The sequence below is a fragment of the Orcinus orca genome, chromosome 1, assembly GCF_937001465.1.
Source record: "Orcinus orca chromosome 1, mOrcOrc1.1, whole genome shotgun sequence".
Taxonomy (NCBI): Eukaryota; Metazoa; Chordata; class Mammalia; order Artiodactyla; family Delphinidae; genus Orcinus; species Orcinus orca.
Window position 1 is genome coordinate 50,753,420 of NC_064559.1, and position 544,680 is coordinate 51,298,099.

Below are 544,680 nucleotides of genomic sequence, written 5' to 3' on the forward strand. Positions count from 1 at the left end.
CTCCTATTACAGATTGGTTATTGACTATTTTCTTTGACACTATCACAATCACGTTATAGTTGCTGCAGTTTTCTGAGTTCGTCCAGGGCAGAACTATGTAGTACATTTTTGTTTTCACTTTTCAAGGTCTGCCAAAGCACAGTGGCAAAGGCTGAGCTGGGAAGAAGCACCGCGCTAAGGGCCCTGGGGTGTGGGTGGGGTCCCATAAAGTTCAGCGAGATGGGGGTCACGGACGCATGCAAAGCAAGACACGGATTGGACCAATCACACAATTTGGGCGCTGAAGGCCCCATCTCCCAAATTTCCATTCACTATTCAAGTTAGAACCAAACTCTCCAGCAACGGATGCAGGTATCCGAGGCCTATTTGGGGCGCTCGGGACACCTAACCTTGGAAGGCGGGCGCAGGCGGAACCTTCGTCCTCAGCTCCAAGTTTCCCACAACTCCGCTTCTATCGCTACACTACCAAATAGACGGCCTCCTTCCCCCACCCACGATGGCCCAGTATTTTCAACGAAACGATTAACAGACACCTCAACAACTGAGGACTGTTTCTCCAAGCAGCGTTCCCCCAGCGCGGTCGCATGCATCCCGCAACATAGCGGCGGTTCTCAAAGAAGGGCCACCCACGCTTCCCCCGCCCAGTGAGAAAGAGGCCGCCGGCCGTAGCTCCGGGCGCGTGCTCTGCCGCTGACACCGCCCCGCGCCCACGCCGCCCCGCCTCCTTCTCTCCAGGACATCCTGCTGTGCTGCTCGCAGAACCCCGCCGCGCTGCTGCAGGGACCTGACCTATTCGGAGCGCGCTGTTAGCCAGGGGTACCGGAAGAGGCCGGGCAGCGGGGGAGAGCTGCAGAGGGAGGCGGAGCCCGTCACGCACGCCCAGGGAGGGCAGGGGGAGAGAAGGAGGCACAGTTAAGCGAGGAGCGCGAGGAAGTGAGCTTGGGTCCGACTTGAGCTCTGGCTCAAGACCGAGACTGGTGGGCCAGGACCCCAAGCCGGCGTCACACCCCGTCTGAAGAAGACAGGCGGTCACATGGCTTCGCCATTCCTGCTTGCGGGAGCCACTACGGGCGACAGCGGCGGAGAGCTGAGCTCGGGGGACGACTCCGTGGATATGGAATCCCTCCAGAGCCCGGAGACCGAGGCGTCCAGGAGGCTGACAGAGCTGTTTGAGAAGGCTGCCGCGCACTTCCGAGGCCTGGTTCAAGGGGCCAGCAGGGAGCAGCTCTTGTACCTGTATGCCCGGTACAAGCAGGTAAAGTCGCAGGGAAGGGGTGGATGCGGGAGAGCGACCACAGGCCTTCTCTTTCCTCCAAAAAACAGATAGTAAACGTGCTTGATTAATGGTTAGGTGTAATGAAGTTTGTATGTGTATGTGTGTTGTTTTTCAATCATCTGCTAAGGATTAGCATCATTCTGGACATGGAAAGGACCTGTCTGCTATCCGAGGAGTGATATTTAGCTGACCCTGAATGACAGTTTTTCTGTGTCTTCTCTGACTTGCTTAGTGGCCTTGCACTTACGCTTTCACCAGCTTCAGAACATTTACAAAACAAGATTTATCGTTCACTCTTGCCAGAGGGTCGTTTGGAAGTAAACGTAGTAATGTTAAGAAAACATTTCTGAGAATAATATGATTGTAATAAAGAGGGTGATGCAATGCAAAGTAAAGTATTACTACTTTTATTATTGTGATTTTTTTTTTAACCCTAAATATCTTAGACTTATGTTTTGGCTGAATATGCTTGTGTTAGATACAGTTATGAAAATTTTAGAGCTAGAAAACACCAGATGAAATAATGCCCTTCTCTTAGGAATAAGGAAACCCGGAGAGAGTAGATAACTTGCCTAGGGTCATAGAGAACTAGAACGAGATTGTAGCTCCTGACTCTAAGGCTTCAAAGATTACCTGGAAGTATGGAAATAATAATAATAATGTCATATGAGACATCTTTAATTTATCCTCAAAGAGTAATTGGGTTAGAAAAATAATTGCTTTATCATAATCGACAAATACTTGTTCAGCATCTTTTATGGCAAAACACTTGGGTGTTATGCCTGTGGGGGATGCAGAGAAGCAAAAGCATCATGACACTTGCCATCAAGAGACTTATAAAGTTACTTGAGGTGTTTAGATTTAAACATGTGAAAAATCGCTCACGAGAGTTAAATAACAGTTCAGGAAAACTCCAGCTCTTTGGAACACTGGAAGGAATGAAGTTCTGGATAACAGCCCATTTTATGCCTCTTGGTATCTGTTTCCCCCTGTATTCTTTAAAAAAAAAAAGTTGTGGGGACCCTCTGTATTCTTAAACTGAATATACTAAGTAGAGATGAACCTTCTTTTGAAGATTCATGAATATCTGTTAAAGTGACCTGAGAGATATAGCTGGTAGGAACAAATGGTATAAATTATAGTGTTGAATGAAAATATGCTTGAATTGGCCTCAGAATTTGTTTTCATGCAGAAGTCCTGGATATCTGTTTTCTCTTTGGTCATTTATCCTGTCCTAATAACATTAAAATGAGACTTTCAGTTATTTAACAAGAATTTATTGAGCATTGCGCTTGGACCAGTGACATGGCTGACTGATGATTCTCTGAGCAGTATAAGACTAATTTTCTCCAAATTTCCTAAAAACATTGTTTTTCTTTCTATGACATATATTTATTGATATTAGCATCATCATTATTAAATATCTGATATTCGAGTCATCAGTGAACTATAGTCACCTGTCAGCTGGCAACCATCTGTCTCAAATATACTTCATCCAGATAGTCTGGAAGAGGCATGTGTTCCTCACCCTCTTGACATTAGTGTGGTTAGAGATATTCTGTTTCTGGAAATAAAATTCCTCGTTATTGGAGAATGATTATTAGAGAATTAGAGAATAAGATTATGCTTACTTAGATATGTTAGGGCACACAGTGTTTATCAATCTCTTCTAAATATCTTGTTTTTATCAGAATTCTGTGGCAGTATTAAAAATAGCATCTTTGATAGAATAACAAAGTTGAAAGTCCAGTATAATTCCTGTATGGTGGATCAGAATTTCTCATAAAATAATTACATTTCTCATAAAATCAACCTTTATCATAAAATAATTACATTTTCTTTTCCAAATAGCACTCTATTTTGTCAGCAGGAAGAGGCTGAAAATAAGCTGAGATGTGAACCTTACTTAATAGAAGGCACCTGCCTTCTATTAAGGCAGACAGTAAAGAGATTTGCAAATTGTAAAACACTGTCACTTTTCTCACTAAATTTTTTTTGCTTTAAAATATATCAGGCAGAGCCCTAACATAACATAATAGCTCTTTTAGTCTTGGATAAGCCTATGACTGCACAATTATCTTTTAGTGAAGTTTCAGAAAGATCACACCAATTAACAGGGTTTTTTTGGTCCTCCATGCATTAGCCTGCACTCTCCCAGCAAAAGATAACTAATTGACACCTGTGAAACTAGAGGACAATGAAAATTTGAAGCTCCTGTTGAGGAACCTTCAGCATTAGCACAGGTGGGGATACTCAGCATGTCCTCCTACTTTAACCTGGGTACACTTGATTCACTGGCATTTACCATTGTCAAACTTTGTTGAAATACTCTGTTTCAGGGGCACTGATATATCATACATATATCAGAGAGAACAGAGTTTAGATGATGCTCTGTTAAAGTGCTGCATTTCATAACTGTTTCATAGCTTAGGATTCATCATCCCTGATTTGGAAACTGTTACTTACGATGTCCTAAAATCCTGTAGTTTTATTTTCCCAGTCTTTGTGGATCCAGAACTATTCTTTGAATTTGGGAATACAAAAGCTTCTGTATCAGTGAGGATACTGGGTCAGCTGCTGAACTTTTATTTTCATCTCACATAATGGTCTGGAGGTAGGTGATCTAGGGCTGATAGGGTGCTTCTGTTTCATGTGATCATCCAGGGGCTTAGTCTTTGTCTGTCTTGTAGTTCAGCCATCCCTCAAGGCAGCAGTTCTCAAACTATGGTCCCCTGATAATCCCTCAGACTTTCACAGAATATAAAGTCAAAACTATTTTCATAATAATACCAAGACACTACAGGCATACCTCAGAGATATCAAGGGTTCAGTTGTAGACCACTGCAATAAAGCAAATAGCACAATAAAGTGAGTCACGCGAATGTTTTGATTTCCCAATGCATATAAAAGTTATGTTTATACTATACTGTAGTCCATTAAGTGTGCAAAAGTGTTATGTCTAAAAAATGTATATACCTCAATTAAAAAATACTTTATTGCTAAAAAATGCTAACCATCATCTGAGCCTTCAGTGACTCATAATCTTTTCGCTAGTGGAGGGTTTGAAATACTGGGAGAATTAGCAAAATGTAACCCAGGGACATGAAGTGAGCAAATGCTATTGGAAGAATGGTGCCGATAGACTTGCTTGATACAGGGTGTCCACAAACCTTTAATTTGTGAAAAACGCAGTGTCTGCAAAGCACAATGAAGCAAAGTGCAGTAAAACGAGATATGCTTGTATTTGCCTTTTTTCTGTGCTGTCATGGCAGATAAAACTGCTGATGTGTTAGCATGAATCAAGGCAGTGGCAGCAGACTGTACTGGTAGTTATTTTTTTTAACCACTATGTACTCTGAGTTAAAAAAAAAAAAAGGCCAGTTTCACTTTAAAATGTCTTTGATGAAGCAGTGAAAATTATTGATTTTTATTCAGTATTAACTCTTGAGTACACATCTTTTTACTATTGTGTGTGATGAAATGGGGGTACACACAAAATACTTCTCCTGCATACTGAATTATGTTGGTTGTTTTGAGGAAAAACACCTGTGTAATTTTTGGTTGCAAGTTGAGGTACCCACATGAAACATGATTTTTACTTAGCAGAGCAACTCACTGATAAACTATGCTTATTCAGATTTGAGCATTTGGCATACAATTCCTTGAAAATGAGTGAAGTCAGCCTGTCACTTCAAGGAAAACAACTGACAGTATTTGTTGCCAGTGACAACATTTGAGCCTTCAAGTGAAAATTAAGTTTGGAAAATCTGTATCTGCCACCCGATCTTGACAGCTTCCTAATACTGAAAAACGTTTTTGATAAGATTAGTGGAGGTTTTAATGATTGTGAACTTCCGGTATTGTATGTATAATAAATTGTGTCATTTGGAAGATCTGCGGAACTCAGTGAACTGTTTTTTCAAATATTTCAGGGAATGAGGTTACAAATTATGTGTGGATAAAAGATACATTGAAAGTGCAGGTCAGACCAATGGATTTTAATGTAACAGTGTGAAAAATTTGTTGGTATCACTTCAGATTCCACATTGCAATTAACCTTAAAGAAACTGCCACTTGTTTAGTTTTGGTGTGATATCAAAGACGAGTAGCCACAATTATCTGAAAATGCTACTAAAGTACTTTTCTTTTCTAACAACATATCTCTGTGAAGTTGAATTTTCTTCATTTACTTCAACCAAAACAGCATATACTGCAATAGATTGAATGCAGAAGTAGAATACACCTGCCTTCTATTAAGGCAGACAGTAAAGAGATTTGCAAATTGTAAAACACTGTCACTTTTCTCACTAAATTTTTTTTGCTTTAAAATGTATATTTTTCATAAAATTTTGTTATTTATGTTAACATGTAATGAGTTTATTATTTTTAAATTAATACATATTTTAAAATTTCATTTCTAATCTGGTAAATATTGATAGATATAACCCACGTAAACAAAAGCTCTTTGGGGGGATCAGTTTCTAAGAGTGTAAAGGGATTATGAGACCAAAAGGTTTGTGAACTGCTGCCCTAAGATTCTCTTCCCATGGCCAGAGATAGCTCACCATACGCATGTTCTAGCCAGGGCAGAGGGAAGGGGAAGAACAAGCCCCCTTTCTTCCCCCCCCCCTCCCACGCCGGTATGCAGGCCTCTCACTGTTGTGGCCTTTCCCGTTGCGGAGCACAGGCTCCGGACACGCAGGCTCAGCGGCCATGGCTCACGGCCTCAGCCGCTCTGCGGCATGTGGGATCTTCCCGGACGGGGGCACGAGCCCGTGTCCCCTGCATCGGCAGGCAGACTCTCAACCACTGCACCACCAGGGAAGCCCCAAGCCCCCCTTTCTTTTTTTTTTTTTTTTTTGCGGTACGCGGGCCTCTCACTGTTGTGGCCTCTCCCGTTGCGGAGCACAGGCTCCGGACGCGCAGGCTCAGCGGCCATGGCTCACGGCCTCAGCCGCTCTGCGGCATGTGGGATCTTCCCGGACCGGGGCACGAACCCGTGTCCCCTGCATCGGCAGGCGGACTCTCAACCACTGCGCCACCAGGGAAGCCCCCTCCTTTCTTTTTAAGGAAGATATTTATATCACTTTCACATACATCCTGCCCCCCGAACCTGGGCAGAAGTTGCATGGCCACATGTAATGTTCAGCTCAATGACCATGTGTCCGGCTGAGACTTCTATTACCATAAGAGAGAGGAAGGATAGATCCTGGTATTTGTTTCTGCCACTGGCTGTTGTCTGAATAAAAAAACCACAAATAGTAATAACTGCTATTTTTATGATGCCTAGTAGTTTATCTCATTTCATATTTCTAACACAGTAGTTCAAGTGATTTTAGAGATGCCAGAACTGAAGCCTAGATTCTATGTGGCATATAAAAGAGTGTTGTATAGTAGAGTAATATTGGACTTTGGTGTCTAACAGTCCTGGAGTCAAGTCTTGACTCCTAATTCAAGATTTACTCATGTGTGAGCTCCTCTGTACTCATTTATAGAATGAATTTGTAATGGCAAGCCTAACAGGATTGTTGTGTGGCTCATTTGACATACATATGTGAAACTTTTGGTTTATGGTGATTGTTCAAGAAAAGCAGCTCCTGATCTTTCATCATTTCTTCCCCCGTCCCATCATGACCGGGCTGCCCCTGTGTAAATGTACATTTTAATAACAGCCAGAGGGCCATGTGATTAATGGCTAAGCAAATGATAGAGATGATGGTTGTTAGGAGCTCAGAGATGGATGAGATCATTGTAGATGGAAAGGGTTCTTAGAATTTGAACCTTGAGTGGGACTGCAAGGAGATTTAGCTTTTTGAAAAGCTGAGAGAAGAGAAGTCTTTTTAGGTGAGGGAAATAACATGAGCAAAATAGAATAAAAATTCTAAATGCAGTGAGTAGATCAGTCTGGTTAGTGAGTAGACCATCAGTTTGATTTTAGCAAAATGCAAGTGTGTAAGAGTAGAAGGAGGTAGTGGGAAGGTCTTTGAGAAGTAGATGGGGTCCAGATTGTGGTATTTAGCTTTAGGGAAAATAGGTATTTTGTTGAACACATGCCTAATGTATTCATTTTATATGCAACAAACATTTTTTTACTGCCTTAAGTTAGACACTATGTTATGTGCAATGAGCGACTTAAGAATGGTTTCTTAGAGGCTATATTCTAATAGCAAGATGAGACTACACAAACCTTGCTAACACAAGGTAAAAGTGAAAAGTGCCATCAGAGAGGTATAGAGTAAGTGCTGTGAGGGTTCATCAGAAAGGGAGATTACTGCTGGCGGTGGGAATCGAGCTGTGTAGTGAATTCTACAGTTGTGTGAATTTCACTTATGCTTATTCACAATGAAAATAATTACTGTGTAGTTTAACTACAAGTGTTTGAGGATTAAAAATAAGTATTGAGCACAAACAAGAGAAGACTATTGTGGAATAACTAGAATTTATATTATTGAGAAACCTTGAAAATTTTTTTGTGTGGCTTTTAGCATCTAAATTTATGTTGACTAGTTTCATAATAGGGCACGTTAAAAATAGTGTGCTTTATCCTGGAATTTGAGAGAGATAAAATGCTGATAGTGTTATGAGAATCAACACAGACAGACGGTATGATGAATTCTGATAAACTGTACTTTAAAGCTTGTTTTATTGCATGTTTAAAAATTCTTCTACATTACAAATGGTAATAAGGATTGCATAATCTATATTTATAATTTGTTTCATATATATAATTTGTCTACGAATTTAGGAATGCACTGTCACCCTTTTTTTTAAATGTATTACACTGTTAGATAACAGTTTTTTTACGCAGTAAGCCAAAGCAGCCTGTATTTAAAGTTTGTTTTTTGGTTTGCTTTTGCAAAGCATGTTAAATTTTGTTATTTTATATGATGCAGATATTTTCTAACCTATAGTTATGAAGTATACATAATAGATTTAAAAATTAGAAGTTTCTCTGACATTTCTTTGAAAAATAAGTTCTTGATTTTACCCCCCTCCCGCTTGATTTAGGTCAAAGTTGGAAATTGCAATACTCCTAAACCAAGCTTCTTTGACTTTGAAGGAAAGCAAAAATGGTAAGAAATTCTTGGGATCTAATGGGGTTGTTGTAAATGGCTTAGGTGTTTAGGAATTAGAAAGTAGTGAGCAGATTAAAGAATTAGTTTTCTATTAATCTCTTTCTGCTGTAGACTGTGCTAATGATAGGCAGTTGGGAGAGAGATTAAAAGAATCCGATTTTAGTTAAATCTCCTAAAGGATTCTTATGCCATGATGTTGGTATATAAGTAGTTCACAACAGACACACATTCCTTACATATGAATTGCTTCTTAGAGAGTGACCCAAAGAGCTATTGGTTGGAATTTTCCTTCCCTGTCATACAGCGCCTAATGGGACACCACTTCTCCCCTCTGGAGGGATCTTTGGAGGAAGGCCAGGAGGTTGGGAAGGTAGAAGAGCAGGGTAAATCCCAATTTTTTTACTCTTCTCCCCTTCGCAATTTTATCTGCTCATTTCTAGTGCCCTTCTGTTTCTTGCCCACCCATACCATGGTGAAGAAGTGCGTATAATACCCTGTTGGGCAGAAGGGGAAAAAATAGTGAGTCTACTTCTTTCCTGAATACATAAAAAGATTATGCCCTCCTAGATTTTTTTACTTATAATTCAGAGATTACCTCTTATCATTTGAGGCCTTATTTCCTCTTACCTTGCCGAAGTGAAAAGAGAGAAATTGCATACAATAGGGAACCTTAGTTATTGAAGGAAGGACTTTGGAGCATCAGCCCTAGAATTAAAAGTAGAGAGAGTAGGGTTTAAAAAGAAAAGATGAAATATGGTTATAGAGAGAAGAAGCATATTTCACAATGTGGTCCCCTGGACAAGTTGCCTGTCTAGGAAATGTTTGTTCCTCAGCTCTGAGGAGATGTAGAGCTTGAACCCGAATGCAAATATTAATGTCATTAAGCACAACTGTTTAGTTCAGCTGACTTTTTTTTGTGTAAGAATTCTCAGTGAAGGAAGCAGTGCTTTGATTTTCAGTCTGGCGCAGGTTTTCTTTGCTGATGATAACAAAAAGTTCTCTGACTGGCATTTTATTACTGTTGTAGAGAATACCTGATGTAAATTTTATTGTGAGTTTTTTGTTTTAGTTTAAGAATTATAATTCACCATTATTTTTTTCCCCAAGTTTGCCTGTTATCTCACTGTTTTTAATAATTTTTGAAAGTTTAGACTTTACAACCGCTATAATTATAATCCAGTCAAGAATCATCAATGAAAAAAAAAAAAGAATCATCAATGGATGTTAAAATCATTAGATGAAAAACTACTAGGGAACAATATTCACACAATCTGATCCACAGTTTACTTATTAATTACAAAGAGGAAACCGGGAGATACTGCTTTTACTAAGTCCTGACTCCTATCACGATGGGACAAACTGCTGTCATGTGATGAATTGTAAACGACATGTCACCTATATGTTGCTCTTGCCAAATATTTAACCTGATTCTAGTCATGATTAATCATTTTTGGCAAGAACACTCTGTAGGTGAGGAAACAATCAGACGAATGCAAATTGAAAGATATTTTATAAAACAGCTGGTTCAGACTCTTAGAAAATAGCAATATCGTGGAAGACAAAAAGTCTAAAGATACATGAAACTCAGTGCTGTGTGTAAATCTTGATTGGCTCCTCATCTGGGAGAAGAAAGCTATAAAGAACCTTTTGGGGAAGTCAGGGAAATCTGAATATGGTCTATATACGTTTATTTAATAGTACTGATATTAAGTTTCTTCACTTTGAAGAATATATATTTGGGGTAAAGTGTTATGATGTATACAAGTAACTTTCAAGAGATTCAGCAAAAATAAATTTAGGAAACCTCAGAAAGATGTTCTGTTCATCATAGGAGCAGGCAGGTAGTGAGAAAACTGTGGGACTGAGTTCTGTTTTACAGTAGATCAGTGGCTGTACTTCCCGGTTGGAGGTAGAAAGAATTGTCAGGGAAAAGCCAAGAAGGAGGCCTGTCCTAGCAGCTGGCAAAAAAGAAGAAAAGGAAAACACAGAAGGGGGCTCAGGACTAAAATATTGCCCTTGGTATTAAACTGCAGGAAGTCCCTACCTTCTTACTCACTGTATTCTTATCTCTGTCTTCACTTCCCCTCGCTTTTTTTTTTTTTGAATTTTATTTTATTTATTTTTTTATACCACAGGTTCTTATTAGTTATCCATTTTATATATATTAGTATATATATGTCAATCCCAATCTCCCAATTCCTCACACCACCACCACCCCTCCCCCACCACTTTCCCCCCTTGGTGTCCATACGTTTGTTCTCTACATCTGTGTCTCAATTTCTGCCCTGCAAACCGGTTTGTTTGTACCATTTTTCTAGGTTCTACATATATGCATTAATATACGTTATTTGTTTTTCTCTTTCTGACTTACCTCACTCTGTATGACAGTCTCTAGATCCATCCACGTCTCTACAAATGATCCAATTTCGTTCCTTTTTATGGCTGAGTAATATTCCATTGTATATATGTACCACATCTTCTTTATCCATTCGTCTGTCGATGGGCATTTAGGTTGCTTCCATGTCCTGGCTATTGTAAATAGTGCTGCAGTGAACATTGGGGTACATGTGTCTTTTTGAACTATGGTTTTCTCTGGGTATATGCCCAGTAGTGGGATTGCTGGGTCATACGGTAATTCTATTTTTAGTTTTTTAAGGAACCTCTATACTGTTTTCCATAGTGGCTGTATCAATTTATATTCCCACCAACAGTGCAAGAGGGTTCCCTTTTCTCCACACTTTCTCCAGCATTTGTTGTTTGTAGATTTTCTGATGATGCCCGTTCTAACTGGTGTGAGGTGATACCTCATTGTAGTTTTGATTTACATTTCTCTAATAATTAGTGATGTTGAGCAGCTTTTCATGTGCTTCTTGGCCATCTGTATGTCTTCTTTGGAGAAATGTCTATTTAGGTCTTCTGCCCATTTTTGGATTGGGTTGTTTGTTTCTTTAATATTGAGCTGCATGAGCTGTTCATACATTTTGTAGATTAATCCTTTGTCCGTTGATTCATTTGCAAATATTTTCTCCCATTCTAAGTGTTCTCTTTTCGTCTTGTTTGTAGTTCCCTTGGCTGTGCAAAAGTTTTTAAGTTTCATTAGGTCCCATTTGTTTATTTTTATTTCCATTACTCTAGGAGGTGGATCAAAAAAGATGTTGCTGTGATTTATGTCAAAGAGTGTTCTGTGTTTTCCTCTAAGAGTGTTATAGTGTCTGGTCTTACATTTAGGTCTCTGGTCCATTTTGAGTTTATTTTTGTGTGTGATGTTAGGGAGTGTTCTAATTTCATTCTTTTACATGTAGCTGTCCAGTTTTCCCAGCACCACTTATTGAAGAGACTGTCTTTTCTCCATTGTATATCCTTGCCTCCTTTGTCATAGATTAGTTGGCCATAGGTGCATGGGTTTATCTCTGGGCTTTCTATCCTGTTCCATTGATCTGTGTTTCTGTTTTTGTGCCAGTACCATATTGTCTTGATTACTGTAGCTTTGTAGTATAGTCTGAAGTCAGGGAGTCAGATTCCTCCAGCTCCGTTTTTTTTCCCTCAAGACCGCTTTGGCTCTTCGGGGTCTTTTGTGTCTCCATACAAATTTTAAGATATTTTGTTCTAGTTCTGTGAAAAATGCCATTGGTAGTTTGATAGGGATTGCTTTGAATCTGTAGATTGCTTTGGGTGGTATAGTCATTTTCACAATATTGATTCTTCCAATCCAAGAACATGGTATATCTCTCCATCTGTTTGTATCATCTTTAATTTCTTTCATCAGTGTCTTATAGTTTTCTTCCTACAGGTCTTTTGTCTCCCTAGGTAGGTTTATTTCTAGGTATTTTATTCTTTTTGTTGCAATGGTAAATGGAAGTGTTTCCTTAATTTTCTGATCTTTCATTGTTAGCGTATAGGAATGCAAGAGATTTCTGTGCATTAATTTTGTATCCTGCAACTTTACCAAATTCATTGATTAGCTCTATAGTAGTTTTCTGGTGGCATTTTTAGGATTCTCTATGTATAGTATCATGTCATCTGCAAACAGTGACAGTTTTACTTCTTCTTTTCCAATTTGTATTCCTTTTATTCCTTTTTCTTCTCTGATTGCCGTGGCTAGGACTTCCAAAACTGTGTTGAATAATAGTGGTGAGAGTGGACATCCTTGTCTTGTTCCTGATCTTAGAGGAAATGCTTTCAGTTTTTCACCATTGAGAATGATGTTTGCTGTAGATTGTCATATATGGTCTTTATTATGTTGAGGTAGGTTCCCTCTATGCCCACTTTCTGGAGAGTTTTTATCATAAATGGGTGTTGAATTCTGTCAAAAGCTTTTTCTGCAGCTATTGAGATGATCATATGGTTTTTCTTCAGTTTGTTAATATGGTGTATCACATTGATTCATTTGCATATATTGAGGAATCCTTGCATTCCTGGGATAAATCCCACTTGATCATGGTGTATGATCCTTTTAATGTGTTGTTGGATTCTGTTTGCTAGTATTTTGTTGAGGATTTTTGCATCTATATTCATCAGTGATATTGGTCTGTAATTTTCTTTTTTTGTAGTATCTTTGTCTGGTTTTGGTATCAGGGTGATGGTGGCCTCATAGAATGAGTTTGGGAGTTTTCCTTCCTCTGCAGATTTTTGGAAGAGTTTGAGAAGGATGGGTGTTAGCTCTTCTCTAAATGTTTGATAGAATTCACCATCTGGTCCTGGACTTTTGTTTGTTGGAAGATTTTTAATCACAGTTTCAATTTCATTACTTGTGATTGGTCTGTTCATATTATCTATTTCTTCTTGCTTCAGTCTTGGAAGGTTATTCTTTTCTAAGAATTTGTCTATTTCCTCCAGGTTGTCCATTTTATTGGCATAGAGTTGCTTGTAGTAGTCTCTTAGGATGCTTTGCATTTCTGCGGTGTCTGTTGTAACTTCTCCTTTTTTCATTTCTAATTTTATTGATTTGAGTCCTCTCATGCTTTTTCTTGGTGAGTCTGGCTAATGGTTTATCAATTTTGTTTCTCTTCTCAAAGAACCAGCTTTTAGTTTTATTGATCTTTGCTGTTGTTTTCTTTGTTTCTATTTTATTTATTTCTGCTCTGATCATTATGATTTCTTTCCTTCTACTAACTTTGGGTTTTGTTTGTTCTTCTTTCTCTAGTTGTTTTAAGTGTAGAGTTAGATTGTTTATTTGAGATGTTTGTTGTTTCTTGAGGTAGGATTGTATTGCTATAAACTTCCCTCTTAGAACTGCTTTTGCTGCATCCCATAGGTTTTGGATCATCGTGTTTTCATTGTCATTTGTCTTTAGGTAGTTTTTTATTTCCTGTTTGATTTCTTCAGTGATCTGTTGGTTATTTAGTAATGTATTGTTTAGCCTCCATGTGTGTGTTTTTTACGTTTTTTTCCCTGTAATTGATTTCTAATCTCATAGTGTTGTGGTCAGAAAAGATGCTTGATATGATTTCAATTTTCTTAAATTACTGAGGCTTGATTTGTGACCCAAGATATGATCTATCCTGGAGAATGTTCTGTGTGCACTGGAGAAGAAAGTGTAATCTGCTGTTTTGGATGGAATGTCCTATAAATATCAATTAAATCTTTCTGGTCTATTGTGTCATTTAAAGCTTGTGTTTCCTTATTAATTCTCTGTTTGGATGATCTGTCTATTGGTGTAAGTGAGGTGTTAATGTCTCCCACTGTTATTGTGTTACTGTCGATTTCCTCTTTTATAGCTGTTAGCCGTTGCCTTGTGTATTGAGGTGCTCCTATGTTGGGTGCATATATATTTATAATTGTTTCATCTTCTTCTTGGATTGATCCCTTGATCATTATGTAGTGTCCTTCCTTGTCTCTTGTAACATTCTTTATTTTAAAGTCTATTTTATCTCATATGAGAATTGCTACTCCAGCTTTCTTTTGATTTCCATTTGCATGGAATATCTTTTTCCATCCCCTCACTTTCAGTATGTATGTGTCCCTAGGTCTGAAGTGGGTCTCTTGTAGACAGCATATATATGGGTCTTGTTTTTGTATCCATTCAGCCAGTCTATGTCTTTTGGTTGGAACATATAATCCATTTACATTTAAGGTAGTTATCGATATGTATGTTCCTGTGACCATTTTCTTAATTGCTTTGGTTTTTTTTTTTTTTTTTTTTTTTTTTTTGCAGTACATGGGCCTCTCACTGTTGTGGCCTCTCCCGTTGCGGAGCACAGGCTCCGGACACGCAGGCTCAGCAGCCATGGCTCACGGGCCCAGCTGCTCCGCGGCATGTGGGATCTTCCCGGACTGGGGCACGAACCCGTGTCCCCTGCATCGGCAGGCAGACAGTCAACCACTGCACCACCAGGGAAGCCCTTGGGTTTGTTTTTGTAGGTCCTTTTCTTCTCTTGTGTTTCCCCGCGTAGAGAAGTTCCTTTACCATTTGTTGTAGAGCTGGTTTGGTGGTGCTGAATTCTCTTAGCTTTTGTTTGTATGCAAAGCTTTTGATTTCTCCATTGACTCTGAATGAAATCCTTGCCGGGTAGAGTAATCTTGGTTGTAGGTTCTTCCCTTTCATCACTTGAAATATGTCATGCCACTCCCTTCTGGCTTGTAGAGTTTCTGCTGAGAAATCAGATGTTAACCTTATGGGAGTTCCCTTGTATGTTATTTGCCATTTTTCCCTTGCTGCTTTCAGTAGTTTTTCCTTGTCTTTAATTTTTGCCAGTTTGATTACTATGTGTCTCCACGTGTTTCTCCTTGGGTTTATCCTGTATGGGACTCTGTGTGCTTCCTGGACTTGGGTGGCTCTTTCCTTTCCCATGTTAGGGAAGTTTTCGACTATAATCTCTTCACATATTTTCCTTTCACTCTCTCTTCTCCTTCTGGGACCTCTATAATGCGAATCTTGTCGCGTTTAATGTTGTCTCAGAGGTCTCTTAGGCTGTCTTCATTTCTTTTCATTCTTTTTCTTTAGTCTGTTCCGCAGCAGTGAATTCCACCATTCTGTCTTCCAGGTCACTTATCCGTTCTTCTGCCTCAGTTATTCTGCTATGGATTCCTTCTAGTGTAGTTTTCATTTCAGTTATTGTATTGTTCATCTCTGTTTGTTTGTTCTTTAATTCTTCTAGGTCTTTGTTAAACATTTCTTGCATCTTCTCGATCTTTGCCTCCATTCTTTTTCTGAGGTCCTGGATCATCTTCACTATCATTATTCTGAATTCTTTTTCTGGAAGGTTGCCTATCTCCACTTCATTTAGTTGTTTTTGTAGGATTTTATCTTTTTCCTTCATCTGGTACGTAGCCTTCTGCCTTTCATGTCTATCTTTCTGTGAATGTGGTTTTTGTTCCACAGGCTGCAGGATTGTAGTTCCTGCTTCTGCTGTCTGCCCTCTGGTGCATGAGGCTATCTGAGTGGCTTATGCATGTCTCCTGATGGGAGGGAAGGGTGGTGGGTAGAGCTGGCTGTTGCTCTGGTGGGCAGAGCTCAGTAAAACTTTAATGTGCTTGTCTGCTGATGGGTGGGGCTGGATTCCCTCCCTGTTGGTTGTTTGGCCTCAGGCTACCCAACACTGGAGCCTACCCAGGCTCTTTGGTGGGGCTAATGGCAGACTCTGGGAGGGCTCATGTCAAGGAGTACTTCCCAGAACTTCTGCTGCCAGTGTCCTTGTCCTCACGGTGAGACACAGTCACCCCCCGCCTCTGCAGGAGACCCTCCAACACTAGCAGGTAGGTCTGGTTCAGTCTCCTGTGGGGTCACTGCTTCTTCCCCTGGGTCCTGCTGTGCACACTACTTTGTGTGTGCCCTCCAAGAGTGGAGTCTCTGTTTCCCCCAGTCCTGTTGAAGTCCTGAAGTCAAATCCTGCTAGCCTTCAAAGTCTGATTCTCTGGGAATTCCTCCTCCTGTTGCCGGACCCCCAGGTTGGGAAGCCTGAGGTGGGGCTCAGAACCTTCACTCCAGTGGGTGGACTTCTGTGGTATAATTGTTTTCCAGTTTGCGAGTCAGCCACCCAGCACTTATGGGATTTGATTGTATTGTGATTGCGTCCTTCCTACAGTCTCATTGTGGCTTCTCCTCTGTCTTTGGATGTGGGGTGTCTTTTTTGGTGAGTTCCATTGTCTTCCTCTTGATGATTGTTCAGCAGTTGGTTGTGAGTCTGGTGCTCTCGCAAGAGGGAGTGAGAGCACGTCCTTCTACTCTGCCATCTAGAACCAAGAATCCCTCCCCTTGCTTTTGATGTCCCTGCCCAAAGCCTCAGGATCTACTACTAGCAGCTTAGAGATGAGATAACAGCAGAAGGGGAGGTATATTTCTCACATCTTAAAATGAGACGTTTGAAGCATTTCCCACAGAATATTGTTTTGTGTGACGGTTAACATATTACTGAAATGCCACAAACACAGTTAATTCGTAAGATGGGAACTACTCCTATTGTTTGTAGACCATACATTCTCAACAGGGGTTTGAAATTTGGGTTTGGGGGAGTTTTAAAATCTTAGATAGTAAAAAAACTAAAAAATAAAAAAAATCTTAGATGGTACAATAGTGTGTCATCTTCCAAAATTCAGCAGATGTGCAATATATGTGTAATTTTAAAATTTAACGGGGGAGGGTGATTAGGGAAAAAAATGTCTAAAAGGGCTCCTTAGGTTGGGTGATAAGGTGTATATTGCTGTGGACCAATGAAATGCAAAAAGAGAAGGCTACTCATATATGGCTTGTTATATCTGTATCTCCTGACCCTTAAAATGTGTGTGCCTTTTTTTAATAATAAAAAGAAGAAATATACTGTTTGTGTTCCTTACATAGTTAATGATAGGTCATTTTGGATATTCTCTACTTTAGGGAAGCATGGAAAGCACTTGGTGATTCAAGCCCCAGCCGAGCAATGCAGGAGTATATTGCTGTAGTGAAAAAATTAGATCCAAGTTGGAATCCTCAGGTAAGACCGAATGATTGTAAATAATATTTTCCAATAACATATTATCTTTCTCTCAAATAAATGTTTAAAACTAAGCTTTAGGCTTAAATAACATCCTTAAAGTTTTATTTTCTCAAATCAAAAGATTATAAAGTTATTGCAGTATTTATCTAAAAATATTATTGCTTATATGTTAATCAGCTACTGATACTGAGAACTTCTCTGAATTGTAGAGCATTTTTAAAAGCATAATTGTAATTTCAGTCGTGTAAAAATTCAATTCATTTCAGAATTTGAAAGAGTTTAACTTGAGATCATATTATTATCTTGAGAAATGGAAGGTTTTTTTTTTAATGAGCACTTTCTATGAAAGTACAAAATGCTTGTTGATAGGGATAAAATATGAATGACATGCTTTCTGCCATTATGTAAAGTACCTTATAGAATAGAAAACTTATCAAAAATAGAGTAACAGTATAAAACAATAATAATGCGAATGCTAGGGTATCCAGTGGAAGAACAGATTACTTTGGACTTTGGCGGCAGTTATTAATGTTGTTACATATTTATTACCAATATGAAGGAATTTTGTTCCACCAGTGATGGAATCTTAAAATGTCAGAGTTGTAAGGAATCTTAAAGATTTATATGTTATGACATATAAAAGTATATCTTAATTATGAGTACAAAGGGGGAGAGATAACCAAGTTAGGATAGCTCTAATGACACGACTGCCTTTTGGAAATCATTGAAACATTTCCTGATGTTTTTGATGTGCATGAGTATTCATTCTCAGAAACATTCCTTTTTATTAATATCTTTTATAAAATGTCAAGTTTGCATACAGATATATACCATAAAGGTCGTAAGGACTTAAACTCTGAAATTCAGTGGTAAAAGCAGGTGCATCTCTGAGCTGAACTCAGCCTGAACACAAATGGCATGATATTTATTTATTTATTTATTTATTTATTTATTTATTTATTTATTAACATCTTTATTGGAGTATAATTGCTTTACAATGATGTGTTAGTTTCTGCTGTATAACAAAGTGAATCAGCTATACACATACATACATCCCCATGTCCCCTCTCTCTTGCGTCCCCCTCCCACCCTCCCTATCCCACCCCTCTAGGTGGTCACAAAGCACCGAGCTGATCTCCCTGTGGCACGATATTTAAAAAAAAACAAAAACAAGACTTGAAATTGCATGCCTTAAGTGAGTCCTTACTCTTCAGGTCCAGCCGCTGTGGTCTCAGTTCTTCCCTATTGACTTATACTTGACTGTTTCTGATGCCTGGCTTATGTAGGTGTTTGAGTTGATAACTTCTGATAAATGACAGAATTTATGATTTCTTACCTTCAATAATTTAATTACTAAGTAAAATTCCGTTAACTATGACTCTTACAAATTCACAGTCCATGTAGTTAGGTAGTTCTTCCTTAGGGAAACCCAAACAGGCATTAAGGATGTTTTTAAAAATATCTGAATCTTACCTATTGAACTTATAAAACTTGAGTAGACTAAGCAGAACCAAAGATACTTTCTTTTTTTTTTCTTTTCTTTCTTTTTTTTCAACATCTTCATTGGACAAAGATACTTTCAAGTAAAAATGATTCTTTAATACATTGTTCTAAAAATATGTTAACATGATAATCTAGTTGTAAACAGGAATTTTATGTTTCATTTACGTTTTAATTTTTAGTTTAAACATTCTGAGCTGGTCCCTTTGACTCAGCTTTTTTTTCGCCTTCTTTTTGATTGCTATGGGGCAGATCATAATCTCAATCTCAAGAGATTTGGTATTTGGTTCATTATCTTTTAGGTTAAAAGAACCATTTTCTTTTGATATTTGTTTCTAAAAATGATGAAATAATAACGACTCTTACGCTGAGTGTGTTAAGTTCTTTTCAGGTATTGCCCTTTGAAATCTTCATAAGAATTTTAAGAATTAGGAACTATTATTGTCTGTATTTTAAAAAAGAGAAAATTCGGGCACAGAGAGGCTTAGTAACTTTTCTAAGATTAGCCAGCTAATGAATGGTGTTGCCAGGATTTGGACCTATGCTTATATGAGTCCAGATCCCCACCCCTAATCACTCTGCTATCTGTTCTATAGCTGACATTATGTGTATTAAAAAAAGCATGTAAACTTAAGTGTATGGAAAATTCAAGTAAAGATATTTATTTTAAATTTATTATTTAAAAATTTTATTTTATTTTTGGCTGTGTTGGGTCCTTGCTGCTGAGCGTGGGCTTTCTCTAGTTGTGGCGAGCAGGGCTACTCTTTGTTGCTGTGCGCGGGCTTCTCATTGCAGTGGCTTCTCTTGTTGAGGAACATGGTCTCTAGGTGTGCGGGCTTCAGCAGTTGTGGTGGGTGGGCTCAGTAGTTGTGTCTCACGGGCTCTAGAACGCAGGCTCAGTAGTTGTGGCACATGCGCATAGTTGCTCTATGGCATGTGGGATCTTCCTGGACCAGGGCTCGAACCCGTGTCCCCTACATTGGCAGATGATTCTTAACCACTCCGCCACCTGGGAAGCCCAAGATAGTTACTTTTTTTTTTTTTTGGCGGTACGCAGGCCTCTCACTGCTGTGGCCTCTCCTGCCGGGGAGCACAGCCTCCGGACGCGCAGGCCCAGCGGCCACAGCTCACGGGCCCAGCCACTCCACAGCATGCGGGATCCTCCCGGACCGGGGCACGAACTCGTGTCCCCTGCATCGGCAGGTGGACTCCCAACCACTGCGCCACCAGGAAAGCCCCCAAGATAGTTACTTTTTAAATCAAAGCTACATGGTACCTTGAAGTATAAAATGAATAGTGCTTTAAAATGTAACCCTTTGCCTGTTTTCTGTTTTGTTTCGTCTTTCTCAGGAATGTACTGTGAATGTCTAATATAATCAAGGCAATTCTTCTGCTTTTACTTACATAGTTTTTTGGGAGGGAGGCAGAGAGGGTGAGTTTTTGTTTGTTTTTTAATAAATTTATTTATTTTTATTTTTGGCTGCATTGGGTCTCTGCTGGAGCACACGGGCTTTCTCTAGCTGCGGCGAGTGGGGGCTATTTGTTGCAGTGCGCAGGCTTCTCATTGCAGTGGTTTCTCTTGCTGCACAGCAGGGGCTTCAATAGTTGTGGCTTGCGGGCTCTAGAGTGCAGGCTCAGTAGTTGTGGCGCACGGGCTTAGTTGCTCCGTGGCACGCGGGATCCTCCCGGACCAGGGCTCGAACCCATGTCCCCAGCACTGGCAGGCAGATTCTTAACCACTGCGCCACTAGGGAAGTCCCAAGGGTGAGTTTTTAATTTTGGTATAATTTTTATTTCTTTTTTTTTTTTTTTTTTTGCGGTATGCAGGCCTCTCACTGTTGTGGCCTCTCCCGTTGTGGAGCACAGGCTCCGGACGCGCAGGCTCAGCGGCCATGGCTCACGGGCCCAGCCGCTCTGTGGCATGTGGGATCTTCCTGGACCGGGGCACAAACCCGCGTTGCCTGCATTGGCAGGCGGACTCTCAACCACTGCGCCACCAGGGAAGCCCTATTTCTATTATTTTTGACAAATAAAAATTATATATATTTAAGGTATACAATGTGATGTTTTGGTGTTTGGTATATATCTTGTGAAATGATTGTCACAGTAAAACTAATTAATATATCCCTCACCTCCCATATTTATCATGGTTTTATGTGTGTGTGTGACGTGTAAAGTTTCAAGAATAGTACAAGACACTTCTGGATGGCCTTTGTCTAGTTACACCAGTGTTTTTTTTTTACATTTGTTTTAGCATTCTTTCTCTATTTACTCATAAATACATATATACTACATATAAATAAGTTTTTTCGGAATTATTTTATTATTATTTTTGAACTAAAAGTTATAGACATCATGTCCCTTTACTACTTAATACTTCAATATGTTACTATACTGCAGTTATCAAAATTGGTAAATTTTTTTTTTTTTTGGTGTCATGAATTCTTTTGAAATTCTTTTTTTTTCAGAACCCTGGGCTCAAGAGTTCCTACAGGGCATGCATGTGTGTGTGTATGTGTGTAGATATGTGTGTGTATACATATTTCTTTTAATATAAAAATTGTAAATGTATATTTAAGGTATATAATATGACGATTTGATGTATATATACATAGTGAAATGATTAGTCAAGCTAACTAATATAACATCTCCTCTCATAGTCACCTTTTCTCTATGTGTGTGTGATGAAAACACCTGAGGTTTACTCTCTTAGCATACTTCCAGCATTCAATACAGTGTTATTAACTGTAGTCATCATGCCTGTACATTAGATCCCTAGACTTATTCATCCTACATAACTGCAACTTTGTACCCTTTGACCAATATCTTGCTATTTCCCCTAGCCATTGGTAAACAACATTCTATTCTCTGCTTCTATGAGTTTCACTTTTTAATTTTTTTAGATTCTATATATGAGACCATATAATACTTGTCTTTCTCTCTCTGGCTTATTTCACTTGGCATGATGTCCTCCAGGTTCATCCACGTTGTCATAAGTGGTAAGATTTCCTTCGTTCTCATGGCTGAATAATGTTCTGGTGTGTGTGTGTGTGTATACACACACACACACACACACACACTGTATCTTGTTTATGCATTCATCCATACATGGACACTTAGGTTGTTTCCGTATATTGGCTATTGTGAATAATGCTAAAAACATGAGAGGGCAAGATATCTCTTTGAGATCCTGATTTCATTTCCTTTAGATGTATACCCAGAGGTGAGATTGCTGGATCATACAGGAGTTCTATTTTTAATTTTTTGAAGAACCTCCATACTGTTTCTCATAATGGCTATAGCAATTCACATTCCTACCAATAATATACGATTCTCTTTTCTCAAAATCAGGAATTTTAACATTGATTCAATATTACTGTAAAATCCATAATTCATATTCAAGTTTATCATTTATCTAAAATATGTCTTTCATAGTTATTTTTAAAAATTCTGATCCATCATCCAGTCCAGGATCATGCATTGCATCTAGTTGTCATGTCTCTTTAGTCTCCTTTAATCTGGAATGGTTTCTCAGCCTTTCTTTTTCTCTCTTGACTGGGATATTTTTGAAGAGTATAGGCCACTTATTTTGTAGAGTGCCCCTCAATTTGTTTGTCTGTTTTCTCATGAGTAGCTTTAGATCATACGTTTTTAAGAGGAATACCACAGAATTCTTCTCAATGCATTATACCAGGACATACATGATGTCTGTTTGCCCCCAAATTGGTTGTTAACATTGATCACTTGCTTAAGGTGGTGTCTGCCAGATTTCTCTACTGTAACTTTCCTTTTTCTCCCTTTGTAATTAATGAGTAATTTGTGGGGAGATACTTTGAGACTATGTAAATATCCTTTTCCTAATCAGATTTCACTGACTAGTTTTAACATCCATTAATGATTTTCTAACTCCATCATTTCTTCTACATTTATTATTTGGCACTCCACTGTAAGGGTGGGCTTTCTCTTCTCCCCTATTTATTTATTCATTTTCAAGAACTGTGAAAGGTGTAGGATTGTACCCTACTTGCAAGCTAATAAGTTAGCCTGTTACTGTTTCTTAGGTGCTGGCCGAGGCTCCTGGGTCTGAGCCAAAGGGCTTTATTATTCACGGCATGGCAAACTGCATGAGCTTCATTTGATTTGCATCTGTTTCTTGTATCCCCTAAGTCCCACAGGTATGATGCAGGTGGGCCTAGATGGATTCCTGCATATGCAGTGGGTTGTGCTATAGGGAAGGAGCACTGAGCTTTGGGGATTCACCACTTTTATAGCAGGTAGAAGCAAGCCTGCTATTTGTGAGGGGTTGGGAAGACGTGACGTCATCCCTGAAGGTGGCTTACTGTACGTACAACCCTGAGAAAAGGCCTAGATAAAGAGTGGTCAGAGGGCTTCCTTGGTGGTGCAGTGGTTAAGAATCTGCCTGCCAATGCAGGGGACACGGGTTAGAGCCCTGGTCTGGGAAGATCCCACGTGCCGTGGAGCAACTAAGCCCGTGTGCCACAACTACTGAGCCTGTGCTCTAGAGCCTGCAAACCACAACTACTGAGCCCGTGAGCCACAACTACTGAAGTCTGCACACCTAGAGCCCGTGCTCCACAACAAGAGAAGCCACCGCAATGAGAAGCCTGCACACCGCAATGACGAGTAGCCCCCGCTTGCTGCAACTAGAGAAAGCCTGTGCACAGCAACGAAGACCCAACACAGCCAAAACTAAATAAAATAAAATAAATTAACTAAAAAAATAATAAAGCTTAAAAAAAAAGAAAAAGAGTGGTTAGAGCCTGGCATACTGAACATGAATGTATAGGGATGCTCAGGGCCCATGGTTGATTGCCTCACCCAATATATACCAGTATATACTCATAGATTTCTATTTTATTCAATGGGTAATAGTCAGTTACCATCATTATTTGGCCACTGAGAGCTCATTCAAGATGGCTCCCCTGTCCTTTTGATATGTCTCCATCATTCTTTGAGCGCTTTCTTACTTTCTGGCACAAGATGTTTCAGGCTGTATTAGTCCCCTAGGGTTGCCATAACAAAGTACCACAAACTAGTACTTTGTAGTTTAAAACAAGAGAAATTTATTCTCTCGTAGTACTGGAGACCAGAAGTCTGAAAATAACGTGTTAGCAGAGCCATGCTGTCTTTGGAAGCTTCAGGGAGGAATCCGTCCTTGCCTCGGCCAGCTTCTGATGGCCTCAGATAGTCCTTAGTTTGTGGCAGCATAACTCCAGTTGCTGTCTGTGTCTTCACATGGCCTTCTTCTCTGTCTCCAGATCTCCCTTACTTTCTCTTATATGGACAACCAGTCATTGGATTTAGGGCTCACCTTAAACCTCATCTTAACTTTTTCCCCTAGCTTTATTGAGACGTAACTGACACATAACATTGTGTAAGTTTAAGGTGTACAGTATGTTGATTTGACACATATGTATTGCAAAATGATTACCACCATAGCTAATACCTCCATCATGTCACATAATTACTATTTCTGTTTTGTGATGAGAACATTAAAGATCTACTCCTTTAGTAACTTTCAAGTATATAATACAGTATTATTAACTATAATCACCATGCTGTACATTAGATCCCCAGAACTTATTCATCTTATAGCTTGAAGTTTGTACCTTTGACCAACATTTTCCCCATTTCTCCCCCACCCCCGAAGCCCCTGGTAAAAACCATTCTACTCTTTGTTTCTATGAGTTTGGCTTTTATAGGTTCCACATGTAAGTGATGTTATGTAGTAGTTGTCTTTCTCTGACTTTTTTCATTTAGAATAATACCTTCAGGGCCCATTCATGTTGTTGCAAATGGTAGGATTTCCTTCTTTCTCATGGCTGAATAATATATATATTTCATACTTCCTTTATTCATCTGTTGATAGACACTTAGGTTGTTTCCATATCTTGGCTATTGTAAATAATGCTGCAATGAACATGGGAGTAAAGATATTTCTTCAAGATCCAGTTTTCATTTCTTTTGGATATAAACACAGATGTGAGATTGCTGGATCATATGGTAGTTTTTGAGAAACCTCCATACTGTTTTCCGTAGTGGTTGTACCAGTTTACATTTCTTTCTTTCTTTTTTTAAAATTAATTAATTTATTTTTGGCTGCATTGGGTCTTCATTGCCGTGCATGGGCTTTTTCTAGTTGCGGCGAGCGGGGGCTACTCTTTGTTGGGGTGTGCAGGCTGCTCATTGCAGTGGCTTCTCTTGTTGCGGAGCACGGCCTCTAGGTGCGCAGGCCTCAGTAGTTGCGGCTCGTGGGCTCTAGAGCGCAGGCTCAGTAGTTGAGGTGCATGGGCTTAGTTGCTCTGTGGCATGTGGGATCTTCCCGGACCAGGGCTCAAACCCGTGTCCCCTGCCTTGGCAGGCAGATTCTTAACCACTGCGACACCAGGGAAGTCCCCAATTTACATTTCTGCTAGCATCGCACAAGGGTTTTTTTTTTGCCACCTCCTCACCAACACTTGTTATCTCTTGTCTTTTTGATGATAGCCATTCTAACAGGTGTGATGTTTCACTGTGGTTTTGATTTGCATTTCCTTGATGGTTAGTGATGTCAAGCACCTTTTCATGTATTTGTTGGCTATTTGAATGTCTTCTTCAGAAAAATGTCTATTCATTTCTGCCCATTTTTAAATCAGATTTTTTTCTTTTTTTGCTGTTGAGTTATATGAGTTCTTTATATGTTTTGAATATTAATCCTTTATTACATATGTGATTTGCAAATATTTTCTCCCATTCAGTAGGTTATCTTTTCATTTTGTTGATGGTTTCCATTGCTGTTTGAAAGTTTTTAGTTTGATGTAGTCCCATTTATTAATTTTTGCTTTTGTTGCTTTTGCTTTTCGTGTCAAATCCAAAAAATCATTGCCAAGACCAATGTCAAGGAACTTTTCCCCTATGTTTTCTTCTAGGAGCTTTATGATTTTTTTTTTAATGCTTATTTATTTATTTTTTTTTGCCATACGTGGGCCTCTCACTGTTGTGGCCTCTCCCGTTGCGGAGCACAGGCTCCAGACGCGCAGGCTCAGCGGCCATAGCTCACGGGCCCAGCTGCTCCGTGGCATGTGGGATCTTCCCAGACGAGGGCACGAACCCGTGTCCCCTGCATCGGCAGGCGGACTCTCAACCACTGCGCCACCAGGGAAGCCCTATGCTTACGTTCTTAACCCATTTCAGGTTAATGTTTGTAGGTAGTATAAGATAAGGGTCCAATTTCATTCTTCTACATGTGCTTATCCAGTTTTCCCAACACCATTTATTGAAGAGACTACACTTTCCATTGAGTATTCTGGGCTCTCTTTGTCAAATATTAGTTGACTATATACCTCATCTTGATGACACCTGCAAAGACCCGTTTCCAAATAAAGTCTCATTCTCACATACCTGGGGTTAGGACTTGGACATGTCTTTGGGGGTGGCAGGGGGACAATTCAACTCACTACACAGACTCATCTTATACTTTCCCTGTCCTTATCCTAGAATTGGTTGTTTCCCTTTGGTTCCTTTCAGTAGAGAATGATATTTAGAAACCAAAGTCTGGGTGTTGGTTATGTTCATTGCTACCGCTGTCATTACTTCTAGGCCCTCTCAGCAGACATACCTGAAAAATACATATGCTCAAATGCATGTATATATTAACATACATACACACATATATGTGTATACACATACATATGTATGCATACAGATATGTACATACACACAGATATATAGTCATTGTAGACACAGACGTATGTATATACACAGACACACCTACATAACCCTCTCTAACATATGTATCCTATGTCTGTATTTTTATATTTATTTACTTACATATTAAAAACCACAAGTTCATATTGGTACCTCTGATTCCAACCCAACACTATAGAGTACATTGTAGTCGTCCCTCTTTCCATATTTGTAACTCCTTTCTACAACAGAACCCTGGCTGCTAATATTCTCATTATATGACCTAGAATACACAGGAAGCAGTTTCAGAATTGCTAATCTATACTGCTGTGAAAGAAAAGCAAGTTTACTAACTCAAGTTGACTATTTGTTTACAGGTTGTTTATGTTTTTTATTTTTTAAAGTAAAATTTATATAAGGTGAAATGCTCAAATTTTAAGTGTATAATTTGACGTTTTAACAAATATTCAAAGTACTTTTGTAAAAACTTTGATAAAATTGGAAAATAACTGCATCTCAGTCACCTTGTTTTTCCTGACCACTTCCTAATTGACTATGGTCATTTGGAAGATTAAGATTCTTTCTAATGTGAATGCCCTGTCCCATGAAGTAACTCTGTTCTGAAGTGGCTGCCTTGCTTCTAAATAGATAACATGGACACAAAGATGTGTTTTTATAGCCTGATAAATATATTAGTTCTAGAAGAGGACATTTTCAAAATTAAAGAATTAAGTGTTTTTCTGTATTTCCTAGTTAATACTTGATGTATTTCCATAGCTCTTTCGAGAAGATTCTTATTCCAAGGTGCATAGTATGATGAATAGCATTTCTTTTGAGTCCTCTGTAAAGGCTTTTGAGTATGAATAGCAAGATGATTTAATATGAGTTTATTTGGTATCTGCTGGTCCTACACGTTAGGCCAAAAAAGAAAAAAAAGCATTTAATGACCTCTTTGTAGATCTTATTAAAAGACCAATATCATGTATTTTGCATATATAATTAAAGTTTATCTGTCATAGATTACTGTTTCATGTTGAACCAAATATAAAATGAGGACTTTTGTCCTTTTTTTGGACATCTGTTAAAGTAGTATTGATATTAGTCATTCATTCATTCTACTCATTTCATTGTACACTTATTGTGTATAGGTTATAGCCCTAGGGGCTGGGGATGTATCAGTGAACAAAGGAGAACCGTCTCTGTTCTTAGGGAGTTTACAGTTTGGCAGGCATAAGTAATAAAATAAGTAAATATTATAATGTGTGAGAAGGTGATCAATGCTATGGAGAGAAAGCAGTGGAGAAGGATACATATATGGGAGGTGGGCTTACAATTTTTTTTAATTTTTAAAAATAAATTTACTTATTCATTTTTGGCTGTGTTGGGTCTTCGTTGTTGCACGCGGGCTTTCTCTAGTTGCGACGAGTGTGGGCTACTCTTCGTTGTGGTGCGCGGGCTTCTCGTTGCAGTGGCTTCTCTTGTAGCGGAGCATGGGCTCTAGGTGTGCAGGCTTCAGTAGTTGTGGCATGCGGGCTCAGTAGTTGTGGCACATAGGCTTAGTTGCTCCGTGGCATGTGGGATCTTCCTGGGCCAGGGCTCAAACCCGTGTCACCTGCCTTGGCAGGTGGATTCTTAACCACTGTGCCACCAGGGAAGTCCGGGGGTTACAATTTTAAATGATATGGTCAAGGAAGGCTCACTGAAGAGGTGACATTGAGCATAGATATGAAGGAGTGAAAGAGTGAACCGTACAGGTATCTGGGGAAGAGCATTCTGTATGGAGGAAATGGCCAGTGCAAGTCCCTAAGGCAGGATCATGCCTGGTGTGCTCTAGAAACTGCTAGGAGGACTGAATAGGTATATGGGAATGGGGGCAGGGTAGAGAAATAGGAGATGAGGTAGGGTGGAGCACATGGGATAGTCTGTTATAAGGATTATGGCTTTTATTCTAATGAGAAGAGAAATACACTTTGATTGTAAACTTGTAAAAAGATATAGATATTCTATATTGCCCAGTAAATAGTATTTTAATGAAGGTAATACACGCATATGGAAATAGAAATTCAAACAGTATGAAGGGGTATAAAGTAAAACTTTATAAAGTTCTTTGTCCCATACATCATATACCATTCAGTCCTATTTCCTAGTAGACCTATCCACTTGTAACTGTTTCTGTAATTCTGCACTGCTACCTCCATAGCACTAACATCTAAGTTTTTTTCTTTTAAAAAAGTGTTCTTTGTAAATTGAACATTTATTTGTCTGACAGACACGTGAAGGTTAATCAGGGTAGTTCCTGCAGTTTCATTCCTCTTTGCCATGTACCTCCGTTTCTACTCACACGTAGTAAAGCCTCTTGTGACCACCAGAGGGAGCAAAGTTCATTATAAATGAGAATTTTGTTCTCAGGAATTTCTAGGGCTTTCTGTGTGTTTCAGTAGTATTGTTAAAACCTTGCTTCTCATTGGCCATTTACTCTTTTGCCTTTTTTTAAAAACTCCTTAGATCTTTAAAATTTTTATATGTACTTGAGATCTTACTAGTGACTTTATTTTTCTTCACCTTACTGGTCTGATGACTCTTAGGTTAGCATCCACTGTATTATTTTTGTGTATTGTCCATAAAGATAAATAGCGTAGATGGGAGAACTGACACTTTCTTTTGTTCTTAGTGGTTATATAGCTGTGTAGTAGCCTTTTGTAAATTTTGCTGCTATTCATCTGTGGTTTTTGCAGCATCATCTACTTATCTTTTACCTATAAATATTGATTGAATATTAGAATAGATAAATTCATACATATAGTATACTTACCTAAAAGATAGTCATCATTTTTGAAATTTATATTTAATAGTTAGGCAGATATGTATATTTTGACCAGGAAGTTATCTTCTTTGATTTTTTTCCTTGTCATTCATATTTAATTTTTGTAGACTATCAGGTATTGGTATTGAAATGTTTCTTTTCTCTAGCTGCCTGATGCTGGAGGATAATTCTATAAGTTACCTTTTTTCATGTATGAAAACTCTCATCTCAGAACTTCATCTAACCTTTATATAGTACTACATTTAGTCTATAAGCGCTTCAAAGCCTAGGACCATGTTGGATTCATCTTTTTTTTTTTTTTTTTTTTTTAATTGCGGTACGCGGGCCTCTCACTGTTGTGGCCTCTCCCGTTGCGGAGCACAGGCTCCAGACGCGCAGGCTCAGCGGCCATGGCTCACGGGCCCAGCCGCTCCGCGGCATGTGGGATCTTCCCGGACCGGGGCATGAACCCGCGTCCCCTGCATCGGCAGGCGGACTCTCAACCACTGCGCCACCAGGGAAGCCCCTCATCTTTGTATTTTGACCATACTGCCTACAATGTTTAGCACAGGGCAATGCCACAGAAGGTACCTACCAAGTAGTTCTTAGATTATTCTAATTTCCTTTTCAAATGACACTACTTCCTTTACATTTCTCTCTTAGGACAGGACCCTGTTCTGGCTCCTCTCTTGTTTCTTCAAGTTCCAGGGCATAACTTATACTCTGGAAATTAAGTATTAAGGAGATTATTTAATTCAGAAAACATTTATAAAGCATGAGATACGCAGGATGCTATTTTAATTCCTGAAAAAACTACTTGGAAATAGAAAATTTAGCATTTATTGTTGAGGACTAACAATGGTGCCAAAGAGATTAAAATATACAGACATGGAGAAAGTAAATTCTGAATTAAGATTTGAATGTGAGGGACTTCCCTAGTGGTCCAGTGGTTAAGATTCTATGCTTCCACTGCAGGAGGCATGGGTTGGATCCCTGCTCGGGGAACTAAGGTCCCGTATGCTGCGCAGCGCAGCCAAAAAAAAAAAATTTGAATGTGAATGTGGTAAAGGCCACTTTTAAGGTGATAGGAATATCATAAAGCGCAAACTCTGCATGATTAAATATTGTTTTGCCCAAGCCTGTGTTGATGTTTCTCCCTACTATTCTTGCAGTTTTAACTACTGCCTATGTTGATTCTAAATTTATTTTTTAGCCCTAACCTTTTCTGTGATCCTGATCAGGGCTCAGAGTTTTTAGAGCAGGATCATAAAAAATATTTTTTAAAAAGTGAAATGCCTGCAGAGGCCAGGCCATTAATATAAATGAATGAAGTGGGTTGGAATCTATATATAGTCATGAGAATTGTGGTTTACAGGGGAGTGCATGCCTATATAAACAAGGGAAATGGACCTTTGCTCTAGCCGGTTATTGCTATGAGTGCCCAGTAGTGCCAGTTCAGATATGAAATCTTGGTGTTATTGTGCTATGTCTTGATTTTTGAATGAGGCTTTAAAAGAAGAAAGTTGAAGTTGGCTAGGCTGTTGCAATACAGTGTGAGCCAAATCAGATACACCTACAGGTACATTCAATCTTAAGGGCTCTACCTTTTGACTTTGTTTTAGGTTCACGTGTCAGAATACTCACTGAGTATTTCTATTTTAGTGTTGCAGTGGCACTTCTACCTGTTCTCCCTATTTTGAATCTGGTCCCATTCAATCTTGTCCTCTACATTGCTTCTAAAATGACTTATCTATAATACATATTTGACCATGTTTTCCCAGTTTAAATGTGATTCCCTTTTACTTACAGGCTAAATTAGTATGGTATACAAACTCCACTATAATCTGTTTCATATTTATATTACAATCCCACCTCCTACCCCTCTTCAACCTTTATTTTAAGTTCCGGTGCTATCAGACTTAAAATATTGTTTCACCATCCTGACTGTGTGTCAGAATCCCTTTAGGGAGCTTTAAAAATAGAGATGCATAATCGTCACTCCAGATTTACTTAAAATTTACTGGTAGGGTCCTGACATCTCTTTTTGTTTATTTGTTTTGGTTTTGTTTTAATGGCTCACCAATCACTTTGAAGCAGCCTGAGGTTGTCAGTGTCTACTGCCCTACATCTTGCTGTTTTACGTCTTCTGATTTTAGTTCAAGTTTTTTTCTCTATTTGGAGAACTCTCTCTGTTTACTAGATTAATTTATGCTCGTCCTTGAAGACTAAGTTCAGTGTATTTTCACCTCTAGGAATCTTTTCCCCATTCCTTGAACCATACAGAGATAGGCAAAGTGACTGTTCTTTGTGGTCCCCTGCTTTCATTGTTCTTACCATTTTGAATTGAGATTATTTTTCTCTTCCACTATACTTTAAACTTTTCCAGAATTAAGATTATGTCTTATTAATATTTATATTTGCTGTACCAGCACAGTATCTGAAACAGAAGATGATCAGTAAATGTTGGACTGGACTGATCAGGCAGTTGTGTTGTGTGTGGTGCAGGGGAGGGGTTGAAGAAGAGTTTGAGTCCATATAGCTAAAAATGCAGTTTGCCTGGATTACCTTAGTACTTGTGTGTGCTATACCTCTGCTTGTTTTTGCTGTGTATAGCTTTCTCAGTTATTAAATGCCAAGTTAATGGAAAATCAGGTTAAGGCCTTGTGTAAATTGAATTCTGAATTCAGTATCTTTATTCCTTTTTTATATGTGTTGTGTTCTTTCCTTTTTTTTTTCTTTTTTCTTTGGTTGTGTTGGGTCTTAGTTGTGGCAGGTGGGCTCCTTAGTTGTGGCATGTGAACTCTTAGTTGCGGCATGCATGTGGGATCTAGTTCCCGGACCAGGGATCGAACCCGGACCCCCTGCATTGGGAGTGCAGAATCTTAACCACTGCACCACCAGGGAAGTCCCGTGTCTGTGTTTTCTTAGGTTTGCTTTGTCTGGATTAATTGGGTAACATTAATTGGGTTAAATACTGTATTCCTTATGCAGGAACATGAAAGTTAATGCCATATTTAACTGCAAATTGAAATTTGGGTGAGTCAGAGGGGAGGAGAGACATTAAAAGAAGTTGAAGGATATTTGAAATAGACATTTCTCTAGAATAAACCTGTTTTTTTAAAAGAGCTTTTAAAAAAGAGCAGAAGAATTTTGCTTCAGTAACAAGGCAGGAAAATCCAAAATTCCTTGGCTGGATTATATTGTGATTTAGGTAAATTGAATTGTCTTTTAGATCAGTGGACTATAGAGGGCAGTGTTTTACAGCTTAAAGTGACTGTGATTTTCAAATACACTTGCCTATATTGTGCTTATTTTGCGTTTTTGTTTCCCTTATAGACACAAACTACAATAACTGCAAGGTTAGAAGAATTTTCTTGTTGTATTTAATAAATCAAAATATACTGGGTTTTTTTGGGGGGGGTTTACAGTAAATTTTATTTATTTTATTTTTTAAATTAATTTTGTTTTTGGCTGCATTGGGTCTTCGTTGCTGTGCTTGGGCTTTCTCTAGTTGCGGAGAGCAGGGACTACTCTTCGTTGAGGTGCGCGGGCTCCTCATTGCAGTGGCTTCTTTTGTTACGGAGCACAGGCTCTAGGCTCACAGGCTTCAGTAGTTGTGGCTCGCGGGCTCTCAGGGTCAGTAGTTGTGGCTCACGGGCTTAGTTGCTCCGTGGCATGTGAGATCTTCCCAGACCAGGGCTCAAACCCGTGTCCCCTGCTTTGGCAGGCGGAGTCTTAACCACTGTGCCACCAGGGAAGCCCCAAATATACTGTTTCAATGAAAGATTTAAGATGTGCTTTAAATAAAGAACATATTATTTTTGCATCTAAAAATGTTGGTGCCTTGGAATAATAGATGAGAACTAAAAATGGGAAAAGATTTTGTTGTCCAGTTCAATTCATATAAATTAAGAAAAATAAGCAACATAAATTTTATTTGGTAATCTAAATTTATTAGACAGTTTGGAGAAATTAGTATCCTGTGTAACTAAAATTTTCTTTTACAAAAGAATGCTTAAGACTTCCTTATTTGTGCAATAGAATAGGATATATTTCTTTGTAAGTAAAGCAGTTACACATTTGAGTAGACTAACTGAATTATGATATTAAAGCCATAGGCAGAAGAAATAGGGAGGAGTAGGTCTTTTGGGATGGATTGTTTTTCAGATTTGTTTTGATTCAAAAAACGACTTAAATTTATTAATTAGGAATTACTAATTGAAACTGCCTTTTAATCTAGTTTCAAAATTACAAGATTATTTTTTTCTACTGAAAAACTGTTCTAATAGCAGAATTCTGTTATAACATGTTTTGTTATTGGGAACAAAGAGTGAATATATTTTGGGTCAAATTTGTTAGCTTCCATGAACAGCTAATTTCTGATACAGAAAAGCATGGTGTATTAGTAAAAAATAAAATGGACTGTGCTACTGACTTCACAAAGGGTTGCACAATATTTAGGAACTATTGAATGCTTAATGCTTGTATGTGTTTGTGTGTGTTTGCCAGTTGAATCCAGTGGTCCCTATTTGTGGTTAAAAAATATATGTTTTGGTTAGTTTTAGAGGAGAATTAACAAATAGATATTCATCTGGTACATTCATTGGGTATTTTCACATTCATTCCATGCACTTACTTGTCTTTGAGTTTTTTTAGTTTTCTCCTGTTACATTTGCCAGTTGAAGAAAGGAAGCAGTATGTAAACCTGTGCACATACCTGTGTGTATGCAAAAACTTTGAGTGACAGCTTCATTCTTTATTAAAAACATAATTTAGTGGTATAACTTAAACGAAACTTGTGAATACTTTTAGGACTCGTGTTCCATCTTTAAATAACACCATAGTTTTGCATTAGTGAAGTCATATAAAATTACCTTGGGATAGATAAACATCTAGAGTTTCATTGATATTGGTGGGATAGGGTTGCATTGGAACCAGATTCTGATTTTAATATATGATGGGTGTTAGTTTTGATATTTCTTCTGATAGCACCTAGTCATAATAAATAAGTGTAGTCATGTCACAGTTTTCCAGTTTCTTCTTAGGTTGAATATTCTATATATTTGAAAAAAATTTAGTGAAACTCTTAGTAACGTATAATTTTAATTGAAGTAAAACGGAAATATACTTAGGAAAGATAAGTTGTTTTTCTTTTTTAAATGTCCCAGTTACTCTTTTTAATATATAATTAGGTCTTATCATAGTGTTTTCCCACCCTCTAGTAGTCATGACACTGGGTCATTTTTTAAATTGTCATTTATTTCTTTATGGCTGCACCGGGTAGTTGCAGCACGCGGGATCTTCATTTCGACGTGCGGGCTCTTAGTTGTGGCATGCGGACTCTTAGTTGTGGTATGTGAACTCTTAGTTGGTGGCATGCATGTGGGATCTAGTTCTCTGACCAGGGATTGAGCCCCAGCCCCCTGCATTGGGAGCCCGGAGTCTTACCCACTGGACCACCAGGGAAGTCCCAACTCTGGGCCATTTTAAATGTAGGGCCTCAAAATTTGTTAATTGGATTTGAAATCCAGTGAAGGGAGATAGTTTTTTATTCCCCATTTACTTAAGAAAAAACTGCTTGGACAATTCAGTGTATCTCCTTTTTGAAAGTTTTAAAAATTCTTAACATTTTGGGATATTAAAATTTAGTATTATAAACCTAAATGGGTAAGTTTTGAGGTTGATTTCCCTTCCCATCTCCCCAAATTTGGATCGTGTGAGAAAGTTTTATATATCGAGAGACTGAATGTTTAAATGTCTAATATTTTTGTACTATAGCTGACTAAATGATTTTTATTACTATTTTAATCTTTAATTTTTATAGCCCATGGGTCATTTCTCTTGTATATGTTTTATTCCATGAAATTATTCTATATTCTTGTTCATTACTCTAGTACTGTACTAGATTTCTGTACTTCCAGTCTTTGTTTTCTTTTCAGATCTATTTGTGTTGTAAAACTAGGGGTGAATGTGTTAATTTGTCCTTTGAGATTCAGTTCAGCTAAGATTTATTGAGCTTTTTCAGGCTGCATTACTTAGCATAAACTAATGCTGTAATCCTGCTGAAATCTTACAATAATAATGATTAATTATATGTCATCTTCTGAAATTTTTAAGGAATTGATGTACTTTGGAATATGATTTTCCCAGTAAACTCAAGATGCCAAATCACTTAGTTTTTACCTCTTTCCTCTAGCATTTCTGCTGATCATTGTAAAATCCTGAAATCATCCATCCTCTAGCATTTCTGCTGATCATTGTAAAATCCTGAAATCATCCAATTAAATTACTGTGTCATTGGGCTGTGACTTAAAAAAAAAACTGAATTAGAAGATTTTATGATTTTTTTTGCAATTATTGGTGATATATATATTATATGCCTTTGTGTTTGTGGTATCTTTCTAGGAAATTTAAATTGGAGACATTTCCCTTTTGACCAATAGCTAACCTCCTTTGGCTTTATCCAGAGTTTCTAGGGGTGCTTCAACTGAGTCTGCCCTGAGTCATGATACTGTCATCTTCTGATAATCTGAGTCATTCTTGCCTATCAGTAAGGTGTGTAGCAGTTCTTTCATAGTCTAGCTTTTTGCCAGGTGTCACCTCATCATACAAATCAACTCTGAGTAATGAAGTAATGGAAGAGTAAACATATTTGGTACCCAAATGACCCCAGAGGGTTTGACACTGTAGTTGGAACCCTCAGATCAGGCCTGCCATGTATATATAAAAGTTCCTAAAATTTCAGCACATCAGAAATAATATCATTCAATGTATAACTTTAGTAATTAGAGATGTAAGCGTTGTCCAGTGTTTACAACTTTGTATGTATCTCTGTGTGTATGTGCATGTGTGAGAGAGGTTTTTGAGGAAACACATTGGTATAAACCTCTGCTGAGGCTGAAAACCATGCATCTTGAATAATTTGTTATACGAACCACACTTGTTTTTTGTTTGATCATTTTTATGCTTAGATAAAACCTGCAGTCTTTGACTGCCTTATGCCTGTTGGAAAAGAGTGAAGTGTCAGTTATATCTTTTCTTCCAAGATGACAGATTAACTTTCAATTATTTGTATCATTTAGGAACAAGAAAATACCAGTTGCAAACAACAGGACAACAGTTCTTAAGTTGCAACTTTCTATTTAAGTTGTTTTCACAGGTTAATTCAAAAAGCTCTGAAATTTCGGAAAACTTAGAATATACTTTTGTTCAAATAACACTTTTAAGAAATGGGTTCATTTTAACAAAAAGCTTAACAGTTAAGTATTTTTACCCATCTTCAAGCAATAATATTTGGTTTTAAATGCTACTTCAGTCTTGTGCTTTTAAAATCAGTTCACTTAACTTTATTCTTTTAAAGTGTCTTTTATAGGGAGCAAAAGCAAAGTGCCCTCTTAATGCCTAGATAATAAGATGTAGTATTTGTATGAAAATGTTAAAATCTGTGTTGCTATCTTTTCTAGGCCCTTAAAAAATTTTTTTCTATATATTGGAGTTTCTCATCAGCTGTGTAAATATAGAATCATGGGAGGCTTGGGATCTTCAGGCATTTGAAATGTTGTAATATATACGCTAGTTTAAGTGTGTGCCCTTTTATAGATAGCCCTCATTTCATGCACAGTCCTGTATTTAAATAACTCATATCATTGCTATTCTAAGTAGTGCTTTTGCAGATTGACTTTTTTCCATAGATCCATAATTTATAAGAAAACATAAAATGAAAAGACTAGACCAAAATGATTTTGGTGCATGGTTATAATCTTAATATCAGTACTGAGAATAAAGACTAAGTCTGTTCAGAATAGACTGGTAACTAGCTGATCAACTTAAATTTCATATAGTAATTCCTTTTCATTGTTTAGTTTGTGTTTTTTTGCATTTAATTTGTAGGTTTAGGGTGTCTTTGATTTTATGTCTTTTGAGAAATTTATGATCCGGTGCTTTATTTATGACATAGTCATCTCAGCTTCGGCAACTGATTGAAATACAATATAGGGAAATTTAGTATGTAGTTTTTAAAAGCTTAAATTGGGAAAATGAACCAACAGTGCTCATGTGGAACAAAGTAAGAAGGGACTGGCAGGTTAATTTCTCTATACTTCTATTGGTGTTTTATTGTTATAATCTTATTCACAATATTTGATGTGATTTGCTTTTGGAGATTTGTAGTATATTGTCATGTTTTAAAGTTGTGAAGGAAGATTATAATTCATTGAGATTGTATATGTAGAAGAGAGTTTGCAAACTGTAGAGTGTAATGCAAATATAAATTATTTTTATTGTTATACCAACTATTATATTGAACAGAGGCAAGAATTTTATTAATATGCTACCAAAAAATAAATGGGATGCAGTGTTAGTGTTGCTGGGGATATTAGCAAGTGATAACATAGCACATGGTAGCTTATGTAGAATAAATAACTAGGTTGAAATTATAGAGGAATTATTCAGAGGGAAAAGTTAATACATTTCCTTTGTGGCTGTACCATATCATGCCTAAAATTATATAGGACTGATTTAGTTAAGTCTAAGTCATATTCCTGTAATTTAGAGTTGGAAAATAGTTTTTTTCTATATATATCGAATCTGTCAGCTGCAGGAATTAGATTTTGTTAGCTAAGTTGAAAATAAATACATTTGTTTTAAAAAAAAATTATTACAAAGACTTGGGTTTAAAACACTATCTGAATACTACATTGTTTTCAGTCTCACTGTAGAGTAACTCCCTTCTGGAGGCAGTATAGTTTTATTCATATTACAGTGCATGTGAAGTAAGACTTCCAGCTATTTGACACAGTTTCTAATTTGAGACCAAATATATTACTAACTATAGCTTTAGAGTCAATAGCTACCATATGTTTGTTGGTCTTTCAATTTTTAGAGTATGACAAAGATGAAAAGGGTGAGAGAGAGGGGTGATGGATTGACCCTTGGGTACAATGCAGAAATCAAATAAAAAAAACCAATCAGGATAATTCTTAAAAGGAAAGCATAAGAGGAAAGAGAGATGTCAGAAATTTGAGTCTGAATTTCTTGGTGCCTGTCCTTGTATGAAGAAAAGGTTCTGTATTGAAGGAGGTTATGTTACGGTCAACACCCGACAGTGATAAAAGAAAATTCCAACTGGACATTGGCAATGAGCTTGATTGGCTTAGAGACAGAGATGATGGCAAGCAGGGGTCATTGTTCTGACTGATACTGAGGCATTCTGGCTAGAGCTTGAGGTAACATGGAAGCTGATTGGAAATGTAAACTTGTCTTCTATGCGGAAGTTTCCCTGATAGAGTGAGAAGTAATTATGGAACCTGGGATAAGGAAGTTGTCATGTTCTTGCCTTGTCCTCTTCTGTTATTTCCATGGTCAGGATAACCAGCAAAGATTTTATGGTACTCTAAGCTGATAGCCTTAAGTGTCTGATTCATAGGTAACCCAAAATAATTTTAGGAAACAGCGCAGAGCTGAGAGTAACAGAATTCAGTAGTTTAATTATAGACTCCTAACGGAAGGGTGAGAAAGTACACCTGAAATGTATAAGAATAAGCCATCCCCAGAAGGAATATGAATGCCAGTTGATAGTGAAAGATGCTCTATCTCACTAATGACGAGGAAATGTAAGCTTAAGCAACGTATACTACTTCTCATTTGACAGATTGAATTAAAAGGCTTGTTGGCAGAGCACAAGGAAGTCAGCACAGGCATGCACTTTTAGTGGAGCATGGATTGGCAGCAATCTTCTAGGAGATGATTTCTTCACCTCCTAAAACCACCTGCCCACTTAGCTTTTGCTGTGAGGCTTAGCTTCAGCAGGACCTCCTACCTGACCAGTGTCGTGGAAACTTTGACTCCTTCTCTTCCTTCTGGGCTCAGGGTGTGTGGCAGAAGCTCTGTCCCCAACAGCTGCTTAGAGGGGTTAGGTGGCAAGCCCAGAAGTTCAGGGGACAGACTTTGACCAAGAAGAGGCAAGAGATGGGAAGAAACTGGCAGTTAAATTGCTTTTCCTTTCTTGCCTTTCTTCATTTCCCATTCTGAGACATGGTGGTCCATTTAGCCTAACTAGAAGACATCCTGTGTGACCTCGGTCAGTGAAGCCAGCTTGGTAACAGTACCATCTTTTGTTTGCTTTTCCTCCTTACCTGTGTCATCTCTCTTTCTCTCTCTTTCTTCATATGCTGGGATTTTACCTCTCAAGAATTTCTTAACTTGGAAGGTTTGCCTCAGGTTCTGTTCTTTAGGAAATGTAGGCTGAGAAGCTAACAATTTCACTTCAGAGACTCTATAAAAATATTTGCAGGTTCTGGAAGATTTGTGTATGTGGATGTACATTGCAGCGTTGTTTGCTTTACTGAGAAGTTGGAAACAATCTAAATGGTCATCAAATAGGGAAATGGTTAAATAATGATATATTATACTGTGGAATACTGTCCAGCAATAAAAAGAATGATATGGAAAATTTTCCATGATATACTGTGTGAGACAGAGTGCAGATCAGTATGTTTAGTTTGATCCCAATTGGGGAAATTAAGCCACCAAACAAATCAGGTATAGGCACAGGTACAATATTGAAAGGAATAATGTAGAATTGGGAATGTTGTTAAGTTAGGAAAGAGAGGGATTTCTACTTTCACCTTACACACTTTTATAAAATTGAATTTTTCTACATTGAATATGTAATGAAACAATGGGAAAAACTTGCTACATAAATCATATAGATAATGGGATAATTACTAAAAATGGAGAATAAATATGCTTAGGAGATAGAAAGCATATCAGAGTGCTTAGTTCATCCAATATTAATCTTGGGGGATCATGAAGAAACTAACTTTTTAACTTTGTTTATTAAATATATACATACATATATATAGAGAGAGAGAGGGAGAGAGAGGGAGAGAGAGGGAGAGAGAGAGTGTGTGTGTGTGTGTGTGTGTGTGTGTGTGTGTGTGTGTATGTATATAGATATAGATATGTTTGATATAAGCTGGGGCATTATTCAAAGTGCTTTATGGATATTATTTACTGGTCACAATAGCTCTGTGAGGTAGGTGTTGTTATTATTCCTGTTTTACAGATTAGGGACCCAAGGCTAGAAAACGTTTAAAAAACACAAAAAGCAAAACCTTTGACGTCTTATAGGTTTAACAGTGGTGGTTAGGAAATTAAACTAATATTGCCTGACTCCTGAGGCTCTAACCTCTGCCTGAGGTTCTAACCATACTGTTTCTAAGTCAGTCCTATAGTATTAGTCATCACAACCTATATATGATCTGATTGTAAAGCTGCTTGCATACTACTTGACATAGATAGCCAAGTTTTATTGTCTTTGCTGGGTGGAAATGGATTTTTTATTTTTTTATTTTATTTTTTTGCGGTACGCGGGCCTCTCACTGTTGTGGCCTCTCCCGCTTCGGAGCACAGGCTCCGGACACACAGGCTCAGCGGTCATGGCTCACGGGCCTATCCGCTCCGTGGCATGTGGGATCTTCCCGGACCGGGGCACAAACCTGTGTCCCCCGCATCGGCAGGCGGACTCTCAACCACTGCGCCACCAGGGAAACCCGAAATGGATTTTTTAAAAAATCAAAGTGGAAATTGTTTTTTTCCCCAAATGTAAAAAATTTTATAGAAACTTTCAGAAAACACAGACAAGTTTTTAGATGAAAATAAGGATTGTCTTAAAAATAACCATTGTTGACATTTTGGTGTTTATTTTGAAAATTTTCTGTGTATAGTCACTTACACTTATAGTTAGAATTAAAAAAATTTTTTTTCTCCAAATGGAATTATGCTACTCAGACTATTTTTTAAAATCTGCTTTACTTGCCAGTTATCACAGTCATCTTTCTCTGTGTGTGTGTGTGTGTGTGTGTGTGTGTGTGTGTGTGTAAATTTCTAATGGCTGCATAGTATGCTATTGTATGGATAAACCCCATTTAATTTAGCCAATATTCTGTGTTTGGATGTTCAGCTGTTTTCTTTTTATTATTACTATTTTTTTAATTGAAGTATAGTTGATTTACAATATTATTTTAGTTTCAGGTGTACAACATAATGATTCAATATTTTTATAGATTATACTTCATTTAAAATTATTATAAAATATTGTCTGTATTCTTTGCGCTGTAGGTATATCCTTGTAGTTTATTTATTTTATACATAGTAGTTTGTACCTCTTAATCCCCTACCCCTATCTTGCCCCTCTCCCATACCCTCTCCCCTCTGGTAACCACTAGCTGATCTCTCTATTTGTCAAGACTGTTTCTGTTTTGTTATATTCATTCGTTTTATCTTTTTTTTTTTTTTTTTTTTTTTGCGGTATGCGGGTCTCTCACTGTTGTGGCCTCTCCCTTTGCGGAGCACAGCCTCTGGACATGCAGGCCCAGCGGCCATGGCTCACGGGCCCAGCCGCTCCGCGGCATGTGGGATCTTCCCGGACCGGGGCATGAACCCGTGTCCCCTGCATCGGCAGGCGGACTCTCAACCACTGCACCACCAGGGAAGCCCATTTGTTTTATCTTTTAGATACCACATATGAGTGATAACATACAGTATTTTTCTTTCTCTGTCTGACGTGTTTCACTAGGCGTAATAACTTCCAGGTCCATCCCTGTTGTTGCAAATGGCAAAATTTCATTCTCTTTTTTAATGGCTGAGTAATATTCCATTATATATGTACCACCTTTAATCATTTATATGTTGATGGATACTTAGGTTGCTTCCATATCTTGGCTGTTGTAAAAATGCTACTATGAACATTGGGGTGCATGTATCTTTTTGAACTAGTGTTTTCATTTTCTTCCGATGTATGCCCAGGAGTGAAATTGCTGGATCATATGGTAGTTTTATTTTTAGTTTTTTGAGGAACCTCCATACTGTTTTCCATAGTGGCTACACCGATTTACATTCCCACCAACAGTGTATTAGGGTTCTCTTTTCTCCACATCCTCCTCAGCATTTATTATTTGTAGACTTTTTGATGAGAGCCATTCTGACAGGTATGAGGTGGTATCTCCTTGTGTTTTTGATTTGCATTTCTCTGATGATTAGCAATATTGAGCGTCTTTTCGTTGCCCTTTGACTGTCTTTATGTCTTCTTTGGAAAAATGTTTATTTGGGTCTTCTGCCCATGTTTTAATTGGGTTGTTTGTTTGTTTGTTGATATTGAGTTGTATGAGCTGTTTATATATATTGGATATTAACCCCTTATCAGTCATATCATTTTCAAATATTTTTACAATCCAGTAGGCTGTCTTTTCATTTTGTTGATGGTTTCTTTTGCTGTGCAAAAGCTTTTAAGTTTAATTAGGTCCCATGTGTTTATTTTTGCTTTTGTTTCTTTTGCCTTAGGCGACACATCCAAAAAGAAAAAATTCCTATGATTTATGTCAAAGAGTGTTCTATGTTCTCTTCTAGGAGTTTTATGGTTTCAGGTCTTACATTTGGTCTTTAATCCATTTTGAGCTTATTTTTGTATATGGTGTGAGAAAATGTTCTAATTTCATTGTTTTACATGTAGCTGTCCGGTTTTCCCAGCACACTTATTGAAGAGACTGTCTTTTCCTCATTGTATATTCTTGACTCCTTTGTCATAGATTAATTGATCATAAGTGTATGGGTTTATTTCTGGGCTCGTTGTTCTGTTCTGTTGATCTATGTGTCTGTTTTTGTGCCAGTACCATACTGTTTTGATTATTGTAGCTTTGTAGCATAGTCTGAAGTTAGGGAGCACAATAGCTCCAGCTTTATTCTTTTTCCTCAAGATTGCTTTGGATATTCGGGGTCTTTTATGGTTCCATATAAGTGTTAGGGTTATTTGTTCTAGTTCTGTGAAAAACTTCATGGGTATTTTGATAGGGATTGCATTAAATCTGTAGATTGCTTTGGGTAGTATGGACATTTAACAGTATTAATTCTTCAGTCCATGAACATGGGATATCTTTCCATTTCTTTGTATCATCTTCAATTTCCTTCATCAGTGCTTTAAAGTTTTCAGAGTATAGGTCTTTTACGTTCTTGGTTAAGTTTATTTCTAGGTATTTTATTCTTTTTGAGGTCTTTTTTTTTTTTTTTTTACCCTTGCAGATAATGCGGCAATAAACATTTTTCTACTTATGTTTTTACACACTTACCTAATTATTTCTTCAGAATGAATTCCTAGAGGTCAGTAGCCAAGTTTTTTAGTTTCAGTTTTTTATTGATGATTTAGACTCACCAAGCAATGCATTGTTTGTCTAGGAAGAAATAATACTGTCTTGTGTTTTCTCTTAGTCACTTGCAACCTTTCATTAATGGTTAATAATTATTATTAACAAATGGGACCTAATTAAACTTAAAGGCTTTTGCACAGCAAAGAAAAACATAAACAACACAAAAATACAACCCACAGAATGGGAGAAAATATTTGCAAACGATGTGACTGACAAGGGTTTAGTCTCCAAAATACACAAACAGCTCACACAGCTCAATATCAAAAAAACAGACAACCCAATCAGAAAATGGGCAGAAGATCTAAATAGACATTTCTCCAAAGAAGACATACAGATAGCCAAAAAGCACATGAAAAAATGCTCAATGTCTCTAATTACTAGAGAAATGCAAACTAAAACTACAATAAGGTATCACCTCACACTGGTCAGAATGGCCATCGTCAAAAAGTCTACAAACAATAAATGCTGGAGAGGGTATGGAGAAAAAGGAACCCTTCTACGCTGTTGGTGGGAATGTAAATTGGTGCAGCCACCATGGAGAACAGTATGGAGGTTCCTTAAAAAACTAAAAATAGAGCTAACATATGATCCTGTAAGCTCACTCCTGGGCATATATATGGAGAAAACCATAATTCAAAAAGATACATGGGGCTTCCCTGGTGGCGCAGTGGTTGAGAGTCTGCCTGCCGATGTGGGGGACATGGGTTCGTGCCCTGGTCCGGGAGGATCCCACGTGCCGCGGAGCGGCTGGGCCCGTGAACCATGGCCGCTGGGCCTGCGCGTCTGGAGCCTGTGCGCCACAGTGGGAGAGGCCACAGCAGTGAGAGGCCTGCATACCGCAAAAAAAAAAAAAAAAAAAAAAGATACATGCACCCCAGTGTTCATTGCAGCACTCTTTACAACAGCCAAGACATGGAAGCAACCTAAATGTCCATTGACAGATGAATGGATAAAGAAGATGTGGTACCTACATACAGTGGAATACTATTCAGCCATAAAAAAGAATGAAATAATGCCATCTTGCAGCAACATGGAAGGACCTAGAGATTATCATATTAGGTGAAGTAAGTCAGACAGAGAAAGACAAATATCATATGACATCACTTAATCTAAAAAAAATGATACAAATGAACTTATTTACAAAACAGAAACAGACTCACAGACTCAGAAAACAATTTATGGTTACCAAAGGGGAAAGGTGGTGGGGAGGGATAAATTAGGAGGTTGGGATTAACATATACACACTACTATCTATAAAATAGATAATCAACAGGAACTGTACTCAATATTCTTTAATAACCTATATGGGAAAAGAATCTGAAAAAGAATAGATATATGTATATGTATAACTGAATCACTTTGCTGTATACCTGAAACTAACATAACGTTGCAAATCAGCTATACTCCAAGATAAAATTTAAAATAAGGACAAAAGAAAAAGAAAAAAAATATTGAATTCTCTCAGAGACTATTGAGCACTCACTGTGAACATGGCAACACCTTACTAGGTGTTATTTTTAGAATTTTTCTCTGGTTAAATCTGTGACTACCATCTGTGAGCTGGAGTTGCTTCATGGTAAAGGATGGAAACCATATAGGAGAATAGTATTCCATAGGATTTGGAGGGAAAAGAATGAAATATAACTTTAAAAATATGTAGATTATACTTTTCCTTATGTGGTATTTGTCTACTTCATTGTAAGTGACTTAATACTCTTCTCTTCCCTCCTATAAACTTTTAGCTCCAGGAGGTTAAGAGAACATATCTGTCTCAGTCACCATTGTACTCCCAGTTAGGAGGCAGTAACTATAAGTTGAATTAATGAATAGATGAGAAATAATATTTATACAGTGAAGTATGACGTCTGTTTCCTAGGTTGTTCATAGAACCGTAGCTACTGAGTCTTTTGGACATATGTTATGATGTTGCTAAAAATAAAGTTCTAAAGCTATATAGATGAGGACTTCCCTGGTGATGCAGTGGTTAAGAATCTGCCTGCCAGCTCTGTTTACAATAGCCAGGACATGCAAGCAACCTAAGTGTCCATCGACAGATGAATGGATAAAGAAGATGTGGCACATATATACAATGGAATGTTACTCAGCCATAAAAAGAAAGGAAACTGAGTCATTTGTAGTGAGGTGGATGGACCTAGAGTCTGTCATACAGAGTGAAATAAGTCAGAAAGAAAACAAATACCGTATGCTAACACATACATATGGAACCTAAAAAAAAAAAAGGTTCTGAAGAACCTAGGCGCAGGACAGGAATAAAGACTCAGACGCAGAGAATGGACTTGAGGACACGGGGAGGGGCAAGGGTAATCTGGGACAAAGTGAGAGAGTGGCATGGACATATACACACTACCAAATGTAAAATAGATAGCTAGTGGGAAGCAGCCGCATAGCACAGGGAGATCAGCTCAGTGCTTTGTGTCTACCTAGAGGGGTGGGATAGGGAGGGTTGGGAGGGAGACGCAAGAGGGAGGAGATATGGGGATATATGTATATGTATAGCTGATTCACTTTGTTATAAAGCAGAAACTAACACACCATTGTAAAGCAATTATACTCCAATAAAGATGTTAAAAAAAAAAAAAAAGAATCTGCCTGCCAGTGCAGGGGACACGGGTTCGAGCCCTGGTCCAGGAAGATCCCACATGCCATGGAGCCCTGTGTGCCACAACTACTGAGCCTGCGCTCTAGAGCCCTCGAGCCACAACTACTGAAGCCCATGAGCCTAGAGCCCGTGCTCTACAACAAGAGAAGCCACCGCAATGAGAAGCCCGCGCACCGCAACGAAGAGTATCCCCCACTTGCTGCAACTAGAGAAAGCCTGCACGGAGCAACGAAGACCAAACGCAGCCAAAACAAAAAACTATATAGATGAAACCAACATTCTCTGTTCATTTAATTAAGCCGTACCATTTTATATGTCCATACCATTTCATAAAGCGAGATAGTGAACTATCATTCTGTTTCCACATTATGCAGCCTAATTATAAACTCAGGGTCAGACCTATACTGGGAGATGGCAGACCGATAAATCAGTATTACAAATGATATGCCCCAAAGGAGTGTTTACCAGTTACTTTAGCCAGATTACAAATGAATAGCTTAAGACCACAAGTAGTTAGATAGGATTGAGAGTAAAGAATACCTATAAAATTGATGGCAAGTTTCTTGGTATTTGAGGGTTGTTACCTCTTTTATGTTGATTGTTGTTCTGAGTTATCACTGGTAATCTCTGTATAGATGTTTCATCTTTCACTTTTCAATAGTAAATGTTAAATAATCTTGGTTATAGCTATGAGAAAATAGGAAAAAATCACAAGCAGCAGGTTTTCTGGATCAATTGGAAAGTATTTTGGCAACCATGGTCTGTTACTTTTTTGCATAAGCAAACTATTAATTAAAGGTAAATTTTAATGAAGATTCATCATAATTGTTTTAATAATAAAACAAAGTGTTTTTATTTGAAATTTAAATATACCCAATAATACATCATTAATTTCTTTCTCCAGCAAGTCAAGGAAACCAGCAAGTGCTGGGAAAGTATAAGGCTCTTAGTAAATAAGCATTATAACCAAACTGCCAAACTGCCTACAGATGACCCGATTCATTGCCAGTGACCACCAGAAACCTATGAACTTTAAAAAATTTTGATTTAGAATATTTAAAATACCGTTTATGTTAAAGGATACTTAGAATAATTAGTTTGATCTACTTGATACTTTTGTTATTGTACAAAGTATGATGATCCCTCACCTTTGAAAATGTTTGAAAATGGTTAGATTTCAAAGACCTGGTTTAAACTTTTATATTGATCATTGTTTCATTATTATTATTGTTTTTATTCATTATGTTAATAGTTTATTTCCTTTCTAAATGTTCTTTAATGTTCTTCCCAATCATGAGATTCTCTATTTCAGTAGGTGTTTGGGTAGCGTACAAAATATTAAATTCCTGTAATTTGCATTGTAGTACTATGCTATAGCCACTCAGTTACAAGGAAAGATTTAATAATATGCTTGTTTGTTTATTCATTTACTTATCATTCAATCAGCTTGCCTGGCCTTTGTGCTAGATTTGGGGATACAAAAGTAAAAAAGGTATAATCTTTTTTCTCAGATCAAAATCAGGTGAAAAAAAAAATTTAAACTGATCATTGTGGTGGAGTTTGAAGAATACTAATAGCATTATGAACAAAGGGCTGTGGAATCACAGGAATGACTATCTGCTTGTTGACAGTTAGAAAGCCATGAAGGTCATTTTTAAGCAGGGTCTTAGGGTTTGAGTAGGTTTATTAGAGGAAGAAGAGGATGGAACAGCATTTTGGGTAGAGGCAGCAGGTACAAAGGAGTAGATGCATAAGAGCGTTTGGCATATTTAGAAAATGGAGAGAAGTTTAATGTGTATGGGTCATTGGTTAGGAAAATATGGATGGATAGATTAGCACTGCTAGATCATTTTTTATCAGCATTGTGAAATTCCTTCTGTAGTGAGGAGAGACTACCTTTTACTGTTCTTTAAAAGAAAAATTTTGTTTTTAAATTTTATAATTCATTCATATATTAAAGATATTTAAATGCTCACTACTTGGTAGACCTCGTATTACTGCTGGAGAATTATTAATGTAATAATTGAACCTGATTGAGTAAGATGTTTAGATAGTGATCTAGAAAAATGCATATGTGGAAGAACTAGATTTTATGACTTGATTTGAAAGGATATAAAGAGGTACGTTAGAGTAGTACAAATGTATCTTGGATGCTTAAATTTTCAATTTTCAGTGCTTTAGATTGCTATAGGAAAATTACACAGTGATATGTAGGTCTAATATTCTTAAAGAAAACTTATTTTTTTTTCAAATTCTGAATGTGATATTTTAATAACATAATATACACTCTCACAATAACAGTATAAATTAAAATGCATTCTTATATAATCAAAGTATTTTAAATGTTCATTTTTTCCATTGATTTTAGTATACTTATCAAGATATAAAAATAGAAACAGTCTGTCAATGATGTTTTCTTTTTTAAACTTTTAATTTCAATTGTGTTATGTCCGTTTTACCAATTTCTGAAGGTTTCTCTTTCATAAACCTTTGGTGTCCAATACAGTCTGCTCCTTCAATTCTGTTGTGAGATAGGCCATATTTACTATTACTAGATTCTGTCAGAACTCATTAGCCAGGATGGGATGTCAGAAGGAACAGCTATCACTCTAGTCTGTAAGGGAACAGTTGTCAGCACATTCAGGGAAAGGGAACAAATGCCCAATTAGGTGAAGATATATTCTGGAGAGGCTGGCAGTTTAGGTTACCAGTTTTATCTCATGTGTTGAGTATTGACTACGATGGATAAAATTCTTTCAGATTAGTGTGTTTTTATTTTTTTAAGGATTGTAAAACTCCTAGATTTTTTTTTTTTTTTTTTGCGGTACGCAGGCCTCCCACTGTTGTAGCCCCTCCTGTTGCGGAGCACAGGCTCTGGACGTGCAGGCCCAGCTGCCATGGCTCACGGGCCCAGCCGCTCTGCAGCATGTGGGATCCTCCCTGACCGGGGCACGAACCCATGTCCCCTGCATTAGCAGGCGGACTCTCAACCACTGCGCCACCAGGGAAACCCCCTAGACGTTCTTTGACATAGCCTGGAAGTATCCTTCCTTCTGACAGTTTTGGAAGTGATAAAACCAGACCCAGATTAGGCTGCACGTTAAGGATAACTTGAAAATAACCTTAAGAGTTTCCTTTTGGAATTGTGATGTTTTGGCCAACGTAGTTTAAAAATAACTGTCTTAAAAAAAAAAAAAACTGTCTTAGACTATAATGCTTATCATTTATGTTTAACTACATCATCTATGAAAGTTTCTTTTAAATCACAAAATATGGGTACTTTGAAAATAAATGACTCCAAATTTGTTAATTGTTGTAGAGATTACAACCCCACTGCAGAGAAACTGCTTTCAAAGCACATGTGTAGTAAATATTTTTATAGAAATATGGTCATAAATAGTCCCAGGAAATCCCTCTTGAATATACTATATTTACATTTCAATTTTATGTTGTTGGTTTGTTGCTTTAAAATTGAATATAATTAGAATAAATAACACGCTAATGGCTTCGTTTTACATTTTGAGTCAAAGCTTACTAAATTAAACCTTTACCCCCAGAATAGCATCTTGAGTAAACACATGTGGTTTACCAGGTTTAAATATTTTCTTGAGATCATGTGTGTTTGATTTTTCCTTTTGTAAAATTTGTGTGTCATATAAATACAACTAGATACGTAACAGTCCTTTCCTGTACAAGCATTCCTCACTTAATAGAATTCTGAATAAGAGGAATTTATGAATTAAATTAAAAATTGACTTAAGTTTTTTCCTCTTCCCCTTGGAACTTGAGGATCTTAGCACTGCACATATATATTACCAGGTGGAGTGCCAAAGTCCTCTTACTGTGTGTGTTACAGTTAAACTGAAATGAATGTGTGAGAACATTTTTTAACATGTACTAACAGCTATTAGTGAGATCCCTAGTCCCTAGTAAACAGACCTTTATATTGGGAATAGAATAGTCATCAAGGACCAGTTTTCTCATTTGCCTGTCATCATCAGAATTTGTTAGCTGTTTGTCAGTTCTACCTAATTTGACCTGGATGTCCTTAGCAAAACTAGGATTGAACATTTCAGTCTCTGGCTTTATGAATGATTTCCCCACATCCAAGGATACTCTTAACAAACTGTACAGATAAAATTGGGGGAAATGTTAGGAAATAGAACAGTAAATTATAGTTATGGAGAAAGTGCAAAAAAAGTTAAGATTATTGACAGTAGTTTCAAAATTAGAAATATTAAGGTGAACTGGAGCCAAATTACTAAAATATTAGAAATTTCTCTTAAATAACTATAATATCTTAAGCTCTCTATTATACTACTAGATTGCCTGGTGAGCTTTCACTCTTAGTGTCTTAATGTTATGAATAATTTTTTAGTTTTATAATATGAATTACTTTTAGTGGTTATACTACGGAGATCCTGAAAACTATAATTACTTTTACTAGAATGATTGAAGCTATATGTTTTAAAATTTGGTACCTTAGAAAGTGATTGTGTTACATATGGAGAACAGTTTTATACTGGAATGTATGTTTCTCTTTATGATGAAGGTTAACAGGAAAATGACAAAAATTAGTTTTATACCAAAATCCTTAGGAACTCTTAGCTCAAATCTAAGATTTTAATTCTTACTTTCAAGTCCTCTGTAATTTGTATCTCCGTCCCCAGCTTCTCCAGATTTATCTCTAACTTTACCCACTGTAAACTTGACTTCCATCTGACATGCTTCCTCATCGTCCCTCAAATACAGTGAAGTTATTATGCCTTTCTTTCCTTGTGCTCTTTCCTGACATGTTTTTTTTTAACCGTTTCTACCTCTGTGTATTTGTTTTTTTTTTAATCTCTGATCAATTCCTGTTTACTCCATGAAGTCCAGTCCGTACTAACTTCCCCCTTTCTATAAATTTATCACACTTATTGTTTATAGTGTACATTTTAATATTTGATCTTATTTGATTTATATTGTTTCTTACCTTGTTTTATGTGACAGCATAGCCTAAATCCGTGGTAATACTCAGTGTCTTGACAGCAGCTACCTCAATTAGTATACCTTTCAGTGATAAGAGAGTAAGTGCTTAAGAGTGCTTACAGTGTTGAATTGAGTTGAACTGAAAAAAGTTGGGGATATTTATTAACATAAATTATGCCTCATAATATGGCATGTGTGCTTTTTGAGGGTGGTTATAACGATTAGGTGTCTTTTTTCATTGTCTTTTTGAAAACCTTTTAGTTGTGGAATCATGCTTATTCATTGAAGGGCTATTTTGGGCCATGCTATGGGAGAGATATATTAAACTGTCATGTACATTATCAACATAGATAAAAAGTTAATATTTGTAGTACAGGACACTTTTATGGAATAATACCTTTAGTGTTCACGTATGTCTGTGTCCTTGTATTTTACTGTATGAAATCTCTCTTCTGTTCCTTCGATTAATTTTGCCTACCTCAAAAGAAGCCACTCATTCTGATTCATCTTAGCTTCTCCCCCTCCTTAAATGATTATAATTTTTCTCTGACTACTGATATTAGGTTTCCTTAGCACTGATCTGATCGTCGAGGTCTTTTGAGCAATAACAAACAAAGGAGACGTAAATTTTTTTTCTAGTCTAATAGACGTATGAGCTCTGATTTCTCTACTGAGACAAAGTGAGATGATGTAAAAGAGACCTTTCTTTTCTTAGGAGAATGCTGAGAAATGGTAGGTCCCTCTCAAACGAAGAGATTTAGTCTACCAGGCTGGGTTAGGACTGCCAAAGTAAACAGGATTCACCATGTATAAGACCATACAGCATGTGGTGGGTGTGATCCCTCTCTGCTTGCTAAGGGAATCTTTCTTTTATCTTTATCAGGTGGTTGGGCCCTTGAAGTTTAGTTTTACTGCCATGGTAAATTTTTTTTTTTTCCTTTTTATTTTTTATTTTTTTTTTAACATCTTTATTGGGGTATAATTGTTTTACAATGGTGTGTTGGTTTCTGCTTTATAACAAAGTGAATCAGCTATACATATACATATGTTCCCATATCTCTTCCCTCTTGCGTCTCCCTCCCTCCCACCCTCCCTATCCCACCCCCCCAGGCGGTCACATAGCACTGAGCCGATATCCCTGTGCCATGCGGCTGCTTCCCACTAGCTATCTACCTTACGTTTGTTAGTGTGTATATGTCCATGACCCTCTCTCGCCCTGTCACAGCTCACCCTTCCCCCTCCCCATATCCTCAAGTCCGTTCTCCAGTAGGTCTGTGTCTTTATTCCTGTCTTACCCCTAGGTTCTTCATGACATTTTTTTTTTCTTCTTAAATTCCATATATATGTGTTAGCATACGGTATTTGTCTTTTTCTTTCTGACTTACTTCACTCTGTATGACAGACTCTAGGTCTATCCACCTCATTCCAAATAGCTCAATTTCGTTTCTTTTTATGCCGTGGTAAATTTCTATCCTAACCTTTGGGCCTATGGATCTCTTGTCCTGCACCCTCTTCTTTTAGGTATACCATAATTTCTTCCAGATTTGTTTTAGTTGCGTTGCTTCAGTACGTTATATGGAGGGCAGGGGAACCAAGGCTATGTGTTTAGTCTACCAGCTTCCTATTATTGTTTTTAGGTTAAGTGTGCTGTTTCTGCTGTTTTTCTGATGTTTCCAGAGTTTCCAGGTTTTCAAGGCTCTCTGTTCAATATAGTTTCCAAATATGGAAAGCTTTTGTTATAGTGTGATGTTATGAAAGGTAATTTATTTGGACTCTTGCTAAAGATCAACATTTAGTCATAGTCACTGTGTGAGTCTTTCTGATATTCTTCATAGTTAGTTGGAAGGTATAGGTATAAAAGATACAGGAATATCTTTTAGAATTACATATTAGTTGTTCCTGTATCATTCTTATCAAAAGAATGTTGTGCATGCCTGCTGTGACTGTAACCACTGTGCTCACTCTTCACCTGCTTTCTTAGGGCAGAATTTCTGGATCAGATGCATCCAAGGTAAAGTTTACCATGTCTCTTCAGGCTGACCCTCAGTAGTAACAGAAAATACCAGAGCAATTATTGCACACACATTAATGATCTTCTAATCTCCAACCTTGCATGTAATTGCTGCTGTCAAATACAATTACTGTCTGCCCAGGTTTCTTGCCCTGGGGGCAGTCGTGCCATGCCTTGGTATAGAGTTAGAAAATGCAAAGAGAGTTTCTGAAACTTTTTGAAGGTTTTGCTTATATCTACTTTGAAAATTTTAAACTATAAAACTACATTGCCTTTTTTATTTTTTAGAAGACTGACCTGATTAGGTCTGACAGTAATAAGAGAAGAATAACAAAAAAGATTTGAAGGTTTATTGATTGTAACTGTATTTCTGAACAATTAATTATGAATACATTTCCTTTATGCATTGGCACCACATTGGCCACAGTTCAGGAAATATAATGCTAAACTGGTGTTCCTTTTTTAAAAGTATGTATACTAGTTAAAGCTCTATACAATCTTGAATTAATTAGATTTTTGTGATTGCAGTAATAGGATAAGACCATAATCTAGTGGTTCTAGATTGGATATTGCCTATTGTGTAGTAATGCCTCCTTGATTTCAGATCTGGGGATGAACTGTTCCACATGGGTGAATTTTTCAGCTAACCGGATGTATTCTTTAAAATAGCTAAACTTTTAAAATTTTTAGGTAAAACCTTTTCTAATATAATCATGTTTTCTAGCTTCTTTAAACATAATTTACTAAGCACATTTTATCGTTTTCCTCACAGGATTATCATTACATTTACTAATCATTGTGAAGCTAGTGGGAAGCAGCCACATAGCATAGGGAGATCAGCTAGGTGCTTTGTGACCACCTAGAGGGGTGGAATAGGGAAGGTGGGAGGGAGATGCAAGAGGGAGGAGATATGGGGATATATATATGTATATGTTTATGTATAGCTGATTCACTTTGTTATAAAGCAGAAACTAATGCACCATTGTAAAGCAATTATACTCCAATAAAGATGTTAAAAAAAAAGAAAAGAAAATTAATGTGATGAGCTTAAAGGTTAATTAGGGTATGGATTTTTTTTTTTTTTTTTTTTGCGGTACGCGGGCCTCGCACTGCTGTGGCCTCTCCCGTTGCGGAGCACAGGCTCCGGACGTGCAGGCTCAGCGACCATGGCTCACGGGCCCAGCCACTCCGCGGCATATGGGATCGTCCCAGACTGGGGCACGAACCTGTGTCCCCTGCATCGGCAGGTGGACTCTCAACCACTGTGCCACCAGGGAAACCCAGGGTATGGATTTTTTATGTCTTCACCTACTATCTTGAAACTTTGTGCTCTTTTGGGTGCCTTTCTTTTAATTGAGACACACCATAATTCATACATTATACAGTTCACCCATTTGAAGTGTTCAATTCAGTGGTTTTTAGCATATTCACAAAGTTGTACAACCATCACCATGATCAATTTTAGAACATTTTCATCGTCTCAAAAAGAAACTCCATATCCTTTAGCCATCAGTTTCAACCTCGCAATTTCCTTCGGCCCTAAGCAACCAGTAATCTACTTTATGTCTCTATAGATTTGCCTATTCTGGACATTTCAGATAAATAGAATCATATGTGATCTTTTGTGATTGGCTTCTTTCATTTAGTTTAGTATGGAAGAACAAAGATTCTTCCAAGTTGCAGCATGTATCAGCACTTCATTCCTTTTTATGGCCAAATAATATTCCATTGCAGCATGTATCAGCACTTCATTCCTTTTTATGGCCAAATAATATTCCATTGTATGGATATACCACATTTTGTCTATATTCCATTGTATGGACATACCACATTTTGTCTATCTGTTCTTTTGTTGATGGACATCTGGGTTGTTTCCACTTTTTGGCTATTATGAATAACACTGTAAGAACATTTGTGTGCAAATTTTTGTGTGGACGTATGTCTTCATTTCTCATGGGTATGAGGAATTGCCAGACTTTTCTCCAAAGTGGCTGCAACATGTTGCATTCCCATCAACAGTATATGAGGGTTCTGATTGCTCTACATCCTTGTCAGTACTCATTATTTTTTATCTTTTTGATTATAGGCATCCTAATAAGTGTGAAGTTGTATCTCATTGTGGTTTTGATTTGCATTTCCCTGATGGCTAATGATGTTGAGCATCCTTTCATGTGCTTATTGGCCATTTGTGTATTATCTTTTTTATTATATTTATCTTCTCCTATTTTAGGGCTGTACTCTTATTGTTAGAAAGAATGTTAGTGGCTGTCTAGACTAGTTTTCTGTCTCCAAGTTATTCCAACATACAGTTTTTTAGATTCTATTAGAAGACTACTAATGATGGAAATACACTGTTTCTGAAGAAGTTCCCCCAATTTTTTTTAACAACTCTAATTATTAGAAGCTTCTTTCTATAGTAGGCCAAAATCTGGTACACTGTTTTTTTTTGTTGTTGTTGTTGCTGTTACTGTTATTGTTGTTTTTAAATTTGTTCTATTTTTGCTTTCTAGGCCTACGTATAAGTCCAGTTCTTCATCTTCATAAGAGTCCTTCATTGTTTTAAGACAGCTTTTAAATCTCCTCTTCGTCAGGCTAGATATTCCTAATTTCTAAAATTGTTCTTTATCCCATCACCATCAAGTCCCACCACCATCCCAATCATTCTTTGTGAACAAGTTTCAGTTTCTAATAACTTTCCTTATAGTCTGGCTTTGGAATTGAACAGACTGTTTGAGATATAGTGTGACCACTATAGAATAAAACTTTTCTCTCATTTGAATACTGTACTTTTAGGGATGTAGCTTAAAACTACTTTAACATTTTTGGTAGCCACATTACAATGTTAATTCTTTAACTTTCAGGAAACTAAAATCTCAAATCTTTTTCACACATTCTGTTATGTAATGTTTGTTCTGTACTAAGTTCATTACCTTATGTGTACTCAATATTAAATTCCGTTTACTTGATTCATCATATTATTCCAACATTAAGATATTCTTTTGGATCATGAATGTGTCATCTAGGTTTGATGACCCTGTCATCAGGAAATTTGATTAGCATGCTTTTTGGGTCTTCGTTGCTGTATGCAGGCTTTCTCTAGTCGTGGCGAGTGGGGGCTACTCTTCGTTGCGGTACGCAGGCTTCTCATTATGGCAGCTTCTCTTGTTGCGGAGCACAGGCTCTAGGCTCATGGGCTTCAGTAGTTGCAGCACACAGGCTCGGTAGTTGCGGTGTGCAGGCCCTAGAGTGCACGGGCTTCAGTAGTTGGGGCGCATGGGCTCAGTAGTTGTGGCACTCAGGCTCTAGGGCATGTGGGTTTCAGTAGTTGTGGTGCATGGGCTTAGTTGCTCCGCGGCATGTGGGATCTTCCTGGACCAGGGATTGAACCCGTGTTCCCTGCATTGGCATGCGGATTCTTTACCACTGCGCCACCAGGCAAGTCCTTAAGTCAGCTATTGATGAAGGTGGTATATAATATGGATAGGGTCAGAGACTGACTTTGCTGCTAGAAACTTAACTGGAGATTTTTGATCCATTTATACATGACTTTTGGTTAGATACTCAATAATAATAAAAATAATTATTAGCATAAATGCTGGAGAGGGTGTGGAGAAAAGGGTGGGTATGAAAATTGGTGTAGCCACTATGGAGAACAGTATGGAGGTTCCTTAAATAACTAAAAATAGAGCTACCATATGATCCAGCAATCCCACGACTGGGCATATATTCAGAAAAGATGAAAACTCTAATTCGAAAAGATATGTGCACCCCAGTGTTCATAACAGCACTATTTACAATAGCCAAGACTTGGAAGCAACCTAAGTGTTCATCAACAGGTTAATGGATAAAGAAGATGTGGTACATATGTACAATGGAATATTACTCATCCATGAAAAAGAATGAAATAATGCCATTTGCAGCAACATGGATGGACCTAGAGAATATCATACTAAGTGAAGTAAATCAGAGAGAGAAAGCAGATATTATATATTACTTATATGTGGAATCTGACAAGTTAATACAAATGAATTTATTTACAAAACAGACTCCCAGACATAGAAAACAAACTTATGGTTACCAAAGCAGAAAGGAGGGGAGGGATAAATTTGGAGTATGGAATTATCAGATACACACTACTATGTTTAAAATAGATAAACAACAAGGATTTTCTTTATAGCACAGGGAGCTATATTCAGTATCTCGTAATAACCTATAATGGAGAAGGATCTGAAAAAATATATACATATATATAACTGAATCACTTTGCTGTACACCTGAAACTAACATAATATTGTAAATTAACTTTATTTATTTCATTGAAGCAAGCTTAAGACAGGAAAGAAAAATTATTAGCTGTATTTACTGAGCTCTTACTATGAGCCATGCACTATGCTAAGTGCTTTAGATATGTTATTCTATTTTGTCCTCACCACAATCCTATAAAGCAGACACTATTATTATTATTATTATTATTATTTTTTTTTTGTGGTACGCGGGCCTCTCAGTGTTGTGGCCTCTCCCGTTGTGGAGCACAGGCTCCAGACGCGCAGGCTCAGCGGCCATGGCCCAGCCGCTCCGCGCCATGTGAGATCTTCCCGGACTGGGGCACGAACCCGTGTCCCCTGCATCGGCAGGCGGACTCTCAACCACTGCGCCACCAGGGAAGCCCCAGACGCTATTATTATCTGTATTTTCTCGACAAGAAAACTGAAGCTTAGGGAAGTTAATAATTCATCCTGAAGTTACACAGCTAATAACTGGTAGAGTAGGATTTGAATAGTCTCTGTCATTCTAAAATTTATACTTAACTAAAATTCACTCTCATGTGAAAATCAACCTTATTTGAAATTATGCCTTATTTTTCTTAACCATTTATTCATGCATTCAGCAAATATTTATTAAGTGCCTTCTATGTGCCAGGCACTGTTCTAAGTTCCTAGGATATATCACTGAGCAGAAATGAACAAAAACCTTTCCCCTTGTGGAGCTTAAATTCTACCACAGGAAGACAAGGATAGGAGTGTAGAATGAAGGGGGTATTGGGTTACGGTTTTAAATAGGGTGGTAAGGGTAAGCTGTATTGAAAAGGGTGACATTTGGACTTTAAATTGGTAAAGGAGTGAACTACTTTATTTTTAAAATTCTTTTCCATTATGGTTTATTACAAGATACTGAATATAGTTCCCTGTGCTATACATTAGGACCTTGTTGTTTATCCATTCTCTGTATAATAGTTTGCATCTGCTAATCCCAAACTCCCAATCCATCCCTTCCCTTCCCGACCCCTCCTCCCCCTTGGCAACCACAAGTCTGTTCTCTGTATCTGTGAGTCTGTTGTTAATGTATTTTTAAGGATTTTTTTCACTTATGTTAATGAGAGCAATTATCTTCCTTTTTTTGTATCATTCTTGCCAGGCGTAAGTGTCAAAGTTATTCTGATCTTATAAAAAGAAATGGGAAGTGTTCCCTCTTTTTCTATTTTCCAGAAAATTTTTTGTAAGATGGGCATTATTTCTTACCTAAGTGATTGAATGAATATAACAGTGAAGCTATCCGGTATTCTTTGCAGTAAGGTTTTTAATTGAAGATTCAATTTCTTTAATAGATATGGGACTATTCAGATGTTTCACTTTTTATTCACTCAGCTTTGGTAAATTGTATTTTTTTGAGAAATTTGTCCATTTTTTCCAAATAACCAATTTATTTGGCTTAAGTTGTTTATAAGATTTACTTATTAATTTTTGATTCTCTAAGATATGTAGTGATGTCCCTTTTCATTCCTGATATTGGTCTTTTGTCTTTTTTCTCTTCTTTCTTCATCATTCTTGCTAAAATTTTTCTGATCTTTTCACAAAACCAGTTTTTGGCTTTGCTTATTTTTCTCTAGTGAACATCTGTTTTCTGTTTCATTGGCTTTTCCCCTTATCTTTATATTTCTTTATATTTAATTTTTTGTTCTTTTTGTAGCTTCTTGTAATGGAAACTTAAATTACTGTGTTCTTTTGGGAATTAAAAATCACTCAAGGACTTCCCTGGTGGCGCAGTGGTTAAGAATCCGCCTGCCAATGCAGGGGACACGGGTTCGAGCCCTGGTCTGGGAAGATCCCACATGCCACAGAACAACTAAGCCCGTGTGCCACAACTACTGAGCCCGAGCTCTAGAGCTCATGAGCCACAACTACTGAGCCTGCGTGCCACAACTACTGAAGCTCACGCTCCTAGAGCCTGTGCTCCACAACAAGAAAAACCAACGCAATGAGAAGCCCATGCACCGCAACAAGGAGTAGCCCCCACTCGCCACAACTAGAGAAAGCCCGCGCACAGCAACGAAGACCAAACACAGCCAAAAAAAAAAAAAAAAACAACACTCAAGAAGAAACTTACTGAGGATAAATATCGATATATATTCTTAACTTTTACTGGATCCTCTGGCTTTTCACTTGAAAAAAAAGAAGAATTTGATCTTGTTTCATCAAACAGGATGTTGATGAATAGAAAGAAAGGGCTCAAAATAAAAATTTCCTTGCCTATGTAAGGCTAATCTTATTTAAGTATAAGCTAAAAACAGACAGACGGTTTATCTCAGGACTGCAATACATGGGGCATAGAAAGATAAATAAAGTAGCATTTCCCCAGAGTATATTTTAGAACCCCGACAGTAATCGAAAAGTATCTTAAGTAACTGTCTCTGACCCATGCACATATTGCAGAATAACATCCAGGAGGAATGAATAGGAATTGTTTCTTTCAGTTAACTGAGTAGTTCACTCCTTTACCAATTTAAAGTCCTTATTCACTAAACTTGTCTTGCCTTATCAGTCTCTGCACCTCTTTTTCATGAAATCATCCAATTAAGATAGTTGGTTGAATGGAGGCAAAAGTAATGGAAAAGAGAATGGAATGGAAACAGTTTAGCAATACTAATCTATTCATTTGTGTATTCCCATTCATGCATTCTGTCAAAAATCATTCAGAGTTATTGGAATTCGGGGATGATGACAGTGGTTATAGCATAGTTTTTGAATTTTCCCGAATCCTTAACAGAATAACTAGGATAGCATAACCAAAAGCACTTGTGCAATATCTGTAACAAAACCTAGTTAATCAGAGAAACTAGGGACAAACTATCAACAGCTCCAAGATTTGTGTAGCATTGGCATCTCTGTAGGACGAAGCAGAAGGAAACAGTAGGGAGTCTAATTGACCCGAGAATGGCAGAAGCCTAAAATTGCCCACAGGTGAAGAGTACAGGGGGTTCATGGTAAGGTTTTCTAGAGCTGTCTGGAGCTCTAGAGTTCCAAAATTAAGCAGCCAAAACTTCCCTTCCAGTACACAGCCTCACACTAAGAGGAATCTGCAGGACAAGTCAAGCAGGACAAGGACAATGAAGACAAAAGGAAAAAGAAACCAGATAAGAATTGGGAGAGGGGACCAGAGCCAAGTGATCTTGAAAGTATCCTAGGGGCCAGATTTTTAATTACTTCATGAAGATAACAGAAAAGGGACTTATATACCTAAAACTATATCCTGATTCACATTTCTCTCTTAAAAATTCAAAAACATTAATTTCACGTAAAGATGAGCAACAGAAAAAGAATTATGGTTGAAACCTATACAAAGTTACTTTAATTCAGAATTGTACTTTTTTCTTATAATATCCAGAAGCTGTATTAATGGTTAAAATAATGAAAATGTGCTAATATTTTTATGGGTATTGGTAGGATTGCAATATTGCTTTCCAAAAGAGTAATACCATTTTACAAGAGCATTAGGGCCATTAACTTAGTATAGTGCCTGTTTCACTACCGTTTTGCCAATTTGGATAATTTTGTTACCCTAATGGAATTAGTTTAAAATCTGTTGCTCGTTGTTGTTTTAATCTGCATTTTCTTAAATGATTATGGATGTTGAACTTTTTTCCAAGTAGTGATATAACATTATTGATATTTATGTATGTACGTGAATAAAATCCTAAACCTCTGTGTCACTTCAAATACGAATTGTTGCCTGCTCATAACCGTGGTCTGTTATCCATTGAATCTTAATGTTTTTCTTACATATGAGATCATTTCGATATATTGCTTAGAATATTATAGAAATATTAGCCATTCGTTTTATTTGCTTAAAATGCAGTTCCATCTTATTTATTTTTTACTACATTATTACAGAACTGCCAGTTTAAGTACTTGAATCTGTTAGTTTTTTATGATTTTCTTTGGTGCTTAAAATCTAAGAAAAAGTTACAATTTCTTCACAGTATGATAAATACTATATTCAGAATCATTTTCCAAAGAACATTTAAATCTTGATCAGTTACATTTCTAGAAAGTTATAATAACCTGAAGGTAATCTTCCATGATAGGCATTTAAAAACAGCATTAAATTGACCAGGGCACGAACCCGCGTCCCCTGCATCGGCAGGCGGACTCTCAACCACTGCGCTACCAGGGAAGCCCCTAAAAATCTTTTAAATGTACACTTGAGACAGAACAGGTTTTAAATCAGAATATTTGTAAATATTTGATAATGGTTTCTAAAATAGCTTGGAGAGGTGGCGTAGTTTAATAGAAAGAGCATAGTCTTTGGATACCTAGAAGATCTTGGTTTGGGACTCAATTCTGCACTTACTATGAGGCATTGGGTATTTCACTTTTCTTTATCTTCAGTTTTCTAATCTGTAAAATGGAGATATATTTTATCAAATATAAGGCAAACATTCAGTTTCTAACATTTTAAAAATCATGTGTTTTAAAATTGATGGAGTACTATATTTAATTGGCTGTGTTGTCTTTCTTAGCATTATAGAAAATAATGGTAATTTTTATAATTGGTGATGTCTTAGATTGCATGAGACACAGTAAAAATGCCAATTTTATAGAATTGTTTTGAAGTTGGAATTGGATAATATATCTAAAGTGTAAAGCACATGGAAGATGCTCCTGAAGTCCTAGTTTCCTCCCCCGCCCCCCCCCCCCCCCTTAATGACAGTGTCGTTGGTTGGTTGGTTTGGGGATTTGTTGTTTTACCAGGAGAATCAGCATAGACCTCACATTGAGAAATATTAGCTCAGATAGTTTTAAATTGTCTCACCTGTTTTTGATACTTCAGATGTATCCATTTTTATAGCAGTAGCTTTATTATATAATTATTTTATTATAGATTATCTTAATTATTTTCTAGACTAAGCAGAATAAAAATAATTGTGCATCTCTGCATAAATACAAACATATATAGATGGTAATTAACTTGTTTAAAACTATTAGATAAAGACTTGTGGTTCTATATTGTTGGTCACCACATCAAAATATCTTGCATCTGTGTTGCTGAGATATTTTCACTTTGGAGAAATGGCCATATTGTGACTAATAATTATATATCAGCTAACATTTATATAGTGTCTACTTTGTGCTGGGCACTGTTGGTTTTACATATATATTTTATATCTTGGAAACACCCATATGAGATAGGTACTATTACTTTTATTTTTATAAATGAGGAAACTGAGGCAGAGAGATTAATTTACCCAAATTCCTATAGCTAAACCTATAAGCAAATTAAGCAAACAAACCAATAAAGCAGAAGCCAAGAAAGGTAGCACATGGAAGCAAGAAACTCCCTCCTTGCATATATTAGCCTGATAATCTTTGGAACAGTTATTTTTCAGATAGAAAGTTTCACAAGGTTTTACATCTTGACCCAACCCAGCAACTGACTAAGGTAGAATCTGAATCAAGTGAGAAAGATTCAGCCAACAACTTACCTTTCCCCCTTGAGTGAAGGAGCATTTCAGTGTCTCACATAATATAGTCTCAGGCAATATAAGAATTGGCAAGTTTTATCCTATTGGCTGCCAAATTGGAGTCTCTTTCTTTAACTGCTGATGCAACATAGAAATAACTTAATGGATTTTGAGTAGAGAGAAATGAAATAAACTTCTTAAACCTCTATGAGAAGCATTTCATTGGAGTGGAAATCAAGAGAGTAAAAGTAGCCAAAGTTTGGCCCTTATAGATGAAGTGGATGGAGAACAAAACTAATGCATCTTTGGCACCTTTATTCTGAATTCAATCTGATAATGGCAGATTATTAAAAAAAATTTTTTTGCCTCAGATATAATCTCCCACCTCACCTTCCCAAAATTGTCACCAGCATTCTAATATGCCTGTGCAGTTGCTGCAGAAAGAGAAATTAATCCTAGGAAGAAATATACTTAGAATGCATTATAATTAAATTATAGAGTCAGTTTTTTCCCTGAAGATTTTAATTAAAACTGTATTATGCTTTATGTATAAAGGTATTCATCATATCTTGGTTTATGAATGAAAAAATGAAAATACCTAAATAGACAGTTGTCAGATAATGGTTAAGTAAATTATGGTATATCACTTCATGGAATATTATGCTGGTTTTTAAATTAATGTTTTTGGAACTTCTGCTCTTGGGCATGGTGGTATAATAGGGACAAGATTTACCCTTTTATTTAAAACAGGAAGAAAACAAGACACAGTAGTTGAAATAATGATTTTCAGACAATGCACTGAAAATCGTATGAAACTATGAGAGAAGAGAAACAAAGTAAACCCTACAGTTTCCTCAGCTTATTATCTGGAAGCAGTTTCAGCTCAGGGAGCGGGTATCCAAAAGAGCTTGGCCACCTTGTCAGTTTGAGCCAGACTGAATATACAGGGCTGCATACTAGAGAGGACGCTCTTGCATACAAAGGGAGAGTTCCAGAGAACTATAGAAGGGTCTCTCTGGCTGAATACTAATCTGTGTATGTGTTAGAGGAAACTAACAGGCTGGAGAATGAAATACAAGAAAGCAAGCCATACAGTTCGTGGAGTTGACATAGGATTGAGACTCTTTCATTTCCTGCTGGTCAGAGTGGAAAGAAAATGTAGTGTATGGGGCATATGGTAGAGGCCTCTGAAGGCTTTAACTTCAGTACTGGGGCTAAATTAAGCTCTAGATTAAAGGCTGCTCTGCCCCTGCCTTAACAAAGCTTAAAAATGAGCCTTGAAAGGATCAAATTGATTCCATGTAACTGAATTAATGCCCAAACAAAGTCTAACATAATTTAAAGGAACACAACAAAATCCAGCAAACAAGAGTGTAAAATTTATAATATCTGGCTTACGGTAAAAGTCTTTCAAGCATGCAAAAGTAGCAGGAAAATATGATCCATAACCAGGAGAAAAACCTGTCAGTGAAAGCAGATACAGAAATGATAAAGATGAAAAGCAGCTATTATAAATATATTCTATATATTCAAGAAAATAGAGGAAAACATGAACACAATGGAGAGAGATACAGAAGATACAGAAAGACCCAAATGGAACTTGTGGAGATGAGAGTTAACATCTGAAATGAAAAATACACTGGGAAGAATTAACAGCAGATTAGACATTGCATAAGAAAAGATCAGTGGGGCTTCCCTGGTGGCGCAGTGGTTGAGAGTCCGCCTGCCGATGCAGGGGACACGGGTTCATGCCCCGGTCCGGGAGGATCCCACGTGCCGCAGAGTGGCTGGGCCTGTGAGCCATTGCTGCTGAGCCTGTGCATCCGGAGCCTGTGCTCCGCAATGGGAGAGGTCACAGCAGTGAGAGGCCCACGTACCGCAAAAAAAAAAAAAAGAAGAAAAAGAAAAGATCAGTGAACTTGAAGATATAGCAGGTGAAACAAAAATGAAGCACAGAGCATAAAAAGACTGAACAAATATACATATAATTGGAATCCCTTAAGAGAAAAAGAGAGAAGACAGAAAAAATTTACTAAATAATGGCTGAAAATTTTAAACATTTGATGAAACCATAAACCAGAGTTTTTCAGCCTTTGCATTATTGACATTTGGGGCTGGGTAATTCTTTGCTGTGGAGGGCTGTCCTGTGCATTGTAGGATGTTTAGTAGTAACCCTGGTCTTTACTCACTAGGATGCCAATAAGACCAACCACTTGTGACAACCAAATGGAGGATAGGGGCAAAAAAACACAAACAAAGAAAGACTCCCCTAGTTGAGAATCACTGCCATAACCAATGGAACAAGAAGCTCAATGAATGTCAAGCACGAGAAACGTAAATAAAAATGATACCGTGACACATCATAATCAAATTGTTGAAAATCAGTGAAAAAGAGAAACTCTTAAAAGCATGCATACCAAAAAAAAAAAAAATGATACAGAGGAACAAATGTAAGAACTGCAGCAGACTTCTTCAATAGATCAATAGGGGCACCATCAAAGGAAAAAACTATCAACTTATAATCTATACCAGTTAAAATAGCTTTCAGGGCTTCCCTGGTGGCGCAGTGGTTGAGAGTCCGCTTGCCAATGCAGGGGACACGAGCTCGTGCCCCGGTCCGGGAAGATCCCACATGCCGCGGGGCGGCTAGGCCCGTGAGCCACGGCCGCTGAGCCTGCGCGTCCGGAGCCTGTGACCCGCAACGGGAGAGGCCACAACAGTGAGAGGCCCGCGTACCACAAAAAAAAAAAAAAAATAGCTTTCAGAAATGAAGGTGATTTGCTTACCAAAAATTCACAGGTAACATACTCAAGGCTGAAAAATGGAAAGCTTTCCCCTTAAGATCAGGAATAAGACAGGATGCTTTCTTTTACCATGTACTATAAATTCTAGCCAGAGCAATTAGACAAGAAAAAGAAAATAAACAGCATCCAAATTGGAAAGAAAGAAGTAAAACTGTCTCTGTTCACAGATAACATCATCCTAAATACAGAAAACCCAAAAAAAACCACCCAAAACTACTGGAGTTAATAAACATTCAGCAAATTTGCAAGATACAAGATCAACATGCAAAAATCGGTTGGGTTAATATACACCATCAGTGAACACCCCAAAATGGAAACTAAGGAAACTATTCCATTTACAGTAGCATACAAAATAATAAAATACCCAGGAATAGTTCTAAAAGGAGGTGAAAGATTTTACACTGAAAACCATAAACCATTGCTGAGACAAGGAAGACCTAGATAAATGGAAAGACATCCCATGTTCATAGATTGAAAGGTTTTATATTGTTAAGATAGCAGTACTACCTAAAGTGACCTACAGATTCAATGCACTCTATCAAAATTCCAACTAACATTTTTGCAGAAATGGAAAAGCTGATCCTCAGATATATATGGAATTATAAAGGGACCCAAATAATCAAAACAGTATTGAAAAAGAAGAAAATTGGAGAATTCACACCTGCAATTTCAAAACTTACAACAAAATAACAGTAATTAGAACAGTGTTGTACTGGCACAAAGATAGGCACATGGACCAGTGGAATAGAACTGAGTCCAGAAATAAACCCTCACATTTATGGTCAGTTGATTTTTGATGAAGATGCCAAGACCATTCAGTGGAGAAGAAGAATCTCTTAAACAAATGATGCTGGGACAACTGGATATCCACATACAAAAGAATGAAGGTGCATTCTTATATCACACTATATACAAAAATTCACTCAAAAGGGATCAACGACCTAAAAAAATATGAATGAGAACTATATTGACTGAAGTAAATATGTACTTATATCAGTGATTTTTGATTTGGCCATGGATTCTTAGATATGACAGCAAAAACATAGGCAACCAAAGAAAAGATGGTAAACAGGACTGCATCAATACTAAAACTTTTCTGCTATCCAAAAAAGTAAAAAGACATTCTACAGAAAGGGAGGAAATATTTGCAAATCATATCTGATAAAGATCTAGTATCCAGAATATATGAATAACTCATAAAAGATAACTAATAACTGGGTTGAATATAGACATTCCTCCAAAGAGAATGACCCACAATCACATGAAGTATTAGTTATTAGGGAAATGCAAATCAAAACCACAGGGAGGTATTACTTCACACACACTAAGATGACTATAATAAAAAAGACAGATAATAACAAGCGTTGGCAAGGATTTGGAGAAATGGGAACCATCTTACATTGTTGGTGGGAATGTAAAATGGTGCAGGTGCTGTGGAAAATAGTTTGGTGGTTCTTCCAAAAGTTACACATAGAATTACCATATGACCCTGCAATTCTTTTCCTAGGTATATATACCCAAAAGAATTAAAAACAGGTACTCAGATAGCTGTACACAAATGTTCATAGCACAATAATAGTCAAAAGGTACAAACAATCCAAATGTCCATCAACTGATAAATGGATATATAATATAGAGTATGTGTATATATATATATATATATATATATATATATATATACGTTAGAGTATTAATCATAGGAAGGAATGAAGTACTGATACATGCTCACGTATGATCACATATTGTGTGATTCCATTTATATGAAGTATCCAGAATGGGTGAATCCATAGAGACAGAAAGCTGATTGATGGTTGCTAGGGTTAGGAGGAAGAGGAATGAGAGTTGAGTGCTTAATGGGCTCAAGGATTTGTTTTGGGATGATGGAAATGTTTTGAAACTAAATAGAGCTGGTGGTTGTACAACATTGTCAGTGTACTGAATGCCACTCAATTGTATATATATATTTTGTTTTTTAAAAGGGGGAAACTATGTTTATTTTGTCTTTTTTTTAAATTTTTTTTTTATTGGAGTAGAGTTGATTTACACTGCTGTGTCAGTTTCTGCTGTACAGCAAAGTGAATCAGCCATATGTATACATATATCTCCTCTTTTTTGCATTTCCTTCCCATTTAGGTCACCAAAGAGCACAGAGTAGAGTTCCCTGTGCTAATTGTATATTTTTAGATGGCTTATTTTATATTATGTGAATCTCATGTCAATAGAAAAAAAAAAGTAAGGGTAAAATAAAGATTTTTCAGACAAAAGCAGAGATAATTCGTTGCTGACTGACATGCACTACAATAAATGTTAAAGGAACTTCTTCAGGCAAAAGGAAGAGTGTATAAGATGGAAATTTAGACCTGCTTAAAGGAATGAAGACAACTGGAAGTGACAAATATGTGGGTAAATATAAGCCTTTTTTTTTTCATTTTAAAATATCTTCAAAAGACAATTGAACTTCCAGTTTCAGCTCTGACATGTAAAGAACTTGGAAATCATCTCTCCTGTCTTCAACAACAGCAAAAATCTGACCAAACTGAAAATCATGGACTATTCTTAGATTAATCTGAGATTTGAGTTCACAGGGCAAACTGCCACTCCCCAAATGGTGACAGGTGAATACATAGAATCACACTCGAGATCTGCTTATTGGGAACAAAAGCTGTTTGAACCAGTGAACTGGTAGGAACACTTAAATGGTAATTGATGAATTGCTGCAGGGTGAGTGTGGACTAGCTCAAGAGCTAAAAGCTTCCAGGGGCTCAGCCTTAGGAAGGCCTCCTGCTTTCATGGGTTTTGACCCCCAGGGCCCACCACATTCTTATGGTGAAGATTGGAGAAAAATTTTTTGTTTTGATACAGGGGAAGTAGAATATAGTTAACGCTATTGAACTTTACACATAAAAATGGTTAAGATGGTAAGTTTTATGGGTTTTTTTCCCCAAAACTAAGAGTTTTGTTTTTTTTTTTTTAAAGAAATGGGCTCTCAAACCATGAAAAGACATGAAGGAACTTAAAATGCATATTGCTAAGTGAAAGAAAGATTACATACTGTATGATTCCAACTGTGTGATGTTCTGGAAAAGGTAAAACTATGAGGACAGTAAAAAGACCAGTAGTTGCCAGGGCTTCAGAGGGAGAGAGGGATGAATAACTGGAGCATAGGAATTTTAGGGCAGTGAAACTATTCTGAATGATATTGTAATGTGGACACATGTTATTATACACTTGTCAAAACCCATATGCAACACAAAAGATGAACCCTAATGTAAACTGTGGTTTTTAACTAATAACAATCTGTTAATATTGGCCCATCTATTGTAACAAATATACCACACTAACGCAAGATGTTAATAATAGGGGAAAATTGAGGAGAGGGGTATATGGGAACACTCTGTACCTTCTGCTCATTTTTCTTTAAACTTAAAACTACTCTAAAAAATAAAGGCTGTTAACTAAGTGAAAGAAATATACTCATCCCTTTCCAATACCATATAACTCCTAATTAGTAGTATGTATTTTCACAGCAAATAATTACCAGGCAAACTACAGGTATCTATTCTGAATTGCCTACTTCATGTTAAGGGTTTCAGTGAATGACACTGATAGAAACTATGATTGTCTTGTGAACAACCATGTGTTTTTGCTTCTAGTCTTGCCCCCTAAAATACATTAATTGCTTTCTGGCAAAAGACATGAACACCTCAGTTCTCTAACATTCTAAGCATACCCTCACCACAGGGCCTTTGCAATGGCTGTTTCCTATTCATGGGACAATTTCCCCCAGATATGTGCAGGACTCACTTGTTTACTTCCTTTATGTCTTTATTCAAATGACCTTCTCAGGCCCTCCCAGACCATCTTATTTAAAATGCCAGCCCTCTTCCCTGCACTAATTTTTTTTCTATAGCACTCATCACTTTTTAATATTAGAAAACCTTTTTATCTTCTGTCTCCCTCAGACATGACATGATTTTGGTATGTTAATTTTGTATCCTGTAACTTTTCTGGAATCATTTGTTACCTCTAACAGATTGATTGGTGAGGGGGGGAGTATGTCTTTAGGGTTGTCTGTGTATACGATCATGTTGTCTATAAAAGGAGATAATTTTACTTCTTCCTTTCTAATTTGGGTGCCTTTATTTCTTTTTCTTGCTTAATTGCTGTGGCTAGGACTTCGAATACATTGTTGAATAAAAGTGGTAAGAATGGGCATCCTTGTCTTGTTCCTGATCTTGGAGGTAAAGCTTTCAGCTTTTTACTGTTGAGTATGATGTTAGTTGTGGGCTTGCCATATATGACCTTTATTATGTTGAGGTACATTCCCTTTGTACCCGCTTTGTTCAGAGTTTTTATCATGAACAGATATTGAATTTTATCAAATGCTTTTTCTGCATCTGTTGAGATGATCATATGATCTTATCCTTAGTTTTGTTAATGTGATATATCACATTGATTGATTTGTGGGTGTTGAGCCATCTTTGCATTCCTAGGATAAATCCTACTTGATCATGGTGTTTAATCCTTTTAATGTTTTGTTGAATTTGGTTTGCTAATATTTTCTTGAGGAGTTTTACATCTATGTTCACTGTCAATATTGGCCTGTAATTTTCTATTTGTTTTCTTATTGTTGAGTTTTAAGAGTCTTTTAAGATATATTTTGAATACTAGTCATTTAATAGATTTGTGTTTGCAAAGGTTTTTTCCCCAGTTTGTGGTTTGTCATTTCATTCTCTTAATGGTGTCTTTCACAGAGCAGACATTTTTAATTTTAATAAACACTAACATCAGTTTTTTTCTTTCATGGATCATGGTTTTGGTGTTGTTTCTAAAAAGTAATTGCAAATCTAAGGTCACCTAGATTTTCTGCTATGTTATCTTCTTGGAGTCAGTTCTTTTTCAGGAAACTGTGCTTGACACTCTATACTTGATTCTCTCTCCCTCTTTTTTTCCTTTGGTATCCAGTTTTTTCACTTCCAATTTTGTTATTCGTTTAGCAAGCATCTCTTGGGCAGCAAGTATGTTTCAACTTTATCCTACTAATGGAGTATGTATTCAGAATGTAATTGGGTTAAATAAAGTAAGTTCTCCCTTTGGATTGTGCTTTTTTAGTATAAGGGAAAACATTCTCTATCCTGAAAATTCTTTGCAGCATTTATGCTCTAAGACTTGGTCCTCAGAGGAGAGAGGGAACTTGCATTTACTTTGTGCTTCTTTTTTGCCAACATCAGGCTATTGTACTTTGTATACTTTATTATTTAATCATGATGGTAGTTGTTGTTTATGACATCATACCTTTGTTTCTGTCATAAATTGATAACCGACTTCACCTCAAAAATCTGCACCATTTCTTGAAACTTTAGTTCCTCTAATGGTGTTACGAACTGACAGAATATGTTGCCTAAAGGATCTTTTCCTCAGCCCAGTGGTTCACAGACCAAAAGAAACAAACAAAAAAAGTAACAACAATAAAGCAAAACCCCTTCTTTAAAGTAAGAAAAAAAAAACACGTATAGGGGAACTGTCTATATTTTTCTGAAGTGAAACTGATTATTTTTGCAGTCAAATTAAATAATAAAAGTAATTTTGACTGTAAGATAATACTTATGTTCAGAATCAGAGTTTTTATTTTTGTAGGGTATCCTGGCCTAAAAACTGTCAATATTGCAAGAGATGTGGGCTTTTGCACAGGTTGCAATTTGATCTTTCAGACAACAGTAATATCCAGGTTCACTGCTTCTACATACATGTTTTAGAAGAATCTTATTTTTAAATTTAATCTTAACCTTGTGCTTTTTGAGAACATAGAGGGACAGAGCCTACTGAATACTTGATTTTGGAAAGCGTTTCCATACGTTTGCTTTTTTCTTTTATTTTAGATCTCAACCTCTTTCCTGTCTCCCTTCTACCTTCTCATCCTTCTTTCTTGCCACCTAAAAATATTTTCTTTATTTTTTTATGATTAAATTTTAAGTTTTATTACAATTTAGTTGCTTATTTGGGAACTTTAATTTTGTTAACCTAGATATGATTTTCCTGATCACATTCAGGTCTGGTATTTATATTTCATATTTTGTTTTCATTTTCCACACTGAATGTCTCTGTTTTCCACAGTGAACATAGCTAACATAATCAGCTAGGGGAATGGCTCTTAGGTGGCTCCAGAAGACAGTAGTGGAATAACCTTAGCTTGATAGAGGGTATTCATTCTGCTGCTGTGATGACCTGAGAGTCCTCTTGCCTTCCTGATGCCATCCTAAAATTGTCACTAGGGCCTTAGAGAAATGGTGGATCATCAAATATTAGTGTTCCTTAACAGAGTAGTATTTTGTAACCGGTTTAAATGCACACTGCTTTAATCCATGTGTCTTTTTTCCACCAATCCCCCCCTCCCCCCCCCAACCACAGTCACCAGAGAAGAAAGGAAAAGAAGCAAATACTGGTTTTGGTGGGCCAGTTGTTAGTTCTCTGTATCACGAAGAAATCATCAGGTAAATTCTTTTCTGGTCTTCAACAATAGGGGTATATACATATATGTATAGTATGTGTGTGTATGTATACATTGTGTGTGTGTTTATAAATTTATTTATTTATTTAATACCCAAAACTTTCATTTGAAGAACTTTTTCTTAACATGAAACCGATTTGGTGGTATCTCTAGGAGGATAATAAATGGCAAGAAATAAATTTTTATGTGTATAATCTTTAAAATCTGTAAGTATCTGAATCAGTGCCAGGTAATAACCTTTCTGCCACATAAGTAGTTGGTAGGGCAAGGTTTTGTGTCTCAATCTAAAGCTATGGATTTTTGTTGTTGTTCTCATTAGTTTTCCTCAAAATATCATTATTTCTTTTAAATATTTTAATTTCTGTAGTTTATTTATTCTAGCTACAAGTTAAAAATCATTTCAGCTTTACAAGATGAAAAAGTTCTGGAGACTGGTTGCACAACAATGTGAATATACTTAATACTACCAAACCGGACACTTAGAGATGGTTAAGATGATAAATTTTATGTCATGTATTTTTAACAAAATAAAAAAATTTTTAAAGGTCATTTTGCATTATTTAACAAAGGTCCTTAAATTTTGTATGTTATGTATGAAATTTCTTGGATTATTGTTTTCTTTACACACCGTGTAAATCAGAAAAAGGATTCTATCCTGCTTTAAAGCCATGTGACACATTCTTCTAAGATGGTTACTTTACAAGCAAAAACAAGAAATAGGAACTTCTGATGCTCTTACCCTTCTGTGTCACCTGAGCTTTACTTTTCTTACTTATTAACATGAAATAAATGAGCTCTAATTTTCAAGTGGAAAATTAAGTTCACCTAAATTGAAGGGAAATATCTATCTTCATAGAATGAAGAGGAAATTGTACCAAAATTTTATGCTTCACTCTTGCAAAAGAGTTGCTGACATTATTCACCACATAAATAATTAGTGATAAGAACTCCCAGGTAGCATTCTAGAAGGAAAGCTATTGATACCCCTATGAATCAAAAACTTCAAATGCTCAGTTTCTAGTTAATGACCAGCTAATACTAAGGGCCCTGTCTTGAATCTATTTGCATAGCAAGCACATCGTTTTTTACTAAGATTAAATGTCTACTTGGGGTGATATAGTGGAAGACTGATGGAGATTTGAGGGGGATGAAGATACCCTTTAAGAATGCTGCTGGCCTGGAGTACATTTGCCACCCTGATCCCTTGAGGTACCCTGAAAGCTCTGAGAAGCCCATGTAGTTTTGAGGAAGCACAGTTTAAAAAACATTTTCAGAGTTTAACTCCCCCTTCCCCTTAACCCTTATAGAATCAGAACATGTTTGGGGGGTTCTTAATTTGTAAATATTCTCTACTTAGAGCTTCTAAAAAATGGCATATTAGAACCTTAACCATATTAATCAAAGTTTATTAAATGTTCAAATCAAGTCAGTAAACCCTGAGAGTCATTTTTCTAGGAGGGGAGATTAGTCATTCCTTCTCTGTGTTCCCATAGTCTTTTTTTTTTTTTTTTTTTTGCGGTACGCGGGCCTCTCACTGTTGTGGCCTCTTCCGTTGAGGAGCACAGGCTCCGGACACGCAGGCTCAGCGGCCATGGCTCACGGGCCCAGCCGCTCTGCGGAATGTGGGATCTTCCCGGACCAGGGCACGCACCCGTGTCCCCTGCCTCGGCAGGCGGACACTCAACCACTGCGCCACCAGGGAAGCCTGCTTCTTCACTTTTGAATAGTATGTTTTTGGTGTTTTTGGCATCTACATTTGAGTATGTTTAATAAACCTTATTGGTTGAGTGAAATATGAACCTCTGCTATTGGCAAAACTGGTTAGTCTTGGCCTTATTTCATTAAGTCATCCAAGTATTAGTCTTCTTATGATAGGATCTAAATCGTTGTATTCTGGAACATATTGTTAAGATATGAAACAGTAAGGAACGTGAACGTGAGAGAGCCACGGAAAGCCTTTCAGTTACAAACTGTAGTTTTGTTACTACTACAGTAGATCAGAAATCACAGCAACTAGTCATAGTCTTATATTAGAGAATTCATTCTGTAACAATTCCAGTGTAACAAACTAGATCATGATAAAAGTTATTGTATAATGAAATGTTCGTTTATTCCAGTGAAGGACCAGGTATAGTTCCTATTGTTTCTTAAGTATAAGAATGCAGTTACAACAGTGAAAACAGGCTATTTGTTGAAGTTTGTATAATCAAATTTTGCTTGTACTTTGGTGAAATTTAATATCTGGTGTTTTATTTTTCGAAGAGAAAACTGTGCTTTAATTGAGGTTAATTGCAGTTTCTTGGCAGAATTAATGTTCAGCTGAGGTGAAAGTGACAGTAGGTTTTATAATTTTAGAAACATCAAATGGTAAACTTGGATGAAAGGAAAAGCTTTCTTGTATAGAACCATTAAAAAGAACATAAAAATGTATTTTGAAGGTCTGTTTTGGATACTTTAATATATAAACTTATAATTTTTTCCACATTTAAAAAAATTTATTTATTTATTTTTGGCTGCGTTGGGTCTTCGTTGCTGCGTGCGGGCTTTCTCTAGTTGGGGCGAGCAGGGGCTACTCTTCGTTGCAGTGCGCGGGCTTCTTGTTGCTTTGGCTTCTCTTGTTGTGGAACACGGGCTCTAGACGCACGGACTTCGGTAGTTGTGGCATGCGAGCGTGTCCCCTGCGTTGGCAGGTGGATTCTTAACCACTGCGCCACCAGGGAAGCCCTCCACATCTCTGAAGGTTAGGAAAATCAGTATCTAATGAACCCCTTTACTAAGGCTTGGGCTCCATTGTTGTGGCAGTTTCCTGACTAATATGCATTGTAGGTGACAAGTTAAGGGCCCATTTTATTTTTATTGTAAATGTTCCTGGGCCAAGGGCCACTGGGGCCAATTCCGAGCTTGCTCCGTGACTGTTTTGGTTCTGACCTTTATTTCCACTCTTTCACAGAAAGTGACAATATAATGTCATAGGTACAGATCTCTGTGTTAATATTCCAGAGCCCTGACACCAATTTCTCATTCTGAAGCTAGTTAATTGTTCTGTAGTATAATGGAGGAGATATAAGGTGAGGCTAATTAAGTACAAAAAATTATGGAGCCTGCTGGAATTCAAATGGTGGTTCCATCTCTTATTAGCTCTGTGACCTTGGACAAGTTACTTATCTATAAAATGGGGATGATTATAGTATATTATGCTTTCTCATATAGCATTTTTGTGGATTATATGAATACTTATACACAGGCATCCTAGAATAGTATGTGGCACAAAATAAGTTACTTTGTAACTATTAGTTTTATTAGTATTGTTACTAAGCATAGAGTCCCCACAGTGGAGACTCAGGGCACAGGGCTGATGGTGGGAGCTAAAATCACCTAACTATGGAATTAGGTACAGGTTGTTTGCTTTTGCAGAAGAAAATGGCAAACCGGGAAGGGAGACCAATGCTACTAGATCTGAGTTTGGAACTGTAGAAACAAGAGAGTAACAGATGTTGTGACTCTAGTCTTGAGATCAGTTGTGTTTCATTTAAACTGCAGACTGGCAGAAAAAGGTCTGGTTAATAAGTATAGGGCTTTGCAAAGAGTCAAATGCTTCTGTACTACATATACTGACTCACTTAACAGGGAATCACTTTCAGTGACTTGTATAACTGAGAAGGTTTCACCTCGACGTTGGCACATAAATTGAGAAATTAGGACATGATTTAAAAATACAACAAATGAAACGTGTACAGTATCCAACCCACCCTGCAATAACATTTGATCTTCCCTGTTATATTTTGTAGTTTGATGCTATGTAATCTATCAGAATCTTATTAATCCCACTTACACAGGCAGCCATCTGGACCTTCTTTAAGCAAGACCAGACCAGTATACAACTAAAGTGATTGATGGACTCTGGAATTGATTAGTTGTTCTGTGAGACAAATGAACTCTTTTGGCAGAAAATACCAGAGGTCACTGCTGTGGTCAGACACAAGAGCCTGTAGAATTTTAAAGAGATGCTTTCATCATTGACTTACAAAGTTAAAATTTTTAAACCATAATAGATTTTGAAAATATTTTAGAAATATTTTTTCACTGGTTGCTCTCTAGTTCTGATTATAAAATGGTAAACTGTAAGTACAAAAAACTAGAATGAAAGTGATAATTTTATGCTTTAATTTTGTATTTTTGGTGAAAATATGAACTGAAATAAAAGTAGCATAAAAGCCAGTCACTTACACATAAATTGTACTCTAAAATTTTCCTGAAAGAGATGTGATTGGAGAAAAAGCTACAACATAGCTTTGGTTTACATGGTTTAATGGGACTAATAGAATCAAATAGTATAAAATTCCATTTAGTTATTTATTCAAAGCTTCACATTTTTAACAAATCTATTTAAGACTCTGAAACACCAAGAGTATGTATTACACATATTTTGTATTTAAAAAGTTGAGTATTTGGAATTTTATGCTTTTAGTAGGCTGAGTCACTCTGGGATACTACTGTCCCATTGATACCACTGCCCTTAGCACCAAAAAGATTATCCTGCTTCCCTCCATCTGTTTGGCTGGTAGTAGTGAAATCCTTCCCTGTTTCACCGTGTTGCCTGTGATCAACATTGTGTTAACACTTTGGTGATAGGTGATAAAATGGATGACATATGTCTTGTTACATTCTGGTTATTCTTTGAGGTCTGCACAAGTGTGTATAGGCAAGTGGGCAACTCCCCCTTGAGAATGTGACTGCTCAGAATGAACTTGAGTTATGGATTTATTCAGCCTGTAAAACCTCAGCTGGCATAAATAATTGAGAAAGCAAAGGTTTGTCTGTGGTGCATACCTCAGGGACTCATGGCTCCCTTCCTTCTCTCTACTCCCTTTCTTATGAAAATGATCCCAGTTGCACTCCTAGATAATAACACACCAAGCAATTAAAAGCCATGGGTGGCTGGAGAGAGGAGAAAAGGTTTAGTTAATGAGCTTTTCCTCTTCCAGTGCCCATGAGAGCCTCAGGAATGACAAGGCGATTAAAGCAAAGAGATAATTATAGATTATGTGAAAATGGGTCCCTTGGGATGAGCAGGTCTTGACATAAACAGTAACTGTTGTAAGAGTCTCCTGGCTCTCATATTCACCCTTTTCTTGCGTGCTTTATTTAGCTCCTGTGTGCTCAGCGTCATGATGCCAACCAAGCATATAGGCAAATCTACCTGTTTGCAGATCAACAGCCCTTTCTGAACAAGAGGTCATTCATCAACTAAAACCATCATCTTCTCTTCCTCTCTGCTTCTCTTCTTTCTTTTTCCTTTTGCATCATCCTTTTCCTCACTCTACCCCTTCTAATCTTTTCCTTCTCTCTTTCTTATATCCTTATCCGTATATAGTACCTACGAAATGCTAGGCACTTAGTCTTGTTTAAGCGTGTGTCTGTGCGTGCATGCGTGCACGTGCAATTATAAAGACACATATGGTTATGGATATACTATGTTATAATAAAAGGTGGTTATATGTGTTACAGATAATACAAATAAATGTTTTCTCCTATTAAAATGCTTTACAGATACATTTAAAGATATTTTAAAAGTGTTAGCAAAGATGTAAGTTTTGTGTGATAGACAAAGTCATCTTCTTAATTCCCATTGAATTGTTACCAGCTATTCTCTGAATGCTGAAAGCAAGCAATTTTGGTTCATTTCATTGCTTTTCAATTTATGAGGTCTTTGCTGATTGCATTGTATATATTAATAAATGCTGGTGTTTATTGAAGTTTGAGTTCTGTGTGAGAAAGGCATTATTACATTAATTACATGGTTTTTTATTTTAAAATTTTTACCTACTATAAAATTTTATATATTCATTATATAAGTATTTTTAACAGTATTTCATGTAAAGTACGTCATTCCTAGGTCTATATGTCGTATTGGTCTTCTCTGTCTCTCACAGCTCCTAACACATCAGAAATTCTGTTTCCTTCGTGTTCAAAATAATCCAAATTCATCTGCTTCTCATTATCACTGCTATCATGCCTTTTGCATTACCATCACTACTCTAAACAGCCATCTTCTCTTGGCCAGGACACTACAGAACGATTTGCAAACTGGATTCCTCACTTCCTTTTCTGTCTCCTCCCCAGATTTATAACTCAAATCTCATAGCACTTTCCTGCATAAAATCCTGTAATGATTTCCCATAGCACTTAGGATAGAATTTTAAAATCCTTGACATGTCTTGCAGGGCCCCTCATTGTCTCATCTAATGCCAATTTCCCCCTCCCAACTTGTTCACTCTGCTCCAACCAATTGGCCTATTTTTATTTCCTTGAAGGTCCAATTAATATTTGTTAGGTAAATTGATGGAGAGTGTTATATGAATATGAAAAATGACCCCAGCTTAAAATATATGCTAAAATCTTAAGGTAATAGAAATGTCAGCTAATATATATTGACCACTTATTGTATGCTAGTAACTATACCACATGTGTTATATATATTATTCCACTTAACCTTCAGAATGATCCTGTGAGATGTAGGTATTATTAATATCCCTGTTTTACAGATGAGGAAACTGAGACTCAAAGAGGTTAGGTTACTTGTCCAAGGTCACATGGTTAGTAACTCTGCTCTTAACTGCTACACTGTACTGCTTCTGAGATATTTGAGGAATCATTGTAATCTCCAATTATTGAAATTGAATTTGATAGTTGTTATTATATTAATATAGTGAGTATCTTCAGTTTACATTTTTAATTAAATTTCTTTTCCATTTAGTGTTTTTAAAAATGTGCTTCACTGGTAAAATTAGAGACTGTAGTCTTTCATTTATCAATATACTGATGATGATGTTTCCCTTAGATTAATTGTTTTTATTGATTTTAGACTTACCTTAATGGTTGCGAATGTAACTCATCTCTGTAGCCAAGGGATTCTATAGATTTTTCTGATGTGGGCACTGGTTTTAGAGGGATTGATCAGAACTGAACTATGTTTTTTCTCATGGACATTTAGAGTATCAGAAATTTTCAATCGACTTTTTTAGAGTTAACCAGGTTTTAACAGGTGAAAATGCATTTTTAGTAACTAGTGTTTTTATAAATTATGCCTAAATAACTTTTCCGGTACAACAAGTTATCTACAAGAAGTACCTGGGGCATTGATCTTTCCTTTGTCATTGCTCGTTTGAAAAAATATGAGAAAAATATTTTAAAATGTAAGTGGTTTCATTTGAAGGGACCCTTATCAACATAAGTAAGATAGTAAATAGAACTTTTTATTTGAGGCTTTTGAGAATTTTATGGTCCTAGAACTAAGTACACTACATATACAACCCGGTCTGAAAATAGTTATTACTTGGTGAAAGATGTTGCCATTACCACATGATAGGAAGTGGGAAAACCAACTGGTTATTTCCTATAACTGTCTGAAACCAAGTGCGGATATAGTAACACTCTGAGTGGAAGGATTGTGATTCAATACATATGAATTCTCTCATTCACTTGTCCATGTGTCACTGTGTATTTGGAACCTACCTTATTACTTTACTGATTAAAACACCATTGGTTTTAGAACACCATTGTTTAAATACCATTAAGAAAAAAAAAGTCACTAATTAATTGTAAGATGCTGAAGGTTATAAGAGCCATCAGAGATGTTAAAATATGAAAAAAATATGTGTTTACCAAGTTGGCAGTGAAATATGCCAACTTAGTAAACAATTTCTAGGTGTTTATTTGGTACCTAGGATTTCAAGAATTATTTTAAGAACAACTTAACAAACAACATAAAGCACTTTCTTAGTGCTTTGATCTCACTGCTAGGCTTCTCGAGCATTGTTACTGCTGAAGCAGTGTTTTGTCTCTTCCAGGACTTAGGACCAAAGTGTTTCAGAAAGGAGGTGCTATTTGTAAAATTTTACCTGAGGATCATAGTATAGACTCTCATTTATGGTCTTTGATAAGATTGAGACTCAAAAACAGTGTTTTACAAGGTGATATTAACATCTAAAATTTTAATTAGATATTAATTAAAAGTGGAGATTTTTTAATATGCTAAGTATGACAACTATGACTACTATTTAATCCTTAAGTTAGGAGTTGACGTTACCTGTTTTGCTCCTTATACCAGCTTCCTTAAAAAACCTTTGAGTAAGAATAGATTCTTTCAGGGAGAGAAACAGCTGTAAGTAAAATTAAAATATGCCTGTATTTTTTTATATTTGTAAATTAAAACATGCTTTTTTAAAAAATACAGAGGGTAGCTTAATTTTTTTGTAGATATTTTATCTCAACTTCTAAAATATTAATGGTTTATAGTCATATCAAAAATTATATAAAGATTTTATATGTGTATATATAAAATAAAGATTTTATATATATCTATACAGTTGATCCTTGAACAAGGTGCGGGTTAATCCAAGTATAACTTATAGTTGACCCTCCATATCCACAGTTCCTCTGCATCTGTGGATTCAACCAACCATAGAATGTGTGGGACTATAGTATTTACTATTGAAAAATATCCACATATAAGTGGACCTGCACAGTTCAAACCTACATTGTTCAAAGGCCAACTGTATATCAAGGTTGTATAAAAAAGAATCAATAGGCTTTGTGCTTTGTATCTGGCATACATAGTAGGATGTTGGGAATCATAGTCAAATGAGATCAGTGAGATGATATTGTTTCCTAACATTGTATTTGAACAGAAGAGTAATAACCCTTTACCTTTCTGATTGACAACTTCTGGTCACACATCCAACAAATAAATTAGGAACTTAAATTCCTACAAAGAAGTAGTATTCACCTGCAGTACTGCTGAGTTTTGTAAGACATGTGCAGGCTTTCATCCATGAAAGATTGTCTCCTAAGGAGCTTCACAGAGTGGCTTTTTGGTGAATTTACCATAGGTCAGGGTCCATTCTTCACTCTCAAAGATCTAAATAAAAGGCACATAGATGACCAGACCCTCAGAAACAATGTAGCAGTAATAAAATTTATCTGAAACTGATGTGTAAACTAAATGGCTTATTTATTTACCAATATATATCTTTATAGTGAACCAAATGCTTTGATACCCTGTGTACCCTCAGTCTGAGTATTGAGGAGCCCAAAAAGACAGGTGACCATTTGTGAATGTTAAATAGAGTGAGAGAAGGGGAATTATTTTTATTATTTTTATTTTTGCAGTACGCGGGCCTCTCACTGCTGTGGCCTCTCCCGTTGCAGAGCACAGGCTCCGGACGCGCAGGCTCAGCGGCCATGGCTCACAGGCCCAGCCGCTCCGTGGCATGTGGGATCTTCCCGGACCAGGGCACGAATCCGTGTCCCCTGCATCGGCAGGCGGACTCTCAACCACTGTGCCAGCAGGGAAGCCTGGGGGAATTATTTTTAGATTTGCTTTAGCCAAAGTCCTAATGATGCCTCTAGAACAGACTGTCTCCCAGCAGAGAAATACCTCAGAATGCCTTTTTGCCTTCGATTAATTGTTTCTTTTGGGCAGTGTTCAAAATTGGCTTCACAGATTTTTGCTTCCTCCTATGGTTCATTGCTAACCATTGCTACCTCCTACTCATGGTAGTTGTCTCACTGTTTTGCTTTTTTAGATGTGTTAAGGTTAGTGTGTGAATCAAGTAGCTGTTCAAGTTATCTAGGAGACATTCTTTTCTCCTCTCATTAGTAGCTGTTATTTAGTTTGTTTAGCTAAATAAGAGGACAATTCTACTACCCTTTACTCCAAGTTTTGGAAGGTGGATAAATATTCTGTTCCCCAAATCATTTGTTACTAACATTTGTTACTTATGTTATATGCAGTGTACCAAGAAGGTTCTTTGTGATCTGTTGTCCACCTTATAACCTTTAACTTTATCTCCCAACACCCTGCCGTAACCAGTTGCTTGTAGTTCCCCTGAACACCTCATTTTGTTGTGCTTTTCCTTTTCTTCTGTTCTTCAGGATCCTTCAGTAACTTAGCTGCGTTGTCAGTTTATCCTTCAAGGCTAGGTTGTAATGTCAACTCTTCTGTAACACCTTCTTTGATCATCCTTGGTTGAATGGCCCACTCCTTGCTTTGGGCCTCTACTTTATAGAATATTGGGTTACAGCAGTGATATTTAAAAAACCTTTGCTGATATAGTTCCTAAGAAAATTTTGGAAGACTGTTTATTCCCTCTTATATTTTTATGATAGCATCTAAAATTTTTATTTAAAAATTTAAATAATTGCAAAGGGCATAATTTCTGGCATTTTGTAAATAATGGAATTTTAAAATAAACAGATTACTGTTTTAGATGTATCCAATAGAATCTAAATACTATAATGAAATCCATTTTTAAAAATACATCAACATGTTACCATTGAGGGAACCTGGGAAAATACTACCAGCTGTCTATTATTTCTTACAACTGCACATGAAGCTTCAATTGTCTTGAAATAGAAAGTTTAATTAAAATAAAATTCTGATCTTGATTTTAAAATATAGAATAAGGTCTTTAATAGTTAGAAATTTTACATCACTCTTTTTTCTCCTTTAATTGTACTTCTCCCACACAATTTTATTTTAAAGCAATATATTTTTGTGTAGTCTTAGTACACTATCAATTCTTTGCAACAGAAATATGTATTAAGTTGGAATTGTTAAAATTTTAATTTTCTGTGATGCAGAGGCTTTAAGCATTAAATTTTTCTCATTTGAATTATAACTATTATTTCTATACAGCTGATCAACATTCATTATACATTTTGTTAAATAATTATTAAGCATAAGTAAAATTTTATTGGAAACATGTCTTAAAATTTTATTGGAAATGTGTCTTAATGTTAAAAATAGTTTATTTAACAGATGAATATTATTATTATTATTATTATTTTTAAATAAATTTATTTTATTTATTTATTTTTGGCTGCATTGGGTCTTCGTTGCTGCACGTGGGCTTTCTCTAGTTGCAGAGTAGGGGCTGCTCTTCGTTGCGGTACGTGGGCTTCTCATTGCAGTGGCTTCTCTTGTTGCGGAACATGGGCTCTAGGCAGGTGGGCTTCAGTAGTTGTGGCTCGCAGGCTCTAGAGCGTAGCCTCTGTAGCTGTTGCACACGGGCTTAGTTGCTCCGCGGCATGTGGGATCTTCCCGGACCAGGGCTCGAACCCGTGTCCCCTGCATTGGCAGGTGGATTCTTAACCACTGCACCACCAGGGAAGTCCAGATGAATATTATTTTATTAGAATGAGACAGAGTTCAGCATCGTCTTTTTTTTTTTTAATTTATTTTTGGCTGTGTTGGGTCTCCAATGCTGCACACGGGCTTTCTCTAGTTGTGGTGAGCGGGGGCTACTCTTCATTGCGGTGCGCGGGCTTCTCATTGCAGTGGCTTCTCTTGTTGTGGCGCACGGGCTCTAGGCACGTGGGCTTCAGTAGTTGTGGCTCATGGGCTCTAGAGTGCAGGCTCAATATTTGTGGTGAACGGGCTTAGTTGCTCCACGGCACGTGGGATCTTCCCAGACCAGGGATTGAACCCATGTCCCCTGCATTGGCAGGTGGGTTCTTAACCACTGCGCCACCAGGGAAGTCCTAGCATCAAGTCTTCTTTGTTTTATTTCACCTCTTCCATCCTCTAACCTTAGTTGTAGGAGGGCTTCTCAAAACCAGTTTTTCACCGAAATTGTCCCTTTATTTGGTACCATGGACAATTTATATCTTGGAGAAGTACAACCTGGGATTAATTTTTTTCCCGAACCTTTCCTAGCACAGTGGACTCTTGTATGACATGAGTTTGACCTGCGCATGTTCACTTACATTTTTTCACGAAATATGTTCTACGGTACTACACAATCCACGGCTGATTGAATCCTCAGATGGAGAACCCCCAGATACCGTGGGCTGACTGTAAAGTTAATTGGTGGATTGACTATTAACAGTTATTTTTGACTGTGGGGGGCTGGTCTGTATATTAGTTAAACAGAGTACTTTTAAGCAAGAGTAACAGATTTAATTAATAGTCATTTGCTAAATCTTAGTAAAGTCTTTTGGTTATGTTTCCTAGAAGTATACCATAGTATGGAGAGAGGTGTGTGCTTTTATTTTATGAACTAGGAGAATGGTTGAGCAGGGGGAATGTTGAAAATGGGAATGGCAATGAAATATTTACCACAGGAACTTTTTCAAGTAGATCAGTTTAGGAAAGAATGTGTTTATTTAGAAGTTTAGCTGAAATTGATTCTCTTAAAATTTTCCATTCCTGCATATTCTTTTGGGTCTTTCTGTACCCCAGGAGCCCACAGGTGTACATTCCTTGATTTGAGGAATTTGTGGCATTTGTTTAAATTTTTTTTTTTTTTTTTTTTTTTTTTTTTTTTTTTTTGCTGTACGCGGGCCTCTCACTGTTGTGCTCCCGTTGCGGAGCACAGGCTCTGGACGCGCAGGCTCAGTGGCCATGGCTCACGGGCCTAGCCGCTCCGCGGCATGTGGGATCTTCCCGGACCGGGGCACGAACCCGTGTACCCTGCATCGGCAGGCGGACTCTCAACCACTGCGCCACCAGGGAAGCCCTAAATTTGTATAAGTATTGGCTTACCCTTCTTTGTGTTTTCATTCATTCAATAAATACTTTTTCTTTGTCTATTTACTGGAATACTGTTTTTATATCTGATTGCCCATTGCTTGATAAATACATGAATTGAATTGAAGTATTTACTGAATGTGTCTATTAAATAGTTAGATTTCTGAGCTAGCCCCATAAATGTGTTTTTTAATTCTGTGAGGTAGATGAAAAGTAGTTAAATGGACTTTAGATGGCTTGCCATCTTTAGAGGGCTAACTGTCTGAAATAGTCTTTTGACAGGAAAATGCAGTCTTTGTAGAAGGTGATGCAGATAGCATTTTTAGGAGTGGGTGGGCAAGAATCTCTTCTTCCCGTGATTCTGATGAAAGACAGCTATACTTAAACACCATCCCTCTCTTCCACAAGTGTGTGCCCTTATATTTCAAAAGAATTTCAAAGAAAGCCAGTGGTTTTTTTCGTTCAGATAAATGTATTTTCTGTCAATTTTAGGAAATTTGGAGTAATCTAAAGAGTCCTGTGCTATGATAATACGGGACATTCTTGAGGGTAGGTAGCATCATGAAAATAATTCATACTCATCTGTAGAGAGGGGATATGATAATTTTGTCACTCACATTCATCAGAGAGAAGGAAAAAGATAACCGGGTAAGAATCAAAAGAGAAGGGAAGATAAAGTGAGAAGATGTAGAAGGGCACTAACATTTATTAAGGCTCTACTGTATTTGGTAATGGTTGAATTTGTTTGCACCTGTTGTTTCGTTTAAGTATAGATATACAGAGAAAAATTGCCTGTGGAAGACTGTATTAACTGGGAAATACAGAGGGAAAAAGACAGAATTTGATTTGTATATTGTACATAATCTTGTTGGGGGCAAGAAAGGAGATAACAGAAAGATGTTACTCCAGATGTTTCTCCATTTTGGCCACTAGGTGGTGATATTGTATAAAGACAGCTTGGTTGCTGGCTAGTAAGATAGTCAAAACTTGAAGTGGGAATAGATAACTATATTTAACAACTAAGCCCAAGAGTATCACTTAATATCTTTTAATATTAGTCACACAGCTTTGTAGCACATTTGTGGTGACTTTTATTGACTTTCCCATTTTATATTTAATTTACATTGTGTACTCTACCCTGAAGTATTTTATAAATACCTCTGTGTGCCTAACATACTTAGCAATGATAAACTGCAGTTGATAAGCAGATATACAGATGAAAAAGTGCCCCGACCTCCAAAAAATTCACATACCAAAACAAAATAATTGATATAAATGATACATATAAGAAACATTGAGAATATATTAAGCAATATAAACATTTTAAATAATATTGCTTATGGCATAAGTGTACATGCACATTTGGAATTAAGGAAAAAGGACCACACAGAAGGTCCTCCCATCTCTGAATTATTCTTGCATTTTACTGGGTATGGGTAACCTACATCCCAAGGATCCTCCATACTTTCCTTTCTGTGTCTCACCACCAACTCCCCATTATTTTCAAATCCAAAACAATTGGTGAGTAGTGTATTTTTTATTATGACTTAAAATGACGCAATAGTTTCTCTCACAGTTGAAGTTTCTGCCTCTTGAATTAGAGGGGTCTGTGTTATTGTATTGAAGGAAAATAGGTCCCTCTCTTTCCCAAGTCAGAATGCTGAATGCACTTTTTCATAGAAAGTATTTTTTGTGATAGTTAAATATAGCTAAAATACTGTTATATGCAGCCTTAATTTAAAAAATCAGACTTCTCCTTTCAGGGGTTTTGGCCTCAGACTTCACTATTTTCTTCCAGAGTAAGTGATCTGGAAAAGCATTTTCTCTTTTGCAAATGAACATTTTCAAGAGACCCTATTTTTTTTAAAAACGTGATTTTTTTCCTGGAAACGTAGCTCATTTTCTCCAGCTTGAAGCAGGCTGTTTCTCCTCTGTATTCTGATAGGCCTTTTTAAAGATCCAATTTTACCTTATGTTAATGGTATATATATTTTTTATCATCTCAACCATACTGTACATGTATTGAATGCAAAGTTTCTTGCTTATCCTTATCATCTCTTATCACCAGAATCTTGTCCAGTGCCTTGCATGTAGTAGGTGCTCAATTAAATACATGACACGTGTAAGGAAGGCTTAGACTGTTAATGCCAAAGTAGTGTGTTTTAAGTTAATTACCTCTGACTAGAAATAACTTTTTTTTTTTTTTTTGCGGTACGCGGGCCTCTCACTGTTGTGGCCTCTCCCGTTGCGGAGCACAGGCTCCGGACGCGCAGGCTCAGCGGCCATGGCTCACCGGCCCAGCCGCTCCACGGCATGTGGGATCTTCCCTGACCGGGGCACGAACCCATGTCCCCTGCATCAGCAGGCGGACTCTCAACCACTGCGCCACCAGGGAAGCCCCCTAGAAATAACTTTTTATAGGGTATAAGGTATTGGCTTTTAAGATAGAAGGACTCCTATGGTCAGATGCTTTTTTTCTGATGAATGGAAGCTGTGGCCTTACAGGTTGTAGAACATACTAGTTATAATGTTTGAAACTCAAATTGTATTATTTTATGCCTGTTTAGAAAATGTAGAATAGTTTCATTATTAATATTCCAAATTACTGATCTTTTGGGAATCATAGATCCTTTTGAGAACCTCACTGAAGCTACCTCCCCCTTCCCCACCTACCCACTGCCAACACAGTCAGAAAAATGCATTATGCATCTGCACAGATAATTCTGTATACTATTTTAGAGAACTCATAGACCTCATGTTAAGAACTTCTGCTTTAGATTCTGGAAGAGACTACAGCTTACTAATTGAGATGTAGCTTGATATAATAGAAAAATGGACTATATGCAAAATCAGTTGATCTGAGTAAGTTCTAGCTCTTATTCTACCCTTGATAAATGTGATGCCATTTGACAGGTCATATAACCTCTCCTTACCTGTTTCTTTATCTGTGAAGTGAAGCAGCTGTTGGATAAGATTAAGTGAATTAGTACATTGATATGCTTAGAATAGTGCTGAGTACATACTGTACTTCCCAGTCTTTATTTTTATTATCTCATGAAGGACTTCTGAATTTTGTGATGCTCTAATTATCTTTCCCTTAAGAAAATTACTTTGGTGTGTGTGTATATATGTTCGTGTTGTGTGTGTAATTTCTTAAAAACTTGGATAGCAACCAACTTATCCTTCTGTTATTCTGTAAGAGAAGTAGTAAGCTATGTCCTGATCTTTTGCTGCCTCTATACAGGCAACAGTAAATGACCTTCTCACTGCAGTGCTACAATTGAAAACTCTGAGTCAGAGGATATATGTGCCTGTCAGTGTATAAAAGTAACTGGGGAGAAAAAGAGCACTGAGAAAATCTACTCAAGATGTTATATTAGTGTACTAGTGTAACTTGTTAAAGCAGATGAAACTCTTCTGTATAATTATAGTTGCTAGGAACTTTAGTCTTTTCAAAGATTGGATGTATTACGTCTTACTGAAAATCCAGTATTGTTCATGTAAAATTGTTTGTAAAAACAGATTCCATTAATGTTTGCGGCAAATAGGTTGTATTAAAAATATGTAACTTTTATGTATTACCTAATAAGACAAACACTATTTTTTTTTTACTCTAATTAGGGAAGAAGACAAAAACATATTTGATTACTGCAGAGAAAACAACATTGACCATATAACCAAAGTCTTCAAATCAAAAAACGTGGATGTGAATATGAAAGATGAAGAGGTATGAAAAACGTGTCCTGTTAATTATTTTCTTATGCTTTGTTGTTCTGCCCCAGTGCTTTTTTTCTACACAGCAGGCCTCTGAACTACAACTCAAACCACATTATGGTTAAGAGTATATCAGAATATCTAAATGAGATGGTGTCACCCAGTTAAGATACTTTCTATATCTGTATCCATCATATTTCTGTCCATTATAGAAGTTACTAGCTGAAACTTGCAGCAGGAAAATAACTTATATTTGTTCATGTTAAAGGGAGAGACTATTAACATATTTATGTGAAATCTATAGGTAATATTAAAATATTTATAAATAGCTTTAGTATCTTCTGTCATTATACCTGAAACAAGTATATTGTCCTTTGCCCAGTAACTGTATTTCTAGAAAACTGTCAAAATTTTGGTAAATCCAATCATTTAAATGCAGGCCCACTATTTAAAGGGATCCTATACTAAATTATTTTGTAAAATATATTACTTATTAATTTATTTGTGAATAAAACTGTTCACATATTGAGCTTAAACTGTCCCTGAATTATAGTTGTTTAAAAAGGAGCAAAATTTACTAATCACTTTTAATCATTTTTCTCATTCTTTGATAATGCAGTGAAGATGATCAAAATGACCAGAAGGTGGCAATTGTTAGGAAGAGGACATGCAGTGATCGTAGATGATGCGTAGAGTAGATGATCAACTTCTGTATTAATTGAGGGCTCTCTGTACAGGTTAGCCCTTAATATTATCTCACTTTTAGGCAACATCTTTCCTATAGTATATTTTCAGTGACATCTGGAACTGAAAATGTAAGACTGTAATTCTACAGTAAAGTTTGTTCTCCTATAAATAATGAAAGGAGTCAAGAAAGATGTCGCTAGAGAAAAGTGGAAGCCAGATTGTGAAACAGTAACACCGGCTCTTCTGATTCCCACTTGGGTTTTTTTTTGCCTTTCAGGATCAGAATACATTTTATTTTAGTCAGTCAGGCACGATTGCTTCTCCTGATTTTATTGTCGTTTTTAATGTTTGCGCTCATGAGTTAAGATTTTTATGAAGTTAATACATGTAGATAGTTCAAAGGAAATCAAATAGTACTATAAGTCTTACAACAAAAAATGTACTCCCTTATCTGCATCCTTCTCACATTTGATTCTAGCTCCCTTGAGGCAAAAACTTTCAGTGCTTTTAGTTGTTTCTTTTGCAATTTACCTACATAATTCTAAATAATATACTTGTATCTCTTGATTCTGCAAGTCTAAACATTATTGATTTTCTTCTATGTTACATTAGGATTTAGCTCTTTTACTCATCTTCCCTCTCTCTCTCCCCACCCTCTTAACATAGTTATATCACAATTTTTAGTGTCAGTTTTCTGATTGCATCTCTATTATATCAGTGTTTTTATTATTATTACAAATTATACTATAATTAATGTAATATAGTCAATTATGATTATAATGTAACTATATTATTATGACTATGTAAATATTGTTTGTTGCTGAGCTATGGACTGTACTATATGTATTAGTCAGCTTTTGCTGTAGTAAAAACAAAACAAACAAAACCCCAAATTTCAGTGGCTAACAACATTTATTTCTTGCTCATATTTCAAAAACCTTGGAACCAGTTGAGACTCTGCTGGCTTCTACTAGCCTTGTTTGTGCTCAGTTCATCTTGATTTCATATGTCTTCTCATTCTGAGATCTAATCCCAATGGATAGAGCCTATATGGGGCAGACAATAAAGGCAGACAGAACCAGACCCCACAAATACATTTAAAGCTTTCCTTGGATGTAGCATGTGTCACATCTACTCACATTCCTTTGTCTAAAACAAGTCACAAGGCCAAGCCCCAGGTCACTATAGTAGGAAGTCTGCTTTGATTGCAGGGAAGCAAGGCAAGGGTGGAAAGGGAATGAATAAATTATATAATTATGAATAATGCAATCTAGACGACGCTTGAGCTCCAGCGGGCGAGGCGGCAGTGCGCCGCCAGTCTTCGGCACCGCGTCCTTCTTTCTCGGTTGTTGGGCTGCGTGCCTCTCCTCCAGTCGGCGCCGAAGGGAGCCTGGTTCTGGGCGGGCGGAGAGCTTGAGCCCACTAGGAATGGCAGCCCCATCTATGAAAGAAAGGCAGGCTTGCTGGGGAGCCCGGGATGAGTACTGGAAGTGTTTAGATGAGAACACAGAGGACGCTTCTCGGTGCAAGAAGTTAAGAAGCTCATTTGAATCAAGCTGTCCCCAACAGTGGGCTCCGGACGCGCAGGCTCAGCGGCCATGGCCCACGGGCCCAGCCGCTCCGCGGCACGTGCGGTCCCCCCAGACGGGGGCACGAACCCGCGTCCCCCGCACCGGCAGGCGGAGTCTCAACCACTGCGCCACCAGGGAAGCCCTCTGTATCTGTAATCGATCAGCTGAGGTGGTTTTACCTTAATATTTGTTTACAAAGAGCAGAATATTAAATCATTCACTTACAGCCCTCCTGGGGGTAAAATCAGTTAAAGAAAAAAACACTTTCATGAAACTGAAATTTCTTAAAAGGAAAAGGACAGAATTATACACTATAAAAAAGAACGCTCCCAACATCTCATAAATTTATCAAACGAGAGTGACTTATAACAGGACACATTTTACTGAAAAGAATTCTACATTATTGATTTCTAAAAATACAACAGTGTGAAAGATAATAAAAACAGGAGAACAGAGTGGGCTGTAGTTTACTTTTCAGTATTATTTTTAAGCTGTCAAAGGCTGGACTACTGCAAAAGGGCTGATAACGTGAAGACAGAGTACTACAAAAGAGTCTAGCAAATGAAAATTTTAATAATACATCGCTTTGCGCCCACCTCCACTAAAGGAAGCCACTGTTCCACTGAAACGCTGAGGTGCTGAAACTGCTTGTCTCTGATGCACTGAAGGCTGCCAACCACGAGCGCCGAGGCCCCGAACACCTCACAGGTCCGGCACAGCCCTGCACAAGACAAGCCGGGGTTACTGCCGCCAGTCTAAGGCCAAGTTCACTAGGTCCCAGGCATTCCTCTGAAGCTCCCGGAGAGGGGGAAATGTGGAAGAGAGGCCACAAATGGCACTGGGTCAATTACAAATTTTCGGGATCAGAAGATGTTAAGCAAGCCCACTGGAAACTCTAACTTTACCTCCTAAATTGGTTGGTTTGTCAACGAGTGAGGCCACTACAATCAGTCTGCTGAGTGACTTCCCAAGTTTGGCCGCACGATCCTGAAATACCAGCTCCAGGTCTAAGTCGGGAACATTGTTTCTCCATGGGATAATCTTCTTCTGAACATCACTCCACTCTGACTCGTTATCTGCTTCGCCTGAGTTAGAACCTGGGAAAGAAAAAGAAAATATAAATCTCCCTCTCTGTTGATTTACATGCATATATACTTTTTTAAGAGCTTAAAATGATAGTTTAGAATGAGATTCATTGACTAAAGAACTTTACTTGGATTCAGATACAATTGTCATTTTCGGTAACAGTTTAAAATGTTCAAATTCTACCCTGCTAACCAAAATACGACAATATTTCATGAAAATCAAAGCTGCACATTTCTTCCATTTTGGCATACCCCAAATTGGGAAGCATCTTAGAATCCATAAGGGTACCATGGGTTTGGCAGCATTTTTTCCTTAGAGTTACATAAAGTAATGGCGTATCTTACAAACAATGGTGTTATTAGATTGGAATTTTCTGTAGAAATATTGTATGCCGGAAAACAACAAACAGGCTTTATCTTAAATTATCTTCCAAGTACTTGGGGGACCTTTTCTAAAAACGAGGACTGTTCTTTGGAGCAGTTATCTCTTGGCTACCGCGATGAGTACACGGATGTTACTGAGCTGTCTAATGTGCGTTGTGATCTCTAGTTCAGGACTGAGACTCTCCTTCCAGGCTCTGCTTCCCACTCCAGACCTGACTGAGCAAACGGGGGCACTTAGGTTACTGGGGAGGGAAGAGACACGCATGGAACCGCGACCGACGCGGTACTATACTGAGGGTGTGCCCACACAGACAGGAGTTGCTAATGTCTGGGGGAGGGAGGGGCAAAAAAGCAAGACGCAGGAGGGCTCAGGGAAGGGAATGTAAAAGTCTGCAACGGAGAGCGCGTGGGAAGGGCGGGGCAGACTGTGGACGCGTTGCGCACGAGCAGACGCGGAAGGACACGGACTCAGGCATCGCTCACAGCCTGCAGTGGAGGGAGGGACGTGAGTCAGACCAGGCCGTTAGGGCTTTGTGTATAAAATGATAAAGAATTTCTTCTACAGACAGGAGGCAGTACAGGGTTTTAAGAAAGGGGGTAACAGTACTGGTTTTGTGTTGCAGAAAAAACCCCTCTTAAAAACGAATGTGGAGGATAAGTGGGGAGGGAAAACCACCGAGAGGCTTTCACACTAGCCCAAAAAAGACAAAAACAGTCTCTGCAAGAGGGGCTGAAGAGGAAGGGCAGAATCGCCAAGATCTGATAACGGACGGATGTGGCTAGAGGGACCGCAGAAGAATGACTCCTGTGAGACCACTAACAGGAAGGGGATTAGAAGAGGCGCGCGTCTGGGCAGAAAGGTAACGTGGATTTGGATACTGAGTTTAAAGAGCTTATAGATGAGCTAGTGAAAGCGTCTAGAAGGCTCAGGAAGGAGGCTGGCCAGAGATAAGGATCTGAAAGTTGCAGTTACATAGGTGGTGGTTTCCAGTTGTGGAAATTAATAAAAACGTGCAGGGAGAGCAAACAGAATGAGAAGAAAACCAAGCCAATGAAAGCATTTAGCATTCACGTCTCAGCAGAGAAACCCTGTTGCAATATCCCCCTCTTTACCAAAAACAAACAAAACAAACAGAAAGACCTCTGTAGCCTTCTCCCCATCCAGTAACTCCCCACTTCTCTGCCCCACTCACGCCATGGCAGAAGTCAGACAAGATGTGCAGATGTGCGGCTCCCCTCTCCTCCCCTCCCGGTCAGGCGGGCCCCTCCGCCCTGAGAAGGCTCCCGTCACTGTCTTTTGCCCCCAAATCCACATTTGCTCTTCCCCAGGCTTTGCCTGACTTGCTGTCCTCTGCTCGATGTCAACTCCTTAAAAAGGTCTTTTTAATCCTCCCTCACACTCCTTACTCTGCTTTCTTTTCTCCATACCACCTGACATCTTATCTGTATGTTTAGCGTTGTCCCCCTGGAGGAATGTAAGCGCCCTGAGGGCAGGGCCTTTGTCTTTTGTTCAGCACAGAGGGGGCAATAAGTAAATCTTTGTTGACCGAGTAAATAAATTTAAGGTGATAAGTCTTAAAAAAAAATATAATAATAATGCAATCTACATACAATGGTACAACATTTTGTTTTTCTTAAGGTTAATAATGGCCTCTTTTTTTTTTTTTCTTGGTCTTCTGTGTTCCTATTGCAATTCTTTCCTCAAATTGTCCAGTAGAGGTCTTCTCTGTACAGTCAAGCGCATCAGGTAATCAATCCCATGGTTTTTTTAGCAATATTCCTCTGGAACCCTCCTTCCTTCTTCATCTCTAAACTGGACTGGTTGTTCTCTAGGCCTCTCGCATAGATGTCATTCTGGGATTATGCTTTACCACTGTCTTTGGAATTCTCTTCCCCTTTTTCCTGGATTTTTCTATTTTGTGGATCCCAGGTCTTCATCTTTTATCGTTTACTTCTGTGTTTTGATGGAGTGTCTCCTCCACTAGCGTCCTCTTTTATTTATTTCCTGGTTTTGAAGGAGCATTTCCTTTAGTAGCTTCCTGGGTAAATGTTTTGAGATATTCCTTGTTGAAAATGTTTCTATCAGAGCTCTTGGTGTATTCCATATGCTCAATAAAGATTTGATGAATTATGAGTGAATGAATGACTGAATGAATGAATAAGGAGAAGCAGCATAGTATAATGGTGATGAGCTGGACTACCTGGGTCTGAGTGCTAGCACTGTCACTTCCTAGCGATATGACCTTTGTCAAGTTTGTTCTGTCTCAGTTTCCTAATGTGTACAATGGGAATAATAATAGTACCTGTGTCAGAATTGTTTTGAGTATTATATATAAGGCACTCAAGCAGTACCTGAAACACACATGCCAAGCACTCAAATGTTAGCTGTCTTGATTATCCTTAGTGAATAATATGAATGAAGGATGATGATATAATGAAGAAATGAAGAAACCACAACTGTTTGTTGTAAAGACTTAGTTTTTTTTTTTTTTAAGAGCAGAGCAGTTTTAGGTTTTATAATAAATTTGAGAGGAAGGTACAGAGATCTCCCATATGACCCAACATTATTAACATGGTACTTTTTTTTTTTAAAACCAAGGATGAACCTACATTGATATATCATTATCATCCAAAGTCCATAATTTACTTTAGGGTTCCTCTTGGTGTTGTATATTCTATGTATTTGGACAAATGTATAATGAAATATTCATCATTACAGTATGATACAGACTCTTCACTGCCCTAAAAATCCTATGTGCTCTGAATATTAATATCCCCCACTCCCCTGGCAACCACTGATCTTTTGGTTGTCTCCATAGTTTTGCCTTTTCCAGAAGGCCATATAGTTGGAATCGCATAGTATGTAGTCTTTTCAGATTGGCTTCTTTCACTTAGTAATATGCATTTGAGTTTCCTCCATATCTGATGGCTTGAGAGCTCGTTTCCTTTCAGCACCGAATAATATTCCATTGTCTAGAGGTACCACAGTTTATTTATCCATTCACCTCCTGAGGACTTTTCTTGGTTGCCTCTGAGTTTTGGCAATTATGAATAAAGCTGCTATAAACATCCATGGGTACGTTTTGTGTAGACGTAAGTTTTCAGTTCCTTTGGGTAAATAACAAAGAGTACAGTTTGTAGATGATATGGTAAGAGGATGTTTAGTTTATTAAGAAACCACCAAATTGTCTTCCCAAATGGCTGTGCCATCTTGTATTCCTACCATCCATGAGTGATGCTCTTTTGTTAGGTACATACACGTTAAGAATAGTTACATCTTCTTGGAGAATTGACCTCTTTATCATTATGTAATACCCTTCTTTATCCCTCATAACTTTACTTACTTTGAAGTTTGCTCTGACTGAAATTAATATAGCTAATCCTGTTTTCCTGTTGTGTGTTAGCATGGTATTTTTTTGTCTGTCCATTTACTTTTAATCTATATGTGCCTATATATTTCAAGTAGGTTTCTTATAGACAGCATATTGTTGAGTTGTGTTTTTGATCCACTCTGACAATCTGTCCTTTAATTGGTACAGTTAGGCCATTGACATTCAAAGTGATTACTGATATAGTTGGATTAATATTTACCATATTTGTTACTGTTTTCTATATGTTGCCCTTATTCTTTGTTCCTGTTTTTGTCTTCCACTCTTTTCCTGCCTTTTGTGGTTTTAATTGAGCATTTAATATGATTCCATTTTCTTTCCTTTCTTAGCCTATCAGTTATGCTTTTTTTGACCTTTTATAGTGGTTGTCCTAGAGTTTGCAATATACATTTATAACTAATCTAAGTCCATTTTCAAATAACATGATACTATCATGGGTAGTGTGAGTGCCTTATAAAAACAAAATATTCCTAATTCCTCCCTCCTGTCCCTTGTATCATTGCTGTCACTCATTTCACTTACATAAAAGCATACATAAACATGTATATATGCATACTATATATGCATGTTTGTATATTAGTACACACATAAGATATATATGATACATAAGCATGTATAATCAAATACATTGTTGCTATTATTTTGAACAAACTGTTCTCTCAGATCAATTAAGAGTAAGAAAAATAAAAGTTTTTATTGTACCTTCACTATTCCTGCTTTGATGCTCCTTCTTTCGTTATGTAGATCAGTTTCTGACCTACATTATTTTCCTTCTCTCTAAAGAATTTCTTTTAACATTTCTTGCAAGGGAGGTGTATTGGCAACAGATTTCCTCAAAATTTGTTTGAGAAAGTCTTTACTTCTCCTTCACTTTTGAAGGATAATTTCTCAGGATACAGAGTTCTAGGTTAGCAGGGGTTTTTCCTCAACAGTTTAAATATGTCACTCCACTCTCTTCTCGCTTGCATGGTTTCTGAGGAGAAGTCTGATGTAATTCTTATCTTTGTTTCTCTATAAACAATATGTTTTTTTTCCTCTGGCTTCTTTCAGGGTTTTTCTCTATCTTTGATTTTCTGTAATTTGAAAATGATATGCCTAGTGTAGTTTTTGAAGCATTTATTTTGCTTGGTGTTCTCTGAGCTTCCTGGATATGTGGCTTGGTGTCTAGCATTAATTTGAGGAAATTCAGTCATTGTTTCAGGTATTCATCTGTTCCTTTCTCTGTTTCTTCTTCTTCTAGTATCGCCATTATGCATACATTGTATCTTTTGTATTTGTCCCATAGCCCTTGGATATTCTGTTCTGGGTTTTCTTTTTTTTTTCCCCCTTTGTTTTCACTTTTTAGTTTTCGAGGATTCTATTGATATATCTTCTAACTCAGAGATTCTTTCTTCAGCCATGTCTGGTATACTAATAAGCCCATCACAGGCATTTTTAAAATTTCTGTTACAGTGGTTTTTTTATCTCTATCATTTCTTTTTGGTTACTAGGATTTCCATTTCTCTGCTTACATTGTCTGTCTGTTCTTGCATGGTGTCTGCTTTATTCATTAGAGCCCTTAGCATATTAATCATAGTTGTTTTAAATTCTCAACCTGTTAATTCCAGCATCTCTGCCCTGTTTCATTCTGATGCTTACTCTGTTTCTTCAGATTGTGGATTTTTTGCCTTTTGGTTTGTCTTGTAATTTTTACTGATAGCTGGACTTGATATATCAGATAAAAGGAACTGCTATGAATAGGCCCTTAGTAATGTGGTGGTGAGGTGTTGGGGAGAGAAAGTGTTCTATGGTCCTATGGTTCGGTCTCAGTTTTGTAGTGAGCCTATGCCTCTGGACTGGGAATCTCACAAATGTTTCTCTTTTTTTTCCCTCCCCCTTTAGTTGGGACAGAATGGCTGGAGTGGACTGGAGTTGGGTATTTTCCTAACCCCCAGGTCAGTTAGGCTCTGATAATACCCCAACAGGTTAGGTGCTGGTTAGCCAGTTTCCCCTGAAGGCAGGCGGTTTTGAGAACAATAGAGCTTTGGCATATTTCAGAATGGTTAATTTCCCTTCCCCCTGCCAGAAGCGTGAGGGGATGTCTCTCTGACATTTATTGTGGGAACCTCGTCAAGCTCCTAGAAGTAAATCTCACACTATTGGGGGGGGTGCGGATAGAGGGGTTGAGTAGATGCCCGTGGAGTTTTTAACCCTCAGAGTTGTCTGCACTGTGCCTCCAGCAATTCATTTATTACGGTCAGGTTTTCTTACCTGGCTCTGGTTCCCCGGCTGGTTTCCACTTGTGAGGCTCTGCTCCAGGATGTCGAATTCATCTATCTGTCTCTCTAGTCTCAGGGGTTTGCCCTGTGTCTTTCCCTTTCTTATGGATCTAAGAATTGTTGATTTTTTTCAGTCTCTTCAGCTTTTTTGTTTGTTTGTTAGGATGGAGTGGCAACTTCCTAGCTCCTTATATATGGAACTGGAAACGAAAAGCCCACTTAACTTTTCACAGTCACTTTTTCACTGGAAATGATTGTGTATGTACTATATTATCCCTGTTAGAATTCTCCATCTTTCAAATAATACTATTTTATACAGTGTGGGTTATGGTTTACAGAGTACTTTCCCCATATTTACAACTCTGTAAGGTACTTTCACTTATTACCGTGTTGTCTTTACAACAGCCCTGTAAGGTAGATGTTATCCTTATTTCACAGACAGGAACTATTTCAGAGATGTACACATTACTTGTTCGAATACATACAACTGCTAAGTGGAAATGCAGGTCTGAGAGAGTGTTCTTTCCACCACTGGATTTAAGAAGGATAATCAATTTCCAGTCGACCTGCTACTGTTGTGCTCTGATTTGCAACAATTTCTTTTATAAAATAGTCAAATCCACCTGTGACCTCTGCAAGGATCATTGGGCAGCAATGATAGGGATAAAATAAATGTCTAGAACTCAAATAGCTTACACTAAACAACACCATTTTTGTGTGAAAATAAAAGTAACACTTGTAAAATATCTTGCTTCTGTCATTTAGTGACTTTGATATAGTACGGTTTCCCAGGTCTTCCAGTTTGTTACCCATGCAGCTGCCTTTCCCCCAAGTCTGCCAGAACACTTGTGTTTCCATGAACAGATGAAGTGCTTACACATTCATAGACTGAGACGCCCAGAATTCAGTTGGGTTCTCTCATTGCTCCAAGCAGATTTCTGCCCTTTCAGCCATGACAACTCAGGCTGGGCTCTAAATACTGATGGCAAGACCTTTTATTATTAATCAGGGATTTGTATGAATTAATTTAAGAACGTGAGGGAGGTGGGAGCTTAAAATTAACATCCTAAATAAAATAAAGGGTACTGCTTCATGACGCTTAAAGCTCTAGCAAATAAAACAAGTTTGCAAGCTTTGATGATGGATTAAAAGTATATAATCTCAAAGTTAAGTTGCTAGCTAAATACTTTTAACCCCTTTATCAGAAAAAAGACATTTCCCTACTATAATAAGTTGGGTAACAATTACAATTTTGAAAGGATATCCTGGTCTTCTAGGTGTTTGTCTAATATTTGAGCTTGAGTTATTTCACTACTCATTGCCTAAGATTCTTTGGAATGGTATACGACTTTATTTAAAATGTTCATTCAGCAGATTCAGCCCAATTTCAGTCTTTCCCTGAGATGATTAAAAATTACATTTATTGCACTTAAAATTTTTTGTGAGCACATAGAGAAATTTTAATTATAGTCATAACATGATAAGCCACATTTGCACTCCCACATATTGAAATAAACATAATTATTATATTGCCTAAAATGCTTAGAATCTATAGCTATCATAGCACATGAACATATATATATATAAAATGCCTTTTAAATAAAATATTCCTATTCTACAATGAAGTTATTTTATTATGCAGAAATATAGTTCCTGGCGTGTATCTTTTATTTAAGTTGTAATTGCTACAGATATAGTAAGGCATATATTTCTAATTTGAGAAAATTACGTGGTGTTTCCTACTGATATGGTAATTAGGACGCTGTCTATATTTCATGTAATAAAAAAAGTTTTGTAGTTATACTTACTTTTCAGGACGCTATAGGTTCCAAGTTTATAGCATCATGGTGTTCTATGTACTCATTTGTTAAATTACAGCTTTTATTAAATTTTTTAATCATTTGCAGAAATGTTTGGAAATTGAGGTGTAGATAATATGAAGAGAAATGTGAAGATCTAAAAGCTTATACATTTTTTAAAATGGTGCTTCAATTTTTATTTTTTGAGTCAGTTAATATAACTCTTCACACATGCCACATATTTATAGTTCTTCCAAGAAAATATCTTGGATGATTTAAATAATTTATAAAGTGTACTTAATATATGAACAGAATATTTCTTATCAATCATCAGGCACATACTATGTCTGCACAATTCTTGTCACACAATTTATATCTCAGATTAGTGCCATATACAGTAGACACTGAATACGTGCTTCTTAGTGATATTTAAATAATATTTTATTTATTTCTAATTAATTTATTTTTGGCTGTGTTGGGTCTTCGTTGTGGTGGGCGAGCTTCTCATTGTGGTGTCTTGTTGCGGAGCACGGGTTTTAGGTGCGTGGGCTTCAGTAGTTGTGGCACACGGGCTCAGTAGTTGTGGCGCACAGGCTCAGTAGTTGTGGCGCACAGGCTCTAGAGCGCAGGCTCAGTAGTTGTGGTGCATGGGCTTAGTTGCTCCGTGGCACGTGGGATCTTCCCAGACCAGGGCTCGAACTCATGTCCCCTGCATTGGCAGGTGGATTCTTAACCACTGTGCCACCAGGGAAGTTCCTTAAATAGCATTTTAAACTTTTACATTAATTTAAATTTGTTTTAGAACAAATGTAGCAATATAATAATATTTGAATGAATTAGATGACATTATTCCAGTGCAGCTATCATCACTGCCCCCAGAAGCATTCATACAATTCATTGGTTTTTCCATAGATTTTTGTCTGTTACACTCAAAAATTCCTCTTTTATTGAGCTGCTACTTTAGTTAAGTTCTTTCTGTTCTTTTGAAGGTCTAATTTTGTATCATTTTCCATATGTTTATTGATTCTTTCAAATACTTTGAAGAAGATCACCTTTCTCTTGACTCCATTCCTTTCTGCACTTGCTTTGTTTTAAATTTGTGGCTCATGTCAGAATACAGTTTACATGCTTTTGGTTTGAGAAACTGCTGCAAAATCTGGCAAAACAGACAGTACTAACCTAACAAAGAAGCAAAAGGTTTAAGAGGCAGAGTCAGTGTACTAAGGCTCAATTTATGCTTCTATTTAAGAAAGGAAGGAAAAAATGCATCCTCTTAAATAGCTTTCTACACTTGAGTATATGTTAGTTTGGTTATGTAGTTGATTAACATATTAATTTAAAGGAACTTTATTCACACTAATAATTGAGAAATGCATTCTAAACTGTCAAATTATGCTCATTTGTATTAATACAGGCAGCACCATTTAAAAATCAAGCCTATGGTAATACTTTACACCAGAAACTTGTACTTAATGCAAAATGAGAAAATAGTGAAAGTCATTTAAATCTTATGAGCTTTGGCAGTATACTTTTTTTTTGAATTTTTTATCATGGTAAAATATACATAACAAAATTCACAGATTTAACCATTTTCAAGTGTACAGTTCTGTGTCATTAAGTACTTTTACATTGTTTAACCATCACCACCGTTTTATCTCCAGAACTTTTTCATCTTCCCCAACTGAAATTCTGGACCTATTAAACACTAACTCCTCATTCCTCCCCTTCCCACAGCCCCTTGCAGCCACCATTCTACTTTCTGTGTCTATGAATCTGACTACTCTAGGTACTTCGTGTAAATGGAATCATACAATCATACACAAGCTCTCTCGAGACTGGCTTATTTCAGTTAGCATAATATCTTCAAGGTTCATCCATGTTATAACATGTCAAAGTTTCCTTCCTTTTTAAAAATGAATGATATTTGTATGTATATACTGCATTTTGTTTATCTAAACATCCATCTGTGGACAGTTGGGTTGCTTTCATATTTTGGCTATTGTGAATAATGTGGCTGTGAATGTGGGTGTGCAAATTTTTGTTTGTTTTTTTCCAACACTTTATTATGAAAATTTGTAAACATACAGGAAAGTTGAAAGAATTTTACAGTGAACATCTATATCCCTACCACTAGATTCTACCACTAGTTATTTTACTATGTTTGCTTTATCAATATCTAGCCGTTTCTCCATCCATCAATTGATCTGTTTTTGATGCATTTCAGAGTATTTTATAGACAATAAATTTTCTTCTAAATGCTTCAGCATACATATCATTAACTAGAGTTCAGTATTAGTTTGGTTTTTCTTTTAAGGTAACATGTATATATACAATGAAATGCACAAATCTGAAGCGCACATTCAATTAATTTTGACAAATGCACATACCTGTGTAACCAAAACTCCTATCAAGATATAGAACGTTACTGTCACCCCAGAAAATTCCCTCATGCCCCATCCCAAGTGGTTCTTTCTCCTAATCGTACAAAGGTAACCACTGTTCTGATAATTCTTCTACCATAGATTGGTTTTGCCTGTTCTAGAACTTTATATAGATGGAATCATAATATGTACTTTTTTGTGTAAGGCTTCTTTCATTTAGCATAGTGTTTTTGAAGTTCATTGATATTGTCATATAGATCAGTATTCTTCCTTTATATTTCTGACTGATATTCCATTGTATGAATATGAATTCATTGTAGTGTATTTATCCATTATCTTCTGATGGACACCTGGCTACCTTATTATTATCACTGGATTACTTATTATTTTATACAGGATGAAGTAATATCTCCCTTGCTTACTCCTTAACCCTTTAGTTACTAACATTATGGCTTAGTAAATGCTTATAAAGGGAGTTTCTTAAGTAGTGTATTTAAAATCCTTCTGAATTCCCTGATAGCTCAGCAATACCATTTCCTTCTACCTTAGATCTTAGCCGGTGAAGGAGATCAAGTGTTCACTTATTTTAAATGTGTATTAGCTTCCATGCTAGCCACATCTTGCGATCATAAACTGCCACCCAGTCCTACTGCTGTCTGAGTTTTTGAAAGAACGTTGTTGGTTCACTAATGAGAGGTGGGTGGAAGTAGGAGGCTTTGTGTAGTTTCTGGTGGTTGCAGGTGGGGGAGTTCTCACTGTAGCCAGCTGCTACAATGGCAGCAGCAAAGGGTAGAAGATAGGGATAGGAGAGAGGAGGCAGAGACACTACAGGTTATTGGTAGCTGAAGTCAATCAATTGTAAGTTGAAACCCAATTTTTTGGAGAGAGAAATTCAAGTCAACCTATTTGCAGTATTTCACTTCGTAATTAGACAGTACTATACCATATCATCTTTGATAAAATGGCAACTCTTAACAAATTTAAACATACCAACTTTGCCATGTTTTTGTCTAATGTATGTATGGGGTACATGCTTTGTTTGTATCTGTTCTCAAAATACCCTAAGAACATCGAGTTATTTTTCATTTAATTTGTGATATCCAGGAGAAATCTAATTTTTAAAAATTCTGCATGGTTTAAGAACAAGTAACAAAGGATATCAAAGAAGCATATAAAATATTAAGACTCACTCTGTATTTTCCAGAAGGTATGAAAGTAATACCACTTAATAGGTTAGCTGCCACCCTGCACTTTCCAAGCACTTTAGAGTCATTCATCTGTCTGAGTTAAGACGGTATTTGCACCCTTGGTTAACAGATGGGAACTCTTTCTTCCCTGCTGTGTTTTACTGTATTTGAATTCCAGAATTTATCCAGAGCTCTCCAAACAGTGCTTGTGGTTTTCTGCTGACCTAACAAAGATTCCTTTTAATAATGGCTTTCCCCACAAATGTCCCAAATAGTTCTGCGATATTCTTTCAGAAGTTATTAAAACTAGAAGCAGACAAACAATTGTCAGCTTTTGTGGTAACAGTAAAAATAAATTTAACTTGAAAATTTGTAAGAGATTATATCATTCATAGAAGATAAAACAATTATGTCTAAAAATAGGTAAAATATCTCATAAGTTTGTATAAAATCTTTAAGCAAATATAAATTTAATGTGCACCTAATTGATGGTTTTCCTTCTGGAAGAGAAATTATGGAATCCTGTATCTAAACTAATTTAGTAAATTTAATAATTGCATTATATTGGTCCATATATGTTTATGGTTAACAAAGAGAAAGGAGAGAAACCACAGGTGTTTATTTACTGATTTTATCAGTAGGGGTTATGAGGATAGATAGATAGATATGCAGATATCTATAGATAGATAGATATCTATAGATAGATATGCAGATATCTATAGATAGATAGATTTCTATAGATAGATAGATATGCAGATATCTTCTTTGCAAATTACTGGTTATTTATTACTTGAACTAATAATCTTAGAGTATGTTTACAGGAACTCTACAATTTGAAGAAGTAAAGAGTTATCACATTCAGATACCTGGTTGTGCTGATCTTTGTTCATTTAAATGCAGGATATTTGAAGGCAAAAATTCCAAAGCCTGATTTACTTTATCTATGCTTATTTACAAGTATGTTTAATCCTGCTCTTGTTTTTGAACTTCTTAATGCTGCATAAAAATATTAATCATTAGGTGGTCTTAATGTAGCTATCTTCAGCCCTTCTGCAGAAAGTCATTATCAGAGAATTCATTCTAATTCAAGGTTAATTAGTGTACCATTAAAATAATGTGTTACAAAAATTAATTACATTTCAGGTCAGAAAACCTGTTAAAAAGCATAGTGTAAATGTCTGAGAGCACATCATCCTCCTTAAAACATTGCTATACAAGTGCCACCCTTCTAGAAAATATATCCAAAGTGAAAATCACTACTGAGGTCCAGTCATAGGTGTTTCGTGTAAAGTAAATTTTTGGCACCACATATGGGAAATTTAAAATATAACTCCCCATTAACAGTAAAATGCGTTGCTTGTCTGCTTTCCCACCGAAACAGCTAAGGATTTATAATTTAGCATTAGTCTATGTAACTCTATTGGGTTAAACCTAAGGAGAAATCAGGAATCTGGTTGAGAAATAGAAATTATCTGTACATCTTGTAGTAAAAATACTAGATATATTAATATTATGTTTTCTTACTTAACTATTAGGTACTTCTGGTAGGTTCCCTGTGTAAGTCTATCAGGCATCATTTTAACTATGTAGTAATTCTTATTAATAATTTAACATAATAGCCATAAAATGTACAGTTAAAATTAGAACTAAGAATGATACAGACTTTGACATTTTATCTGATTATTTTAATGTAAAAGCTGTGAAACAATTACATTGAACTATAAAATATTTTATACATTGGTATTAGTTCTGAGAGTCTAATTAGAATATCTATCTATTCGTATAGAGGGTTTTGAAATTAGTGCTCTAGTAACACTAAATCAGTACACGTTAGAGCTGGAGAACATTTAACATAGGCAACTCTATTCTCTACTCCACAATACATTTTTTACTTGACTTTTAGAATTGTCTCCATTTAAAAAATTTTTAGTGGGCTCTGAGCAAAGTAGTTTTGCTGTTACAATAAACTGTGAATGATTTGCCCACGTTTTAAATTTTTTGCTTCCCTTCCTCTTTGGATTTTGTGTAAGCCTATTGCAAAACAGATATTCACAGGTAAGTAAAAATAAATTGAGCAAATGAAAGAAAAAGAAAAGGACAATTTGTAAGGAAGAAGTTGTCTTACTTTTTGTTTGTTTGTTTCAAGAATAGTTCCTGGTTTGATTAGTTGAACTAATAGGTATGTGAAGAGAGTCTGTAAGGTGAAGTGTGTGAGTTTAGAAAAGCTTTCTTGAAAAGTGCTTTTTACTTTAAAGTCATCTTTGTCCCAGCTTATATCTCCTTAAATCTTTTCTAAAATGACATAAAGCAGGGATTTCAACTTAATTTGGAAAAACATTCCATTCTTTAAAAAATGACATCACTACCACCCTGAAAAAAGTAGTGTTAAGCCATACATCACTCATTTCTTCAGAAAAGCCCTTAGCTTTGGGGGTTTTGTTTATTCTTTGGACTGAGTAGGCTCCTTTCATTAACTAAACCAAGATGTCTGACAGTGGAGAAAAGAATTAACACATTGAGAGTAACCATTCATCCTTGGTAGACAACAGTTAAAATTAATGTTTCATATTTAGTACTTTTGTCTCCTGACAGTTAATATCTATTCTGTTTTACAAGTGGCTTTCACAGTCAGCATTTGAAGACAAACACTAGCAGACTTTACTAATGTTTTGGGGATATTTCAGGGTGTAAATTTGGGATATGAAGGGGAAATGCTTAGTTTCAAAGTGATTAAATTTTCTTACATTTTAAGGAATAAACTTGAGTAAATTTAGATAAACTGCATTTAGATTATGATCTCTACCTCGGTTTAAGTACTTATTTTTTTTTTATCCATAGGATTTTTTTCACCAGAAGTGGACATAATTTAAAACTATCTCTTACCTTTATAGAGTACTTTAAAATTTACAAAGCATTATTTTGTAACTCATTCATTCAACAAATGTTATTGGTATTATTGTTGTTAGTGTTACCCCACGTTGTGGGTGAGGAAGCTGTTCAGGCTGAAGAAAGTCACTGGGCTAGTACAGAACAGATTCCAGAAGTAGAACTCAGGACTTTCTATTGATTTCCAGTCTGCTGATTTTCCCATAGAACATTTTATATCAATCATTCTTAGAATAGTTAATCTACATTTTTGCATATTACTCTGTCTTTCTTCAGACCTTATATCTATTATATGGTCCCACACTGGATTAACAAATTCATTTATCTTTTTCTGTGTTTTTAGGGCAGAGCTCTACTCCATTGGGCTTGTGATCGAGGACATAAGGAACTAGTCACAGTCCTGCTACAACATAGAGCTGATATTAACTGTCAGGTAAGAGTGATGAAAAGGGAGTTTTTTTAAAAAAATTGGGGTAAAATCCACATAAAGTAAAATTTACCATATTAACAATTTTAAAGTGTACAGTCGAGTGGCATTTAACAATGTGCAACCATCACTACTGTCTTGTCCTGCAGCATTTTCATCACCCCAGAAGTACGCTTTGTACCCATTAAGTGGTCACTCCCTATTTCCCCCTCACTCCAGACCTTAGCAACAACTAATCTGCTTTCTCAGTGGATTTGCCTCTTCTAGATATTTCATATAAATGGAGTCATAAAATATGTGGCCTTTGTTTCTGGCTTCCTTCACTTGGCATATTTTCAAGGATTATCCATGTTGTAACATGTAACAGTACTTCATTCCTTTTTTTTTTTTTTTTGAATATTCATTTATTTTTAATGACTTATTAGAACAAATACCTATAGATATCATTATATATATGATATATAAATTAATTATACAATATATCATGTATTAATTATTAAAACATACTCTGGTAAATATTATATATTCAATATGAAACAGGAGGAAAGGGGGCAGGGCACAACCTTTAAAAGAATTACATAGCCCGAGGACACAACATAAACTGATTAGAACAAAATAGGTCCAAGATGGCGGACGAGTCTACTTCCACTAGACCTTGAGCCTCAGTATACACTCATTGTAACACATCAGCAAGCTAAGCGACACACCCACAGGTGCCACAACAGTTCCAAGGATGATCATAAAGGTCAAAAAGTGGGCGGTGGCTCAATTCCTAGAAATCCCCACCCCTTCCCCAAAATAGCTGGAATACTCCTCCCACTCATCAGCGTATGAAATTACTCACCCCTATAAAACTAACAACCCCATACCCTGGTGCTGCCCTCGCCTTCTTTTTTTTTTTTTTTTTATAGGTATACCTGGATTTAATTCTCACTTCTACCGCTTGGTAGCTGGATAGCCTTAGGCAAGTTTCATACCTCCCTGAAATTCACTTAATTCAGTCTGTAAAATGGCATAATAACTTATTATAGCATCCTTTTAGGAATTTTAAATCAGTTCTTGAAATAAAAGTACACAATATATAGACAAGTATGGATTCCTCAATCGATGTTTGACCTTTCATTTCTCCAGTATCCCACCCGCATCAAATAAAGAAAAATACTTTTTAAAATTTACGAATATTTCATTGTTGTAAAGTTAAAGCCGTAAAAATAATCAAATGGCCTACTATCATACCGTTAGAAGAAAAAAAAAAAAAAAAAAGGTGTTCATGAGAGTTCCATATTAGAATACAAGTTTTCCTTAGGCACCTGTTTATGTATGCTATTCTGCTCTTTACAATAAATAATTAAATTTAAAAGACTTAATTCCTCACTTTTAAGACCTTATTAGTTTACAAATTACATATTGACCTATGCTAAATTTTATACCGACCCATGCTAATGAATTCAGTACAGAAAACAAAAAACACTGCACTCAAGCAAACTACATATATATATATATATAACTTATATGAGAATTGCTACTCCAGCTTTCTTTTGGTTTCCATTTGCATGAAATACCTTTTTCCATCCCCTTACTTTCAGTCTGTATGTGTCTCTAGGTCTGAAGTGGGTCTCTTGTAGACAGCAAATATATGGGTCTTGTTTTTGTATCCATTCAGCCAATCTGTGTCTTTTGGTGGGAGCATTTAGTCCATTTACATTTAAGGTAATTATCGATATGTGTGTTCCCATTCCCATTTTCTTAATTGTTTGGGGTTTGTTATTGTAGGTCTTTTCCTTCTTTTGTGTTTCTTGCCTAGAGAAGTTCCTTTAGCAGTTGTTGTAGAGCTGGTTTGGTGGTGCTGAACTCTCTCAGCTTTTGCTTGTCTGTAAAGGTTTTAATTTCTCCATCAAATCTGAATGAGATCCTTGCTGGGTAGAGTAATCTTGGTTGCAGGTTTTTCTCCTTCAACACTTTCAATATGTCCTGCCACTCCCTTCTGGCTTGCAGAGTTTCTGCTGAAAGATCAGCTGTTAACCTTATGGGGATTCCCTTGTGTGTTATTTGTTGTTTTTCCCTTGCTGCTTTTAATATGTTTTCTTTGTATTTAATTTTTGACAGTTTGATTAATATGTGTCTTGGCGTATTTCTCCTTGGATTTATCCTGTATGGGACTCTCTGTGCTTCCTGGACTTGATTAACTATTTCCTTTCCCATATTAGGGAAGTTTTCAACTATAATCTCTTCAAATATTTTCTCAGTCCCTTTCTTTTTCTCTTCTTCTTCTGGAACCCCTATAATTTGAATGTTGGTGCGTTTAATGTTGTCCCAGAGGTCTCTGAGACTGTCCTCAGTTCTTTTCATTCTTTTTTCTTTATTCTGCTCTGCAGTAGTTATTTCCACTATTTTATCTTCCAGGTCACTTATCCGTTCTTCTGCCTCAGTTATTCTGCTATTGATCCCATCTAGAGTACTTTTAATTTCATTTATTGTGTTGTTCATCGTTGCCTGTTTCATCTTTAGTTCTTCTAGGTCCTTGTTAACTGATTCTTGCATTTTGTCCATTCTATTGTCCATTCTATCTCCAAGATTTCGGATCAACCTTACTATCATTATTCTGAATTCTTTTTCAGGTAGACTGCCTATTTCCTCTTCATTTGTTAGGTCTGGTGGGTTTTTATCTTGCTCCTTCATCTGCTGTGTGTTTTTCTGTCTTTTCATTTTGCTTATCTTACTGTGTTTGTGGTCTCCTTTTTTGCAGGCTGAAGGTTCGTAGTTCCTGTTGTTTTTTGTGTCTGTCCCCAGTGGCTAAGGTTGGTTCAGTGGGTTGTGTCGGCTTCCTGGTGGAGGGTACTAGTGCCTGTGTTCTGGTGGATGAGGCTGGATCTTGTCTTTCTGGTGGGCAGGTCCACGTCTGGTGGTGTGTTTTGGGGTGTCTGTAGACTTACTATGATTTTGGGCAGCCTCTCTGCTAATGGGTGGGGTTGTGTTTGTGTCTTGCTAGTTGTTTGGCATAGGATGTCCAGCACTGTAGCTTGCTGGTCGTTGAGTGAAGCTGGGTGCTGGCGTTGAGATGGAGATCTCTCGGAGATTTTTGCTGTTTGATATTATGTGCAGCTGGGAGGCCTCTTGTGGACCAGTGTCCTGAAGTTGGCTCTCCCACCTCAGAGGCACAGCACTGACTCCTGGCTGCAGCACCAAGAGCCTTTCATCCACAGGGCTCCTTAATTTGGGATGATTCGTTGACTATTCAGGTATTCCACAGATGCAGGGTATATCAAGTTGATTGTGGAGCTTTAATCCGCTGCTTCTGAGGCTGCTGGGAGAGATTTCCCTTTCTCTTCTTTGTTCTCACAGCTCCCAGGGGCTCAGCTTTGGATTTGGCCCCGCCTGTGCATGTAGGTCGCCGGAGGGCGTCTGTTCTTTGCTCAGACAGGACGGGGTTAAAGGAGCCGCTGATTCGGAGGCTCTGGCTCACTCAGGCCGGGGGGTAGGGAGGGTCACGGAGTGTGGGGTGGGCCTGCAGCGGCAGAGGCCGGCGTGACGTTGCAGCCTGAGGCGCGCCGTGCGATCTCCCGGGCGAGTTGTCCCTGGATCCCGGGACCCTGGCAGTGGCGGGCTGCACAGGCTCCCCGGAAGGGCGTGTGGCTAGTGACCTGTGTTCGCACACAGGCCTCCCGGTGGCGGCAGCAGCGGCCTTAGCGTCTCATGTCTGTCTCTGGGCTCCGCACTTTTAGCCGCGGCTCGCGCCTGTCCCTGGAGCTCTCTCAAGCAGCGTTCTTAATCCCCTCTCCTCGTGCACCAGGAAACAAAGAGGGACGTAAAAGTCTCTTGCCTCTTCGGCAGGTCCAGACTTTTCCCCGGACTCTCTCCCGGCTAGCCGCGGTGCACTAACGCCCTGCAGGCTGTGTTCACGCCGCCAACCTCAGTCCTCTCCCGGCGCTCCCACAAAAGCCGGAGCCTCAGCTCCCAGTCCCGCCCGCCCCGGCGGGCGAGCAGAAAAGCCTCTCGGTTGGTGAGTTCCGGTCGGCCCGATCCTCTGCGCTGGAATCTGTCCGCTTTGCCCTCCGCACCCCTGTTGCTGTGCCCTCCTCCGCGGCTCCCAAGCTCCCCCACTCCGCCTCCCGAAGTCTCCACCCGCGAAGGGGCTTCCTAGTGTGTGGACACTTTTCCTCCTTCACAGCTCTCTCCCGCTGGTGCAGGACCCGTCCCTATCCTTTTGTCTCTGTTTAGTTTTTTCTTTTGCCCTAACCAGGTACGTGGGGGGTTCCTTGCCTTTTGGGAGGTCTGAGGTCTTCTGCCAGCGTTCAGTAGGTGCTCCGTAGGAGTTGTTCCACGCGTAGATGTATTTCTGGTGTATCTGTGGGGAGGAAGGTGATCTCCGCGTCTTACTCTTCCGCCATCTTCCCGGAACTCCCTTCATTCCTTTTTGTGGCTAAATAATATTCCGTTGTATGGATAGACCACATTTTATCAATTCATCAGTTGATGAGCAGTTGGGTTGTTTCCACCCTTTGGCAGTTGTGAATAATTGCGGTGAACAATTTGTGTACATGTTTTTGTTTAAACACTCGTTTTCAGTTCTTTTGGTTCTGTACCTAGGAGGAGAATTTAAGTTATATGGTAATTTGATGTTTAACTTTTTGAGGAACCTCCAAACTTTTCCACAGGAGCTACACCATTTTACATTCCCGCCAGCAATTCACGAGTGTTCCAGTTTTTCCACTTCTTCGCCAATACACATTATTTTTCTGTTCATTAGCCATTCTAATGGGCATGAAGTGATATCTCATCATGGTATGGATTTGATTTGCATTTCCCTAATGACTAATGATGCTGAGTATCTTTTCATGTACTTGTTGACAGTTTATATGTCTTCTTTGGAAAAATGTCTATTTAAGTGTTTCACCCCTTTTTAAACTGAGTTGTCTTTTATATTTAAGATCTAAAAATTCTTTATATATATTCTGGACATTAGACCATTATCAGATGTATGATTTGCAGATATCTTCTCCCTTTTCGTGGGCTGTTTTTTCGCTTTCTTAATAGTGCCCTTTGGTGCATGTAAAGTTTTTAATTTTGATGAAGTCCAGTGTATCTATTTCCTTTTGTTGGTTGTGCTTTTGGCATCATACCTAAGAAACCTTTGCCAAATCCAAGGTCATTAAGATTTACCCCGAAATTTTCTTTCTTTCTTTTTCTCTCTTTTTTTTTTGACTGTGGCAAAATATATATAACATAAAATTTACCGCCTTAACCATTTTAAGTGTACAGTTCTGTGGCATTAACTACTTTTACGGTGTTTAACCGTCACCACCATTCATCTCTAGAACCTATTCATCTTCTCCAATTGAAACTCTGTACTCATAACTAGCTCCCCATTCCCCACCCCACCCCCTGAGCCCCTGGCAGCCACCATTCTACTTTCTCTCTTCATGAATTTGACTACTGTAGATACCTCATACAAGTAGAATCATACAATATTTGTCCTTTTGTGACTGGCTTATTTCGCTTAGCATAATGTCTTCAAGGTTCGTCCCTGATGTAGCATGTGTCAGAACTTCTTTCCTTTTTAAAACTAAATAATGTTGCATTGTATGTGTATACCATATTTTGTTTATCCAGATATCCATCTACAGACACTTAGGTGACTTTCATCTTTTGGCTGTTGTGATTAATACTTCTATGAATATGGGTAACAAATGTCTGTTTGAATCCTTGCTTTCACTTCTTTGAGTATATACCCAGAAGTGGAATTGCTGGATCATATGGTAATTCTTCGTTTAATGTTTTGAAGAATCACCATACCATTTCCACAGTGGCTGCACCATTCTACCTTCCCATCAACAATGCACAATTGTTCCAGTTTCTCCAAATCCTTACCAACACTTGTTATTTTCTGTATTTCTGATATTAGCCATCCTGGTGGGTGTGAAGTGGTATCTCATTGTGGTTTTAATTTCACTTCCATAATGATTAATGATGTTGAACATTATTAATGTTGAACAATCAGTTTTGGCCATTTGTATATCTTCTTTGGAGAAATGTCTATTCATGTCCTTTGCCCATTCTTTAATTGGGTTGTTTGGGTTTTTTTTGTTGTTAAGCTGTAAGAAGTCTTTATATAGTCTGGATATCACCCCCTTATCAGATGCATGGTTTACAAATATTTTCTCCCGTTCTTTGGGTTTTCTTTCACTCTGCTGATAATAGTGTCCTTTGATGCACAATAGTTTAAAATTTTGATGAAGTTCAACTTATGTATTTTTCCTTTTGTTGCCTGTGTTTTTGGTGTCATATCCAAGAAATCATTGCAAAATGCCATGCCATGAAGCTTTTTCCCAGGTTTTCTTTAAGAGCTTTATGATTTTAGCTTTGTTTTTTGACCCAAGTAAAAGGTAACGTAAGGGTCCAGCTTCATTTTTTTGCATGTGGATATTCAGTTTTCCCAGCGCCATTTATTGAAAGGCTGTCTTTTCTTCACTGAATGGTCCTGACACCCCTTGTCAGAAATCACTTGACCATATATGCAAGAGTTTGGGATCTCTATTCTATTCCATTGGTCTATATGTCTGTCTTTATGCCACTACTACCCTGGTTTGATTACTGTAGCTTTGTAGTAATTTTTGAAATCAGGAAGTGTGAGACTTCCAACTTGTTTTTCTTTTTCAAGATGGTTTTGGCTATTCTGGGTCCCTTAAGTTTCCATATGAATTTTAGGATGGATTTTTCTAATTCTACGAAAAAGTCATTGGGGTTTTGATGGAGGTTGCATTGAATCTATAGATCGATTTGGGGAGTACAGGTTTCCCTTGCTCTCTGAAAGTAAATCATTCCTACGAAACCTTTTGTAAGCCAAAATGATGTAAAGCAAAGAAGCAATTACCTTAGGACACATCTTGCTAACGAACGCACAAAGTAAACTGAGATAAAGCACAGATGCTCACACAGTTAAAAGTTATGGTGGCTTCGTGCTGAGATGCACAGTGTAGTTCCTGGAGAAGGAGCTAGATGGTGCCGCTCTTAGTGCTCAGGGTGCACGCTGCCTCTACAATAGCCAGCTGCAAAACAAAGGGCGAGCGCTGGTTTTGCTTTTCACCTTTTTTTGTAAAAGCAAAAATCGTCTTTAGATTTCTTTCGGTTAGCAAAAACAGGTACTAATGTAGGTCTTTAGTAAAAGTGAAGTGGCATAAAGCAGACTTTTGAAAAGCAAGAGATACCTGTATTGTCATCTTAACAATGGTAAGTCTTCCAATCCATGGAATGGCCTTTTTTGTGTCTCTAATTTCTTTCAGCATTGTTTTATAATTTTCAGTATACAGTACGTTTGCCTCCTTGGTTTAGTTTATTCCTGAGTATTTTATTCTTTTTTGACACTATTGTAAATGAAGCTATTTTCTAAATTTCTTTTTTTGATTATTCATTGTTAGTGTTTAGAAATGCAAGTGATTTTTGTGTGTTGATTCTTTATCCTGCAACTTGGCTGAATTTGCTTATTAGTTCTAACAGCTTTTTGTGGAATCTTAAGGGTTTTCTACATACAAGATATGTTCTCTATGAACAGAGATAATTTTACTTCTTCCTTTCCAACTTGGATGCCTTTTATTTCATCTTCTTGCCTAACTGCTCTGACTAGACCTTCTAGTACTGTGTTGAATAAAAGTAGTAAAAGTGGGCATCCTTGTCTTATTTAGGAGTTTGCTTTTTAATTTAGTATAAATTATACTAAAGATAGATACAAAATGCTTTTCCTTTACATAATATTTGTTGGCATATCCCTTCCACTTTAGTCCCCTCGGCCTCCTGGGCTCACCCTGAACTTTTCATCAAGTCTGAAATTTTCAGTTCTAATTGTACTCTCCAATTCATTTCACTCTAAATCTCTTATTTGGCTTTATGGAAATCCTGAGTCCCTTGACTGATCTGCCTTCTCCCATTTTAGTTCATTTTGTCCACTCTCATGCAATTATCCTCATCTTCATTCCCATTCCCTGTTTTTCACCTGGCAAAATGCTAATTCTGATTACAGTTGCCTGCCTTCTATACATCTACACTCTGGGTCTGGGCAAAGCTAGAAAAAAAAATTACTCAGCCTGGATATTATCATAAATCATGGTATCCATCTTTAATTTTGACTGGCAAGTCTTACGGTCTTTCTTACTCTCACATTTTCCCTTATTTCACAGACAAAATAGAAGACCTCTTTATCTCCAACCTGTCTCTCAGCCAGTAGCTGCAGCAACATATATTTCTTGGACACCCCTCAGACACTTCAAATGCACAGTGTCTAACACTGAACTTACCATCTCTCAACAGCCACCGCCCCCGCCCCCCCGTAATTGGCATCAGCATCCACCCAGTACTCCAGGACTCATCCTTTATTCTTCTCTCATTTTCACACCCACTGAAGTCCTATAGGTTCTGCCTGCTAAGTGTACCTCAAATCTATCCACTTCTCTATTTCAGCATTGCCAACACACAAGCTTATTAAATTATTTCAGCAGCTCTCAACTATATCCCTGCTTCTAATCTTGATGTCCTTCGATACATTTCCCACTTTTCATCTGGAGATTCTTTCTAAAATGCTAATTTTCAGGGGCTTCCCTGGTGGCGCAGAGGTTGAGAATCCGCCTGCCAATGCAGGGGACACGGGTTCGAGCCTTGGTCCGGGAAGATCCCACATGCCGCGGAGCAACTGAGCCCGTGCGCCGCAACTACTGAGCCTCTGCTCTAGAGCCCGCGAGCCACAACTACTGAAGCTCGTGCGCCTAGAGCCCATGCTCTGCAACTAGAGAAGCCACTGCAATGAGAAGTCCACGCACTGCAATGAAGACCCAACACAGCCAAAAATAAATAAATAAATTAGGGAAAAAAAGAATGAAATGCTAATTTTCAAATGTTCTCTTGTTACTTTTATTATTCTAAGGTAAAATCTAAATTTAATTTGCCCTATAAAACCCTTCATGATCTGGACCTTGCTTACCTCTCCACTTATTTCTCAGCACACTCCTAGCTTATGGTATGCTGAGTTCCACTGGTTCTGAAGAACTTGACATGCTGCTCACCTGTTGGCCGCCTTTTTTTTTTTTTGAACATCTTTATAGGAGTGTAATTGCTTTACATTGTTGTGTTAGTTTCTGCTGTATAACAAAGTGAGTCAGCTATATGTATATATATATCCCCATATCCCCTCCCTCTTCAGCCTCCCTCCCACTCTCCCTATTTCACCCCTCTAGATGGTCACAAAGCACCAACCTGATCTCCCTGTTCTATGCAGCTGCTTCCCACTAGCTATGTATTTTACATTTCGTAGTGTATATATGTCAGTGCCATTCTCTCACTTCGTCCCGGCTTATCCTTCCCCTTCCCGTGTCCTCAAGTCTATTTTCTACGTCTGCATCTTTATTCCTGTCCTGCCCCTAGGTTCTTCAGAACCTTTTTAGATTCCATATATATCTGTTAGCATACAGTATTTGTTTTTCTCTTTCTGACTTACTTCATTCTGTATGACAGACTCTAGTCCATCCACCTCACTACAAATAACTCAATTTTGTTTCTTTTTATGGCTGAGTAGTATTACATTGTATATATGAGCCACATCTTCTTTACCCATTCATCTGTCAGTGGACACTTAGGTTGCTTCCATGTCCTGGCTATTGTAAATAGTACTGCAATGAACATTTTGGTACATGACTTTTTTTGAATTATGGTTTTCTCAGGGTATAAGCACAGTAGTGGGATTGCTGGGTGATATGATAGTTCTATTTTTAGTTTTTTAAGGAACCTTCATACTGTTCTCCATAGAGAACAGTATCAACTTACATTCCCACTAACAGTATCAATTTACATTCCCACTAACAGTGCAAGAGTGTTCCCTTTTCTCCACACCCTCTCCAGCATTTATTGTTTATAGATTTTTTTGATGATGGCCATTCTGACTGGTGTGAGGTGATACCTCATTGTAGTTCTGATTTGCATTTCTCTATTAATTAGTGATGTTGAGCATCCTTTTATGTGTTTGTTGGTAGTCTGTATATCTTCTTGGAAGAAATGTATATTTAGGTCTTCTGCCTATTTTGGCATTGGGTTGTTTGTTTTTTTGATATTGAGTTGCATGAGCTGCTTGTATATTTTAGAGATTAATCCTTTGTCAGTTGCTTCATTTGCAAATACTTTCTCCCATTCTGAGGGTTGTCTTTTCGTCTTGTTTATGGTTTCCTTTGCTGTCGAAAGCTTTCAAGTTTCATTAGGTCCCATTTGTTTATTTTTGTTTTTACTTCCATTTCTCTAGGATGTGGGTCAAAAAGGATCTTGCTGTGATATATGTCACAGAGGGTTCTGCCTATGTTTTCCTCTAAGAGTTTTATAGTGTCTGGCCTTACATTTAGGCCTTTAATCCATTTTGAGTTTATTTTTGTGTACAGTGTTAGGGAGTGTTCTAATTTCATTCTTTTACATGTAGCTATCCAGTTTTCCCAGCACCACTTATTCAAGAGGCTGTCTTTTCTCCATTATATATTCTTGCCTCCTTTATCAAAGATAACGTGACCATATGTGCGTGGGTTTATCTCTGGGCTTTCTATCCTGTTCCATTGACCTATATTTCTGTTTTTGTGCCAGTACCATACTGTCTTTATTACTGTAGCTTTGTAGTATAGTCTAAAGTCAGGGAGCCCAATTCCTCCAGCTCCGTTTTTCTTTCTCAAGATTGCTTTGGCTGTTCGAGGTCATTTATGTTTCCATACAAATTGTGACATTTTTTGTTCTAGTTCTCTGAAAAATGCCATTGGTAGTTTGATAGTGATTGCATTAAATCTGTAGATTGCTTTGGGTAGTAGAGTCATTTTCACAATGTTTGATTCTTCCAATCCAAGAACATGGTATATCTCTCCATCTGTTTGTATCAACTTTAATTTCTTTCATTAGTGTCTTATAGTTTTCTGCGTACAGGTCTTTTGTCTGCTTAGGTAGGTTTATTCCTAGGTTTTTTATTCTTTTTGTTGCAGTGGTAAGTGGGAGTGTTTCCTTAATTTCAGTTTCAGTTTTTTCATCACTAGTGTATAGGATTGCAAGAGATATCTGTGCATTAATTTTGTATCCTGCTACTTTACCAGATTCATTGATTAGCTCTAGTAGTTTTCTGGTAGCATCTTTAGGATTCTCTATGTATAGTATTATGTCATCTGCAAACAGTGACAGTTTCACGTCTTCTTTTCTGATTTGGATTCCTTTTATTTCTTTTTTGTCTCTGATTGCTGTGGCTAAAACTTCTAAAACTATGTTGAATAATAGTGGTGAGAGTGGGCAACCTTCTCTTACTCCTGATGTGAGTGGAAATGGTTTCAGTTTTTCACCATTGAGAGCGATGTTGGCTGTGCGTTTGTCATATATAGCCTTTATAAAATGTTGAGGTAAGTTCCCTCTATGCCTACTTTTGGAGAGTTTTTATCATAAATGGGTGTTGAATTTTTTGAAAGCTTTTTCTGCATCTGTTGAGATTATCATATGGTTTTTATTCTTCAGTTTGTTAATATGGTGTATCACATTGATTGATTTGCATATATTCAAGAATCCTTGCATTCCTGGGATAACCCCCACTTTATCATGGTATATGATCCTTTTAATGTGCTTCTGTATTCTGTTTGCTAGTATTTTGTTGAGGATTTTCACATCTATGTTCATTAGTGATACTGGCCTGTAGTTTTCTTTTTTTGTAACATCTTTGTCTGGTTTTGGTATCAGCATGATGGTGGCCTCGTAGAAGGAATTTGGGAGTGTTCCTCCCTCTGCTATATTTTGGAAGAGTTTGAGAAGAATAGGTCTTAACTCTTTTGTAAATGTTTGATAGAATTTGCCTGTGAAGCCGTCTGATCCTGGGCTTTTGTTTGTTGGAAGATTTTTAATCACAGTTTCAATTTCAGTGCTTGTGATTGGTCTGTTTACATTTTCTATTTCTTCTTCTGGGTTCAGTCCTGGAAGGTTGTGCTTTTCTACTAATATGTCCATTTCTTCCAGATTGTCCATTTTATTGGCATATAGATGCTTTTAGTAATCTCTCATGATCCTTTGTATTTCTGCAGTGTCAGTTGTTACTTCTCCTTTTTCATTTCTAATTCTGTTGATTTGTCTTCTCCCTTTTTCACTTCATGCATCTGGCTAATGGTTTATCAATTTTGTTTATCTTCTCAAAGAACCAGCTTTTAGTTTTATTGATCTTTGCTATCATTGCCTACATTTCCCTTTCATTTATTTCTGATCTGATCTTTATGATTTCTTTCCTTCTGCTAACTTTGGGGATTTTTTGGTCTTCTTTCTCTAATTGCTTTAGTGTAAGGTTAGGTTGTTTGAGATTTTTCTTGTTTATTGAGGTAGGATTGTATTGCTATGAACTTCCCTCTTAGAACTGCTTTTGCTGCATCCCATAGGTTTGGGGTCATCGTGTTTTCATTGTCATTTGTTTCTAGGTATTTTTTGATTTCCTCTTTGATTTCTTCAGTGATCTCTTGGTTATTTAGTAGCGTGTTGTTTAGCCTCCATGTGTTTTTTTTTTGTTTTTTGTTTTTTTTGCGGTACGCGGGCCTCTCACTGCTGCAGCCCCTCCCGTTGCGGAGCACAGGCTCCGGTCGCACCGGCCCAGTGGCCATGGCCCACGGGCCCAGTCGCTGCATGGCATGTGGGATCTTCCCGGACTGGGGCATGAACCCGTGTCCCCTGCATCGGCAGGCGGACTCTCAACCAGTGAGCCACCAGGGAAGCCCCTCTACTTTTTTAACATTTTTTTTCCTGTAACTGATATCTAGGCTCATAGTGTTGTGGTCGGGAAAGATACTTGATACGATTTCAATTTTCTTAAATTTACCAAGGCTTGATTTGTGACCCAAGATATGACCTATCCTGGAAAATGTTTCATGAGCACTTAAGAAAAAAGTGTATTCTGTTGTTTTTAATGGAATGTCCTATAAATATCAGTTAGGTCCATCTTGTTTAATGTGTCATTTAAAGCTTGTGTTTCCTTACTAATTTTCATTTTGGTTGATCTGTCCATTGGTGAAAGTGGGGTGTTAAAGTCCCTGCTATTATTGTGTTACTCTTTATTTCCCCTTTTGTGGCTGTTAGCATTTTTTGCCTTATGTATTGAGGTGCTCCTATGTTGGGTGCATAAATATTTACAACTGTTACATTTTTTTCTTGGATTGATCCCTTGATCATTATTTAGTGTCCTTCTTTGTCTCCTGTAATAGTTTTTAAAGTGCATTTTGTCTGATATGAGAATTGCTACTCCAGCTTTCTTTTGATTTCCATTTGCATGGAATATCTTTTTCCATCCCTTCACTTTCAGTCTGTATGTGTCCCTAGGTTGAAGTGGGTCTCTTGTAGACAGCATATATATGGGTCTTGTTTTTGTATCCATTCAGCCTGTTTGGGTCTTTCAGTTGGAGCATTAAACCATTTATATTTAAGGTAATTATCAATATGTATGTTCCTATTACCATTTTCTTAATTGTTTTGGGTTTGTTATTGTAGGTCCTTTCCTTCTCTTGTGTTTCCTGCCTAGAGAAGTTCCTTTAGCATTTGTTGTAAAGCTGGTTTGGTGGTGCTGAATTCTCTGAGCTTTTGCTTGTCTGTAAAGGTTTTAATTTCTCTGTCAAATCTGAGTGAGATCCTTGCTGGGTAGAGTAATCTTGGTTGTAGGTTTTTCCCTTTCATCATTTTAAATATGTCATGCCACTCCTTTCTGGCTTGCAGAGTTTGTGCTGAAGGATCAGCTGTTAACCTTAAGGGGATTCCCTTGTATGTCATTTGTTACTTTTCCCTTGCTGCTTTTAATATTTTTTCTTTGTATTTAATTTTTGATAGTTTGATTAATATGTGTCTTGGCGTGTTTCTCCTTGGATTTATCCTGTATGGGACTCTCTGCTTCCTCGACTTGATTGACTATTTCCTTTCCTATATTAGGGAAGTTTTCAACTATAATCTCTTCAAATATTTTCTCAGTCCCTTTCTTTGTCTTTTCTTCTGGGACCCCTATAATTCGAATGTTGGTGCGTTTAATGTTGTCCCAGAGGTATCTGAGACTGTCCTCAATTCTTTTCATTCTTTTTTCTTCATTCTGCTCTGTGGTAGTTATTTCCACTATTTTATCTTCAAGGTCACTTATCCGTTTTTCTGCCTCAGTTATTCTGCTATTGATTCCTTCTAGAGAATTTTTAATTTCATTTATTATGTTGTTCATCATTGTTTGTTTGCTCTTTAGTTCTTCTATATCCTTGTTAAACATTTCTTGTATTTTCTCCATTCTATTTCCAAGATTTTGGATTATGTTTACTGTCATTACTCTGAATTCTTTTTCAGGTAGACTGCCTGTTTCCTCTTCATTTGTTTGGTCTGGTGGGTTTTTACCTTGCTCCTTCATCTGCTGCGTATTTCTCTGTCTTCCTGTTTTGCTTAACTTACTGTGTTTGGGGTCTCCTTTTCGCAGGCTGCAGGTTCGTAGTTCCCATTGTTTTTGGTGTCTGACCCCAGTAGGTAAGGTTGGTTCAGTGGGTTGTATAGGCTTCCTGGTGGAGGGGACTAGTGCCCGTGTTCTGGTGGATAAGGCTGGATCTTTTCTTCCTGGTGGGCAGGACTGAGTTCTGTGGTGTGTTTTGGGGTGTCTGTGAACTTACTATGATTTTAGGCAACCTCTCTGCTAATATTTGGGGTTGTGTTCCTGTCTTGCTAGTTGTTTGGCATGGGGTGTCCAGCACTGGAGTTTGCTGTTGAGTGGAGCTGGGTCTTAGCGTTGAGGTGTAGATCTCTGGGACAGCTCTCGCCGATTGATATTACATGGGGCCAGGAGGTCTCTGGTGGTCCAGTGTCCTGAACTTGGCTCTCCCACTTCCGAGGCTCAGGCCTGACACCCAGCTGGAGCACTGAGATCCTGTCAGACACATGGCTCAGAAGAAAAGGGAGAAAAAAATAGAATAAAATAAAATAAAGGTATTAAAATAAAAAAAAATTTAATTATTAAAAAATAAAAAAGTAATTAAAAAAAGAGAGCAACCAAACCAATAAACAAATCCACCAATGATAACAAGCACTAAAAACTAAACTAAGATAAACATATAAATCAGAAAGTAGTCAGTCTCATACAGCAAACCCCAAGTCTGCAGTTGCTCCCAAAGTCCGCTGCCTCAATTTGGGGATGATCATTGTCTATTCAAGTGTTCCACAGATGCAGGGAGATCAAGTTGATTGTGGAGATTTAATCTGGTGCTCCTGAGGCTGCTGGGAGAGATTTCCCTTTCTCTTCTTTGTTCGCACAGCTCCTAGGGTTCAGCTTTGGTTTTGGCCCCGCCTCTGCATGTAGGTTGCCTGAGGGTGTCTCTTCTTCAGCCAGAAAGGCGGGGGCTAAAGGAGAAGCTGATTAGGGGGCTCTGGCTCACTCAGGCCTGGGTGAGGGAGGGGTACAGAATACGGGGTGAGCCTGCAGTGGCAGAGGCTGGTGTGACATTGCCACAGCCTGAGGTGTGCCGTGCGTTCTCCTGGGGAAGTTGTCCCTGGATCACGGGACCCTGGCAGTGATGGGATGCACAGTTCCCAGGTGGGAAGGTGTGGATAGTGACCTGTGCTTGCACACAGGCTTCTTGGTGGCTGCAGCAGCAGCCTTAGCATTTCATGCCCGTCTCTGGTGTCCACGCTGATAGCCACAGCTTGCATCCATCTCTGAAGCTCATTTAGGCAGTGCTCTGAATCCCCTCTCCTCGTGCACCCTGAAACAATGGTCTCTTGCCTCTTAGGTCCAGAATTTTTTCCCAAACTCCCTCTCAGCCAACTGTGGTGCATCAGCCCCTTTCAGGCTGTGTTCACGCAGCCATTCCCAGTCCTCACCCTGGTATCTGACCTCTGAAGCCCGAGCCTCAGCTCCCAGCCCCCGCCCGCCCCAGCTTGTGAGCAGACAAGCCTCTCGGGCTGGTGAGTGCTGGTCGGCACCGATCCTCTGTGCGGGAATCTCTCCGCTTTGCCCTCTGTACCCCTCTTGCTGAGCTCTCCTCCATGGCTCCGAAGCTTCCCCCCCACCCACTCCCCGTCTCCACCAGTGAAGGGGCTTCCTAGTGTGTGGAAGCATTTCCTCCTTCACAGCTCCCTCCCAGAGTTGCAGGTCCCATCCCTATTCTTTTGTCTCTGTTTTTTCTTTTTTCTTTTGCCCTACCCAGGTACGTGGGGAGTTCTTGCCTATTGGGAAGTCTTAGGCCTCCTGCCAGCATTCAGTAGGTGTTCTCTAGGAGTTGTTCCACATGTAGATGTATTTTTGATGTATTTGTGAGGAGGAAGGTGACCTCCACATCTAACTCCTCTGCTGTTTTGAAGGTCCTCCTGTTGGTCTTCTTAGATACTGTTTTCTGTCTCCTTTGTTCTCCCTCCTAGGCCTCAGTTTACACATCATTTCCTTCAGGAAGCCTTCCTTCACTCTGACCAGATAGACACCCCCACTTATATAGCTCCCTGTTCTTAAGCTCATCAAAGAGCTACCACAGTGCAGTCACCTTGTTTTGTAATTCACTGTTTACATGTCTGTCCTCAGCACCACCGTATACAGGTACCAGAGTATGGTTGTATGACCAGTGCCTCGTATGTCTGACATATAGTCAGTGCTCAGTAAATATTGAACAAAGGAATATCAGCTTATAAAGAAGTTGACAAAATGTTAGAAAAAATATATCATGACAACCAGAAAAGACCAAAGCATTTACCAGAACCTTTGGGGTATCCTTGTTATTTTATTAGAATAAATACTTCTTTCCCCGTTAGACATGTGTGCATTCTTCTTGGGCCAGTTCCCTAGCTTCGAGTCATAGGTCAGACTCATAACCTTAAGCCATATATATTTCACTGATTTTTTTTTTAGTAGTTTGTATATATACAAAGGAAAGAAAACTCAAAAAATGCAAAAGACTAACTTTAAATAATTCTTTCTCCTATCCTTGTTTCAGAACTTTGATGTTTTAAGGAATATTAGCATTTTCATTGTGATATAATTATTATTAAAACTTTTCTTCTAGTACTTTCATCCTTTCATGGTTTCTGTGATCCATCTAGAATTAATTTGTGTCACATGTATGCAATAGGAATTTTATTTTTGTCCAGATGTTGCCAGCTTTGCTTTTGTCTAGATGATTAGCTAGTTGTTCCAATAATGTTTATTGAATAATCTTTTCTCTACTGATTTGAAGTGTCTTCTTTTTATAGTCTTACTTCATCTACATATTTCACTGTGTTTCTCGGCTGTTCTATTGCTCTGTTTTTCTGTTCATGTACTTGTGCTATGCTGTTTTAAGTATTGTAGCTTCAAAATATGTTTTAATACCTGGCAGGATAGATTACTTAATTATTACTTAATTATTACTTATTCAGAATATTCTCTATTATTTTTGCTTGTTTATTTTTCTTTGTGAACTTTAAAATCATCTTTCCAACCCTCACTTCCCCCAGTCACCACCAACACTAAGTTAAAAAACAAACAAAAACTTATTGGTGCACTCATGACTTTTATTTGGTTTGCATTGTCAGGGGTAGTATTTTAGAGGGAAGTGTCCCTAGTTTAGGCTCAGCCTGAAGTTTTTGCCTGTGGATTTCTTGTATTCTATTTGTTTGAGTATTATAAGACAAACAATACAAAAAACTGCTGTACGTGGCTTTATAGAATGCTCTTTACCTAACACTAAACTTTAATGCAAAGTAAAAGTTCCACGTAGGTTTTAAGGATGGATCAGTTGGGACTATATGCCTGGCCAGTGTTTTCCTTGCCCTCTTTGTTTTCATATGACCACTCTGTGTTGCCCCTAGCCTTGGTTTTCCTTTATTATTGACAGTCCTAATCCATATGATCTAGCTTCAGTTAAGGGAATGCTTTTGGCTTTGTCAGTTTGGGTTGCTAACATGCTTCCAAATCAGAGGGCTTTTGGAGATTAACTCTCAGAATAGCTTTCCCCTTGTAATTTCTTCTTAGGTTTCCTTATTGAAAACTCTTTTCAAATATAAACAATACAAACATAATAAATGGAAGGAAATGTTCATCTCCCTCATGACTCAGTCTTTCTGAAACAACATTATTATTGACTGGCCTATTGGTTGCCAAAAAGGAAAATCAATTTTATTAGAAGTATTTGCTTGGCCACAGATCTTGGTACTAACCCAGCAGAGACAGGCTGATGTTATCAAGTATCTGAAGACTAATTTTTACCATTAGCCTGAAACGGAGTAGTAATTAAAGATATGTCAACGTCTACTCTGTGTTTTCCTGTCATTTTTACCTTTCAGTATATCTCATATATACTTCTATTGCACTGCAGTTTCTGCATTCTGTGACTCTGATGGAATTGGATCTTTTAATTTTATTTCTGAGAAAGATCCTTTATAGATTTCATTTGTTATCTGGCAGTATTATGGACACAGTTTTGTCTTTTCCACTGCTTGGTATTGATTTTTAGTTCAGCTCTGGAAGTTAGGTCCTTAACTACATTTGAGATTAGGATATGGGTTAAATACACACCCCACCCCCACCCCCGCCAGACCTCTTGAGTAAGTTTGATCTTTAAGTCCTGGAGAATGATTAAAACCACTCTAAAAGCACATTTAAAAGTATTCGAATGCTGGATTTATTGCTAGACTTCTCAGATTTATAGTAAAGTAGTGTTAAGGAAATAAGAGAGGTTGGGGGAGAAGTGGGAGCGTCTGTGGTGTTGGATGTCTACACTGTGTCCTGGGTGTTAAGCACTTCCAAAGAAGAATATTTTGAGTGTTACTGAAATGTTTAAGGACTTTGTGATTTATAAATTACATAAACTTACGGTTTATATAATGGCACAGAGCTACATACCCTCTCACTGAATACCTTCATGACTGTGTGTTATAGAAAATTTCAAAAAACATGAGATTTAACTAGATTTATTGCAGTGACCATTTTGTAATATATACAGATATCGAATCATTGTGTTGTATACCTGAAACCAATATGATGTTATATGTCAGTTATATCTCAGTTTTAATAAAGAATACTTGTGAAATGAAAGAATCTGAAAAGAAGAAATGCTATATGCAGATATAGTTTTATGAAATAAGTAGGAAATATATATTTTAAAAAAAAAGAATGGGAATAATGAGAATTCTAGATTACTCCAGGGTGTTGTGGGGCTTAAAATGACGACAGCAGCTCCTCTACCTCAGGGCTAGCCTACTGTTCTTTGGCCGAGTCTGCTCTTCCCCAAGTTCACCAGGCATATTGCTGCCAGTAGAGCCTTCCCAAGACTGCTGTTTATTGTGTCACTGACCTGTTCAAAACTCTTTAATGACTTCCCTGCTTATAGAATGAATTCCAAACTCTGTAGATTTGAATTCAGAGTTCTCTATCATGGGTTGGGGGGCAGCGGCGGCAAGAGAAAAGTATATAAAGCAGTAAATAAAACCATCTGTAATTCTATTGTGTGTGTGTTGGGGGGGGGTAGGATATAAAACAGTTTTTTAGTATTTGCCATGTACCAAGCAGCTTATGTATAGTCATCACATTAATCTGATAACGTAGGTATATTATTTGCATTTTTGTGATAAAGAAACAGAAGGCATAGAGTTAGTAAGTGACAAAGTTTAGACTTGAACATGTTCTGATTCCAAAGCCCAAGCCCTTATCCTCTCCTCTGTAAAATTTGAGTACATTTCCTTCTCATCTTTATTTTTTCTGCTTACATGTATATAACATATTTTAAAGATAGTTGGTACATTATTGCACACAGAGTAGTTTTTCTTAATTATCTAAAATACTGAGATATAAAATACATTCAGTGAGGTACATATAGTACAAAAAATTAAGTATACAACCTAATGCGTTATATATATGTGTGTGTGTATCTGTGCAACTGCCATCTATATCAAATTAGAATACTTCCAGAACCCCTTGCAGGTTTGTTTCCATAAGCTACTTCCTGTCACTATCAATCCTTCCACCCCCGCTCTGAGGTAACTATTATTCTGACTTCCATCATCATCAGTTAGTTCTGTCTCTTCTTTAAATTCAGGTATTTAGAATATTATAATAATATTCTTTTGGATCAGGCTTATTATGCTCAATAAAACAGTTGTAAGAGTCATCCAGGTTGTTACGTATTTCATTTGTTCCTTTATTTGTATTGCTGTGTAACATTTCATTGTATGCATATACCACAGTATATCCATTCTCCTGTTGATGGATATTTAGTTTTTAGGGGCTTTTTTCTGTCCCTTCAGTTTTAGGCTACTATGAATAAAGTGCCTGTGAACATTCTTGAACATGGACATATACACATATATTTCCATTCCTCTTGTATATATACTTAGGAGTAGAATTGCTGGGTGGTAAGATAACTGTGTTTAACCTTTTGGGGAACGCTATGGTTTTTCAAAGAGGCTTCCCCATTTTACATTCCCACCAGCAATGTATGAGAGTTCCAGTTTCTCAACATCCTTGTCAACATTTGTTATTATCAGTCTTTTTGATTACACCCATCCTAGCATATCTCATCATGGTTTTGAATTTCATTTCCCCTGTGGTTAATGATGTTGAGCATCTTTTCATGTGCTACTGACCATTTTTATATGTTCTTTTTTTAATAGTATATGATTCATGATTATTTATAAATTTATTTATAAATTTATTTTTTTAATTTATTTTTGCCTGCATGGGGTCTTCATTGCTGCGCGCGGGCTTTCTCTAGTTGTGGCAAGCAGGGGCTACTCTTTGTTGTGGTGCGCAGGCTTCTCATTGCAGTCGCTTCTCTTGTTGCGGAGCATGGGCTTCAGTAGTTGCAGCACACGGGCTCAGTAGTTGCAGCACGCGGGCCCTAGAGCACGCAGGCTTCTGCGGTGCATGGGCTCAGTAGTTGTGGCTCGCGGGCTCTCGAGCGTAGACTCAGTAGTTGTGGTGCACAGGCTTAGCTGCTCCGCAGCATGTGGGATCTTCCCAGCCCAGAGCTAGAACCCGTGTCCCCTGCATTGGCAGGCGGGTTCTTAACCACTGTGCCACCAGGGAAGTCCCTTTATATGTTCTTTAGGTAAATGTCTATTCAGATCCTGTGCCCATTTTATTTTTAATTGGGTGGGGAAAAAAAAAGACATAGGAAGCACAGTAAGGTTCTCTAGAAGCAAAATCTGTTGAGGGATGTAATGGACTCAGGGCCAGCCTTTTGAGGCAAATCATCATTTGTGACTCATGTTACCGTCCTCTCATCTGTCTGAGATATTTACCTGGGTGAAATCAGCTTTGAGGACTACCATTGGTGACCTCAGAGGGAAAATATGTCACAACAGATGCCTAAAAGGTGTGAATACAAGGGAGTAGGTTGGAAGCTTTGCTTAGGTGATGGTATTAGTAGTGGGATGAATGAAGACTAACTGAGTCAGACCTTTTATTTTGCTCTTGGCATTTTTAAAAAACCTCCCTAAATTCCCTACCCACCATTAGGAGAGACACCCCCCACCCCCCTTCAAAGAACAGGGACTAGGGTAGTTTCATGGATTCATCTAATTCCTTAAGGGTCTCTGTACCTTGAACAACTAGAGCAAACAGTTACTAACAGTGCCTATGCCCATTTTAAAAATTGAATTATTTGTCTCTTTATTATTGAGTTGTAAGAGTTACGTATTTTGAGTGTAAATCCCTTACAAAATATATGATTTATAGGGAATTCCCTGGTGGTCCAGTGGTTAGGACTCTGCACTTCCATTTCAGGGGGCAGGGGTTTGATCCCTGGTTGGGGAACTAGGATCCCTGTGTGCCATGCGGTGCGGCAAAAAAAAAAAAAGTGTGTGTGTGTGTGTGTGTGTGTACACACATATATATATATACACGATTTATAAATATGTTCTTCCATTCAGTGGATTGTCTTTTCACTTGCTTGATAGTGTCCTTTGAAACACAAAAATTTTTAATTTTGATAAAACCTAATTTATCTATTTTTTAATTTTGTTGTTTGTGTTTTTGGTGGTGTTTCTAAGAAACTATTGCCTAATCAGAGATCATAGTGATTAAGCCTTTTTCGTCTAATAGCTTTATAGTGTTATCTCTTATGTTTAGGTCTTTGATTCATTTTGAATTAATTGTGTATGACGTGAGATAGGAGTCTGACTTCATTCTTTTAAATATGGATATCCAGTTGTTTCAGCATCATTTATTGAAAAGACTATTCTTTCCCCCATTGAATTGTTGTAGTACCCTTGTCAAAAATCAATTGACCATAAATGTGAGGGTTTAGTTCCAGATTTTCAATTCTGTCCCATTGATTGATATCTCTACCCTTAAGCCAGTACCACACTGTGTTGATTACTATAGCTTTGTAGTAAGTTTTGAAACTGAGATGTGTGAGTTCTCCAGCTTTGTTCTTTTTTTCTTTTTCCAAGATTGTTTTGGCTATTCTGGGTCCCTTGAATTTCCATTTGAATTTTATAATCAACTTGTTCATTTCCACAAAAAAATAAAGGCAGCTGAGATTTTGATAGGGATTACATTGAATTTGTAGATCAATTTGGAGAGTAGTGCCATTTTAAGATTTTAAGTCTTCTAATTCATGAACATGAAGTGTCTCCCCATTCATTTATATCTTATTTCTTTCAGTGCTTTGTAGTTTTTAGTGCACAAGTCTTACACTTCTTTTGTTAAATTTATTCCTAAGTATTTTATTCTTTATACCTCTATTTTAAATAGAATTGTTTTCTTAATTTCTTTTGTGATTGTTAATTGTTAGTGTATGGAAATACAATTGATTTTTTTGTGTTGATCTTGTATCCTGCATTCTTGTTGAACTCACATTTCTAATAGGTTGTGGGGGGGGTGTTCTATATACGTGATTATGTCATCTACAAATAAAGATATCTGAATGCCTTTTATTTCATTTTCTGGCGTACTTGCCTTATCTAAAACCTTCAATAAAATGTTGCATAGAAGTAGCAAGAGCAGACATCCTTGTCTTGTTCCTGATCTTATAGGGAAAGTATTCAGTCTTTCACCATTAAGAATGATGTTGGGGGCTTCCCTGGTGGCGCAGTGGTTGAGAGTCCGCCTGCCGATGCAGGGGACACAGGTTCGTGTCCCGGTCCAGGAGGATCCCACATGCCGCGGAGCGGCTAGGCCTGTGAGCCATGGCCACTGAGCCTGCGTGTCCAGAGCCTGTGCTCCGCAACAGGAGAGACCACAACAGTGAGAGGCCCGCGTACTGCAAAAAAAAAAAAAAGAATGATGTTGGGATTGATCCATTTAAAAAAATTAATTAATTAATTAATTTATGGCTGCATTGGGTCTTCATTGCTGTGCGTAGGCTTTCTCTACTTGCGGCGAGTGGGGGATACTCTTCTTTGTGGCCCATGGGCTTCTCATTGCAGTGGCCTTTCTTGTTGTGGGCTTCAGCATTTGTGGCACACAGCCTCCATAGTTGTGGCTCGTGGGCTGTAGAGCTCAGGCTCAGTAGTTGTGGTGTATGAGCTTGGTTGCTCCGCGGCATATGGGATCTTCCTGGACCAGGGCTCGAACCTGTGTCCCCTGCATTGGCAGGCGTATTCTTAACCACTGTGCCACCAGGGTAGTGATCCATTTTTAATTGTTAAACTAGCCTTGCTTTCTTAGAATAAATCTCACTTGCTGGTTTTAGTTTGGTAATATCTTATTTAGAGTTTTTGCATCTGTAACCGTAAGGAATACTGATTGACCTGTAATTTTCTTTCGTTGTAGTGTTCCTATCAGGTTTTGTTATCAGTTATACTAGCCTCATAAAACTAGAAGGGAAATATTCCTTCTTTATTATCTGAAAGAATGTGTTTAAGATTATTATTAGCCATTCCTTTAAATCTTAGGTAAGGGGTCTTCAGTTCCAGGCAAGACTCATTTCTCCCTATTCTTCCTCCTAAGTACAGGTAAAAACCCAACTGCGAAAGGCAGATTGGGGACCTAGAGAATTGAGGAATGACACTGTGGTGACTTCTCTTGAGTTTTCTTTTTGCTTCCTATGTAACCTGAACTGGGCTCTCGAGAAACCCACATCCCAGAAATGCCAGCAGGTATAGAAAAGAAAAACCTGTTTTCTCTCACCAAAGGACAGGGAAAGAGGCAGTCTAGCAGAATGGAACTTTTCAATAGTATCCACCCTACCCCAGCCAAACACCATAAGAAAGACATGTGCCACCCTTTGCAATGTTTGGAGGTCAAGAGGGAAGCCTAGACATCCCCTGGCTGGTAGCAGACAATGCTTTCCTTCCTCACCAGGGTGGTATTAACAGAGGCTGAGCAGGAATCCTGGACTTGCACCTACTGCACAAAAGTAGCAGGCAGTGCTCCCTTCTCCTGCAAGGGTGGTATCAGTGGAAGCCAAGTGGTAAACTTGGACAACTACCCCCCCACTCTAGAAATAAAAGCAGTAGTAAAATGGTACTTACCCCCCTTTCCAAATAGAAAGTGGTGCTGTGGGGGTGGCGGTATTTCAGAGAAGAGGAAGCTGGAGAATGGGGTTCTTTAAACTTATGTATGGGGTCCTAGGAAGATCCCAAAGTGACTCACACCTTAAACTGACTGGAATTAACAGAACAAAAGGTTTGAAAACTGAACTACAGTGTGGAACACTGCCCAGGTTTTCACATGGACCTCTAGGTAGCACGAAAACAAAGCAGACCAGAATCTCACTTCAAGGACTCTGAAAACTAAATTGTCATTGGACCCACAAGTCATAAAAGTAGGACAGGACCTGCATGAGAAACTTATATAGGGAGATTGCCTGCTAAAATAAAATAGATTTAAATAGGATCCAGATTCTCATAGCATACTCAAATTGAAAATTATTCATCATACCAAGAAGTAGGAAAATCACAACCTGAATGAGAAAAGGCAACCAACACACACCCAACACCAAGGTGACTCAGATGTTAAAATTATCTGACAGTTGTTTAATCATAAAAATGTTTCAGTGAGCAGTTATGAACATTCTTGAAACAAATGAAATGAAAAAAAACTAGGAAATCTCAGCAAAGGAATAGAAGATAAAAAAAGAACTAAATGGAAATTGTAGAACTGAAGATGTTATACAATGACGGAAATAAAAATTTGCTGAGTGAGCTAAATACCAGAATGGAGACGACAAAGAAAAGGATCAGTGAACTTGAAGACAGATCAACAGAAATTACCTGATTGGAAAAACAGAGAAAGTAGATGGAAAAGAAATCAGCAGCATCTCCAGGACCTATGGGATAATTACCAAAAAATCTAACTTTCTCATCATTGGAGTCTCAGAAGGAGAAGAGGAAGAGTGTGAAGCTGAAAAATATTCGAAGAAATAATGGCTGAAAACTTCCCAGTCTGATGAAAGATGTTACAGATTCAAGAAGCTGAGCGAACCCTGAACAGATAAACCTGAAAAACTCTATGCCAAAATACTTCAAAATCAAACTTTAGAAAATTAAAGAGAAGAAAACATTGAAAACAGCTAGTAGGAAAGAATACATTTTATCTATAAGGAAACAGTGATTCAAATGATTTTTCATGGAGGCCAGAGGAAGTGTCACCACATTCTTCAAGTGCTGAAAGAAAAGCTCTCAACTCATAATTCTATAGCCAGTTAAAATATCCTTCAGGAATAAAGGTAAAATAAAGGCATTCTCAAATGAAGGAAAACTAAGAGAAATTGTCACCAGCAGACCTACTCTTAAAAAATGGCTAAATGGAAGTTCTTTAAATAAAGAGGAAATGATAATAGAAGGAAACTTGGAACATAAACAACAAAGAGAAACAACAACGGAATGGGTAAAAAATAGAGGTAAACATGAATTTCTTTTATAAATTGCATTTGACCGTTGAATCAAAAATGTTAACATCATCTGATGTAGTGCTCAATGTATGTACAGGAAATTTAAGAGAGTAACATTATAAAGGATGGAGGAGGGGAATTCTGGTTTCAGCTTCAACGTGTAAAGAACGTAGAAATTGTTATTCTATCCTTACAGCAACAGTCTTTACAACAGTAGTTGAACAAACTGAAAAGTAATGACTACATCAGATAAGTGCCACCCTGATATCTGAAGAGGCTGACAGACACAAATAATCACAGCTCAGATCGCCTGGAGCAGAACCCATTGGAACCATAAACTGATAGGAACACAAGTGGTAATTGATGAATTGCTGGAGGCTAAGTGTGGACTGGCTTGAGAGGGAGTAACTCCTCAGGGGTTCAGTCTTAGGTGTGCCCTACACTCTTTCATGAGTTTTACTTTCAGGAACCCTCCTTCAGGTTCTCACAGTGAAGATCTGAGGAAAAAACCTTATTTCTGGCAGGAGGAGGGGGGAATAACCATGTTGAAATACACCTAGAGCATTCTCTATAGCAAAGGCCTACACTCCAAGGGAAAAGACTAATATATATATGTATACTGACATATGTCAGTTTTAATAAGTCAGGTTTTTGGTGGAATTTGTCCATTTCATCTTAAGTTATAAAAGATTGACCTGATGTTATTCATAATATCATTTTGCTATCATTGTAGTATCTTTAGGGTGTATAGTGCTATCCCTTTTTAAAAACTTTCTGATACTGATAATCTGTTTTTTTACTGACCATTCTTGCTAAGGGTTTATCAACTTTAATCATTTCAGAGTATGAGCTTTTAGCTTTGATGATTGTTTCCATTTTACATTTGGTGTCTGTCATTGATTTTTGCTCTTTATTCTTTCCTTCTACTATCTTTGGACTTAATTTGCTGTTCTTTTTCTGACTTCTTGACATGGAAGCTTAGATCATTGTTCAACTGTTCTGATAGGTGTACTTAGACGTATAAATTTCTCTATATGTATTACTTTAAATGCATTTAGTAAATTTTTACGTATTGTTATTATCCTCTAGTCAAAATATTTTTTAATTTCCACTGCAGTTTCTTTCTTTGAATCACGGGTTATCCAGATGTGTGTTTAATTGCCCCACATTTGGGGATTTTATAGTTATCTTTTTATATTCATTTCTAGTTTGATTCTATTATTATAAGAGAACATGTTTGAGAGTTTCAATATTTTGAAATTAACACTTGCTTTTTGGCCCATTATAGTGTATATTTTGGGGAGTGTTGCATGTTTGCTTGGGAAGACTGTATTTTACAATTGTTTGCTCTAGACTTCTGCAAATATCATTTAGGTAAGGTTGGTTGATAGTGTTAGTCGAGTGTGCTAAATTCTTACTGGTTTTTTGTTGGCTTGTTTATCACTTACTGAGAATTATGTTAAAATCTCCAATTTTGATTTATCTGTTTTACCTCTTAGTTCTGTTCATTTTTATATATCTTGAACTATGTTATTAGATACAAATTTAAAATTGTTTTCTCTTACTGTTGAATTGACCCTTTTATCATTGAGAAATGGCCATTTTAAAGTATTCATTCTTGCCTTAAAGTGTACTTTGTCCAGTGTTATATAGCCACATCAGCTTTACTGTGGATAGTGTTTGCCTTGTGTATTTTTTTCTGTTCTTTTACTTTTACTCTATCTCTGTGTTAGTCTTCTTGGGCTTCCTTAACAAAATGCCACAGACTGGGTGACTTAAACAACAGCCATTTTCTCACAGCTCTGAGGGCTTCAAGTCCAAGATCAAGGTACTCGCAGGGTTAATTTCTGGTGAGACCTTTGTAGTGCCTTACAGACAGCTGCCTTTTTACTGTATCCTCACATGACCTTTCTTTTTTTTTTCCCAATATATTTTAACAATTTTTTAAACATTTTTATTGGAGTATAATTGCTTTACAATGGTATGTTAGTTTCTGCTTTATAACAAAATGAATCAGTTATACATATACATATAACCCCATATCTCTTCCCTCTTGCGTCTCTCTCCCTCCTACCCTCCCTATCCCACCCTTCTAGCTGGCTCACATGACCTTTCTATCAGTGCCCTCATGGAGAGAGATCTCTGATGTCTCTTCCTTTTATAGGACATAAGTCCTATCAGATCAAGTCCCCACTCTTATGACCTCATTTAACTTTACCTCCTTAAAGGCCCTGTCTTCAAATACAGTCACATTGGTGGTTAGGGCTTAAACATACGAATTTTTTTGGGGGGGGGAGGGGTGGAGAGGGAGACACAATTCAGTTTATTAACATTATGTCTTTATATTTAAAGTGTGTTTCTTTTTGGCCGCACCGTGCAGCTTGTGGGATCTTAGCTCCCCAACCAGGGATCAAACCTGGGCCCACAGCAGTGAAGGCACTGCGTCTTAACCACTTGATCTCCAGGGAATTTCCTAAAGTGCGTTTCTTATAAACAGCATGTAGTTGAGTCTTAGTTTTTATCCAGTGTGATAATCTTTGTCTTTTAATTGCAGTGTTTAATATTTTTACATTTAATGTAATTACTGGTATAGTTCTGTTTAATTTTACACCTTTCTTTTTGTTTTTTATTTTTTGTTTGTCTCACCTGCTTTTTGTCTTTGTTTTGCATTTCCCAGTGTCTTTTGTATTTGTCGAGTATTTTTTTAATTACTTCATTTTACCTTTTTTATTGGGTGTTTGTTATTCCTTTTAGAATCATTCTTTTAGTGGTTATGGTAGAAACTACAAAATAGTCCCTTAACTTATGAAGTCTACCTTAAATTAATACTTTTGCCATGCCCTGAACACTGTAAAAATCTTAAAGTGGTTTAATTCTGTTTAGTTTTTTTCCTGCTTGTGTTGCTGTAATTGTGATACATTTTTACTTCTGTATTTGCTGCATTCCTCACAAGATACTGTTTTTGCATTAAATAGTCAATAGTCTTTTACCCTTATTCACATACTTACCGTTTCTGATGCTCTTTGACCTCTTGCACTTTCCTGATTCTATCTGGTATCATTTTTCTTTTGCCTGAAGAGCTTTAATATTTCTTATAGTATTGACTTCTAGTGATGAATCATCTCAGCTTCAGTTGTCTTGAGTATGTCTTTTCCACTTATAGTTTAGAAAGGTAATTTTGCTTGATAGAGAATTCTGTGTTGGCCAGTTTATTTTTTCCTGCCCTTTAGAGCTATCATTCTGTTGTCTTCTAGCTCTCATATTTTGTTTTGAGAAGTTAGCCACAATTCTTCTGTTGTTCCTCTGAGAATAGTGTGTCTTTTTTGCTCTGATTGCATTTAAGAGTTTTTCTATATTTCATTTTCCAGCAGTGGCTAAGTGTTTTTTGTTTGTTTGTTTCTTAAATTCTGCTTGGGGCTCCACATTGAGTTCTTAATTACAGATACTGTAATTTTATATGTCTAGAATGATTTGATTTGATTAATTTCACCTGTTCCCTTTTTCTGTTGAAAATTTCCATCTTTTCCTCTATTTTCTTTCACATATTTATAATGATCATTGTAAAGTTCTTGTCTTCTAATTCAAATAGCTGAATCATCTTTGAGGCTGTTTCTTTTGGCTTTTTTTCTTTTGTTTATGGATCACAATTTCCTACTTGTTCACATGTCTAAATTAAATTTTTTTTCATTTTGAAACAACCTCAAATTTATACAAACAATAAGAGTATGTTTGAATCTTAAACCTTGAAGAAGAGTATTTTGCCAACATTATGCCCTACCACCCCTATGCAGACAAGGACATTCTACTGTGTAACCACAATTCAACCATCACAGTCAAGATATATCATCACTGATATATTACAACCATCTAATCTTTATACATCATTCAGGTTTGGCCAGTTAGCCCTAGGTCTTTTATAACAAGGATTCAGTTTAGAATCACACATTGCATTCATTTAACATGTCTAAAAGAGCCTAAAGGAAGAAACTAAAGATCTCCTTCAGTCTGCAACAGTTATACAGCTTCTCCTTGACATTTATGACTTTGATTACAGACCAATTATTTTACAGAACGTTTCTCAATTTGAGTTTGTCTGACGTTTCCTCCTGATGATGTTTATGTTGTGCATCTTTATCAGGAATATCGTAGAAGTGATACTGTATTCTCATTGGAACCTGTATCTGATGGCACAGACTTTCAGTTTACTCCATTACTGATGTTGTTTATTTTGTTCACTTGAATAAGGTGGTGCCTGGCCAGATTCTTCATAGTAAAATTACTTTTGTCCCTTTGTAATTCGTTACTGTTTTGTGTGGAGATACTTGTCCTCATCAAAATTTCAATTTATTCATACTTTTATTTACATCAGTTTGGATTCATGGTTTCCTGTTTTATTCAGTGTTATAATATTATCATTATTTAATTTTATGCTCAAAGTATTCCAGATTTGGCCAATGGGAGCCACTTCCATCTGGCCTCTGTGTCCTGTTGACATGTGTCCATAATTCTTTGAGAATTTTCTCACTTTCTGGCATAACAAGTCCTAGGTTCATCTTGAACTTTTTCTCTTTCCAGCCGTGGAAACAGCAGTTTCCCCAGAGAGCTCAGTTCAGCTCAGTAGACAATGGTATTTTGAAACCAAGATCTGAGCATTAGGTGTGCTCATTACCACTGGCTATCATTCTTCCCAGATTCTCTCATATATATACATATACACTTTAAAATCTGTGTTCATTTTTCCTGTGTGTGTGTGTGTGTGTGTGTGTACCATAAGTTTACACCAATACATCTTCTTCCAGTTCAATAAAACAGGATTCATTAAGTTTTTTCTTTCTATATTTGTAACTCTCTTATCTGACAGTGAGGACCCTGGCTCCCATTATCTTATCATATTTACTTATTTGATCAGTCTCCCAGTGTGTAACCAGTTTCTCATTCTGCTGCCACGCCGTCTCCTGCATGGATACCCTCACTATGCTGAGGCTCTGACAGTTTGCTCAGACCACTTCTCTACAGGATGCCCTCCTCTCCGTTATGACACCCTGAGGCAGGTCACTTTCCCATGTCAGTGCCTTCCTCACTCAGCTTAGGCTTCAGCATCTAATACCATGCCAACCTTTTGTGGGAGTATCTTCTTCACTCTACTTGGTCTCTGACACTTTGTACTGAACTGTCTTTCTATGTGTACATCCTCCTCATCCTGCATGAGTTTTGACACCTCACACTAGGCTGCTGCCACTCCAGGTGGACACCCTCCTTATCCCAGTTAGGCTCTGGATCACCTTGCTCTGGACCACTACAACTCCCCTCTTCTCTACCTTTCCACTCCCACAAAGACACCTGCCTCACTCAGCCATAACTTACGGCTTCAAAACTGAACTGTTCAAGAAAGGAAGAGGAAGAGCTGTACCTCATAATGTTTTATGGTATGTTGCAAATTATGTATAAAGAACTATAGAGACTGAAGTTGGTGTTATTTTCCCCAAGAGAGGGCACTCCTTAGCCTCTGTCAGATATATGATTTGAGTGGCTGATCATGCCAGGTCACTGAGGAATTGAGCTAGGCTGGGGCTGGGTTGAACTTAGTCCTCTGTTTTCCTACATATCTTGGGGGTGATTCTTTGGGATTTTGCTTATGAGCCTATGGGCGTCTGCCTGTCTTGAAAGACTGGTCAAAATTCAGTCTGATTTTTTTCTGCTTTGAGCTTTCTTTTCCAGCTTCCTGCCTCACACTGCTTCCAAATTTTGGCATATGTGCTCAAGCTGAGATTTGTTGTTTGAGGCAGGCCCCCTTCTTCAAGCAGAACTTTGTCTCAAATATTGCAAGACAGCAGATTCCTGTGTGCTTTTTTAGAAACTCTGGCTTCCCACGCATCCCCTGAATTCAGAAAATAAACCATGTGGGGAATAGCATTTTGTGTTTGGGACTTTTAAATTTTTTGAATTGTTGAGCCACCCCACACAGCCTCCAAAAGTTTTGCCGATTTTATTTTCCCAAGTGTCATCATTTCTTTTGAGCCACGTTCATCCTCAGCCTATGCAGAGAATCAGGAAATGCCCCCAGTTCAGAAAGCAGCAGGAGAGAGCCTGTTCTCCTTTAAATAGCTCTCTGATTTAGTTTACTCAGTCCTTTTTGTTTCCATGACTCTCAAATAGCTTTAGAAATACAATTTTCTCAATTTACCCAACTTTTTTTTTAGTTGTTGGGTTGAGAAAAGTTACTTTCTTGTATCTTCTTCCATCCTACCCGGAACCAGAAAACAGCTTTTGGTTTTTGTACTTCTTTTTCACTTAATGTTATATAGTGACCATTTTTCCATGTCATTCAGTATTTTTCAAAATGCTTTTTTTTTTTTTTTTTTTTTGCGGTACGCGGGCCTCTCACTGTTGCGGCTTCTTCCATTGCGGAGCACAGGCTCCAGACGCGCAGGCTTAGCGGCCATGGCTCACGGGCCCAGCCGCTCCGCGGCATGTGGGATCCTCCCGGACCAGGGCACAAACCCGTGTCCCCTGCATCGGCAGGCGGACTCTCAACCACTGCGCCACCAGGGAAGCTCCTATTACTGTTTTTTTTAATAGCTCATCAAACTGAGGGCCTTATAGTGTGCAAGAATATATGAGAAACAATAAGATAAATGTGGTGCATCTTTCCAGACTATTCATTTTCCTTGAAGATTTGGGGAATACAAACAATTTAACTCAGAAGTAGCTCCAAAAATCATTTGATATGTAAACAGACATGGATATATAATTGTGGAATAGGATATAAAATGCACACAAATTATTTAGATAAAACAAGACTTCAAGGAAATTTCACGTTTTCAACAAGGCCGTGCAGTCACTTAAGATATTCCTCCTTTCTCTTGTTTTTCAAGTTTTTCTCCCAAGAGGAAGTAGATTTTAATTTAGACTTATGTTTCTTCTCTTTTTCTCAGTATTCAGGTATATAAATATCACTAAGTAGTTCCTTTTTCTAATTTTAGGAGACATGTATTGATCTTCTCTTTTTTGTCTGCTTTTTAAAAAAATTCTCCCTAGGAAATAGAAAAGGTTTGCCTTCTCCTTTTTACTATCTTTTCTTTATTGTATATGTAGACACTATTATTATTTGCAGGATTAAAGCAAATATTTAAATTAGACTGCAAAAGTTAGATGTTTAAGAAAAAGTAGAATATACTAGTAAATGACTTAGGTAGTAATCTTTTCGTAAACTAATCAAAGAATATTTAAATTATTTACTCAAATTATTAAATTATCATACATTTATAAACCCATTTACAAATATATATGTAGTTGACTGTAGTTGACATACAGAGAGAGAAGTTATAAATCATAAGAGCTAACTTTTGAGTCTCAGAATTACTGTAGTGACAGATACCTTGAGGCCATGGCATTCTTTTTTTTTGATGTGGACCATTTTTAAAGTTTTTATTGAATTTGTTACAATATTGCTTCTATTTTACGCTTTGGTTTTTTTGGCCACGAGGCATGTGGGGTCTCAGCTCCCCAACCAGGGATCGAACCTGCACCCCCTGCATTGGTAGGCGAAGTCTTAATGGACTGCTAGGAAAGTCGCAGAGGCCATGGCATTCTTATTGGAATGACATTAAACTAATTATGTCATATTAAATAAATTCTAAGATGACTTTTTAAATATTTTAACATCTTGAAATTGAAATACATCTTACAGTCACCGTTAACCAAATAATGTAGTTGTCATTGCCTGTGCTTGAATGAAGTTAGTTGTTAATATTGTTGCTTCAGTTGAATTACATTCATTGTTATGTTGACTTTAATTGCCATCTAAAATATTTTCAGGAAGATGACTATAATTGCTTATTGAAACAAAAAATTATTGTTTATGAAGAAAGGCGCAAAAATAGAAATGAGAGGAATGACTATTATTCCATAGTTTTGTGTGTGTGTGTATGACCAGAAAAACCTCTTCAAGGCAGGGTTACTTTCTTGTTTGAATCCAACTGTTGAGTAGATTATTGTGCACTGGTTATCAATCCCAAGGGTGTAGGGTACCATGCACTGATTACTAATCCCGCGAGAGGACTCCAACTACATGGAGGATAGCAAACATCATCACTGTGCCGCCTACCAGGAATAGAAATCCAAACACTTCTGTCCGTTGCATCTTGGTATCAGAGTCACCAAGCAAGTCACAACACAGTCAAGTACTGGATGGAACAATACTTTGCTTACATAGCAAAGAGATAGAGCAATATCAGCTTCAGTAGTGGTTGTTGGTCCCCCATGGCCAGCAGATCTCTCCAGGTGTCCAATGCATGGCAGTTTGCCTATGCACACCCCTCTCTAGCTGCAATGGAAGGAACCCCATCCCTTCCCCAATGAGGACAGATACAGTAATGGGTTATCCAGGTGCCGACATACACGCTTAAAGGAGAGATCAAAGACTACTTATTGAGCCTGAAACAAGGAATGATATTTCTACACGAGATGATAAGAGCCCTGTGATGGGCTTTCTGTCTCTTGGTAAGGCCCATTCTTCCGCAGCTGAGTGGGGGAGTCGAAAGACTGCCCAAATGAGACTGCCTTTCCCAACATTAACAGTTTATGCTAGATTTTTAAAAACTTTTTGTTTGGAAATAATTTTAGGCTCTATAGCTTAAAAGTTGCAAAAACAGTGCAGAGTTTCTGTGTAGCCCTTACCAAGATTTCCCCAATAACTTCTTACACATCCATAATACAGTTGTCTAAGTCAGGAAATTAACATTGGTATGATATTGTTATTTAAACTACAGACCCTATTTGAATTTCAACAGTTTTTCTACTAGTGTTGAAAATGTTTTCCGTTTTAAGGTCCTATCCGGTTTGGTATTAGTTATTATTTCTTCTTAGCTTCCTGCCATCTGTAATAGTTCTTCACCCTTTCCACGTCTTTCATGATCTTGACACGTTTAAAGAGAACAGATAAGCTGTTTTGGATTTGGACTTGCCTAATGTTTTCTTTTGATTGGAATTACGTTGTACATTTTTGACCAGAATATCACAAAAGTGATATGCCCTTCTCAGTCATGTATTAAGGGGTTCTTAACGTCAGTATATCTTATCACTGTTACGTTAGTGGTGAGCACTTTGTTAAGGAAGCATCTGTCTGGTTTCTCTGCTGCAAAGTACTGTATGTCCTTTTTAGTTAATACTCATGGGAGAGGTACTTTGAGACCATGCAAATCTTGTTTTTCCTCAAACTTCTGCCCACTAATTTTAACATCCATCAGTGGATCTTTTCTGCAACAATTATTATTGTGGTGTTTGCCTAATGGTGATTTTCTCTCTTCCTCTTTCCTTGCGCCTTTATTATTAATTGGAGTTCTTCTGTAAAGAGGAACCAACCCTTTTCCTCTTCTCCAGGCTCATCTTGTATTTCCCCTACCTCAGCCCCAAATCAACCATTTCTCCAAGGATCTCTGGTTCCTTTAATTGAAGAATGCTGTTTTTTTTTAATTTAATTTTTTTTTAATACAGCAGGTTCCTTTTAGTTATCCATTTTATACATATTAGTGTATACATGTCAATCCCAACCTCCCAATTCATCCCCCGCAAGCCCCCTGGCACTTAAGAATGGTGTTTTGAAACCAAGATCTGGGTGCCAGGTATGCTCATTCCTATTGGAATATCACTGCTTCTTGGTTCAGTCAGCAGGTAGGGCTAGGAAATACATGTAGATTTAGGAAATATATGTTTGTATACTAATCCATGCTTATATGTACACTATATTTCTGCATCAATCTGTGTATATTTTGAATACTGTGTTTATTTTTTTATTTTAGTTTTTAATTTTTTTTTGCTGTACGTGGGCCTCTCACCGCTGTGGCCTCTCCCATTGCGGAGCACAGGCTACGGACGCACAGGCTCAGCAGCCATGGCTCATGGGCCTAGCCGCTCCGCGGCTTGTGGGATCTTCCTGGACCGGGGCACGAACTCGTGTCCCCTGCATCAGCAGGCAGACTCTCAACCACTGCGCCACCAGGGGAGCCCTGAATACTGTGTTTATTGATAGCTTCAATTATAATCCAACACTACAGAGTTTAGTTTACCCTTTATTTGTTACTTTTTTCTCCAATAAAAAACTGTCATCCTCATTATTTTGTTCAACTCTAGTGTACACATAAAGTAGTTTCACAGTTGCTAACCCGTACCTCTGTGAAACACATTTACTAACTAGATTAAAACATTTTTGTATAGTTCATTTTGCCATTAGCCTTAGAGTATCCAGTCAAGATACTGTTTTCTAGAGTTACTTAAGTTAGTTTTCTTCCCTACCACATTCAGTATGATTGTGTTACTTAGGTCGGGTTCATTCATCAGTGTTCGTGTATCTATCATTTTAGATTTTCCCCACATACTAGTTGGTTGTAATTTTTTGTTTATTTTGGGGTTATGTCAAACATTACTATCATTCTAAGAGTCACAGTGGTATACAAAGATATACTCAGAGAATTGTTCCTTCCTTCTCATCTCAGCTACCCCAGTCCCACCCGCCTACTTCTTTCCACTACTTTCTTTTTTTCTTTTTGAAATTGAAGTGTAGTTGAATTACAGTGTTTTGCTAATTTCTGCCATACAGCAAAGTGACTCAGTTACACATATGTATACATTCTTTTTTACATTCTTTTCCATCATGGTTTATCCCAGGAGATTAGATATAGTTCCCTATGCTATACAGTAGGACCTTGTTGTTTATCCATTCTAAATGTAATAGTTTGCATCTACTAACCCCAAACTCCCAGTCCATCCCTCTCCTCCCCCAGCCCCATTGGCAACCATAAGTCTGTTCTCTATGTCTGTGAGTCTGTTCCTGCTTTGTAAATAGGTTCATTTGTGTCATATTTTAGATTCCACATATAAGTGATATCATATGATTTTGTCTTTCTCTTTCTGACTTACTTCACTCACTATGATAATCTCTAGTTGCATCCATGTTGTTGTAAATGGCATTATTGCATTCTTTTTTTATGCCTGAGTAGTATTCCATTGTATATATGTACCACATCTTCTTTATCCATTCATCTGTCGATGGACATTTAGGTTGTTTCCATGTCTTGGCTATTGTGAATAGTGCTGCTGTGAACATGGGGGTGCATGTATCTTTTTGAATTATAGTTTTGTCCAAATACATGCCCAGGAGTGGGATTGCTGGATCATATGGTAATTGTATTTTTAATAGTTTTCTGAGGAACCACCGTACTCTTTTCCATAGTGGCTGCACCAACTTACATTCCCACCAACAGTGTAGGAAGGCTCCCTTTTCTCCACACCCTCTCCAGCGTTTGTTATTTGTAGACTTTTTAATGATGGCCATTCTGACTGGTGTGAGGTGGTACCTTATTGTAGTTTTGATCTGCATTTCTCTAATAATTAGTGATGTTGAGCATCTTTTCATGTGCCTACTGGCCATTTGTGTGTCTTCTTTGGAGAAATGTCTGTTAAGGTCTTCTGCCCATTTTTCGATTGGGTGGTTTGTTTTTTTGTTGTTGAGTTGTATGAGCTGTTTGTATATTTTGGAGATTAAGCCCTTGTCAGTTGCATTGTTTGCAGATATTTTCTCCCATTTCATAGGTTGTCTTTTTTTTTTTTTTTATGGTTTCCTTTGCTGTGCAAAAGCTTTTAAGTTTGATTAGGTCCCATTTGTTTATTTTTGTTTTTATTTCTATTGGCTTGGGAGACTGACCTAAGAAGACATTGGTATGATCTATGTCAGAGAATGTTTTGCCTATGCTTTTTTCTAGGAGTTTCATGGTGTCATGTCTTACGTTTAAGTCTTTAAGCCATTTTGAGTTTATTTTTGTGCATGGTGTGAGGGTGTATTCTAACTTCATTGATTTACATGCAGCTGTCCAGCTTTCCCAGCACCACTTGCTGAAGAAACTTTTTCCCATTTTATGTTCTTGCCTCCTTTGTTGAAGATTAATTGACCATAGGTGTGTAGGTTTATTTCTGGGCTCTTTATTCTGTTCCAGTGATCCATGTGTCTGTTTTTTGTACCAATACCACATTTTGATTACTGTAGCTTTGTAGTATTGTCTGAAGTCTGGGAAGGTTATGCCTCCTGCTATGTTGTTGGGTTTTTTTCCCATCAGGATTGCTTTGGCAATTCTGGGTCTTTTATGGTTCCATACAGTTTTGTTGCTTATTTGTTCTAATTGCGTGAAAAATGTCATGGGTAATTTGATAGGGATCACATTAAATCTGTAGATTGCTTTGGATAGTATTGCCATTTTAACAGTATTAATCCTTCTAATCCAAGATCATGGGATATCTTTTCATTTCTTTGAACCATCTTTAATTTCCTTTATTAATGTTTTATAGTTGTCAGCATATAAGTATTTCATTTCTACTACTTTCTTATCTATTCCCTATAGGTAACCAGTCTCTTTTGTTTCTGACCTATCCTTCCCATATCTCTTTTGCACTAATGGGCAGATACATGACCATTTTCACTTATCCTCTTCTAATTTACATGAAAGATAACATTCTATAGATACTCTTCCGCACTTCATTTCTGTCATTTAACAGTAGGTCCTGAAAGTTACTCCCTATCATTTCATAGAGATCTTTCTCCTTTTTTCATAGCTGCATAGTACTCTTTGTGTGGATATGTCATAGTTTATTCAACCACTCTCCTGTGTATGAGCATTTAGGTCATTTGCAGTATTTTGCACTTACAGTGCTACAACTAATAACCTTGTGCATAGGTATTTTCATATTGTTGGATATGTACCTTCAGGATAGATTCCTATAAGTGGAATTACTGGGTCAGAAGGTAAGTGCATACATAGTATTTTTAAGTGTTGCCAAATTTCTCTCCAGAAGGGTTGTACCAAATTGCATTCACACTAGCAATATATGAGAGAGCCTTTTTCCTTACAGTCTTGTCAGTATACTGTATTCTTCATATTTTTACATTTTTGCCAGTCTGGTAGAGAAGTGGTATCCCAGTTTTGTTTTAGTTGCATGTGTGAATTTTTATGTTTTTTCATATGTTTGAGGGCCATTTTTGTATCCTTTTTTGTGTGTGCATTGTCTGTTCACGTTTCTGTCAGGTTTTTGGCCTATTATACCTCAATTTTTAAGAATTCTTTATGTATGAGGGGTATTAGCCCTTTGTTTGTGGCATATGTTGCAGATATTTCCCCCCAGCTTTTTCAGTTGTCTTTTGGCTTTGCTTATGGTATATTTTCTTATATAATTTTTTTTAATGTTAACATAGATTTACCAGCCTTTTTATTGCCTCTGGATTTTAAGTCATGGATAAAAGCTTCTTCTTATACCAAGGTTAAAGAGTAATTCACCTATGTTTTCTTCTAGTGCTTGTATGCTTTCATAGTTTACATTTAGATCCCTAAACATATTGTATGAGAAATGCACCTAGTTTTGTCTTTTTCCAAATGGCCTCGCAGTTGCCCCAGCATCATTTATTTAAAGTCCATTCCCCAGTAATATGAGATTCCAGCTTTGTCATATACTGAATTTTCGTATATATTTGGGTCTAATTCTGGATTTTCTCGTGTATTAAACTGGTCTATTTGTCTAAAAGTACCAATACAACAGTATTTAATAAAGAGGCTTCATAGTAGGTGTTAAAGTCTGGAACAACTATTTCTCCTTCATAGTTTTTCTTTTTAAATGTTTTCCTGGCTATTCTTGCATGTTTGTTTGTTTTATCTGAACTTCAATGTCAATTTGTGTAACTCCATAAAATAGCTTGTTGGTGTTTTTATTGGGATTTCATAGAATTTATAAATTAGGGAGAACTGACATAATCATGATATTGATTCATCCTATCCAAATACAGGGGATGTCTTTCCATTTGATCAAGTCTACTTTTGCATCTTTCAGGAGTATTTAAAATTTTTGCTCTTAAAGGTTTTGCACATTTCTAGTTAAATTTATTCTTAAATATTTATCTGCTTTGTTGCTGTAAACTGTTTACTATTTGTGAGCTTTCCAAATAATGTTTGAGACTTTTAGATCTCTAATTTGTTTACTTTAATGTAGTTCCCATACCATTTATATGGCATTAAGTCACTGTCTACATTTCAAATATTTCAACTGTAAGTGAAGGCATAAAATGGTTAAATTTTTGTTTTCCCTTACATATTGTAGTCGTGACCCTAATTAAGGGGTCATTTGAAAAGCCTGGGCTAATGTGTTAAATCACCTGTATGATTTGCTAGAGAATTACTTTAATTCCACTTAAGAATATGCTGCAACTTAATGAAAGTCAGGTGTGAAAACAGACGCTGTTTGCCAAAACACGTTTTGTCATTTGATCTTCTTTTCCTGCTGAGTGGATCATTATGAAAATAGCCTTAGTCTTCAAATTATTAGTTTAATCCTTGATTCTCTCACACGTTGTGAAGAGTCCAGTTCTCATACCAGTTTTACTTTCTTCCTAGATTACTAACATGTTTTGGGTGCTGAGGAAGAAATGTTTACTAGTAGTTGAGCTTAGAACGTTTCCATGGGAAAATATAAAATTATTCTCTAAAATGAATGAAGTTTTATATAATCTACAGAACCTAAGTGAATGTGTACGTGATAGGGGGACGTGGGGGGATGCAAATTAAATCCAATAGCTATACTTTAAAAATATATAATTGTTTTATTTTTAATTATAGGAATCATTTTCATGTGTACCTATTTCTTTCCTCCAAGATTATTTGATAAGAACATTTCCATTCTTAAAGCCTTGATAAATCACTGATTTACAATGTTATGGTATAAGCTTTTATACTGAGAATGTGTCTTCCAATATACATGGAATTCTTGGCATTTTGAGGGCAGAGTTCATGGTTTAATTTTGCATTGCTTTTAGTATTGAAATCACTGTTAAATTTAGCATTCTAATTAAATCTTTTCTTTATGTACCCTAGAGCCAATGAAAACTCAAAGTTTCAATAATCAACAAGTAAAAGCATTTTACTTATCAAAACACCAATTGATAATGTATATGCTTTTTAGGATTCTCTTTATACTTTCTAAAAATCTTACAATTTCAGTATCAAATACTAAACACTACATCCCAGAATGCAAACATTTTTATATTTTTTACATTTTAAAATAATTTTTTATATTTAGGGGGTAAGTCATAAAGTTAGAACAGTGTATTTAGCAAATCCTGATTCCACTATTTTTTGAAATCAACATGGTTTAGAATTCTCATTGGCCAGTATGTAATCTGTCCCAATGGGTTATGGATTTAAAAATAATTATATTTGTACATTTTTATTTTTTGCAAGCTTGGCTACTGCCTTGTCAGTGACATTCTGATCTGTCTGCTTTTAATGCACTAACTAGCAATAAATGCTTTTTGCTAAAAACTAGTATTTTTCATAGATGATGGTGTGTTTTTTTCCTTCGTGTTCTGAGATTATTCAATGTTTTAAGTTACATTTTTGAAAACAATTGCTTTGATGAGTTACTCTCTAATGAAACTCTAAAATAGCAGTAAAGTGCTAAAATGCAAGTACTTTTATTTCTCTATGCAAAGAACATGTTTAGAAAGCTGAAATAAAAGGGGGAATTCCAAAGGATGAAAAGAAGTAAAAAGTAAATGAGGTAATCAAAGTCAGAGAAATTGGTATTGGCAGGTTCTGAATGATGTTCTTAGATGAGCAGTCTTTCAAAATACTTCTTGTACATTGCTGCTATTCCTTTATTTATTATTAAAATAACATGATCCATGAGGAGCTTGGGGTGACTCTCGACCTAGCTAATTCTAATTAATCCAGTCAGGGAGAGCAGTAGGGTAAGTGGAGCAGTCTATCGGATTGAAATTCATAACTTAATTGAGGTCAAAGTCCCAGTCTGGGAGAACAAAAGTCTTTTGCTAGGACCAGGCAGATCAATAGCAATAAATATCTGGCTTGGATACAAGTAGCTTATAGTGACAGATTATCTGACAGTGGCCAGAGTTCTTGGTTCTGTTAAGGGCAAAGTCTTGAGCATGTCATGCTTTTTGCTAATGTTCAGTCCATATCCATGACACTTGGAAAGAAGTAAATAATACTCTCAAGAACTCTTTGAAAGTCTTGTGGAAGCACCATGTGTGAAACTCCAAGTGACTTCTGTTTGTTGCAATCAAAAGTACATTCTCTAATGATACTTTTTTTTTTTTTAATGAGAGTAGTTTCTATCACATTACCAGTAAGATCCAAACGATTTGCAAAGTTGATCAATCATGAGAGCTAACTTTCCCATTAATAATTCAAAAAGAGTATTTAGAATTACTTTGGGGGAAGAACATAATACAAGCGTGTGTTGTCTTAATTTGTAGGTAAGTGTAAAAGTTAAGAGGACCATGTTACATTAACATTAAGGAGTTAGTGTTAACTCTTAAGTGTGATAATGGTATTGTGGTTGTGTAGGAATCTTATTTATTATTAGGTGCACAGTAAATATTTATGACATCAAGATGTCATGATGTCTATAATTTCTTTAACCTCCTTTAACAAAAAAGAAAAAAACATGGCAAAATGTTAACAATGATTAAATATGAGTAGTGATGTCTAATTTCTTTAACCTGCTTTAACAAAATCGAAAAAGAAAATATGGCAAAATATTAACAATGATTAAATATGAGTAGTGAGTCTCTTAAATATATAAATATTTTCATAATAAAAAGTAATAACAGGAGAACCATGTGCAATAAAACCATTAGGCTAGTGTGTTACTAGGAAAGGTTTCCCTCTGTCCCATTCTATTTATATTTTCAGTTTCTACTTCGTTGTCACAAACTGGACCGTGTTATGTATTATATTATTGTTTAACCATAATAATAATAATTAATTAGTACAGAACTTTGGCATTTCGTTCATCATTTAATAACACTATTGCCACTCAGGCTCAACTACTATCTTACTTAGTGGGAAAGGGACTCCTAAGATCTGCAAGTGTTGGCCTCATAAGGTACGAAGAGCTTAGTATATATTCCATTTCCATTGACACTTCTCTGGTCCAGATTATCACTACTTCATGTGTATATTATTGTGGCAACTTATTAATGTCACTTTTTTATTCTGTATAATTATGACAGATTAGTCTTCCTTAAATGGCATTATCTAGGGCTTCCCTGGTGGTGCAGTGGTTGAGAGTCCGCCTGCCGATGCAGGGGACGTGGGTTTGTGCCCTGGTCTGGGAGGATCCCGCATGCCGCGGAGCGGCTGGGCCCGTGAGCCATGGCCGCTGAGCCTGCGCATCCAGAGCCTGTGCTCTGCAATGGCAGAGGCCACAGCAGTGAGAGGCCCGCGTACCGCAAAAAAAAAAAAAAAATGCCATTATCTAAATGTTACTTCAGTATCTAAATGATTCCATGATAAAAAATACTTCCAGTGGTCTCTTATCTATGAATCAATTCTCAACTTTTATTGTTACTGTCAAAGCCCCATCTCTATGACTAAACTGTTTTATCTAGTGTTCTTTACTTTATGAAGTGGGTGAGCTCACTTTGTATATCCCAGAGGTTCCCAAACCTGGATCATCACAATCAACTATAGATCTTTTAAAAATAAGCCTCAGCTCTAGAAATTATGATTACTCAGTAGGTAAATCAGGGGTAAGGGGCATTGGGAAGATAATTTCAAAATTATAAACATCTACACCTAATTCTCTAGTACCAGGTTTGTAATTTTAAACCCTCTATTCACCTGCCAGTCCTTCAGTGCTTCCTAATCTTAAGTAGGAGTTAGGATAAAAACAATCAGATTAAACTAATTCATTCCTATGATGAATCACTAACAACTGGTTAGAATTCCCAGATATAGTTGCATTTTTAAAGGAGGGAGGCAAATTTAGACATAATCTTATTGGCTGAGCACTTGCTGTTTTTCAAATAGCTGTGCAAGATATGTCTACTTATTTGGTCTCGTTTTTCCTTATAATAATCCTGTGAAATGAATTTTTCTGTATAATAATCCGAAGTCACACAGCTACTGCAAAGTGAAGATTCAGATCCAAGTTTTCCAATAACAAATGAGCTATGATTAGTGAATTTTCAGCTAGTTTATCAAAATAAAGTGAAATCAAGTCTTTTTAGAGAAGATATTTTTAAGCAGAACAAATAACAAGGCAGTCCAACATGAGGTCATTTTCTAGCCTGTTTCTACAGTTTCTTCCCTTTGTTCATTTTGGAAACCCCATATTTTCTGTAAGTTCATGTATGCACCAAAATAATAAAACAACAACAACTCTGATGGCAAATGGGAGAACACAGGTGTAGTCTTTTAAGAGTCATTTGGAAGCCAAATGTAGTCAGAGACTATCTATCCTGAGTTCAGGAAAGCATGGTAGAAAAATTCCTGACCTAGGAAGGTGAAATTAAAGAAAAGGATCCTCAGTTCTCAAGAAAACTACACTATATAAATAGAATATTCTCCAACAGTTTTATTGAACTAGTGTTATTGTATTAATTGTGTTTACCTTACTATCCACTGTGTGTTGTCTCTCCAGTTGGTTGTGAGTTCTCTGAGTGCAGGGATCATGTTTTCTCTTTCTTTAGTATTCCTAGTGGTCTCTTGCATAATGTTTGACATATAGTATACATTCAGTAAATATTATAAAATATTGAAAAATGATTGTTCCTTTGTAGATAAATACAAAACCTGAAACACATACACGTTTGTGAGTGTGCACAGAAAGACACACACAAAATCCTTTTCCCTATCTTTTTTCATTAAAGCATCACCTCTTTTGTGAAGACCCTGACCTAACCCCCCTCCTTTTTCTCCAACCACAACCTCTCTTTAGACCCCCCTCTTTTGCACTTCTATAGTATATTTTTTTTACATCTGTCATAGAATATATGATGTTTTATTATAATTATCTCCATTCATAAGATTCTAGGCTCCTTGAGAGTAGGAACTTTGATATTTTTACATTCCCAACTCCTAACATAATACTTGACATGTCACTTAGTGTGTTTTTGATAAAGAATAACGATTTAGGATAGAAATAATAATGCCTCAAAGAAATGATGTCTTTTAGAAATTTATGGAAAGAATAAAAGGAATGAAATTAGATTAGGAAAACTTGATCTTTACAAGGTTATATGCATACTTCATGACATTCTTGACAGATCTGGTGAACATGCTTTGTTCTGCAAGAATTGTTTGAGCGTGGCAGGCTTAAACAAATACGTTGTAACATGTATCAGGTAGACATTCTGAGGCAGTAGATGCTAAAGAGTTTGTTCTGAAGATAAGTTAGATGCACTCTTAATTGCAGGTTATGCATTATGAAACCACAGTGCCCGTGTTGAAGTTACTTATTGCTGTTGACAGATATCTCGGCAGTGGAGTCATTCATGGAGCTGTTATCTTTTTCAGACCATTCTTTATTTTTTATGAATGCAATTTCTTTTTTTAACTGACCTTTTAAAACTGTGAGTGGGTTGAAAGAATTGTAGGCAATCTCTTAAAACTATGGTAGAAGGTGTTTGTTTATGACTAGAGTAGTAAGAAAGAGGTGAGGTGTAAGATAATCATCTCTCTTTTTCCCTTTCCCACAATGTAAAATTTACATCCACTTTGTACTTTTAAATCATATCTTCCACCAGGGATGCAATTGACTTATGTAGAGACCAGTCCAAATGGCCCAGTTTACTTCCAGGATTCAAACCAAGGGCAGATCTTGCTGCCAGCGTGTGTGCCCCTAGGTCTGAAGCGTGGCCAAGGGGCGAGTGAATGGAAGATGAGGGAATGGATTGAGCTTGGAAATGGGAGCTATGTCTATACTCATGTCTGTGAGGCCCTTTGTGATGTAGGATGGAGCCAGGGGTGGATAAAGAAGGAGTTCTGGAGATCTCCACTTGTACTCTTGCCCTGGGTGCACAAATGTTAGGGGGAGGCCTACCTACCAGCTTGGTGGTTTTCACAGTGCTCTGTCAGTCTCCCCAAAGGTACCTAGAAATACACACACACACACACACACACACACACACACACACACACCCCGGCTTCAACTTTTACCTGTTTTAAGATTAGGCTTCTGAATAAGGTTTTGTTTTTTAAAAGAGTTCCCCTGTCATAGATTATGAAGGTAGAGACTAAGTCTAGTCAGTCCTCACTGTGTACCAAGGCTTTAGTATTATTTAAGTCCTGGGAGTTTTGGAGGCATTTTGTGAATATTTTTTGAATAATAAAACAAATGTATTCATCCCCTTATGCAAAGAAATCTCTACACCTCCAAAAAATGTAGGCAGAGTTTTCTGGGTTAACAGAGAAAGACAAGTGTCAATACAAAAGAAGCCTGAGAATTGTGAACAAGGATAATTAAACCAGTATTTAAAGACCAAATATCTTTATCATTTTTTATTCTAAAAATATGTTTATATATATTAACTCATTCTATCCTTACAGGAGTCCTGTGTGGCATTATACTCATTTCACTAAACTGAGAATTCAGAGAGGTTATGGGAATAGCTTGAGGGTACAAAGCTAATAAGTAGGATAGCTAGAGTTCGCACTGAGGTATTTTGACTGCAGATTCATTCATGCTTTTTCCCTGCGTTATGCTGCTGTCATACTCTTATCACACTGCCTCAGTGCTTTTTAGAATTCATAGCCATCTGATGCATTTTATGAGGATTATAATAAGCTCTTCATGTCGTATATTTTCTTACTTATAATGAAATTCTTTTATGTAGACATTTTGTTCACCAGTTTTCCCCTTCAGTGTGACTTTTAATTCGTGTTTCTAATCTTACCGCTCACAATTTTGTTTAATAAGTTATTCTGTCATTTTTATATCGAATAGTCGCTTCTTTTGCTGAGTTTGTATCTGAGGCTCACAGTACAGTGTGAATCAAGTTCAAATTACTTTGAGTTCAGAGAACGCCCAGTGTCATCTTATTTTTACATCTAACTGAATTATAGGACACTGTCAAAGTGTTATGACCTGGTATAGTAAATTGCTCCTTCTTAATGGCCCCCTGGCTACATTTTCTCTTGCTGTTGTTGTAAACCAGAAATTGTTGACATCTTATGCTTTCATAAGCTTGAAAACAAAAGAACTGGTTTTTTATCCCCAGGCAATCCACTTTATCATAACGGTTTCTGAACATCTCAGCTACTACCTACAGCTGAATCTTAACATTTTGTACACTTTAAAGTTGATTGTGCCCTCAATATGGATTAATTCTATAATTTTGTAACTTTTTAAAAAGTCAGGCAGTTCTTCTTCATTGAACTCAAGAAATGGATCCATCATTTGCCTTAAAAGAATTAACTTGAAGAATGGACTTGAGGACACAGGGAGGGGGAAGGGTAATCTGGGACGAAGTGAGAGAGTGGCATGGACATATATACACTACCAAATGTAAAAGAGATGGTTAGTGGGAAGTAGCCGCATAGCACAGGGAGATCAGCTCTGTGCTTTGTGACCACCTAGAGGGATGGGATAGGGAGGGTGGGAGGGAGACGCAAGAGGGAGGAGATATGGGGATATATGTATATGTATAGCTGATTCACTTTGTTATAAAGCAGAAACTAACACACCATTGTAAAGCAATTATACTCCAATGAAGATGTTAAAAAAAAAAAACTAGTTTGAGTGTTGAAATGGTGGCTCATTGATGATTTCTGAAATTTATTAAATGTATGCATGTTATAAAATCTTTTTCTTAAAGAAATATACTACATTTTCTATTACTTTTATAGTTTCATTTTATATTACATTTAAATCTCTGATCCATTTGGAATTTATCCTGATCTATATTTAGGACAGATTCAAATTTGTCACAATGTCATTTAAATCTCAAATGCCATTTCAGATCTGTTTCCCACAGTTTGAGATGCTGCCTCTATCGAAACCTAAGTATTTTATGCATTAGTACCAATTTGTGGACTTACAGTATATTAAACTTTAATCATTGGTCTAGCTATATGTATGATAACACAGCTCATGCAGCTCAATATCAAAAAAAATTAAAACTGGTTCTGTCAGTTTTAATTAATGAGTCTTTATTGTATATTTTTATTGTATGGTTACTTAAGTCTCCCCTTATTGCTATTCTGTTTTTTTTAATGAACCTTACAATTTACCCTTTCCTTTTTTTTAGTTTTTATTTTATATTGGGGTACAGTTGATTAACAATGCTGTGTTAGTTTCAGGTGTACAGCAGTGATTCACTGATACATATACATGTATCTATTCTTCTTCACATTCTTTTCCTATTTACATTATTACAGAATATTGAGAGGAGTTCCCCGTGCTATACAATAGGCTCTTGTTGGTTATCTATATTAAATATAGTAGTGCATATATATCAATTGCAAACTCCCAATTTATACCTCCCCCCAACCTTTCCCCTTTGATAGCCATAAGCTTGTTTTCTAAGTCTGTGTGTTTGTTTTGTAAATAAGTTCATTTGTATCAGTTTTTTTTAGATTCTGCATAGAAGTGATATCATATGCTATTTGTCCTCTTTTTTTTTTTTAACATCTTTATTGGGGTATAATTGCTTTACAATGGTGTGTTAGTTTCTGCTTTATAACAAAGTGAATCAGCTATACATATACATATATCCCCATATCTCTTCCCTCTTGTATCTCCCTCCCTCCCACCCTCCCTATCCCACCCCTCTAGGTGGTCACAAAGCACCGAGCTGATCACTCTGTGGTATGTGGCTGCTTCCCACTAGCTATCTACCTTACATTTGGTAGTGTATATATGTCCATGCCCCTCTCTCACTTTCTCCCAGCTTACCCTTCCCCCTCCCTGTGTCCTCAAGTCCATCCTCTAGTAGGTCTACGTCTTTATTCCCGTCCTGCCCCTAGGTTCTTCATGATTTTTTCTTTTTTTTTTTTTTGGATTCCATATATATGTGTTAGCATATGGTATTTGTTTTCCTATTTCTGACTTACTTCACTCTGTATGACAGACTCTAGGTTCATCCACCTCACTACAAATAACAATTTCATTTCTTTTTATGGCTGAGTAATATCCCACTGTATATATGTGCCACATCTTCTTAATCCATTCATCTGTCGATGGAAACTTAGGTTGCTTCCATGTCCTGGCTATTGTAAATAGAGCTGCAATGAACATTTTGGCGCATGACTCTTTTTGAATTATGTGTTTTTCAGGGTATATGCCCAGTAGTGGGGTTGCTGGCTCATATGGTAGTTCTATTTTTAGTTTTTTGAGGAACCTCCATACTGTTCTCCATAGTGGCTGTATCAATTTACATTCCCACCAACAGTGCAAGAGGGTGCCCTTTTCTCCACACCCTCTCCAGAATTTACTGTTTGAAGATTTTTTGATGATGGCCATTCTGATTGGTGTGAGATGATATCTCATTGTAGTTTTGATTTGCATTTCTCTAATTAATGATGTTGAGCATTCTTTCATGTGTTTGTTGGCAATCTGTATATCTTCCTTGGAGAAATGTCTGTTTAAGTCTTCTGCCCATTTTTGGATTGGGTTGTTTTTTTGATATTGAGCTGCATGAGCTGCTTGTATATTTTGGAGACTAATCCTTTGTCAGTTGCTTCATTTGCAAATATTTTCTCCCATTCAGAGGGTTGTTTTATCGTCTTGTTTATGGTTTCCTTTGCTGTGCAAAAGCTTTTAAGTTTCATTAGGTCCCATTTGTTTACTTTTATTTCCATTTCTCTAGGAGGTGTGTCAAAAAGGACCTTGCTGTGATATATGTCACAGAGTGTTCTGCCTATGTTTTCCTCTAAGAGTTTTATAGTGTCTGGTCTTACATTTAGGTCTTTAATCCATTTTGAGTTTATTTTTGTGTACGGTGTTAGGGAGTGTTCTAATTTCATTCTTTTACATGTAGCTGTCCACTTTTCCCAGCACCACTTATTGAAGAGGCTGTCTTTTCTCCGTGTATATTCTTGCATCCTTTATCAAAAATAAGGTGACCATATGTGCGTGGGTTTACCTCTGGGCTTTCTATCCTGTTCCATTGATCTATATTTCTGTTTTTGTGCCAGTACCATACTGTCTTTATTACTGTAGCTTTGTAGTATAGTCTGAAGTCAGGGAGCCTGATTCCTCCAGCTCCGTTTTTCTTTCTCAAGATTGCTTTGGCTATTCGGGGGCTTTTGTGTTTCCATGCAAATGGATATTTTTTGTTCTAGTTCTGTGAAAAATGCCATTGGTAGTTTGATAGGGATTGCACTGAATCTGTAGATTGCTTTGGATAGTATAGTCATTTTCACAATGTTGATTCTTCCAATCCAAGAACATGGTATATCTCTCCATCTGTTGATACCATCTTTAATTTCTTTCATCAGTGTCTTATAGTTTTCTGCATACAGGTCTTTTGTCTGCTTAGGTAGGTTTATTCCTAGGTATTTTATTCTTTTTTGTTGCAGTGGTAAATGGGAGTGTTTCCTTAATTTCACTTTCAGATTTTTCATCATTAGTGTATAGGAATGGAAGAGCTTTGTGTGCATTAATTTTGTATCCTGCTACTTTACCAAATTCATTGATTATAGCTCTAGTAGTTTTCTGGTAGCATCTTTAGGATTCTCTATGTATAGTATCATGTCATCTGCAAACAGTGACAGCTTTAGTTCTTCTTTTCCAATTTGGATTCCTTTTATTTCTTTTTCTTCTCTGATTGCTGTGGCTAAAACTTCCAAAACAATGTTGAATAACAGTGGTGAGAATGGGCAACCTTGTCTTGTTCCTGACCTTAGTGGAAATGCTTTCAGTTTTTCACCATTGAAGACGATGTTGGCTGTGGGTTTGTCATATATGGCCTTTATTATGTTGAGGTAAGTTCCCTCTGTGCGTACTTTCTGGAAGGTTTTTACCATAAATGGGTGTTGAATTTTCTCCAAAGCTTTTTCTGCATCTACTGAGATTATCATATGGTTTTTATTCTTCAATTGGTTAACATGGTGTATCACATTGATTGATTTGCATATATTGAAGATGCCTTGCATTCCTGGGATAAACCCCACTTGATCATGGTGTATGATTCTTTTAATGTGCTGTTGGATTCTGTTTGCTAGTATTTTGTTGAGGATTTTTGCATCTATGTTCATCAGTGATATTGGCCTGTAGTTTTCTTTCTTTGTGACATCTTTGTCTGGTTTTGGTATCAGGGTGATGGTGGCCTCATAGAATGAGTTTGGGAGTGTTCCTCCCTCTGCTATATTTTGGAAGAGTTTGAGAAGGATAGGTGTTAGGTCTTCTCTAAATGTTTGATAGAATTCGCCTGTGAAGCCGTCTGCTCCTGGGCTTTTGTTTGTTGGAAGATTTTTAATCACAGTTTCAGTTTCAGTGCTTGTGATTGGTCTGTTTACATTTTCTTTTTCTTCCTGGTTCAGTATCAGAAGGTTGTGCTTTTCTAAGGATCTGTCCATTTCTTCCAGGTTGTCCATTTTATTGGCATATAGTTGCTTGTAGTAATCTCTCATGATCCTTTGTATTTCTGCAGTGTCAGTTGTTACTTCTCCTTTTTCATTTCTAATTCTATTGAATTGAGTCTTCTCCCTTTTCTTCTTGATGAGTCTGGCTGATGCTTTATCATTTTGTTTATCTTCTCAAAGAACCAGCTTTTAGTTTTATTGATATTTGCTATTATTTCTTTCATTTCTTTTTCATTTATTTCTTATCTGATCTTTATGATTTCTTTCCTTCTGCTAACTTTGGGGGTGTTTTGTTCTTTCTCTAATTGCTTTAGGTGTAAGGTTAGGTTGTTTGAGATGTTTCTTGTTTCTTGAGGTAGGATTGTATTGCTATAAACTTCCCTCTTAGAAATGCTTTTGCTGCATCCCACAGGTTTTGGGTCGTCGTGTTTTCATTGTCATTTGTTTCTAGGTATTTTTTTGATTTCCTCTTTGATTTCTTCAGTGATCTCTTGGTTATTAAGTAGTGTATTTTTTTCGCCTCCATGTGTTTGTATTTTTTACAGATTTTTCCTGTAATTGATAACTAGTCTCATAGCATTGTGGTCGGAAAAGATACTTGATACGTTTCAATATTCTTAAATTTACCAAGGCTTGATTTGTGACCCAAGATATGATCTATCCTGGAGAATGTTCCATGAGCACTTGAGAAGAAAGTGTATTCTGTTGTTTTTGGATGGAATGTCCTATAAATATCAATTAAGTCCATCTTGTTTAATGTATCATTTAAAGCTTCTGTTTCCTTATCTATTTTCATTTTGGATGATCTGTCCAAAGGTGAAAGTGGGGTGTTAAAGTCCCCTACTATGACTGTGTTACTGTTGATTTCCGCTTTTATGGCTGTTAGTATTTGCCTTATGTATTGAGGTGCTCCTGTGTTAGGTGCATAAATATTTACCATTGTTATATCTTCTTCTTGGATTGATCCCTTGATCATTATGTAGTGTCCTTCTTTGTCTCTTGTGATAGTCTTTGTTTTAAAGTCTATTTTATCTGATATGAGTATTGCTACTCTAACTTTCTTTTGATTTCCATTTGCATGGAATATCTTTTTCCATCCCCTCACTTTCAGTCTGTATTTGTCCCTAAGTCTGAAGTGGGTCTCTTGTAGACAGCATATATATGGGTCTTGTTTTTGTTTCCATTCAGCAAGCCTGTGTCTTTGGTTGGAGCATTTAATACTTTTACATTTAAGGTAATTATTGATATGTACCTGTTACAATTTTCTTAATTGTTTTGGGTTTCTTATTGTAGGTTTTTTTCATTCTTTTGTGTTTCCTGCCTAGAAAAGTTCCTTTAACATTTGTTGTAAAGCTGATTTGGTGGTGCTGAATTCTCTGAGCTTTTGCTTGTCTGTAAAGGTTTTCTCTGTCGAATCTGAGTGAGATCTTTGCTGCGTAGAGTAATCTTAGTTGTAGGTTTTTCCCTTTCATCACTTTAAATATGTCCTGCCACTCCCTTCTGGCTTGCAGAGTTTCTGCTGAAAGATCAGCTGTTAACCTAATAGGGATTCCCTTGTATGTTATTTGTTGCTTTTCCCTTGCTTTTAATATTTTTTCTTTGTATTTAATTTTTGATAGTTTGATTAATATGTGTCTTGGCGTGTTTCTCCTTGGATTTATCCTGTATGGGACTCTCTGCTCTTCCTGGACTTGATTATTTCCTTTCCCATATTAGGGAAGTTTTCAACTCTAATCTCTTCAGATATTTTCTCAGTCCCTCTGTTTTTCTCTTCCTCTTCTGGGACCCCTATAATTCGAACGTTGGTGTGTTTAATGTTGTCCCAGAGGTCCCTGTGACTGTCCTCATTTCTTTTCATTCTTTTTTCTTTATTCTGCTCTGCAGTATTTATTTCCACTGTTTTACCTTCCAAGTCACTTATCCATTCTTCTGCTATTGATTCCTTCTAGAGAATTTTTAATTTCATTTATTGTGTTGTTCATCATTGTTTGTTTGCTCTTTAGTTCTATATCCTTGTTAAACATTTCTTGTCTTTTCTCCATTCTGTTTCCAAGATTTTGGATCATCTTTACTATCATTATTCTGAATTCTTTTTTAGGTAGACTGCCTATTTCCTCTTCATTTGTTTGGTCTGGTAGGTTTTTACCTTGCTCCTACATGTGCTGTTTATTTCTCTGTCTTCTCATTTTGCTTAACTCACTCTGTTTGGGGTCTCCTTTTCACTGGTTGGAGGTTCGTAGTTCCCGTTGTTTTTGGTGTCTGCCCCCAGTGGGTAAGGTTGGTTCAGTGGCTTGTGTAGGTTTCCTGGTGGAGGGGACTAGTGCCTGTGTTCTGGTGGATGAGGCTGGATCTTGTCTTTCTGGTGGGCAGGACCAAGTTCTGTGGTGTGTTTTGGGGTGTCTGTGACCTTACTATGATTTTAGGCAGCCTTTCTGCTAATGTTTGGGGTTATGTTCCTGTCTTCCTAGATATTTGGCATAGGGTGTCCAGCACTGTAGCTTGCTGGTCATTGAGTGCATCTGGGTCTTGGCGTTTAAATGGAGATCTCTGGGAGATTTTCACTGTTTGATATTATGTGGAACTGGGAGGTCTCTGGTGGACCAGTGTCCTGAACTCAGCTCTCCCACCTCAGAGGCACAGGTCTGACGCCTGGCCAGAGCATGAAGACCCCTGTCATCCACACGGCTCAGAATAAAAAGGAGAAAAAAAGAAAAAATAAATTAAAAAAATAAAGTTATTAAAATAAAAAATAATTATTAAAAATAAAAAACTTAGAAAGTAATAAAAATAAGAAAGAAAGAAGAGAGCAACCAAACCAAAAGACAAATCCACTGATCATAACAAGCGCTAAAAACTATACTATAAAAAACAAACAAACGGACAGATAGAACCCTAGGACAAATGGCAAAAGCAAAGCTATACAGACAAAATAACACACTGAAGCATACACATACACCCTCACAAAACGAGAAGAAGGAAAAAAAAATATATATATATCATTGCTCCCAAAGTCCACCTCCTCAATTTGGGATGATTTGTTGTCTATTCAGGTATTCCACAGATGCTGGGTACATCAAGGTGATTGTGGAGATTTAATCCGCTGCTCCTGGGGTTGCTTGGAGAGATTTCCCTTTCTCTTCTTTGTTCGCACAGCTCCTGGGGTTCAGCTTTGGATTTGGCCCCACCTCTGCGTGTAGGTCGCCCTCTGGCATCTGTTCTTTGCCCAGAGAGGAGGGGGTTAAAGTAGCAGCTGGTTAGGGGGCTCTGGCTGACTCAGGCCGGGGAAGGAGGGGTACGGAATGTGGGGTGTGCCTGCTGTGGCAGAGGCCAGTGTGACGTTGCACCAGCCTGAGGCACACCATGTGTTCTCCTGGGGAAGTTGTCCCTGGATCACAGGACCCTGGCAGTGGCAGGCTGCACAGGCTCCCGGGAGGGGAGGTGTGGATAGTGACCTGTGCTCGCACACAGCCTTCTTGGTGGCTGCAGGAGCAGCCTTAGCGTCTCATGCCCGTCTCTGGGGTCCGCGCTGATAGCTGTGGCTCGTGCCCATCTCTGGAGCTCGTTTAGGTGGCGCTCTTAATTCCCTCTCCTCACACCCCGCAAAACAAAGAGGCAAGAAAAAATCTCTTGCGTCTTCGGCAGCTCCAGACCTTTTCCTGGACACGCTCCCTGCTAGCTGTGGTGCACCAGCCCCCTTCAGACTGTGTTCACACAACCAACCCCAGTCCTCTTCCTGAGGTCTGACCTCTGAAGCCAGAGCCTCAGCTCCCTGCGCCCATCCACCCTGGTGGGTGAGCAGACAAGCCTCTCGGGCTGGTGAGTGCTGGTTGGCCCCAATCCTCCGTGCAGGAATCTCTGCTTTGCCCTCTGCACCCCTGTTGCTGCACTCTCCTCCATGGCTCCGAAGCTTCTGACCCCCTCAGTGTCCGCCCCGAAGGGGCTTCCTAGTGTGTAGAAACTTTTCCTCCTTCACAGCTCCCTCTTAGTGGTTCAGGTCCCGTCCCTATTCTTTTGTCTCTGTTTTTTCTTTTTTCTTTTGCCCTACCCAGGTACGTGGGGAGTTTCTTGCCTTTTGGGATGTCTGAGCTCTTCAGCCAGCGTTCAGTAGGTGTTCTGTAGGACTTGTTCCACATGTAGATGTATTTCTCATGTATTTGTGGGGAGGAAGGTGATCTCCACGTCTTACTCTTCTGCCATCTAGAAGCTCCTCCTATCTTTCTCTGTCTTACTTCACTTAGTATGATAATCTCCAGGTCCATCCCTGTTGCTGCAACTGGCATTATTTCATTCTTCTCAATGGCTGGGTAATATTCCATTGTATATGTGTACCACATCTTCTTTCTTCTTTCATCTGTCAGTGAACATTTAGGTTGCTTCTATATCTTGGCTATTGTAAATGGTGCTGTAAACATTGTGGTGCATGTATCTTTTCAAATCATGGTTTTCTCCAGATTTATGCCCAGGGCTCGGATTGCTGGATCATATGGTAGAGCTCTTAGTTTTTTAAGGAACGTGCACACTGTTCTCCATCGTGGTTGTACCAGTTTACAGTCCCACCAACAGTGTAGTAGGAGGGTTCCCTTTTCTCCACACCCTCTCCAGCATTTATTGTTTGTAGACTTTTTGATGATGGCCGTTCTGACTGGTGTGAGGTGATTCCTCATTGTAGTTTTGACTTGCATTTCTCTAATAGTGATATTGAGCATCTTTTCATGTGCCTGTTGGCCATCTGCATGTCTTCTTTGGGAAAACGTCTATTTAGGTCTTCACCCATTTTTGGATTGGGTTGTTTGTTTTTTTTGATATTGAGCTGCATGAGCTGTTTGTGTATTTTGGAGATTAACCCCTTGTCAATTGCATCATTTGCAAATATTTCCTCCCAGTTTTTGGATTGTCTTTTCGTTTTGTTTATGGTTTCTTTTGCTGTGCAAAAGCTTTGGATTTTAATTAGGTCCCATTTGTTTATTTTTATTTCTGGTACTCTAGGGGATGGATCAAAAAAGATATTGATGCAATTTATGTCATAGAGTGTTCTGCCGGGCTTCCCTGGTGGTGCAGTGGTTGAGAGTCCACCTGCCGATGCAGGGGACACGGGTTCATGCCCCGGTCTGGGAAGATCCACATGCCGCGGAGTGGCTAGGCCCGTGAGCCATGGCCGCTGAGCCTGCACGTCCAGAGCCTGTGCTCCGCAACGGGAGAGGCCCGCGTACCATAAAAAAAAAAGTGTTCTGCCTATATTTTCCTCTTAGAGTTTTATAGTATCAGGTCTTACATTTAGTTCTTTAATCCATTTTGAGTTTATTTTTGTGTATGGTGTTATAGAATGTTGTAATTTCATTCTTTTCCATGTAGCTCTCCAGTTTACCCAGCACCATTTGTTGAAGAGATTGTCTTTTCTCCATTGTATATTCTTGCCTCCTTTTGTCCATTGTATACTCTTGCCTCCTTTGTCGTAGATTGACCATTGGTGCGTGGGTTTATTTCTGGGCTTCCTATCCTGTTGCATTTATCTATATTTCTGTTTTTGTGCCACTACCATACTGTCTTGATTACTGTAGCTTTGTAATATAGTCTGAGGTTAGGGAGCCTGCTTCCTCCAGCTCCATTTTTCTTTTTCCATATTGCTTTGGCTATTCAGGGTCTTTTGTGTCTCCATACAAATTGTAAAATTTTTTGTTCTAGTTCTACGAATAATACCATTGGTCATTTGATAGGGATTGCATTGAAACTGTAGATTCCCTTAGGTCATATAGTCATTTTGAAAATATTGATTCTTCCAATCCAAGTTCATGGTATATCTTCCCATCTGTTTGTGTCATCTTCGATTTCTTTCATCAGTGTCTTATAGTTTTCAGTGTACAGCTCTTTTGCCTCCTTAGGTAGGTTTTTTCCTAGGTATTTTATTCTTTTTGATGCGATGGTAAATGAGATTTTTCTTTATTTCTCTTTCTGATCTTTCATCTGTTAGTGTATAGAAATGCAGCAGATTTCTGTGTAGTAATTTTTTTATCCTGCAACTTTACCAAATTCATTGATGAGCTCTAGTAGTTTTCTAGTTTTGTCTTTAGGATTTTCTATGTAAAGTATCATGTCATCTGCAAACAGTGACAGTCTTACTCCTTTTACAATTTGAATTCCTTTTATTACTTTTTCTTTTCTGATTGCCATGGCTAGGACTTCCAAAACAATGCTGAGTAAAAAATGGCAAGAGTGGACATCCTTGTCTTGTTCCTTATCTTAGAGTAAATGCTTTCAGCTTTTCACCTCTGAGTATGATGTTAGCTATAGGTTCATCATATATGGCCTTTATTATGTCGAGGTATGTTCCCTGTGTGCACACTTTCTGAAGTTTTTATCGTAGAATTTTGTCAAATGCTTTTTCTGCATCTGTTGAGATGATCATGTGGTTTTTATTCTTCAATTTGTTGATGTGGTGTATCACACTGACTGATTTGCGGATATTGAAAAAGCCTCGCATCCCTGGGATAAATCCCACTTGATCATGGTGTATGATCCTTTTAATGTATTGTTGGCTTTGGTTTGCTAGTATTTTGTTGAGGATTTTTGCGTCTATATTCATCAGTGATACTGGCCTGTAGTTTTCTTTTTTTGTGGTATTTTTGTCTGGTTTTGGTATCAGGGTCATGGTGGCCTCAATGAATGAGTTTGGGAGTGTTCGTTCTTCTGCAATTTTTGAAATATTTCAGAAGGGTAGGTGTTAACTCTTCTCTAAGTGTTTGATAGAGTTCATCTGTGAAGCCATCTGGTCCTGGACTTTGGTTTGTTGGGAGTTTTTATTTTTTTATTTTTATTTTTTATTTTTTTCCAGTACGCAGGCCTCTCACTGTTGTGGCCTCTCCCTTTGCGGAGCACAGGCTCCGGACGTGCAGGCTCAGCGGCCACAGCTCACGGGCCCAGCCACTCCGCGGCATATGGGATCCTCCCAGACCGGGGCACGAACCCATGTCCCCTGCATCGGCAGGCGGACTCTGAACCACTGCGCCACCAGGGAAGCCCTGTTGGGAGTTTTTAAATCACAGTTTTAATTTCAGTACTTGTGATTGGTCTGTTCATATTTTCTATTTCCTCCTGGTTCAGTCTTGGGAGATTGTACCTTTCTAAGAATTTGTCAATTTCTTCCAGGTTGTCCATTTTATTGGCATACAGTTGCTTGTAGTAGTCTTTTATGATCCTTTGTTGCGTTAGGTGTAAGGTTAGGTTGTTTGAGATTTTTCTTATTGGGTTGGCCAAAAGGTTGGTTTGTTTTTTTCCCGTAAGATGGCTGTAGTTAGTTGTCTTAACGTCATTAAGACATTAATGTCATTAACATTAAAGACTTAGTTGTCTTTAACATCATTCGAAACAGTTTTATTAGACTGTATGTGACAGCTGTCATATTGGCGAGCATTTAAAGAAAGGCATCAAAATTGGTGAATTTTTGTGTAGCCATTTTAATTGAAGATGGAAGAAAACAACATTTTCAGCATATTATGCTTTACTATTTCAAGAAAGGTAAAAATGCAACCAAAATGCAAAAAAAGATTTGTACAGTGTATGGAGAAGGTGCTGTGACTGATTGAACATGTCAAAAGTGGTTTGTGAAGTTTCACGCTACAGATTTCTCGCTGGACGATGCTCCATGGTCGGGTAGACCAGTAGAAGTTGATAGTGAGCAAATCGAGACATTAATTGAGAACAATCAACGTTATACCACACAGGAGATAGCCAATATACTCAAAATATCCAAATCAAGCACTGAAAATCATTTGCGCCAGCTTGGTTATGTTTATTGCTTTGATGTTTGGGTTCCACGTATAAGTTAAACGAAAAAAACCTTCTTAGCATATTACCTCATGCAACTCTCTACTTAAACGTAATGAAAATGTTCCGGTTTTAAAACACATTGTGATGGGTGATGAAAAGTGGGTACTGTATAATAATGAGGAATGGAAGAGATCGTGGAGAGGTCGTGGGGCAAGCTAAATGAACCACCACCAACCACACCAAAGGCCAGTCTTCATCCAAAGAAGGTGATATTGTGAATATGGTGGGATTGGAAGGGAGTTCTCTATCATGAGCTCCTTCTGGAAAACCCAAACAATTAATTCCAACAAGTACTGCTCCCAATTAGACCAACTGAAAGCAGAACTCAACAAAAAGCAACCAGAATTAGTCAACTTCTACAAAATGCATAATCTTCCGTCAGGATAACGCAAGACCGCATGTTTCTTTGACGACAAGGCAAATCTGTTACAGCTTGGGTGGGAAGTTCTGATTCATCTGCTGTATTCACCAGACACTGCACCTTCAGATTCCCATTTATTTAGGTCTTTACAAAATTCTCTTAATGGAAAAAATTTCAATTCCCTGGAAGACTGTAAAAAGCACCTGGAACAGTTCTTTGCTCAAAAAGATAAAAAGTTTTGGGAAGATGGAATTATGAAGTTGCCTGAAAAATGGCAGAAGGGAGTGGAACAAGAGGGTGACTACGTTGTTCAATAAAGTTCTCAGTGAAAATGAAAAATGTGTCTTTTTTACTTTAAAATCGAAAGTACTTTTTGGCCAACCCAATATTTCCTGAGGTAAGATTGTATTGCTATAAACTTCCCTCTTAGAACTGCTTTTGCTGCATCTCACAGGTTTTGGATCATCATGCTTTTGTTTTCATTTGTCTCTAGATATTTTTTTATTTCCTCTTTGAATTCTTGAGTTATCCATTGGTTGTTTAGTAGCATATTGTTTAGCCTCCATGGGTTTGTGTTCTTTAGTTTTTTTTTCTTGTAGCTGGTTTCTAATCTCATAGCACAGTGGTCAGAAAAGCTGCTTGATATTATTTCAATTTTCTTAAATTTACCGAGGCTCACTTTGTGGTCCAATATGTGATCAATCCTGGAGAATGTTTCATGTGCACTTGAGAAGAAGATGTATTCTGCTTTAGGATAGAATGCTCTATAAATGTCAATTAAGTACATCTGGTCTAATGTGTCACTTAAGGCCTCTATTTCCTTATTTTCTGTCTGGATGATCTGTCCATTGATGAAGGTGGGGTGTTCAAGTCCCCCAGTATTATTGTGTTACTGTCGATTTCTCCTTTTATGGCTGTTAGTATTTGCCTTATATACTGAGGTGCTTCTTTGTTGGGTGCTTATATATTTACACTTGTTATATCTTCTTGTCTTGATCCCTTGATCATTTTGTACTGTTCTTTGTCTAACAGTCTTTAAAGTCTATTTTGTCTGATATAAGTATTGTTACTGCAGCTTTCCTTTTATTTCCATTTGCATGGAATATATTTTTCCATCCCCTCACTTTCAGTTTGTATGTGTCCCTAGATCTGAAGTGGGTCTCTTGTAGACAGCATATATACGGGTCTTGTTTTTGTATTCATTCAGCCAGTCTTTGTCTTTTGGTTGGAACATTTAATCTATTTACGTTTAAGGTAATTATCAATATGTATGTTCTTACTTACATTTTGTTAATTGTTTTGGATTTGTTTTTGTAAGTCTTTTTTCTTACCTTCCTCATTTGTTCTCTTGTGATTTGATGACTAACTTAAGCGTTGTGTTTGGACTCCTTTTTCTTTCTTGTGTATGAATCTATGGTAGACTTTCGGTTTGCAGTTACCTTGAGGGTTTTTTTTTTAATCTTATTTTTTTTAGTATTTCCTTTGTGGTTTTTTTTTTTTTTTTTTTTTTGGCTGCGTTGGGTCTTCGTTGCGGCACACGGGCTTCTCTCTAGTTGTGGTGTGTGGGTTTTCTCTCTCTAGTTGTGGCGTGTGGGCTCCAGGGCGCATGGGCTCTGTAGTTGTGACACGTGGGCTCCAAAGCACGTGGGCTCTGTAGTTTGCAGCTCACGGGCTCTCTTGTTGAAGCGCGTGAGCTCAGTAGTTGTGGTGTGCAGGCTTAGTTGCCCCATGGCATGTGGGATCCTAGCTCCCCAACCAGGGATCGAACCCACGTCTCCTGCATTGGAAGGTGGACTCTTCACCACTGGACCACTGGGGAAGTCCCTACCATGAGGTTTTGATATAGCGGTCTATATATAAACAAGATTGTTTTAAGTTGCTGGTATTGTAATTTCAAATGCATTTCCAGTATCCTGCATTTGTACTCTTTTTTTTTTTTTTTTTTTTTTTTTGCGGTACGTGGGCCTCTCACTGTTGTGGCCTCTCCCATTGCAGAGCACAGGCTCCAGACACACAGGCTCAGCGAGCCCGCTCCGCGGCATGTGGGATCTTCCCAGACCGGGGCACGAACCCGTGTCCCCTACATCGGCAGGCAGACTCTCAACCACTGCGCCACCAGGGAAGCCCTGTACTCTCTCCTTATAATTGTTTTTTTTTCTTGCGGTACGCGGGCCTCTCACTGTTGTGGCCTCTCCCGTTGCGGAGCACAGGCTCCGGACGCGCAGGCTCAGCGGCCATGGCTCACGGGCCCAGCCGCTCCGCGGCATGTGGGATCTTCCCGGACCGGGGCACGAACCCGCATCCCCTGCATCGGCAGGTGGATTCTCAACCACTGCGCCACCAGGGAAGCCCCCATATAATTGCTGTTTTTGATTTCATATTTGTGTGTGGATGATTTCCTACCTTCACTATATGTTTGCCTTTACTGATGAACTTTCCCATTTGTAATTTTCTTGTTTCTAGTTGTGGCCTTTTCTTTTTCACCCAGAGAAATTTCTTCAGCATTTGTTGCAGAGCTGGCCTGGTGTTTTTAAATTCTCTTAGCTTTTGTTCGTCTGTAAAGCTTTTGATTTCTCCATCAAATCTAAATGAGAGCCTTGCTGGTAGAGTATTCTTGGTTGTAGGTTCTTCCCTTTCATTGCTTTATTTTTTTTTAATATTTATTATGGCTGCATCGGGTCTTAGTTGTGGCATGCGGGATCTTTCATTTCAGTGCGAAGGCTCTTTGTTGTGATGCATGGGCTTTTCTCTAGTTGTGGTGCACAGGCTCCAGAGTGTGTGGGCTCTGTAGTTTGTGGCATGTGGGCTCTCTAGTTGAGGTGCCTCAGCTCAGCAGTTGTGGCCTGCAGGATTAGTTGCCCCATGGCATGTGGGATCTTAGTTCCTCCCAGGGATCAAACCCGTGTCCTCTGCATTGGAAGGTGGATTCTTTACCACTGTACCATCAGGGAAGTCCCTTCATCACTTTAAACATATCATGCCACTCCCTTCTGGCCTGCAGAGTTTCTGCTGAGAAATCAGCTGATAACCTTTGTGGACGTTTCCTTGTATGTTATTTGTTTCTTTTGTTGCTTTTAATATTTTTTGCCTTTAATTTTTGTCAGTTTGCTTACTATGTGTCTCAGGGTGTTCCTCCTTGGGTTTGTCGCTTCCTGGACTTGGGTGACTGTTTCCTTCCCCATGTTAGGGAAGTTTTTAGCTATTATCTTTTCAAATATTTTCTCAGGTTCTCTCTCTCTCTCTCTCTCTCCTCCTTCTGGGACCCCTATAATGTGAATGTTGTTGCGTTTAATGTTGTCCCAGAGGTCTTTGGGACAGGTCCTCATTTCTTTTCATTCTTTTTCCTTTATTCTGTTACATGGCAGTGATTTCCACCATTCTGTCTTCTAGCTCACTTATCCATTCTTCTGCCTCACTTATTCTGCTATTGATTCCTTCTAGTGTGTTTTTCATTTCAGTTATTGTATTGTTCATCTCTGTATGTTCTTTAGTTCTTCTAGGTTTTTGTTAAACATTTCTTGTATCTTATCGATCTGTGCCTCCATTCTTTTTCCAGGATCTTGGATCATCTTTATTACCATTCCTCTGAATTCTTTTGGGGTAGACTGCCTATCTCCACTTCACTTAGTTGTTCTTCTGGGGGTTTATCTTGTTCCTTCATCTGGGACATACTCCTCTTCTGTCTCATTTTGTCTAACTTTCTGTGATTGCAGTTTTTGTTCTGCAGGTTGCAGGGTTGTTGTTCTTCTTGCTTCTGCTGTCTGCCCCCTGGTGGATGAGGCTGTCTGAGAGACTTGTGCAGGCCTCCTGGTAGGAGGGAATGGGTCTTGTCCCTCTGGTGGGCAGGGCTGTGTCAGGGGGTGTGTTTAGAGGGCAACTGTGTACTCACTCAGGAAGACTTTAAGTAGCCTGTCTGCTGATGGGTGGGGCTGTGTTCCCGCCCTGTTGTTTGGCCTGAGGCAACCCAGCACTGGAGCCTACAGGCTGCTGGGTGGGGCCAGGTCTTGGTGAGAAATTGGTGGCCCCCAGGAGGGCTCATACCAATGAGTAGTCCCAGAACTATTGCCGCCAATGTCTTTGTCCCCACAGTGAGCCACAGCCATCCTCCGCCTCCACAGGAGACCCTCCAATACCAGCAGTTAATTCTGGCCCAGGCTCTTATGAGGCTGCTGCTTTTTTCCCTGGTTCCTGGTGCACACAAAACATTGTATGCACTCTCCAAGAGTGGAATTTCTGTTTCCCCCAGTCCTGTGTAATTCCTGCGATCAAACCCCACTGACCTTCAAAGCCAAATTCTGTGGGGGCTCCTCATCCCATTGCCAGACCCCCAGGCTGAGGAGCCTGACGTGGACTCAGAACTTTCACTCCTGTGGGAGAACTTCTGTGGTATAGTTATTTTCTAGTTTGTGGGTCACCCACCCAGTGGGTATGGGATTTGATTTTATTGTGATTGTGTCCCTCTTACTGTCTCGTTGTGGCTTCTTCTTTGGATAATAGGGTATCTTTTTTGGTAGGTTTTGGTAGGTTCCAGCATTTTGTTTTTGTCAGTGGTTTTTCAGCACTGTGATTTTGGTGTTTTTGCAAGAGGTGAGCTCATGTCCTTCTACTCTGCCACTCTGCCATCTTGTCCCTGCCTCTATAAAATATACCTCCCTGTGCTCAGTGTTGCTGAGACTAAAATATTCTTCTAAATGTCACATTATAAGGATGAATTAAAGGTGAGGGAGTTACACAAAGTAACAAAATGCTCCCAAATGAGTCAACAGAATAAGGTCTGGAACTGGTGAGCTTGCCATTTTGATGATCAAACTGATACACTCCGAGAGTGGTTAATAATGCCTGAAAGATGGGAATAAGAATTCAGGGAAAAAAAGTGACTCTTTAAAGAAAAGGTGATCCTTCTGTAAAATAAGTGCTATAGAATATTTATGGACTAATTCATATGCACAGGTATAGAGATCGATTATGCACAAATATTATCTGTAGAAAATGTGGCAGTTATTGTGGACAGTAGGTGAACAATGAGACTGCAACGTAGTGTTTCTTAGAAAAGCCAACATAACACCACCACTGTAGTAACGAATATCTATAAAAACCAGAGCAAAATACTATTATATATGTAGCCAACTATAGTTAATATAAAACTTAGACTTTTATATTTCATAAAGGGTGTTGATAAATTTGAAGAATCTAGAGAAACAGTTCAAAAAATCAGTAGTTTGGAAATGGAATGTTTTAGGACAGTCTCATGGTCACAAACGGGCATGGGTTATTTTTGTTTAGCACCTATAGAGTTACAACACAGTTTATTTATAATTAACTGTCAGTTGATTTCACATAAAATACAGATATTAGGATTCTCTTGAAAAATCTGAAAATATGGTAATCCTCCACAAATTCCCATAGGACAACAATCAGGTAGAGCTGAGTAGCTACTGCCCTCTGTTGACAGCCCTTGAGCTCTCCAGTTCCCATCACCCCACTATTGCTTCCCTGACCCAATTAATAACCTCACTCTTCTGTTTACTGCCTGAGGACATATAAGGGGTCTATAACCTTATGTTTAGAAAGACTAGGTTTGGAGTCAGGTTACCTAGATTCCAGTTTCTATTCTGCTACTAATTGTGTGACCTTGAATAAAGCATAATTGTAAAATCTTAAAGGTAGAAGGGAATTTAAAGACCATCTGGTTCAACTTCCAGCCTAATGCAGGAATTCTCTCTGCTAAAGTTTCGAAAGGTGGTTAAGCCAGCTAGCCTCGGTTTGCGCATTTCTGTTTACTTCACAAAGTAAAAGCCTGTTCCATTTTAGAAAGTTCTAGCTATTAGAAACTTCTACACCTTGAGTCTGAGTTGGCCTACATGCAGTACTAAAACTGTACATTGTATAAAATACTTTCTCATAGTACTAAACAAAGCAGAACTATAGTAACTTAATAGATGTGATATGAAAGACAAGGTATCTACCTTCATACTTCCTTTTATTCAAAAGTATAGTTTGTGTGTAAAATGTACTAGGCCATCAAATGGGTGAATGATTTTATAGCAAAGCATGATACAGATGTAAATACCATTATAATATTAGTTAGATTGTAGCCAGACCAGTTATAGAGTTTCATTGTAGACTTAGTAACCAGTTTTTATGTTATCATTGGAAATATTTGCCATTTCTGTAAAAAAAAAGGAAAGAAGACTTAAAGATATCTTGTTTGTATAATGGCATTTGTCAGTGTGTTCATACTTTTTAATTTTCCAGGACTTGCAGACTTAATCCCATGAGCTCACTTCTAATATCAGTAAAGGGTATGAGCTGTCTATGTGGTTCAAGCTGCCACTTGAGGGTTTCACCTTCCTGTGGAGCTTTCTAATGGAATTCAAGGTTCTCTCTAAGGGTGAGCATTATGAAGCCTTCCCAGGCTGCTTGAGAGGAGGAAGTGCACCATAGGTTCAAGGACACAGGCAAAGTTTAATGTGCACAAACATGCTTCTGCTTCTGCTTACTCTGATTGGCAAGGTTAACTCTGAGAGGCTGCAGCTTTTAAAAGTGATTTGATTAAACCCACCACTTTATTCCTTTCAGTTTTCCCCCTCCCCTTCAAGCACCAAACCACCACCTCCTTTGTCTTTGCAGTCTTTGCTTTACCAATTACCTTTTCTCTCTTTTTTCGTGATTTTGTGTCAAATTTTGACATTTTGTGAAATAGAATAATGATTTCAAAAGTAAGGTAACTTGCATCATTGAAAGTTTTGCCATTTCCACACTTATGTTTTATAAAACTCCATATCCCTTACCTTCATTTGACTTACCTTATGATGTAAGGAAAGATAGAATTATCACTTACATTAGCAATTTGCTTAGATTTACCACAGCCTTTTATCAAGAATTGGCTTGTATACAATGAATTCCTTTCACAGAAGTGTTTTAAAAAATAATCTTTTAATTACAAAAACTCCAACCATGTGCAAACTTAGGGAGAATAATATACCACCAAACTTCTGTGTACTCATCATCCAGTTTCAGCAATTACCAATTCATGGCCAGTCTTTTTAATCTATACTTCTACCCTACAATAGTGGTCTTTAACCTTTTTAGGAAGAATATAAGGAGAGCTATGAACACCAAAGAGAAAGGATATGGATGTAGAATTTTCGCAAACAGTTTTAATACGTTCATATACTTGCTGAAGCCCTTCCATGGATGTCCTAGGAATCTAAGAATCCAGAATAAGAATTCCTGCATTCCAGCAAAAAGGACACTGAATTTTCTTAGCTTTTCTGTTCACATGAATGTAAGGATTGGGGATTAGCAAAGGTCCTCCTATGAAAGCAACAGTAAAGTTAAGTCAGTGACAGGGTTTTTTAATGATTAAATATTCGTTATAGAATTTCATAATATACTCCCTTACTGCCATTTTCAGCTTCTTTTCCCTTTGGTTGCTTGTTAGTTTCTCTTCTAATTGATGGTTCTTTTACAAAAGTTGACAGACTTGGGAGACATTCAGTGACTCAACTCTCAAGGCCTAACAACTTTAGAATTTCATCCAGAGCTTCTGAGTTATTGCTAACAGCTAAAAAAAAAAAGAAAACTGTCTCTCCCTATATATCCAGGATAGAATAAATAATAATGAAATGCATTAAGTTGTTAAGAACTTAATAAAGCTGAAGTTTCCATTAAAGAGGATACTAGCTTTTAAGTACAAATTTTAATTAATAAAGCATATTTATCAGAACTGTAGGGATGGCTGATTGGACATGACAAAAGGGTAATCTTTCTTTTTCCCAACCTGCTTCACATCCTTCTTTTGTCAGCTGGTAGGTACTTCGCTAAGCCTCCCTCTGAAATAGCTGTGGTCATAGGGTAGACTCAAAACACGAGCGGTTAGTAAAGCATGCGGGATTCCCCTGTAGAACTATTTTGTTTTTGAACCCCATACCATCTGATCCTGATGTGAGCTAAAAGTATTTTTTAAAAGCAGGTAATAATAATAGAGGAATAGTTGATATAATTTAATTCTTAATAATTTTATTTCAAAATAATAGATATATTTTCTCTTTGGCATGGTTTCTCCTCTTTTTCTTCTTTATGTGGGGAGCTGGGGGACAGAGTAAGGTGTATGATACTCATTTGAGTATGGTTAAAAATATTTCTATTAAAGTGATGATTCAGAAAGGAACCACCCTTATTTATAGATAGCCCCCCACCCCTTTTTTTTTAAGTCCTCCATTCTGGCATTCCCTCTCTATTATGGTTGGGAGTACTTTTAATATTTTATTGAAGAGGGAAAGAATCAACAACAACAACAAAAATCCCATAATGTTTAACGGTTATATCCATTCAACAAATATACCAAAATAAATATATGATCATAGAAGGTAGATATTCATATATTTCATATATATATTTCTATAGATGTGTGCAATCCATAGAACACAGATCAACTTGTTTTTATTAATTGATGTTTCTGCAGTATTTTGAAAGTTGTATAATGTGGGGTTTTACCCCATTACAGGTTGGGAATACACAGCCTTTGCTCTGCAGTACCTCCTTCTTTTGAGAGAAGGTTGAATGCCTAATCTCTGTGCTCTCCTTGGGCTTTTGTTCAAGGCCAAATTTGTCAAGAAATTTTTCAGGAAGCTCAATACGAAACTATCACATATAAAAAGATTAACCATCACTTTCAATACATTTTAAAATATTTTCTTTTTTATAAGTGTCCTAAAAATTTGTTTCAGATATTTTACAGATTCCATCATGGTTCATTTTTTTTGTTATTTGGACTGAAGTTGAGCTCTCTACTGTTTGAGTGCCCTAACCTCTCTCAATAGAGAGATGTCTAAGCACCTGTTTAAAAAAAATAAAGATGCCTGTTGCCTGTAACAAAAACTATCCCCACCTACAATTTATTAAACCTTGACATACTGCATTACTTAAGAATTCTCAGAGAAAATTAAAACCCTTTTGACTGGGTTCTGCCATGCAGGGAAATTTTTAGTGACATTTAAAAGGTTTCTCTTGTGTTCCTCTAATGGGATAAGTAAAAAAGGCTTGTTTTAGCCCAGCAAATGGGGGGACAATCCAATTTCCTTGATTCCATCAAGACACTTTTAAAGCATTAGCCTGTGCAGTAAAAAAAATTCAACTGACCCCCTTTGCCTGATGGCTTTGAAAAGTATCCTGATGTGTAGGTATTTGCCCAACACAGCATACTTGGTTATTGCTCTTCCAACACATCCGTTGATGGAAAAATCTTATGTGAAGCTCCAATAAATGTCAGTTTATGTTATAGAACTATAAAAACAGTGCACCAGACTATAATGGTCTTTCTGATGGGCAGCCTTTCCCTGGAAGATGAAAAGAAATCCTGCCAAGTATGTTTAAATTTAAAAATTAAGGAAAAGATAAATTGTTTAAGTAATTTAGTGAACTTTTTGTTACATTCAGTTTGTTCACTGCTGTTGGTATTTACTTCTATTTGTCCAAAAGATGGTGCTCATTTACAGAGAATATACTAGCATAGGGCAGTGGTCCTCCAATGTTGACTAGTATAAGAATCATCAGGGCTTGTTAAAACAAGTTTCTGGGCCCAACCCCCAGAGTTTCTGGTTCCATAGGTCTGGGGTGGAGCCTAATTTGCATTTTTCACAAGTTTCCAGGTGGAACTGATACTGCTCCTCTGAGGCCCACACTTGGAGAACCACTGGCCTATGGGATCTGAAAGGATACTCACCTCTGGATCAGTGGTTCAAAATTTGAATCAAATCACTTAGCCTGAAAGTCATTAACATCTGAGAGCACTCTGATGTGTGAAAAATGTGTTGATGGGCATCAATAAAGTCTTGAGTGGAGAGGCGTGTATTTGACATTTGGCTTTCTCTTTGGCAGTCTTTAAAACCCATTCCAAAGGGAAGGAAAACATAAAGACGATGGAGCTTTCGTTTTAGAGACAGTGCAGGAGAGAAAAGTATGGGAGCTCTATGTTACTGAAAAAAATAGAAACTGAACATAAGTTTTCTATGATCCATTACCTAACAGTAGAATGAAGCTGTTGTTTATGGTATCCTGATATTTAAATTTTTCTTTTTAATGAGAACTTCTGCCCTTTAACTATGTAAAAACTCAAAGCACCTTCTTATTAGTTTTTAAAAAAGTAAACTACATTTGATATTCTGATTCTTTGAAACTTGATTTTTGTGTAAGAAATAATGGTAATTGTGTTATCCAGAATATTTCACTCTAGCTATATCAGCAGTATTTCCTCTGAAATACTTAGAATTGATCTAATAGCCTACTTTTACTCAAGAGTCTAGAGAGTTAGATACTATTTATTCATTTGTCCTTAAAATGTACCTGTGAAGTAAATAGGAGACCAAAAATAATCACCTTTTGACGAGAAGAAATTATAATAGCAGAGAGATTTGTTGGTGTCTGAAAATCATAGAGGCAAAACTGGAAAGAAAGAAACTTAGGAACCTTAGATAGACCCTTTTAAAGAAGGTAGTGCAGCACTCAGTCTCATTTTCTTCTGGTGGAAGAATACGTATGCTAATCCGTACATGTATATCTGTTCTTACAGTGTCTAAATGCTTTATAGTGATTCGTAATGTTCTTCTGTTTCACACTTTTATTTTCTTCTATCTGTCCAAGTAAATTCCGTTCAAACAAATCTTTTTTTCATAAAATATTTATATCTTATTTTATAACACTGTATTTTTAAAAAGACTTATACATAACATTGATTCATGTAATCTGCGAAGCTATTGTTTGTCTATTATTTTTTAATGGTTTCCTTTTAAAGTTATGGAAATACCATGTAATATAGAGGAGGCCCCCCAAAATCTATCTGATTTGTTTTATTCATTGCACTGTCATCTTTTAAAAATATTTGTTGGGGCTTCCCTGGTGGCGCAGTGGTTGAGAGTCCGCCTGCCGATGCAGGGGACCCGGGTTTGTGCCCCGGTCCGGGAGGATCCCGCATGTCCGCCGAGCGGCTGGGCCCGTGAGCCATGGCCGCTGGGGCTGTGCGTCCGGAGCCTGTGCTCCGCAACGGGAGAGGCCACAGCAGTGAGAGGCCCGCGTACCGCAAAAATATATATATATATGTTTGTTGAATTTGTGGCTAGCTTTGAAGCAAAACAAATGCTACTGTTTTTGTTTTTCCGGTACGCAGTCCTCTCACTGATGTGGCCTCTCTCGTTGCGGAGCACAGGCTCGGGACGCACAGCCCCAGCGGCCATGGCTCACGGGCCCAGCCGCTCGGCGGACATGCGGGATCCTCCCGGACCGGGGCACAAACCCGGGTCCCCTGCATCGGCAGGCGGACTCTCAACCACTGCGCACCAGGGAAGCCGCCAAATGCTACTGTTTTAAAGAGTTATCAGTTGCTTTGGGAGTAAGGGTACTATCTGCATTACTTAAAACTCAGTTTGAAAATAATTAAAGGTGACTGAAATTTCCATGGGTTAAATGAATGGAATCAGGTAATCAGCACTTTTCCGGAGCCCTCCTGCATTTCCCTAGAGTCCTGAGCCTACATTTTGTGATTCCCTTCCAGCACCAACCTTCTTTTTTGTTTTGGTTTTTCTCCTCAGCTAAGGATAGGTAATCAAGTCAAATGATAATGATCCACATGGTAGCAGGTATATTCTGCTGACCTTTCCCTGTGGTGCAGTGAGTACTGAAGATGGAGTCCAGAGAAGACTGCACAGAGGAGGTCAGTGCAGAAGTGGGAGCAGTTAATCTCTCTCCTGCTCTGATATCCGACAGCTGGTCTCACATGGGCCTGGTGCCAGCAGTGTCTTTACAGGCTTTGTGGCAGAGATTATTTAAAGGAGATTAATCCCTCTAAACCCCTTATATTTTAATTATCTCTGTATGTATTTATAAAACCTGCAGTCTGCTTGTTTCAGGGCACAGTTGTCCAAGCCCTTGTCTTTAACCTGGTTTCCACAATCAGACAAGTCTATCTCTGTTACCACAAAGGATACACCATTGATTTGATTTTCCTTGTTACTGAAATTGTTTGGGGTTTTTTTATTCATTTGTTTTTTGGTTGGTTTTGGTTTTTGGTTTCTGTTTGATATTAACATTACTGTTTGAGAGAATAACTAAAGTTAGTATGACTTATTTTAGAATATCTGCTAAAATGCTGTTTTTGTATTACATGATAGGAATCTAAAGTTGTAGACTGTAGGATGTGAAAACCTCTTAGTATTATTAAAAAACAATAGATCTTTCAGGGTATTATATTTTAAAGATTGATTAGTGGACATGCCTACCACGGTTTCCAGCATTGTCAGCTAACTTTATGCCTGACCAGGGCATCCAGAACAAAGATTTCTGCCTTTCCAATTTATGTTATTGAGGACTATCAAAATTTCCTTCGAATTTGAGTCCACACAGTATGAAAGAACAAAAATCCTTCATTAAAAAAAAAATAGCTATGAACTATCCTTTGTGGCATTGGAGCATCACGTCTCTAGCCACCATGGAAGTGCTTCTGTCTTTAACATGCAAGGAAGCATTTCTGCCTCTTCATGCACTCTATTGCACCTTCTTTCCAATAGCTAGGAAAGGAATTCTTTGGGAATCATCCTCCTGAAGGTCTTCCGCCTTCTAAGGAACCTCTAATAGGGCCTGTCTTGATTTAGAATGTGTTCATGATATTTGTATCTTCTAACTACTTGTTTTAGAAAGAAAACATGTCCGAATTAAGTACATACATAGATACATAAATAAGATCTGTGGGAGTAGCATAAAGATCTTTTACGCTCTACATATTTTGTGAATGCATTTTAATTGGTGTTAGTTGAGCTTTTTCCTTGGTCTTTCCAAAAAATGAATTCTCTTTCCTGTAACTGTTATTTTTCAATAATAGGTATTATGGAAGCATATATTACCATAAAGAATCAGATTGTAATGTAATAGTATAATACCAAATAATATAAACAATCTATTTTGTATAATATGTTCTCATATTTGAACTGATCTAAACTTCCTATATGTACAATGTTAATTTTTAAAACCATAAAAATATGCCAAATTCTATTAAAAGCTAGGGAAATCCTTAGTTAGAAATTCTTATCTGACTTGAAGACAATTAGAATATGCTTCAAAGTTTCAGGTAGAAGAATGGCATGCTTAGGACAGTGCTTGCAAAAGGGATAGGAGACCAGATAAATTATTAGGGAGGCTCTTGTAGGAATTAGTGGATTAGAAGGTTAGGACCTGGTTAAGGTCCATTACTGTAGAGAAAGAAAGAATCAGATACAGTACAGAAGGAGAATTCAATCAACTTCACTTGATGAAGGACAGTATAAGAGGTAAAGAAAAGGGATAGGTTGAATATGACTCCAAAGCCATAGGCAAAAAAGTTTTCTGGTTTTGATGTGGCTAACTTTAGGGGGCTATCCTGAAATTCATTTAAAATGTCCTAAAGAAAAAGAGAAGCCAAGAGAGAACATTTGTACACACAGAGATGTTTTTCCAAAAGAATAACAGATTCTAAGAGAAGGCTGAATCTTTATTTTAAAATCTCAGATACTGAAAAATCTCCATATAAATATGAAGATATACAGAGAAACCCGTAAAATCCCAGTAGTGTTTAAGAGCATAAGCTCTGAAGCCAGAGACTTAAGTTCTGGCTCTGCACCTTATAAATCCTGTGACCTCAGACAAAGTTACTTAACCTACCTAAGCTTCAGTTTCTTCATTTGTGAAATGAGATAACTTAATACCTACTTTATGAGGTTGTTGCGTGGATTACATAAGAGAACACATAAATTGCTTAGTGCAGTAAACAGATTTGCTACTACCATCATTGTTTTTACTCACAACTGACTAAAATCAGTCTTTCTTGCTATATTGGCAGGCTATAGGCAGAAAGGTATACAAAATGAACTATCATTAAAGTTGCCCACAATACTGCATCTTTGTCTGTTTTGCTACTCATACAAGGCATGTATATGTTTATTATAGAATTCTAATTCATAGATGACTTGAAGTCTTTTGTTCTTATTTTTAAATCAATACCAGAAGTAATACCTTTTTATTTGACTCTTAGTTGTACAGCCATACACAAAAGTTATTAAATTACAGTTGGGAGGTAGAGGGTAGAGTAGGGGAATAAACTAAAGCGAACATTTATTGAGACTCTTAATACAATCATTCATTCCCCTTAATAAAATCAGTCACTTATGCCAGAAAAACAGCTCAGAATAGTTTTATCTTTGAATATGTGGATTTTGCTACCTCTCTTCCCACAGGCTGTGTCCTTTTTTATTGGGTCCCGAGAAAACAGCTTATGTAATATTTCTTTTGGATACCCAGGAAAGAATTTAGGCAGCAGGACTAATGTGGACAGTAAAAACTGAAGTAAAAATCTTTCCATGTTTTTAAAGATTTAAAAAATTATTCTAAAAGAGGATGAAAGTGTGTGGATGGTGATAAAAAGCCACCATTTGATTATATTTATCGGCAAATAGTTCTGAAGAAATTACAGTATGAAAAACTGAAATTGTAGCTTCAGGGGAAATAGAGGGTTAAATCTCTGAGCTGTAGAAGCAGATTGTGTTTTCCTTTTGTGATCTGGGCTGACAAGACATCAGTATTCTATTCATCTGTTGGGAATTAGGCTGTTAATCCAATCAATGACTCTTGAGTGAGCTGTGGCCTACCTCCCCCACTGGGGAACAATCGGATCAAACTGCAGATTGTTTAAGAGCACAGTGCTGTCCTCATGTCAGGTGGAATTCTCAAACGCTCCCTGGTGAATTGGGGATAGGGAAAGCTGCCTTGGCCCATTTATCCTCCTTCTTAAATAACCAGGTGTCTGCTTCATCCATAGGAAAGCATTAGGCAATAGTGACAACAGGAGTGCAATAGAAATCCATTAACTTTAGCTCACAAAAGTGTGGGTGAAAGGAAGCAATGCTTCCAAACACCCCACAAAACAGCTTATATAAAAGTTTATTCATATTTTTTCCCTACTCCTCAAACCCTAAATCATTTTTTTTGTGGGCTTTTTTTTTGGTTGTTGCTAACAATTCTATATCAGTGAATTTTGTTAACCACCATGAGCTCTTTCTGTGTATTTATACTGCCCTGCCTATATTTTTATAAGTCATCAGGGTAGAAGTAAATTTTAATATAGATTATGGGAACACTAATTAAATAAAATTTTAATTTTAAAATATCTTTCTCTGAGGAATGCTAATTAAATAAAATTTTAATTTTAAAATATCATAGTCTGAGCATACATAATTTTGACATCTTTTGCAGCCTAGCAAAATTTAATTTCTAATTACTGATTTAATAGTCCATTAAGTACATTTGGAAATTATTATTGAACTGATTAGATAGATGTTCAGGGTTGCTGTTACCTTCTATGAAATGCTATCTCAATTTTTCCTTTTAAACAGTAAGGTGAAATGAGCTATCATAAAGCAAAATATCCAAAATACAAAGAGGAATTCTCAAAGAAAGTACTTACAACCCCAGTCTTAGTGAAAACAGGCTTAAAGGATAATTTTATGGCTTTCTATCTACATTACGTAGGAGTGTTCCAAAAAGAATTTCCTAAATTTGCCAATTTTATCCATTCGTCCTGTGTATATAGCACACACCTTTTATACCCAGGACTCTTCTTAAGCATTGGAACTGGGCTTCCCTGGTGGCGCAGTGGTTAAGAATCTGCCTGCCAATGCAGGGGACACGGGTTCGAGCCCTGGTCCCGGAGGATCCCGCATGCCGCAGAGCAGCTCAGCCCGTGCACCACAACTACTGAGCCTGCGTGCCACAACTACTGAAGCCCACATGTCTAGAGCCCATGCTCCGCAACGGGAGAGGCCACCGCAATGAGAAGCCCACGCACCTCAACAAGGAGTAGCCCCCGCTCACCGCAACTACAGAAGGCCCATGCACAGCAACGAAGACCCAATGCAGCCAAAAATAAATGAATAAAATAAATAAATTTATAAAACTAAAAAAAAAACAGCATTGGAATTACCACCATGAACAAGACAGACAAGGTCCACACTCTTTGGGAGCATACGTTCTAGTGAGGGCAACATACCAAAAACAATAAATAAGACGCTATCAGATAAGCACTAAGAAATAAGTGAAGTAGGTTGGTTACTTTGAACAGAGTGATCAAGTAAGACTCTACTGAGGAAGTAATAGTTAAACAGAGACTTCAATGGAGAGAAGGTGCTGTAAGTCATGCCCCAAATCCCTGAAACAGGAATGAGCTTGACATACCAAGAGCAGACTACTTATATGTATGCTGTTCCCCAGACCAGAGGGTTTCAGGCCTGGCAAAGCGTCTGAATTTCCTTAGGAACTCTGTAAATATAAAGATATCTGAGCCTCTAGCTCTAGAAATCCTGGTTCGGCAGGGCTGGATAGGACGAAACCTGTGCATCCAGTGCCATGAACAGTACGGAAAACCTACTCCAGCCAGTGTAGATCGTTTCCTCCCTTGAATACATCACATTCTTACCTACTTCCATCTGTGCCTTTGCACATGTTTTTCCTTTGCCGGTAATGTTCACCCTTATCCTCTCACACATACATACATCCTCACCCTTTCAACTACCATGTGCTCTTCAAGGCCGTGTCTCAATAGGAAGCACAGAGCACTATTTTTGAAGTATTCTTACCAAAAAAAGTTGAACCCAAATTTAATAAAACCTATTAAATACATGTGATAATGATGTAATGACATCAAAAGAAAGTAAACTGGCAAATCTGGACTATGGGACATTCTGCTGAACGACTGGACCCTTTCTATAATAAGTCAGTGGCATTTTTTAAAAAGTGGGACAATAAGAAACTCATTAAATAAAAAGAACAATTAGGAGCCAGAATGTAATCAGGTGCCGTAGTATGAGATATTCTGAAAGTACTTTGGAAGAGGTAATGGGGAAGAAAATGGAGAAATTAGTATGAACCACAGTAGTCAGAGACATCTTCAAGAGGGAATTGTGGCCTATCATGAACTGTAAAAGCTAGGTGCTATTTGATGGCCACTGAGGTGGGAATAGGGTTAGGTAGCAGAAACAGCTCAATCTAGATATGTGTTTTTCATGAAGAATAATTGGATAAAGTGGATCCAGAGCATGGATGCTTCGATTAAGGAATTTGTACTACTCTGTGTGTGCATGCATGTGTGTGTGTTTTTAAAAAGAGTAACATAGGGTTTCCCTGGTGGCGCAGTGGTTGAGAGTCCGCCTGCCGATGCAGGGGACGTGGGTTCGTGCCCCAGTCCAGGAGGGTCCCACATACTGCGGAGCAGCTGGGCCCGTGAGCCATGGCCGCTGAGCCTGCGTGTCCGGGGCCTGTGCTCCGCAACGGGAGGGGCCGCAACAGTGAGAGGCCTGCGTACCACAAAAAAAAAAAAAAAGGAGTAACATAATGGATTTTTTTAGAATGATTAATCTAGTGATGGTGTACTACTACTAGGGAGAAAGGCAACAGGGAAGAATAGCAGTGAAGAAACCATTCTGTTCATTCAGATATGAATTGATAAAGGATTTATATTTGAGTAACAACAGCAGAAGTTACTAATTTCCCAGATACCAAAAGGAAAGTGCCTATTTCATAGCACCCTCTGTGGATGTGGAACTATTTTGTGGACCTAGCAGACTGTGAAAATTTTCATTGTGACACCAGTCAGAATGGCCATCATTTAAAAGTCTACAAATAAAATGCTGGAGAGGGTGTGAAGAAAAGGGAACTCTCCTACGCTGTTGGTGGGAATGTAAATTGGTGCGGCCGCTGTGGAAAACAGTATGGAGGTTCCTCAGAAAACTAAAATAGAATTACCATATGACCCAGCAATCCCACTCCTGGGCATATATCTGGACAAAACTAATTCAAAAAGACATATACACCTCTATGTTCATAGGAGCACTGTTCATAGTAGCCAAGACATGGAAACAACCTAAATGTCCATCAACAGAGGAATAGATAAAGAAGATATGGTACATATATACAATGGAATACTACTCAGCCATAAAAAAGAATGAAATGATGCTATTTGCAGCAACATGGATGCAACTAGAGATTATCATACTAAGTGAACTAAGAAAGACAAATCATATGAAATCACTTACATGTAGAATCTAAAATATGACACAAATGAACCTATCTACGAAGCAGAAACAGATTCACAGAGAACAGACTTATGGTTGCCAAGGGGTTGGTGAGGGAGGGATGCACTAGGAGTTTGGGGTTAGTAGATGCAAACTATTACATATGGAATGGATGGACAACAGGTCCTACTGTATAGCACAGGGAACTATATTCAATGTCCTGGGATAAACCATAATGGAAAAGAATATGAAAAAGAAAAAATATATATGTATAATTGAGTCACTTTCTTGTACAGCAGAAATTAATACAACATTGTAAATCAACTACACTTCAATTAAAAAACTCTTTTTTCATTGTGAAAGTGAAAAGTGAATGAGTAGGAAAGGAAAGAATCACTTCTTGGACTTCTCCACTGTACGTCTGATTATTTACCATAGGAGGGATTTAGAATCGAGCAGAGTGAAGTATATTGAGCTTTAACTGTATAGTATTATAGAAACAGTAATGCAGTAAGCAAAACACCCTTCAGAAGAGAAGATAGTTTGGCTCTGTTCCCTCATGTACCTAAAAATATATAGACTAAGCTACAGCTTCTCAAAATATGCATACTTGAAAAAGTACAGCAATCAACCAACGAGAAGTAAAAATAAATGTGTGGTCCTGAAGAGTAAGATTATGCACTCTCTGAATGTGATATGTCAGTTTTGAGATTATCTGGTTAATAAGAATTACACAAGCACGCTAGATATGACTGTAATTTAGGCTACCTTTTGTCTTTAACAAAAAGAAAAATTTTAACTGCATTTCTTCTGTGCATTGTATTTATTTGTGTTGACTCCCCTTGCTCCTTTTCAGTAGCATAGTACAGTTGAGAAAACATGTATTTTGATGCTGGGCCTTGGGCAAGTTATATATATAATCTCTCTGAGCCTCATTTTACCCAGCTTGGAAATGGGAATAATAATGTTTATGTTAAGGGTTGTTGTGAGGATTTTAAAAAAATGATGTTCATAAAGCTTCCAGCACACAATAGGTATTCAGCCAATGTTTGTTCCTTTTTCTCTCCTTATTCTAATAAATCCTCAACTGTGTAGCACACTTTGCAAAGTTAAACATTCTAGATTAGTGTGGGTTTCAAATAGCTGAACAGTTACATTCTGCTTTTTATTTTTTAACTTTTTCTGTAAATTTTTTTTTCTAAAATATATTCTATACTTCATTGCCTCCTTCTTAAATCATTGGCTGTACCACAGGTATTTATAGGTGGTGAAGCATAGAGCCAAAGCTTCTCTTTCCCTCTTGAGATTGCTAAAATCTACTGGTTGGCATGCAGCCCAGCCCTCTTTATGGCTGGCTATTCTCTGTGGTCTAAAATGTCTGCAACTTGCCACCTCTGTCACAGCTTCTGATTTCTGCTGGCTGCTACTACTGCTGCCCCCATTCTTTCTTCTAATTACCATTAGGCTCTGCTGGCCCTCCTACCGTTTCTGCTCTCTAGTCCTTGCTTTCCTTCACTTTTCACTTTCCGTGTTTCTTCTGCCTCCTGTTGCATCTCATATTTCATAGACAAAGACTGGCCTTTCGTTGCTTTGTCAACCCAGCTAGAAGCATCCTTCTATACAGGAGCCAACTGGTCACAACTTTTTAAATATGATTCTTATCAGCATCTTTCCCCTGTACGGTGGGCCCTATTCCAGGTACTTGAGAATGCCAAAAACCAAGCCCCTAGATTAGTGAGGTGTAACTATATTTGATTTTCCTGCAAGTAGTTTATTTTTGTCTCATTTAACTTTCATTTTATGCCAAGTTTTGTGCTAGACAGAAGGGATGAAGGAACTCTAGGGGTCTGTAAAGTTAAACTATGCTATAGCTCTTACCTTCAAAAGATCAGGAGGACACAAGCATATTCATAAATAATATAAGGTAAAAGATGAAGGGGGATGAGGGAAAGTTTTAAGTAAGGATTGTGAAGGCTCAACGTTCTACTTCAAGTTATAAAGAAGAGTGGCGGCTTGTGAACGCAGTCTCAGAGTAGTGGGTGATAGCTTAGAGTTCGCAAGCGTCAGAACAGGGGAATAGGTCAGAGGGAGGGGAACTTTCATGATTCCCTACCGTTTTAAAGATAGTGGTAAAGAATCACTTAGGTAAAGAGTCACATGGGTACATTTTTTCTTATTTGAGAGTCTGTGTCTTTAAATTCCCTGTATTACTTTGTCATTCATTTGTGTTCCTTATGAATTTTTATTTGGAAACAAAGGATATGTAGGTATAGTGTAGGGGGTGTACATTTCTATGCTTTTATAGTTTGATTTTTAAGCATGGTTGGATTTTTCTACATTTTAACTTTATTATATGATTTTATTTTTAATTCAACTGAGTATTTTTACTTTACCCTAATGTATAATCCCTTATAATGATTTCAGATGTATGACCAATGTTAATTTATTTGAATTGTTTTTGCTGTTTATAACAACTCTATTAAATTTGAACATTTCCTTTAAGCTAAAGTGGAAAGGAAAAGCATAAATAACCATGACAAACAACCCTCTTCTGGTGTGGTCATTTGAAATGAAACAACCAAAAAATTTAATTAACTTAAATTTAGAAAAATTAGCTGATATAAGTTGTAAACCAGATGAGTAAAAGCTTTCACTTACTCATTCTTGACATTCAATTCCATTTATTCTTTGTAATATACTTTAAAACAGAATGTTTATAAAGACTAAGGTTTGGGTTCCTATATCCTATTTTGAGGTTACCAAGAAAAAACTGTTTGGAGTCATATTCATGCTTTAATACAAACTCCACTTTAACACACAAAGAGGAATAACAGAGAGAAAGATTTTGCACATACAAGATGATGTGTATTATTAAAACATCATAATCATAATACTAAGAGTATTGTAATATAGCAGTCGATTTAAAATAATTATTAATAATGATTAAAACCCAAACAGGCTTTATTTGAGTCATAATCATCAAGTTTATTGATCAAACATTTCTTGAGTGCTTATTATGTGCCAGGCATAGAAAAGATGAATAAAAGAAGAATTTCCATTTGGGTCCCTAAAGACTACAGTTTGGTTAGAGAGTAATTTTAAATAATCATCTTTTCTTTGTTTTACCCACATACCTATTCTTTAGACATGTCAAGGTACTTGGACATATAAACAATTCAGAGTTGAGGAAAATTTTTTATGTCTTTCTAAAGCCTGATCCTTTTCTCTGGTACTCTTGGAAGACAGAAAAGTTAATAGGATTAGAAGACAACCTGGTTGTCCTCCTGTCTTTCTGTTCCCCACTTGCCAATCAGTTCTGTGATTGCAGTCAAGGTTCTCGTGTTCATGCTCCTGCTCTAATTGATTTCTAGGTGGACACTCTCTAAGTTGAAAGATCCAAAATCTCAATATTTCACATTAAACACAAGAACACTTAAGCCCACAACATCTGAACTCAAAAGCCCCAAATTAGGCATGGTGATCTGAGGAGCACAGCAAACAAGAAATGGATGGGGGTGGGGGGAGGTACAGGCAGGCAGGTAACCCTATCATGCTTGTAACTGTAAATAGACATTTGTAACTGATCATCGTTTTAATCGGTTTGATCAGTATTTATTGGCAATAGCCAAGTAATAATCACTGAAAAATGTTTGTAAATGTATAGATGGTATTCAGATTCAGAGAGAGTACAAATGAGCAGTAACTTTTTCTTATTTTAAAGTGATATCAATGTATTTTAGAAATTTTTACAAAATACAAATAATAAGTATAAAGAAAAAGGTTTCAGTCGTCCATACTCTTACCCTTGAGATAACCGTTGTTATCACTTTGGATGCTTTCCTTATCTTTTTTCTATGGGTAGACAATACATTTTAAAAACAAAAATGGGATCATACTGTACATAGTTTTATATCCTACTTTATTTACTTATCATGAATATCTTCTCATATGCATATCAGACATTCTTCTTCAGCACAATTTCTAGGATGGCTGCCTAGTATTCCATCCTACAAGTATATTATACTGTAGCCATTCCACTGTTTAGATGTTTAGGTTGTTCTCTTTTGCAGTATATAAGCTAGATTGTAAACTCCATGAAGGCAAAGACTATAACTGGTTTATTTATCACTATGTCCCTGATCTATAGTAGGCTTTCAGAAAATAGGTGTTTAAATTAATTCTTCTACTCTTCCATGTCTGTACCTATGCAGCTACACGTGACAGGAGAAAAATACATAACCATGCTCACTTCAGGCTTAGAACCACTAATCTCATGTGGGCCTTCAGTGCTGCCCAAGCAGTGACACTACATTTCCCTACTGCATTATATCTTCCCTCTGTTAGATGACTCTTTCATACGTTCTCTTCTCTCCTCAAAATTCAAACACCTCCTTCCTCATCCCCTGCTGATGACCTTCCTTCCCATTTAACTGAAGTGAAACAAGAGTCATTAAAAAAGAACTTCCACAAGTTCTACCATCTTATCTATCTACCTGCCTGCATCTGTACTTACATAGCCCACTTTCCCTCCTATGAGTATGTGTGAACTATCTGTGCTTCTAAGGCCAGCCCCTCCGCAAATGTACTAGGTGCCATCCTACCGAAAGACCTTACTGCATGTATCCTTTTTCACGTTATCAGTTTTCTGTCTTCTGTATAGGTTCCCTCAGATATAAATATGCTGCTGTCTCTCCACCCCACTTAACTGTCAGACTGCTGCCCCATTTCACTCCTCTTTACAGCAAAATTCCGTGAAAGAGTTGTTTATACGCTAATTCCTCCTTCCCCATTATTTCTTGAATCCTCGTGAATTAGGTGTTCACTTCTGTCATTCTTTCTGTTCTTATCAGAAGGTCAGTAACTTCTATTTTGCTAAATCTAGTGACCACTTTTCAGTCCTTACCATACCTGACCTATCAGCAGCATTTGGTACAACTGATTACTTTTTCTTTCAATACTTTATTCTCTTGTGTTCTACGACACTGATTTTCTGACTGCCTTACTGGCCTTCTTGGTCCCTTTTGCTCATTCTTCATCAGTAGTTCTTTCTCAGTCCCTTTTGCTTGCTCCTTTTCTTGTCCTCCTGTCTTGAAATGCCCCAGAGTTCAATCGTCCGATCTCTTCTTTTTTCTATACTCAACCCTTTGGTGATTTCTTCCAGTCTCTGGGCTTTAAATATCTGCCTTCGGATCTCAAGTTTATACCTCCAGCCCATACCTCTCTTCTGAACTTCAGATGCATATATCTAACTGCCTGCTTGACCTCTCTCTTATATCTGTCTGATAGAGATCCCAAACTATTATTATGTCCAAAACCAAACTCCTGACCTTACCTACAAAACCTGCTTCTCCCCAAGTCTTTTTCATCTTAGTAAATGGCAATTATATCCTTGTTGCTCAAGCCACATTCTTGGTGGAATCCTTAACCTCTTCTGTTTTTCTTACATGAATATCTAATCTATCAGCAAATTCTATTACTTCTACCTTCATAATATGTCCAGAATCTAACTACTTCTCACCTTATCTTCTGCTAGCACTTTGGCCCAAGTCCCCACCGTATCTTATCTGGATGGTTGAAATAAGCTACCCTTCAGTCTGTTCTCAGCCTGGCAGCCAGAGTGATCCTCTTAACACATAAATGAAGTCAAGTTACTCCTCTGCTCAAAACCCTCTGGCAACCTCCCATTGAATTCAGAATAAAAGCCAAAATCCTTACAATGGCTTACAAGGCCCTATGCCATCTGACCCTCAGACCTCTCATACCTCATCTTCTCTGACCAGTCTAACTTGCTCACTTGGCCCCAGCCATACACTTGCCTCTTTTTGGTTCCTGAAACATGCCAGGCACATAACCATCTCAGGGCCTGGGTACTTGCTCATCTTGCTTCCTCTATTGCTTTTCCCCCAAATATTCATACAGCTTGTTCTCCCGCCTCCTTCAGGTTTTTCACTCTCAAGTAGTCTTTCCAATAAGGCCTACACTGACTACCTTATTTTAAGTTGAAACTCATTCTGCCCTGCCTCCAGCATTCCTCATTCTTTTCTGCTTTGTTTTTCTCTGTAGCATTTATCATCATCTAACATGTATTTGACTTACTTAGTTTAGTTTCTATATCCCCCTCCTCCAAAACTAGGGTAGAGATTTTTGTCTATTTTTATTTATTGCACTTAGAACAGTGCCTGGCACACAGTAGGTACTCAGGAAATAACTGTTAATGAGTGAATGTAAGGAGTGAACATCCTTGGCAGATAAATATTTGTACAAATCCATAATTCATTTATTCATTCACTCAGTAAAATGTTTGAGTGCTTCCTGCATATCGGACTCTATGCAAGGTGCTAGGAGTATAACAGTCAAAAAATCACACATGGGGGCTTCCCTGGTGGCGCAGTGGTTAAGAATCCGCCTGCCAATGCAGGGGACATGGGTTCAAGCCCTGGTCCAGGAAGATCCCACATGCCTCAGAGCAACTGAGCCCGTGTGCCACAGCTAGTGAGCCTGTGCTCTAGAGCCCGCAAGCCACAACTACTGAGCCTGCGTGCTGCAACTACTGAAGCCCACATGCCTAGAGCCCTTGCTCTGCAACAAGAGAAGCCACCACAATGAGAAGCCCACGCACCGCAACGAAGAGTAGCCACTGCTTGCCGCAACTAGAGAAAGCCCGCGCACAGCAACGAAGACCCAAAGCAGCCAAAAATAAGTAAATCTAAAAATATAAATTAAAAAAAAAAAAAAGTCACACATGGTTCCTAACCTTATGGAGCGCATAATCAAATGAAAAATAAATACATCCTTTAACTATAAATTGTAATAAGTGCTAGTGAAGAAACAATGAGGGGATTGAACTAAAGAGTAACAATAGGAGGTGACCTCTTTGAAGCAAATAGTCCGAGAGGACTTTCTCTACATAGATGACAGGCTGGGACTTGAAGGATGAAGTAGGAGCCAGCATGTGAAGAGCATGAAGATCAACATTTTATGAGCTCAGATTAGAAAGTTAGGTGGGGCTAAATGTTGCAGGGTTTCCTAGCCCGGTGGTTCTCAAAGTAGTGACTGGGAGCCCCTGGGGGTCTTTGTGATATTTTCAGGAAGTCCATAAAGTCATTACTATTTCATAATAATTTTAAGACATTATTATGTACTCTTTTTCACACATTCTCTCATGAGCATTCAGTGGCATTTTCCAGAGGCCACGTGACAGGTATCACAACAGATTGAATGCAGAACTAGAAGCGAATATCCAGTTATTTTCTGTTTAGCCAGACTTTAAAGAGATTTGCAAAAATGTAAAGTAATGCCACTCTTCTATGCTTTCTTACCTTTTGGAAAATATATTTATTTTCATTTTTGAAATTAAGTTACTTAGAGTAACATGTAATGGTTTTTAAAATTTCTCAACTTTAATTTCTAATATGGTAAGTACTGATAGATTTAAACTACATAAACAAAAACTCTTTGAGGTCCTCAGTAATTTTGAAGACTTATTGTAAAGGGGTCCTGAGACTAAAAAGGTGAAGAACTGTTGTCCTAGGCCATAGCAAGCATTTGGGACTTTATTCTTAGAGCAATAGGAAGTCATTGAAGGGCATTAAACCAAAGTAATGACATGATCTAATTTAACTTTTGAAAAGGCTACTCTCACTGCTGTCTGAAGAATAGATTGTAGTAGGCTGACAGTAGGAGAGGGGAGGAGGGGGACAAATCTGAAGTCACTGCATCAGTCCAGGTAAGAAATGATGGAGGTTTGTACTGAGGGGGTGTATGCGTTTCCTAGAACTGGCATAACAAAGTGCCACACACTGGGTGGACTAAAACAACAGAAATGTATTGTCAGTACAGTCACTCTCCCTCTGAAACCTATAGGGGAGAATCCTTCCTTGCCGCTTGGAGCTTCTAGTATTTGCTGACAATTCTTGGCATTCCTTGGCTTATGGATGCATCACTCTAATCTATTTCCAAATAAGGTCATATTCTGAGGTGCTGGGAGTTAGGATTTCAACATGTCTTTGGGGAGAACACAGTTCATAACAGGTGGTAGCAATGGGGATGAAGAGAAGTGAAGACATATATGTATTTTAGACGTAGAACCAATAGGATTGCTTATGGAACAGATGCAGACAATGAAACAGAGAAATCAAGGATGGAACTCACATTTCTGAGTTGAGAAGCTAGATAAATAGTAGAGCCAAATGACATGAACACTTGGGGATGGGACCATGTTCCTTGGGATAAATTCCCAGAAGTGAAATTGCCAGGCCCCCATTTTCTTAAGTATCTTCATGCGTTTATTCTTCTAGATAAGTTAGCTTTATTAATATTGTTTAATATTATTTAGGTTTATTCTATCAGATCCTCCTGATTTAAACAATCAAATGTAGTAAAATATAATATTGTAGACCAATTCAAAGAACTTAGGCAATAAGAAAGTAAAAATAGTAAGAGAGAACATTTGCCATGGAAGAACTTCTCATAATCAAAGTGGTAAAGTCCAGTGAGATACCAAAGTATTTCAAATTAAACTTCTAGATAGGAAATCTGGCTATATGAGTTTAATAACCATGTTATGAGATTAATTACAACTTCCCCTGCTGGATGAAAAGCTGGCTTTAGGTAAAAATGTCTTAAGTTCCCTGGTAACATGATGAGGTTAAGGATGTTACATATTACTAAGCAACATTACTTAAGATAAAAATGACCTCCTGATTGGTAAGTTGTATCTGGAATGGAAGGAACTGCAAAGGAATGATAAATTCCTGACGGTGACACTGCACTTTGGACTGTCCTGAGTTTCTTGTAATTGGGATATCCATTGTGTGACCCTAGAAGCTACTGTTACAAGATACAATTGCTCCTATAAAGCAGCAGGTTCTCCAAACCAAGATGGACCCACATCTAACAATATGGATCTCCTCACCCCTGAGCTATATCTCCTAGAGAGAAGATAGCACGTGGATGGCTGGACAAGCTGTCACATGAATTACTGCAAGAACTCCAGTCTGACACTGCCCTGATGGCAAGTTCTGAATGGTTTCTGTCTGAAATCCTTCTGAGTAAACTGATGCCAAGTGTGTTCAGTAGTAGTCTTATGAGTCTGAATGATTACATGAACCTAAGAAGACCACCTTGTGGGCATAGCACGTACATTATCCATCCATTTCAGCTGCTCACTTATACTGTGCCTACTTTACTCCAATTCCTCTCTCTCTCCAGCAATTTTAATAACATGTTGAAGTCAATGAAGTCATCTTAGCTTCAGTTCCTAAAACAAACTTGTTCTTTTTTTTTTAATATTTATTTGTCCACACTGTGTCTTAGTTGTGGCACACAGGATCTTCGTTGCCACGTGCAGGATCTTTAGTTGCTGCATGTGGAATCTTTGAGTTGTCGCATGCGGGATCTAGTTCCTTGACCAGGGATCGAACCCAGGCCCCCTGCATTGGGAGCATGGAGTCTTAACCTCTGGGCCACCAGGGAAATCCCGGCAAACTTGTTCTTGAGAACATTTGTGTAGATGTGAATCTGCTTTGTTGCCTTAGAAGGAGTGAGTAATCAGTAAGTGCTGCCTTTGGTTGTTTTCCTTTCAGTTATTTTCTTATTGTGTTTCCCTGTTTTGTGGTGGATTAGATGGGTGTCCAGAGACAGAAAGAGAGCAGGTGAGACAGTGACATATAACTTAACCAGAGCCTTATTACTCAGCCTCCTCAAGTCTCTAGAAAGTGATCAAACTCTGCACAGTGGGAGCCCCTTCTGGTGGAGAAGCAAGAATGCCAAGTGTGCAGCGGAACAGCTCCAGGTTGCTCCCCTTCTCAGGCAAAGCAGTACCACCTTCATATTTGCCTCCATTATTTGTCACTCCAGATACCAATGAACAAAAGGTTCTGTAGTGTAAAAAATATACATACATTGAAAATCACTGATGGAGAATATAGCCCAAAACCAAGATAAAATACACAGATCTGTGATAAAATACAGCAGATCATGTTGTGAGACCATCACAGACCATGGCTCAGAGACTTCCTAATTTTAGACACAACTTGAGAAACCCTCAGCAGAAGTAGAAAATATCAGGAGTCTAGGTGCACTGACAGTAATAAAGGATATTGGATAATCTGATGACTAAGGAAAAGCTTTAAATAAGTAAATAAAACTCAGTAATAAGCAAAAGTAGTCTGGGGCCATTTAGTGGAAGACCAAAGAGCTTTATATACCTTGATGCCCTGTGAAGGCATCATTCATAGAGTAGCATGTACAATAAATGTTTTTGTTCACTCATATGCCCAGACATTTACTTGGTGCAAGACATTGAGAGACATCATCAGTTTATGATGATAACTCTGAATCATCAAGAAGAGGTTAAATCATCTCCCATCTTCTCCATGTAGAGTGAAAAGGAGAATATGCCTTGGAAAGTTAATAAGGGTGGTGTTTTTAATGTTTGCATGCTCAAAGAGTAATGTTCCAATTATTTTTTAAAACTGCTGACAGGTTTTTCACTCTCTAAAGGTGCAAGTTAAATGAAGTGTTACTATACCTACTTTTTTCTTTTTTGAGAAAGGAGTATGCCTGTAACCAACTGAAGGCTTTAACTCATGCATCAGAAAAATTCTTAGAAAAATAATCATAAAATAACGTTTGTTAACATCTAAATTGTCAGATTAGTTTAACCATATTCTAATATAGAGTCACAGATCTCACATATTAGGAGAGGCAATACATTCCAAGCTTAGAAATATTAAAAATTATCTAAAATTATATTACTAACTCAGAATTTTTATCACTACTTCTAATTCCTCACAACCTATTTTGAGTGCCTCCCTTATCATATATTCATTTGAAATAATACTAAAATAGAATTTATATTCTAAATATCAAATTACTGGAGAAGAACAAAATCCCATTAGTCACACTGGAAAATCTGTCCCTTCTATGCAGCTCTATTATTACTCTTTTAATGGTTCATGCTGCATACTGTATCTTTAGAAGTAACATTGGTAGAGATGGTAGATCAGATCTGAATTAGAGTATCAATGTCACTATGCTCACAGAAAAGAAAAGGAAACCCAGTGACACTCAGGAGAATTTTCTGCTCACAGAGAACATCTAGGAAGCATGTTATTTCTATAACTAAAATATATATGTGTGTGTGTATGGATAGATAGATAGATCTAGACTTGGAAATGAGGCTCTTGAGTCAGCTTGATAAAATGCATTTAACAGGGCTTCCCTGCTGGCACAGTGGTTGAGAGTCCGCCTGTCGATGCAGGGGACGCGGGTTCGTGCCCCCGTCCAGGAGGATCCCACGTGCCGCGGAGCGGCTGGGCCCGTGAACCAGGGCCGCTGAGCCTGCACGTCTGGAGCCTGTGCTCTGCAACAGGAGGGGCCCCAACGGTGAGAGGCCCGCATACAGGAAAAAAAAAAAAAAAAAAATGCATTTAACAGTAGAAAAAAACCTAGGACTTGGCTGATACAGAGTTTTATGCACAGAAAACAGCAATATTATCAATGACTTAATAAGTTAATATTTTTATCAATACTTCATTTGGTAGAATTTAAAAAAACACTTCTAATTAATATTGTTAAAATGGCCATACTACCCAAAGCAATCTGCAGATTTAATGCAATCCCTATCAAATTACCCATGACATTTTTCACAGAACTAGAACAAATAATCCTAAAATTCATATGGAACCATAAAAGACCCAGAATTGCCAAAGCCATCCTGAAGAAAAAGAACCAAGTAGGAAGCATAACACTCCAAAACGTCAGACAATACCGCAAAGCTACAGTAATCAGAACAGCATGGTATTGGCACAAAAACAGACATATGTATCAACGGAACAGAATAAAGAGCCCAGAAATAAACCCACACATCTATGGTCAATTAATCTTCGACAAAGGAGTCAAGAATATACAATGGGGAAAATTCTCTTCAGCAAGTGGTGTTGGGAAAGTTGGACAGCCACATGTAAATCAATGAAGTTAGAACACACCCTCACACCATACACAAAAATAAACTCAAAGTGGCTTAAGGACTTTAACGTAAGACGTGACACCATAAAACTACTAGAAGAGATCATAGGCAAAACCTTCTCTGACATAAAACTGTACCAATGTTTTCTTAGGTCAGTCTCCCAAGGCAGTAGAAATAAAAACAAAAATTAACAAATGGGACCTAAGTAAACTTAAAATCTTAAAAACTTAAAAGCAAAGGAAACCATAAACAAAATGAAAAGACAATACAGAATGGGAGAAAATATTTGCAAATGATGCAACTGACAAGAGCTTAATTTCCAAAATATACAAACAGCTCATATAGCTCAACAACAACAAAAGAACAACAACCCAATTGAAAAATGGGCAGAAGACCTAAACAGACATTTCTCCAAAGAAGAAATACAGATGTCCAATAGGCACGTGAAAATATGCTCAACACTGCTAATTATTAGAGAAATTCAAATCACAGCTACAAGGAGGTACCACCTCACACCAGTCAGAATGGGCATCATTAAGAAGTCTACAAATAACAAATGCTGGAGAGGGTGTAGAGAAAAGGGAACCCTCCTGCACTGTTGGTGGGGATGTAAGTTGGCACAGCCACTATGAAAAACAGTATGGTCGTTCCTCAGAAAACTAAAAATAGAATTACCATATGATCCAGCAATCCCAGTCCTGGGCACATATCCAGGCAAAACTATAATTCAAAAAGATACGTGCACCCCAATGTTCATAGCAGCACTGTTCACAATAGCCAAGACATGGAAACAATCTAAGTGTGCATCTATAGATGAATGGATACAGAAGATGTGGTGCATATATACAATGGAATACTGCTCAGCCATAAAAAGGAATGAAATAATGCCATTTACAGCAACTAGAGATTATCATACTAAGTGAAGTAAGTCAGAAAGAGAAAGACAAATACCATATGATATCACTTACATGTGGAATCTGAAATATGACACAAATAAACCTATCTATGAAACAGAAACAGAATCATGGACATAGAGAACAGACCAGTGGTTGCCAATGGGGAGGGGGTTGGGAGAGGGATGGAGTGGGAGGTTGGGGTTAGCAGATGTAAGCTTTTATATATAGAATGGGTGGACAACAGAGTCCTACTGTATAGCACAGAGAACTACATTCAATATCCTATGATAAACCATAATGGAAAATATTTTTAAAAAGAATGTGTGTATACATATATATATATATAATATATGTAAAACTGAATCACTTTGCTATATAGCAGAAATTAATACAACATTGTAAACAACTATACTTCAATTAAAAAATAACAGTAAATAAAATTTAAATATATATGTACATACTTATATTTGATTACATGCCCAATCTGAAGAGAGAAGAAAACTTAGTCCTTAAAGAAAATAATTACTAATAAAATGGAGATAATGATTAAAAATAAGAAAGTAAGAAAGGATTAGTGTAGAAAGAAATAACCTGTATAAATTCAAGAGAGACCAACTTGTGCTCTTCACATAGGAGAAAAAGGAATCTGAAAGTCAAACTGAAAGTAATAGTGATTTTTCACTGAGTTAACTGTAAACTGAGTCTCCTGTTCATGACTGTTTGGGCCCTTGTAGGATTATTACATCTGGCATTATGCTCTACACTGTAGGAAATATGTAGGGACTTCTTTTTAAGTTCAGATAAAAGAAAAAAGGTCAGTCGAGAGATTAAAGAATAAACCAATAAGGAAAGACTAAAGTAATATATTCATTCTCTCATTTCATGAACACTTATTGAGCACACATGTTACACAAGGCACTGTGATGGGCACTGCATGAAAGGCATAGTACTTGCATACAAGAAGTTTACAGTCTTAATGGAAGAGACAGATAAGTACATATAGTGTAAGCTATGCTGCAGTGGTAGAAAAGAGGGGCCCCTAACCCCACCTAAGGAGTCGAGGAGGTTTCCTAAAGAAGATGAACTGAATCTTAAAGACTGAGGGGACTTCCTTTTCTTACAAGATTCCAGACTAAATAATCTGAAGATTCTCCCACTAGAAAATACCCAGAAACACAGAATAAAATCGCTTTAAATGCATAGCAGAGCTTACAAAAATGCAGGGTAGTTCTCTGAGGGCCAAAACCAAACACAGCTAAGAAACAAACTACAATAGGAAGCCTTAAATTTTTAATAAGCCCAAAGCTTTAAAAAGAAAATGGTAAGTTTAAACCAACACTTGGCTGCCGTGAAAGGAAGGATTGGCCAGTCTCAGTACCCATGAGGTAGAGATCTCTCTCAAAACAGCAACCACCATCAGGAAGAAGTAGACTTTAAAACTCTGCCCACCAACACAGAGTTGACATGGAGAGTTTTTCTTGGCCTGTACTCCAATCCCAGGAGTGGGAGGTGGGATCGAGAGAGGTTTGCCCTTTTCAAATTTACACTATTGGGTTACCACACCTACCACACCTTACCCAATCACCTTTCCCCACATAACCCCATGCTCCCCACACTCGCTACACCTCAGACAGCCCTGCTACGTTATTCTTTATCCCATAAATACGCTAGCCCCTTGTCTTCCAGGAGCCAGATTTGAGATTTGTTCTCCTGTCTTCTCCTCGGCTGCCTTGTGAATAAGCACTGTCTTCACTGCAAACCTTGGGTGTCTCAGCATTTTGGCTTGCTGTGTTTCTGACAAAGGGAACCTGGCTTGGATAAATCTTCCCAGCAAAGAGAAATCCAAGACACCAAGTCAGATTTTTACCACATTTATCTATGTCGTGTGGCTGACAGTGTCTTGGTGCTCCAGCCAGGTGTCAGGCCTGAGCCTCTGAGGTGGGAGAGCCGAAATCAGGACACTGGACCACCAGAGACCTCCTGGCCCTATGTAATATGAATTGGTGACAGCTCTCCCACAGATCTCTGTCTCAATGCTAAGACCCAGCTCCACTCAACAACCAGCAAGCTCCAGTGCTGACACCCCAAAACACACCACTGGACACAGTCTTGCCCACCAGAAAGACAAGATCCAGCCTCATCCACCAGAACACAGGTACCAGTCCCCTCCACCAGGAAGCCTACACAACCCACTGAACCAACCTTACCCACTGGGGGCAGACACCAAAAATAACGGGAACTACGAACCTGCTGCCAGCGAAAAGGAGACCCCAAACACAGTAAGGGAAGCAAAATGGGAAGACAGAGAAATATGCAGGAGATGAAGGAGCAAGGTAAAAACCCACCACACCAAACAAATGATAAGGAAATAGGCAGCCTACCTGAAAAATAATTCAGAGTAATGATAGTAGAGATGATCCAAAATCTTGGAAATAGAATGGAGAAAATACAAGAAACATTTAACAAGGATATAGAAGAACTAAAGAGCAAACAAACAATGATGAACAACACAATAAATGAAATTAAAAATGCCCTAGAAGGAATCAGTAGCAGAATAACTGAGGCAGAAGAACAGATAAGTGACCTGGAAGATAAAATAGTGGAAATAACTACCACAGAGCAGAATAAAGAAAAAAGAATGGAAAGAACTGAGGACAGTCTCAGATACCTCTGGGACAACATTAAACACACCAACATTCGAATTATAGGGATCCCGGAAGAAGAAGAGAAAGGGAATGAGAAAATATTTGAAGAGATTATAGGTGAAAACTTCCCTAATATGGGAAAAGAAATAGTCAAGTCCAGGAAGCCCAGAGAGTCCCATACAGGATAAATCCAAGGAGAAATACGCCAAGACACATATTAATCAAACTATCAAAAATTAAATACAAAGAAAAAATATAAAAAGCAACAACGGAAAAGCAACAAATAACATACAAGGGAATCCTCATAAGGTTAACAGCTGATCTTTCAGCAGAAACTCTGCAAGCCAGAAGGGACTGGCAGGACATACTTAAAGTGATGAAGGGGAAAAACCTACAACCAAGATTACTCTGCCCAGCAACATCTCATTCATATTTGATGGAGAAATTAAAACCTTTACAGACAAGCAAAATCTGAGAGAATTCAGCACCACCAAACCAGTTTTACAACAAATGCTAAAGGAACTTCTCTAGGCAGGAAACACAAAAGAAGGAAAAGACCTACAATAACAAACCCAAAACAATTAAGAAAATGGTAATAGGAGCATACATGTTGATAATTACCTTAAATGTAAATGGATTAAATGCTCCAACCAAAAAACCTAGACTGGCTGAAAGGATACAAAAACAAGATCTGTATATATGCTGTCTACAAGAGACCCACTTCAGACCTAGGGACACGTACAGACTAAAAGTGAGGGGATGGAAAAAGATATTCAATGGAAATCAAACGAAAGCTGGAGTAGCAATTTCTCATATTAGAAAAAATAGGCTTTAAAATAAAAACTATTACAGGAGACAAAGAAGGACAGTACATAATGATCAAGGGATCAATCCAAGAAGAAGATATAACAATGTAAATATTTATGCACCCAACATAGGAGCACCTCAATACATAAGGCAAATGCTGACAGCCATAAAAGGGGAAATCAAGAGTAACACAATAATAGCAGGAGATTTTAACACTCCACTTTCACCAATGGACAGATCAACCAAAATGAAAATAAGGAAACACAAGCTTTAAATGATACATTAAACAAGATGGACTTAATTGATATTTATAGGACATTCCATCCAAGAACAACGGGATACACTTTCTCCTCAAGTGCTCATGGAACATTCTCCAGGATACATCACATCTTGGGTTACAAATCAAGCCTTGGTAAATTTAAGAAAATTGAAAACATATCAAGTACCTTTTCCGACCACAACACTATGAGACTAGATATCAATTACAGGGAAAAAGAAAAACTGTAAAAACTACAAACACATGGAGGCTAAACAATACGCTACTAAATAACCAAGAGATCACTGAGGAAATAAAAAAATACCTAGAAACAAATGACAGTGAAAACACGATGGCCCAAAACCTATGGGATACAGGAAAAGCAGTTCTAAGAGGGAAGTTTGTAGCAATACAATCCTACCTCGAGAAACAAGAAAAATCTCAAATAAACAACCTAACCTTACACCTAAAGCAATTAGAGAAAAACCAAAAAACCCCAAAGTTAGCAGAAGGAAAAAAATCATGAAGATCAGATCAGAAATAAATGAAAAAGAAATGAAGGAAACAGTAGCAAAGATCAATAAAACTAAAACCTGGTTCTTTGAGAAGATAAACAAAATTGATAAACCATTAGCCAGATACATCAAGAAAAAAGGGAGAAGACTCAATAAAATTAGAAATGAAAAAGGAGAAGTAACCACTGACACTGCAGAAATACAAAGGATCATGAGAGATTACTACAAGCAACTATATGCCAATAAAATGGACAACCTGGAAGAAATGGACAGATTCTTAGAAAAGCACAACCTTCTGAGACTGAACCAGGAAGAAAAAGAAAACATAAACAGACCAATCACAAGCACTGAAATTGAAACTGTGATTAAAAATCTTCCAACATACAAATGCCCAGGACCAGATGGATTCACAGGTGAATTCTATCAAACATTTATGGAAGAGTTAACACCTATACTTCTCAAACTCTTCCAAAATGTAGCAGAGGGAGGAACACTCCCAAAGTCATTGTATGAGGCCACCATCACCCTGATACCAAAACTAGACAAGATGTTACAAAAAAAGAAAACTACAGGCCAGTATCACTGAGGAACACAGATGCAAAAATCCTCAACAAAACACTAGCAAACAGGATCCAGCATCACATTAAAAGGATCATACACCATGATCAAGTGGGGTTTATCCCAGGAATGCAAGGCATCTTCAATATATGCAAATCAATCAATGTGATACACCATATTAACAAATTGAAGGATAGAAAGCATGTGATAATCTCAATCGATGCAGAAAAAGCTTTCAACAAATTTCAACACCCATTTATGATTAAAAACTCTCCAGAAAGTAGGCATAGAGGAAACTTACCTCATAAACAACATAATAAAGCTCACATATGACAAACGCACAGCCAACATCGTTCTCAATGGTGAAACACTGAAACGATTTCCACTAAGATCAGGAGTAAGAGAAGGTTGCCCACTCTCACCACTATTATTCAGCGTAGTTTTGGAAGTTTTAGCTACAGCATCATAAAAGAAAAAGAAATAAAAGGAATCCAAATCAGAAAAGAAGAAGTAAAACTGTCACTGTTTGCAGATGACATGATACTATACATAGAGAATCCTAAAGATGCTATCAGAAAACTACTAGAGCTAATCAATGAATTTGGTAAAGTAGCAGAATACAAAATTAATGCACAGAAATCTCTTGCATTCCTATACACTAATGATGAAAAATCTGAAAGAGAAAATAAGGAAACACTGCCATTTACCATTGCAACAAAGAGAATAAAATATGTAGGAATAAACCTACCTAAGGAGACAAAAGACCTATATACAGAAAACTATAAGGCACTGTTGAAAGAATTTAAAGATGATACCAACAGATGGAGAGAAGTGCCATGTTCTTGGACTGGAAGAATCAACATTGTGAAAATGACTATACTACCCAAAGCAATCTACAAATTCAGTGCAGTCCCTTTCAAACTACCAATGGCATTTTTCACAGAACTAGAACAAAAAATTTCACAATTTGTATGGAAACACAAAAGACCCTGAATAGCCAAAGCAATCTTGAGAAAGAAAAACGGAGCTGGAGGAATCAGGCTCCCTGACTTCAGACTGTACTACAAAGCTACAGTAATCAAGACAGTATGGTACTGGCACAAAAACAGAAATATAGATCAATGGAACAGGATAGACATCCCAGAGATAAACCCATGCACATATGGTCACCTTATCTTTGATAAAGGAGGCAAGAATAGACAATGGAGAAAAGACAGCCTCTTCAATAAGTGGTGCTGGGAAAAGTGGACAGCTACATGTAAAAGAATGAAATTAGAGCACTGCCTAACACCACACACAAAAATAAACTCAAAATGGATTAAAGACCTAAATGTAAGGCCAGACACTATCAAACTCTTAGAGGAAAACATAGGCAGAACACTCTGTGACGTATATCACAGCAAGATCCTTTTTGACCCACCTCCCAGGGGAATGGAAATAAAAATAAACAAATGGGACCTAATAAAACTTAAAAGGTTTTGCACAGCAAAGGAAACCCTGAACAAGACAAAAAGAACCCTTAGAATGGGAGAAAATATTTTCAAATAAAGCAATTGACAAAGGATTAATCTCCAAAATATACAAGCAGCTCATGCAGCTCAATATCAACAAAACAAACAACCCAATCCAAAAATGGGCAGAAGACCTAAATAGACATTTCTCCCAAGAAGATATACAGATAGCCAACAAACACATGAAAGAATGCACAACATCATTAATCATTAGAGAAATCCAAATCAAAACTACAATGAGATATTATCTCACACCAGTCAGAATGGCCATCATCAAAAAATCTACAAACAATAAATTCTGGAGAGGGTGTGGAGAAAAGGGAACCCTCTTGCACTGCTGGTGGGAATGTAAATTGGTATAGCCATTATGGAGAACAGTATGGAGGTTCCTTAAAAAACTAAAAACAGAACTACCATATGACCCAGCAATCCCACTACTGGGCATATTCCCTGAGAAAACCGTAATTCAAAAAGAGTCATGTACCACAATGATCATTGTAGCACTACTTACAATAGCCAGGACATGGAAGCAACCTAAGTGTCCATGAACAGATGAATGGATAAAGAAGATGTGGCACGTATATACAGTGGAATATTACTCAGCCATAAAAAGAAAAGAAATTGGATTATTTGTTGTGAGGTGGATGGACCTAGAGTCTCATACAGAGTGAAGTAAGTCAGAAAGAGAAAAACAAATACCATATGCTAACACACATATATATGGAATCTAAAAAATAAAAAAAGTACCTAGGGGGCAGGACAGGAATAAAGACGCAGACGTAGAGAATGGACTTGAGGACACAGGGAGGGAGAAGGGTAAGCTGAGACAAAGTGAGAGTGGCACTGACATATATACACTACGAAATGTTAGATAGGTAGTGGGAAGCGGCTGCATAGCGCAGGGAGATCAGCTCGGTGCTCTGTGACCTCCTAGAGGGACGGGATAGGGAGGGTGGGAGGGAGACGCAAGTGGGGAGCCTATGGGGATGTATGTATATATATATAGCTGATTCATTTTGTTATTTAGCAGCAACTAACACAACAATGTAAAGCAATTATACTCCTATAAAGATGTTAAAAAAAATTTACACTACTTAAAGTGTTCAGACTGCTAATATCTCCGTGGTGTCTGGCAGAAACAAAAGCAAAATCATTCTGGAGGGACAGAATCTCAATCCAGAGAATACAGCACAGAATTTTTCACAGATAAAACCCCACTTAAAATGAATTTACAGTCTAAAATTATAAAGCACACAGGAAGCAATCAATAATACTCAAATCTCAGGCAGCACCACAAACATCACGTGTAGCACCACCTGCTTTCTCTCCCTGAGCTCAAATAAAAGAAATTTAGGGACTGTAGGTCTACTTAAAATGGTTAAATATATCAAAGATGACTTTTAAAATAGGAGAAAAAAGCAAAACACTATAAGGTTGGAGGAAAGTTTTCAAGCAGAGTGAAAAGCATTTACAGCTGTGGGAGTCGAGATAGGTATTCTTACTGGGAATCAGCAGTCACAAAATTGGGAGGAAGATGACCAAGGCTTGGGTCACAAATTGCCTTGAGTTCTATATTAGTCAGGACTCTTGTTTGCAAGTGACAAAAAGATCACATTTGCCTAGAGGGTATTTTGTTGTTGGCTCACCTAACCAAGAAAGGCAAGGGCGTAGCTGGAATGACAAGAACCAGAGACTCACTCTCTCTGGATCTTTCACCACTACTTTCTTCTTTGTGGATACTTCATTCTCTCCTACCGCAGACCAGTTTTCTCCAAAAAGTGGAGAACAGTGCTAGTTGTATAAGTTTTTGGCCCACATCTTTTACTTTTTTCTTTCTTTTTTAAAAAATTGTGTTAAGATATACGTGAGAAAATTAAGCATTTTTAGGTGCACAGGTCAGTGGCATTAAGTATATTCACATTGTGTGCAACCATTGCCACTACCCATCTCCAGAATGTTTTCATCATCCCATACTGAAGATCTGTACCCACTGAACAATAACTCCCCATTCCTCCCTCCCTCCAGCCCCTGGTAACCACTATTCTATTTCTGTCTCTCTGAATTTGACTACTCTAAGCACTTCATATATAAGTGGGATGCTACAATATTTATATTTTTGTATCTGTCTTTATTCACTACACCATTTTCTTTTGACCAGAGAGCAAAAGACCTTCTCTGCATACACACTTCTATCTCCTAGCTCCATTTTTTTAAATCCTGAGAGAAAACTCTAATTGATTTGGCTTGAGTGACTTGCTTACTTTTAGACCAGGAGGATGATGGATGCTATGATTTGCTCAGCTTGTGTTCCATGGCTACCCTAGACTCTTCCTCAATTGTCTGTGTGTACATATCTTCTCATAAAGCTCTTCCTTGTTCTTTCTATCTAAAATAGCATCCCAGGGCTTCCCTGGTGGCGCAGTGGTTGAGAATCTGCCTGCCAATGCAGGGGACACAAGTTCGTGCCTCAGTCCAGGAAGATCCCACATGCCGTGGAGCGGCTGGGGCCGTGAGCCATGGCCGCTGAGCCTGCGCGTCCGGAGCCTGTGCTCCGCAACGGGAGAGGCCACAAAAGTGAGAGGCCTGCGTACCGCAAAAAAACAAAACAAAAAATAAAATAGCATCCCACATCACGCTAGACTCTATTATGCCTTTTTTTTTCAGAGCACATATCACTACCTATTATAGAATAGATTTATTTGCTTACTACTTCACCTATCACTAGTATGTAAGATTTATAACATGAAAGACCTTCTCTGTTTTTGTCACCTCTTTGTTCCCAGTACCTAGAACAGTGCCTGGGCCATAGTAGGAGCTTAATAAACATTTTTAATTAATCAGCTGGAAGTTGGGGTGGAGATAGAGATTTAGTATTCATTGGTAAAAGTGACTAAAATAAGTTAATTATGCTTCCACCTCTCTAGTGAAGATAAACAATTACAAATAGAATGCAACTGAACTTTGAGTATATATGAACACAGTGATTAAACAAGAAAGTTATGCACAAATAGCAAGAGAACTAGTTTCTAAAGAGGATAATTGTGGAAAATATAACCTTGCATGATGGATGCATGACTTAGAGTCTTGAAACTGCAATAGATTAAACTCTTTCTGAAATTGCTTTCTGATGCTGGGCATTTAAGCTATAAATGTGAATGTATAAACCCATCAAATGTGTGTACCCATATACACACACACACACTTTTACAGATTAACTCTGTAAACTAGCAAAGCAGATATGAGTCTAAAGCCATAACGGGCAGTGCAGTTCTTTCAAAACTGCCCTTGGCCATAGTCAGGCAAGGCAAGTCCATATACTCTGGAGTACAACTTCACACTGTTGTGCTGCCCCACATAATCATCTCTTCAATCCTGTTTACTGTAGCTGCCTCAGCTCTCTTCTCCTACCTGCCCTTAACCTCAAGGGCAGGGCAAGGCAGAGAGGAGCTGGGAGCAAAGTAGAGGCTGTATTGAAAAACACAAAAAAGTAGTAGACAAAAATTATCTCTTCCTGACTTCTTGATGCTGCTTTCCATCTTTTACTCCCCTTAGAGTTTATTATTATCCTTATGATGTGTAATGGGCATCCCAAACATAGCCAGTGTTGCACCTCAGAAGAGTCTACCCTACTCACAGGGTTCCTCAAAATTACTTCTTTCATATCTCCTCCCACCCACCCACCCCTCACCTCCAAATCCAATGAGACCTCTTATTCCCTAGTAGGAAACAGTTTAATTAAACTGTATTGCCTCAAAGTTGTTTCTCTACCCCCACCAGCTGTTATCCCTGCCAAGCTTCTCTAGGTGTTAAAAAGCCCTTAAGGCATGACTTTTTTCTTACTACCTATCTGAACCAGAAAATCAGCTCTCTGTGGCAGCTTTTTGCTTTTCTTCTTAGGAGATTAAATAGAACCACACCCAAAACCTTCTGGGAACCAACTGCCACATTCAGCCTTTAGGAAATGGGAAAGGTAGATATGGCTTGTCCAAGAGTAGTTGATTTAAATCATAATACCACCCTGTCTCAGTTATTCACAATAATGGTTAATCATTTATCCTTAATTACCAGGGGCTTAATAATGGCCATGCACATACTAAATGCATATCAACTAAACTACTAAATTGTACTTTTCACCTGTACTTAATCCTGATTATGTGTTGCTCATGTAATGTGATCACCTGCTCTCAGCTTAAGAAATATCATTGCTTAGATGGAAAGATATACCATGTTCTTGGATTGGAAGAATCAACATTGTGAAAATGACTATACTACTCAAGGCAATCTACAGATTCAATGCAATCCCAATCAAATTACCAATAGCATTTTTCACAGAACTAGAACAAAAAAGTTTTAAATTTGTACGGAAACACAAAAGACCCTGAATAGCCAAAGCAATCCTGAGAAAGAAAAACAGAGCTGGAGGAATCAGGCTCCCTGACTTCAGACTGTACTACAAAGCTACAGTAATCAAAAGAGTATGGTACTGGCTTAAAAACAGAAATATAGATCAGTGGGACAGGATAGAAAGCCCAGAAATAAACCCACACAGCTGTGGTCAACTAATCTGTGACAAAGGAGGAAAGAATATACAGTGGAGAAAAGACAATCTCTTCAATAAATGGTGCTGGGAAAACTGGACAGCTACATGTAAAAGAATGAAATTAAAACACTCCCTAACACCATACACAAAAATAAACTCAAGATGGATTAAAAACCTAAATGTAAGACCGGATACTATAAAACTCTTAGAGGAAAACGTAGGCAGAACACTCTTTGACATAAGCTGCAGCAATGTCTTTTTGGATCCACCTCCTAGAGTAATGAAAATAAAAACAAAAATAAACAAATGGGACCTAATTAAACTTAAAAGCTTCTGCACAGCAAAGAAAGCCATAATCAAAATGAAAAGACAACTCATAGGATGGGAGAAAATATTTGCAAACAAAGCAACCAACCAAGGATTAATCTCTAAAATTTACAAACAGCTCATTCAGCTCAATATCCAAAAAAAAAAAAAAACCAACCAAAAAGTGGGCAGAAGATCTAAATAGACATTTCTCTAAAGAAAGACATACAGATGGCCAAAAAGCACATGAAAAGATGCTCAACATGGCTAATCATTAGAGAAATGCAAATCAAAACTACAATGAGGGGGCTTCCCTGGTGGCGCAGCGGTTGAGAGTCCGCCTGCCAATGCAGGGGACGCGGGTTCGTGCCCCGGTCCGGGAGGATCCCACATGCCACGGAGCAGCTGGGCCCGTGAGCCATGGCCGCTGGGCCTGCGCGTCCGAAGCCTGTGCTCTGCAATGGGAGAGGCCACAACAGTCAGAGGCCCGCATACCACAAAAAAAAAAACAAAAAAAAAAACTACAATGAGGAATCACCTCACACCAGTCAGAATGGCCATCATCAAAAAGTCTACAAACAATAAGTGCTGGAGAGGGTGTGGAGAAAAGGGAACCCCTCCTACACTTTTGGTGGGAATGTAAACTGGTACAACCACTATGGAGAACAGTGTGGAGGTTCCTTAAAAAACTAAGAACAGAACTACCATATGACCCAGCAATCCCAGTCCTGGACATATATCTGGAGAAAACCATGGTTTGAAAGGATACATGCACCCCAGTGTTCATTGCAGCACTGTTTACAGTAGCCAAGACGTAGAAGCAACCTAAGTGTACATCGACAGAGGAATGGATATAGAAGATGTAGTACATATATACAATAGAATATTAGCCATAAAAAATGAATGAAATAATGCCATTTGCCACAAAATGGATGGACCTAGAGATTATCATACTAAATGAAGTCAAATAACATGTTATAACTTATATGTGGAATCCAAAAAAATGATACAAATGAACTTATTTACAAAACAGAACAGACTCAGAGATTTCAAAAACTTATGTTTACCAAAGGGGAGAGGCGGGGGGAGGGATAAATTAGGAGTTTGAGATTAACATAGACACATTACTATATATAAAATAGATAACCAACAAGGACCTGCTGTATAGCACAGAGAACTCTACTCAATATTCTGTAATAACCTATATGGGAAGAATCTGAAAAACAATAGATATAGGTATACGTATGACTGAATCACTTCGCGGTACACCTGAAACTAACAACATTGTAAATCAACTATACTCCAATATAAAATAAAAATTAAGTTAAAAGAAATAGCATTGCTAAAAAAGACTTATCTGTGCTCTAACTAGTTTATGTAGTTAGAGTATCTTGGTTTTAAAGGAATAAAAAAATTAACTGAACAGTTGGCGTTTCCTGAGTATATGTGGGAACTTTTGACTTTAACAACTTGTAGGACTTTGTGTGATTTGAAATCACATTTCTTTATGATATTTGATATGATTGGGAAACCTAGTGTTATGAGCCTGGAATAAGTGAATCTTTGAAAAGGGATTAAAAAGCTACTAACTCTTACTGTAAATCATAGACTTCTTAGATAGGTTTTGGGAATGTGCTTAGAAAACAACACTATAATACTAGCAAGATAAGTGATATACAGAGTCCATTTCTTTGCCACTAACTGCAGGTCTGGTCATCCTGTCACTCTAACTGTAGCTGCTGCAGTGTACAAGTCACCATTCAGCATTCTCCTTTTCTCCTAGATGGAGAGTTTGGTCAAAAGTTACTGTGAGGCTCAGAGAACTGACTTCCTTTCCTGTATCTTTTAAACCTATGGAACTTTGGTATATCATATATGTTTGCTGTAGCGTATGTACCTTCATACTTTTGCAATACCTTAGGTTCTAAAATATACTGTTTGTTTCTTTTATAGGACAATGAAGGTCAAACAGCTCTACATTATGGTAAGATGCTTTTAAATTATTACTAATTATATTTGACTTTTCTCTATTTGTTTATCTCAATTTTGTCCAGCCCAACATAGTGCTTAGAAAAATGCCTAGCCACTAGCAGAAATACAGTAACTAAAAAAAAAAAAAAGAAAGAAAAAAAACAGATTAATAACCTGTAAAGTTGGAGATAGGTTAAAATTCTTATGGACACATTCACAGTAAATTGAGCATTTCTGTACAATCAATAGAAATGGAGGCTCCTCCAGTCTCCTTTTGAAAATTTATTATTTCATTCTTGCTACTGTCAGTGACAAGTAAGATGCTAATCACTGTCACTTAGGGGCTAGAATCTCTCCTATAAGAAATGCTTTCTTGATGTAGTTGAAGTGAAGAAAAATAGATTTTATTTTTTAACTTATTTCCCCTATTAACTGATTAGCGTGGTTAACTAATCTTCACTTAAGTAATCTGTAAAACAGAGGATAATCTGTAATGGAAATAATATGGCTCTCGAAGAGCTACTGGGTAATTTCAGTGAGGTAAAAGATATTGAAGTATTTTGTAAACTGTAAAGTACCAGAAAAAGTGTTGTTACTTTTAATCTATTTGGGTGTGAATATGGTTGAATAAAAGACAGCCATCGATATTTAAACCAGAATATATCAAGAACATCTCCCAGTCAGTAAGAAAGACAATCAGGGCTTCCCTGGTGGTGCAGTGGTTAAGAACCTGCCTGCCAACACAGGGGACACGGGTTTGAGCCCTGGTCAGGGAAGATCCCACATGCTGCAGAGCAACTAAGCCCGTGTGCCACAACTACTGAGCCTGTGCTCTAGAGCCCACAAGCCACAGCTACTGAGCCCGTGCACCACAACTACTGAAGCCTGCGCCTAGAGTCTGTGCTCCGCAACGAGAGAAGCTACTGCAATGAGAAGCCCGCGCACCACAACGAAGAGTAGCCCCCGCTCACCACAACTAGAGAAAGCCCGTGTGCAGCAATGAAGACCCAACACAGCCAAAAATAAATAAATAAAATAAATAAATTTATAAAAAAAAGACAATCAAATGGAAAAAATAGACTCCAAAAAACAGATAGTCAGCTCACAAATGGGAAGAGCCAAATAACCAATAAACAAGATGCTCACCTTCACCAATAACTTTCAAGAACTATGAATAGTCTGATATTGTACTCTGCTTGCAGACTAACAAATTAGCTTGGTACAGCCTTATGGATGCTGGCAAAAGACACACAACTCATGGATCAGACACAAAAGACTATTATTCACAGCACAGCAAGCAGCATGAGCTTTGTGTTTGTGTTATTTCCCCTTGAGTCCCACTGGAGCTATGAAGAAAAGCCCAGGTAGGTCCTGCACGCATAGTGCGTCATAGCTTAGAAAGCCTAAGCTTAGGGAACTCTAGTCTTTTATAATAAGCTGCCAGAAGACCTGCTCAACCTTTGCTCTGGAGAACACATATGTTTATTGTACTGGACAATAAACAAACCTGCCTTCCACTCTGGAAAAAAACAGTACCTCTGTTGTTGAAGGCTGTTCACTATATAAACATTTTTGGAAAGATAGTCCAGAATAAAAGCTGTCATGACCTCTGCTCACAAGGGGTGGAATAAAAGCTGTCATGACCTCTGCTCACAAGGGGTGCAGAAACATAAGAGTCCCTTGGAGAATTGTCTCCCAACGATAATCAGGGAATGCAGGTTAACACATTTAGATATAACTTCATACAGATTGGCACCATGTAAACATTTACAAAGATTAATATTAGGATGTAGAGGAACAAGAACTCTCGTACATTGCTGTTGTGAGTGTCAACTGTTGCAATCACTTTGGAGATGAATTTGGCAAAGTCTAGTGAAGTTGAAGGTACATATACCATACAATCCAGCAATTTCACTTCTAGTATATTCCCTAGAAATACTCCCCAAAATGTATATAATGAGACATAATTAAGAACATGTATTGCAGCATTACTTGTAATAGCCAAAAACTTGTTTAATTAGCCTTTATATTCTTCTGTATTCTGTACTTAAAATAGTTAATTTAAATTGCATATATATACACACATATATGCATACATGTATATTCTGCGTTACCAAATGCCTTTGAAAGGTGTGCCATTAAAAATGTGCATATCCAGGACTCCCCTGGTGGCGCGGTGCTTAAGAATCCGCTTGCCATTGCAGGGGACATGGGTTCAATCCCTGGTCTGGGAAGATCCCACATGCCACGGAGCAGCTAAGCCCGTGCCACACAACTACTGAGCCTGTGCTCTAGAGCCCATGAGCCACAGCTACTGAGCCCACGTGCTGCAACTACTGAAACCGGCACGCCTAGAGCCTGTGCTCCGCAACAAGAGAAGCCACCACAATGAGAAGCCCGCGCACCGCGACGAAGAGTAGCCCCCACTCGTCGCAACTAGAGAAAGCCCGCGTGCAGCAACAAAGACCCAAGGCAGCCAAAAAAAAAAAAAAAAATGCCTATCACAGTATACAGGTAATCACTAGGCTCCTTTCTATAAACAGCCCTCCGAAGTAATTATTGTTTTCCCCAGTTTATAAATGAGGAAATCAAAACTCAAAGAAGTTAATAAACTTACCTAAGGGAGCCAGAGATTCAAACCCATATCTCTAGATTTCCCAGGAAAGGAGAGAAAAACAAATGCCTTCCCCTGCCTCCTTCCACAGCACTCACATTTCTCACTCTGCAAAGGTGTTTATAGAATTCTGTCAGATAGCTCCTCTGACATCACCAAATGCTGGCTACTCTTAACTCTAATTTTCGACCCAGGAAAAAACGTTTCTCAGCTACCTCCCTAGCTGTTTGAACTTGACGTAAGTCAAACAACCACAGATGATCTGAAAGGGAAAAAAGGAAACTCTTCAACAGTGGTTGTGAGGCCCTCGGCCTAAAATTCAGGGCTGCGCCTTCTTCCTGATGCCTGGCTTCAAGAAGCCAGGCAAACTTTTTATTTCAATATACGTGCATAAGGTCCAGAGTTCACTGCTCGGCTTAGAAAGACAACTCCGCCAATGCAACCACGTGCTGTGCTAAATCAGTTCTTATTTTCATCCCCTCATTCCTTCTTTCATCCACTCATTAGACATTTTTTAGTGCCTTCTCTGTGGCATGTTTTGTGTTTTCCTTTCATTTCTCCATCCAGAAACTGTAGAAACAGTTAAACCAGACTAAACATGCCCTTGAGAACGTAGATGAGTCACTCTGTCATCCCTAGTTAACCGTTAGGGGTGAATGCCTTTACAGAGGTGGGAATGTGTCCATTTAAGTTTGACATGTGTAAACTTCATTTCTGTGTAGCAGCAGGGTTGGGAATTTTTTTTTTTTTTTTTTTTTTTTTTTTGGCTGCACCGTGTGGCGTGTGGGATCTTAGTTCCCTGACCAGGGATCAAACCCACACCCCCTGCATTAGAAGCACAAAATCTTAACCACTGGACCTCCAAGGAAGTCCCTCAAAGGTCTTTCTGACTGGCTTCAAAATAAGCTGTATATTCTTTATGTACTGATATGGAAAAATCTCTAAGATATATTGTTAAGTGAAAGGAATAAGGTGCAGAGCAGTGCATATACTGTGCTGCCATGAATATATCTGTACACATTTGCTAGTAAATGGAATGATACACAAAAAGTGAATGTTGGTTGCCTAAGAGAAGAAGTGTGGAGCTAGAATACAAGCACAGGATAAAAGTGTTTTCCTATAAACCCTTTAATGACTTCTGTATTTGGAACTGTATGCATGTATCTATTTGAAGATTCAGTTTAAATTATTTTAAATTTAAATTATTTTAAATCTAAATATCATAGGCTCTATTAGTACTATAAATACAACTTAATTATATTTCATTCATTCAACAAACATTTAATGAGCACCTACTATTTGCTGGATAAAATATACCAAACATCCTTTTCAAGGTAACTGATGTCCCCAGACATTGGGTGTCCTTCACCTCGCAGCCAGTAAACAAGGACCTGATAACCATAGTGCTAGTGTGTGAGTTAACACTGTCTAATCTGGGGAAACTGTGGGCTTGTGTTTCAATGCCAGCAAACCCTGGAAATGTTGCTTCTTGAGTAATGGGAAGTTGGAACTGAGACCTGCATCCAGAGTAAACCAGCACTTTCAAAGGACTGCATCCTCAGTAGGAAAAAAAAGTTAAATTAGATTAGATTAGAAAAAGGTGACCCACTAGTGTAAGGAAGGAAAACAAGCTTATCTGCCACAGACCAGAATCTGGGTGGAAGAAAAGCCCCACCTCATGCAAGTTTGGGGTTTAAACTTATACTCTGTTTCAGAAATTCTCAAGTTGAGAAATTAACATAAGTGTACTAGGCTGGTTACCCCTAAAGGAACTGGCAGAAGCAAATGCTAAACTTCTCTTGAGAGACACATCCTCAACCAATGCAGCACAAAATTCCTAGAGAAAGAAGTTCTGCTGAAAATGAGCTCACAATCCGGAATTACAGATTACACCTGAGTGAATGTCAGCAGACATAGTAAACCACAGGATTAGACTTTAAGGAATTTAAGTAAAACTATTGGATAGAAATTATCAGAAAAAGATTGTATAAAATCAAGGAATCAAGAACACAGAAACAAGACACTCCAAAAATAGAATAAGCAGATTTGAAAGAGAATCAAATAGAATTTCAGTAAGTGAAAAAATATAGAAATCTTACAATATGAATAGGTTGAAGTGCAGAATTGGCACCCAAAAAAAAAAAAAGGCAAATTATGGTGAACTGAAAGGTAGTTCTAAAAGGCAGTACAGAAAGATAATGAAATGGAATTGTAAAAGAGATACTAAGTGTAAAATGATGAATCTCACGAACATACTGTTTTGTATCTGGCATCCTGAACTCAGTATGTACTATATGCTTCCATTTATATGAAGATCAAAAACGGGAAAAACTCATCTCCAGCATTAGCAGACAGGATAATGGTCACCTTGGGGAACTGGGTAGGTGGCATTTGGAAGGGATTAACAGGGCAGGGGTGCTTCTGAGATTCTAATGATGAGCTGATTCTTGATCTGTGTGCTAGTTACATGGATAAATTTATCTTAAGAAAGTTTATGTTTATTGTTTTGGAACTCTTCTGTATGTATTTTATACTCTAATAAAGTTTACACACATACAAAAAAAATATCCAGACCTAGGCAGATATAAGATGGTGGTGTTACTGTTTTCATATATAAAATCTCTTAACCTTTCCAACAGATGTCTGAGCTAGGCCTCGTTTTCCTACATTTGCAGATGAAAAACTGAAGTCCAGATAGGTGAAGTGACCTTGACAGGGTAACACAAGCTGTAGGTGGCAGAGCCAAGACACTTGTCCAGATCTTCTGATTCCACTTCCAGTCGTCTTTTCATAACTCTGTAAATAATTACAGTCCTAGTATCCTTTTAAAGCACACATTATTTTGTGGAAGATAGTCTTTTATAGAAATAAATGAAAGTCTTTTATCATTGGTCACCTTGGTCAGTGGGTCAGGCTATTTTTCAAAACTGTACTTGTGAGTAAACACATATATATGTGTCCATTTGTGCACCTGCATATTCCTATTTCTGTTCACTGAGAGTTTAGACAATCATAAAAATTATCCCTGATTCAGGAATTCTGCCCAAAATTGATCTAGTAAAATGATTTCTATCTGTCTCTCAGATTATATTATTCATTGTAGAAAGAACAAAACAAATACCATATATGTTATAATCAAGATAATTAAACATTCCAGTAATATCATTAGTTAGAGGTTTTGGCTTTACAAATATATAAAACTAAAATATTCTGACAACTCAGGAATGTTTTGTGAAATTAATACTTTAATGATCACTTTTAGGTGTGATTAATTTTTAATTTAGATTTTCTTACTAGGTCACTAGACTTTTGCCCGATTTTAAGGTTGTCAAAACAGAGCTTGGCATGTAACAATAATAATTGCCATTTATTAAGCACCTACTATATGCCAGGGAATCTGCTGGGCATATTTTATCCATTTAGTCATTTAATGTTATTTAATCTTTTTATTTAATAGGCACTCAATAGCTATTTGTTGATTTTATTTTATTTTAGGACCCTTAATCTATTCTTGGAACTTTCATAATACTATAAATATAGTTAAATCCAGTGATTGCAGACAATGTTGGGGATGTCTTTGGGGCTTAGCTATTATTTTTTATGAATTACAGTTTGGCTTGACAGCTGTCCTTGTGTTGACAGCTCTTCTGATTATAGCAGTTGTCAAACTCCATCCTTAAGCAGGTTGTAAATCCTGCCTTCTTCCGATTAAAACTGGGTCAGAGCCAATGGCAGGTTAACTAGAGGCCAGTGTTCTACTACTGTATGTCCTTACTAGTTCGCTCTACATGCGCTTTGCATAGCAGCGTACTAAAACCTTCATTCGCCTCTGTTTTACTTTGGTGTTTCTGAATCTTCAGATATTGGTCCTCCCGTTGTTTTGTGATTTAAACATGGTCCCTGCTGAAGAGTATATTAGTGTAAGTGTGGGCTTCCTTGTAAATGGCCTGTTAGCCCTCCCCTCCTCCCCCTCCACTGGGAATACTAACATCATTGCATCTGTGTCTCCCAGGGGAAATCAGGGCTTTTCCTTGCACGTGCAGTCATGTGATTTCAGAGTGGGCAGGCTTTGTATCCTCATGAGCCCTTGGTCTTCCACGTAAAGCACCATCTGTTCTGTTCTTGCACGCTGTTACAGGGCAGTGGGAGGAGGCATTAGAGTGAAAATAAATAAAATAAAAAAAGAAAGAAATTCATCATCAAAACCCTGAGGATTAATGGAGTCAGAAGGCTCACTGCTCTGAATGAAAATTCATCTTCACCTGTGCCAGTGTCAGGGCTGCATCTATGGCACTTGACAAATAGAGGTTCCCAGGGTACCGTAAATTCAGCAACTGTTCTAATCCCTGTAGGCTTGCTCAGGCTTTTCCGAGATGGGCTTATGACTGTTTTTGTATTTCCCAGCACATTGTGGGCACCAGTATCCCCTCATTAATTTGGTAAAATGTTAGCACCCTTTCCTTCTCATCCCTCTGTCATCTTCTTTGTCTTTGTCCATTTTGAGGGGGAGGGCAGCTCATACATTTCTGAAAGAGGACTGCCTTGTGAACTGTGCTTCACTGAAGATGCCAAAGGCAGAGAAATCAATTAACTAATGAATTTTGAGCAAATACTAATCCCTAATACTGTGTTAGATGAGGAAGAGAATATAGAAAAGAATATAATCAAGTAGCTCACCATCTAATTGGGAGCACAGAGCATATATTTTCAAAAACTGTCTGTTGGGCACCTATACCTGCCATAGGCTCTATGCTAAACATAAACATAATTGATACCTATCAACAGTGACTCTCCAAGGGGTACTACAAATGCCCTCCTCATACTGGGGTAAGATTCACCTGTGTGCTTTCCCCTTGTCCTTTAAATCAGTCTTTCTCTTCCCATCTTTTTTTTTCTACTACAACTTCCTGATTGCTTATGCTCTCATATCAGTCTGTCTTTGCATAAACCCAGGCATTTGTTAATAAAACTCCTTTCCTTGTGGGTACCATATCCCTTACTCTGAGATACTATTTTGCAACCCCTTAAATTCCAAATTTAAATCTCACTTTATAGTTACAGTTGAGCTAAAATTTCATTTACATTTGTTAGGTTAGGGGATTGTTATACAGCCCAGTTAAGCCTTTTCTCAGCTGGTTGGCAGTAGTCCTCTACATGTGAAACTTAAAAATTTAAGCTCCATTCCTGGGTTAGTACTCATAGATTATACCATATCTCACTACTGGAAAAGTCACATCATCATACAGATTGTATGAAATTAATGCCCCTTTGTCTGAGATGGCCAGCTTAGTGTCTTCAGCCGTAATACACAGCTACTTAGCCTGATCTTCATGCTTAGCAGTCTCAAGTGTTGGGTTAGATTTGAGCTAAAGTGTGATCTGACAGACCATGGTAGTTGTTACCGTGTATCACAGATTTATACACTGGGAAATTTATTCCTCTGATACTGCTTTAAAAGTTCCAATTTTATGGTACAGCCACTATAGAGAACATTATGGAGGTTCCTTAAAAAACTACAAATAGAACTACCATATGACCCAGCATTCCCACTACTGGGCATATACCCTGAGAAAACCATAATTCAAAAAGAGTCATGGGGGCTTCCCTGGTGGCACAGTGGTTGAGAGTCCGCCTGCCGATGCACGGGACATGGGTTCATGCCCCAGTCTGGGAAGATCCCACATGCCGCGGAGCAGCTAGGCCCTTGAGCCATGGCTGCTGAGCCTGCACATCTGGAGCCTATGCTCCGCAAGGGGAGAGGCCACAACAGTGATAGGCCCATGTACCGCAAAAAAAAAAAAAAAAAAAAGAGTCATGTACCAAAATGTTCATTGCAGCTCTATTTACAACAGCCAGAAGATGGAAACAACCTAAGTGTCCATCATCGGATGAATGGATAAAGAAGATGTGGCACATATATACAATGGAATATTACTCAGCCATAAAAAGAAACGAAATTGAGTTATTTGTAGTGAGGTGTATGGACCTAGAGTCTGTCATACAGAGTGAAGTAAGTCAGAAAGAGAAAGACAAATACCATATGCTAACACATATATATATGGAATCTAAGAAAAAATAAAAATGTCATGAAGAACCTGGGGTAAGACAAGAATAAAGACACAGTACTACTAGAGAATGGACTTGAGGATATGGGGAGGGGGAAGGGTAAGCTGTGACAAAGTGAGAGAGTGGCATGGACATATATACACTACCAAACATAAAATAGATAGCTAGTGGGAAGCAGCCGCATGGCACAGGGAGATCAACTCGGTGCTTTGTGACCACCTAGAGGGGTGGGATAGGGAGGGTGGGAGGGAGGGAGATGCAAGAGGGAAGAGATATGGGAACATATGTGTATGTATAACTGATTCACTTTGTTGTAGAGCAGAAACTAACACACCATTGTGAAGCAATTATACTCCAATAAAGATGTTAAAAAAAGAAAGTTCCAATTTTAAAACCTAACCAAGTGTTTCTCATAACAAGTTGAGACTGACAGCTGTGGCAAAAATGTTAAATGATTATTCCTTAAAATATAAATGTCACGTAGCTAGTTTTAGGCAGGATAAATATCCTCTATTCACAGCTACTTGATATTGGCAATGTGTCTTTAACTTTGTTATGTTTTCTAAGAGACTGTCTTCCATTGGAATCTAACTTGAGACTGTCTTCCACTGGAATCTAACTTGGTGTACAGTGATTCATGGTAAAACCTTTCAAAAATGTAAAATAAAAATGTTCATTATTTGGGGAGATGATTTTAAACTCTCAGAGGGATGTTATAATCCTAAACACTCTATTGGTAAATATATCCTGTCTCTGCCTTCCTTCCTATCTAAGGCATACCCCAAAACATGATCTCAGTCCATTAACACCTGTCCCAGGATTAGAATAGGCAAATTTGCCTTTCTGTACCTTTTTCTCCTACTCTCTATTCACTTATTCAAATATTAATTTAACATTTATAATTCTAGTAGCCTTCTAAGAAATCCCACTAAAGGCAGAGAGATAGGGTTGCCAGATGGTCTGATTTTAGCTCAGAAAAATTTCTGCCTTCCACCACTGTTCCCTTAGAACCACCTCTGAGTCTGTGCTATTATAAATTAGAGTTTGGTACCTCAGTCTGTCAGGATGGATAATATAAAGAATCACCAAAGCTGTCACAAATTTGTAACTTATCACAACCTGGTTTTGGCTCTTGGCTCTATGCCCACTTCACAGCACATAGCCAGGGAGCCCTGAGCTGAAAGCACCCACCAGGGGAGAGAAGACAGGTGAGGGAGCCATAGAAAGCAGCTCTTTTATCTTTACATGAGTACCAACAAAGTGCAAAAGAAGAAACGTCACTACTAAATCATTTAAGACCAAACTCCCGGAGAGTTCTGCTTCCACTTAAGACAGAGAAAACTGCGACAGAACATTGCTCCCACACTAACACAAAGAAAATGCTAGATAGTCTACAAAATCGTAACTTTTCTTAAACCCATCAGATAGTAGAAGTTGCGTGTCAGCAAAGTAAACCGAATTCCAAAGAATGACAAGCCCCTATAAGATACAACAACTGTTTCACCTTTGATAGAGCACCCAAGGAATAGGCAGCCACCACAAAAGCAGATAAGAAGAAAACAGCTAAAATTAACAAATTCTTAAGGTGACATTTTAGAATAACTGGGAGCCTCAGTTATGACATTTTAGAATAACTGGGAGCCTCAGACCCAAGAAGATTTTTCACATGTACTTTTTTTCATTAACGGTGCTGTAAGACAAATGGAGAACAGAGAGATCCCTCCTCAGTGGCACACAGGCATGAAATCCCTGCCACTTCCCTAGACCCTTATTTCATACAAAGAAAAATCCTTAAGCCACTGGGGGAAAAGCAGAAAGCTCTTCTATTCTCTCTTCCTGTTCCTGGGCCTAGGCAGATATCCACTGCCTTTGGAGGAGGAGTGAAAGCAAACCCTGTCTACCACTGTGGCAGGACAGGGAGCCCCTGGGCTCCAGATTCTGTGCTGACACAAAGCAGAGATCTCTTGCCCCTGGGGGCTGGACAGGGAGTTCCCACTCAAGACATGTTTTCTTTCACACAAGGCAGAATTTGGCTGACATTTGGGGGCCAGGCAGGATGCAAGAACACTGAGAAATTGCCACCCCTGAGGGCCTAAGACTGAGACTAGACTAAAAGGACAAAGAACTCTATCCCACTCTCACCATGAGCCTCACTCTGAGTAATAAGCAGTAGCAGTTTTATCGATGGATGAGGAGAAAAAGTACAGAGAGAGATTCCCTCTGTGATAGATGTGCAGAGACTACTGAAAGCTGAGGGTGGAGTGAGAATTCTAAAAAAAAAAACACCCTCAGGCACCCAGGCCTCACACTAAGCATAAGGTAGCAGCAGCCCACAGCTGGAGGAATGTAAGTATGTGATGCGCTGAGGTTATACATAGTAACAACAAAACCAAACCCGGTTCAACGGCTGACTAGATTGACTCAACACCCATACTGATGGCATGACAGAAGAAAAGGCATGACCATTTCTGGGTGTAAATAGTATTATTTACTTCAGCCTCCTCTGTCCTCCTACACACAATGTTCTGCATTCAAGAAAGCACGGAAAAAACAGCCCTTTTCAAGCAATAAATGAGTAATTGATAGAGCAAGTAGATAAAAATTCAGCAAGGATTTGAAAGACTTGAACCATACTATCAACCAACTTGACCTAATTGACATTTATAGCACATTACACCTAATATACACAATATACATTGTTTCAAGTACACATGGAACATTTACCAAGACAGACCATATTCTAGGCCATAAAACTAACCTTAACAAGCATAAAAGAAATCATACAAAGTTTGCTCTGTGACCACCACAGAATTAAATTAGAAATTAATAACAGACACGTATCTGGAAAATCCCTAATTGTAGGAAACTTCAACACACTTCTAAATAACTCATAGGTCAAAGAAGAAATTCCAAGAGAAATAAGAAAATATTTTGAATTGAATGAAATGAAAACATGCCACCAAAAGTTGTGAGATGCAGCTAGAACAGTGCTTAGAGGAAAATTGGATCTTTTATTAAAAAAGAAAGGTCTCAAATCAATGATCTAAGACTCTACCTTAAAAATTTTTTGAAAAAGAAAAGCAAAGTAAGCTCAAGATAAGCATTGTAATAAAAATAAAGGTCAGAGCAGAAATCATTGAAATAGAAAACCAAAAATCAATGAAACCATTAAAAAACCTTTAAAAAGGTCAATAAAATGGATAGACCTCTAGCCAGACCAATTTAGAAGAGGAAAAACAAATTAATTTCAGAAATGAAAAGGAGTCATCAACACAGATCCTACAGGTATTATGAAGCAAATAAGGGAACATTATTAACAGCTTTTTACCAATAAATTAGATAACTTAGAGTAAATGGACACACTTCCTAAAGACACAAACTAACAACATTCTCTCAAAAAGAAATAGAGAACCTAGATAGCCATATATCTATTGAAGAGACTGAGAATTGTTACTGAGAACTTTCCCACAGCAAAATCTCCAGGCCCTGATTGCTTCACTGTGAATTCTACTAAATATTTAAGGAAGAAATAATACCGGTTCTACACACAAACTCTTCCAGAAAATAAGAGGAGGGAACACTGCCAAACTAATTCTGTGAGACTAACATTACCCTAATACCAAAACCAGAAGAAGACCCTAGAGGAAAAGAAAACTACAGGCTGATACGTCTCATGAATATAGATGCAAAAAATCTTTAATAAAATGTTAGCAAATTGAACATAGCAATATACAAAAAGGGTAATTATAACCAAATGTGTTTATCCCAGGAATCTAAGGTTGGTTCAGCAGCTGAAAATCATTGTATTTCACCATATCAGACAAATCAAAACCAAAAATAAAACATATGATCATCTCCATATATGTAGAAAAAGCCATTGAAAAATTCAACCTCCTTCATGATTTGGAAAAAACAACAAAAAACAAAAACAGAACAACAACAACAACAAATTAAAAACAGAGCAAAATAGGAATAGAGGGAACTTCTTCAGCCTGAAGAAATCAATAGCTAACATCATCCTTAATGGTAAAATGCTGAATGCTTTCCTTCTGACTGGGAACAAGGCAGAGATGTCCACTCTCTCCACTTTGATTCAACATTGTACTGGAAGTTCTAGCTAGTGCATTAAGGCAATGGAAGGGTCCCAGCACCGTTTACTGCCTTCCTGGAGAGACTTATGCCATGATATTTATATCCAGTATTTACGTTGGTCTGTTTCTGGGCTCTCTATTCTATTCCATTGATCTGTTTTTCTATTCTTTTGTCAATACCATGCTGTCTTAATTATTATAGCATTATCATAAGTCTTGAAGTCAGACAGTGTCTGTCTTCCAGCTTTGTTCTTCTCCTTCAATATTGTGTTGGCTCTTCTGGATCTTTTGCCTCTCCATATAAACTGTACAGTTTGTTGTTATCCACAGCCTGACTTGCTGGGATTTTGGTTGGAAAGAACTGACATCTTGACAGTACTGAATCTTCCTATCCATGAATGTGGAATATCTCTCCATTTATTTAGTTTGTTGATTTTGTTCTGAGCTTTATAGTTTTTCTCATATAGATCTTGGCAAATATCATGTTAGGTTTATACCTCAGTATTTCATTTTGGGGGTGCTAATGTAAATGGTATTATGTTTTTAATTTCAAATTCCACTTGTCCATTGCTGGAAAGCAATTGACTTTTGTACATTAACATTATATTCTGCAACATTGCTATAATTGCTTATTTGTTCCAGGAGGTTTTTTTGTCAGTTCTTTCGGATTTTCCACATGGACTATCATGTCATCTGCAAACAAAGACAGTTTTATTTCTTCTTCCCTAATCTGTATATCTTTTATTTCCTTTTCATGTCTTATTGCATGATTTGAAACTAGAACTTCCAGTACAGTGTTCAAAAGGAGTGGTGAGAACAGATATCCTTGCCTTATACCCGATCTTAGTGTGAAAGCTTTGAGTTTCTCACCAGTAAGTATGATTTTAGCTATAGGCTTTTTGTAGATGTTCTTTATCACATTGAGGAAGTTCCCGAGGAGTGACGTCAGCAACATAGTGGAGTGAAAAGCTACCTTTGTCTCTCCCTTTCAATCTGCAACCAGTAAAACATTCATAACTCAACAAAGGTGCCTCTGCCCAACACACCAGGATGCTAGAGAATTCCACACATCTGTACATCTAAAGGTCAGTGGACTGGAACACATATAGGAGGCAGAACCAAGGAAACAGCGGAGGTGGTACGTGTAGTCCTGGCCTTCCCACCACAGCAGCTGAGCCCACAGCCTCAGAGAACCCAGTAGCAGCCAGGGAGGCAGTGCACACGACTCCAGCTACACAACACCTGTGGCCACAGGCAACTGGGCAACAGCAGTAGTGGGGCCTGGGACCCCATCCCTCCAGCCACTGATGTGCCCACCACTCCAGCCACCTGCCCCCTCCCCCCGAATCTGCAGCGGCAGAGCCCACTAACTTTATAATACCAGACACGGAAGAGGTGCCCTCACAACTCCTGCTTCCCCCCTTCCCTTACTCTCCCCCTGCAGTGGCAGAGCCTGTGACTCAGGGGATCCCAGACACAAGGGAGAGCCCACCATCTTGGTACACCAGGTGGTGATGCCAATAACACTGGCAGAAGCAAGGCACCAGTGACCCCAGAGATGCAAGAACTGATAATGTGGGCAGGGGGCCACATGTTATGGGCAATACAGGGTAGAAAGTGCTAACTCTCAAATGTAACAAGAGGCAGCTCAGGTAAGAGAAACCAAAAACTTATGCTATAGTGCCACCTACTGGAAAACAAAGCCTCTGATTTCTGACCTGTTGCTACTTCAGATGTGCTGGCAGAGGAACAACTCATCAAGCACCATAAAGAAATAGAGTAACACTACCACAGAAGGAAAATGATAATTCTCCAGAAACGAAACTTAAAGTCATGGAATATTGAGGTCTAACTGATAGAGAATTCAAAATAGTGAACATGAAGAAACTCAGCAAACAACGAGAAAATTCAGAAAGGCAGTTCAGTGAGCTCAGGAATAAAATGAATGAACAGTAGTAATACTTTGCCAAAGAGATTTAAACTCTAAAAAAAGAACCAAACAAGTTTTGGAGCTGAAGAACTCAATAAATGACATAAAGAATGCATTAGAAAGCATTGAAAGGGGACTTCCCTGGTGATCCAGTGGTTGAGAGTCCGCCCTCCAATGCAGGGGATGCGGCGGCTTCAATCCCTGGTCCGGGAACTAAGATCCCACATGCCGTGGGTCATCTAAGCCCACACGCCACAACTAAAGAGCCTGCATGCCGCAGCTACAGAGCCCACGTACTGTGGAGCCTGTGCACCACACTGCAGAGCCCACATGCCACAACTAGAGAGAAGCCTGCAAACCGCAACGAAAAGCCCATGTGCCGCAGCTAAGACCCAATGCAGCCAAAAGTAAATAAATGGTTTTTTTAAAAAAAAAAAAACATTGGAAACAGAGCAGACCACATAGAAGAGAGAATTAGAGAGCTCAAAGATAGAAATCTAAAATTTATACAAGTAAGAGGAAGAGAAATAGCATTTAAAATTGAGGAAATTCTGCAAGACCTATCTCACTCTTTCAGGAGGGGCACCATTAGGATAATAGGTATCCCAGCAGGGCAATAGAAGGAGAAGGGAGAAGAAAGTTTATTTAAAGAAATAGCTGAGAACTTCTCAAATTGAGGAAGTTCCCCTCAATTTCTAGTTAACTGAGAGGTTTTTTTAATCACAAATGAGTGTTAGATTTTGTCAAGTTATTTTTCTGCATCTGTTGATATGATCATGTGATTTTATTTTTTTGCCTATTGATACGATGAATTACATTAATTGATTTTCAAGTGTTGAACCAGCCTTGCCCACCTGGGATAAATCCCACTTGGCTGTGGTATATAATTCTTTTTATTCATTGTTGAGTTCAATTTGCTAATATTTTGTTGAGGGTTTTGCGTTTATGTCCACGAGAGATATCAGTCTGTAGTTTTTTTCCCGTTTCTTATAATGTTTTTGTCTGTTTTTTGTTATTAGAGTAATGGTGGCCTCATAGAATGATTTAGGAAATATTCTCTCTACTTCTGCCTTCTGAAAGAGATTGTAGAGATCTGGTATAATTTCTTCTTTAAATGTTTAGTAGAATTCACCAGTGAACCCACCTAGGCCTGGTACATTCTAGTTTGGAAGGTTATTAATCATTTATTCGATTTCTTTACTAGTTACAGGCCTATTCAGAATGTATATTTTTTCTTGTGTGAATTTTGGCAAATTGTGTCTTTCAAGGAATTGGTCCATGTCATATAGATTATCATATTTGTAGGCATAGAAATGTTTGTAGTATTCCTTTTTATCCTTTTAATGTCTATTGGACCTGTAGTAATGTTTCCTCTTTCATTTCTGATATTAGTAATTTGTGTCCTCTTTTTTCTTATTTAACTTGGCTGGAAGCTTATTGATCTTATTGATCTTTTCAAAGAACTACCTTTTGATTTTATTGATTTTCTCTATTGATTTCCTGTTTTCAAGTTCATTGATTTCTGTTGTATTTCTTTTTTTTTCTGCTTGCTTTGGATTTAATTTGCTCTTCTTTTTCCAGTTTCCTAAGGTGGGAACTTAGATTATTGATTTTATATCTTTCTTCTTTTCTAATACATGCATTCAATGCTATAAATTTCCTTCTAAGCACTGCTTTTGATGCATCCCATAAATTTTGATAAGTTGTGTTTTCATTTTCATTTAGTTCAAAATAATTTAATTTCTTTGATATTTTTTTCTTTGACCAATGTATTATTACTTACTACAAACTTACTATAAAGATACAGAAACCAAAACAGTGTGATATTGGTGTAGGGTGAGGTGTATAGATCAATGAAACAAGATAAATAACCTAGAAATAGACCAAACCACACATGGGTAATTGATTTTTGATAGAAGTGCCAAGGTAAGTCAATGGAGGAAAGGATACTCTATTTAACAAATGGTGCTGTCACAGTTGGACATACACATACATACTGGGGGGAAGAAAAGCCTCAACCCTTTTCTCATACCCTCCACAAAAATTATCTTGAAATGGATCAGAGACCTATACATAAGAGCTAAAATATAAAGAACTAGAAGAAAATGTGCAAGAAAATCTTTGTGATCTTGAGATAGACAAAGAGTTCTTATATAGGAGACAAAAAGCACAAAACATAAAAGAAAAAAAATAAATTGGACTTCATTCAAAATTTTAAAATTTTACCCTTCAAAAGATACTGTTGGGCTTCCCTGGTGGCGCAGTGGTTGAGAGTCCGCCTGCCAATGCAGGGGACACAGGTTCGTGCCCCGGTCCGGGAAGATCCCACATGCCACGGAGCAGCTAGGCCTGTGAGCCATGGCCGCTGAGCCTGCACTTCGCAATGGGAGGGGACACAACAGTGAGAGGCCCGCATACCACAAAAAAAAAAAAAAGATACTGTTAATAAAAGACGAGACACAGTGGGAAAAAATATTTATAAAACATATTTGGAAAAAAACTTATATCCAACAATATATAAAGAATAATTGTAACTTTATTAAAAAGACACCCCAATTAATAAGTGGACAAAAGATTTGGATAACTCACCAAAGGTAGATGACTGGCAAATAAGTACGTAAAAAGATGTTCATCAGTAGACATTAGAGAAATGTAAATTAAAAACCACAATAAGAAGACCTGACTATAGTATATAGTACCTATACTATACGTACTAGAGACATGACTAGAATGGCTAAAAAGAATTTTAATGATAATAAGTGCTGACAAGGATACAGAGCAACTAGAATTCATACATACTGGTGGGAATACAAAGTTTGGAAGTTTGGTAGTTTCTTATTCAAGTTTAATGTTCACTTACCATGTGACTCAGCAGTCCCACTCTAGATATTTACCCAAAAGATGTGAAAACATACAAGATCCATACAAAGACATGTATCCAGGTGTTCATAGGATCTTATTCATAATGGCCAAAAACTGGACACAAGCCAGATGCCTACATACTTTTATACAATGGAATACTACTCAGCAACAAAAGGGAAAGAACTACTCATACCTGCAGCAACATGGATGGATCTCAAAAGCATCATGCTCAATGAAAGAAGCCAGACACAGAAGACTATAGGCTGTATGATTTCCATTTCTGGAAAAGGCAAAACCTAAGTACAGAAATCAGATCAGTGGTTGCCAGGGGCAATGGGTGGGGGTAAGAGGATTGGCTGCAGAGAGGCCAGGAGGAACTTTTGGGGGTTATGGACATGTCTTATGTCTCTATTGTAATGGTAGCTACACAAGTAGACACATTTGCCAGAATTCAAATTTTTAAGAAGAATGAATATTACTTCAATTTTTTTAAAAAAAGAAGAAAAACCAGGGCATCTTGCTCTGTATGTTAACTGGCACAATCCAAAGTGGATGAAGAATCTGGGACGGACAAGATGGCAGAGTAGAAGGACCTTGAGCTCACCTCTTCTCACACGCACACCAAAATCACAACTAACTGCTGAACAGCCATTGATTAAAAAGACTGGAACCTACCAAAAAAGATATTCTACGTCCAAAGACACAAAGAAGAAACCACAACAAAACAGTAGGAGGGGCGAACTCATGATATCAACAATTCCCATACCACCCAGGTGGGTGACCCACAAACTGGAGAATAAATATATCGCAGAAGTTCTCCCACAGGAGTGAGAGTTCTGAGCCCCACATCAGGCTTCCCAGCCTAGAGGTCTGGCATTGGGAGGAGGACCCCCAGAGTACCTGTCTTTGAAGGCCAGAGGGGCTTGATCGCAAGAGCTGCACAGGGCTGGGGGAAACAGAGACTCCACTCTTGGAGGGTGCACACAAGGTCTCACATACACCAGGACCCAGGGCAAAAGCAGTGACTTTGTAGGAGCCCAGGCCAGACCTACCTTCTGGTCTTGGTGGGTCTCCTGGGGAGGTGGGGGGGGCAGCTGTAGCTCACCCTGGGAACGTGGACACTGGTGACAGAGGCAGAAATATTGGAGAGCGTCATCTACATGAACTCTCATGGAAGGCAGGCATCTTGCCTTGGTCATAAGCACCGAGGCCTGGCCCCACCCAACCACCTTTAGGCTCCAGTTCTGGGACGTCTCAGGCCAGACAACCAACAGGACAGGAACACAGCCCCAGCCATCAGCAAATAGGTTGCCTAAAGACTTCCTGAGCACACAGCCACCTCTAGATAGGTCCCTTGACATGGCCCTGCCCACCAGAGGGCCAAGACCCAGCTCCACCCATCAGTGGGCAGGCACCAGTCCCTCCTGCCAGAAAGCCTGCACAAGCCTCCAGACCAGCCTCACCCACCAGGAGACAAACACCGGAAAACTACGATCCTACAGCCTGCAGAACTGAGTCCATAAACTCAGGTCAGAACCTACCCTGGGAACAGCTGGTCCCTGCCCCTGAGTGATGAGAGGGGAATGCACTGCTGGGACGAGGACCACTTCTCCAAGGTTGAGAAATGTAACCAACCTACCACAGAAACAAAAATAGAAATTTAAACAAAACGAGACAGCAAAGGAATATGCTGCAGACGAAGTAACAAGATAAAACCCCAGAAGGACAACTAAGTGAAATGGAGATAGGCAATCTACCTGAGAAAGAGTTTCAAGTAATGATCATAAAGATGATCTGAGAACTCAGGAAAAGAATGGATGCACAGATCAAGAAGTTACAAGAAGTTCTCAGCAAAGAGAAAATATAAAGAACAACCAAACAGAGTTGACAAATACAGTAATGAGATGAAAAATACATTAGAAGGAATCAATAGCAGAATAAATGAGGTAGAAGAACGAATCAGTGAGCTGAAGACAGAGTGGTGGAAATCATTGCCATGGAACAGAATAAAGAAAAAATGAAAAGAAATGAGGACAGTTTAAGAGACCTCTGGGATATCACATGCACTACCAGTCACATTATAGGGGTCTCAGAAGGAGAAAGAGAGAAAGGGCCTGAGAAGATATTTGAAGAGGTAATAGCTGAAAACTTCCCTAACATGGGAAAGGAAACTGTCACCCAAGTCCAGGAAGCGCAGAGAGTCCCATACAGGATTTAGCCAAGAATTCACACACCAAGACACATAGTAATCAAATTGACAAAAATTAAAGACGAAATATTAAGAGCAATGAGGGAAAAGCAACAAATAACATACAAGGAGACTCCTATAAGGCTAGCAGCAGATTTTTCAGCAAAAACTCTGCAGGCCAGAAGGGAGTGGCATGATATATTTAAAGTGATAAAAGGGAAGAACCTACAACCAAGAATACTCTACCCAGCAAGGCTCTCATTTAAATTTGATGGAGAAATCAAAAGCTTTACAGACTAGCAAAAACTAAGAGAATCTAGGACCACCAGGCCAGCTTTGCAACAAATGCTAAAGAAACTTCTCCAGATGAAAAAGAAAAGGTCACAACTAGAAAAAAGAAAATTACAAATGGGAAAGCTCACCCGTAAAGGCGAACATACTGTAAAGGTAGGAAATCATCCACACACAAATGATATCAAAACCAGCAACTGTGAGAAGAGGGTAGTACAAATACAGGATATTGGAAATGCATTTGAAATTAAAAGACCAGCAACTTAAAACAATCTTGTTTATATAGAGACTGCTATATCAAAACCTCATGGTAACCGCAAACCAAAAATCTACCATAGATACACACAAAAAAAGAAAAGAAAAAAGAATCCAAACACAACTCTAAAGTTAGTCATCAAATGACAAGAGAACAGAAGAGGAAAGGAAAAAAAAAGTCCTCCAATGTACCTAGCTAAGCACTTGTGCTTTGAGCATGCATGTTTCCTTCTGCCCAAATCCTGAATGAGGTACTATACATAACATACATACATATGTACATACATATACATACTATATTAGCTACCCAACCCTCCAACCAGGCGGATCAGAATTCAGAGAACCTGAAGCAGCCTTGAGGTCCATAGGCTCACATAAGAATATGATTTCCTCTATAATAAACATAATAGTAGCTACCATTTAATAAGCATCTACTATTTGAGTCCTCTAGTAGACCCTGGACATGCATTTTCATTTGCCTAGGAAGACCATCTGAGGATAGTTACTCAAGGTCACACAAACCCAGCTTGGATTCTAGAATCCATGTTCTTTCTATGGCACTACTTATAAGGGCCTGTCCACCTGGGTCTCCAGGTTAATGTGGCAGTTTCCTCCTTTCGGAGCTGTATCCCTATTCTGAATGTAGGCATTCTTGACTGAGGTTCTGACACTCCGTATATATCTTACTAGCCCCACCCCCCTGCAGTGGTTGGACCTGACTTGTGGACTAGGTCACTGGCTGGAGTCCTGCTCCTTCAGGGATGGTTTCTGGCAACAAGGCCATTCAGTGGTGACTGTCCAGACCAGTACTGCTGGCCCCACCCACCACCAAAGCCCAGGGGTGGGGTTAGTTCACTCAGCCTGATCTACTTTCAACACCTTCTTCATAGTAAATACTGATGAGAGATATTTGGATGGTCACCTTCTGTGGGCCAGCATTACATTAAGCACCTAAAATTTATTGTTGAACTTGAGTGGTACTTATCCTCCCCGGTCCCTCAGGCTGCCTGTCATCCGAGCCCACATCAGATCATGGCCAAAAGCCAATATTCCTTTGGTATGTTGACATAGTTGAAAAGGCCTTGTGCAAAAGATACACTAAGAAACAACAAATGTGAGATATACACAGAGAGACTCTGGGTTCCTACAGAATCATGGGTTGTAGGTCATAGTTCACACTGTCATCAGGAAACTCACCCAACACAGGTTTGTAGAATTACATCAGTAGCAATAAGGAAGTTGGAAAAAGTAGTGATTGGTAAGGTTGAGAGTCATAATAGTTAGTCTCAGGTGGGAGCAGTTCATCCTATAGACACTATACCACACATCAGTTCTTTACAATGTGCATGAGAATCACCTGTGGCTCTTGTTACACCATGAATTCTAACTCAGTACATCTGAGGTGAGGCCTGAAGCTCTGCATTTCTAACAAGCTCCCCTAATATGCTGAAAGCCACTGATCCTCAGACTACACTTTGCATGGCAACCCCACAGACCTCCTTGACACAGGTTTAAAAAGGAAAAAATAGAGTTGACTTACTAGGCTCTAAGTCATGCATGTAGGTGGCATTAAAACCTTCCAGCCGGGCTTCCCTGGTGGCGCAGTGGTTGAGAGTCCGCCTGCCGATGCAGGGAACACAGGTTCGTGCCCCGGTCCGGGAGTATCCCAAGTGCCGCGGAGCGGCTGGGCCCGTGGGCCGTGGCCGCTGGGCCTGCGCGTCCGGAGCCTGTGCTCCGCAACGGGAGAGGCCACAGAGGTGAGAGGCCCGCGTACCGCAAAAAAAAAAACCTTCCAGCCACGGGCCTTCCCTGGTGGCGCAGTGGCTGAGAGTCTGCCTGCCGCTGCAGGGGACATGGGTTTGTGCCCTGGATCGGGACGATCCCACATGCCGCGGAGCAGCTAGGCCCGTGAGCCATGGCCGCTGAGCCTGCGCGTCCGGAGCCTGTGCTCCGCAACGCGAGACGCCACACGGTGAGAGGCCTGCATACCGCAAAAAAAAAAAAAAAAAACCTTTCAGCCAAGGTTCATGATCTTACCAGAAAAGTAATCATTCATAGAGGAAAAAGACCAAGCCAGCCCTGAGTCTCAGAGCATTAGGAAGATGGAGCCTGGGGTTGAGGGGTCTGGAAATACATATAGAAATCAGGATAGGGAAAGAATGCGCAGCAGTCATAGAACTAACAACATTGTTCAACTGTTTGAAAAGCAGAGAGGAAGGTAGCCTGGGGTATTTGAAGTCAGGCCCGGAACGCCAGACCCAGGACACTAGACTCACTGGCACAGAAAAGGCAAACTTCAAAGTCTTAACAACAAACAACGGAAAAAAATCAGCACAGGCAAACCAGCACCGTCACAAATGTCCAGAAGGCAACCAGGTATATTCCCAGATGCGGGAAGTGAACTTACCTGCTCATCGTCCGCTTCCAGAAGGAACGGAGCAAGGGAAATCAAAGCGTCCTAGTGCCAGAGGAAATAGCGTGTTCAGCAAAGAATCCAGGAGAGGATGAAGTACGGGAGCTGGAAAACTCAGCAAAGGCTCAGCTCTGCTACCCACGTCACATCCGACGTAAAGTTACGTCGCACCGAACCAATGAGAGGCCTGTGTTCCTTCTTACCTGTGTGGGGCATTATCAATACTGTGAGTTAAGTGGCTCTAGCTGTGAAAATTGACCAATAGTATGATGCAGCAGGCACGCTGGTAGAGCCCTGAGTCTCAGAGTGAGGTCCCAGATCATCAGTATCAGCATCACCTGGGAACCTGCTAGGAAATGTAAATTCTCAGTCCTGCTCCAAACCTACCAATCAGAAACTGCGGGGGGGGGGGGGGGGGGCACCCTGCAGTCTGTGGTCCAACAAGCCCTCCAGGTGATTCTGATGCAGGCTCACTGCAGTAGAGTCTAGTGAAAGCCTGGTGGAGAGAGAAGGCCAGGTGTGGCAAAGGAGAATCATTGTAAGTAGGCTTGATAATGGCGCTTTTAAAGAGCTGGTGGGGCTTCCCTGGTGGGGCTTCCCTGGTGGCACAGTGGTTAATCCACCTGCCACTGCAGGGGACATGGGTTTGAGCCCTGGTCCAGGAAGATCCCACATGCTGCAGAGCAGCTAAGCCAGTGAGCCACAATTACTGAGCCTGCACTCGAGAGCCCATGGGCCACAACTACTGAGCCCACATGCCACAACCACTGAAGCCTGCACGCCTAGAGCCCGTGCTCCGCAACAAGAGAAGCCACTGCAATGAGAAGCCCGCGCACCACAACGAAGAGTAACCCCTGCTCGCCACAACTAGAGAAAGCCCGCGTGCAGCAACGAAGACCCAACGCAGCCAAGAATAAATAAAATAAAAAAAAAGAGAGCTAGTGAAGTCTTAAAGCCTGTTTATAGGGAGAAGAAAACCCAGTAGAGATAATGTAAAATAATAATTAGTAAAACATGCTTAGTGATCAACAATGAAAACCAAAGTGGATGAATGTAAATTGTAGTAAAAATTACAAGTGAAAATTTAATAACGGGCATTAACAGTCTTTGCCTCTTAAGCTTTTTATTTCCCAACCACATAAATGTGTCTACTGGTAAGGACACCATTAGGAATTTTCAATAATCTGTATGTCTCTTTCAAATGTATTTCTCCAGCATGGTAAGGGAAACCACCTTAGGTAGGTAGCTCTTTGGCCAGAGTGATCATGTAATATAAATATATTTAAAGAGTATCCAGAAAAATTGCTAAAAATCCTGAGCCCAAAACATATGTCTTCAGAAAGTCACACAGTACAGTAAAAATGGAGATAGTAGTGTGTATGGGGTGAGTGGGGTTTTTTTTTCAGATTCAAATTTTACCTCCCTACTGAGCTTATCAATATAGATATCCCCTAGTACCACATATTTATCATGTCCCAAACAATATTATTTCTACCCCTCCATAATTTTCTGCTTCTGTTCCCCTCCAAAAACTTTGCTCTTCCTTCTGGTTCCTTATTTTAGAGATGTCACCAGCATCTATGTGTTCTCCAAGACTAGAAACATAGGTGTCATCTTTGATTCTTCTAATTCTTTTGACCATTGGATTGATTTGTTAAAGTTTTTTTTTGTTTTAATATTAAGGATATTAGCTCTTATCTGTGTTATGTAGGTGAATATGTTTCCCAGTTTATGGTTTACTTTTGTATATAGTATTTTTGTGTGTGTGGTATAGCTGTTTTAAATTTGTGTTCAAATTTATCAGTTTTAGGTTTCTATATAATCAGATTTATCAGTAATTTTATCAAGTGTAGAAATACTCAGGCTGTTTTATTCAGTAAACATTACGATCACAGGCCTTGGGCCTAAGAGCTTTTCAAAAACCTATAAAAGTACCTGAAATCTGAAACAAAATATCTTTGCTCCAGAAAACAAAAAGAAAATTGCAAAATATAAATAATTAAATGTTTAGCTAGGTGTCTACAAATATGACATTATATCAGTTTCGTTAATTATTAAATTTAGTGTTCACAAACTTTTTTTTAATTAGAATTCTACCTTTATTCTTTTTTTTTAACATCTTTATCGGAGTATAATTGCTTTACAGTGGTGTGTTAGTTTCTGCTTTATAACAGAGTGAATCAGTTATACATACACGTATGTTCCCATATCTCTTCCCTCTTGCGTCTCCCTCCCTCCCACCCTCCCTATCCCACCCCTCTAGGTGGTCACAAAGCACCGAGCTGATCTCCCTGTGCTATGCGGCTGCTTCCCACTAGCTAGCTATTTTACGTTTGGTAGTGTATATATGTCCATGCCTCTCTCTCACTTCGTCACAGCTTACCCTTCCCGCTCCCCATATCCTCAAGTCCCTGCTCTAGTAGGTCTGTGTCTTTATTCCCATCTTAACCCTAGCTTCTTCAGAACCTTTTTTTTTTTTTCAGATTCCATATATATGTGTTAGCATATGGTATTTGTCTTTCTCTTTCTGACTTACTTCACTCTCTATGACAGTCCCTACATCCATCCACCTCACTACAAAGAACTCAATTTTGTTTCTTTTTATGGCTGAGTAATATTCCATTTTATATACGTGCCACATCTTTATAGGTTGCTTCCATGTCCTGGCTATTGTAAATAGAGCTGCAATGAACATTGTGGTATGTGACTCTTTTTGAATTATGGTTTTCTCAGGGTATATGCCCAGTAGTGGGACTGCTGGGTCGTATGGTAGTTCTATTTGTAGCTTTTTAAGGAACCTCCATACTGTTCTCCATAGTGGCTGTACCAATTCACATTCCCACCAACAGTGCAAGAGTGTTCCCTTCTCTCCACACCCTCTCCAGCATTTATTTATCAGTCCCTTCTTTATACTCCTGCCAACACTAGCTAATTTCAAGCCCCCGAAAAGGACTACCACAGTCTCTTAACTGCCACAAATGCTTAGGTTCTACAAGTCACTCTAGAATTATCATCCTAACACAGAGGTCAAATTATGCTACGCCCCTCCTCATAAATGCCCAACTTCTTAGTATGGCTTTCAAGGCTTTGTATAGTTTAACTTAAATCCAGCCTCTGCTTTTGACGCTCTATATTGCTTCTCTGAGCCAGCAGACAGTTCTCTCAGCATTCCCTGTGCTCTCCTCCTTCTCTTAATGTTGTTTTGTCACTCTGCATGCCTTTTCTTCTAAGTTTACCTGGAATTTTACTCTGTCCTCAAAGCTCAGCTTACATGCCACCTACTTGTAGTATTTTTCCTGATTCCTTAGCTTCCTCCTCCTCTCCCCATCCCCCTCACCTTTGCAGGTGTGTGTGTGTGTGTGTGTGTGTGTGTGTGTGTGTGTGTGTGTGTGTGTCCCCACCTGCCACAGTGTTTACTCATCCTTCTAAGTTCCTTAGAGCAGGAATCTTACCTGTATCCTTGATAGGACTGGTATGGTATGTATTCAGTAAAATACTCATTGAATCAAACTACTTACCCTTCTTGCTCTCCCTTTCTTTTAAAAACCTTTTGTTGTTGCTGTTGTGTAATATATCACAGTACAAAATTCTATATAAAATGTATATGAAGAATTTAAAATGTACCTTTAAAAAATTGTATACCTACCATGTAGTTTAAGAAAGAGAACATTGCCAGTATCTTTGAAACCCCCTGTGTGTGTGCCTGTCCAATTATATGGCCTTCCCTATACCACCCCCCACCCCAGATTAGCACTATCCCAAATTTCATACCACTATTTTCCCTTAGAGTTTCACTTCGTATTTGTGTCTCTGAACAATGGTGTTTAGTCTTGCCTGTTTTTAAAATTGTGTTTAAATGGAAACATTATGTATTCTTCTAATTTGCTTTTTCCCTTCAACATTGCTCTAGAGATAAACTCATGTTATATGAAGCTATAGGTCATTAGTTTTCATTTTGGTAGGGGATTTCATTGTATATGTAAACAATATTTTATTTTTACATGTTATTCTTAATGGGCATTTGAGTTGTCTACATTTGGGGTCTATCACAAACAGGGCTACTGTATGTACATTCTTGCAGATATCTCCTGGAGAACACATGCAAAGGTTTCTAGAGAGTATAACTAGGAGTAGAATTGCTGGGTCCAAGGGTAGGCATTTGTTTAGGTTTAAGGTGTAATGCCAACTTCTTGTCCAAAGTGTTGTCCAAAGTGATGCACAGCGTACACTCTCCACAGTCCAGAGGGGAGTCTCCCTTGCTCCTGGCCTCCTTCACACTTGGTATTGTCTCAGTTTTTAGTTTTCAATTATCTAGTGGGTGTGCAATGGTATCTCCTGGTTTTAATTTTTATTTCCGTGATTACTAATGTGGTTGCTCATCTTTTCATATGTTTGTTGCTATTTGTGTTTTATGTTGTGTGAAATGCCTACTTTTGACTTTAGCCCAGTTGTCTCAGTGCCATCTAATTAATGGAACTTTGTTTCCTCGCTGATCTTCAATGCCAGCATTGTCACAATCAAGTTTCTGTACGTGTGCAAAAGAATGGATGGCTCTCTCTTCTAGCCTTTTGGTCTGTTTGTCCATCCTGGGGGCAGTACCATACCATCCTCATAATAAGTCTTGATATCTGTAGGCCCTTTTCCTCTTCCTGTGTCTTGTGTGATTGGTACCATTTTTTTAAGGTTGCTTTAGAGGGATGGTCTGATTACTAGGCCACCTTTTTTTCTTTCTTCATTTACGAATTTTAAAGTTCAGTTAGTTACCCAGTTATCCCCTCTTCAAAGACAAAACAAAATCCTTTCTTTGACATTTACAGTATTTTGAGCCTTTTGACTTAGCCTACAAACCTATCATTTTGGTCAAAGTAAATGAAATACTTAAAATATTTTTGTTCCTTCCCTTCATCCCATCCTGAAGAATAGAGTCCAGAAGCCTCACAATTTTAAAAAATGTATTTGTTTGTTAGCTTCTGGGCAACCACAAAGGCAAATTTGATTTTCCTAACACCGGCAAACCCACCGTCACGGCGCAGTTCCGTTACAAGGCCTCATCACCCCCAGCCACTGTCCCGTCGCCCACTGTTCGGGATTCCTTATTGCTCAGCACTTGCCTTTCCTGCTGACGTCTAGTACTCTCTGTCTCATGGTAACTTGTTTTTCGTATTTGTCGATTTTCCTGTCAGCTGCTGCCTGTGAGTTTTTGGACATTGTTGAGCTGCTGCTCCAGTCCGGCGCCGACCCCACAGTCCGAGACCAGGATGGCTGCCTGCCGGAGGAGGCGACAGGGTGCAGAGCGGTCACTTTGATGTTACAGCAGCACACGACTGGCAAGGCTTAATCAAAAGACTGGAAACCCACAGTCTATAACAGCACAGGGCTTCAGTGGTGAAAGAAAACTTCAAAAATAACGCTTCTTTTGCCACCCCTCTTTGGTATACACTGGCTAATAAAATCAGTTGTGAGAAACTGGGGTTTTGAAGTCTCAGCAATTCCTTCTACTTACATATATTCCAGCAAGTACCGTTTGGTGATGAACATGTGTTCTGTGCATAATACAATCCAATTCCGCTGAACGTGCTCTGAAATTTACCACTGTTCTAGAGGCTGGGGGAGGAGGAGATGCATCATATTTCACAATATTAAACATGACTGCTCTTTTAAAAAACATAGAGAAGGGAAGTAGAACTGGCAGTACTACACTGACAGTTAGGGAAAGTTCCCTGAAATCCCAATATGGTGGAGCTCACACGGTCTCGTGGCATTTGGTACAGCTGGTCTGAATAAGTAGCTAAAACATCTATTCTTTTGTCAGACAGAATTGGGAAGATAGGAAGGAAGAGGGCTGTTAAGAAAGCAAAAGAGAGAAAGGGCAGAGTTTTGTCACGTAAGGGATATAGAAATCAGAGGAACAACCAGACTTACGGAAAAACCTCAGAATCTTGGACATTTGAGGATGGAAACACAGATTCTAGAAGAATGCACTGGTTAGGTCAGGATTCCTTAAACTGACCTTTACAAAACAGGGAGGAACCTCCCTAGGACCCTTTTAATTGGCTATCACGTTCCTGTCACATATGGCAGCGGTCTCTGTAACTAGCTCAGGCCTGAACTGTTAGGCCTGTTTGGGTCTAATATGAAACAGCCGTAATGCCCCAGTACTTAGGTGTGATTGAAGTTATTTCTGGAGCACTTCTGTTTTTTATTAAAAACATAGACAAGTACGCGACAGGTTTTATTTAAAGGATAGACAAGTATGCCACTGGTGAAACTGGCTCCCTACATTTCCCCCTTTAAGCCTCAAGAACTCCATCTGGGAAATTCCTTGACATTTCTTATTATGTGAGGAAAGTAGATAGTTGTCATAGGAAGAGAAATGAAGAAACAAGTTGAGATGCCAAGATGACCATTTAAAAGATAATTTTTCTAACGTGTCACTCCTAAGATAGCAAGTAATAAACTTGTTTAGTGGAGCCCTCAACAATGGACAAGAGTTTCATTAGCTCAAGCTAAGCTGTCCTTCTGGAACAAGCCCCTCCAGAGCAGAAATGAGGCATATGACTAATGCTGCTTATTTTGTGATTTTTCTAACCTCTTATTTTCTGAGATATAAACCAAAACCACTCACCAAGGTTATTCATTTTTTAAATGACTTCTTAATTATCTGTGGAAGTGATGAGCACGTTAGTACATACTGAAATGTTACTGTAATTCTAGCAGAGCTTTCTCTTCGTTATCTGTTCTTTTCCCACAGTCCCAGCTACGTGGCAACCTACTGTTCAGCTAAATTCTCTCATGTTGCACATTAATTGAATGTGTTTTAAGTAACATTATTCATTAGTTACAGTAAAAGTGACCAAGATGTTGCATGAAGCTTTTAACTGATATTACTTTGTGCATTTTTCAGACATTAGCAAATCAAAAAGTGTTTATTCACTTCCAATTTACAGGGTAGTTATCTGAGCAAGAAGCTATCAAGGAACTCCTTTTTTCATTTCTCTTTTGTAATTCGACCTGGGTATGTATTAGACAAGTTTTTAATAAGCTGTTTTGCCACATCTAAAACAGGTTGTTTTTAAATAAAGAATGTAATTTGGTTTTTATTCATTTTATTTTAAGGTTTCACATTTGCATTGAAAGCTATCACTAAAAACAGTCATCGGGCTTCCCTGGTGGCGCAGTGGTTGAGAGTCCGCCTGCCGATGCAGGGAACACGGGTTCGCGCCCCGGTCCGGGAAGATCCCACGTGCCGCAGAGCGGCTGGGCCCGTGAGCCATGGCCACTGAGCCTGCGCGTCCGGAGCCTGTGCTCCGCAACGGTAGAGGCCACAACAGTGAGAGGCCCGCGTACCGCAAAAAAAAACAAAAAAAAGTCATCAACTTAACATTTTCAAGTGCATTTTAAAATCAGGTTCCAAAATCTATACTTTTGTTGCCCGTATCTGAATTTTCAAAAACTTTACTGTCGTATATAACAATCTATGGATCATCTCCCTGTGCCTTATTAAGGGGAAGATTTCATTCATAAATGTCAGAGAAAACTGGATCTTGGTTTGTTTTCATTCCCCTTAAATTATTGAACTATTATGAAGTGCATCACACTTCAGCCAGATCATGAGTTCCATTGCCAAAGCTGCAGCGGTTACCACCAAGTAAAGAACACAAAGATCCCACAAGCTGCATGGCACGGGTTCAACCCCGATCAGGGATTGAACCCACGCCTTCCGGCAGTGAAAGGAATTCCCTAACCACTGGACCACCAGGGAATTCCCTGAAGGTTCATTTCTAGTCAGGATTCAACTAGAACTTCAAAATAATTGTTCAGCCTTTTTTTTTTTAATGTTTACTGGGATTGGGATTTTGTTTACCTCATCCTTGGTTCAAACTCTCTGATTTGTTATTTTTAGTGTACATGAGAATTTTAAAAATTGAGTCTCCATTGTGTTCCCAAACTGGAAACCAGTTGGCTTGGAGGCATCTTTAGGTAGTGGGTAACTAAAGACGTTTGTCAGTGTTGTGAATAGTTGCTTTTTGCTACTTTACAACTTGCATTTTCCAGACTATTTATATTTTACCTTTCTACTTTAACCTCCTTCTCGGTTCCACATTTATTCTATTGTCTTGTCCTCCAGCCACCTCTATAGATGTGTGTCTACACATAAAAACATACCTAACCCCATTTTCCTATGCCCTTAATAAAGTGAAAAAGGAAATTTGTTGCTTTTTCTTCTTTTTCTTTCCTGGAGATACTGTGATCAGAACAACGCTAATGGCTTTCTGTATTTAATATTTATTCAACGCTGTCATTTACTTTGCCCTCTATCAACTGATCTAAGAGGCCCTGATTGCCTTCACAGTAGTCTTGATACACACTAGTGAAAAACAAGGAATAGAAAGAGAATCATGTAAACAAACATTACAGAGGAGGCAAAGAAAAGCATCTGAATCACTGTTACCTTCAGAACTCTTGCTTGAGTCAGCTAAATCAGTGTTAACTCTTGCGGAGTTCCAGATCACTCTCCCCCTAGAACACAGTGTTGCGCATGGAATTTTGAGGATCTCCTGAAGCCCATCTCTGAACTCCACGGTGGTCTGTGAGTCCCATATAGAACCCCTTTTTTCTGGCTTCTTGTTACAGTATTTCATTCATGAATGAAATACAGTAATATGTTGACTGAACCAATTTTCACAGTTTTAAGTGCTTCTACCGGATGATGTATGGGGTCTTGCTGTGCCTATTTGAAAGAATGAGAGAAGTGCATCTTTTTTTTAAACCATTGGTCAAGATTCCAACAATACACATACAGTTTTATCACTGATCACCACGACTGGAAATTTTTAAAGAGGCCCTGGCCAAAAAGTTGGACCCTGACCTATTTGACCTCTGGTTCTGCTGCAGGGCAGAAATGAGCCCACAGGTTCAGTTCTGTGTGACTAATGATGGCTTTTTATATGCATTTAGCTCTTTTGACTTTCAGAATGCTTTCAGGGCATTATCTAATCTGTCATCCCTCCACAGTAACCCTGCAGAGTAGGTAGTGCAAGGGCTCTTAAGGCCACTTAAATGAGGATGAATCTGAGACATTAACAGGTTACTTAAATTGCCCAAAGTCACAGAGTGGTAGTAGAGCCACAGTTAGGACCAAGTCTGCTGAATCTCAGCCCTTTATTAGACCACAGAACTCATGTGAAGTTTTGAAGCTCCTCCACCATTCAATCCACGAATATTCCTTGAGAGCCTTCTAACTGACAGGCACTGTTCCAGGCCACTGTCATTCCCTTTTCCCATTATCATGGAAATTTAGAAGTACTCATATGATGTTATCTCAAGACATAGCATGAGCTATCTTGAAAAGTCTCATAGAAATTAATAAGTTAATAATCAAAAAGTAAATCTTTTAAACCTACTATAACTGTGTCTCTAATAAAGAGATAAGAAGTCAGCCAACTGAACACATACTGTTATCGCTAATGCTTGTTAGGTAGAAGGGTAACAACCAAAGTATAATATCTAGAATCATATCTATTATAGCTTTTTTTTAATGTTTCAGCATTTTCCAGCTAAAGGGTTGCCATAATCCAGTGAACCTTTCCATTAAATAGGTATTTCTTAGCTTCCTGCCAGGTTTAACTACTCAGCTATGGGTTATTATTCCATGTACAATATGGCATCTCTGAGGATTAATGAACAAGGTGTGTGATGGGAACAGAGCTGAGCTTGGGTTGCAGAAGGGTTAGTACCCAGGCTAATATATGCTTCAGCTGAACATGAAGACTTTCCAATGCTTATTTAGCATTTAACAGTTGAAACATGAAGGCTTTCCTCAAACTTCAGGTCCCTAAAAATGCTTACTTACATTCATAAGTAAATGTTTATCACAAAAAGGTATGTAACCCACCAACAATTCAGTCATGAAAATATCAAGTTTAAATATTTATTGAGTGAATTTTAAATCCCAACCCCTAAGGCGTTTTGTGTCAGATGTTTCTATAGTCGTCGTAATACTATATTTGATGACTTTTAAGATGCACGTTTTTTCACATTTTAAAGTATCCAAAATGGGATGTCTTTTACAAACAATGTTATAGTTGAACTGGTGGCTTTTTTTTCTTAGTAATGCATAAACTAATGTATCTTTTAGTCAATACATCCTAACTTCAGTGATGTTAACAGTAATCACACCTTACCTTGTATAGGACTTTACACACAAGCATCTTAACTGAACCTCAGAATAATTATAAAAGTAGAAATAATTGGTATTTTCTCTATTTTACAAATGAGGAAATTGAAACTCAGAATTGTTAGGGAAATTGTCCAAGGTTATACAAATAGAAACAGTAGAAATGCCCATCTTTATATAAGCTTTATTATATAAATATAAAACACTTCAATATACATGATCTTATTTTTCCAGAATCAAGGTGATTTTCCAAACCTGTAATACCAAGTCCGAAAGTTTTCCCTGTACCACATTATCAGGACGAGTGAAAATGAAAACAAAAGCAACCACACTCAGAGGTGCCTTATCAGGCCTCTTCATGGATTTTATATATACATATTGGACTTTCTCCTTATAGCATAAAAAGCCTTCAATGCAGTCTTTTATAATCATGTGATTTGAAAAATTATGATCATTACTGGAGCTTTACCTTGAGCATCTTTAATTATTTCAGTAACCATACACAGCTACTTAATCAGAGGGGTTTAGGTCAAAGTATAGTGATTATCAGACTAAAGGGAAAAAAAGCTTCCCTGTTATACTCATCATCTAAGGTTTATTATGCACCAAGTATGATCAATTTTTCAAATATGCATTAATTGGCATTACACTAAAGGATTGAACAGGAAACGCTATTTAATCTCATCTTTATTCACTTACTCTTGAAATATTGTCGTCATGCTCCTACTTGAAAAGCAGAACTTAATGGCTTAATCCTTGTACGGATCATCATAGTTATTAGGAGTTCATAGTTTTTTATTTATTACTGTTTTTACTTTTATATATAAATTATTCAAATTTTTCTTTCCTGTGTTTTGTTACATCACTTTTTCTTCGCACAGTTATAAAATAAGTGATCGTTTTACATTTTTAATCTCTCTTCTTTTGGAAATTCATGAACTGGAGTCATTTCTGAGGGCAGTATTCCTTCTTCCAGCAATAGAGAGCCCCCAGCCCTAAAAACCAGATCAGGATGTTCACAAGGTACATGCTCGCTTACACTCAGGACAGAATCTTCCTTGTTTCCTTCCTACATGTCTTAGAAGGAATGAACCTGAGTTCTCAACTAGAACACTGAGGTTAAAACCGGAAGGGAAGCATCCAAGGACCTGCCCCTGTAACACGCATCTGCCTCGTGGTAGAACTCTAGGCACTCAGTGTGGGTTTCTCTTATAGGTGGAAAAAGACCATTTGAACCTGAAACTACTGGATGCAGTGGCTGAACTTAAAGGACTGTGAGGGCATTAAGGAATAGAGAGGTGCCTTTCAGTGGGCTGCCTTGGGCAGCGGCAGCAGCAAATTCATCATCGACGCTGCAGCCAGGATTTATTTTTCCTCTCACTTGTGTAGCAATCCCGGTTCCCATTTTAATGTTTAGAAGGTAAGTTCAGTTGATGGACACTTTGTGTAATAAAAAGCTCTCTTAAAGTACGTGCACACGTACACACACAGGATAAAAAGTGGCACCGCCAGTGCCCGTGGCTTTCACGGAGTACATTTGCAGAGCCCAAAGCTTAGTCCTGGATATGTTTATAGCACTTTAGCTCCGTTTGTGAGTTTGGAACCCTTCCAAAAAAAGAAGAGAAAGACATATATTATTGTTTATAATCTGCTTTATTCCGCCAAACCTTGACTGAACAGACTTGTGGATTGCTGTTTAAATCCCTCAGTGCCTTTAACTACCGATACAGAAAGTGGTTAATGCGCATTCTAAACGAAGCTTGGCATCCACTCCAGGAAATCACTTTAATTGAGAAGCATTAAATGTTAAAATGATTCTGAAAAAAATAATAAAGCCAGCAACATATTGAGTATAAAAGTCCTGGCCCATCAGTAATACAGGTTCTTGGTTATCATATTCCTGTAGACTGGGTGAGCTGTAGTTTGACAAGTGTCAAAAAACGTGACATTCAATTCCCTAGGTCACAGGCAGCCCCCCCCCCCCATCAGCTTGCCAGTGAGAAGACAACCTTCACCGTCTCTATTTTAGAGATGAGGAGAGAGCTGTCAACTTTATAAATGTTGGTTTTTCTGGAATAATATGCCAGTCCCAGGTGACTAAAATAATGAGATTTAACCCCAAAGTCCTTGCCTGGGCTTTCCACTGCTGTGCTGAAGCCATCTGTTGAAACCTATTTACCATTTTAATGGCCTTTGGGAAAAAATACTGCTTCTTTCCAACTCCAAGTGTGTGCCAAGACCACTTTTGGGGGTTTATATTATATCTTTCAGGAAGCAATAGCCAGCCTTTCCAAAATCCCCAAGCCCCTCCCAACCAACAGGAGATCCTGGTCCAGGGTTGGCAAGCAAGTGAGAGAAACATAAATCTTAGCAAACGAACAAAACAAAAACAAAAACAAAAAACTCTCCCCCAACTCTAGAGACAGCCTCGCCTGTATCAGCCTTGGAAGTTCTGACCATTTCAGTGGTCTGCTAGACAACCTGAAGGATGAATAAGTCACGTGGAAACCTTTTTCTCCTAGGAGCCCCTTCCTTGAGAAGGGAAAACATGGGTTCTGTCAGGGATGGCCTGTGACTGGTCCGTTTAATTACAGAATAACGTACCAGTTAATAACATACCTAAATTCAGTCTTTGTGTTTAACAGGGGAGATGGCCAAAGGAAGAATCACCAAAGGAAAGGGTTTTAAGGAAAATCCTGAAGTCACATTGGACAAAAACGAGAGAAGAAAATGAAAGAGTGACAAAGGGACAAATGTTACATGCAGAAGCCACACCCGCTTTCTCTGACAGGATGTAATAATACACTCTCCTAGGGCAGCAGTTCATCATTTAGAAGACTTAATTTAATAGTTTGGATGGGTTATTCTTATTACTTCTTTTAGAATTATGATAATAAAAAGTTCCCTCTTTCCTAATGATTTGGCCCCATTTTATAAACTTGGTGGGGTTCCTTCCTCCCTCCTAACTCACAGGGTCTCCCCAGCAGCAGTGGCTGACCATTGCTTATTTCCCTGAGGCAGTCACGACCCAAATACGCATCTAGACCCAGCTCCATCCCTCCCCACTCACAGCACAGCCATAATGAGGAGAGGCACCAGGAGTTCCAAATGATAAAACCGAAATAGCCTTTCTAGGAGGCTTGGCAAAGGGATGCAACAATTTTTCCATTTAGACTGTAAAGGACAATTTTTAAACTATGTCTCAAATATCAAATCTGAGAAGATACATTCAGATACGCTGAGGATCACCTCTTACGATTTTACTTCTAGTTTGGCAATTGGTTAAAATTTACAACATACTGACTTGCCTTTGATTGCTTTTTATCCTTTTCTGATTTGAGCTGGATAGCTGGGAAAGAGGTGGAAAACGCTGACTGTTGAGCCTTTGATCTCCTGAGTTTGCGTCTTACTTCATTCTTTCTAGCCAGTGATTTCTTTCCTTTATTTGTCTTTAAACAACTGTCCTTTTGAAAAGCCACTGTCAGGAGAATCACACTGCTCAGGAGCTGGTCTGTAGTGACCAAACCAAAGGAAAACTTAAAAAGGACCACATCCTCCCTCTCCTTCCTTTGTGAGCTGAGAACACATTTCATAATTCCAAAAAGTTACTAGATTATCATTGTGGTGGGAACTGTGTACACTAGAGCACAAAGTGGAAATGGGCCAATGAACTGTCAGCCTGATACACTCAAAACAATTGTTAGTGTATGGAAAGCAAAGACTCAACATCAACAGGCTGGTGATGAGGGGTTTGAGAACACCACACTAGAGACATGGTGCATAGGGCACACACTGGCAGAATTCTCAAGCCCTGTTATTAGTGCCTCAGGAAAATGCATAGCCTCTTTACAAACTTCCCTAACAACCACCCAAGGGACTGAGCTAGTGAAGGAAAAAAAAGTCCCTGTGTACCTCCTGTGGTCCTCTACCCACACCTCGCTCCATTAGATGCTGTCACCTTCACCTTCCTTAGTGCATAGCCCGGAAAGTTTTTTTTGCCTTTCTCAGCCTAGTCAAGTATTTACCACCAGAGATGATTTGACAAAGGACCATCAACCCCTTTCCTTGATAGCAGAGATCTGAGTTTCCACTAAAAGACTTTTAAACCCTCCAAGAGGCTCACTGGACATGCTGCCCAGGAGGCAGTATCTTTCCTATTTAACTGGGTAGACTGCGGGGCACAAGTGGGTCTAGGACTTGGGTTGAGTCAGGACATCAGACTGCTCAGAGGACCAGGGCCCAGCCTCCTGCTTCAGACCTAAGCAAGTGGTTCTGGTGTGTAGTGCCACACACAGAATCCAATGGCAGAGAAGTTGGTGCTACCCACAGAGTCTGAGAATACTTCAGCAAGTACTCCAGGATAACTAGTAGCTAAACAAGTGATGAGTTATCTCTGCCCATTCTCCTCAGCCAGACTGTCAGCACTGTCCAATAGAACTTTCTGCAATGATAGAAGCGTTTTATATCTGTGTGTCCAGATACAGTAACCACTAGCCACATGTAGCTGTTGAGCACTTAAAATATGGCTGGTGTGAGGAACTAAACTTTTGTTTAATCAATTTAAATTTAAATAGCCGCAAGTGGCTAATAGCTACCGTCTTGCTCAGTGCACCTCTGTTTGGATCTTCTCTTCAACCAAACAAAACTAATCACTAATGCAAAAAGCACTCATTTTTCCTGGATGGAATCCCACCGCTAAAGAAATGCTATGACTTTAATTTTTTTTTTTTTAATTAAAGAATCTCTGTTGCTCTTTCCACTCTAGCTAAACTTCAGGTCCCGTACACTAATAAAGCCTCCTGCAGGGAAAAAACCTGAATGGAGATTTTCGTGGAAAAGCTTGTCCAGGAGCCCTGATGAGGTGTTTCTATCCCTCTGTCCACCTCTCACCCAAGAATAGACATTTGCACATGCTTGTCTAGGGAGAAAATGTACACATATAAAGGACTTTAAAATACAACAGGACATACAGTAACTAAAATTTATGTGATCAGCAGGTTTTCTCTGCCCATTCCTTAAGCCTAGAAACAGAGGACGGGGCCCCAGAAAATTGGTATTAGAAAAATCAGAGAACTTCCTCTATCCAACACTTATACAGAGTAGTGCAGGTATTCACAGTTGCAAGTGGTTCTTCATTCAGAGTTGTATCTTGAGTTTCCTTCTGGTGACAAAAGGAACCCATGTCAGCACAGCTTTTTCATATGTCAAGAGAAAAACTTCCAGAAAACCAAATGAAAAGCAAGACACGCTGGCTTCTAAAGAATTTCCATATTTATTGGACATAGCTTTACCATACACATCTCATGCCAACACACAGGAGGCACATACAAACAAACGCACCAGCTTCTGTGTTCCAAAGTCACATGGCAATAAATAAGGATGGGTGGGTCCTTTTTTTTTTCCTTTTTCTTTTTTTTTTTCCAGGAAATGAGACTTCATTTCTTTTTAACTGTACAAAATTTACACTGCGAAGGGTGAGGGCAACGATCCAGAGCTTAGGGGATCTGAGGCTTTGAGGTCTTGAGTACAAGTTCAGAGCAGCTTCTGGGATCCTGCAGCCCTGAACCTGCGTGTTTGGCTCAACACCGTCCTCAAGTGGGGAACGTACAAATGCTTCTTGTCTCTAGGTGGGCAGCGGATGAGCATGGGGCGTCCTGCTCTGTCCACCTGTGCTCTTCCTCCCGGGGTGAAGGATGCTTGGCGCACCTCCCAGACCTGCAGCTGACTCCTCACCAGAGCTAGCAGCGTGAAACTGTGCTTTCAGTGTGGTCCTACCAAGCAGCGTGTGGATGGGATGACTTTGCTGCGCTCTCTCTTTTTGGATCCAGTCGGTGTGTTAGAACAGTTGGAGCGACGACTGCAAAAAGGGCCAATTGACCAACCCAAGAAAGAGAGAGGCAGTGATGTGCTTTTTATTTAGCTTTCAGCATGCCCAGAGCCCTTCAGCAGCAGGCAATAAAACAAAACTCATTTCCGCTTAATTGAATTTTTCTTCATCTCACGGTTTCCAATTTCTAAAGTGCAATGTTTAAAAGTGAGCCTCCTCGGTCCTTCCAGACCCTGCTGGCTGAGGAGGTATGGTCATTATTTCCATGGCTATAACCAAGTTGTCGTTATAGTGAGTGGCGTGCGGGAGCGGGGGCGTGCGGGAGGGGGGCCGGACAGTGCCCTGTCACACAGCGCAGCTTTTGCTAAGCTGAAGCCTTAAACTCCTCCAGCCAGGAGGCAGTTGTTTCAGAATAACCAGCTCGAGCTTCAGAGACGGTAATGTCTTTTGTTTGTCAGATTTCTTACACTTCTTGCAAAGTGAACTTCATTGTGAAGATCTAATGGCCCCCAGGGATCTTACCAGATTTCATGTTTTACATTGGCCAAAAAAAAAAAAAAAAAAAACCCTTATTGAAAGACAGTGCTAAATGCTTTTCTTCTGTCTTAATTTTATCCTCTTTCCCTGGTGTTTCATGGTATTAGTTTGCAGGAGTAATGTTATCAATGTGGTAGTTGATTTTCATTTTATATTTATAACTGTCAGATGAGGCAAGAAAGAGGAAGCACAAGGACAGAAAAGAGTTGGCCTCAGGGTGCACAGCAAGTCCCTGAAAGGGCCGGGATCCAGGCTTCCCCACAATGCGATTTACCCAGTGGCCAGCTTAGCCTTTGCATTTGGTATTTCCTCCACGGTCTTACTACTTTTCAGCAAATATAGATTCTTCCATAGCCCCACAGATCCCGTTTTTGCTTATATCAGTTACCATTGGAAACTTGGGCTTGTTTTTTTTTTTTTTTTTAAATATTATTCATTTGCTCCTGGATTCAGAAGCCTCCTACCCTCAGGTCCATCAGCCAAGCACTGCAGATAACAGTTGCTAGTAAACAGCTCTCCTAGAGCCAAAGACAGGTCCAGATATTGTCAACGCCTCCAGAAGGTCTCATCTTGTTTTTAAAATTCATCCGTGTCATTTCGCAAAGGGGAAAACAGCTTCCGTGTAACACCTTATACATCAATAACAGACTACTGAGCGATAGAGGAGTGCCTGGACCCGAATCTCAGGGTAGTTCTGTTCTTCTCCATCCCTGAACCTCAGAAAAGCCAAGGAACTGTCTTGGCCTGCGGCTCATTGGTAGCACCAGCCCATGCACAACACTAATCCCACTTGCAGGGAGATCCACTTAAAATCTGAGACCGATTGTGCCTGTGCTTCTAAATGCAGCACCAGTGTTTGCTGCTTTCTGGCGAGGTGGCCCTGGGGAACTTAAATCCAGCTCTCCTGGCTTTCTGACCAGGGCTCACTCAAGAGCTCTCCCAGCTAGCCAACCCCACCAAACCAAAGGAGCTCCTCCCGACATCATGATGTCACCTGCACTGTTCACTGGGTTCCTCGAGAGACTCCTGTTATTGTATGAATGAGGAAGGCCTCCCATTTCTCCTGCCAGTGAATAGGGAGTGAGCATGATTATCCCATCTAAAAAACAAAAATTGGTCGATTTCATCTGGTCTCCAAAAGCAGTGCTACACAGGGGGATGTTCCCCCTTAAAGAGCCTGCTCTCATGGTACTGCACTCGCCAAAACTACGAAGCGCCTCTGACGTCCCATGAGATACTACTCCAAGTAATCAAGCTGAGACAGTGGTCTCTGGGTGGGGCGGTTTTTAACTGGTTTTAACCCAGCAGTCTTTCTCCTGTGTTTTGTAAGCAGCCTGCTAAGAACAGTGAGCTTAAGAAGCTGTCCTCCAAAAAGATGGACACACGACTTGTTACCTTGCGTTTGTGTCTCCATCCCCACCCCAAATAGTCACATTATTGGGGAATTCCTCACAGCACAGAATTGGCCAGGCTTAACACACCATCATCCCTGCACCTGGAACCTCCGGCAGAGGGCCGACGTTTGCAGACTCCCCAAGCAAAAAATCACAACAATCGAGCACATCAAAAAATAAGGGTACACTACAAAATTGATCAGAGAACAAAGATGGCCTGAAGGCTGACCCAGGAATCTACTGACCATCTATTTTAAAGAAGCTTCACTGACCGTAGTTTAGTCCTGGAAAGGAGTTTACAAAAGATGAAGCATCCAAAAAAGGAAGTGTTTCTCTCTTCCTTTAGTCTGCCTACCTTATGCCTAAATCTTTGCGGTCCTCAAAACCATTCCCGGAAGGAAGGGTCCTTAGGTGCTTTGGCCCCATCACTTGCTGTGAAAGAAAGGCAATACCATCTTACCCTTTCCCACTCTGCTGATCTTGTTTAAGAGAATGGGAGGCCAGAAGAAGCAAACCACCATCTCCCAAGGGGACTGGAATAAATTCCACCCGGCTAAATCCAGTATGCACATGGAGAGCTTCCTGATGGACAGATGTGTGGCATAAAGTGGGACTTGTAGCACCATTCGCAACGGTATTTCCTGTAGAAGTGCAGTCTGTTGCAGAGACAGCAGCTCATAAAGCAGGGGTTGCCCTTGCCCTTGCCTCAGGCTTGGTGATGGGCTACTGCAGACCCGCAAGCTGAGAGTCTCTGCACTGCCACTGGCTGGAGAGCTCTGCCTTTCTGAGTGCACAACTGGAGCAACCCAGGGCCTGGCATGAGTCCAGCCAGCAACCCAGAGGGATGCAGCCAGGGACCATTTGGAACCCTTTGGAGAATTTTAGGGCTGCTCCCTAAATGATTCCTCCCAACCAAGATAGGCCAAGAAGCATTGCTAGTACTCGGAAGAAGCCAAGACTGTCCTCCAATTGAGTCAACTAGCACAGCAGAGAAAGCTCACATTTTTAAAGGGCTGAGGAGGGTTGGCTGCAGGTGAGCGGGGGCGGGTGGAGTTACAAGCTCATCTAAACCAAGTCCCTCAAAACAGACACAATGTCATTTCGCCCTACCGGATGAGAACTCTGGGAGACTGGCATCTGCTGACTTGGCTAAACAGACCGCATATTTGGAATCCAAACGTCTACAAATGTTTTCACTGATTGTCGTTCTGTTCTCTCCATATTTTAGCTTTGATCATTTTGGAACCCACAGCCTGTCTTGTGGAATAAATAATACAGGCAAATTAAAAAGGCACATTGTGTACCAGGGGGACTTGTCATGCAGTCGCTGTGATGGTCCAGGGCCACTCAGCTCCAGCCTCAGAGTCACCTGCAATGAAAAGCACTTCTTGCCGTCAGGGATTCAGTGATATAGATGGGATTTCGTAAAAACCAAAACTGACCAAATGGTCTCCGGCATGTATTTCTGGGTAGGGAAGAAGTCATATTTTTCACAGCAAAAAAAAAGTAGGAGGGAGCATGTTTTCAACATCGAACTCTGGCCATCAAAGTTTTCCACGGACCTTTAATAAGTGACTTTTTATTTTGAAAATTAGGGTTCAATAAAGGTGGTCCAGAAATCACTTTTATCAATACTCAAGGGCCGTGATGCCTCTACCTCAGAAATCTCGGTTCTGGTGACAGCAGTGGTTCGGGGGGGCATGATGAGACACTCCGGTTGGAGCAGAGTTCCCAAAGAGCAAGGTGGCCTGACACAGTCATGCCATCAACCAAGCACTGTGCAGCCAAAGCCTGTAAGCAGGGCGGGGGAGGAGCCAACAAGCCAGCACCCTAGCGCTCTGGGCTCTGTGCCCCTGTGCTGTGTTCTGAGACGAGGCTGCTCTCCCACCACTTCCCAGGAAAACAAGCCCTAGTGGGGTCCCGCGACCTCCCCGGGATCGGCAGAGGACTTCCATTGAAAATAATGGAAATTCACATTGGCGCGCTTTTGATCCTTAAAAGGCAAGTCTCTTTAGATCCTTGAAGATATTCTGTCAAGCCAGAGGACGGGTAGGGTGGGGAGGAGAGGTGCTTAAAAAGGAGGATGATCCATTTCATCGAGCCAAGAGGCTGGGCTAGTTGGAAAGTCGGGATAGCCTACACTGCTTCCTGTGGAGATGTCAGAGGTGGGTCCCCCAGCCATGGCTCTCAGCGTCTGGCTTACTCCCTGCCCTGCATGCGCAATGAGGCCCAAATTACTGTCCACCGTGTAATCCAGCCCATTGAGCAAAGGAGCGTGGGATGGCAGGGACGAGATGGAGGATGGAGACTGGGGGATTCCATAGGGGCTCCCATCCCTCAAGTCCTGATAGGATTGTCCTGTCCCATCCATGGAGAAGCTCCCATTCATTAACTGTCCGCCTGTAACGTCCCCCACGTTGCCATAAATCCTATTGGTGTGGCCAAGTTCTGAGAGAATTTGATCCTCTGTGGACAAAAGAACGGAGATTTATTGTCAGCCGCCAGGACTCCGGTGGTCCCCTGTTCTTCACAACCTAGGAATACACACGACCAGGAAAGAAGCCCAAGCAGGAGCCAGACGCCAACACGTCAGCCTGGCATCCAGAGACTGACCCGCATCAAGGGGAAAAAACAGAACCCACACCTGCAGAGACCAAACGCCCAGGTCCCAGAAGACTGGACAAATGTTTGGTGAGTTTGTTGGTCCCATGTGTGCTCAGGTACGAAGATGGCTACACTGAGGAACACGAACGCCTGAGGTTTGGTGGGTCATATGTTCTCCACATCACAAACGGAAGAAACTCTGTGCTAACAAGATTTCATCTGAAAGTTTTCAAGCTGAGAAAAGTGCTTGGTTCAGTTAGTTGGGGAACAAGCAGGCCCATGCGGTCAGGGGGGCTGAGGACCTCTCTAAGACGTGTACAAAAGCCTTCTGGTCTACCTGGGAAAGAGGTTCAATAGTAAAGTACTTGGTTTCTCTGTCTACCAATAAGCTCTTCACTGGGGACAAAGTATTGGACTGATTAAGGCAAATGACCTTCTTGTTTTATGAAGAATTTCATTAAGGGGATCTAATGGAACCTTTGCCACCGGGAAGAATTCCTCTCTCCGACCGAAGTGAGCAATTTTAGTCTTAAGAAAAAGAAGATTATATAATTACCTGGAGAGACCAATGATATGTCAACCTGGGGACCTACCTGCACCCAACAGAAAGGAGCTATGAAACAAGACTTAACAATCCTGTATGTTCCAGACGTTGATTTCAGCAGCTTAGAGGAGATTAAGTGGCTTTCCCCCTCCCCCACCAAGAGGCCTGGAAGGTGAGCATAGGGCCCTTGAACCCTCCCCAGGGCCCCACGGGCAGACCTCTGGGCTGGGCTACAGTCCTCTCAGGACATCACGGTCCTGGCGGGCAGCTCATGCCATCTGCTGCCCCACAGACTTCCTTTCTATTCCCACCTGGGCCTGTGCATCCTTCCTACCAAGGCCACCCCAGAGTGGACTTCAACACCCATCCCTTCTGACGACCTGCCCTAGGCTGTCCCTCACCCCACCCATAAAAATGAAGAGGGGGAGGGGAGTCATGCCCTTTAGAGGGGCCAGGGGTTGAAGGCTCAGCTCCACTGTGAAACGGCCATTACCTGGCCTTTTGCCTCCACCTGTCATCCCGTGCGGCCAGGGCCCTCTGTGGGAGCCACAGGCTCCCTGAAGGGGATGGTCGTGTCTTCCAAGTGTGAAAATGTGCTGAGCTTTCCCCAAACACATTCACAGTCAGTTGTGTTCATGGATCCCCAAGAACACTGCGAGGTGGGCAAGGATGTGGTTATTCCCCATTTATAGATGGGGAAACTGAGGCTCGAGAGAAGTGAATCCGTTTGACAGAGCCATAACCGGAAGCCAGATTTCTGATCCCCCAGCTCAGGACTCTTCCCTTCGCCCCACAACAGAAGACCTTCCACATTTGAGGACTCATTGCATGAGAACCGTTACGGCTATCTGCAAACGACCGAAGGATCCAAAACATGCAGCCATTTGCAACTTCGCTGACGCACAAATTTGAATATAGCGCATGCAGCAAAGCGCGTGCGCTGGACCGGACGACAGGAGCGGGGGGTGGGGGGGGGGAAGGGATTTCAGAATGAGGCCGGTCCCCACCTCACATGCGCTCACAGTACTGACTTCCCGGGGCAAAGGGCCCGTTCAGCACATCCTCCCACTGCCAGGAGAGGAGGGGGCTTACTCTAGGGGGTCACGGGAGGGAGGCCAGTGCCCCGGCCGAGGGGAGAAATGCAGGAGGGGGGGCTCAGGGTGCAGGCAGAGACACAGCTGTCCTGCACAGCTGCGTGGGCTGGTGAGGGAGCCCCGGGCCGCAGGCAAGGAGGGGAGGCCTTGGGGCCCGGGGGCCCGGCTTCCATGTGTCCGCAGCAGAGCTCCGGTTTCCTCTGCCCTGTCCCCTCTGGAAGGGCCACTACCCTTTCCCCCCTGCCCTTTACCCCAAGTTGCAGGGAGGGCTGTGTTCGGGAGGGAGGTGGCCAGGCCTCCAGAAAGACCCCTCGTGAGCATCGGGGATGAGTTTCCCAGGGGCCTCTCCTAGGGCCTGGGCCTCGCCCCGGCAGCCCTGCTCACCTCGGAAGCTCAGCTCACTGTCACTAACCCCACAGTCCTCTGCCGAGCTCTCCTTCTCCTGTTTGCTGCTTCCCCGGCTCCTCTTGACGCTCTTATAGAACTGCCCCCAGCGGTGCCGCCCCGCGTCCTTCTTCAGCCGCTTTTCCTTGGCCCTTCTGTTCTGAAACCAAACCTGCCACACAAGCACAAGGGACAATCTCGGGGGGCGTCCACCACGAACCCAAAGCCCCCAGGGTCCCCGAGACAAAAGACAAAGACCGAAGCCTCAGCAGAGCTCAGGGCAAGGAATGGGACGTGCCCACCACTCCCCCTGCCTGGGCCTCAGAAATCTGCCTCTGATTCGGCAGATTTCCGGGGCTTGTGGCCCTGAGCCCAACTCCCCCAGGGGATCAGCGACACCGCTGATGAGGTACCATGGGTACCACTCCCGAAGCCTCCCTCACGTGGAGGGCACAGATGCAGGGACCCGCAGGACAGCCTCCACCCCTGCCCCAGGCCCGGCCTGGGTGGCGCCGGGCCTGGGATCCCCGGTCAGCAAAGGAGGCCCGGGGGCCAGGGTGGCTGGTGTCTCACCTGTACGACCCTCATGTCCAGGCCTGTCTCCGAGGACAGCTGCTCCCTCACGTGCCTGGCGGGCTTAGGGGAGTTCTTGTAGGCGTTCTTCAATGTCTCCAGCTGCTTCGCCGTGATGGTGGTCCGGGGTCGCTTAGCTCCGGCCTCTGAGTCATCTGCAATGAAAACCACTTCTTACTGGGTCCAGCCCATCTGGAGCAGCTGGGTCTCAACCCGCCTTCCTCCTCTCCCCATGTAATCTTGCCTGCTATGGGCAAGAGTGAGGGAAAATGGGGGAATACCAAAGGGGCGTGGTCCCAAACCCCAGGGAGCCCACAGGCCCTCTGAGTCACTGAAAAGTGAGGACCGTGTCCTCCTTGCCTCAGCTCCCTGCCTCTCCCCTGCCAGCCCAGCCACACAGGGGCTTTCCTCAGACTGAAGGTGTACCATTCCATGCGTTTCCCCATCATGACAAACACTCTGACTGGCCAACCATGTGAGTTACTGCCAAGGCTGCAAAGGTGAAGGAGTCAGAATGAAGTCTGTGCTCTGGGCTGCCCCAGACGCCTGCCCCTCCTCCCATCAGGAAGGTCCGTTCCCCCAGGTCCCACCCACGGCTTCGCTGCCTTGCCACAGCCCTGGGCTCATAGCAGGGGTGACCTGTACATTCACTATTCACCTAAGCAGTGGTCATAAATTATGGGTCAGAGCCCACTAGTGTGTTGTGAAGTCAATTTAGTTGATCGCAAACTAAGAGAGGAAATAAAATGGATGGGATGGAGTGAGATGGGATGGGGTGGGACGGGATGGACGAGGCAGATGAGAGCGAGTATTGTTTCATGAAACTTGATCAATGCTTGCTGTATGAATCTGTGTGCTGAGCTGAAACATAAAATGAGTCTCTTACTGTAGATCATAGGCAACATTTTTGGAAAAACACTGGTCTGAAGAGTGTTCAGGACAACATGCTGATTGATCAACTGTCTTCAGTGGATTTTGTGCATCAAGTTCCTGTGGGTCAAAGGCTATTTATTCTCAGTCAGAGTCAGGCACAGAGAGAGGCACTGAGTGTAAGTGGTTTGCTCCTCTCCCAGCACTGAGACTTACTTCCGTTCTCTGCCTACCACCCCCGGAGTCAAGCAAGAGGGAATGGGCGGCTGCGTCTGGCCCTCTGGGCTCTTTGTGCCCCTCCCACATGTGTACTTTGAAGGGGGTCTGCTCCATGCCTATCTTCCTACCTTTCTTCCTTTCCACCCAAGAAAACCCTCTCTTAGGAACAACGATAAAAATAGCTAATGTTTATTAAGTGTTTACTGGGTGCCTGGTGTTGACCTGAGAGCTTTATGTGCCTAGGAGCCTCACAACAATTCTAAAAGGTTTTTCTTGGAGTCAGAAGACCTGGGTTCACCATTCTCATTGAGTGAGTGCATGGGCAAGTCCCCTCGCCCCTCTGAAGCCTGGGTGGGTGGCACGTTGTAGGATTAAGTCATCCTTAATGACATGAAGCCCAGGCTCACACTACGATCAATCGTGCACACAGCGGAGGGGGGACAAGGCCCCCAGTCCTCTCTCCTCCTTGGGCCGTTTTCTTCCCCAGCAGAGCACTGTCATCCTCAAAGCCCACCACTCAAGTCCCTCCCTGGGGTCCTGGACACAGGACCAGGAGGAAGGATTCCAGAGCCACTGAGGCACATGCACTGAGGAAAACCTCCAAAATTCTTTAAATTCTGTTGTTAGGAATCACTCCCGTCTACCCGTATTTATAGAGATAAGAGCATGACAGAACTCGATGCAAATACGAAACAGTGCACTTTAAAAATATCCATACGGTCTTTACGTACAAAATTTGAAATAATGAAACCACCAAAAATTTTTTCAATTCATCGAGAATTGTTTAATTTCAAAATAGGTTGGCCTAGTGCATTAGGTTGGCCAGATGGCAGCGCCACTGGGACAAACCCCTGTCATCCTGGGTTGGGGGCCCCTTGGTTCCGCATGGCTGGCTACGTACGCGGAACTTGCTTCTTGTGATTATGGGGACTATTATGCTGTTATTTTAACATTCACTGTTATTATAATTTAAAATCTTTTTTATATCCTATAACAATATCATCCAAGTATTCATTAAGTAGCAGTGGCAGTGCTCGTGCTGAAAAATGTACCCGAAAATCAATAACTTTGGTACGGAAGTTAAATGTGATAAAATGCTATGAGGAAGGCCAAGCAAGACCATGATACCCTAGGTTGTTAATTTAGGAGAGAGCATCTGGGAGAGACTGAGATAGTGCTGAGAAAATAAAAAGTAGCATTAAGGCAAAGATACACTTCACTGGTTATGGATTTATGTGCTCCCAGGATACACGCCCGCCCCTCGACTTTTTACATTAATTCCTATGGGAAAATTAGTCTTAAAATATGTTAGTTTTGAATTACGCAGGGCCTCCTAGCACTTGTCCCTGGCATAAAATGCCACCTCATTATATTGAAAATGCAAATATCCAGGGAGACTAACAAATGAACAAAATCATTCACACCAAGATACAAATAGCTGATATTCAGTCTTTTGGGTAGCACCAGCGAGGGAACCTAAGCCTGAAAGAGGGTTTAGATTAGCAAGGAGGAATTAAAACATAAAAAGAGGGAGCCAAATGCCCCACAGCAGACCAAGGCCCCTGCTGTACCGAGGAGCACCCAGATTTCAAGGGATGGAGCGGCCGCCGCCTCGCTGACAGCCAGAGGCAGGAGGAACGGACCAGAAACACTGTGTAAGCCCCAGCTGCTGGCAAACCTACAACAGATCTCACCTACTGTTTGCATTTCTTTTCCACGTTGGTCTCTCCCTCGTGGAACGTCCCATTCCACAAGTGTCAGCCTCTGGAAACCTCAGGACACAGCCCTATGTGACAGGTGCTCTGACCCACCCCTATGGAGCTGAAATGCCGAGGCCCAACCAGGTACACAACTTGCCGGGGGAACCCCCAAGTTAGTGCATGACCCGGCAGAGATGCCCCTCTGAGGCCAAATTCGGTGTCTTTCCACCATCCTACAGAGGTCCGCTGCGAGGCAAAGCATCCTCAATAAGAGCGTTAGCCCCACTGGGTCATTCTTGCCTCCCCAGCTGGTCTCCCCTTTCTCTCGACCCATCCACAGCAGCAGTGGACGCCGGGCTGCACGTGCTCAGGGTCTAAAGGAGGCCTCTGACTGCGAGAAGCAGCCGCTGGCCCTGGGGGTGGCCTGCATCCTTGGGGTCTCTGGTGAAGGGCATCAGAGTTGCACGGGCAGCTTGGGCTCTCTGAGTCCATCTGCGCTGAGGGTTTATCCCTAATCTTCTGTGACACCATAAGTGACTCCAAAGTAACTGCACCGAGTGAGTTTTAAGGGGCCAGAGCAGATTAATGCATTAAGGCAAAGAGCCTGGGAGCAGGCTTGCAGAGGCCCCAGAAAGAGGAGAAGAGACTAAAGGGCGGTCCATGTCAAACGCCAGAACTCTGGGGGTGGGGGCAGAAGAGAGAGGAGGCCCTGCCGCGCTGTCCCTCCCAGCCTGAGCTCAGTTCCCGTGGCCTCACCAACACAAACCCTTGAACTGCATTTGTTAGCAAAAGACTAATTTCTCCATGCATTGATCGTATCTATACAATATATATGTGGGGATCGACGAAAGACCTGGAAGGAGATACATGAAATTGTCATTCCTTTGTTTTTTCATCAAGCCCAGAGCCGTCAACAAAAGTGTTCTGCAGTAACACCCTGAGTCGAAATAAACTCTAGTCAAAGGCAAATGACCTTGGACGTTTCACGAGTTTGTGCGCCTGAGAGTCCCAGGTTGACTTTGGCCAAATGCCATATTCGGGTGGAGGGCACAGCCGTGAGTGAGAAGCCTGAGGTGAGGCTGCAGGAGGTGGGGAGTCGGGCTTGGCTTTCCTGCGGGGAATGGCGGGGAGGGGTCCGAGCCCTCTCTAGCCCTGGGAAGGCCCAGGAAAGACCTAGGGCTGCCCAGGAGCAAGGCCTTGGAGGGCAGGAGCCGCTGCTGCCCAGGCCGCCCCTGTGAAGGCAGGCTTTCCAGGGTGGTTACTAAAGGCTGGGGCCCGACATCAGCCTCAGCCTGTGCTGCAAGCTTCCGTGCAGACCGTGCACAGGGCCCTGAGGTGGCCAGGGAAGGGTGGCGGGGTGCACGGGAGCAGAAGGTTGAGATGGTTGGGTCTCCCTGAACGAGGAGACTGGTTGAGCATCTGCTCCCATATGAGGGGCTTGGGAGACACAAGAGTCGTCACCCCTAAGGCCCTGCCCTCGAGAAGCCCACAGTCTGAGAGGGGAAACACAATACAGTTAACTGAAAACCGAGCTGACCCGTTCCAAGGGTGACCTAGGCCAACGCCAGGGCTCCTGCTGACCGAAGCCTCTGAGGTGCAGAGATAGATGTGCACCCCGATATGTGAAACTGACGAGCAGCTCCACTGCGGACAGAGCACCCTCCCAGCCCCGCCCCAAGCGAGGGGCCTCGAGATGATGGGCACAAGGTCCTCAGCTGCTCCCGAGCCAACGTGCTGGCGCGCGAGACAGGCAGGCGCTCAGCGGCCGGAAACCGGTTGATGCTTCCGTGGAGCAGCAAGTGCCAAGGGCTGGGGGCTGGGGGTTCCCCCTCCCTGCAGTCATCTGGGAAGGTTCTAGAGGAGGCAGGGGGCGAGCAGGGCTCCGAGGGGTGGGCAGCCCGGACTCAGGCAGGACAGGGGTCACGGCCGGCACGGAGGCCGGGGGAGGGGCCGTGCTGATTACCGTTCTGCTTGGCCGTCTCGTAGTCCTCCTTGCACACCAGCCGTCCGTCCTCCATGAGGTAGAACTCGTCCCCCGTGGCCAGCTGCCGGTTACAGATGATGCAGGCGAAGCAGTGCAGGTGGTAGACGAAGTCCTGCGCCTTCCTGACCACCTGGGTCGGGGGGATGCCCTGCTGGCAGGCCGTGCATTTTGTGCCGAAGCGCCTGTAAGGGCAGCGCGGCGTGAAAAGATTAGAGCGCGGCAGGGAGGCGGGGTCTGGCTTGCGCGCACTTTTCATCTGTCCCTCCCCCACCCCACCACTCCGGGGGGTCCATGGGCCTCCACCCCTGGGCCACCCAACCGTCCGATTAACAGCTCGTCAGTTCACCCAGGGCTGTAGGATTTTCCAGGTCCCACTGAGCAGGCAGTTTCGCCCTCTGCCTCCTGGTTTCTTCAGCTTGATGGTGAGGCCTGGAGGACCAGCCCCACGGGCAACCGTGTGCACCCATGTGCATAAAGCATCAGGTGAAACGCCTCTTCCCGTGCTCCCCACGGGAGACGCCACACGCCAGGGTCCACACGGGGCTCCGGAGAAATCACACTTCGGCCGCAGAGCGGGCCTCTCACGATGGGTTCTCTCTCCTGCCTCTCCCCTCCATCCGGCAGACACCAAACCCTCCGTAGCAGCCTCCGTCCCCTTCCCACGCACAGCCCCTGAGATGTGAGCCCGGGAATCTGCGTTTTATACCCCTGCCACCATTCGAGGCGCGGGGCCTGCAGACCTCAGTTTGAAAAATGCTGCCTCAGATCTCTTCCCATCAACCCCTTTCTGGAGCAGCACCGAGGCAAGAGGAAGGTGCCCACCACCCGGGCCCAAGGTTGGGAAAAGAAGAGAAGTAGACTCATTGCAACTATAGGCCAGCTGGGTCATTTAAGCCCCGTTCCCTGTCCTGGCCATACACACAGAGCCACACCAGTGGTCGTAGAGGCCAGAGGGGAACTGGGCGCCAGTGCAGAGGTGACGATGAAGCGGTGGGTGCGTGGGGGGCTCTGCTGCAGGAGGGAGGTGGGAGGGTTAGGGAGGAAGGGGCAGAGTTTAAAACAGCAATCAACCTAATTATTCATGACATTTCACACAGCAGAACTTTATCTTCTTCAGGATGAAAGACTTTGCCTAATGGATCTGGGGAAGGTTTGATTTTAATGGTCCTTTTAACTAATGCTTATAGGCAGCCTGATTTCCCCTGAAAGGACAGTACATATTTCATCCCCATTAATACCAAATAAATTAATTATGGTCATGGCTATCATGATGAATCCCAGATTAATGCAGAATGATGGGTCTCTTGTGAAGTAATGATACCTGCCGGGGGCTGCAGGGGCCTGGAGCAGGCACGGCCAGCTGCGGCTTCAGCCCTGTCCCGGGGGCATGGGGGTCACAGAGAGAAGTGGGGTTCTCTAAGTCTAGATGGGTAACCCTGAAAGAGCCAGGAGCGTGGCCCCAGGGACTGCTCTTCTGAGACGAGATCTGAGGAGGGTGTGAGGGCCTGAGCTGTTTGGCTCGGAAGGACCCCAGGCTTCTGAACTCCTGGAATGCCCCTCGGTTTTGTGAGGACGGTGGCATGCATGGGAGAAGGGCTCTTTAGAGCAGGGGTTCTCAGCCCAGAGCTCAGGACGGGCTCTGTCAACTACCCCTGAGTTTTTTCAAAACTGTGCATCAGGAGGGGGGGCCTGGACTTTCAACAAATTTTCAAAGGGTTTCAAGGGTTTCATCAGATTTCAAGTCCAGGACCCAGAAAAGTAGAGATCAAGTTTGTTGAAAAATAAATCAGTGAATAAAGAACCATGATTTTAGAGATTATGCAAGGAGATGGCTAAATCTGAGAATGGAGAACAAAGTCTACTGTCCGTCCTAGATGGTTCTGAACCTCCCAGAGCACAGGTGAGAACCAGGGTGCTTCCACAGCTACAGGAAGGCAGGCAGGCACCCAGCTCGTGTGTGTGTGTGTGTGTGTGTGTGTGTGTGTGTGTGTGTGTGTGTGTGTGTGTGTGTGTGTGTGTGTGTGTGTGTGTGTGTGTGTGTGTGTGTGTGTGTGTGTGTGTGTGTGTGTGTGTGTGTGTGTCTGAAGGACAAAGAGAAAGGAAGCCTGTTTACGTGTTACTAGAGTGTGTTTTCAAATTGCCTGTAGTTTGCTATCCAGTCCAGGCCAATTCACAAAGCAGGTGTTCAAAATGAAACAATCCCGCTCACTGCAAAACCCTCCCAAATAAACCACCGAAACCCAAGCGTCCAAATCCTTTGCTGCAAAGGCTGGAGCAGAAGCAGCTCCAGAGAAGAACTAGAATGTTCCAAAAAGCAAGTCCTATTTTGTGGCCGAGTCACGGGGTGGAGACCGGGGGTGGGGGCAGGAGGGGGGGTGGGAGGAGGGCTGAGCAGACTCCAGAACAGAGTGGAGACCCTGTAGCGGCTCCGCCCACAGGCAGGGCCACATCCTCTCCCCACTAAAACGCAGGCTGTGGCTTTCCGTAACCAGAAACCTAGTTGACACCAGAGCCCCAGAGACATGAAAGATAACGAGGGTATAAATTTAATCTACATACCGACAGTGATTCATGCGTGAGGGTGGCAAGTGCACAAGAAAAATGAAAAATAAATGGACTTTCCCACCGGTGTTTTTTAGCAATTGAAGCAATTTTCCTGATTGTGGGATTTATACCGATGGTAAGTAGAAGTTGCCCCTTATTACCCCTCTCCCCTGGAGCACGGCCAGCGGGACCCTCATCGAGGGGACTGCATGCACCCCCTGGGCCCACAGGGCTCTCCCAGGCATGGCCCAGTCTTGAGGGGCTCCCCACCCCAACTTCTGGCCAGAGCCAGCGGGCCCAGAATAAGACGCCGTCCTGTGGGGCTGCAGATGTGATGACGACACTGTCCTGAGTGTCCAGATCTCAGACCAGCCAGAGTCACAGGTGAGGCAGCCACGGCCTGGAGAGGATACACAACTTGTTCTGTGACGAGCAATAATGAGATGACCGCGGCTAAAACTCCCGGGTCCAAAACCAGGTAAAACTGTGAACCTGGCTGCTACACAGAACCAAGAGTCTAACCAACCTGACCAAATCTGCAGGATGCTGGGGGCGGGGGCCGAGCAGGACACTGGCCAAGGAAGAGGCTTCCGAGGAATTTTCTAGTCAGCATTCCCTTCATCCTATCGCTGAGCCCCTACCGTGTGCAGGGCCCTGCCCGCTCGGGTGCAAACTGCACTGGCCTTGCTCACCAGAAGGACAATCTCTCTCTGGTCAACCCTGCCTGCTAGGCCTTCAGGGACGGCCGGTCTCCCCGGGGAAAGCAGCTGGAGCTGATCCAAAAGACTAAGAAAACACAAGGGAGGACTTGCTAATGGCTAACGTTACTTTCCTTCTCAGAGCAACGTCACTGGCAATGCTCTTATCTCTGCCCAACGAGCAGCAGGCAAGCCACAAAGACCCACCGAAGGAGTGAATGAACGCACGCAGGGAGGAATGAGTGCACGAACTGCTCCTTCAAGCACGTGTCCGAAGCAGGAGGGGAAGGGTTAGCACTCACCATAATAACTGCAGCTCCCGGCAAAAGCTCTCCTAAGAAGGGAACTGAACCCCCCGGTGAAATGAGGCCCGAAGTGTACGAAAACATAAACTTTCCACCCCACTTTGCTCTCATCATTGCACTCATTCCACAGATGTCTCCTGAGTGCCCAACCTGGAAGGCGGGGATTATGATGCCTTCTGACAAATGAGAAACTGAGGCTCAGATGGGGGAGGTGCCGGCCTCGGCTCACACAGGCAAAGAGTAAAAAGACCAGGATTTGAACTCGGTGCTTCTGACAGCACAGCTGGCGCACGGTGGGCATCAAAGGCAGCAAACATCACGGAGCAGCCAGCCGTGGTGCCTCTACTCTGGACTGGAAGTGGGCTCCAGGGGCCCTGTGCCCCTCAAGCATCCCCAGCTGCTCTGAGCGGCTCCCAGGCCTGCGATGTGGGGCTGCCCCAAGAGCCTTCCCCCGCGGCGTTCACCTCAACACACCAACGGGTCCTATCCACACCTTCCTGCACCTGTAGCTCAGGCGTGAGGGGCCTGGGCTTCCGGAAATGCACCAGACGTCATGGCTGACGTTCAGGGGCTGTCCCCGACCCTGGGAACAGGGCCAGGCCTGTGTCCTTGGCCTCGCCCTCTGCTCCCGTGCTCAGCCTGAGTTCCCTCTGCCCATTCATCTGTCCACCCCGGCTGCTCTCGACAGGCCTGCCTGGCCCACTGTCCACTTCAGGGTGTCTGGATACTGCAGGAAAGGTGACAGGCAGGCCTGGCAGGCACCACATCTTCTAGAAACAGGTGCATGTAAATCCTACACCGCAGATGTTCCAGCACATTCCTGATTTTAAGTTCTGACCTACCATCAGGCCAGGTACCATATTCTGGTCACCAACACGATTAAAGAGCAGCTCCCGTTTACCAAGCACCTGCCGTGTGCCCGCGTGGTACATAACCTCACTTGATCCTCGCAACTGGCCCTCAGGGCACACCGCTACCTCCCCGGGGCAGTCATTGTCACCCCGGCCCACGCCCCACCCCGGGGCGAGTTTGCCTCCTGGCTCACTGTCGCTCTCACCGTCCCTGCTGCCGTAATTCTCAGTAGCATCAGTGTCCCCAGAGTCCCTCCTGCCCCTGCCCTCTCGTTTCCTTGACCTCTTCTCCTGAAAGGCATGGCCTCCCCCGTTCCTCAGCCACTCATGCCCATGGTCCGCCCCGGACCCTGTCACCAGGAACTGCAGCGCCTCCAGGAATAACTTCCAACCTTTGCACCGTCCTGTCCTTCCAGCTCAGTCCCCGCAGTAGCCCGACGCCTACAGCCCTGCAACCCAGCCCCTCTCACTGCCCCTCCCTCCCCTCGTGGCCTCACGTCCCCACCTTACCCAGCAAAGACTCCGTGGTCCACCTTAGGAATCGCTCTCACGCCCACACCCCGAACCTGCGCCCCGCTCTCAGTCCTCTGCTTCCTCCATGCAGCACCGGGTGTCTGACAGCGCCGAGGGAAACCTACCACCTCCTTGACCGGGCTCCCCTTAAACTCAGGCTCTGGACCTCAAGAGGGCCCGGGAAAGCACAGGGCACTTCCCTAGTGCATTAGCGCCCCCCCCCCCACCTTCCCATACCTTCTCTCTCTCAGGCCCCTCATCCTCCGTCTCAGCTGGTGGCCCGGCCTCCTATTTCCAGGAGAAAAACGGAGCTCTAAGCAAAGGCCTGCCAGGCCCTCCCACTGTCCCGTCCACACACACCCCCCACCCCCGCCCCGCCGCCGCTTGCCCAGGTCTCTCGGCTTCCTACAGCTGACTCGGCTGTGCTCCTGGTCAAGGCCGACCGCCCGCCTGGGCGCAGAGTCCGCTCCTTCCTGCCTAATAAGATCATTCACCCAGCAACTGGCCCCCTTGCCGCCCACATCATTAACTTCCCCTCTCTACCACATCTACCCAGCAGTATACAGCATGCTATTATCCATAGTTCTGCCACTTAAAAAAATAAAACCTCTCTTGACCCTACACCTCCTTGCATCTACCAGCCCTTTCTCTACTCCCCTTGGAGCAAAATCCCTCAGAAGACGGGTCTCTAGGCAGGGTCTCTAATGCCCCTGCTCTCAGTCTTCTCTTGAATCCACTCCGATGGTTAATTTCATGGGCAACCAGATGTTTGCTCAAACATTTTCCTGGGTGTGTCTGGAAGCGGTTTTGGACAGATTAACATCTGAATCAGTGACGGAGTAAAGCAGATTGCCCTCCTCAATGCGATGGGCCTCATTCAATCAGGTGAAGACCAGAAGAGAACAGAAAGGTTGGCCCTCCCAAGAGTGAGAGTGAACTCCCCTTGCCTGACTGCCGGGAGCTAGGACATCGGTCTTTTCCTGCCTTTAGACTCGAACTGAAATGCTGGCCCTTCCTGGGTCTCAAGCCTGCCATCTTTTGGATTGGGACTTACACCATCAACTCTCCTGGGTCTCCAGCCTGCTGACTGCAGATCTTGGGGCTTCTCAGCCTCCAAAATCTTGTGAGCCAATCCTTAAATTAAATCTCTTTACACACACACCCCCACACACACACACACTGCACACACACACCCTGTTGGTTGCATTTCTGTGGAAAACCCTGAATAATACACGCTCCAGTCAAGGGGCCACCGACATATCAACCCCAACTGCACTTGACCAGGTCAGCGCGGCCCCGGCATTGCTGAGTCCAGTGGTCAGGCCTAATCTTCCCTGACCTTCTACCACATCGGCCATCCCTCTTCCTTAGAACGCTGCGCTCACTTGGCCTCAGGACCTGACTCTCCTGGGTCTGCTCCTTCCTCGGACAGCCCCTCCTCCACCTCCCACACCTCTTCTCTGTCCCCCCCTACACCCCTGGGGATTCTACTTCCACCTCCAAGCCCAGACCTCCCCACCCAACTCCAGACGGGTACATCCCATGACGTCCTCAGCATCTCGACTTGGACGCCCAAGACCAAACTCCTGATCCAGATGCAGATCCCAGCATCTGTTCCTCAGGAACAGGAACATTTGCAATAGCATCAAAAAGAATCAAATATTTTAGGATAAATTTAACCAAACAGGTGCAAGACATACACACTAAAAACTACAAAATATTTCTGAAAGAAATTTTAAAAGACCAAGACAAATGGAAAGATATTCTATGTTCATGGCTTTAAAAACTTAATATTGTTAATATGGCAATACTATTCAAAGGGATTTACAGATTTAATGCAATTCCTATCAAAATCCCAACAGCACATTTTGCAGGAATTGAAAAGCCAATCTTAACCCTAATTTCATGGGCAACCAGATGTTTGCTCAAACAAACATCTATTGCAAATGTTTCTGTTCCTCCAGTGTCCTTCCCCATCTCAGAGAAGGGTGATTTCATTCTTCCAGTTGCTCAGGCCGACAGCCTCGGACACCCGCATCTGATCTGTCAGCAAATCTCATTGGCACCACTCAAAATTATGCCAAGCACTGGACCACCCCTCGCCGTCTCCACCACTGCCTCCCCAGCTGAGGCCACCCTCTCCCCTTGCCCACAGCTCCCCTAAAGCATCCCCTGGCTACAGCCCTTGCCCCACCATCTATCTTCCACACGGTGACCCTGAGTCGGACCATCTCACTCCCCTGCTCAAAACCTTCCAGGGGCTCCCCTCTCACTCAGAGTAAAAGCCAAAGTCCCCTAACTGGCCTCTACAATCCTGCACCATCCGTCCTGCTTCCTGGGCTCGGAGCTCTTTCCCCAGATATCTACATGGCTCACTCCTGCATTTTCTACAGGTCTCCCCTCAGATGTATCCTTCTCAGGGGGCAGTCCTTAACCACCTCCCCTGCACCCCACCCCCGCACTTCCTTTCCCTTCTCTAAAGCACTCATCTCCCATGGATGTACTGTGCATTTCGTTCGTTTATCGTATTGTCTTTTCCCCTCTCTAGAAGACGAGCTCCGTGACAGTGGGGCTGGATCTGTTTGGTTCACCAGTGGACCCAGCGCCTGGAGCAGTGCCTGGCCCGGGATATGTGTTCAGTGACTATTTGGTCATACGTAGTGAATGACCCACTCCTATGGTATGCATTAATGCACAATTCCCCCATTTGTAGATGAGGAAACAAGTTCAGAGAGGGTAAGAAACGTGCCAGGGGCCTCACAGCCATAGACCGTGGTGCTGGGATTTGAACCCAATGTTCTTCCTTTCTCTGGGCCGTTGAGAGCAGTCAGTGGAAGCCAGCCCAGGCCCACGCCAGCCTCCCATGTGTAGGAGCTGCCACAGTGCGGTGCACTGTCCTGAGGAAACAAAATACCACACAACTTAATTTTATGCTTTAATTGCTTGGTGGTGATTTACTGCCGGCCGTATATTTTTTTCCCAGTTGACACTTCCCTCCATGTATTTCTTTTATCTATCACCACACTTGACAGGTAAGTCGCTGATATTTACTGTTACTGTATGTACCAATATTTCCAACATATATCACCACCACAGCCATGTCACGGCACACAGAGTTCTGGCCCAGAACGGTCAGCCTTCTCCAGACATAAACGGGGGCCATATTTGGAGAAGGCCTGACACCGGAGAATGTTAGAGCCTTAGAGAATACGGACACAGCTCCCCCATACACATACTCACACATAAAGCTCCCAGGCCCACCAGAACTGCCCCTCAGGCTCTGCTTTTTGTTTTTAATATAATGTTTTTCTTTTCAACAAGCATTCAATATTACTTTGAGATGAATACAACGGGAAAAGCTTTAGAACCAGTGACCTAGTCCAACCTCCTCATTTAACACAGAAGCAAACTGGGGAAGCCCAGAGAGGGTCAGGGGCTTGCCCAAGATCACACAGCCCAGTTAGTGGCAGAAAAAGGTCGACAGCCCAACTCTCCCTTCCCCCAGCCATCCTTCCCCGCTTTCCCTGCTGGGGGGAGATTTGCTTCCCAAGAGGCAATGGGACGTGTAGGATCTGACCCTCTTCTACAAGAGTGCAGCCCATCTCTCCTAATTTTTGTGAACATGCATTAAGCAGTCAGTAGGCACCAGGGGATTTCACGTGAGCTATTTCATTGAAAGCGTACAACAGCCCTTATCGGTAGCTATTATTATTCCCTTTTCACAGATGGGACAGGCTGCCAGCTGGCCCAACAACATCGTCCCTCCTTCCCACTCCTCTCCTCTAGGCACCTAATCGGCTCTCCTTACTCCAGACTAATTCTTCTCTGCCAAGGTGTTAGCCCAGCTGTCACCGAATTACCCTGTGCAGAAGGGCCACCTGGGATGCTTGCCACCCCAGACTCCTGATTCTGGGCCCAGAACCCACACTTTTAACAAGCCCCACACGGATGACCCCAGTACAGCTGTGGCATGGACCATTCTTTGAGAAACCCTGCGTAATGGACACTCTTGGCCCTCTCACAGCATCTGCAGCTTGCTTGTTGATTCTTGAGCCCTTCAAGACCTAAGGACTCATTCTCAACAGTGGTGCGGCAGACACGGGGACAGGCAGCAGGATGGACGTTCGGGGACAGAGGCCCCATCCCACCCCCTCCCACCATACCCCCGGCCAGCCCGCTGCATGGACCCATGATGCCCGCCACAGGGTCCGCTTCTCCGAAAGCGGCGCTTCCAGGGGCACCAACGGACCCCAGGAGCCAGATCGGCAAGTCAGAGACTGGCTCTCCCTGGACCTTCGTGTGACCTCGGCCAGAGAAACAGCAGGAAACGTGGTGGAGCCAGGCCACAGGTTCCTGAGCACTGGGCTCGGGAGATTCAGGAGCCATGGGGGCAACATGGCCAAAGATGGGCTGCAGCAGGAAGGCACAGACTGGCAGAGAGGGGATCGAGAGGGGAAGGACAGCCGATTAGAAAAGCTTCCAGTGGTGCAGAGGTGTGGTGACAGGGGACGGAGAGAGGAGAGAGGCAGTGGGAATGGAAAGAGAGGCCCTTTGGAGGTGGGACCCCGTGTCTCGGTACCTGAATGGCTGTGGGTGGGAAGTAAAGGAGGGAGGAGGTTGAGCCCCAGTGATGAAGAGAATGGGACTTGCTGCTGCCAGCTGGTGTGTTTTAAGCTGCCCCCATCTCCCATTCCCATGTCACCCCATCCCTCTTTGCCTGGGGACCATGTTCCTACAGCCCAGATGCCATCTGACTCCCAGGCTGATTTGCAACTATTTGTTTCCAAACAGATTCTCCCAAGGCAGAAAGGTCTCCAGTATGCAGGTTCCAGAGATGTCAGGAGGCCTTCACTGAGAGCCTGGGCTCTGGGAGGGGGGGCAGGCACCGCTGAATGGGAGGTCTCCGGGGCAGGCAGACAGATAATCCCTGGACTCATCACCGCCTGATATACCGCCTCAGGTCCCAGGGGGAACTGCTCAGCTAAGTAATTGCTTCTGCCTTGATTACAGGCCTTTGCAAATGGCTATGGGACTGGTCCCACCAGTGTTTGAATCTTACAAATGTCCACATGCACGGCTACTATCTGGACCATCTGATCGTTACCTTAAGAGGTTTAATTTGCTTAGCAAGGGAATTAGACTATAAACTATCCGGAAATTATGGAAAGTCACACGTCAAAGAGACCCTCCCCTTGTGAGTTCTTCAAGCACATTTTGCTAGAGTGTGTGTGTGTGTGTGTGTGTGTGTGTGTGTGTGTGTCCTAACAGGTGTGTGGTTATCAAAAATAACAAGTGGCTCAGCAAGAACCTGGCCCCAGATCGGACCACAACCAACCCCAGAACTGAAGTGGCCTCTTCCTGGGGCAACAGAGTACAAGCTAGCTAGAGGCGGCCACACAGGCACAGGCGGGACCCTCCCGCCAGAGCTGGGAAACCAGCTGTGGGAAGCGAAGGCTGAGGGCTGCGGTCACTGCCACAGAGCTCTGGACCACACAGGGAGGGATGGTCTCCTGTGGGGAAGACCCAGGGCAGCTCCGCACACCAAGAGGTGGACAGTTGTTCCAATCACCTGACCTGCCATTGCCACTGGACAGGCCCCACCTCCCTCCCCAGGACCCCTGTCTGGCCCAAGGCCTTTTGTAGCCTCTGCCCCAGGACCCTCCTTTCCTCTTTTTTTCCCCTCCCTACATAGATATGCCACCACGGCCTTCATAGGGATAGCTGCCGATAATGATGGCTACTGAACACTTCATTTGACTCAGTCCTCATAGTAACTTGTGAAAAGTAGACATTTTTATTCCCATCCCTTTTTCGAGATGCGAGAGTGAGGCTCAGAGAGGTCTAATGCCCCAAATTCACACTGAGCCTGGCTTCGAACCCAGCGCCTGCTCCCTCCTCAACGTCCACCTCGGAGAGAGGTTTCTGGGCCCTTATGGGCCCATCAGGCCCATATTGCCCGATGTCCTGTGGGCGTCCGCCCAGCTGAGGAATGGAGGCCCTGGTCACCGGAGTGACTGGCCCAAGGTCACTAACGAAGACCTGGCCAGAGCCAGCAAAACTACCCTGCAGCTGGGCCAAACTCAGAGCGCGCCGGAGCTGAAACAGGCTGTTCTGAACTGCGGGGATAAATCAGCAGCTCCCGGGCTCCCAAGGACGCCGCTTACCTGCCCCTGGCTGACAGCCGCCTGGAGACTGACCGGCTGGGGGAGGGGACACAGCTCCCCAGTGACAACGGCGCAGCAGCCCTCCATCCTGCTGGGTCCCTGCAGCGTCAGGCAGGTGAGGGCCTCAGGGGCAGGGAGACACCCCCAGAGTGGCAGTCACCCCAGAACGCCTCCGACTCTTCCCCACGGCCCCCTCTGGCAGGCAGATTCCAGCACACATACCTGGCGGCCAGGGCGTGGCTTGAAGGTCCCCTCAAGCCTGGGATGTTCTTAAAGGCTGTGCTTTGCCTTAAAAACATACACGGACTCTTGCCCTTTCTTTGATTCTATAGCTGTTTGTTTTCATGTTATAATAATCACTGGTTTGTTTCTCAAGTCTTCATGTAAATTGACATGGCATCTTTGTCACCGGCCCACTGCCATGTACCCTCTCCACCTGCCAGGCTACCCCCGCCTCCATCTGAGGAGTTCTAGGCCTTTAAAAGTCATCTCAGTGGGAAGGTCTCAAAGCTGGAGGGAGCAGCGGGCAGGAGAGGTCAGCTCAGGCCCAGCCCGAAGGAGAACTCTTCCAGCTGGTCCTCCATGGCCGCAGGTCAGGTGAACACATCCAGGGCCAGAAACCCAGAGATACTGCACCTAGCATGAAGCACCCAGCAGTGCTAGACACAGTTCACACACTATCTTCTTCCACTGGTGGCGCAGTGGTTGAGAGTCCGCCTGCCGATGCAGGGGACGCGGGTTTGTGCCCCGGTCTGGGAGGATCCCACGTGCCGCAGAGCGGCTGGGCCCGTGAGCCATGGCCGCTGAGCCCTCACGTTCCAAAACCTCATTCCCTTATCTGTTAAGAGGTGACATTCTAACCCACAGAGTTGCATTTCATAGCAACTCTGTGGGTTAGAATGTCACCTCTTAACAGATAAGGGAATGAGGTTTTCAGGAAGGCCTAGTCACTTGTTTGCTGACAAACAGCTTGTAAAACACAGGACAGGAATTCGGTCAAGCTCCGTTTGGGTTCACCAGACCACTCCACTGATACAATAACTCCCCTTTGCGAAATGCTACTGTGTACCAGGTCTTCTAAAGCAGCCACCGTTAGCGTTCCCATTTTTCCTGCAGAGGACACTGGAGCTCAGAGATGTTAAGGAACTTGCCTAAGGACCCCAGCACTTGAACCAGTTCCTGGAGCAGAAAACCTGTTTTCACCACGCCTCAGAGTAAGGGAGCTGCCAGGCTCATCCCAGGACCAAATCAGTGATGAAAAGGGGGACCCGGAAGCCCAAATCCCAGACCTCTGCTCTCCCCAGGCTCTAGTCCTTTTGCAAGGAGCCAGGGATCCTCCACATGCTGGGTGCACAGTCCAGAAAAGACCTGCTCAGCAAATGCAACCCAAGGAGTTGTTGGCCCCCTGGCTTGCGATTCAAATTGTAATAATCTTAGAAGCACGCTGTATGAGTCAACTAAGCCTCTGCTCTCAGGCCCCAGAATGTTATTTCCTTCGGAGAAGGGGATCCAAGGACCCAAGAGTCAAAACAGCAAACAACAGCAAAAATCAGCCAATGTTACTGAGCAAGACAGAGTTTACCAGCCCCCGCCCTTCAAACAACGTAACAACCACAGAGTGCAACCTTCCGACAGTACTTCTTTCTGCCTGTGCACACACCAACATCGCCCTCTGCTGCCAGTCACCAGTACGACCATGTCTCACAGGCTGGAAGCTAGTGGGAGCCAACCTCCAGCTTCCCTCTCTGTCCCCCTCCCCCACTTTTGAGGTATTGCACACCTCCAGCGGGGCACTCCTCACATTACAGTCTTGAGTCACAAAGCTTCACACAGAATAAAAGATGCCCCTGGAATTGTTCAAAGCAGTGGCCCTGCCCCTTGTTATAGGCAAAGAGATTTAAAATATTGATCCTGGAACTTAGAACCACAGTGTTGATCGGTGAGGTCAATGAATCCTGCCCTCTGCCTCCGAGCCAGGCTTTGGGGCAGATATCATAAAAGGACACTGCTTTTTCTTTTTTCTTTTTCTCTTTTACTTCAAGGAGCATAGAGAAGATGCCTCTGACCAGGCATCTTCCAAGTGCCACGGGCACAAGCGACGGGCAAATCCAAGTGCACGGCACCTGCTGGCTCTCTCTCGAGGCTGCTGGTGGTGACACCTGCAGCCTGGTGTGAGACGAGGGAGGGACCTGGGCTGCCTGGGACTGCCCTCCCCTCCTGCCCCGCCTCTTGTTCTCTCTGCTCCCAGTGTCCCTCTGCGCAGGTGCCTGGTGACCTTTAATGAGCTGTAATGAGGAGCAGACCCACGCATTCTGTGACCAAATCACAGCCTGAGCCCCAAGTGGGCAGCAGGTCCCAAGACCCCTGTGGATGGGAGGTGAGGCCGCTCTGACCGTAGACAATTCTCCCTCTCTGTCCTCACCAAGGACTGTGACTTGCTATACCAAACCGTACTGCAGATGTGCCTTCCTGTACCAAACAGCCATGGTCCCCAAAAGCTGGGTGAGGTCTGACTGCCTGTAAATCCATGTGGCCCCCCTATAGGGCCTCAGAGGTGCCCGATCTTCGTGTCTGATTGCCCCTCCATTGGCAGTGCGGAGAATCACTTCAGTTTTCAATTTCTCTCCACCCAGCAGCCCCATCACAGAGGTAATGACCTGGTTTCAGCACTGAATATGCGGCCAGCTCCCCGGCTTTACAAGAGGATCCAGTCCTGAGAGTGGGCTACGTTAGGAAGCAGAGCAGTCCTGCGGAAGGAGAAGAACTGGGGCTAAATAACGGAGGCATCCTGGGCCTCTGTGACTCGCAGGACGCCAAGCCAGGTACGGAAGAAACTGGTCCCCACAGTGCGTTGTGAATTCACTATGTAATCTACTCTCTGTTGCGTCAAACCCAGCGATGGCCTGTGGGCAAGGCTCGGGGCCAGGTGCGTGGGGAAGACAGAAAAATGAGTGACTAATACGCCTTTCCTCAAGCCAACGGGGAAGGTCAAACAGGTTTGTGAGGAATGAGCAAAGCAAGCAGCTCGTGCTGAGTCATCGGGAGAGACAAGGGGCAAGGTGGCCAGGCCACTGAGGGGCTGGACTCACCGTCATGGAAGGATGGGGAGACCTTGAGGGGGTGGACCTCATCCCTGGACGATGAAATAGCTGGGAAATGGGGCATCTTGCTGGGGGCATCGGGTACCCAAGGAAAGCAGTGAGCTGGATGGGAGGCTGGGCACAGGGTGGAAGGCTCTGGCGGCACAGTGCTTCTGGGATATTCTGTAGGCAGAGGGGGCCCTGCCGAAGGAGCTGGGGTTGGGGTGTCAGGAGCTGAGCTGTGGGGGGGACGCTGGTCTGGTGGGGAGGTGTGTGGGCAGCAAAGTGTGGGGAGATGAGCAGGGACATTACTGATAAGCAAGGCCATGGAGACAGGGGCCCAGGGCAACGGCCTGGGTGAGTAATTGTCACTTGTATTTCTGGTCTTGGGCTAACGGCTCACAGGCCTGTGCTAATCCCTCCTTAGCCCACACCCTGGGCTCCTCCCGGGTCTAGAGCGACCCTCTTTCCTTACCACCACTTCTCCCAAACCCAAGTCTACACTTCAGCTGCTGCCACCTCCCTTTCCCCCACCCGGAGGCAGCCAGTCGAGGTGCAAACATCAGATAGGGCCCTAGGGCAAGGCCGGGGCTCAAAGGAGCTTCTCTGATGACAGAGCCCCAGGTCTGTGGTCCTGACAGGTCTTGCCTGAACCCCAGCCAGAATTCTGACCCAGGGACATCTCAGCACCTATCCTGGAGCTCACCGAGGATTTCCAAATAGGAGGATGATGCGCCGGCCCCGGAAGCAGGGACAGCTCAGCAAACCCCGATGGCCAGGCCCACCCACCTATGTCCTCCTGTCGTCCTCCCCCCACGCACGATGACACTCGTCCCATCCAGGGGCCCATAAGAGCTGCCATGGTGCTCGGCCACGGCGCCCATGAGGGAGGAAGGCAGAGGCAAACGTGCTGCTGAGAAAGGATGTGGGTAGAGGGGACGGAACCACGTAAATGCCAAAATAAAGGCAACAGGGCAAGGGTCAGAGGGGGGGAGAGCAAAAGGAAGATGGGAGAAAGGGGAACAGTCCACAGAAAAGACTTAGAGGAAGAAGCAGAGGCCCATCCCTCAACTGGAACCATCAAGGATTCATTGGGTTTGCCTGTGCTAGCTACCGCCCCACCCTCAGGGAGCTCAGACATGCACACACACACACAGACATGTGCCCACACACACACACACACACACACACACACGCCCAAGGAGAGAGCAGTGCTCATTTGACCAAAGTGTGATGGTGACAATGAGTGCTACCTTCCGAACACAAGCCACGGAGGCAGCCCCTGTGGTTACCAAGATCATCTTTAAAGGGCTTTTCGACTCATATTGGAGTAACCAAATTTGAGAATCGGAAATTCAAATCACTTATTCCCCGCAGTTAAGCCTTGGGGAGGATTTGTGAGAGATCACGTTCTGTAGCAGGACTGGCACCTCTCCCTGTCTCCAGAAAACACATCCTCTGAAGGGTGCACACCATCTCTCCGGGGCTTGTTCGTTTGTGCCCAGTGTGTCCCGGCGCTGGCGAGCCTCCCGGCAGTCCCACCACGCTCCACGCGCCCCATGGGCCACCCACACTGGGCTCTGTGTCGCTGACAGACACCCCCCACCTCCTGCTCTTGGCTTTGCTGTTACCAGCTGGCCCACGTCACTTGAGGCATCAGCCTAAGTGCCTCAGGTAATAAATTCTCGGAGAGAAGTCTCAGACTAAATGCCATGGAAAATAAATTCTAGGAGATCCCCTCACTTTGACCTAAAGTTCCAACATGATTTGTTTCTGATGGACCCAACCCCAGAATGAAGAATCAAGGACAGCCTTGAGAGCTAATACGCATGTATCAGGCAAGTATCCTAAGGAGTTTACACATGCTGACTCGTTCAAAACTAACACCCCTATGATTATCAGCCCCATTTTACAGATAAGCAAACTGAGACACAGAGAAGTTAAATAACTTGCCCAAGAGCACACTGCTAGTAAGTGAGTTCAAACCCAGGCAGGGTCTGGGCTCTAAACCGTCACACAAAACTGTCTCTGTCATATTTCCATTGAAGTTGATGACACTGTCTGAGCCTGGCTCAACCCCTACCAGGAGCAACACTTCTCTGAGACCCTAGGAGCAACCATAGAGATGCCTCTAGATTTGGGGCACAAAATTCAAAGTACCACTCTGAAAGCCGCAGGAATGATACAGCCAAGTGCCCTGGGGCACCAACTCACCAAGACAGAAAGAGCAACTCGTTCTAGGGTTTGCAGGGATCCTTTGTCAGCCACCCTGGAGAAGTCTGGCTCTTGCCTCCTGCTGGCTCCCCACCCATGGCCCTTGCAGAGCTCAAGTGAGGCCGAGATTCTGGGCCTCAGGGGGTGATGGGGCCGGTGATCAAAAGGGGGCCCTCAATGAGGAACAGCCTCTCAGCACCAGGATTCACCCACCCCACCCAGGGTGGACCCCCACCCTCCCCACCCTGCCTTACTGAGAGCTTCCCCCGCACTGCATGGGGGAGGCAGTTAGATCAGGGCAAGGAGAGCAAGGTGCAGCCCCCAGCTCTGACTTACTTGAAGAAGTCCTCCTTGCAGTAGACGCTCCCGGCCCTGGAGAAGCACCTGTCAGCTAGCTGCATCTGGCAGTCTGCACACTTGAGGCAGGAGCTGTGCCAGTGTCTGTCCAGGACCTTCAGGATGAACTTGTCCAGGATATGCTGGTTGCAGCCAGCACACTGGGGGATCTCTGTGGAGAGAGGAGAGAGAGGCAATGTAAGACTTCTGTACGGCACCACTAACCAGGTGCTGTTTGGATGTCTTCTCATTCTGCTTGTTTTGGGAAAGGACATGAGCCAAACCCTCAGGGCTGCCACATACAGTTGTACAGGTTGTACACTGCACAAAGGTGCCTCGTCAAAGGAGTAGGTTGGGACTGAAATCCAATCCATGCTTTGCTGGCCTGGCTTTGGGTGGCTTTGACCCAAAAGGGTTGCCTGTTTCTAAGAGCACCACAAGGCTAGCAGCATCAGCTAACTCCACTTTTGCCAGCTGCAATTCCACAGCCAATGGCCAGGAAGACCCAATAACATTCACCTTTATTTCTATGACATTTTCACTACTGGGTAGAATCTGTGCTAAAAACCTCAGCCTCTAAAGTAAGCCCTGCCTAAGCATGGACTGAGAGGTCATCTGGCATAAAAAAGAAATGATATGTTGGGGGTGGGTAGTGACCAAAGTCCATGCCTGAAGGTATTCCTGGAGAGAGAATCTCAGTATTTTTTTAAATTTTATTTTATTTATTTTTTTTTATACAGCAGGTTATTAGTCATCAATTTTATACACATCAGTGTATACATGTCAATCCCAATCGCCCAATTCATCACACCACCCACCTTGGTGTCCATACGTTTGTTCTCTACATCTGTGTCTCAATTTCTGCCCTGCAAACCAGTTCCTCTGTACCATTTCTCGAGGTTCCACATATATGCGTTAATATACGGTATTTGTTTTTCTCTTTCTGACTTACTTCACTCTGTATGACAGTCTCTAGATCCATCCACGTCTCTACAAATGACCCAATTTCGTTCCTTTTTATGGCTGAGTAATATTCCATTGTATATATGTGCCACATCTTCTTTATCCATTCATCTGTTGATGGGCATTTAGGTTGCTTCCATGACCTGGCTATTGTAAATAGTGCTGCAATGAACATTGGGGTGCATGTGTCTTTTTGAATTATGGTTTTCTCTGGGTATATGCCCAGTAGTGGGATTGCTGGGTCATATGGTAATTCTATTTTTAGGTTTTTAAGGAACCTCCATACTGTTCTCCATAGTGGCTGTATCAATTTACATTCCCACCAACAGTGCAAGAGGGTTCCCTTTTCTCCACACCCTCTCCAGCATTTGTTGTTTGTAGATTTTCTGATGATGCCCATTCTAACTGGTGTGAGGTGATACCTCATTGTAGTTTTGATTTGCATTTCTCTAATGATTAGTGATGTTGAGTAGCTTTTCATGTGCTTCTTGGCCATCTGTATGTCATCTCTGGAGAAATGTCTATTTAGGTCTTCTGCTCATTTTTGGATTGGGTTGTTTGTTTTTTTAATATTGAGCTACATGAGCTGTTTATATATTTTGGAGATTAATCGTTTGTCCACTGGAGAATCTCAGTATTTTGAGAGAGTCTCCTGAGAGAGAATCTCAGCATTTTAATGAAATGCAAAAGATACCATCGATTAACTCGATCAACATACCCAACTAATATGCCTTCATGTACTGCAGACAGGAAAACTAGAAACTGCTTTTCCAGATTCCCTTGCAGCTTGGGTTCCGAAAGTGATTTAGAGTCTGCCAATCAGGTGAACTTAGAAGAGACTTGAATTCAGAACCGAGTTGAATGGAGCCTGCCAAGAGGCAGGCTCCCACTATGCCGGTGTGGATCATGGCAGAGGCTACAGGGTTCTCTGGCTTTAATGTCCTGAGCAATCATGGCAGAAGCAACAACATTCTGGGGGCTGGGAGTTATTCCCAGCAGCTTGGTCCAGAACTGGCTCCACTGAGTTAAAAGTCATCTACTACCTATCTGGTAATTGATCACTCTCCACTTAAATAGTGAAAATGGATTCTGTTGTCTGCAACTGAACCTGAACCACTACCGCACCCTGTTCCTGTGCTGGGTGACTTCCTATTCAAGGTCTGTTTCTCTGCCATCCCATCTCTACCAAGGGATTGCTCAGGGGGTTGATAGTATTTTGAGTCACTGAATTAGTTTCAAAATGGTCAGGCTTTCACAGCTGGATGAACAAATAGTGCTAGCATCTCTAGCCATTTTCCCTGGTCCTTTTCCTCAAAAAAGGGAAGGTAACAAATGTTAAGAACAAAAACATAAAAGTGCAAGCATTTGGCCTCCTATGGTAGCCTCGTGATATAGCATGTCATGAGACTGGTAACCCTGGGGTTTCTCACCTCTATTATAAATAGCATTTTTGCTAATTGTTTTTTTTACACACCATCTTTCCCATCAGAAGGTGAGATCCTCAAGGAATAGGAACAGCATTTCTTTCTCAGTTTTGTATCATCCGTGCCTAGCACAATGTCTGGCACACAAGAGTAACTCCACAGATATTTTTCACCAAATAAATCACTGATCAAATCCTCTCTAAGAAGCTCACTTGAAACAGTTCTTCACTAGTTTTTCCTGCACACCCCAAATGTCAATAAAAGTACTAAAACCAAATCTCTCGTGGGATTTCGTGAGTCTAGTGTTTCTTGATTCAAAGCAAGTTTGTTGGTTGTGATATAATTTTAAAGTGCTGAAATAAGGAATTAGTCTCAAAGCATTAGGGGGAAATTTTAAGCACATCTAAACCTATGTAGAGAGAAAGCTTTCTCAAGTATTAAGTCATCTGTATCTAAAACTTACAGACACACTGTTGGGACATTCACTGTCATCATTAGCCCTGTACACACAATTGTCTATCTTGGACCCAATTAAACCCCAGCACAGCTTGTTTCCTTCATGGTCTTGGCAGCCACCACCATTTGCCCGAAAGTCATACTCACTAGATTCCGTGCCCTTTGACCTGATTCTCAGACCAAAATGCCCCATGAAAACTACCAGATACGTGTAGCCCTGGACACTTGGTACCTGTCCCAGTTCAGATGGGACTTTCTTTTTATCTCAAAACATTTCCTCCTTGGCAAAGAAATTGTTCAACCAATAAGTACTTACCAAGGAGTCCCAGAAAAGTGCTAAACACATGACAGCTACACGAATTTCCATCAAATAAGAAGGGCTAGGTAGGACACAGATGAAGACCACGGATTCTGAAACCAGACTGCCTAATTTTGTGTCCTAGCTCCGCTTTCTAAGATTGAACAAATTACTTTGCCTCTCTCTGCCTCAGTTTTCTCACCTGTAAAAGTGGGGTGATGATAACAATAGTACCTGGTAGAATTGTTGTCAAGGTAAATGAATCAATATACGTAGGACGGGACTTGGTATACAGTAGGTGCTCAGTAAAGGCTTGCTATTATTAGGAGATAAGATAACTGCAGTAACCAGGTGCTCGAGGTGGTGCCGCTGGACTGAGAGTAAGGAAAGTTAGGGGCCCACGATCCTGGGCTTGACCTCATTGAACTCCCACCGAGAATCTCCGCAAAGATGTCAAGATCCCCCCACGGAGGTTCAGAGAGGGCCCACATCACACAGCAACTATGCCGTGGTTGGTGGGGAGGCGTGCTTGGCACCTCCAGGCAGGTGCCCGTTCAACCACACGCCTGCCTCTCTCCAGGGACCATCAGGGACTGGCATCCCTGGAGCGGCCAGGGAGGGTTCCGAGAGCAGGGCCCTTACCAGCTGGAGGTTGGGAAAGAAGAGGCGAGACTCTAGGGAATGAGGGTAGGATAACCTGGAGCTGCTGTGGTATGACAAGTCCAGCCTGGGCAAGCGGTGGAGACAACACAGGTAAACCTGGCCATTAAGCGGGAAAGGGTGTGGATCTCCCCTGCAGGAATTCGCGTTCGGAGCTGTAGCAGCTGCGGAGCCAGGGGCTTGAGGAAGGAGGTGTGGAGGAAGATTGCTCAGGCATCTTTTTCGAAGAGGGGAAGGAAGCCCTAACGAGAAGCCCTCCGGCTCAGGGAAGAGGTGTGCCGACGGGCGGGTGCCGAGCTGCAGGAACGTTTGCCCCCGGAGCCGAGAGTGCCCGGCCCGACCTGTGTGTCGCCGTGGACCATAGGCCCCGGGGACACGACCCGCTAGGGATGTCTTTGTCCCAGGAGCCAGGCAGCCGGCCAGCGGGGGCAAATTAACCCCTGGAGAGCCCGACGGTTGGGGGTTGGGGTCTGGGGACGACCCTCGGGGCGTGAGCCCGCTCCTCCCCGCACCCCGCCCTCCCCCCGGGCCAGAGGGCCGCCAATTTCCACCTAATTGTTGTTTGGCCTCCGAGGAAAGCGGTTCTATTTCTCCTCCTGGCCACAAATGCATGGGGATGAGGGCGAGGATGCATGCCCGTAGAATTTATTTCGAGCAAGGTATCTACCGGGAGCCTTAATATGATGAGTATTCAAGAGAGAATACATTAAGGCTAATGTATGCGGGAAGGGCGGGCAGGGGAGTTTTAGAGGCTTGGAAGCTGAGGCAACATCATATTTAGGAACAACACTAAAAGCAGCAGACAGCCATTTCTTTCGACCTCCAGCTTGCAGGGGATGTGTCCGGCAGGGACAGGCTGGGCTGCCCACACTAGGGGTTCTCAGAGAGAGGCCCTGGGACCCAACTGGGGGTCCTTGAGTCTGGTAAAAATGTAAGAGACATACTAAGGGTGCTTTTTAAGTTAAAAGAAAACAAAACCTTTCCCACTGTATTCCACTGTAGATTTTGAGAGAGAGAGCATTTTTAAAAAGAGATAATGTAGAAATGGTTTAAGAGACCCACAATATACCTATAGTAATAGTAAAACCAGGCAACAAGAGCCTGTTATAAACTGTGCCAGGTCCTAAATGTATGTTTCCTCGATCCGCACAACTTGGTGAGGGAGTTGTTATTATCCCCAATTTACAGATGAGGAAACTGAGCCTGGGAGAGATCAAGCAAAGTGTCCAAGGTCCCACAACGGGGGAACCAGGATTTCAACTGGGCCTGTGTGCGAGATGGGCTCACCCAACCCCAGAGCTGGAGGGTCTGAGACATCACCCCACCTGGCTGGTTCGACCCTGTCACTTTATGGAGGGTAAATGGAGGTGGCTCAAAGCTGCTCTGTGTGCAGTGACAGCAGTAGATGAGCCACTAGCCTCTGGTGCTCCCCAACAATTAGGCAAATGGAAATGTCTGAGGGACAGATTTCCATCCTTTGCACAGAGTATGCATGTGTTGTAGGGGACAGACACCTAATGCCCAAGGAGGGCTGGGAGTGGGAACCCCTGTCCGGCTGATCGCCTCCACCCAGCTGCAAAGTGCCAGCTTGTTGATGGCGTCTGTCAAGTTCAGATTCATCCCTGCCTGTGAGGGGGTGGGGACCTGTGAACTCAACCCCACACTTTAGGAGTCGGTGCTCCATGCAATTATTTAGATGAAAGAAATGTGTGAAATATGAACGAACTAGAAAATTTTAAAGAGCAACAAATCTTTTTTTTAACCTACAATAAATTATGATTTTTTAAAAATAATTTAGAGTCTGAACAGGACAGAAGTTATATAGGTTTCCTAAGAGAAATAAAGTCGTAACCAAAATTTCCAAATCCCTAGTAAACTCAACTTATTCATGCAGTATTTGATATCACGAATTTTACTTTAAAAACTGGAGTTTAAGCAGATCCTTGCAGTCACTAAGACAGCATTTGATCTAAAAACTCAGTTCCTGATCCAAGGAGTCGTTTCATTTAAAATGAAAATTTTTATCTGCAGGAAAGTGTTCTGTGGTGATGCTCTCTGCTGGGGCTCTGCAGAGGATAAACCCAGGCATGAAAAGACAGCAACATCCCTTGAACAGGCAAGGAATCTGTGGAGATGCTGGACCACACAGTACAATACACTCCCATCTGCAGGGCCATCCACCAGCACCCAGGAGAGACACGGCCCAAGGCACAGACCTAAGCCCACAGGGAGAACAGCTGTGTGTATACAGCTATCCAAGCAGACACCATCACACACACTCACACAGACACATACACAAGTCAGATGTACACACATTCACACATACTTACAACATACACAAAGACACAACACAGACATAATCACATATACACTCAGACACACAGAGGAAAACATAATCACAAATAGAGATACACTGAGACATACACATACATAGACAAAGGCACCCACACATACCACACTCACTTAGACACAAACGCACCTGCACATATTCACATATACTGAGACATGCATATTTAGCACACACACATACTCATATGTACACACACATATACCACAGATACTAACACACACTCACACATGCACACAAACACATGCACACACATATCCTGATACAAGGGCTAAGGCATTGTGATTCCAGGAAAAAGCCAATTCTTCTGAAGTCAAGCTGTGTCTATGGAAAGGAAGCCACCTCCGAAATGAGGGAGCTGTCCAACTCTGGAGCGGTGGGGAGAGTGGGCAGTGAGTGAAATAGAAAACTAGGGGGAACTAGAAAATTTTGCTCAAAGACCTTTTGGGAAAACTATTGAGGGAATTTGAAAGTTTTCAGTTCTGTTAAGAGTTTAGATCTTCAAATTTTTAGGTCTGCCAAATTGTTTACAATAAATCCCAGGCCAGATTTTGAGATTCTGATTCTACCATGTATGTGATTTTGGACAAACTGCTTAACCTCTTTGAGCCTCAATTTTCTTATCTGTAAAATGGAGATAATAACACCAGTCTCTGGGGTTGTGGTGTTGTGTGATCATATCAGTTAATGAGTATAAGACCCTTAGCCCCATAATACAATTGTTCAAGCTCGATGGCCAGCTCCCTTCTCCCTTTTCCTGACCAGCCTCCAGCAAGATGGATTTATATATTTAAAGTGTATCAAAATTATTTCATGCTTATTTCCCAATATAATTTTCCCACCGCCCCCTCCAAAACACTCAAAACTCTCCTCCACAACCCTAGTTCTAAAGCATCTGGAAAATGTACAACCCTTTCTAATCAACATTATCCCAGAGTATGAACAGCAGATAATGCAACATTACAAGATTCAGTTTTTTTGGAATAAAGAAATCTGTCAGATTCTTTCTTCCATAGAATGAGGGCAAATTTGCCAGACCTTGGTCCCCTCCCCACATGTGAATGGTGAGAGTGCGGCGGTTAGGACCACCAACTGCCTGACCTCACTTCACTTTTGCTGTAATGTATTCAGGTAAGAAAGGACTGAGTTCATATTAACATTTGAGGCTTCTAGTATTTTTCTTAGAGACATCTAAATGCCCAATGGTGAAGTGACTATTTCTTATTTGATATGAAATAACTAAAAACCCTTTGCCTGTAGCCATAACCTACTTCTTCATCAAGGAAGCTTATAAAACACACAACGTGATGTCCAGCCCTCAAATCACCTGAGTGCCCTAGTGGAGGTACAAGGGGCTTGTTTTTCAGAGTGGCCCATCAAACAATGGACTCTGTTTTAAATCCCCAAATTCCTCCGTTAGTGAAGTTTCAGAAAGCTGGGAAGTGGAAGAGATCAAAGGTCTGATGTGGTCTGTGGTAGATCAAATTGCCCTCAGCCCTCTGGTGATATAGCATAACTATTGTGCATTTTTATTCCCCACTCAATGTTTCTTCCTTTCCAAGAAACTGCTCTCAAGGAACCAGGGGCCACCATGAAACATTTCAGAAATGGTTTGTGTTCGTCTGATCGATTTTAATTCTTTGAAAAAGTGTGCTTTCTGTCTCTTTGGTCACAGAAGATGAACAACGTGAGGAAAAACATTTTTTTCCACTAAAGAGACTAAAACTAGAACCAACATACTTGACGATGACTTCTAAAATGTATTTAAGAAAGTGTACCTTTCTGGGAAAGTGGTTTAGAATTTCAGATATTTCCACTGGACTCATAATGCAAGTGAATACTGTAATATTTTAAAGACAGGTATTCTGTACTGGTCGGAATAGTGTTCAGAACAGATTCATAGTTTGTAAAATTTGGACTTTGATGGGCCGCTTTGGAATCCTGCAAGACATTGCTTTTTCACTACCTTTTGGACAAATAGAGTTCTTCTTTTTGTTTCACAAACAATTTGGCTGGACAGCCTAGTGCCCAGGAAAAGGTTTTCCTTGCTTCTTTCTGGATAGGGAGCTGGTCCAGGGGAGATGCTTCCAGGGTTCCCCGTTTGCAGACCCCACAGTGCTCCCTATCGGCTTGGCCATCCCCTTTAAGACACCCAGGAGCACTCCAGCCCGCGGAGGGTGACTCCCCCTGCAAAACGGAACCGTGATCTTCCTCTTTAAGTTCACCAGCACTTTGAACTTTGTCAAGTACTTGCAAATCTGCAAGCTCATTTACTCCTCCTAGAGATCCTGAGAAAAGTGAACCTCTAATCTACATTTAAAAGGGTTTCCCTTAGGGTACACAGTTGGGGGCCAAACTAGGGATGGAACCCTCTCTTTCTCTGGGATAGATTCTGGGGCTGACTGAAGACCAAGGTTTCCAACTGTGTTCACCAAAGCCACCTCTGTCTGGTGGGTTTCATCCCAAATCCTTTCGCTGGTAAGTAGTTTTTTTGAACTCTGTCTTAAATAACATTTGGCCAATGTATGTTTCCAAAACTACACAATTTTATTTATTTGTTAAGTTTTTTTTACTGACTACAAAAAAAGCCAAATGGGGCTTTAAGGAAACACACATATAATTGAAATATTATGCAAATGTTTTTCTTGGAATTCTCTAGTCCTTCCCCACATAGAAGGGGGAGAAAAATTAACGGCAGACAATGCTGCTCTGTTACCTAAGGTTCTCTGAGTAAGAAGGAAGGTGGTTTTGAAAAGGCGGGTTGGGAAAATAATCTCAGTGGGGGCTCCTTGATTTCGTCTGGGAATGACTAATTCTAAAGTGTGTCAACATAAAGCCACAGGACATAAGTATGACACCAGGCCTGCCTAAACTCATACCTAAGTTCTGGAATATCCAAATCTAAGAATTATAACAGAGGTACAGTTAAATTAAATTAATTAAAAGTTCTGTTATTCGATACATATTTTAAAAATAAAACTTTCCAAATGAAAGTCACTGCCATCACCATTGACAATAAAATCCTGTTTTCTGGTCACAACTCCCCTTTTAAATCACCTGCTAACTGTGACTGAAGGAACAGAGGACTGAGACCAAGGATGTAGTTTATATGACAAATCATAACTAGATGGGTCTGGTTTTTTTCCCCCTCCTGGCTCTTTATTTGCTCTTTCCCTATTAAAGACACTCCATTTTTATTGAACAGCTTAGGGTTTCCTTATTTATATGTTCCCTTATTCTAAACCAATGTATCTTGAAGAGCCCATAACATAATTTTCCAAAATGTTTTCATTAACTTTCTCTTAAGGGATCTCAATAACCTAGTAAGAATAATCTCATAAACAACACAGCTGAAGCATAAAATTCCAATAGTAATTCTTTTAAACTTAAGGATAAAAGGTTTATTGAACTTTGTGATGGTGATGGCAGCATTAAATATAGTAGTAATCTGGGCCAGCCACAAAAATATTGGGAAAAGTAAAACAAACAAACAACAAACAAACAAAAACACTGGTATCACATTTAAGGTAAATTATATTCTCTAATATAATTCTATTCACTTACATACTTTGAAAATACTTCAGTCTACATCTTATCTAATTTCTAGTTTGTTTTCTAATTTGTCTTGACAAATGACTCACAACTAGGAAGAAGTCAGAAAATCCTTTTCATATCAGAAATGATCACGCCTAACGTTCTATTTTCCCTCCATTTCTCCTCCAGAAGCCTTCCCACCGCGGGTCCTATTTGTTTCATTTGGTGGTTTGACGACCCTTTGAAAATCTCCTTTGTTCTTCTGCTTAGCTCAAAAAATAGGAACCTCTTCAATAAAAGATCAAAAGTATCCTGGAGACAATTTTGATGTTACCATTTTAAGGCTGAATCTGAATAACATTTTAATAGGAGGAGTCCCATAGTCGATAAAATAAGAAATGTAAACATATATTTGCAAGTATAGAATTATCTTCTAGATTATATACTGACACAGAATTAGTAATCTTCAGTAGGATATTGAATATTCTCAGTAATTGCAAATAAAACAGAAAAATCACATTAAACAAATCCATGACAGTCTATGGAAATGCCGTACACATCTATTTCCACTCCATTTTTCACATTTAATCATTGCTAAATCTCCACAACGTATTTTTCTGATGTCTCATTCTGTGGCAATATTCCATATGTTTGGCAACCGGTCCCTCATAAGAAGAAACTTTCAATTAATTTGGCCGCAAGTTTTCTCTCTATTAAGCTATTCCCAGAACCAATCCCTTAACCCCCTAACATTATAATGAAAACAAATTATACTTTAAAGGCATTTGGGCGTGAGATGCCGCAGTAAAACATCTGTGACTAGACCCAGATTGACAGAGGGAAGGGGAGTGGGGCGATCTGAGAAAAGAAATCCACCAAAATAACAACAGGGGTTAGGAGCTGCCTCCCAAGATGATTTTCCAGTCCGCCACTAACACAGTTAACCCAAAGTACATTTTCCAAGGGAGAATCAATTTCAATTTTGCCAATTAAACCCAACCTGTCCACCTACCCCCAACTGCAGTGCCTCAGAATGGTTGATCTGTGTTCCATTTTGATCAGGGTTCCGTAAAACTGAGGACTAAAACAGGTAAAACCTCACAGCGGCATGTGAGGTTTTCTTCCTACAGCAAACAATAGCCCAGCTCCAGGGCTGCTTCTGGTTCTGGACCCAGAAACTGCTCTTCCCTCCCAGGCCTCCTGGGAACACAGTGAGAGAGATGGATCTCACCTCTCTGTAGCTTGCTGGGCACTCAACCCCCAATGGCACCCCGGTGCTCAGAATTCCTGCACAAACCCATGCTCCTCCCCGCAAAGATCTCACAAAGGAAAGAAGGAAGAGACAGAGGAAGGAAGGGATAAAGGAAGAAGAGAGAGAGAAGGAATACAGATATTCAAGCCACGATGGAATTTTACTAAAAACAGTAGACCCTGTTCGCTCGCATTTGGGTTACAGGCATTGTTAACAACACATTCCAGGAAGGGAGGAAAGGCGGAAAACCATTACAAAAGTAAGCCCCACCCCCAGCCATCTCGGAACCCAGCAATCTATATACAGTAATGCATCTGGTGCTGCCATAGCAAACTGCTGTTTCAGTCTGTCTCCAACCTTAGGTTTCCCAAAGTGGGTAAGATTACTCCTTGCGTCCACTCAGCAGCTAAACTGGTTCCAAGTCTCTCTGCATTCCAAAGCGTCTCAGCCCGAATCCTGATACATTTCCCTAATGGCACAAGGTCCCTCCATCCAACTCCACCAACCCTCCCCCTCCACCACTCCTTAATTTGGAGAAGATTAGTTTCCCAGGGAAAACCACAAGATAGCCACCATTACTGACTAAATCAAGAGGCTCGAAGGAGATTCCTTAACAACGTGATAGAAAGAAAGGTGAGTCCCTGTTAACTAATTTCCCAATCCGGATGACTGCAGGTGTGACTGTCTCCCTCCCCTTCCTCCGCGGCAGCCCTCCCAGCGCCTGAGTCTCTCCGGGTTCTGTCTGCTAATGCGGTGCTAAGTAATCACTAATTGACTGTAGCACAGAGTGAAAGGACACTAAAATCCGAGGCAAAAGGGAAGTGTTAGGACAATGGAAATATTTAGGACTTGAGGCTGTCTACACCTGGTCAGCGGGGTCATCAGGTCACTGTTCAAAACCCAAGACGCCCCTGTGGGCTGTGTTTTGTCTACTCAATGGAAAGCCATTGCTTTGCCGGTTTCCCGCCTGCCTCGACCCCCACCTCACCTCTAGGACTCGATTTTTAAAAAATCGACCCTGGTATTTGGTCGCGTAGGCGGTCCCCAAGACGTCTTGAGGACTCACGTTGCTCTAATCCCCAGAGCGTTCAGCCTACATTCTTAACCCCGCTTTGTTTTCGGCGTGTCAAGAGGGAGGTACAACTAGCTTTGGTATTCCTTCCTTTAACTTCCGCCGCTCCTGGTTTCATCCCGCCCGGGGTTTTGCTAGTAATTCTTCTTCCTGATTAGTTTCACCCTTCAGAATCCTTTAAAAGACATTCGCCCTGCCTTCTTTAAAAAAAAAAAAAAGGTCTCATCCGTGATGAAGCCAACCGCTGAGCCCCAAAGAGTGAAGCCTGCGCTGAGTGCCAGGCCAGCCGCGGCTTCCTCTGTAGGATGGTGGGTACAACCCGCGACCCGCTCCATTTCTCCCCGGGCACACAGTGTTACCAATTCCCTCCCCATGTCGAATTTAATTTACAACAACGGCTGCGCAGGTACAGACCTCGTCTCTCTTGAGCCTGCCACATTTCAAGCGCTCTTCAAGTTCCGCTGAGCGCTGGGAGCCCAGACGAGAATGCGGGCAGGGCGCGCGCAGCGCAGGGACCCGCCAGCTGCCTCCAGGCTCTGTGCCGGAGGAGCCGCTCCCAAAATCTGAGAACAGCTTTCTAAGGGTTAAAAAGTCACAGAAAGACTTGTGCCGCCAGCGTAGGGGGTTAATTTTGTCTTCCCAAATTCTTGGTGCGAAATGGGTATGCGCAAGAAAAGAGCTTACTGTCTCCGCTCTCTGGCCGCGCTCCCACCTGCCGCGCCTCTTCGCGCGAAAAAAGTCTGCCCGGCTGCAAACAGGTAGGAAACTGGTTCCGGGTTTGGCCAGTCCCAGACCAATAGGGATAATAAACTAGGAAGAGGAACGGGCAAAGTGGAAGGTGGGAAAGGGCCAAAGAGCAGAAATGCCTAACGCGCCGCGCGGTGGGCGTTCCTCTTTTGCCCCCTGCGCAGTTGCGACCTCCTCTCGGGGCGGCTGGACGCGGTGCGTGCGAAGCCGGCTCCACGGGAAGGGCCGCCCTGTCCGCACCTGCCTCCCCTAGCGAGCCCTCAAAAACCCAGGGCGCGCGGCAGGCTCGCTCAGGACCTTGCGCCGCCCACAGGTGCGCAGCAAACGCTTTTGGATGCAATTCATCGTCAGTCCCCCGGGCCACCCAGGCCGGCGCCTGCCCGCGGGGCGGAGGAGCTCTGCCCTGGTGGCGGCAAGGTCACGCAGGTCGCGCTCCCAGACCCGAGGACGCCGCTCCCGCCCGGCCCCGCCTGGCTCTGGTTTTCCGCGAGGATGGACGGCGACCGAGCGAGGAAACCACCCGAGTTAGGTCCTGTCTCCTCTCTTCAGTCCCGACTTTTCGTCTTACCTAGACACGGACATGGGACCGCTCAGTGCAGACCTTCGCCCCTCACCCGCCCACCTGCCTGCTCTTTGTCCTGGTTAAATCGTTAATTCCTCTCCCTGAGCGCCCTGAGTCTGCGGCTTCCCAGGCGGGCTCCCCTCCGCCCTCTCTGCCCTCTCCGATCTAGGCAAGGGAACGCAGGAGGCCGGAGCCAGCGCGCCCCTCGGGCGCCCTCGGCCTCCCGCCACCCCAAGCGAGGCACGGCCGCAGTCACCCGGGTTTCTCCAAACTCCCTCTGGCTGGTGCGTGGCTCTGGCCCGACGCTGGGACGGGATCCTCACGGTTGGAGAATTTGAATCCCCAACCCGCGAGGCCCGAATCTGCCGACGGAGACAGCCAGTCTGACCTTTAAAAGTTGGCCCGCCTCTGACAATATTTTTGTGACGCGGGGAAGGAGGTTTGTGGCGTCGGGGGCTGCTGTTTGGATATCTGTACTGGAATCTGATGGAATTTCAATCTCTATATTTTTTTCCGTTTTTTTTTTTTTTTCCTGGCACCACGAGAAAAGACAGGAATGGGAAGAAGAGCAAATCCCTGCTCTAGAGTTTGAGAGAACTGCTCACCGGAAAGTGAGTTCACTCCACCCTTAAGAAATGGCCCGCAATAGGATAAGGTCGGGGACGAGGATTCTAACGCGACCAGTGCAGGGAGCCGCACCCCGCGCGGGAGCGCCAGGAAGGGAAGAAAGGGTAGTGAGGCGTCCTGAGGAGTCCTTCGCCCAGATCCTGCCAAATACAAAATCAAATGCCCTTTCCCCACAGCTTCGGGGTTCACAAGAGCGCAAGACAGATCTTTTAGGAGACAAGGAAGGGACGGGAGACGCCCGGGCTGGCTTCTCAATTACCACTCCCAGCCTGGACCCGGCGAATCACTCCTTCCTCCCGCGGGGCTGGCCTGCTCCCTAGCCAGCATTCCGGGATGTCCGTTGTCCTTTCCTGCGAGCCCCGGGAGACTACGTGTGAGATGGACCAAAACCGAGGGCAAGGGGCGGATAAAACGCCCACCTCCCTGGACGTCCCTCACTATTCCCAAACGTCTTGGTCAGCAAGAGGGGCCGACAGGACCCAGGTGCGTGGGGGAACTGCTGGATTCGGGGAGGAGAGAGGTTCGGAGGAGGCTAAGAGGCCAGCGCACCCAGCGCTGGGTTAGGCGCTGTGGGAACTCGGGCCTTGGCAGCCCTGGGGGAGGCAGCGGGGACGACCCCGGACAAAGGCAGGTGTGCCGGAAACAAGAGAAACCAGCCACCCTAAATCGTGGGCCAAGTAGCTGGGACGCATCAGTTTAGGACGAAGTCCTTTTTTGAACCTATCCACTGGCGCCCACAAAACAAGGAACTCTGCGCGTGCTGGATGTGACCCCGAGGGTGTCGAGGGTGTTGCCTCCTGCAGAGCACTCCCACCACTCAGAGCAAGGAGCCGGGGTTCGAGTTCCTTAAAAAACACTGACCTGAGGCGGCGGGAGGGGGGCTGCCCCGCCCACCAGTCCGCGCTTTGGGGGGGCGCGGGGTGTTCTATTTCTCTACCCAAAGTTGGTCTCGGATTGCTCCCAGCCTCCTCCCTCCGGATTCTCCCGAGCTTCTTGCTCAGGCCTACGCCCCTCAAACGGATAAAGACCCCCGAGTTTGTCCGGAGAAGCCCCAGCCAGGCACGGCCCGATCCGGCGACCCAGGGGCTCTCGGAGTGGGAAGGCCGGGACCCGCTCCGCAACCTCTGCACGGAAAAGCAGAAGGCCAGCAATCGCTTCAAAGACCAGGCCACCCAGGAGCGAGCAGTGTCTGGAGGCGCTGTGTGTGGGGGGCGTACAGGGTGTAAGGAGGAAGGCCACCAAAAGAGAGAAATGATTACATAATTTGATAACGTTTTCCTGAAGGGAATGCGCCTCACCCATCCCGCCAAAGCAAAAGACTACTGGATTCCAACCCCTAAAACACCCCTAGAGGCCAGGGCACCAGAGGCACTGAGGTTGGGGAATCTCTAGACCTGCGCTGCCAAGTGCTCCATCTGTGGTGGCCCAGAGTGAAGAAGCAGAACCTGGTGGTGGGGTGGCGGGTGACCCTTCCAGTTGGCAGGTTGGAGGGATCCCTGCGGGACAGCCTTTCTGTTGTCTCCTCCACTACCAGGTTTAAACACCCACAGCCGGAGATTAACCCCTCTTCCTCCCTGAGGCCCAAGGGCATGTCCACCCCCCCCCATGGAATTCTTAGGCTACTGGGTCCGATGCCCCAAGAAAGAGAATGATCGGGTATATGTGCCAGAGGGGACCAGTCCCCCAGTGCCCAGCACCAACAGCTTAATAGCCAGAAGCCAGATCTGCTGCAATGGGGGAGGGTAAAATCCACACACATCCCCAAAAGAAAAAAAAAACAAAGCTGATCCCAAAGCCTTCAGGGATTGGTCCCCTAAATTTTGGCCAGTGCCTCCTCCAACCCAGGCCACAGAACCACGGCAAGACAAAAGGAAGGTCAGACCAACCCCTCCTGGTTCAGCCTTGCCTCACTGGACCACCCTGGGATGAGAGTCCCCTTCTCTACCTCATTAAGTTTTCCACAGTTCCAACCCAGACGCCGAGGCCTGGCGAACTGTAGCTCTGAAGGTGAGTTCTAGGCAATTTAGGAAATCGAGTTCCTGACGACAAAATCAAAGCTGTCTCTGAGTAAGAAAAACGAAAAGTGAGACCTTCTGAGAGTGTGTCCTGCGCATCCAAAGAAAGGCTGTCAGAGCAAAACCCACCGTCTTACATTGCGGTCCTAACAGAGGCCACCTATGGACCACAACTATTAAAGCACAGCTGTATCGGGTAACAAGGACGTGAGTCACACACACCTGCGCCCACTCACACACTCCCCTCACTCGCGCAAAGGTACAATCAACTTAAGCTGCAGCACCTTTGCCAGGGTTTGTGTTCGTGCAGGGGCTGACGATCCACTCCCTCCTGCCCTCGGAGGGCTGGGGTAGTAAGGAGTCAGTGAATCCCCAATGCCTTCCACAGATACATCTTAACGGTAAATTCCCCAAGGCACAGCGCAGACTTGGAACTGTTTGCCAACAGTTGACAGAAAAAGATACAAAACATAGCTGTAGTATATAGTCAAGGAACAACCTAAGTAGGTTTGAGTGAAGCTATCCTCTTCTAGTCCCCTCTCACAAACTTCCCAGGAAGTCGCGGGGTAGGGGTGTGAGGGGACAGACACGCTCGCCAGCCTGCCTTGGAGGTACTGCTGGGGCAGAAACCATGTCATGGAGAGCCGGGGCGCAGGAGGGCGCGCTGCTGCGCCCTAGTTCCTAGGTAGGCACCCTCCGTGGATGAGCCGGTCCTTACTTAAACCTCAAGGATGTAGCTACCGGTCCACTGAAGAAGTCGCGGGCGGAAGCACAGCCCCTTGGCGAGCGGAGTGAGGGAGCCCCTCTTCTCTCTACCGTGCCCAGGGGCTTTCCGCAGAACCCGCGAGCCTGCGGGGCAGGGCTCACGCGGCGCCAGCCAAGCGAGCGCGACGCCACGGGACCTGCTCTGGCCTCCGCACAGACTCTCCACCGAAGACCTCGTTCACCAGCAAGGAACAGAGAAAATTCTCACTGGGAAAATCCCTGCGCGCGCGCGCACACACATACACACACACGCACTCACCTGAGGATAAACAAGCCCCGAGCTCCGGCCGCCTTCCTAATTTCGGGGACGGGAAAGAAAGCGCCCGCACACCCTTATCTCTCTCCTTTCGAATCTGAACCATACTGAGAGCCTGCTCTCGCGTGCGCCAAGGCTGTACCCCGAGTTCGCAACTTCGTCCCGGTGCTTCTCCCTCCCTTCATTCCTCGGCTAGCTGGAATATGGCGAGTGGACTTCCTCACCAGGAGCCGGCAGTCCCTGGCGGCGCAGGCGGCGGGCGCCGCGGGCAGCAGCGGCTGCGGACGCACCAGGCGCGCACGCCCTGCGCGTGGGGACAGCGCGTGTGGCCTGGACTTCTGCGCCGCTAGCCCCGGCGGCGGGGGACGCGCTAACTTCCCGCCAGCTGGGGTGAAGTTGCACTCGCGGTACTGCGAGCTTTGACCGTAGCCCCCTCCCCTGGCGGGGGAGGAGGGTTTGGGGGACCACCCCAGCGCTTAGGCCTGGCCTGCAGCTCTTTCCTCTGGTGTCTGTCCCCAGACAGCACTCTCCCCAAGGCTCCTAGAAAAAACATGGGCTGGGGATGCGGGGTTCGGTATCCCTAGGCTCGCCTCAAGCACCATCCGGGAGGCTTTCACTTTCGGCCCCCAAAAGCCAAGGGCCAGGCCCTTCAAACGCACTCTAGCTGGTGCCCCTGCTTGTGACCGCCTCTGCGCCCGGGCCGCCGGCCCCTCGCCCCGCCCGTCCTCTCCGGTCCAGGCTACGCGCAGCGTCCGGCCCGCCCCAAACCGGCCAAAGCTGCCGGCCGTCTCGTTATCAAATTAAGTCAGCGAGAAAGGGGGGTGTCTTACGTTGCATCGGCACACCAAGCATCTCCGGGAGCCCCTTGACAGCCCCCTCCGCGGGGACAGCTGCGCTCTGCATCATCTCCGAGCGAGAGCCAGCGAGTCGCAGTCTACGGAGATTTCTCGTTCTCTCGCTCAAGCTGGATTCAGAAATTTGAAAATAATAAAAAACCCAACCAGACCGCCGAAGTCACGGTGGAAGCCGGACCCTCCGCCTCTACAGGAGGATTCCACAGGCTGCCTGGCCCCCTCCCCCCTCCAGTCCTCAGTCTGTTTCAAATCCCTTTGATCTCGCTCTCCCGGGTTGGTGCACATCCCGGGTTGAGGAGACGCTGTTGCTGCAGCTCTGGCTTTTTTCCCCTCCTCCCTCCCCCCGCCCGCTTCTCTCCCCCTCCCCCTCCACCCTTCGCGTGCCGGCCGCCCAGGAGGCCGCGGTCACCCAGGCATTTTGATTCATTCACACTGCAGGAACGGCCGTGACGTCGCTTTCCGCAGGGAGGCCCGCCCTTCAGCCAAGCCCCCCACCCAGCAGCGAGCGGCGGACCCAGGCCCGAGTGGTGGTGCTAGCGCCCTGAGAGAGGAGGGCCGGACCGCATGGAGCGGGGCGGGGCCTCACGGGCCTTTCCCCCTGCTCCCCGCGGTGCGGGCTAGCGCCCCGTGTATAAATACTGCAGCTGGCTCGGCCGCGGCAGCAGGTGGTCCCGGACGGCCGCGTCTGGGGCTCGCTGGTTTCCGTGGATCCTCTCGGGGTTCCGGCCTCAGCCGGCGGCTCGTGTCCTCTCCGCCCCTCCGTTCGAACCAAGGGGCGGGGAAGGGCGGGGCAGGCGCTCCGGAGGCCTGGGTCGCACGGCGGTGTCTTCCCGTCGCGCTCTCTTGGTCCCGGGCTTCTCTCGGGCGGACGGAGCGTGCTCCGTAACTAGATGACTCCATCCTCCTCCTCCTCCTCCTCCTCCTCCTCCTCTCCTCCGGCCAATTCCTTTCCCGCCGGCGCTTCCCAGCCCTTGCTCGCTCTCCCCCGCGTCTGGCTGAGGCCGGGCCAGGGACAGCCAGTACTCAGCCTGGAACGCGCGAGTCACGCAGCGGGCTGCGGCGGGCCGAGGAGAGCAGCCAGGGTCTGCGCACGGAGGTGGCAGGGCGCGGGCCCCCGGTGCGCGCCCCCGCACGCCGCGGCCTGCAGCCCCGAGTCGGCTCCTCAGTCCTTCCCCGCCCCGTCCCGACTGCTCTGCCCGCGTCCTCTCAGCTTGTCCTGCCCTCGGTCCTCAGAGACCGCTCTGCCTCAGCGCTGCGACCGCGGGCGTTTTGAACAATTCCCCACCTCGTGTGTGCGGGGCGGCAGCGAGCACACCACCCCAGGGGCTAACCAGAAAAGGCGTGTGTGTTGTTACGGTATTTACAACACACACACACACACACACACACACACACAGCAATTCTCAACGCGAGTTCCTGGAGGAAATAACACACACACACACACACACACAGAGCAATTCTCAACGCGAGTTCCTGGAGGAAATAAAACAGAAGGCCCGCCGCTGGGACAGGTCTCCGCCGAGGTTTCCTCATGCTTCATCAGATTCTCTACGCCGCCTGACCGGCAGACGCGGAACACCCATCCCCCGGACCCGGCGGCGACACCGCCACTCGGAATTCGTTCTAGAGATGTAGACATATGTGTAATCCCAGCATAGTGGAGTCCAGCCCGGGTGGGAAAGGGAACTGTGTGCTCTCTCCAACTTTCCAGCGTGTCCCCTGCTTTTTCTCCTGGCGTTGTCCCCAAAAAGGGGACACCAGGGTTGGTGAGGGACAAGCATGAGTGTGGGAGCGGATGGCATGGCTGTCAGCGCTTAGAATTTGTTTTCAATGAAGTCACAGTGCCTTCTATGTGACCTAGTACTGGGTTGGCATCATCTCTTGCCCTGTTTACCTGCGAGGTAACTCCAGGGCACAGGAAAAAAGCCAAGAACCCGGTGACATTTTCAGTGTTTACCAAAATGTTTTCTACAAAAATTTAGCTAGTAAACAAACACGAGGAAATGCCAGCCTCATTAAGAATCAAAGACAGGAAAAACAAAGCATCGTAGCACTTACACCTTTTTTGTCTGTTCAATGAGTAAAGGGGGGCGGATGGTAGAATTCAGTGCTGGTGAAGGTTATTTGATACTGCTACTCTCACAAATATTGTTGGTGTGCTTATAAGCTCTTAAATTCGTTTGGAAAGCAATTAGGCAGTATGTATCAAACCCATAAATTTTTCATACACTTTAGCTCATGAAATTCCACTTTTGAGTGTCTATTCCACAGAAATAATAAAATTCGAAACAAGTTTCATACATGAAGATGCTTATTACAGCGTTACATTTTGGAGAAAAATAACCTAAAAATCCAACAAAAGAAAATTAATATACAATTATTGAAACTAATTATGAAACCTAGCAACATGGAAATGCTTGCGAAATACTAAATTTTTTAAAAAGCAGAATGCACTATTGTATGATTATAAGTATGTAAAAATGTTAAAGATAAAAGCAGTGATAATCCCATTGTTGGCTAGGGTGTGGGGAAATTAGAAAACAGTTTCCTGGTGGGTATGCAAAGAGGGACAATGTCCTCTGAGGGCATTTTGGCAATATCTTTTATAGCCCAACAGTGTGATGGATTTGACCCAATCCATACAAAAATTTGTCCACAGTAAATAATCAAGAATATTTATAATGATATCGTTGCAAGGACGTTTAAAAAAGAGAATAACCTGCATATCCAACAGCAGGGGATTATTAGAGTATATAAAATGGAATGATACAGTCATTAGAAAATACAACACAAGAGTAATAATGTAGAAAAGTGTTTGAGATTTATAAGGAAGTGAGGGAAAAAAGAGAATATGAAGCAGTATGAACTTTAGGATAATTATTTTTTAAAGAAGCATAAATAGAAATATATATAAATATAAAAGTGGTTACCTGTACATTATAATTTTTATTTTCTTCTTTTTGCTTTTTTCAGTTTCCTCAATGAGCACGTTATTTTATAAAGTGGAAAAAAACTAATAAAAGTTGTTTTCAAAAACATGGGACAAACTGGAAGGAAATATATCAGAATGCTATTCAGAAGTACATTATGGAAAATAGTATACGAGGGAGATGTATTTTATGAAATTTTTTCTTCTCTTTTTCAGATTTACTGTAAAGTTGTTATATGTTTTCAGTAATATCCGTAAAAGATAAAATATTTATATGCAGTGAAATATAGAGCATATGTGGTAATTATTTTTATAATTTAATATTACATTTTTAAAATGCTCTCTGCGGCTCCTACTCCCCTGATATGAACCTGCCTGGGTCCTGCCCTCTTCCCACTGCATGTCACTAAGTCATTCACTGGGTGAGGGGCAGCATTACTGTGGTGGAGACTCTCCTGTGCCTAGGGCTGGTTCAGGGGATGCCACTTTCAAGTCTATCCAATGGCAGAGGAGCCCTGGGAGATCCGTTTGGCTCTCAGTTCTTGACCTCGTGAGCAACTGCTCCCCCCGCACCCCTCTGTGTTCCCACATGTACACGCAATGTAGCTCCACGAATAAATGCCCTTGTTACATTCCTAAACTTTTCTAGAGGTATTTGCCTCCTGGTATGAGCTGAGTCCCATTCCCAAGGTCTTCCACTAACATCTACATCTGTCAAGGTATTTCACTTTCTTCCTGGGGCCTTAGCCTTCCCATCTAATAATGAATCCCCAATAAAAATCTTTCCTTAAATGTATTTTTTAGTGCCTGCTGCTGCTGCAGATAGCGATAATGATAACAACATAACAGCATATGGTGGTAATAATAATAACCAACACTTATGGAAAGTTTAAAACTGTGTCAGGCACCAGGGTAAGTGCTTCTACATGTATAATTCCACCTATTATTCACAACAGTTCAATAAGTGGTATTGGTGGATGAAAAAACTGAGGTTAACAGGGGCTAAGCTTGTCTCTACCCTCCACAGAATGGAAGAACGGCTGATTCCCACAGAAGGCAGATAATCTCTACTGTGGAATAGCCCAGGAAGACCATTGGGGTGCATCTGTTCGGACTTAAACCTCTGAGCTGACTCAGGGCTTTTCCCACTGACAGCTGCCCATGGCTGGCCAGTGACGTCCCAGGAGCAATGGTCCTCAGAGCCTCCTCAGACCTGTGCCTTCCAGCTACAACCCAATGGGAGGGTGGGTACCAGAGGATGGCCTGGTGGTGATGTGGCTTTCCCCAGGTCTAAGTTCTGTCAGGGCATTGGTCAATAGCCAGTAAGAGTATCTGGTACTTTCTGGACATTTACATATTACATTTCTGGGAACCAAACCCAACATGTCAGTGGATCCAGTTCTAAGGGAAGAATCTCCAGAATTCAACTTAAGAAAATGATTAAAGCTTCCATTCGTCTTTACATTTTACAAAGTTCCTCCACATATTTTATCTCATTTGATCTTCATAATCATGCCTGGGCTTGGGTATGATTATCAGGAAACGGAGAAGTTAAGTGGTTTGCCTAAGGTCACACTGCTAATAAGTTGCAGAGTCAACTGGAAATTAAATCCAGCCTTTGACTCCCAATCTGGTGCTCTGTCCACTCCGCACAGCAGACCTGTGTGTCTTCTAACCCTTGCACTTTAGGAACTTCACAGAGTGGGCAAGTTCACCCTCAGACACCGGGAATCCTGAGGCCCAGTCCCTTTCTCCACTGAGGGATGAATTCGCTGCCTCTGCTCCTTGTCACCCCATCTCCAATTATTTCCTCCTGTCCTTATTCCTCTCAAACCCTCTTTTATCATTTGCATTTTGAAACTGTTTCCTTAATTATTCTCCTGCTGTTGGAATCCTGCTCCCCCTTGTCTTTGTGGCATCCTTTGATTTATCTCTGTCTGGATAACAGCTCCCCGATTCTCCTTGGGGAATTCAATTTTCATTCATTTTTCTGCTGGGCTAGATTGATATAGACCCTCTGCCCCGGTCCATATTAGTCATCCCAGCAGAGAAAACCAGGGAGACAAACCCTAAGCCCAGCCCCTGGGGAGTCACTGTCTTGTTCGGGGAGCCACAAGGAGTTCTCCAATGAAAGGACAGGGGCCTTTGCTCTTCTCCATCTGTCCACCCAGTCCTCCCAGTCATTTGTCACAGGCCCCTTTTGTGAGCCCACCACTTTGTCATTTGTCTCCTTCTCTTCCCAGAATCTTCCAGGGATCTCTCCCCGCTGGGATGCCGATTAGTTACTGCTCATCTGAAACCTGCCCTGTGTCCTTGACACAGGAATTTAAGGGACATGGAAAAGAGATGGTCCTGTACTTGGACATCTAACTCTTAAAATGAGATTATGAGTCAGTAAGTGGCTGAGAAACGGAATAAGTAAAGAGCACTGGGATCCTTAGAGAAAGAAGGAAAGTGACAAAAGCTAACCTTTATGTCGCCGGCACTGCTCTAAGTGCTCCGTATATGTTAACTCATTCAATCCTCACAAATCCCCTGAGGCAGGAACTATTATTATCCCCATCAGATGAAGAAACTGAGTCAGCACAGAGAGGTCAAGTGATGTGCCCAAGGTTGCACAGGTAGTAAGAAGTGGAGCCAGGGTATTGTCATAGGTAGTCTGCTTATATTTCTGCCAGCACCATAAAGTAACTTTTATTTGAAGGTTCCTGGGCATCGCCAGGTGGTGGGTCCACACAGAATACATTACCTGGCAAGGCCAAATCCTCAGATCCACCTGTGCAGCTATCGTACCCCATGGCCTATGTGTATGGGGAGCAGAGGAGTGAATTGGGGAACTTGGTTTCATTCTAATCTCAGGGTTCATTCTTTTGATTTCCTATCAAAAATCTAGAGTATTTTAGGTTATTTCTTAATTCATGCATTCACTGAACATCTATTGAATGCAAGCTTCTGGCTGGACCCTGGAAGACAATGACCGGGGTGTCAGGTGCAGATAGCCCATAGCCTACTCTGCTCCAGGATTCCCAGCCTGCCGGTGACATAGTGTCAGCAAAGTTCCCCAGGTGCATCTGCCTTCCTTGTGCTGGGAGGGACTCAGAGACTGGGTTAGCAGACATTTGGGTTCTAGGCTCAGGGTACCTGCATTCAAATCCCAACTTGTGTACAACCTAATTGGGGTAACCTTTGGAAGTTTCCTTGCTTTGCCTTCTCAATGGCTAAATAACAACGGTACTCTCCTCACAGATGGTCACCTGAAGCACCTAGGGAGCTTTTCCCTAGAAACGTTGGCTGGCATCATTATTGTACCCCCTCTGTAGTATTTTGCCTGCTTTTCTTTCTCTTGTTTTATATTTATGGGAGAGGCAAGAAACTCTCTTGGAACTTTCAAGCAAAGACTAGAACTTGGGAGCTCTTCTTTCCTAAAAATGTTAGTTGGGAGAGAGACCCATGATTGGTTTTTTTTCCCCCTTTTGGAGGTGGAGGAGACCCCTACTCTTACAGCATGTTTACAAGCTGAGGTCAAGGTGCCTAAATTACTCCTTGGTGAAATTTTAACCATCTTGTGAAAAGCTCCCACTCCACTATGGAAACAGGCAGCTTTTGTACCAAGCAAAGGAGACAGGATGGTACAGCTGGGTGGTGGCTGGGAGAAGGGTTCCCTGAAAATAGCCTTCTGATGCAATGGGTCAGACCATCAGGGCTCCCTTGACACCTAGGGCAAGTTACTTAATCTTGCCAACTTCTTTCCTCAACTGTAAAATTGGGAAACGCCTCCCCTACATTGCAGGGTGCTTGATGGATTAGAGATGATGCATATAAAGCCCAGAGCCCTGTGCTCAACACACAGAAGGCAATCAGATGTCATTGTGGTGGTTGTTAAGAAGGTGACCCCCAGTCGTAATCAGTAACTGGGCTCTGCTCTTTCTGCATCCTTCCCCAAACAGCCTCTCCATGGCACACTGAGATACTCGATGCTATATCTTCTCTTCAGAAGAACCGCTCTGCCCACACAACCTGCAGTTATGCTCTCTTTGCCTTTGTTTTTAAAGTTGACCTAATATCCAAGTTCATTTAAAGAAAGAACTTGGAGTCCAGATGTTGCACAGCTGACACCCTTTCTCCCTACCCCATTTCCCTCTTCAGTCTCCAGGACTCAGGGGCATCCTGAATCCAAGAATGATTCAGTGACCAACATTTTTGTGGTGCTCTATAGCTGGTTAAGGGCCTTCCCACACCTTTTCTCACCCAAGCCAGGTAGGGCCCATCGTAATCCGACCACATTACCGATGAGGAAACAGTGCAAAAATGTGGGGCTGTCTACACTACCATACCAGGGCCCACTCCCAGAGCCTCTAACCTGATGATCTGTTGTCTCAGCTTCTAAGGAGGAGGCTATAAACGGGGAGCAGGAGGAAGAGGGGTGGGAAGTCCAGCCTGGATCCATTTGAAAATAGCTGCAGGTGTCAAGGCTAACCTATAAAACAACCCTGTCATCATCTTGGTGAAAGAATTTTTACTGGAGGAACTTAACTCAGCAGTTTCCTCTCAGGAACTGACTTACAACCAAAAAAACATGAATGTGCCAGATGTGGGCAGAGGTGACAGGAGAAAGGCCAGGGTAGGGGTGGAGTTCATGTGAGAAGTGGTGAGGCGGGGGTCAGACTCCCGACCCCGAGACCAGATGGACTTCAGTTTCGCTGACTGCTGGAGGGTGACCCACTCTGAGCCTCCTCTTACTGACTGGTGTGTGGAGAGTGCTAGTATTGTCACAGGAGGGCTCCAGCTGTTAGCACAGGGCCTGGCACATGGAAAGTCCCCCACAGATGCCCGCTATTGTGAGTGTATAAGGACGAGGAACTTCTTTTACTTCTCTCACTGCTCGGCCATCTCCTCTCTTCACAGCCCTGGTTCACTGGGAAGGGGCCTGCCCTTCATCACCAAAACTTTCTGCCTGCAGTGAAGGGACAAAGACATACTGTGACTATGGCCATTTTGGATGGTCAAAGAAGAAATACTGAGAGCTTTGGGGGGCAAAGGATTTCCCCAAGACCTCACCGAGGAAGCATGCCACAGAAGACATAAACCCTGGCTCTACTCTACCTCTGAGCTTTGTGGCTGTGAGAAGTTGCACTGTCCCAGCCTCTGTTTTCCTGTGTTAGCTGGGGATGATAATACTCAGATAGTTCTCCTGAGAAGGGGTTGTTGGGGATCATATGAGATCATATGAAAAGCCCCTGAAGCAAATGCTCCGTGAAAGTTCATTCTACTCCCCCGTCCCTGCACACGCAGGATCCTCGATTTACAGTGTGCGTAACTCACCTGGGAGTTTTATTTAAATACAGATTCTGATTCCGCAGGTCTGGGACCTGAGATTCTACATTTCTAACAAGTTGCCAGGCCATGCCCTTCCTGCTGGCCCGTGGACGCCACTGTGTGTGGGCATGCTCTAGGGCACCGCTGTCCAATACAGAAGCCGCTAGTCACATGTGGCTACTGAGAAATGTGGCTGATAGGAAAAGAAATGTGCTATAAATGTCAATTGCATGTTGGATTCTAAGACTTAATACAAAGAAAAGAGTGTAAAGTGTCTCATTAAGATTTTAGAAAGCTTTATTACATGTTGAAATGCTAATCTTTTGGCTATATTAGGTTAAATAAAATCGTTTATTAATTTCATTTCTTTTTTCTAGTTGCATGGCTACCAGCAAACTTAAAATTACTCAAGTGGCTGGCATCATACTTCTGTTGGACCGTACTGTTCCTGGGCGTTTTGACCTGGCTGTACTGTGCTCACACACACACACACACACACGCATACAGCAGTCCCTTTTTTCCCCCTTAGAACCTAGCACATTTTCTGGCTTCGAGTAGGGGACTGATAAGCATTTGCTGGTGCATGAGTGGGGAGGATGCCCACAAATGGAGCCCCATGAGAGATGGCCCCGCACGCTGGTGAAGAGACCTCAGCTGCAGCAGGGAGCCAGCGGGGCTGAGCAGGTGGCTCTGCCTGAAGAATGGCCATCTCCCCCTTGCAGTTGACCCTGACCTGCCACCCATCCATTCTCCGTCATCCTCGGCCCACCCTCTGCTCTTTTCAAGGCTTTGATGGCAAAGAAAAAGGAATTCTAGTGTTCCCTCCCCAGGGCTCGCCAGATAAAGAAGATGGTCACAGGGTCGCCTGAATCCAGGGACCAGTCTGGGCCCCGCAGGCTTCCTGCCTTCCCTGAAAGCCACCTCAGCTAACACTGGGGGCCCCACCCCTTTCCTCTGCTTTCCTCTCCCAGGCTTCTCTCTGTGGTCTTCACCCCATCCCTGCTAGGAGGGGTGGGGGGTGAAGGGGGAGGGATGGGAGAGAAATCCAAGATCATGGGCACGGGCCAGGTATGAACGTGCATAGACCTCCCTGAGCCCCTGTCACAGCCCGACGGGGTCTTAGAGAAAGAGATGGCAAGCAGCTTCTAAAGATGCTCCCCACGTCCACTCTGAAACTAGCAGGACCACGCAGAGCCCAGATTCCCACATCTTCTGATCCCACCAGCGACCAGAGTCAGGTTCCAGGGCACTGCAGTCTGAGATCTGGGGGTACGAGGACATACGGGGGAAGGAAAACCAGCCCAGAAGAGGTTGTGGTGGAGCAGGAAAGTCCCCAGGGTGCTCGGGAGCTGGGCTCTGCCCCAGACCACAGGGCTCCGAGGGGACTGCTGCCGCCTCCACCGGGGCCTGGGCACGTGTGCACGTGGGCCCTTATCCTCCCACTTTAGTATCTCCCGCACCCGCCTCCTGACTGTTTCCTTTCCACGCCTCTGATACTAAGCAGGACAAAGCATTCTCGGAGCATGTGAACTTACCAGAGGTCAGGGGAAGACTCTGCCTTCATGGTGAGGACTGGAGGCTGGAGCTGCTGTTCTCAACGCGTGCTGAGTGCAGGCGGCTCTAGAGGAAAGTCAGAGAGTGTCTGGGAGGGGAGCGGCACCCCCATCTAGGGTGGGAGCTGGGGGAGGGGCGTGGGGGGCAAGGGCGGGGCTGTTCCAAAGGAGGAGGCCAAACGGACAGATCGGGACAGAGCCCAGGGGAGGCCCTTCTCCTCTTTCCTCTGAGGAAAGGTGCTCTTCTCCCCCTTGGAAGCTGGGGAAATGAGGGTCTGTCTGGGGGAGGGTAGCAGAGGGGCTAGAGACCGCCTCAGAGAAAATTAAATTGCACTTGAGGGCAAATTCTATTAGGGAATAGAGCCTGTCTCTCAACAGCCTGCGTCCATTTAGGTGATTAGCTCAGCCCAGCACCTCCACCCCAGAGCCTGGTGAGCTCTCTCCCTCAGCTGGGGGAGACGGGCCTGTGGCCTCTGGGGGCCCAGCCGCCCCTGCTTCCCTTTCCTGCCCCCCAGCCCACTCTGGGAGGACCCTTCTCTCACCACTCATGGCCCCCCAGGCTCTTTGAAAGTGGCCAAGAGGGTGTGAGCCCCTGGCCGTCCTCCTAGAGCACAGGCCGAAAACAAGGACAGGCAAGGCCAGGGAGGACCGAGCTGGGATTCCCACTGCTTAGGCCTGGGGCAGGGATGGGGGAGGTCAGAGGTCAGATGAAGGAGACCACTGGGCACCGGGTGGTCAGATGGCTGGAGGATGGGAAGGATCTGGATAGGAGGAGAAGGGGGAAGAGAAGGGGTTCCCGTGAGCAAAAGGGCACAAGTAAAAGTGAGGAGATGGACAAAGAGGCAGGGTTTTAATGGGCAGAATTTGGCACCAGGGAGTAGGTACAGAGAAATACAAGTGATGACACTTGGAGAATGTCCACTGTAATGATAAATTAATGTAATGGAACAGTAACTGGTAAAATAAATTCATCTGTAAAATGGGCATCATAATATTATCAAGTACTTTACGGGGCTGTTGTGCTACCTAAATGCACATACTGAGTTCACCAAATGTTCAGGATAGTATTATTAGCTATTGGCTGTGTGTTAATACCTGCCACACTGTATCCAAGCTTTAGCAGAAAGGTCTAGATTGAGGCCCCGTGACTGAGGCCCACTTACCAGCCCCCTACTTCCTAGCACCAGTGGCACCTGATTCACCAGGGTTAGGTCCCTGATTCACGGGCCAGTGTCAACCGGCTGGACCAGCCTCTGGACCCTGCCGGCCATCAGCCCATGAAGAGATGGTGTGGGGCCTCCTCTCCTCGGTATTGAAAGCATTTGCTTGATTTCCTTCCATTTCTGGCTATAAAATTATTTCATCTGCTTAGCAAAACACCTGAAATGTATCATGAGGAGAGCCCGTACGTAGTTTCCAGAACGAGCAGAAACATCAGTGCAGGCAACATAAAATGAGTTCTGAAAACACATAATGCAGCAGCATCTCTGACCTGTGGCCGGAATTATTCTATTGTATGTGACCCTCCTCTTGAGGGCTCGTCTAAGGCTCCCCCAAGTGCCTTGAGGACATAGAATTTCAGCCCCAAGCGAGCTTGACTTTTAAACCAAGGGTTAAACCGTTTCTTTATATTGCTGGGGTGGTTGCACTAGCCCAAATAGCAAGAAATGTGTGTTCTGTGGGGAGGGCAGCAGAGGGGGTGTTCAGAAAGGGAGGGAAAGAAAGGAAGTGCGTGCTGTGCGGAGTGCAGGAGGTCCCCAGTCTCGAGGCCGCGTGCAGGATAGTCACGCTGTTCATTGCAGCGGGGAGAAACCCAGGACTGCTCTGCCCATTTCTCCAGCCCAGGGTCTCTCTCAGAGAAGCTACCCCCGCCCAGGGATGGGCTCCAGTGAGTCCCACCCACCCCTGCCTCCTGCTCAACTGTCAGGGTGTGGGTTTAGCCCCTGAAGTACAGGTGAGCCCTAGGAGCCGGCTGGCGCCCTCCCCGTGGAGGTTGCCCAGGTCCCACAGGGTCCAGGCTTTCTGGCCTCAGACACACCAGCTAGTGTGGACGAGGCCCCTGCTTCCTGAGAACGCCCTCCCCTCATCCCTGTGCTAACATGGGGCAGGTCCCTCCTGGGGTTCCAGCATTGTCATGACAACAACATCCATGATAATACACACATTGCTGCCCTTAGCTTGGGTGCCCGCACCTTGTCCCAGCCACTCAGTCATGGGGATCCTCTTGGGCGGCTCTGAGAAGGCATTCAAGCACTGTTGATTCTCACTAGCTGTTCTCTCCAAAGGTGACCTCATTTACTAGCGGCCTCAGCGCTGGAGACCTTGGGCAAGTTACTCAACCACAGGAAAACGGAGAGAGCAACACCTGCCTCAGGATTACACCTGAAATGATTGCGCTCAGGGCCTGGCCCTGAACAGGTGCTGTATAGATGGTAATAAATGTTGTTATGACAGCCTTGGGCCCCGTCCTTGACACTCTCTGCTGACAGTAAAGAAACTGTCTTGTTTGCCATTATGTCTCCAGCTCCAAGTGTAGGGACCAGCATATTATGGGGTCTTTGTAAATATATGTTACACGAACGAATGAAGGAGCGAGTGAGTTTGTAAGCAATCCGCTGCTGCAGCCCGAGAATGGGAGGAGCGCATCCTCCCAGGGGCAGAAGCAGGCTCTCAGCTGCTGCTCCCCGGGCGGCCACGCGGCCCTGTCGGGCCTGTTTAGGCTGCCGGGCCTGTTATCAGTGTGGTCGCTGGCTGGGGACTCAGGCTGACTCAGCTGTCAGGGCCCTACTTACCTCTCACCCTTAATGGTCCCTGGCTTTTCATGTACTTCCTGCTCTCCCGTGGCACTCTTTGGACTTTATTACATATGCCACGTGATCCCTGTGATGACAGTTAAAGAAGAAGGGGAAAGCCTGGGATAACCACCCAGACACCAAGACCCAGGAAAAGCCACAGCAGCCTCCTGCTTCAGCGCTGCTTGCTGGGACAAGGCTGGGGGATTCCTGCCCACCAGCCCCCAGGGTGCGGCCCCAGGCCCAGGGTGCACACTGCTTCTTTCCTTCTTTCCAAGTTCTGGCCCCTTTTTAAAGCCACCTCTGGCATCGCAGGACCGGATCCTCAGGCTGGAAGCATCTGAGAGGACTTCTAGCCCACTGCCTGCCCTGCAGAATTAGGTCTGTGCACCCCTTCGTGGCACGCATCTGGCCTGTGTGTGGACACGGCAGGTTTCAGGGGCTCCCTCTTCAGAGGCAGCCAGGACCATTACCAGGCAGTTCTGCCCAGGACTATTCCTTCCCACAAAGTTTTGCCTTCGAATAAATTTAATTGAAAGTGTGATTTTGCTATGTGTATGTTACGTATGCTTCAGAGTTAGCGCCCAAATTATTGTAAATTCTCTCAAAATAACTGTACCATCTGGAGTGACTTGCTTTTCCACCATGTATTGAAATGACAATGATAAGAGGTGAGCTCCAAAATTCACGATTAGATCTTTGCTTTTTCAAAGTGGGCTATGATTTTTAACTGAATTTTAGATTGTTGACTATTTCCTGAAAACACAAAAACGCGTTGCTCTCAAAAATTTGGTTGCCACTTACATGACCACATCCTTAAAGAGCACACACAACCACACCACATTCTCATCCATGGAGTAGACCTTTGGGGTTTATGCTAGTCAGAAGAGGTCACATGGTCGTGTGTCACACGGTCGTGTGTCACACAAGTGATGTCTGATGAACATCTCTAGTATCTGCCTTTGTGGGGTATCCTCCCCTTGAATCTGGGCTGGGCCTGTGACTTACTTTAACCAATAGAATGCAGCAGATGTGTCACTGGGCCTGTTCTGGGATTAAGCTTTAAGAAGGCATGGCACTTGGGGGGGGTTGGCGGCCCTGTGTTTATAAGATGTTCAACCGCTCTGCCGGAGAGACCACGTGCCAAAAGCTCGCCAAAAAGACTCTATCAATGGACATATCTTACAGCGCTTCTGAGAACCTAAATTAAAAAAAAAAAACAAACACTTTTTGGCATCTCTGCTCTCCCTAGGGTACTGAGTGCAGCCAGGGCAGAGAGCCGAACTGGCCTGGGACAGAGAGGAGATGAGTCTTAGCAAAGTCAGGAAGTGTTTTACTTACCAGTGCGTGTGGAGGTCACACATTCATTCATCAACCACTCGTTGAGCAGCGAAGGTGACAAACAAGGAGATACAGGCATGGAGAGGATGCAGCCCCTGCCTTCCCAGAGTTCTCAGTGTGACGGGGGAGGCTGTGTAGTCAGCACGCACCTTCAGTAATGCAGGAGCAACAAGAGAGGAGAAGGAGGGTGCTTAGTGTGCCTGTAGAGGGGAGGGGAGGAAGAGCCTGACTGTGGGGTTGGCGGCAGGGTGTATAAGGAGGGCCAGGGAAGGCTTCTCAGAGGAGGTGACCTAGGATCCCAGACGGCTTGGTGGGGAAGGAATTCTGGTGGGGAGAAGAGCACAGATGAGGCCCATGGAGTGAGAGATCCTGAGACTTAGGGGGCCCACAAGTCCTACTGTCCAGCCTGGGGTGGGGAGGGTACCTGTGGGTATGGCCAGAGAGGCAGCTGGAGAGGCGGGCAAGCATTCAGAGCACGGCTGGGCAACCGCACCAAGGTGTTACATGTTACTGGCTGAGGAGAACTTGGACCTCAGGCCTGCACCTTTCACAGCAGGCACATCTTGCTGAAAACCACCTGAGACGGTGCCCTCTCCTGCTGAAACACCCCACCCGCCCCTGCCGATCAAGTCCCGACTTCCAGACCCCTGCTTAAGCCACGTCCCTCCCACTCACTCTTGGTGCTTCCCCCAACCCTGCCCCCATGCTAACTCCCCAGGGAACACCTGCTTCTCCTGTGTGCCTCCCCGCCACTTCCCCTCCTGAAGAGCAGGTGACAGCTCAGGGTTTCCTCAGCACCTCAGCCATCCTGTGGCACAATTATAATGGAACTCATGCTCCTTGAGGACGGCACCGTATGCCTATCTGCTATGATCGTTACTGCCCCTCAGGAGAAGCCCACCCAAAACCCTCCCCTAGAAGGGAGATAAGGCGTGAGGGGCAGCCCCTCTGTAAGAGACTGTTCCCCAATCTGCAGCGCGTGTGGCCTGCCGGAGCAAGTCCTCTCTTGTCCCCCAAACACACACACAACGTGGATTCAGTCTTTTCAGTCACAGAAACAGGGCAGTGGTGACAGGAAGGGTTGCTCAGGCCAGGAGCTGGACACAGAAAGGAATTCTCCCAGGAAGGAGCAGAATTAGCCCCACTCTCTCCCCGAGGCCTGGAGATGACAGCTTCCTTTAGGCGGGTAATCCACCATGAAGGCCGCATTTCACACTTGCAGCTCTGGAACAGGCCTGTGGGGAATTGCTCCTGGAGAGTGAAAATTGGAACTCATCAGGATAATTTGTCCATTTTACCACACACGTTTCAGGCTGGTGCCCATGGTCTGACCTGTGGCTGGCCATGAATGAAACTGGCCTCAGAGAGAAGACTTTGAGAACATAGTGTTTCTTGCCTTTGAGGAACTGTCCTGAGCCGGGCCCTGTCTCTGCCGCTCCACAGCCGTAGGGAGTGGCCAAGCCTCCAGGCCAGTTCCAACACCCAGGGCCTGGTGCCTCGGCGCCTCATGCAGCCAGGGGTGTTGGCTGCCTGGTTGTCCCTTGTTGCTTGGGTCTCTGGAGTCCACCGCCCTTCCCGATGCCTGGCCCGCTGTGATTAGGAGGGAAGGCTGAAGCTATCGATAATGGGACTCTGTCTGAAATCCTGTGATGTGCTGGGCCCTGTCACACACACACCTTTAACCCCATGCTAGCTTCTTTACAGATGAAGAAACTCGGGCTCAGAGAACACTTGCCAAGGTTATGTGGCTGGTAAAAAGCAGCAGCAGGATTTGAAACCAGGTCTCTTGACTCTAAAATATCGTTTATCCACAGTGGTAATAATAATTATACCACTTAATAATTTCTTAAATTCTTTTTTTTTGTGGCCACACCATGCGGCATGTGGGATCTTAGTTCCCCGACCAGCGATGGAACCTGCACCCCTTGCAGTGGAAGCATGGAGTTTTAACCACTGGACCGCCAGGGAAGTCCCAATAATTTCTTAAATTCTTAACAATTTGTTATTCCCTCATCCTAACATCGTTAAGCATCTTTGACGCTCAGGGCACTCACTGAGCGGCACTGAAAGGGGTATGAAAAGGGACAACATGCTTTGAGAAATGCAGAACCTAGGATGTATGCCCATTTATTCAAAAGACATCCGCTGGCCACCTCTGATGTGCCAGGCCCCGTGTTAAGTCCTGGCGCTGCAGTGGAAGAGCGGAAAACTGTCCCTGTCCTCGTGGAGCTCAGAGGAGGAGGGGAGGAGGCCACAGCCAGGGGACCTCGTTGCCGGGTGGTAATGGGGTTGGCTCTCACGGGGTTGGCGCACCTGACTCAGGCTTGAGGGGCTCAGAGGACTTTGCCGAAGGAGTGAAGTCTCAGCTGAGTCTCAAATCAGGTCACAACTCATATGCCCAAGAGGCAGGCAGCTGAGGTAAGGAATGAGGTGAGCTAGCTCCATTCTTAGACAGAGATATGCTCTGCCTGAGTATCAAATATATAGGAATATTCTTCACACAGATAATGCTTTCTTCATTTTTCTTGAAACATGACTCATGTAGTTAAGAGATACGAGTGCTTGGAAATATTTCCCTCTTCTAAATCAACAGTGCAAATGTGATGATAAAGGTAACTTGTCCCTTGGCCTCCAAATCGGGAATGCAAAAGGAAGAGGTGGGAACTATGGCCCTGGGAAGGGGGGACCCAGTTGCCCTGTGGGCATTGCACTCCGTGGGGGCAGGTCTTCTGATGGTGGACATGTAGGTGTTTCCAGGTTTTGGTCAGTATCTCTGATTACTTCCTTAGGATAGATTTTGAGCAGTTAAATTACTGAATCAAAGAGTATAAACACTTTTAAGATTGATTTTTTTCAGAAATATTCTGCCAACTTACATTATCACCTTACCAACATCAGATTTTATTGTTGCATGATGTATAGAAAAAGATATTTTATTAATCTTTCACTCCCTTGATTATTGAAAAGATATTGTTTCATATATTTATTGATCTTTGTATTTCTTCTTTTATGAATTGACAGTTCATATTCTTGGCCTGTTAAAAGTGTTTTCAGGGCTTCCCTGGTGGCGTAGTTGTTGAGAGTCCGCCTGCCGATGCAGGGGACACGGGTTCATGCCCCGGTCTGGGAAGATCCCACATGCCGCGGAGCGGCTGGGCCCATGAGCCATGGCCGCTGAGCCTGAGCGTCCGGAGCCTGTGCTCCGTAACGGGTGAGGCCAAAACAGTGAGAGGCCTGCGTACCACCAAAAAAAAAAAAAAAAAAAAGTGTTTTCAATTGTACAAGTAATATATATTTATTTAATAAACATAAGAAAATACAGATAAATAAAAAGAAAACCAAACACCCATAACTCCACCACTGACTATTAACCACTGTTAACATTTTTGGTGTATATATCCCAGGTTTTTGCTCCTATATCCAGTATCCATAAGTATATGCGTGTTTTCTTTTTTCAAAAACAAGATCATACTATTTCTGCAACTTCATATTTTCACTTACCAATATGATGTGGAAATATTTTCAGGTTAAAAAATACACATTCAGGGCTTCCCTGGTGGCGCAGTGGTTGAGGGTCCGCCTGCCGATGCAGGGGACGCGGGTTCGTGCCCCGGTCCGGGAAGATCCCACATGCCGCGGAGCGGCTGGGCCCGTGAGCCATGGCCGCTGAGCCTGCGCGTCCGGAGCCTGTGCTCCTCAACGGGAGAGGCCACAACAGTGAGAGGCCCGCGTACCACAAAAACAAACAAACAAACAAACAAAAAAACATTCAAATCATTTCTGTTGGCTGTATTGTATTCCACTGTAACGATGTACCAGAATTTAATCAATCTCCTATTTTGGACTTTAGGTCAATCTTGTTTTGGTATTATAAATATTCATCATGTAGCAAATCTTAGTAAATATCCTCAATTACTTCCCTAGGATAGATTCCAAAAATAGAATTGTTGGATCAAAGGTTGTATATTTTCTTAAAGCTTTTAAAACTTATTACCAGTTGCATTACATTAAACATTACATATATCCCCAAATTTGTATCCGTTTATACTACCACTAGCAGTGTTTGAGAGTGCTCTGTGGCAGATTGTACGAAGGTGACCTCAACAATCTCTTCCATCTTATATAGTTTTCCAGAACTTTTTATCACTGACCCATCAAAAGGTGGAGCCTGGGACTCCTCTTCTTGAACCTGGGAAGCCCGTTGTATCTGTATCCTGGGTGAGCCTTTAAATCTGCCTCAACCAATGAAGAATGGCAAAAGTAATGCTATTTGACTTTTGAGGCTAGCACATAAAAATGCCATGCACTTCCACCTTGTTCTCTTTGGATGTTTGCTCTTGGAGATCAGCTACCATGCTGTGAGGAAGCCCAAGCAGCCCATGGAGAGGCCCTCGTGGAGAGGAACTGAGGCCTCCTGCCCACTGCATAGCTGAGCTTCCAGGTGACAGCCAACATCAACTTGCCAGATGGACCACACTCAGATACACTGCATGGAGCAGAGATGAGCCATTTTAGGCTAAACTCTGTTCAAGGTGCAGACTTGTGATCAAAATGAACGACTGTTGTTGTTTCAAACTGCTAAGCTTTGGAGTGGTTTGTTACACAGCAATAGATAACTGATGCATCTCATTTCCTCTCACTCTAGCTACCACTATCTTTTTTTTTTTTTCTTCCATTTTTGCCAACAGGATAGACAAAAGTGGCATCTCTCTTCTGGTTTTAATACTTTGGCTCATCATTTTTAATAGGGCTTTAGTGCTTTTCTTATTTACAATAGACCTGTAAGATCCTTTAATTCTATTTATTTTCCTTGTTATTTTTTTTGTTTCAAAAATGTTTATTGCAAAAATTCAAAAACGTACTTAAGTGTTTAAGTCAGAGCCAGGATGAGGGTGAGGCTATGGAGGCCCCTTGGCACCAAATTTAAGGAGGCACTCACTCTCAGGGGCTGACCTGAAATAGTGGGACCCTGAAGATAAGCATCTCCTTAAGTTTTGCACCCTACATACCTCCCTTGATCACTCTAGTCCCTGCCCTGTTTTAAGTCCACCCAACCTCACTTTCTAGATATAACTGCACTGGTCATAGTTTGGTGTATATTCTTCCAGACTTTTTCTAGCCAAACATTAACATATATATATATATATATAAAACAATGCTATAAATTACATTATTAATATAGATGGATATATTACATTTAATAATTTTACATTTACATTAAATTACATTCAATAATTACAGTGTTAAATATGTACATTTATTAATAAAGATAGTAATAAATAGTAATATTTATGTTAACAGAAATGTATCCTTGGACATCTTAGGTCAATACTTGCAAATTGCTCTCTTTCTGAAGATGGCATATTTCATAATGGACATATTCCTTTTTAATATTTTTTTTAATTTATTTTTTGGCTGTGTCAGGTCTTAGTTGCAGCATGCAGGATCTTTTAGTTGTGGCACACGGTCTCTTCACTGCAGCACTCGGGCTTCTCTCTAGTTGTGGCGTGCAGGTTTTCTCTCTCTCGTTGTGGCGTGTGGGCTCCAGGGCGCATGGGCTCCACGGCACGTGGGCTCAGTGGTTGTGGCACGTGGGCTTAGTTGCCCCGCGGCATGTAGGATCATAGTTCCCTGACCAGGGATTGAACCTGCATCCTCTGCATTGGAAGGCAGATTCTTTACCACTGGACCACCAGTTGGAAGTGCCTCTTTTGTGATATTTATCACATATATTTCCCAGTTCTTTTAATAGGTAGCTAGATTTTATTTTTAACTTATTTTTAAAAATTGGTGTTATCAAGTAGTTCAAACTCTCACCTTAGTTACCTTTTCCACTGTTTTTGTGCTTAAAACACAGTAAAGTATTCAGCTATATTTTCCTATGCCTTAATTTTTGCATCACTGGGATTTACTCTGGTGTATGGTGTAAAAATGGGATCTTAGTTGAGTTTTTATCAAATGATCAATATTCTTAACATTATTTGCTAAACTCTGTGACCATTGGAAGCGCTGAGGGTTGAGAACTTGATGGGGACACGGTAGAGCAGAGTCAACCTAGACGAGGTTTTGGTCCCTTCCAACCACAAGCTGCAATTCTGCCGTGGCAGAGGCTTCCAGGAAGACAGTGGTGAGGGCAGGACGTGCCATTGCGGTGGTGGAGGAAGGAGGTTAACAGGCAGCACTGAGGCCCGCTGTTCTCTGAGGGAGCCCAGCCGCCCTAGGTAGGGAGAGGCCTTTTGCTCTCTCAGTGTAGAGATGAGTAAGTCTTGCCAAAGAAGCACCTGGAAACTTGCCAGGCCTGCCAGGTAGATCTCACCCTAGAATCTAAATAGATGCTCCTTGAGTCTTCCTCTACATGCCCAAGGCCTATGCCCCCATGGGCTGGCTGTCCCCCTTAGCTTTACCCCTCCTTTCGGCAGGGCTGCCTCCACCTTTGCCAAGCCTTGCCCATCCTGTGCCAAGGCTGCCGTGGAGGGGCCAGGCGAGAGGTGGGCCCCCGCTCTGGGCCCTCCACAGCCCAGGGGTGGCTTCTGAATGAAGCAGCCCTTCAGGCTGGTGGTCCCTCCAGCCCTGCCCATGGGACCCCTTCTTGGCTTTCCTTCCTTCAGGCTTCAGAGAAACTTCCCCATCCCCCTGCCGTTCTTTATCCTTTGGAGCACTTCCCACAGTCTGTCATTTTTTCCTCACTTGTCTGTCTTTTCCTCTAGAGCGTAAGCTCCATAACAGCACGTCTCTTTCCTCTGTTTATCCCCAGCTTATAGCCCCGTGCAGCATTGGAAAAAAAAATCCTTAAATTTTTTTTGAAGCTTTTTGCTTAGAATTTCTTGTGTTGGACTTGGCGTGCGCTCTCTCCTCTGCCTGTGACGTCTTTTCCTCCTTGCTCTCCTTGCTAATACCCGCTTATCCTTCAAACCCCAGCCCAGCTCCCTGAACTCAGTATGTAACATCCCAGGCAGTGGTGAAATCCTCTGTCGGGCCCCAGAACAAGGGCCCTTTGCTTTGCAGGGCTCCTCTGAGGAACCTCTCCTGCATGGGAGCTCTGCTAAGGTGCAGAGAACAACCTAGAATGACAGGCGGGCTGCATTCAAACCACAGAAGCCCCAGCTCCCAGGCTGGCAGCCCGGGTTGGGGGAGGGGACCAGCTGGTGGGCGAAGCGGGTTTATCGATGCTTCTAAGAGCCCTGGGGAAATCAAGGTGAAAGGCAGCAGTCCTGCTAAGGAGGAGGCCCACCCCTGTTTATCAATCAGAGGGGCTGGGACAGGGTGAAAAGATGCTCGGCTGCCTGCCAGAGGCCGCGGTGACGAAGGGGACCCACAGCCACCACCAGGGCCCTGGTGGCCCCACGTAAGGCCCTGCCTCCTGCCTCGGCCACTGTGGGCAGTCACCGTGGAGCTGGGGCTGCTCCATCAGCTTTTCCAGCCTCATCCTAATTCTGAACACCCGAGCCTGGTTTTAGAAAATACGGTCACTGGAGCCATAAGGGCTGGCTGGAAGAAATCCTCTGCTCTTGGCATCGTGTCAGGTTCCAGGGGGTGAGGGAGCGGGCGTACTCAAGCGGTCTTGGCCCAGTGGGCACTGGCCCCGGGAGCCTCTTTCACCCTCTGGTGGGCCTGTCAGCCTGTCAGCCAGGGCCCCGTGGGGCAGGGGTGGAGATGAGCCGAGCCTGCCTTGGAGGATGGAGGGGGCAGGTGGGTGACTAGAGCAAGGACACAGAGAGGAAACTCTTGGACAGACAAGAGGCCTGCAGAGAGGCTCCGGGCTGCAATCCACCCGAGGAGCCAGGCAGCTAAGGAGGTGACACAGGGCTAACACAAGCAGGGAAGCGGGGGGTCGACCTGCCTGCCCCCCTCCACCCTCCCCACCCAGCTGCCCCAGCAGAGGGAGCGTGCTTGGCACCCCACCTGCTCCACACAGGAACGAGGCCATCTGAGCAGAGCGAAGATGTCCAAGAGAAAACCCCAAATCGGATTGAGGCTCCTGCTCTCCCTTAATGAGGTTCATTATCAGCTGCTCTGATCCCTGTAGAACCCAGCAGGCCAGATTAGGGGCAGGCTCTCCAATCTGGCTGACTCCTCCCTGCTGAGCAGGCAGCCCAGGCTGGCTCTGGAAAACAAGCCCTCTCTCCTTCCTCCAAGGAGAGCTGGAGATGTAGGCCGCCTGCCTGAGGAGGGGTCAGGCGGGCGCAGGCCAAGGTTCCTGGAGCAGAACTGAGAGCACCAGGGCAGGTGCTCCCTGGGAGGGCGGGGGAGCGGGGGTGGGGGGAGGCGGGACTGAGGGGCTCGGGTCACAGAGAGCTCTGTGGACAGTGGGGGAGGGCCCCATCCAGGAGACAGGGGCTATGACAAGGGTGCTCTGACCCCCCGAGAGCTGGTTGCATCCCAGGTCAGGCTGGGTTTTGCACATTCTACCCAGCCCCGGACACTAGTAGCAAGTTAAGGAACACACCGGCGCTTGCCTTAACAAAAATAATTTATTCCAGAGCCCCCTCGACCGTGGGGCAGAGTGGGGATCAAGCATGTGTACAGCGTCATCCTCCCCTCTGACCCTGTTAACCTCTACAGGATGGGAGGTGGACCCTTGAGAGGGACGACACTCCCCTCCCTCCACAGTAAAGATTAGCATCTATTTTGGAGATGAAAATCAACAAGAGACAAAAGACCCAGCTCCAAGAGGGGTGGAGCCCAATGCGGAGAAGCCAAAGCATGTTCAAAGCGAACACTTCTCTCAGCCTCTCACAGCTAAGGCACTAGAGATCCCAACAGCCCTCCCTAACCCCCCCCCCACCCCCAGCCCAGTACCATCACCACACCGATTCCAGCCTGTACCCTTCCTGTACCCAAGGTTTGGGAAGGAGCCGGCCAGAGGCCCTCCTCCCACAGACCTCACCTGGGAGACCAGCATGACTTCCAGAAGCTTCCGAAGCCCACCGTAAAGCCAAACCCCACCCAGGAGGGTCTGAGGGGCTGGAGGACGGGCGGGCACAGAGGGCCAGAGGCAGTCCTTCCTTCTCTGGTGCAAAGGGCTCTTTGTAGCAGGATGGACGGAGTCCCGGGATGTAGTAAGGAGTCCACTCCAGCCCCAGGGGCCCCTCCTCTGGAGATGGGAAACCTTGGAGACTGCAGCCTCACTTGCCCCAGTTTAGGGCCAACACCAAGCGGGAATCACTGAAGCTTCAGGAAGAATGAGGGAGGACTTCAAACAAGCTGAAAAAGAGGAATTCGGTGCTGAGAGGCCCAGGATGGAGTCTCCCGACCCCACTGCCCAAGGCTGTCCTCCCCCTCTGCTGGCAGATGAACCTGGACATGTCTTCCTGTCTATGGAACATCCCTTCCCAGAAGCCCCAGGGAGGTCTGCTGCAGTAACTGGTTTTCCTAGATTTTCCTGGACAAGGAACAAGGTGGGAGGGGTGGGGTGCAGGGGGCTGGAAGAGCCCAGGGATGGCAGCTCCCTATCCTGCCCCCTCCCAAGTTGGGCGGTTCGGGCTGCGGGGTGGCTGGCATAGCCCTTCAGGGCCCTCATCCTGGCCCAGAAGTAGGTGTACACAGCCAGCAGACCCATGAAGGACACGGAGGAGAGCCCCACACAGAGGCTGATGTCCAGGTGGGAGAAGTTCCCTTCCAGCACCTGCAGCCACTGGCTCCGGCCCTGCCTGGCCCCAGCCTCTGGCTCCCCGTCAGGGTCGCTGGCCAGCTGCTTGGAGCTGCGGCCCACTCGCCTCAGCTCTGAAGGGCCTCTGGGGAAGTTCTTCCCAGCCAGGAATTCGGCCAACAACACGGCTCCTGTGTCTCCCCTGCTCAAGCGTTGCCGCCCTTTTGGCTGCTCCAACTTATCCCTCTGAAGCCCCGCTATGTGCTCAGGAGCTTCCTGGTCTGGCTCATCTCTGGCCATGCTGAGGCCAGCCTGCGTCTCCTGGGGGTGACTTGCCCCAGGTCCCTCTGCTGGAACATCTGGGATGGTGGTTCCAGGGGACATTGTCCCTGGGCCCGCCATGATCTCAGCCTTCTCAGGGCCCAGAGTAAAATTTCCGATCGCCAGCTCCAGCTCCACCTGCCTTGGGGGGACTGCCATCCTCTATGCACCCCTCCGGGGGCCCAGGCCAGCCGAAGGAAGGTCTAGGACGATGTTGCTCGGGGAGAAGTGGGTCTTCAAGAACTTGAGGGTGTTGCCCAGGTCCCACACGGGCGCACCCTGGAGTTCAGTGTGGCAGGCGGAACAGAGCTCACGGGGTGGCCACTGCACCTTGGGGAACTCGGGGTCCTCGCTGGGAGCACCTGGGGAGGGAAGCACACACAGGTTGCCTGTGACACACTGGCCACCCGGAAGCCCAGACCGCATTCTTCCATTCAGAATGCCAGCTCCCTCATCTGCAAAAAGGGGGCACTGCTGCCCTGGGAAAGGATGGGCGCGAGAGAGGGCAGATGAAAGACCTAGCACAGAGCCTGGCCCACCGCAGGGCCCAACACTGGTGCCTCTCTGGGAGAGGACGTTCCTACCCTCCCCCACCCCCAGAACTCCACAGCTTCCCTTCCAGTCACTTCCCCGTGTTAACCCACTGTCTCTCTTTGTCAACTTCACTGCTGGCTTGTACCCCTGGACCAGACATGAGAAAGGGCGAGAAGACTCAGAACGACCTGTCTTGCAGACTGGATGGTCCACTAGTATGTATCTTCTTTGCATTTTTCTAAAATTTCCCAGGTTTTACGCAAGTGCAGATACATTCTTTTTGTAATCAAAGGGAAAGTGCTTTTAAAGCAAGAGCTCAAGGCACATGGTAGTTACGAGGCATCTCCTTTACCCCCTGCGGCCCTCTGGGGTAGGTAGGAGTTAGTGGAATTTCTTCGTCAGGTGGGCCCCAAGGGGTGGGGTGTGGGGAGGCCTGGGGGCCTGGATGGGGAAAAGGACACCCAGGAGAGAGTCAAGAAGTTGCCCTTCCCACCAGGCTACTGGGACCCCAAGCAGGACTGGCACTGTGGGCAGAGCCCCAGAGGGCCTGCCACCGGCCCCTCTTCCAGTGTCACCTGGGGAATGGCAATCAGCCCATCTCTCCTGGAGGAGGTACCTCCCCTAAAGGGTTTAATAGGAAAAAAAAAGTTGCTGGCCAGAATGAAGAAGCAGCAGCAGTAAGTGATGTAAAAATCAGAATGATTATTTTGGGGAGGGAGCAACATGTAGATTCCAAGGGTCCAGTGAGAAGTCATAGTGATCAGGCCTTGCAAAGTGAGCACTCCATTTGCACCTGCTCATTATTGTTACTAGTTGATCTGAAAGGACCCCTCCAGAGAGAGTAGGACACTGCCTTCCTTTCGGCCTTCCCTTCAGGGAGAGGCGTGGGCTCCTGGCCCTCCAGCAGCAGCTGGGCCCCCAGAGAAGCCAGGAGCCTACAGTTCCTGAGGCTGGAGGGTCAAATGAGCATCTGGTGGCAGGGGCAGACAGGGGCAGGGAGAGAAGGGGTGGGAGGAGAGACAGCACGTGTCTTCTTTTGAAGTCCACCAGGAGGCCCCAGGAGATGCAGACCAAGTGCAGCCGCCTGCACAGCCACCTGCTCCACGGGCTCCTTTGACCTTGGCCCCGCCTCAGGCCTCATCCCCCACCTCCCGCTGCCCCTGGGAGGTCTGTCCCAGCCAAACACACTTCCTCTCTCCCCACAGACAAGCCCAGGCTCCATCCACAGGTGGCTCCCTCCCCACCCACCAGCTTCTGGCCACCTCTGGAGTTTAATGCTTTTGCCTGTTGGACCCATCTGACTCCTGTGCATGGGGAATAGAAAACACTGTAAATGAGGTATATTCAGAAGACAAGGCCTCTCCCGTGAGAATCGGTCCCTGGTTTTTCCAGGAAGGACCAGGATTTTCTCTTCAAGTATATTTTATCGTTATACCCCTCCCAGGGCGGGGAGAGGCCCAGCTCTCTCCTCTCTGTTGGTTTGAGTAAGGGGCCAAGAGCCAGAAAGCAGGACATGCGAGGCAGGAAAGGGACCCCAACAGGCCAGAGGGAGGGGCCCTGGTGTGGGCGAGAGAGTGAGCAATGGCATCGGAAGATCAGGGTCTCACGGTGCCAAAGCCTGAGTTTCCTCATCTAGAAAATAGGTCTAATGATACTGACATACATCAGCAGGGCTGGCAGAGCACGTGAAAGGGCTCTGGGTGCTGAGAAGCACCATGAAACACGGGGTGTAACCTCGAGGACAAAGAAGGTCCCGACTCCTGCCTCTGGTCCCAGACTCCAAAGCTCCCCCGCCTCACCCTCCCTCTGCAGGTGACTCCAGCCTTGGAGGCAGGCCCTTCCTTACCTGCGAGGCGAGCGTTGACCTTGTTGTGGCTAGACCAGAACCAGAGGATGGAGCTGCTCAGGTTCCCCACCTGGTGCACAGACTCAGTGGCCATCTGCTCAAAGTGGCCAGCGCAGGCTCGGCAGCCAAAGAAGAAGCGAACGTAGCCCCGGATGGCCTGGAGGATCTCCTGGGCCTTGACTACAGAGGAGAGGAGACTCCAGTCACAGGGGCCCTTCCGGCTGCCTGTCCCTGCTGGCTCCACCACTGTTCCCATCACAGGCCCACCGTGGTCACCTCTGCACGGGGAACACGCACCCCAGCCCACCTGGTGAGGGGCTCAGGTCTCCCTGTCTACTTCACCTCCCAGGGGGCATGTTCGAGTTGACCCCATCTCCTTCCAAACTCGTAAACCTCAGTCTCCCTCGTCTGCCTCTTATCCAGGCCCTCATCACTTACAGACACTCAGGATAAAGTCCAAACGCGTTGTCAGGACACTCAGGCTCTTAGAGACGTGGCTGGAGAGGAAGGCAGGGGCCACAGTGCCCATCCCCTATCCCGTGGGCCCCTACTCTGCCCCTCCTGCTTTAGGCTTCCTGTTCCAACTCGCTCCCCATCGTGCCATGCTGCGTCCACAGCCCATCCCGATCTGGCCCCGAACGCTCCCTAATTTGTCTCCATTTCTCCCCGGCCCCCTCACTTCCTCCCACTGGGCTCTCTGGCCTGGCAACAGCACAGGCTCTGAATACCCGCCCTCTTCTTGCTCTGACACAGGCTCCTCCCTGAAGATACCACTGCTCCCCCAAACCCGCTCCCCTTAAACCCCTCCGTCTTCCACACTCAGGGCTGGAGGTGGCGGAAGTACCCTCCCTGCTGTCGGTTGCTTCCAAACTCTCTCTCCTTCCTGCTGCGATCCCCCCAGCCCTTTAAAAGCTCCATCTCTGAGTCTGACCCCTCCATCCACTGGGACTGCAGCACGCAGCTCTCTGTCCCACGCACCACCCTTGCCCGTGCCCTCGGTTCTGGCGACATCAGTGCCCACGCCAAGCTGTACCTTGCCTCTCACCTCCTCAGCCCCCTCAGCTCCTGCTTCCACCCCCGCCACCCACTCACCACCTGCCCTGCAGCTATCCTCGCCTCCTCCGCCTGGCTCATGCTCTGGACCTCACCCCTCTCGCCTCTTCCAAGATTTCACTCCCGCGAATGTTTTCTTGTGTTACGGCATCATCAATTTCTCCCTTGTATGGGCTCCTTCCGACAAGAAAAAAGAACTACAACGAAGAAACCCCTTCTCTGACCCCAGTCACACCCCAATCACTCCCCCATTACCTCCAATTTCTTCCCGGCTCCTCTCTCTTCAGCCCAACCCAACCAGGCCTCTCTCTCCACTAATCCACTGACACAGCTCTCGCCAGGGAGGTCCTCGCCTCACACCACCTCCCCACTTGGCTGACTATGTTCTCGCTCTTGAAACTCTTTATGTTGGGGGACCTCTTGAAATTGCAATGGCCACTCCTTCTTAGTCTCCTTTGTTGGCCCCTGTGCCCCCAGCAGAGGTCTGGATGCTGAATGCCCCAGAGCTCAGGCCTCAGCCCTCTTCTCTGCCCACCCACTAATGGGCTCCTCTGGTCCCGAGGCCTGAACTACCGTCTATATGCTAATGACCACAAGACTTGTATCTCTATCCTGGACCTCCCCCCAGAACTGCAGACTCAACTGTCTACATCTCCATTCAGAGATCCAATAGGCACAGACCACTAAGTGTACCCTCCCCCATCTACTCCCTCCCCGCCCTGAGCCTTCCCATTTCTCGGCTCATAGGACCATCAACTACCTGACGTTCAGGCCCAACAAGTCCAAGGTCCGACCAAAGTCCTTGATCCTGCATAGTCTTCATCCAATCCGTCACTGAGTCCTATCAGCTCTACCTTTAAAATATTCCCAAACCTGCCCACTTCTTCTTCCATGTGCACACCTACAACTCTAGTCTAGGCCACCACCACCTCTCCTGGACAAGTTCCACAACTTCCTAATTGGCTGCTCTGCCTCCCCCTTGCCCTGCTGTAGCCACCCTCCACCCAGTAATCGCTCTAAAGCACCGATCTCGTGCGCATCACTCCCCTGCTTAAGGTCCCTAGTAGATTCTCATAATGCAGAGACTGAAATCTCCCTCCCTCCCACACCAGGACCTCCAAGCCCACCTCCTCTCCTGCTCCCCTCACTCCCAGGCTCTGCCACACTGGCCGCCTTTTGGTGCTGCACACACACCAGACTTGTTCCCTGCACTTACTAGTCCTTGACCTGGGTTATGGGCTGAACTGTGTCCTCTAAAATTCTTATGTTGAAGTCCTAGCCCTGAGTCCTTCAGAATGTGACTGTATTTGGTTGGACACAGCGTCTTTAAAGAGGTGATTAAGTGAGAATGATGTCACTGGGGTACAACCTAATCCAATATGACTGGTGTCCTTGTAAGAAGAGGAAATTGGACGTAGCCAGGAACACCCCCACTGAGGACCGTGGGAAGACCCAGGGAGAATATGGCCATCTACAAAACCAAGGAGAGGCCTCAACAGAACCAACCCTGCTAACGTCTTCATTGTGGACTTCCAGCCTCCAGAACTGTAAGAAGACACGTTTCTGTTGTTTAAGCCACCCAGTGTGTAGCACCTTGTTATGGCAGCCTGAGCAGACAGCCTGGGAGGCTCTCATCCCAGATGTCCCACCGCTGCTTCCCTCTCACCAATCAGGTCTCAGCACAGGGGCCCCTCCTCCGAGAAGCCTCCCCCAGCCAGAAACCCTGTCTAAACACAGCATCCCCTCTCCAGCCCCCCTCCCCCACCGCTTGGCTCTGTCTTCTTCAGCGACTCACCATCACACCTGAAATGATCTGTGTGTTTACTGTCTGTCTCCTGCCACTGGACTATTGTCCCCTTGAGGCAGGGACATCTCGCTGTATGCATTGCTGTACCCCACCCCTAGAGCAGGGCCCGGCTCTTTGGAGACACTCCGTAAATCCGGGCTGACAGACTGGCTGGCTGTCCGCACATCCGGCAGCTCCCCCTGTTCCCTCTGTCTCTGCACAGGCCGTCTCCTCTGTCGGGGACTCTTGTCCATCGTTCCCCCCCACTTACCTCCTCCCACCCTTCCCGATGGCGTGGAGCGTTCCCTCTCTTCCACCCGCACATCCTGCTCTCCCCCTGGGCCCTGGCAGGCTGCATGGCAGCCCTGTGCCCACCTGTCTCACAGCCCACTGGGAGCAGGGACTGCCTCTTCCTCCTTTGTATCCTCCAGGCTGGGCCAGGGTCTGGCGTCAGCCTGGTCCCTCCGTGAGCTAGATGCCCACCTGTTCAGTCGCTCTGTGCGGCTGTGGGGCAGTGTGGGTTGTGGAGAGCAGCTGCATGGTTTGGGGATGAAACAGGGCAAAGGGGGAAAAGTACTTCCCCAGGTTCCCCTAGAAAATGATTTTTCAGTGGGAAGTGCAGTAAAGTTGTTGAGTCTACGGTATCAGCTGCATAAACTGTGAAATAGACATAGTTCTTTTCTTTATGGGAGTATAAAAAATAGAACCAGAACTCTCTCGGGAAGACTAAAAATAAACCAGGCTTGTGGCTACAAGAAAGCCAGGGAGCAGCCTCACGCCCGTTGGTGGGGCACCACCTCGGGGGCAGCGGGCAGGGCTGAGTGGCTACTCCAGGCCCGCTGCTTGTGTGTGGCCAGCTGCAGAGGCGGACTCCCCTAAATTCAGGCCTGCAGCGGGGAGCCAGTGGAGGGCGGGACAGGGCCGGCTGAGGCACAAGGGGTGCACAGGCCCAGGCTCACCTGTTTCTCGTGAGTGGTCTACATCTTGCCGAGCTGCCTCCGTGGTCAGGAAGTGGAAGACGACCCACAGGGAGCAGGGAAAGCCGCGGAAGTGCGGCTGACTCCCTTGGCAGCCCACCCAGTTCACCTTGTCGGCAGTCAGAGCACCCTAAGGGACACACACAAGCGTGAATGCATATGCGGAGAAGAAAAAGGAGCTGGCGTGGGAAGTGGGGAGGGCAACTTGCAGAAGACTCCAGGTCAGCACAGAGCCCCAGAACAAATGGTCCCTTTCTCAGTTTATCACCTTGAAGGTGGCATTTCCCTTCCACTGGCGACACCCGTCAAAGGAGCAGTAGGTCTGAGAACCCGTGACACAGACCGGGTCACATCGTTACTCTAGCCTTAGCCTCCCCTCTGTAGAACGAGGGGGGGTCATCTCTAAGGTCCCGTCAAGCTTTGACACCCCACACGTCTGTGAGGTTCTGCACCTCTCCTGGCTGACGTGCCCACCTTTGTGAGAGCAGGAGCCCAGAAAGCTGCCCCTGGACAGAAGCGTTGCTGAGGAGCACAGCACGCCAGGGAGCAACAGAGGGCTGGAATTAAAAGCTCTCTCACCGGGCTTCCCTGGTGGCACAGTGGTTGAGAGTCCGCCTGCCGATGCGGGGGACGCGGGTTCGTGCCCCGGTCCGGGAAGATCCCACATGCCGCGGAGCGGTTGGGCCCGTGAGCCATGGCCGCTGGGCCTGCGTGTCCGGAGCCTGTGCTCCGCAACGGGAGAGGCCACAACAGTGAGAGGCCCGCGTACCGCAGGAAAAAAAAAAAAAAAGCTCTCTCACCACCGGGGTCTCACAACTGGTTCTAAATCTCAGCCCAACCACTTACAGGTTGTATGATCTTAGCTTATTTGACCTCTGTTTCTTCATCTGCTAAATGGGGATAATATCTGCCTTCCACTCATGCTGCGAGGATTAAATGAGGTCTGTACAGAGAGGGCTCAATAAACAGCAGTTTACTCGCTCCTAATGGGAGGACCTGACCACGATCACTGCCTCCTTCCTGAGTGCAGGTCGGTGACAGAGGTCAGAGGTGACAGGGTGAAGCCCTTCCACTCCCATAGATATCAAGCATGAGGTGGAGATCCTCCTTAGCCCTCCCACACTCACCTCCTTCCTGCTGTCCAGGGCAGTTTTAAAGAAACCGTAGGGAATTTTCTTTCTCTGTTGCTTTTTGAGCCAGTCACTCATGGAATGCAGGAATTTCTGGACCGAGGGCTGGCCAGGGAAGTACTATGGGAGCGATAAGGGGAGAGTGAGAAATAATTCCCCCAGAGTTCCGCAGTCCTGGGGAAGGCCGGGGGCCAGGCTGAAGTGGGCCGAGGCATTTTTTAGAATGTTCCAAGACCACCGGGAAAACATCCTGCCTAACACCCACATGTGGGTTCCTCACTACCTTTGCTCTGGAGCACCTGCGAAGGCGAGGGGGAGGGGTGGGCAGAGGCGCTCAGTGGGACCAGGCCCTCAAGGCCGCCCCCTCTCCAGGCTGCAGGCTCCAGTTCTGACCCGACCACACGCTCACTGGCAGGGAGGCTGAGCACCTTCCTGTGTCGCTGCCCAGGGCTGCTGGGACCCCTGGGCCACACGGGCCTCTGTTCAGCTCATCTTCTGACAGAGCAGCTGACTCGCTAACTGACCAGCTGGGCGAGGCTGGCAAATGGCCTTTCATTTGTATTCCACGGGCTGCCAATGGGGACAAGGCAGTGCAGGGGCTTGAGCCGAGATCCAAATCTTGACGGGAACTCCCAACAGTCTCTGAGGAGCATGAAAAGCCACTCTGACAATAAGTCAACTCAAATCGGATTAGTATCAGCACTTTAAAACCACAAGGACTCCAGGGACGAGGATGGATGCCTGTGTGCGCACACCGCACCGCACGCACAAACACACCCAGGGTGGGGGGAGGAGGGAGAGAGAGGGCTGCAGTAGCAGAGCAGGTCAGATAAACCACGAAGGGGCAGGTCGAGAGGGCAACACAGGAGGAAAACCAGCAAAGAAAAGCATTTGTGAGAAGAAGGGTGCTGCAGACAGGAATGATCCCTAAACAGAAAATCCTGCCAAGGGACCCAGTCCTCTGAGAAAGTCATGGCGTATTCTTATCTCCAGGCTGGACACTGTCCCCCAGCATAAGTGGCTGGAAAGAATCCTGTGCTTTGACACGCTCCCTCTTGGTCAGCTCACACGGACCTCTGGGCTCTCAACACGAATTTACAGCTTCAAGTCAGCGTTTCTCACTGACCTTCACCCATCGTCCTGATTTGGAAGGATGACGCCCTCTAAGGCCACGGTGTCAGGAGGAAGGATGAATTAAGGGGCTCTGGACTACAGGGAGTCACCCTGCGCCGGGAGCAGGGAAACCCTGGTGACCACACGCCACCCAGTGGCCAGTCCTGCCAGCCGCTTCCGTGAGGGAGCAGGGAGATCCCGGGCTGGGCCGCCGGGCAGTGCCTCCCAACTGGCCATACTCACAGTTGACAGGTCCCTAAGGCTGAGCAGGCAGAGTGAGCTCTACTCACTCAGCCTTTCAGTGCTCCACGCACGGAGTGCATAAGGGTGTGGGTTAGACGAGACGTAGGCGCAAATCTCAGCTCAGCCACTCACCGGCTGGAGGACCTTGGACAAGGTGCTTTACCCCTCTGGGCCTCCATTCCCCTCTCTGTGATGGGATAATGCTAGCACCCACCCCGTGGAGTCTGTTCTGAGAAATGCAGATAAGCTAAAACGCAAAGGAGTACCTTGCAGAGTCGGACACCTTGTCAGAGCTCAAGAAACGGTAGCTGCTACTATTATTGCTCCTCAGGATAAAGCTACCCAGGCAAGGGTAGGGCCAGAATACTCCGCAGCCTCCAGGGGCTGTGCTGCACAGCAGATGCCCCTGAGCCCGTGCCCCCCAGCCCTCCACTTTCCTCTCTGAGGGTCCTGGCTTCTGGCAGGGAGGACTCCTTCACCCCAAACTCAGTTCCAGCATTGCTGAGGGCAGAAGCTCGGCGGGCACCACGGAGAGGGTGCTGCTTAAGCCTCTGCCCCGCTCGGGCATTTCCTGGGTCTCATTCTTTTCCCTCACACTGGCTGCAACAGTCCCACTGGAAGCCAAACACAAACGAGCTTCGAGTCCAGCTGAGAGATACAAGCAGCACATGATAATTCCCCTGGGATGAGTGCTTCAGAGTGGATTGGACTGGGGGGGTAAGGGGACCCCTCTCTGCTTCCTGGGGCCCCGCCTCACGTGTCAGGCAGGAGGACAGCACACAGAACTACTCGAGGACTTTTCCCCTCTGAGCCTCTGGGTCAGCCACCCTGGGCCTCGGCAACTTGAGGACCCAGCGGCTCACGAGGCCTCTGAGGAAAGGCTCTATTATCAGACTGGGCTGAAGAACAGGGGCCCAGTCTGCGTGGAACATCTGAGAGGGGCTGAAAGCTGTCTAGCCTTAGACCGGAACAGCGCTGTGACAGCACTTGCCACCTCACAGGGTCCTCGGTGCAGCCACAGATGCCCGTCACTAAGCCAAGTGGACCAGAGGGCCAGGCCTGGTGAGGAGGGAAGAGGGACCAGGCTGGCGGCAGTTCCTGAGGGAGAGGCGCAGACCACCCCCAGAGGTAGTCCCAGCTGCCCGCAGACCTGCGCCAGAAGGAGGGGCTCAGACCTGGCTCCCGGGGGCCAAGGGTGGCTGAGTCAGCAGTCAGCCTCTGAGGGGGACCAGAGCCCGCACCTGACTCAGCAAGTCCTCGGCAGCCAGAGCGTCGGGATTTAAGTAGGGCAGCACTGGCAGTGGACCTGCAGCCGCAGAGAAGGATGCAGGGAGAGAGGAAGCGGCAGGTGCAGAGGGAAGAGGCAGCCCACATCTCACCTTGAGAGACGAGCAAGGAGCGTGGCAGAGAAGGGGTACAGGCTCTAAAGCTGGGACCCCGGTTCAAATCCTGGCCACGACACCACCAAACAGGAGGCCTAAGGCACATCACTTGAGCGACCTGTACTTCTTAAATGGGGGTGGCACCTGCCACCCTGCGGCGAGATTAAGAGGATTAAATGCCTGACACACATCAGGTCCTCAGTAAGGAGGAGCCACACTTGGAGAAGTAGCCATGCTGGCAGGAAACTACAAAGGAATAAGGAAGGCACGGCTAAGGCCAGGGAGCTGCGTCAGACTTTGGCCAGAGTCTGGGAGGGAAAAGAGGAGATTCAGAAAAGCCTTCTTTCCTTCACTGGGGTCCACGGGTCCTGCTTTCCCAGTGACTGCGGCAGGGAGTGAGGCTGCACTCCAGGCTCGGCCTGAGGTAGAGGACTCAGGCAGGCAGAGCCAGCTGGGAATATCCCCAGGGCATCAGGCCCTGGGTCCCACCCACCCCCCTGCACAGGGCAGGGTGAGGGAAGGGGGTTGTCCCTGGTGGTACGGGAGGAGGGCGCAGACCGCAGGGTAGCAGCCCATAGTAGACTGGGACAGCCGCGGGTCCAGGTGTCCAGCCCGACCGCGAGCTCCTGAGGGAGGGGCTGGCCCGGCGCCTGCTTCAGGGATGCGCACTGATCCCATGTGGTGTGGGGCTGCCGGACAAGGGAGGGCAGGGTCCTGCTCACCTGGGCCAGCACCGCCATGAACTTTTTCAGGGCCACCAGGCGCTGCCCCTCCAGGACAGAGAACTTGGACACTTCTACCTGGAGGATGTAGTACAGTGCAGATTCCAGGTCAGCCATGTAGATCTTGGAGCTAAGGACCCAGAAGGAGCCAGGGAGAGAAAAGAGTATTAACCATGGGGCAGGGGCTGGGGAGAAGCACCCAGGGCCAAAGGGAGAGAAGAGGAGGCACTACTGATGGTCACAGAGTCCTGTGAGTTAGCACTTGGGGTTGGGGAGGGAAGGATTGGGAGTTTGGGGTTAAAAGATGCAAACTATTACACATAGGATGGATAAACAACAAGGTCCTACTGCATAGCAGAGGGAGCTATATTCAATATCCTGTGATAGACCATCATGCAAAAGAATGTCTGTCTGTGTATAACTGAGTCACTCTGCTGTACAGCAGAGATCGGCACAGCACTGTAAATCAACTACACTTCAGTAAAAAAATAAAATAAAATAAATAGGTTAGCACTTGGCTCTGCCAGTAACTACCTGTGTTATCTTGGGCAAATTACTTAACTTCTCTGAGCCTCAATTCCTTATCTGTAAGATGGGGATAGTAATAACTTGCTCACAGGTAGGTTGCTGAGAGGATCAAACAAAAGCACAAATGTAAAACTCTCAGCAGCTCCTGGCACAGAGTAGGGTTCCCCCTCTGCAGGTCCAGGGCCAGCCTCTCCCATCACTCACTAAAGGTGTTTTTATCAGGCCACTAGTAGAAGGTTGAGCTTCATTCTCTGTTCTGAACAAAGATCCCTAGGGACAGACAAGTAGACCAACAGGGGCACACCCACACAACATGGCTCGAGAAGCTGGGTGCTCTTTGAAAGCCCAAGGGTTTGCTGCCCACCAAGGCTGAGAATGGGGCTGGGGAGAAGGGGAAGTGGGGTTTTACGTTTATTTTGGCTGACGTCCTTGCAGCTGCCAGACCCTGGGCATCAGGGCTCCATCTTGCACCTCTCGGGCTGACCCCAGCCCTGGGGGAAGGGCTGCAGGCTCCCAGCTGGCTGCTCCACCCCGTGCCCATCACGCTCTTGTGAGATCTGGGCTCAGGGTCCTGAGGGAAGGGCTGCTTCTCTACCCCTGCCTCCTGACCCCTAGATTCTTGCCTCCTTCTATGGTGGCCTAGCTCTGGGGGCTTGGGCAACTCAACCCGCCTCTCCGGCCTCAGTGATCTCACCTGTAAAATGGACTCCTGCCCCACCTGCCTCCTGAGGTGGTGGGAAGCCAACGAGGTCAGCTGACGGGGTGAGCACTGTGGCCACCTGCGTTTTACCCTCGTGCCGAAGTCCCCTCCCTCTGCTCCACTTCCATGTCCTGGGGCCTCAGTTTACCTCTCCGTTCCTGTGTTATGCCTTAAGGAGTGGCCCCCTGACTAGAGGAGATAATGGACGGAAGTGCCCAGCAGAGCCTGGCACATAAGACTAGAAGTGTCAGCCATAATAGCAATTTGAATGATCTGAATAATCATAATTTGAATGATTATAATGAGCATACCCACCTCTTACTTTCTCTTTCCTTCCCACCTGATTTACTACAAACCTCTCCACTAGCACTTTCCACCCTTAGAGTCTCTCGTGTTGGGATGCAAAATCCTTCCCGAAATCCAGTGACCCTGCCCCCAGTTCTCTCGTGCAGCCCCCTTGTGGAAGCCGCTCTCTGGACTCAGCTCTGAGCTGCCTGGTCAGCCATTTCCACGTGGTACCATGCTGGGGGCCAGAGCAAGAGGTCTACAGCCCCATCTCCCTGCCCAACAAGCAGAAATTCTACCACCAGGGCACAGCCAAGGAGCCTCAGAGAGAACAGTTACCTCGTGCTGACAACTGTGCATGATGACACTGGCTATCTTGAAAAGTAGTGAGCTTCCTGACACCAGAAGCATTCAAGTGAGGTCGGGTGCCTTCCTAGAAGGGATGCTGCTAAGGGACTGTAAACTCTGGGCAGGGCTTGCATCTGCCCTGCAGAAATAACTGCTTGGGTGGGAAGTTGTTTTGGAGGCTGCACATTATCCTTCCAAGCTGATTCTACTTGGTCTTGAATAGAGTTAAGCTTAAGGAATGTGGGCATCGGAAAGTATGCATTCCATCATGAAGAACACAGTCAGCAGACGCTGCCGCCTCCGCACATTTAAGACTCTCCTGTGCGTGGCCAGCGGCCGGGGGCCCCCATAGGCCAAGGCCAGCCCTCGGGGGGTCTGGGCTCAGTATGACACGTGCCAAGCTTGTGACAAGGAACAGAGTGTGGAAGGAAGGGGGGCGTGTCTGTGATTAGAAGAGAGGGTGAGGAAGGGAAGGGAAGAGGAGGCCCAGGAGTGGCCTTACGGATCTGCAACTTTCCACACGGTAGGGGCTATGGGTCTAGAGGTGTTCGGCGCAGTCGGGGTGGGGACAGTCTCGCTGGTGTCCCTGGAGAACCTCTTCAGGTACATGGTGTAGAAGAACCTGGATTCCATAAGCCTGTGAGGGAAGGGAACCATGGGGGAGAGGCAGTGAGCACGGAGGAACAAAACCCCAGAGCTAACTCGTGGCAGGAGAGGAGGCGGGTGGCTCACCTGACAGGAATGTTTATTCAGAAATATTTGAACCTGGATCGGTCTTATCCTCAGTGAGGTAAAAATTGGGGCAGCCCTGCCTCACGTTAACCTTTCTATTCACTGCTCATGCTGTGGAAAGCCTCTCTGACACCAGTCTGAAGTCAAAACCCACCTGGAAAAGCGGCTGGGCCCGTGAATTCCTCAACCTGCCTCGGAGAGGTGGGGAGACAGGGCACCTTTGGGGGCAGGAGGGCCCTCTGGGGACAGCGCTCCTTCTGGTCACGGACCGGACGGTGGGTTTGACGACCCTCCCCAGAGACCAAAGCTACAAAGTGGCACGTGGCCTCAAGGAAGCTCACAAGCTTGCTCCAAGGTACCAGAGGTGACATTACTCCCCAGGGAGGTCAAGGGAGTTTGATACATGATTTTTAAAAAGTAGCAGCGACGACCCCAAACCACGACATTTCTGACGATCCTTTTGATTTCTCTCTCTCGTCTCATAAAGAGGAGTCCTCAAGGGCAGGCGGCGCCTCCTGGTCAAGGGCCCTGGAGGGAGGGATGTGAAGACCAGCAGCGTGACGGGACACCCCAGGGGACCTGGCACCGGGAAGCACTGCTTTCCACTCCACTGTCCTGGCCCCATGTTTACAGACGAGCAGGTGGCTAGAAGCAGCGTCGTCACAAACAATTTTCCCCTCCGCCAGCTCCAAGAGAGGAAACAATGCCTCCGCTCCCCACCAGGACCGGCACTTCCTGCCCCTCCCTGTCCCCGCGGCCATCGTCCTGCCCCCCCCCCCCACCGCCCCCCGACAGCGCTCTCTGACGAGGCCTGGCCCAGTGCTGCCAGGTGACTGGGGCCAGGTGAGGGCGAGTGGCCGCGCTGCCCAGCCCTGGTGCAGGAGGGCACTAATGGCTCTGAGGAGTGGCTCACTGGACATCTCAGGCCAGCCTTGGTCTCCCTGGCCCTCGCACTCCTGCCTGCAGGGCTGGGTGGACATCAATCATCCGCCCAGGGAGGGCACTGAGGCACCATCTGGCACCATTCAGCAGCGGGAGCCTGACAGAGGGGCTGCGGCTGGCCTGATTGTTCTCTCTTGGCATTTCGGAACTGGCTATTGTCTGGCTCCTAATGAACTTTTCTGCAATTAGAAAACCAAAGGGAGGGAGGGTCAGGCGTAGCTGAGCGCTTGCCAGGCACTTGCAGACTGCCAATGAGTCTGTCTGTGGAGAGAGGAGGATGGGGAATAGGGCCAGGGCCGCGGTGGGGATGGGGCAGAAGCGCCAACGCTGGGTGTTGAGCACGCCGGGGACCTGAGGCTGAACTGCTGAGCTGGGGGCAGCGTTCTGGGCCCGGACTCCTGGCTGTAGCATGCCCACCACCCCACCCACCGTAGGCAGATATCTGCTTCTCTTGCAGAGGGTGCCCATGGACTCCTCGGAAGACTCACAGGAGAAAGAACCCGTCAGCCCCTGTGAAAGGCTGGCAGCCTCTCGAGGCAGGAAGAAAGGAGGAGCGCGGGGAGAGGGGAGAGAGGGGGCAGAGAGACACTCACACGGGGATCCGTAAGGAAGAGCCATTCCGAAACAGCAGGTAGCAAGATGGGAAGGTGGTGACACCAAACTCGTTCACCACGTCATGCTGTGTGTTGAGGACCCTGCGCACCACTATGCCCCGGCGCTGAGACAGGTCCAGAGTCACCTGCAGAGACAGTGAGACACTTGGTGGTGGGTAGGCCAAGCCACTGGACAGAGGGAAGGCCTGAGCAGGCACCTGGTGGCAGCTGTGCTCTAGCCAGACTCGAAACCTTTCCAAGAGTAGACTATCGTGATGAGTGAGAGCCTCCTGCCGCCAACTACATCTGCCCTGCTGTAAGGAGTGCAAATGCTGCCTGCTCGGAATGGTGCGGACCACACATCTTGAATCCTTGAGGACAGTCCCAATTTGGTGTAATTTTCTTTCCAATGAGAACAATTTGTAAAAGGCATAAAAAGATGTGGTTTTCAAAAACACACATGCACCCCAATGTTCACTGCAGCACTATTTACAATAGCCAGGTCAGGGAAGCAACCTAAATGCCCATCAACAGACGAATGGATAAAGAAGATGTGGTACATATACACAATGGAATATTACTCAGCCATAAAAGGAACGAAATTGGGTTGTTTGTAGAGACGTGGATGGACCTAGAGACTGTCATACAGAGTGAAGTGAGTCAGAAAGAGAAAAACAAATATCGTATATTAACGCATATATGTGGAATCTAGAAAAATGGTGCAGATGAACCTGTTTGCAAGGCAGAAATACAGGCACAGATGTAGAGCATAAACATATGGACACCAAGGCAGGAAAGCAGAGGGTGGGCTGAACTGGGAGATTGGGATTGACATATATACACTAATATGTATAACACATAACTAATGAGAACCTGCTGTATAGCACAGGGAACTCTACTCAATGCTCTGTGGTGACCTAAATGGGAAGGAAATCCAAAAACGAGTGGATATATGTATACATATAGCTGATTCACTTCGCTGTACAGCAGAAACTAACACAACATTGTGGAGCAACTATACTCCAATAAAAAAAGTAAATTAAAAAAGTGTATGTATCTGATATTTGGAAGAAAATAAAAGTGGTTTCAGTTTTGTTCTGATATTTGTAAGACTTTCTGTCTATATTCCAAATCGGAAAAACATACTTAGACGTGACGGTTTTATTTTTAGAAAGGATTAAGAAGGAGAAATATACTGTTAGGTAATATTTATTAAATAGGTATTATGTTCTGTATATAGACTGTTTCATTTAATCTTCAAAATAATACTTACTATGAAATAGGAACAATTACTAGCAGACCAAGCCAGGTGGTGCAGTATACCATGGCTGCTTGGGTTTAAATCCTGCCCCCCCAGACTAAACCTCTCCCAGACTCAACTTCCTTACTTGCAAAATTGTAATAACAATACCCACCTCCAAGGGCTGTTAAGAAGACTGAATGGGTTAATTTTATAAAAGTGCTTCTAACAATGACTAGTAAATAGTTATGTACGTAAGTATTTCTTTAAAAAATAAAACTCCTATCGTATAGTAGACGCAAAAACCGAAGCTCAGCAGTGAAATCATGTGATCAGGTCACTCATGTAGCAAGCGCCTGAGCTGGGCTGTCAATCCCAGATCGATCTGCCTCCAGAGCTGGGGCTCTTGGCCACTGTGCCCTCCTGACTCTCAAACTAGCCATCCCTGGGCACCTCTGCATGGACACGGGACCAGTGCCCTTGGTGACTAGGGGAATGGGGGAGCGTAGGAGGAAGAGCTGATTCCAATGAACATTTATCAATCACCTGTACAGGCATGACGCCAGGCCTGGAATGGGACTCCTTCAGCAAAGCTCCCTGGCCATCCCACCTCCATGCTTCCCCTCTCGGGGCTGAGAGGTCTGGAGACAGCTCAGAGCGTTCAACTGTGCTTGGGGAGTTTCAGGAGGAAAACCATTCGGAGTCCACAGTGGTGTTTAATTTCATCCCCTCTCTCTCTATCTCCTTGCACTGCCTTGGAACTTCTCCCAAGCACCGACCCTGTCCCACCTCTGCATCTGGGAAAAACCCAGTGGCCCGCGAAGTCCATGAGGCAGCGGTGGAACGGCAGACTCTCTGCATCAGGCCGGGGACGGATCTTTATAAAGCACGTACTCTGTGCCAGTTACTCATCCAGGCTCTTCCTCTAAACCGCCTCACTTGATGTTCCCAAACATACTCTGAAAAAGGTAACTGTCACCACTTCAAAGGTAGGGAAACGAAGCTCAAGAAAGTTGAGTAACGTGATCACAGACACAGCACATAAGTGATGAAGTGGAGATTCCAACCCGCCTGATTCTGTTATCTGCTTCACCTGGGAAGGGACCCCGTTTCCTCAAGAGGGACTAGAGGCTCTCTGATGTTCCCTCCCCCCCAGATTTTTGACTCCAATTCTTTGCGGGCAAGGTAGTGTGGAAATAACACAAGCTTTGGAGGCAGACAGACCTGGTTTGAAGTCCTGCTCTACCAATTCACTGGCTGTGTGATCTTCGACCTGTTATTTGACCATCTTCGTTAATTAGAAAGATCAGCAACTACGTGTGTCAGCAATCTAGCGCAATGCTCAATAAACAGCAGGTGTTATCATTCTCAGTTTCCACGAGGAAGATCCAAGCAGACAGAAAGGTCCAGCTCCTACACTTCCCGTTTCCCCCAGCAGGGGTCAGGCCAGTGCTGGGCTAAGAAGGGCACAGGAACAGCCCTGCTCTTGGGCTCCCTCCCAGCGGCTATGCAGGAGCTGTGGGACCGTGCAGGCAGCTCACCTCTCTACCCAGGTAGGAGCCTTCCCTTTCAAAGATCAGGGCCAGGTAATCTTCATCATTTCTTGCAAAGAATCCAGTAATCTCCTTCAGCCTGCAAGAGACAACGCTGGCAGTCACTCTCTCTGTGGTGGGAAGAAAGCAAAACTGCCGGCGACAGCAGACGTGGCTGACCCAGTACCGTGAATGCGGCCACACACACCTCCTCCTCTGTTTGCACACAAGACTTCGAGGAAGTCTCTCCATGCCAGCCCTCCAGTGGGAGTAAACCAAACCCTGAGTCTCAAAAGACGCTCTCTGCCTATTACCGAAACCTGGTTCTTCACTTCACCCACCTATTTGGGTTGTTTTTTCAGCATCAGGAGTGTGTACGGGCAGTCTAAGGAGGAGACCGGGGGAGGCACGCTTTGAGACCAGGTGTTTCTATGCTCTGGGTAAGGCCCAGGCTTAGAGGGCAGTTTTTATTGGTCCCCTAAGAAGCTGGTGTTTACTACCCATCAGACACAAGCCTTGGTCTGTGCTAAGCCACTACCAACTGGGAGATGTGCTTTTCCCACCCCTGGAGCAGGCATACAAAAGGAACTAAAGAATCAGAAAGTCCTGGGTACAGGAGATCTTAGAAGCTATCTAATCTTATTTTAAGATTTCCAAAGAATCAGAAAGTCCTGGGTACAGGAGATCTTAGAAGCTATCTAATTTTATTTTAAGATTTTAACCTCCTTATTTTAATACGAGGAAACTAGGGCCCCAGGACGAAGGTGGAAATTAATAAGAAGGCAAATCTTATTATTCTCCCCAAATCAAAGAATTAAGATACAAGCTGTTTTAAAAATGCAGAGTTTCAATAGAAAACAATTGCATGATACAAAAATGATTTGTTCCCTTATTTCAATTAAAAGCAGAACATCATTAGACATGTACCAGGAGACAACAGCCTCTACTTCTGTCCCCAACCTGATGACCTATTTCCCTCCTCTGGATCCAGTGATGGGGCAGTGGTTACCTCCAAACAGAAGGCGCAACATGGGGCCAGTGGAGCCCAGCCCAGCAACAGTACAAACGCCATGCCAGAGAGGTGGGGGCCCGAGTGTACCCCAGTGGGTGGATGGTCACTGAGAGCCCCTGGGGTGGGAGCAGGTGGCCTCTCAGGCAACTTCCCCAGACCTCCCCAAGGCTGGCAGAAGAGCGAGCCCACAGACGGCTGGCCATGTAACCCGCGCCCATCCCGTCCATTCCCACTCACACTCTGGAAGAGGCAGCCCACCTTCCACCACAGGTCCCCGCCTCCCCCCTAAAGCTCTCTAGAAGGATCACTTTGAGAGAGGCTGGCAGGTTTACCTGGCTGGTTGCTTTTGAGATCTTCTGGGCTGAAAAGGCACCATGAGGGAGGGTGGGTGTAAGAAAGAGAGAGAGGCAGAGACAAGATCATTGAGAAATGGAAGAAGGAGCGAGGTGTTTCCTGGAGAGAGGGGGTCTGGCTGTGGAACCCCAAACCAAGACCATATACTCAGTCCAGGGGCTCCATGAGGCCCTCTGGGAGGATGGAGAATTGGGAAAGATGATAAAAGAATCATTGTGAGTTGGATTCAACACCAACTGACACTTGGAAACACAGTCCCTCAGCAGGGCCTCGGCTTTCCAGACACCAGCAGACTTAGTGTGGGCGCTGAAGCCCCAGTGTTTGCCTCCTGAGGCCTTCTCAGCATCCGGAACCTTCACTGTGTTCTGTGGCTGGGCGCCCTCTAGCAGCCCCAGCTGGTACTTGGATTTGCTCCTTCTTGGCCCCTTAAGGTGGGCTTTCTCCTATCCGGAGTTCTCGTCCAGAAGGGCAGGACCTCGTGTTTTCAATCTACCTGTCTCCCTCTGTGGGAGAGTTAGAGTGAGACATCATGCACCTGTTTTCCTAGAATGGAGGCGATCCTGGAAGGCTGCCGGGCAGGTAGATAGATATAGGGCACCAGCCACCTGATGCTCTGCAGCCCAGGGAGGAGAGTCACCTCCCCATCCCCCGGTCACTGCTATGGCTCAGGAAATGAGCACCTTCATTTTACAGGGCCTTGTGCTTCTCAGTCCCCCATCCCCTTTCCTCTAAACGGCATCTGGTCTCCCTTTTTCCTCCCCACGCCCACCCTCTCAGGGACCCTCCCTGGGTTAGATCATGTGAAATCCAGCTGCATCCCTCCGATATTCCAGGTTCTGAGAAGCAGCAGCAGGTATGACCCAGAGAACCCCTCCCGTCTTTTCCTTCCCACTGGGTGGGATGGGCCCTTGCATCCCTGTCAGCCCCAGGAAGTCAGGGCTCCTCAGGTAGGACCTCCAGCAATGGGAAGCCCTCCACCAGCTGCTCCAGGCAGCTCTGGGCTCCGGTCCACTGGAGTGTCCACCACTCAGGCAACAGGAAGAACCAGCCCGGTCCCCAGCCCTGCTGCCCCCACTGTCCTCTCACTGCCAGGCCTGCCATCCTGTCACACTGCCCTGGGCCTGCCCCAGCCCCAAATACCTGGCAGGCTCCAGTGGGGGACAGGCGGAGGGCCACGTGTCATTATGGGACTCCAGGGCATCAATGAGCCTCTCCCGCAGCATCTGCACGTCGGCACCAGCCACTGTAAATGAAGATGGACACAGGCAAGGGGCGTGAAGAGAGGAGAACGAATCCCAGTGCCCTTGTCAGCTTGCCTCGTGGAAGCAAAGGGCCCAGGGCATGAGCTCAGCAAAACAGAGCACATCTCAGTCCTCCTCTGTATGAGGGGCGGGGGCATCCCACCCCTGTGGTCCTAAGCATGGCAGGGGGACCCATCCCTCAGGGCAGGCGAGAGTCCCTCAGACCTGGCCCTGAGGGCCCTCCCCACGCTATCTGGCTGCCCCTCTGCGTGTCAACCCCACTTGGACAAGAAGGGCTATTCTGGGAACGTGTGACCCTCCCTGCTTCCCGGATGGGCCCAAATGGAAGGGCTTCTTCAGCCTTGTTTTCCCAAAGGCATCTTCCAGGCTGGCTGGGAACGACATTTCCAGGAAAACACAAATTTGTTTGTGGGGACCTCCTCACCCTGCAGACCTTGCTGGGCTCTCTTCACCCCAGGAGAAGCCCAGGCGAAAGAGGGGGAGAAAGATGCTAACAGCGCCAATGAGACCCCGCGAGCTGGGACACCCACCTGACAGTGTAGCTCCTGAGCCGGTCTTGGAAGAGGCCTTAAAGAACTGGAAGCAAACACACAGAAAAGAGTCAGTGGAGCTAAGAGCACAACACCCGCGCCAGTTGAGCGCTCTGTGTTTGAGACCCAGCTGCTTACTAAACGGGGTGACTTTGGGGAAATGACTTCACTTCTGTGAGCCTCAGTTTCTTTATCTGTAAAATGACAGCAGGCGGTCTCTGCTCTTGGAGCGGGACCCTGGCTCCTCTCCCTGGTGTCCTGCATCTGATCCCCACCCTCACAGCCCTGGAGCACCCCGGGAAGCTGCGGCTCGGACACCTGGCTGAGGGGGGTCTGTTTCTACGAAGTGCTGGGACCCGGCACATAGGGACTAGAAAATAGTTGCTCTATAAATAAGTGACGCAGACCCATCCGAAAAAATAAAGTGAAGTCACTTCACACCCCCCGCGCACACCCTGGACAATGTTAGCTGCTCTCTGAGGCGATCTGTCCTGGTTCCTTATCTTGGAAAAGGGGCAGCGAGGCTCATGTCTCTGGCCACCGAGGACTCCCAGCCTGGCTCAGCAGACACTCCAGAAGGGAGGGGTGTCCAGTTTGGTTCTACTGAGGGGTGGGCTTGAGCCCCTGAAGAAACAAGCCTTATTACAGATGGGCCAGTTTAACTCTCTCCCCATGTACATGACACCCAGGCCCAGTCTGTTGCCTCCTTGGGAGAGAGGACAGAGAAAACAGAGGACAACTCCTTAGAATCTGAGCTCCTGTCTAAGCGGTGGGAGAGCTGCCAGAACTCTGGCTTGAGCTCTCCTGGGCTCAGGAGGTAACAGAGTTCAGTTGTCCTGACAGATGGCCACTTAACTGCCTGGGGGAGAGCCTGCAGTCTGGGAAGAGGCCTCCTCTTGAGGTCCCTAACCTCGGGGCTACTTGTAGCCACCTTGGGCCTCTGCCGAGTAGCACAGCTGCTCGGCCTCATCCCAAGCTGGTGGCTGAATGCAGGCCCTCAGGTCTACCGGACCTGGGTTCAAGGCCTGGCTCTGCTATGCTCTTGCTGTGTGACCTTGGGCACTCTATTAACCTCTCTGAACCTTCTCATCTTTAAGATGAGGACGACACCATCTACCTTGCAGAATTGCTGCGAGGATTCAATGACAATACACCCAAAGTGCTTGGCACTGTACCTGGTGCACACAGTAAGAAATCAATAAATGTTAACATTATCACTATTATATCGTCATCAGCCCCTTCCCTCGTTCCTTTGAAACCCTAGGAAACACGGATCAGCTAGATTTGTCGGTTCTAGCCATTTGTAGGCAGAAAACTGAAATCTGGAGGCCACCTGCCCCCCTCATCCACATGAACAACAAAGATGCAGAGGAGCCGCCCATCTCTCCCCACCTGCAACCTTCTCCCGCTACTGCTGACCTCACCTGGACCCTGTGTTATTCTCTCTCTACTTGGAGCATTCATATAAACTTTTATTCTGGGTGAAAACCAGCCACGGACACATGCCACATATATTCATAAGAGTGTTCTTCGCAGTCACTGAATACATTTTGAATGAATAAAGTATACGCTATCCTTACGCTTGTAAAAACGAGCCGAGTTTTCTAGGACTGACATGAAATCAAGTAGATAAAGCATGTTAAGGCATTTATGGGCTGACACTGTTTCTCAGGAACAAAATAAAAGACACACCTATTTGAGGTTTGGTTTGCTCACAGATAATAACCCAGAGGATGACCTTTACAGCTGCAGTTATTCACAGCGATGGTGCCCTTGTACAGACAGAACAGACTTCAACTTGCTTCCACAGGCATAAAAACATGACTGACGTCTTGACGCCTTAAGCCATGTGGCTCTCCACGGCTACAGTTGTTACTGTCAGCCACTGTAAAGTAGTGTGGTTGACTCTTCTTCAACCAGCAGGTCTCCAAGATCTGAGCAGGTGCCTTAGGAAAAGGGGCTGGCATTACTTCCATCAAAGGGCGGCCTCCCCAGACCCCAGCTGAGCCTTCTGAAGGCCCCAGCTGTGGGCAGTGGGGAGTCAGACAGGAGCCTGCAATAGGGGAGTGCAGGAATTCCAAGAGCTCCCCTCCTTCATGAGGTACAGGGCCACAGGGAAGGCCCCCTCCTCTCTCCAGTTACTTCAGTCACGCAGCCTTCCCTTCTGTCCCCAGAAGCTTCCCAGCCACCTTCCAGAACAATGTCACCAAGTGAGGGCTGGTTCCCATACCTCACACTCTAGAGGAACTTTTTCCTATCAATTAATCTCTCTTTCATCTTTCCCCTTGTCTACCAGCTCCTTCCCTATGCCTGCAAATAGGTTCGGATCCTCCTAATCTAAAGTTAAAAAAAAAAAAAAAAAGGACACGAAGGGATGGACGATAGGAACAGAGGCTTCTCCAGTTGCTGCGTGTCCCACTTCCCGGTGCTACCAAATTTCTCGAAACAGTGTCTGCCCTCAGTCCTCTTCCTTCCCGCGAAGCTGGCTGCGGCTCATGCCCCCACCGCTCAGCTGGGACCACTCCTGGAAAGCTCAGCTGACCTTCTCTTTGGCTGGTCCAATGACCTTCCAGCCCTTCCTGCTCTCTCTGCAGTATCTGATGCTATCACTGCCTGTTTCTCCCCCCTCGGCCAGGGTTCTTTTTTTGTGCCACATCTTCCCGCCACTCTCCTTCTTTGCCTTCATGTCACCACCTTCCCTTGGTTTTCCTGACACTGCCCGGGCCTTCATGGCCACCTTCACAGCCTTCCCCTCGCCCTTGTCCCAGCCTTGCTCTGGACTCCTCTCCTGTGCCATCTCCTGCCCCCAGTTTCTCCTCCAGCCACGTGTCGGACCATGGCACTCTGCTGTTTAAAAAGCCCTGGGAGGCGCTGTCACAAACGAGGGGCTCAAGCTATGCTTTTGAATGAATGAGTGAATAAATGGGTGAATGGACAAACCAACCCATTGTTTGTCTCCCTTGCTGATGTCATCTACCTTGTCCAAATGGCTTGTGACCTGAACCCCGTCTCAGGTCCTCACCTGTCTTAACTTGTTTCTTCCAGGTGTCAGGGCAGCCCTCCCCCAATACACACACACTCTGCAAGACTGAGTCACCCCTCCCACAACCTGTTTCTCCACCCATGTTCCTTCCCTCACCCAGTGATCGCCCTCCTCCCCATCACCCAGACCAATGCCTGTGGTCTGTGAACTTGACCTTTGTGATATCTCTTCTACAGTCCTTGAGACCAGTTGCCTTTTCTAGACCAGAGCCTACCACCTACTTCCTGGGCCACTACAACTGTCTCTACCTGTCCCCACCTCATGCCCTCAGAAATGGTCATATGCTCCATCTTTTCAAATGATAGAGCCATCACCCTCACTGCCACTTTGTTTGGGTTTCTAAGGGACAATTCTGGTCTGATCATGTCCCTCCTCCTCAAAGCCCTTCCACGACTCCCTACTGCCAAGGAATAATGTCCAAACTCAGAGCGTTCGAGGCCTTCCAGGATCTGCCTCCACCCACACTTACCTCCCACTGCCCCGCCCCCATTCCCTACATTTCAGCTACAATGGACTTGAACCTGCACTTCCCACCCATCCACCTCCCACCTCTGCAAGCCCCACAGTGCCTGGCACAGTGTCTAGGACATGGAAACACTCAAAGGACATCTGTTCAGTTGAACAGAGAATCTCTACCCTTTGATCAGCTTGGAAGCTCATGCAAAAATCACATTAAAATCGAGTCAGGGCACGTTTTTGTCCCCTTATTAATCTGCATCCTTATTAATTCAGCTGTTGGAGGCGTGTGCCCTACCCAAGGGAAAGGGCTACCACTCCTTGGAAACAGGCAATTAAGACTCCAGCAGGGAGTTTCCTTTCCTCCAGAAGCGGTCAGCACCCAGTCCCTTTCCTCTCAACACCTGACACAGGAGCTTCTGCCCTCCCCAACCGTGGAGTCCCTGGAATCCTCCCTGTGTCCCCAAAGGCAGGTGACCAGATGGCATTGGGCAGGTCTTTACCAACCTATCCAGGAGCAACTGCCTTCCTGGGGGCCAAATAAGGCTAAACAGAAAGCACGCTTTGTAGTGGCAACCATCAATGGCACTGAATCCAAGCTTTCAAAACAAGTTTTAAGGAGAGTGACCTCCAAATCCCTACAGTGAGCCTGCGAGGATGCACAAGCTTAATCGTTCCTACCTTGTGGACCGTCAGCGGAGGAGAGACCTGGCAGAGGGCAGGTGACTGCTGGGAGGGGGGCCTATCTCCTTTTTCCAGAGAGAGGCAGGAGATGTCTTTCTGAGTCCTGTCCTCCTCCCTGACATCTCACAAGAGCCAGAAAAAGTAACAGCCCTGACGGTACTCCCCACTCCCAGCCTTGAATTCAAGGACTTGCCAGCCCTGGGCTCCCTCCTTCCAGGGTCCTGCCTCAGCCCCGCACAAGAGCCTCTGCTCCAGCCAGACCAGCCTTCTCAACTCCCCACATTGTTCCACCCACATCCTCTGCTCTCACATCCTACCCGCATTCCTCCTCTCTCCCAGCCAAACTCCACCCACTCGGAAGTCCCCCTCCTTCGGGAACTCCTCCTCCCCCATGAAGTCCTCTTCTGATGTGGGAAGGAAAGAACTCAGTGACCCCAGGCAAACTCCCCCAGCGTTCACCATGTACACATCACTCTCTGCCTGTCAACTAGCTGGGAGCTCTGAGTGCCCTTGAGCGCAGCGCCTTCCTGTCTGGCCGCCCTCGCTTATGTTTCTGGCCATGGCCTACAGGTCTGGCTTCTCCATGATGATGAGCACAGTGCTGTGCCCCGAGCAAATATTCACTCAACGGCTGCTGATGGATGGACTGCCTCAAATGGGGTATCACAGAGGGGCTACCACGAGCCCATAGGGCAACAGGAAGGAAGACAACTAACATTTATGGAACTTTGTCTTGGCACTCTCACACGTAAGACCTCATTTCATAGTTGGCAACAATCCTATTAGGTAGATATTATCATCCCATTTTTCAGACAAAGAAACTGAGGCCAGCGGCTAGGGCATTAAATGACTTCCCGAGTCACAGTAAGCAGGGGAGCCAGGATTTGAACTCGTGTCAATTATCTCCTCAGAATCTTGCAAAGGGAAGACTTCTGTCCTCTCCCACCCAATGCTGCTGCTTCCTGTAATCTTGATCCCAGCCAGGCCTTTGGCTACAAAGGGTCCTACTCCATTACCCACTGAGGGGCACTCCTGCAGCCCACTGGCAAAGCCTCTACCCCTGAAGTTCCAGCCTCTAGGTCCCCAAGCTCCAGCCAAAACCAGCTTTAAGCTACGTTTCCCTCCCTCCCCTCTGTTCTCTTCCAGATGGGCACCGGCTCCAGTTTGATAGGGCCCTGACACAGCTGGACCGCCTTGCAGGGCCAGTTGTTTGCTAAACAGGCTGGGCTGGTAGAAGCTCACTGTTTGCTCACGGAGACAAGGCGCAGGAGGCAGAGGAAAGGGACAATGACACATGTTACTGGGAGTGGCCATACTCTTGTACGGGCCTGTCCCCGTCATACCAGCGACACTCTCTCCCCCTGTTCAACACGTGTCCTCATCTTAGAGCTCTCAGCCTTGAAGGGTGGGAGCGAGGACAGGCTCCAGTCCCCAGGAGATGGCAGACAGGTACAGGGCCATCTCTCTGGCCTGCTGGCAGCCAGGCCCACCTCTAGGGTGTACTGCTTCCCAGGGGGTCCAGCCACGCAGCCCACAAGCACACCGGGCTCTCAACGGGCCAGAATCTCTGGAGATCTGGAATCTGAGTCGTGTTTTCCAAACACTGGAAGTAATCTAGTGGTAAGTTGTAAAATCAAGTTAGTGAATCACAGCCAGTACTTTTTAAAAAATACATAGAACAGAAAATAGCATGTACTGCACTTACGAAGAATAGTGTTTTATGAAACACTTGTTTTAGGGATAACAGATACAAACCAGCTTCTGGATCTCACTGTAAATGTTGTAGGTCACGGTAACAATGTTTGAAAGCCACTGCTTAGGGCCTTAGAACAGAGACTGATCAGGAGCTAGAACCACTTGCACCCTGGACCAGAGCCCTAAGGACAGGGCACAGAGCCCCTCTCCCTGCTGAAACTGAACTGCAGCCTCCTCAGGAGAGGCTGGGAGGGCTTGGCCGAGCGGAGGTCACGACACTGGTCTCTGGAGCTCGAAAGAAATGCAAAGGTCACTACCAGCCCAGCTCAGCCCAGCCCAGCCAGATGCCGCCAGTGTGAAGGCAGTTAAGGAGCCCAGCTTAGGGCCCTGCCAGCACCCCTCCCACAGCAGGATGGGCGGTTGAGGAGATGATTAGTCACTGGGGGCACTCAGGCTGTGTGTGCTGAATGACTCAGATAGGTGCTGAGAAGCTTCTGATCTCCCGACATACCTGGGCCACCTCCTTCCAACCCCCCGAGCCCCAGCCTCTTTCAGACAGAAACAGAATGTCCCAGGCACCAGCCCCCACCGAACCCCCACAGGATGTCCCGACCTGGCCACGGGACCAATGCCAACCCCCTTCCCCTGTGCAGGGACTCCTGCTGCCACATTGATCTTCCCCCAGCTTCCCACGCGGGGCTGCTTGCCCTGCCTCAGCAGAAGGAACAGAGGGCTCCGTCCTCCCCTTGGAGAGTAATTTTGAATATTTTAAGTTACACATCTTGGGGCCAAGGATAGGACAATGGCCCTGTCATGGAAGCCTTTTACTTAAAAGAGACAGTTGACAAACAATGTCTCCGCTGCCACCTCTAAATGAGACGGCAGTAGCTGTTGGCTCAGGACACTTCCCCAAGCCAGCTGAATGGGGGCTTGGGCCCTGACCCTAAGTGGTAACAGGAGCGTGGGAGGGAGCTCTCCGGGGCTGTGGAAACCCTGAACGCAGCAGGATTTCACTGGCCATGAGAACAGAAAGGTCACATGGAGTTAGAGCTGGATGTTGCTGGAGGAGCCTGGGGCCTTGCTCTCCAGATGAATTCTCCTGGCCTCATCAGGCTCAGATATGGTTCATGGTTCTGCCTGGCAACTGAAGCCCCTGAACTCAGAGATATCTTGTTGCAGGGACAATGCTTGGCTTTTCAGTCTTCAAAGGCATTCCCTGATTATTCTTTTTTTTTTTTTTAAAAAAAGACACATTCATTCAGCGTCATGATCAGACTATTACATTTAGCAATCAACAGCATGGGTGCAAAAAAAAAATCTATATTAAAACCCTTTGTTGGAATGCTTTACACTTTCCACAGAACAGAAACTAAAATAACCTGTTATACAATTAGTCACAAATACAGTCCTCGAGTGTTTTTGCCCATACACATGAGCATTGTCTAAAACGTGTCTTCTTTGTAGCAGCTAGGCCCTGCCACCACTGTGCTTGGCTGAGCTCACAAATCCATTGTAACCTGTAGCTTCCCTGTCACTTCCCTGGCTTCCTCTCCTGCTAAGCTTTGTTTCCTGGCAGTAATCAAAACCTTCTGCCACTGCCACAGCTACTGCTGCTGCTGGAACCACCACAGCCACCTTGGTTTGGGGGTTTGGCAAAGTATTGGCCTCCACCACCACAGGGGCCAGAACTTCTGCCTCCAAAGTTTCCTCCAAAATTTGAAGATTGATTGTTGTAACTGCCAAAATCATTGTAGCTTCCACCACCTCCAAAATTGCTTCCATTGTTACTAAATCCATTATAGCCATCCCCACTGCCACCATATCCACCACCACTGCGGCTGCCACCAAAGCCAGCTCGACCACTGAAGTTTCTTCCACGACCAAAGCTGTCATTCCCACCAAAACCCCCTCCACGACCACCACCAAAGTTTCCAGAACCACTTTGACTTCTTTGGCTGGATGAGGCACTAGCCGTCTCTTGCTGAGATAGGGCTTTCCTTACTTCACAGTTGTGGCCATTCACAGTGTGGTATTTCTGAATGACAATCTTGTCTACAGAGTCATGGTCATCAAAGGTTACAAGAGCAAAGCCTCTCTTTTTGCCACTGCCTCGGTCAGTCATGATTTCAATCACTTCAGTTTTCCCATACTGTTCAAAATAATCTCTTAGGTGATGTTCTTCAGTGTCTCCTTTAATGCCACCAAGAAAAATCTTTTTCACAGTTAAGTGGGCACCAGGTCTTCGAGAATCTTCTCTTGAGACGGCCCTCTTTGGTTCCCCAACTCTTCCATCCACCTCGTGTGGCCTTGCCTTCATGGCCGCATCCACCTCCTCCACAGTGGCACACGTGACAACCCCGAAGTCTCTGGAGCGCCTGGTGCTTGGATCCCTCGTTACCACACAGTCTGTGAGCGCTCCCCCTGCTCACGATGGCTCCTCAGACTGTCATCGGTTGTTTCAAAAGCTCAAACCTCCGATGCAGCGCTTCCGCAGCTGTTCGGGCTCTTTGGGTGACTCTGACTTAGACACGACGGCAGTGGAGGTGGGGGAAACGTCGATGATGCTTACTCGGTGGCGTCCACGGGCAGAAAGGAGATCTACCGAACGTATCTCCTGATTATTCTTAGTGGCCACAGAGGAAATTGCTTTTGTAGATGCCATTCTGGTGGGAGCAGGCTAATTATTTATAGGTGGAGAGGGAGATTTTGATTTGGATTCTTTAATTTGGAAGAGAACTAACTGGATTACGGCTGGGCCTGAGCTCTGGGGAGGGTGCTAAGTATAATGGCACAGCCTTGCTGCTCTGGGCTTCCCAGAGCCTCTGATGTGAGAGCCTTGGAAGTTGTCCAGATGTGAATTAAGTGGCTGATGCCCGCGGTGGGCAGGCTGGCAGGCAGGGCCTCATCAGAGAGCTCGTGCTACTTGCAGCCAGAGGCGGGGTGACAGGGCCCTCGCGTGTTGGGTGTGATGTCTCCCGTGATGGAGATCCCTGCTGCCTGAGGCACTGGGCTAAGGCTCTCCTGCCAGGTCACTTCTGAGCCTCTTGGGTTCAAGGCACTTGCCTGATGAGGATGAGGTTGGCCAGTTGTCTCAGGGGACCTTTTCTGGGGGACCATGAGACCCCCTGAGTCTGATCCTGCCTACAGGTGGGTCAGAGCCTAAAGCCTGGTTTCACAGGGTTTAGATCAGCCCTCTAAGGCTGGGAGGTCAGGCGGGAGAGGAATTGATTGGAAAGAGGCCCCTGGGAGCTGGGAGCTCTCACCAGCTCAGGTGATGATCAGTTCTCACAGCTACAATCTGCCCATCCCAACACAACCACACACAGCCCCTTTTCCTTATAATGGGGAGCATGTGCCAGACCAAGTGAGCCTCTTTCTTTTCTGCCTCCCAGCTCACATCCCTTTCTGCCTCTAAAAGAGGTACATGCTCTAGGGGCTGTGATTTAAGCAGGTCAAGCCCAGAAGCCTGGGAGGACACCACAGAGCCCAGCAGTCAGGCAGACACCAGGGAAGCATGGAGCAGCTGACAATGTGCTCTGACAGCACTGCCCCCGAGCCCGCTCGCCCCTCCTGGTCACACACCCTCACAGTCGGGAAGCCAGGGATGTCGAAGTCTCTGCAGACTGCGGTGTTGGTCTCCTGAGCACAGTCCAGGGCGGCGAGATTCAGCGCCGGCCTCCAACCTGAAAGGACAAAAAAAAGAAACGAAAACAACCCTGAGGTAAGTAAGAGGGGCTGGCACCTCTGCCTGCTGACCTCGCCCACCGCCACCAGTGCCCACGGCACCTGCCTCCAAAGCTCTTAGGAGAAAGGTCACCCCTTCCTCAAAACACGGCCTCTGAGATAGTTGGGTTATTCTGCATTTAGCCTGTGCTTAAGACACAGTTAAATAGCTCCGGTAACCCACTCAGAACAGCAAGCTGTGTCCCCCGTTGTTCTGCAGTTGGGGAGGGGCACAGGGGCTGGAGGAGCTGAAGAGAGAGATGAGATGAGCCTGGCCCTCTCGGGGAAAAGCCCCTGGGATACTGCCTCTGTCTCTGCTGCCCTCTGGAGAGGATCAGTTCCAGAGGGGTGAAGAGCACGCCTCAGGAGGGCTGAGTTCCCCCGCGGACCCTCGGTGAAGGCCTCTGAGGCCAGAGGTAGTGGCCAGCAGCCCAGCTTGGGTGGGTGGGACACAGGGTGGTGGGGACCGGCCCCCTGGCCAGGGGTGGAGGCAGAAGTGCAGGGGAGGAAGGTGAAGACACCTGGGATCTAGAAGCCACAGGGAAAGAAGCCCTGAGGCCAAAGTCTGGACGATAACAGCTCCCCAGGCCGGCTGCCTGGGCACCCTGCTCCTTCATCAGGCCCCAGGCCACAAGGCCTCCCTCCGCTGGAACTTACTGGCAGAGAGAACAATGGCACCGTTCTGGGCCACAGCCCCGCATCTGGGAAACAGAAAACAAACTCATCTACCGGGCAGGCCTCCTGAGCTCCAGTTCCAGGTCAGGTGCCCCGGGAGCACCTACCAAAGTGCCACACTACGGTGAGGCTGCTCCCGCCGGGATGGAGGATGTGCACGTGAAGCTGCACAGACGGTGAGCTGGTGATGCGCTGGTGCCACGCCGTGTGGCACGCGGCTGTGAAGGTACATGGCCGCAGGGCAGACCAACCCTGGGCACCAAGCAGGGGCCTGGCAGGAAAGGCGAGAACCGAGTGGAGCCCTGACCGTCAGTCCAGGTGACAGGCAACCAGGGCACGGGGTGAGCAGATGAGGAGGGGAGAGTGAACAGGGCTGCAGAGGCGATGCCGCGGGAAGGCAGGCAGGGGCCAGCGTGGGCGCGCTGGCCTGGGGCTCAGGGCTGGCTACCCAGCACCCTCCCCAACGCGGGCATCTCCAGGCCGATGAGGGAAGGGGCAAGCCTGCCTGAGGAGTCGGGGAGGGCACACATGCTCCCCACAGGGCCCTACCCCTCCCACCTGGAGCACAGGATGGGGTGGGGGGACTTACACAGGCAGCCCACGCAGAACTCGCTAATGACGGAAGACTAATATCCAAATAACATCCCTGAGACCTGTGGCTTTGCCGGGACCTCTTACCTCACCCCAGAACCTGTCCCTTACAACATCGGAAAAACCACTACTTCCAAAGGCATCAGAGCTCCCAGAACCTTTTATGCCCAGGGTAGGAGTGTCACCCTCACTTCCACAACAGATGTATGGAAGAGCCAGGATGCCTCCCAGACACCCCTGACCCATCCCTCAAAGGAAAGGCTCCGAAGGTTCAGAGCAACTAAGCTGGTCCTTCTTGGGGTGACACGAGGGAGGGGGTCTGGCACTGTGAGGCAGGCCAGAGGCAACACCCGCTCCCCCCCCAGCCCCTCTCCCCTTCTCCTTTCTTGCTGGCAATGGACATTTGGCACTGAATCCTGGGAGGAGGGAGGGAGTGGGGATGGGGGAGTGGGGTGTGAATGGAAGTGTTCAGCAGAGACAGGTGAGCCACACACTGCGATGCCATTTCCCCAACATCCCCCGCTACCCCATCTCACCAAACCCCTTCTGGCGAGCTCTCGGCTCCCCTAGCACAGGAGGGCAACAGTTTGAGCTACAAATACACGCCAACCCGAATGGCCTGCATCCTTCAGCTTTACATCTAGCTGGAAGGGCAGCCTGCTGTGGTCAGTGACCAGGTCTGCTCCACACTGGGCTCGGCACAGCAGCCCTCCTGCCCTCCCTGACACTCTGCTCTCCCCTGACCCCTCCCCCACTGCCAGCACCACGTAGGAGGGACAGAGTCAGGCAGTCCAGCCACGCGGAACCAATAATACCAACCAGCTTCCTGTCCTGTCCGCCCCCCGTCCCGAGTCTCTTCCTGCCCTCCCCCATGTCTCCTCTCCCCACCCCCGGGTTCTTTACCTCTCACGTCGCCTCTGACCCACCCTCCTAGGGAGCTAGTGCAGGGTTTCTTGTCCAGATGAAATGTCTCATTTCCCTCCTGGCCAAGGTTCTAATATGCTCCATCACCAGCCTACCCAGCCACCAGTGACCTTTTCTATCTGCAGATCTATGTCACCCTCTACTCAATATTCTTCGGGGGCTCCCATTGCCTCTGGAAGAAAACTCAACAGGCATCAGGCCACTCTTAATCTGGTCCCTCCCCACCCAGCTTCCTCTTACCATTTCCCCAAATTATGCTCCAGGAATGCTGAAAGTTTTCTCCTTCCTTGACAGCACAATGCTCATCTAGGCTATTCCCACAGCCACCCCTACCCTCCCAACAAACTCCCAGTTGTCAGGTACAACTCAGTTTGAACGGGATTCTTCCCCCAAGCCCAAGGCTCAGGACCCTGCTCTCGTTTCCACCACACAGTTACAAGCCTGTCCATCCCTAAATGTCTCTTCATCCTTGCGTCTTCCTTGCCTAGCTTCCCATTAGCCTGCACACAATAGATGCTCAGTGACTATCGACTGAATGATACAACTGACCCAGCCCCGGGGCCGCTACAGGACTGGAACATCTTCTCTCAGCCTTACTCTATCCTCAGGTCCAGGCAGGGGGTGAGGTTAATGCCCGTCACCTGTGAATGCAGGAGACGTGAGCTGCCCAGGGATGGGGTTTTGCCCTGGATCACAGGCAGAGCAGCCCAGGCCTCCTTTCTATGGCTCCTCTCCTGCCCAAGGGAGGCCCAGCAGAGGGTGGGAAGCACAGGTCACCCTGTAGGGTCATCTGGCACATGTCAGGCTTGGCTCCGGCTCTGCATCTAGGGCTTTTTTCAGGGAGACCCCCAGGAGAGGCCCGGCTGTTCTCAAAAGAATCAGCAAGTCAATTAGACCTAAGGGCAGAAGAGTGGCACTTTTGTGTCCTTCCACCAGTGAGGGCCCCTGGCAGGGGGTCTCACAAGGCCACCTGGCAGGGACCAAGGACAGCAGGCCTCAACCACTCCACTCCTCTCCTCTCCAAGAGTGCAGGCCGCCATCCCTCGGGCCAGAGTTGTTGTTTGTTGCCCGCTGGGGCATGAGGCTCTGAAGGCACAGGGAGAGGAGAGGACAGAAAGCTAGTGTTCAGCGAGCGTCCACGGATTTTGTGTCCTCCAGATTTGTGTCCTCCAGATTTTCCCACTCCACCGCCGCCATTGGAGGTGGGCACCATTTTACCCACTTTACAAACGAGGACAGAGACCAAGAGACCTCCAAGTGGTCCCAGGGCTACCAGACCCCAAACCCCACTTTTGTCCCTCTGCCTCACCAGGGTCAGGATGCTACCTTTAGACTTTTGCTGTCTGCTCCACTCACAACCTTCCCCATGAGAGAGAAAATGGTTAAGACAGTTTCCTCTTCTAGCTACATACCATTCTCTGTAACGCCCAAGAGTTGGTCAATATCATAGACTCAGGCTTCACTTAGATGATAGTGATATCAGGCACATAGAGAGTCTATCATGTGCCCAATGTAGGTGTGCAGCTACGCTATGAAGAAAGTAAGGAGGTGTTTATTCCTCTCTAGACTGTAAAATAGAGAACAGATAACTGCGCCCGAGGCACACAACTCATCAGTGGTGAATGTGGGATCTGAACCCAGGATCTGAGCCTCCCCGGTGGTCTCAAGAGGGCCCAGGACACAACAGAGAGCTTCTCTGTTCCCAGCCAGGAAACTCAGAGGGGACAGGGTGGGGTGGGTGTTAGTAATGGGGATGGAGGCGGGAGGTGATGCCTGAGAGTTCTCAGCTCCCAGCTCCTGGAAGGTCCGGGACTCCTTCTCTTTACGCCTTGATTCCCTGTACCTCCACGAAATGGAACCGGTGCCTCTTCTTACCAGCCCCAGCCCTAGGGGAAGGGGGAGGGGAAGCCTGGGGCCGGTCAGGTGCTGGGAGAGTCCGGGCTGAGAAATGTTTCCCAGGAATATCAACGTCAAGACCTTAATGAGCCATAATGACCTATAAAGCTCTGTTCTGACCCTAATCACTGCGGACCTGACTGTTCGTCATTCTAGTAACGGTACCAGGAATAGAGAGGACCCTCATCTGGGTGCTCCACTGGTAAAGCAAAGCTGCATTTACGGGAAGTGCACTGCTGTCAAAGAGGTTCAGAGCTGGGGGAGAGAGGCTTTTTAAAGTGTCAGGTGACTTAATACCACAACCTGCAGGCCTAACACCAAAAGGATTAGCAGTCTCAGTCCAGCCCTACTCTTAGGGAGAAAAAAAACTTTCCTGGTGCAATTACTGCCTTGGCAAAGTAATCTCCCCACTGACAGAGTAAATGAGCAAATGGAGCGGACGGGAGGGGAGGGAAGTGTAGGCAGCACCGCTGCGGACCCTGGGTGGCGGGAGAGGGGATGCTTTCTGGTGAGGGGGATGGGCTCCTTCTGGAGTCACAGGCGGCATACCCACCCCACTCACAAGGCCAGGAAGGGGCACAGGACCCAGAGTCACAGGGCTTGCAGACAGCTGCAACTGGTCGAAGCACCATGAGCTCCACACGTCTCCTCTCTGGGTCTCCGTTTCCTCACCGGTCACACGAGGGCCAAGATGAAGGTGTCTCCAGTCCTTCCCAGCTCTGACAACCATGGGGTGTTGGATGGCAAAACACTCTCGCCAAGAAGCATGGCCATGAGGCCTCTGAGTGCTAAGCAGCCTGGGCCTCTGTTAAGGCAGGGGCCAGACCCACCCAAACCACAAGAGCCAGTCAGGTCGAGAGGTCAGAACGAGACCCGCGCCTGAGTCTCCGGGAGTCCTCCTGACACAGGGAGTTGGCCAGGCCTATGCCATTACCACGACATCCCTTCCTCCTTGTTGCCGGCTTCTGGGCAGTGAGGTCATGACGTGGACAAAATGCCTTCCCCGCCCCTCACACCTGGATGACACCCCAGGTCTGAGTCAAGAGGAGCCACGGCAGCCCCAGAAGACCTGGTCACTCACAGCCTCATCTGGAAGCCCGTGAGGCTTGTGCCATTGGTCTGCACGAGTGTTCAGTGAGCTGCTACCCTGCGCCAGGCTCTGCACTAGCAGTGCACGGGTACAAGCAGGAGAGGACGGCCCTGGGAGAGAAAAGGAGGAAACCAACACTGCTTGCTGTCACTCAACACCCACGCCTTACAAATCTCATCTCCACACTCTGCACAGGTCATTTTCCCACCTGGAGTACGCTTCCTCCTTCTCCCCGCTCTCCACCTGCCCAGGCTCTGGAGAGTCAGGAAGAGCTGGGTTCAAGAACCTCCTCCAGGGACTTCCCTGGTGGCGCAGTGGTTAAGAATCTGCCTGCCAATGCAGGGGATACAGGTTCAAGCCCTGGTCCGGGAAGATCCCACATGCCGCGGAGCAACTAAGCCCGTGAGCCACAACTACTGAGCCCATGAGCCACAGCTATTGAGCCAGTGCGCCACAACTACTGAAGCCCACGTGCCTAGAGCCCATGCTCCGCAACAAGAGAAGCCACCGCAAAGGGAAGCCTGCGCATCACAACCAAGAGTAGCCCCCACTCGCCGCAACAAGAGAAAGCTTGCACACAGCAACAAAGACCCAACGCAGCCAAAAATAAATAAATAGATAAATGAATAAACTTATTAAAAAAAAAAAAGAACCTCCTCCAGGGACTTCCCTGGTGGTCCAGTGGTTAAGACACTGTGCTTCCACTGCAAGGGGCGTGGGTTTGATCCCTGGTCTGGGAACTGAGATCCCACATGCTGCATGGTGGGGCCAAAAATAGAAAAAAATAAAATAAAAAAAGAACCCCCTCCAGCATCTGTGTAATCTTGGGCAAGTTACTTATCGGTTAAAAAAAAAAAAAAAGTTATCTGTTGCTCAGATATTTTCTCATAAAGATTATACACAACAGTGGCCTATAGAGGCCCTCAGCACAGTGCCTGACATAAGGCAAGTGTATAATAAATAACTGCTTAGATAAAGGCCTTTGGTGACCAGGCCTCTGTCACTTTCCCCTTCCCTGAATTCCCAAAACAAGAAATGACTGAGTTACGCTCTTTTGACCCTTTTCAAATACAGCTTCTTACTGGTGCCAATTTCCCTGCTGTGTGATTTACCCAATGGCAATGTAAACAATACTCTGCACACAGAGGTCACTCAACAAGTATCTGCTGACTGATTAGCCAGTGAGGAGGACTGAAGGTCTAAAATGAACACAATCAATTTCCCAAACACACGGTGAGGCAGTAAGAGTTGCTCTGGAATAGAAAGGGGTGAGCCAGACCCTTAGAAACAAGCGCTCTGCCCCAGGGTAACAACTGCTGCAGAGAACCTAGCCTACAATTTACTGAAGAAATGAGCCGGGGCCAGTCAGATTAAATGCCTGAGGCCAGTTGGGCAGGGTTGCAAAATTCTTCTCTCCTCTCATGACCTTCCACAGTCTCACTGCTCCTACCCAAGGCATTCATACCAATGGCAGAGGGCAGGGGCCACAGGCCCATGGGCCCAGGGTGGTGCGAGAGCAACCCTCTGCCGGCCCACGACCAAACTTTCTCAAGGAACCTCAGAATATGGAGATGCTAAAGGGCCTCACCAGGAAACACCTCCTTGGATTGGAGTGGAAGCATTCTTTATCATTGCAGGCCAACACCAGGTTCGGCCAGCGCTCCCCCCAACATGATCTTGCTTAGGGGGCTGACACCTCCATGGTTCATGGGAGACTTCCAGTTCTCACCTGAATCTCCCATCTCCCATGGACTGTGGTTCATCTCTACGGACACCATTTTCCTTTCTGACGTTAAGTTTTGATTTGCTTTTTTTAGGGAAACTCTCACTCCATGCACTGGGGAGAAGACCCCTTTGGGAAGTGGCAACCCTCATCCAGGAGCAGGCTGGGTCAGAATCCGGATGTGCAATTCATTGGAAAACTCTGGGTTGCCAGAGGCCAAACCCATGAGTCAGCTGGAAGCTAATCTTTCTGTTCAGCACTCTCAAGATGTAAGAATCTTCTAGATTGAGTCCACCTGCGGCCATTAAGGGACTTCTATGGCCTCAAAGTGTAAACTGATGTAGGAATTTTTATGACGTTCAGGCCCACAGTGTCCCCTGAACACCTAGTGCCCCTCAGGTGTTCCAGCTCCAAGTTCAACACTCTTCCTACCTCCTGCCCTGACCAGATGTGCTGACATCACTGAAATGATGCAGTGTGAAGAGCTGCTGAGAAATGGCACATTCAAGTGATGGGAACAGAGAGGCATGCAGACAAGTGTCTGCGTGTAAACTGGAGGGAAAACGGTTCATCGGTTTTGTTTAAAAATAACTTTCCGGGCTTCCCTGGTGGCGCAGTGGTTGAGAGTCCGCCTGCCGATGCAGGGGACGCAGGTTCGTGCCCCGGTCCGGGAAGATCCCACATGCCGCGGAGCGGCTGGGCCCGTGAGCCATGGCCGCTGAGCCTGCGTGTCCGGAGCCTGTGCTCCGCAACGAGAGAGGCCACAACAGTGAGAGGCCTGTGTACCGCAAAAAGAAAACAAAAAAAACAAAAAAAAAACCTTTCCAAGACCATATGGCTAACAGATGATACATCTTTCCATCTAACCACTTCAGGAACCACCCTGCAAGCTGCTCAAGGGAAGAGGTGGCCTGAGTTTGAAAACCAACATCTACAAATGCACTACTCTACCGCAAAGAGTTGAGTGTATCAAGAAAACGGCACAGCAGGGGAACAACAGTTCCAGTTCTTCCCTCTCCAGGAAGAGGCCTACGCCCTAAGATGCCTCATTCAGTGACCGCTGAAGGTCAGCAGCCCTGCTAGGGCCCTAGCACCACCTAGTTATCAGGAAATAACTCCATTCAGAGGCAGCAAATCAGAAGCAAACCACTACCATCACGCCACACCAGCCCCGCCAAATACCCACTACCTGGTCTAGGCAGATGGATGACACCACAGGGATCTTTACCTGTGCAAAGGAAACTCTGAGATAATACACATCAAGTACTCACTCAGGAAGGTGTCTGACATACAATACAGTAAGCACTCAATGAATATTCATTACTATTGTTGCCATATTTACTCAGCTCCAATCTTAAGTTTTTAAAAACATTAACCTTTCTGTAATGGAGTACACCTTTAAATCTCTATAACTCTATTAGCAGTCGGTCGTCTTATCCCTCTACCCCTCCGGCTGTTAGTAAATGAATGGTGGGTCTCACAACTGACAGTCTCTTAGAATGAAGGAAATACGGTATTAGTCGTCAGGCCAATGAAGGAGAAAATGGAGCAAGGGCCAAACCCACACCAAGAGGCTGCCCTCAGTCGGGCCTCTGGGCTCACAGGTTGAAGCAGAAGGAGAAGGTGCAGAAGGAGGGGGAAAGAGAAGGATGTGGCCCAGAAGCTAAGGAGCTGGAGGCAGCAGGTCAGGAGCGGCCGGGAAACAGCAAACAGGGAAACTCTGCCTCAAAGATACAGCTGAGAAAGGAAGTCTACGTTACCAGCAGGGTCTACTAGCCAACGGGTGGGGAAAGGAAGGAGGGAGTGGGAATAGGGGCGGCGGCAGAATGAGTATCAGTTCTTTTTCTCCCCAGCACTGATCCCACCGCAGCTGGGGAACTTGGTAGGAAGGGGTCTGCCACAAGGCTGAACTACAGGAAGCCGTAAGGTGTCAGGGAGGAGGAACAAAGGAGACCACGTCGCAGGTATGGGGGCCATAAGCCGGCAGAAGACTGACAAGGAAAGCAGAGCAGGTCTGGGGACCCAGACCGCGGGGACGGGGAGAAAACTCGGGACACCGGTCAAGGGGAAGAAGAAAGGGAGGGGCGGGAGCTAAAGATGGAGCTGAGGGCTGAGAAACTGGGGGGAACTGGGAGGGGCAGAGAGGAAGATGGGCGGAGGTGACAGGCAGGAGGAAGCGGAGAGCGTTTAAGGGGCCTCCGTGAGGCAGGTGGCGGGGATCCGCCCAGGTGGGGCGAGGGGAGCGAGCCTCCCCCAGCACCCAGTTTCTCACCTTTGACGTCTTTGGCCAGCGCCTTCCACGTCGGGGCGAAGGCGATGCAGTGGCCGCACCAGGAGGCGAAGAACTCCACCGCCCAGGCGCTCTGGGAGTCCACCACGGCGTCGCGCAGGGTGCCAGCCTGCAGCAGCGTCAGCGGGTCGGAGGGCGAGTAGAGCGCCGAGCGCGGGGCTGCGCCAGCGCCGGACACCACCAGCAGCAGCGACAGCAGCAGCAGCAGCAGCGACGGCTGCAGCCCGGAGCCGCGTCCACAGCACTCCATCCTCTGCAGCTGCGCGGAGTCTACCACTGCGCACAACTTTCGGACGACTTGGTGCCGGGCGCCTCCACCGCACCTCTTGTCTCCGTCGCGGGGAGGAGCCACGTGACCCCGCCCACCGTGGCCTGGTGCCGCCCCTTTCCCCGCCCCCCCCGCCGGCCAGTGGGCAGGAAAGCCGACGAGGGACGAAAACCGGAACCGGGCGCTGGAGTCCGGGCCCGGCTGCGAGCGCCCCCTTCGCGGTCCGCCGAGACCTCAGAGCTAGTCGGGTTCCCGCCTCGGCCCCAGGAGGCGGGGAGCTCAGCCCAGGCCCCGGAGCCCCCCCCCCCCCCCGCCGCCAAACGATAGGTGTGGGACATCCGCAGGGCAGAGTCCCGGGCCCGCGTTCCTGTCGCTACTGGGGACTCTGGGAAGTCATTTGGCCTCTCACAGGCCCCGTATCCAACGGGAAAAGAGTCCGTTGGAATAGATTGGACCGATTTATGCTGTTCCCAGAAGGTTCTGGGGATCCCACCAAGCGATAAGAAGTTGTGAATTAGAAGCACGTGGGAGAGAAGGACGGGTGGTAGGACAGTCTCTGACTCTGTGACCACTATGACGCCACAGGGATCAGATGTGCCCACACCCCGCACTCCCCAAGGCCTGTGATCATCTAAGGAAAATATTATTTGAGGGCTTCCTAATTATGAATTAGAGGCCCCCTTCCATTTTAGTCTGGGCTGGATTGGCGTGGTCCATTGGGTGGAATCAGAGTTCCCTCAGCATGCAGGTCTGGCCACCTAAGGTTGTTAGGACGATTCCTCCAACTGGGGCTCCCAGCAGCCCAGGTACCCCACATCTAACTCTCCAGCCTACACACACATCTCCATATTCACTTACATATCCCTCTCACGAGTAACCTGATAACTAATCTTGTGTTCATGTGTACTAAAGTGTTGATGATTAATTTTCTGTGGTCTACCTTTTGTAGTTCCAGTGCTGAGTTATCTTAACGGGAGCAGGCGTTCCTCAGAGTGCTGTCACGTGATCTTTTCCCTTTGTGTCTGCTGGGTTAGGCCACCTCACCTGTAAGCCATCTGAGACTAGATTTGTTATTCATTCAACATTTACGGAGTGGTTTCTTTGTGTCAGGCACTGCTCTAGGTACTAAGGCTGAGGCAGTAAATAAAACCAAGACTCTACAGTCGTGGAACTTACGTTCTAGTGTGGATAGGGATAGAGAGATGTAAATGTAGATCCTATGTTGACAAAGGCTATGAAGACACGTACAATAGGGTAAGAATAAAGTGACAGAGGAAGTGGTATTTTATTTTAGACAGGGAGGTCAGTGATGGGCCCATCCCTGATATTTGCAGGGCCAGGGTAAATAGTGCAAATGGAGGCACACGTATCATATGTCTACATAATTTAAAATTATAAACCAATTTAAACTGTTATGTAAAATTCCTGTCCTTTCATGTTGACAAGTATACCTTCATAATAATCTGGAAGGCTAAACTTAAGTTTAGAAATCTCAGACTTCCCCCAAGATGTGCACTGGAATGGGGCTGCTTAGGTCCCTGGCCCTCAACCTTCCTCCTACTCTTTGCACCCCAGCTCTATCCCATACTTCAAGGGAACTTGTGCCCACACCTATAGCATCCCTGTCTGCACATCTGAGCTCCATCTATACCTCCAGCAAATAGCCGCTCCTTGGTTCCTTAAGAGAACAGACCTTGGAAAAAGGCTGATGCAGTCTCTAGAAGCTGGCCTGGTGCTACTGGGGTAGGGAGTTCTAGGGTCTCGTGCACCCGCAGTATGATCTAAAAGGGGTGAGGCACAGGGGCTTTGGGTGGACTCATCCCCTTGGCCCATGGTCTTCTAGCTCTGTGGAAAGAGGTGTGGCTGGAAGAGGGCCAGAGAGCTCAGAAGACAAGGTAGGGGCTCCTCCTGCCCCAGTCTTAAGGCAGTTCTAACGGGATAACATTTGAGGCGAAGACCCAGATGAAGAATGGGAGGGAAACTTGTGGCAATGTGAGATAAGAGCATTCCAGGCAGAGATCTGGAGGTTGGAGCTTTGCTCCCTTCATGAATTCGTATTCTCTGTGCCTGAACAGAGAATAGGCTTTGAACATATTCTCAAGTTCAAAGTCTTGAACTGCATAGATAGTCCCCTAGCAACCCTGGATTCCAAGGGGTGGAAGTACTCCAGTGGCTAAATCAGGGGCCAGGAAAAGTCAAGTGCCTTCACATGTCTCTATTGTTAAAAAATGTTATAGTTATCTTCCCCAGGGAATTCCCTGGGAATTAAGGGGACAGTTTTGGCTAAACATGAAGAGTACCTGGGAAGCACAACTCACCTAAGTACACAAAGATTTGCTTGTTCACATGTCTATTTCAGAACATCAGAAATGGAAAAGAATACAAATGATTTGAATGGAATAAAGTTTCTTGGCAATGGGGCCAAAGAAATTAGCCTTGAGAGTTGTAAAATCTGGGGCTTCAATATCTCAGAACAGCAATACAGGGATTTTTTTTTTTTTTTTTTTTTTTTTTTTGTGGTACGCGGGCCTCTCACTCTTGTGGCCTCTCCCGTTGCAGAGCACAGGCTCCAGATGCGCAGGCTCAGCGGCCATGGCTCATGGGCCCAGCCGCTCCGTGGCACGTGGGATCCTCCCGGACTGGGGCACGAACCCGTGTTCCCTGAATCGGCAGGCGGACTCTCAACCACTGCGCCACCAGGGAATCCCAATGCAGGGATTTTCAACTTTAAGTCTTGGACGTCTGTTCGAACAGAGTCTTAAAAGGAGTCTCCAATAAAAGCAAGCTGCCCATAAACAGAGGGATGGATAAAGAAGATGTGGTAAAGAGATACGTTCGATAGATCTCCTTTCTGCCCGTGGATGCTGCTGAGTAAGCATCGTTGATGTCTCCCCCCCGCCCGCCTCCACTGCCGTCGTGTCTAAGTCAGAGTCACCCAAAGAGCCCGAACAGCTGCGGAAGCTCTGCATCGGAGGTCTGAACTTTGAAACAACCGATGACAGTCTGAGGAGCCATTGTGAGCAGCGGGGAGCGCTCACAGACTGTGGTAACGAGGGATCCAAGCACCGGGCGCTCCAGAGGCTTCGGGGTTGTCACGTGTGCCACTGTGGAGGAGGTGGATGCGGCCATGAAGGCAAGGCCACACGAGGTGGATGGAAGAGTTGGGGAACCAAAGAGGGCCGTCTCAAGAGAAGATTCTCGAAGACCTGGTGCCCACTTAACTGTGAAAAAGATTTTTGTTGGTGGCATTAAAGGAGACACTGAAGAACATCACCTAAGAGATTATTTTGAACAGTATGGGAAAACTGAAGTGATTGAAATCATGACTGACCGAGGCAGTGGCATTGCTTTCGTAACTTTTGATGACCATGACTCTGTAGACAAGATTGTCATTCAGAAATACCACACTGTGAATGGCCACAACTGTGAAGTAAGGAAAGCCCTATCTCAGCAAGAGACGGCTAGTGCCTCATCCAGCCAAAGAAGTCGAAGTGGTTCTGGAAACTTTGGTGGTGGTCGTGGAGGGGGTTTTGGTGGGAATGACAGCTTTGATCGTGGAGGAAACTTCAGTGGTCGAGCTGGCTTTGGTGGCAGCCGCAGTGGTGGTGGATATGGTGGCAGTGGGGATGGCTATAATGAATTTGGTAACGATGGAAGCAATTTTGGAGGTGGTGGAAGCTACAATGATTTTGGCAGTTACAACAATCAATCTTCAAATTTTGGAGGAAACTTTGGAGGCAGAAGTTCTGGCCCCTGTGGTGGTGGAGGCCAATACTTTGCCAAACCCCCAAACCAAGGTGGCTGTGGTGGTTCCAGCAGCAGCAGTAGCTGTGGCAGTGGCAGAAGGTTTTGATTACTGCCAGGAAACAAAGCTTAGCAGGAGAGGAGAGCCAGAGAAGTGACAGGGAAGCTACAGGTTACAACGGATTTGTGAACTCGGCCAAGCACAGTGGTGGCAGGGCCGAGCTGCTACAAAGAAGACACGTTTTAGACAATGCTCATGTGTATGGGCAAAAACACTCGAGGACTGTGTTTGTGACTAATCGTATAACAGGTTATTTTAGTTTCTGTTCTGCGGAAAGTGTAAAGCATTCCAACAAAGCATTTTAATGTATATATATATATATTTTTACACCCATGCTGTTGATTGCTAAATGTAATAGTCTGATCATGACGCTGAATAAATATCTTTTTAAAAAAAAAAAAGATGTGGTACATATATACAATGGAATATTACTCAGCAATAAAAAAGAACAGAATAATGTCATTTGCAGCAACATGGATGAACCTAGAGATTGTCATATTGAGTGAAGTAAGTCAGCCATAGAAAGATAAATATCATATGATATCACTTATATGTGGAATCTAAAAAAAAGGGGGTACAGGGCTTCCCTGGTGGCGCAGTGGTTGAGAGTCCGCCTGCCGATGCAGGGGACACAGGTTCGTGCCCCGGTCCGGGAAGATCCCACATGCCACAGAGCAGCTGGGCCCGTGAGCCATGGCCGCTGAGCCTGCGCGTCCGGAGCCTGTGCTCCTCAACGGGAGAGGCCACAACAGTGAGAGGCCTGTGTACCACAAAAAAAAAAAAAAAGGGCGGGGTACAAATGAACTTACTTATGAAACAGAAGTAAAGTCACAGAGGTAGAAAACAAACTTATGGTTACCAGGGAATAAGTTGGGGGGAGGGAAAACTGGGAGATTGGGACTGACATATACACACTACTATATATAAAATAGATAACTAATAATAACCTGCTGTATAGCACAGGGAACTCTACTCAATAGTCTGTAATGGCCTACATGGGAAAAGAACCTTAAAAAAAAAAAGAGTGGATATATGTATAACTGATTCACTTTGCTGTACATCTGAAACTAACACAACATTGTAAATCAACTATACTCCAAAAAGAGTTTTTTTAATAAAAAATAAAATTTAAAAAAAGCAAGATGAAAGTTGTGACCTACAGCAATAACCACTTTCTGTGGTCCATGGGGCTTCTTGGGAACCCCAGGGGTCCACAGGCTACCATTGGAAAACCACTGGTCTAGAACTGAAAGCAGAAAACATAAGTATCACAACTTCCCTGCTTGCCCTTCCAGGAGCTTCCTGGGATGAAAAGGTGGCAGAGGAGGAAATCTACTCAGGAATGGGGTGTGGAGGGGAAACGTGTGCTGAGGAAAGCATTGAAAGCTAGCCAACTTCCCTGTTCCCCTTCCTGCATAGAGGCTATAGGAAAGTGAGGCAAGAGAAATCAGATGAGAGGATAATGATAGTATTGGCTAATAGTTTACATCTGCTCTTCGGAGCACTTACAGATGTTACTCATTTAATCCTCATGCCAACCCTATGAGGGTGAGAGTATTATTATCCCATTTTTACAGATGAGAAGACTGAGGTCGAAGGAGACCTGCTGACTTTCCCACTTGTGAATCATTCATGTGTTATGCATAAATAAAAGAGAAGGAATTGGGGAGTCTGTCCACCAAAAATGAGATAGATGGTAAGAGGAATGCAGTTGATACACCAGTACAGATAATGATGGTGAGCAAAAGAATAGTGTTAGGTAAAATATGTCATGTGGTAGCAGAGCATTAGATGACTTTCCACTTACTCATTAGCACTGAGGATCAGACGGTGTGAGCAGCTGTAAGGCAGGTGCCCAGAATCTTTGCTTTGTCTCTTCAGAACTTGCCTCTTGGTCTTCTAGATGAACATCTCCATAGCTAGGGTTGGTTAGAATACCAGTTGTGAGAGTCAGAAGACAGGTAGTCAGAGTCTGTATCACTTAGATATGGCAGAAAAAAGAAGGCACATTCAAAAGTTTTGCTGAGTGGGGTGTTAATGGATGGACTAGTTCCAGAGGTGTGTGCGGGTAGAGGGAACCGACGAGAGATGTGAGGTCCTTAGCGACTGACAACAGGATGAAGTCCTTTTAGCACTCCTCCATGGGAGGAGACAAGGGGAGGGAACCCTGTGAGGAAGACCAATGGGTTCTGGAGTCCAAGAAGAGAGGCCACCCAACAGGAGCGGTGACCCCAAAATGCCGCCACTGCCAGGGACACAGAGCCAGGAGGAGAGCAGGGAGGCATCGGGAAAGTCTCGCTTCCCCCTCTTTCTCCCCCAGTCCTCTGCTGTCTTGCCATTGCCTCCCACTGGCCAAACACAGTCAAAGCCAGAGATGAGAATGCCCTGATTATAGCCCACAGTGGTGGGCTTCCAGGACAAAAGGCAGGTTAGAGGAGGGTGGAGAATGCAGAATACTGTACCTAAACTTGGGCTCTTCAAGAAATGAGAATGGAAAACACAAAACTCCCTGACCATCCTTCTGTGAGTCTCCTGTGTGGGAGCGGGGAACTGGAGATCTACCCATCCACCAGACAGAGAGCCAGCACACGAGGGCAGCTGAGCAATTCCTTCCCAGCAACTGGTTCTTTCCTCTTCAGACTTAGTCCAATGGTCTTATTCTTTATCTGTCAAGGAGACTGAGGCCCAGAAAGGTGAAGGCACTTGCTCAAGGCCACATAGCAAGGTCATGGTAGAGTCCATTCTTGTCAGGCTTTCCAACATAGCTATCGAAGTACTGAGATGGGGACCGCTGTGAACGGGATATTTGGGGCAGAACCCCATGTTCAGGTAAAGCTTTCCTGGTCCTAAGTCATTTGTTGGCAATTCAAAGGGAATAGGCACCCCAAATACACATATTTATAGCCCCCCGGCATGCTTCTACCCATCCTCCACCGCTCGCCCTCTGCCTCCAAGGACGAGCTGATTATTTAAAGTGGAATGAAGATATAAGGCTGTATGCTTGAGGCCTTGTTGTTCGGGCTCTCTGGCCAATATCAGGAGCGAAGACTTTTAGGAACCTGCAAGTCATCAAATGAGGCCTGAAGTCAAAAGCAAGAAGGCCACATTGCTGAGTCGCTGGGTTAGAGGGTGCTCAGTCTTCCCCATAGGAGGCTTCTGGGGACCTTGCCAAATTTGTGATACTTGTGAGACTGATTCGAGAGAAATTTAGGCTTCCAGAAGAGATGTCCAAGCACTTATTGAGCGCTTACTAGGGGCCGAGCTAAGTAAAGGGGCTTTGGGTGGGAGTATGGGGGGCGGTGTCAGTGAATAATACCCCTGTGTCCCCTCTCAAGTAAGAAACAAGCACAAGACACAAATGGAAACCAAAACTGCTCCCCTTTCTTACAGACAAAGCTGATTGGAGAATGTGGCTTAGATGCACTTCCACAAAGTGTTCCTAATTAAACATGACCCCCAACTCCAGGCCTTCTCTGCAGGGGCTGAGCCTGTCTGGTAAGCTGGCTGAATGGAGGAGAAGACATGAGGCGGCACCTGTCCACACATAGGCTGCCAGGTTCCAGAGAAGGAGACTCTGGAGGGACTGAGCCACACGGTGGAGTTCCTTTCCCCAAACTTAGCAGTTAAGTCACCCGTCTTCTCTCTCGGTGAGGCAAGGGAGGACCAGAAAAAAGGTGGACGCTTCCTCCTATAGTTTGCTCTCTTTTGGGGTTGGGGTACAGTGGAAATTTCACTTATCAACCCTGAACCTTTTGCATGTTTTATCTCACTTAATCCTCAGAATTATCTTATAATATTGTGATCTCTGTCTTAACAGACATGGTCACGGAGGCATAGAGAGCTAAATAACTTGCCCAAGGTCACACAGCTATATGAGGGAGGAGTTGCATTTCAACATCAGATCTCTGCATCTAAAAATCAATTTGGTTTGCTACATTTTAATTTTTTAAACAATGCTGTCTATGTGGAGCCAGACTCATAGCTAGGAGGCAAGGAATCCAGGCTGAACTGCTAAAACCTTTTGCCACATCTTCAGGATTAGAATGAAGCAATTTCAAGATAGCTCAGGCAGTAATATAGATCTGCGAGCCCTGAAGTAAACTTGTGGAAGACTTCTGTAATCTGTAATAAATGTCTGTACATTTATTACCTCATATTATTTGTTTGCTTCTTGTCAGCCCTCAGAATTTTAGTCAAGTCTTTGAAAATTCCAGCCTATCTTTGCAGTGCCGAGATAAAATTTTTTAATTAATTAATTAATTTACATTTATTTTTGGCTGTGTTGGGTCTTCGTTGCTGCACGCAGGCTTTTCTCTAGTTGTGGTGATCTGGGGCTACTCTTCGTTGCGGTGCGCGGGCTTCTCATCGCGGTGGCTTCTCGTGTTGCGGAGCATGGGTTCTAGGCACGTGGGCTTCAGTAGTTGTGGCTCGCGGGCTCTAGAGCGCAGGCTCAGCAGTTGTGGTGCACGGGCTTAGTTGCACCGCAGCATGTGAGATCTTCTCAGACCAGGGCTCGAGCCTGTGTGCCCTGCATTGGCAGGCGAATTCTCAATCACTGCATCACCAGGGAATCCCTAAGATAAATATTTAGTCTAGAATTATAAGCTGGAACCAGTGCAGTGTGGGTAGCTACAGAGGAAACAAGATAACTTCAAAGGGATGTCGAAACTCAGAGGAACAGTATCTGAGCCTCGTGGTCAGCTGAAGGGGCGGCCTGAGTTTCTGGGATTTGTCTGAATAAGTGAGCACCTTAGGAGGACTCTTGGTTGTACTCAAGAAAACCCTAACTGAATCAGCTGAAGCAGGGAAGGGGCATCGATTGCCTCGAAGAACCAAATCAACGGTGGGGCAAAGCCATACCTGGCCTCAGAGACACCATGACACCATCTTACTCTGCATTTCTAGTCTCTGTACACTGGCTTTATTCTCTTAGCCGGGCTGCTTCTGAAAGTCCAGAATTCTGGCCCTAGCTTTCAATTTGAGATCAGAGGGAAAAAAAGCCAGAACTTCTCTCCTGACCCTAGTTTGAAACATACTGGGGAAAACTCTGGCCAGGCTTGGATTATTTGTTTATTCCTAGATTAGTCACTACGATCAGGGAGGTCATATCACCACGGGGGTGAGCACCATAATTGGCCGCCCCGACCATAATTACACGTTTGGAGTAAAAGAGGATCGATTTTCCAAAGAAAAAGGAGTACTGTGATCAGGGGAAGAGGGCAAATGAGGCGGCGCAGACCAAAGCCGATGAAGTCCGGCACCAGGAGGCAGAGGCGTAAGAATCAAACTGGAGAATGTGAGAGAGTCTAGCAGGGCTCAGGTAACACTTGTTTTTTTAAATAGTAGGAAAGGCTAGGGTCTGAGCACACCTGGAGGTCACAATACCTATGTCCAGATGTGTCACGAATGCACCAGAGATTTTCAGGGGTCCGGATAAACTTGACTCAAGCCATTTAGTTGCAAAAGGGGGGAGAAGCATATATAGAGAAGAAAGCATATCTTGCAAGAATTTGCCTAGCCCACAGTAGGTACTCAATTAACGCTTTTTGCGTGAACTGCCCACATGAAAGACTGAGTGTTTTCATGTTCCCAGATGACTACATCAGCATCCAGATGTTGCATTCTTATTCTACGATGGTCTTGCTTATCAGCAGACACCCTGAGGAACTTCGCAAGTCTCCACCTCTCCTTCCTTATGGAACCCACTTACTCCATGCTATTGTCCATGGTTCAGCCACACCCCTTCAGCCCTGGTTCTCACTCTTCTGCCCAGCCCCTGGAGGGGATGCTTCTGTTGGACAGATGGGATTTCTAGATTTTCTGTGCCCAGACATTGCCATCGTATCTCCTGAGGTGCCAAGCTCTGCTGTTTGGTGGTTGGCCCTGCCTCACCTGCAGCTACGCACTGTACCCTCTGGTCCAGAAGGGGAGTTGGGATGCAGTGTCTGCTACTGTACTTTCATAAAAACATGAAAGGCCCTGACAGCCATTTGGTGAGCCTCAATTTTCCTAGTTGGCCTTCATGGTCTCCTCTTCCCAACTTTGCCCTACCATCTAAAATAAAAGTTCCCTATCTTCCTGTCCTTTCTGGAAACTTGTTTATGTTAATAATCGTCTTGGGCTTCCCTGGTGGCGCAGTGGTTGAGGGTCCGCCTGCCGATGCAGGGGACACGGGTTCGTGCCCCGGTCCGGGAGGATCCCACGTGCCGCGGAGCGGCTGGGCCCGTGAGCCATGGCCGCTGGGCCTGCGCGTCCGGAGCCTGTGTTCCGCAACGGGAGAGGCCACAACAGTGAGAGGCCATCGTACCGCAAAAAAAAAAAAAATAATAATCGTCTTGAAAGTAATCACACTTGTGATGGTCTCCCTTACCCATTCACTGACTGTGGGACGTGAGATCTCTCTTCTTTTGTCTTTGCATGTCCTAGTCGATGCTCAGATGTTGGTAAGAAAAAAGATAATCATTATCCTTATGGCAACTATGAATCGTTGCTGTTGCTGTTTTCCTGAAAGAGTACCAGCACTTTCTACCATATATCCCTCTGTAAATATGAAATTTAAAAGTATTATCAGCACATTCCTTCTCTTCCTATTTATTTATTAAAATTCTAACATAAAACTTTATGCCAGAGAAAAGTGCTGAGCTCAACATTCTGTTCCTCCCAGCTCCTTTTGGGAATCTTGGCCTTGAGCGATGTAACAAGTCCATAGAACCGCCACATAACTGGCTTATGTCATCTAGAAATACAGCAAGTGAATAAACAACAGAAATGGAGACTTTTTGGTAATACATATTGGAGGGGCTCTCTCCTTATTTCTCTTTATATCCCTTGTCCAGTTATTATATATCTTTCTCCTCCACCGTTTGCATGTTAGTGAGATTTGAAGACATTCTATTCCATCGTCATTCTCCTGATAATTTCCTTTTGTCTCCTTGCTTTCCATTTTGGAGAAAAAAATGGAATCATTTTCATGGCAATAGGGGACTGGGAGGAGGAGTAGAGAGGTGCTTGCAGAAGAGATCGTGGTGCCCTGGTGTTATTTCCCTGGTCCTCCGCCCTCAGTGACCAGGACCAAATGTTGAGCGCAGTCTGGCTTCCACGGCAGAGCATGCCCGTCTCCTATAGATCTCGGATCGCCAGCACTTAATCACAAAAGAGCCTCTGTCCCTGTTATACTGATGGCTCTCAGCCTCCCAGGGGTGCATCTTCTCCCCTCCCCTTCTGCAAAGAGAGCCAGAAGAGAAGCATGACCCCTAGCATGCAAACACTCTGTAAATGCTGGTGCCTTCCCTCCCCTTCCCTCTCCTGGGAAGCAGGCAGGTTTGTTGGATCCCAGAAGGCAGTGTTACGTGGTGGGGGAAAAGAAACATGAGCTTGAAGTCAAAAAGACCTGATTTGGACCCGCAGGTCCTCAGCTGAACTGTATCTGACCCTGGCTGGTCAAGGTCCTCTTGCTTTTCGGATTCCAGGGTTCCACTGGGAGAACCCTCCCTTTCTTCGGTCACAGTGAGGTTTATTTACCTCATTTTTGTAAGGTAGCCCTTTTCCAAACAACCTACACAACACAGCCTAATCCACCAGACAGCTTTTGCAGGGAACCTGAGTTGGAAACCTTACTGCCACTCTGGTGCCCCCGCTGCCCCCCACCCTGGGAAGCAGACATTCAGCAAGGAACAGGGCAGGACCAGCCAGGTGACGGCTGCAGACAACATGGCTGGAGGAACGCCCCAAGGAGAGGGAGCCCGACACAGATTTTCACTCCCTTTGCTCCAGGTACCAGGAAGGCAAACTCAAGCCGGAGTTTCGCAAGCCTCCTGGGACTGGGGTGGAGGTGGAAGGAATATGGCTCATCTACGGAAGGGAGTGATCTCAGGATGCAGAGGCTGCTGCTAGACGGACACCCTCCCGGACACTCCTCTCCAGCCTTCAGGGGATCTCCCCCTTCCGGGGCCAGGAATCATAAGATGGACCCCACCCATCATGAAAGAGCACATCTCACACTCGGACAGGGCTGGACAGTCCTCAAAGCACTTTGCCACGTACAGTCTCCTTTAGTGGAAATAGGCGGGGCAAGACTGATGGCAATGATGACGCAGAACTGAGGCCCAGGCAGGCAAGGAAAGTCGCTCCGGGACATCTGTCTAGGACGTAGCATACTGTGGAGCCCAGCCTTGACCCGACAGACCACTCACAGCCCCAGGGCCAGGGGGAGAAGAAAGAGATAGCAAAGGCCACTTCCTCCCTGAAGCGATGCTACTTCACTTCCATAATCAGGTGGCTTCCTGTGTTCCAAGATAAACCATTTTCTTTTTGCCTCTCCTCAAACCTCCAATACGCCTCTCTCTCCCGTACCCTCACGTGAGACCTCACTTCAGTCATTTAGGTGACAAAACAGAAGCCATCAGGCAGGAACTCCGTTTCCTCCCACAATCAGACTGCAAACCCCTTACACCTGTGCTTATTCTCTTAGTCTCCCTTCCAGCTCCTTCCTCCCATCAATGCCAGCCCCTTCACTTGTGCTCCGGGTCAGCCCCACGCGTGGCTCAATAACTTTCCTCTTGAACCCCTCCACCCGCCCCTGCAAACCTAACTTTCTCGGTACTAGATCGATTCCTTCAGCAAACAGCCATGCTCTCTGGCTCCCACTAAAACCAACAAAACAAAACTCTTGCAAGAACGTACACCCTCCCCCAGATACGGTCCCATTTCCTTCCTTCTCTTCACAGCCACACTTTACAACAGAATTGTCTGTGTTCACTGCTTCCACTTCCTCACCCCGCCCATTACTCCTCCACCCATTCTGGTCTGGTTTCTGGCCTCACCACGTGGCTGAAATTGCCCATCAGGGTTAGCTGCAAGCTCCGCATCACCTGGTCCAGGGCTTGCACCTCTTTTGACACAGCAGTTGACCCCCTCTTTCTTGAAACAATTTCTTCTTTTTGCTTTTAGTTTAAACCACATGAATCCCTTTTCTACTGCTGCAGTTACAAATTATCACAAACTTAGTGGTTTAAAACAATGCCAGTTGGTCATCTTACAGTTCTGTAGGTCAGAAGTCCAACACTGGTCTCACTGGCTAACATCAAGGTGCTGGCACCACTGTGTTCCCTCCTGGAGGCTCTAAGGGAGCCTGTTTTCTTGCTCATTCAGGTTGTTGGCAGAATTCATTCCTTGCAGTTGTAGGACTGAGGTCCTATGTCTTTGCTGTCAGCTGAGGGCGATTCCCAGCTTCTGGAGGCCGCCACGTTCTTGGGCTTCTCCATCTTCAAAGCCTGAAATGGTGGGACAAGTCCCTATCGTGTTTCAAATCTCTTCTGCCTCTTCCATCATCATTTCTCTAGGACCCCCTCTTCTTCCTTCCATTTTCATTTTTAAAGACTCCAGTGGTAAGATTGGGCCCACCCAGAAAATCCAGGATAAGCTCTTCATCTCAGGGTCTTTACCCTTAATTGCATCTGCGAAGTCCCTTTTGCCACGTCAGGTAGTGTAGTCACAGGTTCCATGGATTAGGTGTGGACATCTTTGGGGTCCACTCTTAGGTTGTCCTTGTTCTCCTTTTACCTCATCAGTGCCAGAGACCCACAGCCTCAGCCCTCAGCTTTCCTCCTCATCTCCTACACTTTTTCCACAAGCAAGCCCGTCACTCGTGTGCCTTGAAAACATCATCTGCAAAGCAATGCTCCTAAATTTTTATTTTCAGCCTGAAGCTCACTCTTAAGTTCAAGATTCATTTATCTGACTCACATTTCCACTTGAATATGTGACTGTCATCCCAAACCTAGCATATCCAAACTGAAACTCTGGGTTTTCTTTCCAAACTCTGTTTCTCCCTTAGCCTCGGCCACGTCAGTAAAGGCGTCATCGCCCCAGCTTCTTGCTCGGGGCCCAACCATGCTCAGGCATGCTTCATTTCTGTTTTTAATTCACCCTCTTCATTCAATCAGTTAGCCAGGCTTGGTGACTTGCTCTCCACCCACTCCCTCAGTACCCACAAGGCCTCCACCACTTTTCACCTGGACCACTGCAGTCCCCTCCCAGCTGGTACCCAGCCTTCTCTCTTACCCCTAACCCGTTCTCCACACTGCAACAAGAGCGAGGTTTACAAACACAGCCAGACAGAGTCACGTTCCTACTTAAGATCGTCTGAAGTCTTCTGAATATAGTAAAAGTGAAATCTGTTGCTGAGAGCCTCATTGCTCGAAGAGTGGTCCACGGACCAGTGGCACTGGCCTAACCTGGGAGCGTATCAGGAATGCAGAATCTCAGGCCACACCTCAGACCTTCTGAATCTGAACTTTGACAAGATCACCAGATGGTGTGTAGGCATATTACATTTTGAGAAGGGCATGATCTGGTCCCTCGTTACCTTTCTGACTTCCGTCTCCTATCACTTTCCCTTTTGCAAACTACTTTTAAGCCACATAGGTCTTCTCTCTGTTTCTTATATTGTGTCAAGCACATTACAACCTCAGGGCCCTTGCACTAGCCAGTTTCTTCTCTTGGAACACCCTTTCCTGACCGTTTACATGGCCAGTCCCTCCTCATTGTGCAGGTCTCTGTTTAACATCGCCTCCTCAGAGAGGCCTTCTATAGAAGGTAGTTCTTTCTTTAGAAAGTAGTTCTCCCCGTCCCTCACTCCCCCCTCCCCATCCCACCCCCAGTCATTCACTCTCTATTCACCCTATTTGATTGCATTCACTCCCCTTAACTCTATTGGTGATGGTCATGTTTATTTCTTTGCTTTCTTGTTACATAGCTTCCTTCTCTCCCTCTCCCCTGCCTCAAGAAGGTAAGACTAATGAAGGCACAGACCCTCGTCTGTCTTGCGCACTCTGCTACCTGGGGCCTGGAAAGTGCCCGCCCAAGACATAGTTTTTGAATGAACTAGCAGCCAGTGCTCTACCCTTCCCTCTATGCCATGCCCTTCTGTTCCTGCCTTTCCAAACTTTCTGTTCTATTTTATGCTCTGGCCTGAGGACAGACCAGGCTTCCGGAGTACCTAGCTCTTAGAATTCTGCAGGTCTCCAGGAAGTGCCCTTGCCCATCACCAGTCAAGAAATGAGTTTCTGGGGCAGCACTCAACCTGTTAACAACTTCGAGGATGCCTAAGTCCAAACAATAATTACACTTCACTGATGACACTTCCCTAACCCTTGCTATTTGCCGAGCACTGTTTTAAGCACTTCACCCATACTGAATAAGCTCATTTATCCTGTTATTCCTTATTGCAATGATCTTATTTTTTACAAATGTGAGAAACAAGGAACAGAGAGAATAATTAACGTGCTCAGAGTTTCTCAATGAGGAAGTGGCAACGACAACCACCTTAGACCCAGGCTGAGGTGCCTCTGTCCTGGGCCTCATGGGTTAGAAGGCCGTGCTCTGGAGGTGTCCCTCCCCTCAGGGCAGAGAGTCCACGGAGCCAAGGGGAAAGCCCTACCCACCTTCTAAAGCACGCTTGGGCAACTGAGACTGTGGAATTCCCAACACAAATGACCATGAGTCTGCTTCCCAGGGCCTCTCCCCTGGGTTCCTCTTCCTGAGGGTGGACAGTGCTCCTGAGTAGGCCCAAATAGTGGCCAAGTGGCAGCTTTTTGCAAAAGCCACGGGCAGAGCTTGAATATGCAGGCCCAGTGTCCACACATGTACAGGAAGGTCCCTCAAGAGGTAGGACACAGCGGGCCCAAGAAGAGGAAGGGCGGGCCTCAGGCTGGGGCCCACTTTCCCCACACCTGCTCAGTCAGACGCAGAGCTCTGCGAAGTCCAAGAATTCTATATCCAAACCTGGCCTCCCAGGTCATTGTGGAGGCTTATGTGTCAAAGTAGGAGGAGAGAACATGTTTTACTTAACAGCTTGCTAGCTTGACTGATAACTTTAAAATATTTTAAATATGTAGAGATGTGGTCTGTGGCCTCCATCGGTCCTCCTGCCCCAGGGTGGGTCTGAGTGGACCCAGGCCGCCTGGCTTGGGGCGGACTTCCCTGCTGTAACGGGGTCATGCTCTGGCCGTGCCTTTTTGGTCTGGGTCATGTACCTGCCCAGGGTCAGGGCCCTCTGCTCCTGGGGAGGCTCTGCACAGTGGCCATCTAGTCCTGTCCTCCAGCTGTTCCTGCCCTGGTCAAACAGTGGCCATTTCCACTGTATCCAGCTGACCCTGTGATGCTCTGTCGCTGGTGCCCCACGAGGCTGAGGGCTCGGGGATGCCTGCTCTGGCTTATGTCCTGACGCCACATGTGCCCTGGGTTCAAATCCCAGCTCCACCACTTGGGCAAATTACATCAGCTCTTAGACTCCTCTGTGTTCTGTCTTCAAGGATTACGGGGGAGAATCTACGTCACTCAGTGATTTTGCTCCAAGGCCCAGGGACAATACCGCCTGGTTCAGCTGCCTCTCAAGGTAGCTGCCCAAGGCTGACCTCATAGCCCAGAGCCGGCGGGAACCAAAGTAAAGAGCGGCGTGACCCCTCATGGCAAGTCCTGGGGCCAGGGCTCAGCTGAGCGGGGAGGGATTCGGGCTGGATTTGCCCTACAGTGCTCCCAGCAGGACTCTCTGGGCTGTCGGGATTCATGCAGTCCTGGAACAGGGCCAATCTGGCCTCCGCCTTCAGAATTCCCTACTTCCCTTTAAGATTCTTCCACCTGTGAACTGTACCTGTCTGCGGCTTCCCCTTTGCTGAGAACGATTGCAGCACACACTCATACCCACACACAGACATAGCCATGTACGTTGTCCTACGTTAGGTAAGTTTTAGTGGCTAAACACAGACCTACATTTGATGAGAGTTTAATGCTCTTATTGAGAAATAAAGGCTGACTTTCACCTCACTATGAAACCCATCTCAAGCAAGATGTTCCTGAGGGTGGGGTTGAGGAGAGCACCAGGGATTTCTAAAGAACAGGAGGCTGAAGCTGACATTCCTTCGTCTTGTTTGTGCAGATGTGGGGTCTGAGTTCACAGACAGGAATTGAATGTCTGTGGTCCTAACCCAGGCCCTAAAGGGCCTGGTCAAAGTGCTGGCTATGGACCCAAATGGTTTTCTGTCTTCTCTGCACGACCATGGAAGTCAGGCTTTGGTAGCCTCCTTTCAGAAGAAAACAAGCACCCACATTCAGGACCTGAGCCCTAACACTAGAAGGCGTCTGTGGACAGATGCAATATATGGTTTTTGTTCAATTATTTGGATTCAAATCCAGCTCTACCACTTGCTAGCTGAATGATTTTGGGCAAGTTAATTACCTTCCAATGCCCCAATTATCTTATCTATTAAATGGGTCTGCTAATAGTACCTGTTTCATAGGGCAATTTGCAGATTAAATGGACTTGTGTACATTAATACATGTAAATACTTAGATGCAAAACACTTAGAAGGGCTTCTGAATACTTCATTGTGTTGCTTATCATTACTACTAACCATTCAAGGGGACCAGGCAGAGGCTTGGGAAATTGTGCCACTGCATTGCATTTTTGATAACCCCCCCCCGGATCCTGAGGCTGACCTGAGGGTAGGTATGTGATGAGGTCATGAGCCCATGCTGAGGGGTTTCTATACTTTGGGGGCTTTGCAGCCTATGCCGAGGGGGTTGTTTCTATTCTGAACAAATAGAAAGGTATTTAAAGATTTCAACTTTGCTGTGTGGACCATTCTTGAGGTCTTATCTAGGATGTGGTGACCTGGGGCCTGAGGTTGCCCTCCCAGAGTTACACGAGAGAAGATGGAACCCATTCTGAGTCCTGAGAGAGATGCTCCAATAGAAGGGACAATGACCAAAAGTAAACATAGGATAAAGGCTTGGCTTTGGGAGCCAGACACACCCAGGTGAGTCCAGGTTACGTCACTCACATGTTCTGGGCCAAAGTCTCTTTCTCCATCAACACCCCATTCAGTCAGCAGCAGTCCAGAGCCTCTCCTCAGAAAGGCACTCCCTCTCTCTCCCAATCTCCCTTTACAGCTCACTCTCTAGTCCACAGCTCGGTCATCTCCTGCAACAGCTTCTTCATTCATTGTTGAGCTTCACCATTTGCCCCGTTAAAATCCATTCTGCACCCAGCAGCCAGAGGGAGGTTTTTTTGTTTTTTTTTTTTTAACGTTAACGGCTTTTAAAAGTACAGACTTGATCGTGTCACTCCCCTGGTTACAACTCTCCCAGGTGACATACCGTACCTGAATAAATCCCAACCCCACACCATGGCCTGCGAGGCCTCTGCTCAGCGTCTACCACACTCCCTTTCTCACGGGGCTGCAGCCACACTGTCTATTCTCTATCCCTCATTCCCACCTGAGAGCCTTTGTGCTGGCTGTTCCTTCTTCCCAGAATGCTCTTCCCTAATACCGTCTCACAAGTGGCTCCTTTTCATCATCCAGGCCTCAGCTCAAATGTTAGCTTCTCAGAAAGGCCTTCCCTGACCTTCCTGTATAAAGGAGCTCATGTGCCCACCCCTGTCTTATTTCACCTGTTCTTCAGTCTTCACAGATCTGACCACTCCCCTCATTATGCATTGCTTGTTTTATTGTCTCTCTCCTCCTAGAGAATGTAAGCAATTAGAACAGGGACCTCAATTTCTTGTTTTCTGTTGGGATCCACAGTGCGTAGAACAGTGCCAGCAAATAGTGGACACATGGAATGAATGAATGGACAGATGAATGTATCCCTGGATGGCTGTTACCTGATGGTTTCCTTTACTTATTAACACGTGTGTGTTTTGTCTCTACACCCTGATCATAAATCATGCAAGGGAAATTTGGAGACCTTCTGGCTAATGAATGAGTCAAGAATAATGGCTTTGGGGCTTCCCTGGTGGCTCAGTGGTTAAGAATCTGCCTGCCAATGCAAGGGACACGGGTTTGAGCCCTGGTCCAGGAAGATCTCACATGCCGCGGAGCAACTAAGCCTGAGTGCCACAACTACTGAGCCTGCACTCTAGAGCCCGTAAGCCACAACTACTGAGACCTCCTGCCACAACTACTAAAGCCTGCATGCCTAGAGCCCATGCTCCACAACAATAGAAGCCACCGCAATGAGAAGCCCACGCACCGCAACAAAGAGTAGCCCCCGCTCGCTGCAACTAGAGAAAGCCCACACACAGCAACAAAGACCCAACGCAGCCAAAAAAAAAAAGAATAATGGCTTCTTCTCTAGTTCATTTAAAGCTGGGGAAGTTGCTCCGTTTTGGGGCTGTTTGGCATGTGGTTGTACCCAGGGCTGAAGGGATGGAGAAGATGAGTTCTGAAGGCCCTTCTGATCATAATAGAGCACACGGAAGGGTGTTGGCATGATGACATGACAGGTCAGTAAGTGCTATTCAGTTACACCTTTATTTAGTCACAAACTCATAACTTTGCCAAGAAAGTCAGAATCTTGGGCTATATACATTGGCAGACACTGCTGGTTGTGAAATAAACAGTCATATCCCCATTCCTCTTCCTTACCTGTGGGACTTGCCCTCAGAAACTGAAAATTCTGGATACTTGCTTTCTGAGTCTCACTTACCCAGGAGGACATTGTGGCCCGTGACACATATGGGAATTTTGCTGGGACTTATTGGAATAATTGAAAATATTTTTTAAGTTAAAAATTTTGAACTTTGAACTTCTTTTGCTGACGTAAACACATATTTCCTTTTTGCTTATGTGAATAACTTCTCAATTCTTTTTTTCTCACCAAAACATTTAACTAACAAAAAATTACAACAGCAGAGAAAATAATAACAATAACAAGAAATTAGAGGACGTAGAATCAGGGTAGAAAAAAAATGCAAAGGCCTTGATCCCTAGGCTTCAATGAACACATGTTCATTCTCTGATGTCATTTTAAATGAATTACCCCTTGTAATTTCTGGGAATAATTTCATTCTCAGGTTAAAACAGAGAATAAGGTAAGTAGAAATCCCTTCCCTCTCTTCTCACTTTGGATGATGAATGGGGACAAGGCACTCGGAGCTGCTCTGGCCACCCAGGCATCATGAGCAAGAGAATCGAAGAGAATCAGGTTGCCACAAAGCTCTGACATTGCACGGTCATTGGCTGACCCTGATATTGTCTATCTCTGGATTCCTTGTTGTGTGAGAAGTATAAGCCCCTCTTGTTGATCTACTTTTAGTCAAGTAGTCTGTTCCTTGCAGTCAGATGCATTTGGCTGCTATAGTTCTCAGCAAAATTTATTTTTCATATTGGTTATTTCACACATTGAGATCCTTAGCTCTTTTTATAAGCAAAGGTCTTGTTTCTAGTCACTGGCCTCTAATTGAAGAGCAAAACTCTTAAATGTTTCATCTTCTTCACCAGAAACTTACAGATTCTCCTGTCTTCTATTCTGGGTCTCCCAAAATGATGAAAATAGTATGGATACTTCTTAAGACAAACTCTCTTGTTACGTACATTTTGAGCAATTGTACTTTCAAGGAAGTATTAGAATTAACAAGATATTGGTCTCAAAGGCCAGAAGCAGGAATGGTCAGTATTGCAACTCCCAAGGAATTCTTGAGTAAATGCCTTTTCTACCCCTTTTCTCTAACTGAAGAAACTCAACCTTGAGACAGTAGGAATTTGGAGTTTAAAATTCCACTTAGTTCATCTAAGTGTTTAAATTAATTTTCTCAAAATAGTAGTAATAACTGACAGACCAGTTAGGGAAGTTATTTAGGTAATTATTATTTTTCAAAATATTTTGACTGGGCTTAAAATGGGTCATCACACATGCCTCTTTGTGTTGTGGAAACTCAGAATCCTGGAACATGTTTGGAGCTAAAAGTGTGGTTTTGAGTTTCCTGATGTGCATTCTTTTTTTTTTTTGCTGTATGCGGGCCTCTCACTGCTGTGGCCTCTCCCGTTGTGGAGCACAGGCTCCGGACGCGCAGGCTCAGTGGCCATGGCTCACGGGCCCAGCCGCTCCGCGGCATGTGGGATCTTCCTGGACCAGGGCACGAACCCGTGTCCCCTGCATCGGCAGGCAGACTCCCAACCACTGCACCACCAGGGAAGCCCCTATAAAATGTATTTTTAAATGATATTCTTGTTCAAAACAAAAGCACAAAAAATTTGATATCTACTTTCAGAAGATGCCAGTATCATGAAAACAAAATAAATTTTAAGAGGTAATAGTGTTATAGAGCCAAGGGAAACTCCTAAGTGGAGTTCTATACAAGTTGACACATTGAGGCTACTAATTAATGACACAACAAGACAATTCATTTCCCTACAATTGAATGCACATCTTTAATCTTTTGTTAATATGCAAAAGTACTAAAATATTTTTAATTGTGTTAAATGCACCATTTAAATTACACATCAACAGTGTTAATTACCTTGAGTCTAATTCTTAGTTGAAATGAAAAATATTTAAGTTGAAAAACTGTGACCTAAATTTAACTTCTGCAGAAAATAGCACTGGAATAGTGTTAAAGTTATAAGAGGAAAGGGAGTATAATTCTATCTAAATGCGCTCTGTGTACATTTAGAGAAATAAATGAAGAGAGGCTGAATATGCCCTTTTTCGTGCTGCTTTATTTTTTAGCAGGGGGAATATTAATTTTTATTATCAAGGTGATACTTGTGCATAGCAAAAAAAGACTTTTAATTAAACACACACACACACACACACACACACACATACACACACACACAGAGGTGTCTTCAGTCTCATTCCTCTCCTCCCCATCATCCAGAGGTACCCACTGTTCATCATTTCATTTCAGATCTTTGCTCCGGTCTTTACCTTAGTGTTCTTATACTTTAGCTACTGAATTCCTATATTCCTCAGGGTTCTCCAGAGAAACAGAACCAATGGAATGTGTGTGGAAAGAGAGAGACAGACAGACAGACAGATAGAGATTAAGGAATTGGCTTGTGTGATTGTAGGGGTTGGCAAGTATTAATACAACATCTGCAAAGCAGGCCAGCAGGCTGGAGACCCAGGGAAGAGCTGATGTTGCAGCTGGAGTCCAAAAGCAATCTGGGGGCAGAATTCACTCTTCCTTGTGGGACTGCAATCTTTTTTCCCTCTTAAGTCGTTCACGTGATTGGATGAGGCCCACCACATTATGAAGGATAGTCAGCTTTATTCAAAATCTACTGATTTCATTGTTAATCTTACCTAAAAAATACCTTCATAGAGACATATAGATTGGCATTCGATCAAATATCTGAGTACTGTGGCCTAGCCGAGTTGACACATAAAATTAACCCTCAGACTTGCTAATACGGTAGGTGCATGTTTAGCTCTCTGATACCACCCTTCCCTTCCCCCATCCTCTCAATATAGTGATATCACAATATTCAATATTTACATGATTGTAACTATAAATATTGTTCATAGTGAGCCAAGCGTATCGTGATTGTTCTCTATTTGTACAAAATTGTTTTTGTTTTTTCATTACTCATTCTTCTTTGAACCCATTACTAAGTCTTTTCTCACCTCCCAGCAGCCTACCAATTAAAAGTTTCACATCGTTAAAACAGCACGTTAGTTACTCCTCTCTTTTCTGCCCTCCCGCCCACCTGGAGAACTTCCTTCTCGAGTTCTCTGTCCCCCTGCTTTAATCCGGACTGACAGCTCTCTAGGTGTGCAAGACAGCAGTCATCTTGGGAATTTCCCTCACAGTCTTCCTGGCATAGATCCCTTGTTTCTGGATCCCAAGTCTTTAGCTGTCATGGTTTATGAGAAAGAATGCTTGAGAAGTAAGGATTTAGCATTTCTGAAAGTGTCCATATTCTGCCTTAACACTTGATTTGTTGTTTGGCCAAGGGTAGACTTTTTGATGAAAATAATCTCCATTCAGTTTTTGAAAATTCTGCTGTATTTTCTTAAGGCCGCCAATGTTTCTGTTCAGGAGAGTGATGATATTTTTATTCCTAATCCTTTGTATGCAATATTTTATTTTTCTCTGCAAAAACTTTTAGAATAGTTTCTTTACCCACAGAGCTCTGATAGTTCACAGTGACGTGTCTCACTGGGGGTTTATTTATTGTGCTGGGCACCCATTGGACCATTTCCAACTGGAAACTCATGTATTTAAGTTCCAGAATTTTTTCTGGTATAATTTCCTCTTGTTTTCTCTGTTCTTGTTAGATGTCCAATTAATTAGGGGTTGGATTTCCTGGATTGGTTCTCTGATTTTCTCTGTTTCTCTATTTTTATCAATCTTTTTGTTTTACTTTCTAGGAAGACTTCCTCAACTTTATCTTCTAATTTTCTATTAAGTTTAAAATTATGGCTACTCTGCTTTTAATTTTCAAGAGCTGTTATCTTGTTGTCTGACTCTTCACTCTTTTAGACCATGTCATTCCTATTTTATGGAGGCAGTATTGCTTCTGGTATCTCAGAATTTTAATTTTAATTACAGTTTTTGTGCCTTGGAATGTCTTCTTTGGTGCCATGCACTGTTGTCTCACCAGAATTTCTTTTTGTTTTGTTTTCCTTTTGGTTTGGTCTGTTTCACATAGGAGGTTTCCCTCAAATCTGGGGATGGGTGGTGATTTGTTCACACATGGGCGATGTGCTAAAGATGTGATGAGTAACTCAGTATGCATGGGTGGGGCTTTCGACTGGTCAACTTTACTGGAAGGAGATCAGGTGGCAATCCAACTTTTTCTCTGGAGGAATCTCCAAATGTCAGTAACTACAGGTCTTTCCTCCAAGGCTGTTCTGTTTCCCCAGAGGAGGGTCCTCCAGTCTTCTTCCTGGGACAGGGAGTTCTGAATAAGCTCGACTGGATCTCTCCATTCAGTCCACAGACTTTAACTTAATCCTTATTTTTGGCCTGTTGCCTCATTTTTGTGCTCTGTTGTACCTGGTGTCCTTGAATTCAGGGCCTCTCTGGTTCAATTTCTCCAGACAATAAATTATCTCCTGAGGGCATTGGAGAGGGGATCATCAGTGACCTGGATCCTCTAGGTGGGGGTGGGTGCCAGGGGAGTCTACTTGATCCCTTCAGACTTCAATCAATTTCTCTGTTTTCATCCCCGCTGGGAAACACAGTCACACACGGCTTCTCCCCTCCTGCATGGTCACCTAAGAATGGGCCTGGGCCTGGACCACTTCCTTACCAAGAGACAAGAGTCCTCACAGCCTGTGCTGGGCTCATCACCTTTCCCTGCTTCAGACTCAACGTGTACTCCTTGCTCTGCTTCAGCACAGGTGTCAGTGACCCTCTGGCATGACCCCAGCTTTCTGTATTTCAGACCCCATAGGAGGGGTTGCGGTCCTTCCACTGTAGCACCAAGTGGGGTGCATACCGGCTTCAGAGTGGAGCCACTGGCCACGGGGGGCCAATGCATCGCAAGGGACTGGATCTTGTGCACTTTCTCTCCTCCTCCTCTCTTGCTATAAGGACACACGGTACCACGTGAGCCTGGGGTGCTGTTGTCTGTTCTCAGCAACCTCCTTGATTTCTTCCCTGGGTGACATCATCATCAAATGAAAATTGCAGACAATAGCTTGTGACTGAAAAAAAAAAAAAACCCAGAAAACCTACTCATCACTCATATTAATGCTTATAACAAAGAACCAATGGAAAAAAACCACACACACAAATGGAACTCATGAGCTAAACTAACACACACTTAGCAAATCACCATGACTGCCCGTTGGGCCCATCACAGAATGGAACATAAACGGCCACCTCAGATATAAAAATGGACCAACTCACAATGACTCACCCCCCAAAATGAAAGCCAAAGATAGAACAGTCACGTGACTCCTGTCAGCGAGGGCAGGCCGTGCGACATGGCAAACTGGGCCACGTGAAGCAGGCTTAGGCCCAACACAAATGTGGCAAACTGACCACATGGAACCACAAGTCCCCAGTCATGGATCCCAGCGACTCACGCCTGGACACATATTTGTGTGCCATGTAGACTCAGAGACCACTGTTGTAGCTTAAAGAAACAACTTTGCCATATGTTCAGATATCCAAAGAAATTCCCATGTGGTCCAGACACCACATTCACAGCCCCCAAAACACAGTAACGGACGTGCTCCTGTGACATCACTAGAGCTTTCATGCTCCCCATCCCCCCAGACAGATGGGCCCAAAACACACTGAAGTGAGTGGCTCAAACATCTACAACAAAGCCATCAAAACCCCAACTTAATGCTACCCCATTAAGCTTCCAGGCCTTGGATGGACCTGCTGGCCATGGGGGACCGAAGCATTGCAAGGGACCGGATGTTGTGTGCTTTCTCTCCTCTCTTTCTGTAAGGAAACTCAGTACCTTGAGCTTGGGGTGCTGCTGTCTGTTCTCAGTGACCTCGGATTTACGCACTGGTCTCTCCCCTGGGTAGCACTTACCTGCCTTTTAATCTTGGCTCCACAGCCTGGCCACCCAACGAAACAATGCCACACTTCACAGCTTTCTCTGTGGCAGTCGCTGCCTCCAATTTCTGAGCTTTTCTGGGATTTTATAGAGCACTGGCTTGCTTCTCCAGCACTCACCTCTGTAAGTCTCACCAGTGTTGGTCTCACCATTCCTGGCTCTGCTGTGTCAACCACCATCCTCCCATCTATCAATACTATTTTCATATATTTTGATTCAAGGAAACAGGTACTTGGTCTTTTTTTCCAAGATTCAAGCTGTCATTACTATCGTGACTTACCAACAAAAAGTATCTGGCACATTGTGGGCACTCAAATATCTGTTTTTTTTTTTTTTTTCTTTTTTTCAAATATCTGTTTTATAAGAGGCAGAAGAACTTAGAACTTGCTGCAATACGGGATCTTTTTCTGAGAATTTCTTTAATGTACATGGTTGTGTAGGAGTTAAAGCTGTAAGAGGGATAGCCATCAGGAGGCTACCAGAGGAATTCAGGTGAGATGGTGGTGGTTACGTCTAACTTGCTGGACCAGAGATGATTCATAATCCTGAATGGCAACCGTTTCCACCTTGGCAATCCTTTTATTCTTCCAGCTCTAATCTCCAAGCTTATATATTTCCAGAAATAAATTATAGCCACACCTCATCAGATGGTTGTTCTTCCTTGTCACCCACTTAATTGTGTGACATTTCCACATGTTACTTTGTAAAGGGTGATCGGAACTCAAGTCATTTGGGAGAAAAGACATTTGCCTTGAATTACAGGGGAGAAGTCCATCGATATAGAACACAAAGTTATAATTCAGCAGGGAACTCTTCTCTGACTCACTCCCCTACTCTTGTTGGGTCCTTGTATTAAACATATATTCTCAAACCAGCGTATGCTTCCTTTGCAGGGCTTGCCGCAATTTGGCATACATTGTTTTTGAAATTATTTTTTGATGACTCTCTTTCGTTAGACTTTAAGCTCCCCAAGGTCAGGGATCATGTCTGTCGTCTGCTCTCTCCACTGCACTGGGCACAGTGCTCAGAACACGAAGGTGGGCGCAAGGACTGTTGAAGGAGTGAGTTATGAATGTCAAAGCCCAGGCTGCTCAGATGGACGTGGGGATGGCATTTATGTAAACAGGTCCTACGCGCAGCTCGTCTTTACTCTTTTGCTCGATCATAAGCGCTCTGCCACCCAATAACAGATCAGAAGTGAATTTTATGGAGACTAGCCTTCTAAACTTGGCTCAGAAGGTGAAAAAAATGAACACCTGACATGAAATTAATTTACAAATCAGTTTATTTACACATTTCATCTTTTCTTAAAGTACATTTCAGTTAACAAATCTATTTACACAGGTGTACATGGGAACTCATCCCAGTTATTTTACAGATCATACTTACAAACCACACCCTAAGTCTTCTGTGCAAAGTTGCACTGGATGTGACTATTGACTGAAAAAGGCCTGATGACCAGGCTATTTACACATACACAGTAAACGGGTTTGTTTTTCATGTCTGCACAATACAGTACACACAGGGAGGCGGGGCCTCCCAGGGAATGCTTTGCAATGTGTTTACCGAGAAGGCTTTGCAAAGTTCAGAAGGAAAAGCTATTAAATATAGATTAATTAAAATGACAGTACCTCCTTTACATCAGTTTACATTTTTTCTTCACATTTTTATAATACAGTTTATTGAATTGCTGCACAACCAGTTTAAGATGATTTGTAAACATGTAAATTTCTACAATTTGCATTAAACATCATTGTAGTTTCTATCATTTGCTCTTTGAATTAATGTTTTATTCACTAGTATTCTTAAGGTAGTAAAAGAAGATGTAAGTTTGAACTTCTTGCAGAAAAGTTATGAGTCTCTAACGCTGTGCGAGTACACACTTTATTCAAGTATTGCAAAAAGCTAAGGCCACTTTTTTTTTCAAGACAAGAAAGTGAACAAAATTGTTTCTATCAATAGGCCACAACACTCTTATGAGCGATGAAATCTCTTTTGAAAGGTAATTTCTCAGAGACCTGTAGTCACAGAAGGAATTTTCCTTTCTTTTACATAAAAGAAACACAAATTACCTTCCTTATTAACTACTTTTGAGCTCTTCCCACTTTTCCCTAGAGTAAAAATTCCTGTTTAGACCTGAAGAGGGAATCTATACCCTGTACTTATTTAACCCAGAGTGAAGTACCCTGGATAGCACAAACTATTTTGGACTCAGAAATAAATCTGAAGCCTATATGTTGGTTTACTGCTAAATTCTGATAGTGCTATTATTCTAAAAGATATTACTGCTGATGCAAAGATCTTTTTCTTAGAGGAATTATGAAGAAAGAGTGAAAGAGGATGGGAATGTGGGGAGAAGGAACAAAGATTACAAAGAGGGAATATTTAGATTCTTGGTTAAGAGGCAGAGCTTGATTAAAAAGATCCCAATATGGAACGAGTGGCTGGGTATCCATGTTTATCATTCCTAATGCTAACAATTAACCCCTTTTCAATTATACCCAAATAGTTAAAGCAATAAGAAATCTGCTAATTATAGATTCCTTTGTTTTCTGCTACCAAACTATGGATAATCATTTCTAGCAAAGAGTAAGACTGATCCATTCCTGCCTCTTTTATCTGGAACCCAGGATTCTCAAGACAGTAAAGACAGCTGGAGTATGTTAGGACTGCTACTGCCACATTCTTGGCAGCATTCTTACCAGGGAACTTTAAGTCCAGGTTGCTGATTCCGTGGACTTATATCATTTTTTTTCATTTTTGGAATCACAATGTCATAAAGAGTAAAGATAAACATTATTAAAAATTTATTTAGGTCCAAATAATGAGTATGTAGAAAAACAACCTATACTCCTATTATATTATTTTCATATTCATTTATAAAAAATTTACAGCAGCTGTAAAGTTTCAGTATCATAAGGACTATGTAATCCTACAAACAGCCAAAGGATGTAGACAAGATGTTTTTCCGTCTTCCACATAACACAAACTGAAAAGAAAAGGCTTCGCTTTTCCTTGGCCACATGAAAATAATATCTCCACACTACTGGTTAATAACCCCAAGAAACCCTAGCTTCTCTTAGTCAATTTGCTCATTATGGCTACAAGACTAGAGCTCAACATCGAAAGCCTAGAAGCAATGCTGGCAACATCAATCTGAGCATTTCCCGAGGCCCAGTCACAACATTTCAGTGCTTTCCTTATTTGTCAAGAGCTATCATACCAGTCATTGTGCAAAATGCAAGTATTCCAATGGTTATTTCAATAAGTTTCTCGTAATGACAAGATGGAACCGAAGAGGAATGGAAGTGTGCATAGTAAAACACCGGAGGCGCAAAGGCAAGTTGGGAGGAAAGAGGCAGAAATGAATGAACATGCACACTTAAAGATTATACCATCTTTGGGGTTTTCCTAACATATTTTGAAGTTATAACATTCCAGGATATTTCTAAGTATGAATCCAGTGGATGTCTTATATCATGCTTCTAATCAGGACCTTCAATATTAAGGCATTTACATTCACGCCTAAGATTATCCACATTCTTCTAGATTACTTGAAGGATAGGACTGATTCAGAGAAACCAGTCAAGAAGGCAGGGTACTGAGGTCCCAGGAGAGCATCACACATGCTCTAACATAGCAGCTGGAGTCTATATATTTTTTTCAGATACAGGTAATAGTTGTGAGAAGCAATGCTGCAAGAGAGGCAGAATTGAATTTTACAGTGTCTTTAAATCATTTTACCCCATTCCTGCTACTGCAGGTGATCTTAGAAGAGCTCATCTTCTTTTTACTGAATTAAACTGCCTTCTTCAATATGTGTATGGGTTTGTTAAAACCGTAAGTTTCCTGTGCAAAGACTACGAACCATAGAAGCTTCAAGACAGAAGTTTAACTATTACAAGAAGAATCTTTCATTTCTGAATAGGGACATACATTTTCAACTTAATAATTTATCTTAAAATAAATTAAAAAAATGTTCTATAGCGTAAAACAAGCACACAAACAATAGACAATATCTTTTTGTCTTTGGTGCACACACTCATTTCCTAAATCATTCAAGTAACAGCGTCTCTGACTTCTTGGGGAGATATGGGAGCTTAAAGTTTGAAGGCCAAAATGAATTATTTCCACTTCTGCCATGCCTCGATGCCTGAGATGGTCCTGAGGATCTGTGATTCTGGGAGCAGCTGGCAGAGGTTCAGAAGAAGTAAGAAAAGTGCAGGGGTAGACAAGGGGTGGAAGAACCAGCCCTGCACCAGTCCTGTGAGCCCAGTCTTCAGTGGGGGCACTTCTTTGTTTTCATGCTCACAGAGAAAAAACTAAGTATAATGCAAAAGTTTAAAATTCTTTAGATGGTGCTCAGGAAGCAAGGCTACCACTGATGTCTGTTAACTTGACAGTCCGCTTGGCGCTGCTCAATTGCAATAATGGAAGAAAATGGTCTTCAAAACAAAATGAAATGAACTCCACAAGGGGAAATAGGCACACATTACTAAACTTGCCTATCTGAAAGTAGTTCAGGGTTTAATACTGTTTAGAGACTATAATGTCCATTTATGACTTTCATGGTATAAACCAGGATTCCATTTCAAAAATGGTATGATGCACATCTATATACCTCTCTTGCTTGACTTCAGACTCAAGGAAGTGATACCCTAGTCTAAGCTAAGAGGTAAGTCTGGTGCTTTCAGCCCTCATCTGAGACCCAGTAGGGATGCTAACAAGAGGTGTAGGATTACACTGTGTGTCAACATCAGACCCTGCCCACCGAAAACAACCAGTTATTCCAGTGGACAGTCTCTAAAGGCTAAGGCTGTAATACCAGATATACCTCATTGTCCCATGAACTCCAAACCAGTAGTCTTTAAGAACAGGTACAAGGTCCAGAAGCACTCTTGCTATGATGGAGATGGGGTGTATATCAGGAGGCAGAAAGGCCCAGGACTCATATTAGCACTCAGTGTTCGATTTATTTGCAAGATGTCACACAAGTAGCATTCTCCCCTGTTTTTCACTGATCTGATTCAGAACATCAACAGTATCTCTGATCAAGGTCTCAAAGATCCCATCAGCTAGCTGCATCTTCACACATAACTCATCCTCATCATAGTTCACCCACTGTGCCTCCTCCTCGTGGAGCTCCTGTACCTAGAATTTAGAAAACAGAAAGGTTAGAAAATCACTGTCACACAAAAGCTAGGAATCAATGATACTCACTAACTTTGCAACCCCACACGTCGTACTACAACCCAAGGAAATAACTCAGAGAAAAAAAGGTAATTTATATGATGACATCAATAGCTCTTTTAAAGCTGCAAAAAGTTTGAAAAAACACAACTGTCAAATAAAAACTGGCTTCAAATCTGTCAACCTTGACAATATTCCAGTATTTTTATAGATATTAAGGATTACAAGAACGTTGTCTCTGTCAACATAGGAGAATACGTAGAAGAATGCAAATTTTCAGATATATGGATTTACAATTATAAAATGCATATATCCAAGACAATATTAGGTGTGATTCTGGAGTATGTAAATAAATGAGTAAAATTTCATATTCATTGGAGTTTTTTTTGGCCACGCCGCGTGGCTTGTGGGATCTTAGTTCCCTGGCCAGGGACTGAACCCAGGCCCAGGCCTCAGTAGTGAAAGCGCCAAGTGCTAACCACTGGACCGTGAGGGAATTCCACCCCCCCCCCATTTTTTTTTGGTATTGGAGTATTCTTTAAATGTACTATTGCTTAAGTTTATTTTAAGAGTCACTGTTGTATTATATTTTATATAAAATGCTCTTTTTGCATTTTCGGATTTGGGGATTCCTAAGGTAAACCAAAGGAATCAAATTAGAATGAACTGCCCAAGACGTTTTGCTTGTTTACAATAAATTTTTAAAAACTACCTATAAGAGAAACATGTTAGACTTATTGTATGTAATGATATTGTGAGTGAGATGGAGGCCAGGTGGAGAGAGTAGATTGTAAACCCTGTTTTAGTCACAAATCCAGCAAAGTTAACTGCGGTGTCGAGGGTCTCTAACCAAAAGCCTAACTTGCCAAAAGCCATGTGACAACAAGCTCCTAACTTGCACTTATCACAATTTCCTCTTGAAAAAGGCAGCGGAAGTGAAGAGGGGAACCTGTGCGCTGATTCCTGGCACGAGGAAACGAGAAGACTCTTGGACGAGAGGCCACACCATTCTGGAGTGTGGGAGAGCAGCGCTGCCAGACATGCACCCTTGGCTGGGGTTGACGGGTATGTGGCAAGGCGGCTGCCGCATTCTTTCTCCTTGGTGAGGCTGCTTGAAGCCTATGTAGAATATCCCTTTCTTTGTTCCCTAACGCATGCTCCCTGGACAGAAATACCACCAAAAAGGGTGATATGGTCAAATAAGTTTTAGAAATCTCCCTCTGGGAGTTTCGCAATGTATATCAGTCTATTCTAAACAGAAGTCCACCAGTAGAGGAACTTGATTAATTCAGAGCTTCCTGTATGTATCTGGTCAAAGAATCAAATTGTGTGGCTATATAAGAAATATTATTAAGATACAAAGGAACAGGTGTTCTTCTCTTATGAAGGATGCTATAAGCAACAGCCTAATGCAACACTTCTCAACCTGGTGCTGAGGGAGAATCACGTTCTGGAAAAGCTAATAAGTGTGTCCCCTATAAAAGATCTCTTATCTCCCATGAATTTGTTTATCTGTTCAAACAAAGTTGCACACCTTTCCTTTTTCTGAGTTCTCTCAGCCTTTATTATTAAATTTGTTCCTTGAACAATTTCCTATACGATAATAAAATTTAGGAAACACTGTCCTAATGTAATCATTTCTGCCCTTACAGCAGGAACATATGCTCAGGACATTATCCATTATATCTCTCAGTGAAGCCGTGATGAGTCCCCACTGTGCCTCGTCAGTATAGCAAAAGCTTTGCTCCTCTGTAAGAACAGGAATTATTTCCCTCCCAGCCAGTAAGAACATCGTGTTTCCCTTTTTCCTCTAGCCATCAGAAAGCACAAAGCCCAGTTTGCAACCTCAACTGTGGCAACTGAGAGATCTCACAACCTGCAAATATGCCTCCATTTTCTTCTGGTTTGGGGAATCTATTCTATTCAACCACACACTTCCCTTGCTGCTGCTCCTTAATATGTATGTGTGTATGTACGTAAATTAATATGTATTATATATAAATAATTAAATTAAAAAGTCAGTCTAACTTTTTTTTTTTTGGACAGGGTATTAGGCTGGTAGAAAAGAGAAAAGTGGTAAATAGAATGTGGCCAAATTTCAGCAAGCATATGTCCTTTCACCATATCCCTGTGAACAAGACGGTGAAATAGAGACAGGTCAGTTAGGTGGATGTGCACTTTTTTGGATTGAAGGACAAGACAACTATCAACCTGGAAGGAAGCTTCTGCCTGGAAGACTCAAGAGCTTTTTCCTCTGTGCTCCCAATCCATTTTGTTCATATTCCATTGTAGTAATTATCCTACAGAATTTTGTATTCTGTGCATCTGTTCTCCTGCTAGGCTGTGGGATTTCTTTTTATTTATAATTTCCCAGTGGCCAGGCCAGTGCAAATAGAAGGTGTTAAATAAATATCTGGCATATCATTTTTTAGTGAGTGTTTTATGGCTGTCTTTGGCTCTGTTGAGTTCATCATTTTTAGCAATGACCTAGATGAAGGCAGGTACCTCAGTTTTAGAGTTGACGTGAAAGTTGGGAAACACAATAGCTATGTTAAAAGAAAGAACCTAAAAATGTGTTGATAAGCTTGGAATGATAGGCCAAATTTAACAAAATGAAGGAATAAAATAAGGTCCTGTACTTGGATCAAAAAAATAACTACAAAAGCACAGGTTGAGATTTGGGTCTTAGAATTTTTCTAAGCTTTTGTGAGCCCCATGAGAATGGTATAGCTAAAAATAAAACGAACGTGATTATAAACTGCATTCATCAAAGGATAGTATCTAGAAAAAAGAAGGAGGTTATGTGATTGTACTAATTAAGCAATAACACAAAATATTACAGGCATACCTCGGAGATATTGTGGGTTCACTTCCAGACCAGTGCAATAAAGTGAGTATCGCAATAAAGCTAGTCACACAAATTTTTTGGTTTCTCAGTGCATGTGAAAGTTATGTTTACATACTACTGTAGCCTATTAAGTGTGCAACAGCATTATGTGTAAAAATCAATGTACATACCTGAGTTAAAAAATACTTTATTGTTAAAAAAATCTAACCATTATCTGACAATGTAGGATTGCTACAAACCTTCAATTTGTTAAAACAAACAAACAAACAAAAAAACCCTGCAGTAGCTAGGAAGCACAATAAAGCAAAGTGCAATAAAATGAGGTATGCCTGTATATGGTCAATTCTGAGCAGTGTATTTAAGGAGGGACACTGACAAAGAGCTAAAGCTGATGAGGTTGAAAGGGGCTCAAAAAAACGCTATCAGACAACAGGAGAGAATATCAATGTTTAATAGGGAGAAAAAGACTGAGAAACATTACAGCCGCTTCAAAGGCATGTAGGAAGAATTAAAATTGTTATGTAAAGCCTTAAAGCTGTAAAAGCAAATTATAATTCATTACGTGAAAACCAATTTAGGCTTAATATGAGAAAGAACTTATCAACAGTAAGTAAAAACTCAGGAGCTGTTGAGTACCTTATCAGATCTTAATCTGTAAAGGAGATTTAATCATTAGCTAGGTAGTTTCACTACAGGATTTGTCATTGTAAATGCAATTCTACCTACAGTAGGGAGATTTCCCAGGGCTACTGTATATAAAGGATATACAAAAGTTGGTCTAATTACTTTTACTCATTCCACATCATATATACTTTGAGAATACATCGCTAAAAATAGCCCATATTCTTAGCCAACTTAAGATGTAAATTAATCAATATCTTTGTGAAGTGGTAAGGGGATAGTAAAGGAGAACTAGAGCCAAAAGATTTCTCTTCTTTTTTGGCCAACAGAGGCCTTTAACATCTAAAAAATACATTCTTTGTATTTTACTCACCTCACATAATGCCTAAAGACACACAGACTGATTAAGGACTTTCCTAGTCCAAGCAACAACAGCTAAATTATACATTTCTTAATCTGGAAAAAGCAACTATTATGAAATATTAAATATAATAGGTTATCATGTTAGAATTGTTTTAGAAGGGCAACTGATATTCAGTTTGAGGCCAACCCCTCCACTTGCATGGATTCCATCTGTGTCTATTCAGGAACACTGCTCCAGCAGTTCTCCTTTCTCCTCTGCATCATCACAATTTTTTCCTATCGGCATATCTCTTTCAAGCTAAAAGAGCCCTTCTCTTGTTACCATTTCCCTCCATTTTTCTCTTCACAAAAAAACTCGTTTGAAGTGTCCAATTTTGCTCTCCTTAATTTGTCTTTCATTCTCTCTTGAAACCTACTCAAATCAAGCTTTTACTTTATCCATGCCACAAAAACTACCTGTATTGATGTTAAGATCAACAAAGACCTCCACATTGCCAAATCCAATGGTAAATTCTCAGTCGTTATTTTACTTGACCAATGAGCAGCACTTGACACAGGTGATTCATTCTTCCCCCTTGAAACACTTTCACCTGGCTTCCAGGACCTCACACCCTCCTGGTTCTACCCATCGGCTGCTCCTTAGTCTCTGTTGGTTCCTCCTCACCTTCTTAACTCTCGAAACATTGGAATTTGTCAAGAAGCAGTCCTTGGACCTCCTCTCTCTTGGTCTACACTCTCTTTCTTGGCTTTGACTACCATCTATATGTCACCACTCCCGAATTCACATCTCCAGCCTACGTCTCTTGCCTGAGCTCCAGGCTCATATCTAATAGCCTACTCAGTATCTCCATTTGGATGTTTATTAGACATTTCAAATTTAATACATTCAAAACAGAACTCCTGATGTTCCTTCCAAACCTGCTTCTCTCAGTCTTCCTCAAATCAGCAAAAGGCAATTCCCTTCCTTAGCGACTCACACCAACCCAATGGAGTTATTCTTAATACCTCTCCTCTTATATTCCACATTCGATTTATCAGCAGTTCTGTTGTTCTATTTTGAAAACTGTTCTCACCATCTCCAATACCACCAAACTGGTCTTAGCCACTATTATCACTTGCCTGGATTATGACAATATACTCCTGGCCTCCTTACTCCCACCTTTGCTTCAGTCTATCCTCAACACAGCAGCCAGAGGGGTCCTGTTAAAATGTAAGTCAAATCACCCCAGTATTCCCTTATTCCCTCTCTCTGTATTTTTCTTACTTATCTGTCTCCTTAACTAGAGCAAAAGCTCCTTGAGTTTTGTCTGCTTTGTTACATAATTCTACAATGGACTGCTATATTTCCACAAAAAATAAAATGGAATAAATTTATTTAAAAATGATATAAAGGGCTTCCCTGGTGGCGTGGTGGTTGGGAGTCCGCCTGCCGATGCAGGGGACACAGGTTCGTGCCCCGGTCCGGGAGGATCCCACATGCCGTGGAGCAGCTAGGCCCGTGCGCCATGGCCGCTGAGCCTGGGCGTCCGGAGCCTGTGCTCCGCGGCGGGAGAGGCCACAGCGGTGAGAGGCCCGCGTACCGCAAAAAAAATAAATAAATAAAAATGATATAAAATAAAGGAACATTTAAAAATAAGGAAAAACATCCACGTTTAATTAAGCAAAAACAATCAGAATACAAAAGAGACTATGATCCCAAATGTTTAAAAAAAATTCTCAGTATAAAAAGAAACTCTAAGTCTATATATCAAAATAATTAAGAGTTATCTAGGTGATAAGGTTGTCATGATTATTTTCTTTTGACTGATCAGTATTTTAAATTTTCTAAAATGAGCATGATTATTTTATAATAAATATGATTTTTAAAACGTATATGAAATTTCTATTTTTGAGACCCTTTTCTTTTGTACTAGTGGCAAAATTTTTGTTTTATGTGTCATGAAAATTGTTGTTTTAAATCTCAATCTCTCTAAAATGTACAAGCATTAAAAATAAATAAATAAATAAATAAAAAATAAATAAAATGTACAAGCATTAGAATATCCAAATGCCAGAGGTGGCTAAATCTAATAGTAGGGAGGGTGACCAGTTTATTTACCATTTCTTGTTAATAATTAACTCAAGTTGCTAACAGTATCATTTCACTAAACATTAAGAAGAGTGAACTCATGAAAAAAGTTACATAGGCCCAGGTATTTCAACTCACTCTCCAGCCACACTGACATTTCAGTTCCATGCTCCTTCCCATTTCAGGACTTCGCACGTGTAGTCTCCTCTCCCTGAATTGCTCTTCTATCACGGAACTCAGTTAATGCTTATTCATCTTTAAGATCTCAGCTCAGCTGTCACTTCCTCAGGGAAGCCTTTCCTGACCATCCTCATCAGACCAGTTTCCTCCATATGCTTTTACAACAGCTCCCTATTCTTCTATTTTTATCATTTAATTTACAATTACACACTTGTATAAATTATATATTAATGGCTAGTTTCTGCCAGCAAACTGTAAATCCATGAAGGCAGGGTCTATGTCTATTTTGCTTACTATTGTAACATCACTCCTAATTAGCACAATTCTTGACTAAATGCATGCACAGAGATGATTTATAGGGAATATGATCAATTCAACTGATAGTAGGGTAAATGAATGTCTCTTGATGTGCTTTTTTCTTTAATTCCTTAAAAAGTGGAAGAAGTAACATCTTGGTAATTAATAATAACTCAAACTCTAAGCTATTGTAGAAATATGAGAGCAAGTTCACCTTGAGAGGCCAAGATCTATGGAGAACTAATTGGTTAAAGTCCTGGCTCTTATTTGATGGGCAAGTTACTTAGTATCTTTGAATCTAAACTTCCTCATTTGTAAAACAGAGTAACATTAGTCCATCCTACCTCATACAACTATTGTGAGGATCAAGTAAGACATGAGAAAGAATGTTTAACAAATGTTTATCTAGTGAAGTTATTACTGAGTAAATGAAGCACTAGAAAGGTACATACTTGGGGAAAACTGATAAATTTAAGCATTACAGTTTTTTTTCATGATATGAATGTAAATATAGACAAGATATAAATAAAGTCCAGAGAGAAAATATCTGGAAATAAACCTGAATCAATTAACATCTGAATTTCCTAAGGTCTGCTACTACTTAACATCTTAACATTCTTTTAGGGAAGAAAGAATAAAAGACCTTTTTTCCCCCTTCCTTTTTTCTTTTTTTTGGTGTTGTTGTTTGATAGGCATTTTTCTAATGCTAGAAAATATATTGCAAAATGGAATAAATCCTATTCAGCTGAAGTTCTGAAGGATAATAATAATGATGATGAAATAACAGCTAATATTTATTGAGTTACGTGCAGGGCACTGTTCTATACACATATATAAATACTAAATTAATTCTCTTAATAATTTTATCAGGTAGGTACTATTATATCATCTTTATTTTGCAGATAGGAAAATGCGGCACAAAGAGGTTAATCTGTCCAAGATTACACACCAAGTAAAGTGCCAGAACAGGGATCTAAACTCAGCGAGTCTGGCCCTAGTCTACACTGGTCTCTTCAATTCAGAACCTTAAGTTTGCTTCCACTCAACTTTTTATTTCTCAAGTTCTCCACACCCACAAAAATACTGTTAAGTTAAATATTAATCTACTGAATTCAAAAGAAAGCAATTTCCAAAACTGAGGGGCAGAAAGAAATGCAGCACACGAGGGCTTTAAGAATTTACTGTCATTGACTTAAGATCAATTATATTCCCTTTCCTTTTAAAATCTAACTACATTCTGATTTTGGAAAAGATGGTCAAAATAAAAATAGTTCAGTTATATACACTGACCAGGATATGATCCACTCGGTCTCTTTTCTTTCTTCCAAATTTCATCATTTTCTGCCAATCTGTTTTGTGGTTTGGCTCCTTTTTAAGACTGAACAGCTTGAGTACTTCGGTTGCTATGAAGTTCTGTGAAAATAAGTGAAATGAATGAAACACAAACAACAAAGTTCTTGAGATTTAGTGCTTATAATGCAGTAAAGAGATTTTTGTTAAGAATACAATATTTATAAAAAAATCATACAAACTTTTCCCTTACAATTCCACTTAGCAATCTGAAGAGAAAAGCATTCCCAAATGCTCAGACTTTATTCACTTAAAGAATTTTTGTTTCTACACAACATTAAAAAAAAAAAAGTAAAACCCATTGATGAATCTACAAAGAAAAATCACTTTAGAATCCCCTCTACCCAAGAACCACCATTAGCTAACTTCAAGCTGGCAAAACTACAAAACAAAGTATAAAATAAATCCCTGAACCTGAAACATGAGTAAAGTACAAGGCTTTGGCTGGGATAGCTTATTTTGAAGCACCAAGATTCGAATACGTTATATTAAAAAATTATTAATCAACACTTCAGTATGAGAAGCATGGTAATTTCACTGCTAACAATATTTGAACTATCACCCTTAAAAAAAACTTTACAAAATGCTATAGCAATATTAAAATTGGAAGGCAGCATCATTGTGTGTTATAATGATGTGTGCATTCTGATGAATGCTGGTATATATTATGTACCTTGTCTTATTTCAATGTATTTGTTCTTTGTTATTAATAAAATAATGGGTTTTTATGGTTCTTCTATTAGAAAATGTCTTAATAGGGAAAAAAACACATTTATGAATCAGAATCATTTGAGAAGATTCTCAAACTACCAATGTCCTCCAAACCACACCACTCCCCCACCTACACACACACACACACACACACACACACTCACGCATTCAAGGATGTATCAACTGCTGAGGGCTGAAAGGAATGAAGTGCACCAGTGTTTTGAAAAAGCTCCTCAGGTGGTTCTGATGCTCCATTCCTCAAAGTTGAAAATCATTTTAAAAGTTGTTTTTTTTAAATCTATCAAGTCAATCTTTGAAAACTTTTCTTTTTCTGCTTACTTTAATCTAAGCAAGGGTCAGCAAACTTTTTCTGTGAAGGACCAGACTGTAAATATTTCAGGTTTTGTGGGCCATATGGTCTCTATTGCAACTACTCAACTCTGCTGGTGTAGCAGGAAAGCAGCCATGGACAATATATAAGTAACTAGGTGTGGCTACGGTCCAATACAACTTTATTTTTAAAAACATGTGGTGGGCTGGATTTGGCCTGTGGCCTCTAGTTTGCCTACCCTCGATATAAGCATACATTATATCTCATAAATGTCTGCTGGTATTCTGTCAGTACAAAATATTTCTAAAAGCTTTCTATAGTTAATACTGTATTATATATTTCAAAGGTGCTAACAGAGGAGATCTTAAAAGCTCCCACCACAAGAAAAAAAAACAACTGTAACTATCGTATGTGTGGTGATGCATGTTAACCAGACTTACTGTGGTGCTCTATTCACAAAACATACAAAGATGGAATCCTGAAACTAACATGTTACGTGTCAATTATATCTCAAGAAAAAAAAAGACTAAATTGCTTAGACAATGCCTCCCCTCACATTATATACCAGAAAAAATGTATATGTTCCTTTAATGTATTTTGATAGTCCACATATACTACTGGATGATGTAAGAAAATACACCAGTAAGATAAGTAATTGGAGGTATATACTCTCTAGGGGAAAAAAAAGCTTCTTATGATCAAGTAAGTTTGAGAATCATAACTCTAAGAGTCTTGCTACTCAAAATGATCCTAGGACCAGAAACATCAGCAACACCTGGAAGCTTGATAGAAATGCAGAATTTTCAGTCCTACTCCAGATCTACACAGTAAGGAATCTGCATTTTACCAAAATCCCCAGATGACTCAGATGCACATTAAAGTTTGAGAGGCACACTGCAATGAAAATACTACCTTTGCTATATTTTAAAAATAGGTTAACAGGCAGAGAGATTTCCACCAATGTGATTCTTTTTTCTCATTTTTTTTTTTTTTTTTTTGAGGTACGCGGGCCTCTCACCGCTAAGGCCTCTCCCGTCGCGGAGCACAGGCTCCGGACGCGCAGGCTCAGCGGCCATGGCTCACGGGCCCAGCTGCTCCGCGGCAGGTGGGATCTTCCCGGACCAGTGCACAAACCCGTGTCCCCTGTATCGGCAGGCGAACTCTGAACCACTGCGCCACCAGGGAAGCCCTTTTTTTACATCTTTATTGGAGTATAATTGCTTTACAATGGTGTGTTAGTTTCTGCTTTATAACAAAATGAATCAGTTATACATATACATATGTTACCATATCTCTTCCCTCTTGCGTCTCCCTCCCTCCCACCTCTCTAGGTGGTCACGAAGCACCGAGCTTGTGCTATGCGGCTGCTTCCCACTAGCTATCTATTTTACGTTTGGTAGTGTATATATGTTCATGCCACCCTCTTTGGTATATATACATATATATACACTACGTTTGGTAGTGTATATATGTCCATGCCACTCTCTCGCTTTGTCACAGCTTACCCTTCCCCCTCCCCATATCCTCAAGTCCATTCTCTAGTAGGTCTGTGTCTGTATTCCTGTCTTACCCCTAGGTTCTTCATGACATTTTTTTTCTTAAATTCCATATATATGTGTTAGCATACGGTATTAGTCTTTCTCTTTCTGACTTACTTCACTCTGTATGACAGGCTCTAGGTCCATCCACCTCATTACAAATAGCTCAACTTCATTTCTTTTTATGGCTGAGTAATATTCCATTGTATATATGTGCCACATCATCTTTATCCATTCATCCGATGATGGACACTTAGGTTGTTTCCGTCTCCTGGCTATTGTAAATAGAGCTGCAATGAACATTTTGATACATGACTCTTCTTGAATTCTGGTTTTCTCAGGGTATATGCCCAGTAATGGGATTGCTGGGTCATATGGTAGTTCTATTTGTAGTTTTTTAAGGAACCTCCATACTGTTCTCCATAGTGGCTGTACCAATTCACATTCCCACCAGCAGTGCAAGAGTGTTCCCTTTTCTCCATACCCTCTCCAACATTTATTGTTCCTAGATTTTTTGATGATGGCCATTCTGACTGGTGTAAGATGATACTTCATTGTAGTTTTGATTTGCATTTCTCTAATGACTAATGATGTTGAGCATTCTTTCATGTGTTTGTTGGCAGTCTGTATATCTTCTTTGCAGAAATGTCTATTTAGGTCTTCTGCCCATTTTGGGATTGGGTTGTTTGTTTTTTGTTATTGAGCTGAATGAGCTGCTTGTAAATTTTGGAGATTAATCCTTTGTCAGTTGCTTCATTTGCAAGTATTTTCTCCCATTCTGAGGGTTGTCTTTTGGTCTTGTTTATGGTTTCCTTTGCTGTGCAAAAGCTTTGAAGTTTCATTAGGTCCCATTTGTTTATTTTTGTTTTTATTTCCATTTCTCTAGGAGGTGGGTCAAAAAGGATCTTGCTGTGATTTATGTCATAGAGTGTTCTGCCTATGTTTTCCTCTAAGAGTTTGATAGTTTCCGGCCTTACATTTAGGTCTTTAATCATTTTGAGCTTATTTTTGTGTATGGTGTTAGGGAGTGATCTAATCTCATACTTTTACATGTACCTGTCCAGTTTTCCCAGTACCACTTATTGAAGAGGCTGTCCTTGTTCCACTGTATATTCCTGCCTCCTTTATCAAAGATAAGGTGACCATAGGTGCGTGGGTTTATCTCTGGGCTTTCTATCCTGTTCCATTGATCTATATTTCTGTTTTTGTGCCAGTACCATACTGTCTTGATTACTGTAGCTTTGTTGTATAGTCTGAAGTCAGGGAGGCTGATTCCTCTAGCTCTGTTTTTCAGTCTCAAGATTGTTTTGGCTATTCGTGGTCTTTTGTGTTTCCATACAAATTGTGAAATTTTTTGTTCTACTTCTGTGAAAAATGCCAGTGGTAGTTTGATAGGGATTACACTGAATCTGTAGATTGCTTTGGGTAGTAGAGTCATTTTCACAGTGTAGATTCTTCCAATCCAAGGACATGGTATATCTCTCCATCTATTTGTATCATCCTTAATTTCTTTCATCAGTGTCTTATAATTTTCTGCATACAGGTCTTTTGTCTCCTTAGGTAGGTTTATTATGAGATATTTTATTCTTTTTGTTGCAACGGTAAATGGGAGTGTTTTCTTGATTTCACTTTCAGATTTCTCATCATTAGTGTATAGAAATGCCAGAGATTTCTGTGCATTAATTTTGTATCTGCTACTTTACCAAATTCATTGATTAGCTCTAGTAGGTTTCTGGTAGCATCTTTAGGATTCTCTATGTATAGCATCATGTCATCTGCAAACAGTGACAGCTTCACTTCTTCTTTTCCGATTTGGATTCCTTTTATTTCCTTTTCTTCTCTGATTGCTGTGGCTAAAACTTCCGGAACTATGTTGAATAAGAGTGGTGAGAGTGGGCAACCTTGTCTTGCTCCTGATCTTAGTGGAAATGCTTTCAGTTTTTCACCATTGAGGACGATGTTGGCTGTGGGTTTGTCATATATGGCCTTTATTATGTTGAGGAAAGTTCCCTCTATGCCTACTTTCTGGAGGGTTTTTATCATAAATGGGTGTGGAATTTTGTCAAAAGCTTTCTCTGCATCTATTGAGATGACCATATGGTTTTTCTCCTTCAATTTGTTAATATGGTGTATCACACTGATTGATTTGCATATATTGAAGAATCCTTGCATTCCTGGATAAACCCCACTTGATCATGGTGTATGATCCTTTTAATGTGCTGCTGGATTCTGTTTGCTAGTATTCTGTAGAGGATTTTTGCATCTATGTTCATCAGTGATATTGGCCTGTAGTTTTCTTTCTTTGTGACATCCTTATCTGGTTTTGGTATCAAGGTGATGGTGGCCTCGTAGAATGAGTTTGGGAATGTTCCTCCCTCTGCTATATTTTGGAAGAGTTTGAGAAGGACAGGTGATAGCTCTTCTCTAAATGTTTGATAGAATTCGCCTGTGAAGCCATCTGGTCCTGGGCTTTTGTTTGTTGGAAGATTTTTAATCACAGTTTCAATTTCAGTGCTTGTGATTGGTCTGTTCATATTTTCTATTTCTTCCTGATTCAGCCTTGGCACGTTGTGCATTTCTAACAATTTGTCCATTTCTTCCAGGTTGTCCATTTTATTGGCATAGAGTTGCTTGTAGTAATCCCTCATGATCTTTTGTATTTCTGCAGTGTCAGCTGTTACTTCTCCTTTTTCATTTCTAATTCTATTGAGTCTTCTCCCTTTTCTTGATGAGTCTGGCTAATGGTTTATCAATTTTGTTTATCTTCTCAAAGAACCAGCTTCTGGTTTTATTGATCTTTGCTATCGTTTCCTTCATTTCTTTTTCATTTATTTCTGATCTGACCTTTATGATTTCTTTCCTTCTGCTAACTTTGGGGGTTTTTTGTTCTTTTTTCTCTAATTGCTTTGGGTGTAAGGTTAGGTTGTTTATTTGAGAGGTTTCTTGTTTCTTGAGGTAGAATTGTATTTCTATAAACTTCCCTCTTAGAACTGCTTTTGCTACATCCCATAGGTTTTGGGTCGTCATGTAACCATTGTCATTTGTTTCTATGTATTTTTTGATTTCCTCTTTGATTTCTTCAGTGATCACTTCGTTATTAAGTAGTGTATTGCTTAGCCTCCATGTGTTTGTATTTTTTACAGGTCTTTTCCTGTAATTGGTATCTAGTCTCACAGCATTGTGGTCGGAAAAGATACTTGATACAATTTCAATTTTCTTAAATTTACCAAGGCTTGATTTGTGACCCAAGATATGATCTATCCTGGAGAATGTTCCATGAGCACTTGAGAAAAATGTGTATTCTGTTGTTTTTGGATGGAATGTCCTATAAATGTCAATTAAGTCCATCTTGTTTAATGTATCATTTAAAGCTTGTGTTTCCTTATTTATTTTCATTTTGGATGATCTGTCCATTGGTGAAAGTGGGGTGTTAAAGTCCCCTACTATGAGTGTGTTACTGTCAATTTCCTCTTTTATGGCTATTAGTATTTGCCTTATGTATTGAGGTGCTCCTATGTTGGGTGCATACATATTTACAATTGTTGTATCTTCTTCTTGGATCAATCCCTTGACCATTATGTAGTGTCCTTTTTGTCTCTTCTAATAGTCTTTATTTTAAAGTCTATTTTGTCTGATATGAGAATTGCTACTCCAGCTTTCGTTTGGTTTCCATTTGCATGGAATATCTTTTTCCATCCCCTTATTTTCAGTCTGTATGTGTCTCTAGGTCTGAAGTGGGTCTCTTGTAGACAGCATATATATGGGTCTTGTTTTTGTATCCATTCAGCCAATCTGTGTCTTTTGGTGGGAGCATTTAGTCCATTTACATTTAAGGTAATTATCGATATGTATGTTCCTATTCCCATTTTCTTAATTGTTTTTGATTCGTTATTGTAGGTCTTCTCCTTCTCTTGTGTTTCTTGCCTGGAGAAGTTCCTTTAGCATTTGTTGTAAAGCTGGTTTGGTGGTGCTGAACTCTCTCAGCTTTTGCTTGTCTGTAAAGGTTTTAATTTCTCCATCAAATCTGAGTGAGATCCTTGCTGGGTAGAGTAATCTTGGTTACAGGTTTTTCTCCTTCATCACTTTAAGTATGTCCTGCCAGTCCCTTCTGGCTTGCAGAGTTTCTGCTGAAAGATCAGCTGTTAACCTTATGGGGATTCCCTTGTGTGTTATTTGTTGTCTTTCCCTTGCTGCTTTTAATATATTTTCTTTGTATTTAATTTTTGACAGTTTGATTAATATGTGTCTTGGCATATTTCTCCTTGGATTTATCCTGTATGGGACTCTCTGTGCTTCCTGGACTTGATTAACTATTTCCTTTCCCATATTAGGGAAGTTTTCAACTATAATCTCTTCAAATATTTTCTCAGTCTCTTTCTTCTTCTCTTCTTCTTCTGGAACCCCTATAATTCGAATGTTGGTGCATTTAATGTTGTCCCAGAGGTCTCTGAGACTGTCCTCAGCTCTTTTCATTCTTTTTTCTTTATTCTGCTCTGCAGTAGTTATTTCCACTATTTTATCTTCCAGGTCACTTATCCATACTTCTGCCACAGTTATTCTGCTATTGATCCCTTCTAGAGTATTTTTAATTTCATTTATTGTGTTGTACATCGTTGCTTGTTTCATCTTTAGTTCTTCTAGGTCCTTGTTAAATGTTTCTTGCATTTTTTCTATTCTATTTCCAAGATTTTGGATCATCTTTACTATCATTATTCTGAATTCTTTTTCAGGTAGACTGCCTATTTCCTCTTCATTTGTTGGGTCTGGTGGGTTTTTATCTTGCTCTTTCATCTGCTGTGTGTTTTCCTGTTTTCTCATTTTGCTTATCTTACTGTGTTTGGGGTCTCCTTTGTGCAGGGTTCATAGTTCCCGTTGTTTCTGGTGTCTGTCCCCAGTGGCTAAAGTTAGTTCAGTGGGTTGTGTAGGCTTCCTGGTGGAGGGGACTAGTGCCTGTGTTTTGGTGGATGAGGCTGGATCTTGTCTTTCTGGTGGGCAGGTCCACGTCTGGTGGTGTGTTTCGGGGTGTCTGTGGACTTATTATGATTTTAGGCAGCCTCTCTGCTAATGGGTGGGGTTGGGTTCCTGTCTTGCTAGTTGTTTGGCATAGGGTGTCCAGCACTGTGGCTTGCTGGTCGTTGAGTGAAGCTGGGTGTTGGTGTTGAGATGGAGATCTCTGGGAGATTTTCGCCGTCTGATATTACATGGAGCTGGGAGGTCTCTTGTGGACCAGTGTCCTGAAGTTGGCTCTCCCACCTCAGTGGCACAGCACTGACTCCTGGCTGCAGCACCAAGAGCCTTCATCCACACGGCTTAGAATAAAGGGGAGAAAAAGTAGAAAGAAAGAAAGAAAGAGGATAAAATAAAATAAAGTAAGGTAAAATAAAATAAGGTTATTAAAATAAAAAATAATTATTAAGAAAAAAAAGTTTTTTTAAAAAGTAAAACAAAAAAACGGACGGATAGAACCCTAGGACAAATGGTGAAAGCAAAGCTATACAGACAAAATCTCACACAGAAGTATACACATACACACTCACAAAAAGAGGAAAAGGGGAAAAAATAAATCTTGCTCTCAAAGTCCACCTCCTCAATTTGGGATGATTCGTTGTCTATTCAGGTATTCCACAGATGCAGGGTACATCAAGTTGATTGTGGAGATTTAATCTGCTGCTACTGAGGCTGCTGGGAGAGATTTCCCTTTCTCTTCTTTGTTCACAGAGCTCCCGGGGTTCAGCTTTGGATTTGGCCCCGCCTCTGCGTGTAGGTCACTGGAGGGTGTCTGTTCTTCGCTCAGGACGGGGTTAAAGGAGCTGCTGATTTGGGGGCTCTGGCTCACTCAGGCCGGCGGGAGGGAGGGGTACGGAGTGCTGGGCGAGCCTGTGGCAGCAGAGGCCAGCGTGACGTTGCACCAGCCTGAGGCGTGCCGTGCGTTCTCCCAGGGAAGTTGTCCCTGGATCCCAGGACCCTGGCAGTGGCAGGCTGCACAGGCTCCCCGGAAGTGGGGTGTGGATAGTGACCTGTGCTCGCACACAGGCTTCTTGGTGGTGGCAGCAGCAGCCTTAGCGTCTCATGCCCGTCTCTGTGGTCTGCGCTGTTAGCCGCGGCTTGCGCCCGTCTCTGGAGCTCCTTTAAGCAGCGCTCTTAATCCCCTCTCCTTGTGCACCAGGAAACAAAGAGGGAAGAAGAAGTCTCTTGCGTCTTCGGCAGGTCCAGACTTTTCCCCGGACTCCCTCCCAGCTAGCCGTGGTGCACTAGCCCCTTCAGGCTGTGTTCACGCTGCCAGTCCTCTCCCTGCGCTCCGACCGAAGCCCGAGCCTCAGCTCCCAGCCCCGCCTGCCCCTGCTTGAGCTGACAAGCCTCTCGGGCTGGTCGGCACCGATCCTCTGTGCGGGAATCTCTCCGCTTTGGCCTCCGCACCCCTGTGGCTGCGCTCTCCTCCTCGGCTCCAAAGCTCCCCCCTATCCGCCACCCGCAGTCTCCGCCCGCGAAGCGCTTTCCTAGTGTATGGAAACCTTTCTTCCTTCACAGCTCCCTCCCACTGGTGCAGGTCCCGTCCCTATTCTTTTTTCTCTGTTTATTCTTTTTTCTTTTGCCCTACCCAGGTATGTGGGGAGTTTCTTGCCTTTTGGAAGGTCTGAGGTCTTCTGCCAGCATTCAGTAGGTGTTCTGTAGGAGTTGTTCCACATGTAGATGTATTTCTGATGTATCTGTGGGGAGGAACGTGATCTCCACATCTTACTCTTCCGCCATCTTTCCCCCTCTCTCCACCAATGTGATTTTAAAGTTGGTTTGCTGAGAGTCCTTGTAGCTTAATCTTTTCTTAATCTTTTCTTAAGGGCACTTAATCTTTTCAGGGGCTTCTCAGACAACAAGCAATACTTTTTGTATATCACATTACTCTCCCACATATTTCAAAACTACGTAACCAATCTGAAACCTCCAAAATCAAAGATGGAAAGTTAACATCTACGTGTCTAGGGTTGGCATGTTTGATATATGACATGTTTTCATGTACTTTTAGAATATTATATCTATCTCTAAGTCATTAAAAACTCACCTAAAACTCCTATGAATTGCAATAATTTATCTCCCTGAATATTTGCTGATTTTTTTTCTTAAATATTATAATATATATATATATATTTGTTCTGCAAAAAGTTGAGGATTTGGGATTCCCTCTCACCCTCATCCCTCTACTGCTCATGGACTGAACGAATCAACAAATATTTACTGAATACCTACTATGGGACAGGCCTTGAGGACAGAATGGTGAATAATATAGAAGATAATAATACTTGCTTTTACGACATTTACAGATCTGTACAAATGAAGAGCAAATGAAGAAAGGAGATACTCTACACTTTTCAGTTTACCTTGATTTCATCAAGGTTATTTGGATTTTTCACTCGTCGGAAATAACTAGAGTTGATTCTACATGGCTTCATCCAGACAGGCTGATTCAAGTTGGGATCCTCGGCAAATATTTCTTCAAAAATCTCTTTTGTTAAATCAAAAACCGCCTTGATAGAGAAAAATAAACAAATTAAAATGGCTAAGAATCCAAATTTCAGACAACAGAGAGAAGTTTAAAAATTAGAATTATCCTTCCATGTTACATACCTGTTTGTACACCCTTTTACTAGTGCTTTCTATATCTAGACCCTTACTGGCACAGCCAAGCAGTTTTGTAGGAATACTGATGCTGTGAAGATCATGACCTAATTCTTTCCAATTCCAAAGTTCTTCTGCTGCATTGTGTACAAGAATTTCTACTTCCTCCGCAGTATGTGGGACTGCCAATAATGTTTCACATGGCTTTTGTAGAGCTCCCTTAGGTTCTGCCATTAGAGGTACAATTGTTTCTTCTGCCTTATTCTTTTGTACCTTGTGAGAAGAGCTCAAACCAAAGTCTTCATCAAACCAGTCTTGATCATCTCCTAACACGCTCAGGAACTCCCGGCTAATCTCAAGTTCAGCAAGTCTCTTAGCAAGCTCTTCCTGCCCACTGGCACCGAATACTGGACTCTCCTACAGAAATGGAACCATTCAAACAGAGCACCATTTAGTAACCTCAGATCACTTAACAAGTTTGGGCTTTTTTTTTAAAGACAAAGCAAATATATTATTTGTATATTCACTATTTCTCTGTAAATAAGCAAGACAGAAACGATATGGTGGCTACTAATGAACAATTTAAGAAAAAACTATCCTGTTTCCTGTAATTCTGCTCACATAAGCCTTACAACTGATTTTAATAAAATGTTTATTGATCATTTTTTCCTTTTTGTATCATCATTATTCTGTTTCTGAAGAACTGTTTTGCTTCTGAGATATGGAAATGAGATATAAAATTCTCACCTTTGGTGATTATCTAGCTCAAGTTACTCAAATTCATTACTGCTGTTCAGTTGTCCATGGGCAACCTAAATAAGTTGATGGTCTGAGTATATGTCATAATGGATACATTTCAGTTTTACCAGAGTCAACATCACAACTGGTAATTTCTGCAAGGCAACTATGACTGAGTAGATATGTGAACAAATAATTTCATAGCCAAAAAAGAACTGGGTTGAGAACCAATGGAAATCTCCACGGAATAAATTTATTCAGTGAATCCAGAAAGAAATCTAATCTGTGGACAGTATACAGGGGTTTTCAACCCAGCATAAACCTGCCAGTGTTTATGACAACTCTCTAGTGACCACTCATGACATAATAGAGGACAATTATACTGCAGACAGAAAAACAGCTACATGGCCTTTACAAACTACTGAAGTGATCTTTGTTTAACAAATAACACATCACCAAAAAACCTATCAGGAGCTACAGAATTAAAATGTACTATAAAGGCAAGGTTAATTGACATTTTCTCTAGACAAAATACTTACAGGTCTAGGACACATATCTGGTGAGGAAATCTCTTCTTTCTCATCTTCCAATTCAGACCTTAAGAAGCAACCTGGAACACTTGGTGACTGTTCCTCAAGATTCTGGGATAGGCCTTGGGGTGGTACTTTCTTTTGATCATCAACAAGAAGCTCTTGATTGCTAAGCTGGATTTTCTCATTCCTAGCTTTTTTGATTTGTTGTAGTTGATTGACTGTGTCCTTCACAAAGACTTTTAGTAAACTATCTGTCAGTAAGCTGACTGTTTCTAGTTGTTCCTTTGACTTTTTTTCCTCACTTGGTGGTGACCTCAGTTGGGCTTCCAATTGGTTCTTTTCTCTTGCTAAAAGGTCCAGAAGTGGGGTAGAAAGCTTTTCTGAAACTTCTGGATATAGGTTCTCTTCCTTTTCGGTAAACTGCTGTTGCTTCCTTAATTCTTCAGAAAAGGTATTACCTAAAGCATTGTCTTCTACAGCAGTGGAAACCTTTTCCGTGGCACCAGAAACAAGGTCTTTGTTTTCCTTTGAAGAAATCAGTGAATCCACTGAATTCTGCTGGTGAATATGGGTTTCAAGTACTCCAGAAATGTCCTGTGTATTGTCTGTTTCTATTTTAAGGCTTCTATCAACTGAGGCTTCTGTGTCATGCATACTAGGTTGAGATTCCTTATAAAAACACTCAATCGCATCCTTTTCTCTGTCAAACTTGGGACCCTCTGTATCTTTTTGTTCTTGATTATAGTATTGATATTGTTCATCTGAATAAGAGTCTTCATCTTCATTTATGTCTACATAGTCATCAAAGTTTTCTGAAATGTGAGATATTTTTTGAGGAGGAGCAAAAATCCCATGCTTCTCTTTGCACACAAAGTATACAATGCCATCATATGTTCCACTGTTGTTTCCTTCAGGTTTATCCAACTCCACTCCAGCCCAAAATCCTTTAGCAAAACTAGTCACACCTTTGAATCGAAGAGTTCCTGGCTGAACATTGCCAATCAACACCCTATCACCGATGTGGAAATCAAGTAACTCATCTGCAAGAGAAGCTGAAGCTAAGGAAGGGGATTCAGTAAGTCTCTGTTCATGCTCTACATCACTGCGCTCCTTACTTTTCATAAGCTCAGTGGGGGACTTGAGTTCTAATAGCCTTTCAGAATGGACACTGCTATGAATAGAAAGGCTTTTCTCACTGAGGCACTCACTGATTTCATCATCACTACCAAAGCTAGTGGCTCTACTTCTAGAGATCCTTGTTGCCTGTGACTTCTCTCTGCAAGACTGAGAGTCTTTCCTGAGTGACAACAAAGATGTCACCTCAAAGTCATCTTTGTACAATTCAGCTGAAATGTCTTTCTTGAAAGAAGATACTTCAAAATCTTCAGAGTATGATATCTCTTTACATGCAAAAAGATGTTCTGACCAAGATGAGTCTCTGCCCTTTATATTCTTTTGTACGTGAGTGTCTTTTTCTGATTGGATGGTTGCCCTATGACCCATATCTTGATCTGACTGTCTCTCTTCTGACTCTTTTTTATGAAGATTTTCAATGGCTAATCTAACTAAGTCTTTCTGAACACTTATAGAATCTAAAGAAAGATCTTTCCTTGAAAGAATTTCAGATGAATCTCCCTGTTCCAGGTCTAGTGTCAGGAAGACATCAGGCTTCCTAGATTGTTTAGAATAGGCATCTTCAATTGCACTCTCCTCCAATTTTGCATATTCTACTTCATGTATTTCTGATTTTTGACTAGATTCTTTTTCAACCTTGGCATCTGACACATCAAGAATTCTATTAGAGGCAGTTAATTCTTTGAGAAGAGGTAATGAAGGGACATTTTCTAGAGAATCTCCAGAGTCTGCTCTGGTTCTCCTTGATGATCTGAGAATTGGAGAAGAAGTCTGAAAGTGCTCTTCTGTTCGACTGTCCAATTCAATCATTCTCTTTGCATATGCAGATAAAGAGCTTTCTGACACTGATCTCTCAGAACCTGCCAATGCAGCATCTTAAAGGGAAAAAAAAGATCACATCAAAATTATCTAATTCAATTTCTGGAACCAAAGTTTAAATAAAAGCTAAATATTGGTGAGAAAAAGCTCTGGTCAATAAATAGGACCTGTTTTACAGGTTACAGTATAAGGTAAGTTTTTCCTTTAAGAGAATATACTGTACCAACAATAAACAGAACATTTAAAAAATGACTGAAAATTTAAAGTTTGGTATAATTTTTTAAGTGTTGTCAACTTACAAAGTAAAGAAAAATGGATCAAAGTTTATGGAAATGTTAATCCTCAAATCATGCAAAAACAGAATTGTATGATGGATATTACATATATTCTTCGAAAACAAAAGCAATGAAGGAAGGACAAATGCAGGGACTTCAACTAACCTCTTGAATGTAAAAAAGGAAAAAAAATCAATTATTTCTGCCACTATAGCACTTTAAGAGCTAAAATTGCAAAATAAGAAGAAAATAAGGTTTGATGAACTAACAAACCACGAATTACAAGTTTTAAATTCAAATCTCTGTTTTGTCATTGTTACTAGGTAGGCTTTTTCATGTCTCAGTTTTATTTCCTCATTGAATTACACTTTATTTTCAATAGTTCTTATCTTTCTTTGGATTAAATTGAAAAAAAATGTATGTAACTACTTACACTGAGAAACAGCATAGGCTGAAAATATATATAATCAGATACAAAATCTGATTAAGGGAGAATTTAGATAATGACGATACACTCACAGCCATTTTGGATTAATGTCTTTATGCCTCAGTTTTCATCAGTTATTGGGACAATAAAGACTGATTCACATAACTTAGGCATAACCAACAAATCACTTTAAAATAGTAACTTAAAATAACTTAAAATAAAAGTAAAAGTAACTTAAAATATTAAATAATCTATTATCTTTAAGAAATTCACTTTTTAACCAAAAAGCTGCAGAGGTGGAATTTTGTAACTTGTATAATCTTTAGTCTATGTAGATACTATGTGATTATTTTTTCTAGTTACATACCAACATGTTCAGCAATAGACTCCAGGGATCCTCTGGAACGTTCTGACTCTGTCAGTGATTTCCAATTCTTTGCTGTTTCAGATCTAAAGTAGAAAAATTAATAAACAGAAATAAATGTATTGCTGATACTGTAATAACTGGTAACAAAAAGCAGTCAATTCTTAGACAACTGCTTCTTTTTTCTTCTTCGCAGGAAGTATTCCAACCTTTGCCACTTCCACCAAGTCTATTTGTGGCCTTCATCACACTCAGTAGATGATCTTGCCTCTTTTAATGAGAGAAACAGAGGCCATCAGCATGACCCTTCTTATCTTCAACCTTTTTACCTACAAATTTATCTATATTCACAGCCATCCCAACTGCCTTTCCTCCTGTCTGCAAGGAAGAAAAAGGTGTATCTCTCACACTTGTTCAAACTTCTTTCTGCCCCAAATCCCATACATTTCCACAGCCTCATTGATGGTACTCTTCAACTGTCCATTCTTTTTCCTACAATCTTTAGTCCTTCAATCTGGTGACTTTTTTCCCCTCAGCTTATATGCATGCCTCAAGCCTCAAAAAATCCCCCCCCCCGATCTTTTTCTTCCCTTGTTTTTTAAAGTTTTTATTTTATACTGGACTGTAGTTGACTTACAATGTTCTGTTAGTTTCAGGTATACAGCAAAGTGATTCAGTTATACATATATCTATTCTTTTTAAAATTCTTTTCCCATTTAGGTTGTTAAAGAATACTGAGCAGACTTTTCCCCCTCAATTCTTTATTCCTCCACCTGGTGCTACTGTCCTCTTTCATGCTTTAAGTTGACATTCACAATCTTCATTTCCTTGCTTTCTTTTTATTTGCTAAGTCATAATATTTGGCTTCTACTCCTACTTCTTTATAACCCCCTTAAATGTTGCTATTTTATCATATTTAGTACTTGGCTCCCTTTTATTCTCTCTGAATTTGCAGACCTTTTTCACCCAAATGTTCACCCAAATGTTGTTATATTTATAGCTTCAACCACCATCTATATGCTGATCACCCCAAATTAAAAAGCTAACATCTTTCCTGGATAATTCCACTTAGATGAACTACAGGTACCTCAAAATTAACATTTTAAAACCAAAATCATAAGACTCCCACCGAAGAACACCTAATTTTCCATTTAGGTTAGTGGAACTTTGACCCAACAAACTACTATTTAAGAGAAACACGGGAGTCATCCAGCTTTTTCCTGCTTCCCTATCTAGCACTTTAATTTGTAAAGTATACGTCTTAAAAATTCCTAAAATCGATCTCCTATTCTCTATTCTTATTACAGTGCATTATCTGAGGGCTGGCTTAGACTACTGTTATCCCTGCTTCTAAACTTACCCCTTTCTATCTTTCCTTCATATTGTAGTCAGAAAGATTTCTCTAAACAGAAATCTGATTCTACCATTCTCTGGTTAATAAAACTATAAAACCATTCAATGGATTGTAGAAATTAAAATAAAACTTATGTATAATGTAATATAAAGGAAAAATGTATAAGTAACAAAATTACACACAAAATCTAAGCATAAAAAATCCTAGATGGGGCTTCCCTGGTGGCGCAGTAGTTGAGAGTTCGCCTGCTGATGCAGGAGACATGGGTTCATGCCCCAGTCTGGGAAGATCCCACATGCCGCGGAGCGGCTAGGCCTGTGAGCCATGGCCGCTGAGCCTGTGCGTCCGGAGCCTGTGCTCCGCAACGGGAGAGGCCACAACAGTGAGAGGTCCGCGTAACGCAAAAAAAAAAAAAAAAAAAAACCTAGATGGAAATATATCTAATTGTTGACATTTGTTGTTTTGGGATAGTTAGGTATGATATGATTTAAACTTTTATCTTTTTACCACTTCCCTCAATATTCTAGTAGCAATAATAATAACAACTAATACATAGTGCTAATTGTGTGCTAGGCCCTGTTCTACGTTAAGTCTTTTAACTCTCATAACAAGTTTATTACTCAGGTGTTGGTATAGGGATCTAAATCCCTATTACAAAATTGAAACACAGACAGGTTAAATAACTTGCCCCAAATTAAAAAGCTAGCTGGTACTGGAGTCAGGATTCAAACCCAGGTAATGCTAAATTAATTGTAATGAGCCTCTATAACATTTCTAAAAAACATTTCTAAAATATTTCTAAAAAATATCCTAAAATATGCTTTTAAAAAAAATTTAACAGCGTCACATCTTCTAAAAAAGTAAATTAGAAACTACTAAGAATGCGTGAGTACAAGGTTATCACAATTTGTTTTTTATTTTTCCAGTCTCTTCTCCTAACTCCAGCTACATCCTATGATGTTCAGCTTCCATGATATGCCAAGCTCTCTGTTGCTTCTGGTCACTCATGAGTGCCCTTCTCTCTGAAATATCCCCTATTTCTCAGTCCCACTTACCTATATAACCTCTACTCACTCAAAATTTAGTTTAAATATTACTACCTGACTTTCTTATATACCATATTATATATTCTAATAGTGCTACTTTGTATCTTCTGTATTTGTATTCACTGATTGCATAATATTCTATCCCTGGAAAGAACCATCATTTACTGGGCTATTCACCAGTTCTGGACATAAAGGCTGCTTCCAGTGTTTATGTTATAAACATAATATAAAAGATGTTATTATAAACATATTCATGTAAATAGATATTTTTGATAGCCCATATTTTCTCAAGCTAGATTTTCAGAAGTGGAATTACTGAGTCAAAAGTTACAGATTGTTTTTGACTTTTGAAACATTGCCAAATTGTTTTCCAAAACAACTATACCAACCTACAATGCTATAATAGCAATGCTGGAGAGTACTATTTTTACAGCTCCCATCAGATATCAGGATTCAAAATATATTTTAAAATCTGTATCTTATTATAAATTCTATTTGTGATTATATCATAAATAACAAATTTACTTTAGTGAAACTGAAAATATAAACCAATATTTTCACTTCTACAATTTCACAGTTACCTAAAAGATAGCTTCTACTTAAAACCTTTCCTTATTCCTTTCTCAAACAAGGCAGAATATAGGTTAGTTATCAAAAATTTCTACCTGTGTAGTGGAAGGGGCTTGATCTTGGGTTTTTCAGAAGCTGAGGAGAGCGTTTTAATCTGAGGCTTGGCTGTTGGTGATGTTTCCAAATCTCGGCTAAGCTCGGCTTCAGTTTTCTTAATGAATTCATCATATGACTAAGTTTAGAAAAATCAAAGGAGTCACTACACAGAATTTTTTAAACTATCTTAAATTATAAAATAGTATATTTTATGGTAAAATATTCAAACCGTAAAAAAGATATAAAATTCTTTCTCCCTGCATCAGTATTATTTCCCAGAGTTCTAAAATCAGTTACTTGTATAGCCTTCTTGAAATAGTCTATGTATAAGCAAGCTGTATAATTGTAATACTAATATCAATTAGGAAATAACAGTCTCAGTCTACAGAAGTTTAATACTTTTGAAGCAATAGTTCAGGCCGTGCCACATTAAAAAACTTCTTTAGCTAATTATATAATTATTCTTTAAAGGATGCCTTAATACATTCCTGGTATTTTTAAGAAGTTTAGCCTTTACACTAAGTTTCAATGGCAGTAAGCTTCTTAAGGGGTGAGCACTTCAGGAATACAAATTTCAAGGAGAGAGAAGGGAGTGGTTGGGAGTATGATAATATAGAATTGCAAAAATATTTCTTAGTCATTAGCCATTCTGTAAACAAAACTTCACTAATTTATAATTCTAACTTGAATGAAATCTAAGGGAAGCCCTCCTTCTATTAGAAAACCTCCTCAGTTTTCTAGCCTAAAATTAATCCCTACTTTTACTTCTCTCACATTTAAGACCACAGCTGTTTTGCTCAACACGATATGTCCAGTACCTATTCACAGTGTCTGGCTCAAAGAAGGCTGAGTGAATGAGCAGATGGATGTTTGTCAACTGCTGCAGTTCCCTAAAACTTAGGCTAAAATCACTATTTTTATAACTATCACCGTCTATGTTACCTTCCTCTGAACTGTCAATGTTTTGATAAACATTGGTATTAAACATATACTACAGCTAGATGATTTGGCTAGCTAGGTATACATAAGGACAATGATTTCTCAGATCTGAAAGCTATACTTATATGAGTGTAGTTCATTTATTAAATATGTGATCAAATAAAATCCAAAAGGTTTTTTTCGTATGAACTGCTATGTATTATACATTTCTCTATCATATACTATAGTTGTAAAATCTAAATACAGAACTTTCTTTTGCCTTTATTTAAACCGTTTAATAGAATGTTGAATGAGATGGATCTTTTGTATCCTTCTCTAGATATCCTTCCGGGTGACATACCTATTAATGAACTTTTTGGGCAATGCCATTCAATCTAACAGTATTTCATTTAGCTTTCAATGGCTCCACATGACCTATAGCAGTACTTTTAAATCCTGGGCCCCACCCTAGACCAATTAAATCAAAATCTCTGGAAGTGAGCCTGGATATTTGTATTTTTCAAAAAAGCTCCTCAGTTAATTCTAATGTATAGTCAGGTTGAACGCTACAGACCCATACAGGATGAAGTCCAAACTTATCAGCCTGGTTTCTAAGGCCCTGAACATGATCTTTATTTTTAAATTTTGTTCCTCACTACTTTCCAACATGAACTTCTCAGCATGGCCACTGAATCTTAACCACTTTTTCTTACTTCTAAACATATGTGCAAGTTATAATTCCCATTCCCATCTCTGTATTGTGTGCCTGTGTAAACGTCTATCTTCTCCAGATCTGTTAGCAGGTCTATTTTCTATGTGGAAGATAATGTAGTGTAACAGCAGGGGCACAGAATTTGGAATTCGAGCTAGATTAAAATCCTAGTTTTAACACATGTGAGCTGTGTGTCTCTGGATATCATTAATCTCACTAAAACTTAGTTTCCTCATCTGTAAAAGAGGGATAGTAATATCTACACCTTGTTACTTTGAGGATAAAATGAAAAATACGTGTAAAGTAATTAGCTGAGTTTCCAGCACATAAATATGCACCTGATTAATTAATGTAGGAGGACACATGTTTGGTGTTACCACACAAGGATGATTAAGAGAACAGAAATTCTGGCTAAGCATAACAAAGAGCTTTCTAACACTTAGAGCACCTCGAGTCCAACCGATGAAACCAACTGCCTTGAAAATCTGAAATTTGCTATTACTGGAAGTGTCTGGATAGAAGCTGAATGATCAGGTCAGGCCATGAGAAGGGATTCTTATGATGAGCAGGAAGTTCAGACCGGTTCTATAACGAATGTGATGTTTAGGAACACTAGGCTGGCAGAATGCATGTAAGCTATAGGGAAGCGACCAGAGGCAGGGACATTTAAGAGGCTATGTAGACAACAGAGGCAGGAGGACATAAGGGCCCCAAATAGCTTGATGGCAGTAGGAATGGAAAGGGACAAGCAAGAAGATTTATGAAAAAAGTACCAATGGGATCTGGTGACTGAATGGATGGGAGAAAACAGAATGAGGAAGACATAAAAACTAGGTTTCCAGACTGGGGTAGGATCAGGGAAGGTTGCTAGAGTTAAGGAAAGTCAAGTTTACAGTTATTATTTAGGAGCCATTCAAACAGTACAAAGAGTCGTACTAATAAGTCGTGTGGCATGAAACACCACTCCGCTTTAAAAAAAAAAAAAAGGCAGTAACAGTTCCAATAGCTAGGATTATTTATCTAACGGTTCTTTGCTTTAGAGGACACGGATATCAATTTTTCTTTCATAGGCCTAATCTTTCTTCTGTAGAAAAAAACTTATTTTAATACTTTTACTATTTACTTTAATACCTGATATTATAATATTTAACATTTTAATTTAATATTTAATTTAATCTTTCAAGCAAGAGTTTGTTCAGATTTTTTTTTAAAGTTAGGTTAAAATGTGGTACAAAATTAATATTGAAAAATTCTAATCCATTACTTTATTAACAACACTAAAAACATTTCAGGGTTCACATTTATATTAGCCTTGAAATTAAACCCCTTTCTTCTTATTTCTAACCTCCAATTGTTTGATTAGACTGGCTTCTTGGGCTTTCAGTCTTTCCTTTTGCCTTTTTTTCTGTTCCTTCTTCAGTTGGTCCACAACTGATTTTCTTTTCCGCAGCTCATCCTTCAGGGCTCTGATCCTACCTTCAATGTCACTCTGGTCAGATGTAGTTTCTAAAAGAGATACAGAATCTTTTTATTTAACTTAAAAATAAAGTTAACTCAGTAACTATTAATAAAAAGCACCAATGTAAAGTCAATCTAACATTTAAAATTTGAGCTTCAGAAAAAAATTATTAGTGATTTGCATCCTTTCTTTTCCCCTAAATCTCTATGGGGAGGGTGGGTGTCTTCCTATCTGTTTTCACTTTCTAATTGCACTATTTGAAACTGCAAATAAATCTCAAGGTACCCTGTTCTTGATAAGATAAGCAGCTGGAAGTTGAAAAACTTTTGGTTAGTAAACTTTGGACATTCTGCAAGGATTTAGTTCCTGGTGACAAGACAGCCATATTTAACTGTACTTCCTCTTGGTTATTAATAGTAGTTTGATAGTTTTTAAGTCATATTAAAATCAAAGTGGAATTTTAACATTTTAAATTGATTGTGAGTCATCAGCTGATGTCTTCACATCACATAAAAGGAGAGAGAAAAATTATAAAGAAATATACTCTGCAGTAAGCTTTCTTTGGAAGTTCTTAAAATATTTAAAATAACTGAAATGAAACTAGTTAAATCTTATTTTCTTCCCAACAATTCAGACACATATATACACATAAAGTAGATGTCCAGTCATAGCAAAATCATGAAAAAGACATTTCATTGTAAGTGTCATGCATATCTTATAAAAATAAGTATCATTTAAAAACACTGTTTATTTCACTACACATGGAAATTACATAAAAAAAAAAAAAAAGACTGTTCCTCACACCTCCTCCCTGAATCACACAATGGTGTCATTTAATGAGTGAGACATTTAATAGTCTTATAAGAGAAATACTATTGTATACAAATCTGAAGACTCAGATGTACATTACAACATTATATCATAAACAATCAGGTTTTTTCAAGCATTTCAGATTAAACTGCATAGAACTAGTCACAGAATATATTTTAAAAAGATAATAGTCTTTTTTTGCAATGTGATCTAAATATCTGGATTACAAATAATGACATCTAAGTTCCTGCCACTTTTATGTCCTAACTTAAGGTATACTAGGAAGTTATGTCCATCTTATACCAGTAGTCGCATCAGACTGAGCCCTTAGCATGGGCAAAGTTTACTACTTAGTGATCAACACTCATAAAATGAAGTAACAATAAAGGCCATTTTCAACTCAGGATCTATTACTAGTAATCGGTAAGGTGTTTGACACTTACCCATTTCTAGAATTGATGTGAAAATTAAATAAGGTATATAAAGCATGTAGCACAGTACCTGGACTACTATTACAGCTCAGTAAATGGTGGTAGTATTAGTACACATAAAACAAACATTTTTATGTAGCCATATTTTATGTAACATATTTTTTGGTTTAAAACTAAAAAAGGTTGTAGAGATGAGATATCAACTGAATATCCTGCTCATGCTTTCTTTTAATTTCTGAAGAAAATAATCAATTGGTTTCAGGGTTAAAAGACTCTGAACCTTGGCGGTAAGCTTTACAGTGATTTAACTGATGATTCTAGTACAATAATGGGGGGTAGGACTGTAGGCTGGGCAAAAAATTATAATCTTTCTAAAATGAAGTATAAATCCATATCTTTGCATCTTCTACAGCTGTGTATTCTTTTAACTGTGTATTCTTTATGTGCTTCCAAAACTTGAGATGTTACTTTGATAAAATTTTATAGGAGACTACTACACTCCCACAGACTTAGTTTCAACTCTGCCCCCAAAAAGTTTATTTTAAATGAATATATTTTAAAAATTGGATATGTCAACAGTGATTTTTTAAAATAAAAATATCTTTATCATCTATGATTGTGAAGATTTAATAGCAGATGATGAGAAACTTCAAGTTTTAGATGAAAGACCTTGGGAAATGTTTTTATTTTTAAGTACTAAAGAAACGAAAATCCTACAAATGAAGGGTAGAGATTAAGTAAAAGTCTATGAGAGTGAATGGGAATACATTTTATATATGCCCAAATCTAGTATTACAACAGTGTTTATCATCAGTAACATCTAAGAGAATCTCTATAATTTTTTTTTTTTAATCCAAGAGACTTTCTAGATGAATGCATTGTCTTTATGAAATTCTCTCCTACAGGGTTTTTTGGAAGGTGAGGGGACAGGGGAAGTGGCAGGTAAATGATACTTCAGTTTGTTGAAACACATCAAGACAGAATAAGCAGATGGACAGAATAACTCAATCAAAAATTAAGTTCGGGGGCTTCCCTGGTGGTGCAGTGGTTGAGAGTCCGCCTGCCGATGCAGGGGACATGGGTTCGTGCCCCGGTCCGGGAAGATCCCACATGCCGCGGAGCGGCTGGGCCTGTGAGCCATGGCCGCTGAGCCTGCGCATCCGGAGCCTGTGCTCCGCAACGGGAGAGGCCACAACAGTGAAAGGCCCGTGTACCGCAAAAAAAAAAGAAAAAAAAAATTAAGTTTGATTATCTGACACATGCTGACTGTATTAATTTTGGTTTATAACAAACTCTCCATCACTTAAGTGAGAAAGGTATTATATAACTCCACTACATTAAAATTTACCACTTCCATAAATACTGCATATAAATGATGTCATCATGAATAGGTAGATGGCATTATAGTTGAAAAATCTCTGAGCTGTTTTTCTAAAGCTGTTCTTGCTTAAATATGTTTTACCAATAAAACAGTATCTTATAAATATTATCATTAATCCTTGTTGCATAACTCATGCAAGGATGGTTAAGATATTATTTTCCATTGCTACAGATAGAAAAGATTATCTAATATGGGAAGGAAACTTAAGAGAGTCATCAGTATGTAATAGAGCCATGATGAGAATCCATATTTCCAAGTATCAAGTTTATGTCCACTGACATATTATTCTACTGGCAGTAACTTTTCACCAGAGTACATGAAAGCAAATATATAAAAATGCTAATCACTTGCAACAGATAAATATGACAGACAGGGACTTCCCTGGTGGTCCAGTGGTAAAGAATCTGCCTTGCAATGCAGGGAACGTGGGTTCAATCCCTGGTCAGGGAACTAAGATCCCACATGCCGCGGGGCAACTAAGCTGTGTGCCACAACTACTGAGCTCACGCGCCTCAACTAGAGCCCGCATGCTGCCAACTACAGAGCCTACACGCTCTTTAACCCGTGCGCCACAACTAGATAAGAGAAAACCTTCATGCCACAACTAGAGAGAAACCTGCACACCACAACTAGAGAGAAGCCCACGCACCACAATGAAGATACCCCATGTCTCAACAAAGATCCCGCGTGCTGCAACTAAGACCTGACACACCCCAAAATAAATACAATAAACAATAAATAAATCTTAAAAAAAAACAATTTAAATATGACAGACAACATTCTTCAACTTTAATTACTGGCTTGATCCAGTAATTCCATTTCTAAGAATTTATTCCTACTGAAATATTCAACAGGGATCTATATAAATGAAGATGTTCATTACAGCATTATTTGAAATATTGAAAATTTTGAGAAAACCTACATGACTATCACTAGAGAAATGGTTAAATAAATTATGGTATACCTACCCTTTGAAATATTATGCAGTTATTCAAAGAATAAAGGAGATCTATAAATATGGGCATGGGGAAAAAATCCATGATTTATTACTGTTTAAAACATTGAAAACAAAGGGGGTACAGAATAGAATCAAAGATCAAAAAATGAATAGTATTTTTCACTTTTCCTTTACTAAATGTCTACTCTCAAAAGAAAACTGAAAATGAACTCAAAAGACATACACTCAACATGGTATTAATCTTCCTCAGAATCCTACATAAACAAGTATTGTCTGTCTAGATATGCCTCCCACGATCAATGCCTTGAATCAAGTCTTCTAGAGTAAAGGCTGTTTATTCTTTTGTAATCTATATGCCACAGAGATTTACAGTATGATAGAGGTTATGGGAAAACAGATAATGCTCCCCACTGCCATGTGCAGTCTCTTCTCTACTTTTCCTCCCTTTAGTCTTATGCTACCCTGCTCTACCACCTCCTATTTCTCCTCACTGTCATCATTAAATCATTCAAGAAACATTTAATAAATACCTACTATGTGCAATGCAAAGTACCTGCTAGGGCCTGGTGCTACAACTGTTAAAACATAGGACTTTCCTTTGCAGAAGTCTATATTCTAGTAGGGGAAACCTGCTGTGTAAAGTTTGATTACAATTTATGTGTTGCCTGGTATAACAAGTTGAAGAGCAGAGCACTATGGGAACACATAAGCAGTGCCTGACACACACCAAAAATTCAAAGAATGTGTGATGAATAAATGACTATTAACATCCAAGAATATAACAATTTATCATATTGGTGTAATTAGGGATATAATTATCAATGAAAAGCAAAGAATTGTGCGATTTAGTCTTGACAAGAAAAAAGTCTTTACAAATGAAACAAAGAATAACATTTTACCAGCCATACAGTTAGACAAAGCTTATTAAAGAGGAATTCAAATATAGTGCAAAGAAAACTAACTCCTCCTTGTTAGTCTTACCTGACTGTGTCATAGATAATGACTCATCTGACCAACTATAACAGTGTTGATGGGACTTGACGGGTAGACGACATTGTCCTCCAGTTCTATGACTTCCTTTGCTAGACTCCTGCTTTGACACAGATGTGCAGCTTTTAGGAGGTGACTGTTCAAACAGAAAATCAAATGGGAACCGTTTTGTGATACAGTTGTAAAATTCTATTTAAAATTCAAGATACGAACCAGTTGAAGATAATATTTACAAAGAGTTTTAAATAACTTTATGAAATAAAAAGTGAAAAAAGTTTGCAAAATATACTAAGGATAAGATCTTGACTTTTTAAAGGTAGAGAAAAAAGTTATAAAAAAGCATGCTTTTAAAAAATGTTTATAATAAATTATGAGTGGCTACTGAATCAGTGATACTTACCCCCTTATTCGTTTTAACTTTAAAAATACTAAATATGGGGGTGCAGATATCTCTTTGACATAGTAATTTCACTTCCTTCAGATATATATCCAGAACTGAATTTGCTGGATCATACGGTAGGTCTTCATTAACAGATGAATGGATAAAGAAAATATGACATACACACACATGCACACACACAGATACTATTCAGCCATTAAAAAACCCAAACAAACCAGAAATCCTGTCATTTGAGACAACACGGATGGATCTTGAGGGCATTGTACGAAGTGAAATAAGTCAGAGAGAGAAAGACAAGTGCTGTATGATCTCACTTATATGTGGAATCTAAAAAACCCAAACTCATAGAAAAAGAGATCAGACTTGTGATCAGCAGAGGTGGGGGTGGAGAGGTGGGGGAACTGGGTGAAGCCGGTTGAAAAGTATAAGCTTCCAGTTATAAGACATATAGGTACTGGGGATGTAATGTACAACATGATGACTATAGTTAACACTGCTATATGGTATATTTGAAAGGTGCTAAAAGAGTAGATCCTAAAAGTTCTCATCACAAGGAAGAAAACTTTTTGTAACTATATGAGGTGATGGATATTAACTAAACTTATTGTGGTAATCATTTCACAATATATATATATATGTCAAGTTATTATGCTGTACACCTTTAACTCACACAGTGCTGTGTGTCAATTGCATGTCAATAAAACTGAAAAAAAATTTAAATATACTAATGTACTACTTTTATGGAAGGAAAGAAGGAGAAATGGAAGCGGGAAGGGAAGAAAAAGAGCATAAGAAGACTGCCCAAATGAGATTATTTATTAGAAAGGGTGTAATTTCTACCTTGATATCAAGTGGAAGTGAGAATGTCTGATTTGATTCCTAGCTATCACCACTTCCTATCCCTGTGACTATGGGCAAGTTTCTTAGCCTGCTAAGCTTCAGAGTGGGGCTTAAAATCTAAAGAATTGTTGTGAGGATAATCTACATAAGGCATTCAGCATACTACCTGGCACTTGGTAAGTAAACACTCAATAAATATTACTTCTTATTATAGAAGTGACTTTAAGACACACTGAATTTAGGTGGATTCTTTTTTTAAACACAAAGAGGCTTTAACAATGTTTGTGTTCACTTATAATATTTAATAGTTATGCTATAAAAAGAAACAAAATTGAACTATTTGTATTGAGGTGGATGGACCTAGAGTCTGTCATACAGAGTGAAGTAAGTTAGAAAGAGAAAAACAAATACCGTACGCTAACACATATATATGGAATCTAAAAAAAAAAAAAAAAAAAAGGTTCTGATGAACCCAGGGGCAGGACAGGAATAAAGACACAGATGTAGAGAATGGACTTGAGGACACGGGGAGGGGGAAGGATAAGCTGGGTCGAAGTGAGAGAGTAGCACTGACATATATACACTACCACATGTAAAAGAGATAGCTAGTGGGAAGCAGCTGCATAGCACAGGGAGATCAGCTCAGTGTTTTGTGACCACCTAGAGGGGTGGGATAGGAGTGTGGGAGGGAGGGAGACGCAAGCGGGAAGAGATATGGGAACATATATATATATATATATATATATATATATATATATATATAACTGATTCATTTTGTTGTGAAGCAGAAACTAACACACCATTGTAAAGCAATTATACTCCTATAAAGATGTTAAAAAAAAAAAAAAAAAAGAAAAGGCACACTGGTGTGGTTTAAGGTCTTATTGTTTCTATTACATGACAAAACAGACTATAATAAGAACTTGTATTGTCTCACATATTATCTTTATTAAAAACTTTAGAAGTTCCTATCCCCTAAATATTAAAAACTTCACAGCATATAATTTTATAACTGCCCCTAAAGCTAAAATTCATATATTTATAAATCTTTAGGAGTCAAGGAAAAGCTTTATTTCTACTCAAATGTCATATAGTATATGTTACAGGTATGGGTGATAGTCAATGCTGTCCTTTAATAGCAAGAATATAACTGTTAATAATATACCTTTCAGGCAGGTTTTTTTCTAAAGAAGCTTTAAGATATAAATATATATTAACTTACATGTTTACTAGGCGAGGTAGAAGATTCCAGTTCTTGTGAAAAAACCATTTCTTCAGTAAGTATACTGTGATCTGGACTTCCAGGCTGCTCCTGAACTATAGATTCAGATGGTATATATTCAACAGCAGGGCTGCCCAATTCTTCTGGAATAGAGCTTTCACTGTGTAGATGAGAGTAGGAAGGTATTGGAGATTCTGTTTCACTCACTATTTCTAGAAGAGGGTGAAAACAAGAAAAAGTACACAATCTTGGTCAAGGGACATGTTCATCTGTTAAACTTCACATTTGTTTTCAGCATAATTTCATTAGTTGCATTTAGATATAATTTTTAATCCCACCACTTAGTGAATCACATTTACTATAATATCCATTAGTCTAAGAATTTTGGCTGATGCAAACTGAGAGAAGATATCTGTAACATATAATCAGCAATGATAATGACTGACAACCTGAATGTAAAGATGCACAGCAATTACAACTCATATATTCATTTAGAAATGGAATCAATCCAACCACTTTGGAAAGAAATTTGGGAGTATTTGGCAAGGATGAAAACACTCTATGATCTAGCAATTCCACTTCTAGGTATAAATCCTAGATAAATCTTGTATACATGCAGCAGGAAACATGTAGATGGTTACTAGTAGTATTGTTATAATAGTCAAAAACTAAGTAAAATAAGTAAATTGTGGTATATTTATAAACTGAAATGCTGCACAGCAATAAAAATGAATGAACTGCATGCACTGATGGAGATATATTATGAATTTTACTCAGCACTTTCAGAATTTGTAGCACTGCCTTGCCTCTGGAATTTCCTGTCCATTGTGGCCTCTCCTCTAAAAAAACAAATACTTTTGACACTTAACATAAAATTCTTGACATTATACTTGTCTAACCTTAAGAATGTACACTGCTTTCCTTCTTTATCACTATCGATACAATGTCCCACAAAGATTAGGTTATATCACACTTTGGGTCAATACTGATAACATTTGGTATACTCAATTCCAAAAATATCACTGAAGACTTCGGGCCTGAAATTCATAAAATAAGTTTATTTAGCAAAAGAAATACCTATATCCCAAAGAATGTTTCACTTCAATAAACAAGGATGACCTAACATCTAAAAGCATTTCAGTTAAAAATTTTAAAAGATGTCTTTTTGGAGGGCAATTGCCCCGCCCACTTGGGCAGAGGGAGCCTGTTGAGCTCCCAGGCCTGTCCCCTGTCCTCCAAAGTCCCCCTCCAGGCCACGTAGGTCCTTGGGGGCATAGGAGGGAACGCAGGGAGATCAGGAAAGTCAGTGGGGAGGCACCCTCCCAGATTGGAGGAGCAGGAGAGGACAGGACGGTGTGTGCCCCACGCACTTGAGCCCAGGAAGCCTGCTGCGCTCCCAGTGAGGTACCCTGCCCTCTGAGACCAGGGGTGGGGGGTACACCTGGGTCCCTTCTGTTCCTTGAGCCTAAGCCCCAACCGCCACAGCCCCCAGGGCCTTTTCCAGCCCTGTGGGTCCTGAGCATTGGCCCCGCCCACCACCCAAACCTCGTCTTTGCTTAGGCCCCGCCCTCCACAGCCAAGGCCTTCCTCCCCCCTACTCCACCCTTTTTTCTTTTCTCTCCTCTTTTTTACTATTGTGGTACTGATATACCTTCCAGGTGTTGATTCATCTATATTTTTATTTTTATATTCTTCCTCACATATCTGTTAGTTTCCTAGTCTAACTTTATTTTTTACTTTGTTACTTTGTTACTGTTCTTTTTTTTTTTTGCTGCCCCAGGCGGTTTGTTGGATCTTGGTTGGGCCAAAGCTCTTGTGGTGGGAGATTTGAGTCTGAACCATTGAACTAACAGAGAACCTCAGACCCTAGGGAATATTCATCGGAGTGAGGTCTCACAGAGCTCCTCATCTCAGCACCAAGACCCAGCTCTACCCAACAGCCTACAAACTCCAGTGTTGGAAGCCTCAGGCCAAACAACCATTAAGACAGGAACACAATCCCACTCATTAAAATTAAAAAAAAAAAAAAAAAAGGAGATGGGAAGAAAATACGTCACAGATGAAGGAGCAAAGTAAAAACCTACAAAACCAAATAAATGAAGAGGAAATAGGCAATCTACCTAAAAAAGAATTCAGAGTAACAACAGTAAAGATGATCCAGAATCAGAATGGAGGCACGGATTGAGAAAATATAAGAAATGTTTAACAAAGATCTAGAAGAACTAAAGAACAAACAGAGGTGAACAACACAATAACTGAAATGAAAAATACACTAGAAGGAATCAATAACAGAATAACGGAGGCAGAAGAATGAATAAGTGAGCTGGAAGAAAAAAATGGTGGAAATAACTGCCAGGAAGCAGAAGAAAGAAAAAAGAATGAAAAGAATTGAAGACAATCTCAGAGATCTCTGGGACAATACTAAATGCATCAACATTCGAATTATAGGGTTCCCAGAAGAAGAAGAGAAAAAGAAAATATTTGAAGAGATTATAGTTGAAAACTTCCCTAACATGGGAAAGGAAATAGTCACTCAAGTCCAGGAAGCACAGAGAGTACCATTCAGGATAAACCCTAGGAAAAACACACCAAGACACATATTAATCAAACTAACAAAAATTAAATTCAAAGAAAAACTATTAAAAGCAGTGAGGGAAAAACAAAAAATAACACACAAAGGAATCCCCATAAGGTTATCAGCTGATTTTTCAGCAGAAACTCTGCAGGCCAGAAGGGAGTGGCAGGACATACTTAAAGTGATGAAACAGAAAAACCTACAACCAACATTACTCTACCCAGCAAGGATCCCATTCAGATTCGATGGAGAAATCAAAAGCTTTTCAGACAAGCAAAAGCTAAGAGAATTCAGCACCACCAAACCAGCTTTACAACAAATGCTAAAGAAACCTCTCTAAGTGGGAAACACAAGAGAAGAAAAAGACCCACAAAAGCAAACCCAAAACAATGAAGAAAATGGTAATAGGAACATACATATCGATAATAACCTGGAATGTAAATGGATTAAATGCCCCAACTAAAAGATACAGACTGGCTGAATGGATACAAAACAATAAGAGCCATATATATGCTGTCTACAAGAGACCCACTTCAGACCTAGGGACACATACAGACTGAAAGTGGAGGGATGGAAAAAGATATTCCACGCAAATGGAAATCAAAAGAAAGCTGGAGTAGCAATACTTGTATGAGATAAAGTAGACTTTAAAATAAAGACTGCTACAAGAGATAAGGAGAGACACTACTTCATGATCAAAGGATCAATCCAAGAAGAAGATATAATAATTATAAATGTTTATGCACCCAACATAGGAGCAGCTCAATAAATAAGGCAAATGCTAACAACCATGAAAGGAGAAACTGACAGTAACACAATAATAGTAGGGGACTTTAACACCCTGCTTACACCAATGGACAGATCATCCAAATAGAAAATAGATAAGGAAACACACACTTTAAATGACACAACAGACCAGATAGATCTAACTGATATTTATAGAACATTCCACCCCAAAGTGGCAGAATACACTTTCTTCTCAAGTGCACACAGAACATTCTCCAGGATAGATCACATCTTGGGTCACAAATCAAGCCTCGGAAAATTTAAGAAAACTGAAATCGTATCAAGCATCTTTTCTGACCGCAATGCTATGAGGTTGGAAATCAATTACAGGAAAAATACTGTAAAAAACACAAATACATGGAGGCTAAATAGTGTGCTACTAAATAACCAAGAGATCACTGAAGAAATCAAAGAAGAAATTAAAAAATACATAGAAACAAATGACAATGAAAACATGACGACCCAAAACCTATGGGACACAGCAAAAGCAGTTCTAAGAGGGAAGTTTATAGCAATACAATCTCACCTCAAGAAACAAATATCTCAAATAAACAATCTAACCCTACACTTAAAACAACTAGAGAAAGAAAAACAAAGAAAACCCAAAGTCAGTAGAAAGAAAGAGATTCATAAAGATCAGAGCAGAAATAAATGAAACACAAACGAAGAAAACAAGAGCAAAGATCAATAAAACTAAAAGTTGGTTCTTTCAGAAGATAAACAAAATTGATAAACCCTTAGCCAGCCTCATCAAGAAAAAAAGGGAGAGGATGTAAATCAATAAAATTAGAAATGAAAAAGGAGAAATCACAACTGACACTGCAGAAATACAAAGGATTACAAGAGACTACTCCAGACAACTATATGCCAATGAAATGGAGAACCATGAAGAAATGGACAAATTCTTGGAAAGGTACAATTTTCCTAGACTGAACCAGGAAGAACTGGAAAATATAAACAGACCTATCACAAGTAATGAAATTGAAACCATAATTAAAAGTCTTCCAGCAAACAAAAAGTCCAGGACCAGATGGCTTCACAGGCGAATTCTATCAAACATTCAGAGAACAGCTAACACTGATCCTTCTCAAACTCTTCCAAAAAATTGCAGAGGTAGAAACACTCCCAAATTCATTCTACGAAGCCACAACCACCCTGATACCAAAACCAGAAAAAGATATCACAAGAAAAGAAAATTCAATATCACTGATGAACATAGATGCAAAAATCCTGAACAAAATACCAGCAAACAGAATCCAACAGCACATTAAAAGGATCATACACCATGATCAAGTGGGATTTATCCCAGGGATGCAAGGATTCTTCAATATACACAAATCAATCAATGTGATACACCACATTACCAAATTAAGGAATAAAAACCATATGATCATCTCAATAGACGCAGAAAAAGCTTGTGACAAAATTCAACACTCATTTATGATAAAAACTCACCAGAAAATGGGCATAGAAGGAACCTACCTCAACATAATAAAGGCCATATTATTATGACAAACCCACAGCAAACATCATACTCAATGGTGAAAAACTGAAAGCATTTCCACTAAGATCAGGAACAAGACAAGGATGACCACGCTCGCCATTCTTATTCAACATAGTTTTGGAAGTCCTACCCATAGCAATCAGAGAAGAAAAAGAAATAAAAGGAATACAAATTGGAAAAGAAGAAGTAAAACTGTCACTGTTTGACGATGACATAATACTATATGTAGAAAATCCTAAAGATGCCACCAGAAAACTACTAGAACTAATCAATGAATTTGGTAAGGTTGTAGGACACAAAATTAATGCACGGAAATATCTGGCATTCTTATCACCAACAATGGAAAATCAGAAAGAGAAATTAAGGAAACACTCCCATTTGCCACTGCAACAAAAAGAATAAAATACCTAGGAATAAACCTGCCTAAGGAGGCAAAAGACCTGTACTCAGAAAACTATAAAACACTGATGAAAGAAATCAAAGATGACATAAACAGATGGAGAAATATACCATGTTCTTGTATTGGAAGAATCAATAATGTGAAAATGACTATACTACCCAAAGCAATCTACAGATGCAGTGCAATCTCTATCAAACTACCAATGGCATTCTTCACAGAATTAGAACAAAAAAATTTTACAATTCGCATGGAAATACAAAAGACTCTGAATAGCCAAAGCAATCTTGAGAAAGAAAAATGGAGCTGGAGGCATAAGGCTCCCCAACTTCAAACTATACCACAAAGCTACAGTAATCAAGACAGTACGGTACTGGCACAAAAACAGAAATAATCAATGGTACAGGATAGAATGCCCAGAGATAAACCCACGCACTTATGGGCACCTAATTTACGACAAAGGAGGCAAGAACATACAATGGAGAAAAGACAGCCTCTTCAATAAGTGGTGCTGGGAGAACTGGACAGCTACAGGTAAAAGAATGAAATGAAAACACTACCTAACACCATGCACAAAAATAAACTCCAAATGGATTAAAGACGTCAATGTAATACCAGACACTATAAAACTCTTAAAGAAAAACATAGGAAAAACACTCTTTGACATAAATCACAACAAGATCTTTTTTGACCCACCTCCTAGAGTAACGGAAATAAAAACAAAAATAAACAAATGGCACTTAAACTTAAAAGCTTTTGCACAGCAAAGGAAACCATAAACAAGACAAAAAGACAACCCTCAGAATGGGAGAAAATTTTGCAAATGAAACAACAGATAAGGGATTAATCTCCAAAATATACAAACAGCTCACGGAGCTCAATATCAAAAAAACAAACAATCCAGTTAAAAAATGGGCAGAAAGGGCTTCCCTGGTGGCGCAGTGGTTGGGAGTCCGCCTGCCGATGCAGGGGACACGGGTTCGTGCCCCGGTCCAGGAAGATCCCACATGCCGCGGAGCAACTGCACCCATGAGCCACAGCTACTGAGCCTGCGCATCTGGAGCCTGTGCTCCGCAACAAGAGAGGCCGCGATAGTGAGAGGCCCACGCACTGTGATGAAGAGTGGCCCCCGCTCGCCACAACTAGAGAAAGCCCTCGTGCAGAAATGAAGACCCAACACAGTTAAAAATGAATAAATAAATAAATAAATTTATATTTAAAAAGTCTGAAAATTAATGAAACATTCATTTCTTAAAAAAAAAGGGCAGAAGACCTAAATAGACATTTCACCAAGGAAGACATACAGATGGCCAAGAGGCACATGAAAAGATGCTCAACATCACTAATTATTAGAGAAATGCAAATCAAAACTACAATGAGGTATCACCTCACACCAGTTAGAATGGCCATCATCAAAAAATCTAGAAACAATAAATGTTGGAAAGGGTGTGGTGAAAAGGGAACCCTCCTGCACTGTTGGTGGGAATGTAAATTGATACAACCACTATGGAAAACAGTATGGAGGTTCCTTAAAAAACTAAAAATAGAACTACCATACGACTCAGCAATCCTACCACTGGGTATACACCCTGAGAAAACCATAATTAAAAAAGAGACATGTACGACAATGTTCACTGCAGCACTATTTACAATAGCCAGGACATGGAACCAACCTAAAGGTCCATCGACAGATGAATGGATAAAGAAGATGTGGCACATATATACAATGGAATATTACTCAGCCATAAAAAGAAATGAAATTGAGTTATTTGTAGTCAGGTGGATGGACCTAGAGTCTGTCATACAGAATGAAGTAAGTCAGAAAGAGAAAAACAAATACCGTATGCTAACGCATATATATGGAATCTAAAAACAAAACAAAACAAGGAACTAATGAACCTAGCTGCAGGGCAGGAATAAAGAGGCAGAGGTAGAAAATGGACTTGAGGACATGGGTTGGGAGGGTGAAACTGGGCCAAAGTGAAAGTAGCATTGACATACATACACTACCGAATGTAAAAGAGCTGGCTGGTAGGAAGCAGCCGCATAGCACAGGGAGATCAGCTTGGTGCTTTGTAATGACCTAGGGGGTGGGATAGGGAAGGGGGTAGGGAGGCTCAAGAGGGAAGGGACATGTGTATGCATATGGCTGATTTGCTTTGTTGTGCAACAGAAACTAGCACAGTATTGTGAAGCAATTATACTCCAATAAAGATCTATTAAAAAAAGATACATTTTTACATTGTGAATGAGTAGTATAATCAGAATGGTTGAATAAATAAGGAAGGAATTTTTAAAATCCTCAAGGATATTCATCTACTCCAAGATAGAATGTGGGAAAATTTTAAACGGCTTAAAAAATGATTTTAGGTAGTAGGGAAGAGAAGAATCCTCTACATTCCTGCTTTATACCCCTTAACGTATTTTATTTTTATTCAATAAGTAACATACACTGATTTTAAAAGTTCAGACAGTATAAAAGTTGTATAAAGAAGAAAATGAATGTACCACCACCTCCTGAGAGAGAACCACTGAAGAAGCTTCTCCAATCTGATGTCTTTGCGGAAGAATTCATTTTGGAAATCTTCATTTTTGGCCCTTGACCTTATTTTTGAAATTATAAAAGTAGTACATGAATGTAGTTGAAAAAACCCAACAAAACAAAACTTCAAACGGTATAGAAGGACGTAAAGTGATTATTTCACATGATCCTCTCCAACCACTTTCAGCTGTCCAATTTCCACACCTCAAAGTAAACCACTGGCAGTCAGGTATGATTGGTGTGTGTCTTTCCAGACCTCTTCCTATACTTCCTGACTTTTGAAAAATTTATTCTTTTAAAATTGTGGTTAAAAAAAAAAAAAAAGGGATTTCCCTGGTGGTCCAATGGTTAGGACTTGGTGCTTTAACTGCTGTGGGCCCAGGTTCAATACCTGGTTGGGGAACTAAGATCCCCACAAGCCACGCAGCCCAAAAAAAAAAAAAAAAAAATTGTGGTAAAATACATATACATAAAATTGACCATCTGGATCCCTTTTTTTTTTTTTTTTTTTGCGGGGGGCTGCGTTGAATCTTCATTGCTGTGCACAGGCTTTCTCTAGTTGCGGCACATGGGCTTCTCATTGTGGTCGTTTCTCTTGTTGCAGAGCACGGGCTCTAGATGCACAGGCTTCAGTAGTTGCAGCATGTGGGTTCAGTAGTTGCGGCACGCAGGCCCTAGTGTGCGCGCGGGCTTCAGTAGTCGCAGTGCGCGGGCTCTAGAGCACAGGCTCAGTAGTTGTGGCACACGGGCTTAGCTGCCCCACGGCATGTGGGATCTTCCACGACCAGGGGTCGAACTCATGTCCCCTGTACTGGCAGGTGAATTCTTAACCACTGTGCCCCCAGGGAAGTCCCTGGATCACTTTTAAGTATACAGTTCAGTGGCATTAAGTACATTCACACTGTTGTGGTTGTGTGACCATCACTTCCGTCCATCTCCAGAACTTTTTCACCTTCCCAAACTGAATCTCTGTACTCATTAAATAATAACTCCCCATTCTCTTCTCTCCTTAACCCCAGCATCAACCATTCTACTTTCTGTCTCCATGAATTTGTACTCAGGTACCTCATATAAGTGGAATCATACAATATTTGCCCTTTTATGATTGGCTTACTTCACTTAACATGTCTTCAAAGTTCATCCATGTTAGTACATGTTTCAGAATTTCCTTCCTTTTTAAGGCTAAATAATATTCTACTGTATGTATATACCACGTTTTGTTTATCCACTCATCTGTTCCTAGAAACTTGGGTTTTCATCTTTAGGCTATTGTGAATAATACTGCTATAAACATGGGTGTACAAATATCTCTTTGAGAACTTGTTTTCAATTCTTTTTGGTATATACCCAGAAGTGGAAATTCTAAATCATATAGTAATTCTATTCTTAATTTTTTGAGGCACTGCTTTACTATTTCCATAGCAGTTACAACTATTTTACATTCCCACCAGCACTGCACAAGGGTTCCAATTTCTCCAAATCCTCATCAACATTTTTTTCTTCTGTCTTTTTTGATAACAGCCATCCTAAGAGATGTGAGGTAATATTTCACTGTATCCCTGACTGCTGAAGACAGAGTTACATGTCAGTAGGAGTCTAGCAACATTTGTACGCTTTTTAAAAAATATGGACTATAGCAGTCAATCTTCAGCACTTCTTTTAAAATATACCCTATATAATGTGACATAAAACAAAATGGAAGAAACACCAAAACTTTTTAAAATGTATAATCTGCAGGTGTTGTCCAATATGGTAGCCATCAGCCTCATGTTGCTACTTAAATATTAAAATTAAATAAATTCAGTTTCTTAGTTCTACTAGACAAATTTCAAGTGTTTAGTAGCCATTGAAAAAAATCAGGCTTTGGAAAAAAGTCTCGGAGTTCTTTCCTGAACAATATTTTATAATGCTTTATGAAAGAAAGGTATATGGCTTAAATAAACTCCTTAACAATGGACATGTCATGTTTCTTGGAGCCCAAGCTTATTTTTAATCCCTCACTGATATTTGATAAATTTCCTGCCACATGAGTTCTTGTCACCCAAGACAGAACCCAGAAAATGAAATTTCCAGCCTTCCTTGCTGGGCATTGGAACTTAGGCATTGAAATCTGGTGTCTCCAATCTGATGTCCTTGTAGAGGATTTCATTTTAAAATTGAGTATCCTGAAGAAGGCGGCTCCATGTGGACTCTAATTTAGGTGGCTTTTGGTAGTGACAGTGGATTTCTCAGTGGTTGCAAAATTGAGTCCCTGGTGCAGAAGTGGCATGAGTGGGGAAATGATACAAAATAGCAGTTTTCTTTTTTTTTTTTGGCGGAAAAAGAAAGGGTGGCTTTATTCTTTGCCAGGCAAAGAGGGAACACCAAAACAGCAGTTTCCTTCAGGGCTCTGCTGAGTAGCTGCTAGAGCAGTTTTCTCAGCAGGCCAGTTCTGTGGTGTGGTTTTAGCACTGCTCCTAGAAGCTTGGTGTGGAGCTGGCTCTCCAGTCATCTCAAAAATTCTATGAGCCATAAAATACACAGCCTTTAGTAAGTTACTTTTCTGCTTGATCTTAGTCAGCTTCAGCTATTGCAACAATGTGCCCTGAGGGGTACACTGTCATTTCATTATAATGTATTTTCTTCTTTTTCTTAATTTTTCTTTTATTTATGTCATTTTAGCTCATTAAATACACTATTCCTAAACTATATTTGATGAGATTAAAATTGCCTTCGTTTTATCACATTTACCCAGTAACACTTTCTAAGATTACACAGGCCAACAGTTCCTGACAAATGGAGGCTTGAACAACAACAACTAGGCTTAATTTGCCTTCCAGGCATAGTCAGAAATGTTTTCTACTTCTGTTACAGCCCATGATGAAACCTGAGACACTGAATCTCTTTTCTCGGTCCTGTTAAATTTCCTTTCAAGAAGGAGTAGTCTGCAGCAGAATTTGACGCTACAGAATGAGGATGTGGAAGTTGACACAGAAGTCAGCCTCTGCTGAATAAACTGAAGAAAAAAGGAACACTACAGATGAACTATATTTATTGCATCATTGGTTTTCTTTATGTACCACTTGGTATGTATAGCTAAATAATATATCACTTAGTTTTGTTTGCTTTGAATTTTCTATAAAAGAAATCAAACTGCTTGCAGTCCTCTGTGATTTAAGATTCTTGTATGTTGATTTGTTTAGCTGTAATTTTTTCTTCTTTACTGAGCATGATATAATATGTAAATATACCACAATTTATTTATCCATTCTCCTACTGATGTGGGTGGTTTCCTTTTTTCCCTGCTATTTCAAATACTGCTGCTACGAACAATGTCATATATATCCTCCTAGTATAAATATGTATACATATCTATATGTATATCTCTCTCTCTATATATACTTATATATATATATAAGTACAGATAGATATATTTATATCAATCTATTATCTATCTATGTAAAAGTTCTCTACAGCAGGGCATCCCTGGTGGCACAGTGGTTGGGAGTCTGCCTGCTGATGCAGGGGACATGGGTTCGTGCCCCAGTCCGGGAGGATCCCACATGCCGCGGAGCGGCTGGGCCCGTGAGCCATGGCCGCTGAGCCTGCGCTTCCGGAGCCTGTGCTCCGCAACAGGAGAGGCCACAACAGTGAGAGGCCCGTGTACCGAGAAAAAAAAAAAAAAGTTCTCTACAGCAGTGGCTTTCAGATTTTTTACCTTAATCATAATATATTTAACCTATATGTGACATAATGATATTTTCTATTTTATTTCAACTTTAAACAATGCTGACTAAATGGATTTCAATCCACTAAATGGATTTCATACATCGCAAATGGGACAACCCACAACTCGAAAAACATTGCTGTAAGACAGCAGTCCTCAAACATTTTGGCCTCAGTGAACACTTTACACTCTGAAAAAGTACTGAAGACCCCCAAAAGCTTTAGTTTATATGGTTATAGATACAGTTATATCTATCAATATTTACAATAGAAATTAAAATGGAATAAAAATATTTATTAATTTATTTAAAAATAACAGTAAAAAACCTATGTTACAAACGACATTTTCTAAAATTCAAAATAGCTACATTTTTAAAAAAAGTTTAGTTGAAAGGAGAGAAACTATTTTTACATTAAATTAAAAACTTTAATGGCTAGCTTAACAGAAGACAGATTCTCATATCTGTTTCTGTATGCAATCTGTGGCTATATGTTGATTTGGCTGAAGTATATGCAGAAAATCTGGCCTCACACAAATGATACATAATTAGAAAAGGGAAGAGTATTTTAACAGTATTTACAGGTAATTGTGGATATCCTTTTTTAATGCCACACCAAAAGTGGACAATTGGTAGTTTCTTAAATGTTAAGCTGTAATGTGGAATCTGAAACCATATCTGTGAACTTTTCATAATCTGTTCCATTAAAATCCATTGGCCTGTCTTGCAATTTATTTTTTTTTTAACATCTTTATTGGAGTGTAATTGCTTTACAATGGTGTGTTAGTTTCTGCTTTATAACAAAGTGATCAGAGATATCTATATATATCTATATATATCTATATATATCTATATCTCCCCATATCTCCTCCCTCTAGTGTCTCCCTCCACCCCTATCTTGCACTTTAAATGGATCTTTTAGCCATACTTGATTTTCTAATCATCACGGGTCATTTGGAAAATATTGATTCACTGAGTTGGGAAGATCTTTTCAAATATTGGCACATTTTATCACACAATATGAAAAGATGACCTTGATATCATTACTCATACCAGGAAAGTCTTTAAAGTATTGGAAAGCTGTCAAGCTCACAGTAGGGGAAACAGCATTTCTAAAAGCCTTAAATCTTCACTTGAAAGTTTACATTTTATTACCGACAATAAACACTATCAGTTGTTTTTCTTAAAGAGTCAGAGTTGCTTCATGTGTTTCTGAAACATTGTTTGCAAATACTCAAGTCTGAATAACCATATTTTGTTAGTCATTTAAGTAAAAATGGTACTACATGAAAAAATTGCTAGTTCAGCTTGCAAACCAAACAACTGTAGTAAGTGCTTTTCTTCAGGATAACCATCATGCTTTGGCAAACACAAGTGCTTTATGAATATCTCCTATTCATCACATAGAATATTAAAAAGATATGTACTCAAAATTGAGATTCAATAAATTAATATTTAAATTATCTAAATATTTAAATTAAAATTACATAAAATGTAAGAATGGCATGTTTTTATGGTGAGTACAGGGTGGTGAAGAATTCAATGACTATTATATGATTTGGTGCCACTGCCTTGATTCATATTAAGGCATCAGCAATTTTACCCACCATTATTTTTATACTACCAGTGTAATGCTGACACAGTGAAAAAGGCAAACAATATGTCAGTATTATTCAGATCTTCTGAAAGGATCTCAGAGACCATGGACCATACTTTAAGAACCATTGCTCTAGGATTTATACTTGGCAATGGAATTGCTGAACTGTAGGACATGTGTACCTGGCTTTATTATTTTTATCATTTTATTGATTATTTTTAATGCCTCGCCTTTCAACCTGTTTTTCAAACTAGGTTTAACAATTAACACTCACACCAGCAGTTCTTTGTTCCACCTACATACCAACAGGTTTGATGGATTTTTTAAAATGGGGTGAATGATGGCTCCCCAAAAGATGTGTCCATGTCTCAACCCCCAAAACCTGTGAATATAATCTTATTTGGAAAAAAGGTCTGCGGATGTAATTAAGTTAAGGATCTCGTGATGAGATCATCCTGGATTATCTGGGTAGGCCCTAAATTCAATGACAGGTTTCCTTGTGAGACAAAAGAGAAGGACAGACATGTAAGAGAAGACTGTGTGAGACTTAGTTAAGCAGACACGAGGAATGCCTACAGCATACCACCAGAAGCTGGAAGAAGGAAGGAAAGAACTGTCTTCTTGACCCTTCAGAGGGAGCACACAGTCCTGCCAAAGCCTTGATTTTGTACTTCTGGCCTCCAGAAGCGAGAGAATAAAAAAAAGTTTTAAGCCACCAAATTTGTGGTAATTTGTTATGGCAGCCCTAGGAAGTGAACACAGGCATGCAATGGTATGTCTTTATGGTTTTTATGCTCTGATTACTAATGAAGTTGAACACCTTTTCATATGTTTACTGACTGGAGTTTCTTATTTGTGAACCATTTGCTCTTTTGCCTGTTTTTTTTTAATGTGGTTGTCATTTTATTATTGATTCATAGCAGTTGCTTACATATTCTTATACTATTCCTTTGTCACTCATATGTATTGCAAGTATCTTATTTTGTTTTACTTTCTTTATATGTATTAATGAACAGAAATTCTTAATTTATTAAAGTGAAATTTATCAATCTTTCCCTTTATGATTTTTGTCTTGCATAACGTTAAAGAAATCTTTCCCTCCCCCTGATGTCATAAAGATATTCTCTTATATTGTCTCTAAAAGTTTTATAGTTTAAATTTCACATTTACACCTGTCTCCCTCCTTGAGATCGATCTTTTTATACTGTCATGTAGGGACCCAACTTTATTTTTACCTCACACAAAATTTATTGGAGAGTCCCTCCTTTATTCACTAGTCTCCTAAGTTACCTGTGTCAGAAGTCAACTTTCCATATATGCACAGATCTTTTTTGAGCTATTTGTTTCATCATCTATTTGTCTCTGATAACAAATATCATATTGTCTTAATTATTATACTCTTAGAGGTGTTGAAACTGGTAAGTTCCTGCATTTTGTGGTTCTTCTTTAGGAATGTCTCTGCTTTTTGGTCCTTTGCTCTTTCATATAAATTTTATTTTATTTTTATTTATTTTAATAAATTTACTTATTTATTTATTTTTGGCTGTACTGAGTCTTCGTTTCTGCGCACGGGCTTTCTCTAGTTGCAGTGAGTGGGTGCTACTCTTGGTTGCGGTGCGTGGGCTTCAGGAGTTGTGGCTCACGGGCTTAGCTGCTGCAGGCATGTGGGATCTTCCCGGACCAGGGCTCGAACCCGTGTTCCTTACACTGGCAGGCGGATTCTTAACCACTGTACCACCAGGGAAGCCCTCATATAAATTTTAAAATGAGCCTGTCAAACCCTACAAAGAAATCTTGCCAGGTTTCTGATTTAAATTGTCTTGAACCTACCAATAAGTTCAGAGAGAATTAACATCTTTATGACACTGAAGCTATCTGTGAATATGGTAAAGTTCTATTTATTTTGGTCTTCTCTAATAAAATTAGTCTCCTAATAAAAAATTTGGTCTCCTAATAAAATTATAAATTTTTCTCCGTAAAGATCTTCAATACTTATTGTTAAATTTATAAATGGCATCTTTTAATAATTAGATTTTTCTAACCAATTTCTGCTTATCTACAGACATGCAATTGAGTTTTGTTTACGGATTTTATATCCACAACCTTGCTAAACTCACTAATTCTAATAACTGACATGCAAATGCTGGATTTTCTATGTGCATAGCCTTCTCATCTGCTCTTCTCAATAAGATAATGAGTTTTGCTTCTTCCTTTCACTCCGTAAGTGAAAATAAGCATCTTTTTGTCTAATTTCCAAATTCAAAGGGAAAACTTTCTATGTTTTATTATTAAGTATGAAGTCTGCTGCAGGTTTGGTTTTTTGTTTTCATTAATAGATATCCTATACTGGGTAAAGAAAGTCCCCTTCTATTGCTAATTTGATGTGAGATTTATTTGTTTTATTCCAAAGGCTTTTTTGGATTTTATCAAGTGATTTTTCTGAATCCACTGAGATATCATGTAATTTTTCTCCTTTAATCTGTTTAAGTAATTCACCACATTATCAATTTTTAGTTGGTGTTAAACCCCACGTGGTCCTAGAACAACCCATTTCCATTTCATAGAATTTACCCATTTCTTCTAAGTTTTCAAGTATATTAGCATAAAGGTATTCACAGTATTCTCTTATCTTTTCAATATCTGTAGCATTCATAGTTGTATCACCTTCTTCACCCTTAATCATTCACCATTTTTTAAAATAATTAAGTAAATCTTTCAGTTACATTAGACTTTTAGTATGTAGTCTGAATAGTTAGTCTTTATTACCTTTCTGTTCTGCTCTCTGGTCCTCCAGTTCTTTCTTAGGAGTTTTAGGTTTTATCAATTCTTTGTCCCAGGCAGCCAAAGCTTGTTTTTCCATTTGACGAATTTCTGCTTCCTCTGCATCTAAACGTCTCTTCCACTCTAGTAGCTCCTCCGCATGTTGGCGCCTTTGCATTAGTTTTTGCTCTCGCTTTGTCAGAAACCTATGGTTACACCATGAAAAACAGTGAGAGAACAAATCTATAGGCAGAAATCACTTTGAGAGCTTTATTACTCATTACGTTATCAAAAAGTTGTATAAAACAGGACATTCATAGTATTCCTCTGAAAAAAGTTTGAGATAATACGAGCTTTGGTAAGTGATAGTATTCAGCAAGTAAGAGAATTTATTTATTTTACTTGTAATTAATTATTTGGAAATTTAGCAAAGGAAAAACTGTGGGGTAATTTCAGGAAAAAAAATCTTCAGAATATTTGGCTAACCATGACTGATAGTACTTAATGTATTCATTCTTCATAGGTGATTCTTTTTCATAACAGAAGATACAAGGAATTTATTCTGAAGGCTAAGACCAGAAAACACACAAACTCAAAACAACGAAGACCAAAACAACAACAAAAAAAACAACCCCCAAAATCCCAAACAAGCAAGCAAACGAAAAACCTGTTCATGTCCCTTTTTGATTTTTATATTCAAATTCAGTCTGGTTTTGCTTCAGGTATAGTAAGTTTGGTTTTCACTACCTGGGAAATGCAGTGTCAGGTGACAGTCTACCTGTTTTTCATGGAGAGAACACTGAGAACCACAGTCAGATGCCTTATGTATAAAACATGACTATTTATTTACTTGAGTAAAAGGATGCACCAAATGCCTCAAACTTCTCAATTTAACCCAATCTCTGGAATTAAACAGCCTAGTATATCTTAGCTCCAAAGGGTTAGGGGACATAACTGATTTAGGAAGTTATTTGAGTAGTTAAAAAGCTACTATTTGCTCTCCTCAAATGTAGACGCCACAGCTAAATGAAAGGTGGGCTGCTCATATTGTAAGTGTTAGATCTGTAGTGGTAGCTAATCAACAAAAATACATTCACATATCCAACAAACACTTAATAAAAAGCACAAGAACTATCACTCCACTTCTTAAACAATCAGCATGTCAAATTAATGTGGAAACAAAAAGGTAAAATCTATGGGACATTTGACAAGAGGCCCCTAGGCTGTTAGAAAAAAAAAGAAAGAAAAAAAAGCAATAAAAACAAACAAAAAGAGCATGCTCTATCAAAGAGTGCACTGAAAAAGGTGCAAAGTTACCTGACCAACTGGTTGTAGATATACAGCTGGAATTTGGGATGAAGGTTGGGAAAACAGACACTGAGAGAGGCCCAGTGATGAGACGTAAAGACAGAGAAGAAGTAGTGAACAGGAGAGCAGTGTCTACAAAATAAGGAGGAAGATTTTAAAACCAAGAGATCAAGAGGCAGAAAGAATGAAAAAGGGAAAGCATAAGAGCTGAGTGCAGAACTTTTTAATATGCTTCCTGAATAACATTATAAGCTACTCAGTTAAAGCAAGTGTTATACTTTGTGTGACATATAAAACATATACTTTTATAGATCTTACCAAAGATTTCTGAATATACGTGCCTTTCTTCTCAGTTCCTGCTTAACCATCACGTATACTTTCAGGTAAATTTATTTGTTTGTGAGTAAAGTAATGAGAAGTAGAGTGTGAAGCTAAGTAAGTTTTCTCATAAGCTTTAACACAGAGTACAACAATTATGGGCATGAACCTAGCATATCAGCAATTGTATATACATATGTAATTCTCAACGAGTAGTTTTTATATCTGTACCTTGTCATGTATTTTAAGCTTGAATTTAAATTTAAAAAGCAGTACATTTGCCTTATTTAACCTTACCATTATAATCTAAGCTTGAATATAGTTATATAGTTTAAAAAGTCAATTTATAGTAAAAATACCTTGTTCACATCTACAACATAAAACTTACTGTCAACAGGACCTACTGGAGGTATCTTGCTTTATATTTAACAAAGGCCCACTTAAATAATAATACTGAAATACAATACCCATTCTATAAAAAACCAGGATGCATAATTAAGAATAAACTAAGCTAGTTCCAATAAACACTACCAGTAGTTAAAAAAAAAAAAAAAAAAAAATCATGCTGTGGACAATTCAATCAATAAAGTTAAAAGTAAGAAGAAATTCCATATGTTAAACTTATAAAAGTAGGAAAAAACCAATTGTTTCTCTCTTTTTTTAATAGTAAATAGACCACTGTATATATGAAAGGATAAATAAGTCTAATAAAAGGTTTGGAAAGGTTAATTCTCTTTGACAGAGCATGCTCCTGTTCACATGCACACAACAATAACCTGTAGATCAAGGCAACATTTATTGCCTTGGAAGGGCAAGGAATAATACCAGTAAGTCAAAGAAGTGAGAAAATCTAGGTATGAATCCAGTCATTCATTTGAATTTTAAAAAGTATGTAGAATCTTGACTACATGTATATCTTTAGATAACAGATGATTTCAGCGTCTGTTTCTCCACATACAACTTAATATTTCACCTTCCCTCTGTTCAGTTACATACTCGCTCTATCTCTTTCTTTCCCTCTCTCCCTCCCTCCCTCTCTCTCTCTATCATATCTGGATTGCCTTGATTTTCTGCACTGAAGTTTTTGTGCAATTTTGCCAAGTTTCAATAAGACACTTCAATCTTCCTTGCCATTCTTTATGAATGTATAATAAACTTATTTTGATGCCAATTATGCAAAAACAAATGTACTTGGAAAAGGTCCAAAAAAATCTATTTATAACATTCAAGTATCACCCACCCTCTCAAGTATATAACTGCTAAATGCATGCATGACCTAGTACAAAAAGTAGAACATTGGAAGATGTGAAATAAACTGTAAAAAAAATACATATTAAATTTTTTTGTCCAACCCAATATAGAGGATAATAATTTTCTCTATTAGAACAAATACTAATTATTTACTTTCCATTTACAAAGATTAAGCATATTCAAAAGCTCTAGGTTAGAAATGAACAACAAAAGAAATGGCTAAAAAAAAAAAAAAAAGAAAATGGTTTAAGAGATAGTGTAAGAAAAGTTTAACTTAAAGTTGGAACTTCATCCCAGAAACACACGTTCCTTATTTAATATACATACATTCTAGAATTCAAGTGTCTCTTAAAAGTTGTATAAAATTGAGATAAAAGAAGCAGTAGCACTTAACACTAGAGTTAACAATCCTTCAAGATGCTGCACAAGTAAGAAATAAACAAAATTTGTGAATGATGGAAACATAAATGACTATTAATAGAAAATGTTACTAATACACTTTATGGCTATTATCAAGGCATTCCCCAACAAGGCCTCTGACAGTTACAGAACACTGGACTAGGATGAGACATATGATAGATTTAATCTAGTATGGAAATAATTATGTTCCTATAATGTTTAACCTTTAGAAATTCAAAAGTAAGTAATACACTTTTAAAGTCAAAATTTTACACTCTAAACTTTAGCTATGCAGCTATTCAACCGTAGTAATCAGGCACTGAGCACCTTGCCAGTTTCAACAAATACTATTTTGAAGGGTCAATTTCTACTGAGATACCTTTAAGTCATCAATGCAGTTATTTAAAAAAACTACAAGGTTGGAAGCAGATGTGCTAACTCAGTTTTCACTTTAGCTGGCTGAAGTCGACAGAGTAGGGTTCTAGTTCTTCTAGCTCTGCCATTATGCTACCTGACCTGGGACAAGGCACTTAATCTCTGCAGGCCTCAATTTCTTCCTGTAGAACCAAGGGACTATACTAGATGACCTCCCTAAGGACCGACTAGTTCCAACATTTTATGATTCCTTCTTCATTTAAGTACTTCCTCACACTTTTTAAGCAAAATTATGATCTAAATTTTAAATAGAACTTCCAGTTCTAAAATCATTTGATTATGAAAGATGTTAAACAAAATAAAAACTTAATATCTTAAATTATTTTAAAATTCTTTCTGGATCTAAACAATTCTTTAACTCTATACTGTCACAAGTAAAAATGAAAACTAGTGCTTTTAATTATAAAATGGATCAATTCTTTTAAGTACTTAAGCATTTTAAATGATATTCAAAAAGGAAGATAAATGAGCATATGGATAGTACTGACCTAAAAGAAAATACAGTCTATTTTTCCTACAGCAAAATCTATTAAATTGTTTAATAATCTGCATATACTTAAATAAATTAAATAAGACAGGTACATCATCCCTAATCTAGGAAGAAAAAAAAAAAGCACACTATCCGACTATCAGGATTTATTCATCCACTACACTTAGTCTAGAACCTTCTCTAAGAAAACTATATTTCTAATTTAAGGCAATGATATTTAATACATTGTTTAAAATTTTAATAAAAATGTCTTCTTTAATGGAATAGCAAAAGCCTTCACTTGCAAATGCAAAGTATTTAACTCTGAACACTCATCAAGAAAATTTCCTTGATATATATACTCTTTTCAGTAAAAATTTCTTCCTCTTCTGAGCTTCCTTAGCAATAGATTTTTATATACTTCACTAAAGGAACCTGATATTTCTTCTTTTTTCCACCTATACTATAAGCTTTTCAAGGGCAGGGTTTATGTTTGATTCATCTTCTTATCCCTCAGAACCTACTATATTCACACATTTCCCAAAAAATAATTGCTGAGGGAATAAGTATATAATTAATAAATAATACAGAAGAACAAGCTGCTATTAACAAATGAAAGAAAAAAACGCACTGTATCCTATTTTAACACTTAAAGAAGAAGATAAACACCATTCCTTCAGTGTTTCATTTGCTCAGTAAATAATTTTCCTAAAACAGAATTGGCAAATTAACAGGAAGAGTCAACTGTATGTTTTTTCCCCTGAATATCTGTTTCACAGCTTTATACTGTAAATAATGCCCCTCACAGTAGTAAACAAAACTCAGATTTCATTTACCAATAATTATCAAAAAACTGAGGACTAGTCAGTCTGTGGCTTTTGCAAACATATTTTCATTATTACTAACCTCTTTCATAGTTTAAATTTCTTTTGCTCTTAACTATAGAAATGGAAATTATTTCTAAAATGTCAACTCAGTACACAGGTCAAGAAAAGCCATAGAGGGGCTTCCCTGGTGGTGCACTGGTTAAGAATCTGCTTGCCAATGCAGGGGACACGGGTTTGAGCACTGGTCCGGGAAGATCCCACAAGCCGCGGAGCAACTAAGCCCGTGTGCCACAACTTCTGAGCCTGCGCTCTAGAGCCCGCGAGACACAACTACTGAAGCCCACACACCTAGAGCCTGTCCACCACAACAAGAGAAGCCTCTGCAACAAGAAGTCCGTGCACTGCAACGAAGAGTAGCCCCCGCTGGTCGCAACTAGAGAAAGCCCGCGCACAGCAACAAAGACCCAACTCAGCCAAAAATAAATAAATAAATAAATTTATTTATTTATTTAAAAAAAAAGAAAAGGCATAGATTAGAAATACAAACTTTAACAAAGGCATTGTTGTCTCAGTGAAACATTAAAGAAGGAAATCTTTCACTGGAGCCAAGAATAGTTTGACCACTTCAGAAAAATATTTATCACAGAATCAAAGTTCAGAGAGTTAACAATAAACAGTAATATATATGAAAAAGTTCCTCCCAAAGTTAGCTAAACTTATTGAGAAGGGTGACTATTTTCTGACAAGTGTTTTATATTAGTAAAATAGTAATCTCTTAGAAGATGGCCTTTTCTAATCTACAAAACAAATAATAGTGCCTAGTAGCAAAGGCTCAAATAATTTTATTAGTTATCTACTGTAGCAAATGACTACAAAATTAACTCACTCTATTGAGGTGACATTCCAACATTGTTGAAAGAGAAGTAACTCTGAAGCTTTGGTAACCTGAATGGTATTCAAAAATTAGTTTTCACATTACAGTGGATCCCTGAACAGTGAGTGGGTTTGAAATGCATAGGTCCACTTACATGTGAATATTTTTCAGTAGCAAATACTGCAGTACTGCATGATCTGTGGTTGGCCGAATCCGCAGATATAGAACTACAGATACAGAAGAACCACATACATAGAGGAACCACGATTATGGAGGGCCGACTACGCAAGTTTTAGGCAGATTTTCATCTATGCGGAAGGGCAGCATTGCTAACACAACCCCCACGCTGCTCAAGGACCAACTGCGCTTTGTTCTGGAGATCAAAAAAAATTAACAGTGATCTCCGTTTTTAATGCACTGCTAATTTTGGAAAATACTCCACTTCATCCTCAAATTTCAGCATCATCTTCCAAACATTAAAACTAATTTCTCTGCAACTACTGTTCTTACCCCAGCCCTACCACAAACACAACTGCATTGCTTCAAACAACAAATCAATAAGTCACTGAATGCTTCAAGGCCTTTTCTCAAAAGTTTACTGCAGTAGTTGACAAAGGAAGGTAGAGCAATGATAAAAAAAATTCTAGGTCTTTAGTATTTTGGGCTCTGAGAAAATAAATAACAAAACTTAGAACAAAGTCAATAAATTCAACCTTTAACTTGTTATTTAGGGTTTTTAAAGTTTTAACCAAATCTCAAATAAACACCACATAAACTGACTAATCTCACAAACAGAATAGGATTAGCAATTCCTTCCATGGATGTGATTAAAATTATTGGAATATTATTCATAGAGACCAGCAATGAAGATTTTACTGCTATAGACAAGCAAGGAATCGATGAAGAAATTTCCCTTGAAGCTGTCCTTCCTCCAACATTTATGATCCAAAGGCATTTAGAGGCAGATATAAAATGCCAAATCAGTTATAAAAATTTATGAGATAGATTATTCTGAATTCAAAGATCCCTGGAGCAATCCAGTATGTCTCACACTGGCTACTGGAAATTTTTATCAGGAAGTAAAAAAGAATTCCTATTTGAAGAGTCTTAATTGGTCTATCCCATGGAAATCATACAAAAGGTACACTTACACATTTGTAACTATTCAGTTTTCACCCCCTTATATTTTTTATTTTAAAAATTTCTATTTATTATTTAAAATTATCTTCATAATCAATTTAGGTATTTTTAAGTTATCAAAGGCCAATTTTAAGTTACTGAAGTGCAATTTCAATTAAGCAATGAAGTGCCAGTGTACAACACTGTACCTATAGAAAGTAAGGTTTGACTTACAACTGCTTGACTGTTCAGAAAATAACTAAATCATAGGTTGATGTCACATATAAACATAGAGTATTATTAAATTTGGTGATGGGCAGTATACTGCCAAAGGATATCAAGATACAACTTAAGTTTAATCTGCGGTTCAAATTGCTAACTTAAAATAAAAGAGCAGTCAACAAAAATTTTAATGGACCTCTCTTCTATACTTAAAAAAGGTAGAAAATAGTCCACAAGCAGCTACTTTATAAGCGTATTTAATCAAATGTACACGCAAAGGAGTAAACTCTCATGTAAATGTCACTTGGTACGGTCAAAGCCGACACATAATTGAGCTATATCTAAGTAAGAGTAGCTTTCTTTAAAAGAGTCTTCAAAAAATAACGCTTAGAAATGTTTTAGAAGAATGGTAGACTGCCAAATCATTCAACATCCCAGGAGAATTTCAGACTTTCTGGTTTTAATCGAGCAATTCAGACCCACTCACAAGTTTAAAATTTCACTCTTCTACTTGAGTAAGCCTCACAGTTGTCAGAGTCACAGGATGAGATCTCAAGATATACCATTAAATTGCTCCCTCAAGTCAGTGGCTATGTCCTCAGATTTCAGAAAAGGTAAAAATTTCACACTTACTCATAACTTTTAATAAAAGAAAGGAGAAAACGCTGTCATGGGTATATGTGCAAATACTACTTTGGTTTTTAAAATAAGAAACCTGTCTCTATTTAAGATCAAGAAAATTTGTTTTATAAATAAGGTCTACAGTTAACTGACTCCTAGGATGACTTAATAACTCTGCTAAAATGCAACTGAATCCATAAAATTTTATGTTGTATCAATCTAATCTAATGAAATACATTAAAAATATTATTTGTTGCTACTACTTTCAGTGTAAATAGGAGATTTTTTTTTAAATGAATTACTTTTCATCCATGCGGCTTCTCATTTTCTTCAGTTTCTGCATAATGCTGCTAGTTTCACTGCTGGAGATTGAAATGGGGGAAGGACTGCGGGTCTCCAAGTCAGTTGGAGCAGGACTGGTTGCCTTATTATCCTTTGTATCATCATCACTATGAGAGTCCTGCAAACAATAGGGGGTAGTAAAGTATTATAATTATACTGGAATTTAAGATCTCAAACTGATTTAAACACTGTCATTTCACAATTAATTTATCTTCAAAACAGTATTTGTAAAATAGCTGAAATTAAGGTATTACTTAAAGGACAAAATTATATCACACAAGTAAAATGTATATACATGTACTTATATAGTCCCTAGATTTGTTGCTTAGGAGCAACAAAACCTGAATAGCAGTGAGCATGCTTAGCACCAGATCTTGATTTCTAAATAACTAGCCTCCTTGGAGAAACAGCTGATTCCAAGGCAGAGGCAGGGAAAGTAAAAGATGACCCTGAAACATCTTGTTCCAGAAAACATGAAAGTGCTCAAAGACTGATGGGTACATGTCAAAAGGACACAGAAACCTGCTTGAAGAGGCTCCTAATGGCCCAATTTGAGAAAAAGTGAGCATCAAAACAAATGATGATAGTAACAGATTATAATGCTGAGTAAAACACGAATCCGTGAGTTCATACTGATATAAATAAAAGAATAAATTTAACTTTGACGAAGAACAGCAATGTATGTAGCTTCAAAATACCTTCATGCAATGCACTTATTAATTACAAAGAGAAAGAGAGTAACTATACAGTGAAGTATGGTAGATGCCACCTTAATCAAGTGTTCGAGTTAACATCATCAGTAATGAGATAAATCAAAATCAGGTGCCACCTGATTGAATGCAGAGAACAACACAGCATCACTTCCGTGATATTCCTGCCAAAGATGCACAACCTGAATCTAATTATGAGGAAAGATCAGACAAACCCAACTTGAGGACCATTCTACAAAATATCTGGCATGTAATCTTCCAAAGTGTGAAGGTCATGAGAGTCAAGAACTTTTCCAGACTGAAAGAGATTAAAGAGATAATGAAAACTAATGTGTCAATATTAATTTGTTGGCAACGTAACTCTCGACTGAGAAAATCAAAGCCCTTTGCACTGTGTTTGAAATTTTCTATAAATCTGAGACTGTTTCAAAATTTAAAGTGTATTTTAAAAATCAAAGCAGTGAATATTAAGAGATTTATTTAACTGTATTGCTATATAGGCTGAGTTTTCCAACACTATATTGACACTTTACAGTATTTCAGAATAGGTCCAAATTTTGTTTTTGTCTGAATATTTCCTTTGAACCTTGTATCATTATATTAGGCATTAGAGAGCTGACAAAAGTATTATGTAAAGAGCAAAAATAATTAATTCCTCCCATTAATTCTGAGGAATATATTTGGATTGAATATATTCCCATTAATTCTGAGGAATATATATTGATATTGATATTTGGATTGATAAGCAAAAACAAGGCTCTCTGTCCCAACTGAATTTATAAATGGAAAACATTTTTAAACTAATATATGACCTACATGTCCCTTTCAAAACTTGAATATCCCATGAGAGTAAAAAAAAGACTCACTTTACATAAAGGCACATACATAGAACTTTATCCTGGTGCATTACTGTATCACAGTGCTAGAATGAACACACCCACCACATTAGAAGATGAGGTAGAGTTAGTTATTAGCAAGCAACATGAGGCAGAAAACAAATTAATAATAATTTCATGTAATTTACCAATTTATTCTCCCCTGCAGACTTCAACTTCTCCTGAAGTTTTATGGTGGTCTGTCGGATCCTTTCTATCTCCTCCTGCTGTTTAAGAATCAGCTGTCTTTCCTTCCGAGCTGCCTTATTGGCTTCCTGAAGACGTTTAATTTCTGCCTAAAGTTTAAAGAGTTAGGTGAGGGATTGAAATTTGGAGGAGACAAGTCCAAAATAATATTTTAAAAAGAAAATCCAATCATCACATATATCAAAAATAAATACATACAGCATTTCAAGATAAAAATAATACTGAAAAATTTTTAAGCAGTGGAGAAAGAAAAAAGTCACATAACTCCATCACTCTAAAATAATTTAACATGATTCCTTAATTCAATTATAATTACAACAGACTGATAATTTCATATCCCTTTTTAAAACTTAACATACCCCTTTATATTTTTCCATAGTGCCATTTAGTCTTTACATTTATTTAATAACTGCATATCAAGTAAACTAATTAATGTAATCATTATTCTATTGCTAAACTCCATTCCGAATAGTGCTTTAATGCCTATAAATTGTTTCATACTATGGATTAGTTCTTTAGGAGAGATTCCAAAAAGTAGGACAAACAAGTCAAAGAGAATGAATGATTTTATGGCCCTTAGAATAGTTTCTAAAATTGCTTTCAGAAAAGAATTTTCTCCACATAAAATGCCACCAGAAACATTTAAGACTACATTGCACCAAACTCTCTCCACACAGAATATTACTGTTTTCTTTTGCTAATAGTGGGCAAAAAATGATACACTTCACTGTTAATAATAAAATTTAACAGACTGTCCATTTTTTTCATAAATTTGTTGTAATCCGTTTTCTTGTCAATAAAGTAAGCATAATAAAGATATTAATAACTTGTTACAATTTATTTAAATTTTAAAAAGAGATCTTTTAAACTATCTGAAAATGCAGAAAAGTACACAATAAACATCTAATTCCAAAATCCCAAATTAACAGTTGTTAATACTGTCATATTTTCTCTTAGTCTTTAATTTCATAAAGAAATAAAAGATTACAGATAACACCAGTCTACAAGTCCCTGCTCCAACTCCCTAGAGGTAACCACTATCATGGTATATATCCTTCCATGGTATACATCCTTTTAAAATTCTTCTACAAATATTTGTACTTACCTGCAAAAAAATATATACTGTTTGGTTTGTATGTTTTAAAATATTTTATAAGTTATATCATACATATATTTTTTCAATCTTGCTTTATTTACTAAACATTGCTTTTATATGTCTCCATGTTGATTTGCCCCTAAATGCTGCATAAATTTACACTGGAGGTATACAGATTTCATGTATCTATTACCTCTATGGTTAGATAAGGTTGTTGTCTACTATTACAAACAATACTATAATCAACAGCCTTATACTTTTTGTCTACTTGGGCACGTGTATGAATTCCTCTCAAGCACCAGTTCTCGAAGTACGGTCCAAAGACCCTGAAGCTTCTTCTTCTGGAGACTCTCAGGGTCAAACTATCTTCATAATACTAAGACAAGACATTATTTGCCTTTTCACTCTCATTCTCTCATGAGCGTACAATGGCATTTATTCACATTTTGAAGAAAATAACTATAATTTTCAAAACAAACAAAATTAGTGAAAATAGTATGTAGATGTTTGCACATCTCTTTACTGTCTGGCTTGGTTTTTTTTTTTTTTTGGTTTGGGTTTTTTTTTTTTAATTGAAGCATAGTTGATTTATAATACTGTGTTAGTCTCAGGTGTACAGCAAAGTGATTCAGTTATACACTAATTTTTTTTTCAGCTTATTTTCCATTACAGGTTATTACAAGATATTGAATATAGTTCCCTATGCTATACAGTAAATCTTTGTTGCTTATCTATTTTATGTATAGTAGTTTGTATCTGTCAATCCCATACTACTAATTTATCCCTCCCCATCTCCGTGGCTTGATTTTTTTAAATACCATGCATTGCTCATTTGGAAAATGTTTAGTTCACTCAGTTATGCAGATCTTCCAAATGTTCACATATTTCATTATGCAATCCCCCCAAATCACATTTATTAATATCACTGTGATCTCGAAAAAACTTCTTTAGTATTAGGTGGTAGACAGAAATTTTTCAAAATTCTGACATTTGCTTGAAAGTTTGAACCTTATCATTGGCAACAAACACTGTCAGTTGCCTTCTTTGAAGTGACAAGCACACTTTGTTCATTTCTGAGAAAATGACTGTCAAATACCCTAGTCTGAACAAACACAGTTTGTCTCTGAATAACTCTTTCGAGTAAAAATGGTATTCCATGAAAAATATCTGGCTAGCTCAGTTTGCAATTCAAACTACACAAATGCTTTCCCATGAGTTAATCACCTTCCTCTGGTATCTAGGAAAAGTGCTTAATTGTGGGCTTCCCATTCCTGTCACGGAGAATATGAAAACAACAAGTACTCAGAAGTCAACACAATAAAATTAATAATTTTTACTACTTAATCAGGACATTCTTTAGTAGAACTAGATTTTTTTCGCTGCAAGTATGTGGCAGTGGAAGATATAATGACTACTAGCAGTTTCGTGCCCCTGCCCTGATCTGTGCTAAGGCACCAGCAGTTTTACCACCATTGTTTTTGCACCATTTAGTGCAAATGTCAACACAAAAAAGGGCAAATTCACATCTCACTATCCTTATGAAAATAGTTTTGATCTCCCTGACCCATGAAAGGGTCTCAGGAATCCCCAGAGCTCTACAGAACACCTTTTGAAAACTGCTACTAGCTTAGGCCTGAGTTTCTAAACCAATTAATGTATAATTTCTCCCAATCCAAGCTTAGAAGAAAGAAAAGATTTTTTTCAAGGGGTTCTAAGGGGAAAGTGTTTGCATCTCTCTTAAGAATAAGCCATAAGGTTGTACAAGTAAACTGTTCACTTTAAAATGGTTAATGGTGGGATTTCCCTGGTGGTTCAGTGGGTAGGACTCCGTGCTCCCAATGCAGCGGGCCCGGATTCAATCCCTGGTCAGGGAACTAGATCCCACATGCATGCTACAACTAAGAGCCTGCATGCCGCAACTAAGAAGCCCACATGCTGCAACTAAGACCCAACACAGCCTAAATAAATATTTTAAAAATAAATAAATAAATAAAATGGTTAATGGTATATTCATTTAAAAACGGTTATTTTATGTGAATTTCATCTCAAAAAAAAAAAGAATAAGGAAAATATGTTCCTGTTGGATACAGCTGTGCAAAGATATGTGGCCAAATTCCTCACAGCCATCTCACTACATGTCAAAATAATCCCTACTGATACAACTGCAGTAAGTATCTCAGTACCTACATCCTCACACTCTGGTGCTTTTACTCCTACAGGGCAACTTTCTAGGGGTAGCTGTGAGACAGGCCTGGGACCTGGGAACCTTTGCTACAATGCTGCAAAGCTTGCACCTGGACACCTCTCCTTAAGCTATAAATACAAAGAAACTATATGGGACCAAAAATAACTGCTTGCATGCTAGGGCAAATTCTGGACCCAAAAGATACAAAGAAACCAAAATAACCAACTGCCACTTTTGAAGAGCCTGGAGCAAAAGCAGGGTGCTGCACATGTCCCCTGCACACAGCACCACCTAAGGGGTGGGCAAACCACCTACGTCACCCCTCCCGCCCGACCCCTGGACACACCCCTACCCTCACCCCACATAAGGAACCAACTCGCCAGCCCTCCGAAAGCAGCAAGCAAGCAAGGGAACCTATTGTTTGTTCTCACTCCCCCCTGCTACAGCAGGGGCCCCAATAAAGCCTTGCCTGAATTTCTTGTCTGGCCTCTGATCAATTTCTACTGATTAAGGAGGCTAAGAACCCTGGTCTGTAACAGCTAGTTGGATCAAAGAATACTTTTTGCACATTTACTTAAAAAGCATTCTGGCCTCCTATAAACATAGCATGCAGAAAAATTAGTCACTCGAACCCCCACCACTGGGATTGAACAGTTTGCACATTTGTTTCAAATCTGTTTCAAAATTAATTCATTAGAGAGAAAACTAAACTCTACCCCAATCTCTTTTTCCATTTTCCTCTCCAGAAGTATATCATCCCTACATGTGCTGTGTACTTTTGATGCATGAGTGATTCCATGGAACATATATTACTAATTGGTGACTTTTAAAAATTTACAAGAATGGTATCATATTGTACATATTCTTTTGCATCTTGTTTTTCTGTAATAACTAATATTATAATTTTTAAAAAAACTTTTCACCTCACTGCATGGCATGAGGGATTCTTAGTTCCCCAACCAGGGATCAAACCTGTGCCCCCTGCAGTGGAAGCGTGGCGTCTTAACCACTGGACTGCGAGGATAGTCCCAATATTATGATCTTTGATAAGACCTACTGCTGTCCTGTTCAATACAGTAGTCAACAGCTACATGTAGCTATTTAAATTGAGATTAATTTTAAGTGAAATTAAAATTTCAGTTTCTTGGTTGCACTAGCCACATTTTAAGTACTCAAAAGCTACATGTGGGGACTTGCCTAGTGGTCCAGTGGGTAAGACTCCACGCTCCCAGTGCAGGGGGCCGAGTTCCATCCCTGGTCAGGGAACGAGATCCCACATGCATGCCGCCGCTAAGAGTTCACATGCCACAACTAAAAAGATCCCGCGTGCCACAACTAAGACCCAGCACAGCCAAAATAAATAAATAATTTTTTTTAACAAAAGCTACATGTGGCTAGTAGCTACTGTATTGGATAGCAGAGATACAGAACATTATCATTATTAAACAGTTCTTATTTTAATGCATTCTTTTTTCCTGCAGTGTTATATTTTCTTGCAGAAATATGCCCTGGTTCAGCTATTCTCTTACTGAAGAAATAGTTTCCACTTCTCCCTATATACTGTAAAAGCTTCTCTAGGATATTTACCAACACATAGAAATGCTGAGTCATAAATTGTGTCTTCAATTTACCTAGTTATAGTCAAACTGCTCTGAAAGTCGTTACACCAGTTAACACTCCCACCAGCTACAGAGAACTGCAGTGACAAAAACTGAAGACCCAAGACAGTTAAGTCTTAAACTTAAGTCTTAAGACTTCAGCCTTCAAACTCTGTCTTCACCTCAAAACATCCACCAATTCTAAAGCAGCATAGGCAAAAAGGCTAAGGAATTAAGCCAGAAACCTCTCAACAGCAGAGCAGAAATCCCCAACAGCCTCTTGTGCTGGTAAAAACGGTTAACCTGGTTTTCAACGGAAATCCCTTTGGGGTCACAACTCAGTGTTAGACTGAGGTTTACCAAGTCCGCAACCCAATGCCAACCCAGCTCAGCCCCTGAGTGGAATAAAGTGAACAGCTGACCACTCTAACTGCATAGAAGAGAAAAGGATAAATCCTCTCTAGGGGAAGATAACATCATCTGGAGCCTTTGCAGTTATTTATACGCAGTGTCCAGCATTCAATAAAAAAAATTACTAGGCATCTTAAGAAAAAGGGTCCTATGATAATAAAAAATATAAACAGACAATAGTAGCAGACACAAAGATGTCCAAATGATAGAGTTAGCAGATAAGGAAGTTAAAATAACTATGAATAATGTGTTCAAAAAGTAACAGAAAAAGGTCAAAAAACAGATGAAAAGGTAGAGAATTTCAACAAGAATTAAAATCTATAAAAAAGAACGAAACAGATATTATAGAACTAAAAAAGAAATCAAATTAAGAACTCACTGGATAGATTTAACAGTACACATCACGGTGCAGAAGCTATAACGAATTCAAAGACAGGTCAATAAAAACTTTCTAAACAGAAGCACAGTGGTTTTTTGTTGTAGTTGATGATGTTGTTGCCGTGGTTGTTTTACTGTTTTAAAGAATGACATTAAAACAAAACAGGGGCTTCCCTGGTGGCGCAGTGGTTGAGAGTCCGCCTGCCGATGCAGGGGACGCGGGTTCGTGCCCCGGTCCGGGAAGATCCCACATGCCATGGAGCAGCTGGGCCCGTGAGCCATGGCCGCTGAGCCTGTGCGTCCGGAGCCTGTGCTCCGCAACGGGAGAGGCCACAATGGTGAGAGGCCCACAAACTGCAAAAAAAACCCCAAACAAAACAAAAACAAAACAAAAAACAAAACATAGCAGAACAGAGACGTGGTATATTGTCCAAAGGTCTAACGTTTGTCTACTTGGAGCTTCTGAAGGAAAGGAATGAGAGAATAGGACAAAAGCAACACCTGAAGAGATAATTTTCAAAAACTGATGAAATACTACAAACAACAGATTCAAGAAGCTCTGCAACTCTAAATAGCATCAGTGCAAAAGAAACCACACCTAAGCAAATCATAGTAAATCTACTGAAAAATCAAAGACAAATTTTGTTTATTTTTCATTTTTACTTTTCGGCCATGCCATGCAGCTTGTGGGATCTTAGTTCCCCAACCAGGGATTGAACCCGGGCCCCGGCACTGAAAGCACCGAGTCCTAACCACTGGACTGCCAGGGAGTTCCTCTTAGGACAAAGTTTTAAAAAAAATATTAAGTAATATTCCAATATATAACTCAAATGATTAAGTTCACAGATCATCCAACACAGTAGCTAGTACCTGAAAACAGGTCAATAAAGGAAAAGAAAACTAGAATCTATTAAATACTTACCAGGCAACGTGAAACAGATTTTACATATGTTACCTCATTTAATCCTCACAACCACCATATGAAATAAAATCTCACTCCAACAGATAAGGAAACTAAGTCTCAGAGAGTTACTTAAACTTGACCATGAATACGCATTTGCAACAGACGAAGCTGGAATTCAAATAATAACAACTAACATTTATTGAGCACTTACCTTTGTGCCAAGGTTTGTTCTAAGTTATTATATGTATTAACTCATTTATTCCTCTTAACAACCCTACAAAGTATGTTATCATTATTATGCTTGGTTTATAAATAAGGAAACTGAGGAAAAGAGAAGTTAAGTAACTTTCTAAGATTATAAAACTAATAATTGGAAGGTTTGGGATTTTAATCTAGGCAGTCTGACTCTAGAGCCTGAATTCTTAACCACTACACCATGCTGCCTCTCCAGGATACAAATGCCACGTCTTTCTGAGTCCATTAAGCCAAAATATTTGTCAATTTGTAATTCATATGTCTTGAAAATCTGTTTGGGGAAACAGTAACTAAAAAATTAATCCAATTAGACTCACAAACATCTTAATTTTAAAAATATGCATATCAAAGCACAACTTTATTTTACATAGTAAATGAAGGCAGAAGGTCTTACTCTATATTGTATTCAGTTAGCAGTGAAACACAACCTTAATTTAGGAGAAATACAATAGGCCACTAAGCAACTCCTGTAATTATAGTAGTAGGTATCAACAGTGGTAAATATCAACTAAATCTCCTTTAATGTGATAGTAAGAAAAAGATCAGGCAAAATAATAGATTCCACAATCTAACTTGTCACCTTACGTTCTCTTAAAGGAGTGTTTTTCCTAACATACCTTTTCTTGCTGCAACCTTAAGAGCAAACCACGTTGTTTCTTTCGGAGTGGGGGCATTTTATCATCTTCTCCTTTATCTCGTAGATGTCTGCAATTATTCCCATTGAGACAAAGATTAGATTGAATTTCTATTCTAATGTCAAGAATTCTCAACCACTAACAAATCTCTAACCCATTTAGCATTTTCAAATGTGGAAAACAGTTGCCGCATGCAGCAACTCCTAACCCAACAAATATTTTATTGGATATATGATACATGCAAACCCTAGACTATGTCCTTTAAAGATAAAATAGCTTTGAGAAATTTATAACATAGTAAAGGAATTAAGTATAAAATAACAATATAAGAGTCAGTTAAGTGATAAAAGAGAAATGCAAAGAAAATGTTATATGTTTAGGATGTCTTGAAAGCAACATGATTCAAGGATGACTGCTGTATTTCTAGCTTGAGAAACTGGGTTGATCAAATTAAATTAGATGAGGAAACAAAAACATCTCTAAAAACAAGGCATTTCCTTTTCATGAAAGGAGAAATCGAACAGTCAAAACTATGTTCACTGAAAACAAGGCATTTCCTTTTCATGAAAGGAGAAATCGAACAGTCAAAACTATGTTCACTGAAAGAGCTTACTTTTTCTGATGCTCTAGCCAGGCTAATTCAGCTTTAGTTTTCTCCTTCAAGGCCTTTTCACGGAGACGCAGGAGTGAAGACTGGTGAGCTGCTCTCATTTCCTCTTCTTTCATATACTGTCTAACCATCTCCATAGTAAATTTAGAAAAGCTGTCTTGTCCTCCTGAGAATGGCATGCTCAGCTCCTGCGTTAGAGAGTTTATGTCGTGTTTATCACCATCTAAACCTTCTGGAACTTAATTAACTTCATTAAAAGAGGTATGCACTTATAAAAATAATTATGTATATAAAAAGGCTGCCAACCACGTAAAAGAACATTCTTCAAAAAAAAAAGGCATGTGAAAGCCAGTAACATTCATCTGCTAATTTATTCACCCAATAAAATTTTAACAAACAACTACTGTAAGCTAGGTATTGTCCCAGGGGTGTAAAACTGGGTACGAATTTGCCCCTGTTATTCAAAAGGCTTACAATTTAATAAGAAGAAAGATATAAATGAAAATTTTTAAATGGAATACAGTGTTGTAAGGGTGAAGTAAGTGAAAAAGCTAGACATAACTGGCTCAGATCCTCAAAAGCCTTACATATCATTCCAAGGAATAATTTGTAAGCTACTTTATAAGGGAAGCAAAGCCAGAATCTATACCAAAAATATAACATAAAATTGATATCTCAGGAAAATCATTCTGGTAGCTGACAACCGAGTTCAAGTACAAAATAATTCCTCATACCTTTGAGAGAACACATCCACAACTATTTATGAAGTATCTCCACAGGTAAACTGAAACACACCTTGGCAGAGGACAGTGTAGTCTTTTCTGGGGAAGTTTCTTCATCAGAGTCATCATGATGGCCTCTTTTCTTTTCCATGTTAAATCTGCGATGACTCTCAGAAGGTAGTAAAGATCGAAATGATCTTTCTTCTATTTCATCTTCTGTCATGGATTCATCAAATTTCAGGGAATATTCTGTTGCAACAGAGGTTGAATCTATAATAAAAGAATATGGAGCAAGTAGATTTTATCATTATAACAGTTTTCAGTAGATATTCAATTAGTAGCCCTAAATAGCTTCCAATTTTTTTTAGCAATTATGAATAATAATGCCACAAATATTAGCATATAGATTTTTGTGTGGACATAAGTTTTCAGATCACTTGGGCAAATACCTAGGCATGTGATTGCTGGGTCATTATAAAATGCTGTGTAAATGTCTTCCAGCGGCGCTGTGCCATTTTGCATTCTCATCAGTGATGAATTCAAGTTCCTGCTGCTCAGCATCCTTGCCACCAATTTGTTGTTATTTTGGATTTTAGCTATTCCAACAGGCAAGTTATAGTATCTCATTGAGATTTTTTTTTTTCTTTTTTTTTGCGGTACGCGGGCCTCTCACTGTTGTGGCCTCTCCCGTTGTGGAGCACGGGCTCCGGACGCACAGGCTCAGTGGCCATGACTCACGGGCCCAGCCGCTCCGTGGCATGTGGGATCTTCCCGGACCGGGGCACGAACCCCTGTCCCCTGCATCAGCAGGCGGACTCTCAACCACTGCGCCACCAGGGAAGCCCTCTCATTGAGATTTTAATTTTCACTTCCCTATAAATATATGATATTGAAGACCTTTCCCATAGTCTATCTGCCATTTGTATATTTTCTTCAATGAAGTGTGTCTGTTCAGCTCTTTTGCGCATTTTTTAATTGGGTTGCTGATTTTCCTGATGAGTTTTAAAAGTCCTTTATACACTCTGGATGTAAGTCTTTTATCCAATGTGATTTACAAATATTTTCTAACAGTCTGTGGCTTTTCATTCTCTTAATAATGTCTCTTACAGAGCAGAAGTTTTTAATTTTTAACAAAGTGTACCTTATCAATTTCCTCCTTCATGGATTGTACTTTTGGTGTTGTACCTAAGAAATCATTGCCAAACCAAAGTGACCTAGATTTTCCCGTTTTCCTCTTCATACGAGTTTTTCAATGTTTTAATTTCTTTGGATTTTGGTTGCCCCATGAATTCTAGCCACCTTAGCTTTCTTGAAAGATAGGCGTGTTCACAGCTGGATAGCTCTATTGTCCCATCCCACAGAATCCCAGAAGTCTGAAAGCTTTCCTGTATTTCATCCTGTCTCTTGCCCTTTAGTCCAAACTGGCTGTGTCTCTGCTAGTCTAACCCCATCTCTGTGCCTGGCTTCTGCTGAACATGCTGAGATGGCTGATTAAATCCATGGGTAATGTCTTTAGGAAGTAACTGTCCAGTCACACCCTTGGTGTTCTCTCCAGAACTCACTTTCTCATTTTTTACAATATGGATAGGCTGAGAATTTTCCAAATCTTCAAATTCTGGTTTCTTTTTGCTTAATAATTCCTTCAGTTTATTTCTTCTCTCACATTTTACTATAAGCAGTAAGAAGAAACTAGACTATGCCTTCAACATTTTACTTAGCAGTCTCCTCAGCTAAATATCCAAGGTCACCACTTTTAACTTCCACTTTCCACAAAACACTAAAACAAGTTCAGTCAAGTTCTTTGCCACTTTATAAGGATTACCTATCCTCCAGTTTCCAATAACATGTTCCTCATTTCCAGTTTCCAATAACATGTTCCTCATTTCCACCTTTACTGGACTTCATCGGAATCACCTTTAATGACCAACAATCTCTGTTGGTCAGACACATGACCAACAAGGCAGTGTAGGCTGCTTCTTGCATGAACCTCAAAACTCTTCTATCCTTTACTCGTCATCCAGTTCCAAAGCAACTGCCACACTTCTAGTAATTGTTATAGCATCACCCCAACTTCTAGGTACCAACATCTGTATTAATCAGCTAGGGCTGCCGTAACTATAGACTACTATATCCCTATATTATAGTCACTATAAAATTTACAGAAAAGAGTTTTAAAGGATGAAAAAATTTTTAATTTAAATATTTTCTTCTTACACTCCAAAGACTGTCTTGCCTATCCTGCTTTGAAGACTACGGTTCTACACTATCAATCAAAAGCACTACTTAATGACCAGTTATTTAAAAAATAAATCTAGAATGGAGGCCATTAATTTACCAACTTAATGTCTTAAAGGTGCCATTTGTTGCCAGATTCTGTTTTCTTTGCTATATTATTTACTACCCATGATTTGATAGGAGTACAGCTTTAATTTATGATCCAGGAAAAGTAATGAATTTTAATCTATTTAATATATCTGATGTTATCATTTATAAGAAATTGTACCTTATTATATTGTTTAAAATTTAAAGTTCTAATAATGTATTCTCCTTTTTATGATCGCGTTACACATCTACAATAGGATAAAAGTAATTTTTTTCAGTACTGAGTATATATTCTATTCACATGCATGATCACCTAGATTTAGTCTTGCCTCCCCTCAGAATCATGACACACAACCATGTAAAATATTAGCAAGGTTACTACTGGCATGGTGTATGGCCTTCAAACAGTTTCACCTGAATACATTTAATATCAGACATAAAACCTTGCCTAATTATATTAATTAGTTCAGTCACAAATATCTCAAAGGGTTCTGGAAGCCTCCCCAAACAATGATTATACATACATGTGCAAAGAAAGTTACCTTTCTCATCGGGAAGAGATGGTACACTATCACTTCGTAGAGAATCATCCACAGCAGTCTGGACCTGTTCATCAATAGAACTCTCCATCTTTTCACCATGAAGTTTCTTCTCATTTTCCTTACAAGATGGAACTGAAGGACTTTCTTGACGGCTGCTACCACTACTACTCCTGTTTAAGGATATTATGGAAACAAACCAGAAAAAAAATAAAGGTAACAAAATAAGGATCATAACTTCAAAGTAAACTTATCTGGCCAAGGAAATGTGCCTTATGATCAACATATGAAATGACGAAAGATGTAAAACATAAAAATGCTACGTAGACATAAGTCTGAGAAGAAACTGTTTCAGGAAAGATGAGTAGAAGAAAGGAAGGTTTCACTTTTAAATAGTCATAATGGGGAACCACTATTCTCAGGCTATCACTCCCCTTTTTCCTTTCATTTTAAAATCAATCTACTGGGAAAAGAGGCTTCTATCTGCTGTTAAATTACAAACCTCATAATTTATTGCAGTCTGCTTCAATTCCCAACTACTCTACTGGAACGGTTCTTGTAAACTCCACCTAAACTCTAATTGTCAAATCCAATAGATAATTTCTTTTTCTACAATATCAGAGGTATGAACCTCTTATCTCCTTTTTTAAAAGTTCACTAAAGCAAATGTGGTAAAGTGTTAACACTAGGGTAACCTGGATGAAAGATATTTGGGAACTTTATATTATTCTTGCAAAGTTGTTGTAAGCTTGAAATTATATCAAAATTAAATGATAAATAAAAGGGTTCTCCTTTCTTATATTCCCTGACTCTACTCCCACCTGCTTCTCTTCCTATCTCCCTAGCAAGTTTTCCTGTGTTTCTTTCGCGTCCTTTTAATTTTTCTACCTTTTCTTAAAATGACTGTGCTTCCTAGGGTTTTGGTTTTGGTTCCTTTCTCCTTTATGCTATATACTCTCCTTGGACAATCTTATGCATCTCTATAATTTCAACTGCTATCATTTGGAATGAGCCTCAAATCTGTATCACTAGCTCCACTCTTCCCCTGACTTTAAGCCTCAAATTTCCAAATGCTTAGTGAACTTGTTTTCAAGTTCAGTGTTTTCCTTCCTCCCTCTTTGCTTTCCTTAATTTATCCATTCACTAAAGATAAATATATAGCCAATCATAAGCCAGGTTTTGAGATCCTCTGAATAAGCTATTTCCTCTTGTGACATGCCCTTCCTTCCCTCTCTGCCTAATGAATTCAAGACTCAGTTGAAGTATCATTTCTGCAAATTGTTTGTGGACCCCTTCTCCACTCCCAAGGAAGGTCTGTCTCTGTGTTTATACTGTTTTTTTGTGCATATTTCTACGATAGTATTTATCAGAATATTACGCAATTATCTGTCTGGCTTAATAAATGTTTTCGAAAGGATAAATTGTATAATAAAGCTATAAGGTAAAAGACAGAATGCAGGAGACTGCAAGTGCTTTGGAGTCAGTAGGATATGGGGTTAATCTCAATTCTTCCACTTAGCAGTTACACACCATTCACTCAATAAACATGTAGTAGATTGCCTACTATGTGCCAGGCATTTCGTTAAGCTCTGGAGATACAAGAATGACACAGTCTTCATTAGCCTACCAACAAGTGTGGGTAAAGATGTGGAAAATTTTTATATTCCTGGTGAAAATGTAAAATGGAGCAGCTGTTTTGGAAAACAGTTTGGCATATCTTCAAGATGTTAAACAGAGTTACTATTATGACCCAGCAATCCTTTTCCTAAGTATATACCCAAGAGAAACGAAAACACATGACCACACAAAAACTTGTACATGAATGTACACAGTGGCACCATTCATAAGAGCCAAAAAGTGGAAACAATCCTAATGTCCATCAACTGATGGATAACTGTGGGATATACATGCAGTGGATTATTTGGCTATATAAAGGAATAAAGTACTGATACATGATAGACAAACCTTGAAAACATTATGGTAAGTCAAAGAAGCCAGTAGCAAAGAACCACACATTGTATGATGCTATTTATATGAAATGTCCAAAACAGATAAAAATCCATATAAAATAGAAATAGAGAGTAGATTAGCTGTCACCAGAGGCTGGAAAAGGACATAAGAAGTGACTGTTAATGGGTACAGGGTTTCTTTTGGGGATGATGAAAATGAAGCCCTCAAAGAACTCCAAGTCTAGTCTACAAGTGATAAGTATAGGAGTGAGAATATAGAAGGTGATAAAGGCTGTAATAGTTACACGGAGTGCTGTAGGAGAACACAGAAGGGATCTCTAAAGCAGATGAGGGGTAATACTGATTCTTAAAGGGCAAGTAAAAGTAAACTAAATGAAATGGAGCGGGGAGGGTCCAAAAAGAAGGTACATCATATGTAATGGCACAGGAGACAAAGAGAGCATGGCTCTTCAGAGAAATGGAAGTAGTTAGAACCAGTAGAATATGGTAAGAGGGGAAATGCCAAGTGACAGGGCTGGAGATAGACTAAAGACTTAATAATAAAGGGACTTTCACACTATACTAAGTGGCTCTGAGGAAACACTGAAGGTTTCAAACAGGTAAGTAACCAATTGGCTGCAAATTTTAGAAAAATCACTCTGGTTGCCATGTGGTTAATGTATGAAGTGGGAAAAGGTTACAGGACAGGGAAACCTATTAGGAGTCCACTGCAGTAACTCAGATGATGGCCTAAATTAAGAGTCAGTGAAGGTTAAATGAAAGTCATATAGTTCCAGACACAGAGTAAGTACTTAATAACTGCTGGTACTTACCCCACATTAATCTTCATGTTTTTTAGTCTCATGATTTAATTTTTAAATTGAGGCTTTAGTATACTTTGACAATATAGGTATCCTACCTCTAAGAATGCTGGAAAGAGGCCTCTAAAACCTTTTAATCCAAGGACAGAACCACAATTGAAAATTATAGATGTTAATACTTGTGCCAAGTACAAGGACAAAGTAGTCAATCTTCTTTCATAATGATAAAAATTAGTACATACAGAAATGTCAAAAAATATGGATATCAGCAAAGCAACGTGCTTTGGAGCCAGACAAACCATGGTTCAATTCCTTGGTGTGCCGCTAGCTATGTGACTGTGGGTGAGTTTCTTAACATCTTCATGAACCTCAGTTCCCTTATCTATAAAAAGAGGATATCTGTCTTGGAAGATTGTTGTGAAGATTAAATGCAGGAAGAACAACTTACACAGTACTTGTACAATGTCGACTGTCAAGGAATGGTAGCTATATTATTACATGGAACAACTATTTTGTAAATCAGCTAATTAAATGGGGGAAGCCAGAACAGAAGGGAAGACACTATTTCGCTTAAAGAAACAAGATTAAGGAATCCAAAACAAGCAATGTCTAAGCCATTTATCAGACTTTATTAAATCAAAGTCTTTTTACCTTCTATCGCGATTCTTGTGTCTTGAAGACTCAGAATAACTATCATATGAAGGAGAAAACTTCTGATGCTTGGAGTCAAGGGTCCCTTCTTTACTCTGAGAGAGTGGACCAGATTGACTTTTCCTACAAAGAAAATAAAAACTGATTAAAACATTTAAAGTCTCAAACAAGAGAAAGATTTTTAAGTACTGCTTAATATTAACATGAGATAAAATCTTGAATGAATAGAAATTATGAAATAACTGTTGCAAAGTATTTGAGAAAGAAAGGCATTTGCTCACAGAAAAGTGTACAACACATTAAAGAATATCTTCTATTTATTAGGAGAAATAAACACAAATCACCCCAAGTATCAATGAATGTGAATAGAGAATTAAAATCTATGAATTAGAGACAGTCAAAATGTGATGTAAAAAAATACACATATGGGACTTCCCTGGTGGTGCAGTGGTTAGGAATCCGCCTGCCAGTGCAGGGGACACGGATTCAAGCCCTGATCTGGGAAGATCCCACATGCTGCGGAGCAGCTAAGCCCGTGCACCACAACTACTGAGCCTGCGCTCTAGAGCCCCGAGTCATAACTACTGAGCCCACGTGCCAGAGCTACTGAAGCCCGCGCTCCTACAGCCCGTGCTCCGCAACAAGAGAAGCCAGCACAATGAGAAGCCCGCGCACCTCAACGAACAGTAGCCCCCACTCGCCGCAACTAGAAAAAAGCCAGCGTGTAGCAACGAAGACCCAACGCAAACAAAAATAAATAAATAAAATAAATTTATTTTTAAAAAGTACACATAAACATGACATCACCCAGCCCTGCCTAAAAAACTCTCCAATGACTTTACGTTGCTCCTAGAATAAACTCCAAAATCCATAAGATCTGAAAAGTTCTACCATAATCTGATCCCTGCATCATCTCCTACCATTCTCCTCTTTGCCCTTTGCCCCCAGTCACTTCGGTCTTCCTTCATCTTCTCCTCCACCTTTGCATGTATTGACCTGCCTATTCCTTACCTCCTTTACATCACTGACTCCCTTTCATCCACTAGATCTCACCATAAACTTTACTTCCTCAGGAAAACCTTCTCTGACCTCCTTGCTATTCAAACTCCTTTGTTGTATATCTCAAAGACATATGTTCCTTTCTTTCATAATGCTTAATTTGTAAGTGTTCATTCACTTAAAGGATATTTGATTAAAGTCTCTCTTCCCCACGAGACTGTATGCCCATAACTGTATTTCCAGTACCCACAACAGTGCCTGGGACACGATACTCATGACATATTTGCTGAATGACTGGATATTAACCTATCTGTTTCAGCTCTTGTCCTTAGTTGTTTCACGAAGTCTGGAGCATACTGCCGCTGGTGGTCATATAGCGTTGCTAGGGGAGCTCCTGAAGCAGTGATGGCATCTGAGATATGAGTTCGAGTCAACTCTGCCATCTAAATATGAACACACACAAGGCAAAGTAGATATAAAAAGGTAACATCACAGAAGAACTGAGAGTGAGCAGAGTGTCTTAGAAAGATCACTGGATTGAGAGCAAGCAAATTCTGCCATATTAGGTAAAATATTGTGGGCAGGTCATTTAGACTCTTTAAGTTTCAACAACTTCCTTATAAAAATAGAGCTAGACCACATGATTTCTAAGGTTTCACCCAGCTATAACAATCTATGAATTATTAGACAGACAACCTTCAAATCCAAAATAAGCCACAGTAAACCAAAAATTAAATCTTCCTTCAAGAATCAATTCAATTAGAACTTCCTATCTAAGTCTTTTCTGACCAACAATGTGAAGTACATCTTCCCTATGCTTAGCCATTATTGCCATGTATTACTCATTTGGTATTTATTCAATCACTGCTTTGACGAATTGAAGTGTTTTTGAAATCTCTGTTAATTGTAATCTAAAATTTTCTTGAGAAAAGAGACTTTATACTTATTTGCACAACCCCATGGTACCCATCATATAGTAGGTTCATGGCTTTTTAATAACAGAATCATTTCACAAACAGTCCTAAATAGTAACTGCTAAAATAAACTGTAACTTTATAGATTATGATATCCTACATAGAGAAAGCAGTAAAACTATTTCTGGCTTTATCTTTGGTATAATTAAAAAAAAAGGACACTAATATCACTCTGGGTAACAATGAAACATCTTCATACAAAACAGACCCATGGCTCCGTGGGACTAAGACTGGGGACTGACTGCAAAGGGCATGAAAGAATATTTCCAATACTCTTAAAAGTTTTATTTCTTGATTATGGTGGTGTTCAGAGGAATAGATAGATACAATAAAGAAATATATATAGATACCTATATCTGTCAAAACTCATAAAACTGTATACTTAAAATGGATATATTTTATTGTTTGTAAATTACACATCAATAAAATTGATATTTTTTTAAAAAGCTTACTCAGGGGCCAAAATATAGAGTTCTTCTGCGTCTTTTTTCTGCCCCCTATATCGTTCACATGGACAACACACTACAATAAATGATGCCTCATTTCTATAGGGTATGGCCCTCATTGAAAGTCACTTATCAAAACTATGCATTCGCTAGATGTTAGAAACCCATGACTGCTAAGACCAAAGGTAATCAGACTGACTAAAAAGAACTAAAAGGAAAAGCATTCTCAGTGGCTCTCACCTCACAGATTTGGCGTGCTGCATCTGTGGTCAGGCGAGCAGTCTCTGTTTGCTGAGCAGCTATTTTACAAGTTGCTTCCTGCAGGACTTCAGTTACATCCCGTTGTGATTTAACCACCTGCTGCAATGATTCCGCATGGACCCGTTAATAAAAGAGGGTGAAAAGAGAACTTACTTTATGTCTCAGTCTCATCCCACCCACATTAGTTTTAACTTGTAAATTTGTTTCATGGATCAAATGCCTTGAGGAAAAGAAAACCCAAAACCTTTGACTACTATCTTGATTTCATGTCTTAAAATTTAGATTTTAAAATCTGGAATCTTAAAATCACTGCTGAAGTTTAAGTCTTAACTCCACTGTTCACAAGTTGATGTGTCTGTAGACAAGTAACTACTGTATACCTCAGTTTCCATTTCTCTAAACTGGGGATAGGCCTTGACTACTTAATTTCACAGGGTTGCTACAAGAATCAAATGACGTGAAATTAACTCATATGGTATAATGTACTAAAACATTATTATTTACATCTTTCCTTTTTATTCCTATATAACTAAAAGAATACTAAAGTGATTTCAAGGATAGAAATTTGCAAAAGAAGCTACCTGAGCTGCTTTGCTTCGGGTTTCTTCTAATTGCCTCTGACACTCCAGAGCCTCTTGTTCAGCCTTCAATTTCAAAAGGGCCAAGTCTCTTTCATGGCGTTGCTGCTGTGCCTTCAAAATAAAGAAATGATCAACTATTAATTCTAAGACACTAATCTATTTCAGTGCAGAAACTAAATTAAATAGAATGCTGTTTTCCTAACACAGATCTTTTGAAGCAACTAATCAGAGCCTAAAGGAAAGACAGGAAATAGCGGAGACATCAACCATTTACCATTTATCTAAATATTTAGTGACCACCCACTGTGTATCAAATAATGTAGTAATATAAAAAATTTCCAAGACATGCATGACTAAGAACTCATATCAAAAAGCTGGTTTAAAAGAAAAGCTATGGTACCTAACTCTTTGGAGGAGATTAAAACATCCTAAATATAAGAATAAAGATAATGCTTCACCCCTCACAATTTTATGATTCCTTTATTTTGACTTTGAAGGAGCAGCTTCATAAAAATGTTGCCCTCCAAAACGTCTCCTTCTCAACAGGACTCTTTCTTACAATTATTCCATACGATGTTATCTATAAATTTATATATTTTCATTTCTTCTGGTATAGTGCTAAATAATATAGGTTCTCTAAAGGTGGTAAGGCTGTATATAAAGTCATACAATACCCTGTCCGTATTTGGAAACCCAGAGATATAATGTATCCCTAAAATGGTAGATAACGTCAGCGGTTTTTCAGATCTCAAGGAAAGGATGACAACTGCAATAGGGCCATTTCCTCAATCCAGTGATTTTTTTTAATAAAGTTGGTATCAGCCCCTCTCCACTGTCCACCAGTGAGCATTTGGAAATGTCTGGAGAGCTTTTACTGTCACAATGAATGGACAGCACTATTGTTATTTATTGGGAGGAATGTAGGAAGGTTGAACAGTTCCATACAAAAGAACTATCTATTGGTATTTTATGAGGAACAACTAGAAAATGAAATTGAAAAAAAATCATTTATTATCAAAAGACATAAAATATTTAAGAATAATTTTTAAAATGTGTAATACCGCTACACTGAAAATTACACTGCTGAGAGAAATATTTAAAAACCTGAACAAACAGAAAAAGATACTATGTTCATGAACTAGAAGATGCAATATTGTTAATATGTGAATTCTCCTCATACTGATCTATAGATTCAACGTCATTCAAATCAAAATGCCACCAGGCTTTTAAAATTTTTTGTAGAAACTGACAAACTGATTCTAAAAGTTATGCAGAAATGCAAAAACGTAGAATAGCCAAAACTATCTTGAGAAGAACAAAGTTGGAGTAATTACAGCCTGATTTCAAGACTCACTATGGGGGAGGGATAAATTGGGAGATTGGGATTGACATATACACACTACTATATATAAAATAGAGGACCTACTATAAGGACCTACTGTATAGCACAGGGGACTCTACTCAATACTTTGTAATGGCCTAAATGGGAAAAAAAAACTAAAAAAGAGTGGATATATGCATATGTATAACTGATTCACTTTGCTGTACACCTGAAACTAACACAATATTGTAAATCAGCTATATTCCAATAAAAAATTTTTTTAATTGAAAAAAAAAGAAACAAAAATAGTATGGTACTAATAAAGCTATAGTAAAATAGTAAGGTACTAGAAAAACAGTATGGTACTAGACAAATAAGTCAATGGAAAAGAACAGAGTGCAGAAATAGACCAACACATAAATGATTACTTAAATGTTGATAAAGGTACCAAGGTAATTGAAGAAAACGGTGCTAGAACAACCAAACATCCATATGGGAGGAAAGAATTTAACTTTGACCCCTTCCTCACAACCTGTAATTAACTTGAAATGGTTCACACACTTAAATATAAAAGCCAAAACTATAAAGCTTTGGGGAAAAAATAAAAGAATATCTTTGTTAGAGTACCTTAATATCTTAGGGCAGGCAAAGTTTTCTTAGAATACAAAAAGCACTACCCATAAAAGAAAAAGATTAAAAACTAGATTTCATCAAAATTAAAATCTTCTGCTCTTCAAAAGACATAGTTTAAAAAAATGAAAAGGCAAATCAAGGATGAAAAGCAATATTTGAGATATATCTGAAAAAGACTTGTTTCTAGAATATATAAAGAACTCCTACAACTCAATAAGTAAGACATCCCAATCATGAAATAGGCAAAAGATTTGAACAGATATTCACAAAAGAAGACATAAGTTTGATCAATAAATATACTAAAAGATCAATCTCATCAATCATAAAAGAAATGCAAATTAAAACCACAATGAGATACTACTTCACTCTCACTACAATACACAATGATAGCAAAGATATAATACAACTAGAACTCTCATATATTGCTGTCAGAGTATAAGATGTTACAACTATTTTGGAAAACAGAATGGCAGTTTCTTATAAAGTTAAACATACACTTAACCCAAGCAATTACACTCCTAGGTATTTAGGCAAGAAAAATAAAAATACGTGTTGTATACAGGGCATTGCAAAAAAGTGCTCAGAGCAGGAATACTTATGGTAGCCAAAAACTGGAAATAATACAAATGTACATCAACAGGAGAATGGATAAATGAACTGTGATATATTCATCAATGGAATGTTACTCAGCAAAAAAACCAAAAGCAACACCATGGATGCAATAACATGGATTAATCTTAAAAACGTTATATTGCATAAAATAAGCTAAACACAACAGAGTACAAAGTATACTTCCATTTTATGAAGTTCTAGAACTGGCAAAAATAAACTATGGTGATATGAATCAGAATACTAATTGCCTCTAGGAGGAGAGATTAACTGAAAAGGGGCCTGGGTAAAACTTCTGGGTGACTGAAGTGTTCTATATTTTGATTAGGATGGTTGTTACATGTTCAAAATTCATCAAATTATACACTTAAATTCTGTGTATTTTATTATATTTAAATACTACCTCAGTTTAAAAATATATATACCAATAGCATTCCCACCAAGGAACACTGGATTTTTGTTAGCTAAGGGAAAGTCCTATTATCCTGGCATTACCAAATACTTAGATCTCAGAAACTTTTCTTTTTAGTACAAATAAAGTATTAAAAAACAAAACAAAGAAACAAAAACTCAACCATTTCTGACCTGTCACAAAAAAGAGAAAATATTGAAAATGTTTGATAAGCTGATTTTCACAGTCATGAAAAATGTAGAGAATGTGGAAAATGAAGTATTTGAAAGAGAATGATTGTATTATTGTTCTGCTGCCAAATACTGCATGTTTAATTATCTTTTTAGCATATGGTAGTTTTTCTCAGGGTTATTTATAGGTACTGTATGACAGACTATTTTTTTCTACTTGGCAAGTTAAAGTTGTTGTTTTTTTAACTCATCATTAAAAGTATTTGAAATAGCAAAGAAAAGAGAAAAAAATGCAGAAAACTCCTCAAATACCTTTATGATCTGAGCCAGAGACACACTCTCCTGCTGAGCAAGTGAAATGCCTCTAACTCTTTCTACATCTGATAGTTGGCGCACTGACTCCTCAATGGCACTCAAGTAACTGAGTTCTGCTGCCATACGATGCTGGAGGCCAGCAGGAGAAAAGCGCTTAGAACCTGGAAGGCATATAATTGTCAAATATCAAAGTTCACATGAAATTACATCTCAGATTTCTAAAATTCATTTCTCATTTTAAGGTCCAAAAACAAGTCTGCTTTCCTCTTTAGGAAAGAGAGTGACTTATTAGTACAATGTGTCTTAATAGTTACTTCTTTTGTGTGTGGATGAGCACACATACATGCATGTGTACATAATACATATATACCTATGAACACTTAGGAGTACATATATGGGATACATTTTTCAAGTGTCTTTTGAATAATGCTGGCAAAATGGGAAAAGTCACCACTATTGAATCTCTCACGCTTTTCAATATTTATTTTCGGGCACAATTTTTGTTTTCAAAAAGTAATTGCATTCACTTGAAACAACATTTCTCTATGGTTTAATTGAAAGAAAAGAAATTTTCAGAAAAAAATTAATACCTTATTTTTTAATTTACAGCTGCATGGATCTACTTGCCTGGTGTTGAAGCCATCTCTGTCGTTCTGCTGGCAGCCAGGTTCGTATCAGCAAAAGTTGCATTAGGCTTAAATCCTGTTATAGTTGGAGTCACTACTATTGAGGATTTAGATCTTTCTAATGAAGTTCCTGGAAGGTCAAACTGCAACAATTTCTGGGAACTTGGAGATAGGGGAGAAGTTGGAGTTTTCTGTGATCTTCCCTTGTCTGATGAGACACTAGAAGTTTTGTTTCATAAAGACATTATAGAAAGGAAAACTACTTCAAGAATCATCTAAACAATTAATAAGAACAACATGCATAACTTTATTAACATTAGCTTTAAAAAGCTGTGATTCAGGCATTTATTCATTTAACCGAGTCGCTATGCTGAGTGAATGACTATGAATACTCCTCTTACTGCTAGATTTACAGTGGGGAACAAGCTAGGGACAAACCCTGCCCAAAATAATATGGAAAAGGAGTCTCTTGATTAAATTGGCACTTAACTCTTTCCTCTACAATGTACATTTATCATGAATCACTTATTGTAGTATCAGGCAAAATTCTCTAGAATACTTGGAGTTTATACAGCAATAAAATTACAACCATACAAAAAGGCAAGGTCAAGCCTATTTTATAAAAAACATTTTAAAATATATCTCTGAAAGAGAATAAAATACCATTTTGTGTTAAAAATGTTTAAATGACAAAAATTACTCGTTATTCCTCTTAACCAAAAAGTCACAGCAAAAATTTTTCATACTAACCATCTCTAAATACTTTATATATGTCCATTTGTTTCTGTCCACTTTTTAATGCTTACAGCTCTTTCCTGAACTTTCTAAGAAGTAACCTGTCATAGCAATTTGATGAAAACAACTCAAGGACACAAGGCACATGTCTAGCCCCTCTTTGAGAAATTATGCTCATTAAAGGTATTGTTTCTCATAACAAGAAGCATGCTGCCTTGCACTAACCATTTATTTACTGACTAAATTACTCAAATACCCTATAAAGCATGTTAGCAGTTAGCATATTTCAACATACTAAAGCAAGCTTACTTTTAGCTTTAATAAAACTATGAGATGGTTTTCAAAGGTAAACATTTCTCTTATACCAGCATTTAAATATTTGAATAAAAGTAGTCTTGAGAGGCACTCACTTGTTTCCAGTGACCTTTAATTTTCTACTGACGGTTTAGAGAAATACATTTTTAACAGTCTGACAATTTCATTTATGGAACATAAAAAGAATTATCATTACTTCTGTCTCCTAATAGATCTCCATGAAAGAATTCCAACACAACATCAAAACAAACTACTCTGTCTGAATCTCACCTTATGGTTTTACAAGATGAATTTATATTTGTTCTGCAGAGACTTCCCCAGATTAGCGTTTCCAATGATGTTAGTTAAGTTTTCCAAAAAATAAAAAGGAAACAAAGGGAAAGAGTGTGTAGACAGTGTCTACAGCCATGTAAGTTAAGAAAAAAATAGGCTAAATAATTTTTTAAAAATCTGGACTCCTTTGTATCAAAACCTCAAATTGTTTTATCCACTGTGAATCTCCACAGGTGGAAAAGTGGGGGGCTAGACTACAGTATGGGGCATTTATCAACTTATTTGGCTATGGATTCTGTTTCAGAAATGTTTAACTTGGTAGATTTTGCCAATTAAATCATCAGAGTGTCTCTTAAGGAAAGGTAAAGTTTTCTGAATTCCAAAATCATTGACAAAGAAATTAAAATTCAACTTTAAACATAGCAACGATGGTATTAATGATACAGCATTATCTGCAACATGAAAGCATTAAAAATGATTATCTGTATGTGACACTGTACTAGAAAAAGCACATAGTTTTAAAATAAAAAAGAAATATTCATGTCTTCTCAGAGCTTAAATTTCCAGAAGGACAAAACCAGTGCAGCAGATAAAAAGTCATGGAGACAGAGTAGGAACTGTACATAAAGCAATAGTTATGTGTAAGCAATAGGCTAAGTGCATAATATATTATGATATTAAAAAGAAGTAAAAAAACAGAGTGTACAAGTTCCATGATCAATGTAAGAGTGAGACTTGAAAATCTGCTTGAGTCATCTAATAAGTTGAGCAGAAGAGAAAAGTTCAGAGGTACAAATAAACAATGATACCAAAAGAACACTAAGTGGTTGTGTTTAAAGAGTGGAAGAATACAGTTGAGAAGAAAACTGTATAAACAAAGGAAATAAGATAGTCTTTGGTAGCCTAGTGATAACACTTCAAATAAAGTTAAGCTCTTAATGTTGATCTCTGGGGTAACTGTGAGCTCCCAGAGTACCCTAAGGAGAGTAGTTGCTTGGTCAAAGGATTGAGTCGAGAAAACAACTGTGGCAATGGCATTTAGAATAGAAAGGTAGGTTGTGCTAGAGGCAGAGAATTCCTGTGGGAGTGGTTGTAATTGTTTAGGTGAGAGATGACTATATTCTAAAATATAGATAACGACTAGAGCTATGAACAAAACCACAAAAAACCATAAATTTATTAAGTGAATTCTCTGAACATCAATGATATTGTAACTTTAATTAAATATGAATTACAGTATAAAATATGCATTACTTTACCTCAAAGAATGCCCAGAAAGATCCTCCAAAGTGCTATCAGTGTCAAGAGTCTGCTCATAATCTTTCACAGAAAGTTTGCTACTGGTCCCAGATTTCTTTCCTTGATGAGAGCCACGTTCTGAACTAGAGTGTACTTTTTCTTCGTCAAGAAGTGAGTTCTGAATATTTCCAGTGAGTGAATCTAGCCCTGTAAAGTAAATTTCTTATAAAACTGATTCCCAATATTAGAAGCTACTGAGAGATAATTGATATCTAGATTTCAATAAAATAACAAAAAGTACAAATAACAAAAAGTACAGACTATCTTAAAATGGACTTTAAAAAAATTTGTTTTTCATATGTAAGATAAAGCAGTTCTTCATTCTTTGCTTCCATTTAAGCAAAGTGAAATTTCTTCCATTAATATCTCCCACTTGCTATTAAAAAACAAATTGTTCTTAGATCAAACGTTTAAAAAGAAAGACAAACATATTAAACAAGAATGAAGTACTATTCTATCCCTATAAAAAAGTAACCAAAAGGAAATTTTTTAAGGATAAAACCCAGAGGTAAGCGAAAAATGGTATCAACTGCCAACTGAACTACCATAATCCTTTCAAAAAACTCTATGGCAGTGATGGAATATTACTCATCCATAAAAAGAAACGAAATTGAGCTATTTGTAATGAGGTGGATAGACCTAGAGTCTGTCATACAGAGTGAAGTAAGTCAGAAAGAAAAAGACAAATACCGTATGCTAACACATATATATGGAATTTAAGAAAAAATGTCATGAAGAACCTAGGGGTAAAGCAGGAATAAAGACGCAGACCTCTTAGAGAACGGACTTGAGGTTATGGGGAGGGGGAAGGGTGAGCTGTGACAGGGCGAGAGAGAGTCATGGGCATATACACACTAACAAACACAGTAAGGTAGATAGCTAGTGGGAAGCAGCCGCATGGCACAGGGATATTGGCTCGGTGCTTTGTGACAGCCTGGAGGGGTGGGATGGGGAGGGTGGGAGGGAGGGAGACGCAACAGGGAAGACATATGGGAACATATGTTTATGTATGACTGATTCACTTTGTTATAAAGCAGAAACTAACACACCATTGTAAAGCAATTATACCCCAATAAAGATGTTAAAAAAAAAAAAAAAAAAAAAAAAAAAAAAAAAACTCTATGGCAAGAACTAAGTAGCCAGATTCATAAAACTGTTCATATTCTCTAAGAATAATCTTACTTACAGGGGTATCTTAAGGAGATTATTGAAACAAACAAAACACAAATTGTGCGTGACATTCAATGCATAACTTTAAAATTAAAAAAATTTCGGGACTTCCCTGGTGGCGCAGTGGTTAAGAATCCGCCTGCCAACGCAGGAGACATGGGTTCGAGCCCTGGTCTGTGAAGATCCCACATGCCATGGAACAACTATGCACCACAACTACTGAGCCTGCGCTCTAGAGCCTGAGAGCCACATCTACTGAGCCCACGTGCCTAGAGCCCATGTTCTGCAACAAAGACAAGCCACCGCAATGAGAAGCCCGAGCACTGCAACGAAGAGTAGCCCCCGCTCACCGCAACTAGAGAAAGCCCGTGCGCAGCAATGAAGACCCAACACAGCCAAAAATAAGTTAATTAAAAAAAAATTTCAACCTACATTTCCAACAATAGAATTGTCTATATTACATAGATAATAGTAACTTGAATATTTAAATAGCACTCTGTAATTTAAAATGCACTGCATATGTATTACCTTATTGCTCTTAAACACCTTATGAAGTGGGTACCATATAATTAATTTGCTGATGAGGTTAACTAGAGATCTATGAGGCTAAATAACTTAAGGATACACAGTCGATAGCAGAAATGGGACATAAATCCAGGCCTCATGACTCTAAGTCTAGGGCATTGTTCATCTTGATGATATGTTTCAATAGCAGCACAGAAAAATATTTGCTAGGTTAAAAAAAAAAGCAGAAAAAAGAATCATGTGCACATTTTAATGACAGTTAAAAAAAATTTTTTAATGCAGATATATGGTTAAAGATCAAAAGAAAATGGAAAAGTAAAGAAAAAAACAATTATGCTGCACACCCATGTTCACAGCAGCATAATCACAATAGCCAAAAGACAGAAGTAACTCAAGTGTCCTTCAACAATGACTGCAATAACAAAACATGGTATATACATACAATGAAACATTAGTCAGCCTTAAAAAGGAAGGACTTTTTTCTTTTTTTTTTTTTTGCAGTACGTGCGCCTCTCATTGTTGTGGTCTCTCCCGTTGAGGAGCACAGGCTCCAGATGCGCAGGCTCAGCGGCCAAGGCTCACGGGCCTAGCCACTCCACGGCATGTGGGATCTTCCCAGACTGGGGCACAAACCCGTGTCCCCTGCATCGGCAGGCAGACTCTCAACCACTGCACCACCAGGGAAGCCCAGGAAGGACATTTTGACACATGCTACAACATGGATGAACTTTGACAACATTATGCTAAGTAAAATAAGCCATCCAGTCACAAAAGAACGAATACTGTATGATTATACACCTATATGAGGTCCTAGAGTAGGCAAATTCATAGAGATGCACAAAGTAGAACAGCTGTTACCAGGTGCTAAAGGCAGGGGAAAATGAGAGTTATTATTTAGTGGGTATAGAGTTTCAGTCTGGGATAACAAAACAGTTGTGGAGATGGATAAAATGGTGATAGTTGCACAAAAGTGTGAATGTACTTAATGCCACTGAACTGGACACCTAACAATGGTTAAATTTCCTAGTCAAATTCATAGAGACAGAAAGTAGAACGGTGGCTGCCAGGGGCTGGAGAGGGAGGAATAGGGAGTCACTGTTTAATAGGTACAGAGTTTCAGTACAGGAGGATGAAGACGTTCTGGAGACCTATGGTAGTGAAACTTCGTTGCAAACAGTGTGAATAAATTTAATGCCACTGAATGGTATGCTTAAAAATGGTTAAAATGGCAAATTTTATGTTAGTTATTTTTACCAATAAAAAAATAGGTTAACTTAAAAATTATGCTATATTATGCTGTAGTGATAGTAATAAGGTAACAATTTTTCATTAAAATTTGGTTTAAAAAAGGAAAAAGGAGAACAGTCTTACCATATGAGAAATATCAAAGCCAACTATCAATCAAAGAAATGCAAATCACTTCAATGAGATGCCATTTTTCATTATTAGATTAGCAAATATTTTTAAAGTAATGAAACCTTGAGTGTCATTCAGTACACACAGGAAATAATATTCATAAACCATTTTCATGGGAGTGCAAACTCATATATCCTTTCTTGAGGACAACTCAAAAAATATATAAAAATCATTTTCCAGCCAAGCCCTTGACTCAGAAATTCCACCTGACTCATAGTCATTCATCCTAGGAAGCTATGTAAAGATATATACAATGAATTAAATATGCTGACTGCATTATCATAATGGGGAGAAAAACACACAAATAATCTAGACGATTATTAATCAGTGAGAAAGGATTCTATAATCTAAAATCTATTCATGATCCCTAGGCTAGAAGCAAGCTGTTAATACTGTTTATCTCTAAATTTTCCATAATACAGACGCACTCTTATAATAAAAACACTTCATTCATTTAATATATTTTTTCAAACATAAATATACAACTGAAAAATTGTTCTTGATTTCAAAAAACTAGAAATTGTAGACAATATAATGGTCTAAGCAAGAAAGACCTAAACTCCAAACAAGGAACCTATATGCAAAGAAAACGTTTGCCCACAGTTTAAAAGACTGCCAAAGGAAAGTATATGTTTTAAAGTTAAATTAAGATAAATAATTTTTTCTTATGATTACCACTTTAATCTATCAACTATTTTCAACTACATTGGGAAGGAGCTGAGTGAGCATGCAGACAATCTTTTCCACCACCAGATGGAGCATATACAACAAAATTTACACATCTCAGAACTCTGGGATAAAGTACTAAGTTTAAGTTGATGCTGTGGGAAGTAAAATATATGTTTTTTTTTTTAAGGCATTGTGAGAGGGATCAGGGAAACTGAAAGCCAAAAACAGTACCTGTATTTCATCTAACCAAGTTTTAGATTATAATTTTTAAAACCTATACTGAATCATATTGTTTATACTCATATATTTAATATATCATGATATCTTAACTTGTACAATATATTGCAGTAGAAGGTACACTTGATTCAGGAGTTAGAAGCCAGAATCTAGGCTTCGCCAGTAACTAGTTAGTAACCTTAGGTGAGACACTAACATAACAAAGATCGGCATTTTTGAGCAAGATCAGCATTTCCCAAAACATATTCTGCTCAATTCTAATGTAACATGCTGACAGAAGAACTGATTCTGTGGTCAAATAAATTTGAAAAATACTTCATACTATAGCCTCATCCTCATGCTAAAATAAATAATCCATATTAGCACATTAAAAGTGTTGATGAACACCAAAAGCACAAGCACCAAAAGCAAAAATAAATATGTGAGACTACATCAAACTAAAAAACTTCCACATTTTGTCTTCATCAACAAAATAAAAAGACAACCTATGGCAAAATACTTACAAATCATATACCTGATAAGGGCTTAATATCCAAAATACATAAAGAATTCACACAACTCAATAGCAAACAATCCAGTTAAAACATGGGCAAAGGAACTGAATAGACAGTTTTCTAAAGGGAAAACAGTATGGAGGTTCTTCAAAAAACTAAAGTAGTACTACCATATGATCCAGCAATTCCACTTCTGGGATTTTATCCAAAGAATATGAAAACACTAATTCGAAAATATATATGCACTCTGATGTTCATTGCAGCATTATTCACAACAACCAAAATATGGAAACAACCGTCCATCAGTGGATGAAGGGATAAAGAGGTGGTACATATAGAATGGAATATTATTCGACCATGAGAAAGAAGGACATCCTGCCATTTGTGACAACATGGATGGACCTTGAGGGCACTGTGCTAAGTGAAATAAGTCAGACAGAGGAAGACAAACACTGTATAATATCACCTATATGTGGAATCTAAAAAATCCAAACTCGTAAAAGGACAGAGTAGAAAAGTAGTTGTCAGGGGTAGAGGAAATAGGAAGATATTGGTAAAAGATTACCAACTTTCAGCTATAAGATAAATAAGGTCCAAGGATCTAATGTATAACATGGTTACTGTAGTTGATAACACCGTATCATATAATTGAAATCTGCTAGGAGAGTAGAACTTAAATGTTCTCACCAATATATATATATAGTGATGGATGTGTTAGTTAATGGACTAGATGGAAGGAATTCTTTCACAATATATATGTATATCAAATCATCATGATGTACACTTTAATTACCTTACAATTTTATTTGTCAATTATCCCTTAATACAGCTGTAAAAAATTAAAAGAAAAAAAAATAAAAGTGTTGATGAATCCTGCAAGAAAGAAACCTGTTTCACTCTAAAGGCTTTTCCCAAGTTTATGGAACCATGGAGCTCTTTTATCCTCAGAATACTTATGAAACAGCCTATTGCACTGAATCAGTATTTCACAAGAAAAGACAGGCTTTGGGAAGTGTTGATAAAATGATGTCTAATGTTCCTGCCAAAGACTTTCAGAACACTTCCAATCTGCAAGAGAATTATACTAGGTAAATGATTTAAAAAGAATCTATTCCTAGCACTCTCACATTGGAAATATAAAGTGGCACTAGCTTTTCTGAAGAGCTATTTGGCAAAATGTATCCAAATTTTAAGCACAGCATACTCAGTGTCCCATTATCTCCCTTCTAGGATTTTCTCTTAAAGGAAAGAACCAGATCAAATGCATAAAGATGCATTTGTAAGGATATTCAATGCAGCAGTGTTTATAATAGGAAAAAAAAAAAAAAGAACCTAAATGTCTAGCAATGGGGAATTGGCTAAATAAATTACAATATATTCAAATAACAGAACACTAGGTAGTCACTACAAAGGGTTATCCATATTTACTAACACAGAAAGGCATCTGTAACCCACTAACATAAAAAAGAATCGCATAAAATGTGATCTTGTACATGTAACGTTTTCTATTTACATATGCCTACTGATTGTCTAGAAGGATTCTTACTAAAAATGTTAACATTTCACATCCATTAGAATGTCTGTTCTTCAAAAAAAACAAAAACCCAGAAAACAACAAGGGTCATTTTAGTATGTATGTGGAGCAACTGGAACCCTTGTGCACTACTGGTGAGAATGTAAAAGGCTGTAGCTGCTATGGAAAACTGTATGGCAGTTCCTCAAAAAAATAAATATAGAAATGCCTTTTGATCCAGCAAGTCTACAACTGGGTATATACACAAAAGAACTGAAAGTGGGGATTCAAACAGTATTTGCACACCAGTGTTCATGTCCACATTATTCCCAATAGCCGAAAGGTTGAAACAATCAAGATATCCATCAACTGATGAAAGAATACACAAAACGTGGTATATACATATAATGGAATATTATTCAGGAAGGACATTCTGACACATGCTACAACATGGATGAAATTTGAAGACATTATGTGAAATGAAATAAGCCAGACACACAAAGACAAATATTGCATGATGCCACTTATATGAAGCACCTAGAGTAGTCAATTTCATAGAGACAGAAAGAACAGTGGTTAACAGGGGCTCAGGGAAGGCAGGAAAGGGAAATTGCTGCTTAATGGGTTCAGAGTTTCAGCAATGGGATGATGAAAAAGTTCTGGAATGAGGTAATGACGATGGTTGTACAACACTGTGAATGTGCTTAACAGCACTGTATTGTACACTTGAAAATGGTTAAAATGATGAAGTTTACATTATGTATATTTTACCACAATAAACTAAAATAAAACCTAAAAAAATGTTAACATTGGTTATCTCTAGGTAGAGGGAATACAGGTGATTTTTAATTTTTAAATATTTTCTATATTTACAGATTTCTCCTCCCCCCCCTTTTTTTTTTAACTCAATGAGCAATTTTTTACTATCAGAAAAAATAGTTTTGGAGGCAAAATCATTCCCTAGGGACCATCCGGTGAGCTTAAGAAGCCTTTGCCTAATTACTGTTATCTTCTCACCTCTAGGCTTACAGAGCAAATGAGATGTACACATTATACATGTAAGCTTCGAAATTACCATATAAAGCATCTATTATCATCTTCATTTTATAGATAAGGAAACTTGAGTATTATATTTATTCAATAACACTCAGAAATGTACATGATATAAAGTTTTTTAAAAAGCACTTGCAGGGCTTCCCTGGTGGCGCAGTGGTTGAGAGTCCGCCTGCCGATGCAGGGGACACGGGTTCACGCCCTGGTCTGGGAAGATCCCACATGCCGTGGAGTGGCTGGGCCCGTGAGCCATGGCCACTGAGCCTGCGCGTCCGGAACCTGTGCTCCACAGCAGGAGAGGCCACGACAGTGAGAGGCCCGCGTACCGCAAAAAAAAAAAAAGGACTTGCAAGACAATATGATTTCACTTCTGTTTTTTAAATAAAAATGTATGTGGGAGTGTGCCTGATTTTATGTATATACTGGAAAAATAGGCATCAAAAACATTAATAGTAGTTACCTCTGAGCAGAAGAATCAATAGGGATTTATGTTTCTTGCATGATTATTTATCTACAATCCTTAATTTTTTATCATTGTTAATGTATTCCTTTTGTACTAAGCGTAAGATTTATAATGTCATATATCAAAAGGTATTGTTGTAATGATAAATATGAAAGCCAATTACATTATCATAAAGAATTCATCTAACTTATGAAATGAAATCATAACTTTAGATCACTATCACAAAGTCACTGGTAAGAGAAAAAAATTACCATGTAGAATTCCACTTACATTCTATCTTTTCCTTTTTTCCTTTCTTTCCTTTAGAAGAAGAAGATGAACGAGATGACGCAGCAGACTGGGCCCCTGATGAGTGCTGGGAGGTAACATCCACAGAGGAAAGATCATAGGCAGACTTTCTGCTAGAATGATCCTCCTGAACGCCTAAACTGTTACTACCAATACTGTCAAAGAATAAGTAACAGTGGTTAAAGCAAGAAATAAAAAGTCTCAAATCACAGCTCAAACTATAGATATTTTACAATCTATTTAGTCACAAGGAGAATATAACTATAATCAAACACGCTTTCCACTTTTCTTGGTTTCTTACTACCAGAAACCTGGATTATTCCCTATGGCTCAATTTATTACTGAGAAAAGTCTCAGGCAGTTTTTTACTGAAGTGAAACCAATAAAAATGGGTAATTCAGACACATAAGAGAAAAAAATATAATGTTGGATACTGAAAAATGTGGCCTCAATTTCTATTCAAATTTATAATTTATTAATTTCCTTCTGATAATCTTATAGGGAACAATAATTTAATATGCTCTACTTCAACTGAGGAAAAAAATGCAATAAATCATATTGACTGGTGATATTAAATGTCAATACAATTAAATCCTTGCAAGTCTTGATTTAAAAATTAGTCTTTTCTTTAAAGTTCAAAATTTAAAATTATACTTCTCCTGCTATAATCTTAATAATATTTATTTTCATTAATCCAGCTAGATATAACTAATTTTTAAAAGATCATCCAATAATTTTATGTGCATTACAATTTGTAATTTGTGAAGAAAGTTACACTGCATGTGAGTAATTACAGATTATTTTGTATGGTAACAAAATTTAGGGAGGAAATTCTCTCTGGCAAAATCTGATTCACTTACTATATGACGCTGTACAAGTAACAACCTTAGTGCTTCAGTTTCCTCTCTCAAGTAGGAATAATAACAAAAATACTTATATCAGGCTATTGTAAGAATGAGTTAATACAGGTAAAGCCCACTCAGTCCTCTCAGTGCCTTGTACATTAAGTGCTCAATAAATATTAATGTTATAATGTTGCTATTTTTCAAAGATTTGCAAAATTTTAGATGTTATCCCAATTATAAAAAAATTTACTGATTACTTAGGATCATGAAGTCAAGGGTCTATCTAGTCATCTTCAATTCTATCACAGAAAACCATTTCTTAATCATCTCATATTAATATACCATGGGATAGTTTTCCCAATACTAACCTCTACTGGGGATTCACAGATTGCTTTAACAACCTGTATTTTGCTTATTATGTGCCAGGCCCTGTTCTACATACTTTGTATTTCACTGAATATTCATAACACTTTAACAGAGAAGAAAACTGAGGCACAGGGAAATTAAGCAATATGCCCAAAGACAAACAACTAATAATTAGGAGAGCCAGTATTTAAACCCACACAGTCTGGATCCAGAGCCCACGCTCTTAATAACCACTATGCTATCTTTAAACAAGGAAAATTTGACAAATATTCAGACCATAGTTCTCATTTGTACATTTTTCTCACTCTTCAGATTTTGCTCCATATTGTCAACATATTCTTCTTACTTGGGTTCAAGAGCTGACTTTTTTTCTGTCAAAGTCCCACTCCCTGCAGAGGAGACAAAATCATCTTCATATGAAATGCTGCTTAGAGGGGTTGTGATGGCATTCAAAGACCGTGATGCTGATGTTCCTCTTTCCAACCTGTCTTCAAATCCTGTCAAAAGTAATAATTAAAATGTGTTTTAAAACAAAAATTTAAAAAACTATAAGCAACGCATTCCATAATCTGGAGATTAACAACACGGATTTAGGGTCATTTTAGTTTGCTTTCATTAGGGCTTCTTTTCAAGTTATCTTTATACCTAACAATACATTTTTAACTTCTTATTAGGGAAATTTTCAAACATACATGACAGTAGAGAGAATCATATAATGAAACCAGTGCATCCATCACCCACCTTTAACAATTATCAATACATGACCAATCTAGTTTCAATTAAACTTCCTATTCCCTCCATCTGTAACTCTCCCCAAATATTACTTTGAAACAAATCCCAGATAACAGATCATTTCAACTCTAAACATTTCAGTATAATATCTTAATGAAAATCTAACAGAAGGATTTAAGGACAAATCCAACTTTCTTGTGGAAAAAAATGGAGGGTGTTGATTTAAAAGCACTTTGCTATAACCAAAAGAACTTTAATATCCAAAGAACCTTAAAACTATCACCTATAGAAATAAGTGTTAAACAAAAGAGATCAAAAGCACATATAGGTCTGCACAAGATCATACCAAAGTGGCTAAATATAAATTCTAGGAAAATGCAATGGGATACCCAATTAAGCATAAGCTGAACAGATGAAATCAATTCATTTGTCAGATATGTTGATGGAAATGAAAAACCACAGTATCCATGGCTGACTTAGGGCTCAGCCTCACTCTCCAACCTGGGAATTCTAAGGTTATACTAGCATAAGATGTGTAGAATCCACCTACAGTAGAAGAACAGAGAAAGGGACTTGAAGGAATTGAGGCCACCACAGAAAAGGAAAAGTTGTGTTGCAGGATTTCAGGGATAAGAAGGGAACTTTAAAAGTTATTGTTTCAGGATCCAAATATATAGCTACATTACTCTCAAAGTCTGTTTTTAAAATTAGTTTTGACAAACAGTAATAGATCTGTTTCCACATTAGAAATGTTACTGCAGTTGCCCCTCTCAATCCTTGACCACTATATTCCCAGTGATTCACACACAAATCACTGTTTTAAGAAATATACTTATTTTCTATCTAAATATATAACTCTGGTCACAGTAAACCTAGTATACACTTGATACATACCAATCCTGAACATCACCTAAGAATTTCTCTAAATTAGACTAAAATTTCTATAACCACCAACCATTGTTTTATGACAATAACAGCTAAAAACTAAAATTTTAAAGATTAAATTAGAATACTCTAGTTGAAGCTTGCAGATAACTCAGATTAATTTGGACAATAATAAATCTCTACTATCCTTGTAATGAATGATGAAAATTTACAGTTAAATATTATCTTGTGCAGAATTGTGAAATAATTTATCTTAAGATAACATACAAATATTACAAAGGTTACTTATTTTTCTCACCTTTTCCATATAATTTATATGATTTTGTAAAAATATTAATGACACTATGTGGACTTCCCTTCGCCAATTCTTCCCATGGTCCTTTGCTTTGTGTACCACCTATGGGCCCAAAGAGTGGCAAAAATTTTTCAGCTTCCTTCTGAAACTCTTTGATGGGTTCATAAGCATTTCTTTCTCCAGCACAAAATTCCTTTTCTTTTAAGATTTCTGCTAACTTCAAAGGGGACCGTGCATCTTGACCTCCCTCTTCTTCAGAGAGACTACCCTCACTAAGAAGAGGCCCTTCACTCACTGAATCTGTGCTGGAACCAAGAGACATTTTGGCTTTGTCTTGAGAACAAGCTTGCACATCAGAGCTAGAAAAGTCAGTCTGCCTCTTACACAACTGTGCCAGCAGCCCTTCTGGTTTGGGACCAGGGGATCTCATTCTGAAGCTTGATACGGCACTATGAGGTCTTATCATCTCAGGAAGCTTTTTAAATTCACTAAGGTTGCCTACACCAGGAAGATCATCATCAAAAGTTGCATGAGACACACAGGTTCCCAGCATCTTTTGAATTCGAGCAGAGAAAACATCTTCTGCATCCTCTTTCACAAGTGGACTTATAGCCTTGGTCCAATGTCCATCTTCTTGGGGTGTTCGCTGCACATCATACTCAGTGTTCCATACTGACCCATAGTTAATGTTAGCCCCAGCTAATTTCTTAGCTTCACTTTCAATCCTGCTGGACAAAGAAGCAGCTGTTGCTTTCAAGGCTTCAATACGATCCAGTTTACTCTTATATTGGCTAGCACTAGGTTTTAACAAGGCATCTGGATGAGCAGCTGGTGAGGTCAGATATGGTTGAGGTGTAAAAGTTAATGGCCCTGAAGCCATATTATGATTCTTCCTAGTTGGTAAAATGGATTCGAAATCCTTATGCAAAATTCCTACATGCTCTAGACTCAAGAGATGGGAAAATAAATTTCCAGCTGTTCCAACAAGAGGCTGTGGTTGAGAATGGTGGACTCGTGGACTCAGTCTGTCAGGCTGCATCCATGTAGGATCCATCAAATCCCTTCTGGAAATGAAAGTTACAATATGTTAGTTAACACAGGACCTCATAACTAAGCCATCTTTTTTTTAAGTTTTGTTTTTTCTGATTATAAGAGTAATGCATAGCCACTGCACACACACACACAAAAAAAGACAGACAAAGGATAAAAAAGATAAAGATCACTCATAGCTAACCAATGAGAAAGAGGCACTATCACTATTTCATTATATCTTTCTAGGACTTCCCTGGTGGCACAGTGGTTAAGGTCTGCCTGCCAATGCAGGGGACATGGGTTTGAGCCCTGGTCCAGGACGATTCCACATGCTGCAGAGCAACTAAGCCCGTGTGCCACAACTACTGAGCCTGAGTGCCACAACTACTGAAGCCCACGCGCCTAGAGCCCATGCTCTGCAACGAGAAGCCACTGCAATGAGAAGTCCATGCACTGCAACGAAGAGCAGCCCCTGCTCGACACAACTAGAGAAAAGCCTGCACGCAGCAATGAAGACCCAATGCAGCCATAAATAAATAATTTTTAAAAAAATAATTATATCTTTCTAAACATTTTTCTACATGTATGTTGTGTTTCATGTTATTTTCACGAAAATGAAATCTTATCATACATACTGTTTTGTAAACAGCTTTCTTCAACTAAGACACATTTTTTAAACTATTGAGGAGAAGGCATTATAACCCTTAAAACTCCGTGGACAAAATTTTTTACAATATTGGCTCTACCTTTCTCTTTAAAAATAATGTTACATAAAAGAGAAATGCTTAAGATTGTAGACATGATATTACTCTAACCAACACATATTTAATAAACACCAAACAGTTATGTTTAACATTGTACATACTAAAGAAATGAGATTATTACAATCTAGTTCTAAGAAAAATTGATAGGGCATCCTTAAAGGCTAGAAACAGAATAAAGATGCCCTAGATGACATTATATAATTCACTTATATTTCCAGATTATAGACAACCTCCCTGTATACTAAGGAATACTATACAAAGGTTAAAGACTGGTGTTAATTATTAAGAAGATCCTTAGAAAAAATAACATGAGGTTTTGTCCTTGGTCTTGTCCATTATTTTTGGATGATGACATGAAGACATGCTTATCAAATTTGTAGATGACAGAAAGTTAGGAGGCATGGCTAACCCAACAAATTATTGAATTATGATTCAAAGTTATTTAGACAGGCTGCAACCTTAGACCAAACTAGTATGAATTAATATGAAGTCCTACCAATTAAGTTCAAAAAAAATCATCTGGAGGAGGGTAACCAGGGTGATGAGGGAAATGAAAGGCATGTAATACAAGGTTTGGTTGAAGGTTATGTGGTAGCAGTCTTGTATATTGAATGACTGCTATGAAAGCAGAATAAAGGAAGACTAGTGAATAGATTCTATATCACAGAATATAGACTATTACAAATGCAAGGTGTGAGGTTATTAGTGCCCAAATTAAGCTGGTAGAAACAGAAATACAAAGGAAGTTATAAATAAAAAGGTACTGCTGAATAAAAACCCAAGATCTTTAAATTCAAGTATTTAGAATGACAATTTTGTGGCAGGCTCTATGTTGATGGTAAAGGAATAGCAGTACACAAAAATGGAAAGATTTAATCCAGTTATGACCTAATCCTTACTCTTCAGTTTCAGAAGATCTAGCAGGGATGAGAGACTAATAAACAGCTAAACACGATGTCGTTAAGTACTAATATAAAGATATATAAAGTTGAATAGGGTATAGATAGGGAACAATGAACTCTGATAGCCAAGGAAATTGATTTTTGAGCTAGATCTTCAAGGTCTTCAAGGTCAGGTAGGTAATTTGGAGCTTTCCAGGTAGCTAATGCAGAATGATGGAACATGAAGGGCAAGGAAAAGAAATGCTGTGCTTTTAAGCATAAACTAACTGAGAGAACTCAAAGAACTACAAGGATTACATAAAATGATACAAGCAAAGTACTTAGATAAGAGACTGAAACGTAACAAACAATAAATGTTAGCTATTTTTATCAATATTATTATTCTCTTGGGAGGTGAAGGGGGCAGCAAGGGGGCGAGAGGATCATATGTATTAACCCAAAACTGGTTAAGTGACTTGATTTTTATTCCCAAAACGGTTATTTCAAAGTATAACTCATAACCATGTAATCTGAAAATCATCTTAACTTTCATGGACAAATAGGTTTTTTGTTATTTTTTTCTTTTTACTTTACTGTACACTTTACAGCAAAAAAAAATTTTTTTTCTTAATTTAAGGTAAAATAGCCCTCATTCACCAATCTGAATTCAAATCAAATCCCTTTTTAGTCCTTGTCCGTGTGTTCATATGCATATCCAAATATAGTCTTTGAGAGGTAAGATATGTTGATATAAGAGTCATATGAAGAAATTTTGAATAGTTATGGATACAGAAATGCCTTTTGAAAAATATTCAACACAAATACTTAAAACTATTAATTTCACTGTAATTCATTTATCTGACAAACATTTATCTGTGTTTACATCAGAGAAGGCAAGAATGCTTCCAACTGCAGGTGATCCCCAGGAGAACTGATATTTACACCAGATATTAAAGAACAGGCAAGAGTTGAACAAAAGAATAGAGCATGCAGTAAGTATAGATGTATACCATGCTTAAATATCCATCAGAAGATATTAACCAATTTCTAAATAAACCTCTTCTTCACAAGAAGGTCAATCAATAAAATTCACTGAGCATAGACCACTATACTAATATCGTGGAAAGAAAGAACCTTAATCATCTTTCATTCTCCCCTTTTTACCTTGCAAGAGGCTGTGGAGGTTCCGACAGAGACATGTCACTACTGGAAGATGCACTTGGGGGACGTTCCTGCACTTTGTTCTCTTTGTCAGATTCTCCAGATGGCTGATACCCTGGTCTGGTCTAAGAAAAAAGGACATCAAAGTTATCTGACTCCCATCATAAAGATATATTCAAGGAGCACATAAAATAAATATTAAGTTGCTTCAACTTTACAAAGATCACGAAATGCAGGAGCTTTTTTCTCTCAAATAAAACCAATTCAAATTTAGTTTGTCTTAAAAGCAGCCATTACAGTTAACAGCAAAATTACACCTGAAATCCAACAAAGGCACCTAACACTGCATAATTCGGAGGAAATAATACTCTTTCTAAACCTCAGTTTTTTCACCTAATAAGTGGAAATACTAGTAGTACCTACCCTTCTCAGGGCTGTGAGAATTTACTGAAACTTAAGCCTGTAAAACATTTAAAACAGTATGTGGTATATGGTACAGACTCAAATGTTATTCTTACCCTTAAAAACAACACCAAAAGTCATAAAATTAGCACACTAAAGTAGGATATTCTCTAATTTCAACACAGATAACAAACTAGGCTTTTCATTATTAATACAGTCTAACTTTGCTCAGTAATACAGTAAAAACTAGGCAAGGATATAACTAACAGCAGTGATGAGACAGATCAGTAACAATCACTCTAGGAAACTAACTGAGCACTTATTTTCAATCGTATTTATCTAGAATAAACTTCAGGAAAGGCCATCATTATTATAAATACTGTCTGAGCATATGTCTGAATATTAGGAATGGTGAGTAATTTTTTAAAAGTATAGCAAGTAAGTTTTTCCTAACCATGAATTACTTCCCTTTGTATCTCTGTCACTACTATTACCTGTGTTTCCTGCATATGTTGATGAGTTGGCTCTTCAAGCAATGACTTTTCTAGAAGCAATTTGGAGTAAGTTTCCTGCAGTCGCCTATTTGCTGATGGCTCAGAAGGAGGCACATTTTTCACTTTAGTAAAGGCTTCTTTTTGTTTCCGGTAGAGCTCCTGTAATCGTTTGTTCTTCTGTTCCGTGGCCTCCTTTTGAGCCTTCTTCTCCTCATTTTGCTTCCTCTTCCTTTCCTCCTGCTGTCTAACAATGTACTGTCGTACCTCATCTGTATCATAGTGACGCTTTTTGGAAATAACAGGGGGATCTTCATTGGCTGTTATTTTGTCAGGTTTTCTTTTTATTGGGCTATGACTCCTAGGAGCTTGTATTGATGGTGATGGCTTCTGATTCTGTAACTCTCCTGTCTCTTGCCTTGCAGCCTGAGCTGCTGAATCCAGCTGTAGGTCATCAAGAATTCCACGAATTTCAACAGGTAAAAAGTCCTTATTTAAGGCAGCATTTTCCTCCTGTTTATTATCTGGAAGAGATGGAACTAATTTCTTTACATTATTTTCTGACCGAACTCTACTTCTTGAACGTTCTGACTTTCGTGGAAGATGTCTATGTGAAACATCCAATCTGGGATCCGATTCTGCTCTTCCAATATGACCCCCTACAAAGTATGAACTGTTACTGATGTATTAAAATTCTATATTCATTCCTAAGATTTATCACACTAAGGAGAAAATTAAGAATTTCGCTTTGTCTTAAACTCAAATTCAAATATCCTATAAAGTCTCCTAAGGAATATTTTAGAAGGAAAAAAAAACAGTAAGAGAAGAATTTCAATACTCTTAGAAACTGTACTTCCTCAGCATTTTTAAAAAGTGCATCTTTTAATATTTCTGAAATAAGGACATATCTTGCTGTTGATATGAATATTTATTAATATGAACAGAGAATTACTATTTCTCTCCCATATGCATATTTAATGTTACTATTTCTCTCCCTCACCAAACCCTCAAATAGTTGTTAAGAAACTGACAATGTGGGCTTCCCTGGTGGCGCAGTGGTTGAGAGTCCGCCTGCAGTTGCAGAAGACGCGGGTTCATGCCCCAGTCTGGGAAGATCCCACATGCCGCGGAGCGGCTAGGCCCGTGAGCCATGGCCGCTGAGCCTGCGCTTCCGGAGCCTGGGCTCCTCAATGGGAGAGGCCACAACGTGAGAGGCCCACATACCGCAAAAAAAAAAAAAAAAAAACCTGACAATGTTACAGGCTGCCACAACTCTCCAATGAATAACAGAAAAAATTAAATATATAGAAAAACAATCATTTTATCATCTAAATGTGTGTTGATGTGGCTTAAATTTAGGCTAAGGACGGTGTGAGTTTATTTATAAGCTAGATGAAAGCGAACAGGAACAAACACAAAATATATATTGACTTCTATATACCAAATTGCATCTCTTACTGAATCCATTCCAGAAGCTCAAATTCAGGCAAATTTTTGCCATTGAAAAGGAAAGCGGGCTTGTAGGTATTTATATTTCATTTCCCAATATTAGTGTTCATTAGTGAAAAAGTAACTAGTTATTTCAAATGGCACTCAAGACGTTTCAAAAAGAAAACAGCAATGGACTTGAGGGTCAAACTAAAGACCTGTGGATCTAGATCAGATTTTGTCACCCACTGACTGTATACCCTTGAGAAAACTCACTTCTCTCTCAGAGCCTGTTTCCTAATCTGTCAAACAACAACAACAAAAATCCAACCTTGTGAATGTCTACCTGTGTTTATGTCTGTGGAGATAAGACAGATTGGACTTGATTCTCTAAAGGTCTAATAAGATTTGATTACATGATGCTTTGTTATTTATTCATAATGACAGCTAAATGTAATTAATATAACACAAACAGAATTCTTAATAAAGATCATCATAACATCTATATATGGAAATTATCCACAGACAAGCCCAATTTCTTCTTTTTTGAGCTACATTCACAATTATAATGCAAAGTCTTAAGAGCATTCTTAAAAGAGTATTTTCACCTCTCAAAGTACTTACACAAGCAACTTTTAATTGCTTTGCTCAACAATTTTAATGGTTGAGTAATTTAATTTACTAATTTAATTACTCACCAGATTTAGTAGTTCTTTCTCTTCCACTTCTGTCACTTGATGCTATTCTTCGCTCTTTTTGCTCTATTCTAGGTGCAGGTCCCAGAATTTTTTTTACTAATTTTTGTCCATCTCGCCAAGAAGATGTACTTATCAGATGACTGCTACCTAAAAAAAAAAAAAAAAAAAGAAATATATATATTGGATTGAATTTGCAACTTAAATTTTAGCTCTCAGAACATGAATTATGTGAATGTAAACTACACTAATTCTTACATTAAAAAAGTATAATGAAGTATTTTTCATGTGATATTAGTTGTCAGGGGCATAGTTTGAAATGAAGCACTGGGACCATTTATAACTTACAAATACTGATCTTGGATTGTATTTATCCAGTTTTGTGGTGGGCTAATTTCCATGTGTGTACTGTGCCAGTGACCAAGACAGAAAGTCATTAAACTGTATTAAAGCTGTATTAAGTTTATCTATAGTGAAAGTCCTCTTTTTCTACCAATGACTACATGAGACTATTCCAGAAAGCCAGAATTCAGAAATAACCACCCAGCATATTTGGAAGCCAACATTTATAAATAGCTACCCAGTATATTCGTGGTTGCTTGCTCTTGATTCAGAAAATTAAGCTGAAATTGAAGAGAAGCCTGCTCTCTCATTTTGCTTAAGAACATAAAGGTTTTTTTTTGCAAAATGAAACAAAAGTTTATTTTCTGCAATACTTTCTGTAAATTACAAAGGCAAAATGCTAAACTACAGCATGTAACTTTTCAATATTTAACCAGAGCACTTGTAATAAATATGCATCCTGAAACAAGATAAAAGGCTACACTTTGTCAGGCATCCTAGCCTCCGCAGAAATGCGCAGGGGCGTGAGGGGGTGGTTTTGTGTTTTCTTAAGTGCTATGAGGGAAAGTCCTTTCACATAAAGTTTCTGTATAAATAGATTGAGCAATAGATTTAAAACCTTTTAAATGTTTTAGATAGACCGATTAAGGTTAATAAAAAGGTACAAAAACATTTCTAAAGTAAATAGCACACCTTTATAATTCATGTTTTTTAATAATAGATGTTTTCATTAAATGTATACTTCCATTTAAACTTTCAAATGAAACTCTAAATGGTATTTTTTAAAATTATAAATCAATAAAATAGTATCACAGAAAGCTTGGAAAATAGAAGAAGACAGATTAAAAACCATTGCCCTTACTTAAACAAAGTACTAGTATTATTTTGTGTATTTCCTTACAGTAATTTAAAGATCAGTAGTAGGTGACTGTAGCCATTGTATCCATAAAATTTTACCTTTTTCTCTTAGCATCTTATGACAAGAATATTTGTTATTTCTTACAGAAATTATAACTTGAAGTGGCCACACAATACTCCTTCTAACAGAAACATAGTTTAACTATCTACCATTCAATATTTAGGTTACTTCTGATATTATAAAAAATTATACAGTGAACATTTTCATTTATTTTTTTTCTTTCTGTTGGATATATTACTTGGATTATTTGATCAAGGAAAATGAGCACTTTGACATATAATACTATTTTTTCTTTTTTTTAGAGAAACTATATCCATTGATATTTCAACAAGCATGGTATAAGTATGATTTTTATAAGAGTGATTTTTATTGTAAATTTACCAGCTTTGGCTATGAATATAAAAGTATTTTCTTCTAATTTAATTAGGTTTAAAGTGCTACTTCATTATTTTCATTTCCATTACATTTCTTATATTGCTTTGCATTTAAACACTTTTACATATTGATTTCAGTTTTTTTTAATGGTTTCTATTTTGTAAATGGTCTTTCACGTCATTTTTTGTTTTTTATGTTACCATCTGTTTTGAAATAATGGTCTGTTAATTTTTTTACAATCTGAAGCTAATAAATGAAAATTTTTTCTCTTGGTAAACAGCTGTATTTATTGAAATATATTTTTATGAAGTTTTATAATGAGGGCAATTTAAAGTGTTGATGATATTTGCTTTTTGAATGTCATTGTTTTATGCATTAAAAAGTAGTGTGTAGTTTTGTTATATATCTGTAAAATAGAATGTGAAACTCCCTGTAATACCATCCCCTTCAAAGGTAATCACTGTTAACTATTTGTTATAGAGCCAGGTTATAAATCCCAGGCAATCTGGATCAAGCCTGAAATGTTAATCACTATGGAACTAGGGAATTCTCTTTTTCCCCCTTTTTGATTTATTCAGAGTCCAGCCTGATCACTACTAGCATGGACTGCCAGATTTTTCTTGTGCAACATTTATTCTCTTATGAGAATGAGTGAAGGAACTTAGCTACAGTCATAAGCCATCCCTTTGTATATAAAAGTTCACTACATAAAAATCATTACCTTTAATCTGGTTAATTTCTATTAAAAATAATGATAGAAAAAAATTGGAGGGGAGCATTGTTCAGTATCATGGTGAATATATGGTTTGATGAGTATACACATACATGAAGATTTATCAAACTATACATTCTAAATATGTATAACTTACTCTATGTCAATTATACCTCAATCAAACACACATATACAAAATAATGATACATAAAATATACTGAATTTTTGCACGTGTTGAATGAGAACATTTATTTCCGTGTAGATGCCATTTCACTAATATGTAACTTTAGGATGGGCCTGATATTGAGAAAACCAACCTGTTTTGCATTCTGGACTTGATAACTGTGCTACCTTTTGGACTTTTCGTACTGGCTTGACCACTTTCTTCTCTTTACTTTTCTCAGCAGGTTTTTCTTTCATAGAGCTATCACCTGAAAAGCAGAAACATATATAGCAAATATTATAACGATTGCTACCTATCCACTCATCCTCCCCACCAGTATGAAAAATCTGTATAAAGTATATGATTCAGGCAGAGAGAGAGAAATCTTCACTGATGCTATTTCTTTGACCCAAAGGCTACAATGCCAAGTCCTCTTACAGCAAAGTCTAGAGATCACCATTACTCCACTGTTAGGTTCCAATTCTTTGTTATTTTTTTCAAGAAACCCTTGAGAAAGTCACCTCGCTTTCACAAACTAGAAGATGCTGCAACAGTAATGCTTTCCAAGCTAGATCATAGCATTTTATAGAATCTCAGAGGTGAACACTTTCACAGACTCCTTTTCATTTAAAAATTCCTACTTAACTGAGACATTCATGACCTTCTAAAGTAAAACTTTATAAAATACTCAATATTCCTACATTAGGCCCTTTTATGATTATGCTAGTGAAATATGTCAAGGTTTTTCACACACATATAAATTACTCACTAATTTTTAAATTCCAATCTGGGGAAATAAACTGAACATATAAATTTGAAAATTAATCTCAATCACAGATCTGGATAAATGTACTTTAAAATACATATAGAGCTCTGCATTCTGGGCAAAGAAAAAGTAAATGTGAGTCAAAGGCCCTGAGGCAGGAGCATACTTAGTGTCTAAGAAACAGCAAGGAAGCCAGTGTGAATGAAGTGAACAAAGAGAAGAGCAGTAAGAACTAGGGTCAAGAGACATAACCGAGGGCAAGATCATGTAGGGCTTTATAGCCCATTGTAAGAACTTCAGGTTTTACTCAAAAATAAGATAAGAAATTTTTGAGCAAAGGAGTGATATGACCTAAATTAAATTTTAACAAGGTTACTCTCACAGCTGCGATGAAAACAGACCCATTAGAAGAAGGGCAGAAGCAGGGTAACCAGTTAGAAAGCTACTGCAGTAATCCAACCAAGAGACTGATGGTGGAGGGCTTAGACCTAGGTGGTAGGGGAAAGTGGTTATATTTCAGACAATGTTAGATATAAGGTGTGAGAGAAATAGTGATCAAGGATGACTCAAGATTTGGGACCTGAACAATTAGAAAGATAAGATTAACTAAAATGGAGAGACTACCACAGGAATAAGTTTAAGGGGTGTACCATGACCCCATTTAGTTAGTTAGCTAGCTCCATTTTTGGATATATTAAGCTTAAGAAATCTATTATGCATCCAGGGGAAGGTGCAGAGTTAGCAGCTGGATATCAATCTGAGTTCAGAGAAGTCTGGCCAGAGACATAAATTTGGGAATCATCAGCAACAGAGCATATTTAAAGTCCTGAGACTAGATGAGCTTGCCGAGTTTGTATATAGATAAACAAAAAATTTAAAAAACAAAAAAGGAAAAAGAAAGGGGTGGAGGAGTAAAGAAGAGAAAAAAAAAAGAAAAGAAAAATAAAGAAAAGAGAAGCACAGATCCAAGCACTGAGACCAGGACATGCTGATGTTCAGAGATCACAGAGTTGATTAGGAAAAAAACAACTGAAAAGGAGCAGCTAGACTTAGGAGGAAAACTAAACACTTATGGTATCCTACACAGATGCCAAGTGAAGAATTTCAAGGAAGAAGTGATCAGTGATGCCCAATGATGCTGAGAGATCAAGTAGGTTGACAAATGTGAATTAAACATTGGATTTAGCAATGTGGAAGAGTGGAAGTCATTGATGACCTTGATAACAGCAGTCCACAGACATGCAGGAGCAAAAACCTAACAGAAAGGTTTCAAGAGTAAAACAGAGGAGAAAAATTGGAGACAATGAAGATAAGGCAACTTTCTGAAGTTCTGTTGTAAGTAAAAGAAGAGAAACAAGGTAGTTGCTAAAACGAGTAGGGCCAAAAGAGGGGTTCTTTTATGATGGCTGAGATAACAGCATGTTATCAAACAGTATGTTGATGGGCATGACCTCATAGAGAGGGAAAACTTGATGGTGCAAAAGAAAGAAAACAAGGCTGAAGTAATGTCCTTCAATACACAAGAGCAAATGGAATATAAAACACAAGTAGATGGGTTTGTTTGTTTAAGATAGGAGACCAGGCAGAGTTCACCCACCATATCAAAAGAGAAGGCAGATTATAATCCACAGACCTCTTTAAGAGTTTTTTGACATACGTCATTCCACTAGTCTATAATGATACTGTTCTATGAATTATATAGTTATTATTCCTATTTTACAGATGAGAAAACCAAGGAAGAGAGGTTATGTAACATAGATAGTATAAATAGCTAATATGTGGCAGAGCCAGAATTTGAACCCCTGTAAACTGATTCCAAAATCTTTGCTCTTAACTAATATATTTCCTCTCCACATGGGAAAAAATTTTTGAAAATAGTGTTCCAACAGTAACAGTAGGAAAATTGGACTGGACAGTTAATGCCACAGTATTTATTAGCAAAATCTCCACTGGGGCTTACTAGAAAATTCTCAGGCTTTAGAGTCAGAGAGACTTGGTTTTGAACCTTGGCTTCAATTCTTAACTTTATGCAACCTCGGGAAAATTACTCTTTGGGCCTACATTTCCTCAACCGTAAAACATTCAGAAGACTAAGTACCCAGTAGCATCTTGCCCAGAATCATACAAGGTGTTTAATAATAGTAACATTATGAGTATGACCTTCCTATTTCCCTCTTCCAATTTCCATAAGTTCCTCCTTCCAATCCTCTAACATTATTCCCTTCCTATAATGTTCATTTCTCTTCCTGCATTTTGCCTTCATGTTAGTTATCTTATCTGCTGCCTGCCAAATTACTGACCATTTCAAAGACCTCAGAGGTCTAGCAGAAGTGAACTTCAACTAGACTCTACTATGTTTTCTTCAGATCAGACAAGCCCAGCTCAGAAAGACCCTTAGTTTAAAAATAGCCCAGTTTCTGCCTCATCAGCTAATTTTAACCCTGGAGCAGAGCCCAGAGGCTAAAAGAGCCTTACAACTGACACCATCACTACTTTAGTATACCATGAAGTTAGAAAAGGGAAATATCTTTAGTTTGGTGACAATTTTATGTTTAAGTATTGCACGTTAGACAGTATGCATGATAAAACACTCAAAACCTAGGAACACTCTACACGCACCTGCAAAGTGAAGTGCTAAGTCACGATACAGTTCTCTACTCATGTTTTGAAACTCAGCCTCCTGCCATACTTTCCCATCAGGTGTTCGAATCTTGGTCTCTGAAGGATTGAAGCCTAATATATAACCAACAATACAGAACATTCTTATTAAAGTTGCATTAAAAGTTTTGTTATATTCTTTTATAAGTGAGATAAAATTAATAAACTATAAAATTCACTCTTTTAAAGTGTACAACTCCCTGGTTTTTAGGATATTCAGAAAGTTATACAACTATCACCACTATCTAATTCCAGAGCATTTCATCACCCTGCAAAGTAACCCTGTGCCCATTAGCAGTCACTCCCCACACCATTCCCTCTATTCCCTGGCAACAACTAATCTATTTTCTATCTTTATGGACTTGCTTGTTCTGGACATTTCATAAAAATAGAATCACACAATATGTGGTCTTTTGTGTCTAGCTTCTTTTACTTAGCATTTTGTTTTCAAAGCTCATCCACCTTATAACACATATAGAAGCTTTATTTATTTTATTGTTGAATGATATTCCATTGTACAGACATACCAACATTTGCTTATCCATTCATCAGCTGATGAAAATTTGGGTTGTTTCTACTTTTCAGCTATTATGAATAATGTTGCTATAAACATTAATGCATGTGTGTGTGTATGTATATGTTTTCAATTCCCTTGGGTATTATACCTAGGAGTGGAATTTCTGGGTCATATAGTAACTATGTTGAACTTTTTGAGGAACTGCCAAACTGCTTTCTAAAGCAGCTGCACCATTTTACATTCTCACTAGCAATGTATGAGGGTTCCAATTTCTCCATATCCTCACCAACACTTGTTATTGTCTGTCTTTTTTATTATAGCCACCCTAGAAGGTGTGAAATGGTATCTCACCGTGGTTTTGATTTATGTATCCCTAATAACTAATGATGTTGAAAAGGTTTATAAGCTTTCAAAAGAAGAATGCATCATTAGCTACCACATAATATGTTAACAAATACTGTTTGGAAGAACTAAGCTTCAGTGAGACAAAGCAATATACATTTGTTCAAAAAGACTAGAAATGGAGATGCACTAAATTAAATGATTAAAAAATGGCAATCATAAATTATGGATATCAGAGCTACAAACTACCCTACTCAAGACTAAAAGACAGACAATGCTACTCATTCTCCTTTTCTTTGAATACAGGCATTAATTGCTAACATCTGTCTGATTTTGCCTATGGCTGAACAAATGGACAAGCTGCTGTCTACACAGGCAAAATGCAGCCGAAGTGTGGAAAACAGTTCTTTAAAACATACCTGTTCAATTTCTCAACAAACATTACACATGTGCTATTTCCTAGAAATCATTCTAATTTCCTACTTCAAATTTATCACTACTCTTTTAAGAAATATACAGAACTTAGAATGTTATTTTGCAAAAAAATAATAAAGTATCGAATATGGATGATTAACCAGAGTAGTAAAAAGATTTATATTTTCAAATGGGCTCCACTCACCAAAGAATCGCCATTAAATATTTTGTAAAATTAAATCAATATAAAGAATGGAGTCAAAAATTGGTAAAAGTACTTTAGAAGTGTTAGATAAAATGTACTGGTAAATTAATTACATGTCTAATAAAAAATAATCTATTCAGCTCTTAGGAACAACAGCATAAGCTTTATTTTACCTGACATTTGTAGCATGGGGCACACACAATTATGCCTATAGCTATATAAGGAAAATGTTTATAAACATAGTGTTCAGTCTATTGCAAACCACAGTTTGTAACAAGAAAGTGTGGCAATTCCTTGTAAAGCTACCTCCCTCCCAACATTTCTCACCCTCATTCCATCTCTCTATATTCAACCCTATCATTTTTTCTTCTCTCCTCTTTAGGAAACATTTATTTCTATGGGAGCCTTTCTTTATATTTGATCTTTACTAACAAGTTAACTTTAAGAAGCTTTCAATATCTACATCAGTTTCTCTTTCTGTTTCCCAGTTTTTATTTCCATTCTCTTTGTGCACATTTTTTCTTACTAGTTGAATTTACTGAATAGAATAAAATTATACTGTGCATTTACTTGTGTCCAAGACACTGTACTAAGCTCTAAATAAAATACAGATGACCAAAATAGGCTCTTAACCTTCTTGGGCATTTAAACCAGAAAGAAAAAGATATGCAAACCACTAAGTATAAGGAAGAATCACATAAACGCCACTGTGTTCACTACTTCAAACTTTAAACATACACACACAAAAATGTAAAAACAAAGTTTAGAAGGGGTTTCATATGCTAACAACTGTATAAAAAGAGAAAGAGGGGCTTCCCAGGTGGCACAGTGGTTGAGAGTCCGCCTGCCGATGCAGGGGAAGTGGGTTTGTGCCCCGGTCCGGGAGGATCCCACATGCCGCAGAGCGGCTAGGCCCGTGAGCCACGGCCACTGAGCCTGCGCATCTGGAGCCTGTGCTCCGCAACGAGAGAGGTCACAATAGTAAGAGGCCCGCGTACCGCAAAAAAAAAAAAAAAGAGAGAAAGAAAACACACACACACACCCTCTCTCTCTCATTTGTAAATGAGAAAATTATCTCTGGAGTGATACACAAATTGTTAACACAAGTAACCTCCAGAAAGGGGACCAGGTGGTTGGAGCACCAGAGTGATAGAGCTTTTCAATGTACATCCTTTTCATCTTTCGAATTGTGAACCAAGTGAATTTATTATGTATTTGAACAAGTGAAATTAAAATGTCACTTTAGAATACAGTATATTAAGAGGGTTTTAATTTACACCAACAAAAAGTTGGCAGAAAACCGTTGGAAAAAATAAATCCATTGCTCAGGACACTGGAAACCATATTCTGTTACGATTTCTGAAATGTATACTACATGTCATTAGCCTCCCAAAAGTTGTATTCGTAATATATTTTAATATGAAAATTAACATGTTAAAAATTAGTAAGTAAAAGGAATACACGAAATCCAGTCACAACTCAAAGGAAGTTATACTTAAGATTTTCACTCTGGTTATTTAAGGTTGTTTTTTTTAACTTTTAGATTTTTATAAATTATTAAATAAAATATAGATTCAAATCAACGATCTTGACTTTGCCTTAGTGGAATAACTTTTGGAATTTCAGAACTTTGACTTCTAGAATGAACAAACCTTAAAGGTACAATCTGTATTTAATGGGTCTGATATAAGTATAGCCAAAGTTTTGGATAATCACTATCTCAGAACCAACAAGAACATTCTGACCCCACCATTTGCTATGTGCTCTGTCAACAGTGTGGACAATTATTACTACATGGCACACAAACTACTAGAAGGATAAGAAAGAATTTTACTAAGGGAACTACCCACTATTTTATCACAAATTATGTAGAATAAAATGCTAATTACCTATCTTTTATCTAATTCACAATGAATAGCACTAGCAAAACATAATAAACAACACAAAAAACTGGTAATTGCTCAAACTTTATATAGTTAAATTTGTTCTGTTAAAATTAACAGAAGAAACAAATCTTGGCTATATTTTGATCTTCATACATTTATCCAAACTAAAAACTGAACTTGAAAAAATATCACAAAAGAAAGGCCAGAATGGCAAGAATTTTAGGACAAAAGTCTAACACTGAATAACCTCATCAATGAATCAACTCTTTATTAAAAATTTTATATGGGTGACCCTGTGAAAATAGTTTCAGGAGCAAAAAAATGCAAACTCCTAAAAACCACCATATATAAAAACTTGAGTTGGGCCAAAACCAGATATGCTCTCTGAAAAGCATCTTCTCAGTGGAAATCTGATTTAAATATTGTTTTCTTAAACATGGAGAAAACCCCTGTCAAAATTCGAAGGTTTACGTAACAACAGGGTCCAAATGTCAGTGGCAAAATATTCTATAACCAAGTATTAACTGGCACTGACTGAATTATCTTTCGAACATTACTTTTGAAAGAATTCCTAATAACAATCCAAATACAATGGCAGAATAAGAGCAATATTCTTTCAGTTCTCTGAAAATTGTACTAATTTTTATTTTCTCTTTTGTTTAACTTATTAAATGTTCATATAGTGGTTCTCAAACTATAAGAACGTCGAGGGCCTTGTTAAAAATTCCAGTTCTGGACCCCATGTCCAGAAATTCTGATTTAGATCCAGTGTAGGATCCAGGAATCTGCATTTTTAGCATGCATCCTGAATTAATTTTTTAAGGCATTAGATTTGAGAATCACACCCTGTTCTAAAGATGGTCCTCTCTACTCAAATACATCCAAGGGAGAAAGGGAGACAAGGAGGCAGCAAGACAGAAAAAGACACAAAGACTGATTACAAACCTTTATATGTTGGAGCAGGTGGTGCTGTTGCCACTTTCCTGACCTTTGCTGTCACTGAGCTATCAACATTAACAACCATTACTGGATGCTCAATATGACCCAGATTCTGGCCCTGGTCATTTGTTTCTTCTGAGTGTTCCCACTGTTTCCTAATCCGCTCCTTGAGTTTTTCCAATTTAACATCATGTTGTCGCCGCTTTAGGATATCTAATCTTTGGGAATTACAGGTACTAGTAGAAGACGGAGAAGAATCAGTTAACCGTAACACTTTTGAATCAACATCACGGCCCATGTTACACACAGAAGCCTTCAAAGTGTTCTCATTTCCTTTTGCTCTATTAGGCTTTTCTTCATCACTTCTCATAGGAGCTGCCATCTTAATCAAACATTCAGAATTTTGCAATGCATCAATTGTTGGTCGATCATTTAAAAATCTAACAACTGTATCATTGACGACAGATGATTGGGAGCTCTCAAAATCACAGCAATGTATATTCCGATCTTCCTGACTGCATATCATCCGGTTCCCACTCTCAGGCTTCTCTTCATTAACATCCACACAATATATATGCTTTGACTCTAAATGGCTGGGACTTATGTTGGACGGTGTACCATGGACTTCCCTGTTATTAAAAAATAATTAGCTTTGAATAAAGAGTACAAAAACCAGTCATACAAACTGAATAGAGAACTCTAAGCTAACATTAGAGACCCCAAAATCCCAGAAGTTCCAGTAAGTTTAAAAAAACAAAATAACCATTACTACTATTAAAATTCAGGGCTTCCCTGGTGGCGCAGTGGTTGAGAGTCCGCCTGCCGATGCAGGGGACATGGGTTTGTGCCCCGGTCCGGGAAGATCCCACGTGCCGCGGAGCGGCTATGCCCGTGAGCCATGGCCGCTGAGCCTGCGCATTCGGAGCCTGTACTCCACAACAGGAGAGGCCACAACAGTGAGAGGCCCGCGTACCGCAAAAAAAAAACAAACAATCAATGCTCAATGCCTCCTGTGTATCAAAGTTTAGATTATGGCAAATAATCTAAATCATAATCTGCATATTATAAAATAAGAAATATGCAAAAGATACAGAGAGAGATTTCCTTAAGAACCCCAGAAAACAGGATTACAATCTGACTTTGCATATTCACTGGACACTATTACCAAAATGTACATTTTACTTCTCCATGAAATCTTAAGAACTAGGAAAAAAAGTTCTCAAATTCTGACATTTCATATGTATAACTTCTAAATAATGTACCATATTAGCAAATAGATTGGAAGTTGAAATAAAGTGGAAGTGCAGTAAATATTTTCCTCCAAATGAATGTGGTTAGTAAAGTTTAACCTCTCTGAAACACAGACAACTTTTCTGGCAGCTTCAAATTATGTAAAGCATATCTAGAAACACCAGAATAAGCAAAGAAGACTGGACACAGCCAAAGTACATATCACAAAGTCCATGTTCTCTACTCATAAAAACACTAGCAAAAGTATTCCTTCACGAACTATTTTTATTTTACATATCATTCTAATAAGTTATATTTTAGGAACAGAGCAGTTAATTAAAAGGGAGGTTAATGAAGACAAGCCTCAGCAGTAGGAAGAATACATGAAAAACTACCCAACAGGGACTTCCCTGGTGGTGCAGTGGTTAAGAATCTGTCTGCCAATGCAGGGGACACGGGTTCGATCTATGGTCTGGGAAGATCCCACATGCCGCGGAGCAACTAAGCCCATGTGCCACAGCTACTGAGCCTACACTCTAGAGCCCGTGAGCCACAACTACTGAGCCTGCGTGCCACAACTACTGAAGCCCGCACGCCCTAGAGCCCGCACACTGCAACTACTGAGCCTGCGCACCACAACTACTGAGCTCACGCTTCTCAACTACTGAAGCCCACACCCTCTAGGGCCTGGATGCTGCAACTACTGAGACCTGCGCGCCTAGAGCCTGTGCTCCGCAACATGAGAAGACACCGCAATGAGAAGCCTGAGCACCTCAATGAAGAGTAGTCCGTGCTCACCACAACTAGAGAAAGCCCGTGCACAGCAACGAAGATCCAACACAGCCAAAAAATAAATAAATAAATAAAAATTTTTTTAAAAAGAAAAGAAAAATAAAAACTACCCAACAAAGTTATAAAAGCAGATAAACCACCATCTGAACCTGCAAGGTCTGAAAGAGTAGCATTTACCACATGTGGCAACTGAGCACTTGAATGTGGTTAGTCCAAACTGAGATGTGCTATAATGTAAATTACATACCAGATTTAAACATTTAAAACAAAAAAGAATGTAAAACATCTTTGTGTGTGTGTATGTGACTACTAAAAATCTTTAAATTACATATGTGTGGTTCACATTAATGGTTCCATTGTAAGTACTGATCTAAATGTTTCATGTACAGGCATAAAACTCTAAATGCCACAAAAATTCTTAGAGTCATGACTCTATTACAGCATAATATGGTAATTTTGTATCTATTGTGAGTGCACAGTGTGTGCATTTTTCTAAGGAGATAGTCCACAGTTTTCATCACATTCTCACTGGGGTCCATGACCCAAAAAACATTAGACCCTGTTCTGAATGGCTGACTATTAAACAAGATGGGGGCTGAGAACTGAGTTCTGTAGCTTCTCTCTGTAGAGATCAAGACTAAATTCAATTATTTTCACTATCTTGACCAGACTGCAACAATTCACAGGTCTAAAATTAGCACATGTAGAGAATAAAATAAAGCATAAAATGGTAGGTTATCTACCATGCTTCAATCTTAAAAAGAACAACTCACCAAAAAAAAAAAAAAAGTAATTTCACACAGTCTTTCAATCACTACTCATTAAATAGTCACTATACAGTTCTTTCAACTTTTCTATGAATATGAAAATTTTCATAATAAAATGTTGGAAAAAATATATAGAATACTTAGTAAATAACAGGCATTAAGATAATGCTTTGAGAATAAGACAGATTTACAGTCTTAAACTAATGTAATGGGTAGATATGGAATCAAAATATAATGCCAACATGAAAGTGCTCTTTCAGAGGAAGAGGAAGCACAGAGGAAGGGTTAAATAAGCTGGAGAATGAACTGGGGTAGAAACAGATCTGGCAATGTTTCATACAGTAGGTGATAAAAGAAACTGAATAATTCATTTGTAGGAAACATATTTATTACAGTGGCAGTGGTCTGGAGCAAATATTACTACTTCTTCTCCCCAAATATTCCATCTGTAAAAGAACAGAAAGTCAGCATTTCATAATATAAAAGATTTTGCTTTACCTTTTTGGGAAATGAAAAAGGTAATAATACTAGATCCAGAGTGCTATGAAAAACTGAGAAAATAAACTATACTCTTACTATAAATACTACAGATTAACTCTATTTGATAATTTTTAAAAAACAAAACAAACAAACAAAAAAACACTAACCTGTAAGAAACTAAAGGTTCACGAAATTCCACACGATTAATTTTCTTTACGTTACTCTCCAGGGTGGTAGCTCTGAGAGGACTACGAGATTTCTCTTTTCGTGATTTAGAAGATTTGGAGGTTGGAGCATTAACCCAAGAATCATCCAGGTATCTACCATCTGAAGAAAAAGGAAATCTATGAGAACATATGATATAAAATACGACTGTTTCTGAATGCAGCTAGTATTTAAGAAAATAACTTAGGTACCTATTATTTCTGAAATCCCTGGTTGGATATTATATAAGTAGATGGGAAAAATTCAGGTTAAATTATTACAGTAACTCAACTTATAGAGAAAGACTATATTCTGAGCAAACAATGCAAAATAAAATTCTACATAAAAAATTCCTTTTTGTCAAAAGTTCTGACCCAAAAAAAAAGAAGTATCAGATAAAACCCAAGACTCACAGATTAATAAAAAAGAATCACAGTATCGGTGGAAAGTACTAACCTGCAGGTTTATTCCACTAATTATGCAACCACAGAATTAAATATATGAAAGGTAACCAAAGAAAATATTTACACTGTGTCAATTTATGATAGTATCTCTAAGACAGAATTTTGATTTTAAACCCCAACAAAAAAATATAAATCTTAAGTCAACTAAATTTCAAAGTGATATACCTGTGAATTAAAAAAAAAAAAAGACATTATAACCCTAAAGGCTCAAAATCAAATTCTCATTAACAACATATGAAAACTCACTATCAAAGGTGATGCAGTGGTGCTAAGTCCCTGATCAAAAGATGGTGAAAATGTCATCTACAGTCACTGAATACAAGGCTGCTTCATAACTACTCAGTACCAAAGGAAAAAAACCTAAATGCTGATGAGGTATATAGTCTCTGACAAAAGAACAAGGAAATACATGGGACTATAAGAAGAAATTAAGTTGAAATAAAACATCAAAATTCATATTTAATGTATTTATATCTTTGGAATTAACCTCATACATACCTTTTCTACTTATTTTTCTGGTAGCACTTGTAGAAGATTTCTTGGTATCCATGACAGAATCAAACACAGCTGTACTTGTAGGGGCTACTTCCAATTTGTTTTCAATGTGTCTCAGCTAAAGTTTAAACACCATCAAAACAAACAGGTTAATCCTATTAATTAACCAGCTACCATCAATTTAATTAGTTATTTAAAACTATATTGTCCAACACCTTTCTCCAAAGTAGAAAAAACTTAGGAATGCTTTATTTTAATTTAAAAAAATAGTTTTCCCATTATTTACTACTTAAGCTCTACTAACAACTGGCTCAATGCTGCCCAAATCTGGACAAGAAAAATCAAAAAGTCTGTAGAACATCAAGGAGTTTCTATTTGTCCTGCTGACCTATTTTTTTAATCACTGAGTTTTTTAAAAGCAGTAAATTTTCTGACATTGTATGTTGCATATCATTAAGCTACATATTTGTGCATTTCTATATATTTTATGCATTTTACATGCAAAAATTAGGAAAAAACAATTCAGCTAAACTAAAATTTAGGACTATTCAAATAGCCACAACTTTTTTTTGGCTGCGTTGGTTCTTCATTGCTGCGCGCGGCCTTTCTCTAGTTGAAGCGAGCAGGGGCCACTCTTCGTTGTGGTACACGGGCTTCTCACTGCAGTGGCTTCTCTTGTTGCAGAGCACGGGCTCTAGGCTCACGGGTTTCAGTAGTTGTGGCTTGCAGGCTCTAGAGCGCAGGCTCAATAGTTGTGGTGCACGGGCTTAGTTGCTCCGCAGCATGTGGGATCTTCCCAGACGAGGGCTTGAACCCGTGTCCCCTTCATTGGCAGGTGGATTGTTAACCACTGTGCAACCAGAGAAGCCCACCACAATTTTTTATAGTTTTATATCTACAGAATAAGTTTCACAATAAGGACAAAATTCACAAGATAGAATTCAAGTTTCCATACGCTTTACAATTTAAGTCGACTTTTTTTCTTTTTTTTTTTAAGTCGACTTTTGATATTACCACCAATGATTTTAAATAGCATTTTCCCCGCACATGCTTACAGGAGAAAACTTGAAAAAAACAGAAAATAGAAAAAAATAAAATTAAAATCATCAAAATTCCACCACACAGAGATAGAAACGTTGTGTAAAATTCTGATTTATCTTCTTTCAGATTTTTGCAGTGCAATGTACTCACAAGATTGGAATAATCCTTTATATATTAATAGTTCTGTATCAGACGTTTTCCCCCATTTATATTATGAACCACTTATCCCTAAAAATTCTTTTTAAAAGCCCAATAATTTTTTTGGAAAACAACTATTAACAGTTCATCTCTAAATTAGTTTAGCTCTAAATTAAACTGGGGATAGAAACTATTCCTATGTTATAGATGTACAATACTCAAGTAGAAGAGAGAGAATATATACTGATTGCTGTATTCACGGGGCCAAAATTTGACTCTGCATTATGACCAAACCTAGGTTATAGTACCTTTTCCAGATTGATTTTCAAACCAGTTCAAAAGATTAGGGGACAGAAAACACCATATTCAGACAGTAAAGAAATAGATAATTCGAACTCAGGTAGAATACAAAAGAAAACAAACAAAATATATATTAGAAGAGTAATTTGCCTAGAGAGCAGATGAAAAAGAAAAAAGGAAAAGGTCTCTCTTTGAAGAAGCTATGTATCGCTTGCCAAATTTGGATTTCTAAACTCCAGACAAGATTGGACAGAACATAAATGAGAACATTTGCCCATAATCATGCTTCTTCAGCAGTGCTAAGAGAAAACAGACTGCTATTGCCACAAAAAAAGAGGAGGTAACCCACAGTCCACTCAAGGAAAAGCTGTTCCTTTCATTTCCTGACTCTGAGCCTTTTACATAGACAAAGCCCCACCTTCTAAAATACATTCTATGTTTTAAATCTTCATCTCAACATACCAATTGAGCAAATTTATTAAAGCAGAATAAACAGTACAAATTATCTTAATCTTTTATATGCCATAGTGTTAATGTTTCTGATACTTAGTGTCTTAATTATTGCTTTACTGTCTAATAGTTGTCATTAATGTTCATTTTGTAACATATAGATAACTTCTTACAGAAATGTTTAACCTTATTTTCTTATCAAAAAAGCACTACAGGAAAAAATTGTAATCTATTCAATCATAACAGGCAATCAATTTTAGACTAGAAAGAAATAAATGGAACCTATAATTACTTACAGCAGCCTTGGTCTGAGAAAGTGCATCCCATGGTGTGGTTATATCTGCTGGGGAATATTGATATTTACTGAATTAGAATCTCTGAAGTGTACCTTGGAATCTGCATTTTAATAGGTCCCAAATGCACTCAAAAGTTTGAGAATCACTTTATTAGGCAGAACTATTCCCCAGCAAGTGCTTTATTATATTGAGCCAAAACATGATTCCTCTCCCATCCTCTAAAGCCAAGCTTCCCAATATAAGGTTTAGTTGTATTAGACACTGATCCCACTAGTCCTTAGGGCAACTGGACTAACACGCCCCCGCCACCTACACTCCATCAGACATCTCTAACAATAAGCAGTATCCTCAGTTTATCCCAATGAGCTGAACAAATACAAAATATAGTATTGTACTGCATTTCATATTATGATATGAAAAGATTGGAAAACTACTCCAGACTTCAATCTACTAGTAGAAACAAGGTAACATCTATTTAGTCTTTCAGATAACAGCCCTTCAAAGAGTTTAAGTCTATATATTTCCCTTGAGTCATCCTTCTCCAGGATAACTATTTTCATCTCCTCCAAATGCCCCTCATGTGACGTGATATCCAGATCCCTCACAAACCCAATAATCTTGCTCCAGATATACTCCAGTTTGTCAACGTCCCTCAAAAAATGTCATGCCCTAAATTAAAGTTACCCTCAATGCATCATTTAAAAAAAAAAAAGAGTTCAATGAGACTATTATTTTTGTTATCTGTGCACTACAAGTCTATAACTATATTGGGAGCTGTATGATATTTATTAACATTAAGTCAGAATTTGTAAGATATTGTATATAACTAATTTTACATATACTGATTCATTTTTAAAAAGGATGTTTTCCCTTACAAAACAGTTTACTATTGGGTGCCTTTGAATATAAAGTATCTTGTATATTTAAAACAAAATTGAATTTTAAAAATTATTTATCCACTTGTTATAAAACAAAGCATAAGGATAATTTTCATTTACTGAATAGCCCAGAATTTTAGGCACATGACCTAAACAAATCATTAAGTTCAGTTTCAAAAAAAAACAAATCATACCTTGAACAGTATCCGTGCTTTGAGAGTTCCTTGGATTTGGTAAAGGCACCTCTTTTGATTTGCTGCTCCTCATCCTGCCAATTTACCTGCAATCACATCATCAGCATTCACTGAAAATCAGTATTATAATATTAGTAAAGAAAATGCCCTATCTTGCCTTTCATGAAAGTCAGAAAAGAATTTTGTCATCTCTTAAAGTTATATCTGTATTCTCTTAAGAGTTCCTGATAATCTAACAACTTTATTTTTGCTTGGAAAACTAAACCATTAAAAATTATATCATGGGCTTCCCTGGTGACCCAGTGGTTAGGGATCTGCCTGCCAATGCAGGGGACATGGATTCGAGCCCTGGTCCGGGAAGATCCCACACGGCACAGAGCAATTTAGCCCACGTGCCACAACTACTGAGCCTGCACTCTAGAGGTCTCAAGCCACAACTACTGAGCCTGCGTGCCACAACTACTGAAGCCTGTGCGCCTAGAGCCTGTGCTCCTCAACAAGAGAAGCCACCGCAACGAGAAGCCTGTGCACCACAACGAAGAGTAGCCCCCGCTCACTGCAACTAGAGAAAGCCTGCACACAATAATGAAGACCCAACACAGCCAAAAATAAATAAATATTTTTTTTAAATTAAAAAAAAAAAGAATCCGCCTGCCAATGCAGGGAACATGGGTTTGAGCCCTGGTCCAGGAAGATCCCACATGCCGTGGAGCAACTAAGCCCATGCGCCACAACTACTGAGCCCGCATGCCACAACTACTGAAGCCTGTGTGCCTAGAGCCTGTGCTCCACAACAAGAGAAGCCACCGCAATGAGAAGCCTGCGCACTGCAACAAAGACTAGCCCTCACTCACCGCAACTAGAGAAAGCCTGTGCATAGCAACGAAGAACCAATGCAGCCAAAAATAGATACATAAATAAAATATAAATAAATTTTAAAAACAAAGGAGAGGAGCTTAATTTTCCTCTTGTTGAATGTAAGCTGGACTTAGTGGTTCACTTTTAACAAATCAAATGTGGTGGAAGTGACAGTGTGACTTTCAAGACTAAGTCATAAAAGGCATTGCTTGTTCTCTCTCCCTCTCTCTTAAGGATCCAGCTGCCATGTCATGAGGACAGTCAAGCAGCCCTATGAAGAGGTCCATGTGGCAAAAAAACTGAGGCTTCCTGCCTACAGCCATATGAGTGAACTATCCTGGAAGTGGAGTTAGCCAGCAAGAGATCATCAATACAGTATTATGTCTCATTTTCTCTATTATAAATAACACTGAAATGAACATATTTGTGTACATTAATGCTTATTTGGATCACTTATCTAAAACAGGATCTACAAAGTGTGCTAAAACTGAACTAAAGAATGTACAGAACATGCTACTCTAGAGATCCAATGTTGAACTGTTTTCCAATTTACAATAACATGAACCCAACAGTTTCATTAATATATTTCAATATTAACTATGCTTTTTACTTTTGCTGATTACTAAGGAATATTAATTATATTCCTATTAGGGAAGAATATGGTTGCTTTAAGTTGAATTTAGTAGATTGCTAGCAGGACTAAACATTCCGCCATAGATCTTAATCTAAGTTCTTCATCTGTGAATTATCTTTTCTTGTCCTTTGCCCACCTACCTACGAGGATATTAAAGTTTTTCTTAATTTGCTGAGTTCTTACATTATAAATATATTAAACCTTTGTCATATTTGATAAAAATAATTTTCTTCAATGGCAGTTCAATATGGTGAATATTAAAGACCCTAATTTAATTTAAGAAAAGGAAAAGCCTACCTACTAAGTCCAAACACATAAAACTAAAGGTATAATTAATTTTAAGGGAGTTATTTTCTCCTTTAGTAAACAATCCTGGTTTATAAATTTCTCAGAAAAAATTTTCAAAAATGTTCTAAAATACAAATTTTCATAGATAATACAATATGACTCTAAGAAAAGTCAATCTAGGTTTTTAAAAACAGACAGGGGTAGTAGAAAATCTAAAATCAACAAATATGCCAATAGTTAAAAAATTTTCTAACCATACTGTAGAGAACAAATGTACAGACACCAAGGGGGGATAGCAGGGGTGGGGGGGTGGAATGAATTGGGAGATTGGGATTGACATATATACACTAATATGTATTAAATAGATAACTAATAAGAACCTGCTGCATAAAAAATTAAAATTCAAAAAAAAAACAAAAATTAATGACAAAGAGCTATCCTTCCAAAGATTAAGTGAAGATTTTATTTAAGTCCAACTCAGCAAAGAAAATTGGGTTCTTATTATTTGGTATCTGTCATATAGATTCTTAATGACTGCATTTTGTTATCTGGTAGCGAAATTTTACTGAAAGTAATTTTCTGATTGACTTGTATTCTATGACATATGAATTATTAAAAAATAAAGATTAATCAGACTTTATTGTATGTAACCAACACTGTGCATATTCCAATCTCTAGCGGCAATGCATATGTGAAAAGATGGTTCCTGCAGACTGTTTCAAACAGGGTACCTGGATTCAACTTGTGTTTTATATGTATGAGAAGTACACTACTTCATAAAACATAAAGTTTTTTTGTAATGAGAAAAAAATTTTCTAACCATAAAAACTTTAATCAGCTACCAACACAGTTAAAAAAATTAACTCACTTTACTCTCCTTCTCACAAAGATACTTGTGGTCTGGCCAAGTGTCAAGTGATAACTAAACGAACATGAGTTATTCTACATTACTAAATAATCTGTCAATGATGTGACAAAAGTTTTCTTTGGGCAGACTTCACTTTAAAACTAAAATAAATGCAGGCTTCCGTGGTAGTGCAGTGGTTAAGAATCTGCCTGCCAATGCAGGGGACACGGGTTTGAGCCCTGGTCTGGGAAGATTCCCACATGCCACAGAGCAACTAAGCCTGTGCACCACAACTACTGAGCCTGCACTCTAGAGCCCACGCGCCACAGCTACTGAGCCCGTGCACCACAGCTACTGAGCCCGCGTGCCACAACTACTGAAGTCTGTGCACCTACAGCCCTTGTTCTGCAACAAAAGAAGCCACCGCAATGAGAAGCCCACGTACTGCAATGAAGAGTAGCCCCCGCTCACCGCAACTAGAGAAAGCCCATGCGCAGCAACAAAGACCCAAAGCAGCCAAAACAAAAAGACAACAATCATTTTAAAGCAGAAGCCAAAATTACAGACCTCTTAACACTCTGGGGGATGACCATGAGGGCAGTTAATAGGTAATAATCATAGCTAATATTTTCCGTGTTTCTTCTATGTGGGCCAAGGGCTATACTGTTTTCCAGACACTATTTCCAATCTCATGAGGCAACTATCCCTATATTCATTGTACTGATGAAGAAAGAGTATCAGACAGACTATGCAACTAGTCCAAGGTCATTCAGGTAATGAGACAGAACTGGAAATTAAATCTAGATCTCTCTCTCTCTCTCAAACCTCTGAAAGCCTCTAATGGTCATTCATATAATGGCAGTCATTGGCATATAGATGGTATAGATGGTAGCCTTGGGCATAGATGAAGTTACCCAGGGAGAAAGTATAGTTTTAGAGAAGAAAAGAGCCCAAGGTCAAACCCTCTTGCATCTCAAGATTTAAAAGAGAAGGACTAGCTGGCAAAGGAGATTGAGAAAGAGAAGTAGAGAAGAAGTGGAAATCAGAGTGTAGTGTATGTAAGCCAAGGGAAAAGAGTATTTCAAGAGAGTGGTCAAACATGCTGCCAAAAGGCCAAGCAGGTTGAGGGCTTGTTATTTGAAAATGCCCATTAGGTTTAGAGATAAAGAGGTCTTTGGTGATTTTAGTGAGAGCTAAATGTGGAGAAATGGGGTGGCAACCACACTGTAATTGAAGAATGACTGAAAAGTACCTTCTAAGTGGAAACTGAATGTATTCCACCAATTTTTTTGAGAAGTTTGTGAAGGAAAAAGAGAGCAGTAATGGAGGAGGGTGTTGGATTGAGGGTTTTTTTGTGTTTGTTTTAAGTAAGAAGACTTAATCGATTAAGTATAAATGCTGATAGGAAGAATCTCAGGGAGGGGAGGAGGCTAGAGATATACGAGAGAAAATATAATTGATGGTTGAACTTTCTTGAGAGAAACTGGAGGCGAGGAAATCTTGAAACAGGCAAAGTATTCTTATAGTTCCTTTCCTCTAAAAGTTACTTTTTCTGTTCTTTTTCCATTCTCCCTATTTATGAACTCTTAGCCTACATAATAAGAGGGCAATTTCTCAGCTCTGGTTAGTTTTCTCTGAGCCTTTGTACTTCTCTTATGAGGTCAATATTTTGGTGATTCATGAAGTGTGGACTCCTTGGCTTTATGTTTGCTAGCAAGTAAATAGTTTTATGAAGTTGCATCCTTACTTGATTTATAGGTGTTCCTCCTTTTTATTTATATCACTTTTAACTGGATTCTTTTTATATCACTTATCATAGCTTTAGTGAAATTGTGTTTCCATTCTCTGTGGCAAATTAGAGTCATCCTTAGCTAACTTTTAGAAGTTAGTTAGGTCCCTCCCGCACCACCACTCCCCACTGCTTTTGCAGCCCTCTCCTTGCCATACGCACACATAAGCCATTTTTATATTTTGAGCCATTGTTTGGAGCTTTTATTTATATTTTACATGATGCAAATAGAACCCTGTCAAATACAGGGTCTTTTTTAGTTCTTGTGATATCCGACTTTAGTCTGAACAAAGCAGTATTGTTCATTTATGCTTTGACTTTTACCTGAAACAACTTGTTTCTCTACAAGATGCCAGTTAAACTCACTGTAAAATGGTCACTAAAATAAAACTCTGAGTCACATAAATAACAAAAGTATTCTTAGGCTTTCTGAAAATTAAGTTCGCAGTATAGTAAGGAGGCAAAGTGCAAGACAGTGATATAGATCCTGTGTTACTGGTTTCTGAAACTATGGTCAGATCTTATCTCTGATAACCTAACCCACATAACCAACTGCTTATTCAGAAATCTCAAAGACACATCAAACTCATCATCTCCAAAAGCCAAGTCATGATTATTCCCAAAAAACAAACTTGAGGTATTCCCTATCACACTCCAGTTGCACAAGTAAGAAATATCCACAAGAGGTGATTGATTATACTATATGACCTCTAAGATCCTTTTCCCCTTTGAATTTAATAATCTATACCACCAATTCTCAGAGCGTGGTCCAGGCATCCTTGAGGGTCTATGAGACCCTTTCAAGAATGTCTTTAAAATCAAAACTATTTCCATGATAATATTAAGACATTATTTGTCTTTTTCACTCTCATTCTCTTAGGAGTGTGTATAGTGGAGTTTCCCAAAGGCTCCATGACATATGATATCACAACAGACTGAATACAGAAGCAGATATGAGAATCCAGATGTCTTCTATTAAGCCAGGCATTATAAAGATTTGAAAAATGTCAAACAATGCCACTCTTCTCACTAAATTTTTTTTTGTTTTGGAAAATATAGTTATTTTTTATTTTAAAAATTGTGTATTAATATGATACAGTTTATGGTTATTTTAAATAAACTAATAAATATGTTGAAAGTTTCTAATACAACAAATATCAACAGATACAGTCCACATAAAAGCTCTTTGAGTTTTCAATAACTCAAGAGTATAAAGTGTCTCCTTGACACCAAGAAGTTTGACAAACTCTGATCTATACCTATCATATGTATATACAAATAAGATATGACATTTTGAAATAGCCAATTCTCAAGTATCTTCAAGCAGCAAATTTTCCTTTCACATTTATTGACAGTGCTCTCATTCAGTCACATAGACTCATTCAGCTCAATTATTTATTGGGCTCCTACTATGTGCAGGTACTGGCGATGAAAAATGAAAGAAACGACTTCGTTCTGGCTCTCCCAGAGTTATTTTAACTTTGCTTCTGTTCTCTCATCTTTATCAGACCCAATGTAACAACCATCTATGCCTGAAAGGCTGAAAAGAAACAACCCTGCAACAGTCATACTATCTAGTCTCAATATAAAATGGACAAATTTAGTAGGGACCAGGCTAGGAAAAGTGGAAAACATTCCGGCTCTAAAACAGACCTACTACACTGTTCCATGTAAATTCTCAGAATAACCAATACTCCCATAATATGGTATACAAAAACAAATGACCTGAGAATTAGCCTCACCTCTTTTTACGTATAAAATACAAACCTCAACAACTACTTTTAACAATTAAGAATGACCTCCTATAATCCAGGAAACCCAGAAGAAACTATAACATCTGGCACCAGCTTGGCCTCTGGCGTATAGGAGACTGGATAGGGATCACAAAGAACACAATGTCCCCCACTGATATGAAATGAAGAGCTAAACTAGAGCCTGATTAAAGGTACCCCTAGTCTTTTACTTAAAAAAACCTAAAAATAGGAGCCTATACTTTGTTTACCCTCTATCTAGTTATCCTGAATATTTACTCTTCTAAATTAATCTCAAGGAATATATCCTTATAAATGTGTCTTATAGTGCAAGTCAGGATTATTTTTTGTCCCAAAAGTATGAAATTTTCACTACAAAAGCTTCCTGATACAGAAGAAACCATTAACACTGGTTAACTCTGCGGAGAGGGACTGAGAATCCAAGAAAGGAAGCAGATTTTCCAGTGGATATGTTTTCGAATTTTTAAAAGCAGATACATTTATCACGTTTCAAGGAAAAAAACAAGGAAAAATAATTTTGAGAAGTTTCCTTCAACATTCAATAACTTAGCTAATTTAGAGGCTGTTAAGGAAACAAATATAACAACTTTTTCTTTCACTGGAAGCCGCTGTATAGTTGCTCCCACTTTATCTTTCCTCTTACCGCCCCACCTCCATACTATTATTTACATATCTGTCTCTTACATGTCACTGTGGGGACGATGTTTTATTCCTCTTTATATCCCTAGTCCATGCACAGTACACAGCACCCACTAGGTGCTCCAGACCTGTCTGCTGAATGATTGTCCCATTGATAAATCTCAAGAATCCAATTCTCAAATGCAAACAGGGCAAAAAAAACCCACAGGTATTTCATATATGAAGAGGTTAACCACTGGTAAGCAAAAAATTTCTTTCATGGTAACATGTAAAAAAACAATAAGTAAAATAATAGTTATACGTGTACATATGCATTTTATGTTTCAAAATAAGCCCAAAACTAAAAAGAAATTCTTTAAAAAAATACTCTTATTTTATAGATTTAGACATGAAAATCATGAATGAAATGAAGCCAGTTAAATGAAGCCAGTGCTATTACTCATGATTTTTAAATCTAGTTTTTAGGGACCTCCCTGGTGGCGCAGTGGTTAAGAATCCACCTGCCAATGCAGGGGACACGGGTTCGAGCCCCGGTCCAGGAAGATCCAACATGCCGCGGAGCAACTAAGCCCGTGAGCCACAACTACTGAGCCTGCGCTCTAGAGCCCGTGAGCCACAACTACTGAGCCTGCGCTCTAGAGCCCACAAGCCACAACTACTGAGCCCATGTGCCACAACTACTGAAGCCAGGGAGCCTAGAGCCCATGCTCCACAACAATAGAATCCACTGCAATGAGAAGCCCACGCACCGCAACGAAGAGTAGACCCTGCTCACCACAACTAGAAAAAGCCTGCACACAGCAACAAAGACCCAACGCAGCCAAAAGTAAGTAAATAAGCAAACAAACATGGTTGCTTAAGGAAAGTAGGATGTAGGTTTTAAAAAATCAATCAATCTAGTTTTTAAAAGGGAGAGATGCCATGATTCCAAAGGAGCTTTTACAAGTCCATTTACAACAACAACAAAAACTTTAAGTGGTTAACTTTTTTAAAAATCACCTAACCTCAAATTTATCAAAGATAAATCCGACTCTTCTGGTTGCAAAAATATCCTTCCATCTATAAAAAGATCTCCTTTACACCATTATTTCGCTATAGAATTTTAAATGATTCATCATACAAGAAAGCGTAGCATCTACACAACTTTTCAGAGATTCATCTATATTGTTTTAAGTGTAGTCCAACTTCATTTATAACTAATCAGAGAACAAAGCATATTAGAGCTGGAAGTTAGGGGTCATCTAATCTCATGTTTTTCAAATATGTAGTAATGGTACCACATAGTAGATCAAAAAGAATCTGGTACGTTAGAGCCTGCATTTTTTAATGAAGCCAAATAAAACTGAATTGAAAATATCAGGGTGTATTGAAAGCAGCAAGGGTATTTTTTAGGTGAAACTTTCATTTCATTTTATATATAGATATATACATATCTATGTATATTATGTTCCCATGGAAAATCTATTTTTTACTATGGGTGTCCTAGTCAAAAGAGTTCAAGAGGTTCCCAAGCTTTCTCAGTTCACAGAACCCTTAGTGTCTCAATAATTTTTTCATAGTGCCCACAGGCCAAAAAATTACCTAACAGTTTCATTTATTAGGTAGTTAGGTCCATATAACCTAGTAAGTATTTATGTCCTAACAACTTAGTAGCAGCTTGAAAAATACATATAAATTAAAAGAAATCTTTTAATTACTAAATAACCACAATTACTTATTAATGGGATGTGTGCACCTAAAAGACATTACATAATTTCTCAGACCTTGAAATCACTTTGGACACGGCCACTTTCATTTACTGTTTCACACTGATTTCTGCACAGAACTTTCTTTTAATCACAGCAACCCCCAAAACCTAGCTTTTTGAAGACATAACTGTCATTGAAAGGAACGTGGCACAATCTCATGCACAGTACCTCAAACTAATAGTTTAAGCAGTGGTCTCACAGACATCAAATATCCCACAGATAACCCACAGTTGTCAAATATTAGTTTCCCTCAAAAATTTAAAAGTATTCAACAGTGCCCATGTGAGTTTACTACGGTGCTCCCAGGTACCTCATGGCACGGTCTGGGGATCCTGGGTTTACAAAACACTGATCTAGCCTATGTGCTTACTTTGTAAATTAAGAAATAAGACGTAAGGTCACAAAGTTAGAATAAAAATAAATACATTCATCAGGAATTTTCATAGATTAATTTTAACCTTCCCTCAACAAAAGTTTTGAAACAGAATCTAATCATGTGATATTCTGTGGATGAACTCTGTAGCTCTCTGAAAAACTATATTCAAAACTACATTATGTGACTGTATAATAGTAGAAAAATTCTGCCTCGATATTTTCTTTTTCAGAAAAAAGAGTTTCAAAAATGATAATGCCACTTACAATAAACAACACAAAAGTACCTAAAGTAAAGAAAAAAGGAAAGTCATCCACTCTCCCAGCAATAAACACAGCTAATAGTTTAATGTCTATCCTTACAGAGCCCTTCCTATGCACATACAAAATCAAAACAAAATCAAACTACATTTCTTTGCCTATGTATTTGTTTTAACACTGAATCATATTGCACAGTGTAGTACAACTTATTTTTTTCACTCAATATTATATCATGAACATTCTTCCTTGTCAGAACATAATAATAATTACAAACACCTATGTGGTATTTACTTAGGGCTTAAATATTAACTCATTTAATTCTCACAACAGCCCTGTCAGGTGAGAACTATAATTATATCCACTTTATAGATGAGTTTAAGTAACCTGCTAATGGTCACAGCTAATAAATGGTTAGGATTTGAACCCAGAAAGTTGGCTGCATGGTTCCTGTGCTCAAAGAAACACTCAGCTACTTCTCATCAAGTAAATATATCTATCCCTCAATCTATTAACAAGTGCATTGTATGTCACTGTAATTTTAACTATTCCCCTACCAACAAACATTTAGGATTTTTTTTTGTTACTTATAAATGTTGTAGACATTTATTTGTAATAATGCTAAAACGAACATCCTTATAGATTTGTTCTAGTGCTCTTGTGTTAAATTTTCTGTAAGATAAACTCCTAAAAATGAAATGACTCTATCAACGAATATGTGCACTTTTAATTTTGATAGGTGATGCCAAATTTCCTTCCAGAAACAGTTGCACCAATTTATAGTCCCAATGACAGAGGAGAAGTTTGAGATTCATATTTAGGTTAAAAAATATTTTGGGGGGCTTCCCTGGTGGCGCAGCAGTTAAGAACCCACCTGTCACTGCAGGGGACATGGGTTTAGCTCTGGTCCAGGAAGATCCCACATGCCACGGAGCAACTAAGCCCATGTGCCGTAACTACTGAGCCTGCACTCTAGAGCCCAGAAGCCACAACTACTGAGCCCACGTGCCACAACTACTGAAGCCCATGCACCTGGAGCCCATGCTCCGCAACAAGAGAAGCCACTGCATTGAGAAGCCCGCGCATCACAACGAAGATTAGCCCCCGCTCACCACCAACTAGAGAAGGCCCGCGCGCAGCAACGAAGATCCAACACAGCCAAAAATAAATAAATATTTGATTCATGAAGAGTGAGGCCTGTTTTTTGAGTTTTTAGTTAACACTTACATAGAAGAGATTGCCGGTTGTTCACAATTATCCTCTAATTGGATAATTATCTTCATATTAAACAAATGTAGACTTCACAGCTGTATAGAGGAGTCTTCATCCAGTTATGAAATCAACTATGGGTGAGATATTTCCTCCATATGAACTCTATTTACTTACATATAAAACGTGGGAATTGGACTAGCTAGCCTTTAAGATTTAAAACTCCCAATGCTGTAATTAAAAGAGACTTAAAATTATTACAAGCCTATAATTATAGTACTAGTATAACAGGTCAGGGTCTTAAAGCTTCCATTTTCTTTAAATTACAATAACTATTGTCAGAACGTCTAAGCAAATCATTAAAATAGTCAATAAAGTTTTCAGGATCTACCTGTGGCTTATTCTCAGCAACCTTTTAATACCAGTCTGTCATTCCCCTGCCACCTAGCAAACTTGACTTTATCTATGGACTATATTCCTAAGAAGAGTTGATGTGTGCCTAGGAACCATGAACTAGTGTTTTGTTTTGTTTAAATACTATGCCAAGACCACTCTCTAGTCAATTTATTCAGCCAATATTTATTGACTATTTTACTATGTGCTAGGCACTGGGTGCACAACAGTTAATAGACAATCTCTGCCATCATGGAACTTACACACTAGATGAGAAAGGCAAATAATAACCCAAAGTAACCACTAGCAAATGTGAAGTTATACTTGTGATAACGAACAAAAATATTAATGCAAAAAAACCTATGCAATCTTTTGATTATTCAGGTTTCAGGGAGTGATTTGTGACACTAGAAATTGACTTTGTAAAAAAAAGTCAATAAAGAAAATGACTTCACAACTTGCCCCACAAGGCAAAAATAGCAATCACAAGTATAGATGGTAAGTTAACTTTTTAAATCATCAATTCTATAATAAAATCACCAAGATGTCCCTACTTTTCAGTTATGCTGCTGACCATGTGGCTTGAATATTTGTTTTAGCTAACCAAGAATATAAACGATCTGAAGTACTAAAGATGACAGGTACTTTGTTATAAAGCAGAAACTAACACACCATTGTAAGGCAATTATACCCCAATAAAGATGTTAAAAAAAAAAAAAAAAGATGACAGGACTCTGAGTATCCAAACAAAATGAGAGATGACAAATTAACTACAATTTCTTAAGAACACTGTTCAAGCAAAAAGTACATACAGAAGTAGAGCAATTCACTACAATAATTCATAGCTTGTTACTAATTAACATAATGCTATGAAAATACTAATGTTTTTAAAGTACCGACAGTTATCCACGTAAGGAACTAGTGGCTTGTCACAATCTTTTAGATTTTAAAAAACCAAATGCCAGAAGTATCTATATTAATATTCAATTTTAAATAAAACTAATTCTATGACGTTAACTAGACGTGATCACTTTGCAATAAATACAAAGGTCGAATCATTATGCTATACGCCTGAAACCAGTATGTCAATAAAAATAAAGAAAAATTTTAAAGTCTTAGATCATCTGTGGAAATAAGACCATCATTCACATAAATAAATGAACTTCCTTGTTCATTTATTTATTCCTTGTCAATTTCCACAACTACAAAATAAGGACATTTGTCAAATCTACCTCACAAAATTGCTCTGAGCACTAAATAATTTATGTAGAGGCACACCAAAAAATGATGTAAGTTATTTTAGACAGCAGTTTCTTTTTGCTCCCACTATAACTTACAGCTATTTAACAAACAACAAAATTCGTTAGATAGGGACTTCATCTCCTTTCTTCTGTCCATGATATGGTAAAAGTGTTATAAAATGGTCAAAAGACTAGCAATCAGACCATTAGAAAAAAATTCTAAACTCATAACTCATAAATTAATTACCCCACAGGAGGCTGGCTGTTCAAGTATTAATGCTCTTACATAACACTACGCACCAATATATCTCAGAGAATCAGAAAAATTCTTCAACATATGTATGAAATTGTATACATACTATAACTCACCATTATTACAAACACAAGCCGTGCTACTCACTATGAAAAGTTGAGATACATATGTATTTATCCACACATACAATGTATTCTAGCTTGATGTTTATGTATCTGATTAAAGTATCTTAAATGCAACACAATGACGGTTCAATGGTTCAGATTTATTTTATTACACTGAACGGAGTTTGTAAATTTAGCACACCAAAACTAATTATTACATACCCATGGGCTTGAAGCAACTTCTACCATAGGTCTAACAACCAATCCCCCAAAGTCACAATCTCATGTTATTAGCAGCACATTGCCTTGTTTAAACACAATATTTTAAACTAAGAAATTATTTTAATGGAGAGTATTTTAATTGCTCTACAAAGCTTTTCAAGCTCTTACTAGGCCTGCCTAAAATAGCCATTCTTTAAAAACCCTTAAAATACAGGGCTGGAGGAGGTATCGTTAACATGGCAACATAACCATTAACGACTTTTCCAAATTCAAAACGAGGATCACCATCAAAACAAAACAATCAGGTGGAGTACAGACGTGGATACTGATCACTATTCCTGACAACGTGTTTTTTCCTACATGGAGGATTTGCTGCTACACAAAAACCACATCAAAATCTATACCTATGTGCAACCTCCTATCCGAAAAGCCAGCCAAATTCCAACCCATATTTGTGACATTAGCTAAATATCATTTAGCATGTTAGGCTACACTTCAAAGAGGCCAGGGGAAAATAGTGACAACTTTCAAAGCGTACAAGCTTTTTAAATCTCCCCCTACATCACTTGTGAATTAATGGACAGACTACATTCAGCAGCTGCCAAAGAAGATCAAAGTTTTCCCTATGCTTGAAAATGTTTATCCCCACCAAAAAGGAACAGAAACTAGTCATCCTTGCCACTGGAGCCGGTTCCCCGGGATTTCCCAAAATATGCCAGATATCCAAATGAAGACGAGACACTTCTCCGGAGAGCAAGGGCGAGAGGTATCTCACACCTTTTGCAGAAGAGAGGAGGGGCGAGGGAGGGGGGGACAGGCACTGGCAGATAAGGAAGGAAATCCCGTCTACTGCAGGCACCGGTGGGACCTGAAACCTAGGTCTCAGAATGGCCCTCCTAGCAAAGCCTAGGACCCAGGGAGGCTCCTCGAGGGGGACGCCAGACTGGGCCAGGGCTCCTGGCGCCCCGCCCCGCCTCCCCCGCCGACCCGGGACCGCGGACAGAGGCAGCGAAGGCTAAGCGAGCATCCGCGGTCCCAGCCAGGTCCTCCCGCAGCTCACCTGAGAGTGTCGCCTCCGCCCTCGGCCCCCACGGTGCATCCCGCGGGGCCTGGCGGAGGGTGCAGTGACGCCGCCCCGACCGGCCCCAGGGCTGCCCGGCCCTGGCCTCCCCGCTCCGGGGACGCACCGGGTGCCCGCCTCGCACCGGCTCCCGGGATCCGCGGGTCTGCAGAGAAGGAAGGAGAGGCGGAAAGGCTGCCTCCCCTCCCCCACAGCAAGCCACCCCCTGAGCTGCGGCTCTCTGCAGTTCCCTCTGGCGCAGGTCTGGCCCGGCTCCCCCGCCCGGGAGTCACTTCAGCAGCGGCGGCCCCGTCGCCATTACAGCCCAACAACTGACACGGAGGAGGAGCGGCGCCAGCGGCAGTGGCGGTGGCGGCGGCGCGAGGCAGGGCGGAAGCAGTGGGGGGGGCGGGGGGGGGTGTGTCCAGGCAAAACTCGCGAGAAGTATCCCGAGTCGGTTCCAGAGGAATGCCACCTTCGGTTAGGGCCATGCTAAGTGTGGCCAAAAGGCGAGTGTGAGATAAAACGAGGAGAGGAAGCTCGAGGGCGCCATGTTTGGTGTGGCGAAGGTTGAGCCTTGCAGGTCTTGGGAGGAGCCAAAGTAGATCCGCAGCGGAGACCTTCCCCTCACCCCCCGCCCCCCCCCCGCCCTCTTTCATCTAAGTGGGCCTTCTGGCTGCGCATTTGACCCCCGGCCGAAAAAAAACAAGCTGGGGTTATGACAAGGATAAGCTCGAAGTCTGAAAATTGCAGCTTCTCAGTGTTTATGATGTTTCACCAGTTGTCCAAATAAATCTTCTGTACCCCAGTCAGTTTCAGAGTAATTGCAGCTCTGCGGCTGCGGCAGTTACCCACTGCTGGCACTGTGGCCGTTTCATTCGCGAGGGTTACAATTCTGTTCAGCACGCACTCTGTCTAGTGGCTTAAGACTCCAGAGCAAGTAAAACGGAGTTTCCTCCCCTTAGGTGTTGGCATTGATATAACTGTGCTTTAAGAGACTCTATGATCACCATATCGTCTACCATCCTTAACCACTTTCCCCAATCTCTACATGGTGAATTCTATGATCTGTGAAGACTTAGCTTAAATGACATCTCTTTTGCAAATAATGCCACCTTCTGCTAGGTGCTCACTGCACACAAGCCCTCCACCCTTCACTTTCCTCCACCTTCTGAACTCATATAGCTATTTATCCAGAGACTGTTTCTCATCTTGAGGACTCTTTTTTTTCTCTTCTCTTTATACACCAACAGGGCCTAGCATAGTAACTGGAACATTGTAGGTGCTCAATAAATGCTTGTCGAGTGGATCTTAATAAAAGCTGGAGGCAGTAACTGCCCGCTCTCTTAGGGCCTATAGCTGTGCCTGAATAGGAGGTAAATGGATGTACAAAAATCCTGCACATATGTAAAATGTGCACTGTGTCTCCAGGAAGCTGTGCTGGGGGGAAAAACAGGAAATGTGGGTATCCCAGTGGTGCAAGTGGTAGCAAGAAAAACAACATAAGGAGAGAGTTAATTAAGTTTTCCCCAACCTTCCTATGTAAAGCAGTGGGATAGATGCTTTTCATGTTATTTTACTGAATTTATTCAACCATCTTATTAAGTATTATACTCATTTTTTTAAAGTGCTGAAAAGCTAAGTAATTTGCCCAATATTACACCATCAATAAAAAGCAGATGTAAAATTTGAGGTCTCCCTTACTCCAAAGGCTATTTATATTTTTTTCACCTCCATACTACCCCCTGGGCAACAGAGAAAACACCAAAATTCCTGTCACTGTGTAGGGAGCAATGCTATCCTCATATCAGCCTATGCACGATTTCCACCTCTTATACCTTGTACTGATCTTTGGCCTCTCCTTCACTTTGAAAAGAACTTCAGCACATCAACCCCTCTCCTTTTCAACATCCCATAACTCCTGTTGTTTATACCCTACAGGTTGGCTCCTGAGTATATTGTTTTGTACTGTTTGCTCTTTCATGAGTGTAATTAATCTCTTGAACAAGATTGGAAGCTTAATGAGGAAAGGTTTGTTACCCTGCCAGTAGTGCTAGGCACATAATAGGTATTTAATGTAGCTCCCTTTTTTTCCTACTTCTTAGAAGACACCAAGATCTTGGTGTCTTTATAGTCTTTATATTCTTTGTTGAGTACTGTAGCTTTGACTCTCAACTTTCTTGGAGAACTTGATCCTAGCCCAAAATTTCAGACTGAATCTCCAACTGTCTTACCCATCTCCACATAGATACAGAAGTCATCGGTACCTCCAACTCCCAAATTAAGTTCATGTGTTTTCCCACTCCTCAATCCCACAAAGCCAGCTCCTCTTTCTGTCCTGTATTTCTGTTAATGGCCATTGCAAACACACTTCTGAGAACTAAGAGAATAAAAAGTTTTAAAATACTATATATTCTTCTCTATGCCTTGCTCCTACCCAATCAGCTATTGTCTCTAAATACCAATAATACATATTTCTTAAATCCACTTCCCTGTTGTCCAGGTGCACCACTGCTCTTCTAATTCAGGCTCTCATTTCTCCTGCCCAAATGATTTCAGCAGTCTTCCTAGAGTTCAGCCTGAGTTTTGTCCCTGGCCTGCCTGTGCCTGCCAAGATAAGTAAAAATTCCTCACCTCAGTCGTTAAGGCTTTTCTCAATATGACACCAGCCAAGCTTTCTAACTTTCTAAAATAAGGCAGCACAAAAAAATAGGAAGGGCAAGGATATGGTGTCAGGAAGATTCCAATTCAAATCTTGACTCCATCACTTGCCCATGACCTCAAAAACCTCCATTTTATTGTCCATAAATCATGACTAATTATACCTACCATATAGGGTTGTCTTAAAGATTAGAAATAACATCTGTCAAGAGCCTGGCACATAAAAGAGAGAAATAAAGAGTGGCTATTATTATTTCCCTAACTGGATGTAATGTTCAAGCCAGTTTCCATCTCAGACATGGCCCGTTCATTCCTACTTCTAGACCTTTGTTCCATAACCTGGATCACATATCACCCTGGTTTGCAATTTCTGCCACATTCCTTAAGTACGAGCTCAAAAGCTACCTACTGCAGGAAAAATTCCATGACTGCTCATCCTTTGCAGGTACTGAGTGCACCCCTGAACTCCACAATGCTGTGTACCTCCTTAGGACTGTACCTACTATAGATAGTTCTGCATTTATATTACACACCTTTGTCACGTTAGACTATAAAGCTCTTTGTTTCCTTCACAGTGGTTTAAGAGCATAAACTTTGGAGTCACGTAGACCTGGATCAAATCAAATAACTTTGGTCAAGTTACTTAACCTCTTTGTGCCTCAGTCTAGTAGAGATCTAGACTGGAACACATCTGTCTAGTAGAGATTACAATTGTACCTACTACTCCATAAGGTTTTGTGAGGGTTAAAAGAAACAACACATGTAAAGGACATAGCATAGCATGGTACTTTGTGCACAAAAGGTGCTCAAAAATGTTGGTTATTTTTACTATTTTTTATCAACTGAATATGTGCCTTGCATATACTAGGCACTCAATATTTGTTGAATTTAATTGAATGTTTGTTGGATTTAATTAAATTTGGGGTGAATAGCTATATGTTTTCTCTCCTGAGAATGTAATATTTGACATTGATCTCTAGACATAACAAATAGAGAAATAGAGAGATATAGCTATGGTGATGTCATTCGCTATTTGAGGTTAATTGAATGAAATTATGTGTCAGGAATGGCTAAAGACATTTCAATTGAAATGTCAAGCCTAGGTGTCAAATCTGATCTGTATTCTTGTCCACCACCTTTTCAATAATAAATTCAACCATTCAGACTGCAAATTTCCCTTCAATTCTAACAAACTATGCAGACACCAAATTTAGGGATGGGTTTTCTGGTTACTTTCTTTTTCTAGATTCAGTCTTTTGGCTTAGTTTTGAATTTTCTAGGGCATTTGGTGTTCTGATGTGCAGAACTATAAAAAAACTAAAATTTATCAGTAAGAACTTTCTTTGACAATAAAACAGAGACATAGTCATTTATCTTCATATATATAAATATTTGTGTATGTGTGAGTGTGTATGCTTGAGCACACAAGCCAAGGTAATATTGGTCAGAGAAGTCATTTGACAGGAAATCCAGAGAGTGAAAGGAGTATAGGGATATCTATAAAGGCAGCATTTAACCATATTTGACTGTTATTAACAAGAATATTAAGTTGCAATTTTTAATTTCATCATTCCTTTTTCAAATGATATATAATTGACATACAAAACTTTATATTGGTTTCAGGTGTACAACATAATGATTTGTTATTTGTATATATTGCAGAATGATATCACAATAAATCTAGTTAACCTCCATCACCACACATAGTACCAGAATTGTTTTTCTTGTGATGAGAACTTTTAAGATTTACTCTCTCAGCAACTTTCAAATATGAAATACAGTATTACTGACTGTAGTCACCATGCTGTACATTACAACTCCATGACTTATTTATTTTATAACTGGAAGCTTGTACCTTTTGATTTCCTTCATCCATTTCTTCTGCCCCCACTTCCCCACCTCTGGCATCCACCAGTATGTTCTCTGTATCTATGAGTTTGGTTTTTCTTTTATTTTTGTTTTTGTTTTTAGATTCCACATGTGAGATTGTATGGCATTTGTCTTTCTCGGTCTGAGTTATTTCACTTAGCACAATGCCTTCATAGTCCATCCATGTTGTCACAAATGGCAAGATTTCATCTTTTTTATGGCTGAATAATAGAATGTTGTGGCATATATATATATATATATATATATGTATATCACATTTTCTTTAGCCATTCATCTGTTGATAAGCAGTTTGTTTCCGTATCTTGACTATTATAAATAATGCTGCGATGAACATGGGGTGAACATATCTTTACAAGTTAAGTGTTTTCATTTTATTCAAATGAATACCCAGGGGCTTCCTTGGTGGCGCAGTGGTTGAGAGTCCGCCTGCCGATGCAGGGGACACAGGTTCGTGCCCCGGTCCGGGAGGATCCCACATGCCGCGGAGCAGCTGGGCCCGTGAGCCATGGCCGCTGAGCCTGCGCGTCCGGAGCCTGTGCTCCGCAACGGGAGAGGCCACACAGTGAGAGGCCCACGTACCGCAAAAAAAAAAAAAAAAAAAAAAAAAAAAAATGAATACCCAGAAATGGAATTGCTGGATCATATGGCAATTCTATTTTTAACTTTTTGAGGAACTTCCATATTTTTTTCCGTAGTAGTGGCTGCACTAAATTTACATATTCACCAACAACGTACAAGGGTTCCCTTTGCTCTATGTCCTCATCAGCACTTGTTATCTCTTGTCTCTTTGATAATAGCCATTATAACAAGTGTGAGGTGACATCTCCCTGTGGTTTTGATTTGCATTTTCCTGCTGATTAGCCATATAGAGCATCTTTTCATGTACCTGTTGTCCATCTGCATGTCTTCTTTGGAAAAATGTTAAATTACAGTTTTTGAGTGAAGCCCTAAGGCAAACTGATAGCAGCAACCAGAGTAAGTTATGTGACGGGACTCCAAGAAGCACATTTTCAAAGGAGTAATATGAGACCAGTTATGTGATTCTTCACATAACTTCACCAAAGATCCTTCAACCTGGTCACTGATATGAAAGAATTGAGGGATTGTAGATTCAGAGGATTTGAGGGGAAGACTTTTGAGGGGAGAACAGGCAGTGGGAATGCAGAGGTAGCTTTTTCCTTACCTCAAGCTAGTGAGAGAGGGGCTTTGAGGAGAGCTACCTATGTGCTTCAGAATTTGGACGCCGGAGTAGTCTGAGACTATTCCAGGAATTGGGCCTGGAAAAAGTACAGCAGCTTCTGTTCTGAGTATCTGACGGTACTCGTGAAATTAAGTATTCCTTGCTCTAAAAGGGGAGCCAGAGATTAGTGAATCCCAGGAACTAGCTGTGGGACCCATGTCAATAGTATTCTACTCTTCGACTTAAGGTGGGAAGATATATAACATTTGCTTATACATACATATAATATCTCTACAGAGGTACAGAAGAGACTGTTAACACTGGCTGTCAATATGGAAGGAAACTAATGACAGGGAGTAAGAGGGAGACTTATCAGTTGTAGTCTCTTATATTTTTAAAATTTCGAACTTTTTTTTAAAGAAAGTGTTCGTGGTTTTATTGTATCATAAGGCATTGAAACGCCTGAACAAATCAATATCTGGGTGGTGAGGCAGCTGATTTCTCCTTCACTTCTTTGGGTTACTAGAGCAACTTGTCAGTAAAAAATGTGACTATACGAACCATTCAAAAAAATAAATATTTGAAAATAAAGAATAGGTATTTTCCTTTTTAAAAAAAGAAATTAAAATGGAAGGAATCCTCCCAAGAGGGTGGCCTGAAGGAGTGAGTGAAATCCAGAGAAAGAAGAGTATTTGGCTGGGAACCAAAGATGAGGGGACCTTGGGAGTGGCCAGCTGAAGGGGAGGCAAGATGCACATCCAGGGAGTTGCAGCTATGGCAGCCAGGCAGGAGATCCTTTAAAGAAGCCAGGGAAATACCCCAAGAGAAAGAATTGGCTTTAAACATCCACCTTACAACAGTTGCAGTCAGGTGAGAATGTTCTTATAAGCCTCACAGCTCCTCCACGCCTCCCCGCCTTCCTGCCTTCCACCCCGGGTAGGGCAGCAAACTTGAGGAAATGGAGATAGTCCAGACAGAAAAAGAAAAGCACCTTGCTCCCTCCTGGAAGAAGACAGCAAAAATGCAGGAAGCCCTAGATAGGAGAGGGTAGCAGTCACACCTTTGGGTAAAGATAGAAATGTTGATTCATATATTGCACTGGACATTTTATTACTGAATTAACACTGTTTGTCAGCTAACGTGAGTTCAGACTTTTTATTAACTAAAATTGATCAGAAAAGTCATGGGAACTTCTTGAGTTTTATCCAGGAGTAAGAGAAGGATTTCCCTCACAGAACGGATATAGAAGGACAGCGGAAGAACAAAGTAAAGTTGTTTTTATTGTCACACCCCTGAGTCTTGCTTATTCAGCATGGAATTACATGACCTTTACCACAAGTAGAGACAGATCCTGAGAGAACTTGAGCCAGCAAAGAGTGACAGTGGATTTAGAAAAGCAGAAAATCAGTCATAGGTGCATTAGTAACATTCCACAGGCAAGAATGGAATGATCAACAGTGGGGAAAGAAAGAGAAGAGGGAGAAGAAGCAAGAAGACATAACAGAAGAAGCAATAGCAGACGTAATCCGCCTTTGGAAAAAGGAGTTAAAGAAAAAATTAAAGATTAGTAGCAACAGTCCAGAAAAGTTCAGTGATTTAAAAAAAAAAACTAAAAACCAATTTTTAAAAGAGGCAACCATTTGCAACAAACTTGAGGGCATTATGCTAAGTGAAATAAGTCAAACAGAGGAAGACAAATACTGTATGTTCACAATAGATACATGTATCAAATCATTATATTGTATACCTAAAACTAATACAATGTTATATGTCAATTATATCTCAATAAAAAATAATTAAAAATTTTTTCTAAATGGCAAGATGCTCTACATCACCAGCAATCAGGGAAAGACAAAATAAAACCATAATAAGAACTGTCTCACACCCACCAGATTGCAAAAAATTTAAAAGTCTGATAATACCACATGTTGGCAAAGACGTGAAGCAATGGGAATTTTTATTCACTTCTGATAGCTATGTAAATTGGTTCAATGATTTGGGAGAACGCTTTGGAAATAGGCAGTAAAGTTGAAGATGTGCCTATGACCCAACAAGTTCACTGAAAGTGGTCCACATTCTCAAACTCGTTGTTATTGAACCACAGTAAGATAAAGAGCTTGTGCAAGGATGTAAATCAACTACATCAGTAAGCACACCGCCTAGGTGAGCTGACTTTTTTTTTTTGAGATAAAACTTTCTTGATGAAAGAAAGGTACAATGGGACTTCCCTGGTGGCGCAGTGGATAAGACCCCGCACTCTCAATGCAGGGGGCCCGGGTTAGACCCCTGATCAGGGAACTGGATCCCACATGCACGCCACAACTAAGACCTGGTGCAACCAAGTAAGTAAATAAATAAATAAAAAGAAATGATACGTTGATTTATATTCTGATACAGGCTCCTTATCTCACCTCAGACTTGTATTAAATAGTTAACTTCTATAAGAAACCCAAGTGCAAGAGATTTTATGAAAGCATTGTTTATAATCTCAAAAATAGGAAATAATAGGTCCATCAGCAGGAGAATGGGTATGTAAGCTGGGGAATACTCATACAATAAAATACTAAGCAACAATGAAAATAAATTAAAGGATAAATCTCACAAACATAGTTTTTAAAAAGCGAATTGCAAAAGGATATATACATAATATCACTTCCGTGAAGCTTAAAAACATGTGCAATATTGGTATAGCTTACTCAGGAATACACGCAAATGTAGCAAAATATTTTTAAGTATCAAGGAATAAAAAAAACTGAATTTGGAAATGCCATTACCTCTGAAGGAGCAGAAGGGGAATCAATACGTGGTAGGGGTGACCGCAAGAAGCTTCAACTTCCTGTGTTGATAATGTTTTTATTTCTCAAGCTGGGTGTGGATATACAGATGTTTGTATTATTTTTTTTCATCGCGCTTTTATATCCAAAATATTAAATAATATACGTTAAACATAAAAACAACTTAAAAATCTATGTGGGGAATGGGAGCAGGAACAGCAAGATGGAAGAGTAAAAGAGCACAAGAATGTAATTTCACCCAGTAGAAATGATATCCTACAAAGCTGGGGCTCAAGAAACTTTTCAACTTTACAACACTGGGCAGAAAAGTACAGTCATTCTTTTCATCAGAGTTTAAGCCAAGAAAAAGCAGTGGTAACTGCCTTGGGCATAAATTAGCTGCAGTTCAAGTAAGGAGCAACTGTCACCTAGGGGATGCTAGTGTAGAATCAACTTGACTGGTCTCCTGATTCAAAGCTGCTGTCCCATACCAGCAAAGAGAGGTCATCCTATCACCTGAGCCCAGCCCCTCCTCTACCTACATTCCTATGAGAGGAAGATGTGTCAGTGAAAAAGCAGTACAGCTGGTTCTAACTGCAAAGAATCTCAAAGATAATGTTAACATTGTCCACATTTTGATTAGCTCAAGACAAAAATTAAATTGTCTTCTCTGGCATTTATTAATTATACTCTTATTACATCTTTGTTTTTATTTTGGTCAAAAATTTCCTAGGCCTAAAGGTCACATGAAAAGTTTTTAGTTTCGCTTTAGACTTACTTTATGTGACTTAAAAAAAAATCAAGATACTAAAACTGGAAAAACTAGAAATTTGATTTTTAAATATACATTTCTCTAATAATAAAATACCTATTTTAAGTCAAGAAAAAAAAAGAATGGTCAATAAGTGGACCTACTTGAAAAGTAGAGAATCAAGTATTAATGACTTTATTTATTTATTATTTTTTTTTGCGGTACGTGGGACTCTCACCGTTGTGACCTCTCCCGTTGCGGAGCACAGGCTCCGGACGCGCAGGCTCAGCGGCCATGGCTCACGGGCCCAGCCGCTCCACGGCATGTGGGATCCTCCCGGACCGGGACACGAACACGTGTCCCCTGCATCAGCAGGCAGACTCTCAACCACTGCGCCACCAGGGAAGCCTGGTGACTTTAAATAAATAGAAAATATATTTCAGAAGCTTAGAAACATTAATACTGCAGATAGCATTTTCCAAAGATGACTGTACCAATATATTTCATCCTACATGCTTTTCTTAAAATGGGATGTTGACATTCCTCTCTTGAGATGTGGGGTCTGTGTATCCTCTTCTTGAGCTTAGATGGACTTTTGTAACTGCCTTTACCAACAGAATACAGCAGAAGTGATGCAATGTGATTTCAGAGGTTAGGTCATAAAAAGCAATATCACTTCTGCTTGGTGCTCTGTCTCTAGGGACATGTGCCTTGGGAATCCTTGTCTGACATGCAAAAAAAGCCCACTTGAAGCTGCCATGCTGGAAGACCACATAGAGATAGAGATGCCCAAGGAGCCCCAGGTATTCCTGTTCCCAATTATTTAATAGTCTTTCCAGCATTAACCACCAGACACATGAAAAAGTGATGGTTCCAGATGATTCCAGTCCTGATCTGTATTAATCAGCGTCTAATAGAACCAATGGGATGTGTAAATATGTATATATAATAAAAATAGAATAGTCAATAAAATGCTATCTATAAATGTATGTGTATTTTCTGTATATGTTACACACACACACACACACATATATATATATAGAGAGAGAGAGACAGAGAGAGAGACAGAGAGACAGAGAGACAGAGAGACAGAGACAGAGAGCGAGGGATTTATTTTAAGGAACTAGCTCACACAGCTGTGGAGCCTGGCAAGTCCAATGTCTGAGAGTTGGCCAGCAGGCTGGAGACCCAGGGAAGAATTGAAGCTGCAGCTTCAGCTCAGAGGTAGTCTGCTGGCAGAATTCCCTCTTCTGTGTGGGACCTCAGTCTGTTTTCTCTTAAGATCTTCAACTGATTGGATGAGGGTCATCCACATCATGGAGGGTGACCTGCTTTACTCAAAATCTATTGATTTGATGTTAATCTTATCTAAGAAATACCTTCATAGCAATATCTAGCCTGGCATTTGATGAAATATCTGGGTACTGTGGCCAAACCAAGTTGGCACATAAAATTAACCATCACACCAGGCTTTAAGCCACCCCAGCTAACATCACTGGAGGAGAGACAAGTCCTGCCCAAACTGTACAATTGTGAGTAAAATATTGTTATTTAAGCTACTAAATTTCAAGGATAATTTGTAGTGCAGCATTAATAATGGGACATTAAATTTGTAAAATGTAGTTAGTCTACTTGTATATGCATTTGTTACATCATTCACTTTTATTTTCACATTTGTTTTACGCAAAAGTGATACTAAAACTTTATAATGTCCAGTAACGTTTGGAGCCAATCAGAATGGAGCAGGGTCAGAGGCTCCCCTTTTGGGCTGGGGATAAACTCCTTAGTTATTAAGCCTTGGGAATCAGTTTGCTGAGGGACAGCAGTTATTCAGCAGCTAGTGTAGAACTGTTTTAATATTTAAACAACTAAACCAGTACAGACTAGTTAGACATCAGCTAAGAATTACACACAATTATTGCAGTGTTTGCAGTGGGATTTAGCCCATTTGTTTAATCATCCCAATAGCCCTAGGAGAAATACATGGCAAGAATTTGCCTTTGGTAAGAATACACTGGACCACCTCAGCAGAATCTATTTTTCACTGGACAAACCTGTAGGTATAACTCTAAGTATTATGTTTCTCATGATGGATGCCACTCAGTCCTGAGACCATGACTCAGCTCAGAGGAATTGCCCTGGGATTTTGAGATTCTGTGAGAGGACACACGATGAGGCCCACTGCTGATCAGAAATACATAATGTAAGAATACACCTTAAAGTTCTCTGAAAATTCAGCCATTCAAGTCACAGATAGAATCCACCAATAAGGCAGCAGTGTTTGTCTACCTCAGTGAAAAGAGGACTTAGGATTTGAGCTCACCCATGGCTCAGAATCTCACTCTTCTTTTTTTTTTTAAATAAATTTATTTATTTTATTTTTGGCTGCGTTGGGTCTGCATTGCTGCGTACGGGCTTTCTCTCATCGTGGCGAGCGGGGGCTACTCTTCGCTGCGGTGTGCGGGCTTCTCATTGTGGTGGCTTCTCTTGTTGCAGAACACGGGTTCTAGGTGCACGGGCTTCAGTAGTTGTGGCACGCAGGCTCAGTAGTTGTGGCTCCTGGGCTCTAGAGGGCAGGCTTGGTAGTTGTGGCACATGGGCTTAGTTGCTCCATGGCATGTGGGATTTTCCTGGACCAGGGATCGAACCCGTGTCTCCTGCAATGGCAGGCAGATTCTTAACCACTGTGCCACCAGGGAAGTCCCTCTCACTCTTCTTAAATGTGAAAGGTTACTGGACCATTGCAGAAAGCCATAGCTTGGAAGAAAAGAAATCCTCATTAAGCAGGGTCTAGCAAAATGAAAACAGAGACCTTCACTTCACTCAATTTACTTACAACCTCTTGTTGAGTAAATATTAAAACATTATTTTTGCTTTATTGCTAGGTAAAAGATTTAACCCTGTTGGAGAAGGTGAGACATCACTCTTAAGAAAGAGATCAGAGAGGTTTTCAATGTGTGTTGCAGCTAAATGAATTTAGCAGCAAACAACCCAAATAGGCACAAACTTACTTTTGGATGGTCTGGAAATTTATTTTCTAACTTTAAAAAAGATCTTAACGGGAATTCCCTGGCGGTCCAGTGGACAGGACTCAGCGTTTTCACTGCAGGGACCTGGGTTCCATCCCTGGTTGGGGAACTAAAAGCCCACAAGCCTCGTAGCACAGCCGAAAAAAAAAAAAAGATCTTAACATCCCCACTCCAAATAATGTATAGATACAATTAACATTGGGTTTGCATAAACCAGTTGCTGAGAATGAAATTCTTGTGATAAAATACCTCAGGATTCATAAGGACTTGAAACTGTCATATTCGAATAGCAGGGTATTGTTGGTTCAAATCATATCTGATTCCAAAGTCCCAATCACACCCAATTGCCCTATGATTCTTAAACAAGGAATTTAACCTGGATGGACCTAGTGTTAGCAGGGATTCTGGTTTTAGGGTGTATTTCTATTTTTGTAGTATGGCATATGACTCAAAGATGTGATGGAACTGTAGGGCAAACAGTTAAAATCAGTGGTAGGACCTACACTTTCTCCCATCCTGTTTTTGAGTTATTGGTTCATAGTGGTTGGTAAAGGTAGCTAGGAGTTAGGAAGCTGTAATGTGTAAAGTTGACATGAAAAGGACAAACATGCCCTTCACAAAGGGCATGCCCTTCTTTGCAATCACAAGAAAACGTAGACCTGTTTAACATAGTGCTATGCATTTAGCTCTAACAATTAATAAAAACTCATTGAATGGATGGATGGATGAATTCATTCCATCAGTGAAGTAGACTAGGAGAACTAGCTGGAAGTCTAAGGAAGAACAAAATCCATTTCTTAAATATCTGGTTGTTCAGATCAAAGGAGCTTTGGGGAGATTGAATTATCTGGAAAATTGCTTCAAATCCACATTTTACTTTTGATAGATAATCCCTCTCTTAAGATGAATACTGAAGTTCTCTTGGAATAGAGCCAGGCAATGACGTTAGATAGTTTCTTCCTTCCTCTATTTCTGGTAAGGTCAAAAGCAAACCAGGATTTAGCACAAACCTGAGGCTGACATTTTTTTTTTTTAATATAGAGGATTAGAATCATAGATTCATTCATTGTAGCAATTGTGAGACATTAGAAACAATGGGTACATCTCAAAAACATTGTTTAATAAAAGCATTGTTGAGTGTGAAAAAGCAACTTGCTTAAACAGATGTCTACACTCTGACGTTTATGTAAATTAAAAAAGTGATTCTATACTTATTCTGTGGGTACATGTATATATACAAGTATACAACAATACATAAAAATGATAAACTCTGGTGTTGGGGAGCAGATCTGGATCAGGGTGAGGCTGACTTTTGATTATTTTATCTCTATGATTCACTTCTATCTTCCTAGTTTTCCTCAACAAGATTTATGAATGAGACAACCAATATATTTAAATCTAAGTACTAAGCCTTTCCCATTTTCCCCAAATTAAGTTTTATACTTGTTAAGAACAAAAGTACTTCTGAAATGTGTGATTTTGAAAAGTTTCTAAGCTTTAAAGATTGTATTTTCCTGTATTTAATCTCCAAGAATCTTCAAAGATTAGTCTCTTTTAATGTTGAGTACCTTCTTTTTGGTATTTTACCTACTGGCATTGCTTGTAAATAGCTTAGCTAACAGACATGGTAATCCCTTTACTGTACAAAGGCAAGCCCTGTTTCTTAGAACACTCTTAAAGAGAAAAACATCACTCTTTAGAGCATCTCTCGGTTTCACTGCTGATTTATGGACTAATAATACAAATGAAATGTGTGATGAAATATCTTATAGCAAGATAGGTGCAATTAAAAAAAACCCTGAAGAATATAAGTCAGAATGAGGTTATATGTAACCAAACCAGGTTATGTTTTGCAAGGGGTAAACCATCCTATGTACAGGCGGTGGAAAATTTAAAAATCTTGACAGGACATTTTCTGTGGCCATTCCAAAAATAGAAAAAGGCAGCTGGGAAGAAGACCCACAGGTTTTAATGAGGCTTATCAGCCACTAAAAACACTCCTGGAATCCCAGGATTGAGTGCTCCCCACCTGTTGAACAAGAAAAGAGAACATGTGAGCATTTGGTTACAAATCCTAGTGCATGAACAGAAGGTCCACATAATATTATAAGGGGGCAAAAGCAGCTGGAACTGTGCGACAGAAAAACTGACAGGAAGAAATGAGAGTGATGGTGAAGAGGTAGCTGGTTTTGGAAATATAAGTGATTGCATATATCAAGCATGAATTGAAAAATTTGTGCAAAGCAAACATATAAACTGATGTAACATATGTCGACAATTATTTTACATATATAAGTGGTTCTGTTATAACTATTACATATGTATTTTATATAACTAATATATGTATTTATATAGTGTACACTACATAAATAGCTCTTGTATAAACTCTAATAACCTCTGTTATTCACAGACATTGTCTTGTTTAATTCTCATGAAAACCTGAGCTGTATTAGCATCATAGGGATGAGGAAAGGTGAAGTGGCTTGCTCTCAGTCACAGGTTGGAGGGTGGTAGAGCTGGCACTGGAAACTCACCTTCTGAATCCAGAACATATTCCTCCTCTACTACACAGTGTGGTTGCTCAAAGCGGTTAGATGTGGGAATTCCCTGGAGGTCCAGTGGTTAGGACTTAGCACTTCCACTGCAGGGGGTACGGGTTCGATCCCTGGTGGGGGAACTAAGATCTGTGGTGCAGTCAGGAAAAAAAAAAAGTATTTAGGTGCTCTTTCGAAAGAACACTGGGATGTGGATTTCTGAATAAAAAGGATATGAGTGACTAAGTGAGAAATAGTTGGATTTTGCTGAATTCAGGATCCCTCTCTTCCCCCAAGCTCTCTAGTCACCATTTTTTTTTTTTTTAACTGAAGTATAGTGCTAGTCACCTTTTAACCTGCACACACCAGTGATAAAGGAAGTGTATATCTCTGGATGTTCATATGCAGCTCTCTGCCCTTGACCTCTGGTCAATAACTTTAACCCCGAGTTCAGGCCAAAATGAAGAAGCAATTTATTAGTTCTCCATTTTGAAATGTAGTTAGAGTTTTCATGCAGTTAATATTATAAAACTTTGCATTTGTCCTGTGAACAGTTTACTTTTAGCACAAATATTTGCTATTAGTCGAATATAAACAATTTATATTTGTGATTCTTGTCAGAAGTAGTAATATCAATTATGCACTGAAAATTTTGTGTTCGTGAGGCAGACTATCAAAGATTTATAGGCGCTTGGATATTAGGACAAAGGGGAAAAGTGAGTAACATTCTTGAGAAAGGACAAAAACCAAAAACCACCCCGTCTCCCATAATATGTTCCCATAGAGATTATAGAATTTTCAGGGACAATTCTGAGTTGGGTGGGAATAGAAAGCATAGAATAATTCCTAGACCTCTCCTGTTCAGCCTCACCCTATTAAAAATAATGTATGACACACACACACACACACACACGAAATAACCATTAGGACATTGGATATTAACTGACATAATTTCATGATGGTTCTGTATTAGATGCCGAAAATGGGTTTCACTAAACAACCTTAACCTAAGGTGGATACTCTGGAATCTCGGAGAATTTATTTTTAAATCACCTCTTAAATTCCTCCCACAAAAAGCAACCATGACCTTCAACAAAAGCATTTTCATTGACTTGTTTACAGAAGATAATATCAGTTTTAAAAATACATTTAATACAAACTTACACCAATAAATGTCTTTTGGTATCTGGAAAGCTGACCTAGTGATATTAACAGAAATGTAGATTAGATTCCTGAAATAAATTTCTGGTTCCATCAGCGACTCCTTGTGCATGCTTAAGCAAGTTATTTAATCTCTTAGTATCTTAGTTTCTCCATCTATAAAATGAGGGTAATAATATTTGCTATTAGATAATGTCAACAAAGCATTTGGAGAAGTCAGATGAAAGGTGCCAGAAGTATTTTGTTGTCTGAGGCATGACCTCATACTGTCTGAAAAAATGGACTTTACCAGGGTTGCTGATTATTCCAGCGCCTTATTTCCAAACTTTTCTTGTTCAATTGCCTTTTGGCTTTATTCATTTCTATTTATACTCTTTATGTATTTTAACTTCCTTGTTCTGCTTGTGTTGTTTTGAGGAGAGTTGATGCTTTGAGGAAACCATGATTTAATTTGTCTTATGTTTGGTTTGTTCATTTATTTAAACTCATATGCTTCTGTTTAAGATTTGAAACAAATGAAAAGTCACTTAAACAACCTTCTAATTATAGGAGACAGCTATAGCTATGAGAGTGATATTAGCCTTATCTATCTATCCCTCTTATTTGCATTATTTATATTTTATTTCATTATAAAAGTTAATTTTTAGCATGCACAGATGCATATTCCTCCCTGCACACTCTGTGAAAGATTTAAGGCAGATGTTGAGACTGCTGTAAATTTTGATGTTTGTGTCCCTTTTCTAGAGGAATGAGATAACATGCTATAAGGGCAAAAGATTAGTTACTTAGAACTAAATCTGAGCTAAATCTACAGTCCAATCAGCTAACACACACTGATCTCAAGACAAATGTTAAGGGTAGAAGGGCTACTTCAGTAATAACTCACATGACTCAAAGAGCAGAGCTGCTGATTCAATAACAGTGAAAACTTAGAGGTGAAGTCAGAAGTAGGAGGTTGGCTACATTTCCTGAACATGAAAGTACTTCATTCCCTGTGTCTGTCAACCTGCTTATCCGAGGCTAATAAAAATATTTCAGAGAAGCAAACCTTTGGTCTTTGGAACCTACCAGTTAACAACAGAAAATCTAATCCTTTGGGACTATTTCCAAAGGGAAAGATTTTACTGGAATTTGCTCACTAAGATGTTGTATTTCAAGTGGCAAGTGTTACATCACTCAAACCCAGCTTGAGTCATCTGTTGAACAATGGACAGATTATTGGCTACAAGAGATAAAGACTCTTTCAGAGGCAACATCAAATACTTTGGGCTTTACAGTATTTTCAGATATTATAACCTTTGTCAATTTTATAGTCAGCATTGACAGAGATTTAACTCAACCTACCTCTAGTTCAACCTACATTCAAATTTTGGAAATCAGAACCACAGTAGGCCTTTGTTGTTAGAAAGATATTCTTCCTAATAGAGTTTCAAATGTTTTTACCAGGTTTTATCTCTATAGAGAAGCATAAATTTCATCAGATAATGAAGTGATCTTACAGGTCGTGCACTATGTTTCCTTAACTTACATCCATCATATGTTATGGTTTATAAGATATGGTTTAACATCATTTTCACTTCTTAAGAAGTAGATATTATTATAAGATAGAATGTAGCATGATGGTTAAAAATGTAGGATCTGGATCAGACGATCTGTGTTCAAATTCTATCTCCACCTGTTACTAACAGTATAGCTTTGTATCTTTGTTTCCTTATCTATAACAGTCAGATAGTAGCAGTATTTACTTCAAAGGATTATGAAAATTAAATGAGATACTACTATATGTACGGTGCCTATCATAAGTATGTGCTTGGCACATATTTAGTGCTCAATAAACATTAGTTATTCATTCCATTTATATACTACACTAAGCTTAGAGTGTGACACAGGTGGGGGTCTCTGAGAAGCAGACTATGAAACAAAGCTTAGTGTGCTGGATGTTTACTAGGGAATGCGCTGGGTATGAGCACCTGTGGAAGGGAGGAGAAGGAAGCAGGATATCACACTATGTTACAGGTGCTATAGCCTCAGCCAACCTCATGTGGAAGCTCTGGAGTGCAAATGGCCTGTCCAAATTGCATTGTGTTGGGCTGAGAAGGCTGAGCCTCTATATTCTGTCAATCAGCCATTGGATGTACACCCCCTCCCCCCGTGGCATGACGTTGGGTAAAGTGACTCTCTGCAGCTGAAGCAATCCATGAAGTGGCTGATGGTGAAGGCTGTCCATTAACCGTATTCCCAGCAGCTGGCACAACAAATTCTTCCTCTAAGAGGGTCTAAGTGGCACATCTCTGTGTTTAACACAAGGTGGTCTGTGCAGCACTTGGAAAATAATCTCAACAAATTACAGTTGCTTGAATAAAAATGAGGTCTTTAAGGCTGAGCGTAGGACAGTGAAGCTACATAAGAATAAGCCATGGAAATATGAAAGAGCTATCCACATGTGATGGAAATCTTTTTTGTTCTTTATAAGTTCCCAGATTTTTGGAAAGGGTGGATTCTGGTAACTGGAAGCCCTTTGTTTAATGAACATTGTGATGGATTGGGGTTTGTGATGGAGGTGTAAACTGGGAGAAAGCCCAGGTACTCTGTAGAATAAGGGTCACTTAGGAGGCAGAAATATAAGCCAGCCACAGTTGATGCCACACAGATGGGGAGAGGAGAATCCTTGGTAAGAATTTAGATGAACAAAAGTGGCTAACATTGTACCCTTTGATGTGCTCAGCACTTTTTAAGTGCTTTGTATGTATAACTGACTTAATCCTCATAACACCACTAAGGTAGTAGTTATGTTATTTCCCCCATTTTAGAGATGAGGAAATTGAGGCGTAGAGAAGTAATCTGCCAATGTCACTCAGTGAGAAAAGTGTTGGAGCTGGGATCGTAGGGCCTGTGCTCTTATCATCCTTTCCCAACTGTTTATGTGAAATTACCAATGCTTTTGAGGCAACTGGACTCTTCCTTAGGAATTCCAAGAAGTGCTGTTTTGCCTCAAGGCTGAGGGCAGGCAAAACAAAGCCTCCATGGTATACAGGGACAGCTAACACCTAGGCTACGTGTAGGTATTTCGTAAAAGATAAACTGTGAGTCAACACTGCAGGCCTCCAGTTACAAAAGCATGATGTCAATGTATGCAAATATGAGTCAACAGGTGTGTGTCTCACTCCACTCAAAATTCTTTAGACCCTGGGTGTGTGCAATATTGAATTCCACAAAGCTGAGCAAGAAGGAAAGAAAATGGCTTAAAGGAAAATCACAAATAAGAACCTACAAAGTTGGCATACAACTCGATATCAAGAAACCAACCCAATCAAAAAATCAGAAGACCTAAATAGACATTTCTCCAAAGAAGACATACAGATGGCAACAGGCACAAAAAGATGCTCAACATCACTCATTATTAGAGAAATGCAAATCAAAACTACAATGAGGTATCGCCTCACACCAGTCAGAATGGCCATCAGCAAAAATCTACAAATAATAAATGCTGGAGAGGGTGTGGAGAAAAGGGAACCCTCCTACACTGTTGGTGGGAATGTAAATTGGTGCAGCCACTATGAAGAACAATATGGAGGTTCCTTAAAAACCTAAAAGTAGAGCTACAGTATGATCCAGCAATCCCACCACTCCTGGGCATATATCCGGAAAAGACAAAAACTCTAATCTGAAAAGATACATACACCCCAATGTTCATAACAGCACTATTTACAATAGCTAAGACATGGAAACAACCCAAACGTCCATCAGCAGATGAATGGATAAAAAAGATGTGGTATATATACACATATACTATATATATATATATATCCTATATATAATTATATATATATCCTATATATAGGATATATATCCTATCCTATATATATATATTTATATAATGTAAATATTATATATACTATACTATATATAATAGTAATATAATATACTATATATAATATATATAGTATAAGGTATATA

The 544,680-nt window shown here is 40.9% G+C and overlaps 5 protein-coding genes, 1 long non-coding RNA gene and 2 pseudogenes across 22 annotated transcripts; 3 read left to right on the plus strand and 5 right to left on the minus strand.

Annotated features, from left to right (window-relative positions):
• Positions 1-525: 525 nt before the first annotated feature.
• ACBD6 (acyl-CoA binding domain containing 6) lies at positions 526-245,605 on the plus strand. 16 transcript variants are annotated; one of them, XR_004483306.2, is made up of 10 exons: positions 537-1,255; positions 8,285-8,349; positions 17,165-17,261; positions 72,008-72,090; positions 88,261-88,366; positions 93,798-93,827; positions 97,351-97,403; positions 106,324-106,413; positions 209,782-209,812; positions 245,332-245,350. XR_004483306.2 is itself a non-coding variant. In XM_033428206.2 (9 exons), the coding sequence occupies exons 1-9, from the start codon at positions 1,034-1,036 to the stop codon at positions 245,418-245,420; spliced, it is 813 nt and encodes a 270-aa protein (XP_033284097.1). In that variant the 5' UTR covers positions 526-1,033; the 3' UTR covers positions 245,421-245,605. The 16 variants fall into 16 exon arrangements, 12 of the variants coding, with proteins under 12 accessions (XP_033284097.1, XP_033284098.1, XP_049556406.1 ...); XR_004483307.2 differs by lacking the exon at positions 245,332-245,350 and adding an exon at positions 215,089-218,494; XR_004483305.2 differs by lacking the exon at positions 245,332-245,350 and adding an exon at positions 237,693-237,800 and having other exon boundaries at positions 543-1,255.
• Positions 89,212-91,755, plus strand: LOC105747993 (uncharacterized). Its single transcript, XM_049716326.1, is given in 3 exon segments — positions 89,212-89,268; positions 90,315-90,400; positions 90,402-91,755. Coding segments are annotated over 3 exon segments (537 nt in total). The 3' UTR covers positions 90,796-91,755.
• A 5,845-nt stretch (positions 245,606-251,450) lies between the features above and the next one.
• Positions 251,451-295,123, minus strand: LHX4 (LIM homeobox 4). Its single transcript, XM_004269819.3, has 6 exons — positions 294,930-295,123; positions 277,122-277,293; positions 260,396-260,598; positions 255,644-255,798; positions 255,071-255,242; positions 251,451-252,910 (listed from the first exon to the last, which is right to left on the minus strand). The coding sequence occupies exons 1-6, from the start codon at positions 295,003-295,005 to the stop codon at positions 252,516-252,518; spliced, it is 1,173 nt and encodes a 390-aa protein (XP_004269867.1). The 5' UTR covers positions 295,006-295,123; the 3' UTR covers positions 251,451-252,515.
• Positions 295,124-302,381: 7,258 nt separating this feature from the next.
• Positions 302,382-315,809, minus strand: LOC125961719 (uncharacterized). Of its 2 annotated transcripts, XR_007472652.1 has the most exons (4): positions 312,386-315,809; positions 308,885-309,033; positions 304,734-308,744; positions 302,382-302,836 (listed from the first exon to the last, which is right to left on the minus strand). It is a non-coding gene; the product is annotated as an uncharacterized LOC125961719 (long non-coding RNA). The 2 variants fall into 2 exon arrangements; XR_007472647.1 differs by having other exon boundaries at positions 304,734-309,033.
• A 1,527-nt stretch (positions 315,810-317,336) lies between these two features.
• Positions 317,337-358,754, minus strand: QSOX1 (quiescin sulfhydryl oxidase 1). The gene is made up of 13 exons (XM_004269846.4): positions 358,411-358,754; positions 349,099-349,199; positions 339,639-339,684; positions 338,987-339,089; positions 336,490-336,580; positions 333,709-333,854; positions 331,944-332,078; positions 329,581-329,710; positions 326,118-326,240; positions 324,973-325,120; positions 321,175-321,354; positions 318,937-319,156; positions 317,337-318,088 (listed from the first exon to the last, which is right to left on the minus strand). Exons 1-12 carry the CDS (start codon positions 358,676-358,678, stop codon positions 318,957-318,959), a joined length of 1,671 nt encoding a protein of 556 aa, XP_004269894.2. The 5' UTR covers positions 358,679-358,754; the 3' UTR covers positions 317,337-318,088; positions 318,937-318,956.
• LOC125961646 (heterogeneous nuclear ribonucleoprotein A1-like) lies at positions 339,657-349,092 on the minus strand (annotated as a pseudogene).
• Positions 358,755-359,438: 684 nt separating the features above from the next.
• Positions 359,439-362,824, plus strand: LOC125963913 (heterogeneous nuclear ribonucleoprotein A1-like; annotated as a pseudogene).
• Positions 362,825-385,079: 22,255 nt separating this feature from the next.
• On the minus strand, positions 385,080-525,092 carry CEP350 (centrosomal protein 350). Its single transcript, XM_049700523.1, has 38 exons — positions 524,744-525,092; positions 511,057-511,142; positions 509,985-510,031; positions 507,763-507,877; positions 506,764-506,923; positions 503,334-503,956; positions 498,986-499,099; positions 495,755-495,868; positions 493,093-493,239; positions 490,970-491,625; positions 490,077-490,198; positions 486,239-487,299; positions 484,670-484,820; positions 483,095-483,267; positions 475,245-475,431; positions 472,664-472,881; positions 472,034-472,197; positions 468,578-468,687; positions 467,975-468,116; positions 466,621-466,757; positions 465,316-465,438; positions 461,898-462,067; positions 459,107-459,303; positions 458,315-458,499; positions 457,684-457,771; positions 450,182-450,328; positions 448,408-448,565; positions 440,269-440,468; positions 424,398-424,609; positions 421,927-422,071; positions 417,252-417,412; positions 414,276-414,412; positions 411,214-411,296; positions 408,198-410,200; positions 406,930-407,337; positions 406,683-406,829; positions 396,670-396,792; positions 385,080-388,963 (listed from the first exon to the last, which is right to left on the minus strand). Exons 2-38 carry the CDS (start codon positions 511,127-511,129, stop codon positions 388,799-388,801), a joined length of 9,366 nt encoding a protein of 3,121 aa, XP_049556480.1. The 5' UTR covers positions 511,130-511,142; positions 524,744-525,092; the 3' UTR covers positions 385,080-388,798.
• Between the last annotated feature and the right edge of the window lie 19,588 nt (positions 525,093-544,680).

Coding starts and splice junctions, on each gene's coding strand:
- ACBD6 (XM_033428205.2), top strand. CDS start 1,034: ATGGCTTCGCCATTCCTGCTTGCGGGAGCCACTACGGGCGACAGCGGC. Junction 8,350..17,164: donor TTTGAAGGAAAGCAAAAATG/GTAAGAAATTCT, acceptor TCTCTACTTTAG/GGAAGCATGGAAAGCACTTG. Junction 88,367..93,797: donor TGAATATGAAAGATGAAGAG/GTATGAAAAACG, acceptor ATTGTCCAGTAG/AGGTCTTCTCTGTACAGTCA.
- CEP350 (XM_049700523.1), bottom strand. CDS start 511,129: ATGAGGAGCAGCAAATCAAAAGAGGTGCCTTTACCAAATCCAAGGAAC. Junction 503,957..506,763: donor GAACCTTTAGTTTCTTACAG/GTTAGTGTTTTT, acceptor TTTTAATAACAG/GGAAGTCCATGGTACACCGT. Junction 484,821..486,238: donor ATATAAATTATATGGAAAAG/GTGAGAAAAATA, acceptor TACTTTTGACAG/GATTTGAAGACAGGTTGGAA.
- LHX4 (XM_004269819.3), bottom strand. CDS start 295,005: ATGATGCAGAGCGCAGCTGTCCCCGCGGAGGGGGCTGTCAAGGGGCTC. Junction 277,294..294,929: donor GCTTGGTGTGCCGATGCAAC/GTAAGACACCCC, acceptor CTCTCTCCACAG/AGATCCCCCAGTGTGCTGGC. Junction 260,599..277,121: donor TGCAAGGAGGACTTCTTCAA/GTAAGTCAGAGC, acceptor CTGCCCTTACAG/GCGCTTCGGCACAAAATGCA.
- QSOX1 (XM_004269846.4), bottom strand. CDS start 358,678: ATGGAGTGCTGTGGACGCGGCTCCGGGCTGCAGCCGTCGCTGCTGCTG. Junction 349,200..358,410: donor GCTGGCCAAAGACGTCAAAG/GTGAGAAACTGG, acceptor TTGTCCTTTCAG/GTTGGAGGCCGGCGCTGAAT. Junction 325,121..326,117: donor CCCTGGACAGCAGGAAGGAG/GTGAGTGTGGGA, acceptor TGTGTCCCTTAG/GGTGCTCTGACTGCCGACAA.